Source organism: Vombatus ursinus, unplaced genomic scaffold (assembly GCF_900497805.2).
Source record: "Vombatus ursinus unplaced genomic scaffold, bare-nosed wombat genome assembly UNPS02007612.1, whole genome shotgun sequence".
Lineage (NCBI taxonomy): Eukaryota > Metazoa > Chordata > Mammalia > Diprotodontia > Vombatidae > Vombatus > Vombatus ursinus.
Genome location: NW_020947390.1, coordinates 11,132,139 through 11,554,717, shown reverse-complemented (window position 1 = coordinate 11,554,717; position 422,579 = coordinate 11,132,139). Strand labels below are relative to the sequence as shown.

Genomic DNA, 422,579 nt, shown 5'->3' with positions numbered 1-422,579 from the left:
TAAGCCAATGTTGCTGAATCATAGAGTACATGGATGAGAAAAAGAATAAGAGGATAGGAAGGGCAGAAAAGGGATCAGGTTGGAAAGGGCATTAAATGCTAAACAGAGGACCTTATATTTGATCCTGGATGTAATACTTACTGAGTAGGAGAATCACATGGCCAAACCTGCCCTTTAGGAAAATTACTTTGGCATTTGAGTAAAGGATGAATTGGGGTGGGTAGATATTTGAAGCATGGAGACCAACCAGAAGCTTATTGCAATAGTCCTGGAATGAGGGACTTGTACTGGAGTGATATCTGTATGAAAAGAGAAAAGGAGAGGGGGAGACAGAGAGAGAGAGACAGAGGGAGGGAGAAAGGGAGGGAAGGGGAGAGGGAGAAGGAGAGAGGGAGAGGGAGGGGGAGAGAGGGAGAGGAAGAGGGAGAGAGAGAGAGTGAGAGAGAGAGAGAGAGGGAGAGGGGGAGAGAGAGAGAGTGAGAGAGAGAGGGAGAGGGAGAGGGGGAGAGAGAGGGAGAGGGATGAGAGATGTTGTAAAGGTAAAAAAAATGACAAAATTTAGCAACAGATTGCATATGTAGGGTGGGTATGAGTGAGGAGTTGGGGATGATACCAAGGTTGTGAGCCTGGGTTCCTAGGAGGCTGGGGGTACCAGAAATAGGAAAGTTGGGAAGAAAAGAGATTGGGGTGGGGGGTGAAGATAACGAGTTCTGTTTTGGACATAGTGTGTTTGAGATGCCTCTGGGACATCCATATCAAGATATCCAGAAGATATTGGGTGTCATGGGCCTGGAGTGTAGGAGAAAAATTGGGGCTGGATAAATCATCTACATAGAAATGATAATTAAAACTATGGGAGATGACAAGTTCACCAAGTGACATAGTATAGAAGGAGAAGAGAAGAGGGACCAGGACAGAATCTTAGGGAACACTGATATTAACTGATCAAAGATCCAGCAAAAGAAACTCAGAAAAGAGGCATCAGAAAGAAAGGAGGAAAACCATAAAAGATTAGTATCAGGAAAACCCAGAGAAGAGAAAATGTCTAGGAGATATTTATAAACAGTCTTAAAAGTTGCAGAGAAGCCAAGAATGATGAGGATCGAGAAAAGGTTACTCGATTTGGCAATTAAGAGATTATTGACAGCTTTGAGAAGGAAAGGTTCAATTGAATGCTGAGGTCAGAAGCCACTCTGTGCTATATATCTTTCCACTGTCCTTTGAGTCATGTGCAATCCTGAATCTTCTGAGAACAGTGCGTGCCATAATTCACAGCCAAATAAGAACAGGAGAACATTGACATTTGAAAGATGGGATTTTGTGGCCAAGAGCAGCTTGGGGTCATTGAAAGTGCTATACAATTTCCCGAATGTGATGACTAGATTACTCTCTTCTGCCTATTCACTTATGAGCACAGCTCATTGTCTCTATGAAGTGCCTCTCTATCCAAAATATATACACTGCTGGGCTAACATAATGAGCTTCTTCTCCAATTGAATGACATATGAGAGAGGGAATCTTTATCCATTTGGGTTTCCTTCTGTGGATTGTAAGACTAATCTCTTTTAAGTTATCATGGATCTCACCAACAAGACCCTATAATGATCTGGAGATCAATGTGATCACCATATCTTTTGCAAGTAAAACCAGTTAGAGAAAATCATCATGAAATTCCATCTGGACTTTGTGCAGGACATACCCCATAACAATAGCAAACATCTTTGACAAGCTTAGTTCTCCTTGTCTTATCAGAGTATAACTGAACAGTTATTTCTAGAGTTGAACCTGTCAAGGAATTTTCCATAATCATGTCATGTTCAAGGGAAACACCTTGTTGCCAACAGCCTTTGAAGCTATATTTTGTTTTACTGTATGGGAAATTCACCCTGAGTGAAATTATACTATAAATTACACTATATGGTGATAGACAATTATACAAATCACTATAAATTATAAAATTATATGTGGCAAAGATACTAATAAAATTATTAAACTTAAATTAATAGCAATAATCAATATTTATGTCGTGTTTTACATGCATTATTTCATTTGAGCTCCACATCCTATGAGATAGATATTTCCTTCAACTGACACAAAATCCTTTATTTGTCATTCAAAGCCCTTCATAACCTAGTCCCTTCCTACTTTACCAATATACTTACACTTTACTCTCCACTACATACTTTTCTATCCAAAGATACTGACCTCATTGCTATTCCATTAATAAGACATTCCATCTCTTGGCTCTGGGCATTTTCTCTGGCTGTTCCCCATGTCTATGATGCTCTCCTTCATCTCCACCTACTGCCTTCTCTAGCTTCCTTGAAGTAGCAACTAAAAACTCATTTTCTACAAGAAGCCTTTCCCAACTCCTATTATTTCTTATCTTTAATACAGTCTGTTTGTACATATTTGTTTCCTTGATGTCTCTCTCACTAGATTGTGAACTCCTTAGGGACAGGTATAGTCTTTCCCTACTTTTGTACCCCTAGCACCAAACATAGTACCTGTCACATAGTAGGTATTTAATAAATGTTTATTGACTGACTGACATAGTCACAGAGTGAGCAACTTTATAGATGGAAATTGAATCCAGGTCTTTTTTACTACAACAATCCACTATAATACAATGCCATTCTCCAATCAACAAAAATCAGCTATTAATCCTGGCCTCCAATACTAGTATTATAAAAAGATCCTTTGGTTTATATCTTCAATTCCTACTATCCGATCTGTCTTAAATAACTGAGGAATCCCTTCTCTCGCATTTTTTATCACAATTTTCTAATTCTAGTGTTATTTGGGGTAGACACATAAAATCTCTAGTTGGATCAAATAGAACATTACAAAGAGATGAAATAGAAATGGAGGCCTCAGACACTTGACACTTACTAGCTGTGTGACCCTGGGCAAGTCACTTAACCTCATTGCCTAGCCAAAAAAAAATTAAAAACCTATTGATAGATAATTCAGTTATTATTTATACATTGGCAGTAAATACAAGATATCTGGGCAAACAGTTCCAGATAGTCCTAGGAAAGGGAAATTCTACTATAAAAGGTAGAAAGGAGGAAAGAGGAGAAAGCAGGAGCAGATATGGCAAACAGTTAGTAGCAAGTACCAAAGATCTGAGGATCTAGATTTCAGCAAGTGCAGAAGCAATGGAAACATTTCAGTGAGTTTTAAAGACAACAATATTCTTTCAAAACTAAGAAACAACTATGTATATACAAAATGTTAGTTCACCTCCCTGTTAAGGTAAGAGGACTAGAGGAATGCCTCTTTACTTTCAAGGTTAGTAGAATAAGTTATCCCTTGGGGGGAAACAGTCTAAAGAAGAGAACCCAAGACTACATCTATAATATTTGCATGAACCATGACCTAATAAGAATGGAAGGAATTGAAAGGGAGTTTCTTACTTGAAGTCAAAAAATAGGCTAAACACATGGACTGGTAGCCTGAGAGAAAGAAGAGAATTAAAAGACATTCATAAATACTTAAAGGCTGTTAAGAGATTGTTGGCTATGGTAGCTAGGATCCACAACATAAAAAGATTTTAATCTTAAGGCTATGAAACAAAAAAGCTAAAAAGTTTCCTTTCCCCTTTGAGAAAGAGAACACGTAGCAGCTGAAGACTAGCAGATGGCAGCAGAAAACACCTCAGTGAACGTGCCCAGCAGAGAGTTCTTTGTTGAGCTGGGCTTCTCTGATAATGCTCTTTTTTTTTTTTTTAATTCTGTTCTCTGCTGCCACCCCTGCTTACTGTTGCCATCTGCTGGTCTCCAACAGCCTCTTTTCCCTTAGGGTGATGGGTTTTATTGAGTTCTTTTGTAATATAACTACAACCAGTCAGCTAGCTAGAGAATTCCTTAGGCATTTAAACCTTTTAACTCATTTGTTTCTGTCTCAAACTGCTACTCTTTTTAGTTCTTTCTACTTTTCAACATAGTGTGAGAAAATTCCTTTCCATTCACATGAAACCAATCATGGTCTGTGCAAATATCGCCCCAGAAGCAAGACTAAAAAGGTCCAGGTGGAGTTAGTGAACTTTATCATATTTTCCATCCAGTGTTTGCTAGAGGTTTACAAATTTAATCAAACAGAATTTAAACAGGAAAGGAAGCCTTCTTTGCATACCCACCAAACTAGATTACATATATAGTAGATCCTATGTAAGAAGAATAATGTTAGACACATCCAGAAATTCATAGGAACTGGAATCATGGGGTGGGGGAGTCAATAATAAAACCAATGCACAGGTAATGATCAAGATAAATTAAATAGCCTAGCACAAGGAAGCTAATCTGACAGGTATCAAAAAGACTTGATAGGATAAGACTCATGACTAGAATATGGTTATGGGACAATATACCTCATTCAAAAGAAATAGGATAGGTGTAGGAGGCAGGGAGTATTATTGTCTACTAGGAAGATATAGGGGACAGCTAAGTGGCACAGTAGATAGAGTGCATTGAGTGACTGATTTTCAAAATATCTCAAAGAAGGAAAGGTGTCAAACAATTAGAAAAATCATTTGAGTCATTAGCAAAAATGGGGAACTAAGAAGACAGGGAAGCTAGGTATACGGTAGATAGAGTGCCAAGCCTGGAGTCAGGAAGACCAGAGTTCAAATCTGGCCTCAGGCACTTACTAGCTGCACAATCCTGTCTGCCTGAGTTTCCTCAGCTATAACATGAACTGGAGAAGGAGATGGCAAACCACTCTAGTATCTTTGTCAAGAAAACCACAAAGAGAGTCATGAAGAGTCGAACATGAGTGGAAATGACTCATCTACAACAACAAAAGGGAGATATGGATGATCTATATCAGCTGTGCTTGGAAATGGAGGCAGAGGAGCCAAAGCCAGAGCTTTGACCCAGAAGGGGGATCACAACAACAATGAGCCTGCAAAGAAAATCTGCTCTGAGGGTTAACCACATGATGAAAGCCAGGGTGGGTCACCTTCTTGGGATGATAGGACATCAAGCACGTGGGAGTGGAGGAGGAATAGGGAAGAACAAGCAATTCGATCTGCTTTTTTGGATGTTAGGGGACCATAATTGTGGATTATTTATTTATCTGTTTGTTTGTTTGTTTTTAGGCAACTGGGGTTAAGTGACTTGCCCAGGGTCACACAGCTAGTAAGTGCCAAGTGGTTAGTCTGAGACCGGATTTGAACTCAGGTCCTCCTGACTTCAGGGCCAGTGCTCTATCTACTGTGCCACCTACCTGCGCCAATAATTGTGGATTTTTAAATTATATATTCCCACATACACTCATTCAAGAAAGTATACTCATGTGAAGAAATTCAGGAAACTAGAAGAAGAAAATATGGGTAAATATGAGTAAATGTCAACTGGGAAACAATCATGATATTTTCATTAGAATATGCTGTAGATTACCTGGGCAAAAAGAAAAAAAAATAAATTGGGAATTAAGAAGACAGATCACAATGCTGACACAGCATCATGAGGATCTTTGCCAGATATATTCAAATATTCCAATCAATAAACATAGGTCAGGACATAGATGACATGCTGATCAAATCTTCAGATCACACAAAGCTAGAGAGACAGAAAACATGTTAGGGGATAGAGCTGGGATCCAATAGGATCTTGACAAGCTTGAACATTGGGCTGAGTCAAATATGATGAAATTCAACAGATATAAATATAAAATGCTTTGCTTGGGTTCAGTAAAATCAATTTCACAAGCACAGAGAATGAATGTTTTGGCAAGACAGTAGTTTGTGTGGAAAAGGGCTGAGGGGAACTGCTGCCCTGTAGGGAACTGCAAAGTATGATGAAAGGCAAGAAAATGAGTGTCATCTTAGGGTGTTTCAAGAGAGGCGTGGCTTAAAGGAATATCTAAACCTTGGCAAAACCCATCTGGAGTATTGTGTTTATTTCCACATTTTGGAAAGGAAAGACATTGATAAGTTGTAGAATGTCCAAAAGAGGGTAACCATAAAGATTTAGGGTCTCAAGTTAATGCCATATGAGAATGTGTTGAAAAAATTAAAATTGTTTAGCCTGGAGAAGAGAAGACAGGGAGATATGATACTTTTTTTAAGTATCTGAAGAGCTATTATGGGGATTAAACTTGTGGAAGGGGGATTAAACTTGTTCAATATAGAATTTCTCTACTTCATCCTCTACAAGAAATGTTGGTATATGAGCAGGGGTGTACTGGAGCCAGCTTTACCAATTCAAAAGAGCTGGACATTAAATTTTTATTTACCCATCAAAAATAAGCAAATGCTACAAATCAGGGCTTGACTTGTTTTGTTGATTATCTAGACTTTAAAAAATGAGGAAGAAAATGTTAAGAATGCAGATAAAACTTAGTAATGTGTCATATATTAATATATAGTATAGAATATGTAGTACATATGTAGTATATATAGTGATATGATATAGTTTTCTATATATACACATATGTACATGTACATATGTGTATATATATGTGTGTGTACACATAAATATATGTGTGTATAAACACATTTACCAGCACACCCCTATCTTTAAGTGACATTTATCTTCATGGTGATGTTTTTGCTTTTATTTTTCAAGGTGAGATGACCAAATGTGCCATGAAATGACTTTTCTTGTTTTCTTTAGGTTCAGGATGAAATCAATCCTGACTACTGTTTTATTTGCCTTTCCAAGGAGAACTTGTGAGCTATCCCTCAATGCAGGTGCAACTTCTTCCTGTCTTCTGATTTCACTTATCATGAGAATGTCAAAAATTATATATCTTAGTATTTATAATACATTTGGAGTAACCCTATGAGTTAAGTAATGAAACTATTAGAGTTCCCTTTTTGCTTGTGAAGAAACTGAACTCTGAGAGGATAAAGAACATTTCCATAATCACATAGCTGATGGATTGAATACACAGATCTAACTCTAATCCTAGGTCTCTTTCATTTGCAACACAAATGTGGAGTCTATGTGGATTCAATAAAGCAATTATGTAAGTACAGATATCATAAGGAAAGAAGAAGGCAAGGCTAAGAAACAGTACATACGAAGAAAATCAGGGGATGTTAGTGAATTGCAAGCTCAATGTAGGTCATCAGTGAAACAAAACAATAAAAAAAAACTAATGAAATTTTAGGTTGCACTAATAGAATTACTACCTAGAACAAGGGCATGCTCTACTCAGCTCCAGTCTGAGCTGAACTTGAAATATTGTGTTCATTTCTAGTCCATATATTGTAGGAAAATCATTGATAATGGAGAGTACATTTGAGGAGGGTGACAAAGATGGTGAGGGAACTCAAAACTATATCATATAAGGAAGAGTAGAAGGAACAGGAAGTAATTATCCAGGGAAACAGAAGACTGGAGGGACATAACAATTGTCTTTAAGTTATTGAAAAGAGGGACCATGAAAGAGGAATTATACTTAGCTCACACTGGAGAAGGAAATAGCAAGCCACTCCAGTATCTTTGGCAAGAAATCCCCATGGACAGTATGGTCCATGGTGTCACAAAGAATCAGACACAACTGAACAACAACATGCTTAACCCCAAAGGGCAGAAGTAGGAATGACTGGGGAAAGAGGCAGAGAGACACATTTCAGCACCTTATAAAGTATAACTTCCTAACAAATAAACATGGCCAAAATTAGAATGTATTGCCTCAGGAAGTAGTGAGTTCGTTCTCCATGGAAGTCTTCAAATAGAGGCCAAATGACCACTTCTGAGGAAAATGTTCAGAAGAGGTTCCAGTCCAGGTACAGGATTTCTTAAATGACCTTCAAGTTCACTTTCAAATCAGAATTTCTATTCATTAATATTAATTTATTACCATAAGATATGGCAATTAATTTCCATATCATTTTCTTCTGATGAATGATTCCAATGTTAAAACAAAGTTAAACATTTTCAGTGGAGAAAATGTAACCAAAGTTCTTTATATATATATATATAATTTATTTCATTAAATATTTCCCAATTACATGAAAAAAATTTTAACATTCATTTTTTAAAATTTTGAGTTCCAACTTTTCTCCCTCCCTTCCATTCTTCCCCCTTCCTTGAGAAGGCAAGCAATTTGATATTAATTATACATGTGAAGTCATGGAATACATATTTCCATATTAGCCATGCTGAAAAAAAAAAATAACTCGGACCAAAAAAAAAAGAGAAAGAGAGAAAAATAAGGGAAGTTAAAAAAATGCTTCAATCTGCATCAGTTGTCTCTAGAGGTAGATAGCATTTTTCATCATGGATCCTTCAGAATTATCTTGTATCATTGTCTTAATCAGAGTAGTTAAGTTTTTCACAGTTAATCATGCTTAAAATATCACTATTACTGTGTGAAATGTTCTCCTGGTTGTGTTCACTTCACTTTACATCATTTCATATACGTCTTCCCATGTTTTACTGAAACCATCCTGCTTGTTATTTCTTATAGCACAATAGTATTCCATCACATTCCTATGCCACAACTTGGTTAGCCATTCCCCAATTTTATTAATTAATGGACATCCCCTCCATTTCCAATTCTTTACCACCACAAAAAGAGCTGCTATAAATATTTTTGTACGAAAAGGTACTTTTCCTTTTTCTTTGATCTCTTTTAGATACAGACCCAATAGTAGGTCTGAGTTAAAGTAGTGCTGAGTTAAAGGGTATGCACAGTTTTATAGCCCTTTTGGCATAGTTCCAAATTGTTCTCCAAAATGGTTATACTAGTTCACAACTCCTACAACAAATGCACCAACAGTGCATTTCTGTCCCAATTTTTCCACAACCTCACCAGCTTTTGTCATTTTCCTATTCTGTCATGTTAGCCAATTTGTTAGGTATGGGTTGGTACCTCAGAGTTGTTTTAATTTGCATTTCTCTAAACAGTAGTGATTTAGAACATTTTTTCATGTGACTAATGATAGTTTTGATGTCTTCTTCTGGAAACCATCCATTCATATCCTATGACACTGTATTAACTGGGGAATGGCTCATTTTATAAATTTGGTTCAGTTCTCTATGTATTTGAGAAACTAGGCCTTTATCAGAGACACTTGCTATAAAAATGTTTTTCATAGTTTCCTGTTTTCCTTCTAATTTTGACTGCATTATTTTGTTTATGAAAAAACTTTTTAATTTCATGTAATCAAAATTATCATTTTATTTCCTGTGATTCTCTCTGTCTCTTGTTTGGTTATCCATAGATCTGACAGGAACATTTTCTCATGCCCTCCTAACTTACTTGTATCATTTTTTATGTCTAAATCATTTATCCATTTTGACCTTATCTTGGTATACAGTATGAGATGTTGGTCTATGCCTAGGTTCTGCCAAACTGCTTTCCAGTTTTCCCAGCAATTTTTGTCCAATGGTGAGTTCTTACACCAAAAGCTTGGATCTTTGGGTTTATCAAACACTAGATTACTATGATCATTTACTACTGTGTCTTGTGTACATAATCTATTTCACTAATCTACCACTCTATATCTTGGCCAGTACCAGATTATTTTGATGATTACAGCTTTGCAGTATAGTTTGAAATCTGCTACTACTAGACCATTTTCCTTTTTTTCCCCCATTGATTCCCTTCATGTTCTTGACCTTTTGTTCTTCCAAATTAATTTCGTCATTATATTTTCTTCATATCAGGCATTTACAGGAAAGTCCATCCTAATTCCCTGAACTTGGGACCTGACTTGGACTGTCAAAGAATAGCAGCTACCACTTGATGGGAGAATCAAGATTTTCCTTCACTCCTTTCCTCAACCAAAATAATTAATGTTAGGTCCCTCTGAATGTCTGAAGTTGAGCAGCTTTCTCTCCGTGCCATATTTAGAAAAGGCTGTCACCAATCCACAGCCCTGAAAGTGATGAAAAGCATTCCCCCCAGTTGCCAGTGCTTTCCCTCTTGAAATTATCTCCCTTCTTCTTTGTTTATATCTTTTATGTTTGTGTACCTAAGTATTTAAATATTGTCTCACATTAAGTCACCAAGCACTTATTAAGCATATACTAAATGCTAGGCACTGTGCTAAATCTACCTTATTGGAATGTGAGTTCTTTGAGGACAGAGTCTGTGTATCTCCAGAATTTTTAGCACAGTGCCTGACAAATAGTAAGTGTTGATAAATGGTTGTTGATTGATTGATTTTGATTAAGATGGGTGGAGATAGCATTGGGCCATTCCTCAGAACCTAACTGCTGTGTTTCATTCCTTAGGCTTGCTGCTACCTGTGTATGGGTTATTGTTTCACAAAATCACTGAAATGCTGCATTGGGAGGAACTTTAATGCTGAAGCCTGAAAAAAGAATGTTCTCCGCAAATTATACAAGTGATCATCCAAGCTTTACCTGAAGATTGCAGTAATGAGAAATTCACTATCTCCCAAGGCAACTCATTCCAATGTGAGATAACTCTGATTGTTAGGAAGTATTTAAGGTTAAATCTGCATCTCTAAACAACTGCCAGTTGCTTCTAGTTCTGTCCTTTGGGACCAAGCAGAACAAGTCTAATCCCTCTTCCATATGATCATCCTTCAAATATAGAAAGATAACACTCAAGTATCCCCTCAGTGTTCTCTTCTGTAGCGTAAATATCTTCAGTTCCTTCAGTCTGTTCTTGATATGACATTAACATGAGGTCCTTTACTATCCTGGAAACCTCCATTTGTACATTTGCCAACTGGTCAATGTTCTTCCTAAAATATGGCACCCCAAACTGAACCCAATATTCCAAAAGCATTTAATAATTCTTTCTTATTCATTTATTTCCCCACCTTATTCCTAAATACCTTTCCTCTCTTAATGCAACCTAAGACTGCATTAGCTTTTTTTGGTTGCCATCATATTTCTAAATTGTAGTGAGCTTATTTGACAGGCAGCATAGTTTAGTGTTTAGGGTGTTGGCCTTGGAGTCAGGAAGACCTGGACTCAAGACCAGATTTTAATGCATACCTGCTGTATGACCCTGAGAAAGTCACTTAGTCTCTCAGTGTCCCCAGGCACCTCTCCAACACTGAGTTGCAAAGAAGTTGTTAATCTGCCATGTTAAAAAAAATTCCTTATTGGGAGTTTCCTACACTGATGGAATCACAGGTACAATAAGAAAAAATAGCCCTTGCAGTCCACTAAAACTCCCAGATCTTTTTCAATTAATATGATCTTAAACCACATCCTCATATTCTACTTCTAAGACTCTTTGGACAAAAATATAAAACTATTTTTTATCCCTATTAAATTCCATTCCTCAATTCATCCCAATGATCTATTCCATCAAAATCTTTTTAAACATTGACCGTCTTCTCCAATTAGTTAGATATCCCTCCTAGTTTTCTGTCATCTGCAAAATGGATCAACATACCATCTTGGCCTTCATCTGAGTCTTTGACAAAAATTAAATGGCACAGAGTCAAGTATAGATCACTAGAAGCATTACACTGAACACTTCCTTCTAAGCTGGTATTGAGTCATTAGTGTCTATTCTTTAGGTCCAGTCTTTCAACCAGTTCCAGATCCACCTAATTATATTATCATCTAGCCCAAATCACTCCAACTTGACAACAACTTACACCATACACCTACATCATAGACCCATTGTAGGGAATACACATTGTAAATTTCTATTGTAAATGCAAACTATTATTAATAATTTCCATTTATTCATGCTAAGACATTAGAATAACAAACCAAATAATATAAAAGATTACATATGCAGATGGTTTTGATAAATATATGGATGCACATATATCAATTTAGCTTTGGAATGCATTGTATGGATAGACTTGAAGAGTTCCCAATTATATTTCAATTAGGTTCATATAGAAATTAGTTGATATTACCTGAGGACCCATCATCAACTAATGGTTCTGGTATCCCAGAAGAATGTTGATGAAAAAAAAAAAGCAAACCGGTTCAGTATTCAAATATTTGCCATGGAAGACTACCCAAACAGATTATAAAAGCCCAACTAATTGAGAGGTCACTGTAATTCTGTCATCTGACCCTCAGATCTAACCCTTTTCTATTCCACAAAATCTTTCCAAATTGTAGTACCATGCTTCTGTCAGAGAAAAGCATAAGGTATCATTTTAGCAATCCAATCATCAAACCAAGTCACTTTGCCTTTCTTCATCTCAGTTTCTTCATCTGAAAAATGAAAAGAGATTAGACTATATGACCTCTAATGTCCCATTCAACTCTAATAACCTCTAGAATTCTTCATTTTCAAACAGGGCTTTCTGATTATTTTCAGGGTTGTGGAAGTGTTCAGGGCTGAGTGTCTAAATTCTGCTCCTTCCTAAGAGAGGACAGTCACAAGTCCCCTGTCCTGTTTTGATACACAGGCTTTCTTGGGTTTCTCCCATGTTTTGCCATTTTGGATGCTCGGCAATGCTGGCACAGATGGTAATTAGATGTGATTTAAGTGCTGTATAATTTACACAATGTGATAAAACACTAACTTGAAATCAAGAGAGTTTGTTCAAGAGGAAAATTTATTTTGGAAAAGGAGGGAAGGAAGAGAGTGGGGGGCACTAGCCCATCTGTCTCAGAAAGGATAATCATAATTCTGTTTTTTTTTTCAGGCCAACTTTAGAAAAAGTGATAGAAGGGGTTGTTGAAAAACAGCGCCAGAGAAGCCAAATTGTATAGGGGCAACTCCAAAGAGAGAGGAAAAGGCACATTAGCCCCATTCAAGAGGCTCAAAAAAAAAGGCAGGAAAACATCAATCAGAATAGGATCTATCTACATCTTATATAGGACCTATAGTAGGACTCTATAAAAGTGATTTGTGAAAATGGCTCCTTTGGAGCCCTTCTCCCTTTCCATAAATTTTCCCTCACCTAAACTAATTTCTTTACATGACTAATAAAATAATTTCTCTACATGACACTCTTCTCCTCCACTCCCCATCAGATGTAGCCACTTATAGCAGAAATGTATGGCACTTGGAAATGTGTGCTTGCCCAGAAGAATTTGAGATGAGCATTTGTAGTAGTACTATGTCTTTAAGCAAATGATATCATCACCAAAAATCTTGCTGACAGGATTCAGAGAAGCGTGGAAAGGACTGGTAAATACAATGTATGTCAGGACTTCTTCACAGTCTTAGACATTTTCTGCTTTCCATTCCCTGGCTGTTGAGTTCAATAGTTTTTGTTAGGATTACTACCTCTGGAAATCTGAGGAGATGGAGTAGCATTGTTGTTGTTGCTGTTGTTATTGTTGTTGTTGTTGTTTGTCTTTGGTTCTCCAAGAGGACCCTGACATCAGGAAGGTGATGCCATGACTTGCAAGTGAGTTGGATTTAAGTGAGGGAGGGCTGTGCAAAGTCACCAGTCTTACTTTCTCCTCTGCAGACACCTGGGCCCAATGGTAAGACACAGATCAGGATGACTGGAGATGACTCCCTGTAGTAGCATAAGCATAAGGAGAAAGACATTTCAATTCAGTTCAATGAACACCATTTATTAAGTGCCTACTCCATGCAAGGCACTGTCATAGGTGCTGCTAATACAAAGACAAAATGAAAAATAGTCCCTACCTTGAAGGACCAAATATTCTACTGAGGAATAAAACATGTAACTGTATGAATAAAGACAATATAACTTGAGGAAAGAAGCCACCAGGATGGTATAGCAAACAGAGAGTTAGCCTAGGAATTGGGAAGGGCCTCGTATTAGGTCCCACCTCTGACTTACACTGGCTATGTGACCCTAATCACTTCTCTTGCCCCCAGCAACTAGCAGTTGCAGAATAGTTATTGATCTGGATTAATAGATGGCATTTCCTTACCAAGAGTTTGCCATACCAGTGAAATACCAGGTCCAAGCAAGCAATAATAATATTTTAAGGGGGGTAAGAACAGAATCAAGAAAGATTTCTCATAGTAAGTCAATATGGGGTTAATCATTGAAGGAGAGTAAGTGTGCTAAGAAGCAGGGATAATGAGGGAGTGCATTTATATCCTATGATCTCAAATTTCTCAGGATACAGTATGACCAGGTGTAAGGGGCCATTTCTTCAAGACCTGGGCCCCAAAGAGGTGAGCTTCAGAGCTAGCTATTGATATATTCACTTCTATCACAAGCAACCAGAACCCCAGTCAATAGAGCTGAGAGATGCTCTCCCCCAATCAAGGAATTTGTGCTATACAATAGTTTTTAATAAACATTGAGCATTTGGAATTTAGCACTTTAGTCTTAATAGTTTCCAAAATGTGAACTAAATTACTCTATTTATTGCAATATTAGCCAGCATTTATTATAATCACTGTAATTACTTTCTTCTGTGCATCAAAGGACAATTTCTCCTTTATGTCATTATCCTAGCACTGAAACAGCACAACATAATTTAGAACTTATTTATAGACCAACAAGAGTTTTCTACCCAATTCTGAATTTCACAGGTGGAAGTTTCAGTATTGGATGCTGAGTTTCCTTAGAAGTTTGAAGGGAACTAATTTTCTTCTATAATTGGGGGGGGGGGGTTGACCAGGTGAGTCTCTGATTTATCTGTGTCAGTGAGTCAATAAGCATTTATTAAATACCTATTGTATTTCAGAATCAAAGAAAGACAAAAGACAGTCCCTCCTCTCAAGGGCCTCATGGTCTAATGGGGGAAACAACATGAAAAACACCATGAAAAGCTTGGAAAAACAACTAAGATATATGCAGGCTAAATTGAAGGTAATCATTTGAGAGAAGGCATTAGCATTGAATCCTCCAGTCTATATGATGAAATTGCAGAGTACAGCCTTTTTTTAGATGGGGTTACCTGCCATGGAGCTAGGCATGCCACTTATCCCCTTGCAGAGAAAACACAGGGAACTTCTCTGCTTGGTCTCAAGTAATTGAGTTGGACTTTTGTTGGAGGAAACAACCCAACCCCTACTCAGACCTACAAGAGGGCTTCTTTGGGGCCCTTCTCTCTTTTCACAAGTTTTCCCTCACCCGAATTTCTAACAAGAGCATAATTTCTCTGCACAGCATTCTTCTCCCCCTTACAGCAGAAACACATGGCAGTGGGAAGTGTATGCTTACTCAGAATTTGAGAGTAGAATTTCTTGAACCTCTTAATTCCTGGTTACTGTTTTCTGCCTTTCTGATTCCTTTTTTTAACACAGGTCAAAGATTAGATCCTGACGATGGAAGTTACTAGCCTTTGGGTTACTCCATGGGTAACCCTTGAGTTCAAGAGTTCCTGAGTTCAAGAATCAAGCACTAGCCTCCCAGAAGGGAAAGATTTCCATAATAACATGCTTCTCAGAGAAGATCACCAATAGGAGGACCCTGTAGCTGAAGGTCTAAAGCAATATAATGTCTAACCTGGACATGCAGACCTCGCCAAGCCTCCATAATCATTGTTGTGAATTGTTTGGACAGTCCTGGTACAAGATGAAGGAGAAATATCTCTTCAGCACTCTCACAAAGGGTTTTCACATTTTTCCAAGGCTATACAAAGAGTGTAATGAGCTATTTAAGTATTTTATGTTTCCTGTATTTGTTCATGGTGCCTATGAGTCCTTCACATCTTATGCAAAGCAATAAAAAAGTTGTCCTGACACCCATATTGTATATTGAGTGCCTTTCTGGAAGGGTTCCCTAATACCCATATTTGCATAGACCTTAAGATGCCACCCATACCTCAGCTATATTTTAGAGATTTTCCTGAAGGAACCTAGGTAGGGTTAATGATCCAGAGAGAAAGTAGGAAGAAGTGGAAAAAGGGGCAGGGCCACAGGGTTTTTTTTCACATGAGAGAAAACAGCATACTTTGGGAAGGGCAAACCCTTATTTATTCTGACCCCATTATAAATTTGGAATTAGTGATGACTCACACAAGGACCAAAGCTGACCTTTTGCTAAAGAAATGAATAGGTAAGGAGAATAAGAAGCATGTAAAAATGAATAGGTAAGGAGAGAAGGACCTTTAAAACTATTTGCTATCAAGTTTCTTCTGACTCTTTGTAAAAGATTATCACTTTAGAACTTTTGAGCAACTTATAAGCTAATTATATTTTTTTTTCTAGTCACAGAAAGATAGGAGTCAAGAGCTGGAAGGAAATTTAGATGTCATCTAATCCAGGGGCGGGAAACCTGAGGCCTGGAGGCCACATGTGGCCCTCTAGGTCCACAAGGCCCTTTGATTGAATCCAAACTTCACAGAACAAATTCTTTTATTGGGAATTTGTACTGTGAAGATTGGATTCAGTCAAAGGGCCACACTTGAGGACCTAGAGGGCCATACATCGGAGGCTGCACATTTCCCACCCCCAACAAACCCTACATTCCTTAATTACAGATGAAGAAACTAATGCCCAGAAATAATACAGTCACAGTTAGAGCTAGAGACACTTAATCCAGCCTTTCTTAGTTACAGATAAAATACAGCATTGCTTCCATTTCCGTACTCCCCAGTCTCTCCTCCACCACTTGCAAGCTTTCTTCTGTCTCCACCACTTCAGTGAAAATGTTGAAATGTTCTCCTAAAGGTCACCAGTGACCTAATTTTCAAATCCAATGACATTTTTCAATCTTCATAGCCTTTAACTTGTCTGCAGCTTTAACCCTGTTGTCCACTGTCTTCTATAAAATACTGATTTACCTCCCTCCATCCCTTGGCTTTATGGCTACCATGCTCCCTAGTCTACCTCCTACCTCTCCAACTACTTCTTCACTGTCTAGAAAACAGCAAAAACAGCATGAGAAAGTCAAAAAAAAAGCATGTGTTCTGTTCAGAGGAACTTGGTTGAATTCCTGACTGCAATTTGCTAGCTAGATCAAAGAATCATAGGATCGTAGCTGGAAGTGACCTTGGAGGCCACCCTGTCCAAAATTTTTATTTTATAGATGAGGAAATGGAAGCTCAAAGGACTTAAGTTACTTGCTCATGGTCACACAACTGGGGATCTTAGCTCAGGTTCTTTGACTCCAAATCCAGCACACTTTATACTGTACAATGACCCCAAGCAAATCATCTCACCTTTCTGAATTCAATTTCCTCATCCGCAAAATGAGAACACATGCATTGTCCATCTTGAGAGGAACCAGGCCTCCAAACAGATTCTTGTCATCTCCTTTCAATCCCCGTTATGCCAGTGTCCACTCTTTCTAATCCCTTTAGAATGCAAACCCCTTGAAGATGGAGACTGTCTTGTTTACTTAAATTTGTATCATCAGTGGTTAGTATGATGTCTGGCAAATAGCAAGTACTTAGAAATTATCTATCTCACCACTTTGTTATGAAAAATATGCTTTGTAAATTGTAAAGTGCTATAGAAATGTAAGCCATTAACCATAAGCAACAGTGTTTATCAAACCACATGGCATGATTTCACCAGGGAATAAAATCCAGTATAGGAAGGAAGGAAATAAGCATTTATTGAGCACCTGCTATGTGCCAGGCACTATGTTCAGTGCTTTACAAATATTATCTCGTTTAAATTCACACAATAACCTTGTGACGTGGGTGCTACTATTATCCTTACTTTACAGATGAGTAAACATAGGTAAACAGAGGTTAAGTGACTTGTCTAAGGATCACACAGCTAATAAATATCTGAGGCTGGATTTGAAATCCGGTTTTCCTTACTATACCTGCAGCAGGTGAGGTTGCCTCAGCTCCCATTTCCAATAAAACCACTCCTTATAACAAAGTTCAGTTAAGCAAAATAAATCAACACATTGAACATGTCTGAAGATGTGTGCTTCATTCTGAACTTATAGTCCACCAAATCTGTGCCAAAAGACAAGAGGTATGCTTCGCCAAACTCCTTTGAAATCACAATTGGTCAACTGTATTTTCTATCATCCATTCTTGAGAAATTTTACATTTCTTTTAATTTGACCCTTTTATTACTGTTGTTGTTATTCAGTCTTTTTTTTTTTATCATGTCCAACTCTTCATGACCCCATTTGGGGTTTTCTTGGCAAAGATACTAGTGTGGTTTGCCATTTCCTTCTCCAGCTTATTTTACAGATGAGGAAACTAAGGCAAACAGGGTTAAATGACTTGCCCAGGATCACACAGCTAGTAAGTGTCTGAGGCCAGATTTGAACTCAAGAAGATGAGCCTTCCTGACTCCAGGTCTGGCACTCTATCTACTGTGCCACCTGGCTGCCCAGTTTAGACCTACTGGGAGAAAAAACTGATATCTCACTTTGTCAGTTTCACAAGAGCAATTAACACTATTCTCAGAGGAAAGAGTAGCCTCAATCAGAGATCATAAGGAAACAATGAGTTCACTTGCGTTCCCAATGGAACCAGAGGAAGAAACTCTGCATTGGGTAGAAATAGGAAAAGCGTAGCAGAGATATCAATTGCATTTTCAAAATTCCAATTTCATTTTCAAGAGCAGAATATGCCTCCAAGCATGTCACAACAAAGTATAAAGTAACTGTACTTAATTACTTCTTTTCTAGGGCCCTTCACACATTAATAATCTGGATATTGTTTCCACAAAACTGATATAATAAAAAAATTATACCAAATTGTTTTCTAATCATCTGCTCAAAAAGTAGACAGAAACAGTGTCATTACCTGACCTCCCTAATAAATCCTCATCAAATCAATATATCTCCCTCTGAAATTCTCCAGGAATGGTGGAACTCAGAGACAGGGGAAACAGTGAAACTCCAGAGGCAGTGGAATTAATGGAACTCCAGGGACAATGGAAACAATGGAATTCCAGGGAGAATGGGAACAGTAGAACTGCAGAGGCAGCCAGATTCAGGAAAACTCTGGAAGCAGGAAAAAATAGACCTCTAGAGGTATCAAAAAAAGAACAGATTATTTTCTCTGGAGTTTCAATTACAATACTCTTACTGTTTACCTTGATTCCTTCTCCTGTGGGGGTTATCCCAGAGTAGGGCCAGTTCACTAAAAACAAACTTCAAAATTCATGTCCTCATTAGGGAGGTAAAGACAGTGGAGAACTAGCCAGTGTTCATATTTAATAAAACATTTTCTCAAGTGAAACCTACAGCAGCATTTTTTCAAGTAAAATTTACAAACCCCAACAACCCAAAAATTTTTAATGATTTCTTATAACCTTATTATAGAATATCAGTACAGGAAAGGAAATCTGTTTTATAACTAGTAATATTTTAATTAACTAACATATAGAATATTATAACAACCTTTAAGGCATGTCCTATAAATTTCCATCAGCATTCTTAGGTTAGCCATTCAATCTTATTCATTTTTCCTCTTTTAAGTATATATATCCTACTCTTCTGGTTCTCTTTTCCCCTTGCTTTGTATTATTTCATAAGGTTCTTTCCAGATTTCTTTCTATTCCTCTTAATTGTCTATCTTAATTAAAATATACTATTCTGGGGCTTTTATATACCACAATTTATCTAATCACTACCCCCCTATTGAACATTTAGGTAAATTTAACTGGTTGCTATTACATATAATGATGCCATGAAAATTTTAAAAATATCTAACTTTTTTATTTGTTCTAACAATTTCTAGGTATCTCACAGATTTTCTTTTAAATTGGTAGCTGTTGGGATAGGGTACCTAGTACAGAAATCAGGACTCTCACATATATTTCACATTTATATAGTGCTTTATTGTTTGCAAAGTACTTTACATAAAAATCTTGTCTGATACTTATAACAACTCTGTGAGGTAGGGGCTATTATTATTACCATCTTACTTGAGAAGATGAGACTGAGAGAGGTAAAGTGACTTACAATACAATAAATGTTTATTAAGTGCCTACTATGTGCCAGGCACTGTGCTAAGCACTGAGAATACTAATAAGAAAAAATATCCATGTCTTCAAGGAGCTTATAATGGGGGAAGACAATACACAAAAGAAAACTGAAAGGGGAGAATGGAGCCAGGGCATGATGATGATGAAGTTAAAACAAAGTAGCCAATGGGAAATGAAGAGTTGGCTGAGCACACAATAAATGGTAGCTTTAGGAAGGCCTTCCAGCCTTCCAGTCTAAGGGAAAGAAGCAACTGAGGGTACTGATGAGCTGTGAGTACCAAAACTGAAGCAATCTCTCTGATGCTTATAGAGTGGAAACTACCAAGCTAGTGGGAAATTAAGACTTGCCCAAAACCACACAGCTAGTATCTGACGCAATATTCAAACTCAAGTCTTTTTGACTCCAAATCCAGCAGTCTAGTCCAACATTCTATCTACCATACCATCTATATGAGGCAGTAGTGTGGCCCCCTTAATGATCTCCAATCTTTTTGGTCCTATGATCCCATCAGTAAATAACTTTTGAACAAATATCCTTAATATGTATATATTTGCTTATTTACATGTCATATAAATGTAATAATATACTAAAAATTACTTCATAAAACACACAAAAATAGAAATTTCAAAGGATGAGAGAAAGGCAAAATAATATTTTGAAAAATAGTACAAAAACCTTCATCCTTTCACTAAAAATTATGATTAGTAATGACATTTAGTGAGAGTAATATAATTTAATATGCTTCATTTTCTTCTTAAAATGTTTTAAATCTATAAAATACTATGTGATATGGTGATGTGAAGATATAGTTCTAAGTTTGTTCTGTTGTTATTTTTAGTTTTAAGTAAAATACTTCGGTATCACAAAGATGCATGGATCCAAATGGAAGAAGTACATCACTAGCTGTGCCTGCAAAATCATGATATTCATTTTTCATTCCCATCTGCCAATTATGCAAAGTTTTTGTTGACATTAAGCTGCTAAAAGTCCATCTTTACTGATATCAATCAGTTTTTATTTCAAATTATTCAGACCTCTTGTATTTTTATATTTTTAACAAATGGGTTCAATACTCACTGAAACTCTGTGTAAGATTTTTGAACAGGCTGAACTATTCTCTTTGTAATATTCTTTAAAGAATGCAAATATAAGAGTTTTTATAGGGGATGCACACATCATTTTCAGCATCCTGGAGGAGAGAGAGTTAAGCATTTAGAAGGAGTGGCTGGTGCCAGTACCAAATGCTGCAGAGAGATGAAGAAGGATAGGAAATGAGAAAAGGCCATCAGATTTGGCAATTAAGAGATCTGAAAGAGCTAACTTTGAAGACAGTGGTTTCAATTGAGTGAAGAGTCAAGGATAATGAGGTTAAGAACCTAGGAAACTGCAAGGACCGTCCTTGATGGAAATAGAGAATTTTTTAAAAGGGGTAGGTTTTCAGGGAAAGATAATGTAATGAGATCTACAATGCTTTTTACAACCCATCCATGCTGCTTATACTGAAAGACTCATTCTTTACCAATAAAAAATAAAAAAAGGGAAGGTACCTTATTCACCAGCTACTGCTCTGGAGTAACAGAAGCGATCTACTGAGAAGTACGTGTGGGATCTCTGAGGCCTTGAGGCCACAGGTGGCCTTCTATGTCCTCGGGTGTGGCCTTTTGATTGAGTTCAAGTTTTACAGAACAAATCCTTTTATTTCTGTTCTGTTCTGTGAAGTCTGGATTCAGTCGAAGGGTCTCACTGGAGAACCTAGAAAGCCACATGTGGCCTCAAGGCCACAGGTTCCCCACCCCTGCTAGGTAATCTAAGGAACAAGCTATGGAGACTTTTATAGGGGGTAGGGAGGGGACTCCTCAGAGTGAAATTCTCTCTGCTATAGGTGTTGCAGGTACAATTTAGGTTATAACTGTCCTCAGCAGCCAATATCTGCATAGCCACAGGAGGCCCACACTGTGGGAGGGGGATAGAGAGGTGCACTGGAAAATCATTGAGCTATAAAAGGTGAAAGAGATGCCAGTCAAGTTGGAGAGAAGCCAAGATTGGCTATCAAAGGAAGGGTCAAGCCCCAGCCTTTATATTGGGGGCAATCGCTTTAAGTAATGACATCTCTGAGCTATCCAACAGGTTTGTCTCAGTTCAGCCAACTGACTTAGGTTTTAAAGAGGCAGCTAGGTGGCTTAGTGGATAGAGTTCTGGTCTTTAAATCATTGTGAACTAAATTTAAAATCCTCCTTCAGATAATAATAGTACCTACCTCCCAGGGTGGTTGTGAGGATCCAATAAGATAATATTTGTAAAGTGCTTGGCAAATCCCAAAGGTCAATACAAATGCTAGTTATTATTATTCACTAAATCTGGTGACCATATGTGAAATCATCACTTCCTATTCTTAATTAGTAAAATAGTGGCGGTTCTGGAGACTCAAAGATAGGGAGAGTACCATCAGTCTTCACTGTCATTAGCTCCAGTGAAAGCAGTTAGTCTTGGCCATTGGATAATACATTCACCTAGGCACAGGACACACCTTTCTTTTTAGAGAAGTTTGGAGTTTGCCCTACTTTGATATAGTGTGTAGGGCATTGAAACTGAAATCAAGAAGACTATAGCTCAAACTCTACTTCAGACACTTATTAGCTGTGTAACCCTAGGCACAACTGCATCAACTCTAGCATGAAACCATTCTTATAAACTAGATCTAATTTATTTGCTTTTCTTGTCATTGTTCTCTTTACTACTATTTCTACTTCCAAAACTCCAATGTTAGAGTCTAAATGTACTAGTTCTACTTTGCTTAACGAAAGAGAAAGAAAGAGTGTGTGAGAGAGAGAGAGAGAAAGAGAGAGAGAGGATAGATCTTCAATCTTTTTCATTTTTCTCTCCATTTTCATCATGAAATGCCTAAGGATTTGCTTCCATTTTCATTGTTAAGTGTCAAGGAATAATTTTGCTTCGTTGAGATTCTCAAGCTTTCTTTAATCTCATTACTCAATATTGCTTATAATCTTCCACCATGCTTCTTCTTAGGAGTTTATAAATAACCTCACATTCAAAACCAGTAGCCCTTGGCTTCTATCTCTCTCTACCAAGCAAATACATCAAGTGTTTGGGGCCAGATTTAAATAGGAAAGTGGAGAAGGCTGTGTTAACTTTAAGAAATTGCAAATCTCCTTTAATGACCCTAAACTTCTCCCAGAAACAAGGGCTTATCTTTTTTTTTTGGCTGGGCAATGGGGTTAAGTGACTTACCCAGGGTCACACGGCTAGTTAGTGTTGTTTGTCTGAGTCCAGATTTGAACTCAGGTCCTCCTGACTCCAGGGCTGGTGCTCTATCCACTACACCACCTAGTTGCCCCAAGGGCTTATCTTTTTAATACCACTATCCTACTACCAGGAAACTAGGAAAAAATTACAGCAATTTTCTCTGATAAAGGCTCATTTCTCAAATATATAAGGAACTGTGTCAAATTTATTAAAATAAGATCCATTCCCCAACTGATAAGTGGTCAAAGGATATGAACAGTCAGTTTTCAGAAGGAGAAATCAAGGTTATCTATATTCATATTTTTTAAAAAAAAGTTCCAAAGACTATTTATTAGAGAAACTCACATCAAAACAGCTCTTAGGTACCACCTCATACCTGTCAGATTGGCTAACATGATAGAAAAGGAAAATGACACATGTTAGAGAAGATGTAGAAAAACTGGGACTCAAACACACTGTTGGTGGAGTTGTGAACTGGTCCAATCATTCTGGACCACAATTTGGAACTCTACCCAGAGGACTATAAAACTGTGCATACCCTCTGACCCAGCGATGCCACTACAAGTTCTATGTACTGAAGAGATCAAAGAAAAGGTGAAATGACATATTTCACAAAAATATTTATAGCGGCTTTTTTGGTGGCAAAGAATTGGAAATAGAGGGGAGACCCATCAATTAGGGAACGGCTGAACAAGTTGTGGTGTATGATTGTGATGCAATCCTATTGTGCTATAAGAAATGACAAGCAAGATAGTTTCAGAACAACCTGGAAAGGCTTACTCGAAGGAATGCTGAGTGAAGTGAGCAGAACCAGGAGAACATTGTACATAATGACAGCAATATTGTAACGATGATTAACTATGAAAGACTTAGCTACTCTGATTGATACAATGATCCAAGACCATTCCAAAGGACTTGTGAAAAAAAATGCTATCCACACAGAGAGAGAACTGATGAAGCCTGAGTACAGATTGAAGAATAATTGTTTCATTCTTTCTTTTTCTTCCTTTTCTTCTTACAAAATCATTAATATGGACACACTTTTACATGATTTCACATGCATAATTGATATATTGCTTGCCTTCTCAGTAGATAGGGGAGGGGTGAAAGGGAGAGATTTCAAACAAAAAAATTTAATCAATGTTTAAAATAGGTAATAATTTTTTTAAAATACTTTACTACCATTCCTGCATTGCTATGAGATATAGAATATTACTGTCTGAAAAACTAAAAATGAATGCAATGCAGAGGACAATGGGGAAGTACATAGTGGATACAAGAAGGCTAAAACATTATAATAAAGAACTAGAAGAATAGTAAAGAACTCAAAGAACTGAAATAAAGGATATCAGTAGGGAAATGTATGAGCAAAAAGAAAATGGGCTGGTCATATGGCAGAAGCAAGGAATGGCATAAGACCATTGCAAACTAATATCTACTAAGTGTATTCCCAAGGGTTGCATAACTACTAAGTGTTAAAGCTGAGATTTGAATTCAGGTATTTTAATTCCAAGGTTACCATTCTTTCCACTCTCCCCTACTGCCTCTCAAGCATTGTGCATTCAGACCTCTTGCAATTTCTGCCCACTTTCACAATCTGTGACCAGTGAGTCAGTTTGGTGGCTGTAAGTCATCCTAGACTCCTTTCATAGCTTCCAGATATCCCAAGGATGGGGTTAGGCTTGAATCAACTCACTTAGAAAATTCAACTAACAACATAACTGTCCCCTTTGCTGCTGCTGCTTTAATACTTCCTTCTTCCATAGCAAACTATATTTAATAGGCATCACTATCAAATTGATGAATTGATCCAACAGTGAATTGAGTTCACTTCTCTTCAATACTCATCAGAAGTTGAACATAATGCTGCTGCTGCTGCTGATAATAACAACAATAATAGCTAGCATTTATTTAAAGCATTACTTTAAAGTTTGCAAAGTCCTTTATAAACTTCTCACTTTGTAGGTGTTGTTATCTCCAGTTTTCAGTTGGAGAAACTGAGGCAGATAGAGCTTATGTGACTTGCCCAAAGTAAGTAAGATCTAATGTCAGATATATCAAAGGAAAACATGGGGGGGGGATGTAAAGGAAGGAGGTTTAGCAGTACAAGATTTTAAACTATATTATAAGGCAATAATTATCAAAACTATCTGGTACTGACTAAGAAATAGAAAGATAAATCAGTGGAATAGAGTAGGCATACAATTTACAGCAGCAAGTAAACATAATACCTTTGTGTTTCACAAGTGTAAAAATAAGATTTGGAGGTAAGAATTCATTTATTTGGTAAAAAAAAAATTGTCGGGAAAACTGGAAAGCAGTATGGCAGAAATTGGGCATAGATCAATATCATACACCATTTTTACCAAGATAAAATCAAAAATGGATACATGACCTAGCTATAAAGAGAGATTTTACAAGAAAATTAGAACACAAAACATATTACTTATCAGACTTATGAATAGGTGAACAATTTATGAATAAATGATAGAAAGCAAAGTTAGGTATAAAATGGATAATTTTGATTACACTAAATTAAAAAGGTTTTGTACAAATAAAACAAATGTAACAAAGATCAGAAGGAAAGCAGAAAATTAAATTCAGATCTTCCTTACTCCATGTTCAGCACTCTGGCTGCTATGCCATGTAGTGGCCTTTTTCTATCTTCTTCCTCCCCATTACTACCTGCTTTGGCTCTAGTAGGTGTTCACCGAATATTTGCTGAATTAAGTGGTACTCAAATTTTTATAACTGATCGAGGTAACATTTATTTGCAAACACCTTTATTTTTTTGCAGAAAGTGTGACAAAGAGACAGAAAGAAAATTCCTTATTCCAAAGATGAATGGAAAACACAGCTTTACTGTTCTCTGGTCAAAAATAAGCTTTATACTGTGTTTCATTTCACCTACCAGGGAAACACAATCCCATTATAGGACAACCATGCAGCATTTAAATGAAATATCCTTCATCTTTAGGGGTCTTCATAAATGCAAATTAATATTAAAAACAAAATAACTTGGGATAATATCATATTCTTAGTAGCAGGCCCAAGAGTTATTTTGTAGCCCCTTCCAAGTTTTCATAAAAATCATTTTGCAGGCTCACCAAATTATGAAAAGCATTCATCCTTTATTTGAAAAATCAGATTGGGGGCAGCTAGGTGGCACCATGGATAGAGCTCAGGCCTTGGAGTCAGGAGGACCTGAGTTCAAATCTGGCCTCAAACACTTGACACTTACTAGCTGTGTGACCCTGGGGAAGTCACTTAATCCCATTGCCTAGCCAAGAAAAAAAAGAAAAATCGGACTGATAGTCCTCAGGTTGTCAAATCTTTTGAAAGATTGCTTCCAGGTCTGAAAAGCCTCAGGCTATTTTTCATCCAATACCTCCAACCTGTTGAGTCAAATTAGTCAAGCAAAAAAAAAAAAAATCAGTCAATTTGGTGGTTTGTTGTATTGTGTAGATCAAACAACCTAAAGTTTGACTGAAATTTTGACTTTTCAACTGTTTGTATCGGTGTCAAAGCAAACATTGCTTTACAATAGACTAAACTCAGAATATCTAAGGCACTAAGCAAACCTTGACCTCTAAAATCTATGTTGGCCCATACCCTGTTTTTTTTTTCTATCAGACTCCCATACCATTAAACTAAAATAATAATAATAATAATAATAATAATAATAATCATAGAGTATCAGAATTACTCCTAGAGAGGGTGTGTATCTCTATTCTGCTATAGGTCTAACCACAATTTTTTTTTTAACTTTTCAAAACAAAACATCTCTCCCTGGCCTTGCGGGGATGTTCTGGTAAATGTCTAACAACTAACTCTCTGGCAAAAGGAGGGGGATGTGCACAGAACTCACTTTTAAGTTTAATCCACATTAATCCACATTTCTCTATCATTTTTTAAGTTTAGACAACCAACAAGACAATAAATCAAGCCTTGGTCTGTAGCCTTTGTTGATTTCTGAGGTGTAAATGCCCACACCGAAAATTTAACAATCAGCTCTCACAAGTAGGTTGTAGCAGGTTCCAGCAAACACTCCTGCTCCCTGGCCCACCAATCCATAAAACATGACTTTTTCTATTAGAATGTAAGTTCCTTGAGGGTAATGATTTTCTTTTTGAATTTATATCTCCAGAATTTAGCAAAGTACTTGGCACATAGTAAGACTCTATTAATGCTTTTGTTTTTCATTGATTCATTTATTCATTTGTTGGAAGGAGCCTCAGGGGTTATCTGGTTCAAACTATAGGAATATAGGAATAGGAATAGGAATCGGAATCTTCTCTTCAAGTAGTAATACATTCACCACTTGAAGACCTCCAGTGATGGAGAAGCCCCTACTTCCCAAGGAATCCCATTTAATCTTTGGATGAGAATGCTTTAACTGTTGGGAAGTTTTCCCTGAAGTCATATATTTAATAAATGCTTTTTAAAAATTTCACCCATTGCTCTTAGTTCTTGTCCTTTGGGCCCAAATAGAACAAATCTGGTCCCTCTTTTACATGTCAGTTCTTCAAATAGTAGTCATCAATTTAGAGCTTGAAGACATGTTAGAAGCCATCTAGTCCATTTCCTTCATTTTACAGATGAGGAAATGAGGCCCAGATAAGAAAAGTGGCTTGCCCAAGGTTACATAAGTAGTGTAAGTGGTGTAATTTCTTCAGTCCTCTCACCATCCTAGTTGCCAGTGTAACCGCAGAAAATCCACTCAGCCTTACCCTCCTATTCCCAACACTCCCACAAACAACCCTACCCCACAGCCTCCTCATCCTCACTTCTGTTGTTGTTCAATCATTTTCAGTCATATCTGACTCTTCATGATCACATTTGGGATTTTCCAGAATGGTTTGTCATTTCCTTCTCCAGCTCATTTTACAGATGAGAAAACTGAGGCAACTAGGCTTAAATGACTTGCCAAGGGTCACACAGCTAGTAACTGTCTGAGGCCAGATTTGAACTCAGGAAAATGAGTCTTCCTGACTCGAGGTTGGGCATTCTATTCACTGTACCACCTAACTGCTCCAATCCCCACCTCACTCCCTTCTAAAAAAAAAAAAAAGAGAGAGAGAGAGAGCTATAAGTGAAACCAGGACTCTGAAATATTTTTAGGCCTTTTGCCTGATTTTCTGCAGGCCTGTCCTAATTGCTTTGAGGCCCAGAGAATGTGGGTTAGCAGCTTCCATTTACAGCTATGTTAATAAAGGACAGTAAATAGCAACACGAATATAGATCAGATGTTACAGAGAATATTTTTCCTGACTGAGGAGCCAAGCCTCATTCACTGCCCAGGTCCTTACCTGGTACTCATTAAATATAGGCTACAATGCCAAGAACAACAAAATATTAAAGCTCAGTAATCTATGTGGCAAAATCAAGATTAGGACATAATTATAATGCTATAATAGCATTATAGCTTCCACTAAGAAAAATGACCTATTGAAAAAGTGGAGAATATGTGTCAAATTCTCCTCTGAGTCTCCTAATGAGTATTCATCTTTTCTATCTATTGCTCATATCTGAAGTAAAGTTGTATAGCCTGAAGCTTCCCCCAGGTCTGTGCCTTGCTCATTTGAAATCAGTCATATCAGGAAAATTGTGGGCCTCACAGATCGCATTGAAGTATAGCCAACTCTAAGAACTAAGTGAGAGCTGGCAGGAGGATCTCACCTGGCGGTCTCATAGCACCCTTCCCAGAGCCCACATCCCCAGTTCAGGAGCTGCTGTTCTGGCCAAACCTGGCATGCCCTAAAGAGAAATCTATTCACACCTCACTTTATTTTTACAATGCCCATTAGCAGCACAAATTATCAGAGTGATTAAGCCCAGTGTTACTATTAACAGCCTTTCAGGGATTTATGAGGCACCCAACAGAAGAACAAACTGTCTTATGGGTAAAGTTAACCAAATGCATTTACTGGGCAATAAAAATGGTATCTTTGTCAGTCATAAACTAAAATTAATCTTGCTTCAGTCATTTCAAAATCTGAGAATAAGAAAAAAAAATTTCAGTTGACATTGGCCTTGGAAATAGCATATGGCTTTCTTTCAACACAAGCTTCCCCTCAGGTCTCTTAATGGAAGTGGAGGTTCAAGTCTTCTTCCTTGAGTTCCCAGGCCACAATCCACTGAGTTTGAAAGTCAATAATCATATACACTGAGCCAGCTTTTGAGAAAGTGGAACTACCAATACTCCAGGAAATAGAATTGCTAAGTTCTAAGCCAATAATCACAGAAGTACAGAATTTTAGGGCTAGAAAGGAGTAGCTATCATCAACATCAGCATCCACATCATCATAGTAATAGTAACAATGATAATAATAGTGTGTATATAATTCTTTAAGTTTTGTAAGACTGTTACATGTTATCTCATTTGATCCTTACAATAACTTTGTAAAATAGTTGCTATTGTTATTCTCATATTACACATGAGGAAACTGAGGTTCATAGAGGTTAAATTACTTGACCAGGGGTCACAGGACTTGAACCCAGGTCTTCTTGATTTGCAGTCCAGCTCTATGTCCACTACATCACTAGTCCAATGCACATCTAAAAAAAATTGACTACACTAGTCCTAATAAGTGGTCATTCAGCCTCCATTTAAAGACTTCCAATGAGGGAAAGACTGCCAAGGCAACTCTGTTATATTATTGGATACCTCTAATTGCTAAGAAGTTTTTTTCCTTTTATATCACACCTGTATTTGTGCCTTTGCAACTTCTACCCACTGGTCTACTCCTGCCTTCCAGAACCAAATAGAAGAAGTCTATTGCCTCTTCCATGCAGCTGCTCTTCAAATAGCTGAAGATAGCCATTACATCAAAGTCTTGTCTTCCTCCTTAGAATAGAGATTGGCTGAAAACTCACAAGAGTCATTATGGACTGTACTTTGGTAATGAAAAATCTCCTTAACTCTAATACTAATATGATTATTTACAATTTCTTCAAAACACTAAGATGAACACAAGACGCAACATGCCCTTGCTATAGACTTGGAGAGTTGGTGATCTAGACCATTAGAGTCTTACATGCATCTGACATCATAATATTTCATCAAGTTCAGAACATTACACAGCATTCTAAATGAAGTCTACAACTAAAAGGTTTTTTTCCTATTTATGCACACAGGAAAACCAAGTGGATAAAAAATGCCTATTTTCTAGACTATGACATGGAGCTTGATGAATAAATGAATAAAGTATTTATTAAGTGCTTACTTTGTGCTAGGGATACAAAAAGAAAAGCAAGATGGTCCCTGACCTCAAGGAGCTCCCATTATAATGGGGGAGTCAACAAATGGAAGGTTTCAGCTTCAAGGCAGATGGGAAAGTCCCATTGTCCTCAGGGTACAGAAGCAAAGCAAATGATTTACTGCTTCTTCTTCAATGTCATTTCCACCAATACATCATCAATTTTTTATGTTTAACTATTTGAAAGTACCTAAAACTTTGGTGGCAAGAACTTTACTCTCTAGGTCTTTGGTAGTTGTGGTTGTAGCACCTACAGGAGCAGTGGCCAGACTGCATCTTTATAGGAATTGCTTCCCAGGATGATTGCTGAGGGAATTGGGCTATAGATATACTTGGGATAGATATTGCAAATGAACAATTAATTGGGCCTAAAATTGAATGGAAGTGGGACAGTAGGCTAATTTGACTTTTTTTTTTGCTTCTTGGTAAGGCAATCAGGGTTAAGTGACTTGCCCAGGGTCACACAGCTAGTATCATGTGTCTGGGACTGGATTTGAACTAATGTCCTTCTGATTCCAGGGCCAGTGCTCCATCCACTGTGCCACTTAGCTGCCCCTTGACTTTCTAAAAAATGTATAGAAACTAAAAGAGTACCCATCAATTGGGTAATGGCTAAACAAATTACAGTATGTAAAGTTAATAGAATACTACTGTGTTGTAACAAGTGACAAAAGGGTTATATTCAGAAACACCTGGGTAGACTGATATGAACTGATGTAGAAGGAAGTGAGCAGAACCAGAATAACAATTTATGAAATAATAACTTTGTAAAGATAGTTTTGAAAGACTCAAGAGCTCTTATAAATTCAAGAACCGATTGTTAAATGAATTAAATTAAATTAAAACAAAGGCCCATCTTCTTAACACTAGTATACTCCTGGTGATGTTGTGTTGTGTGGCTACAAATCACGAAATTCAATAGTTACTGAAGACTTGAAGTTGAAAACCACCCAACAGACAATGAAAAGGTGCGTGGTGTGCTTAAGCCAGCTGTAATTGATTACAAATAAGAAATTACTCAAGGGAAGTGATATAAGTGATATCATCTAAGAAATGTATGACCAGGAAAAAAAATAGTAAGAATGAGGGACATTGCACAGGCAGCATTGATGTTCAGTTGGTATCCATGTAATGTGAAAAGAACTCAAAGGAAGGTCCTAGCAGACTGAATAGCCCTTCTCTGACTCTAGTGAATATATGGTAAAATATGGACAAGAGTCACACAGTCTAAGCAAGCATGGATGGATTGTAAGCTTGAATATTGCACAGAAAACCCATATCAAATGAGATTACAGATCCATTATAATATTGGAGAATTAAATAGCTTTTCCTTTCTGGTTAACAGTTTTATCCTCTATAAAACTGAGAGAAATGCTGAGATTAACTGAGATTGAAACTCTTTGGCCACCTTTTGATAGTCTTGGCTGATTCTTGTAGACTGATTATCACCCAGTACTTAAACAGGTGTAGACCTTGGTTATATAGCCAAAGAGTGATAATTAGTATTTTCTAGTCTGAAAGGATAATGGTTAAAATGTGATATAATTTAATAACCATAAAATAATGAGTGAGATTATCACATAACAAAAATAACATTCTAAGGTCTGCAATGTATTTTCTTCACCATAACCCTATGAGGTAGGTAGGGGCAGCATTATTATACCGATTTTACAGATTAGGAACTGAGGTTCAGAGACACTAAATGATTTTTCCATGGTCCTGCAGTATCAGAGCTGACATTCAAATTCAGGTCTATTGACACCATGTCCAGTGCTCCTTCTACTACTCTACATTGTCTCTCTCCCATTTTGACTTATGGACAAGGCCAATATGAATTTTTTTCACAAAGTCTTAGAATATCAAAATAAGAGGACAATTCTTGAGGCTCAAGAGCCAAAGCCCAAGGTAAATGAAAGGAAGTACTACTTAATACAGCCGGTAATCCAATTATAGTACTTTTTAATATAAGAATTGGTGTAGGATGAAGGTACAAACGTATTCAAAAAAGATTTCTTTAAACTCATGGATGGCCTATGCATAATGAATTATTAATGGAAATTATGTACTTTGGGAATATGTCTGTAAATTCTTAGGCTGGCATCAAGAGAAACAATAATTCTTTACCATAACACTTAGTGTCATTAAGAGGGAAAAAATACTATGCTGCATGGACCATGGATTGAGCCAATCCAGAAATTCTAATAATTTTGTTTACAAACCAGCAGAAAAAATTGACCTGCCTTTTTATGGAAGGTCACAGGAACAAATAATCAAGGTCAAGCTAGGCACATGACAGCCCTGAAAACATCAGCAGCAGCAGCAATAACAACAATAACTCATGTTTATATAGCATGGAGGTTTACTAAGTGTTTTACATATCTTATTGATCCCCAATATAGCCCTATGAAATCGTTTTATAGCTGTTATTAGTCCCATTTTATAGCTGAGGAAATCTAGGCTCAGAGAAGTTAAGTTCCTGCCATGGATCACATAGTTAGTAAATATCTGAAGCTATATTTCAACTCAGATCTTCCAGATTCCAAGTCTAATATTTTATTATTAGGCCAAACTGCTTCTCACATAGGACTTAATAGAGGTCCTATAACATAAGTAAGACATAAATTGAAGCAGGTATCTGGTACTCACTAGTACTCAATGTCAAGATGATATGTTTTGAGGCAGGCTAATGGTATGTTATTGGTCAGGCACGCAGATACAAGCAGTTGGTCTTTTGGGTCCAGAGAGAAATTCAAGCGGAAGCAGTTCAGAACCTTGGATAGCTCCTTTAAAAAGTAATGCCTTGACAATTTTCAGGCCTTATGTCCTGAGACCCCAGACTTCTTCCATACTCCCAACCCCTAGCTGACTCTGTCTTCTTAATGGATCCCTCTGGCTTAAAGGGAAAAAAAAGGGTTTTTATACATACATGCTAGAATCTAAGAAATCATTCTCTCTCCAGGAGATTTTGGGCTCTGAATCACCTGGAAGTTCTCATCTTTGGACTGCCTTGGAGAGCCACATGAAGGTTCCATATCCTGAGGTTCCAGAAGTTTTGTCAGAAGTGAAAAGGTAGGCTCATCCTAATCACTGGATGATTCATTTTCTGGTCATCTTATCTCTCAAAGTCAAGAAGCAGAGGTGGAACCCAGGGCTTACAGCCCTAACAATTCTTCTATTTCCTGGAGTATAAATAGCTCCACCTTCTCAAAAACTTGTCTCTGTGTCTGTGTCTGCATCTCTGTGTGTTTTGTGTGGGGAGCATAAATATATCTTCCCAAGAGCTTGATGTTTCAGATTTATATATGTTACCCTCAAATTTCTCCTTTAATATTTTATTAACTTCCCTAAAGCTGAGAGAGGCAACTCTCCACTCCTCCTTAAGCCCCCTTAACAGCAAGGCATGAAGCCAAACAATCTTCCTCCTAGTACTAATTCTTTTGTCACTGAAATGAGGAAGGAGTTTTTTTTTTAATTAATGACTTTTTAATTGCTTATTCTAACCAAAAGCAATGAGCTAAGCCATGGAAAACAGAATAATAAAGTCATATATAACATGCCATCTTCCACCTCTACACAAACTACCTGGAAGTGGAGTATCCATCTTGCAGACAAGTCAGCAAAGTAACTTTTTAAACTAACATAATATTTTCAGGAACTTACATAAAACAAGCATAACATGTAGAGTACTTACTCAATTTGCATATTTCTCAGTGACTAGGAAATGTCCTTTTCTTGTTGTTGTAGGCCAGAATACTGGTAGATCTAGGGAGGCATGAATTAACCCCATGTATTCTCATAAAATTAAATGGAATTACGAGGGGAAAAAATCTATGGTGCATCTCTGGGGAAGTCTCAATTAGTTTTGCCCCAGGTAGTTTGATCTGAGGCCCAGAAATTGGCCCATGAACAAAAAATATAAAAGAGTTTGTAAGGCTTTGGGAGAGAGGGGAGTCTTGAGACCCCAGGGAATCTCCTTGCCTACTTCTTTTAACTTCCTTGCCAGTGGCTTTTATTTTTCTGGACTGCTTTTAACTGCTCAGGAGACTACTTTTACCTGGGGATATTTGAACATGTTTTTATTAAAGTGAATATTTATTTGAATTCTCAAGCTCTAAGTGATTCATTGCACCAGAAGTTGAATAATTGGTGACAAGGATGAGATCTCATGCAGTGGCCTCTCTGAAAAAATTGTGGAGGAATTGGTGGTTCCCTGACCCTCACCTAGCAACCTAGGCACTTCTGAGGGTAATTACACTTAGCCAACAGGTAGTGATTTGGATATCAATAGAAGTGGTAAGATAATGGGGAAAGCTGTGATGCCCTGGCCTTTGGTGTAACAGTTCTAGTAGTCATGTAGAACAGGTAACAACAGGATAATGGAAAAAAACAGTGGCACTCTGGAACTGGCAGCAATGAGTCATTAACCTTGGCAATGACACCCAGCCTGCAGGCAGCAGTTCCAATATCACCTGCAGGAAAAGAGTAGAAAATTCCAAGGGCACCTAATTTGTAGGCTTTGACTTTAACTCTTGAAGCTGCCTCTGGTAATATGAACCAGGTGGAATAGAAGTAGGCCCAGGTGAGTCCCAGTCAGCAATGGGCAGACTGGAAGCAGGGAAAGGACCATGCGGTCCCTTTTTGCTATTTTGATGATATCCTCTCAACTTTGGTGAAAAGAGAAGGAGGTGGGCTATTGTGTTATGAAGCGTTATTTGTGACCCTGGCCACCTATATTGTTGATCCTGGAATAGAGAGCTGTGGGCCAGGATATTGGTAGAACTGGAGAGACTTGAGTTTATCCTCCCTTCTCCCCACTTTCACAACACAAGGCAAAACTGTTGTCAGCCAAAAAAAAAACAAAAAAACAAAAACAAAACCACAAAGCTATGGTGCAGACCTAGGGCAGTTTAAGTTTAATTTTACCTTCAGGTCTGGGATGCAGTTCTGACCCCTTTGAGCAAGAAGGGGTAGGATTTGTGGTAGGATGGAAGATATCCAGAAACGACTGTGACATAACAAAAAAAAACTTATTTTAGAAAAGAAGGGAAGGGAAGTGAAAGGAGGGAGGAAATGATGGAGGAAAGAAGGAATGAAAGAAAGAAACCTCAAGATCCAAGAACAGAAGCTGTGATTTAAGGTAAGATCACAAGGTTGAAACTAAGATACAAGATTTCAAATCCTAAGGATGGAAGGGAAAAGCTGGCAACTTTCTCATACGCAGTCTGGGCCAGCCAACTTGTCTTCCTGTTGAGTCCTGGTACCATCACTGACCAGAAACCATCCACTTGCCCAAGATTAGTATAATGAAAAGTGTCCTAGCAAAGATCCTAGATGAGTGGGACCCTCTGAATCACAAAAATTACCCTTACCTAGAACAATACCCATATTCTCAAGAGTCTTAGTGAGTAAATATCTCCTATCATATGCAGGTCAGTCCTAACAGTTAGCCACTTGTCCCAGGACCTCTAGTCTCCCTGACAGCTTTGCAGATGCTCCTAAAAGGTTGCTTAGGAAGAGAGTCACACTTTTTTATAATAGCCCAAAAAGGAAACTAAAGTGGTGCCAACCTTTTGGGGAATGGTTAAAAAAATATATGGTATATGAATGAAATATAATATTTTTTGCCATAAAAAATATAAAATTGCCAGAAACTTGGAAGATCTCTTTGAACTGAAACAGAATAAAGTAAGCAAAAGGAGAGTATTTTATACAGTGATGACATTACAGAGAAAAAGCAAATTTAGAGGAATTTAACTCTAATAAATGCAATGATAAAGCATGAGCCCAGAGTTTTAAAGATGAAATATGGCACTTCCTGCCAAGGAAGTGATCAACAAAATGCATAATAAGACATATATTTTTGGGCATGACCAGTGTGGAAATTTGTTTTGCTTTACTAATGTGTATTTTATAAAGGTTTTATTTTTCATATTTTTTATTGTTTATTTGTAGGGATGGGGATCAGAAGGGAGAAATAATAGCTGCTTATAAAAATAGATGAATTAATGTGTTTTTAAACAGGAAGAAAATTACACTCTATCTAGCCTTTTGTAAGCAATATCTAGTATATACTCCCACAGAGTGAAGAGCACTGCAGAAGGCATTAAAAGGGGGATATTAGAAATGAGGAAAATTGGAAGAAATTGGGACTAAATAAATATCTCACACCACCTACCGCAGCAAGCTACAAATGGATACCTGATGCAGGAATAAAAAATTAGATGATACCTTTCACAACCACAGATAAGAAATTTCATGATCAAATAATGGATAAAGATAACCACAGGAAATAAACTGGACAATTTTGAATAAAATTGAAGAGGTTTTGCACAAACAAAAGCAATGACCAATTATGACTTCAGAAGATTGATGATAAAGCATACTCCCTTCTCCGTCTCCACCAATGGTGGAGGTCTCCAAGTGCACAATAAGATTGAATTTCCAGATGTATCCACAAATTATGACACTGTTTTGTTTTGCTTGACAATATTTTTGCTAAAAGGGAAGAGTTTTTTTGGGGTGGGTGGAGAGTGGGGAGGGAAGAGTGGAGGTGATGAGAGAAACAAAACAAGGGCAAAAGAAAGCAAACAGCATTAATGTAATGTATTTTAAATTACAAAGAAGATCCAAGGAGGCGTCAGAGGTGGATACAAACAGGACAATGTTGATAATATGTCAAATTCAATGCATGTTAAAAGGAACCCACTATATATTGTGGATTCATAGTTTCATACACAACATCTATTTTCCATCTTTGTGTTTGAAACATTCATGTTTGCTAAGATTTGCTAGTGTGTAATATAATTTAAAGGAAAAACAGGGGTTATAAAAAGGATGAAGAGGGAGTCTGGCTGTACTCATCTAGACTTCTTTGGATATCTCTATCTTGCCTCCAAGAACCTCTTCTTGGAGTGGTAACTCTCATCATCTACAACATGAACCCCTCCTTGATACTCAGACCTCATCAGTACCTTCTGCCCCTCTGATTGGAGGGTAAAGTCATGAACTCCAAAGCCTCTATTTAATGGGGAGGGGCACCTAAGACAGCTATCTCATCATTTCCCACCTAGATGCATTCATCTGGACTACTTTGGACATCTTCATGACTTCTTCCCTCTCCCCCCACTTTTCAATTTCCTTTTGTATATTGCCTTCTCCCAATATATTGTAAGCTTCTTCAGAGCAAGGACTATATTTTTTGTATTCATATCCCCAGTGCTTACATAGTAGGTGTTTACTAAATGTTTATTGACTGACTGATTATTACATAGAGTGCTGGATTTGGAGTCTGGGAAACTCGGATCTAAATCCTGCCTATGACACTTTATATATGAGCATGGGTGAGTCACTTAAACTCTCTGAGCCTCAGGCTCTAAGAATATAAATTATAAATGAGTTGAGATCTGCATTGTTTTTAAAGAGTTACCATACTAACAGACATAAAAGGATTAATAAAACCCAGCTTTTCCTTGAGCAGCTTACAATCTTCAGTGTGAGGTAGTCTTCAAGGTATTAAGAGAATCAACAAGCATTTAAGTGTTTACTATGTGCCAGATAATGGGCTAAGTTCTGGGAATGCAAATACAAGCAGAAAGACAGTCCCTAACCTCAAGGAGTTTACATTCTGATGGAGGAAGATAACATATTAAAGAAAGCTGAAAGGAGAAATAGGGAAAGAAGGTAGAGAAACTCTGGAGAGTCAGGGGAGCATGGAGAGGAATGAAAACATGGCTGGCCTAAATGTTTTCTTCAAAATGAAAGCTCTAGGGAAAATGAGCCAGAGGAAGGGGCTAAAGGGGTAGAGTGTTCTTTCAGTGTGAGAAGTCCAAGAGTGGGGTGAATTCCAGGGCAAAGAGGTTTCTGTGACATAATAGAGAAATTCCATAGGGTCAAGAGTAGAGTTTGGAGAGAAATAGTTCTAAGGTTGATGTGTGGGATAATGGCCTAAAGTACAAGTTGGCTCACAGATAAGTTTCTAGGCTTCTGTCTGATATTTAGACTTCTGAGTTCTGTTTGGTAATACCTGCCACAGGATAGGGGAAAGCATCAGCAGCCATATTCTTCATATTGGATCTATATCTCAGTTTAGTGAGCTTTGGGCCTCCACCCCCTTCCTCAGAATTTAATATACACATCCTTGAGTAACTACTTGATTGCTCTCAGTCTCCCTACCTACCCAATCTCTGCCCTTTACCAGTATCTATTTAGAACTTCGTCCCTCTGCAAAAAACCACACAGATGAAAGATCTTGGCCCACTAGTGGGATCTTTGGACTACAACTTCCCCTAACCAGGTCTTAAGTGTTTCCCCCTTGCCAGGGCTATCTTTTGCATTCCCTAAGTACCCACAGTACATGGGAAGAGGGAAAGTTGTCCTACTTTCTTTTGAATTACCCATACCTCCTTGCACAAAGGAAGTACACAATAAATGGGAATTGATTGCCAGACCAATTCTTTATTTGTTCTCAGGTACAGTGAGATAACTAATGAAACAAAATTTAATCTAAAAAGAAGGAGAGGGAGGAGGAGGAGGAGGAGGAGGAGGAGGAGGAGGAGAAGCATGACAACTGCACTCAACTCACAGGGCTGTTTTGATAAAAAAAAATTTTTGCAAACTTGAAAATGCTAGCTAAAATTGAGTTCCTATCGGTACTTTTCGAAGTACATTTCTCTCACTATTTTAACTGGGTACAAATAACTATTTTCAAATGGTGTTAGCTGAGATTACATGGTAAATGGAATAGATCTCAGAGTTCATGAGTAGCCTAGTAAGTAGGGGACACAGTACTGGCCATAAAGTCAGCAAGAACTGAGTTTAAGCCTCACTTCTGACATATATTGACTGAATTACTCTAGACTAGTCACTAAACCTTTCAGTGGCCCCAGGCAATTCCAATTGAATTTAATAAATATTATTAAGTGCTTATTATGTGCCAGGCTCTGTGCAGTTTCTGCCTTCAAGGAATATACAATCTAATGAGAGAAGACAACACACAAAAGAAATAAGACAAAGGGGAAAAGGACCAGGGAGTACCTGGTCCCAGGGCATGATGTTCTATGGAATTGAACACAAGCAGAGCTGCCGATGGGAAGTGGAAAGTTTTAGAGAGCAATTCTCTTGAGGCTTAAATTATAAAAAGGTTACTGATCTATACTGGTGGAGAGAGGGAGTTCCCAAACCAGGACTTTCCTATACCAGTGAAATTTTTGGTTACAGGTGTGGACCCAAAAAATTACCTAACAAGATCCGTCTTGTGGATTTTCCTTTCTTTCATTTGCACTTGATGACCTTTAATGTCCTTCCCCAAGCACCCCATCCTTGACCTCCAACTGTCTACTATATATACAAAATAAAATAGGTTCCAATCCAAGCATCCAAGGAATTAAGAAGATAGCACTGAAAAAAACAATAATAATCAAACCGTCTATTTTCATGAAACTTCTCACCTGCTGATGGGCTATGAATACACTTCTTTTTAGAATGAAATATGCAAATAGCTCTAATTGGTTGTGCAAAGTATGTATGTATATGTACATATGTATGTATACAATAGTATGTAATGTGAATTAATGTAAAATTGACTATAGTCAATGATAATTCCTCCAATCAACCCAAATAAGGTATGTATAAAGTGCTTCAAAAACCTTAAAGAGCCATTTAAATATTATCTATCATCATCATCATCATCATCATTATGTATCAAATGCTTTCATTGCAACAGCCCCATAAAGTAGAGAGTACAAATATTATTATCAAAATACATAGTTGGGGCAACTGAGGAAGAGAGAAGTAGGTGATTTGCCCCTTACTACACAACTCCAAGTCCAGTGGTCTTTCCACAATTTTTTTGTTTGCTTTTTAAACATAGTAAAGAATGGTGAGACATTCTAGCAGCATATACATACTAAATACTACAAACAATTTAACTCAGTCTGTAAGTATTTGTTCAGGATTTGAGTAGGTCTGCAAATATTTGTTCAGGATTTGGAAGAGGGACAACCATAGTGATATGAGATATGTCAGCCTTATATTTCATAAATGTGTTAGAGGAAGACCTTGCAGCAACACATTTGACTAATTTCAACAAAGCATTATTGAACAAAAAATTTTTCACCAATATCAAAATTTTCTAAAGAACTTCAAGGTCACTAGAAAGACAACTGGGGAAGGGAAGATAGTGGTGGATGGTATTCAATGGAAGCAATCTCTCCCTCAGATGATTTCTCAGCACTCTGTACTCCTCTTATACATTTATATTGAGTTGTATCATGTTTATCTGTGCATGTTTAATTATGCTACTAGATCCAAAAGTCTTGAGAGCAGGAACTTTTTTAAAGATCCAGGCCTATGATTCACTCATCTAAGGAATTTTCATTAAGGAAACTCCTACCAATGTAAATTGTGAATTACTGTAAAAACTTAGTTACACTGACAGATCCATTGACTTGTCTAGATTCACATACCCACAATGTATAAGCCTTTCCAACTTGGCAGAACTTATGTTGCACTGGTATGACCTTCAAGAAACCAAAGTCACCTACACTCCATGATGAGGCATTGGAGAAGGAATTTGGTTGAATTACTATTACTGAATTCAATTCAAATGCTTTCAGTTGGCCACCATAATTATTTTACCATTGATTCAAGGGCAGTTTTTCTTGTTAGATAAACAAATTTTAAAGAGGCAATTCTGTGCATTTAAAAGTCTCTCTTTAACCAACATAACAGACTCACTGTCCCAGGGCAGTTGAGCACCACCCCCTCCAATGAAGGATCTTAGCTATGGACTTACACAGATTAGGTTCAGTCCTATGAGAGCCTAGCTTCTAAAGAAAAGGGTCAGACTTTTTTATTGTTTCTCACCTATTATACTACAACCCCAGAGTAGGATTCCAGAAACAATCTCTTAAACAAAGCTAAAGTTTGGGTTTCCTGAAAAGGGATTAATAGGATCCATCTAGAAATGTGCTAATTGTACAAAGTAGATCAGATATAGGACAGCTATTTATTTCTTCTACCACAAAATAGGAGAGGGGAAGATGAGGAGAGAGGAAAAAAACAGTAGGGGGGGGAGAAAGAAGGGGACAGAGGGAGGCTCTCCTGGTTACCTCCATCAGAGCAAAATGGTCATTAAAGGATATGGAATATCTGGGGTTGTGGGGACTGAGGTAACAGCTCTGTAGCATAGAAATGCATGGGCAAAAGTTTCTGGCCAGGTTGCTTCTAAATTTTAAACATCACATCCCATTTTTTTTTCTGCCACTCTGAGTGCAAAATGTTTATTGCACACACAAGGCTATAGAAAGTGACTTGCATTTATAACCGTTTCCTTATCTTTAAAATGGGAATGTTGACTCCAATGATTGCTAAGGTCCCTTCAGGTCTAAAAAATCGTTCTATAACTCAATATCTTATTTCCCTAGCTTGATTGCAAGTTCCTTAAGACAAGGAACATCTATTTTACCCCTTGAAATATTCTGTTGCCTCTTCTTCCGTGATGCTTTATTATACCTCCCCTACTAAAAGCATTAGGCAAATGGATCTGCATTTACTGCAAGAGAGAGATGGACCTCAAATTAGATTTGAAGATTTTAAAATATATCAAAATGCTAACACATTGCCAAAGTTAAGACTTAGATTTGTGTTATTGCCTTGTGGAGTCCATCAAAAACACTAACCTATTCCCAAAAGAAGTTATTATGAAAAAGTCAGAGCTTCTTTGGGGGTTTCTCTGGGCAGTTAAAAATATTTTGGAACTTTTAGAATCTGAGACCATCCAATGTGCCCCACATAGTTTCATATCAAGAAACACACTGTAGCCATCTTGATATTGCCACTTGACCTCTTCTTTATCAGTCAATCAACAAGCATTTATTAAGTGCTTATCTTATATCAGACACAGTACTATGCACTGGAAGTACAAATACAAGCAAAAAAAAAAAAAAACCAGCCCCTGCCCTTACATTCTAATGAAGAAGCTAACAGATAAAAGGAAGCTGGAGAGAGTTGGGGAGGAGGTGGAGTGTAGAGAAGGTACCTGGCCTGGGGGGATGATGAAGAAGTCCAGAGGAGTACAACCTAATGGGAAATGAAAAGATATCTGGCCTTGGTGCCCTTATTAAATGGAGGCTCTGGGAAGAGCTATCCAATCAGAGGTAGGAGCCCCAGGGGTGCTCTGTTATGCCCATTGTTCTTTACTATTTTAAAATCCCACCACAGTCCTAGGAGTCTACCTTAACTATGTGAGAGAGTAAGATGGTCAGAGGGAGATAAAGTTTCTCCAGACATCTAAAGATTACATTCTCCAACTTTAAATCTATGATCCTATGGTTCTTATTACTAGAACGGTCTCTCCATCTCTTCCCTTCAACACCCAGGATTTACTGACTTATTAAAGTCTGTAAACAGGTGCTTGACCTTATTCTGCTCAATATTTCTAAGAGATAACTTGAATGAAGTTATAAGGAACAACAATGGTGGTGGGGGGATCTCATTTCTGTAAGACTTTAAGGTTTTCAAAGTACCTTCATCACAACAAACCTAAGAAGTAGTTAATACAAGCAATAGCCTCATTTTACAGATGATGAAACTGAGGCTCAGAGATACTAGATAACTTGTCCAAAGTTGCACAGTTAGTGTCAAAAGCAGGATTGAATCCAGGTTCCTTTACCATAAGGCGAAGCAATGTTCTTTCCACTGTCATGCTTGCCAGATTTTCAAATAACATGAAGCCTGAGGTGGATAATTAATATGCTGGATGATACAATCTGAATCTAAAAAGATCTTTACTGGCTAGAACAATGATCAAATTTAATAATAATTCAATGAATCTGTGATTTAATCACACACCAACACACACACACACACACACACACACACACATTCATACAGACTGCTACTCTCCCATGACTTTTCATTCCATGGGATGTTTGTCCATATTTTTCTCTACAACTTCCATAAAAGATACATCCCAGGTACTGGAGAAACTCTAGGTTTTTGTGAGTACCAGCTCAGCACATGGGTTTTCCATTTCTTATTCCTTGTTTCCTATTCCTTTCTTTTACTGCATGACCAACTCATCTTCTTTTGCAATAATACAGTTACTCACTAATGCTCCTTATGCCACTACTTGCATGTAGGCTGTCTTAGGAAATATAATGTGACCTAGTTGTGCTTTTTAAATCTACTTCTTTGGTTCACCCATAACTTTCTTTTAAAATTAATTTAAATTTTAGTTTTATTGATATATTTTTACATTCTTAATATATAAATATATACCCTTCCTTCCTCCTCTGCCCAGATTCCTTCTAACAAAGAATAAAAAATAGTGGACAAACAAAAAGTATTTCAGCAAAGCTAAATACTACATGCACTGAGCCTAATAGTATATGCAATGTTTCATCCTCATAGGCCCCAATTTCTGGAAAAAAGAAAGGCAGGTTCATTTTCTCCTCTATTCTTCAGAGCCAGGTTTGAGCATTCTAACTATAGTATGTGTAGTTTGGGTTTTTGTTGTTGCTTTTTCTATTTATACGGTTGTAATCATTGTATATGCACCTATAATTCATTCTTTGATGATCATGGCATTTTTTTCCAAAATTCGCAACCCTCCAAAAGAATGCCTGTTTAAAAAACACATAAATTTTTGCACTGAGGAACAGCTCAAGGTCATCAAATGACTGTACAAATTCCCAAGAGCAATCACTAGGCCAAACTCACTGTCCATTGACATTGACTGTTTCAGGTATATTCAATAATATGCTAACTCAAAGGACTAGTCATTCAACCGCATGTTTGTTTGTTTTTTATGGTCAGGATAATAGCTATTGCTAATCATTTGCTTTTCCTGGTATGGATTGTTAGTTGAATCTCTTTTGAGTTACCATGAATATCATTGAGGAGTCCCTGTAATATTGATGCTACCAACAAAATACTATACACAAATAAGAACCTCTGGAGGACCTTATTAGCTCCAAGCAATCCTTCTTCTATTTAAACCTTATACCATTCTACATAATAGTGACACACACTTGTAGCCAGTATACATGTCCTTGTTATATGCCTCATTTGACAATGGTCAGAGGAGCATTAAACTGAATTATCTCTGTGATTGCATTTATCTAGATTGTTATATGATCTTAAGGTATGAATGGGAGATTTCTGGGTGCAGGAAATCTGTAAGCTTACATTTTCCCAAGATGATTAAAAACAAATAAACAAACAAACAATAAACACAGTGGGATCCTATATTTTCCACTCCTAACTTGCACTCAATTGTGTGACTGTAAAAATGAGGTCTGTTTTAGAGAATCATTTATGAAAGCCTAGCCTGCCTTCCCTTCTTGCATTTTCATTAAAAAAAAACCTTTTAATATGTATAGGGATCATTCTCTTAAAGATTATTATCAAGATGAGAAAATAGTCATTTTTGTTAGAAATTATTATTGTTGTTGTCTTGATCATCTTTTGGGGTAGTAATACTGTTGACTTTTCCCCCATTTGTAGTGTCTCTTATCCCTGAGATAACTATTATAAAGGATTCCTCAGTGCTTTCAAAATCAAGTTACAATATGGGGCAGCTAGGTGGTGCAATGGATAGAGCACTGGCTTTGGAGTCAGGAGGACCTGAGTTCAAATCCAACCTCAGACACATAACACTCACTAACTGTGTGACTCTGGGCAAGTCACTTAACCCCAGTTGCCTCACCAAAAAAAAAAAATCAAGTTACAATAGATTTGCAGTTTCATTTGCAATCATCTTTTTTTTATTCTATTGTGTTAAGGAAATGCTTGTATCATTTAATAAATTAAAAATAAGAAAATTTTAAAAACTAAAAGAGATTGAGTCACCTCCAACATGGATTTTCTTCAGTGTATACTGAGTCTAGTTTCAGTACTCTTCTTGATTTTCCTTATTAAATACAATTTCAACTTGCTCAGATTGGGTACTAAGGATTTTGAATGTAAAGAAAGAAAAAAAAATAGATCTTTACAGAAACATTGAAAAATATGTTCCATTTTGTATTTGTTGTCTACTTGACAGTTTCATCTATGAAAGCTCTTGGGATACTGTGGCTCAGTTGGATTGACTGCCAAATTCATCATGTGCATTTCAAGATGAGATGGTCAAGAATCTCATGAAATGTTATTTCTTGTTGCCTTTGGACACACCGTAAAATTAAAGAACCCATATACCATCCTTCCATTTACCTGCACCTTCCTTTTATCTTATGATTTCATTTATCATGTTTACATATTGATGTGGATAAAATTTTCTAATATCAATCATTCCATTAACAAGAATTTGTTAATTGCCTACTAGTCATCAGGCACTATGACAGGTACTAGGAGATAAAAAGATGAAAACAAAACAGCCCCTTCCTTCAAAGAACTAATGTTCCATCAGTGGAAACTATACATACATAAACAAAATCAACAAGAATTTATTAATCACATACTACTTACCAGGCCTGTGCTGGGTACTAGAGCAAATAGAGAGTAATTTCCATAGGCCTTAGCAGTTCAAGGGATCAAGAAAGGTCTCATGTAAGAGGCAGCATTTGAATTTAACTTTGAAGGGAGCAGAGATTCAAGAGGGGGAGTGAGAAGAAAGTGCATCCCAGGAATGATAGACAGCCTGTACAAAGGTACAGAGGTGGAAATGTTGTGTACAAGCAAGAGCAAATAGGCCAGCTTCACTGGAATAGAGATTGTGAAAGAAGTAATGTTTCCTAAGCTTTGAAATGTAGGCCAACTCAAGACTGTAATGAGTTTTCAACACCAGAGTTATTATTTTGACAGGGAAAATGGGAAGCCACTAGAACCTCTTAAATGAGAAGATATCATTAGAACTGTGCTTTAGAAACATCACTTCGGTGGCTATGTGGACAATGACTTGGAGAGGAGAAACAACTGAGTCAGAGAGAAGTAAGAGTCTATTGCAATACTCTGGGTAAGGGTTGATGAGATCTTGAATTTGGGTAGTGGCTGTGTGAGTGGAGAGAAGAAAGTAGATACAAGAGGTAGTATATAGGTAGAAATGACAAGACTTCACAATTGATTGGATCAATTAATTGATCCTTGGACAAAAATCTCTCATTTAGAGGATGTGCAGTTAAATTAGTATTTATAGATGCTATTTGTGATTCATTGTGACTCTTACCCCTTTTCCTCCACTCCATCACTAAAAAAGAAATAAGGGCTAAGGAGAGTTCACAAAGGAGAAGGGTTATTTTCCTCATTTCATGGATTGCCTTGGACAAAAAATTTATCACTCAGTGGCCAACCTACTGGCAATGAGGTTCTCCATACTCCCCTAGGTTGGCCCTCAGACAGCAGACGCCATCTGTCACCAGGACTTTATTCAAAGCCTTTCAAGATGTTAATATTTCACCAACCCTTGCATTCCATTAGCATAGCCTTCAGGAATTTAGATTTACCCTCAAGCCACAACAGAGTAACAAAAGAGAAAATTTTCCAGATCCAAAAAGACATCAGCAGATCAAAACAATGGCTAGATCTAATAATATGAAATCGAATAGAGATAAATGTAAACTTCTGGACTTATACTAAAAAAAGTCAACAGCATGTACAGGATGAGGGACACAAATGTAGACATGAATTCATATGAAAAAGAACTTAGGGTTTTAGGGTGCTACAATGTAAATTAATGGTGTGAATTGGCAGGTTAAAAAAAAATATAATGTGATCCTTAGGCCACACATAAGAGAGAGTACAAAATGAAGTTGGTATGCCTCTGTTAGACTACATTTGAAGGATTATATTTTATTCTCTGAGCTCCTCATTTTTGCAGAGGCATTTTAAAAAATGTAAGGCTTCTGGGGCAGCTAGATGGATAGAGCACTGGCCCTGAAGTCAGGAGGACCCGAGTTCAAATCCGGCCTCAGACACATAACACTTACTAACTGTGTGACTCTGGGCAAGTCACTTAACCCCAGTTGCCTCACCAAAAAAAAAAAAAAAAGTAAGGCTTCTGAAAGAATGCAGCCAGTATGGTGAGGGAGCTCAAAACCATGCCACATGAAGAGGAGCTAAAGTGCTTGGGGTTGTTTAGGCTGCAGAAGATAAGACTTAAAGGGGAACATGATAGCTGGAAATAGCTAAAGGGGTATCATAGGCAAGAAATTAGATACTTCTTTTCCTTAGCACCAGAGAAGGAATTAAAACCAATGGTTGGGAGACTGATTATGGCTCAATACATGAAGCAACTTCTTAATAGTTGTTGCTGCCCAACAATGGAAAGAGTTGCTTCAAGAGGCAGTAAATTCCCCATCATTGAATAAGTACTCATCGTGGATGCTATAGTGTTTCAGGTAAGTGTTAGATGAAAAGATCAAGCTCCTTCCAGTTATGAATTTATGACTCTGAACAGGCATGTAAATATATGCAAAATTCAGGATATAGTCCTTCATGGCTTTGATTTTAGCCAGGACTTTCTTAGAAGCAGGAACAAAGCCAAAATCAGTGCACCTTGTGAAGGCTTTCTCCATGCCCTATGCACATTGGCTGAGGAGATAGGGGAGATGTTGCTGAAGCATCACCACCCAGAATTTCTTCTGTGAACATAATATAGCAAGTGTATATTTGCAATACTTAGCAGTCTACTGCATTCTATATGAGTTCAGATGGAACTTATAAGTTTATATATTTATATTCTAGATATAGCATGGCAGCTAGGTGGTACAATGGATAGAGCACCAGGCCTAGAGTCAAGAAAACTCAAATTCAAATCCTACCTCAGATGCTTCCTAGCTGTGTAACCCTGGGCAAGTCATTTAACTTGTTTGCCTCAGTTTCCTCATCTGTAAAATTGGAATAATACGACCTACCTCTCAGCTTGTTGGATCAAATGAGATAATAATTATAAATCTCTTATCACAATGTCTGGCACATAGTAAGCACACTATATAAATTTCAGATATTATCAGTATAAGGAGGAAGAGAAGAAGTCAAAGTAGTAGTAGTTGCAGCACAGCAGCATGGTGTAGTGGAAAGAGTGAACTCTGTCATGCGCTAGTTAGTTGTAGAAATTTGGATAATTACTTAAACTTTCCATCGTCTATGAAATGAGGGCCTTTCTATTCCACACCAGTATTTGTTCAATTTAGAGAAGAGGAAAATGCATGGCATTACTTATTTTCTGAGACCAAGACTGTTTGATGCAATTAACATGATTTTGTGAATATTATTCTCTTGCTCATACTTGAATCATTCTTCCAACAGATCATCAGGTTTTCCCATGTTTCCCATGTTTCTCTTGTATTCTTGATTTCTTGTGGTACAATGATAATTCGTATTAATCATGAGAACAAACCCCAAAATCTGAAATTGTTTTAGAATGAAATTGATTTGGTCATTTGGTAAAGGAGAGAGCCAGAAGAAGGTGTAGCTCCCTGTTGAGTGTCTGCGAGGTTTACATTATATGGAGTTCAGACAAGATAGTTATTACTGTTCCTCCTTTGTTTTTAAAAAGGACCAGTGAAATCGTGGGGAGATATCTTGACTTGTGTATGAATTGGATTTAAGTGAGGCAGAGTTGCACAAAATCATCAGCCTCACTCTTTCTTCTAGAGTCATCAAAATCCAATGGCAAGTCAAAAGTCAAGATGACTTCCCAGGTGATGGCCTGGGAAGCAATGGATGGCCTTGGCATCTTTGATGTCTAACCAAGCTCTAAGCATTCCACAGCACCTGTTTTAGCCACCTTCATGGTCACTGGAACAAATTGTTCTCATCTTCCCATTCTATGGGAGGAGGGAGGAATGGGGGAGCAGAGAGGGAGAGGAGAGGGAGGAGGGAGAGAAGTCTTCACATGCTTGTGGTAGACATCCCCCTAACTAACTGATGGGTTTGAGGCCTGTCAGTTACCCTCAACCTGGATTTGCCCATCTGCTAAGACAGTTACAGCTTCTTGGAATCACAGATGAGAGTTGGGTGAGAGAAGGACACCAAAGGTGGATGAGTAGCCCTGAAAAGAGCTTGGCAAGCCCTCATGCCAGAGGTGCTAGTCCTTCCTGAGCAGCCCATACACCCCAGATAAGGGAGTAAGGACATTTGCTTGATTAGCCTCTTATAGGCAGTAGGTAGTCTCTACAGAAGGGCAGTTTGAGACGTATATTACAGGTAAGTCAATCTAATTTGGGGAACCCAACACATAAGCTTTGAGTAGGCCCAAAACAAGACCCGAGGGCACCCAAATTGAGCATTGGTGGGATTTAGGCATTCCTTACAATCATCTGGCTTCCCTGGAACATCTGTGAGAACAGCCTGACCTCAAAGTAAGATTTGGGGTTAGACAAAAAGCTAGGTTCAAACAATATTAATAAATAATAAATAGTAAAGCATTTTTTCACATCCATTATATTCATATGCCACAATTTGTTCACCCATTTCACATTTTCTGGGTACTCACTGACTATGCTCTTTCCACTACACAATGTTGCCTGTCACCATACCCTTGCACATACTTTCATTTTCCTAGCATTGAGGACATTGCTCCCTTTTTGTCTATGCCTTAAATAAAATATATATATATATATATATATACACATATGCATATACGTATGTATATATACACATATATATATATATAAAACTATTGATATATTTTGTTGTTACATTAAATTACCCCCATCTGTAAGAGGTCTCTTGCAACAAAATAACAAAATAAAGTAAAACTAATTATACAGTGACCTCATCTGAAAGTACATACATTTCACATCTGCAGCAAACCCTCATCTCTATATTTTTAAAATTAAATTAATGCAAATCTATTTTTTCTCCCTCATACCCTCTACTCTATCAAAAAAAGGAAATAAAAGCAAATTTATTGTAACAAATATGCATAGTCAAAACAAATTACATATATGTGTATATAAACATATATAATATATATCGTGTTCTGTACCCCCAAGTCCTCTCAGTCATGGATAACATGCTTCATCTTCAGTTCTCCAGAATCATGACTAGCCATTGTATTACTCATAGTTCTTACAGCTTTGTTTTTAGAATGACGTTATTATATGAATTACTTTTCTGGTTCTGATCATTTTATTCATCGGTCTATTCATCAGTCCTCTAAACTGTTCACTTTTATAGTATTGATGTTATGTTATAAATTGTTCTTCTGGTTCCACTTACCTCACTCTGCATCAGATCATACAAGTCTTTCCATGTATCTTTGAAACCACCTGTTTCTTCATTTCTTACTGAACAATAGTACTCTATTACGTTCATATACCACAACAGCCATTTCTCAATCAATGTACATTCCCTTAGTTTATAAAAGACCTTTTCCTCTTTCTTTGATCTTCTTTGAGTACAGACCTAGCAGTGTTATGGCAAGTCAAAGGGCACGTACTGTTCGGTAACTTTTTGTGTAAAATTACCAAGTATTTTCCTGAATGATTGTACCCCTTTCACAGGCCTACCAACAGACATCGATGTGTCTGTTTACCCATAGCCTGTCCAACATTTATCATTTTCCCTTTTTGCCATCTTTGCCAATCTAATGAGTGTAAGGTAAAATCTCAAAATTGCCCTAACTTCCATTTCTTTAATTAGTGATTTGGATTATTTTTTCACATGACTATAGATAGTATGGGTTTCTTCTCTTCACAACTGCCTGTTCATATCCTCAGACTATTTATCAATTGGGAAAAAGCAATTATTTTTATAAATTTTAATCAGTTATTTATATCTCTTAGAAATGAGACCTTTATCAGAAATACTTGCTGCAAAGATCTTTTTCCTAGCAAATTGTCTCCCTTTTAATCTTAGCTTTATTAGATTTTTTAGTGAAAATACTTTTTAATTTTACATCATCAAAATTATCCATTTTATCTTCTGCAATACTCCCTATTTCTTATATGGTCATGAACTTTTCTCCTATTCACAGATCAGACAGGTAATTTTTCCTACATTATTCTACTTTGTTTATGATACAATCTTTTATTTCTAGGTCATGTACCCATTTGAGGTTTATCTTTATAAAAGGTGTGAGATGTTGGTCAAAATTGTATTTCTTCCCTTGCTCTCTTTTAAAACTCTTTGCTACCTTCTCTACTAGGTTAGTTAACAACACTCTTCTGGGAAGGGATTTAGGGAGACAACTGACCCCCTTTCCTAAGCAGTAACTCTTGGGATTTTTAAGCAGCTGACATTATAATATTAGGCTGACTAAACCCCGCTGAATAATAAATAAAGAAAATTTTTCTCAAGAGAGGGGAAAGAGATATTTAATGAGGACTTGCAATCATCGAGAGTTTCAGGGAAATTTCTAGCTCAGTACAAACATGCAAACCCATCAAAAATAGCTTCTATAAATTAAGGCTATAATTCTTAACTAAAACTCCAGAGACACAGACACATAAGCATTCCTCCAAACAGGATGGAATTAGATTACCTCTCCTGGGCCCCGTTGGGTCTACATTGACACAAGGCCGTATAGACCTCCCAGCTCTAAATCAAGGGAGAGAAATGTAGAGAGGAGGAAAAGGGGTAAAGAGGAGAAAGGGAAGGAGGGAGACAAAGAGATCAGGAAGAGAGGGGAAACCAGATGAGAAAAGAGGAAACCAGGGGAAGGAATAGGAAAGCAGAGGAGAAGAGAGGATAGGACAAGACAGGACAGGACAGGAAAAATCAGCCATGTGTGTTTCTACCTGTCAGGAGGAAGGCACAGAGGAGAATATCAGTGACAGTTGTATCTCTACTCAACAGAAGGAGGGAAGATGAAAATGTGGACTAGAGTGGACACAGAAAATGTGCACTAGAGTGTACACAAGAGTTGCCACTGGCAGGTAGGTGCTGTTCTAGATTTGCAGTCAAGATCTGAACTCAAAATTCTGCCTCAGACACTGACTAGCTGTGTATTCCTGAGCAAATCCCTTAACCTCTGTGAGCCCAAGTTCACTCATCTGTAAAGGGGAACAATAATGGCATCTACCTCCCAGGGTCAGATCAAATGAAATAACATATAAACCATCTTGAAAACCTTAAAGTACTACATAAATGCTGGCTTAATAGTTTATCATTCACTTCAAAGAGTGAGAAGGATGAGAGCATAGCATAAGACTTGTCTTCCCTACAACTTCACATATATTCAGGTCAGGTTTAATTACCATCCTTATTAATGTAGCGGGGATACATCAAGAGAAATTGGCAAAGTTCCTTGTCTCCCATGCCCAAGGAATTGCTATGATGCTTGCAAAAGAGGGGAGTTATTTCTGTATAAGACAAACCAGGTAGGCCATAAAAAAAGTGATATAGACACTAATGGAGAGTGATATCAGGCAGGCACGGAGGCAAGGCCAAGGATTGTTGGCCCAAGATGGAGATAATGATGGACCTTAGGGAGACCTCCACTGAACGTGGCTGCATCTACACTACTCCTAAAAGGAAGCAACCAGCCCCAAAAAAGGATGTAGAACCTTGGTGTGCTGAAAGGGAGAGAAGACTGGCACCCCACAAAACAGGAGAATCAAGGACAGGAGGAGGGACAGAAACCAAGCAACAATGAAGCTGATGCCCTGAAGGATGTGGGCATCGGATGAGAAATGGAATTCCCTCGATATCATCAGCTACCTCTTCTTTAAAACAGTTGCCTTATTTTCAGGAATTTCTAGTACTGTGGCAATTTTAGAAAAATAAAATGAAATTTGAAATTCTGAATTTGCAAAGTACTGTAAGAGTAATTTATAGTAACATTTTAAAATCTACTTTTTATTGCCTTCTCACCAGCTGCAAAATGTTTTGTACCAGTGAGCTTTTCCAATAATGCAGTGTGGTACATTTTTAACCTTGAATAAAGGATACTTGAACTTAAAAAAAAAGAGAAAAAAGGTCATGATATGGAAAAAGCAAACCAGATCTTGCTCTTTTCTAGTACTGTGAATAATGTAACATTATGCAGTCCTAGGCGTGTGGGTTAGGGATGGATGGAAAGACTGACTCTTCTAGCAAATCTGAACCACACAAAGTAGGACTCCAAGTCCTAGGATCTATGTAGATCCTTGTGGGAAGAGGGGAAAGTTATTTTCTGTCTATGGGCTTAGGTACAAGGTGTTGTTATGTAAAATTAAGGTAATAAAACCTTTTCTTTCTCCTACATTTAATGTTCTTGTTAGCTTGAATTATTGCAAGGGAGCTGAGAGCTCCTTTCGAGAGAAATTTTCAAAAAGAATCAGATAAAGGTTTTCCCTGAGTGGAGGCATGACTCACATTTTCTGAAAGGCACTCCCAGATTTGCCAAGAGGAATGCTTTGACTCTGAGTTTAGGCTAGAGTAGAGCTTACATAGCCTGGGTCTCAGCACCCTGGGAGGTTAGAGGAAATGCTGTACCTTCTGCATTCTGTGTTCTAAGCCACATATGAGGAGTTGGGGGCATGGGGAGGGTGCACATGTCCAAAGTAAGGATACACCAAGAGGAATTGGCAAATTCTCTTGTTCCCAATGCTTGCAATGGGCCATAGGAAAGAGATATAGACACCGACGGAGAGTGATATCAGTCAGACCTGAACACAACAGAAAGACCCAGAGCTGTTGGTCCAAGATGGAGGTAATGATGGACCTGGGGCAGGCCTACACCAAATCTGGCTTCATCCACACGGCTCCTAGAAGGAAATAGCTAGCCCCAACAAAGACACAGAACTAGCAAGAAAGCAGTTGTGTGCTGAAGGGGAGTAAGACTGGGACACCATGGAACAAAAGCATTGGACTACTCATTTTCAAGACACATATTCAGAACAGAAAGAACAAGGGATTGGGAATCCAGGGACCTGGGTTTGAATCCTGGCTCTGCCACTTTCAAATTGTATGACCGTGGGCAAATGATTTAAACTCTCTTGGCCTCAGTTTCCTCCTCTACAAAATGACTAAATGACCTCTCAGAACCCTGCTAGCTTTAAATCTACAATCCTATACACTTAAATTTTAAATCAAGATGGTTCAACTCTAATAAAACAGGAATCTTCCCCCTAAATCTTGTAGCATGATTCATTGCTGGCTCCTTTTCCAGGTCCTATTGTTCTGTCAAGATCTGGGTAGGGAAGAAGCTCACTATTATGTCCTCATTCCAAATAGGAAGAACATAATGAGTTGTCAATAGAAAATGAGGATGTTGTCAAGGGCTACTAGGCAAAAAGTCTTCTAAGATAGGAGCTGTATTTTGACCTTCTAGATACTCTGATTGTCACCCTCCAAGGAGCTCCATGTAAGGAGTACCTCAGCTAACAGGTCAATCTGCTGCTAGGCTGGGTCAAGCAGATCTCTCAGCTGCTGTGATGGCTCCTCACCCAACACACAGACGGCTCTGCTGCCATCTTTGCTACTGGCTCTGGTTGCTGAGGGTACCTCTGATGGCTCGTCTGACCTTTTTAAGGTCATAATCTGTTAAATTTCATTTCCATATACTTATTCACCTAAAATCAGAAAAGAATAAATACAAAAAGAACAGTCACCATACACTAAGGGACAGTTGGTGGTTGGAGGTAGGGGGACAGTTCTCCCTACTAGAAAGTCACTCATGTAGGGATTGTTGGGTCCAACCTTTTATAGGGACACTCAGTCTCTGTTCAGCCTCTTCTGTATCATCAGCCCTTCTAGTTCCTCAGCCAAGGAGAAGACTCCTCCACAGCACCACCCCTCAGTTACTCATAGAAGGAAGGAAATAAGCATTTATTATGGAAAAAGAACTGTGCTTAAGCATTTTACAAATATCTCATTTGATCCTCATGATAGCCCTACAAAGAAGATGCTATTATTGTCCCTATTTTATAGTTGAGGAAACTGAGGTTGTGACTTACCCAGGATCATGCAGCTAGTAAGTGTTTGAGGACAGATTTGAACTTCCTGATTTCTTGGTCTTCCTGATTTCAAGTCCAGTGTTCTTCTACTGTGCTACATAGCTGCCTTCTCATGGAGAAGATCCACCAAGCCACCATATGTTGGATTGAAACCAGGCAAGGAATATTGTCTATGCTCTGATGTTGAGGAAGGACCCCTCCATCACTCACACCAAGAAGAAACCCCCACCTCAAACTTCTACTCATAAACTTTCCTAGAATGCAGGTTGAACATATCCAGAGTGGATAGGATTAAGGGGGAACTGCAGACAGAATCTCAGTAGTAACTCTTTTTGGCAAACCTCTGATTATTAATATCAAGCAAGTAATGAAAAAGAAAGTTATAAGATATTCACCCAAGTTCAGAGGGAAGAAGAATCCCTGTAGATATTGAGGTTTTGCCATACACTCTTATTTGTAGCTGATACTGTGCTGATTGCATCAAGTTCCCGAATACTATAGAATCTTCTCAAGAAGATCCATGACATGTCAAAGGAGACCAGCCTTTCACTGGTCTACAAAACACACTGAAAAAAATAACAAATTGGTGAGGAATGCCTATTTTCTAGACTATGACATCACAGTTGAATGGGCAGCACATTGAATTATTCTATCAGTACATAGATATTGGACAGTCCCTGTCAATGAACTATGAGCTAGACCCAGAATTGAACAGAAGGAAGTGAGCAAGTTAGATTATGTTTGAGAAACTGCCCAATGTTTTCAACAGTTTCAAGCTGTTCTCTGACCCAAAAGCCATCTAATACCAGTATTCTTTTTTAAATTTTATTTTCATTTTCAAGTTCTCCAAAGAATCAAAATTGTCGATGATTCAAAGAGCATGTTATTAACTCCTAATATCCTCCCTGCCCCCACCACCATGCTCATAGAAAACGCTATAACAAATCAGAATTTAGGAACTGTAATGACCCTGTATAGCTCTAGCTAAAGAATATGAAAAATGGGCTTGCTGTGAATGTAGTCTAGTCTCACCCCCACACCCCAGCACCTGAACACAGGACAGTATATACATTGTCATTCAGCTATCCATCCATTCCTCTGATACTTGAAGGCATCACTCTCTTCAAACATCATTCACTCATTCCTCTTTAATGTCTTGATTCAGTCATTTGCTACAATTTGCAATATATACCTAGTCCAAGTCCAAAATCTTTTGTCTTAGTAACCATCCCAGTGCACCCACAGACACTGGCTTTGATTCATCCTTATTTCGTACTGGGTTCATCTTATCATGAGTTTTGTTGCTTCTGCATTTCTATAGTTTCTTTGGTACCTGTTTCTTTATGAATATCTGCCTTGCAGGTGTTTGATGCAACTTATGTTGTACTTTCTAAGATAAAGCCTCCTATTTCTCTTCCCCTTCATGTATCGCCTTAGATCCTACTAAAATAACATAAAACGAGTGTGAAAATAACTAGGTACTGGTACATATATGTCCCCTCCCAACCATCTTGAGCCTAGACCAGCCTCTTTTCTTGCCTCAGCCTTTGACCCATTTTTGACTCTTAACTAACATAACACGATAGAGAGATATATGGTGTCTATAAGCCAGTTAGAGCATATTATCAATAGTAACTTGCACCTGAAAAGTGCCCTAAAAGATAGCATCCAAGAAATGTATGATCAGAAAAGGAGGTGGGTCAATTAAAAATACACATTTATGAGAACATTGATCCATTAATATATTAAAGTATAAAAGAAAGGCACTGTACTAGGCTCTGGAGCCATAAAGACTGAAAGAGTCCTTTCTCTTAAGAAGCTAATAATACACTGGGGGTGGGGGGCTCTGTACATAGATAAATATAATATAAGACAGGGAATCAAGGGGGTGAGGGAGAAATTTTTAAAATGCTGTAGGAGTATTTGAGGAGATAAAGATCAACTGTTGGCACAGCTGGAAGAAGCAGGGAAGGCACCATGGAGGAGGAAGTACCTGAGCAGAGCTTTGAAGGAAACTAAAAAAAACTGAAAAGCAGAGAGGAAAGAGTACATTTCTGCCATGGAATATGGCTGGTAGAGACTATCTAGAAGGAGAAACTAGCCTGAATTGAATCAAATGAATAGTGAGTAGGTTGAAAATAGAAGTTGTTGGGGCAGCTAGAAGGTACAGTGGATAGAGCACTGGCCCTAGAGACAGGAGGGCCTGAATTCAAATCTGGTCTCAGACCAGACACTTGACATTTACTAGCTGTGTGACCCTGGGCAAGTCACTTAACCCCAATTACCTCACAAAAAAAAAGTGGAAGTTGTTTTGTGCATTGCTCTTTCAATAGCCATAGACTCTCCCAGGCCCCTTTATAATAAAATAATCTTTCCTTCCTTTTAACTAAGATAGCATTTGTGTCTCTTATTATAGTTTATTCTGTACAATGCTCTGTATGAAGTTATTTTATATTATTGAATATCTGTGTATGTGTCATCCCTTCTCCAGTGTCATCCCCAATGCTAACTCCATGAGGGTACATCTTAATCATTTTTGTATCTCCTTCAGTGCTTAGTATGTGGTGCTTAAGGGCTGAACATGGTCCTCCCCTGCTCAGAAATCTCCTACAGTTCCCTATTGCCCCAAAGATAAAATACAGAATCCTCAACTTGACCCGCCACAGTTTGGTTCAAGCTTGCATTTGTATTTTGTCAGATGAGTACCCTGACTTAATGTTCCAATCAAACTGGGCAACTGGTAAGAGGATGTGGAGGGGGGAGCAGCAAAACTCCTTTCAGATTTTGTCTTTTCCAGATTTTAAGCAAAATCATTTGCAAATGGAAAGGCCAGAAATTCACTGAACAGTTAACAGAGACATTGACCTTGCCTCCAGGATGAAAAGTGTCTCTATACCTTTCCCTTTGCCCAACCATTTATGTGGACAAGTGGGAGAGATTCAGGAGTAAAAACTGGGAAAAGTTTGAACAAAAGAGCTGTTCTTTGGTTATTGAGGAAATGATCTTTGCCTGGGTTAATACCTAGCCTACAGATATGCAAATTTAGGAAGCATATTCACTGGTCCCTATAAGTTAAGGTAAGGTGTTTGACCAACAGCATCCAGCTGGAGAAACCAAAGGCATCCAGTGCTTTGCCAAGAATTGGTATGGGGTGGATGGAGGGGGGAGGCTAAGCCTAAGGGAAATAGCTTGCTTGTGCTGATTGTGCACTTTGGTCTATGTGATTTTACACCTGGGGCTGGGAAACTTCGGCTCAGGAGGTGGGAAGCCTCTAGGTCAAGGCTCTGAGGAACAAAACAGAGGAAACTTCTGCTCACCCTATGGTAAGGATGTCTGATTATTTTTTTTTCCTACAAAAGACTGGCTAAAGAACATAGTAATATGCTGGCCAAAATTTCAATGAATTAAGATCTAGTGGGGCAGCATCCTTCAGAGCAGCTTCCAGCAACGTTCTCCAGCAAAGACTATGAGACTATGGTCAACAGTAGTCATACTAAGTCATTTATAACCCATCTGTAGCAGCTCCAAAGTATGAGTCCCTTGCATGAAACCTGGATGCATGCTCTTCTTTTGTATTTCTCTACTTGTGATTTTTCCATGTTTCCATTCTCCCTGCTACTGCTGAATGGGTTTCTGGATGAATGTACCTCAAGTTTATAAAGAGTCATTATATTTCTTAGTATGCTATTTCAATATATACCTTTGTTTTGAACTAATTACATCTTCTAGAAAAGGGAACATATTGGTGGGGGCTCATAAACTATAATTTGGGGAATATGGATTCATGGATTACTGTGAACTTGAGGTAGTTCCCCCCACCTCAGACAACCAAAATTATGAGTTGGAGGTGACGGGGATAGCCTAGAAGATGCATTATACTAGCTATTCCACAAATTTTAAATGTTTTCTCTTACCTCTTTGAAATCATGCAGAATGTCATCAGGCCACCTTCTACATTAGTTTTCCTCAATCCTCATAAGTAAAAGTATCCTTTACATACTCACATTTTCCTAGAGTTCTTTGTCTGGATCTCATCTTTGCCCTCATCACACCCTACCCATTTATTGTACTTGTCCATATCCAATTCAAGTGCAAGTCAAGACATCAACCAAGAGGTCATTGGTCCTCCTCAGAAATGAAGGACAAACAACAACTTGTCTGTATACATGCTGTATCCCCCTAGCAGAATATAAACTTCTTGATTCTCATTTAAAATTTTTTGTATCCTCAAAAGCAGGCAAAATACATTTCATGTGATGAATCCTCAGTAAATGCTTCTTGAATTGATTTTACTTTTTGAATGGATAGACTGAATGAATCTGAAAACTTGAACAAATCATTTGACTCCATCCTCAATCCATTTTCTGAAAGAGGGACCTGGGTTCAAATCCTTGTGACCTTGGGCAAGGCACTTGACTTTTCTGAGTCTCAGTTGCCTCATCTGTAGATGAAGGTGTTAAACTTCATGACCTCTAAGGTCTCTTTCTATCCTAAATCTATGATCTTATGCCTGCATCTATGGACTGAAAGATTCAGCCTGGCCAATCCATCTCACAAAAGCATGTCAATGAGTGCAAGGGGTACTGTAGATCATTCAGTGTAAATTCCTCAAGAGAACATCCAGAAATATTCTGGATATTCTGAGACAAAGGGTGGAAAGGAGGAGGAGTGGATGGGGAAGAGGCCAGGTAGAGTCATTCATTGCACCTCACGTAAGGATGGTGGGTTGGAAGTGGGTAGTAGTGGACTACTGGAGACAAAACAAAAAGAAAAATATTCTAAGGCCCATTACAAATACAATATTTTACATGAATGCTTAACATGATTCCCAGCCCGTGAAAATATATGGGGAAAAGAAGAGGACGAGGAAAAAAGAGAATTGCTGTTTCCAAGGTTCATCCCTAAAATCATTCCCCCATTCTGTTGCCAAGGAGTTATGTTGCAAGTTATCCTGCAAGGTCTCACATCCACCCTCCTGGGTTCCCCAAAGCCCCAGTGTCTACAGTCTGGCATACAAGCCATTACAACACAGTCTCTTCAGGTGAGTCATATTTCAAATCCTTCCTTCTCTTTCCTCCCCCTCATCCACCTCCAGTTATTCCTGAGAGGTGGCCCAGAGGCTTTGAGCGGCAGCAGGACAGGTGAGAGGAGGGATCCCTTTGTGTTTGGAGATTCCCTGTAAGGAGGCTGAGGCTCACTTTCCATTTTTTCACTGATAAAAAGATAATTCGTGGAGAAAAATAGGGCAGGCAACTCTCAGGGTTTCAGCATTCAGGTTTGAAAACTAGCTTTTCTGACTAGGGAAACAAACCCATTCCCTTAAAACTAGGCTTGCCTGTCTGTGCTTTCTCTTTCTTTGTGCCTCCCACTACCTGACAGAGAGAGCTTGTACTGCTCCATGGGGTCTTCAGTGTTCAGAGTGCCTCAGCAGAGTTATTCAGGCTTTCTTTCCTCTCACCACCATTTTGCATGCTTTCTTCCCTTCCACAAACATGTTGGAGTCCAAGGAAAGAGGTTTCCTCCAAGTTTGTGTTATAACTAAAGGCTAGAGGGGCAGCTAGGTGGCACAGTGGATAGAGCACCGGCCCCGAAGTCAGGAGGACCTGAATTCAAATCTGGCCTCAGACCAAACACTTGACACGTACTAGCTGTGTGACGTTGGGCAAGTCACTTAACCCCGATTGCCACCCAAAAAAACAAACAAACAAAAAAAAAATCACTAAAGGCTAAAGATCTTTTTGATAACATTATAATATAGATAACTCACATTTATATTGATTAGACTTTAAGATTTAAAATGCCTTTCTTCATAAATGCCTTGTGAGGCACATAGTTTGAGTGTTATTACCCCCTTTTTAAGGATAAGGAAACTGAGACTCAGAGGTTATTAGTTTCAGCCAAATACTGTGTTAAACACTGGGGATACAAAGAATGGCAAAAGCAGTCCCTGCCCTCCAGGAGCTTACATTCCAATGGGGGAGAAAATATGCCAATAACTAGATCCATACAAGATAGATAAAAAGTAGCTGGGAGATAATCTCATGCACTAACAGCTGGGGGCAGAGGGGGAGACCAAGTAAGGCTTCCTGCAGAAGATGAGACTTGAACTGAGTCTTGAAGGAAATAAGGAAGCTAGGAAGCAAAGATGATGGGGGAGAGCATGCCAAGCATGGAAGACAGCTAGCTACAGGCCACAGCAACTGGAGAAATGGAGGAGTCAAGAAGACTCCAAGTCCAATTCAAGTCCTGCCTTTGAGACGTGGGGGGGGGGTGTAGGGGTGTGTGTGTGTACACATACACACACGAATATTATATGAAAAAATGTGTGTATATGCATAGCTTATATATATATAATATATATGTATATGTATATATATATATATTTATATAACCATAAGCAAGGCCTTAACTTCTTAGTGACCCCATGAATTGAAGACTCTAAGATTACAAACCAGTTGTTATCTGCACCAGTGGATAGAATTTCTACACTGGGAGTTCCCTAAAAGATGAAACCACAGAACCAAAAAAAAAATGATTTTAATCCCTAAGACAATAAAATTTAACAGCAACACTTTATTTGTTAACCACTACTTTAGTGAATGGAAACCCAGACCCTATGGAGAATGGAAGGGACTCATATCAGGATCGGGCCAGAAAGGGCCCCTTAGAGGAAAGAAGGAAAGGTGCCAAAGACAAACACCACTTATTTGACCCATGAAGTGATGTTATGATTTGTGGAATACTGAAAGGGAAGAGCCCCTTCCCAACATCTTCCCCATCTGCATGACACATTGAGTGGAAATGCACTATTAGACACTGGGATCTTTTGAGTTAACTAACAACTTTCTTTAAAACACAAATATCTCTGGGCATTACATCACATTGAACTCTCAGTCATTCACACCTAAGATGATAATTCATGAACTTACAAGGACTACCAACTTGCTGGAAGCAATATAGTTTTGGAATCTTGACCACAGACCAGGGAGGGGCAGACGTGGGTACAAGACTATCCAGCACTTACCACAGTGCTTGACACATAGTAGGTGCTTAATAAATACTTGATGACTTAACTTGCAGGGGAGAACCTGGGCAAACTAGGCTTCTTTACAGCCCTGTCGTAAACCCCTCATGTCAATGAGAAAAGAGAGAGGCTGGGTGTTTGCAAAAAGAGGACTGAGGAAAGAAGGGGTAAAGAGGTGGAGGCAGGGAGCACAGAAGAGGGAAAAAGTAGAGTAATGACTGCAGGTACAGTTGCAGTCAGCATTTCACCTGACCCGATGCAGTAGACTTATAGAAAGCCAAGTGTTTTTGTCTCTTTGCTTTTATTTTTATTAGAATTGATGCTCATAGACTGACCCCCATCTTGCTTTGGGGGCCCTACCAATTGCCATGGCTGGTCTTAACTTGCAAGTCCACCTATTTTTAATAGACTGTGGCTGCCCAGTTGAATAAATACAACAAACTTCTAGAGTAAGGTCATGGTGCCTGAAAAACTGCTGTAAATAACTCCTTTATATAGAGCCATAGGGGATTTTAGAGATCATCTGATCCAATCGCTTCATTTTGTAGAAGAGGAAACCAAAGCCCGGATAAGATCGTATATGCAGAAAGTGGCAGAGTCAGGAACCCAGGTCCTCGGAGCCCAAATCCTGGACCCTGTCCCCTACAATCCAGCTATGTCCAAGGCTCTACTGTAGTATAATCACGTATATTTGTAGTGTTTAAACAGGCTTGAGTTTATAAGGAGCTTGTTGTCTCTGTTTTGTAGGTAAAAAAAGACATGCATAAGAAAGTTAACTGACCCAGATCCTGGCCTGCCAGACAGCCTGCTTGGTCTGTCCTCTGGCCTGTCTCTCTCATCTTGATCCCACAGTGATTGGATGCCCCCAAGGGTGATGCTCTGAAGAATAGGATGTTGGGGAAGCATTAACATTCTATGGGCATGACATTTAAAAGGTGATCCCTCCTGAAGGTGATTTGGAAGGGATGGGAAAGAATATTCAAACAGGAAGCTTATCATTTAAGAAAATGATCTCAACAGCTTTGAAATTAATTCAATTCAGGCTGTTTAAAAAGGAAGAAAAAAAATCAAACACAGCAAGACTTCACTGAGATGCCCTAGATGAGGAGTCAGATCCATTAGTACTAGGCAATAGTGGTGGTGTATTTTTTTTTCTATCAGATTAGTGATGGTGTAGAAAACTATAAAAAAAGCTAGTAATGCATAAAAATGACATCAGCAGGCGGCAAGGGGGAAAGGACCCTGTTTAATTGAAAGAGGGACATCTTATTTATTTAACAAGCATTTGTTAAGGACCTATCCTGTCCAGAGTATTAGGCTTAGCTGAGAGTTTGAGATAGGGTGGTGACAGGGGTGAGGGGATGGTAGAGGGGAGACACAGCTTTCTCCTTCCACCTCCCCACCCTCACTATATCCAATCAGTTGTCATGTCCTGTTGTTTCTATCTTGGTAACATCTCCAATGTATGTCACCCCACACACACACACCCCCCTGCCCCCCCCCCTCCTTCCACACCTGATTACCATCCTAGGGCAGGCCTCTTACCTGGATAATTGCAATAGCCTGCTGGTTGACCTCCCTTCCTTAGGGTTTCTTCTCACTCCACTCCAGCATTCTCCACTCTGCTGTCAAATTGATCTTCCTAAAACACAGTTCTAACTATATCATCTCCCCCCCCCCCCCCCGACCCCTGCTCCAGTTTAATAAACTCCGGTAGCTTACTGTTGCCTCCAGGATCAAATATAATAACTAGCATTTCTATATCACCTGAAAGTTGCAAAGTACTTTACAAATATTAATTCATTTGATCCTCACAATAACCTACTCTACCACCATATACTTTGCAATGCAAGGATACTAAATCCCTTGCTGTTCCTCTCACCCAGCACCCCATTTCTTAATTACATATTTTCACCCACACACCTGGAACTCTCTTCTTCCTCATTTCTTACTACTGGCTTCCCTGACTTCCTTCAAGTTTCAGCTAAAGCCCAACTTTCTGTTAACATATTTTCCCAATCTTCTTTAATCTTACTGCCTTTCATCTGCATCTACCTCCCCGCCCCCACCACAGTTGATTCTCCCATTAGACTGTGAGCTATTTGACCACAGAGACTGGTTTTTGTTTGTTTGTTTGTTTTGGTTTTTTGCCTTTCTTTGTATCCACAGTGCTTAGGCACATTGTAGACACATAATAAATGTTAGTTGACTATGACTATGACTAAAACTAGTAGAATACCTAACTTCCTTCAAAGCACAGCTCAAGGGCTATTTCCTGCCCTAAACTTGGGAGCATTATTTTTAGCATTACCGCTAAAAGATAACAAAGGTCCATCTAGTCCAACCCCATCTTACAGATGAGGAAATTCAGGCCCTGGTGGGTGATGTGACTTGTCCAAGGTCACCATGTGAGTCAGTAGAAGAGCCATGACTAAGAATGAAGGAAGAATATAAATATTTATTAAGTGCCTATTATGTGCCAATCACTACGCTAAGAGCTTTGTAAATATTATCTCATTTGATTTTCATAACAACTCTGTGAGGTAGGTCCTATTGAAATCTCTATTTTACAGGTGAAGAAATGGAGGCACGCATAAGTTAAGTGACTTGCCTAGGTTCAAGCAGGTATCTTCCTGATTCCAGGCCCAGCTCTCTATCCACTGCACCACCTAGTTGCAAGTAGTCTAGAATTTATGTACTACATCACATGTACTCATTATAAAACTAGTTGTGAGAATCAGAAAGACACTATGATAGTTCTTTAATTAGGAATTTTTACATTAAGGACAGCCACCCAAATACCTGCACCCTGGTTGAAGATGCCAGAACTCTAATTCATAAGGGATAATAGAATCTCTGGAACCCTAACACAAGGTTGTCATGGGTGTGCAGTAAAGAGAAGTGTGACATCTGGAAGCTCCCTATTTTAGCTGTTTATATTTGTAACTAAATGATACATAAGCTCTGTTATTTCTACACTATTGAAGGACTGCTACTACCATCAGCACCCTCTAAATTTGGTACCCTGGGGCAAAATACCACTTGGTCTGTCCCAATTTCCGCTCTGCAATAGAGTTGATCAGAGGCAGGATGGCTTTGTTGACATCACTTTCAAGTCAAAAGAACTAGATTTAAGGAAGGCCTGGGTTTGACACTTCTAGCTATGAGATCTTGGGCAAGTCACAATTTTCTCTGAGTCTAATTTCCCCACCTTATCACATGAAGATATTTGAACTAGTCTACCTAACTGGGTTGTTGTGAAGAAAGTGCATTTAAGTCTCAAAGTACTACAAAAATGTGAATCATCATTGATATTATAAATAACAGATGGGCCATTGTGGCTGGGCCAATAAACCTTAAACTACTGAAATGCTTTCTATAACATTTGATCCTTGTAGTTTCTATGACCTTTTCTTATTGTATGCATAAGGATACATAGTTTTGCTTCTTAAAATTTTATAACTGTGAGTGCTATATATCTTATCTCACTCTGAGGAAATTAAATGGATCTGTACTGCTTGCTACAGAATGCATATACTTGCACACATATTTGTGCAAAGCTATATTCATATGTAAGACCTTTTCCCCCTGTTAGAATCTTTGAGCACTAGAAGTTTATTTCTTCTCCCCTATGGACTCTGAGTTATTATTTCTCATATGGAATCTGAAAGAAAAGAACAACAATAAATCCTAAGTCCCTCTACGAGGAATTTGACTCCTCACTTGAGAGAATAACCCAACAACATCCTCTTGGCTCTTGAGGGATAATTGGCATGTATCCTGGAAGTGTTTGTTATTCCTTGCTTTTTGCTTTCACTCCTCAAACCAGCTGAGATGTTCCCTTTCTTTTTATAATAATTTCATAAATAAAATACCCATCTGGGGTCAGATCATATATAAGACTCCCCTCCTCCCCCCAAATCCACCTTATTAGCTATCCTTGAGTAAATCGGAAAACATTCTGCTCCTTTACTTACATATTTCTTAGTCAATTGCTATGTTGAAAGATCCCAAAGAAAATATGTGGAAGTGGAGATAAAATACAGTACTTTGTACCGTACCAATCACTATCCCAGAACCCTCTTCTACCACTTCCCCCACAAAGAATTAGCATCTCCAATATACTTTTATAGTGTATGAATATATTAATTAACTAATATAACATATTAATATATTTGATAGTGTATTAAGATGGTGTCATGGAAACAACAAACATGAACTTGGACAGACTTTGAGAGACAGTAGAGGTGGAAGGGCCTGGTGTGCTATGGTCCATGGGGTGACAGCGTTGGACATGACTGAATGATTGAACAGCAACAGCAACTCTCTTGTCTTGAGGAAATTGTAAAATATCCTTTTATAAATCCCATTGGTCATATAAACCTTGTACACAGATTACCATATAATCATTCATTTCAAGAAGTACTTGCTGTCAAAAGAAGCAACTGAAATGGGTAGAAGAAACTGATCGAAGGCTTCAAGATGGCAGAGTGAATAATCACTGAGTAGCTCAAACACCATAAGCGTACTCCAAAAAAAGATAAAAACAAAAGAGTGCCAGTCTGAATGATGACTAAGAAATAAAGAAACTATAGTATCTTCATTAAGTCAGCAAAACGGAACACTCAAAAGGCTGAAGGTGCTAAATGAGGGAGTATAGCCAGAGGAGCCAGGTGAGGGAAATGCAGAGCTTGGAGGCTTCCATGTTCCCACAGCCTTAGAGTGATCCAGCCAGCAAGTCACAGCTCAAAGCAAGAGGATTCATGGAGGATTAACATCAATGGAGTTCTGGGCCAGGTTGTGAGGATGGGAGCCAGCAAAGCATAAAAGTTCCTACCAAGAGAACAGTAATATGCCCTCCTCCCCTACGGACTATGAAAGTTTGCGGCCAATTGATCTGAACTACAATGGAATACCTTAAAGAGTTCAGTGTTCTGTACCCAAAGGACAGAGTAGAGTCTAGGTCCTGACAACACTTTGTGCACAGAAAACACCAGCAGAGAGGACAGCCAGTGACAGAACCCCAGACAATGCAGATTGGAACAAAACCAGGGCCCGCTATCCACACGAAAGTAAAGAAGCTGTCAGAACCTGGCTCTGACAAAAAAAAGTCTCAAATTAGAAAGTTAAGCATGCAAATATGAATAAGTGGATGATAACATCAATAATAAAGGAATTTTATAGATCCAATAATGTCTAGGACACAAGCAGAAGAAAGTAACTCTACAGCCAAGACAGCTAGGTGTTTCTCCTAGATATTCAGTGGATATTGGGCTGGACCTGGAGTCAAGAAGACCTGGTTTCAAATCTAGCCTCAGATATGATTTACTAGCTCTGTGACTCTGGACAAATCACTTAAGCTCTGTCTGCCTCAGTTTCCTCATCTGTATCATAGGGATAATAATAGCACCTATCGTTGTATAGATTAAATGATATAACATTTGTGAAGTATTTTGCAAATTTTAAAGTGCTAGATGATGATGATGATGATGATGATGATGATGTCAGATAAAGGATCACTTGGCCACAAGATCTATTGGAATTCCTGAGAAAGTTATAATGGGATTTTAAAATATATATATATATATATATATAATGAAATGAGAGCTCTAAAAGAATTAAAAGAATAAATAGCTTAGTACAAGATGTGTAAAATCTTTCACAAGTAATGAACTCCCTGAAAATTAGAATGGACCAAACAGAAATTAATGACTCCTTTAAACAACAAGAAATATGAGAACAAAATATAAGGCGATGAAAAAGAATTAAAGTAAGATAGTGTGAATGGATAAATGAACAAGAATTCATCAAGTGGCTACTATGGGACCATCAATACTGTTGGTGGGTCTGATGTAGGAGATATAGAAGAAGGATAACACCTAATTCCTATTCTCAAGGAACTTATTATCCCAGTAAGCTTTTAATGAATGCTCATTCATTCATTTATTCAGGGATCAACTATGTGCTAGGCACTGTGATATGCACTGAAAAATACAAAAGTAAAAGGGAAATGCTTCACATTTTACTTTCCCCTCTTCTCTGTAGTCCTATCCTTATACAAATATACAAGCCTTCAATGGTAGTTGTGCCCATGTTGATGACACAGACTGGCAGCTAAGAAAACTTATTAAGGTACATCAAGAGGGTCACAGCTTCTACACTACGGAGGAAATAGTACCACCTTCCTCTTCCCTAGTCAGACCACTTTGGGGTATTGAGTTCAGTACTTGGAGCCACGTTCTAATCTTATCCCTCATAAGACTAAAATAAATGAATCAGAGAACAATGTGTGATATACTTAATATTCTTTTATGGTACTAACACAATGGGCACTGAGAGTTCATGGAAAAAAGAGATTATTAGTGATGTGACTGACACATAACTGATGACTAAAATGGATCTATCCCTGTGTTTCAAACAGGTGAGCAATAAGGTCAATTCATTTGATCTTGAGAGATGGTAGTGGGTACAGCGTACTGTGTATAGTGACAGAATGACCACTTTTCATATCTAGGATCATAGATTTAGAGCTGGGAAGGATCTTAGAAGTCATCTATTCCAAACTCCTTACAGATAAGGAAACTGAGTCCCAGAGGCTAAGTGATTTGTCCGAGGTCACACAGCTAGTAAGTGGCAGAGCAAAAATGATCCTGGAAGTGGAGCCCAAAAATACTTATCTGTCCACACAGAAGTTGTTGAACTCTGTGTGATTCTGCAACATTGTGATTTAGTCACTGACACCATTAGCTCTCCTAGAAGGTAGAGAGGGATCATTTATCCCCAGGCCTATAAAACCTGGTATGTTCAGCTGTCTTCTCCTCCTATCTCATCCTGTTCCTGCTCTATGATGCACTTTTGATACTTGGTGAATTTTCTACAGAGAAGCTTCCACTTTCCTCTCTCCCATCCAATGACCCCTGTGATAGTCAGGGGTTTCAGATGCCTAGTGGATTTATTTCTAGTTAGATTGATTAAATAACAGCGTAGGGCACCCATGTGTCAATGACAGGCATCTGTTGCCTTGAATATAGCTTCCTGAGGACCATCTGTCATGTGGATGGAACATACACTTTAGGGCTGCTGTGCCAGGCCCGTCGGGCGGATTATTTGCCCCGGAAAGGTGAGATGATTTGCCAAATGATGCAGAGAAGCAGCAGCTGTTGGTTCGGAGGTTTCACACCTCCAGTTCCCACGCTGCCCATTTCAAGTACAAGCAACTGGGAAGGATTCGAAAAGCAGTTTTCAGAATTTCTGTTTCTTTACCAGTTCATTGCTGTCAATCAGTCAAAACACTTGATTGCGTGTACACTGAAGGCAGAACTCTGTACTAGCAAACTTACAAATGAACGCAAAGAACAAGACAAGCATAAAATAGCACTAGGATTTAAGTACTCAATCAATGACAACTCTCATATGTGTGTAATATATATGTATATATGATATATTTGTGTAAATATATATAAAATGTATATTTGCATGTTTTATGTATGCATATACATGTACAGCTATATACATATATGTGTATATATAATTATTATATAATATATATCTTATACATATAATACTTCTAATAGATATTATTAATTATATATAATATGAACTATATATATACTTATACATATATATAATGTGTGTATACATATATATGTATTAAACAATCATAACTTCTGCTTGGTACAAGAAAGGCTCAGGTGTTATGCCCTTTCCCTTATCACTAAGAAAGCCCTTTGCTCTAGACCTATGTATCTGCCCACGTTCATTCCGAGGGAAGCCTGACCACCTACAGTAGAAAGATCTGACTCCTTTTCTCACATTTGCTGTGTGCTTACTGTCCTCTCCTACCTCCTCTCCCCACTCCATACACCCAGGGAGGGGAATTACTTAAAGCTTAAGTTTTGGTTCATGCCTAAGATTTCCCCAATATTAGGATTGGGGTGGGAGGGAGGAGTATAAGGTTACTCAATGTACAGTGCTATCATATATGGTTATTCATTTCCCACAAACAAAAGAAATGCTTAACTCAAAGGGGTCTCACAAAGGTGTGTTGCGAGACAACTCAATAAGCATAATTTAATATAGCTACTATTATATTCTGCTGAGAGGCTGAGACTTAAACATCAAAATATGAGGCAGACTGTTGGGCTGATGAGAAATATTTTATATTTCTCTTCTGGCAAGCCAGACCAGACATCAGGCTCATTTTTTTGGCTAGGGGGCTTCTCCAAGAGATTTGGAGTAATTGCTGGGGTTTCTTCTAAAGTTTAGGAGGTGCTGAATGAAGACCCAGAATCTCCAGGTCTCTCCAACTCACAAAATTGCCTCCAAGCCTGGACATCTTGAGAGATGTTTGGTCACCTGGGATAAGGCACAGAAGGCAAAAGCAAAAGAGGGAGCCAGGCACAGGCCCTCCCATATGAGCCCCTGCTCTAGCAGCACCAGGTCCTAAAACTTCAGTTCTTCCAGGGCAATAGAAAAAGGTACCAACCACTTCTCCTCTCCACTTCTCAGGAGAGACTAGAATAGTCCTAATACAGTCTTTTGTTTTTGAAAAGGACCAATGACATCACAGGGTTATGTCTTAACTTGTGAGTGAATTGGACTTAAGTGAGGCAGAGTTGCACAAAGTTGTCAGCCTCTCTCTTCCAGTCATTGAAATCCAGTGGCAAGACAAAAGTCAAGATGACTGACAATGGCCCAGGATGCAGTGGATGATCTTGACATCTTTTATGTTTGAGAAGCTCTAAGCACTCCACAGGGCCTGCTTCAGCTGCCTTCATGGCTATTGGAACAAATTGTCCTCATCCGCCCATTCTTCTGGGGGAAGTTTTCACATGCTTGCAGTAAACTTTCCCTCTTTAAAGATGCGCTGACTCATTGAGGCTTCCTGCTCAGTGGCCAATAAGGGACAATGACATTATTAGCAAGAATAGGCAGAATCTTAATAATGCAAAAGAAGCATCTTAAGTTGCAAAGGGGAGAATAGATGTGGATTGCCCAAGACTGATTTTAAAATCTCTAAGTCCCAATACTTCAGAGACTCAAGGAAGACTTTCAGGAGATCTTCTGTCTCCCTTGCAGCACTTGGCTCTCCCAACTCCTCAGGATACACACCTTCTGTACTCCATCTACTGGTGTAGTTCTATAGGCATCTGTACCCAAGGCATCTGCCACTCCTCCAGGATAGTCTTGAAAGTTACTAGAGCTCACTTCCCCTGAGGCTTTATCTTCTTGCACTTAAGTCTTTCCTGAGAGCTTTCCAAGGCTCCTGTGTTTATTATAAAGATTTCATTCTTTTTTTTTTTTTAATGGGTGGCAGGTGGAGAGGGAGAAAATAATTTAACTGAAAAAAATTAAAATTTTAAAACAAATTATAGGCATAAAACCTTCCATACTGGGTTATTCTAGATACTCAGGGAAAAGCAAAGGTGTTTTCAATTTATTATAGGTCACCCAACTCATCAGGAATGATTTAAGTCTAGAATGGAGGAAATCAGATTATCTCATGGTAAATATATTTAAAAATTGACTTTAAAATATTTATTGTTCTTTTTCAAAAGTGTTAAAGAAATATTATTCTTTTGTACTTTGGGAACTCTGAGGGCCCAGGTCTTGGGCATCTAGGTCCTGTACCTTATGTCTTGCCCTGCCACGGGGAAAGAGTACCAATCACTCAATTAGTGATCTGTTTCTGAAGTTGTGTTTGATCATGGGGATATAAAGGGGAAAAAAATGAAATAATTTCTGTTCTCAAGAAGCACATAAGAAAGAGTAAACTATAAGGTCCCAGAAATGGTCGAATTTGCTTGATGTCAATCAGGTTGGTTCCTCATTCATCAATCAAGGGATCATTTAGTAAAATGAAGAAATAAAGAAAGGTTAAAAACAGTCCTGGTCCTCAAGGAACTCATATTCGAATGGGGCATACAATATGTAAATAACCACGTATGAGAAATACACAGAGGTGAAGGAAGGTGGTGGAACTTGAACTAAGTCTTGAGGGAAAATAGGGACACTGAAATGGAGCAGTGAGGAAAAAGACCAAGATCAGCATAGGGGCAGTTTGTGAAAGACATAGATATTGGAATGTCATATTCGAGGAACGACAACCAGGCTAATATAGTGCATGAAGGGGAGCAAAGTTTAAGAATGCTAGAAAGAACTCTAACTGCTAAACAAAGGCTTTTCATTTTGTCCTAGTGACGACAGGAAATACTGCAGTTCAATGAGTAGGTGGGTGATGTGGCAAGACTTTTTAGGAAAATCACTTTGGCAGATAAGTGGAGAGTGAATTGGAAAGGGGAGAGGTGATAATAATAACAGCTAGCATTTATATAGTGCTTTGAGTTTTTCAAAGTGCTTTACATATGTTATCTCATTTGATCCTCACAACACCTCTGGGAGGAAAGTGCTATTATCATCTCCATTTTACAGATGAGGCAAACAGAAGTTAAGTGACTTGCCCAGGGTCACACAGCTAGTAAGTGTCTGAGGCTAGATTTGAACTCAGGTCTTCCTGATTCCAGTGCTCTCTACACTGCACCACCCAGCTGCATTTTGAAGCCAGCATACTAATAAGAAGCCTCGAGGTGGGAAGTGATGAGGACCTGTGAAGGGGTGGTGAATACCTGAGTAGAGAGAAAGGGAACGTACACAAAAGATATGAAAGTAAAAATGACAAGATTTGAAAACAGATTGGATATGTGGGGTGAGGGAAAGTGACAAGTCAAGGATGACATTGAACCTTTGGGTCTGTGTGAATGAGAAGACGGTAATCAAGAGGAATAGAGAAGTTTGGAAGAGGGGAGGATTGAGAGGAAAGATAAGGAATTCCATTTTGGATGTGTGGAGTTTGAGATGCCTACAGGGCCTTCAGTTGAACATGTCTAAAAGGTAGTTGATGTGGGACTGTAGCTCAGGAAAGAGAGTAGGGCTGGGTATATAGATCTGAGAATCATCAGCACAGAGCTGATAATTGACTGCCCCCCACCAAGTTGATAAAATTACCAGGTAAGATATTTAAGTCAGAAGGAATCTCTAAATTCCTGACATTTGATATGCATATACTTGCTATCAGTTGCCATTGAACTTAAGCAAGGATACACCTCCCACATAAATTGAATCTCTAAGCCTGCTTCTTATACCTATCTGCCAGAGGCCATATGATATATATAAAATATCTAAATTAGAAAGGGAAGTTTCTCCTACTCCTGTCAAATAAGAGGGTTGGACCATATCATCTTTGAGGATCCTTCCAGCTCAAAGCCCTGTGGTCCTTAATTGTAAGCCGCAAAGGGATGGAAGATAAAGGAAAGGCTGCTAGGGCTGGGGGAGATGTACAAATGTGGGTATGTGGGGGGTGGGGGAGGAATGAGGTGATGGAGCATACTCTCTCAGGGCTTGACAATTCATACACATTCCCTTTGACTTCTGAAGATTTTAAAGCTTTTCCAAAGATAATCATGCTTCAGAAAGAATAAAGGCACTAGTGCCTTGTAATGCTTTTTGTGTGAAGTTGAAGAACTGTAATTACTCCTCATTCCCAGCACCCCCACAGGTCTGTCTCATTGTTGGAATGTCAAGTCATCTGCAGTTTTAAAAAAAAATCCTCACACGGATGGTTTGTAGCATGAAAAACTGGTAACTGAATTTATAAAGATTGTGCGGAGCTGATAAAACTCACCTAATGATTGGTGCCATAAAGATTGCAATATCGATCCTACTGTCAGGAAAACTAATTGGTCAGTGGCATCCACCATATGCTCCTATTGATTTCCCAGCACCTGATGGGCTGGAAATGCTCTTCATTGGACAGCATGTTAACACCTTAATTGATATATTCCATAATTTTATCGTAGGCCATGAGATTCCATGAGGGTATAATATTTGCTTTTTTTTTTTTCCATTGACAGGTATTTCAAAGCATTCATCAGGAAGGATTTCTTAATGGTGATTAAAACAGGCTCACATGTGGAGTTAACTGGAAAAAGCATTATGGTTCCCTATAGATCAAAATGGACGCACCAGAAAGTACTTGATAATATGTGAGGAGTTCATAAGCTGAACAATTTCTCCCAGTCCTTTTCGATCCACAAATTACAAAGAAATGAATTCTTCCAGCTGATCAAAAATAGCTGAGGGCTAGTCAGATCTCCTCCCTCTTCACAAATATAGATTGGGGGGAGGGGATGGACCATTAAATGAAATGAACAAAAAAGCCCTTAGACCACTAAACAATTTCATATGATCATGGAAAGTGACTTCCTAAAGTCAGTGACTAAGGATGAAAAGCAAGTCATCTTTTTCCACTTAAAGGGTCCTATCACTTCATTCACCCTAACTGCTTGCCTTTCCTCTCTCCTAACCACTTTTTAATAAAAATTCTGTTATATAGTACTGTTTTGATAGTTGCATTTCAACACAATCGGTTTCCTTTGCAATCCTAGATATTATCTTATGACTCCAACATTATTTGGAGAAGGCATCCCATAGGCTTCACCAGATTGTCAAAGGGGCCTATGACAAAAAAGGGTTAAGAACCCCTGGCCTACACAATTGGCATTCTTCATCTATTGGTTTTTCTTCTGGGTATAGGTAGCTGGATTTCTTCAAGTGATTATAGATCTAATTTTTGAGGCTCTGCAATATTCTCAGGCTTGATGTAATTAAGCAAAATGTCACCCACAAAGAGGAACATTTGGAAGACCTCACCATGTATCAGGATGCAAGTACAGTACTAGTATTATTATTGATATTTTGTACATAGAGAAACTGTGGTTCAGAGTTCAAGGGGCTTGTTATATTCACAATATAGTAACTGTAACCAGGATTTGAGCCTAGATCTCTTGATTTCAAATCTACAGATTTTTCTAATACACTAGAAGTCTGGCTAAAAATTCACATTCTTTCTCTATTATGCAACCATCCTCATGGTGTGGGCCCTTCTAACATAAAATGAGGGGATTGAAGTAAATGATCTCTAAAGGTTTTTTACAATTCTGATTTCTATGATTATAAGAAATGAATTTTCTATAGTAATGGGATTTGCTAAAAGGGGATATTCAACAACAACAACAACAACTTACAATAGTATAATATAAAATACAATAATAGAAGTCATTCTTAAGTTCATTATTTACTTAAGTACATTATTTCCTCTCTGAGTTCATTTCTTTTTTAGACAGTACTATTTCAAGAATTAAGACTGAGAGTGGCATATTGTTCTGTTCCTTGCGTATGCTTTTAATGTGCTATTCATGCTATTTATAATTCCTGATAGCTCCTGTAAGCCTGAGCATTGGCTAACATGTGCTCCAATGAAAGGATTTATCTATCACCAACACAACACCCCGAAGTAAACTTTGTGGAGTTTCCACAAAAGGAGAAAAAGACTACCAGAGCTGGGATTCAAAAGATACCACTTGGTCCCATGTGTTCTGTATAAATGTGCCCTACTATACTTGAAACTACTCTTTCCAGGGACCTCTTATATTCAAGAGGAGACTGCCCCTTGTGTAGGAAATGCTTTTGTAACTTGTGTCTTTCTCAGTATCTCTTTATGAAAGCTAATTGATATTAAATAGGTTGATTGATATGTAACCTTGGGAGTGATAGTGTTAGAAACCCCAGCCCCTCAGGATAACTCAATGCTAGAACCCTTAGGGAAAGAAGTATTCAACTACTCTCTGGGCACCTTGCTGCTCAGTGAGAGTTGGGGAAGCAGCCAGAAGGGGGTACTACACATCTATCAAGCAGTCTCATGTGCTCTTAGTACATGCATAGGGAGACATTCTGAGGATGACTTTTAAGACTTTTTGTTTTATTGAGTTGAATGCTTTTTTAATTAACAAAATTAACACAACAGAACCTTGTATTCTTTATGCCTTTCATTCAATTGTTTCATTGTAAAGATGTGATCTGCTGTGGAAAAAAAAATTGTGAAAGCTTGCCTTTTCCCTTCTCATATATTTGACGAAGATATTGTCGATATATGTTTAGATAGGGATTCTTAACTTGGAGTCCATGAACTTGTGTTTTAAACTGTTCTAGTGACTATATTTCAATATGATTGTTTACATTTGGAATCCTATGTATTTTATTTTATCCACTTAAAAACATTATTCAGGGAAGGGAATCATAGGCTTCATCAGATTGCCAAAAGAGACTAATGATACAAAAAAGGTTAAAAACCCCAGTGTAGATTCTCATTGGTACACACTACACATATATTTCATGTATATATATATATATATACACACACACACACACACACACACATACATTCATGTATATGTATGTATGTACACATATATGCATTGTGTGTGTTCGTAAATGAGAAAGGTATTTGGGTAAGTAGTTGCCAATATCTTCTTCTTGTTGAGTCATTTTTCAGTCATGTCCAACTGTTTGTGACCCCTGTGGGGATTTTATTGGCCAAGAAACTGGAATGGTTTGCCATTTACAGATGAGGAAACTGAGACAAACAGAATTAAGTGACTTGCCCAGGATCATACAGCTAGTAAGTGTCTCAGGCCAGATTTGAACTCAGATCTTCCTGACTCCAGGCCCAGCATGCTAGCCACTGCACCACCTAGCTGCCCTGTTTACTTAGTCTCCCATTTTTGCTAGTGATTCAAATGAATTTTCTAATTGTTGGACACTTTCCCCTCTTTTAGATATTTTGAAAATCAATCCCTCAATGCTTTTCAAAATCTGTTGATTCAACAGCCACATATATCTAACACCTAATATGGGCAAAGCATTATACCAGGTACTGGGTGAGATACAAAAATAATAAAGACCCAATTTCCACCTCAATCAAGATTCCCCAGTGGCATATAACATACCCAAATGTGCAGTCCTATACTATAACTCTAGTACAGAACAGAATATCACAAAAGCATATAGAAGGCACAAAGTTCTCTGCTAGGTTGACTGAGTTGGTAGGACATGCAGATGAGAAGCTCTGACCTTGCAGCCCCAATCTTTTGTTTCTCCCACAGAGCACGAGGCTTTCTTGTTGCACTTGACCCCTTTGGCTCCCAACACATGGAGCATTTTTTCTTCTCAGATAAAAGGATTATCCTGATTCTGTAGAGAAATTTCTCCCTTCATCTCTCCCTACCTCCCCCTGCCGAGGGACAAGACTCTTTCCATAGATGTCAGCAGTCACTGTCTTTTGCTATTGATTCCACAAGAACCGAGAAAAGTCACATTTGTGTTTCTCCTGAATGGTTTAGTGAAAAAATCTCAGAGACGCAATTGGAGGCAGGGGTGGGGGAAGGAGGGTTACTAGGATTTTGTTCTAGGCCACTGTTTGGAAGGCACTGAGAGTACTTGCAGTCCTTCAACAATAGAGCAAGAACAATTAGACAAATAGAAAGCTACCAGATGATGGAGGGGAGCAGACTCCCCTCCCCTAGCACTCCCCTAGCATTCCACCTAAGCCCCTTCCCCTCCCACCTCACAGGGAGCGTTGTCCTGTCCCCCTCCTTTAACTCAGAGGTGCTTCATGCCACTTGTCCTGGGGTACAATTTGTGGTACATACCCTGGGTACAAAAGTTTCTAGTTATGGCTCTCAAAGACCTGAATAAAAAGGCCTTTCTTTTTAACACTGTCATCTAGTATCACATCTAGTAAAATTACTTTGCACCACTGGAAGTATCTGTTCTCTCTCTCTCTCTCTCTCTCTCTCTCTCTCTCTCTCTCTCTCTCTCTCTCTCTCTTTCTTTCTCTCTCTCTCTCTCTCCCTCTCTGTTTCCCCCTCCCTCCACCCCACCCTCATACAAATCTTTTCAATTTCACAGAAATTCACTAGTCCTTCCCAACATCTTAGAGAAGGCAGCCAATGAGAGCCTGAAGCTGGGTACTGTGCAGCATTAGTACTGTGAGCTGTCATTTCAAATTTATTAATATTCTGACTTACAGGTAGCATGATTTCATTGAAGCCCTGGGGGTCTGCAGGATAGGGTTAATTTATACACTATATACATGTACAGGGGTTTGACTGGTCTTATTTTTACCCAGAGTAGCAGGTAAATAGGTGAAGTTGAGAAATCTAAATCAGATAAAGGTGATTTAATTGAAGAAGAAGAAGGAAAAAAAAAACACATCACCACGCCCCTTTTGCATTACCCAGCTTCAGCTCTTGTTAGGCTGGTCTATTGGGCTGGAGCACATCAGCAAACCACTCAGTATAACTGACATGCTGAGGTTGCAGTGACTCATCTTCCCAACAGTGGGGTCAGGAACAGAGGTTATAGAGACACACTTTAATTTAATAAACCATCTGTAAGAAATGCAAGCTTTTGGGTTTGGAGCCTTTAGCCTTCCTACCTAAACACATTCACATTAAGGTCTGAGCACATCTCTAATTAAAATCTAAATTGCATGCAAGGCATTTACATCAGAAGAATGCAGGTCTATTCAGTGAAGAGATTGTGTACTGAAATGGGAACTAATATTCCACAGTTCCTGAGCATTTCCCTTTAGTACAAATCACCTATAGGATCATTTCTACCCAGTTGCCAATTGCCTTGCTATGCATGTAACCGGTTCCATTTCCCCTTGGTAGGTAAAACTCCCAAAATTTCATTTTTATAAAAGAGTGAAGGGGTTAAAAATCTTCAAACAATTTGTCTCATTGTAAGTAATGCAATATTAGAAATATTTTCATTCTTTAGTGGTATCTCTTAGGCATGAGAGACTGGAAAAATAAATATGGTCATCAGCTAATTGTCTAGCTGGTTTTCATATAGAATCATAATATTCAATTATAGATTATTCCAAGGATTGGATGAGGGTGGGGTGGAAATGGTGTGGCTATCAGGAAATCGCAGGGCTAGGAGTCTGTAAACCTGGGTTCTGTCATTAACTAGTTGCATGGCCTAGCAAAAATCATCTAACATAATTTAAGGAAATAGGGATATAATCACTTTTTTAGAAGAGATGAAGGATTGAACTATAGGGTAGTCACAGTGGGAGTGGAAAAGGGGGCAGCTTGGAAAGATACTGAAGAAGCAGAATCAACAGGATTTGGTGAGTGGTTGGATGTGGGGAAAGGGTAACAGTAATTAATGAGTAGAAAATGACTACAAGATTTTTTACATCTTGGTGACTGGGGAAATGGTGGTGCTATTTACTGCACTTGGTACAAATGGCGATGTATCTGGTGCAAATGGTGGTGCGTTTGGATTGGATTTGATCTTGGGGAATTCTCAATGACTAATACTATTCATATGGCTCATTTTGCACTCCCATCCAGAGGGTCTTTTACTCTTTGAAGGCTTCTGAATTTAGCCCATTTCCAGTATGTTGGAGGCAGCTCATCTTTTAACTGTTCAATCAGTTTTTTATCATAAGATATTTATTGAGGACAGTAATGAACAGAGAAGGGTCTGGCATCTTGCTCCTTTAGTAAAAATTATTAAGAAATGATTTATTGTCCAATGCCCTGGAGAGTTCTCCCTCCTCTTCCCAGAATGGTCTAGAATGAGTTACTACAAGATTCATAGCACTTACTTGGAAACTCCCCGCATATTGAGTGCCTTATAATTTCTGCCCCCATGGCAGTCACAGGTTCTGTAGCTACCCCTTGCCTCTAGTATTTCCGTCCAATGTCCCCACTGCCATAGTCATTCCCCTGCAGGACCTTCAGATTCACCTAAGGAGCTCCTGATGCTAGAGTGGATGCAGAGACTTCGGTCTCCTGCTCCTTTCTCTTTTTCTTCTCCTCCTCCTTCTGTTTTTTTTTTTAAATTTTCCAGGTGTTTTTCACTCTCTCTTAACCCCTTTTTTACTGTGTGGGAAATGGAGTCTTTCCCCATTATTTGTGGCAATACTTGTATATGTGGACTCTTATCAAAATTATTTGCTTTTGAATGGCAAGAATCCTTTCTGTTCAAGGAGAAATCACCCCTTCTACCAACTCAATTTGGTTTCAGAAGTCATTATCTCTCACTGCAATGAGCAAAAAAGCGAAGGGAGGAGGAATTGCTGATATGGCAAAGGAGAAAAAATTAGTTTGGGTTTATATATATTGAATTTGAGGTACTGATGGGTCATTCAGATAAAGATGACAAGTAGACATTTAGAAACAGAGAACTATAATTTGAAAGATAAGCTTCTTAATTGTTTTCCCTACCTGTCATCCTCTCTTCTACAATCTATTCTCCACATAGTCACCAAAGAGATGTTCTTGAGGCAAAAGTCTGACTATCACTCCTCTGACATATAAACTTCAATTGCTGATTTCTATTGTCTCTAGGATGAAACAGAAATGTCTCTTTGGCATTTAAAGTCCTTGGCTACAGCTACTAGATTTCTAGTAGCTCGGTTTTTTGTGTTGTTTTATTTTTTAGATTTATTTCTTATTACCCTCATACACTATGTTCCAGCTAAATTACACTATGTCCTGTTACCTATACATGGCAGTCCATCTCTTACCTTCATGCTTTGCATAGCTTGTTCCTTGGAACTTAGGATGCCTGGAACTCACTCCCTCTTTATCTCTGCCTTTTAGAATCCTTAATTTCATTCAGAGCTCTGTTCAAATGCCATCTATAGAATGTCTCTCATGATATACCTAGCTGTTAGTATTCTCTACCCACTCACTCCCATTATTTCTTTGTACCTATATTTAGTATTTGCCTATCAGTGTACATGTCATAATCCCTAGTAAGATGTAAACTCTCTGAGGACAGAAACTATTTAATTTTTGTCTTATTACCCATAATGGCAAGCATACAGTTGGTATATAATAAATGCTCATTAAATAAAATCAAAATAGGTTAAAGTTTTTTTTAAATTGATTTGGTGAGTTGAAGCCAGCCCAGGCTTTCCATCTCACCTAGGAAGAAAATATAGAGCAAAAAGATGGTCTATGACCGAACTTTGAGGAGCACTAAAGAAGAGAAATAAGCAAAGGCATCAGATGAATGATTGGAGGAAGGAGGAAACGAAGAGAGGAAAAAATTTAAAAAAAGAGGGTTGTCAGGTGTAAAATGCTAGAGAAGTGAATGATGGTAGCAACTAAGAAAAAAATATGTGAATTATTCACTGGATCTGAGAATTAGGATGTCCTTGGTGAACTATGAGAGAGCAGTTTGAGTGGAGTAGAGAGGAATGAAGTTGGCCTTCGAGGGGCAGAGGGGCAAATTCAGGAAATAGAGTCATTAAATACTAACTTCTAAGTTTGGTGCTAAAGGGAACAAGATTCATAGTACATTAGACCTGAGGAAAGATTATTTTTAAGGGAAGGATTGAGTATAGCTAGATGCAGATAGAAAGGAGTCAGTGAAAAGGGAGAGGTTGAAGAAGCGAGAGAGAAGGGATTATCAATGGAGCAAGGGCCCTGAGGAAGTAGGAAAAGATGGACCAAAAGTAAAGGCAGAGGGATTTACCTTGGAAAGGAGGAAGAACATATTCCACAGAGGCAGAAGAAAAAGAGAAGAACCCAAGGGAATATAAAAAACAAAATTTTAGTGGTAGAGTGAGGCAGGGCAGTTAGGTGGCTTAGTGGATAGAGTGCTGGGACTGAAGGCAGGAAGACTCATCTTCATGAGTTCAAGAGACTCATAAGCTATGTGAACCTGGGCAAGTCACTTAACCCTGTTTGCCTTAACCCTAAGTTTCCTAATCTTAAAATGAGCTAGAGAAGGAAATGACAAACTACTCCACTATATTTGCCAAGAAAACCCCAAATGGAGTCACAAAGAGTCAGACACCATTGAACAAAAGAGTGAAGGAGGTAAGGGAGATTGTACAGGATAGCTCAGACTTCTCAGTTAATGAGGATAACAGGCCCACTCTTGAAAGTGACAGGAATAGGAATATAGCTTGAAGAGCATGGAAGAGATTTGGAACAATTGATGTGGAAATAAATAAAGGGAACTGAGCAGCAGTGAGGACACATCAAGCTTTTCAGAGGCCACCATATAGGTCACTACCATATAGTTCTAACTTAATAAATTATAATTTAGTGGTTTTCGAAAGTTAATGCACCAGTTCTAAAAATGGGCTCTGAATTTGTCTATTCCTAATCTTTAAGAAATTAACAAAAGGAGGCAATCTATTTGTTTTTTAAGTTTTAGCAACACCTTGTGTAATATCACAGTCATTTCTGGGTATACACCCTTTCCCCAACACACTTCAAATCTTGAGAGGGAGAGAGAGAGAGAGAGATACATAGAGACACAGAGAGAGAGAGATAGAGAAACAGAGACAGAAAAGAGACACACAGAGACAGAGAAAGAGAGAGAGAGGGAGGGAGGGAGGGGGAGAGGGAGGAAGGGGGAAAGGGAGGGAGGGAGAGAGAGAGAGACAGAGACAGAGAGAGAATTCCCATTTAACAAAGAAAATCAGTTAAACAAAAACAACCAAAAGACTTCATTTGAAAATATATACAACATTCTGCCACGGCAACACTCCTTCCTCACTGAAGGGAAGGAAAGTATGCTTCATTATCTTTTCCCTGGGACTATTATTATTTCTTCATTTACTTCAGTTTGGTTTCCTTTTGGTTTTCTTTTCATTTACATTGCTGTAATCATTTGTGTATATTGTTCTTCTGGTTCTGCTTATTTCACTTTGAATCAATCAGTTAGTCAATCAACAAACATTTATTAAGTATTTACTATATGCCAGGCACAACGCTAAGAGCTGGAGCCCCAAAGAAAGGCAAAAACATTCCAATTTCCCCATTCTAATGAGGGAGATATATAAATAACTAGACACATGCAATATATATACAGAGAAGACTGAAGATAAATGAAAGGAGAAGGTACTAGCAGCTGGAGGACTTTCACAGCTTTTTGCAGCCATGGGATTTCAGCTGAGTCTTGAAGGAAGTCAGATAAACAAAGAGGCAGAGGTAAGGGGGAAGAGCATTCCAGGCATAAGTGTCAGCCTGTAAAAGGCAAGGAGATGGAGACAGAATATCACTTTCAAGAAAAAGTGAGAGATGGGAGTATTATTTTCAAGGAACAACAAATGAAAGAATATAGTTGTATTGCAGAATGTATAGAGGGAAATAAAGTGTAAGAAGATTGGAGAGAGAAAAGGCTAGGTCAGGAAGAGTTTTAAATGCCAAACATAAGGCTTTATATTCGATTTTGGAGGAAAATGAACTGCTGAAGATTACTGAGTAGAGGGATAACATGAGCAGATCTACTCTTTGGGCAAGTAATTTTGGCAGTTGAATGGAGGACAGATTGGAGTGGGAAAAGACATGAGGAAGGCCAGCTAGAAGGCTATTGCAATAGTCAAGATGAGAGGTGTTGAGGGCTTGAACTGGGGTGGTGGTTGTGCAAGTGGAGAAGAGGGGACATATGTGAGAGATGTCAAGGTGAAAACAAAATTTGGCAATACACTGGATATGTGGGGTAAATATGAGTGAGGAATAGAGTTTGATGCTGAAGTTACAAACCTGGGTGAATGGTGCCCTCAACTGTAATAGGGAAGCTGGGAGGAGAGGAGGATTTGGTGGGGAAAGATAATATGCTCTATTTTTGATATATTTTGATATGTTTGATGCCAACCCCAATATCATAACACGCAGGTCCTGCTTGAAAGAATTAGACCCAAGCCTTCTTTCAGCCAAAGACAAGGTTTATTAGAACCTCCATCATATTGGGCAGACTCTTAAGGAGTCTGAACATTAGTAAACTATTGACCAGATTATAAGAACCTGACCACTGGCCAGATTTTAAGAATCTAAGCATCTTAATGGAGACAAGATGGACCTTATATACAGAGACTATGGAAGGGATCTAGGAGTGGCCAAGTAGTCTATGAGGTGATAGAATTCCAGGGGTGGCCAAGGGAGAATAGAGCCTAGATAGGATTAAGGGTGGGAACTGGCCTGGGGCCATAGGGAAGTATGAAATTATAGCCTCAGAAGAACGCCAGAGATCTGGCCATGTGGGAAAGTCCAGGGTTTCCTTTTTGGGGTCTAGATCCCATCCTCATCATGTTGAGTTTGGACAGTTTGAAATACTTGTGTGATATCTAGTTAGAGATGTTCAAGAGACTAGGGTTGGATATATAGATCTGAAAAATCATCTACATAGATATGCTAATTCAAATCATGAGACTGATGAGATCACTGAGTGAACTAAAAAGAAGAGTACTTAGGACAGAGCCATGAGGGGTGTGGCATCGATTCAGACAAATCTCATGCCTGTTTCTCTGAATTTCTCTCATTCATCACATCCATCAAATGGATTTCTGATCCTATCTACTTTAGAGTTCTCCCTAATGATGCAGAAACTCATCTGTGCTTGCCCCATATGGTAAAATTCTTGTCCAGGCATTCCTATAAGCTAGCCATGGGGTTCTACACAACAGACTAAGTCTTCCTCAATTTATTCTGAAATCTCTCAGGTATCAGGGGAGCACTGTGGCTGTCTACTTGCCATCCTTTGCCTTTGTCACATGACGAGACCGTCTTATCTTCATATCATATAATTGTACAATTGCTTGATGGCTTCTCTTCCTCCTATTCTTCTTTAAAGTTCTCCATTAGTCATCATTTGCAGCCTGCTCACACCCACAATGCACCTTTCCATTGTTCTATGTTTATATGCTCTATGATAATTCACTTTTGATTCTTTGGTGACTGTTAGGTTCTATGTTCTGATGCCAAACAGTCACAATTGTTGAATATTGGTATTAAAAAGGAGCAGACTCTTGATGGCAATCTCCCTCATTCTCCTCCGCCTGTCCAATTCTGGGCCCTAATCATTATTATCTCAGCTATCCATACTGATGGAAAAATTCTATTGTCTATCAACTTAAATGTATATTGTCATCTGGGCAACAGACATTCTTCATTCACTTAGTCTTTCTTGTTTGGATACTCAAGTAAAATTCTTTTGAGTGATTATATGTCTCTTTCAAAAGGATCTGCAATATTCTGGATTGGATCCAACCAGCACAACATCATTTACAAATAGAAGGCCCTAGAGAAATTAACCATCCCACAAGGAATCCCAATTCAACTTGGACTCTGCTTTGGACCTTTGGTGAGCATAAATGTACTTGTTTTATGTCTCATTTGATGTTAAACATAAGAACGTTGCTGAAGAGGGTTATTTCTGCTACATCTTTCAAGGAATATTGAATGGCTTTACTATCTGGAAGGTAGACAGTATATTTAAAAAAAAAAAAAGAACCTGTCAGGTGGTGCTTTGCTTTATTGAAGACCTGAATTCAAATCTGACCTCAGACATTTATTAGCTCTGTCACCCTGAGGAAGTAACTTAACCTCTATTTGCATCAGTTTCCTCATCTGTAAAATGGGGATAATTATAACACCTACCTCTCAGGGTTGTTATGGGGATCAAGTGAGATAATCATTGTAAAGCATTTAGTATAGTGCTTGGCACATAGTAAGCACTAAATAAATGCTAACTGTTATTATAATCTACAAACACTGAACCCAATGGGATTTTATATTCTCCACATCTTTGAATCAACTGTGAAATGGTAAAGATGTGGTTCATTATTCAATAACACTTGTGAAAACTTGCTTGTTTTCTGCCAATACCCTCATCAAGGTAGCCTTCGATTCATATACAGATAACTCTCAACGTTGTTGTATAAATATGAAAGTGGGCACATAGATCAACTGTTGTTGGTCTTCTCTTGCCCTTTTTTAGGGGGGAGCACTAATAAGGTCTGAGATTTTCTTTCCCTATGCCTTCAGATACCTTGTATATCAATTCTTCAATGCCTGCACAGCTTGCCACCCACCTCTAGCTTGGAGAGGCTCTATATATGTTTGATCCAATTTAGCTACTTTTTCCATCTTAGTATCATTTTTGCCTACCCTATAAGTACATACAGGATAGTGATGTTAGAGTCCAAGTGTAATGGTTCCATCATCCTTGAAGTGTGTTGTAATACTTTTATAATTTCCTCCCATTTGTGTGTGTGTGTGTGTGTTTTAAATTTTGATCCTTAAATGTCCATGGGATGGCTGCTTAGCTGGATATCTTTCTTTAAAAGGTGGCTTTGCCTTCTACTACTTCTCTCTATTTTATGAAATTATACTGCTGATAATTATTCCCTTCCATTATAAGATTTTACAAACAAGCTTATATTCTGTTACCTTTGACAGCCATCTTTCTCCATCTGGGCAAGTAGTTGTGAAATGTTTGTTGACTAAGTCACTTTTTGGACTCTTTGGATCTCCTTATCATGGAAACCAATTGACATTGGCTATACTTTATAAAATTATTACAATAGGTACTGATGTCATTTCTATTGTCCATTTCCAACTTTTGATTTTCAATTACTTGTTTAAATGTTCAGGATTGAGTTATTTCAATTTTATGTGAGATCATTTTCCCACTATTCTTTTTTTTTTTTCTAACCAATTCTTATTTTTTCTCTAACAAGTTTCTCTAACACAGACAACTGATTAGGGGATAAATCTTAGATCAATAACATGCCTTCTCCTGTCTCTTGAAAGAATCTATTTCATTTTTTTTTATGTTATCTGGAACTCACCATGTCCAGGGCCTACCATATTTTTTCTCAAAGCAAGTGTACATGATGTAAAGGTGTAAAGTTTCATTGTTATCTCTCTTTGCCCTCTCTCATTCCTTCTTCTTGAACCATGTTTTCCCATGTTTTTCCCCATCCACACCTTTTCCCATATTTATATTGAAATCATCAAGAATCAGAGTGTATACTGATTTAGAATTTCTCTACTTCATCATTAGCAACTAATTTGGGTGCATAAGCTGCAACCATTTTTAAGATGGTATTTTTGCAATTACTTAATCTACTAATACTAAATTTAATATTTAGTATTTTAAATTTAGTATTTAAATTTAATACTAAAATATGTAATGATCAAATGGTTCCTGCTGGCATTTGGGCAAACAGCAGCTAGTATTTAGTAAGTGTGCAGCTAGGTGGTGCTGGGGCAGCTAGGTGGTACAGTAGAAAGAGTGCTAGTCCTGGAATTAGGAGGACCTGCATTCAAATCTGGCCTCAGACACTTACTAGCTGTGTGACCCTGGGCAAGACACTTAACCCTGTTTGCCTCAGTTCTCATCTATAAAATAAGCTGGAGAAACAGGAAACCACTCTAATATATCCTGTCCCCCCAGAAAAAGGGGGTCAGGAAGATTCAGACATGACTGAAAACAACTAAACAATAAACACAACAACAAATTTATTAAGTACTCACGATGTGCTCAAAGAAAGGCAAAACCAGTCCCTGCTATCAAGGTGCTTACTTTCTGATTGGGGAGAAGACATGCAAACAGCAAACAAGACACATATATAGGATAAATCATTAGTGATCTTATAGGGAAGGCACCAGAATTAAGGGAGAGCAGGAAAGCTTCTTGTAGATGGATTTCTTGAAGGAAGCCAGGAGATAGAGAGGAAGAGGGAGAACATCTTAGGTATGGGAAGTAGCCAGTGAAAATGTATAGAGTCAGGAAATGGAGCGTCCAGTTTGAGGAACAGCATGGAGGCTAGTGTCACTAGATCGTAGGAAATGTAGAGGGAAGTAAAGTGTGAAAAGATTGGAAAGGTAGGAATGATTCAGGTTGTGAAGGGCTTTAAAGCCAAAAAGAGGATTTTGTATTTGATCCTGGAGGTAATAAGGAGTGACTGGAGTTTACTCGGTGAGGGGCGTCTTCAGATCTGAGCGTTAGGAGGGTCTCTTTGGTAGGACTACGGAAGATGGGCTACCATCGGGATAACACCTGCAATGCTCTTTCCTTTGCTCCCCCTCCAAGTCCGTGTGAACTCCTTCAATTCAGCTGCAACTTCCTTCTTTTCCTGGTTTCATTTATAGCAAGAATGTCAAGATGGATATGATGAGATCTACAGGTTTGGGGGTGCTGGGACCCTGAGATCACAACACATGAGCCCTGCCTGAATGAAATCAACCCAAATCTTCTTTCAGCCAGAGAAAAGTTTATTAGAGATAAACCATACAGGCCAGACTCTTAAGGAAGCTGAACATTAGTGATGCCCGTTAAAATGAGCGGGCATGAGAAAGTCTATTTCAATGGAGGCTAGGGTGGATCTTATATACACTCAAGTAATTCTGGGTGACCAGAGGAGGGGCTGGGAAAAGGATCTAGGTGACTGGCGGAGGAGTTTAGGGAGAATGGGAGTGAGTGGATAGAGTCACCGGGGGTAGACAATGCTTTCATTGTCTACTAGGTTTTTATCAGGGTAACAAAGAACTAGAAGGAAGAGGTTGATAAGATCATAGGTGGGATCAAAGACTAGGCTTCTTCCTTAGGATTTCGAGGACAGGTTTCTTAGAGAGAGGGAAAGATCAGAATAAGAATAAGAGATAAGGAAAGGTCAGTTGAATGAAGTATAAGGGTTTTCTGGGGCCCATAGACAAATGGGAGCCAAGTTCTTTTTGGAGAAAGCGGCAAAGGTCTTGGCTTAGGCCCATACCCCAGCAGATGTAATGCAGCTTCTCTAGTAATAAGTTCACTCAATCATTTGACAAGTGTCTCACATTAAGAGGACCAATAGCCGAATGCTAAATGGTCGAAAAATTGTGTGATCTGGGCATTTTCTGCCTTTTTTTTTTTTGCCCTTGCCATGATCACTGCAGAAGTGGAAAGTGAACTGAGGGTCACTTAAAACGTTTTGTTGTTTCATGGGTTTTACAGCCAAAAATTTTGCTTCTTGTCAATTATTAACAACTATATGAAAGAATGCTCCAAATCACTATGACAATAACCAGGATGATAAACTAGGAAAGCAAGGGAGGGACTGAGGGACTGGAAATCATAATGAAGATGAACATCATGTTCTTTAGGATGAGGCAGTTGGAAAGATGGCACAGGGGATTATAATCAGAAAGAGGAATTTCAGAATTCAAGATCCTGGAAGCAAAAGAATTTTGGATGGTGATGACATCCAAGGTGTAACTACACTTCCAAGTGGCTGAGGGAGGGTGGAGATGGAGGTATTAGGGATTGAAGAAGTTGATAAACTTGGAGTTATGTGGTGTTGGAAGGACTCTCAGTAGGAATAATAAAGTTATCAAGGATGACAGTTGGAATCAAAGTGGAGAGGAACTCATTAACCCCTTAAAATTAATCCCCAGTCCTTCCCTCTGCCACCAGGCTCTTAGTAAAGGGTTGGCCCACTTGTAAAGGCCAGATTCTATTCTTGTTCTCTTGGCTCCACTCCTCCCCATCTTTATTGTGTGCCTGCCTAATAAGTTATTCCCTTCCTCTATCTCCTCCAGTTTCTCACTATGTTCCAGCTAATTTCCAATTCCTTTTAACATCAAGTTCAAGTTTCCTTATCTTGCAGAAATTTTTCCTTGTTCATACTATCCTCTCAAGTTCTCTCTCCTTCCTTAGTGCTTATGACACATAGTGCTTTTGCACATAGTAAATACTGAATAAATGCTTCATTCATTCATTCCTAATCAGAGAAACCTAGGAATTTCAACTCTATTTATTACCTCTGTATCTTTAGGTAAATCACAACCTCTTTTGGCTTTAGTTTACTTATCTATAGAAAGAGGGGACTGGACTGAATCATTCCTGAATATGCTTTATATTTGGACCTATATGGTTTAACATTTTAAAAAACCATTGATTAGGATGACATTGAAAGGTATAGGAACAGTATTTTTTAAAGGCCTTGAATATCAAGTAAAAGGGGATGAACTTTACTTGGTAGGAAGTCATGGAAGCCTTTTAATGGTTGAAGAGACAAGACCATTTCCATGCATATGAATGACTTTCAGCAGCAGTGGAAAGGATGGATTAGAAGAGTGGAGACAGGAAGTTCTCTTAGGATGCCATTGGAAGAGAACAAGTAGGTGGGAATGAAGGCCTATACTTGGGTGTGATCCTGGAATTAGAGAGCAGGGGGAAGATATGAACAATACTACTGAGGTAGAATCCTGAGGACTTGGTAACTAAAGCTTGAAGTTCAGGAGAGAGGTTAGGATTTGATATGTAGACTTTAGAGTCCTCTACATAGAGGGGATAGCTAAAGCCATGACAATGCATAGGATTACTAAGTGAGAACATACATGGAGCAGAGGAGAGGAATGAGGGTAGACCTTTGGGAATGCATAGTAATATAAGATCTGAAAGAGGCAAGGGAGCCAGTAAGAGAAAGAGCAGTTATAAATCTGTTTTCCCCATGAGATGGCAAAGCTGAGAACTAGATTCTGGATTGTGGTGATCTCATTAAGGCATAGTTATGACCTGGCTTGAAACAGTCAGTTAACTGTATCTTAGTACAATCTCACTCCTTTTTCTCCTACTACCCCGTCCCCCACCTCAAGACTGTTAGATTCATATAATCACAAAATTTCATGATTGAAAGGGACTCTAGAGTTTATATAGTCCAACCATCTCATTTTGCAGATAAGGAAACTGAGGCACAGAGAGAAGTGCTCGGATCACTCAGCTAATTAGGTGGTGAACCAGAACTAGAATTCAGATTTCCATACCACTAGAACAGTGCACCTCCCATTACTTGGGGGCAGAAGGAACCGGCAGTATGAGTTACTTTGATGGACAAATTCATGCTTTAAAGAGCGTGACCAATGTGTTCACTTACACTGTAGCTGAAACTTATTGATACATAAGGCACCGACTCTTGGCAGCATTGAGATGATTTTTAATGGCACACTAGAGGGTATCAAAAAATAAGCAAAGTTTATCATTTGTGTCTGTCTACTTTCCTCTTTGCACACCATCATCACTACCACCACCATCACTTCATTCTACAAACATGCATTTAGCACTTAATTAAGATGAGAGGCAGTGTGGTGTAATTGACAATAGTGCTGGCTGGGAGTCAGAAAAAGTCAGAAAAACCTGGGTTTAAATCTTCTCTCTGATCATGGCTGAGTGGCCACGGGCAAATCACAAATTCCCTGATTTAGTTTCTTCCTCTGTAAAATAGGGATAATAAAACCAGTTGTGCCTACTTCAAGGGACTGTATTAATGAAATTAAATAATGAATGTAAAGTATCTGGCAAATTTTCAAGCATTTAAGCTATTAAGGCTTAAAATTGTACTAAGACTTTTGTAAAATACCCTGTATAAAGTGTTATTACATGTTGTGTGAAATCCTATATAGCTGTTCCAGGGAAGTAATGGTATGATCCATGTTCTCATAGAATTTATTTGCACAAGCTGGCATCCATTTACTTCCTAGTATCTTTGACTACCCTATCCTCTTCACTGTAACCTCCACTGTAACCTACCCTAACTATGTCTTCCCAACTTACCCATGTGACCTCTATTCCAAAATTACCCTCTCTCTGCTCAAATCAAAACTTTCATTCTAGCTAGGCATTAAGCAATTTTATGGAAGTAATTTGATTAGTGTAAATATATGGTATGAAGGACCTTTTGAAGGGCCAAAGCCCATTTAAAAAATGTGTGCTAATTAACCACAATAAACCTTTAATTGGTGTAACAGAGTTGAAGATCTGAGTATCTTAACCATAAATCTCCTGGTCCTGAAAATCCAATCTGTCATTTCAGGAGCTTCAGGAGGTGTACAATATGGTATACCAGCTAGGAGACTCTCTTCTCTATTAAATCACATTTCTGAAAGGGAATAAAGAAGGGGACTAGAGGAAGAGAGACAAGTGGAGTATCCCTAGGTACAATAATACATTTTGTCTTTGGTACCACCTCTCTGTCCTGCTGATGAGGTCTACAGGTTTAGGGGTGCTCAGACCTCAAGATTGTGACACGCGGGCCCTACCTGAATGACTTCAACCCAAATCTTCTTTCAGCCAGAGAAAAAGTTTATTAGAGATAAATCATATAGGGCCAGTGTTTCAATGGGGGCCAGGGTGGATCTTATATACGCTAAAGTTACTTTGGGTGACCAGGAAAGGGACTGGGAAAAGGGTCAAGGTGAGAATCCCAATTGGAATGTCTAAGAGATTGAATAGACAGTGTGAATAGATAATGAGAGGAACTGGAAGAAAGAAGTTTGAAAGGCATCTAAATAAGATCAAAACGTGGGGCTAGGGCTTTCAAAGGGAGAAGATCTCGGCTTGGGCCCATACCCCATCACTGCCTCCTGGAAGTGCCTCTAGAAGTAGAGCTAGAGCTTTTAATAAGGCTATTAATGCTATCAGAGTGTTCTGTGTTTAAATATAATTTTTAAAAAATGAAATGAGATGATCAAAAGTCTTGATTCTGGGTCTCTGCCCATACTTTCCTAAAGATTTAATGTTTCCATCTACGTGATTCCAAGTTACATGGTATTTTTTAGTGACCTATTGGCCCATAACTCAAATTCAACTATAGCAGACTATGACAGCTATCAAGATGATATCTCCTGTTCAAGGCATTTCAAATGCTGCGTAACAAAACTAATTCAATTTAATTAAACTTATTCATATTTTATAGCTCCACACACATCTTAGAGACTATGTTAAGCTTATGAAATGGCAGTCCTCCAAAAGATGCCATGGCTACTGGGTGAATCTGGTATCAGAGAGTCTGATGTAATTTAAAGAATCATTTTGCAGGAGTGAATCTGATGAATAGGCTCTCTGCCACAGATGGCCCTAAGCCAAATGTCAGTCTTTTAGATAGACACAAAGCCAAACCACTTTCTAATATCATCACTTTAGACTTCATTCAGTAATGCCTTTTGTCAGTGAGGAGCTTCTTGCCGCTGTCTACTGGTGCTGACCATTTTTCAAATATTTCTTTTTTCAGCTTCTAAGCAGTTTTATGTCAATACTACTTGCTCAGTTTTAATTGTTTTCCAAAGTAAACATAGTTAAAAAAACAAACTATAATGTTTATTTGGAATGGATTAGAGACTTTGAAATACATTATTTAGTATGTAGATATGAGGAACAACTATACTGTTACTATATATAAGATGAATCCCCTGAAACCAATCAATTAACAAGTATTTATTAAGCACATTATGCACCATGCATTATACTCTGTAGTGGGGATAGAAAGACAAAATTGAAACATTTCCTGCCCTTAAAGAGCTTACATACTTAAATGAACTCAATACCCAGAACAAAACATTAATCGGTAACATTTAGATTTTACACAAGCTAGATTTCAAGACAGCAAAAATACTACAGTCTCTATTTGGACCAATATTGTAAATGGCCTATACCTCATCCAAATTAGTAGGCAGAAAACTTTAAATGGTTTGGAGTGAACTGAACATCCTCCTCTATTCTCTCATTAATATTTAATTGCTCCTAGTTTATTGGCCACTTTCTTACTGCCTACGAATGGGCCCGAATCTCCCCATACTCAAAAACAAACAAAAAAATTAAAACAAAACATAAAAAACCCATTTGATTTGTCCATCCCTGCCAGCAATTGTCTCATATCTCTCTTCCATTTTGTGACTAAACTTGAGAAGGCCATCTAAAATAGGTGCTACCACTTTCTTTCCTCTCATTCCCTTAACTCTTCCCAGTCTGGTTTCTGACCTCATCATTCAACTAAAACTGCTCTCTCCAAAGTTACCACTGATCTCTAAATGAACAAATCTAATGGTCTTTTCTCAATCCTCATCCTTTTTCACCTTTTTGTAGATTTTGACACAGTTAATCATCCATTTTCCTTAATATTTTCTTCTCTCTGTTTTTGTTACACTGTTCTGAACTGGTTATCTTCCAATTTGAGTGTTCCTTTTCTGTTTCGTTTGGTGGATCTTCAACCAGATCACACCCTCCAAACACGTGTCCCACAGGGTTTTGTGCTGGCCCCTACCTCACATTAAGACACTGCCCTTCTCCTTGCCAAGGTTAATCCCTCTCCATGCACAAGGGATCCCATTCCACCTTGTCTGCTTCAAGAGACGGCCTCCTCTTTCATCTCCACTCTTTCGCTTATCTTTGATCTCTTCCTGTCCACTGATTGCATCCTTACTGCCCAGAAACATGTCCATGTCCGGTCTCCAACCCCTCACCCCTCTCACTCCAATGCTCAAAAATCTTGCCTGACTCAGCCATGTCTGCTGTTATCCGCTATCTCTCCTGTCTTTTGTGGCTAAACTTGAGCAAGGCTGTCTACAAGAGGAGCTTCTACTTCCTCTCTTCTTAACTCTTTACACAGTCTGGCATCTGACCTCATCATTCAACTGAAGCTGCTCTCATCAGAGTTACTAATTTTGGTCTACATGACTGACAAGTCCAATTCCCTTTTCTTAATTTTTGTACTTCTTGCTCTCCCTTCAGCCTTTGACACTGCTGGTCGCCCTTTTCTTCCTGATACTCCATTTTATAGTTGAGGAAACTAAGGCAAATAGAGTTTAAGTGGCTTGCCTAGGGTCACACAGCTAGTAAGTATCTGAGGGCAAATCTGAATTCAGGTCTTCCTGACTTCAGGCTCAGCACTCTGTGCACTATGGCTACCCCTAGTTGTCATTTCCACTCTTCTTATTATTCCTTGCACCTCACTACATGCTCTGTGATCCAGGGACACTAATTTAATTGCTGTTTCTTGAACAAGACAGCATAGCTCTTGACTCTGGACATTTTCCCTGGCTGTCCCCCGTGCCTTAAATGCTCTGCCTCCTCACTTCCACTTCCTGGCTTCCTTCCAGTTCAAGCCAAAATTCCACCTTCTACAGGAAGCCTTTCTCTCTCTCTCTTTTTTTAAAATAGTGTCTTATTTTTTTTTCTAATTACACGGAAAGATAGTTTTCAACATTCATTCTTTATAACATTTTGAATTGCAAATTTTTCTCCCTCTCTCCCTTCCTTTCTCCACTCCCCAGGACAGCAAACAATCTGATACAGGTTATACATGTGCAATCATGTTGAACGTATTTCAACATTAGTTATGTTGTGAAAGAAAAATCAGAACAAAAGGGAAAAACCACGAGAAAGAAAAAACAAAAAAAAGTGAAAATAGTATGCTTCAATCTGCATTCAGACTCCATAGTTCATTCTCTGGATGTGGACAGCATTTTCCATTATGAGTCTTGGAATTGTCTTTCCATCTCTATCCTTCTTAATGCTAGTGTCTTCCCTCTACTGGTTTCTTCCAATTTATCCTTTATATATCATGAATGTACCTAGTCATTTGCATGTTGTCTTCCTTATTAGAGCTCCTTGAGAATAGGGACATCTTTTTATTTTTTTTACTTTTCTTTGCATCCCCAACATTTAGCATAGTGCCTTGCACATAGTTGATACTTAATAAATTCCAGGTTACTACCTGACTACTCAAAACTTCTGAATTGCCCTTTGGAGGCTTTAAAATTTATTCAAATAAAAGGTCCTATGTAAAGGCCATTCTTAATGCCCCCAGGGCTGAGTAAATGTGAACTACTTTAATTGTTATTACCAAAAGCTACCTTCCTTTCTTATCCTCCTCACAACTATTTTGTACACTTCCCATTCCCTATCATTAAATCTCTTATTCCAACATCTTCAAAGGCAAACTCTTACCTACACCAAACTCTCACTCTCTTGACGGGTTACAGGTGATAAAGCAACCTTTAACAATTTTTCTGAGTTAACTAATAGTAAACATCACTAACTACTTAACATGGATTCAAAACTACTGTTTATTGTTATTTAAAATTATTGTTCAGGTAAAGCTGGATGGGTGGGCATGGAAAAAGGTGATGAAACTATGATTAAATTCCTATCATAATGCAAATGATTCCTTTACTCTCTGTTTAAAAAAAATTCACTTTGGGGACTTTAGCAATGGGTTGTTTATAACCAATCCCAAAGTATTTTCATTTCATTTTGTTTCTCACTCCCCATCAACTTTTCATTTCCTGCTAGGGCATGAAGCTGTTCCAGCTGGGGGCAAATCAACTGCAGAGACACTCTGGGCTAGTGCATGGGAGTTACAGAGGAGGCTTTAAAAGAGACAATCTTCAGGTTCAGCACAAAGAGAACTTCTCTGGGCTCTATAAAAGACAGTTGAAGAACTGAAAATGCTACCCAAAGGAAGGATTGTTTTGAGAGGGCTAACTTGGGAAGATGAAAGATTCATTGTTTTAAGAACCTGTGAAGTGTCTTTATCTTAAGGGTCTTCCTTGTGGAAACTTTTAAATAAATGTGTCCAACAAAATTCAAACACAATTGTACTTTATTTAGTAAGAAATAACTTTATTGCTTACCATCATCTGAAGAAAAAAAACAAACCACCACATTTTCTCAAGGTTGGTTCATTATAACACTTTATCTTTGGTAACATTAAGCCTATCAAAATTGACTATAACTTTGTCTAGTAGTACTTAGAAATGTCGGTATCTTTAGCAAGATTTGGATTTATAATAAAGTTTCAACAGAGTTTCACAACTCCAGAGAAAATGTGGGAAAAATAAAACTTCCCTATAAAAGACGTAACTCAGATAAATCTCATGCTGATTCAAAGACTTCAAAGTCCATCAAATACTTTACGAGGGAAAAGAGATCCTCACCTGGAGTTACAGATTTTGGCTACAGTCTGAAGACAAGGTCCTTTGGGTGTGGAATGTGTCCATGTATGGAACCCTTATGCCACTGGGTGCCCATGGAATCATGGTTATTAGAATTGAATAGAATTAACTTTGACTTTTGAGCAGATGCAGCACTAGCTCTTCATCCTCTGCCAAAGAAAGGCCTGTATCCAGTGGCTCCACAGTTTCCCACTTGGCCTTTTTTGGCTTATGACTTGAAAGCATCTCTTCTTTATCAGCATTTCTGTAGTTCCTTTTCCTCATTCCTCCCATCTTCCTTATTTCACTGTTGGAAACAAAAGCAATTATTATTTCAAACACCTGGCAAACAATCAGGACCATCATCACACTATCAAAAATTTATTTTAAACAAGGAAAATATGACTAGTAGGGTAATGGAGGAATTATAACAAAAGAAGATAAAATCAAAGGTCAAATTCAGCAAGCATTAATAAGAGCCTATTCAATCAATGAACAAGAATCTATTAGGCACTTACTATGTCCTGGGCACTATGCTAGGTGTTGGGATCACAAAGGCTTTATATATAAAGCACATAGTCCCTGCCCTCATGGAGCTTACATTCTACAGGGGGAGAGGGCATGCACACAGATAAGGATGCATGAAATATATGCACAATAAATGTAAAGTAATTTTGCATGAGATGCTACTCGGTACACAATAGTCTCCTGCCTCAAGTCCTTTTCCTCTCCTGTATATTCTCTATATAGCTCCAAAAGTGATAATCCCCTGTTTAAGAAATTTGAGTGGCACTCTGCTACTATACTCTAGGATCAATTACAGATTCCTGTTTGGAATTAAAAACCCTTCACAACTTTGTCCTAAAGTACCTTTAAAACCATGTTATATATTACTCCCCTTCATACACTCTTTGTTCCAGCCTAACCAACCTTCTGGATGTTCTTCATACATGACATTTCACCCCTTACCTTCATCCCTCTGCATAGGCTTTCCCTCATGCATGGAATGCATCTTCCTCATTTGGTCCACCTCTGAAACTCCCTAGTTCCCTTCAAAATTCAGTTCAGATACCACTCTCTAATGAAGCTTTCATGATTCTATTTCGCACTCATGCCATAGCTGCTAGTGCATCTCATGCAAAATTACTTTACATGTGTAATGAAGTGGTAGCTTTGTTGTCCACTATTCAGATCTGGGTGTGGCCCAGCACTTGGGGATGATGTTCCCAAGTGAGGAGACCTTGGGTGGTATACTAGGAAAGGAAGAAGTTCAGAAAGCAAATAGCAGTGGTATGGCTGAGACACCAGGAGCAGAGGAGGGTTTCAGTTCCAGCCTTACCTACACCATAGAAAAATAATCAGAGCAGGAATCCGGACTAAAGGGGAGTCTGCAATTCTATCACTTTGAACCAACAGAGCTTTCCAGCTGGCTGACAACTGCTGAGCCCAACAGAATTCTATTGCTGCTCAGACTGAAACCAGGTCAGAAACTTGCAGAGTTCAAATCGATCACATTTTGCCTTGGATAAGAGCACTGACAGCTTGCAAGCCAGTGCTCTTATCCAAGCCAAAATAACACAACACTCAATATCCCAAGAAAGCAACAACAGAATCGGCCCAGAACTTCCCTCCAGAAGCATGGCAGGGCCCAGCTCTAACATCAAGTCGAAGTCAGGAAGTAGGCTGAAGAATAAGCAAACAAAAAAGAATACCATCATAAAGATCAACTATGGTGGCAGGAAGCTCAAGACACAGACTCAGAAGAAGAGAATGGCCCTAAAACATCTATAAGCCAAGTCTTGGAGAAAAACAGCTTGGGCACAAATTCAAGTAGAATTCTTGGAAGAAATGAAACAAGTTTTTTTTTTTTTTAAGGGGTTAAAAATGACTTTATAAATGAAATGAGAGTGCTTGAGGAAAAACTGGAAAAGAAATGAAAAGTATGGAAGAAAAAATTGGAAAGGGAATTGACAGCTTGGCACAAGAGGTACAAAACCTCGCTCAAACAAAAAACTCCCTGAAAATTAGAATGGCCCAAACAGAAGGCACAACAAAAAATATTAAAACAAAGTCAAAAGGTTAAAAAAGTAGAAAATAATGTAAGACATCATGGCAAAAGGGTGGAAAACAGGTTGAAGAGAAAAAAATTAAGAATCACTGGACTATCTGAATTGCATGACAAAAAAAATAACAACCTAAACATCATATTTAAAAAAACAACTACCCTCTGTTAGAACCAGAGGGCAAAGTGTAGAATCTACCAGTGACCTCCCAAAAGAAACCCCCAAATGAAAACTCATAGCAACATCAGAATCAAGATCCAGAGCTTTCACATCATCCAGAAAGAAAGAATTCAACTACTGAGGAGCCACCGTCAGGATCACACACAATTAAGCAGCAACCATTACACAGAAGCAGAGAACTTGGAATACAATATTCTGGAAAGCAAAGGATATAGGTTTATAGCCAAGAACAACTAAAACAGAAAAATTAGCACAATGCTATGGGGTGTGGGGGTAGGGGAAGAGGGAGAATGGACCTTTAATGAAAGAGAAGACTTCTAAGAACTCCAGATGAAAAGACCAGACCTGAGAAGAAACTCTGAAGTTCGAACACAGGAGTTAAAAAAACATATCAAGATAAACATGAATAAACAGTGAAAAGGGATTAAATAAGGATAAACTGCTTACATACAAATAATACATATCTCCTCTGAACCTTAGCATCATCAAGGGTCACAGAAAGAGTCTAATTAGACAAAGCCATGGAGTGTCTTGTTATGTCCTGATGATCTTAAGAGAAGAATTGGAAAAATGCAGAAGGGGAATACATCAGTGAAGAGAGGTGGAAAGGAAAGGAAGGTTAGAGAACACTGTATCACATAATTAGCACACACCAGTAGGACATCTACACAGACAAGAAAAAAGAGCGGTGGGTAGAACCGTTGACACTTCAATCTCACTCTCATCTAACCCAGTGAAAAAAAGGAAACACACACACACACACACACGCTGTACACACACAACACACACACACAACTGAGTACAGAGAGACATTTCACTCAACTGGCTAACAGGAAGGAAAGGGGGAAGGAAGAATTAGAGGGAGAGTGGATTAAAGGATGGATTAGTCCTAACCAAAACAAACTCTAACCAAGGTCATGAAAGAATATTCATAGCTCTTTCTCAGGTGGCAAAGAATAGGAATCTAAATGGATGCTCATAAATTAGGGAAGGGCTTAACAAATTACAAATGTATATAAATATGATGGTATATAAATGTGATGGAGTACTGTTGTTACATAGGAAATGATGAAGGAGATGGTTTTGGAGAAACCTGGGAAACTTGTATGAATAAATGCAGAGTGAAATGAACAAGACAAAGAGAATAATTTATACATAAGCAGAAACAAACTATTTTGAAAGAATGAGGAAATCATATCAGCATAATGACCAACCACCATTCAAGAGGACTAATGATCAAAGATAGTACCCACTTCCTGACAAAAAAGTAAAAGACACAAAATGAGCCATTTTCTGGGGACATGATCAGTGTGGAAATTTGTTTTTGCTTAACTATACAAATATTTCCTAACAGGCTGTGTTTTTCTTTTGTTCTCAACTGAGGTGGGAAACGGGATGAGAAGGTAGATTTTTCATGACTGGAAAAAATACGTGCTTCAAAAAGAGAGAATCAGAAAACAACTAACTTAAAAACAACAAAGGAAAACTGCAACATGAAAACCTCTAAGGATCAAAAACAATATCCCTCGAACTGGTGTCACAAAGGCAATTAATGATCATTTACTATCAAGTAGTTTTTCAGATGCCAGTCCCAATTCAGTTGCCTAGGAGTAAAAGTCTGTATTTGTCTGACAAAATTAATCTTAACACCTCCTTTATAAAAGAACTTGAACAAAATATGACCACACAAAAATGTTAAAATAATTAGAGAAAAGAAAGTATTTCCTAGAAAGGACAGTTATTATTCCAAAGAATGTTTTGATATAATTTTGTCACTCTTCAAGAACTCAAGTAAGGAACTTCAAAGGAAAAATAAATATGCAATTAACCAATTCAGGCAACATTGTGTACACTGCCTTTGCCTCCATGACTGTCTCCAGTAACAAAGAAAGCTACTCACTTTGAGGTATTTTAGACTCAACATCTCTTCTTCTCAAAAGCATTTATTTGCATTGGGTGGAGGAGGGGAGGGGATTATTAGTAAGAGAATTTTTCAAGGAGTAGCCCTTTCTCTTCTAAAGGATTCTTGCCCATAGTAGTATATGTAGCGATTGCCAAGGAATGTTCAAATTCCCAAAGAACTGTGCTTATTTTGCACACTAGTAAGGTTATGCTTACGATTCTGCAAGCAAGGCTTTAGCAATATGTGAACTGAGAACTACCAGAAGAGCAGGCTGATTTTTGAAGAGGCAGAGGAACCAAAGTGCCAACATTCGCTGGATTATGGAGAAAGCAAGAGAGTTCCAGAAAAACATCTATTACTGCTTCATTTACTACACTAAAGCCTTTGCATCTGTGGATCACAACAAAAGTTCTCAAGAGATGGGAGTTCCAGATCATCTTATTTGCTTCCTAAGGAATCTGTATGCGGGTCAAGAAGCAATAGTTAGAACCAAACATGGAATTGGTTTAAGATTGGAGGCATATGACAAGGCTGTGCATTGCCATCTTATTTATGTAACTTACATACACAGTATGTGAAATGCCAGGCTGGATGAATCAAAAGCTGGAATTAGGTTTGCTAGGAGAAGTAGCAACAATCACAGCTATGCAGATGATACCACTCTGACGGCAGAAAGTGAAGAGGAATTAAGAAGTTTCTTGATGAGGCCAAAAGAGGAGAGTGTAAAAACTGGTTTGAAGTTTACCATCAAAAAAACTAACTTGGAAATTGATCCCATCACTTCCTGGCAAATCAAGGGAGAAAAAATGGAAGCAGTGTCAGATTTTACATTTTTTGGGCTCAAAGATCACTACATAGGGCGACTGCATCCATGAAATTAAAAGATGCTTGTTCCTTGGAAGGAAAGTTATGGCAAATCTAGACAACATACTAAAAAAGCAGAGACATCACCTTGCCAACAAAGGTCCATACAGTCAATCTATGGTTTTTCCAGTAGCATTGTATGGCTATGAGAGTTGGACTATAAGGAAAGCCGAGTGCCACAGAACTGACACTTTTGAATTGTAATACTGGAGAAGACTTTCCTTTGGAGTCCCTTGGACAGTAAGGGGATCAAATCAATCAATACTTAAAGAAATCAATTCACGCCATTCACTGGAAGGTCAAATACTAAAGCTGAAGTTTAAATACTTTGGCCACATAATGAGAAGATGAGATTCACTGGAAAAGACCCTGGTGTTGGGAATGATTGAAAGCAAAAGGAAAATGGGGATGGCAGAGGATGAGATGGATAGGTAGTTTCATGGAAACAATGAACATGAACTTGGATAGACTTTGAGAGATACTGGAGGGGAGAAGAGCCTGGCATGCTATGGTCCATGGGGTCATGAAGAGTTGGACATGACCGAAAAACTGCACAACAACAAAACCTTCCTCTCCTTAAGAAAAAAAATAAATGATATCCAAATCTGGCTCTGATCACCTAGACTGACACTGAATCCATTCATGCAGTAAACTGATAGCAGCCTGCCCTCTCCAAGTTCCTTGGTTGGAACAGACAATTTCTGGGGTCCCTTCCACTTCTCGGATTCTGTAATTTTTACATGTGTACTTTTAATATTCTTTTATGAGAAGTGCTCTTTCCTGGAATAGCAACATCCTATTTATGCCAGAGGAAACACTGTATTTGTATATAAATTAAATAAATGGAAATAGTCTTCTACAAGTCTTTTCAGAAAACATCTATTTAATGGTATCATCCACTGAAGTGGTAATATAATGCTAAAATTATATTCACTGCAGGGAATAGATGACTCAGATAATAGAAAAAAATGAAAATGCATGTAAATAAATTATTTCCACAACTAGCAGATTCATCATTTAGCATGGTATGTAGTTCAAATTATAGAAGAGATAATAACATCACCTAATCCAACCACTGCCTGTCAAAGGAAATCCCTTCTACAATATCCCTCTAAAGGTGATCTATCATCTGGTAGAACAGTTCAAGTGATAGAGGTTCCTAGTCTAGAAGCTCTTAGGGCAGGTAGGTGGTACAATAGATAGACCATTGAACATATAGTCAGGAACACCTCAGATTAAAACCAGTTTCAGACACTAGCTGAGTGACCATGAGCAAGTCACTTAACCCTCGTTGTCTCAGTTTACTCATCTATAAAATAAGCTGGAGAAGGAAATGGCAAACCACTCCAGTATCTTTGCCAAGAAAACCCCAAATGCGGTTACAAATAGTCTAACAGGACTGAAATGATTAAATAAACAACAAAAAACAGAAATGTAGTTTGAATGTCATTCCTTACTCAATGTGCTTCCTGATGACCCTCCAAGTTGGTACAGACCCTTCTCCTTCACGCTCATCTCTTCTAAAAAAAGGTCTTTTGTTCTCCAGGTGAAAGATTCTCAGTTCTTTAACCCTTGCTTCATATAGCACAATTTCAAATTCCCTCACCATCTTGATTACCCTCTTTTGTTGATCCTTCAGTCTGTAAATGCCTCTCTTAAAATGAGATGCCTAGCTAAAACCTTTACTCCATTTATGATCTGAACAATGACATAATATAGTGGGATTACCTTCCTTAAGACTTCATTAAAATTTGACTCATAGTGAGTTTACAGTCAACTAACCCGTCTCATTCCAAAGCAATTCAAGTGAAAACTATTAAGAAAAATCCCTCCCTCCACCCCAAGATGCTATAATTCCATAGCTAATTTATCCCTATTAGGTTGCATCAATTGATTTCTACCTACTGAGACAGTTTTGGATTCTATCATTCAAAGCATTAAGCATTTGTATAATACACAAACCCAATAAGCACACCTTCTATACCTTCAACCAAATCAAGTGCAAAAACATTGAGCAGGACAGAATGAAAGACAGAACTTTGTGGCATACCATGAAGGACCTGCCTCCAGGTTAATACTAATCTATTGATTTTCACTTTCTGGATCTGGTTTTTCAAATTAGCTATGAGTCTACCTAATTATATCACCATCTGCTCCACATTCATATATATGACATTTACAAGATATCATGAAAGACTGCATCAATCAAATGCTTTTGCAAAAATCTAGATACATTTTCTCTATGGAAGTAACTATCAGAGTAAGTTATACAACTTCTTTTATTGAACCCACACTGGCTCCTAGAAATCATTTCCTTTCAAAGTTCTCACAATGCTTCAGTTAAATAAACCACTAGTGAATTTTCTGAGACACGTCAGACTCATAAATATAAAATTTATCCCCTTCTCTTTTGAACTATGGAATATTTTTCTTGTTTTCTAGCACCTCTCTACTGCTATAAAAATTTTTCAGAGATTATCAGCAGCAATTCAGTAACAGAATTCTTCAAGATCTTTCGCTTCATTTCAATCCATAAGCATTTATTAAGGGTCTACATTTCCCCTAGAAGGTAATTTTGTGGTCCTCAAATCACTGAACTCTAAAGAAACAAGGTGCTCTCTTACTATCTCTTTACCTATTCCGGGCTTCAATTCTTTCTTAATGTTTATTTTACCCTTCCCAATTCGAAGAGCATTCTCTGACTAAAACAACAAAATCTAAATATGATAAAATAGTTTTGTTTTCTCTCTGACATCTATTAATATTATATTCTATTTACCACAAAGCATTGGGTCCTTTTTCGTTGTTCCTGCCCTGAACATGCTTTTTAAAAAAAATTGTCCTTAGTATTTTTCATATGATTTAGCTGCATTACTCTTCTGTACTTGTCATTGGATATGTCTTTCTCCTTCCATCCTTTGTACTCATCCTTTAAAAATCTAAATTTATTAATACACTGGTACAAATAAATTTAGTATGCATTAGTCACGTCGGTCTTTTTTGGTTACCTCCAACTTTTATCACCAGGATCACTCCAGACTATATCATAAGAATTTTGCTTTTTAAAATATCATGAGCTCCCTCATCTCCTATCTTTCATGTCTCAAAAATTCATCTAGTGAAGTAGGTGACACAGTAGATAGCACACTGGTCCTGGAGAGGGGAAAACCTGAATTCAAATGTGGCCTCAGATACTAACTAGATACCTGATTCTGGAAAAGTCACTCAACCTCTGTCTCAGTTCCTTCTTCTATAAAATAGGAAGTTTGTTGTAAAGATAAAATAATATTTCTAAGCACTTTGCAAACTTTAAAGTTCAATAGAAATGCTAGTTGTTATTATTACTATTTTTATTTTTTAAAAATATATTAATTTTTAGTTTTTAACATTCACTTTCATAAGATTTTGAGTTCCAAATTTTCTCTCCATCTCGTCCCTTCCCCCACTCCAAGATCGCGTGCATTCTGAATACCCTTTCCCCTAATCTGCCTTCCCTTCTATCTCCCCCCTCCTTTTATTCCTGTCCCCTTCTATTTTCCTGAAGGGCAGGATAGATTTCTACATGCCATTGCTTGTACATCTTATTTCCCAGTCGCATGTGAAACAATTTTTAACATTTGTTTTCAAAACTTTGGGTTTCAAATTTTCTTCCTTCCTCCCCACCCACCCTCATTGAGAAGGCAAGCAACTCGATACAAGTTATACATGTGTAGTCATGGACAACACTTCCATAGGTTATTACTATTAACTATTATTTTCTTATCTTCTTTTGCATTGGTGATAAAAATTGATACGGGTCTCCTTGTCAAGACCAACAAAATCAATTGTGCTCTTATGATTTTCTTTTGTCTTCTCCAAGATTCTACTCCATTTATCATTCTTCCTCTCTTTCACTGTCAATTGTTATTTTCCCACTGGATCTCGTCCTTCTTTTATCCTTTACTTCTAATCTACTTCATTCCCCCTCCTTTCCATTTATATTCCCACTAGCCTAGAATAGGGCCCCAAAATCTCTTACCTGGACTACTTAATAGCTTTTTACCTGTGTCCATTTCTGTGTCTACAGAGTGTCTTCTGCCAATCTATCTTTAAATAGCTGCCCAAATCATCTTCCTAATATAAAGATCTGTCCTGTGCAAAAAACTTAACTGACTTTCTATTGCTTATAGGATAAAATACAAACTTCTTAGTCTGCCATGTAAGGCATGAATAATCTGGATCCAACTCCCCTTTGTAGCCTTATTTCATACTATTCCCTTTCATTTACCATACCGTCCATCCAAACTTGTCTACTAGGTATTACATGATGTTGTTTTGTCCTTTCCCACCTCTACGCATCTAACTAGGTTATCCTCTCATGCCTGAAATATGTGTCCTCCTCCTCAACTCCGCTTTCTCTTCCTTTAAGACTAAGCTCCAGTGCTACCTCTTCCATGAAGCCTTGATTCCCTAAACTAACAATGATTTCTTGCTCCAAGTTTCCCTAGAGCACTTTGTCCAAATTTCTCTTTTGCCTCAATCACATTCTATCCAGTATTATTTGCATATAGGTCATATCATTTCTATTAGACTGTAACCTGTTTGCCTTTCCCATACTTCTACCCTCTATCTTGTTTAATCTAGGAACTTGTAACCCCACAGGTTCTTAATAAAACCTTTTTTTTTTTTTTAATTCAAAAACCGTCTTTGACCTGTTTTCCTCTTTGGGGAAGCAGCATGGCAAAGTATACTTAAAATCAGGAAGAGCAGTGCTTATAAGCACAGACATTTATACCTATGATAAATCACATAACCTCTCTTGGTCTCAGTTTCCTCATCTATAAAACGGGATAATAATCGCTCCTACCTCACAAGGTGAGGCTCAAATGAGATAGCACATGTAAAGCACTTTGTTATCCTTGAAAAAGCACTACATATTATTATAATTTTAAGTGACAGGATATCTTATTTGTTTTTCTTATTTTTTTAAATGTTTTAAAATATTTTCTTAAAGTCTAAGGTAAAATTTAATAACATCCAAAATTTCCTTCCTTGGCTATTATACAATTTAAAATGATATGGTTCATTCCTCCCAAGGTTTCCATTATTTCCTCTTCATCAGCCTCTTCCTTGCTGGTCAGAATTAAGCCCAAAGTAGTAGTCCCCATTTTCTTTCTTTACTTTCTGAAACATGAAATTATTGTTGGTAAAACAAGTCAATAATTTTATCAGATGTGTTATATTTAACAGAATGAGTCTTTTGGTAGGTTCCACGATAGTTCAAATCATCCACTGTTATTATATTTTGCCTCTGTGCCAGTTTTATCATTTTTATCAGGAAAGAATTAGCCATATATTCCATTTGCCTGAGTGGTATGTAAATATTCTCACAATGTCACTTCTGTTTGTCTCTCCTTTTATATTCACCTATATGCTCTCCTTGCCAGTGTGTCCATTCCTGGGTTTCTAGAATTTCATGTAGGTGTACTCTTCTAGAGAACAGTGCTTCAGTTCTATAGTATCATACCTACTTTCTTTGAGCACAGAATATTCTTCTATTGTTCTATTCCAAGAAATCACAAAGTTATTTACTGTTGTGAGAAAAGTGCTCTGAAAAACCATAAAGCAAGTTATAATACGAACAAGATTATTGTGCCTTAATAATTATACTGTAAGCCTTGCATTTACGCCCTTATGTTAATATTGAAGTTTTTATATAGACATGAGGTCCCAAAGAGTATTCCTAATGCTTTTCCTTGTTATTTCCACCTGTGAATTTCTAGGTTAACTATTTTTCTTCTTTCTACAGCATATACACCTGCTCTCTTGAGTATCCTATTTCTACAGTTTTAGCTAGGCACTACTCTATTGCAGTGTTTGGCTTAAAGTTCTCTTAATCAGTTCGGTAAATTTCTTGTCCAAGAGCTCTCTCTGAAATGAGTTGTTTCTTTCTAGGGCCTATCATTTTGGTATCTTAAACTGTGAGTCAGGTTTAGCACCATCACTTTAGCCAGCTGTTAACTTCACATACACTCCTGTTTCTTCCAAAATTCTAGCCACAAAAACAGAATTCCAGGATGATAAAGAATCTCAGAGATCCAACAAATATCTGAATTCAAGTGATAATCCAACTTTTTCTTAAAGAGCATCAGTGAAGGTAAACTTCATGAGGCGACCCATTCAATTTTACATAGTTCTAATTTGTGAGGAGGCTTTTTCAAAGATAAAGCCAACAATCTGTGTCTCTGCAACTTCAACCCACTACTTCCTTGTTTGGCCCTCTGAACCCAAACAAAACAAACTGAATCTTTCTTCCACATCAAAGTCCTTTAAACAGCTGAGAGCTCTTTCTGCCCCGACCCCCATCCTTTACTATGTTCTTTTTTAACCTTCATATGGGAAAAGAGGTGACTCCCACATCCAAGTTCTTCAACTTCCCAATAGGTATTTAAAAGTCATTAGAGATAAATTTCATGTTTTACTGTTTGAAATCCATAGATTTCAGTCATTCTTACATGAAATCAGTACAAGTGATTACCATTTCTTACTACAATAGATTGCATGGATTTTGGCAGGATATTTAGTGAAATTAGGTCTTTACACAGCCAATCCCTTTAGTAAAGAGTTACCAAGAACCAAAATGCTTCTTCCTCTTAGGGCTAGTAACATAATTTGCCAGCATCTGTGTGGGTCTTCCTTATTGCTCTTGGGATTCCTGAATACCGTTTATTCTTTTGAAAGTCAATATCCATCCTGATGTGAAGAACTTTATAACTCCTGTATAGTTGTAGTATTTCATATTTTCTTCTCTTTGCCTTTCTCCTGTTACATTCCTTTACTTGGTTTTGAATCATTTTTATCTCTTCAGAACCATTTTCTTCCTGGCTTCCTCCATGGATTATTTCCCTCTATTTAGTATTTCTTAATCTTTGCTAATAAACCAGAAGGTATAGATGCTTTCTCAAGACTTGTCACCTTGTCCTCAGGCAGGAAAATTAATCTAGATTCATAACACTCTTAGATGGTGAGTGCTTCCTGGCAGGAAGACAAATATAGCACAGACCATACAAATCACTTTAACAGCTTCCTTGGTTTCCTTCTAGATTTGACATGGAAATGCAGTCCTTTCTAATTTCTCCTAGGAAAAGTCTCATAAACTGCATCTTGGCTTAAACCATCATCTAGGGGGTTCTTGGGAAGACTGTCTTTAAGGTAGCTTGTTGTTCACTATTAATGTCTATCAATCAGCTCAAGCAATACCAATTAAGAGCATGCAGTTCAGTTCAGTCAATTCAGTATCCTTAAGCAATCACAGGACACAACAAACAGAGGCACATAAATGAAAATATTTCGTTCATTTGTTTTGTGATGGCTCATCTACTCCTGCGTTCCTGGTGTGCAACAGGCAAGGAAAGGTTCTGGGAAGGAAATCTTTAGTTGACTTCTCTTTTCTTCCTTTCTGCTAACATGCTCAGCTATTCACAATTAACACTACTTTTGTCAGCTAGGCTATCCCAATCTTCTCAAGCAATAAGCAAACAACGAGAATTATAAATATGCATATGTTTCCCAGCCTGTTTAGAGCTTGGCTCTAAGTAAGCCCTTGTACATATTGCAAAGACACCTAAAAAACAATCTGTTTACCTAATTAGTCAGCAATAGTATAAGTGATTCTATAGGTAATTCATTAGAAAGATGATAATACAAAGTAAACTAAGAAGGCAGTCATCATGTAAGACACCAATATATTACTACAAACTCATTTTTTCAGTGAAGGCCTCTTCTAATTGGACCAGTACTAAAAAGCCTATATTTTATTAATATCCTAGTAAATTTGGTTGGGAGAATTTGGAACTCCATCTATTTAATGTTCACTGAAAGTTTTATACCAATAACTCTCTTGATACCATTTTATGATAGAAAACTGCATGGTTAGAAAACTCTGTTCCTTTTCTGTCTTTTGTTAAGGGCACAAAATGACAGTTATAATATTAACATCTATTCCTTTTAATTTTATTAAAAGCAGCATCAACAGGACCCATTTAATGAGGACTTACCTTCTAATGTTCATAACAGTGAGTCAATCTCAAGTCCTAAGTTATGGCCTATTAGATTTAATTTGAAAGGCTGTCTCTCTCTCTGGCCACTAGTGTTTGGTCTCTCAGGAACCATAGCAATACTTTAAAGTTATAGTTCCCAAAGTGAGTTGTGAACTACTTTTCCTCTGGAGATTTGAAATAAAAGAGAAAGCAATTTCCTTCTCTAGTGGTAAAAATGTAGTACAGGTGGCAAGCAGAGAGGGTAGAACCACAAGACTTCTTTTATATCCTGTTATTGTTGTAAAATAGTAGTTTGTGATTCACAATGCAAAAACCATGTAGTTCCTTGCAAACTAGAACTGGGAATTTTATATTTACTTCTCTATCTTTGAGAGGACTTACAGTACTTAAGTCGATTCCATAATTCTAGAATTTAAGGGTAAAGTATGTAAAATTACATTACTTCATGTTCAATATTAAGAGATACCTCCATAATGGTTGATAGAGCACATCTTTAAAAAATGAAACATGCTGTATTATGGATCAAAGTATTAGAAACATAAAAATGCTATGGTTGTAAAAAAAAAAAATTAAAAAGCAAGAAAAAGAGCTGTCAATGGGATCTTTGAAAGATCCTCTTAACCAAGAGGCTTAATTAGTTGTGGATTTCTCCATTGTGAGCACTGTGCATGCATTAAAATATGCAGGAATAAAATACACAGATGGGAGCATGTAATGTAACCTGACAATGACAGGAAAGTTTGGCCTTAATTATGATGAACTTTTGTAAACTGATGCACCAAAGCTCATTAGAATAATTGACTCCTTACAATACCTAAAGTAAACATCTCAGCCCCACACAATGCTCATAACTAATTGGGGGGAAAAAAAGGTACGAAAACACAGAATGTGGTGGCAATTAGTCAGTGTAACAGTAGACCTCTGCCAGAGTGCATAGTTTTATGGAACAAAACACTCATTCATATTAAGTTCATTGGGCAAAAGGCTACCTTTCAGCCAACTATTTGAACCAATTTGAACTATAACCTAGACACTGGTAGAGACGATACTAAACTGTCATACAAAGGCAAATCTCAAAAGCTCTATTCTATCAGCCAGGTACTGTTCTAATACACATTCATAAATCCAGGCAAAACTACTTTTTTTTTATTAAAATAATCTAATGAGCTAATTTTAAGTGGACCAGAACATAATTAGCAAATGACCGAGGGTGCTCAAGATAGTCTCTGACGCTTCATCGACTCTTCATTAAGTCTAAATCTTTGCCTTCCTCATTTTAATTTTAAAAGAGTAGTAAGCAGATAAAAGAAAAAGACTTCTCAGATGACCATTTGCACTCACATATAATCTTTCTAGCCCTACTTCCCACTGGACCCCTACATGAACCATCTTTCTGAGCCAAACTACTTCTGAGCTATTCCTACTCCTAGCTGTCCTCTAACCAAACTTTGCCTTCACCTTCTGAGGGCTTCGGCACATGCTGTTGTTCATCCTGACCAGAGGATTCTCATCTCTCTTCTTCATCTTTCAAATCCCTATTCAAATTTCTACTTGTCCAGAATCAGATTTAAATCCTACAGATGTCTCACAAAGCTCTGCTAACCACTGAAGCTGGATCTTGCCTTCTTTTAAACCAATGAACAAACCATCTGCAACTTTACTGTGAACCCTCTGTTTGGAAGGTAACCTGTAAGAAGATTATTATAAGGTACCTGCTTTTCCCTATTAATGTCTATAAATCAGCAAACTATATTAACTAGGACTATTTGGTTCATCTAGGTCAATTCAACATCCTGTGAAGTTACAGGAGGCTAGGTTTTTGCTAGATGGCTTTCCCCATTTCTGTGTTGGAGTTTCACTGTGCTATGTACAACTACCATCTCCCAAAAGTTTTGTGTACTATTAGACTGTGATGTCAAATTGCCCAGTGTAATGGACACAACAGACAAAGGGCTATGGTTGTGGTGGCAATTAATCTGTGCTACATGACCAGTAAAAGCTGTGTCCTTGGAGTCATCCTTTTCCCTTATAGCAGGTCAAAGTCAAAGGCTGAGGCATCCTGACAGCTATACTTGTGAATGAAAAAATTAAGTGTGCTAATTTATCCTTTCATTATGTTAAGAAACTTGGGAGGAGAAATAAACCCTAAGAAAATGAAGATTATACAGAGCAGATAGACAAATTAACATGAATCCAAGACCAGAAAAACAAGGTTAGATCCAATAAACATTAAAGTCAAGTACTACTTTTTAGGATAATTGAAATGCTTTTCTCCAGTAGTGGTATTGCTGGCTAGTCATTCAGCAATTGCAACATTATGATAAAGGATGACTTGTATTTATTTATTTAAAATTTCTACTTTATTTTCTTCCAAAAAGTATTTGAGGTGACTGAAAAAAAAAATACAGTATACAACAGAATAATTAAAATATGCAGAGGATGTTTAAAAAAGACAAAACAACAGAAAGAACAAAGAATAGATGTTAATAAACCTACAGGATCAATTAATTACTATAGTTGTAGACCAAATTTAGTGCTAAGTTCCTGGCAACCAAAAGAAAATGTGAAGCATAGTAGATATGTAGTTTCATTATCTGATTTTTTAAAAAAGCATACGCTCGATTAAAAAAAATTCCCAGGTGAACGTACAGATCTACCTTGTGTTATAATATAACAAACATAGTAGATTCCATTTATTCAAAAAGATTGGAGCATGAAGTGTAATCACTAATTGGAAATTTTGGAAAACTGTGGCTTGTCATGACTATATGAGACAATGTACATGTGTAATGCTAATTTTCAAAGAATGATATAAGAAACCCAATACCTAGAGCTGGGCTTACTACAATTGAATCTATTTTAGATGAGTCACAAAGCAGTTATTGAGTGCTGGTACTCTAGGCTAATATAAACTGGTCTTCTTAGCTGCTTCCTAACGAAAATGTCTGACTCAATAGACCACGAAATTTTTTCCAAGGGGAATGCCCTTCAATCTTTAAAAATGGAAAGGAAAATAAAATTTACTTTGCAATCCACTTTGCTGGAATGTACCTTTTCCTAGAATACCTGTATTTACAGAATATCTGTATTCACAGTTTAAAAAATTTCAACAGCCATGTAGAAGTTTTACTTAATCCATTAAAGACTACATTAAATACTAATGTCAGGAAGCAGAACTATGACTGGATTACTGAGTTATATCACGCTTTTGTCACAGTCAATCTTTTGTGTAGATCAGGCTTGCACAACATACAGCCTGTGGGACACTTGCGTCCTGCCAAAAGATACTGGGTAGCCTGCGAAAAATGTAGACGATGAAAAGAAAGAAAAGATGTAACAAGTAAAATCTTAAGTAGTAAGTATAATTAATTTATATTAATTGAAACCTCCCCCTTTTTTAATATGGTTTATTTGCGAAATAGTTTAATCATTAATTGTACCTTTATTTAGAAAGTGAGCTGCTAAAAACCTATCTGTGGCCCAAAGAAGTTTAGCCTATTTTAATTTTGGCCCCTACCTGCTGCCAAGTTGTGCAGGTCTGGTGTAGATGAACCTGATTTGAAATATTGCATAACTATATTTATATAGTTAACAAATCACTTTATTAAAGAATTCACTTACTTAACAAGACCAAATGATCTATAACTTAAACTGGAATTTTTGTAGAGATGCTAAATAATTCCAATCTAATTCACTTTAATAATAACATTAAGCTTAAAAAATTCACTTAAGGTTACCTCTTCCCCCAAAAGCACTTTTAGGAGTTGATGGCAATGAAGATAACCAACTCACCAGTAAGCAAATTTGAATGCATGACCTGAATACTCTCTCTGAATGCTTTCTCTTAGGTTCTACCAGAGTTCCTCCACTCTCTGCTGTCTCAAGTATCACTGAGAAACTGTGGCTCAGCATTCCCTGGACTAAGGAAATCAGCTTTTCCCACAGAGCCATCAGTATCACTAGCTCCTTCCAATCAAGATAGAGAGAGAAGGATGATGGTAATGATAAGGAATTAATGTAGAGATATCCTTTAGCATACAATACTATACTCATCACTACTACTACACTCATCTCTACTGAATAATAAGACAATAAAGTGGACATTAATTTTTTGATATATTTTCTGACAATCATGACATGATCACGACAATGAGAAGTATCTCAGGTGAAATTTTCTCCTATCAACTAAGAGACATTCAGGAATATAGGGTTTTTGTTTGTTTGTTTGTTTTTTGGCATGCTAACTTAGTATTCTGAGTAAGTATTATAGTAACTCCTGGTGGTTTAAAACATTTTGTGGAATAATCTCATTTCAATTCATGAAACTTGCATTAAGTACTCACTTTGTACTAAGTGTTTGAAGGAGATACAAAGTTTAGTAAGACAAGGTCACTGTCCTCCTAAATACTACAGTTTAATGGGGAAAAGAAAGAATACAGATACCTATGATAGGATGAGTGATTCCACTGGGTTGAAGTACACAGAACTGCTCAGAGTACAAAAAGGTTATATGACATGCCCAGAATCACAGAGCAAGTATTTGCATATGTTGGAGGTACCAAACTTGAACCCAGATATGTTGGCTTGGAGGCCAGTTCTAAACTCACTCTGATATGCTGCTATTCAACAACTGGAGGCCAGCTATCTACTATGATATACTGCCTCTCTACGGCAAACAACAACATACAAGTATAGAACAAAACACAATGTGAGGTCTGAGAGGAAAGGTTTTTTTACTAAGGGTAAAAATCAGGAAACACTTCTTGGAGTAGTTGACATGAGCTGAGTTTTTAAAAAGTGAGTAAGAATTCAATAGGGAAGAAGAAAGAAGGCGGGATATTCCAAATACAAAGATAATGAGTAATTAGGGAATAGAGATGAAGCACAAGGTGAGTTCAGGGAATGTGTAGTCCAGTCTGTGTGGAATACAGAAAGCATGGAGAAGAGAAAAGGAAGTGAAGGTTAATGGTATAAAAAACAAACACAAACACATACAAAATCCCCCCATAGAGGTATTCTTCTCTTTAGGAAATAGATACTGCTTGTGCCATACATCTCACAGGAGTATTGTGAGGACAAAATGAGACAATGTATGCAAAGAACCTTACTGTGCTGTACACATTTTTAAAAAGTCTTATGAAATCAGATGTTTAATAAACATTCTTTAATGATGATGGAGAATGAAAATTACACTGATATCTATAGCCAATGTGTACAGAAGATGATGCTCTCCATATTCACATGTACACTTATAATCTATCCCAATGTCATTTCAGTTTTATGGTAAACAAAGACAACTTCATAGAACTCCTGTGAGAAGCTGTACCACAAGGTTTATGACTGATCTGTACCAACAACAGCAGGACATACAGGTCGATGTTACAACCTATGATGCAGTGGTTTGTGGGGGCACAGGAAATTCAATTGAGTCTCCTGGTTCCCATGACCATGATCTATATGTCCTCTTGAATTCATTTACCAAATCAACCATTTTATAGAACAAATACTTTGAGAGACTAATTTTCACTGGATGGTTCATATTCCAGCACAAGTGTAGAGGGAGGCTAATAGGCTGGACAGATCTACAAACTGGTATTATCTGAACTAAAGGAATTCTTAGGTTTTGATACCCACAATGCTCCTTATTCCTTTAATTATTTAGTATATATTCTATATATTTTTACATGTGGACATGTTGTCTCCCTCATTAGAATATAAGCTCCTTAAGGACAGGTGTTGATACATTTTTATCTTTAGGTACCTAATGCCTGACACATAGTAGGTACTTAATAAATGTTTGACCTTTATGACCTCAGGCAGGCTTTACTCAACCAATAACTTAAAGAAAATGAGGAAGATATGACATTTATTTATCCCTCAACTTATGTTCTTCAGTGTCTGCTATGAAGGTGAAGACTACATTTAGTTAAATGATACATGAAATGGTTCCAATATAAACAGAACAAAGTTTTTTCTGTAGCCCAGAAATGAAATATCTGGTGTTCATATGGCTAATGAAGCTAGGGCCATTATACTAAGCTTAAGAAAGGTTTAGATTTTATTTATTTTATATAAGCTGCTTCATGCATCATACCTCGAAAAGTCTCGTTGAGAATATTACTTACTCATTTAGCAGATTTTTTCCTCTCCCAAGGGTAAAATTCCAGTTTTCAGATAACATTAAAACTTCCAGAGGAAGCAATACCAATGATCAAGTTCTAAAACTTCACCTGAATCCATGGAATAGGAGAGAGAACTCAGGCTGCTGGGGAGAGTGGGTGCTTTGTTTTTTTTTTTTTTTGGTGCCCCCTGACTGGTTAGTTCTAGATCTTCTGAATCATTAGTCTGTGGTGTTGGGGAGATTAGGAGGGGAGGAGAGGGTTCTAACACAGGATCCCTAACCCTAAGGCCTCTGCACATGTAGGTCCAGAAATCAAACACAAACTGATAAGAGACATCAAAGGACTAAAGCCCATCCCCTTGTGCTGCAGTGCCTACACACAGCTTGCTTTTTTCAAACAGAAACAAATCAGATGAAGCTGCTGACTGAGTTAAACTGCATGCAAGCTAGTGATGGGGTGGTTGTGAGGAGGGGAATGGGGAGTATTTTCAATGTATGGAGAGACCCTGGGGTGCTCTCCTGGAATTGTTAATTCAGCTATGGAAAACTACTGTAATAGCAAGAGTACAGTACCTGAGTGACTGGCCTATTATACTTTCTGCATATTACTTCCCTTCTTGCATACCATCTCAATCGATATTGCTCCAATGAGCACTTTTCTAGAGATTTTAAAGCTAATAATGAATGAGTCTGCTAACTAAACAAAGCTCTGAAAATTTACAAACGACCTCTCCCTTAAGGACTGACATTTTGATATTCAAATATGTTGTGCCACAATTTTTTTTTCCATATCATAAATTTTAATTTACAAGGCCATGGCAACAGTCCTAATGAAGATTAATTACTGCAGTCCCTTCCATAAAACCAACTGCAGCCTCCTCATTACTACAAGAATGCTACTGCATATAGAAATAGTAATGCAAATATATCAGACTATATTAACTCTGCTTTCTGGCAGGTCTATACTAAAACCAGATTTGTAAAAACAATTTAGTCAAATGAAAGATATATCTATGCAGAGACTTCATCACAGACATAATTTTGGAGAAGAGAGACAAAATAGTGAAACATAAGGGGAGAGATTAATGAGAAAAAAGCAGGTAACACTGTAAGTTACCCAATATATACATACCTGACATTCAGGTAGATGACTTTTATTTTTGGAGGTAGCAATGGTAATTTGAAATGCTCAAAATTATCATGGCCACAAACCTCTTATCCTAAGGGTTCTATGTGTGTCATGGACCCCTTAACAGTACAGTGAAACCTATGGAACCCTTTGCAGAATAATTTTTTTTATTTCATAATTGAAGGAAATGTCAAATTACAGTTAGAGGTTAGTGAAAATAAAGATTTTTTTTTTCCCCATCCAAGTTTATGAACCCTTTGAAAGCTATCTGGGTCCGTGGGTCCCAGGCTTGCTCTACAGTAAATGAGCAGATGTAATAAAATTATTAATTTCTACCAAACATAAATAAGCACTGCATAAATTATATTTACAACCAGATACTTCTCTTGTTGCCATTTCATACCCATTTATACATTGAATTTCTCTTTAGTTAATAATCTTCTAACCCAGTTTCCAATAACCATGATTCAAATCTGTATATTAACAGCCCAGACATAGCCACTTTATTTCAGTGACCTCACAAAACCATATCTGAAAGTTTCAAAGTTTCCACCTAAAGAAAAAGTTAAAATCTTAATTCATTCTAGAGATTACATAAAGTGACCAAAGCATAAAATGTCAGATTTTTCCCCCCTCTAGCTTTATCTGAAGTAGTGGGGGTAATGAAATAAAATGAGATGTAATGGGGAAGAAGAGATAAAGGGAACGTAACTAATTAAAAAAAAAACAGATAAATATAATAATCAAGTTAGTCACCTAAGTTTTCTGGTGTCACATTACCTCGCAACCCCCAAAAAAGGGTAAGGGAAGATGGTGGAGAAGAAGAGAAAGTACTAGAAATGTCTTTAATCTTTCCAGTTTTCAATTTAACTATGACCAGGTTCTGATAAGGGAGGCAGGAGAGCAGAAAGAGCAATAGATTTGGAGCCAAAGGACATGTATTCCAAACCCACCGGTGACATTTTCTACCTCTGTGAACTTCAGCAAGTCACCTAAATTTTCTAGGCTTCAGTTTCTTCCTAAGTAGAATAAGGAGTTTGGGACTAACCATGTGGTCTCTAAGGTCCCTTCTAGCTTTAACTCTATGATCCTATGATATTAAATGTCCATGTCCAAACAGATAATATCATGACAGAGTCCAGATTATCCTTAATAAGGAAAATGTGTATGTCAATTTCCTCCCCTGCAAAATTGGGGTAATAATGCCTGCTCTACAGTATTGCGAGGATCAAATGAGTTAACAGATATGAAAACAAGCATATTTTAAACTGATAAGAACAATAAAAAATAAGCTATTAGATGTCTATTAAGTATAAGGCACTGTTGTAGATGTCTGAGGATGTCAGTAAGTATAAAGCACAATTCATACCCTCCCCTGGTAAGAAAGGAAAAATAAGGGTGGGAGGGAGGGAAAGAAAGCAAATAAGCAATGCCTACTATGTGCTAGGTACTGTGCCAAGTGTTTTACAAATACTATCTTAATTGATCATATCAAATCACACACATAAAAATACAAATAAATACACAAGGTAGCATCAAAATGTTGGCTGAATGGTATAGCCAGTAAATGTCACAATAACTTATAATAATAAGTGATCTCAACACCCCGAGAAGATTACAAAGTCTTTAGAGAAGCAATGGGACTTGAGAGAAGGCATAAGATTACAATTGGAGAGAAAGTGGGAATCTCCTGTTGACAGTGAGAATGCCAGGAAATAAATGGGAGAACTCCTCAAAGTTTTAGTTACCATTTCTAGTTTTATGTGATCTACAAGTTAGAAAAGCATGCTCTACTAATCAAGTATTCAGTCAAAGTAATTGATAAAAATTCATTTTTAAAATAAAAATTTTAAATTTTATCTTTTATAGTATTGCAAAACAAACCCCTACATTGGTCACATCCAAAAAGAGAGAGAGAGAAAAGGAAGGGGAAGGGGAAAAGGAGGAGGAAGGGGAAAAGGAAAGGGAAGGGAAATGAAGGGAAGGGGAAAGGGAAAAGGAAAGAGAAAACAAAGGAGAGGAAAGGAGAAGAAAGGAGCAGAGTGGAGCTTCAATCTGTACTCTGAGTCTATCAGTTCTATATCTAGGAGTGCATAGTATGTTTCCATCATTAGTCCTCTGGAACTATGGTTGGTCATCGTGTTGATCAGAGTTCCTAAGTGTTTCACAGCAGTTCATTGATACAGTGTTGCTGTTACTGTGTACAAAGTTCTCCTGGTTTTGCTCCCTTCACCTTCTATCAGTAAATATTAGCCTTCCCAGGTTTCGACAAATGTGTTCAATAGCACAGGCCCAACTACAGATCCCTGAGTCACTTAACCAACGACTTCCCAAGTAACTTCTAAACATTAAATCACTACTCTTTGGGTTTGGCCATTCAGCCAGTTTTGAACTATCTATCCCATATCACTCATATCCTGTCTAGATACTGTCAAATGCTTTTCTAAAAATTAGGTAAACTATGTCTACAGCATTTTCCCTATTTTGTTGTTCAGTTATTTCAGTCATATCCAACTCTTCCTGACCTTGTTTGGGGTTTTCTTGGCAAAGACACTAGAGTGGTTTGCCATTTCTTTCTCCAGCTCATTTTACAGATGAGGATACTGAGGCAAACAGGGTTAAGTGACTTGCCCAGTGTCATATAGCTAATAAGTGTCTGAAGTCAGATTTGAACTTCAGGTCTCCCTAACTCTAGCTCCAGCACTCTATTAACTGTGCCACCTAAATCATTTTTGTTGTTGTTCAGTCATTTCAGTTGTGTCTACCTCTTCATGACCCCATTTGGGGGCTTTTTGCCAAAGATACTAGAGTGGTTTGCCATTTCCTTCTCCAGCTCATTTTACAGATGAAGAAACTAAGGCAACCCAGGTTAAGTGACTAGCCCAGGGTCACACCACTATTAAGTGTCTGAAAATGGATTTGAACTCAGGAAGATGAGTCTTCCTGACTCCAGGCCCAACACTCTATCTATTGATTTACCTATTGATTAGCTTTACCTAGCTATTGATTTACCTGTCTAGTAATCCTGTTCAAGAAGGAAATGGGGTTAGTTTGGCATGACCTATTCTTGATGAAGCTATATTAACTCTCTGTAATCACTGCTTCCTTTTCTAGATGTTCACTAACCATTATGTTCCAGAATTTTGCCAGGAATTGAAGTCAAGCTTTCTGGTCTAGAGTTTAAAAGTTATTGATCCTTATTTTAAATAATGGAAAGAAGCATGGCCTTCTTTAGTACCGTAGCACCTCTTTCTCCTACATTCACAAAGAGTAACTCAGCAATAACAACTTCAAGTTTTTTCAGCTCCCAAAGATATAGTAGATCTGAGCCTGGTCATCTGAACTTACCAAGAGCAGTCAGGTGTTCCCTACCAATGGTAAGGGAATACTTCTTTATACTATTATTTTAAGACGATTACATTCAGAAAAGCATCCAGAATGCTGAAAGGTCTAAAACCATGTCACATGAGCAACAACTGAAGGAAAAGGGATAATAACTGCTTTCAAGTATATGAATGATTATAGCTTCTGAAGGCCTAAGTAAGAATAATGAATGAATATTACAAGAAAATGATTTCAACTTGACATAAGCAAAAAATCATTTTGAAAAAAAATTTAGCACTGTCCAACAACTGAAACTAATTTTTCATTCCCTGACTCCCATCTCCTGGCCAAATGCATAAAGAGGTACAGAAGCTCACTGAAGAAAATAATTTCTTAAAAATGAGAACTGAACAAGTAGAAGCTAATGACTCTATGAGACATCAAGAAACAATAAAACAAAACCAAAAGAATGAAAAAAATAGAAGACAATATCAAATATCTCATTGGAAAAACAACTGACCTGGAAAATAGATCCAGGAGAGATAATTGCCATGATCAAAAAAAGACCCTAGACATCATCTTTCAAGAAATTATCAAGGAAACTGCCCTGATATTCTAGAAACAGAGGGCAAAATAGAAATTAAAAGAATCTATTGATCACCACCTGAAAGAGATGCCAAAATGAAAACTGCCAATAATATTATAGCCAAACTCCAGAGCTCCCAGGTCAAAGAGAAAATATTGCAAGCAGTCAGAAAAAAACAATTTAAATACCATGGAGCCACAATCAGCATAACACAAGATTTAGCACCTTCCACATTAAAGGATCAAAGGGTTTAAATATGGTATTTCTAGAGGGCAAAGGAGGCAGGATTACAACCAAGTATGACACACCCAACAAACAATATAATCCTTCAGGGGAGAAAATGGAAATTTAATGAAACAGAGGATTTTCAAGCATTCCTAATAAAAAGACCAGAGCTGAATAGAAAATCTGACTTTCAAATACAAGACTCAAGAGAAGCATAAAAAGGTAAACAGGAAAGAGAAATCACAAGGGAGTTGGTATGTTTAAATTGTTTACATTCCTCTATGGAGAGATGATACTTGTAACTCCTAAGGACTTTATCATTATTAGGGTAGTTGGAAGGAATATATATAGTCAGAGGGCACAGGTGTGAGTTGACTATGATAGGAGGACATCTAAAAAAATAATAGTTAAGGGGTGAGAAAGAGGGATGACTATGATGGGATGATATTTAAAAAAATAAAATTAAGGGATGAGAAAAACACTGAAGAAGAAAGAGAAAGGTAGAATAGGGTAAATTATCTCACATGAAAGAGATATGATAGAACATTTACAGTGGAGGGGAAAATAGGGGAAGTATAGGGGAGTGCTCGAGCCTTACTCTCATCAGAATTGGCTCAAAGAGGGAAGAATATACATACATACTCAGTTGGGAACAGAAACCTATCTACAGGAAAGTAGGAAGGGCAGAAGACAAGAGAAAGGGGAGGGGCTGATAGAAGGGAGGGCAAGTTGGGGGAGGCGATAGAAGCAAAACACTTTTAAGGATGGACAGGGTAAAAGGAGAGAAGGTGAGAGTAGGGCAAACAGGAGGGGAAACAGGATGGAAGGAAATACACAGTAATCATAACTGTGAAAAAAATTTTCCACAAGTTTCTCTGATAAAGGCCACATTTCTCAAATATATATAACTGAGTCAAATTTCTGAAAATAAGAGGGACCATTCCCCAATTGATAAATGGTCAAAGGATGTAACTGGCAGTTTTCAGACAAAGTAATCAAAGCCACCTATACTCATTCCAAAAAATGGTCTATATCACTATTGGTTAGAGAAATGTAAATTAAAACAGCTCTGAGTTACCACCCTATACTTATCAGATTGGCTAATATGACAAAAAAGAAAATGACAAATGTTGGAATGGATGTGGGAAAATTGAGACACTAATGCACTACTGGTGGAGTCGTGAATTGATTCAACCATTCTGGAGAGCAATCTGGAACTATGCCCAAAGGGCTACCAAACTGTGCATACCCTCTGATCCAACAATATCACTAACTAGGTCTGTATCCCAAAAAGAAAAGGACCTACAGGTACAAAAATATTTACAGCAATTCTTTTTGCGATGGCAAAGAATTAGAAATTGAGGGGATACCAATCAACTGGAGAATGGCCAAACAAGTTGAACTATATGATTGTGATGGAATACTATTGTGCTATAAGAAATGATAAGCACGATGCTCTCAGAAAAACCTAGAAAGGTTTACATGCACTGATGCAAAGTGAAATCAGGAGAACATTTTACACAGTAATACTGTACATTGATCAATTGTGAATGACATAGGTATTTTCAGTAATACAATGATCTAAGACAATTCTGAAGGATTTATGATGAAAATGCTGTCCATGTCCAGAGAAAGAACTAACGGAATCTTTTTTTTTAATTTCTTTTTCCCCAACTACTTTTTAAAACAATTTTAAATATCTTTTTTTTTTTAAAGTTTCGAGTTCCAAATTCTATCCTTTCCATCTTCCCCAACTTTCTGCCTCCCTGAAACAGTAAGCAATCCGATACAGGTTATAGATAGGTTGTGTAATCATGCAAAACATTTTCATATTATTCATCTTGAGCAAGAAGACTTGAATGAAAAAAAATGCTTCAATCTATATTTAAATAACATCAGTTTTTTCTCTGGAGGCAGATAGCATGTTTCATTGTTGAGTCCTTTGGGATTATCTTGGATCATTGTACTGCTGAGAACAGCTAAATCATTTATAGTTCTTCATTCTACAATAATGCTGTTACCATGAACAGCGGTCTCTTGGTTCTGCTTATTTCACTTTGTATCAGTTCATGTAAGTCTTTCCAGGCTTTTTTGAAATCATCCTGCTTGTCATTTCTTATAGCACAATAATATTCTATTACAATCATATACCACAGCTTGTTCACCATTCCCCAGTTGATGGACATCCCCTCAAAGTCCAATTCTCAGCAACCACATAAAGAGTTGCTATAAATATTTTTGTACAAATACGTCCTTTTGCCTTTTTTTTTTTTTTAAATCTCTCTGGGATATGGACCTAGCAATGGTATCGCTGGATCAAAGGGTACATGCAGTTTGATTGCCCTTTGAGCATAGTTCCAAACTGCTCTCCAGAATGGCTGGGATCAGTTTACAATTCCACCAACAATGCATTAGTGTCCCAGTTTTCCCATATCCCCTCCAACATTTGTCATTTTCCTTTTTTTTGTCATATTAATCTGATAGGTGTGAGGTAGTACCTCAGAATTGTTTTAATTTGCATTTCTCTAATCAATAGTGATTTAGAGCATTTTTTCACACGACTGCAGATAACTGATTTCTCTGCCTGAAAACTGCCTGTTTATCTCCTTTGACAACTAACGAAGTCTTAATGTATATCAAAATGTTTTTTACTTTATTTTTCTTGGATTTTTCTTTGGGGGGTGTGTGTCTGTATTTTCTTTTACACCATGACTAATATGGAATGTTTTGCATGACTGTACATATATAACCTATATCAAATTGCTTGCATTCTTAATGGGGGGGAGAGAATTTGAAACTCTAAAAATTTAAAAAAGAATGATAAAACATTGTTTTTACATGTATTGGGGGGAAAATAAAATATTTAAAAAACAAGAAAAAAGAAAACATAATAGAAAGGTAACATTGACCTCAATATTAGATTTTAGCCATTTCAACAACCATACAAAAGGAGGAAACCCTGGTTTAATGTCACTCCACAGCCCCAGAACTTTCATTTAGCATGCATAAAAGTCAATGCTAGCTCCTAGGTCACAGCTTGGTTACCTCTGATATAAAGCAGAACAACAGAAAAGGTACTAGCCCAACTAAAACAACTGGTACCTCTGCACAGCAGGGCCAGGTTGGCAGTCTTCTCTGAATGGCAAAGCTGACACAACTGTGTTAGAGAAGAAGCTGGGACAACACTGTTACTCTCCGCAGGAAAATGGCTATCATAGATGCAGCAACTTACCTGCTAAGCTAAGGTTACTCATCTTAACCTTACAGAATCTCCACTTATTTGACCAAGAATTCAGTTGCTTACTCAAGAAGACTGAAATAGGTGAGTGACAAATATAATAATTGCAGCTACAAGTGAGAAAGGCTAAGGGGAATGTTAGTTGAGCAGGCTCAAGAGGTCATACCCACAGTTCAGATGTGATATGACAGAAAAATAAAAGGCAGTAGGCAATGATTAAGGATGGAAAAGAGGTCAATGGACAATGACCTTAATACCAGATCAATTAACAGATTTTCCCCCTAGACTAAATACATGACATTTTTTTTTCTTTGAAAGATCCCAAGAAGCCCATGCTTGTAACTCTACTTTGAAAACTTCACTATCCATGAGGATAGATTCATGTTTGGGATAGGGGCTAGAACTGTGATTTCAGTGATATACAGTAGACCCCACAATTTAAGAAGCACTGAAGGGGTTGCAAGTGGAAAAAGTTTAAGAAGCCCTGGCATACAGAACTCCAGGGTGAGGAAATACCTATCAATGCAGGTTGGGATCTTCCTTGCAACTTCAAATCTTAGAGAGAAGCCTAAGGCACTAAGAGGTTAAGTGACTATGTGTCAGAGATGGGACATAACCCAGGTCATCCTGGCTCTCTAACCACTCTGCAATGATGTTTCTCATTAGACTTAGGTTACACTTCTTACATTTTCTGTCCAGAGTTCCAAACCTTATTAGCTCTGTGTGTGTGTGTGTGTGTGTGTGTGTGTGTGTGTGTGTGTGTGTGTGTGAAAGACACAATCGAAATTAAGTGACTTGCCCAGGGTCACACAACTAGTAACTATCAAGTGTCTGAGGCTGGATTTGAACTCATATCCTCCTGGCTCCAGGGCCAGTGTTCGATCCACTGTGCCACCTATTTGTCCCCTTATTAGCTCTTAAAACCTAAACTAAGAGATATAAAAATGCCTTCTAATAAAGCAGTCCAGTAAATCTTCTCTTGTCACACAGAACTCAGCATTAAGTCCTGACAACAAATTAACAAGCTTAGAGAGTGTCTGAATACTTAAGTACATTTATATTTTTACAAATGTGAAAAGGAGAAGGGATTGCTCTTAAATCCTCATCCTTGGAAAGAAGGCTTCTGAAAGAAAAATAGTGTAAAAGGCAAGGGCAACAGGTAACAAAGTCAATATATCACAGAATCATGCTCCCTTCATACTCACTCCACAAACTTCTAGACTCACCAATAACCAGAAGTCTATATAAGCTAAACACAAAATGTAGTTAGTGAAACTGTTGTCATTCCTGAACTCAGAATAAGAAAAAGCTTTTCAAAGAACCAAAGCTGGTTTCCAGTTTCTGACACAATATACCCCAAAGATCTTTTTTCCTCAAGAAGAACATTTAAGAGGAAAAAACAAAGCAAAACAATAATGTAATTTGGAAATTTTCATTCAACTCACTGAATTTTTAAGTGAAAATCTGACTAAAATGAACCTCCTTGTTAGAATTACATGGATAAAAAGAATGAGTTGGGTCCAACTGGATGGAAGGAATAATTGGATTGATGGTTTTTGGAAAACTGTCCAATACTTCTAATGATCTCAAACTGCCCATGCCCCTTTCCTTCAAACATCTATCTTTTTACTGTTCTCCATGTGATGATACTAGATGGTTTTCAACCCTGGAATACTACAATTTAAGAGTGATTACAGAATGAAAGCTTTAGAAGTGGAAGGGATCTGAGAAATCATTTTTCCCACATCTTTCATTTTCAGATAAGGAAACTGAAATCCAGAGAGGTAAGAAGTGACTTGCCTAAGGTCATGCAGGTAGTTGGTGGAAGAGCCAGGATTAGATCAAACTTTTCTGTCTCCCTGTACAACAATGCCTCTCTGGCAATCAAGTTATGCCAGAGGCAGCTAGGTGGTGCAATAGATAGAGCACTGGGCCTGGAGTTTAAATGATTTGAATTCAAATGTGGCCTCAGACACTTACTAGCTGTGTAATCTGTGTGCCTCAGTTTCTTCATCTGTAAAATGGGTCTAATAATAATACCTACCTTCCAGAGTTGTGTGAGGATCAAATGAGATGATATTTGTAAAGCGCTTAGCACAGTGCCTAGCACCAAACAGGTACTTGATGCTTTTTCCTTTCCCTTTTTCCCCACATGACCCAAAGGGAAGTAGAGAGACACATGGCATAGCCAAATTCATTGTAGCACACTTCCAATGATAACCCAGATGTGAGGAAAAAGCAAAGCCATTACAGAGGAAAAGCACAATGAAAAAGGAGCAGTGTTGACCTTGATATGAAGGTGAAGGATAGCAAACTAGATGGCTTGAGTGCTGCAGTGGTATCCAAAGAAATGTAAAAAGCCCTAGAAGAACATCTCCAGAATGCTAAGTGACTCCCTTGTGATGGAGCTATGAGAAAGTGTGCACCAGAATCACAGCAAACATGAAAGTGTGGATGCCTAGTGATCAGCTCTACTAGAGAGAATACCCACATTGTTGAAATAAAAGCTACAGTGAAGTATTAAAGTACTGAAATCACATAACTGATATGACACAACAAGAGTTCCATATGCTAAGGACTGAGTCTAGACACAGGCTAGTCTCATTGACATGAAAACTATTTTGGAAGAGAGAAAACCATTCAAGCTCAGCATATCCTTGTTGTTTCTAGTTTAGTTCCAGGAGACAAGATAAAAAAGTATATCTTGCTCCCTGAGTGGGAGAATGATTTGAGTTGAAAAATGAAACAAATCAACTTATAGGAGAAGCATTCATCAGCAGCAAACAGTTCCTGACTATAAACTACAGTCTCAGAGCAAATGATATGCTCTATTGACATATAAATACATTTATATGTGCGTGTATGTATATAGGTATGCCCACACAGGTGTGTATATACATGTGTATATATATGTACATATATACATGCATATGTATTTTATATATATTACTTAAATGAAAAGTAGTAGCTTTTACACCAACATTTCAGTTCTTCCCCAACTGCAACTACTTGCTCGTTCACCTTCTAAGATCAGCTCAGACTGAGTTTAACCTAAACATGCTGCAAAATAAAGATTAACACAAGCCAGTGATGAATCCAGTCACAACTCTGCTCTTTCCCATTTCTGTATTTGAAAAAGGTTGAAAGATTATAAATATTAGAAATTCAATTTGACTGGATAATGAGTATTTAGAATACCCAGCTGCTTCTTTTGTACCATTCTCTACCACTGCAAATTTTTTGCCTCATTAAAAATTGACATGAAGACAGCTTTAAATCAAATATGATGAATTCTGTTAGATATACAAAAATTAATCTTATATGCTCGTAGGCATTAATTACTCAGCTGGCAGAGGTGTAGCTAAAAGAAAAGATCTTATTCAAAGAAGGTCCCTCCAGGTCGACATCTAAGATTCTAAGATCTTCACCGGAATACTGTTAAGGATCCCCATAGAGAATGAAATAACCAGAAAAGACAAAAAATGTGAAGAACAGGATGAACTAGGTTTTTGGCTCTTTCTGAATGTTTGGAAATCAAGGCCTAATATTAAACTTAAGTAAAAACTTGTAATTCTTCTAAGCCAGTAGAATGTGGTATAGTACAATGTATTTTCTGCTATAGTTCTGAAAACTAGGAATAATTTTCTAGGCACCAAATTGACATGGCTAACACTTTGAAGACCAATTAATTACAAGATGCAATAATAATGACAGTAACAATGAAGATGATAACATATTTAAATAGTAGTTAAATAGTTTCCAAAATGCTTTATATACCTCATTTGATCACCAAAACAATCCTGAATGGGACTCAGGACAAATAACATGATATACCTCATACAGATGAGGTAATTAAGGCTCAGAGAGATACTCAGACAGTTACTTACACAGGGTCACAAACGCAGTAAATAATTTTTAAGGGATTACACTTCAGGTCTTGTGATTCCCAAGCCCATGGCTCACTGCACTATACCATGCTACCTACTATCACTTAATTAAAGCATCAAGATTCCTACTGAGAGGGGCAGCTAGATTGAGCAGTGGATAGCGCACCAGCTCTGGAGTCAGGAGGACCTAAGTTCAAATACGGGCTCAGACACTTACTAGCTGTGTGACCCTGGGCAAGTCACTTAACCCCAATTGTCTTAAAAAAAAAAAAAAGATTCCTCCTGAATCACTGTGCCTGTCTTATTGATTCTTAATGAACAGAAAGGTTTCACATTTAATTTGCATTGGTTCTATAGTTCCCGTGTAGGCACTATGGGTTTTAGAGTATAGTCCAATGAGAAGGCCAGTGATGATCCACTTACAAGGTCAATGAAAGTGGAAACAAAGGCCAGGACATCTGCATGTAACAACCATTTAGTAAATGCCTTCTCTACTAAGCATAAAGCAAGATGCAATGTAGCACAGCGAACAAAGTGCTGGCATTCAAATGAGGAAGAGCCGAATTCAAGTGTTGCCCCATCATATATTCTCTAACTGACTCTCAATGACTCTGGATAATGCTCTCAGATGAAAAATTACAGACACATTGCTGAATGACATGAGTTAGGGGAGTTTCTATACTGGCACCCTACAATGATTCTCAGGTCTACTTCTATTCCAAAATGTATAAAACATTATAACAGGCTCAAACACTAAAAAATAATATAGTACCTACCTGCAAGAAGCTTCAATTCAGTATTTACAAAACCTGTCACTGACTTATCCAATATTATTTCACACTGCTCTTCTTTTCATGCATTCTGTTCGACTATACAGGTAGTTCCCCACACATAACATTTCATATCTCACATCCATGACTTTGCACAAGTAGTTTCCCACATCTGGAATGAACTCCCTTCTCACACCTACTTTGTAAAATCCCTACTTCCTTCAAAGTATAACTGGGTGCTGCCTCCTGTTCAAGACTTTTCCTAATTCCTCCTGAAATTAATTTATATATTTTTGCATATATTTACTTGTATCCATGTTGTTTATCCTTAGTAGAATGTAAGCTCCTTAAAGTCAGGAACTAATTCCCTGAGCCTAGCATAACATCTTTGCAAATAGTAATTACTTAATAAATTAATTGTTGAATTGAATATGTAAATTGAATTGAAAATGTAAAATGCATACACAAAGATAATGCAGAGAATCAGACAAAATGCTCTGCAAAAAACTGAAGGAGCCAACATTTTCATCTCAATGAATCAGAGAAGGCATCACGGAGGAAGTGACACGCAGAAGTAAGCCTTGTTGCATGAAAGTAATTATTCTAATAGGAAGAGATCAGAAAAGAGTACACGTAGCAGACTGTTTCTGAATGCAAAGAGGTGGATGATGATGTTATGTTGAGTCCAAAGAATACCTAATAGCCTATTTTGAGTGGAAACACCAGTATGTAAAGTAAGAAATAGTTAATAAGGCTAGAAAGTAGGTTTGGATAACTCTGGTTCACAATTATCTTGTTTCTTTTTCATGTATGGAAGTATTTGTGTTTGTTGATAATTAAGTTCATATTAGTACATATGTGTATATATTTTAAATATCTTTTTTTTTTTGGTTAGGCAATGGTTAACCGGTTAAATGCCTTGCCCAGGGTCACACAACTAGTAAGTGTTATGTGTCTGAGGCCGGATTTGAACTCAGGCCCTCCTGAATCCAGGGCAGGTGCTCTATCCACTGTACCACATAGCTGCCCCAATAGATATTTTTTAAAAGTTAAGAGCCAGTTTTTAGAGGACCTTAAGTGATAGGCTAAGGTATTTTTATTTTCTACAGGTTCTCAAAACCCTTTTAACACAGTACTGAACAGAGCACTGGAACAGAGAAGTAGAAAAGCTAAGAATTTCCTAAAGTAATGGCTTGACAGATAACTCCAATTTCTCCACACCTTCATTTTTTGGGGGTGGGTGGGTGTGTGTGTGTGTGTGTGTGTGTGTGTGTGTGTGTGTGTGAAGGGGATGAGGAAGTTGAGGAAAATGTCTGCCCCTCCCTACCTTACAGATATATTTGTAAGGATAAATGATATTTTATATATACGACTAGTCTAAGACCGCTCTATAAGGAATGAGAGACCACGTTATTTTTGGGTGGGTTTGCGTTTTTAGTTTTTGGTTTTGGTCATTCTGATTTATCATGTTGGAGTCTTGAGTGTCATAATAATTTGGCATGCTTACTTTCAGTCTTGTGAGTCATTCAAGTCTGTTGAGAAGGCAAATCTTACTATTCTGGTTTACAGAGAGCTAGTTTGCAAGGCAGGGTCAAGTGCTCTGGAAAGCCGAGCCAAAAACTTGCTAGAGAGAGGAACTACTACCCCCAGGGTCAGATAGTGACTTAAGATTCCAGCCATTTCAGCTGTGTCAAGCTCACCCCAAACTACATTTTTAGCCTACTGCCTACTGACAAGCAATGCCTCTCTCTGTGGCAAGACTGAGATGCTATTCATGCTAAATATTTATAGAGGTTAGCAGAATGAAAAAGGAAAGAAAAAAAAAACTACCCAAAGGACCATTCACTGACTTAGAAAACTGATTTTTTTTTCAAATTCTAGGCAAAAGAAATAGCAAGAGGGAGAAGAAAGCACAGACCAGTCATATCGCGCTTATACTTAAAGACAGAGGACAAAATTTAAAGGATTTCAAAAATAAACTTTATCATATGACTATTTAACCTTACTTATTTCCTTTAGAGATCTCAAAATACTTTTTCATATGATTATTCATTTTCATTATCACAGAGAAGTAGATGAATACTATGCCAACCATTTTGTTCAAAGATCACTATTATGGGTGTGATATACTTAGTTTTGTTAAAGTATCAATCTACTCAGTGGTATTTTCCATGTCTAGAAGAGTTAATTCACCTATGACAATGCCAAGTTTATTCTTAGGTGGAAGAATCTGATTATATCTAATCAACTTTCCCATGTAAAAAACAGCAACCCTCCCTTTGACTTTAGGTCTCCCATATCCTGCTGCACCTGTTCTTTGAGAGGAGTGAGGCCCTCTACTCAATGACAAACACTCTCACACCTGATTATACTTTTCACTTCCCAGTGACACTGAACTCCTGCAGACCAATATCCAAATCTCATTCCACACCCTCTACCTTCTCAAGTCCCTTGATGACACAAACTCTCTGGACACTCTTTCTAGTACTGGCTGCACCTTCATGCATTCTCCTTGGCTCACAGGTCGAGGTAGGGAAGATGGAATAGTTCTTGCTCCCCAATGCCACTTCCACGTTTTCCCTCTTCCTCTATCATTTGGAACGTGTTTTCCTTTGATGTTCATGCTGTTTATATCTAATTAAAACCCTGGTAGCTGTTGTCTACAGACCCTCAAGTTACTCCCCCTTTCTTCCTTAATGAATTTGATACCTAGCTTACAATTTTTCTCTCCTCTCTAACTCCTGCCTTCATAGTAGGGGACTTCATCCTACATAATGATTCTCCCTCAAATACCATAAACACTCAATTCCTTAACCTACTCACTTCCCATGACTTACTTTTCCACCCAACCTCAGCAACACACAAAGATGGTCATACCCTTGAAATTGCCATCACCCACAAACGTACCACCTCTATTTTCAAGAATTCTGAAATCTCCTTATCTGATCATAATCTATTGGCCTTTTGCCTCTCCCTCTGCTTTCCTTTACATAACCCTACTCTTCATCTGCACAATAATCTCCAATCCTTTGACCCCCCCAATTCTTTCCCAGGCCATCTTAGTTCCTTGATGAACTAATTCAACTCTACACTGTCCTCTCTTGAGGCCCCGGGCCCCAGGTCTCAGGTCTCTTATCATCACACCGAGCCAAGCCCCAGCCTTGGATTACTCCCACTATTCACTGACTTTGCTCCAAAACATGCTGAATCAAGATGGAGAAAATCACACAAGTGATCTGACTAGGTAGAGTACACTTTTATGTTACATAACCGAAATGGGCTCTCACTGCTGCTAGGCAATTCTATTATACCTCCCTTAACACTTTACTATCCCATTCTCCACAGCAGCTCTTCCAAACTTTTTCATCCCTCCTCAAACCTTCCATGGTTTCCCCTCTCCCCACTGCTTCAACAGAAAGCTTTGTCTCATGTTTTTACAGGAAAAAAATTGAGACTATTTTTGTGAATTCTCTCTTCTTGCCTCTTTCTTATCTCCTATCACTCAGATGCTTTCTGCCACTTTCTTATCCTTCACCTCTGTCTCACATGATAAAGTGGCCTTATTCCTCACCAAGGATATCCCCTCTAGTTGTTTAAATGATCCCATTCTATCCCATCTCCTCCAACAGATTGTCCCCTCTGTCATCCTCACTGTGTCACTTATTTTCAATCTCTCCCTCTCTACTGGTTCATTTCTTACTGCCTACAGACATACTCATGTCTCCTTTATCCTGGTTTAAAAAAAAAAAAACTTTTCACTTGATCCCTTCATCCTTGCTAAATATCATCCTATATCTCTTTTGTCCTTTGCAGCTAAACTCTTTGAAAAGGCCACCTATGATAGATGCATCTACTTTCTCTACTCTCACTCTCTTAACTGCTGACTTCCAACATTATCATTCCAATGAAACTATCCTCTCCAAAGTTACTAATCGTCACTTAGTGGTCTCTCAGCTGCCAAATCCAATGGCTTTTTCTCAATCCTAATTCTCCTTCACCTCTTTGCAGCCTTTGGTACTGTTGATCACTCTTTCCTCCTTGATACTCTCTTCTCTTTAGGTTTTCAGGACACCACTCTCTCCTGGTTTTCCTCTTACCTGTCTGACCACTCCTCTTTTGCTGGATCTTCCTCCAGATCACCTCCGCCCCCAACTCCACCTCTTTTATCTGTAGGAATCCTTCAGGGTTCTGCTCTAGGCCCTCCTTCTCTTTTCCCTCTATAGCACTTCAATTGGAGATTTCATCAGTTCCCATGGATTTAATAATCATCTCTATGCTGATGATTCTCAAATCTACTTTTCCTGTTCACCTCCAATCTCACATCTCCAAATGCCTTTCAGACAGCTATAACTGCATGTTCTTAAATTCAGTATGTCCATAACAGAACTCATTAACTTTCCCCCCAACCTTTTCATTCCACACCCACCTACCCCCACATACACATATAGGTCCCTTCCCTAATACCTTAGATGGCAGTACCATCCTCCTGGTCCCTCAGGCTCAAAAACTAGGAGTCATCCAGGATTCCTCACTATCTCTCACCCCATTTCCCCCTGCCCTCCTCCCCCACCTTGCCCAATATCCAATCTGTTGCCAAAGCCTGTCAATTTTACCTTTGCAACATTTTTCAAATGTGCTCCCTTCTCTCCTCTGATACTGCCACTTCTCTAGCATAGGCTTTGTCACCTTACGCCTAGATTAATGCAATAGCCTCCTGACAGAACTGCCTGATTCAATCTCTTCCCACTCCAATCCATCTTCCATAGAGCTAAAGTGAAGGCCTAATCACATCACCCTCCCACCCCCCTCAATAAACTCCAATGGCTTAAATAAAAAACTCTGCCATTCAAAGCCTTTCATAACCCAGCCCCTTCCAACCTTTTGAGTCTTCTTATACCTTATTCCCTACCACGTACTCAATCCAGTGACACTGGCCTCCTAGTTGTTCCACAAATAATACCCTTCATCTCTCAGATCCAGGCATTCTCTCTGGTTCTCCCCCATTCCTAGAATATTGTCCCTCCTCCACTCCAACTATCAGTCTCCCTGGTTTCCATTAAGTCCTAACTAAAATCTCACCTTCTACACGAAGCCTTCCCTAACTTCTCTCAATTCCAGTGCCTTTCCTCTGTTAATTATTCCTACTTATCCTGTACTAGCTTGCTTGGTATATATTTGTTTGTATATTGTGTCTCCCATTGAAATGGTGATTACCTGGAGATTTCCTGAAGTGCAGGGATTGTTTTTTGCTTCTTTTTGTATCCCAAGCACTTAGTACAGTGTCTAGCAAACAGCAGGCACTTAATAAATGTTTGTTGATTGACTGGATAAGATAGCAAAAATACTGATAGCTTTAGCAAAAGTTAATCCATTGAGCCTAGGAGTCACTGCTTAAGGAGAATTGAGGACAAGCCTAGTATCCGCATACTCCCACAGTAAAATATGGGGTCCTGATTCTTTGCTTCTGAAACTGAAAAAACACTATAGAAGTTTTGTGTTTCCATGATGTGATTCAGGAAGAGAAATAACTTCTCAATTACAGTATCGTAATAATAACTAGTATTTTATATAGCTCTTTAAGGTTTACAAAGCATTTGATGCATATTTTCTCATCTGATCCTTACAACAATCCAGTTAGGTGGGTGCTACTATACTCATTTTGCAGATGAGGAAATTGAGGCTGAATCAAGTTAAGTGACCTGCCAAGAGTCACAGAGTTAGTACATGTGTGTATGAAAGATAGGTTGGAACTCAAGTCTTTCTGATTCCATATCCAGAACTCTACCTACTATGTCATGGTTATGGCTATGCTTTGTATCTGAAATAAAGTAAGGATATTTTAAGAATTGATTTCCCCACCCAGCCTTGATGCTGATTTCCTCTGGACTTCAAAACCATGTCCTTCCCCTCTGCTTTTTATCTCCCTTCTGTGTACTATATTTCTCCATTAGAATCTAAGTTCTTTGAGGATAAAAATTGTCTCTTTTTGCTCATATTTATAGCTGCAGCACTTAGCATGGTGCCTGGCACATAGTAGGCACTTAATAAAGGCTTGATTACTTTCTTCACTCATTTAACTATCATTTCCTAAATGTCTGATGTGATAGGCACTAGAGAATGTACAGTATTTAAAAACAAAACAAAACCGAACAAACCCAGACTGTCACCAAGGGGCTTATATTCTACTTGAAACAAAAAAGTAAATATCTGGGGTAGGCAGTAAAGGTCTAATTATTTCCATTTTATGAATAAGAATTCAGTGGATGTTAAGTGATTATTTAAGACACTTAAGGTCACACAAAAAGGAAATGTTACAGTCAGTTGCAAACCCATGGCTACTGATTCCAATTCTAGCCCTCTTTCCATAACTCCACTCTGCATCACTCAGACCAGTAAGATGTCAAAAGATCTACAATGGGTGGCTTTATGTAGCTGTGGCAGTTTCTAGCTATTAAAGCCACAAAAAAAGCCTACTTATCTTGTTTTATACTACTAGAATTCCCCAAAATGATCTTTCATTTCTTTCTCTAGCCTTTAGATTACCTGGAATAGTGTTTTCAAACTCCAAGCATACAGTTATTTCCACTCCTCTGCATAATATTATATGCTCAACATTGTTAAGAAGTTGTGACAAGGGGTGGTACTATTGGATACAATGTTCTTTTTCAGTGACCTCATAGTCCCTAGGCATGACCTTCTCAAAATTAAGGGAAGGGTGCTATTGGACTTGCTCCACATAAGTCTTTTTATGTCCTCATCAACTAGTTACTATAACCAGGCTTCTCCAGTTGATGGCATGAGCTATATCCCTAACTTGGAATGGCAGCCCTGGTGAGGCCTTTAAAAGCTGAGGTTAAAGTTGTTGTGATTGTCTGAAGAATAAGTCTGTGTTTTTAATCCACAGAACTCAAACTGATCAGAGACTGAGCTGAGGCATAATTCATATGGATAATGCCTCACTAATCCTTCCATCAAGCCAACTGTATAGGGGCTTGGGAATCTATGCCCTTGGCTATATGTATAAAAGCATAATGCTGCTCTTTGTTAAACATTCAACTTCATTTAAAAATAAAGGAGAAAAAAAAGTAACAAAAGAGATACCTTTGTTGAAGGATATGCCAATTAGAAACATGAAGTGATGCTTAACACAAGGAGATTTGCTCACTGGAAAGTGTTTGTTACTGGCCAATATGGAGTCCAAATGGGATAGAAGTCTCTATGAAAGGGGAGGTCTTTCGGAAGGCTCACGCTCATGGCATTATACTTATTGCATCAAGTCCCACAATACTGCAAAGCCTCTTAAATGAGGTCTATCCATGATCACTCAATAGAGTTTACTGTAATTGTCATATAAGGGGAAAAACACTCCAAAACCAAATAGTTGGACAGTGCTTATTGTCCAAACTACAATTACATTTGGATGGATGGCTGACGGAGCTGGTCCCATTACTACATCTAAGTTGGATAGATATTGAAAAAGGACAATTAACTAGGCCTAGAGGTTTAGGAGGAGGAAAAAAGACTGGATTGCCTTTGGGACAAGTGCTTTAAATGACCCTAAACTATTTTCTAATGTTACATGGCAGGATTTTGGCATGCACTCCTGAGTAGGATCTCCAGGAGAAAATGGACAAGACCTCTACAGGATAAGAAGATGTGAATGGATTGCAATTTGTACCCTCAGAGGAGGTAGAGTTACTCTTTTGTTCCCCTCTTCACACAAATACATAAAATTGTCAAGTCTTTGCAAAGAAAAACAAAGATTTAGATAGTAGCAGTTAAAATACATCAGGGTTATAAACTTAAAGCAAACTTGCAATTTGAGTTCAAGAAGAGAGTGTTTATGTTTCCAAATATTTTCTGCACCCTGTCTCCTAAGTGGCCAAAGTGTAGTAGCATTAGCAACATAAAAGTCCCCATTTATTGCCTCTCAAGTGACACAAAAATTCTCCCTGAGTAGACTGGTGAAATAATACCCTCCTTTCTCTCGTTACACTGGATCTGCAGGATGGATATTACTTATTTAAATATATTTGCATAAAATGCTAAGTTTGCTCAAGAATATCTTTTAGCAAAGACTAAACAGGATGAAATACATTAAAAAATTGTCTGCCTTTGAAACTACTACCAATCCTCCATAAATTGTTTCTAAAAGCAGTGACTCGTTTTACACATTTTAAAGCAATTTGAAAAGACTTCTGAAGAAACATAGTTTCATCATATGTTTTCTACTGCAATCATTGCCTTACCACACAATTTATATCTTGTTTTATAGTTCCTTGTTTTTTAATTCAATAAACATTGGATAGGAACTGTATAATACATATTTTTTTAAAATTCTTTAGTACCTTCTCAGCCTAGCAAGCAATTCAGGGAGGAAAACCGACAACTAACATTTAATGCTCAGATTACATCAAGCAACATGAGGGGCATCCTTATTGAATACTATCCTGCATAGGCACAACTTGGTCCACCACTGACTATGAGGAGATGCTATAAGACTGTGAATAATGCGATACCAAAATCCCAGAAGATTCTAAATAGCAGGTAAACCAAAGGGTAATGTAAAAATACAAAGTAGTTTTTAAGAAGGCAGCAGTATATTAACAGTTGTGACTGTGAATATAAGAAGTGTGAAATAAAACAACATTTAGGACATTCATATTGTCAAAAAATGTGGAGGCTATGCATGTAGTGATAACAAACAGGACAGTGAATACTATAGTGTATATCAATAAGTCAATGGAACCATGATATTTCTTGAATGGATCAGATTACATCTAATTAATTAATGCTTTCTTATTCCATATAATTTTGGTCCATGTCTTCCCATACATGCACCATAGAGGATCTACCAAATGTACAGGAATCCTGCTTTTGGGACTTTTTAGCATTTCATAGGTAAAAATGCAATACTCAGGTTATTATTCTGTTACCAATTACATGACTGGTCCACCTTTTTCAAGCAGAAATTTTACAGCTGATATTTTTTACATTTGAAATGGCACTGAGAGAGTGAGAGCCACAGGAAGAAAAGAAGGACTACACAGATGTGTATGGAAATTACTACACCAAGTATAGGAAATGGTCCCTTTAAATTATAGGCAGAAGATTTTGATGATATCATTTCACTGATTTTAAAAAGATCAATATTCCCATGTCAATATGGTCATAAAGATTTATAGCAATAGCTATAAGATCCAACTATTCCTTCCTTAGAATAGTAAACCTAAGAATAGGACACAATGTTCAAGTTAAAAATAAATAAATGTTTTAGTGAAGTCCTAGTTACCAAAATTGAGATCATGTGGACTGTGTGAAAAAAGTGTATTTATATAAGAATATATGCATAACAGCTCTGCTGGGTAGGACCCAATGGTTTGAGTAAATCAGCATTCTCTCTTCAGCATTGGCACCTTGAAATATTTGGAAGGAGAGTATAGCTGCCTCTCATCAGGCAGTATGGCTGCCTTTGAAGGTGTCAATCTCAAAAGATAAGGACCAACAAATAAGTAATTTTTTTAAAACTTCCTTAATCTTTTTATGGATTTACCATTGCATCATTTGATAGTGAGTTTCTCCTCAATAGAGGTCTTCAAGCAAAGTCAAGATTTCCTTTTGTTGGAGATATTGTAGAAGGGATTCCTTTACAGGTATATGAATTAGATGACCTCTACAGTCTCTTCCAATTTTGATATTCCATGAATTTATCTAACCCTTATAAAATATATATTTATATTTTTATTCTATTATCTTATGGGCTAACAAAGACCTACGAGTTTATTATACAGTGTGTAAAGTAACATGGTAATTACTGTCTAATTTATCCTGTGTCACTTGGAAAAGAGGTATTCTGGATGGATGAATTTTCCTGGTAACTGAAGAATTGTAGTACACTTCATTTAATTAATCTCCTTATCTCACCACTCTAGAGAATTCTAATAAGATAACTGTTTTCAAATTTCTTTTTGACACTACTCTCATACTAATAAAAATATTTTCTTTTCTTTTGATTATATCAACTTCACTGTTCATTAGTCACTGTTACCTCTACTAAAGCTGTCTATCCCCTATAAACAATGTGTTCATTTCCCTAGAATTTCTTCACAATGCCCCATATAGTATACAGAACATAACAGTTGTTCAATAAACATTGACTGATACCAAACACTTCAGTTCCTTATATTTCATCCATTTTGGGTACATTCATATTCTTTATCAAACATACATGCAGAACACACAAAGACACACATGTTTCACACTTAGGGAATTTGTCCACTACTCTAAACATATCTGAATACTCTGTGTCATTATGTATTATTTTTTATTTTCTTTCCTACAAATCCTATAATGTACAAGTATAGTTATCTTATTTCTCTTTCATTTTCTGCAGAAAATCTGCCATTTAAAAAATGCTCTCAGAAAAATCCCTTTGATATAAGGTAAAAATGCTATTTCTAATATGCATATATAAAGGAAAAAGGACTTTGCTGGGTAGGAAGTAGCTAATTTACACTCAGAATCTTGAGGTTAAGGAATATAAAGAGGGAGATGAAGAAGAAAGAGAAAAGAGAAGAGTTGAAATAAAGTCAACCAAAAACACAACTTCTTAAATGTGTTGCTTTAAGAATCTTACAGCATAAATAAAGCAGTCTCTAAAAAGAAATCCAAATGATTTGAGTTACATTTAGAGAATAATCCAGAGGCCAAATGGAAAAAAATAAAATAAAAAGACAGCAGCATTATAGCAGTATTTCTATGAGAGTAAAGCTGGAGGTGGGAAGGCAGAGAATAATTTTCACAGTAATATTTTTAATAAAGCATTCCAGTTTTCAGAGGAGACAAAACAAAACAAAACAGATCACTGCTACCAGTCATCAAAACCAAACAAAACATACCTCTCTTCATCTTCCATATCATCATCATCATCATCAGATGTTTCTTCATGGCTTCTGTGCTTATCAGGATCTGGAAGTGTACTTGGATCAAATTCACTATTGTCATCACTCCAATCCAGAAAGGCTTCCTCCTCTTCATCTTGAGCCTGGGAGGCGAAAATAGGGTTGAAGAAACTATCTGGTAGAAAATCTTTTCTCTTTCCCATCTGCACTTCATTTATAGCCACTGAGTCCAAAAGTTCATCAAGCCTCCACTTGTGATTTCAAATCATGGGCCTCATATTTTTCTGGGAAATATCTAGGTCACCTTCAAAGCTGGCAGCTATTACCAACAATACTGAAACATATCATTTAAAAAATGAAACCCAATGTGATTTAGAAAGTAAATCCCTAACTCATGCCACCAAGACTTAAAAGTTAAAATAAATTTCAGCTATGTGAGTGTTTGGAATAGAACTATATAGAAGTTAAAGGGTTCGCGCTGGCTCATAGTGACTAGAGAAGCTCTTTGTGAGTAAACCAACTGTGGTATAAAGAAAAAAGCAAAATAATAATAATAATAATAGCCTCAGGAAAGAGATAAGATAGAGGCTGATTTTAGTAATCCTGTTCAATATACTTTTGTTTCCTAATCTGAAAAATATGGACAATAAAACTTATACACTCCCTATCCCATATGCAATCATTAGGAAAACCATTTTTAAACCCAATAGTGTTTTATAAACCTTAAAGCATGATAAAAGTGAACTATTAAATTATTATTGGAAATAATATAAAATCGAACTAGTTGTAAACATTTTCTCAGCGTTTATTCTCAAACAAATGGATCTCTTTCAAAACTACCAACATTTCATGGCAAAAAAAACCAAGAAAGAGATCACAAGAATCTATGAAATTTTCCTGTTTTATATCCAATATGGATAAGATTTTAATGTACCTTCAGGCCTAACCAAAATTAGTCAATTTTGTAAGCTGACTTGCAAGGAACTACGTACAGACAAGACTTATGCTAATTCTGATATGTTACTTCAATCAATAAACATTTACTAAGCATCACTTTGTGCTACATACTACACCAAGTGCAAATACACTATGTGCAATACAAAGACAAAAAGTTCTGTTTTCAAAGGCTTACATTCAAATTAGGAGAGACAAAATGTCCACATATATTAAATCTATACAGAATATATTCATGCTCTATGTACGGAGAAGATGGCAAAGAGGAGAAATGGCTAAGGAGGTTGGTAGAAAGCGAAGGGACACGTTAAAACTAAAATAAAAAAATCTATGGACATACATTTAAATAATGAACACCTGACATCATCAATGGGTTTAAGGTGGATATGTTCCTTTCACCCATTAGATAAAACAAATATTGCCACACATATTTAATACAATGTCATAAATACTTTTTCAGAGGTCAACAAAAGCTTCTGGATGAGTTTCTCTCCAAGTTACTTTACAATTATTCTTCATGCTAATTTTATGAGTCACTGCTAAATGATCCTCTTATTTCTAATATTTTTATGCTTTCTCAAAAGCTGAATAACAATTTAAAATGAAAATGTGGTTAGCTATGTAGACCACTCATCACTACTGAAGTTGCCTAATACTTTGTGAACTGCAATCCCCTGATAACCTCTGAACATAACAAAAAGAATAACAACTAAAGAAAACGTGAATTAGTCGCTACTGTAGGCTTGCCTTATCATTTTCCCAGCAAATTCCCTTGGTATGTATATTAAAGGTCAGGAAACAAGCATAAGAAAGAAAAGAAAAACATGTCTGCAATCAAGAGCAGTAAGCAGAACACTCAATAACATATTACACCTTCTACTTGAAAATAATCAAAGACACCAAAAGGTTTAATGTCACCACTATACACTCAGCATTACTGTTCCCCTGGGCAACCAATTTCCATTTTTTCTTGATATCACTCAGTAGAGGCAAAGGCAGCCTCCAAAACTCTGGACCTAACAAATCTAGATAGAGTCTAACTGCTAGAACATACTCAAGCTGACTGATATGGAAAGCTTGTTGTCATTACTGTACATCCTTCCTGTTCTCTGTCCCATCTTCCACAGAGCTTCACTTACCTATGTACACCTGTACCAGGTACAATAAGAAATTGAGAGAAGAATTCAAGAAAGAAACCACAACAACTACATAAAATAGCTCAGTATACTCCCAAGACTCTCCAGTGTCACTTTAAAATTCTCATGTCCAACAAGAAAAGCATTTAATGGAAGTCTGGAAGTTTGGTTTCTTTAGGGTGCCTCTTACTGAAAAATTTCCCCCTCCCATAGTATTTTGCAAAAATATTGTCTTTCATAATATTTGTTTGAAACAAGACCTAAAAAACTTATTAAGATCACCTTTCAAGAAACTATTTTATGGAATTTCACTGTAGTATTACTTTCAAGAAAAGAGATCTTTTACTATACATTGAACATGCTGCTTTTCATAACTCCTGTTCCTTATCTTTTTTTTTTTTTTAAGTATGCCAATGCTTCATTTTCAATGATTCTATCTTTTCAAATTCTACTAGGACACAGGTTTACCTATACACCTAAAGTTGTGTATAGTCACCACCACCATTCTAGCTCAGGACCATAGATTTGGAACATTAGATTAGGTTTAAATTTAATAAGAGGCCTTTGTTGTCCAAAGTGGAGAAGTACGTGGAAAGATCCCACAAAGTGGTGGGTAGCAATTAGCGGCATCCCACCATTCTTCTTCCACACCTCTAAAGTAAGTCGTAAGCTTGTCTCCAACATGGCTACATGACACCCTGAAATACTGCCCCATTCCACTCTGCTCCCTATTAAAGGATTCTGAAGAGTATGGCCCCTCAAACTTTTATAACCTATCCCTACCCAGAGACCTACTGCAGCTGCTACTGACAACACTTTCTGTACCTCTCCCCTCTCAAATATCTTGCCCCCATCAGCCAAAAACCTTATGGTTGACACCAGGCATCTTTCATCTATTGAAGAAGCTTCACTCTGGCTCTTCACTTCAAAGCAGTGGCCTGTGAGTTAGTATCCTTCAACAATGAAATTTTTTTCAGCAGAAAAAACTGTGTAGCACAGGATACACACAACATTGAGCTTACATCAGATTTCCCTCAAAACCCAACCCTCTTCTGAACTCATTTCCCTTGACAGTACCATCATCCTTCCAGTGCTGTGTCTACAACCTTGGCAGTATCCTGGACTTCTCACCACACCTCACCAATTCAAACAACTGTCAAATTTTGTTGTTCTTACTTCACAGCACCTCTTGTATAAATGCCCTTCTCTCCATTCAGAGCTACCGTTCTAGTTCAGGTCCTTAACACCCCTGTCTTGGAGTACTGCAACAGCCTCCTAATGGAGTTTCCTTGCCTCAAATCTCTTCACATTCTAATCTATTATTCCTCTGGACTCCAAAGATACTTTCCTAAAGGAAAGGTAGAACTGTGTCATTTCTCCATTGACCCTCTATTGATTCTAGATAAAATATTATTTCATCTTTATCTCATCTTGTTTTGATTTCTATTTTTTCTTATATGTTTTATTATGTACACAATTGTATCTTAGTACATAAATATAAGGAATTATACACATACTGAAGGTGCATGCTCAAAGGCGGTTTGTTTGTGTGTTTTTTTGTCACAGGACTACATGATCAAAAAAGTTTGGAGACTCTGGTCTAGATCAATGGTGTCCAACTCAAATAGAAACAGATCCCTATACCTCACATTGACTTAGAAAACTACAAATTCATATTAGTTATGTTTTATTGTTTTTATTTATTAAAATCTTCCCAATTATATTTAATCTGGTTCAGACTTCACTTGAGTTTTGTGGATCTTCCATGAGTTTTGATATCTAGATCAACATTCAAATTATACAGATGAAAAACAGTGGCCTCAAGAGATGAAATTACTTATCTAAGATTGTTCAGGTAAGAAATATCAGAAGCAAAAATTTAAACCTAAATTTTCTGGTTTCAAATCCAGTATTCCTCTTACTAGTTTAATATACACACACACACACACACACACACACACCCCTCTAGAATTTGGATACTTAAGTGATATGTAATGTACAGAAGAAGGCATCTAATAGTTTACCAAAGGAAAGTATGGAGTATTTTCAGACCACTGATTTTGGAATAAAAGGCCTGTTTAAAACTTAGCTTGGCCACTCACTATTGGTGCTTAGGCAAGACACTGGGGCCCAGCTTCCTCATTATGAAATGTGGAGAGCTTTACTAGATGACTGATAAAGTAGCACATAGTTCTAAACCCTATATTCTTAAGAAATTAGGGTAGTTTAAGATAGGCAAGTAAATCTTCATACGTCAATTATGGCTTCCAATGCTGTGGCCAGCAAAAAACATGACAAGAGTTTACATGTTACTAAAACTCATATTTACTAACCTCTTTCTGAAAAGATTTCCAACAGGACCAGAACTTACTCTTAGTTCAGAGAAAGTCTAGTTGTTGCTACTGCTGTTACTATTAAAAATTATTTTAAAAAATGGTTTAAGGTTTACAAAATGATTTACATATTTTCTCTCATTTGATCCTCACAACAATCTTGTTAGAAAAGTATAAGTATTATCCCATTTTACAGGTGAGGAAATTGAGGCTGAGAGAGGTGAAGTGACTTGTTCATGGTTACACAACTAAGAATCAATGAACATATATTTACTATCATAATTAAACATCATATATGACACATTATTTATTTGACACAACCAAATGGCAAAATGGGTAAGATCAGTGGATTTGGAGTCAAAAAAGAAACAGTTAAAATCTGGCCTCAGATATTTACTGTTCTGTGTTATCCTGGTAAAGTAACTTAGCCTCACTCAGCCTCAGTTACCTCAGCTGTAAAATGAGAATAATAGCAGCACCAACCTTTACATATAACATGTGTAAAGGGCTTTGCAAACCTCAAAACGCTATATAAATGCTGGCTATTGTATTTACTTAATATGTGCCTACTTGTGCCAGGTACTATTGCTAGGCACTGCGGATACAAATACAATAAAAGAAATAACCCCTCCTTGCAAGGAACTTACATTGTAACAGAGGAATTAAAGAGGATGCAGTGGAAGGGATCAAGAAAAGCTTCATAGGGGCAGTTACGTGGTGCAGTAGATAGAGCACTGGCCCTGGAATCAGGACCTGAGTTCAAATCTAGTCTCAGACACTTGACACTTACTAGATGTGTGACCCTGGGCAAGTCACTTAACCCCACTGCCTAGCCAAAAAAAAAAAAAAAAAGCTTCATGTAGAATGCAGTACTTCAACTAAATCTTGAAGAAAGAGAGAGATTCTATAAGATGGACATGAGGAGGGAGTGCTTACTAGGCATGGTGAATGGCAAACAAGTAAAAGTCAGGGGGCTAAGTGTGAAGAACAGAGAGAAGATTCTTTGGCTGCATCATGGAGTATGGGAAAGGGAGTAATGTCCAATGAAGCTAGAAAGACAGACTGAGTGAGGCAAGGTTATGAAGGGTTCTGAAAGTTAAATGGAAAAATTTATATTTGATTTTACAAGCAATAAGAAGTCACTGGAATTTATTGTGTAGGGAGTGATACAGTCAGGTATAGCTGGATAATAGTAGCTGAGCCCAGTATCAGTCTACTGGAACCTCTAACCAGGAATAAGTCCATAGGAGTATTGTCCAAACTTAACTCAGGTCAGTGACTTATAGATTTCAGAACATGAAGACAGTGATGGGACTTTTACCTGGGACAGACTGTTTTAGCAACACTGAAAGGTTGTAGGTCCATAGCCTGAGTAATTACTGAATAACAGAAAATTAATACTCCAAGAAAGCAGAAGCAAGACCCAAGAGGACAAGAGCTCAATTAAGCTATTTTCTCCAGAAGAGTAGAGAGTCCACACCTAACAAAGCTCAAAGTCAGAAAACAGGCTGGAAAACAAGAAGAAAAAAAAAAAGAATCCCAACATAAAGAGCTAATGGTAACAAGGACACTCAAAACAGAAACCTAGGAGAATAACTCCAAAATATCTTCAAATAAAACCTCAAAGGAAAACAAAGCTTGGGCACATATAAACGGAACTCCTAAATGAGATGAGGCCAGAGATTTAAAAAACAAACAAAAACCTAAAACTGTTTTTTAAAAAAAATAAGAGTGGCAAAGGAAAAAATGGGGAAACAAACAAGAGGTATGGAAGAAAGACATGGAAAGAGAACTAACAGCTTGAAACCAGAAGCACCAAACTTTAAAACAAACAAAGCTCCCTAAAAACTAGAGTAGGTGAAATAGAAGATAACTTCTATTTCAGAGAAGAAATATTAAAACAAGATGAAAAAATTGAAAAGAAGAAGAGAACCTGAAAAATGGAATGACAGAGAATTTAGGAATTAATGGACCATCTAAAGTGATGACCCCCCCCCAAAAAGAGCCTAGGCATTTAATTTCTAGAAATCTTAAAAGAAAACTGTTCCAAACTCTTAGAAACAGAAGGCAAAGTAGAAGCAGAAACTATAAACCTGAAAGAAAATCCAAAACAAAAACTCACAGAAATATTGAAGCCGAAATTCAGAGTTTCCAAGTCAAAGAAAACACACTTCAAGCAGCCAGAAAAAAAGAATGCAACTCCCGAGAAGTCAGTCAAGATCACACAAGATTTCACAGCCACCAATATAAAAAGGATGTAGAGCTTGGAATACAATAGACAGTACTTGCTTTGCATATATTTGCATTATGTAAATCTGACTCCATGGAGGGTGAGTGGCAGGAGATTCTGCACCTGTCAGGTAGCAGTAGGGGAGACAGTGGCAGCAGCACCAGTGCAGCAACTGTGCCAGAAGTCTTTCACTCCAGGCACTGAAGCTGCTCTGGCTGCTCTGGCTGAGGTACTAAAACCTCTCCAGCTGTGGGGGCTGCAGAGTCATGGAGAGGTCCGGGCCATTCAGAACCCCATGAGAGGAGGGAAAGGTCTGCAGAACAGTCCACTTATATTAAATGGGAACTGGCTATACGTCAGAAGGCAAAATATCTAGGCCTACAATAACAACTTGCCTGCAAAAACTGAATATAATCCAATGGGGTAAGAAATGAACCTTTAATGAAACAGAGGACTACAAAGTATTTCTAATGAAACGATAAGTAGAAATTTTGAAATACAAATATAGGAAAGAAGAGAAACACAAAAAGGTAAACATGAGCTAGCAGCAAGCTAACAAAACAATTGATATAAATTGTTTACATTCTAATAGGGGAAGATGGTACCTGTATTCTCTCAAAATTCTATCATCATCAAGAATCACAGAGGAAGTATAATTAGATAGAAGGCCTGAGAATGTTTCTGTTATGTTCTGATAGAGACAACAGACAACATACCAACACTTTTGGAATGCAAGCAAAGCAGCCTTTATGGGAAAACATATTTCTAAACATTTTCATCAATAAAAGGAAGGAACAACAAATCAATGAATTAGTCATGCAACTGAAAAAGAAACCCTAGAAAACCAATAAATTAACTTCCTCCACCACCACCACCAAAGACCAAAATAGAAATGAAAATGAAAAAAACATAAGTAAACAAATAACAATGAATTAATAAATAAAACTAGGAGCTAATATTTTGGGGAGGGGATTAAAATAGGTAAATCATCAGTTAACTTGATTTTCTTAAAATTAAATCAAATTATCAGTATAAAAAATGAAAAAAGTGAAGTCAAAAAAGAAGAAACAAAAGAAACTATTTGGAACTATTTCATCCATTTCTTTCTCAACAAAATTGATAATCTAAAAAATTAAAGAGATACTTACTTACAGTAACATTAAATACTCAGATTGATTAAACAAGAAATAGAGGACTTAACTCAAGTAGGGTAGTGGGTGGCACAGTGGATAGAGTGCGAGGCTTGCAGTCAGAAAGAACTGGGTTCAAATCCAGCCTCAGACACTTACTACCTGTGTGACCCTGGGCAAGTCACTTAACCCTATTTGCCTCAGTTTCCTCATCTGTAAAAGGTTGGAGAAGGAAATGGCAAACTGCTTCAATACCTTCACCAAGAAAACGCCAAAAGAGATCAAGAAGAGCTGGTCATGACTAAAATGACTGAACAACAACAACAACAACAACATAACTCAATCTTAGCAAATAGAGGCTGACCAGCCATAAATAAACTCCCAAGGGGGAAAAAATTAGTCAGGACCAAATGGATTTACAAGTGAATGCTTCAAACATTTAAAGAACAACTAATGTCATAATTATATTCTTTATTCCTAAACCAGGGAAACTCAAATGGAATGAGAAAAAAAAAATCTATACCAAATATCCCTAAGGAATATTCATGTAAAAATTTTAATTAATATATCAACAATAGATTTCAGCAATACATTACAACAATTAAACACTATGACAAGGCCGCAGATATGCTAGAAATGCAAGGCTACTTCAATATTAGGAAAACAATAAACATAATTTACTATGCTAACAAAAAAATCACATGATTATATCAATAAATGAAGAGGAAAGTTTTTGACAATATTCCATTCCTATTAAAAAAAATTAGAAAACACAGGGATAAATGAGTCTTTCCTTCATCTAATAAACAGTATCAATTTAAAACCAAAATTCAGCATTATCTGTAATGAGAATAATGACGTCTTTCTAAAATGATCAGGAGTAAAACAAGGATGTCCATTATCAACACTATTATTCAACATATGATGTTAGAAATATTAGCTATAGTAGTAAGAGGGGGAAATGAAACTGATGGAATTAAATACAGGCAAAGAAGAAACAAAGTTATCCCTTTTTGCAGATGATATGATGGTTTGCTTAGAATCCTAGAAAATCAACTACAAAACTAATTGAAATAACTTCAGCAAATTTGCAGGATACAAAACAAACCCACGTAAATCATAAATATTTCTTTATATTACCCACAAAATCCAGCAAGAAGAGATAGAAAAAGAAATTCCATTTAGAATAACTAGACAAAGTATAAAATACTTGAGTGTCTCCTTGTCAAGACAAACAGGAACTATTAAAAAGACATAAAAATCTAAATAACTGGAGAAATATTAATTGTTCATGGCTAGATCAATAAATATTACAATGTTACATAAAATATTTATTGAATGCCATACCAATCTAACTACTAAAGGATTACTTTACAGGGCTGGAAAAATAACAACAAAATTCATCGGGAGGAACAAAAGGTCAAGAATCTCAAGAGAGTTGATGAAAAAAGTGGGAGGCAAGGGGGCCTAGCAATACTGGATCTCAAGTCATACTAGCAAGCAATAATTATTATTTTTAAATGGTGCTGGTTAAAAAATGAGAAGAATTAAGAATTTGGTACTGGTTAATCAGTGGAAGAGATTAGGTATATAGTATATGAAAGAAAATAAACACAATCAACCTGGGATTAGGAACTCTGATCACCAGAATGATCAACACAAATTGGAACAGTAATTCCAGAGGACTAGTGATGAAACAGACTGCCTACTTCCTGAGGGAAAGATGATGGACCGAGAATGCAGATTGTGACATTTTTCTTTTCGGACATGGCTGATGCAAGAATTTGTTTTGCTTGACTCGGTGTGTGGGGTGGGTGGGTGTGTGTGTGTGTGTGTGTGTGTGTGTGTTTGTGTGTGTTTTCTTTCTTAATTGGAACATGTGGGAGAGGTGGGAGGCAGAGAAGGCAGATCTTCATGAAAATAAAATTTAATTAAAACATAATAACGTATAGAGTTCTTGAGCACAGTCTACATACTTATTTTATTGTATAGAAACACCAAATACCACTTGATCTACATGTTTTCACACCTTTCACTGATGGAATTGGACATTGGAATATGCTGACAATTTAAACAATAATAACATAATGGAAATTATTGTAAAATTAATGGGAATTATGGTACAATTATGAAAGTGTACATAGGCAACATGACGAAAAATCATTCAATGTTCTTAAGCAAATGTCTATGTGGAAAAAAGTGGTAATTCAGAAATACAAAATCCTCTATTTTTAAACGCTCACAACACTGCAGTTGGTTTATGTCAGCATCAATCTCTTGTTATTGATGCCAACATCCCTGCATTTCACTGATGTGGTTAACTTTTTTACTGCACTACTGATGTCACACCACATTACCTGTGTTAACCACACACCCCTCAACTCTGTTGCCAGTGACAAATGAATTTAGGCTAGAAACTATTCCTGTCAGAAGTACAATTTGAAACTACAAGGATTACAGAGGTGGTGGGAAGACATACTTCAATTTCTTCCTTCTGTTATTCATCTTTCCTCTGTCTTTCTAGTCAGTCACAGTACCAAAAAAATTTAGAGCCTTTAAAAATCACATTCTTTGCTTGACATTTTCAAAATGAAAAGAAAGACTGCAGAAGAAAAATTCATGGAAAAGACAATGATTAAATACTTATCAATGGGCAATGTAAAGGTAAAATGAATAGAAAAAATCTGTTGAAAAAAAAAATCACCAAGAATGGATTTATATGGTTAAGCAAACGTGTAATCCTCACAAAAGCTGAATTGTATAAGTAGGCAATATGTTTGATCCTGTGTCCTTCCATAATCTCAAGGCTACAGAAAATTAAAAAGACATGGCCTTTCCAGGAATAATGATAGTTTGGTATGACTGATTTGATTACTGAAACTAGACCAAGAGGTAAGGGGCAGAGGATGGCCACAAATGGCAGAATGTAATTATATTCAATACTTGTAAGATGAGCTTTCCCCTCATAACACATGTGCCATACCATGATGGGGGGGGAACCCAACAACTTATAAGAGCAAGTTTATATAACTTAAATTATATCAAAATATAATGGAAACTATAAAAATAATTATAATAAATTTTTACTTTTACCATATTTCAGGGGACAGATTTTGACATATGATATATTTATATGTGACAACATAAAATTTAACATGGGTAGTTTTATAATGGGCTTCTGGTAGAGATTTTTTTTTAAATGGTTCTGTGATTGTTTTATACACTTATCTGACTTTGAAGTAGGATGAAGGGAGTGAAGGGAAAGTAACAGGTATTTATTACCTATATGATTAGAATAATACCCTTCCTCACTACAGACATATTTAATAGAATAAATGACCTCAGTATATTATTTCAGGTTGTTGAAAAGCAGAACTTTATGGTGTTTATAATCTGTATCAATCCAGATAAAACACATAGTAATGAGATGAACCCTGCGATCCTCCTATGACATGACTATGTTATATATCAAGCCAGAGGCCACTTCTAAAAATGAGAAGGGGAAAGTTATTCCCTCCAAAAGGTACCAATTTGTGCTAACACTGAAGATGATTTTGAAATGAGGACATAAAAATGTATAGCAACAGCACGTATAAATTGCAGCATTTGTTCTTCCTGTCTTCACTTGAGAAGCTACAAAATTTGATCTATTGATATATTAACTTTCCTTCCAATACTGAAAAAGTCTGTGATTTGTGACTTGAACTTCCTCTGGAGGACTTTATAAAGATAAAAATATGATCCATATATGAGAGATAATTGAAAAAGAAATAAATGTACATAATACAATGCACATAATAATATATATAATAGATCTCTGATGGATACCAATACTTTAGGTATCTCTAATTTAAATCCTATAAGGTATATTACTAATAAAAACTGGCAATCATTTAGTAGATAGTCTCCATCAGTGGGGTTGGCTGAATAAAATAATGGTCTGAGGGACAACTTTTTCTGTCATGATTTTCCTCAAACTTAACTAGGATGGTCTTTGAATGACCAATATAGAATCCATGGCTAGGCCCATACTCCAAGTCATTCTACAGTTTGTTAGACTCTAACAGAGTTTATAATGGACATGTGTATGTAGCCTTTGAAAATTCAGAACACCTGCATGACTACACATGTATAAACCTATATAAAATTGCCTGCCTTCTCAGTGAGGAGGGAGAGGAGGGAGGAAGGGACAGAATTTGGAACTCAAAATCTTAAAAAAACAAATATAAAAACTGCTTTTACACATAACTGGGAAAAATTAAAATATTAAGAAGTTTGGGGCAGGGGGGGAGAATGAAAATCCAGAAAACTTCCAGTAGTTAGCATGAAAAATGTCACACATTTGGGTACAGTAATCCAGAAACAGTGACTACTAGATGGAAAACTTTTAAATCCTATAGGCCAGGATTTGTTAGCCTTTTTGTATGTCAAAGACCCATTTGGCAATCAATGAAACCTATGCCTCCCTTCTCAGAATGTTTTTTTCTTAATTCATAATTGAAATAAATGATAAATTTCAGCTAGAGGTTAATGAAAACAAAAATGTACTTTTTTCCCCAACCAATTTTTTCCCCAATCCCTCATAAGGGTGGGTTTACGGACCCCAGATTAGTCTCTGTTAGAGGTGAAAAATTATCAGATACTTTGGGGGAAGGAAATACGTCATTTTTTCAATTCATCTTTCATAGAGAGACTTATTTCCTTGGGCAATTTATTTGGGAACTCTCAGTAAATCTTGCCTTCTTTGCCTGCTTTTTTAGTATTCTGGTATAAGAAGGAAAAAAATAAACATTTCTTAAGTGCCTACTATGTTCTAGGCACAGTGCTAAGTACTTCACAAATATTATTTCATTTGATCCTCACAACAACCCTAGGAGGTAAGTACTATTATTATCCTCATTTTACAGTTAAGAAAATTGAGGTGAGCAGAGATTAAGTGACTTGACCAGGGTCAGACAAAATTGTGAGAGGCTGGATTTGAACTCAGGTCTTACTTATTACAGGCCCATTGCTTTATTTATAGTACCACTTAGCTACCTCGATACAGGTACATTTCCAGATGGTAAATTTAAAATAATTTGGTTCTTACTAATTCAAAACAATAAAGCGAGTTCTATTCCCTCTTCTTTTGCTGTTTTTTTCTACACATTGTGACTGATTCAAAAGAGAGGAAAATCCATTTAGGAACACATAAGTAAAAAGAAGCTTTAATAAAGCTTTTGTTGTCATTATTTATTTACAGAAAAATATAAAATGTTCCACTCATCTTTTTAAATTAACAGAGAACATAAAGCTCTTTTCAATAAATATAACAGCAAATAATAAAATATACTTTATTTAGTTCTGTATATGGCCAAGTTATGAGGGAAAAGGAAGAACTAACACTCAATCTTAAGAGGTAAAGAGCTAAATCATTTATCTAACATTTTTGAAAAAAAAAACATTAATAAAATAGAATATGCACATTCGCTTGGATTTTAAAAAGAAATAAAACAGAGCCAGATTTTTTTTTAAATTTTTGCACCCTATTTGGAATTAGGAAACTCAGGCCCCCTTGGAATCCTTACTTTGAATGAAGAAAATACTGAACAAACATTCTCCTTTGGAAGTTTAACCTTTTGGAAAACTGCTACTAAACACTTTTAAATCCCAACTGAATTTTAGCATCTAATGCATCACCTGTGGGTACTCAATTTAGGGGACAGAGAAAATTAAGCCATATCTGGCCCCACTAGGAAATTACTGGGTTTATAGTATCATTTTATTATACAAAAGACATTACACTCCAACATTCTCATAAATCTCTTAAAATATACACAGGTAAAGAAGTGAAGTATGTTCATTTTTACCATTTTCACTTGGTCTGACAAATTAAGTCCATACCTATTTTATGTCAGCTTCTTTTAGAACTAAAACCAGATTATTTATCATATTTTATGCTACTCATGGAATTCCCTGGTGACATTTTTAATGCCTTAGCTACTATTAAAATCCTCTGTATAGGTCATAAATTTATCTCTTAATGAGAAAGGATTAGCCTTTTTCAGATATTTATGCTGATTGGTCTTTCTATTTCAGTTTATAATTCAGATGAAAACTATGCCAGAAAAGTTCCATTTAGAGATATAGCATATTAACAAATAAAACATTTAAGACTTCAGCATACGCCCTCCAGTGCCCAACTTATTCACAGGCGAGCCGAAGATTTTAATGAAGTCCTTTGTACTTTCTCAGGGGAGAGACTTCATGCTGACCCTCAGAGTTTCAGAAAGCTCTAACAACAGACCCAAGACTTGAGGTATAATTAATCTTATATACGATCCACATGCATGTCTATGTCTATTTATTAAAATACAGTCCAATTCTCAGAAAACAATTCCCTAGGAAACAATATACACTCATGAAAATGACAGTTAACGGGTTAACAGATGCAAAGGGTTTTTTAGTTTGTTGTTTGTTTTTTTAAGAGGCTTTAATCTGTGAAAAGAAAAAAAAGTAGACTAAATTTGGAAATCTCAAGCATTATGTGTAAAATTTCATATGCTTGATCTCTTATACCCCAGGTCCAGCTTTTGATGAAACATTGAGAATAATCCTGTGAAGCCTGAGGGCCAAGATTCCTATAGGACATGGTCATAACAGGAACTCTTAAGCTTCAAGAACTCTGAAATCTAGGATGCTAAAAACTCTTTCTCTTCAAAATCAGAAGGTAAAAACAAAGCAATTAGGTGTCTTAATTATAAGTGTTGTATATATCTGAATGAATAGCTAAAACAAACTCACTGAAAGCTACCAAAGGATTCTGAAGTAGAGGTTGAGTTAATAGATGCTATCCCTGACCCAACTGATTAGCAAGCTTGATGTTTTGCTTAAAACAAACAAATTCTAGAAATGTTGCAAATTCCAGTTGAGCAGGATATTTACAAAAAATTAAAGCTACAGGCAAATTAACAGAAAGTCAACCTGCTGAGAAAATTAATTTGTAATACAATGCAAGGAAAAACTTAAAAGCATAAAGCTGGATTAGGAGCAATGCAAAAGAAATGAAATGAGATGAGATAGGCTTCCAACAACTGGGAGTACCCCAAGAGACTGCAACAACGAAAAGAATAAAAATCAGAAAGAGCTCAGTGCAAGAAATATTATGCAAATAGGACTATAAAAAAATCACAGAATTTTAGAACTACAAAGATCCTTGGAAAATCACCTAATCCATCCCTTCATTTTAGTGATAAGAGGGCAATGGATCAAAGAGGTTAAATTTAGCGTTTAAATTGTGGTAGAGCTGGCGCTTGAATCCGGGTTCTCTAGAATTATGCCAGTTGAGAGACCACAAGCTCTAGAAGGTCCAAAAATTTGGAAAGACTTCAAGTACATGTCTTTCATCTGAAGATCAGCCTAGTTAAATTTGGAGAAACTGATCTACAGATTATACAGTTGAGGAGATTTCTTCTCAACTAAAGTATCTCTCTATTCATTCTATTTTTACAAGTTCTGAACCACAGAGTCATGGAATTTTATAGCCACAGGAGAATCTAAGAAATTATTTAGTACAGGCCTTTCACTGGAAAAGTGGTAAAAACAAAACATGAATGAATGAATGAAACTGAGACTCAGGTTAAGTGATAAGCCTGATACCTACAATTATTGCCCAGGAACTCTCACAGTTGGGTGTCCTTTGTACTATACCTCCTTGGAATGACTATCAAGTAAAATGGTAAACACAAATATTACAGTGTTGGCAAATTATTACAAAATAAATTGTATGCAATTTTTTTCCTCTTGGCACTATCTTGGTCTTAATCTGAAGGGCTGGAATTATACTATAAAAGTGACAAACTGGTATCTGTTTTGTGTGAGATTTACAATTTACAAACTAGTGCTGGAATAAAATTTGCATGTAAGCCTGTGATTTTTTTTTCATTATGCCTTACAAAAATAAAGAAGGAAATAAAGATATATTTTAGTATGAACACATCACTCTCCTTAATCTCCCATATCTAATCACTTGCTGAATTTTGACACTATTAGTCTATCTCCACAATATATCAAACTTCCATCCTTCTCCCTTGACTCTCAATGCCACCACCCCAGTTCAGGTCTTTATTCCTTCTCACCTGGACTACTTAAAATCATCTGAAATTGGCTTTTCCTGCTCCCAAACTCCCCCTTCACATAACTGACAAAATCATCTTCCTAAAACACAAGACTAACCATATCATTCCCCAACTCAAGAAGCTTCAGTGGTTCCCTATTGACTCGAGTTAGCTTGGTATGTAAAAGCCTTCACAATCTGACTCCAATCAACCTTTCCAGACATTTCATATTAACTCCTTTCACTCACTTTGCATTTCAGCCAAACTGGCCTTTTCTGTACCTTGAATTCAGCACTTTATCTCTTACCTAAAAGGCTTTCCATAAGTTTTTGGCTCTGTGTAGGATGTACTGTATCTTCATCTATGTCTTGTGGAATCCTTAGGCTCACCCATGGTTCACCTTCTACAAAAAGCCTTTCCTGTAGCACAGAGGATATAATGTTGAATTTGGAGTCAGGAAGCCCTGGCTTCCAATCTCACCTGAGACACTTAGAAGCTGTGTAATCGTGGGCAAGTGAGTATTTTCTTGTTTTAAATTTGTATCCCCTACTGGAATGCAAGGTTTTTGAGGGGAAGGACTGCACAGGTTTTGTGTTTTTGTTCCAAATGCTTAAAGCAATGCCTGATGTGCATAAGAAATGGTTGCTTTTGAATTCCTGTGGGGGGGGGGGGGGGGGGGGGGGGGGGTATGTTTTTGGGGGGGGGGGGGGGGGGGGGGGGGTCTGCGCATGTGCATATGTTTACCTGTGTGTAGAGTTCAGGACCAATAAATAAATAAATAAATCAGAGCTCTTTCAGGCAAAATTGGAAATAATTTCCAAAGTCAGTGGAAAAGAGTAACCAACAACTGTTTATGAAAAGTGCAATGGGGTGGATAATACTGTAAAAAACTTGGAATGCAGCACTTAATTCAAGACAACACATTTTCTGCCCTCACTGAGTTTATATTCTAAGGACATACAAAGAAGATAAAACTGTAAGGCAATTAGCCATTCTATAAAGCACACTTAAATATGGATCTTATGGTCATATCCCATGTGTTCCTGCTCTTAATGCTATAAAAAGATGTAAATGGACCACAAAGAAGCATTTAAGGCACTGGAATGAACTGAAATGTTAAGGATTGTTAATCTTGTTTTTTGTATGTCATAGACCCTTTTGGCAAGCCTATGGACTACTTCTAGAAATATTTTAAACACACAAAACATATAAAATTACAAAGGAAACCAATTATACTGAATTACATTTATCAAAATACTAAAATAACCAAGTTCACAGAACCAGATTAAGAAACTTCTGGTTTAATAAGTGCCACAAGTCACTTTCAAAGATGTAACATTTATCACAAGCTGTTATATATGATTTGGAATTATACAAGCCAATGCTGCCTATGTTATTTACATAAGCATAGAATATGAATTGGAAGATTCATTAAAGATCACCTAGTCCAACTCATAATAAGTTGGACTTATTATATACACCCCACCTGATGCATGACCATACAACCTTTGTTCAAATACCTTAATGGAAAAGTAGTTCATTACATATCAAGGCAGGCTATTCCAATTTTGGACAGCTCTGATAATTTTAAGTTTTCATATTTGTCTGCTCTTCAATTACAATTTATTCCAGTCCTTTTTCTGATCTTGAATTACCCAAGGTGGTCACAATTTAAATTTTAATTGAGAATCAGACAACTGACGCTAAGTATTCACTCAATATATTGTAAGTTTACTAAGGAGTGAGTGATTAAATAAATTCCAATTTAAAAAACCCTCCAAAACAATGAATCACTTTCTATGATAACTCTGAATGAGTAACTAAGTGTGACAGTTAAAGGCAAAGAATTTAAAATTGCTCCCAACTTTTCCCCAAACTTCTTAACTATTATTTTACTCATTTCTTCCTCAGGAAAATTTGTTCTTTTAAGCTATCACTATTCAATGACTTTTGAAATTGTTAAGTTACAAGAATACGCTTTTTGCAAACTAACCCCAAACCAGCAGTTTGGAACAATAACAAACACAATTTACAATTTTTTTCACGATGTGCTGAGAAGCTTGCAACTCAGTTATTTATTTTTCCATGGCATCTTTGCAACAAAAGACTAAAGTTAGAGACAATTAACATACAGATTTTAAGATAAGTGACTGCATTCTTTTCTTGAATCTGTCTTACTATTAGTTACATGCTGTAATTTTCTGATTGCCATTGTCTGAATTACATTAAAATTAGAAAACAGCTGCCTGTATCACACAATTAAGAAGTAACAGCAACTCAGGTAAAGGACAAATAGCTATTTCTCACTGGTAGTAGAAAAATGAGCTTTCATTAAAAGAGTTTACTAGGAGAAACATTCTCTTTAAGAGCATATTTCATCAAGATGATGAAAATTTCAAAGAGAAGCTCTCAATTTCCTATCTCTCATTTCCTTCTTACACACCTTAAAGATAATAAAGTTACAGTAGATATGTCAGCTCCACTTTTCCTTTTCATAATTCATTCTGTCTTGGTTGCCTATACAGAATATTAGCACCAATGTAAGGTCTACCAACAAACAAAGTAAAGAACTTTTGATCTAAAGCACTAGCCTATAGGCTTTCATGTTCAGGTCTCTGAGTTTGACCAAAAATGTCAATCAACAAGCATATTGTGGTTTCAATATGTAATAATTAGATTTTCATAGCATGCATTTCTGCAGAAAAACTTTAAGCAATATTTTGAGTAAATGTATGGGTTGTGTTAGAAATTCTTCATACCAACAATGAATTCCAATCATGTTTGATGTATAATTAAGATGAATGAATCTTCTAAAAATTAAGACAAACTTTAATCATTTTGTTTACAAAGAAGAAAAGTATTTTGAGGAGAATCACAGCTACCTTACCTACTGAATGTATTTGCAGTACATTTCTTACTTTTCTCTTACTTTGTCCTTTTGGAAGGACAGAAAAGCTATTCTTAAATATCAACTTATTTGACATTCTAATAGTACCCAAGCCAGCCTGATAAACAGATTGACAAAGGAATTCTTTTTTTTTTTTAATATCATTCAGATGTGTATTTGAGATGGCATCATTTATCTTTGCACAATTATTTAGGGTTAAATACTCTGAGGCTATAATCCCCAGATGCTACATATCGAACAGAGCTTAGTCCTTGAAGTTTTACTAGAACAGTGCATTAGAGGAACAGGATGCCAACAAACAGATTAAAACCACATCTTTTGGTACCATTTCAAAGTTAACAAAACACAGCAAGCAGGAAGGAATTGGTGATTACCTAATTTAGAATTTATAGAAGAGGAAATAGATCCAGAGGTAAGTAACCTGCCTGGGGCACAGAGCTAGTTAATGATGGAAGAGGCAGAACTAGAACCCAGATTTATGGAACCACAGTTTCTTTCACTAAATAAAAAATTAGCTAGATAGACACCATTGTCATTTATATATTAGCAACCAGCAAGATAACTATCTTGATAATGATCCTCAAACCAGTATCCGAGCCAGAATAACTCCAATGTTATCAGGCCAAGGCTGAGTATTAAATGCCATCCATATAGTCAAATCAAATATAGTACCTACTCTATTTATCTAGAATATTTGTTGATATACTGTACACAAAGACCATTTCCTGCACCAAAAGATTACTGGTAGGTCAGAACTGGGTTGTAGAGAGGTTAGAAGATACTGGGGAATTTTGACAGTTAAATAAAACCATAATACAGATGAAAAGATTAGATGGTTAAAGTAGGAGGTTTTCAGCTTTTCTTCCAAAATGCCTTAGGAAAACAATTCAGACTACACTGCAGCTTCCTGAATTACATGATGGGTTCATGAAAAACAATAAGGGCATACTTTTTATAGACTGCCAGACAGCTCACAACTTCTATGATAAGTGGGTGTCCTGAAAGATATTTGGATAAGGCTAAAAAATAATCACCCTTTCAAAACCACCCTTAATTTAATAGAGAATTATAGTCTAGCTTGGAGGCCATGAAATTTCAAGTTTCTTGATGAGAAAAATATTATAAGAATAGAGTCAGAGGACTAGCTAGGAACTTGAGAAGACATCTATTCTATCACTCTTTTCTGGGTCAAAAATCACACAAAGTCCATAAAAGGCAGTTGAAAAGCTAAATTGAAGTTAGTGACCTACTGAAATGAGTGTTCACAGTTTCTCTGGGTTAAATGCTATAATATCCTGTCACTGTAGAAAACATACTTAACCTAAATATCGAAATAAAGTGTTCAGTGTCTTTTGGTAATCTATTACAGCATTCAATAATCAGTCATTGAAGAAAATATACCTAACCTGAATGCTACAATTTGTAATAAACACCAGCTTCACCTTTTTTGGGTGTAACATGAAGGAGAAAAAAAGCAAAATGAAGTGAAAAAGAATAAGCCAAAGGTCCAAACTAATAGAAATAGACAATATACAATACAGTCACTATAAATCCACACAAAAACTCTCTGATTAGCCAGGATTAGATTTATGGATTATATGTTATCTGTCTTCAAGAAATATATGAAAGTTGTCTGGTTGGCCCTTGAGAGCAGTAGAACGTGTGCTGGGAAGATTTCTGCTTAATGATAGAAGGGATTCCCTTAGGGAAGTAGTGCCTTTTCTCCCACATAAGGGAGGCTAGATGACCACTTGTTGAATACATATATATACATATATGCTTATACAGATAAGCAGGTCAACCACAGTCATTGATACAAACGGTAAACAGCACAGAGCCAAGCACAGAGCTTTGAGGTACTACACTGAACACCTTTCCTACTGACATTGAACACTCAATAGCTACACTCTTTGGGTCCAGTCATTTAACCAGTTAGTTACAAATCCACTTATAATTTCATTGCCATCTAGTCTCTACCTTCCCATCTTGTTGGATGTATTTTAGACAGGATTCCCATTCAGATACAGATTGGACTAAATGATCTCTGAGATCCCTTCCACTTAACAGAATATATGGTTATATGTTTCAACTACCAAATTTGTTCTTGATTTATTTAGCATGAAACTGATGGTTTTAACCCCAACCACAATCATCCTTCTCCCCCTTAACCACCCAGAGAGACAGAATTAAAGAAAGACATGTATTACCTGCAACCGGTGTAATGTTGGTTCCCTGCTAAGCCTTGTACTCTTCTAAATAATTTTGAGGGAGGGAGAATCATTAAATTCATTTACTGAAGCCAAGGAAACCAGCAGCTGAATGAGTTAAGAGCTAACTTTTATGGAAAAGCCTGGAGGAACCATAGGCATTAAGTAAGAGTATTCATAAGTTTACTTGTGGAGCAAGAGCATTCAAAACAATATGGCTTTTTTCTTTCATGAAGTTACCCCTTATACAGTGTACAGTAGTATAATATCTGATATTTTGTAGGTCAATCATATAAAAGTTTCTCTTTCCTGTAATGCTAAAGATTAAGTATCTTTCCCTCTTACTGATACATCACAACTTTGGTCCTAAACATACTGGAACTGACTGGATAGAAAGGCCAGGTACCCCATGTTTCTTTTCTAATCAATTCTTCACATTTCTTAAAGGGTACCTACTATGCGCTCAGTACTATGCAACACACATAAATTAGAAGACATATTGGCTCCTGCCCCTAAGGTGTTTTCACAGTAAGGTTAGACAAATGAGACTTTCATAGGATCACAGGTTTAAAGCCAAAATGGCACTGCAGAAACCATGTAGTCTGACCCCTTCACTTTAGAGAAGGGAAAACTAAAATCCAGAAAAGTTAAGTGACTTGCACAAGATCATGGATATTAAGTGTGGTAAGTGATGGAAATTTGAACTTAGGCCCTCAGACTCCAACTCCAGAGTTCCTTTTACTGCACTACATTATCAACAAGCATCATGTAGTGACTACTACAAAACTGTTTAAAAATAAGCATTTCATTAGTACAGACTAAAAACATGGAAAGAGTTAAGAAGTAAGGGAGATTAATTGGGTTGTAGAGTTAAAGGAAGTTTTACAAAAGAAGTAGGTTTAAACCATGCCATAAGTGAAAAGTAAACTTTGAATAACTGAGGAAAGACAAAATTGCACATAAAGCAAAGATTCAAGAATGAGTCAGTGATGTAAGTTGGACTGAAAGGAATGGGGAGTGGATCTGATAAGAAAGAATGAAGAGTAGTGAAGGAGTCTGGCAGTAGTGACAAAGGCAGTTGAGCAGGTACAATTGCTAACTGGACATTTCAAATTGGAGACATCTTAAATTAAACATGGTCAAATCTTGCTGTTTCTACATTCACAATATCTCTTGCACCCAACTCCTCTCTAACTCAAACAGCTATTGCCTTAATACAGGCTCTTACTATCTCTCACAAAGATTATTGCAATAGCTTCCTAATTGGTCTCCTTGCTTCAAGTCTCTTGTAACTGTAATTCATCTTACACACTACTGCCAAAATAATTTTCCTTAAATAAAAACCTAACCATTGGACTCACCCACTCATTAAACTCCAGTGGCTTCCTGTTACCTTTAGAATAAAATATAAACTCTTACTTTTGACAAAGTAAGGCTGGGTGCTTGACTATCAAGTTGCTTCTGAGTCTCCTGAATGCTAGTGGAATCAAAGCAGAATAGCCTTGGTTCACATGAGTGGAGACCACAATCTGAGGACAAATGAGGGAAGGTCTAGTCTAAGTGACGTGGAGAAGTGGGAAAGGCACAGTAAAAATTGGCTCTAAATCTTCCTGAGTTTTGTTCAGAGGGAAGAGGAGGACTAGGAGGAAGATGCACAATCTGACATCACAATTCTACTCAGAGCTTATCCTGTTTGACTTCCGCCATGACGAAGAAAACGTGCAGAAATGTTTCTCATTCACCACAGGTTTCCCCAATCATTTTGGAGTTATGGCCCTACTTCCATAGCAAAATTTCTAAATATGGGGAATTAAGCAGCAATTCCAGACCAGCTTTCTGGTTTGAAATTAGAACAAAGCTTAATGCAAGCTACTGTTTTTATAATTATTATTCTAAACTAGCTACATAGTCAGTATTTAGGAAATGTCTGTGTTGCACAAAAATGAGCATATTGAGCATTGAGAGATGACTACACTGAAATTCACCATCCAGGACTTTAAATGCTAAAGAAAGGGGTTTATAATATTTTATCCTAAAGGCAACAGGAAGCCTGAGTAAAGAAGTCCAAAGGTAGGATATATGTTTAAGGGAAATTATTTTGGCAGCAGTGTGTGAAGTGGTTAGAGATTTCAATCAAGAAAACCAATTAGGAAGTTATATCAATAATCTAGGTGAGAGGAGATGAGGGCCTGAACTGAAGCTATCAAAGGGGCTGAATATGAGAGATGTTGCAAAGATAAGAACAGCAAGCATCTCTCCCTGCTTTTGTACTTATTATCCGTAACTCTTAACTAGCACATGCCCTGTTCTTAATCTGTGCTATGAATTTAGCATTTTTATTATATTAGTACATATTGCCATGAGATATGTAACACTCTCTGATTAGGGAAACAATTACATTACATCCAAGTGCCCTAAATATGTGTCCTAAAAATGGCAGTTTCATAGTCACATAAAATGTGGAAATTTCAACTTTTAGTTTTCATTTCACAACAGAAATAACTACCCTTTTGGTTTTTACCTCTCCAGAGTAAAATGAACTAAAATATGGTAAGAGTTGATAGGGCTTTTACTCACAAAGATATGCGGAAATAGGCATTTAATTGCTATTGCTTTTCTGAAGGAGAGATGGGAGGATGAAGATAAAAATACTTCAGTTTTCACTTCACTCATTCTTATGGCTGCTGCTGCTTATGCACAATAAAACCAAAATAAAGAGAGGCAGTGTGATGTGCTGGATGGAGAGCTGGCCTCAGAGGCAGAAAGTCCAAGCCCCACCTGCCTATATGAGCCCAGGTAGGTCACTTAGCCTTCACTGTACCAGGCAGCTCTGGAAGACTAAGTGGCCCAATATGTACATTGATTTACACTGGTAGACAAAATTCCTCTACCAAAGTTCCCTATATCAATGAAGTCATAAATCTGGCAAGATCACATACATGTGTATTGTGTGTATTTGCACACTTGTGCACATGCATAATATATACATATGATATATTAGACAAACATGTAAATAGCTGACATCCATATATAGGGCCCTAAAGTTTGCATATTATTCAATATGCATTACCCCCACTTGAATTTGAGGGCTAATCCTACAAGATAGGAGGTATTATAGAACTCTTATTTTATAAATGAGGAAACCAAAGTTTGAGGGTTTGAATGGCTTTACCTAGGATCACACAGCTAATAAGTGTCTAAGGTGGGATTTAAAACAAGGCTTCTTGACTACCTAATGTGTGCCCTTCTAAAGTCAGTATTTTGAAGATGGTTACTAGCTTTACAGAGCTATAGGGAAATGGTAAAAAGGAGGACTTAATTTCAAATTCACAGGGAGACTGACAATTTGGTGGCTATAGAACTGAATCACTCTGTCTGTCCAAATTATCTTACAGCAACAAACAACTCTCAAACTTTGCTCTTTAGGTACTTACTTGCATCATCTCAAATAAAAAAAAATGTTAAAAGTCTGTTATTACTTATGTTATCAATGAAATTTTATACTAGGTCAAAAAAGCAGAAGTCACTGACTCTTTAAATAAACTTTAAAGAGGCAGATCACTTTGGCAAAAGTAGTACATATACCACAGGAAAAGAAGATTTGTTTCCTACGAGAAAATCCAATAGTCCCTTAAGTAACAACTTAGGTAAAAAAAGTTTTAAATTCCCGTCTACCCAGGCCCTAGCCATGAAACAACTGTGACTTTTAAAGTGATATCGTGCAAATCCTCAGTGCAATCATTTTCACACTATCCTTTTAAATTAATAAGCAACGCCAAGGCAGTCGAGCATTTTAAGGACACAAGAAAAACATTTCTGTCCACTAAATTTATATGAAAATAATTGATTTTTAATTCAATGGAAATACTCTGTAGTTCCCTGCTTTCATTAATATTGTTCCTCTTTCCTCAAAGGCCTTATTCTCTGTCTGCATGAGCAATACCATTTAATCCCATCATCCCAACCAAAAGACTGTTCTGTCACTCCTACCCTCTCACTTATCCTCAATCTCCCCTTGTCTACTGGCTCCTTCCCTACTGCCTATGAATATGATCATATTTGTGTCATCCTCAAAAAATCCTCACCTGATCTTCCCCTATCCCTGCTACTATCTTACATCTCTTCTGCCTTTTGTAGCAAAATTCCCTGATCACCATCTAAAATAGATATCTTCACTTCTCTGCTCATACTTCATAACCCCTATAATCTAGCTTCCAACCTTATCATTTCATCAAAACTTCTCTCTAGTTGTTAATGATCTCTTAATTACCAAATCCTGTAGCCTTTTATTAATCTTCATTTTTTTTGACACCTTTATAGTTTGTGACAATGTCAATCACTTTCTTCTTCTTGATACCCTAGATTTTCAAGATACCACTCCCTCCTAGATCTCCTCTTATCTGACCACCTCTCAGTCTCCTTTGCTGGATCCTCATACAGCTCATGTCCACTAGCCATGGGTGTCCACTCTGTCCTGGGCTCTCACCTCTTCTTTTCTCTATATTACTTCACTTGGTAATATCCCATGGATCTATTATCATCTCTATGCTGATGATTATCAAATCTACCTACCAGCACTAACTTCTCTGCTCACCTCTAGTCTCACATTTCTTACAACTGCCTTTCAAACAGCTCAAACTGGATGTCCAGTAATAATCCAAATAGCTAATATTTATATAGCACTTACTATGTGCTAGGCAGTATACTAAGAACATTACAATTACTTCATTTTATCCTCATAACCACCCTGATAGGTAGGTGTTATTATTACCCCCATTTTACAGATGAGGAAACTGAGGCAGACAGAGGTTACATGACTTGCCCAGGGTTACAAAGGTAGTTAAGCATCTGAGGCCAGATTTGAAATTGGGTCTTCCTGACTTCAGTCCTAGTGCTCTATCCACTGTGCCACCTTGCTGCCTCAGTAAGTACCTTAAATTCAATATGCACCAAACTCTCCCCACTTCCAAACATGCCTATTATTGTTGAAGGTAACACCATCCTCCCTGCCCTTCAAGCTCACAACCTAGGTATTATCTTTGACTCCTCACTATCTTTCCCCTCTTTCCTCCCGTGTCCAATCTGTTGCCAAAGTCCACCAATTTTACCTCTTCAATATATTTTGAGTCTGTTCCCTTCTTTCCTCTGATACTTCCACCCTAGTGCAGGTATTTATCACCTCAGACCTAGTTTACTGCAATAACCTGCTGGTTGGTCTGTCTACTGCAAGTCTCCTCTCACTCTAATTCTTCCTCTATTCAGTCATAAAAGTGACTTTCCTAAAGTAAAAGAACATGTCACCCTCCATTCAGTCAACTCTAATGGCTCCTTACTGCCTCTAGTATAAGATGTAAAATCTATTGCTTGGCATTCAAAGGTCTTCATAACAACCCCTACACCCACTTTTCCAGTCTTCTTACACCTTATTCCCTGTCATGTAATCTTTGATCCAGTGACAATGGACTCTGTGATATTCCACAAACATGACACTCCACATCCTGACTCTGGGCATTTTACTTGGCTATACCTCATGTCTGGAAAACTCTCCCTAATCTGCTTCTCCTGATTTCCCTAGTTTCCTTAAAGTCTCAATAAAGTCCCACCTTCCTACCAGGAAGCCTGTTGTTCCAACGCCTCTTAATTCCAGTGCCTTCCCCGTTTTAATTGTTTCCTTTTTATCTTGAATACAGCTTGTCTGTAGATATTTGTTTGTTTATTGTCTATTCAATTAGACTATGAGCTCTTTGAAGGGAAAGACTGTCTTTTACTCTTCTTTATATCCCCAGAACTTAACACAATATCGGGCAAAGAGAAGGAGCTTAATAAATGCTTACAACTAAATGGACCAGTCCAAATGGTAGACATTTTCATGGTTAAGCTATGTCCCTTTCCTCCACCTTTTCTCACCATTCTAATCCTCCCTGATCTTTTACATCCTTCTTCTTGGAAGAGTACCACACATATAGTCTCTTTCAGGTAACTTTCACATTTATTGGCACACTGTCTACTCTTACTCACTAACAATTTTACTAAATCACAAAATCCTAGGGGGTAGTGACCAAGTCTTCTACTTCTCTATACATCCTCATACTGCTTAACACAATGCTAAATATATAACAGGGGTAAGAAATTGTGAAGCCATATGAACACTCTGAATGAGGTTAAACTTAAATTAATCATTTAATATTTCTTTAGGGAGATAATGAAGAGAAAACAGATACTGTTCTTCATCTTTACATCTTGGGAAGAATGGTATGCTTCTTTACCTCCTTTCTACTTACGCAACTATGAATGTCTGGATGGAGCTGAGTGAGAGTGACATTTGCCTCATTCTGACATCAAATCTGACGGCTCACTTTTGTATCCTATACTTTAAACCTTCTGCTATTCAACTGACCTTCCTCCCCCATCTCCACCTTAGCCAGAAGAGCTCTGTCTGTTTCCTGAGGTCCCATAGCCTTTTGGACCTCTCTTATGGCACTTTTCAGTCCACCACATAGTGTATGGATTTGTGTTCACTTTACTTCATCTATTGGGCTTTAATGTCACTGAGATCAGATACTAAGTATTCTTTGTCTTTCCACAGACCTTTATACATATTAGGAACTCAATAAACATTTGCTGAATGAATGATGCAAAGGCTTTTTTTTTAAATTGCTGTATCTCTAAAATGGAACAATAATGTATAATGAATAAAGCCTCAGGGAGAGCGCAGGTATAAGAACATGCAGACTGTGGTAGGTAACACACACCCAGTAATTTTAATTGAAATGTACACCTAAGTATTTTCTGGGCTATTATTTAATTGTTGTCAGCATTAAGTCAAAATGAAAAAGCACTGCTCAGATCAGAGCTGAGGGTGGAATCCATTAGAGTTTCCAAGATACAGTTGCTGCCCCTATGACATAGGTGACAGCAATCACTGAACCCCTGAAATGCAGGAATGGAAGGAATGAGCAACTGTAATTAAAATGTATGTTTATGGTCCAGAATCATCACCTCAGATTTGCAGAATTAACTTAAATTATCTCATCTCACTAAAGCAGCTCAGTGATAAAAAATCCAGATGGGACATACCTATTGCAAGTGCTCCAGGGAGTTGGTGGGAGGCTGCTGTACTTGCTGCTTACTTCTGTTTTTGCATTTTATTACTGCAGGGTACTGAGACAGGCACATTGGAGTAAAGCCCTGATGCCCATAATTGCTCCCCTATCTTTTTATAATAGGTAAAATGAGATAAAAAGGTGGCATGATCAGATAGAAAGAAGCAACAGAATGTAGAAAACAAAGTCTATAGAGGGTGCCCCACAAATGGACTCTGAAGTCACAGAACTCCTCAGGACTGCAGTACAGAATTAGTAGTGAGGCAGCTCGATTCTGTTTTCCCTGTCGCATTCTGTTTTCAGATTATCTCAGCCTGTGAGATGATAATAACACCAATTCACGGCTTTTCAAATCACATTCATATACACTTCTGTGGTTGAGCTTGAAAAGTTTTCTTCATTTTGGGACATGATGTGGTATAATAATCTGGGAAGCTTTTGTTATTTTCATTTGAAAAATGAAAAAAATCTCAGGTTCAGAGACATTGAAGGCACACAGATAGTAAGGGAATCCAAATCTTTGGATTTTACTCTAGTATCCTCTCCATTATAACTCTATTCATACCCAATCATAAGAAATATGACAGAAAATCTTCAAAACCAAGCCAAATTGTAAATTAAAACAGGTACAAGTTAGGAATTAGTAAGAAGGCTATTGTTACAGTATGTACTTATAAAGTATGCAAGTAACATTTGGGATCCTAAGTACCTATTAAGTAAGTTCTCCTTGATCTTCTGAAAAGGTTAATGCACATCTTACATAACTAGTGAAATCTAAAAACTTGTATCCTAATTTAATAGTTTTGGTTTTATTGGCTTAACTAATCATTTTGAATATGTGGAAGAGGGAGAACCTAAGCTCTTAGATATCCAGGAAAAGGGAGTACATAATTTCTATAAGGAAGTGATTTGCTGCTAACCAGCTTGGTACAGTAGGACAAACCCAGCTGTTTCCAATCAATCTGAGGCTGCCGCAGTACTTAGCAGGAAGACTGTTCCCAAAAATACAGATCTTTTTATGGGAAGGATATTTTCCCACATATCATGGAACATGAGGGTGGTGCAAGACATAAAGAAGCATGGAAGGAGGGTAAAGAAATTAGTGGTAAAGGGCAGGAGGTTTGAGAAGTCCTATGTATTTTTTGCCACCATCTACATTTTATTTGAAATGTTTTTCATGTTGGAGGAAGGGTGTAAAGCAGGAGCTACCACTCCTTGAATGACCAGGCTGGTCTTAGGAGGAACATCTACTCCAAAGTAGAATATATATTCACCAATATATAGTGTCTCAGAAATGCTACTTAAGATGTACTAGGCAACCTATAGATGCTTTAGGCATTTAAGTGTTTGGGAAAAGCTTAAGTTTTTCTAGCCTATTTATTTGTATTAGCAGTAGAGAGGGGCATAAATTTTCCACCCTATCACTGATTACCCCCATCTTTCAAGTCTCAGCTCAACTTTGTTCTTCAAGAAACCTTCAAAATTCACTTCAGTTCAAAGTGATATTATTCCAAGTCATAATAATATCAACATAAACTTTTATAATGGTTTAAAATGTACAAAGCAATTAATTTACATTGTTAATTTAGTCATCTTTCCCTCTCCAAAGTTACACACACACACACACACATATATCCTTAGCTGCTCTATAAAGAGAAAAATTATATGTAGGAAAGCACTTTGAAACAGCTAAAGGAACTGTGCAAATACAAGGTGGGGAGAGAACGTAGGGGCAACAGGATGCAAAGCTATCACAACGTAGATTCTAAGGATAAGAGTTCTATAATGTAAATCATACCACATTGGGCAATGTGGAGTCTATATTAGGGTATAAATGTTCCACACACTTTTATAGTTTAGTAACAGAAAAGAGCCTAAGGCATGTTAATTATAGATAATCATTATAACCAGTTTTCCACTTACCTGTAGTTTGTTATCAGGCTTGCAAAAGAATATTAATGTTTCCGATATAAATCTCACAATTAACAATAATGATGAGAAAGCAATGCTTTGAAATACCTTGAAGATCATTATTCTTATAAGCCTTATATAACTGGCTTATAGGGAACAGATAGATATCTTTCAAATTTTCTTCTGTATTCTTACCAACAAAGTTTTTAAAATTTATTCACTCAAAACAATACAAAGTCAGATGCAAATAGTGATTTATCTAACAACAATGCAAGCTTTTATAAGAACTGTTTTGAAGGACAATACACAGTACAATGAAATGGTCTGTGAACATACATCAGAAGAATACAAAACGTGACACAGTCGCTTAAGTTTCCTTGAAATAAATGCTTGCATTTTTAGTAACCAATTGTAAGCTTAACCAATACTTTTAAGGCTATATTAGCTGAAATGATCTTTAATTACATTATTTGAAACAATATGTGGCAAAAAAAAAAAAGCAAAGGACTAAGAAAAAATGGTGCATCAAAACCAGTACATCTGAATCCTTTCACAGAAATACTTCTGAGCTACACTAGAGAAACATATTTTTCTGTAACTTGGTAAAATGGTGACAGAAGTGGAGAGCACTGCTGGAAGATAAGAAATTTATAAATCTGACCTACCATCCATCACTGAAAAACTATAAATTTTACTGCATAACTACATAATGGTTTAAGAGTATGTTTCAAATTACCCTATCAGCTACACAACTGAGGATTAACTGCTTACACTTTTGGATGTCACCACGAAACTGCTATGGAGTTCAAAAATGTATTTTTATACACGTCAAATTTAAGTTTCCTCTGGAGAAACAGACTGCTCAGCTGGTTGTTCTGTCCTGGTCCCCCTCACCTGAGTGTTCACTCTGGGTTCTATGACAACTTCCATTTTTAAGTAGCACAACAGTAGAGACGGTATCTCTAGACCACGGTTTCTTAAACTTTTCCCATTCATGACGCCATGTTTGATTTTTAATTAATTTTTGGTCGTTGCATGTTCAGGAACATTTTACTACTGTCAAATTTTTCACAGCCTATATGGGGTCAAAACCCTGAGTTTAAGAAGCATTGCTACAGACCAAATTGATGGTGTAATGATTTAGAAGCCCAACTGGCATCAGGAAAATACAGCCTGCTTTTTGGAGGAACAGAATTCCTGCCTCATTTCAGCTAGAAGAACAAGGTAATAATTTTCAGATGGAAGTAAATGAACAACAATATCTCAAGAGTGATATTTTGAAGAAAAGGAAATGAATTTGAATAAATTTGTGTTTATTTGAGGTTGATTAATCTAATTTCTGGATTATAAAACCTCGTGCTTTTCCTTTTCTAGCTCCCTATAGATCAGCATTTCTTAATCTACTTTGTCCCTGGAACACTTCTGGCCTTGAAACAAATTTATGGAATCTGTAACTGTGGATCGGGGGGAGGAGGAGCATGTATAAAAAGACTGTCTGGGAAATTATGAAAAAAGGATAGGAAATTAAGTCTAATGGTATACCAAAAAACTTTCAATCATAAGTATATTCAAATTTTCATATTTCATAGTAAAAAAAGAAAAATGGTATTGTAATACTTTCTCACAAGACCTCTACTCACATGGCAAAGAACACTGCAATATGGATACTGTTTCTTTCTTCCACAAAGGGTTAATTAATAACCTGTCAATCTGTTCTTTTCTTAGACTTCCTAAGGTTTACTGGAGGATATTAAACCATGGGTTTAAAAAGAATTAAGGAAAATCAGTACATTTTTATTATCTACTGATATTTTTATCATTAAAAAAATGACATTACTAAACAATGAAAGTGTCCACATTGTTTGAAGCACTATGAGGAAAAAATCAAACAATACCTGTCATTTTAAATGTGTGTGATTCCCTTACCCTCCAGCCCCCCAAAAAAGATAAGTGCAAGTATAAGACAGGAACTTTTAATAAAACTGTCATATTGTGCTTCAATGTCCCTTCTAATCCTACACTTGAAAAACAATTTGAGTTTTTCTGGGGATGTGAAAAAGGAAAAAGATAGGAGTAAGAAACAATGAAGGAAGACTTGGGCAGAGTAAAGATGGTGGAGTGAGACTCTGCATTTTTGCCCAGTTCACCCAGCATACCTCCTCTATAACAACCTAGAAAACACACAAGAACAACTTCTGATCAGGAAAGTGAAGAAAAAGTCACTATGAATCATTTTTCCAACCCAGGGTAGCTCAGGAAAACAGAGAGGTCTGCTGATACTAGCACAGAGACTGGCCAGGACAGCAGCACTGCATCAGGGAGCATTTCAGCACCCAGGGATATTAAGGGAGCTTTTGTTCTTATAAAAGTATTTGGGATTAATTTAATCCTAAAGAATGGATGAGTCAAAGAACAAATCATAGAAATAATCAATAATTTCATTAAAGATAATGACAATAAGGAGACAACATACCAAAAGTGTGGAGTGTAGCGGAGTGTAGCCAAAGCAATACTTAGGGGAAAATTTGTATCTCTAATACTTGTATCAATAAGAGAGAAAAAAACAGAACTGAGTAAGTAACTACAAAATAAAACCCAGAAAAACAACAAATTAAAAACCTTCAATTAAATATTGAGGTAAATGCCTAAAAAACAGGAGAGATTAAAATTTAAAGAAAAACAAACACCATCAAACTAGTAAGTAAAACCAGAAGCTGATTTTTGAAGAAAAAAACAGTAAAATAAGATAAACCACTAATTTTTTTTAAAGATGAAAACTAAATTACCTGTATCAAAAATGAAAAAGGTGAAATCACAACCACACAAAAAGAAATAAAAAGAAAAGTAACAATTTGGAGTTACTATGCTCAACTCTATAACCAATAAAACTGACAATCTAAGTGAAATGGATAAATTTTTACTAAAATATAAATTGCCCAGGCTAACAAAAGAAAATAGAATACTTACATAATCCTATCTTAGAAAAAGAAATTGAAAAGCAAAAACGAGTTCCCTAAGAAAAAAACTTCAGGACCATATATATAGGTTAAGCAAATTCTACAAAACCTTTAAAGAACAATTCCAATACTATATAAACTGTTAAAAAAAAATTGGTGAAGGAATCCCAGCAAATTCCTTCTACAATACAAATACTGCTTTGATATCTAAGCCAAGCAGAGTCAAAACAGAGAAGAAAAAAACAAAAATATAGACCAATTTCTCTAATGAATATTGATACAAACATTTCAAATAAAATACTAGCAAGGAGATTACAACTATGTATCACAGAGATCATATAATGTGAAGACCAGCCTGGATTTATACCAGGAAAACAATATTAGGAAAACTACAAGCATAACTGACGATACCAATTACAAAGACAATAATAATCACATAATTATTTCAACAGATGCAGAAACAACTTTTGACAAAATATAATACTCATTCCCATTGAAAACAAACCCTAGAAAGCACAGGAATAAACAGAGCTTTCTTTAAAATGTTAAGTAGTATTTATCCAAAACCAAGAGCAAGCAGTATCTATAGTGGAGAGGAGCTGAAAGACTTTTCAGTAAGATCAGGACTAAAGCAAGGATCTCCATTATTATCATTACTATATATTACATTAGAAATCCTAGCAATAGCAATAAGACAAGGAAAAGAAACTGAAGAAGAAATCATAGGTAAAGCAGAGACACTTCAACAAGCCTGTGGGTTGGCTTTTGCAGCCCTGTTTCCAGGGTGGTGGGCAATGGGGAAGAGGTGCTGAGTGAGTAAATTAGTGGATAGGGATTAGCTTTTCCTGTTAGTTTTTCAAATTGTTATAGTGTCTGGGTTCTTAGAGTCTTAAAATGTGGAATTTACTTATCTTGTGCATAATTCTTATTTTGGAGAGTTCTGAGAGGTTATGATGATCAAAGAAAAATGTTTAGTTCCCTCTCTTTTTTTGGACCTGTGACCCAGATGTCACGAGAGAGAATTATTTTAAGAAAAAGAATCAATACCCCCCACTAAAAAGATTGGCAGGTAGATATGGATCAAAGGGTAAATGGAAAACATTAATTAAGGTTACAGAAAAGGTTGTAAAGTGGAGCAGGAGAGGAAAAGAGTATATACACCTGGTTTCTGGGTCCTAAGTTTCTCAACATGGGCACCATTCACTCTCTCCCTTTTATTCCCACTCCCACTAACCTGCTACTGACTCACTGCTACAACTACAGCAGCCACCCAACCTTTCAGCTTCTCCTCATTCCTTCCTCCAATCCATCTTTCATGCTGCTGGCTACATTAACCTTCCTGATACAGAGATCTAATCAAGTCACTCCTCCACATGGAACATTTTAAATATCTCTCTAATACTTTTCAGCCTTATCTATCAACCTCTATACTTCACCAGAGCAGGTCACTTAACCACTCTAGGACTCAGCTATAAAATGAGGGGTTTGGACTAGATGGCTTCAACAGTTCTTGCAACTCTAAGTCTGTGATCCCAGGACTATTTTTCATCCCCTGCACACAACCTATGCCTTTTTGTCTCTGTTTTTATTTATGCTGCCTTCTATACCTAGCAATGCCCTCCCTACCCCCATTTCAACCTAATGAAATCCTACATATCCTTTAAGTCCCAATTCAAATCCAATCTCCTATTGATTCATCTTTGTTGTGAATGATATCTCCATTCCTATAGGGTATTACCATACCACTATTTGCACCTCTCTCCTGGATTTATATCCCATTATACATTATGGCTCTTTGTATGGGTCTCATACCCCTTTGCTGGATTAAAATTAAAGACAAGGGCTTGATGTTATTATTTAATTTCTGTGTCACTCCCCCTAGGACTAAGTACAGTGTGTTGTACAAATTCTGAGTTGATTTTGGGGGAAGGGGAAAGGGAAGTAGGGAGAGACAGTAAAAAGAGAAACAGAGAGGGAGAGGGAGGGAAGGAAGAGATTAATTAGATTATCATAGTAATCTGTTTCTTTGTATAAGATGCTTTTTGATTTGCCCTTTCCTCCTTCATTCCCACTGCTAACACTGTAATCACTTCATGTCTAAATTAATGCTATAGTCTCTTTTTTAGTGTCCTTCCTGACTCTAATTTCTTCCTAATCCAATCCATTCTGATTCTTGCTATCATAAGATCATACAGCTGGAGCTGTAAGGGACCTCTTGGAAGTTATCTCATTCAACTCTTCACTTTGCAGATTAAAGAAACTGAGGCCCAGAGAGAATAAGTGATGGAAGGCAGTAGTACAATGGGACTAGTACTGGATTTGGTGTCTGATGATTTACAATGACATCCCAGCTCTGCCACTTAGTAGCTGTGTGCTATTCAGAGAGTCACTTACCATTTTTGGTTTTGTTTCTTATCTGCAACACTAGGGAGTTGAACTAGATGGCCTTCTAAGGTCTCTTTTAACTCTAAATCTATGGTACTATTATGAATTTACTTGCCCAATGTCAAAACAATGGTAGAGCTCAGATTCTAACCCAGGTCCTCTGACATGAAATCCATTATTGTTTCCACTGCCTAACTACTACTACATCTCTCTTCGAAATAAATTACTCTTACTACGTCACCTTCTTGCCACGAATATAAAATGGCTTTCTCCAACTCATCAACTCAATTCATCAATTTTAAATTCTTCTGTCCTGGTGGACAATAGGCCTAAGTGAAGTAAGCATAAACAGGAGGATACATGGGAGACTGAGCTCACGCTACCCATAAACTCAGTAAGAAGCTAGATCTAGTTTTAGTGCTTGGAATGCAGGGGGTCTAGAATAGAGGTGCATGAGTAGAATATTCCATCTTCTGAGAGAATTACTCTTCAGAGCAGATGGATTTGCTTTCTACATTACGTAGCTTTTGCCTAGGCCCCAAGATGTTTTTCCTCAGGCTCTCTTGGGAGATTTTTGTAAATTTGTGACTGGTCCAGAAGTATGGGTTGAGAACTCTAAGCCAGGTATACCAGATTCAAACAGGAGTCTAGAAAAAGTAAAACTTGTCCCCATCTTCTTTTTATATGTCCTTCACTGTTTGCTTAATAGCATTTTTGGATTACAGGAAAAATTTCCCCCACGGAGAAGTTATTGTGTAGACTGGCATATTTAAGCTAAAATTTCTGCAAAGTGATAGGTATTATCCTGTGTATTCAATATCCATCTCTCTGATTCAAGAAGAAATATATAAGTAATTTATTGGGTCCAATTTAGCAAGACAGCATGACATAAAAGAAAGAACACAGGAGATTTAAGTTCTAATCTCATCTGCCACAACCTAAGTATGTAACCTTGGCCAAGTCACTTCAATGCAACAGATATAAAAATAAGGATCACTCATATTTGTGTAATTCCTTATGGGTAACAGAGCCTTTTCATTATAGCAATTCTGTGAGGTAGGTAGTACAATATTATTATCCCTGTTTTACATAAGGAAATTGAGACTAAGAAGGTTAATTGGTCCACAATCACAATTTAGTCTATTTAAGAGCTGGCATTTGAAGGCAGGCAGCCTAATTCCCAATCTAAAGCTCCCTCTATGACATTATTCTGCTTTCCATAACTCAACTTTATATAGTACTTTAAAGTTTAAAGTTGTTTTCCTTGAAACAACTCAGTGAGTTACACAGTGAAAGTATTATTATCCTTATTTTACAAATTCTTTAATCTCCTCATCTGTAAAATGAGGAGTTGGGGGAAGATTATCTCTAAGGTGACCACTCTAATTTTATATGACTTCTATAACTAAGATGTACAATTTGCAAGGTAAAAAAAAAAATCCCTGGGTTTACAAAGATCTTGGTTCTATTCTCAATGAGGAGATCCTGCAACAGTACAGATAGCAAACAAGAGCATTAGGCAAGTTAGAATATTTAATATCTATCCATGGAGAAAAAAGAGACTGTTTATTCCATAATATATCATCTTTATGTACTTGATAACTGTTTTGAAATTTTCTCACAATCCTCTAGGCTACATACTTGTAATTTCTGCTTTTCTCCATAAAGTTCGTTTTCCTGTAATATTTCATTCCTACTTATTAATTCAAATATCATGCTTGCTATTGTAACAACATTATCTGTTGACTCATCCATCTTGTGCTTCATTCCAATTCTAAAATCTATTCTTTCAGAACAACAAAAATGCTTATATTTCCTTTTATTTGGAGGAGGGGTGGAAGGGAAGAAGAATAATCTCACATATATGCTACTCTTTATGATTATTCTATAGGATAAGATAATCCCTTCTAATGTAGTACAATTCCATAATCCTATTTATACAGGCAATATTAAAATGAGCAAGTTTAAAAAGAACTTCAAAAATTTGACTCACATAGTTTAGTTCTGAAAAAGCAAATAAGGGACTTAAGAGTATATAAATATTTTAAAGGAAGTAATTAAAAATAGATAATTTTTTGGCCAAAGACAGAGATTCAAATACACAATATTTAAAAGCTAAAAAAAGGAAAATTCAAAGGCAACATTAGGAAAAACTCCAAAACAATACGGTAGGAGAAATCACATCAAAGCAAAGAGCTCGGATGTTATCTCTTGGAAAAGAAGTTCTGATTAAATACTTAAAGAATTAGGGAGATCTGTATTTGTGGAAGCATTTGGGCTGGACAACTGAAGATGAATGCCTTTAATGACTACAACCTTAAAAGACCTTTGTGTTTGTAAACTTCTTTCCATTAAAAGCATGGGGTTTTTTTTGAGCTGCAAATCCTAGAGTTTAAGGGCATACAACCAACACTGCCAAAGTCCTAGTCCACATGTGGCTGGAAGCGTAAGCTTGGTCTAAGGTTCTAGGATCTTTGAGTTATCATAAGGCAGATGTTAGAAGCAGGCCCAATGCCAGCACTCTCTTATTTCAGGTTCAGCGTTGGGATGAAATGAAACACCCCAAAATCATTGACGTTAACAAACAAAGGTTTACTTTGTTTGCCTTGACACAGCAAGGCTATGTAACAAAGATATGTTTGCATTTAGTTTCTTTGTCCTTGCCCTTCCCTCATCTCCGTATGGAAATGTGTCTGGTCAACAAGGGAAAGTATGGTGACTCTCATGGTCTTCAAAGATTCACCAAATTGGACGAGTACTTTTTTACACCTTTCGGTGACCATTTGCCATCAAGTCTCAGGGCCAGCTTAGGTGCATTTTAGGGAAAACTAATTCCTACTGTGTGGAAATAGGGATCCCTGACCCTATCACTGCAGGGACAAGTTCCTTCTCAGACACAGACAATATTTCTGGAGCAAAAGATTAGTCCTAAGAGAAATATACTACAACATATGAATGGAGTCCCTTGCTGCTCTCTAAAATTTTAGGATGATGTGTTAGGATCACATGGCCACAAGATGCCAAGTATTTCTGGTCTATGACACAGACACAACAAACATTTATTAAATGCCTGTGTATCAAGTGCTATGCTAGCTATTGAGGAAGGAAAGACTAAAAGACAGTCTCTGTCTTCAGGGATCTCACAGTCTAGTACAGGGATAGGCCACCAAGACAAATTGCTACAACAGATGTTACTTAAAACCTTTCCATAATTCTTTAAATATTTTACTTTTATCTGCCACACCACCTTCACTTATTCTCTTTATACTTTTCTTCCTTTCACTGCCAAACTTGTGGAAAAATTTGCTGACCCTCTGGCCTAGACTACTGCAACTTCCTAATTGGTCTCCCTACACACACTCTTCTTTCTCTAATCAATTCTTGACATAACTGCCAAAATAATTTTCCTAGTATTCTCCTACTCAACAACCTTCAGTTATTATCCCTCCTTAAAAGGGAATAGTGCCTCAAACATGGGAAGAGCTTAATAAACATTTGCTGGGCTGAAATAAAAATAAATGGCAGAGATCAGAGAAAGACTTCTTGGAGGTATGAGAATGTAGTTACTTAAGTCCACAAGTGTACATAGTTAATCATGCCTACAAGCAACTGTTCTCTTCTGACTTGTTCTATTTAATTCTGGAAGATGAGTTGAGCAAACAGTGTGATATAGTAGACTAAACAATATCTTTGAGGTCAAAGGAGTTGGATTCAAATCCCACCTCTGATACCTACTATCTGTGATACCTTAGGCAAGTCCCTCAACTTCCCTGGGCCTCAATTTCTTCACCTAAAAATGAGAGGTCTGGATCAGATTGTCTCTGATATCCCTTCAAGCTAAAGCTCTATGATCCTATTTTGATGAAAAATAAATCTCAATTTTTCAAAGTTTCATACAACGTTCAGTGTGCAAAAGTTTCCCACTACTGATTCCAAATGATTTGCCCTTTAAGCTGCCATCAGACCCTTTACATCTCCTGAGTCTGCAAATTTTATTTAAAGGGTCCTTGAGCTTCTAACTCCTGTATCTCAAGTGTCTTAATGCCCAGTAAGAGACACTGGAACCCATGGAAAGAGAGTGACCTAAAGCACTTTGAAGTAGCTGAGTCCTACCGGAACCCCAAGAGATCTGTCACAAAAGCTCTATGTTAACTGAAATCCTTAAAAGAAAAAAAAAGACCATGGTCATACAGGTACAAAGTTGCATATTGGGGAGTTATGATGTAAGATTTTACATATCTGGGTTATGGTGAAAAGAAGAATATATGTTTTGAAAATAAAAGCAACCACAGTCTCATAAGAGAAAAAGCATCAGATATATGCACACTTTAAAGATTGACATATTAATTCAGTTAGGGATCTAAAGGGATGACAAATGAAACCAATTCAAAGTGTTTTCTACCACGGGTTCTAGCCCAATTTTAGAAAAAAATAATGATTGCCCCCCAACACACACACACAGAGGATGAAAAAGGTAAATAAACTTTCTGCTACAATAACAATAACACCATGCACTTACACTTGATTCCATACTCAACTTTTGACATGCAATCTAGAGGCAAACTAATTTTTTAAAAAATAATATTTCATCATACATCTTCAAAATGTGCTTAACAGGACTTAGCTGGCCTTTCTGCCAAAGAGAAATCTGGTCCAGTCTACTTCTTTACGTCAGACCCTTTCTTTAAGTTAGGAACTTCTTTGCTTTCTCTCAGAGACAGTATCAGGGTTTTAACAAGCTCTACCACAGCTCAAAAAAATTACTCTTTGATAGTTATACCAACCTAAAATACATGATTTTTTTTTATTTTTTGGAAATTTATTCTCCAAATTATCTTAGAATAAAGAGGTCTTCAAAATTCTGAATTCCATTTCACCTCAATTTTTAGGGAGCTATCAGACATAAATGATGCCCCCATATCTGGGGCAATAAAGAGAAATGCATATGTGACTATTCTTTTAGTCAGGAGAAGTACTGTTCTGGACCATGTGGATTTCTTCTTGTGAATAATTAGGAACACTATGAGCATGAGTAACAACTGAATGGAAGGTGTCAAAGAAGAGAGAGAGATCTATATTAAGGGAGACTATCTAACCTATCTAAGAATTTAAACCTGAGTTATACCCTAAATCCCCTACATCCTCATATGCCTTTTCCAAATACATTTACCCATGCAACAATCTAAATCTGCACTTTAAATGTTTTTCTAAAAAACCTCTCCCTCTTGAGAATTAAGGAAAAAAGGTAGCAAAAGCCACCGCTTATTAAATATAATATACTAAATTAATGTCTCATTATTTTACATTCCTAGGTTTTTTGTATTGAAAAAAGAAGGGTAAGTTCTTTAATATACATAGCTTTCAGGAGACTGTTAATTGTTTACATATGTTATTTTGTATTTTCTGAACAGTGTCAATATTGGCAAAACATCAATTTCAATACTGCAGGAAAACACTGTGGAGTTGATGTTTTCCTTTCTTTGGTGGTATTGCAATATTGCATATTGCAATGTATTATCAGAGCCATCACCACAGCTAGGCAAATATTTGTCTTTTTCATCAATTAAAAAAAATCTTTTTCACAGGATCAAACAAAAACTATTATGAGGCATGTTCTTGATGTCAAACTCTTTCAAATTATGTGAAGTACAGATCAAAAGCATGCATTATTTCATCCAACTTATTCAAACAACATTAAAATGATCAAAGATACATAGAATAATTCTTTTGGGCTAGGCACTATGTAATCCCACATTCTGATGGAACTACCAATCAAACTTACCCAATTAAAATGTCTAAACAAAACAGCTCGATAAAGCAAACAAACCATTCAAGAGCAGTATTGTAATAAATAAGGGGGAAAGGACAGAAAGGAGGACTGAAGTAGCAACAAACTTGTCCTGGGAACCCCAGTGGCTCCAGATTAAAGAGAATCTTGTACCTGGATTGGGAGACATGTGGAAGCAGAACTCAGATTAATGCTAAGACTAAACTCAAGTCCTGAACTAGAGACAGGATAGAGCCAGCCCCAGCAAGGTTAGCACCTACAAAAAGCAAATAGTTCAATCAGCCACAAGGGGAAAAAACAACCACCACCACCAAAAAATTAAAAAAAAAGAGAGAGAGAGAAAGAGAGAGAGAACAACTAAGGAAGGAGGACAAGGACATCTATCTTCTACCCTACCCTGTTTCAGCAGGAAAAGGTCTGAGCAGCCAGACCTACAGAAAGGGTTAGCAAATTCTCCCCTGACATGTGATAATACCATAAAAAGTCAGAGGCACAAAACTTCTCAAACTCCATAATATAAGATATATACCTTTAGTCAACATGATATTTTTACCTGTTTGCTTAGAAGAAGATAGCTGAATTTTCCAAACTTAGAGAAAAATGACTACTTCATAAAGGTTCTTAAAAACTCTAATGGAAAAGTGCTCCAGTCCCAGGGGGAGGGGGCCGGAGGAAGGTGAGCAAACATTTCAGTACAATGTTGTAACCAAAAAGGGGAAAAAAAAAAAAAAAAAAAAACCAGGAGAAAAAACAAGCACCATGTAACGACATTTCCCTATGATTGCCCAGAAGAAGTGCTATATAAATGTTAGCCACCACCACAGCTATCACTAAAGACACCAAAGGGACACACTACTATGTTGAAAACTTCAAGGAACTGCAAAGCAAGATTTTATGTGGGCTACTTTCCATATTTTCTATACTTTCCAAGTTTTATTACTATGAGGAAAAACCTAAGATAATAAGAAATCATTTACACATTTAGAGACTGAAAAATATTTGGAAAAGGAAAGGACTGTTGATTTGACAGAAGAAATGTGGGGAGGTGTAATTTTTAAACTAAAAGGTGAGTGACTTGGAGTCAGACTGCTCTCATTTAAGTCACTGAAAAGAAGGATAAGAAAGACAGTAACAGAAGAGGAAGTGGAACCTAAGAGGAATTCAAGACTGAGCAGAGGAGCTAAAAAACTGCTTCACTGGAGCTGTGAAAGTTAGAATTATCAGCTAAGAGATTTCAGCTGAGCAATTCCCCATTGGTCAGAGAGAACTGATTTCATTGGCCAAGAATTCTAGTGACAGGTAGAGATGGAGAAAAGTGAAAGTTTTCATAAGATGCTGTTCTCTCTGCTGCTACCTCTGACTGGAGAAGAAAAATCAGAGAGGTCTCAATAGTAACCTGGGTATCCTAGTGAGAACTGTGTTGCTATGAACGCCAATCTGATTGGGGAGAGCAGAATCGAGGTGAAGAACAGATGGTACAGCTACTTTGGTGTCCATTCAATACTTCAACAGTCACTCTAGGCTAAAAAGAACTGCCATTCACATTAAAAGCAAACATTTTCTAAATGCCCTTTTAAGGATAATGGATAACTGAAAGAATATATAAAGGCTAAGTTTAAGTAAGTAGTTTAAGCTGAAGAGTGGTGGGGATCACCATTTAATTAAGTGAATGGAGAAATTTCATGTGGTACAAATGTTCCTGAAGGGACTAATAACATTGAAGCTAGAGCTGAGTTGCCCAAAACACATGAGTTTTCCTCCCTCTTGTGTTTTCCTGACAGGTTTCTACAAATGTGTGACCACTCTTCACTGCAATTAAATGCTCTGGTGGGAGAGTATGATCCATATTTATGCATGTATTGTGATATATTTACTTTAATATATTAGTATATATAATATTTATTTTGCAATAGTTATGTTTCTGTCATGCACTGTGTGAATACATTGCCCAGTGAGTGGCTGGTTGTATAGACAGAAAACACATTGGATGGGGGGACAAGTCAGGGAAATATATTTCCCTTTAACATGGTTACATCTAGGACTGAAAGAGTCTAAATGTAACAAGGTGATGGTGGTCTCTCTGGGAACTCAGACTTGCTTACATGAGAGCAAATATGAATGAGAGAAAAACTTAGAGAAAAAGAGGGTTTCTGACATGCCTAGCCTTTAGATGGAAACTCTATCAAATGACACCATCCCATTCATCCCTATTACATAACCAATGAGGATAATCATGGTTGGGGAGATAGGGAAGGTTACACTGAAGAGATCCAATGTAAATACAGCCTTCAAGGTTTTATACACAGCCCCAATGCCATCCAATACACATGCACAATAGTATATTTCCCATAGCTTTACTAAGTGCTAATTTTAGGAAGGGAATACTTAATGCATTAATTTTTTTTCTTATTTTAAAAAACTGAATCAAAAAAGGGAAAAAAAGAAGTCTGTTATAGAGATGGTTACTAAAAATAGACCTTAATGATCTTCAGTTCAAATAAATTCTTAATGAAAAATCTGTAAAACTGACTAATTAGCCGTCAATCCATCTAACATGTGTATGTTTTATCTTGCTAATTTAATAATGCCCTGGTATGTGTTATTCACAAGAAAACATATCAAAAAAAGTTTTCAAGAATGAATTTAAAATAAAAGACTAAACATAAATGCTAGATTTTAAATATATACCATTATAATTCACAAAACTGAAACACCACATTTTAGCACAACACAATTTTCAAGGTCATTATTTGTTAACTACTAAATTTCTTAGCACTGTAAGAGGCAAAAATATGAACATATAAATGAATATGTAAATAAGATGAGTTCTTTATCTTGCCATTACTGCCCACCACTGTGATGGAAAACTCCATTCTTGCTAATGCCACCCTGTGGCAGCATTTGCACAATGGAAGGCAAGAATTGTCTCTTCCCTTCTCAAGAAATTGTAATATTTAAATCTAATATTCACTTTTTATAAAAAAAAGAAAATTGACATTTAAAAAGGTTAAATAATTTATGCAATCAGTGCAGAGTCAGGACTGCCACCTAGTCTCCTGACTCTCAGTCAGTCCACAGCTCTTTTATAACAGCCTCTTTCTAGGCACAGGGAAATATTTTCTTGGCATTCCTACGTAGTAGGAATTGAATTAATATAGGTCTCTGGGGCATAGGGAAAATATTAATTTTTTTTTATCATAGGATCAAATGAGATAACATGTAAGGTACTTTGCAGACCTTAAAGTGCTATATGAATGATAGATATTATTGTTTTTGTTATAGGAATTCTTGTTCTAACTTCCAAATGAACTTTTGGGAAACAATCCAAAGTTCAAGTATTGCTTGTACTCTACTAATTCCTATTTTGGGGGAAAACACCTTCATTTAATTGCAACATTTTGTTTGCTTCAATATCACTGGTCTGCTTTGAGGGTAGCAAACAGCTTAAAAGTTACAGTGTATAACAACATGAAGGGTATTACAATTCTGCCATAGGTAATCTCAGAATTATATAATTCTCAGAAGCATTATAGTCAAAATTGAGAATTATATTTAAGTTACTGTTACATGGCAGGTTCTTTTCAATTTAAATTTATTTTAGGCTCGTGAATATTTTTCAAAGTACTCAATATGAATTTACTTTCTCCACTGATTTCTATTTTTTAAAAACTTAGAATTTACTCCACAACTTTCCTCCTTTTTATGTATCAGATTACTCATTCAAAAGGCACTGAGAAAGGGGTTCCTTGAAGGCCTGCCACTTAGTATATAGTCAGAGTTCTCCTGATATAAACATAACTATATCTATAAATTTATTTTTGTCACAAATTAATAGTTCATCTATTTAAAAAAAAAGACAAGTTATTGGTGACGACAGTGACACGCTGCCTTATTAATTTCTAGAAACCAAAAAAAAAAAATTCCCAAAGTTGTCCATGAAAATAAGACTTTCAATTACTTTCAAAGACCACAACTCATTTTTTTTAATCACTTTCTGGTGGTATTCAAGAGAAGCAGCTGAAAGTTATTCCAGCAAAGTTGAAGAAGTACATCAGGATCAAGGCTAGATTGCTCCAGAACTACTGACTCACCACTAAAGTTATCTTTGAAAGGAAAAGAAAATACAAGCATATATTAAAAAATAATTACACAATATTACTATCTAAAATTATCATTACCATGAACACTTTACACTTCTTTCAAATAAAGATATTTGGTGCTTTGTTCATTTTTATTACTACTATATTCTTATTCATTTTCTTACTAAAGGCACTAATTCCCATGTTTTGTGCCCACCATCTCTGAGAAAGTATGGCCTACATTCAGATCAAAGCTGCATATCCTCAAATTATATATTCAAAAACAGAATTCCCCAGAATTTTCAAATACAAAATAATTATCACATGCAATGTGATCACATGTATGCTCCCAAAAATTTGGGAGGGGGGGACCCTACTCTGTTGATTATATTTTAACCTAATATTTGATGCCTTTTTGAGTTGGCTTCATTTTGGCTCTTTTGTTTCTACCTTCTCTGCTCTGCCTAAATTTATATAAAATCTTTCTATGTTTCTTCTGAGTTCTTAATATTTGCCATTCCTAACAGTGCATTAGTGTCTTTCTATTCACATATCACAGTTCACTATTCCTCAATTTTTAAATATGTAATTTGTTTCCAGCATTTTGCTATCACAAAAAGTGTTGTTAAGAGTATTTTGGTACATATGGAAGCTTTCTGTTACTGACTTCCTTGGGATATGAACTCAGTAATGGGATGGCTGGATCAGTGGATATAAACTGGTTAATAACTACTCTTGAATAATTCTAATTGTTTTTCCAGGAAAGCTAGACCAAATCACAGCTCCACAAGTAGTAAATTAGAATGTCTATTTTCCCCGCAACTCATCAGACAATGACTTTGTTCTATTTTTAGCCTCTGTCAATGTGATGGGTGTGAAGTGATACCCCACAGTTATTTTAATTTGCACTTCTTATTATAAGTAATTTTGAAAACTTTTCATATAAATCAATTCTTTAATTCAAAGGGGGTCTTTACTCTGAGCTCTCCATTTTAAAGAGAGAAGTGGAAATAACAAAAGCAAAGCTTCCATATTCCACTCATTACTTTATGTAATAATGTTAATTAATTTTAAACTCTTTAAAGCCCTCAACTTTACACTCCACATAAATTTGTAATACTTTCATTGTTTCTTTTTTTGTCCAGCTCTTTACTACTTCCCAGTGACCTTAAAAATAGCCTCAATGTGTGTTGGAATAGTTTCCCATAATCCCCAGATATGCAAGAATCACAGAATGTTGGGGCTAAAAGAGACTTTCAAGGATCACATAGTCCAGTTTCCTCATTTTACACATGGGGAAAGTGGGGACCAGGTGGGTAAAAACTGACCTATTCAACACCACATAGTTAGCATTGTCAAGAGCGAAGACTATTTTTTCCGACTCAGGCTTCAGACTACAAAGAAGCTGCAAACTATAAAAAAAAAATTAGTGTTTTGCCCAGCAGAATGAGAGAAGAAGAGTGGGAAGAGATGTTTGGTGAACCTCATCTCAGCTTCTGGTATCATTTATTGCGATCCTATAAAAATAATTACTTAGTAGGCACGTTGAGAGAATTCCTGGATGAAGCAAAAAGTAGTCATGGGAAGCTACAAAAAAATGAAAAACTTAATTCTTGTAATGGATATTGGATGACTATATCAAGAACTCATTCCACAACAAATTCTAAGAAAAAAAGAATACACAGAACAGTGTGTGGCTTCTCAAAATAATAAATAATTAAGATGACATTTTATGTAATCAAAGAGCAAGTTGGTATAAAATGTGGCTCATTACCATAGGAAAAGAGCTCTCTGTGTTCAAGCTTGAGGTCCCCTCAACTAAACAGGAGCCAAGGGAGTCACCAGTCAAATGCTACAGAAAGGTCAAGAAGGAAAAGGACTGAAAGAAGACCATCAAATTTAGCAATTAAAAGATGGTTGGCAACTTTGGATAGAACAGATTCAATTGAATGGTAAGGGAAAAAAGCAAGACTGGCATAGATTGAGAAATGAGGGGGAGGTGAAAGACAAGGTAAGAGAAATGAGGGACGAGTAAAGTAAAAGCTAAAAATAGCTTTTCTAGGACTCTGGCTGAGGAGGAACATAGGATGATAGGCAGAGAGAATGGAAGGGTCAAGTGAAGGGGTTTTTTTCCCCCCTTAAATATGGGGAAAATCTACGTATGTTTGTAGGAAATCTTACAACCTGCAGGACTTTAGATATTAAATAAATCCTTAGACATTTCTGAACTTTAGTTTCCTCTTCCATAAACTTAGTGGATAGGATTTTATAACATTTACTTCGTCTTTCAGCTGTAAATCCTATGACGATCCCATCATTTTCCATCAGCTGTTTTGCTTAGTTTTGACTCCACAAACATCATGACCCTGTGCTAGGTACCCTCTGGTGCACTCTCTTCCCTCTTTAACTTCCTTTTGTGTGTTATCTTCCACCATTAGATTATAAGCTTCTTGAGGATAGAGACTGTCTTTCCCCAGCACATATAGTGGGCACTTTAAAAAAAAGTTTATTGACTGATGATATATAACAGAGTTTAAGTGTATTTAAACATATTTGAAATTCATAATTACTGAAGTGACAGCCTTTCAAACAATAATTAGTGATTCATCATTTGTCTATACGAATGTTTTTAGGGCTAAATGCATACAATAGTTTTCATCAATTTGAAATGAAGAATGTATCCTGAAAAAGTCAAAATGTCAAAAGAACTTTATCAGTGAAATACAGAAATACACAGAACAGAATCTAAGAAATTCATGCACATCTCTAAGTATGTCTACTGGGAACAGAGACCTCCTAACATATACAATTTCAAATAATGGGTTCCTAAAGTTTAAATACCAGCATTTTCAGATTTGGACATCAAAGGCTGAAAAATACTTTCTCACCTCAGTTACACCTCAAGGGAGTATGAATGATGAAAAGTACCGTAGCCCAGTACAGAGCATGATGGGCTTTTTTACACTGCTACCTCACTGAATATACATACTGGAATTTTACAATAAAACCAACAATCTTAATCTAAAACACAAGGAACCAGGAATTTAAAATAATCACAAAACACAAACACACTGAATACTTTATCTAATTCAAGTAAGGATATTTTCTTATAGAGTAACAATACATTTTTTGAAGCTAATGATTCATCCAAACATATTCTAAGTATATTTCAAAACAAAACACAGTGGACCCTATGCCCTGCTGAATTGTTTGCCCCTATGCCACATGGTCTTAATAAACAGTTTATGAGTTTTTTGTTTTTCCTTTCTTCTCTGATGTCAGAAAAGCAATTCTTATTTGATACTGACATGGCAGAATCAGGATTTGAACACAAGTCTACTGACCTTGGGGTCAATACTCTCTACTTTTTACTGCTACTCCTATGGTGCCTATCACAATCCCTATACAGCCTTCTAATTTGCTGCTCTGAACTAAGTATCTGTGAAAAAAATGAACAAATAGGCTCTAAGTTAGAGATTCTGAACCTCAGGTTCATGCTTTTAAAATTTTTTTTAGTAATTTCATTTCAATATACCTATTTCCTATAAGTGATCTCATGTCTTTTATTTTATGCATTTATAAATATTATTCTAAGGAGTCAATAGGATTCACTGGACAGCCTACAGGAAGCGTAACACAAAAAAGATCACTCTTTTGGTGGATCAGTGGAATAGAATAAGTACAAATTACATTATACTAAATGACCATAGTAATCTAGTATATGATAAACTCCGAGACCCAAGCTTTTGAAACAAAAACTCATTATTTGACAAAAACTGCCGGGAAAACTGGAAAAGAGTATGGCAAACTAGGTATAGACTAACATCCTCCAGTATATCCCAAGACAAGGTCAAAATGGGTACAAGATTTACACATAAAGAGTGATTAACATAAACAAATTAAGAGAGTTTATCTGTCAGATTTATGGATAATGGAAGCACTTAGGACCAAACATGATATAGTATTATGAGATGTAAAGTGTATAGTTTTGATTAAACAAAATTTAAAAAATTTTTGTACAAACAAAACAAATGCAACCAAAATTACAAGGAAAGCAAAAAGTTGGGGGGAAAATTTTGTGATACAACATGACTACTATGGAAGTGTTTTGCATGACTACACATGTATAATCTGTATTGAGTTGTTTGCCTTCTCAATGAGGGTGGGTGAGGAGGGAGGAAGGGAGAAAATTTGGAACCCAAAGTTTTAAAAACAAATGTTAAAAATTGTTGTCACATGCAACTGGGAAATAAGATATACAGGCAATGGGGTATAGAAATCTATCCTGCCCTATGGGAAAACAGAAGGGGAAGGGCATGGGGAGGGTGGGGATAGAAGGGAGGGCAGATTAGGGGAACGAGTATTCAGAATGCATGCTGTCTTGGGGTGGGGGGAGGGGCAAGAAGGGGAGAAAATGTGGAGCTCAAAATCTTGTGCAAGTGAATGTTGAAAATGAAAAATAAATAAATAATGAAACTACAAAAAAAATTTGTGACATCTCTGATGAGGCCTCATTTCTCAAATATATAGAGAACTGAGTCAAATTTATAAAAATAAGAGCCAATCTCCAATTGATAAATGGTCAAAGGATGAACAGGCAGTTTCCAAAGAAATCAAAGCTATCTATAGTCATACAAAAAAATGCTCTAAATCACTATTGATTAAAGAAATGCAAATTGAAACAATTCTGAAGTACATCTCACATCTATCAGATTTGCTAATATGACGAAAATGAAAAGTATTGGATGTTGGAGGGGGTATGGGAAAACTGAGACACTAATGCACGGCTGGTGGGGCTGTTAACTGATCCAATCATTCTGGAGAGCAATTTGGAGCTATGTCCAAAAGGCTATAAAACTGCGTATACCCTTTGATACAGTAATACCACTACTAGGTCTATATCCCAAAGACATCCGAAAAAAGGGAAAAGGACCTATTTGTACAAAAAAAATTTACAGCAGCTCTTTTTGTGGTGGCTAAGAATTGGAAATCAAAGGGATGTCCATCAGTTGGTGAATGGCTAAACAAGCTAAACAAGGAATATGATTGTAATAGAATATTATTGTACTATTAGAAAAGACAAGCACAATGATTTCAGAAATACCTGTAAAGACTTACATGAACTGATACATAGTGAAGTGAACAGAATCAGGAGAACATTGTACACAGTAACAGCAATACTGCTTGATAAAGAACTGTGAATGACTTAGCTATTCTCAACAATACACTGATCCAAGATAATCTCAAAGAACTAATGATGAAGATACTATCTGCCTCCAAAGAACTGATAGTGATTGAATATAGACTGAAGCATGCTATTTTTCATTTTCATTCTTTTTTTTCTTTTATTTGAGTCTTCTTGTACAAAATGATTAACATGGAAATGTTTTACATAATTGCCCATGTATAACCTATATCTGATTGCTTACCATCTCAAGCAGGGGTGAAGGTAAGGAGGGAGGGATAAAATTTGGAACTCAAAACTTTAAATAAAAACACTGAAAAATTGAAAAATAATTCCCACTCTCAATGATGGCTCTTCTGTGATGGAAAAAATCTGAACTTCGTCATCTTCAAACAAAAAAAGCTTAAAAAGGAAAAAGAAAAAAAAAAAAAAAAGGAAAAATCCTGAGTAAAACCTTAACCAAACTAGCTAGCATGGATACAGCACTTTAAAATTTGCAAAGCACTTTAGAAATATTATCTCATTTTATCCTTGTAAGCACCCTGTAAGATAGGAGTTAAATATTACCCCTATTAAACAGATGAGGAAACTAGGGTCACATAGTACTTGCAGCTGAATTTGAACTCAGGTCTTCCTGATTCCTGGTCCAATATTCTATCTACTGTGCCATTAACTGCCTCTAACTACAATTAAAACATAAACATCTGGAACGTGAACATCTGTATAACTAGCAGGTTTTCACAGACATATTAGATGTTTTAAAGAAAATTATAAGACATTCAGAGACCTTGTTTGCTTATTAAAAAAAAACAGGGAAAGAAGGCATAATGGGTCTTACTTATTCTAGCATTAAGGAGAGTATTATCCTAACAGCTCACGGATGGCAAGAGAATGACTCCTCCAGAGCACAATAAAATAAAGGGCTGCTTCATAGCAGTGAAGGGAAACTGGGAAGAGTTCATTCCCTTCAAATGGGAGAGCAATTTACCTTTAGAGGAACAGCTTTACTCACTTAGGGATTAGGACAATGAACAGATATTGTTTAGCTTACTTCATCTCAATTCACGCTGCTGTTTTGTTTCACAGCAAACAATATTTCTATAGCCCTAAAAGCCCAAATTGTATTAGTGTTATGCTACTGCCAAAAAGAGACAAAAATGGCCAAGGCAGTATCACACACTACAGCAAAAACAGATAAACCAAAAACTGGTGGAAACGTAACATCCAGGAAAACCAGAAACATCAGTTAACAAATTTCCGAAGCTGCTACAACTAGTTCTGCTGAGAAAGATAGCAATTTCATAAGCTCTAGAACTTAAGAGATCATCTAGTCTAGTGCTCTAGTTTTAGAAATGAGCAAACAGCAACCCACAGAAGTTAAATATCTTGACGAAAAGCAATACATGTAAATGGAGGAGACATAATTTGAACCCAAGTCTTCTGACTTAGAGGGAATATGTGTTTCTGTAAGAAAATATTATTACTACTAGGATCCTGAAATATTAGGAGTACCTTCAATTTCATATATTCTACCTTTTCATTATACTGTGTCTAAGTCCTAGAACTTGGTCTCAGGTACTTTTTGTTTAATGTGGTACTGTACTACATAAGCAGATCAAAACATTTTAGACTGAAACCAGTAAAAGTCAAAATAAGGGAGGGGAAGGGCACATGGAGATGTTAATTTTCTTCATTTTGGTTTTCTACATTTTGCTGACTACTTTAATGCATTTTTAGATTTTGATGTTAATATTCTAGAGCTAAATAAGAACCAACACAAAGTCTAACATTATATATCCTAAAGAAGTAATTTCTCACAGATTTGATAAGTTGATGTAAGCTGTATCTTAGCTTATATTCACTCGTCACATTCAGTGTTTATATCAATCTTGTTCTAAAATTTAAAAAGAAAATGTCTTCTCTTCAAAGGCATGCATAACACTATCATGTTTCTTGGCATTTCTTCAAAATCCTTTCTGTCAGTTTTAAATAGGATACACACTTATTGCCATTAAAGAAACCTAGGAAAATCTGGCAGGATAATTAATTAAAGCCATGTTAAAAAGCCTTCACCCAGCAAATAACGTTTTTTGCTGATGACTGCATTTTTTTCTCAAGAATCTATTTTCTGATATGTTAGTTATACAAAGGTAGCTAGCTCCACTGTGCAGTTCAAATATTCCTGTACTTTAAAAGAAAAAAAAAGGCATGAAACTAGATGTTTAAGTGAAGATCTAACAGGCTGAACCTAATACGATGAAACTTGATAGGGATAAATGTATCCTTACACAGGTTTAAAAAATCACCTTTACAAATACAATATGAGAGCCAGTCTCACATGAAAAAGATGGGGGGTTTAATGAGGTCAGAATGAATTCCCACTGAGATATGGGAGCCAGAAAAGCTAATATAGTATTAGCTTACATTAAGAGAGTTGTAACGTTTAGGGCTAACGATGATTGTCCACTGTACTCCAATCTGGTCAGACTATATATATGGAGTATTGTCTTCAGTTCTGGGAACTTCACTGAAGATATCAATGGTGATGAGGAGGAGGAAAAGAAAGAGGAAGAGGAAAGCTAACATTTCTATAGCACCAAAGTATTTTGTAAATACTATTGCATCTTATCCTTATCTTCACAAAACTCTGGGATGTAGGTATTATTATTATCCCTATTGTGTAAATGAGGAAACTGAGACAAACAGCAGTTAAAAGACTTGCCCAGGGTCACACAGCTGGCACATGTCTGAGGCCAGGCCTGAATTCAAGTCTTCCTGACTTTAGGTCCACAGCTCCATCTACTGTAGCACCTAGCTGCCTAAGACATCGATAAGCTGAAGAATATCAAAAGGAGGGCACCTGAGGATGATAAAATGCCTTGTGAACATATCATAGTTAAGACTGGTCAAAAGAACTGGAAAAGTGAAGAATTAGAGAGATGGAGCCATTTTCAAGTACCTGAAGGGCAGTCATTATGTAATAGAGAGATTTGGTGTTTGGCAATAGATTCTAAAATATCTCTTAACAGACTACAGTCAATAATCAGCCGTTATGTTGATTAATAAACTACATCCATACTATTTACAACTAATTTCCAACTATTTCTTCTTATTATATCTTCAGTGGCCAAAAGGGAAGAAAAAGTTACCAATCTATATCTGTAAACCTTAAGTCATATTAAGCATCCATTAACAGTCCTCTTGGAACTAAACAATGACATTTTCATTAATCTTTCTTTATTGAGTTTATTTTCCCAAAACATTTGCTTTTATTTATAATAACAAAATTTACATGGCAAATCACTTTCCTCACATACTATAAATGATTTATTATCTAGTGGCTAATCTGAGGTAAGATTCAAAGTCAGATCTCCTGACTCCAACTGCAGTACTCCTTCCATTATACACTGCTACCTCATAAACTACTCTTATGTCAACCATGGTGCCTCAGAGTTTCATCTGTCTGGAACTTCCCTATACATGCTTTATAAAAGTCTTTTCTGGTTGTGTTAAGAAACATGTACAAAATTTCTCATAATCTACCTAAGAACTCTGAGGATGCAGTTCTCTCTTTCTTACACTTATAGTATATATGTACTTGTCTGAAGTAACTGTGCAGTACAAACTCCCCCCAAATTCAGCAACACTGTTTTCTTAGAACTTAGTTCAATGGAAGAAAGAGAGGAAAGGAGAAAGAGAGAGAAGAAGGATGGGAAGAAGGAACGGGGGAAGGAAGAAGGAAGAAGGATGAGAGGGAAGATGGGAGCAAGATAGGAAGAAAGGGAGGGAGAAATAGAGGAAAGGAGAGGGGAATGTAGGAAGGGAGGGCGAAAGGGAGAGAGAGAGAGGAAGGGAGGGAGGGAGGAAGGAAGGAAGGAGAGAGTAAATCAAGGATGTGGATCCATGATTTACAGTCTTTCTATAGATCTTTTGACACAGCATAACGAATAATGGAGTACAAGGGCTAGCTATCTTCCCCCTTTACTACAGGACTAGTCCACCTTTTTCAGCCATATATAAACCGGATGACATCTTTTACACCACTTCTTGTACAAAAATTGTGACAAGTAATATTCTATATTTTATTTATGTCCACCATATGTCTCTCCATTATCCTTAGGCTAAGCCACAATTTTGATTTTTCTGGAATTCTTTCAGCAAAGTGCATGACCATAAAGATGTTGTTTGCTCTAGAATGTTGTTAGTGAAAGCCTGCTTGTTCCATTCTCTTACTTTCATTCAGAATAACCTCAATATGTATGTGAATAACCCTGATATTTTGTATAGATGAGAAACTAGGCATATGGATCAGTACTTACCGATGGTTTTCACTATCAACTTTCATGGAGAGTAACACCTATGATATTTTTTTTGAATTTTTAATATTTTCCCCTCTTTTCAGTATCTTGAAAAATAATACCTCAATACCTTATCAAGCCTCTGTTGTATGACATTTGGGAATATCCTTTAAAGGTTGAAGGGACAGAGCAAACTGGATTTGACCTAAGAACTCAAGACACCAACATCCTCAAGGTATTCAATAGCCCATCACATTTAAATGAAGGGTCAATGTGCGTGTGTGTTTGAAATTGTGTGTGTGTGTGTGTGTGTGTGTCTTTGCACACATATAGACAATACAAAATGCTATAATGCTGCCACTTAAAAGAAAGAAGACTGTTTTTACCTTGAGGCTGCATGAGAACCTACACTTTTGCAATACAACTTACAAGTGGTATCTCCAGTAAAATTCTCCAAGTTTGCTCTACAGCAGCAGGATACCAAAGACACTGTACAAAGGCCTTTATCTGCTATCACTTCCATCTGGAGAGACCGGGTGAAAAGGTGTGGACACTTAAGCACCATCTATCAGTCTTAATCTGTCATTCCTGCCTTTCCCTGGTATTCTGAGGAATGTTTGAATTATGACTGAAAAGTATCCATTCTTCCCTCTGGTAAGATAATTCCTTCAAAAAAAAAACTGCCTTAGAACAAAAGAAAAAAAAGACAAAAGCTGCACAACAGATGAGTCTGAACAAGTCAGAGAATAAGAAAACACAGCAACTGTGTGAACAGCAAAGCCATGTCACATGTAGAACGTTCCATTTCTTCCCTATACAAGCCTTTGTGTCTACTGCAAAAAAAACAGGAACTGCTCTTCACAACAGTCTTCCTTCCCTTCCATCCTCCACATGCAAGATGTCAAAAATTAAATGAGAAAGAGAAACAAAAAGCAAGAAGCATCTGGTTTGAAGAGTGAGCAGAAGAGAGACATCTTGCTCTTATGGGTTGTCACAAACACAATGAGATAAGCCTGATGGGCATTAGAGTTTTTCAGCTTACCTAGCACTACATTCAATGCCCCTAAAAACCCTGGGGAGAAGAAAAGAAAAGGCATCAAGAAAAAGTTCAAGAACAAGAGCAGCTTTGCTGAGGCTTAACTACTGTGAAATCTTTACTACAATCTTGACAAAGAAATCACATCTACAGAAATAGACAAAAATATATGAGCATAAGGACCCAAACAAAAAAGGAGATGAATGGATTTTCTTTTGTCTCTACACTATGGCTTTCACTGGACCTATTTTAATATGCAGAAATAAGAGCTTCTTTGCAAAATAAAAGATTTACTTTTTACACTGAATATGCAATGTTCATAAATATTAAACTCTTTCATTAAACTTAGACTTGCTTACTAAATTTAAATTTCTTGAACTATAGCCCTTGGGATGTAATTTTTATGCCATGATGGTACATGTCTATTTTTAAAGTATATGCAAAATCTAGCACATGATTCAGCAGTCAAGTTGCATATGCCACAGTTCTCTTTATGAGACACCTTTGAAGATGGAGTGATATTTAATGCTGAGCATAAGCAGTCTTTTCATCTTATACTGTAAAGTAATTGCTTCCTACTTCAGAACTATAGCATGAGTTATCATCTTAGACTTTGTTCTCTAAGTGCCATGGCCAACACAGAAAATCTGACAAAGAATATTATAGGCTTACTCAAGGGAGTCAGATCTTTGATAACTGTCAAGAAAAAACCATGGCTATTCAGGCAAAACATAATGAGATATTGTATGAGAAATGACATACGTTATTCAGCCCCCATTTTAGGAAATCATTTCACCTGAATGTCCTTTGCCTGAACCCACTGCAGTACTAAACATGCCAGAGAAAAATTATAACCACACATAGAGTGTATTTACAATTATACATGCACAACTGAGAGTTCATGTGGATGGGTATTCGTATTAAGAATGTGAGATGCAGAATTTTACCCTGACTTTTAGAATGGGATCCAATACAACTTAACCTTTTCAGAGCTAACTGTTGGCATGTAGGGTACTCATAAGCCCGCCCATCTGGCCTTAAGCCATTGGAGTTTAAAACCTTTTGGAAGCAACAAACACAGCAGACTGGTATTTCCAGGGCGGCACTGGGAAAACACATACACGCACTGGCATACACACACACACACACACACACACACACACACACACACACACAAAAGAGGAAGGGGAAAAATACATAACCACAAACAAATAAGCAAACAATACACTCACATTCCCCTAACCTATGTAACCAATAGTCACATCAGAAACAGAAAGGAAAACAAAAAAAGAAATGACAGGTAAACATAAAGAAGAATAAAGAGGCTTAAATACAACTCTAATCCCATGTTGACTAAATGAAAAGTAAAAGGCTTAAAATAAAATTACTTTCCTGGAAAGAATAGTTACAGATAAGCTCCACTTCAACCTTAACCTCAATGTTCTGGTCAAAATAAAAACCCTTACCTTTGCTTGTTTCTTTCTTGCTTCTCTTCTGGATTCCTTTTCTTTCAGCCTTTTTTCCTACAGAGGAAAAAATATATAACTGTTAATAACCTATTAACCTATTTTATTTTGGATGGGAGACAGACTAAAATCTTGTTTCTTAAACCCTAGTACCTGTCTACCTACAATATAAGGGGGAAAAAAAACACAAAATAAAGCATCTCGACTCTATCATTCTATCTTCAAAAAGGAGACTGTATAAAGAATACAGAAACAACACTCATTAGCCTTCTATTTCCTCAAAAAGACTATAATCTCTTTCAAAACAAAACCAGAATTAAAATATTCTGATGAGTAACAAGTCACTTTTGCAAAGAAGGTTATTACATAAAAGTTTCTTATAATTCGCTTAGTTTTCCAACGACTAGCCAACATTTACCCAGAATTTTGCAAAGGTGGCCTGACATAAAAAAAAAAGATCAACACCAAAAGAAATATTCAAAAAATTCAGCCTTACAAATTGTCCCATTTACAGTTCAAAATAATGTTATTTTATATATCTAAGCAACTTCTTGCTTGTGAACTCTACTATAAAACTGCAACTGCCAATTTTATGATCTGCTACTAATAACTAAGCCAAAGTTTGAGTTTTTATTTGCAGAAACAACATTAATGTCTAATAAATGTATAAGATAAAAAATTAAAAGCACTTCAAATATGCTCACATAAGATTTGTGTGTATTGAGAGAGAGATTCATATAGAGACACACATGCAAACATTTAATTATGTAAGGAAACATTTCTTGTTTTATTGGATGACCAGATCCATCAAAATTCCACAATAATTTGAATTTATTTTTTAAAATAAATTCTGGGCTAAAGGCAAGATGACAGTATAAAGAGCATTGGTTTAGAATCAGAGGAAAAGAGTGGAGCCAAGATGATGGAGTAAAAGCAATCACTTTGCTTAAGCTCTCCCCCAAATCCTTCCAAATACCTGTAAAAAAATGGCTCTAAAGAAATTCTAGAGCAGCAGAACCCACAAAAAGACAGAGTGAAACAAATTTCCAGCCCAAGACAACCCGGATGATTGCTTGGAAAGGTCTATTGCACCAGGCTGGAAGAAGAGCGCAGTTCAGCATAGGGCGCAGGCAAAGACCAGGCCTCAGCAAACCTGAAGCAGGCCTAAAGGGATTGAATCATGGGGAACTGTGGCGGTTTCCAGACTTTTCAACCCACAAAGGCCAAAGACAACTAGAAAATCAGTAGGAAAGGTCTATCGACCATGGTGAGAAAGAAGCTCAGTCCCAGTGCAGCTCCAGGGCAGCAGCTGAATCCAGAGCTCTTAGCCCACAGACAGAGGGGTAATCCAGTGGCTGATCAGAGGGGGATTGCAGGGATCTCTTTGCTGGTGCTGAGGCAGGAATCTCTTGCTTTGTCTGTGCTTGGATCTAGGTCACAGTTCTGGGTGGCAGTCCTGAAGTGAGGAGGAACGCTGGCGGAGTAGAGCTTGTAGTGGCAGTAGAGAGGGAATCCTCCTCACAGTTCCAAGGCAGAAGAGTACTCAGTCACTCATAGACCAGAAAAGGAGTAAACACCTTGTCCTTGATCATACCACCTTGGAAGAACTGGAAATTTACAGGTCCCTAGATGTATCTCTGAAAACAACTGCACAAAACCCCAGAAGCTTGGGACAGTACATTCTCCATACTGGAAACAGACCCCTACCTTAACAAAGAGTTTATAACTCAAGTAATTGGCTGGGAACATGAGCAAATAGCACAAAAAGAGTCAGATCATAGGATCTTTCTTTGGTAACAAAGAAGATCAAAATAGATAACTGGAAGAAGACAATGAAGCCAAAGCTACTACATCCAAAAAAACCTCCAAGAAAAATATGAATTGGTCCCAGGCCATGGAAGAGCTCAAAAAAGATTTTGAAAATAAAGTAATAGAAGTAGAGGAAAAATTAGGAAGAGAAATAAGAGTGATGTAAGAAAATCATGAAAAATGAGTCAACAGTTTGCTAAAGGAGACCCAAAAAAATACTGAAGAAAATAACACCTTGAAACATAGCCTAACCCAAATGGCAAAAAAAGTCCAAAAAGCCAGTGAGAAAAATGCCTTGAAAAGTAGAATTGGCCAAATGGAAAAGGAAGTCCAACAGCTCACTGAAGAAAATACTTCCTTAAAAATTAGAATAGAGCAATTGGAAGCTAGTGACTTTATGAGAAATCAAGACAATGTAAAACAAAACCAAAAGAATGAGAAAATAGAATACAGCGTGAAATATATCTCATTAGAAAAACAACTGACCTGGAAAATAGATCTAGGAGAGATAATTTAAAAATTATTAGACTATCTGAAAGCCATGATCAAAGAAGAGCCTACACATCATCTTTCAAGAAATTATCAAGGAAAACTGCCCTGATATTCTAGAACTAGAGGGTAAAATAGAAATGGAAGAATCCACTGATCACCTCCTGAAAGCGATCCCCAAAGGAAAAATCCTAGGAATATTGTAGCCAAATTCCAGAGTTCCCAGGTCAAGAAGAAAATATTGCAAGTAGTCTGATAGAAACAATTCAAGTATTGTGGAAACACAATAAGGATTTTAACACAATGTTTAGCAGCTTCTACATTAAGGGACTGGAGGGCTTGGAATATGATATTCCAGAGGGCAAAGAAGATAGAATTACAACCAAGAATCACCTACCCAGCAAAACTGAGTATAATCCTTCAGGGGGAAAAATAGACATTCAGTGAAATAGATGACTTTCAAGCATTCTTGGTAAAAAGACCGGAGCTGAATAGAAAATTCGACTTTCAAATACAAGGCTCAAGAGAAGCATGAAGAGGTAAACAGGAAAGAGAAATCATAAGGGACTTACAGTTGAATTGTTTACATTCCAGCATGGAAAGATGATATTTGTAACTCATGAGACCTTTGTCAGTATTAGGATAGTTGGAGGGAAAAAATTATATGTATATATGGATAGACAGATAGAGGGCACAGGGTGAGTTGATGATGAAGGGCTGATATCTAGGGAATAAAATTTAGGGGTGAAAGAGGATTATACTGGGAGAAGAAGAAAGAGAGAAGTAGAATAGGATAAATTAGCTCACATAAAACAGATAAGGGGGCAGCTAAGTAGTGCAGTGGATAGAGCACCAGCTTTGGAGTCAGGAGGACCTGAATTCAAATCTAGCCTCAGACACATTACACTCACTAGCCGTGTGACCTTGGGCAAGTCACTTAACCCCCAACTGCCTCACCAAAAAGAAAAAACAAAACAAAACAAAACAAAAACAGACAAGAAAAGACTTTTACAGTGGAGGGGAAGGTAAAAGGGAATGAGTAAATCTTATTCTCATCGAATTTGGCTTAAGGAGTGAATAACATACACACTCAATTGGGTATGGAAATCTATCTTACCCTCCAGGAAAATAGGGAGGAAGAGGATAAGAGAGCAGGGGGATGACAGAGGGGAGGGCAAGGGGAGGAGTAATCAGAAGCAAACATTTCTGAGGAGGGACAGGGTCAAAAGAGAGAACAGAATAAACAGAGGGTGGGATAGGATGAAGGGAAATACAGTCAGTTTTTCACAACATGACTACTATGGAAGTGTTTTGCATGACTATACATGTATAACCTGCATCGAGTTGCTTGCCTTCTTAATGAGAGTGGGTGGGGAGGGAGGAAGGGAGAAAATTTGGAACCCAAAATTTTAAAAACAAATGTTAAAAATTGTTTTCACATGCAACTGTGAAATAAGATATACACGCAATGGGGTATAGAAATCTATCCTGCCCTACAGGAAAACAGAAGGGGAAGGGGATAAGAAAAAGGGGGGAGGGAGGATAGAAGGGAGGGCAGATTAGGGGAAGGGGTATACAGAATGCATGCCATCTTGGGGTGGGCAGAGGAGAGAGATGGGAAGAAAATCTGGAACTCAAAATCTTGTGGAAGTGAATATTGAAAACTAAAAATAAATAAATTAATAGAATCAGAGGAACAACTGGATTCAAGTTGCAACTTTACTAATTACCTATGTAACCCCAAGTAAGTTGCTAAACTAGATCAAACTTCAGCTCTTCCATCTATTAAATGAGATTAAACTAGATGATCTCTAAGATCTCCCAGATCTAAATCCTATAATTCTTATGAATATTCATTTAACTTAACACCTTGTCATCTCTGCTATTTTACCCCTTTTGTGATAACCTCAAATGGGCTGGAGAGGACCAACTTCCCTTCCCCACCACTAATAGATGTTTCACACACAGACATTCAAATTTATAAAACTTTTAAAAATGGGTTGTTCTTCAGTAGTCACAGGCAAAGTGATATGGTGTAAAAAGTAAGATAATAGAAATAAGTATTCTAAAGTAAAATATTCTAATGGTGGTTCTACTATTGAGTAAAGTATGATCTTAGGCAGATTACTTAAATGTCTCTGCATATTAGTGTCCTTTTCTGTAAAAACGGGATAACAAAAGCTATCCTACTATTCTTTATAAGTAAACTTGTTGGATTTCTGATTTAAATAACAGGTCACTAACTGGTATAATGGGGCAGCTAGGTAGCTCAGAGGATAGATTGCTGTGCCTGAGGTCAGAAAGATTCATCTTCCTGAGATCAAATCTGGCCTCAGACACTTACTAGCTTCGGGACCCCGGGCAAGTCACTTCACCCTGTTTGCCTCAGTTCCTCATATGTAAAATGAGATAGAGAAGGAAATGGCAAATCACTCTATCTTTGCCACGAAAACCCCAAATGGGGTCATCAAGATTTGGACGCAACTAAATGACTAAACAACAAACAGATGTAATTCCAAATGAAAGATAAGATAACTTCCCCTGACACTGGGAAGATATGGAGAAAAACTGAATCTAGTATAGTAAACTGGATTAGACAATTTAATAGGCACCTACTATTTGTCAGGCAGTGTGTTAGGTACTAGAGATAGAACACAAAAATGAAGTGGTCCTTGACCTCAAAAAGTTTATAGTCTGCTAGAATAGCATATGATTGATAGCCTCTTTCAATGATGCTAGCAGTGAAGCAGAGATGCTTCTCTATCTGCCAAATTTCCAAAATATATAAAACTGGAAAAGAAAAAAGTATCTCAGCTTGAAAATCCAAAGAAAATACATAAGAGCCCATGAACTTTATCCCTTCTCAAACATAAAAGATATCTTGACTTAGTTATATGAACAATTATTGATTATGTGGTTTTCCCAATGAGGCAACCATTAGTTCTGCCTTACTTTACAATTAGAGACCATGAAGGGAAACTGTAAGTAGTACAGTAAGTCAACTGAGCATTTATTAAACTCCTACCATATGCCAAGCACTGTGACGGGAGCAAGGGGATACATAAGAAAAGATTAAGAAGGGGGTGGAAATACATAAAGTGACTCAACTTACATCTAGGAAGAGTAAAAAAGGAGAACAAATGAATTAACAGCTTGGTCTTGGGAGGAGAAGGAGGGAGAAGGGACAGAGTAAACAGGACAGGACTGAGAGTATCTAAACACTAAAGAGACCCTGAAAGCACTATCATACTATATATAATACACTTTAGTCAAAGCTGTTCATAACCATACAACTGTAATTTTGCATTTTTAAGCACTTACTAGCAGAATGCTAGGCCTTGGGGGTACAATGAGTGAATGAATAAAAAAAAAAAAACAAAAAAAAAAACATTTATTAAGCTCTTACTATGTGCCAAGCATTGTGGTACAGTCTGAAGATCAAACAATAACAACAACAGCTGCTCCATCAAAGAGCTTGAGTTAGAAATCATATTGAGCTTCATTAATTCCTCACACTGCTTGACAAAGTGCTAGGCACACAGTATAAATTTAAATAACTCATCAATGGTCACTGATGCAGATCAGTAAACCCAGTGAAATCTGGTACCTTGGTCGCCTGAGGCCCCGAAAGGTTACGTGACTTTGGACACGTCAGAGACAGGAGTTGAATCCAGGTATACCTGACCCAAAGGATGAAACTACATCCACTAAACCACACTGTCTCTCATTCAGTGTCCTCCCAGCTGTGCTTCTGAATCTCGTCCTTTGCCACCAGGATTCCTCCTTACCCTCGAAAATCCCTGGACCCTGTTGAGCCTCATCTCCCACTGATGAGATATTTCTAAGGGCTTCCAATTTAGGGATGGGCCCAAGCTAGCCATGCTTCATTCCCCTCTTGGCTGTGCTTCAATTGCCATCATGCCCCCATATGGGTACCTTCTCCTCCTCCTCTAAACCCCTCACCAACCTCCTTACCTTTCAGCTTTTTATGTGTTGTCTTTCCTCATTGGAATGTAAATTGTTGAGTACAGACTGTCCTTCTTTTTGCTTGCATTTGTATCCCCAAATCATAGCAAAGTGCCTGGGACATATAAACCACTTAATAAATACCTACCTTTTAAACACTCTATATTGAGTAAAATTTATTTTTTTTGTTTGTTCGTTTTTTAGGCAATTGGGATTAAGTGACTTGCCTAGGGTCACACAGCTAGTAAGTGACAAGTGTTTGGTCTGAGGCTGGATTTGAACTCAGGTCCTACTGACTTTAGGGCTGTGCTCTATTCACTGCACCACCTAGCTGCCCCTAGTAAAATTTATTAAACTGAGATCTACAGACCAAAAAGTTAAGCAGTAACACAGTATTTTGACATAGACCTTCCATTTTTTTGCCAGACAAGCAGCCAGTGAAAATCTATAATTTAAGCAGCATGGCACAGTGGAGACAATGCTGGAATTGAAGTCTAAAAGACATAGGTTCAAATCTTGCTTCTAATACACACTACTTGTATAACAATGAAGAGATCATTTAATCTCTCAAGTCTGTTTCTCCAGTCCTAAAGTCTGCTGACATCTAGTCTCACATCACCAACTGCATATTAGACATCTTGAACTGGATGGCCTGTAAACATCTTAAATTCAATATGTCCAAAACTGAACTCATTATCTTTCCTCCAAAAACACGCCCCTCCCCCCAACTTCCCTATTACTGTCAAGGACACTACCAATCTCTCAGGTTCACAACACAGTTGTTATTCTCGACTCTTCACTCTCTCTCTCTCTCACCCCTCCGATAACCAATCTATTCCCAAAGTCTGTTGCAATGTTTCTAGAATGTGCCCCCTTCTTTCCTCTGATACCACCACCACCATGGTGCAGGCCTGGACTACAGCAAATCTTGCTGTGACAATCTCCCCATGTAATCTATCTTCCACTCAGCTGTTAGGAGGATTTTCCAGAAGTGCATGTCTGACCATATCCCATAGCCCTCACTATTCAATAAGCTCCAGGGGATCAAATCATACAACAGGATCAAATATAAATCCCTCTAGTTGACATTCAAAGCCCATTTTAACCTAGCCCCCTCCCACCACCACCATTCTTCTTACACCTAAGCCATGTCTCTCTCTCCTTGTACCCTGCAATTCAGTGATACTAGTCTCCTTATTGTTCCTCAAATAAAACACTCCATCTCCTGAATCCAATAATCTCCCTATCATCTCTACGTTCCTACTTCCCTGGCTTTCTTCAAGTTCCAATAAAGATCCTACTGTCTACAGGAAACCTTTTAACCTTTCCAGCTTAAATTTAGTGCTTTCTCTCTACTATTTCCAATTTATCCTGTAATATATCCTTTGCCACCATTTGTTTATCTCTCGCATTAGACTGTGAGCTCCTTGAGGGAAGGGACTGCCTTTTATCTTTCTTTGTATCCCCAGTGCAATGACTGAACTGACTCTCTAAGCGTCCGTTTCCTCAACTGTAAAAATAGGGATAATATCTATTACATAGGGTTCTTGTGAGGCTCAAATGAAGTATGATGCATATAAAACACTTTGCAAACCTCAAAGTACTATATAAATGTCAAATATAATTATTGTTACAATGCAGACTGTAGTTTTATTTACTATAACCTAAAGTCTCTAGAATAATATTACTTCAGATCATCAGCACTGACTCCACAGAAAATTCATTTAGTAATACAGGTTCACGAGTTATATTTTCATCTAATCAATATATTTAGTCAAACAATGTCCTTGCTTCTTTTATTATTAATAATATTCAGCACTCCAAAGGTACTTTTGGACATTAACTAATTCATTTGAGCTACTCTCCTGTAAGAGGAAAAATTAAAAGTCACCATTTTAATCATGCAAATCTCCCCAGAAGTCCTTCAGTAATTGGTCTTCTTCCGAGTTCCCTAAGAATGACTTGTCAATATGATCACAATCATGAACACTCTTTCTAAAAATATGAAGCATTTCTTACATAAATGTTTAATCTCATAATGGGAAGGGGAGGGAAGAGAATAGGTATTTATACAGTTCCTACTTTGTGCCAGCAGTAACTGCTAAATGCTTTTTACAAATATTATTTGATTCTCACAACAACCCAGCAAGATAAGAGCTATTATTGTTCTCAGTTTACAGCTGAGGAAACTGAAGCGAACAGAGGTTAAATGACCTACCCAGAGTCATAAAACCAGTAAGAATCTGAGACCAGATCTGAACTCAGATTTTCCTAACTCTAGGCTCAGTGAATTATGCACTGTGACACCAACTGCCTCCAATCATTTCAAAGATAGAACATATTCGCCAGGTAAGGTTTTAATAAAAATTCCTAGTTCAAATTTGCCTTTTCAACATTTTTCTCTTTTAAAATAAAAGCAGACCAAACATTGCCTCATAATTGACAAAACTGAAAAATCCATCACTTCTCAGATATGTATACACCACCTTTTTTGGACCTGTGATTGGCATAACAAACTCTAATGTGGGAACTCACTCACTCCATCAAGACAGATTTGTAGTTTGTCTATAATTAAATAGTCTTAGAGAGTTACTGTGGCGCCAAGAGAGTAAGTGATGTGCCTTTATATGTCTAATGTAGAACTTGCACCCAGTTCATCTCTTTTATGTTGCGTCTCTTTGTCATCCATATCCCAATTAATTTCTTTACTAGGTCTAAGGTTTTATCCATTAATTTGCTCTATTCAAGTTCTTGATTACCCATAATGAACACAAAACTATTTTTTAAAAAGTACTTTGGCTGAAAACAGAGGTGTTCAATAATAACTTGCTAACAAAAGTCTAATATGCTTCCTTCCAAACTGTATTTCATTCAAGTGTTATAAAGTTGGGAGGAAGAGCTTATTTACAGCACTATTTTCTACATTATTCTTCTTGACTCTTACCTGCAATTAGATATTATGCAGTTAATTCAATATTAATGTAGAATTACAATGGTAGGAATTGAATTAGATGGCCTTGGAGGTACTTTCCTCTTCTAACATTTTACAACTGTATGACACAAGGAATTTAAGAGATTGGATAATAATTTCTTTTTAAGTTTGTTTTTTTTTTTAAGCTTAGGAATGCGTCAAGGAAAAAAAAAAGCTATAGTGAAGGGAAGGCTCCTCAAAAGCCCAAACAAAATATGGGTAGAGATTGTCCTACTCATCTATTATCCTGTGAAATGCCTAGCACATAGTAGTCTCTAAATAATCATTTGTTGACGTGAAAGTAATATCCTCTCGCTAATGTTATGAAGAGAGAAGAGAAGGGAGAAGAAAAGCACTACAAAGAACTTCAAGAGGGAAAGAAGAAGACGACCAAGGTTTTAAGAGATGATTTTAGTCCTCTTTCAGAAAAGAAAAAAAAAAGATAAAATATTAGCATACAAATTTAGAGAAGCATGTAAAAGTGAAAAAGAATGATTTCAAGAAGATATTACAATTATACAGATGACTACAGAGTGGGGGTGGAGGGGCAGCACACATACAATTTTACTGTGTTAAAAATACAATTTCTAATTCTATTTCTTCAAAAATGAAAGAAAAGTCAGTCAGTCAATCAATACAAATTTCTTAAGCACCAACTATGTGCTAAGCAATGGGCTAAGCACAGAAGAGCAAATGAATGACAAAAACAAATGAAAATAAAAAAGGATAAGATGATGAGCCTAGTGGAGGACAGCAAAAGAATAAAGCATAATCAAAGGATTTCATTTTAATTGATTCTTATTTCATGCTATATTGACCAATGCTTTAATGAAGGGTGGCTAAAACACAAAGTTGAGTTTTCACCCTATCCCATAATTTTAATTTGCCAAAACTGCTAAAGATCTTTAAGTTTTTCCATTTGGTTTTCAAGGAGGGCTTGGCACAAAGAGCTACTTCATATACAAAAAAAGAGAGCAATATTTCACCTTTAGTTCTGCTACACTACAAATGATTAACTATAAGGAAAGCATTAAATTCAATAATGAAAATCAAATTCACAGGGGACAAGAAAACAGAAAATCAAATTTCAAGGTACAATAGTCCATTGATGTTATAGAAGACAGCACTCATCTGAGTTCTTAATTTTCAAGGAAGAAAACTGTATAAAATTTGAATTGCATTATAAGACCATGAATTTCCCCCTCCTCATTCAATGGAGACACTCAATCTACTCCAGATTTGCCTTGGCACAGCTATGAAATTTTTTAGAGTAGTAGACATCAAACAGGCTAATTTAGGCCAAACGTAAGGAAAAACTTAACAGTTAGGGCTATCCAAAAGTGAAATGAATTGCATTGAAAGACAGTGGTCGCCATTCAGTGGCAGACTTCAAGAAAAGACTGTATATAAGCATTTATTGGTGATGTTATAAACAGGATCTTATAGAGGTACAGATGACTTAGATGACCTCTACAATTCCTTCACACTCTGCAATTGTGTGATGATGAAATAGAGATCAACCTACCAAAAATCTAAAGCTTAGAAACTGTGAAAACTGAAATATATTTAATACCACAATAAGCTTATTATATATGAATCATTTCCAGTATTCTGATAAATTATGAATAAGTAGTCTACATGAAAAAAAATTTATTCATCTTTACTTAGTAGAGCTAACTACAAAACTTAGAAGACAATAATATCTCATGTATTCTTTCAAGGGCATAAAAGACTTCTAGAATATGTAATCTGCCGATAAGAAAAGGAATTTTGGACACTATGACTGAAATAAAAAATAACAACATTTCCCATAGATAAAAAATGGTGACAAGAAAAATAAGGATCAATGCTGGCAGAAGTACGAAGTAAGAAGACCAACGTGAATTTAAGGAAATCAGGAAGTTCACAGGCGCACGATTTTTAAAAATCAAAGGGAATTTAAGTTTATAATGTATTCTTTAAATAAAAGGTGAGCCTTTAATTGCCATGAATAGCAAAGTCTTATCAAAAGGAAAATCATGTTAAACACCAAAAAACAAAATTCAAATACCTTTTCTCAAATGGGACATGAAAAATGTTTGAATAGTTTATATCTTTTAGACTTCAAAAGTTGTAAAAAGTTATATATCATTCATGAAAAACATAACATGAATCCTTCGGACAGAAAATTTAACAAATAAAGGTTATTTTATTCAGAAAAGTAGTTGCCTAATGAATATTTATTTGAACATGTAAATTTGTCTCATGTTTCATACAATAAACAAATTCATTTTAATTCTGTAAAATATGCCATTTTCTTTAATATGGCATATGAAAAAGAGAAATCTACATAATCTTACCCATGAAATATCATGCTAATTATGTTTATTTCAGACAGAATTTGGCACTAGTCACCACAAAGTTATGTATCAAAAAGAAAATTAAAGTTACTTAGGTTATTTTTTGGTCACTCTCCCTCGGGTTTTGTCAGCTGCAACTTTTAAAAATGCTTGTAGTAACTGGTTTCCTTTGTAATTCTATCATTTTATTTTATGCATTTAAAAACAGTATTATATAGGTATCCACAGGTTTTACCAGAAAGCCATGACAAAAAAACTTGAGAACCCCGATGGTATTTCATCTTATGATGTGGCAGTGACTAAATATTTTATTTTCCCCATTTGTTTGAACAAATCTTTTTGTAAAGATGGTTGTGTATTTAGTCCTAGAGAAGAGAGAGAGATAATTCCTAGAGGTGAAGAGTCTGATAGGGTAATTTTGACAGTTTTGCTTCACTGTTTTTCTTTATTACGAGGGCTCAATGTAAGAAATAGCAAAGTGAGAAATGAAATTTAAAAACCAAAGTGACAGTGGAACTGTGATTTAATTGGTTTTGGGAATGCCAAAGAGAGGAAAGTCCTTTTGATGCAGTGGATACAGAATCCAGCCTGGAGTCAGGATGACCCAAGTTCAAATATATATACTTATATACTTACTAACTGTGTGACCGTGGGGCAAGTTACCCCTGTTTGCCTCAGTTTCCTTATCTGTAAAATAGGGATAATAATAGCATTGACTTCCCAGGACTGTTGTGAAGATCAGATTAGATAATAATTATAAAGTGTTTAGCACCGTATATAGAACATAGTGAATACTATATAAATGTTAGCTATTATTTTATTATTACCAGTACAGGTGAGCACATTCTATGAAACTTACAGTTTTTAGAACACAATCTAATCTCACTATTGAAGGGGAGTTGAGTTATTGATTTTATATTATGAATTATTTGTTTTTGTAAAATTTAAATAAAAGGTTTTCTCACATCTTATTTTTATTTCTCAGATCTTAGTTATGGCCATAGCTATAGTTGCCCAAAACACTCAAAGATTAAATGACTTGTCCGGGGACAATATGCGTCAGACGCAAGATTTATACTCAGGTCTTCCAGGCTTCAAGTCCTGCTCTCTATACATTATACTATGCTGACTCTCAAAATGTATCAAGAAAATTTTAAAATAAAGAGGCTTATAATGCATTCAATAAATTCAACTTAAATGGGCAATAACTTTAGACTCAGTCATATGGCTGAATGCTTATAAAGAAATGATGATCTGAAAGCTGGAATATATGAAACTCAGGTCTTAACTTCACACGAATCAAGTTCAAGATCTGTTTAATGCAGTTGCTAAGACAATTCTACCATTATGTAAAAGACACCATATTTATCAGTGATTGTAGAAAAAGGCACTGAATGAAATGTTAAAAGGATCTATCTTCAGGGGCAACACAACCACGTACATCATAGGCATTGGCCATAACTATGATCAGAGAAATAAAAACTCTTTTTGTTTTACAAAAACAAATAATTCGCAATATGAAAATATTGATTCAATCTCCTTCAATAGGAAGATTTGGATTGTGTTCCAAAAACCTATAAGTCACTTGTTCGGAATTTATATTACACATTTTCCGTAGAAACAACAATGGTTAGGTTCCTTGTCAACGCAAGTTAAAAACTGACAATGTTGTTAAAATACTCTAACATTTGCGATAAATAAATATTAAAGACAATCTGTTGCAATGTTAATCTCTGGGGAGAAAAAAAACAAAATTTTACAACAAAAGAATGACAATTTTAAAAAATTTATTGTGAAGGCTATTGTTTGAAAACTAGATTTAACTAGAGACCTTTCCCGGAGATTGTGATATCAACTTGCATGTTTCCAGAGCTTTCCAGAGGTTGGTAATATTGGTTGCTGTATCTAATGTCACCTCAAAACTTAAGGCTCTCTTTTGAATTGATAAACCTGTACTACCAGTATCAGCATCTGAAACTTATTTAGGAGGCATTAGGATAATTTTTTTTTTAGTTCACAATTAAAGCAAAGACAAGAAAGGAAGGAGGCAGGGCAATACATTTTCTCTTTTTACTGGAAAAGACCTCCCCTAGCTGAGCTGCAGTCATGCCTAAGAATTACTAAGAGGTTTCCCCAAGCTGACATTCCATTCAGAATCTTGGGATCAAATCTAAAAGCATCTTCCTACGTGGAACTATGGCTGCCTTATGGCTAATGGACAGCACTCCAATTTAATACCTTTTCTTCTAATGCCCTAACAGCTGTCATTCAGAAACCCTGACCAAGCAGATTTTCTTTTACATATCTACCTTTCTCCTATTCTAATCCCTGAGGTAGCTAGTGCATGAATATAATGCCTAATTTGGAGTCAGAAAGATATGACTTCAAATTCTATCTCTGAGGCTGTGTGAGCCTGAACAAGTCATTTAACTTTCGTCAGCCTCAGTTTTTCAATCTATAAAATGGGGATAATAATAGCATTTCACGAGGATCCTAGGCTTAATCTCTTAGAGCCGTTATGAGGATCAAATAAGATAACATAAGTTCTTTTCAAACCTTAAGATAATATAAAAATGTTATAAATATTACTTAAATTACATAACCTTACTTCCAATGTCCTGTCAGTTCACCCTTTCCATATAACCCTATGGCACACCCACATGAGTAATGAACTCAGTTCCACTCTGAATTGATTCCTCTTACATTTCTCCCACTTCCTCCTGCCTCTTGACACTAATTAAAACGTGATTTTCTCCTAAAGACAACACTCCCTTGCCATCTGGATGTCTCTAATGTGGACCACAACTTCCTTATACAATAGGACCTATGTAGCCAAGAGGTATACTCCTTGTTTCCCAATGCCACTTTAACCTACTTGAAACAGAAAATCACTTACTCAACAAGTATTTATTATCTAACTACCATATAAAAGGCAGTTAGGCAGTCAGTAAACATTTATTAACTGTTTATTATGTGCCAAGTACTGGGGATATAAAAACAGGCAAAAGACAGTCCTTGTCTCAGGGAAATCTTAATCTAATGAGGGAAACAACAAGCAAGGAAATACCTACAAACAAGATATACAGGATAAATAGGAAATAACTAAAAGAGGCAAGGTATTAGAACTAAGAGGAATTGGAAAGACTTCCTGTAGAAGATAGTTTCAGTTGGGCCTTAAAGGAAATCAGGGAAGCTAGCAGGCAGAAATGAGGAGGGAAAACATTCTAGGCATGTGGGACAACCAGAGAAAAAGCCTGGCGCAGGGAGATAGAGTATCTTTTTTGAGGAACAACCAAGATGCCCAGTGTCAATGGATCGAAGAGTGTGGGATGAGGAGTAAGGAGTAAGTCTTCTATTAGACTTTCTTTCCCTCTCCCTGCCCCCCTGAGTAAGCATAATAATCAGCTAGAATTGGCCATACTTTATATAAATTCTAACATCTGACTTTTCACAAAGATCCAATTCCCTTACTGCCACCACATTTAAGTTACAAGAAAATTAATCCAAATATTTTACACAATTTCACTTGATCCTAAAAAGATATTTTCTTTGATGAATAATCAACATAAAATCAAGTTGGTAGGACACATATAAATACTCCTGAACAATAAAAAGCCATCTTATCATCAAACATTAAATATGATCTTTATAATGTGGATCATCCTAGGAAACTACGTATTCAGTGTACATAAATCTTGATAATTACTATAGTTCCCAGATTTCCTTGCCAAATCCTAACCACTGCCATCTGAAAAGGGGAGGTGGGGAAACAGAATCAGACATTTAATTATCTAACTTTGTCATCTATAGCTTAGAAAGAAGGAAGAACAGGATGGCCTTTATATTCTGATCTAAGTCATAATTTAAATGGTAGGATAAAGGGGACATAAGTAGAATAACTACTACAAAACATTTGCAAGTTGTTGGAGCTATTAGATTTCGACACATGAACAATATTATATAATAGTTTTGAGTTTTGTGGCTGAAACAGTGATGTGGGGAGTACAAAGTCATTTTGACATTCCTGACACTAATAAAAAATAAGAGGGGAGATTGCTTCCAGTCTCTAATAATCTGCAATCAGTATATTTCAGGTTGATTTATTCACTATATTTATAGTATATTTCTCTATATTCATTTCCATCCCCAAAGCTATATTCAATATCTACTTGCTTCCTATTCATCAAATGGCACTGTAAAACTGCATCACATTTTAAATGAATGGGATGTGGACTGCTGCTTCAGAAAAGCAAATGGTTTATTAAACAGAAACCAAGTCAACAGGAGTCAAAGATCACACAAAGACTTCTCTGGAAAGCAATACTCTGAAGTAGTTGCCAGACCAACCTCTGAGTCATTGAATGTTTAATGCAGGAGCTAAAAATTCCATTTGCTTTATGTCTATGTCAGTTTTAAATTTAGTGCTACAATTCTTTTGCGGTGTTGTGAAAATCCAGGGTGTTTCCAATTACTTTAAGGAATGTTGCAAAAAGTTCTCAAAACAATTTAAGTTCATATTTAGTTTCCAATGCATGCCAAACTTGTTTTAGAGGTGAGGGGGAATAAAGAGAAGATAGTATTATAAAAAAAGTACAAGTTCTCTCAACTAGAGAACTGAGAGGACTTTAGGGTTACCAGTATATAAGAGAAAACCATAGACCTTGCAGTGGCAGATGAACAGTGTGGGTGTAGCTGAACACTGATAATCACAGAAGTGGGCAGCCTGCTCATCTCAAAACTTACAAAGTCAGGCAGTGGGATTATGCAAAGAAGGACTTATTTTCTGTAAAATGTTTGTGTCTTATTTGTTTTCATCTTGATGGTATATGGTGAAAAAATAGATGAGAAATGAAAAGGTTTAACACTATTCTGCCCTATCTGAAGCTACACAGACATTAGTGTCACAAGCTTGGCATATTAACATTTTACTTTCCTATACTTTCAAAAATAGGGTTAAGAACCCATCGTTCTAGTGCTTTTAACAATTCCCAGAGACACTTAATACTCCAACTAAACTAACGAATGAATCTTTTTACAATTTAACTAGCCCATCTCTTTTTTCTAAACATGCATTTTCTTGGTAATGTCTATGAAGTGCAATATCTGTATATTTTTAAAGTACTCCTTATATCTCAAGTAAAATTATAGATTAAGAACTGTAACATGTCTCATATATGCCTCCTTCCCTCCTCTGACACCCTTATGAACAGGCCCTTACTACCTCATAACTAGACTGTTGCAATAGTGTGCAAGTTGGTCTCACTGACACAAGTCTTTCCCCATTCCAGTCCATCTTCCACTTAGCTTATTAAATGATCAATGATCTTCTTAAAATGCAGGTTTGACTATGTCGTTCCAGTGTCTTCCTATCACCTCCAGGATCAAATGTTTGGTATGCAAAGCCATTCATAGCCTGTCCCCCTAACCTTTCCAGTCTTCTTACACTTTACAACTCCCACCTCCCCACCATGTACTCTGCAATCCAGGGACACTTACCTCCTTGCTGTTCCTCAAATAAGAAATTACATCTCTCAACAATCTCAGAATTTTAACCAGCTGTTCTCCATGTGGAATGCTCTCCTTATATAGTGAGCATAATGATGCAAATGCAAAGAACAAAAACCTAAAACTGAATGCTGTGACATTATAATGATCAAACTTGGCCCCAATAAGCAGAAAAGAAATTTTATCTCCTTTCCTTCTTTGCAGATGAAACACTGCATATACTGTCAGCTTTGCGTTAGTTTTGCTGAACTGTTATTTTTTTTTCCTCTTTCTTATTCTTTGTTACAAAGAATGGCTCTCAGAGTGCTTATGGGAAGGTGAGGAAAAGCAACATATATGGGAATAAAGATGAAGTAAAAACAAAATTTTTAAATAAATTTTTAAAAAAATAATAAAAAGCAAGATTTACCCTATGCTTTGCTTTAATTTTCTTTCTGTATTCTTCTTTGTCAAATTTGTCCTCTTCTTGCAGTCTTTCCTTTGCTTTCTCCAAGTTGATGCCAGCACACTCATCCTCTTCCTCAATTTTGTTCACGTTGGATTTCTGTATAGGTGGCCACTGCTGAACTAACTGTTAATTCAAAGAGAAGATATCAATAAACTTTTATCATTTAGGATGACAACCACTCATTCAAACTAAAATGGACAAACACACAATTTTTGCCATAATACCTTTGTTTCTTAAGCTTTCTGTACACCTGCTTGGCCCTAGAGGGCAGAACTAGGCAAAAGTTGGAAAGAAGCAGGTTTAGGATATATACACAGAAAAAAACCCAACTTCTTACCAATTACAGCTATCCAAAAATAAGAGAATGATGCAGAAAGTAATAGGTTCCTTCTTGCTAAAGAGCTTCAAACAAAGAGCAGGTAACTACTCATTGATGATGTTTTAAAGGATATTCTCATATAGATGCAGAATGACAGCCACTGCTATCTCTTTGAATTGTGATATTCTGTGACCTCTGTAAATTATGTGATACTGAAATATGAAGTATATAAAGACTGAACATTTCATCAAAAAGAGCACAAAGCTAGATCTTACCCAAATGGTGCATAATGAAAAATTTTAGTGACCAAACATGACCATTATTTTGACACCACAAGGTAAAAGACTGAACTGAGGCCAATATTTTAGGTCATATAATACAGTAGGATTTGAAAGCACATGACACAGAGCTCATAGGAGCAGTAAATAAATCTTAACATTCAAAGATGAGGATTTTTTCTCCCTTCTAAAAAATTTTCTGCTAGTTAGACATAAAAAGTACGATCTCTGCAGTTTACCATTTCAGCATACTAAAGAACCTGATCTTCAGAGGAAAAAATATTTTTTTGTTCAGCATATCATTTAAAGAAAGCAGTGGTCAGCTCTTGACAGGAATTACACAAAATTCATTATTTATTACAATAGATCCTCAAGAGGATTCTGGGAAGATGGCAGAGTAGGGCAGAAAACTTTCAGCTCTCCAAATTTCCTCCGTAAAAGAAGACAGAACATGGTATCAGAGCAGCAGAAATAAACACAGGGTAAAGCAGCTGTCCTCCTAAGACAATTTAAGAAGACCCTAAGAAAGTCCTAACCTCCAGGGCAGGAGGTTTGGCCTGAGTGACCTGCAAACATCTCTAAGCCAACTCAGCATTATCAACAAATAACAAGCCCTAGGGGTAACTGGGTTGAGTGGTAGCCTCCACCTTAGAAACTTTCATTTTGCAGACAGCGTGAAAGTCTGACCACTGAGGAGAAGACTGAAAGACCTTCCACTGTCAAGGAATGCTAAGCACAGCTGTGCTGACCAGACGCATCTGGGGCCAAGGGTTTCAGGGAGAAGGAGCTAGCACACACCTGGTGAGTGCAGTAGTGAGGGGCAGGGACCCAGTTGGCTGCACCCACTTGCAGCAGAGCATTGTCCCTGGTTTCAGTTCCAGGGCAGAGAGGACTGGCGTAGTTTGCAGCCACCCAAGAGACCACAGGGAATAAGGTCATCTGTGGGACACTGTGGCTGAGGGCCCTGAGTGGAGAGGAGAGCCCAAGGTTGGGCCTGGAGACATAGCTCAGAAAATAACAATAAGAAGGACCTGAGACTTGGGGCATCATTCCCCATACCTCAGGACCACAACTTAATTACACTAATAGCGGCTAAAAACAAAATAAAACGAAAATAAATAAAAATGAGTAAGCAAAGGACAAAGAACCCAACCATAGATAGTCACTATGGGGATAGAGAGGATCTGAGTTCATATTCAGAGGAAGATAACAGAGCTAAAAAAAGTCACTCCTTTTTCAATGAGAAACGTCAAATGGTCCCAAGCACAAAAAAAGTTCTTAAGAGAATTTAAAAAGGACTATAAAAATAAATAAGGGATATTGAGGAAAAATTAGAAAAAAAAATGAGAGCAGTCCAAGAAAATCAAGAAAATTATGCTATGTTTTGTTTTAACTGGGGGGCTGGGAGAGCTAGGCAATGGACTTGCCCAGGGTCACACAGCTAGTAATGTTATGTATCTGAAGCAGGATTTGAACTCAGGTCCTCCTCACTCCAGGGCCAGTGCTCTATCCACTGTGCCTCCTAGCTGCCCCAAATCAAGAAAATTATGAAAAGAAAGTCAACCAACTGGAAATGAGAATCCAAAACTTAAGAAAGAAAATAATTCCTTGAAAACTAGAATTGGGCAAGGGGAAGTTAATGACATTCTAAGACACAAAGAAATCATAAAACAAAAATCAAAAGAATTAAAAAAAGAAGAGAAAGTGAAACATCTCATCAGAAAAATAAACAATGTCAAGAACAGATCAAGGAGAAATAATTAAGAACAGTTGAACTACCAGAAAGTTACAATTTTAAAAAAGAATCTTGATACAATATTACAAGAAATTATCAAGGAAAATTCAGGTGCTCTGAAGTTCTAGAACAAGAAGTCAAAGTAGAAATAGAAAAAAATCCACCAATCACCACTTGAAAGAGATCCCAGGAAGAAAACTTGCAGGAATATCATAGACAAGCTTCAAAACTCCCAGGTTAAGGAGGAAATATTGGAAGCAATAAGAAAAAAAAATTAAATATCATAGAGCTACAATAAGGATTACACAAGACCTAGCAGCTATTACATTGCAGGCTTGTAGGTCTTGGAATATAATATTCTGTAGAGCAAAAGAACTGAGGTTACAACCAATGATAACTTAGCCAGCAAAGTTAAGTATAATCCTGAATGAAAAAAAACCAAAACCAAAAACAAAATGGATATTTAATGAACTCAAAGACTTTCAAGTTTTTGTGACAAAAACCCCTGAACTGCAGGGAAAATTAGACATATAACATCCAGGAGAAATATAAGGTAAACATTAAAGACCAATTATAAGGGACTCAATAAGGTCAAATTTTTACTTCATATATGTGAAAATATTAGCAATACTCTTATGATTGTCATTATTATTTGGGGAGCTTAAAAGAAAGGAGTGGGATAAGCTGAGGGTGATTCTAAAAAATAAAAAAAAAATTCTAAAAAAATAAAACTATGTAGGCCTCATAAAAATGAGGCAAAAAAGGAAAAAACTGATACACAAGAAGCTAGTAGGGGGGAGGGAGAGTAGTGCTAGAACCTTACTCTCACCAGGAATAAGTTAAAGATGGAACAACATATGTACCTAGAAAAGCATAAAAGTCTTCTAAATTCAGAAAGATATATGAGGGCAAGGGAAAAGGATGAGAGGAAAGGGTAAGGGAGGGACTTTAGGGTGGGGTAGGTTAGGGAATAGGAGTAGCAGATAGAAGTGAAGCAGAGGAGTGAAGAGGTATAGTATAAATAGAGTGAGAAGGATAGTGACGAAAAACAGGAAGGAGAAAAATGCACAAATAATTGTAGCTTAGAATGTGAACAAGATGAATTTACCTATAAAACAGAAATAGCTAGCAGATTAAAAATTTGAATTCAACAATATGTTGCTTTTAGGAAACATTTAAAAAAATGAGAGATACACCCAGAGATAAAAAGAGCATGAGTAGGACTGAGTACATAAAAAAGCAAGGATAGTAATCATGACAAAGTTAAAGTTAAAATAGATTTAATCAAAAGTGAAAAATAGGGAAACTACACTGTATTAGCAACATTATTCAATATTGTTGTAGACCATTTAAAATACTTAGACAGTATAAAGTAGCTGAGTGTATACCTGCCAAAATAGACACAGAACTATATGAACATAAACATAAAACACTTTTCATACACATAAACTCAGATCTAAATAACTGAAATAATATTTATTGTTCATGGGTTGGTAAAGCCAATTTAATTTTTTAAATGACAATTTTACCTAACCAATCCATGTATTCAATATCATTCCAATTAAGTTACTAAAAAATTATTTTACTGAGTTAGAAAAAATAATAACAAAATTCATTTGGAAGAATGACATGGGTTCTTGGTTTTCATCTGGCTTCTTATGCTTTTTGCCATGAGAATTTGGAAAGCTGATACAAATTTAAACTACGGGTCATGAAACAAAAATCTCAAAAGGAATCTTATAATTACTGTTTATTGAAAAATATATGTCTGAGGCAGATTAAAGCTACTCTAACATGTGAGGATTACATGGGCATTATTTACAACTCTGATGAAATATGCAGAATGTCTGGATATGAAAAATGTGTTGACACAATCAAAGCTATATTATACTGTTCTGATGTTAGCTAGTGGCACAGTTGCAAGCTTGAGTGAAACATCAGACTTGAGAGTCAGGAAACGGGGATTCTACTCTTGGCTCTGCTGCAAACTCACCAGATGATCTTTGCCCTGTCACATCACTTATCTGATCTTCTGTTCATTCATATGAAAAATGAGGCATGACTATGGGATCATCAGAATGCCTTTTAGCATTAGAATTCTGTAATTCTATGACATATTACAACACTTTCCTTAGTTTTCAGGCCAGTTTGTACAAAGGAAAAGAAGAATAAGAAATGAAGGCAGCTACATATATGAAGCACAGAAATTCTCATCATCTATATCTCTTTTGAGACACTACAGGAATAAAGTTTCTTTAGTGGAAGTAGAACAAAGACAATTCTGTCATTCTTATTAGACTTGTAGTCATTTTAGAGGTAGTTTCACCTTCCTGTAGTAGACCATAAAGTTTAGAAAACACTATGTTAGAGCCACCCCAGATGTGTTCTAGAAACTGTGTGTTTTATGTATAGTTAACAGTCAAGCAAATTAGGTGCACTGATTCCTCCTGTTCTGAATATAGTTATCTGTCAAGAGTATTCACTGAACCTTACCTCCCCATCTTCACTAAAGGTGACTTTTGTATTCACTTTAAATTTCCTCTTCATCACTTTCTTCGCTTCTGTCACTTTAGTTGCTTTTTTCTTGATGCAAGAATTAGGTGGTTTCCTCTGTGTGAAAAGAGAAAGACATAGACAGTTAACCAAATGGCTATTTTATGAAAATAATTTAACATTTGACTGTGCTCTTTCCAAAAGTGGGATAAGTCATTAGGAAATTAAGCATCTGAAGAAAAGTTGTCCAAAAATGGAAAAGGCTGCCTTGAGAAGCAGTGAGTTCTCTGTAACTGAATGTGCTTATGCAGAGGTCAAACGATTATCAATGATGCCTGCCATGGAAAGCATAGGAAGGAAATTGAAGGCTAGACAAGATGGCTTTTAAGTTCCCTTTCACACTGAAGATCTTAGGAAATCCTGATTATGCCCAAACAAAAATATTTCTTTATGTATGTGATATTCTGCACAACAGGAAAGATAAACTAGAACAGTATGTAAAGTAAAACACTACTTCAAATTAAATTTCTCAGGTGTGAATGTTATTTCAAAGATTAGATAAAGATACAAGAAGAATGTATACTTGCATAGTAAAATGTAACACAAAATTCAATTACAACCCAACATTCTCTATCCTTCAGAACGTATCCATTAAGCAACCACAAATACTTGGGAATGGTTAATTCTAAACAAGCTATTTTTGTGAATCACAAAAACAATGCTTAAAGGATCACAGTTTAGTCCCAAGTCAGTTTAGGAAACCATTTAAAGTCAATGAAAGACAACTCATTTTGAAGGCTGTATCAGTAACGCAAAGTCATGCTGGCTTGTGCTAAGCAGAATGATCAAAAAACCATTAGAAGGTACTTCAGAGAAAAGCAAAAGATTCTAAGTTAAATATGTTACTGTTACTAACCAACTCATCACAACACTTAGGGACAACCTTGAACTCCTGAATGACTTTGAAAGGAAGCAAAGGAAGATAGTCAATTCCCATCTGAGCAGTTTATTCTGTTTATATAGAAACTAATAGCCCTAACAAGCACCAATATTTCTAAAGTTTTAGAACAGACTAACCAAAACACTTGTACACAAGTGAGCAAGTTATTGCATGGAGGCAGTAACATACATAATAAGTAGGAGTAGAACTGTCCCTCACAATGTGCTAGACTAAATACATTCTTATCTGAAGGGACGGAACTCTGTAGACAGAAGTCTTTTGTTTCTTCTTAAGTGACTAAGTATCCAGGTCCTAGAAATTATTATGTAAGTTGGAAAAATTAATACCAAATTATGTGTTTAATGAGTGATGTTTTAACATTGCACAAACATATCCAAAAAACCTAAGATTAAAAGGTAAACAATTATTTGCCAAAAAACACACAATAAATTTCTCTAATAAAGGTCTTGATGGAACCCTAATAAAGATACCCCCCAGCTTCAATATTCTAACTTCCTTATAGGCCCTACTGCACAGTAAGCCCACTGCCTCTACCCAGCCAGTGACCCCCCTCCCCCCCCCAACTCAATATCCTAACTTCTTCATATATGCCTCACTGCTCACTAGAACAACAGGTGTGTCCATGAACTCATATTTCTCACAGAAACAGCAGGCATCCATTCCATGTGATGGGATCCCAGCCAATGCGTCTAGCTAGCCACTGCCCCCAGACTCATTCCTCATATTTCCCACTGAAACAGCAGGTGAGTCCTTGCACTCAACCACAACCACATCCATCTAGTCTCAGACAGGACCATAATACTCAGCCAATCACTATGCAGCACCACCAGGATGCCCAAGTAGGATGTGGACCCCAAAACAATAGAAGGGACTTTCCCTAAGTAGGCACCTGCGCAGTAATAGCAAAAGCTGCCCTTTAGATGAACCTATGATGTAGACAGGCTTATTATAATTTCATTATCACACACATTCCCCCATGTGTTTTTCTGTATGCATTATGGGAAATGGCATGCACAATTCCACTGAGACTGGGCTCCCTCCCCTATTACCTAATCCCTTAAAAAAGACCCTTCTGCCTTTTTAATATTCATAATTTGTTATGTAATTATATCTTTACCCTATAAAAATCCATCTTGCTTTCACTACAGTTGCTGGTTCCTTCTGGAACTTAGCCAGCATCATGAGAGGCATCAATCTCAGTAAATGCCTATACTTGGATTAGAGGTGGTCTGACTCTGAATTCTCCAAGATGGTTCTATCACAACACATCATGAAACTGCAACAGTCTTATTTCTAAGATATATAAGGAACTGATTCAATTTTACAGGAAAAAGAGACATTCCTCAATTGATAAATAAGCTAAGAATAAGAACCAGCAGGTCTGAAGGGAAGAAATGCGTGTTATCTGTAGCTATATGAAAAAATATTCCAAATCACTACGAATTAGAGAATCAGAAACTAAAGCAATTCTAAGATTCTACCTCAAATCCATCAAAGTGGCAAAGATGATGAAAAAGTAAAATGATAAATGTTGGAGGGTTCAAAAATACATTTATGTACATTTTTGTACATAATTTTTGTACATAATTACTGAACTTATTTTGTTTGATCACTAGTATTTGTTATAGGACATTTACTTTTCTTTCCTTCCCCCCTGCAAAAAAAAAAAAAAATTGAATGGAGGGTGGAATGAAGAGAAAATAGACATACTAATGGGAAGGGTTGCTACGTATATGAAGTGTTACGTGTACTGTCCGATAAGGTCACCATGTTATTCATTTTATTTGTTTTACTTTGCTACAAGAGACATCTCAGAATGGGGGTAATCTGTAAATGTCTGTAATATAAAAACATATCAATAAAATGTTATAAACACAAAATCAACTGGGAGACCAGTGAGGGCAAAAATTGAGGGGGAAAAACGGCCCTTTGGACAGTTGTTTAGTGCTGTCTTCTTCATTAACAACTACTTTGTATTTATATATCTTTGTCCATGTGATTTCTTGGAAGGCAAGTCTTGTTTTTCATTATGCCTTTGTCATAATAACATAACTACTGTACCTGAACAATACTTTGTAAACGGTGGGCACTTAAAAACTGTTCCTTGAATGAGTTAGATGACTAGTAATTACTATGTAGTAACAAACATGCACATAAAGATAAAAATTCATTTAAGAAAACAGATATTTATTACTATGAACATGCAAATGCTTTAAAATAACAAAAAAGAACTTAAAAATTGATAATTTTGCCCAAAGGAAGTTAGATTTTTGAAATGCTAATGTAGGAGGTGTCCCAAAAGTCTTAGTGCAGTTTTAAGCTTTAATAGCTTAAAATTAATTTTAATAGTTGGACAATTATTATTCTAAGTATTTTAACAGTCACATCTTGCATTTCTACTTGCATTGTGATTTAAGTCCTAGAAAACAGCACTGTCCCAAATGATTATGTTTTCTAGCTGTTTCTGACCAACTTACTATCACTTTCCCGAATTTATTTCACTGTAACCAAAACTGTATGAAGCTGTAAAAATACTTAATGTTTTATTTATCCATTTCTGCAGCTACAAATTAATTTATAATCAAGAAATTAATGACATTTGCTCTTCATTAGAAATTCATGACAAAAATGAATTATTTTAGATGTAAAGTATCTTACATAGCTCTGAAGAGTCATATTTTACACTAGACCTGCATCAGTAAACCATGCTTCTAAAAGCAGAACTAAGAAACCATTTATTAGCATTATCTTTAAGCCATCAGATCTCTAGACAAAATTTAAGAGTAGGGGAATTAATATTTGGTTCCCATTCGACTTTCACTTCTTGGAACCTTATCTCTTCAATAACTCAGGCATTCATTGACCCACTTTTCTTTGGTAAGACTCAGTTTTCTAGATGGAAGGGCAGAGGTACAAAAATCCAAGGAATCTAAGTTTGAAGGGACATCAAAATCAATCTATTTCAACTACTTTAGGAAAACTCTCCATTTTCTCTTGCAGGCAGCTGCAATCTACCTTAAAACTTCTACCCATCATTCCCACTTCTACCCTCTTTGGAAAAAAGACTACCATACTTTCTCATTAAAACTCTTCAGATATTTGAAAACAGGAATTCTAGCCCCTCTAGAGTTCCCCTTTTTTAGAGTAAAAATGCTCAGGTCCTTCAACCAAAACTCATAAAGCATGATTTCATGTCCCTTCGTTATCCTTCTTACTCTCTCTGAATGATTTCCAGCAGATGAAATGACTGACGATGATGATGATATATAAAGTACATTCAATGTATGTAAGTATCTTACATACATTATCTCATTTGAGCCTCACAACAACCCTTAAAGGTAGGTAGGTACTGTAGGTATTAATATTTCCTTTTAACAGAAGAAGAAATAGACTCAAAGAGGTTAAGGACTGGCCCACTGTCACCCAAGTATTAAGCATCCAAGGTAGGATACTGGACCCAAATAATTTCAAGACAGTGCAGGGGATAGAGCACTGAACTAAAAGTCAGGAAGACCGAGTTCCAATTCTGTTATTGTTAGTTGTATGATCCTAAGCAAGGGTCACTGAATCTGCTTGCCTTAGTTTCCTAAACTGTAAAATGGGGAAAATAATAGCACCTACCTCCCAGGATTGTTGTAAAGATCAAATAAGTAAATATTTGAAAGGTGCTTATCACAGTACCCGGCATTTTATTATTTATTAAGTAGGCACTTAATAAATGCTTTTTTCCTTCCAGATCATAAATCTAGTATTCCTCACATTGATGCTTTTCCTAAAATTTGAGTCCCAAATATCTAATAATAACCTGTAACAGTGTAAAGAAAAACAACTCTGAGAAATGAAATGACCCACCAGAGTACTCATGTTACCCACCTCCTGACAGAAAGGCAATGGGCACAAGATTCAGAATGATACCGACAGCTTTGGACATAGCCAATGTGGATTTTGTTTTACTTTACTATGGGTATTTTCTACTGGGACTTTGCTTTCTTTTCTGCAAATACAGAAATGGAAGTGGGAAGGAGAGAAGGACGAGGTGTGGTTAGAGACAAGGTCTCCTCCCTCTTCCTAGTCCCCATTAACAAAAACAAAGCAAGAAGGTAATATTTAATAGTCTGACCTACCAACTCTTATATGGGTGTTGCAAAGATAAAATGAGATAATAGAGATAGTTTATTAAAGCATTATATATAGTTTCTATAGTGAAATTCTGTGATTTTGTGTATATTCTCCACTAAAGCAGCAAACAACTCTTTCACACCTCCACTTTACCTGTGGCCAACTTTCTGATGATGAGCCTGCTCCACATTTAGCTATTTACTCTTCAAAGCACAGGGAAAGAACTGTCCCCATCCTGTAGTTGAAAACCTTCCAGATTCCAACTTGGTAGAACCTGCCAAAGCTTCAGTTTTTCTAGCACAGGCTTTGAGAAGCCCTGTACACCACCACTTTGTCTTGAAGATTTGAGGAGGACTTTGGTGAAACTATATATTTTGAGTTATTGCCAAACTGCTGGTGCACATGACAGTGCTTCGCCTCAGTGCCTCCCAACTTCCCAGTCTCTTATGTTAAACAGCCCCAGTTCTTTCATTTGGAATTCCTCTTCTGGACCTGCATCAGCTTGCTCAGCTCCCCCATAAAACGTGTCGTGGACAACTGAAAACATGACATAGTAGATAAAGAGTCAGCTGGTATTGGCGCCAGGAAGACCTGGGTTTAAGTCCTACCTCTTATATACCAGCTCAGTAACACTGGAGAAAGTCACTTTACCTCTCAATGCTCTAGGCAACTCTCAAAGACTCTAAGTTACAGAGAAGGCAATGACTTGCAGTATTAATTTCCTTACCTGGGAGTTCCTTATATCAATTAAATCACAGGAACCTAATAATGGACACACACACACACACACACACACGAGAGAGGAGGACCTTGGTTCAAATTCAGTCTCTGATTCTTACTGTATGACCACGGGCAAATCACCTCACCCCTCTGAGGCTATTTCATCATTTAGAAAATGAGGACAGTAATTGCTATAGTACGTATCTCATATGGCTGTTGAGATCAAAGGATATAAACTGCATAAAATGCTTTCTAAACTTTAAAACTCTATATAAATAATGTCAGCTATTATCATTATCACTATTAAGATACATTTTGGAAGACTTACACATATCTTGATAAAATTTCAACTTTTTAAATTCAGCTCACTATTCTAGTCAATTGAAAACTTAAATAAGTTGTATAAACAACATCCCTAATTAGGCTGTTTCTTACATTATTGCCTCAGCTTTAATTCTTTGTTCCTTCACCCATAATTTACACCTATAATGTATCAACTAAAAGATATAGAATGATTGTAAAACAACATTGCAAATAATAAGCAAGTCACCTGGTTTTCTATCAGTCAATTATAAATAAACTATCTTTTTTATCTGAATAGATAAGAGGTTAAACTTTGAAAATTTTTTAAAATCTGAATACTCCTATCAAAGTATTTATAAGGGCCACAAAATATCATCAGTCAGGGCTTAATAAAAGCTAAGAGAAATAATGGTTTAGTGTAGGGGTGTGCACAATAATAGACCATGTGATCAAAGAGAAATGGACCTCATGAATGTTTTACAAATATGATTTCTAATTAATCTAAGCCAGTATTAGCATGACACCTAGTGGCAATCACTTACACAAAGTAGCAGTGGGAGGGAAGAGGGCTTGTATAGCTAGACTTCAGGGAAACAGGTACTCCTTCCAACAGTGGTGCTTGCAACACATTCATGTTTTATCCTCTTGTATGATTCTTGTTCATTTCATCCCCCAGAGAAGGGTGTGCTACAGCCTTTCCACAAGATATCTTGACAATATATAGGTTCCAATGAAGCATACGTACGATCAGTTATCTGTACCCACATTACATAACGTGTCGACTTCCTTTTCCAGTCAGACATGCTTCTAATCACATTCTTTCACACTGTTTCTCCAGTGCAATTATTTTTCATCAGAGGTTAGTCTATCTAAACCATATCATGCAACTCTCTATTTATTCTTTCAGTGACCCACAACTTTAATTCTTCAGAGGTTATTGGTATTATATAACTCTCAGGCACATCACTGAAAGAACACTGATATTCAAAGGTGGCTTTTGTTTGGGGGAAAACTCAATTAAAAACATTGCTCAATTTCCCAAAAGCAACCTGGTCTTCACTCCTCTACTCAATTATGTACCCAGTTCACTGTCCATCTTCAAGGTATATCCAAAATATATGCAGTAATCAACTTGCTGTAAGAAGCATCCATCACATGTCATACCATACTGAGCCTGGAAACAGGTATTCTTCATCTACTTGGTATTTTCTATATGGATGGGGACAATGAACTCTTTTGAATGATTTTGGATTTCATTTAGAAGGTGCTACAATGCTGAGCCTTAATACATCAGAACAATAACATCTGCAACATGGAGCACTAGAACTTCAATTCAAACAACTCAACTGGCACTTCAAAAAAAATGGAAAGAATCATCTTCTCCCTAAGACTTGCTCCCCAGAACTACTTCTATTTCTAGATCTGAAATCAGGAAGACCTAGGCATGAATTCTACCTTAATCTCTATTCAATGATGAGTGGACAGAACTTCTCCAGGATTCATTTTTATCCTCTTTAAAAAGGGATAATACTACTTACAGTTCTACAGCTCAAAGTAGTTATCATGTTCAAAAGGAATATGCAAACCTTGAAGCACTATGCTTCTAGGATAAAGTTCAAACTTCTCTGCTTGGCCTTAAAGACCTTTCACAACCTTCCTTCTGCCTCTCCAGACTGATTATATACTACCTCTCTTCATTAAATCTATATTCCAGGCAAACTGACCTCTTTCTTTTCCCTCTACAAATTTTACCTCCTGCCAGATTCATCTAGCCTTTGTACAGGTGGGTTTCCCATTCCTGCAATGTTCTCCAACCTCTCCTTCATACCTTAGAACCCTTAGCTCCTTCAAGGTTCCTCCAATGTCCTCCTGCTAGAAGAGGCCTTTCCAGATTCTTCATTCAAAACTATTCTATTTACTTTATCCATATTTTGTGCACAGTGTGTATATTTTTCTTTCCTTTGACAGAATGTAAGCTCCTTGAAGGCAGGGACTATTTAATTTTTGTCTTTGTATCCTCATTGACTGGACTGTTAGACTGAATTTTTAGAAATGTCCTATCTTCACTAATATATTATAGACCCTCTGAGGGTAGGGAATTCATTTCATTTTTCTGTGCCCCTACTGAATCCTTCCAATATGGCAGATGATCAATAAATGATTTTTAAATTGAGGCTATCATTATTGTGTCATTACTGGAGTCTCCTACCCTCACTATCCTTGCTCTCAGGTAAGACTTTAATAACTATAAAGATTCATAAAAATAGTATCTCAGAGTTGCTAGCCATGACAAAAGAGAGATTCGTAAGACTGTATTTCAGTCAAGCAAACATTTTTTAGGAAATGTTCCCTTGGCCAATAAAACAGACCAGTATTCCACCTTACTGACCAATAATTCTCAAAAGATACCACATAAGCAAATTCACAAATATATCTCCTTTATTCTTTAACAAACTATAGAACCAATCATGTTTTGCCCTAGGAATCCAATTTTTAACCTGCCACTTATAATTATAAGTATTTCTATATTAGGAAGCAGCAGCTGAAAGCAATTTGGAGAAATGGAGTCTGATACACAATTTTTTTGTCTTTTTTTTTTTTTTTACCACAGATAATAACCAATGACAATATCAATTTCATTTTAACTAGTTTCCAAATTGAACCAAAATATCTCCCTTCCTCCCTGTACTTTATAGAATCCTTCTAGAATTTATGAGATATACCCACAAAACTTGGAGCAGCAGGAAGAGAAGCTGATTTCTCTCATAATAAATACTTAAGCTTTTAAAACATACTTAAAGTTTCACAATTTGTTTTGGTTCTAATTTGCCACTCTCCAGGAGCCCATCATTAATTCTCTATCATGAATGCTGCACTTAACATTTGAGAATAATAAAACAAATGAAAACACTGAAAATGAATGCTTCTGGATCAAGAAGGCAGATCTTATTGGTCATTTAGCAAAAGTATTCGAATACAAAGAGGTTTTAAAGATTCAATTCAACTAACATTTGTTAAGCACCTACTATGTGCAAGGCACTAAGAAAAGCCAATGATAAGAATTAGAACAATTTCATATTTTCCTAATTCATTTTCTTGTGAGACAGAAAAAGTTCTTTTCTTTGGGGAAAGCTTTAAGAATAATAATAATAATAATAATGATGTCACTTCATTTTTTCACAGACTCACAGAACTTCAGAGCTGAAAGGAACCTAAGCAGCCATCTGGTCTAATCCATCCCTGAAAAAGAATACCCACTTCAATGTACCCAACAAATGATCATCCAACTGATAGGGTTCGGGCCCAAGCCAAGGCCTTTGCCCCCACCCCAAAAAGAATTTGGGTTCTATTTGTCTACAGGCCCCAGAAAACCCTTAAACTTTCCTTGAATTCACTTACCTGGTCTAGGAAGTCTAGTACTCCCAGGAAGTTATTCTTATTCTTATCAACTGGCTCTTCCTTCTCTCCTTTCTCCCAATTCTTTGTTACCCTAATTAAGCCTAGCCCTACATTATCTATTACTGACCTAATAGCCCTGGGTTATACTTCCCATCCTGTATCTTATCCAGACCCAATTCAACCTCCCAGACACTCCCATCAGGATTCTCCCAGGACCCTTCCCCCAGTCACCCCAGCTTCAAGATCCTCCATCCAGCCCTCCTCCAGTCATCCCAAGCTACTTGGCTGTATATAAGATCCATCCTGGCTGCCCTTTAGGGGCTGAGACTTCCTTATGCCTGCTTGTCCTTACAGGCATCACAAATGATCAGATTCCTTAAGAGTCTGGTCTATGTGGCTCATCTTTAATAAACCTTGTCTTTGGCTAAAAGATGGCTTGGGTCAGATTTTTTCGGGCAGGATCCACATGTTGTTATTTTGGGGTCTTAGCACTCCTAAACCTCTAAACCTCAACATAACTTTTACAAGACCTCCACAATTTCCTAAAACAGGTAATTCCACTTTGGTACAGAGTTTTAATTGTTAGGAGATCCTCCAGACATCAGGCCTAAATTTGTCTATTTATAATGTTGACCCATTCACTGTTTCTAGTTCTGCTCTGAAGAGGCTAAAGAACAAGTGAAACTCCCTTTCTGAAAGAATCTGAAGATAGATGTGTTCCATCTTTTCAATGTAAAAATCCTGACTTCCTTCAACTGATCTCTGTTTGGCACCAACTGGATGCCTTTTATCATCCTGGGGTCCCTCTTCTGGCCTCCCTCTAGAACTTATCAATGACCTTCCAAAAATGTAGTATCCAGAACTGGAAAAAAGTATCCCAGAAGAGCTCTGAACACAGTAAAGTACAACCAAATTATCTCATTAACTTGAACGCAATATTTTTTTTCTATTACTGTAGACTAAGGTCCCATTAGCTTTTTCTGGCCACGTATTGTACTCATATTCAAACTGCAAGGACTACTAAAACACCAGGATCTTTTTCAGATAAACTATTTCTTGTTCTTGTGAAGTCAATTTCTTAAATGTAAGTAGAAAAAGATAATTTCTTTTTGGTCTCTACCTGTTTCATTGATTTTCACTGCTTCATATATTTACCTATACTGTCATGAAAAACAATATTATTCCTAATACAAGGTTCACTGTCGTTTCTGTTGTCCAGCTGGGTTAGAATTAGGCAAAAGAATAAATGAATGATTGATTGAATGAATGAATGAGAAAGCTCTTCTTATATACCAAGCCACTGTGCTAAGTGTTAAGGATATAAATACAAATGTTCCCTTCCCTCAAGGAGGGTACATTTTAATTGGGGGAGACAACATGTAAAGGGGAATGGTGGCGAAAAGTATTTTGATTTGGAAAGTTACAAGAATGGTGAGTAAACACATATGGTATAATACCAATATTAATTTGATTGTGATTCTAGAACTGGAAGTAGGGTGGTAAGTAGATAGTGAGTGAAAGGACAACAAGGAGGGTGTGCTGGCAAGGCAGCTGATGTAATAACCAGGGAGTAAAGTCCAATGTGTATGAGCCACATGAAATATCTACCCCTTAGGACAGCAAAGCCCCTACTAGATGTATCTATAAATGACAAGGCTAAGGACAAGAGCAGCATCTCTGTTCTAGAGGTAAGGTGTCCAATTAGTAAATCACCTTGATGGGGTGGAAAGGTCATGGATTTGAGGTCAGAAAATATGTTATTCAAGCCCTGGTTCTATCAATAACTCTGTGGCTTTCACATCATTCCTCTGAACTTCCATTTCCTCCTCTGTAAAACTGGCTCATAATAATCACACTATTCACCTCACAGAGTTGTTTCTGAAACAATAAAGTAGGGGCAAAGCCAAGATGGCAGAATAAAAGAAGGGACTCACCTGAACTCTACCCTACACCTTTCCAAATACCTATAAATAATGACTCTAAACAAATTCTAGAGCAGCAGAACCCACAAAAAGATGGAGTGAAAAAAATTTTCCAGCCCAAAACAATGTAGAACGTCAGCACGAAGGGCCTACTGCATCAGGGTGAGAGAGAAATGCGGTCCAGTGCAAGCCGCACTAGCACAGACCTGGCTAGCACAGACTGGACCCCAGCAAACGAAGGAGCAGGCCTCGGGGCAACTGAATCAGTGTCACCAGTGGTGGTCTCCAGACCTCTCAGGCCACAGACACCAAAGATAACCTAGAAGATCAGTAGGAAAGGCCTGTCACACCTGGGGGAGAGTGGAGCACAGTCCAGCACAGGCCAACACAGCACAGCCTGTGACCCCAGCAAACCAGGAGCAGGCCTTGGGGTGACTAAATCAGCAGCAGTAGGGGCTGCTTCTGGATCGTGGACTACAGATGATAAGGGGTAGAACACCTGTCAGAAGGAAATTACAGGGGTCTCTGCTAACACTGAGACAGGACTCTGTTACTTTGCCTGCACTTGGATCTGGGTCGCAGTCCTGGGTGGCAGTCCCAGGCCAGGAGGAGTACTAGCACAATAAAGTTTGTGGTCGCAGTGGAGCAGGAACCCTCCTCATAGTCCCAGGACAGAAAAGAGTGCTTGTAGTCATTCACAAACCAGAGCACAGGCCAAGAGAACAGTAAACACCTCTCTTTAGATCATACCACCATGGAAGAACTGAAAACTTACAGGTCCTTAGAGGTATCTCTGAAAACTGCTGCACAAAACTCCTGAAGCTTGGGACAGTGCGCCCTCTACTCTGGAGGCAGAGCCTCACTCTAATAAAAAGTTAAAAGTCAATTAATAGGCTGGGAAAATGTGAAAACAAGAGAAAAAAATTCAGACCACAGAAAGTTGCTATAGTGACAAGGAATATCAAAACACATACTCAAAGAAGATAACAAAGTCAAAGCTCCTACATCCAAAGCCTCCAAAATAACATAAATTGGTCTCAGACCATGCAAGGGCTGACAAAGGATTTTGAAAATCAAGAGGCAGAGGAAAAATTGGGAAGAGAAATGACAGTGATGCAAGATAATCATGAAAAGCAAGTTAATAGCTTGGTAAAGGAGACACAAAAAAATACTAAAGAAAATAACAACTTAAACGCAGACTAGAATGCCTTAAATAGCAGAACTGGCCAAATGGAAAACAGGCACAAAAGCTCAACGGAGAAAATAATTCCTTAAAAATTAGAATTGAACAAATAGAAGTTAATGACTTTATGACAAATTAAGAAACAATAAAACAAAATCAAAAGAATGAAAAAAATAGAAGACAATGTGAAATATATCATTAGAAAAACAACTGACCTGGAAAATAGATCCAGGAGAGATAATTTAAAAATTGTTGGACTACCTGAAAGCCATGATAACCAAAAAAAAAAAAAAAAGAGCCTAGACATCATCTTTCAAGAAATTATCACAGAGAATTGCCCTGATGTTGTAGAAACAAAGGGTAAAATAGAAACTGAAAGAATCTAACGATCATCTCATGAAAGAGATCACAAAATGAAAACTCCAGGGGCAGGTAGGTGGCGCAGTGAATAGAGCACCGGCCCTGGATTCAGAAGGACCTGAGTTCAAATCTGGCCTCAGACATATAACACTTACTAGCTGTGTGACCCTGGGCAAGTCACTTAACCCCACTGCCTAGAGCAAAAAAAAAAAAGAAAACTCCCAAGAATATTATAGCCAAATTCCAGAGGAGAAAATATTACAAGCAGCCAAAAAGAAACAAATCAATATCATGGAGCCACAGTCAGGATAACACGAGATTTAGGAGCTTCTACATTAAAGCATCAAAGGACTTGGAATAAGACATTCCAGACAGTAAAAGAGCTATGATTACAACCAAGAATCACCTACCCAGCAAAACTGAGCATAATCCTTTGGGAGAAAAAAATGGACATTCAATGAAATAGAGGACTTTCAAGGACTCTTGATGAAAAGACCAAAACTGAATAGAAACTTTGTCTTTCAAATACAAGACTCAAGAGAAGCATGAAAAGGTAAACAGGAAAAGGAAATCACAGGGGATTTAATAAGATTAAACTGTTTGCATTCCTACATGAGAACATGATAGTTGTAACTCATTGTTAGGGCAGACAGAAGGCACAGATGTGAGTTGAATATGAGGGGATAATATCTAAAAAGATAAAAAGGGGTGAGAGGAATGTATGGGAAAGGGAGAGGTAGAACAGGGTAAACTGCTTTTACAAGAAAAAGCTTTCACAGTGGAGAGGAAGAGGAGGGAGGTGAGGGAGAGTGAGTGAACCTTACTTGCATCAGAACTGGCTCAAAGAGGTAATAACATATATACTCAATTGGGTACAGGAATCTATCTTACCCTAAGGGAGGAGGATAAGAGGGAGTCATAGAAGGGAAAGCAAACTAGGGGAGGGAGTAGTCACAAGCAAAACACTTTTGAGGAGGGACAGGGTAAAAGGAGAGACAGAGAGAGAATAGAATAAATGGGCAGGGATAGGATGGAGGGAAATATACTTAGCAATAATAACTATGAAAAAAATTTGAAGGAAGTTTCTCTGATAAAGGCCTCATTTCTCAAACACATAGAGAACTGAGTCAAATTTATAAAAAATAAGAATCATTGAACCATTGGTAACTGATCAAAAGATATGAACAATTTTCAAATGAAGTAATCAAAGCTATCTATAGCCATATGAAAAAATATTCTAACTCACAACTGGAGAAATTCAAATTAAAACAATTCTGAGGTACAACACCTCATACCTATATATTGACCAATATACGAAAGGAAAATGATGGATGGTAGAGGGGATTTGGGGAAAAAATGAGACATTAATTCACTACTGGTGGAGTTGTGAACTGATTCAACCATTCTGCAGAACAATTTAGAACTATGCCCAAAGGGCTATAAAACCATGCATACCCTTTGACCTAGCAATGCCACCACTAGATCTGTATTCCAAAAGAGATAAAAAACAAAAAGGAAAAAAATTTACACGTACAAAAATATTTATAGTAGCTCTTTTCCAGAGGAAAAGAATTGGAAATTGAGGGGATACCCATCAATTAGGGAATGACTAAACAAACTGTGGTGTGTGATTGTGATGCAATACTATTATGCTATAAGAAATAATGAGCAGGATACTCTCAGAAAAACCTTGAAAGACTTACATAAGCTAATGCAAAGTGAAATGTATACAAAATAACAGCAATAATGTAAGATTATCAGCTGTGAATGACTTAGCTATTTTCAACAATACAATGATCCAAGACAACTCTGAAGGACTTATGATGAAAAATGCTATCCATCCCCAGAGAAATAACTGATAGTGTCTGAATACAGATTGAGGCATACAATTTTCCCTTTATTTTTCTTGAGGTTTTTTTTTGGGGGGGGGGGATCTATGTTTTCTTTCACAATATGACTATTATGGAAATGTTCTGCTTGACTATATATGTATAACCTAAATTGGACTGCTTGCTCAATAAGGGGAGTTGGGAAAGGGAGGAAGGAAGAGAATTTGGAACTCAAAGTTTAAAAACAAATGTTAAAAATTGTTTTTACACGTACCTGGTGAAAATAAAATCCTAAACAAATAAAAAATACTTTTTAAAATAAAACAATAAAGCATTGTACAAATATGAACCATTATTATTGATCTTATATCAAATGAAGAAAATTGATAGGATCGTGCTAAAAGAAAATTGTCCTCTCAAAAATTATTAATGATACATTAATTGCCAAATACAATGATCTTTTTTTTCTTTTCTTAATCTTGATCCTTCTTGACTTCTCACATCACTGGATACTCCTCTCTAAATTTTTCTAACAATATTCTTTTCTGTTTCTTCCTCTATCTGACTACTCTTTCTCAAGCCACCTTTGCTGGTTCTCCATCCATATCAGACCCATTAACTATGGTGTCCCCCAAGATTCCTATCTATTTTACCCCTATACTATTTCACTTGGTGAACTCATCAGCCCCTAAGACTTTATCAACCATATGCAAATGATTTCAAAGCTATGTATCTAGCCCTACTCTCTCACTGCTTTTGGCCATCTAGATCTAGAAATCTCTAACATAACATGTTCCAAAAAAGAATTCATTACCTATACCTCCTTTTCTACCACTTTGCCAAGAATGGTTGAGCTAACCCTGACACCTGATAGGCATATTATCTTGGACAAGTTCAAATAACCTCTCTGAGCCTCAGTTTCTTCATCAGTAAAAAGAGCATTACTATGGTACCACCACCTTCAACCCCCCAGTTCACCTTTTAGCTCCTCTCCTGAAGGTATGCTGTCCTGATCAGAGACACCTCATCTTATCTAGCCAGAGCATCTACCTGACCAAGATTCACTGCAATTCTCCCGTCAGGTCCCTCTGTTACTAATCCTACCAGCTCTCACTCCTCAGTCTGATTGATTAGAAAATATTACCTATAGCTGGCCCCAGATACCCCAATCATGTTTCACTTCTCTATGCCCTCCCCTTTCATTTTACTACCTGCTCTGAGTATGGTAGTCAAATCAATACAACCATTACTTTGGAAAAATGCATGTTATTTGTCATCCCTATAGATCAGCTCACTTCTCCTGTGAATCCCAGACTAAAACTCCCTTCCTTAGACAGGACTTTTCAATATATATTTTCTCCCCCTATTAGAATTCAAGATCAAGGACAAGGACTGCCTATTTTCATATTAGTATGCTTAGCACTAAGTGCCTGGCACAACAGTCAAAAATTATTTTCATTCATTCATTCCTTAACTCACAGATGCTAGCACTCTGTAAACAGTAACATACTTTATTACATAAGCTATTATTTACTAGTCAAGAAGTACTTCTAAAAGTATTTGTCAAAAGGAGTTTTGTTGAGTCACCCCTCCCAAGTGCTATGAATACACAGAAAAGTCAGATAGTCCCTGCTTTCAAGGAGCTCATATTCTAATGGGAGAGACAATAAATACTGAAAGTTTCAGCTGAAAGTCAGAAGGAATAGTCTCAAGGTCAGTAGGCTGCAGCAGCAAATCAGATGGTAACGCCTCTTCTTTAATGTCATTTCCACTGATAAAATCCTATCATATTCTGACAACCTACTTATGGTCCACTGAGTGTACTGTAGACAAATTTCTGTTGCAGCCCCAAAGGTACCCTTCCTCATCATTAACACCTCCTTTCCACCCCCCAACCCCCCCATCTCCGTTTTCCTGTTTTTGTTTTACTTATTCAGTGCCTTATCAATCAAACTACCAAAAAATTATTTTATAAAGCTAGAAAAAATGACAACAAAATTCATCTAGAAGAACAAAACGTCAAGAATATCAAGGGAACTAATGAAAAAAAAAAAATGCAAACATCTGCCTAGCCATAGCAGATCTACAACTGTACTATAAAGTAGCAATTCTCAAAACTATCTGGTACTGGTTAAGAAATAGAGTGGTGGATCAGTAGAATAGATTAAGTACACTAAACACAGTAGAGGACACGCTAGAGAAAGCTACTATTAGACACAAATGTGTTTAGAGGTAAAACCAAACTATACATACATCTATTTATCAGTTCTTTCTCTGGATATGGATAGCATCTTCCTTCATAGGTCCTTTTAGATGATTTGAGTATTTATAATATTCAAAATGATTTAGTCATTTAAAGTTGTTCTTAGAACAATATTGTTGTTACTGTGTACAACATTCTCTTGGTTCTGCTCATTTCACTATTTATTATCTCATACAAGTCTTATCATGTTTTTCTAAAATCAACCAGCTCATCATTTCTTACAGCACAGTAGTATTCCATCACAATCACATACCACAATCTATTTCGCCATTCCCTAAATGACAGGTTTCCCCTCAATTTCCACAATAAGAACTGCTATAACATTTTAGAATATATAAATTCTTTTCCTTTTTCTCTAATCATGTTGGGAAACAGACCTAACAGTGGTATTGCTGGGTCAAAGGGTATACACAGTTTTATAATTCTTTGGGCATAACTCGAGATTGCTCTTCAAAACAGCTGGATTGGTTCACAATTCCACCAACAGTGAATCAGCGTCTCAATTCTTCCACATCCCCTCCAATATTTTTTGCTTTCTCCTTTTATCATTTTAGCCAATCTGATAGATGTAACATGACATCTCAAAGTTGTTTCAATTTGCATTGCTCTAATCAATAGTGATTTAGAGTACTTTTTCAAAGAGAGAGAGAGAGTTTTGATTTCTTCACAGAAAAAGTGATTGTTCATTATCCTTTGACCTTTTATCATCTGAGGAATGACTTGTATGATTATAAAATTGACAAGGTTCTTTGCATATTTGAGATATGAGATCTTTATCTAAGAAAATGTTTATAAAAATTTTCCCCCCAAATTTTGTGCTTTCCTTCAGATCTTGGCTACATTTGTTTTATTTGTGCAAAAACTTTTTAATTAAATGTCACTGAAATTATTCATTTTACACCTCACACTGCTTTCTATCTCGTTTATTTATAAATTATTTGCCTATCCATAAGTCTGATAGGTTAAGTTCCATGTTCTTCAAATTTTCTTATGGTATCTCCCTTCATATCTAGATCATGTATCCAATTTGACCTTATCTTGGTAAATGGTGGTGTATGCTCAATTTCTGCCACACAGACTGCTTTCTAGCTTTCTCAATGATTTTTACCAAATAATGAATTCTTATCCCAAAACCTTAAATCTTTACATCTGTCAAACACAAGCTTACTATAATCATTTGGTACTATGTATTGTATGTCTACTCTGTTCCACTGATCTACCTTTCTATTTCTTATCCTGTATCAGATACTTTTGCCAATTACTGCCTTATAGTTTAAGAGCTGGAACTGCTAAACCTCCTTCCTTTGCTTTTTTTTTTTCATTAATTCCTTTGATATTCTTGACCTATTGTTCTGCCTGAATAAATGTTTTGCTGTTTTTTCTAGCCCAATAAACAAAAAGCTGGACAAACTGATGAAGACAGATCCTAGTATTAAGAATTTAAAACTATGATCGATCTTCATCAGTTTGTCCAGCTCTTGAAGGGAGAAAAAAGTTTCTTTTCCAGGCTTCCAAAATCTGTACACTCTCTTCCTGTCTCTTTTCTTGGTACCATGAAATATATTACTGGTCACTTGAACATATATATACCACACATAGTGTCAACCTTCAAAAGATTTTTTTAAGTTTATGTGCCCGCTTAAAAACATTTTATTAGCATATTAAAATGAGTATACATTTCCTGAGTATATGCCGACTAATAATGGGAGGAAATCAGCCTGAATTAAAAAATAAAAAACTGTAGAATCCATGCAAGAATAATCAAGGGTCGATTATGCATTTACAGCTAATGTCCATCAGCCAACCCTCACATATCAGCAGTCAGAAAATAAATAGATCGTGCCGATGCACACATTCCCTTCTCAATTTTTTGCAATGGTTACTATTTTTACTGTAGATTCTAAGGACATCAAAATTAAGTTTAAAAAACTAAACAATCAGATCTGGGAGCAAAATAGTACAAAGAAACACAATTTATCATTCTCCAAAGGTCTGAAAACACCATTCAGTTTAGAAAACATAATCTTTGAATTTACTGACCTATATGGATATTGAAAAGTTATTTAACTAACCACCAAATGGACTTCTGTAATATGGATTGCATAAGTATGAAATCTGAGTAGTTTTAAAACACTGGAAAGAATAAACAAGAGAGAATTATAGTATTTCCCTTCATGAGACAGATTTAAAGAATACTCAGAACATCATAACTAACCAAAGCTTCTAAGCAGCAGACAGTCTAATGCTGCTTATAGTGTCCAGAATATCTGGATGTCCTTACATAAAATAGGCTTAATTACTTTCTTGGTTGTTGTAAATCAAATTTGGAACTATGAATCAAATCTGACTTTTGTAAATAATATGATTCCTTTGGGTTCAGTTAACTTTGTTCCTTATCCTTATTAACTTAGATCAGAACTGTAATAAACTGATTTGTCATTCACTCCATCACAGTAGGAAGATAAGGTCAAAAGGGACAAGCTTGTTAAGTTTCAGTCTAAAACTCTAGAATTCAATTTTGCTTAGAGACAGACTGACTTCATACACACACATACACACACACTCTCTCTTTCTCTCTCTTTCACTCACTTAAACTCTCAAACCCCAGTAATGACATGTTTAGACAACTTAATTTATATTCTAAAGGTTTGTTTTTAAAAGTCTTTATTGACTGTTTTGACTTCTGAAATTCATTTTTAATTCCTACTGCTCTCACTTACAATGTACTTCCTCTCTGTTCTTTTCAAAGTCCCACACAAGTTTAATGTAAAGTATTTATTAATCTTACTCTTCTAGACATTAGGCATGCATAAACTCTATCTTTATAAAGCTTTATCAAGAAAGAGAAGATAAATTTATGTCTCAGAAAGGTTCCACTTCTCTAGCTACTCAAATATGGCAGGCATAGAAAAATAAGGTAAAGGAATTTGTTATAAGCTAAGTACAACCTTTCATATTTTTTTCATTTAATTTTATGAAAAAAATTGTCACTATAGGTTAATGAAGCAAAAATTTCTAGATAAAGGCCTTTTCCTTCATTTTTAGTATATCAGGGTCTACAGTAAACATATAACCTACACCTTTTTAAATAATCAGTTTCATGAAAAGCTGGCATTATTTGCTCTAGGCCTTATATCAAGAACGACTTTTGTTTTATAACTCTTTAAAAGTTAATAAAGCCCCAGGTGTAAGACATTCATTCTCAATGTTGAACTCCAATAATTTAAGAATGGATGGGGGAAAAAAAAAAATCACACTATATTCTATACCTTTTCTTCATGCATCAAAAATTACCACAGAGTAGTAAACATAAGCAAAGTGTAAAACATTTTGTATAAATCTCAGCTATAACAATTTACCTTTAGCACCAAAGATTCACAGACTGACAAAAGTCACAATTTCAGTAGTAGCATATCAAATACCTCCCATAAGCCAGGAAAACAAAAGATAGTATTTGAGGATTTAAAAAAATATATCAGTACAATCATTGCTCCGACTACTACAATTGTACCTCACAGACAGCACTCAGTTTACAAATCACTTCCTTCAATTAAAACAACACCACCACAAAATTTGTGAGGTACATAGTGAAATAACTGATTTTCTTTCTTTGCAGGGAGGGAAGTGTTAGACCTTCAATTTCACCAGAGTGAGGAACTCTCTCCACTGATGGTGATTAGAAACTAACTTATATTTTATACTTTTAAGAACTGCCTGGGGTATTAAGAGGTTAAATGTCTCACCAAAGGTCTTAGTAGTACATGTCAGAGGCCAAACCTAATTAAACCTAGGTCTTCTCAATTCAAAGCTGGGCCCTCTATCTACTTCACTACACTCTACCCCTCACAATTATCAATACAGCCCTAAAAAAAAAATGCAACTATGGAGTAACATGACTGAGACTACCACAGCCACTGAGACAGAGACCAGATTTGGGTAGCCATGATCAATTTGGGTAGTATGATCAATCACACCCCCAAATGCTTCCCAGCATAATGCAGTAAGTCTTTTAACGTAAAGACACTGTAAGCTTTAAGGTCACCATAGTACATTATTCATCTGATCCTTCCACTGCAACCCAATTTCCCTTAATGTACTTATAAAAATAGTTAACATTTATATAGTGCTTTAATGCTTACAAAGCACTTTACATATATTATCTCATAAGACTTGTCAACATTATCCTTTCATGAGATCTTTATTTTCCATTGCTCTTCACAACAATCGGCCACTCACTCAAATCACTAGCTCTGGCCTAGTTCTACTAATTTGCTTTGGGCCTCCATAGTTAAGTAACTCCCTTGGCCACTCTGACTAGTACTAGTAGCAGGATTGTCTAGTTGAGAAAAGAGGCTCACAGAACAAAGAACTGTGGCACAGATCACTGTCTAAAACAAGACTCCCAACACAAATGAGCATAAATGTTCCTAAGAAGAGAAGAAGAGAAAATACCATTCAGTGAAATGGATTAGGAAAGACCCATATGAAATGGACCTTAAAGGATGGGAGGTATGAGATAGGGGAAATGGAACACTGTCATCCAAAGACACAAAGGCAAAATCTCATGTTACATGTATGTTCATTTGACATGTATATTCAAATAGTTGGAATTTACATAGCACACAAATACAAACACACATTATTTTGTTTAAACCTCACAACAACCTGTTAAGTGGGTATTACAGGTTTATCTTTATTGTAAAGACGACGAAAGTGAGGCCAGATTTTACCTTACTTACCAGTGGTCATACAGCTATAAACACTGACTGACTACAGCAGGTGGTCTAACTATGTTATAGATTATGCAAAAGGAAATTGAATAAAAAAAGCTGCCAAGGAAGAGAGCCAGATTTTCTGGCACCAAGTATTTTAGAATGAAATCTTCATGCACTTGGTAATGGGATTCCAATGAAGGTTTTGGAGCACTAATATGACATTATACTTGTACTGAAGAGCAATCAATTCAAAGGATGGATTTAGGAAGGATACTGGGGGTGGGGTGGGTCATCAAGGAGAGAACACAGGTGAAGAGAATCACCAGATATGACTACAATAGTAATAAATAAAGAAGGCTTATAAATTGGTAGTAGAAATAAGAAAAGCAACAAGTATACAAATGTTAAGAGACAGTTTAGCAGTGACACTGAGATCCAATAACTGACTAGATGTGAAAGAAGAGAGGTAAAGGCAATAAAGGCTGGGTTCAAACACTGAGTATTCTACTTAGAAGTTTATGTCAGCCACTTATCCAACTCAGTTGCTTTACTAACTATGAAAAATGAGAGGGTTGGATTAGATGACCTCTTAAGTTCCTTTTAGATCTAAATCCTTGGAGCCAATGTCTTTTAAATATTTAAACTACACGCATGCAAAGCATCTTTGGTATTTATCTTCCTGCCTATTTATATACCCACTATGTTTCTAGAACTATTTCATGGATACCTCTGTATCAGTTGAGTTATCCATCTGTTACTTCATTCCTACAACAAGAATCCCCCACCCTCTTTACAGGTTATATATTTCTTTGATAATTTCATTTCTTACTGTTCTTTAAATGCACTTCATCATTGGTAATATTGGTAATAGCTTCCTCACCCATACCATACTGGTAATGTGCAATTTTTATTCCTCTGAGATCAGTATATGACATGATTTGCAGCTTTAAGGTATCTCTGGGTAAATAATGGTGCTAAAAGATGGACTTTTTGAAGCAATGAGAAGCTTGGGATCACTGAAAGTACTATACTTTCTCCAAGGCAATGAGGTTAAATATTTTCCTATTCAATACTGTGGTCAGCTTAAAGTCCATCTATAATAACTGCTTAGAATAGATGGACTAAATCAATTAAGTATCCCTTCCAAAAGTATATCCTAAAATAGGGAATGTGTTTTTTAAAACTCTTTTTCTACTGTGACTATGGATAAATGACATACCTGAAATGCAGAACGCCCATACTTGAATACAGTTTTCTAGCTATGATAGGACCATAGCAAGAGAACATGCCCCAAGAAGATGGCATATAATCACTAATGTTTAAAGACAGGTAAATAAATCACTACTTGGTTAACACTCAAAAGTCAATCATCAAGCATTATTATTCACTTCTTCCTCTGACCTTTGTTGGATTACCTGTTCTCACAGCACCAGTGGGTCCCTATCATTAATCTTGGGAGTACATACAGCTGCTTCTTTCTCAAAGAGGTTGCCTTTCCCATCTAGGGAAGAGCTTCAAGACTATTACTGTTCTAATTGGCAGCTAGGTGACACAGTTTTCTAATCTGTAAAATGGGGCTAATAATAGCATCTACTCTCCAAAGGTTGTTATGAGGATAAAATGAGCATTTTGCAAACCTTACTGGTACTGTAAATTCTAGCTATTATTATTACTATAAATTTTAAGTGGAATTTCTTCTTCCCTTTCTCCCACTCTCGTCCTCCCTTATACAGGTCAGATTTCTTTCTACCTGTGCAGATGCTTTGTTTGTTTTTACATTGAAGTCCTTCCATTGTTTGAGGAATACTTAGTTCAACCTCCCAACCTAGAAAGAGAAGGATGTTCCTCAGTCCCTTTTAACTTTCTTTTCTAGGAGAAAGACAAGCCTGCACTTTGAACACAAGTAACAATGACTGGTGATGGCACAACTGTTAACAACAAATACACACAGTAAAATCATCGCAAAACTCTCCATGTTCCCCATGTATTCCAAATAAAGATCCTTAGCCCTCCACTGTTCTTATTAGTAGCTCTTACTGCCAACTCCCATGGTGAGCTGCTTTGGCAAAATCCCTGGCTACCATGTCTAGTTACCTCACTGGGGCCCTTCCTTGTATTTTATTTTACAACTGCCTTTCTATCTTCCTTTGGGAAATGAAATGAATACCAGTTATGAAGGTCACATCTATAATAGAACTGGCCTGACTTTAAATTATGTATTGGACAAAAAATTTTTGGCCCAAGTCCTTTAAGCACAGATTTTTGTTCTACTGAGTACAGTGTTTTAGGCTTTTCTTATTACAGTAATTTTTCTGCACTGCTGAATGCCAAAGGTGGTAGATTTAAAATGTGATGGCTGATATCATTGTTAGTGAGAATGGATGACTATATACAGCCCATCACACATATTCAACTTGACATCTATTTGTTGTCTTCCATCCAGTTTCATCTGTAATTTTTTCATTTTAGGTATTAGACCACTTTATTTGTCAGTCAGTAAAAAAGCATGTATTAACACTTATTACATGTCAGGCACTGTGCTAAGCACAGGAGATACGATGAAAAGCCAAAAACTTTTCCCTGCCCTCAAGGAACATTGATTCTAAGGAAGGGGACACATAAATAAGCAGGTACATAACATAAGAGATATATAGAGGGTAGATGGAAGAATCTGGATTCCTGGAGAAGGTACCATTTGAGCCAATCCTTGAAGAGAGCACATAATGTCACAGTTGAAAGCAAAGGGACAGAGTATTCCAGGCATGAAGGACAGACAATGCAAAAATCAAGGAAACTGAAGATAGAGTATGTTCAAGGAACAGTAACTAGGTCAGTGTGACTAGATAACAGAGTTCACTAGTAAATAAAAAGCCATTAGACTCATGTTGACCTACTCGTTTATACTTACAGTACACAACAAAGTATGAGAAGCATTATGGTCAATCATTATCAGTAGAATCAAGGAGTGGAAAGATCTCTGAACTGTCAGTTAGATCCTACTTTGAACCCTGCCTCTAACACTTATTAGATATGTAAGCATCATAAATCACTTAACCTTCTTAAGTTTCAGTTTCTTAATCTATAATTCCTACCTCTCATGACTGATGTATCATATTAGATAATGTATCTGAATGCAAACATTAAAGCAGCACATAAATGTTGGCTATAAAAGGATGCTTCTCTTGGCTTACATAGATGAAGTCAACTCCCTTATAAATCTGAGGAGACTCGATAAGTCATTCTCTGCCATTTAGCCGCACTTTCCTTATGTCTTTTAATTTCTTTTAAACAAGAATGTCAACATGGATACAATTCTACTTTTCACAATCATAACAAATACAAGTGTCTTAATACCCTGTATTCCTTGTCTACCTATATTACCAACAGATGAGAATTCATCACCTACTAACTCGTCTTTTCTGATACGCCTCCCACAGTTAACTATACTGGTCCTTGGGCGATCCAATCACTATATCTGTACTTGAAGCTTTTCCAGTCTGATAAGACCTTTTAGTTCTTATACTCTATTGGCACAGCCTAGCACCAGAAAACTTGTGTGAAGGAGTTAAGAGTATTGGATTTGGAGTTAGATAACCTGGGTTCAAACCAGCCTCTACCACTTATTACATGTATGATCTTGGACAAGTCAATCTGAGCCTCAGATTCCTCTTTTGTTGGGGGGGGGGGAGGAGATGGACTAGACAACCCCCAAGGTACCTTCTAGCTCTATATCTAAGGTCCTATGAACCCATGATTACCTCTATGCCACAATGAGTCATCTGAGTTGAACTTTAGCAAAGGTACTTAATTGTATTAAGGCAAAAAAAAAAAACCTAAGTAATATAAGAATGTATTTTGGTTGGTTGGTTGGTCTAAATTTAGTTTTTAAATTTCTTTCATAATTCATCCACTTATTATACCTGAATAATACCTCTTTTCAAAAGAAACTGTGCATAACACACCTAATTAGAGTTGTTCTCTCTACCATGTATATAAATGCATGTACCATACCTGGAAACTGAATCACTTCTGTTTGAATTGTCTTAGGAAGGTTCTTAAGATCACCTGGCAGAATAAAGCACCAGACAACGAGGTCCTTTCTTGAATGAAACTCCCATGCATTCAAACTCTACTGCAGAGAGTGAGACTCCAATAGGCTGGCCACACTGTTCAAATACAAAATGTAAGCTTGCCAAAGAGACTTATTTTATGGAGAACTCACAGGGCAAGCACTCACATTGTGGTCAGAAGAGGTGATACAAGGATACTCTCAAGGTCTCTCTTAAGAACTTTGGAACTGATTGTGTGGCATGGAAGACACTGGCACAGGACCACTCAAGCATGGCATGACTTCATCAGAGAAGGTACTGTGCTCTTTTGAAGTGGCTCAAAAGAAACTCAAGATCCACAAATTTAGAGAAATCACCCCAAATGTTCCTGACCTGTGGTAGAACATTCCAAGCTCATATTGGTCTGATTAGCCACAGTCAGACACATGGTAACTTAGTGATGTCATTTTGGTCCTCTTTGAGAACAAAGGACAACAACCAACCAACCAACCAACCATCCAAAATACATATATTTACATGAACACATATAAGTATATATTATATGCACATTTAAATATATGTCTACATATTAATAGGTACTTTCCAGTAGGTATGATTATGGTTGTTCTAAAGCAGAGACTGTAAATAAGCTTGCAAGCAGATCACAAACACAAAATTGCTGCTGCTTGCTATCTCCTGCTATATGCACCCAATACACAAATGACTGTCATCTTGCTTCTCTCACTGGAGTCAAGAATTGTCAGTCATCTCTGTTAAGAGTAAAACTCAAGGTTCCCCAACTTGTCAATTTTCACTCAATTCCTGACTAAATAATCTCTTAAAGAGTCACTGAATTCCAACTGAAATCCAATATACTTCTTGGCTCCCTATCACACAGTTAAGTCAAGCAGAATATAGAAAAAAGGCTTATCTGCTAGGGAAAAATGGGCAACACTTACCAAAAGTCTCATTTTATTTGTCTACACTACTGCTTCCTTCTGTCCATGGGGATAATCAAGAGTTACTCAAACCTTGACTCTTCTTTCCCTTCCTCATTTTTGGGTTTCTGAACATATTCACAAACAGTAAGTATTTCTCATCATAAAGAAATTCAATATGCTACTATAATATAGATTTAATAAGGCACTTTATAAAATAAATATACAAAAGTAAATTACATCTATATTTATAGACTAACTTTGTATTTAAGAAGTTCCGATTCTATAAATTTCAGGATCCTCCAGATCTCTCTGCTCTTTTCCTCTCCTTAGAAGTTACATCCCTGCTTTCCCCTCTTTTCTAGTCCCTTTGCTTTTTCGCTCAGCTTCTAATCAAACAAAAGAAAACAGAGCCAATTAACTCTGATAAGAAGTGCCTCAAAGAGAGAATACTTGACTCCTAAACTAGATTTCCTCATTATTCTCCATTACACAGACAATTCTGTGAAAACTTCTAGACAAGTCAGGCTCAAATTCAAGTTAAAAAAAAAAAAAGAGAAAAGAGCAGTCTCCAGTTAACTCTTTTATAGAAGAAATATTTGTAAAAGGTGTGAATGGATCCTTCCATGGCTCAAAAGTGAGATGTTGACTCACAAGGTTAGCTCTTTGATATAAGGGGGTAAATTCCCTTTACCCACATTAAAAACAATTAACTGGTTGATTCAAGGCCAGGTCATATACCAAGGCTATCCTACCCTTGTATTTGGCCCTTTTAAAGGCATAGGAGAGATAGAATGAAAACGAGCAGAGAGGAGAGAGACTACAAAGGTAATGGACTTGGTCCCCTAGAGAAGTCTACACACCGAGAAGGACCCTCTCAGATATGACATGGTATACTAACAAGAGCAACAGGAATGGAGACAAGTTCCTGTACCAAAGACAGGAGAGTAAGAAACAAGTCAGTAGCCTTTCAGGCAGTGGTAAGATGACAGAAGAGTTTGTGGACACAGCCTTCTGCATTAAGCTAAGTTCCTGAATCAAACAGAAGCTAGAACCCATAAACAGCAAGGGGCAGAGCTACTATGTGGAGGAGCAAATGGAGACTCTGCACCTTCACTGGTACGTTGATGTTGTTAGGTGAATTGTAGAGGTACTGACAACAAAAGGGAATGACTCTCTAATGACCCCAACCAACTTCCCTAGCAGTGAGGCCTGAACACTACAAACTACAAGTCTGAGGATGATATAAGTGTCTGGTGAAAGCAAGACTCACTAAAGAGGAAAGAAAAGATGTCTTAACTGTTGATGGGCCTCAGATGTGAAGAAAGGTTAAATAAAGCTTACCCTTATACCATAAGATGTGGAGCTAGAAAGGTCCTTGGAAGTCATCTAATCCAAACACTCCTTCAGATGAAGAAACTGAGGCCCAAATTCGTCCAAGGTCACCAGTCTCTACAAAACCAGAGCTTCTGGTGCCATAGTTCACACCTTTATTAAGCATCTACTGTATACGGGGAGTCATACTGATGGGGAAGGGCATTTGGCAGGAAAAGGACAAAGAAGAATCTCTGGAACTTCAATCTCTTAACTTCCCCATCCCCCTACAGGAACATATGTATAACTGCTATGAAAGAGCAGGATAAGTAGCATTTCATACACAAGATTTCACTTTTGAGACCTTTTAATAATATCTCTTTCAATATGTCAAAGGATTCCTCTAAACTACTTGATATTCTTATGGCTATGGTTAGAACCTAGAGAGGTCTGAAAAAGACAGGCAACATGAGTTTTTCTGTGTAGTTATCTGTGTCCTTATTTTACACTGTGGGGGGTGGGGATGTAATGTTGACTAATTTAGAAGACTGAAGTATCTTGAGACAGACATCAAGTCTAATTTAAGTCCCTGTACTTCCTAGTCAATATTTCCTAAACACATTTATCTGTGATTTGTGAAGATTAAGTTATGTAATATAAAGAAGCCATAATAAACAGAACTGTTTGGGAGAACAGCAAATCTCATTTCTCACCCACAGACAATAGAATTTAAATCACAGTAATAATACTACTTTAAGGCAATGCTTAGTTTTTATAACTTTTCCTCCCAAATAAAAGGAAAATGATCCCATATAAAGAAAGACTAATCCAAGATATTAAATTAGGTCCTTGGCAACTCAAATTATATATGCTGTTTTCATCAGTTTCAATACACAAAATTTTAGTTGCCTAGCACCGTGCACATGGCAAATACTCAGTGTTTCTTAATTCATTTTTAAATAAAACATTTTAAATTATTCCAATGCAATAACAGGCTATCAAATGTTTAAGATAAATTAAGAGCATGTTGGTGGCATATATGCTTGTGTTTTAAATATTACAATTGCAGAAATACTTAGGTTCTATATCTTGCCAAGCCACTGAAGACTAAGTCCTTATATCATACATAAATGTAGATGATATTGTACATATTCTGGTATTGACTGCTGCCATCGCACAAGGGTGTTCATTTTTATTACAAAGGTAAGTTCTTTTGTCAGAATCTAAAATGCACTGACATTTCTCTTGGATTCAGTGTTATTCATGTAACGCACCAAGGGTGGATTTGGGAAGGGACAGAGTACAGCCAAAAGAATCTTTCTGATGACTTTCCTTGAAATGAAACAAGTTCACAGAAAATAGGGAAATCTAATTAACAGCCTATAACCCAGAGCACAGAAAGCAGATCCACTCATGCTGGGCAACCATAAGCAAGCTTGTTTCAATGTGACTGCTTATTGCTTTGTTTACTGACTTGGGTGTTCATTCCATAAATAGGTTCTAGTATATTTGGCACTTCCTGTCAAAACAAGCTACAAGAGAATTAATGATGAGACTTCAGGCTGTTAATGCAAAGTGATCAATAATTAAAAGGGGGAGGGGAGGATGTATTAAAGCTACTTAAAACTAACCAGTACAAGGAAAACAAAATGTAGAATAAATAAATATTAGCACACATTAAGCTCTTCCACATACAGAATCAGCATGAATATCAAAAGAAGCCAGCTTAATGCCATTCCAATCAATTACACAGCTATTCCTTAATCAGATTTATAATTAAGGCCACTTTCCCTATATTTTAATTTCAAAACAGCACATTGCTCTACCTGTTGTGACTAATTAAAATTCAATAAGGTCAACTTGCTCCTTTTATAATACAAAGTCTATGGAGAATTGCAGAGTATTTAAAGGGAAAATACATTCATTCATTAAATGGAACCACCATAAATCTTTACAATATTCTACTTGCTAAAGAAAAAAAATACTCTATTTACAAGCCTTTGGCAATTATTTGTGATTAATATGAATATAATGCCCCAGGAGAGGATGAAACTCAGTCTTAATAAGTGGTAATCTTCTATTACTCCTCCAATACTTCTTTTAATTGAGGAAAGTATCACAAAAATCTTAGAAGTTCATTTCAAACTTACACAGTACGCAAAAAGTATAAATGATCTCTTTGTTTTCATTTCCATTCTTAAGATGACCTTTTTGGGGGGGGGGGTGCATTACACAACATGTTTCTGATTGAGGTTTTTGTTTGTTTGTTTGTTTAGTTTTTGCTTTTTGGTGAGGCAATCAGGGTTAAGTGACTTGCCCAGGGTCACACAGCTAGTAAGTACCACGTGTCAAGTGTCTGAGGTCACATTTGAACTCAGGTCCTTCTGACTCCAAGGCTATGTAAGACAACCTTCTCAAAGTCTCTAGATACTGAACATGTTCAAACTACACACAATAAGCTTTCACTATTAGTGACTATTATTACTAACAATCCAATAAATGGCTGTAACTTTTGAACAAAGGGATCCTTTAAAACTGTTAGGAAGCAGTGCTGGCACATATTTAAACAAATTACATTATGCTACTACATTAATTTGGTTACATGTAAATTATATGATTGTTAAGCATTCAGGAAGTAGTAGTAGAACTCGGTATGTGTCTAAGAAATAAATAGTGGTAACCCTTTATACAGAAGGAGAAATGAGAAACAGCATACTTAAGCACTTCCCTTTACCTAGGTTAATACAAGCACAAGAATTTCAAGTCAGTCATTTCAGTTGAGTACAACTCTTCAGGATCCTATTTGGGATTTTCTTAGCAAAAACAATGGAGTGCTTTGCCATTTCATTCTAAAGCTAATTTAAGAGATGAGGAAACTGAGGGAAACAGGGTTAAATGACTTGCCCAGGGTTACAGAGCTAGTGAGTGTCTGGAGTTGGATTTGAACTCATGAAAATGAGTCTTCCTAATTCCAAGTCCCTTGCTCTATCTACTATGCCACCTAGCTTCCTATACCAGAACAAAAATCCAGTTCTCCTAATTTCTCAAATTCAGACCATCATGTGGTAAAATGGGATTCTCTCAACCATTTGCTTTGTGTAAAAGATGTGTAAAATAGCATTAAAGAAATAATGCTAAAGAATACAAACTGTCAACCTGTTTACCACAATTTATACATTATTTGCTCCTTCCAACCTGTGCATCTTCACTGTGAACCATTTTGAGCCCCCCATCACCTGAGGAAGGCCTAAAACCTGGATTGGCCACTCAGGAGATAGACATTTTTGGCCTATTCTGAAATAAACCATACCATAATGCCTTGCATGCTCTGCCATAACAGACATGCTTTGCTTTGCTGAGTGAAACCAAAATGCTCCTTCCTGTGTCAGCAGCTACAAGGCCAGGTGAAGCTGACCAGCAGCATTCTTCTGTTTATGACTTCCAAGGACAAGGCACCTTGAACCAGACACTACCTTGAATGATGGGACTTTTCTTATCTTGGTATTTTATGGGCACATGTTATGCTACGAGAGAGAGAGAGAGAGAGAGAGAGAGAGAGAGAGAGAGAGTGTGTGTGTGTGTGTGTGTGTGTGTGTGTGTGTGTAGTCATGTTAATGATAATCTATACTTTTCAACTGACACCTTGACATTCTCTTATCTTATTGTATTTACAAACAATCCTATTAAGAAATTCATTTCTCATATTATAGTTAACACATATGGAGACTATAATTTTGGTTGACACAAACATCCTGAGTTGGAGTTGCTCTAAGTATATAAAGGGTCACCTTCAGCTTATGTACCTCTGAGTTCAGAATTATTTTCTGATTCCCATGTAATGCACGATTCTCTGGCTTAATGAGAACAAATAAGCATTTTATAGCACGTATACCACCTGATTCTGTTTGTTCCTTGTTCAAACCTTTGGTAAGGTGAACCCCATTCTGTCTGCTCTTGAACAAATCTTTGGTAAGAGGGAACCCCATTCTGTTTGTTCTTTGGACAAACCTTTGGTTAAAAGGGAAACTAATTCTGTTTGTTTCTTTAGACCAAACCTTTGGTAAACGGTTGACATCACTCACTTTCTTCCTTTGTAAGGAGCATCTTACATTTTCTATTACATTTCCATGTACCCATTATTATAAATTTCTGCAAACTTTTTCAACCCCTACGCCTCAAAAGGGAATTATGTACCAAACTGATTACAGCTGATATCACAAGATAAGAGGATAGAACCTTGGCAAAAAGTTAAAAACACTGAGATAAAGCCAGAGAACTTTAATACTTAGCTCTCACTCAACATAAGATCTCTACACCCCCAACTGACTCTACATGCCTACTGCAGTGATCATAAGCAAACTTGCAAACTTGTAATTCAGAGTCTGGCTGTTGGGATTCCCCCATGGAAGTGACTGTACATGGACTCCCCCAATGCTTCAAGAAGCAGCAGAGATTATTTCTACCTAGGCACATAAAGGAAAGAAGAGGGGGTATTAGAATCAGGTAGGGTTAAAAATGTGCCATGTGTATTGATGAGGCCTGACAGAAAAGGGACCAACACCCAGAACCCACAAATGGAGGAGGCTGAGGTCACTAACTAGCTCTGTCTTGGGAAAAGAAGGGGCTCTATGAACCAATGGATGGGGAAGAAACTAAAGAATAAGTAATATGGAATATAAGAGAATAAAAGAAAAAAAATCTAAATTAAAACCTACAGCACAAGCAGACAAACTACTAGAAGGATTCTAAAAACAGAATGAAGATTGAGTAAAACCTCAAAGAGAAACAAAAAACAAATATTCTATGAAAGAAGTGAAGCAATATTGTATGACTGAAAAACAAAAATCCAGAATTCTCTGAAGTTAGGAGTGAATTTAGTTCAGAAATGTGTGGTCTCAATACAGATTTTTTTTTTTTGGTGAGGCAATTGGGGGTGATTTGCCTATGGTCACACAGCTAGTGTCAAGTGTGTAAGGCCAGATTTGAACACAGGTCCTCCTGACTCCAGGGCCTCTCTAACCACCCCTCAACACAGAATTTTATAAAACAAATATAGTAGGAAAATATCTCATAGAGAATGTCTCCAAAGACAAAGACGAAGTGGAAGAAAATTGGGCACGAGACACAAAAAGTAACAATGGTAAAAGAACACGTAAGTTCTATATAAGGCAAAATGAATGACTGGAAAACTGAATGTGTAGACATAACTTTCACATCACAGGAGTTCCTGAAGTAATTTACAAATCAATATACTTTAATACTATAATGCAGGGAATAACAGAAGAAAACTGTCCACAATTCTTGAAGAGTTAACAAAGAACTGATCGAGAGAATACACAGATCATCACCACCACCCCAAAAAAATGCCACAATTCAAACTTGAAGATACAGGGCAGGAAGTAAGAAAAGAGCACTGTCTCAATATACGTTCTGTATTCAAAATATTCCCTCTGATGTTTTATTACTTAATTACTATCATACACACTCATACCCTGTATCATAGAATCTAATACATAATCATATACTATCTTGTCAATCTGTTACTCTTATTTAATGTCTCTTGCTAACAGGATCATAAGTTCCTAGAGAACTGTTGTTGTTCCTGAGTTGTTCAGTGCCCGACTCTTCATGACCCCATGGATGATAGCATGCCAATCCCATTCATCAGGTTTTCTTAGCAAAGATATTGGAGTGGTTTGCCATTTCCTTTTCCAGTAGATTAAGGCACAGTCCTGTGCCTTATTCTACCTTCTGATTAAAAATTTTCAATGGCTCTCTATCATCTCGAGGATAAACTCTGTCCAGTATTTAAGCCCCACTTCCACTACACAATAATTGAGCTCCAATCTACCTTTCTATACTTTTTTCCACATCATTCCAATTCAACAACTTTACATTAAAGCCAAGCTGGAATATCAGTATTTCTCCAACAAGAAAGAGTTAAGTAAACAGTATTGGAAAAAAGCAGCTTTATTTTGTGACTTTCTCCAGCAATTCTTGGACTTCAGAAATCATGTACAGTTCCAGAATACATTCTTTTTACTGATAACATTTGTCATCTAAACTTCCACTGGAGCTACTCTGGCTTGAGCCAAATTCAAAGGATATTTATTACAGCTGCTTGGCACTGACATTACCATCAGTTTAGTTCACTTTCTAAAAACTATTTATATTGAAAATAAAGATGAGTCACAGGATTGTAGATTTAGAGATGGAAGAGCCTTAGAGGCCCACCAAGTCTAAACACTTCTATTCAACAAACATTTGTTACCCTAAGTTCTTACCCTAGCAGGAGAGATAAGAGATGAATAATGACAGTTCAAAACAGAACATGATAAATTTTCAAAACAGACAAAATGTTATAACAGGTAATTTCTGGGTTGAGCACAGCACGTGTAGAATAACATATATAGGTATTGCATAGTACTCCTTTAAAATGATTATTTTCTTCCCAATTTTACAAAGGATTTTAAATCTGAGGTTGTAGCAAGACAAAAAAAGGTTGTATTAATCTTAAATGATAGATAGGAAATGGTAAACTACACAATTCAAAGAGAAACACAGGAACTTTACCTAATAAAGCAGACATTGTGAAGAAAACATCTTTTCTGCACTAGACTTATACATACTGGCAGTTCTCACAGGACTGTTTAAAAAGAAAAGTGATCAATACATGTGTACACACACACACACACACACACACACACACACACACCCCCAAATGATGGCTTCAAGACAAAGAGTTATAAAAGCAGGGAAATAAAAGGCCAAATCAGTATTTCTCAAACTGTGCTACAAGGAACAACGAACCACAAATTTGTTGTAGGTTTTTTTTTCTAATGAATTTTATGTTGTTAATTAACATTAAAAATAATACTTTTCGAGGGTTTTACAAATAGGGTGTTCCAAATTTTGTTTAAGCTGAAGGGCTCTATCACTGGAAAAGTTTGAGAACTATCAGGATAAATCGACCCTGAGAAAATGAACAGTAATACTATTACTAAACTGGTGGTCCTAAAAAAGGGAACTATTGGAAGCTTTTTTCATTATTGATACAATGGCTAGTCTTAAGGCAAACAGAGGACTTCTTTCTATCTCTTGTGCTAGCAAACTGGTGCCTTTCCCCAATACAAAATTCCTACTTAAATGTGTTTATTCTTGTCTTAGTCTAGCTGGAATCTAAATGTTTAAGTGAAAACCATAGAAAAATACACCAATGGTGGTAATAGCAGCATACGGTCTGTGGTTTCAAGAACAAAGGCTTTCTGGTAACTCTTTTCTGGTTTGTCTTTCTTTTGGGGGGGAAGGTGGAGGTGGTTATCATTATTATTATGAATATAATTATTATTACTTTAGGCCAAGAGTAATAACATTATATTAGTGTAAAGTTCAGTCCAAAATAGAAGTTGTTTACATAGATCAGATCATTTAGATTTATTATGTACAAAAACTGCACAGGATTTTTTTTTAATTTATAGTCTACACACCGAATGTATAAAAGGCCTTTTTACATATCACAACTATTACAAACTCAGAACCTGAACAAGTGTACTAGGTTTTTGGCCAGGTAAGCTCATTCCACCACAATTATAAAAACTGACGATATGAAAATATACCTCTGAAAAAGGAAGCAGCAAGTATTTATATAATGACAACTTCAGGGAATTTTAAGTATTCAGAATAAGTCATTCTTTAACAGAAACTAACAAAGAAAACCATTAATCAACTTGGTATGACTGAAATGTAAAGAATCTCCAATGGAGTTATGATTACCAAATTTTAACATTAAATGTAAGATGGCAGAGTATCTATGCAAGCTTAACAAAGTGTTTAATAAGTATTTGCTGCAATTCATTTTTATGACATAGGCTCTTCCAAGGCAACACTTTCCTCCAATACCAAACTGCATGCAGATGTGTAAATATTTCTGTATTTGCATCAAGGATCAATGTCACAGTCCTTCCTTTATGACTTTTGTGTGTGTATGGGGGGGAGGTTGTATGGTTTTGTCTATAGCCACTGGGCAACACTCAAACTAATGGTGTTACACAAAGGCTAAATCCCTTTAAATACTTAATATTTTTTCATTCGTTCACTCATTTCTTTTCCACCATGCACTTCACTACTAAAGCCACCACTTGCTAAGTCATTCTTCTAAAGCAAACACAGAAAAGGAGACTAAACCTACTGGCACCCTGGATCTGCTGAAAAAATATTAGCGTCATCCTGGGCAAATCATTTAACCTTTCTGGGTCTCAATTTACTCATCTACAAAACAAGTTTGAATCAATCTCCTTTCCAGTTTGAAAATTCAGTGACTTTTCAATATCGTACACTATGTTAATGACTGTAGATTATACATTTGCTTTATTAAAAATTTATCCCTATAGCATTCTTTCATTAACATAAATCATTAGGAACTGGTTAGATAACTGAATATTTAATGGTATATTTGGCATATTCAGTCATATATATGTGTGTATATCTATGTACACATATACATATAAGTATATATGTATGGACGTACTTATGCCTACATATAGGAATATACATACAGGCACACATACACACAAACACATATACAAATGCTTTCAGCAGCATAAACTAGTTGGAATAGGGAGAGAAATATAACAAGTAAATTACCTTCCATATGATGAAACTATACATGAATTTAGAGGACAAAGGAAGACAAATAACAATTTAGTAACAACAAACTTTTTTTAAAAAGCATCTCTTGGGGCAGCTAGGTGGCACAGTGGATAGAGCACCAGCCCTGGAGTCAGGAGGACCTGAGTTCAAATCCAGCCTCAGACACATAACACTCACTTAGCTGTGTGACTCTGGGCAAGTCACTTAACCTCAACTGCCTCACCAAAAAAAAAAAAAAAAAAAAAAAGCATCTCTTGTGTGCTAGGCACAATGCTCAGCTCTGAGAATGCAAAGACAAAAATAAAATAATTCCTGTCCTTAAGGAGCTTACATTCTACTGAGGAACATGAATGCAGTACAGGTAAGTAAATGCAAAATAAATCAACTAGTAAACATTTATTAAGCACCTACTATGTGCCAGGCACAGTGTTAAGCACTGGGGATACAAAAAGAGGGGGGGAAAAAACAGCCCCTAACTCAAGGAGTTCACAATCTAATGGAGAAGACAACAAGCAAAAAAAATATACAAACAAACTATATACAGGATAAATCGAAATAATTTAAAAAGGGAAAGCACTAGGATTAAAAGGGGTTAGGAAAGGCTTCCTGTAGAAGATGGGATTTCAGCTGGGAAGTCAGCAGGCAAAGATGAAGAGGAAGACCGTTCCAGGCTTAGGGGACTACCAGAGAAGATGTCTGGAGCAGATAGAAAGAATGTCTGGGTCATGAAATAGCAAGAAGGCCAATGTCAATGGATCAAAGAATATGTTTGAGTGAGTAAGATTTAAGAAAACTAAAAAGATAGGGACTAGCTTATGATGGGCTTTGAACACCAAATAAAGGATTTTGTATTTGATCTTGGAGGTGACAGGGAGCCACTGGAGATTATTGGGTAGAAAGGGTGACAAGGTCAAATAAGTGATGAGGTGTAGGTTAAAAAAGGAGAACATAAAGCTTTTGGTTACCCAATTCTGGTTGTTGTTCTGTCATTTCAGTAGCGTCCAACTTCATCACCCCATTTAGGGTTTTCTTGGCAAAGACACTGAAGCAGTTTTCAATTCCTTCTCCAGCTACCCAATTAGGGTGCTAAGCTTAAATAAATTGAATCCACAGGCCAAAAAAGAACCAAGTTGTAGGTATTATTGACTACCTTCTTCAAGTAGCAACAATTAGTAGAACTTTTAGAATGTGACTTCCTTGAAGGCACAGACCTTGTTTCTGTTTTTGTATCTGTAGCATTTAGCACAGTTCCTAGCACAGAGTAACTTAAGAAATGTCTTTAAGATTACCTGTAGTTTCAACTTACCTACAAATATGTCTATCAGCCCACAAAAATATTTGTACAATACTACTCTACTGCTCTGTTCCTCTCTTCTCTAGGCTACTCTACTCTACTATTTATATGACAGCAAAATAAATAATATGAGCACAGACCCACTTGTGTGTTCAGGGATGGAGAGGAAATAATGTACTGTACAGGAGGAAGATGCAATATATTTGGAGAGGACCTAGGTTCAATCACGGCTCTGCCACTTAACTTTGGTTAAGTAACTTAGCCTCTCTGGGCCTCGGTTTCATCATATGTACAGTGAAGGTCCACTAAGGTTCTTTAGCTTCTGGTCACATGGTCTCATGATTCAATGAATGGCTATAATCTGAAGTGTTCTTTTTACACCTCAATGAAAATATCAACATTTAAATGAATAAGTACTTTAGGAGACTCCTTTTAAATGAAAGGCACCTCACACAAAAGCTTATATAAAGCTTGCACATTATAGGTTGCTTTGCAGAAATGACATATAAATATATATGGTAATATTCTAACAAAGAATGCAAACTAATAGTATGCTTGATCCCAAAATTATTCTCATCTTTTGTATATGAAGATGACTTTGTTCCCCACAGTTGACGTTATCAACTGAGTCTAATTCTGCACATTTTAAACAGCTGTGCCTGCTCAATTACCTCTGCAATTTCTTGTTAGAAATTGCTAATAATTCTTCCTTTGCAGATGAATACTTGCAGCAATAATTCCACGCAGCAGTAACATAAGAAACAAACTCATGCTGCAACTCAGATCTTGACAAGTTTCATGTCTGTTCCTTATATGAAACTGATACCAATTCAGAATAAACATAAATGTGATAGCAGGGAACAACTCCTTCACAGATTTATTTATGCATCCAAGCTTTATTTGTGAAGGTTCAAAAGCTTAAAAAGTAAACATAGGTGTCAAACTACAAATTATGAGACAATAGTCAATGCCCTTCTGCTCTCACCCAGTCCCCACACTACCCCTCAATTTTACCTACCTTGGGAGAAAGGGGAGGTAATAGAAGATCATGAAAAATGGATTGCTATTATTATTTCAACTAACATCCTGGCAACCTAACTGTTGTCAATAAATATTATTGTTTGGGGGGTGGAGGCAAGGAGGCAGAGCCTTGGATTCTTGGTTCCAAATAAGTGGCTAGCAAATGAAATTTTAGAACACAGCAATATATCGGTTACTGCCTGTATATGCAATAAATTTGCTTTCTAAGTTAAGTTTACAGTAATTAACACACAACTTGACTGTAATAATAAGATACTTGACACATACAGCTAAGACCCTCTACTGATAATAAGAATCACTGGAGTTGTTTTCTTTCCAGTGGAATGCTTTATAGAATACTATCAGAAGCAAGAAGTACCTGGATGCAGTTTTCTTGCAAAAGTATCCTCTCGATAAATTCCTCATAACATAATTGAGTGCAATTATGGTGTGAATTTCCAAATCAGAATACATTCACAAATGTGATTTATTATTCTTAATACCACAAGACAAAAGTATTAGCAAGAAATAGTTTCTTTTTAAAAAAGTTAAATCAATCATACCATCCCTGATACATACAAGCATTGTTTTTAATTGCAACTTTAATAATGTGGTGTATGTATCACACACACTCTATAGACAACAATCACCATTTAACTACACAGAATTACCACTAAAAGGAGATCTTTCAAAGCTCTAGCCATTTTACATTTTATTGAATACCACCACACAAATGGAAAAAAAAAAAGATTTCATCAAATGTTACAGATGAATATGCAGACTGAATCTCTCCTAAGTTGTTTCATCTCCTAGAGTTGGTTACTAAGGAAGAATCATGGGAAGGGACAAAGGCTATGAATGCTGCCTATGAGACTCCCATTGGGCTTGTAGGACAGGCTAATATCAATAGATAAAACTTCAAAAGATATGAACAGACAATTTTTCAAAGAAATCACAGCTATCAACAACCATATGGAAAAATGCTCCAAATAAGTAACAGAAATGCAAATGAAAATCGTCTGAAGTTCTACCTCATATCCATCAGATGGCAACTCCAACAAAAAAAGTAAAGATTCCAAATGTTGGAGGAGTTGTAGCAACACAGGCATACTAATACACTGTTGGGGAGAGCAATTAATTGGTCCAACCATTTTCTTGGGGGGGAGGGGTTGAGGCAATTGGGGTTAAGTGATTTGCCCAGAGTCACACAGCTAGTAAGTGTTATGTGTCTGAGGCCAGATTTGAACTTGGGTCCTCCCGACTCCAAGGTCGGTGCTCTATCCACTGCGCGACCTCACTGCTCCCAGTCCAACCACTCTTAAAAGCAATTTGGAACTATACTTTAAAAGTCACTAAACTATGCATACCCTTTGACCCAGTAATACTACAAATAACAAGTTTATATTTCTTAGAGATCAAAGAAAGAGGAAAACAAACTAGACATACAAAACTATTTATAATAGCTCTTTTTTTAGTAGCAAAAAATCTGGAAACCAAGGGTGTCCCACATATTGGGGAATGGCTAAACAAATTACTATATATGAATGTAATGTAATATTATTATGTCAATAAGAAATGATGAAATGGACAGTTTCAGAGAAAACTATTCAAATTAGTATGAACTGATGCAGAGTGAAGTGAGCAAGAGAACAACTTACATAATAACATCCCAAACTCTAATCAACACAGTAACAAACCATAATTCCAAATTAACAAAAAGGTAAGCATGCTACTTACTTACCTCCTAACAGAGAGACTATAGACTCCATATACCAAATGAGACATTGATTTTGGGACAAGATCAGATGTTTTAATATAAAAGTTTTATTTTTCTTTATTTCTTATTGTTAAAGTGGGAGTAGAGGAGGTAGAAAGAAAGAGAGGTATAAGGGAATTCCAGCAGTCTGAAGTTGGTATTCTACTATTCTTTTGAAAGAAACACTTTAAGCTAACAAGGACATGGATTTTTTTTAAAGTAGTATACAAAATGCAGCAAATAAAAAATGCTGCCTATAGGAATGATGATGATAATGAAATGCAATGAGTAAATTAGCCTATATTGTCCAAAACTTAAGGCAGCACATGATCCTGAAGAAATCCAAAGAACTAATGTGTAAATATTTTAACAAAATTTATTAGCAGATGAGGAAATTTTTTTTCATGAAAGCTGATAGGATATTTGAACTACTTCCTGAATACTTACAAGTTGTAGCTCATAAGAAGGCAGGTAATTTCTTAACTTAAGGCATTCCCTGAAGAAGGCTGGGCCTTTGGCACCAGAGTTCATAACTAGAGATGTTAGGCAGAAGTGCCTCAGGGAATCACAACTAGTGCACAGAATTGTAAGAAGAGAGACGGTTTCTAAGGTAACTGGGGCCCACATCATCTCCCATCTGACAAATCAAAGTCACCACTTCAGCCTGTCAGAAATTAATTGGTGAAGCAGATGTGTTATGTGTGTGCCCTAGGGCTAAAAGCCTTTAAACAAATGCTCCACATTAGCTGAAGTTGTGAGAGGCCTTCAACAAGAATATGAACGACTGTGGAGGTCAGAGAAAGAAAAAAAATCTCAAAATAATCTTTTCAGACTGCTATTTTCTTAACTTCCAATACCCAAGGCAAAAAGATTCCTTTATTTCAAATTTTACAACACAAATTTTGTACAGAAAGAAACTTACATATTTACTTTCTTCATTATCATGTGGCTCTATGGAATACATCAACTGCATCAAGATGGTAAAATACAAGTCATTTACCTCAACTGTGATAATTGCCTTCTTATCCCATATTCTTTAAACTAAATTTTTTAAAGGACAACTTCTTGTTCTCTCTGACTTTATGTGAGTTGCTTAACCAAAGAGGAATAAAGAATGAAGAAAATCTTTTGGTTGGATGGAAGGGAACCCAATTCTTTCCTAAAGCTACATACTATGAACAACACTGAAACATGAAAAGAGCAACAATGTTATGAAATCATGCAGCACTTTCCCTCAATTCTAATACCATTAAGTAAGCTAATTCTTAAGTGAATCAGCTGTCACCACACTGTAAACTACATTTAAAATTTTTTTTGGTCCTCCTGAGAATTCCATTTAATAGGCTTATGTAAATTAAGTACCTTTATTTACTGTCCCAACCAAATCAAAACAATGCAGGTTGTCAATAACAGCAACATTTTGTGACCATATAACTAAGGCATTTTTGTTAATAAAGTGGGCGAGTAGAATACTAAGATTATATTATTTCAATGTGTGGTAATAAAATAGCATCTCTTGGGACACAAAGACAAGTATATTTATGGAGGATATGGTAAACCAGGAGAATTACAAACCCAATTAGCACTTGATAAAGGCCTACCACATGGAGCTTGTCAGAATTCTGGGTTATTCCAAGGGCAAACAAACTATAAATTAAGAGAGGTGCTGCTTATTTGCTGTCTCACATTGAGACAACCTACACAAATTCATTGTGGCAATTATCAATTAGTAAAAATGTGTAGAGGCCACTGCTCCAACTCTTCTCAGAAACCTTACTCCCTGACTCCTTTTCCTCATGCCTAACTATATGATAAAAACAATATCATTTATAAATTTTAGTAGGATAGCTGCTCCTTCATATGGAAATCATAGGATCATAGATTTACAGTTGGAAAGAAGAGTAGAAAGCCATCTAGTCCAGCATCCTTATGTTCACAGATGAGGAAACTGAAACCTAGGAGAGTTAAGTTACTTGCTTAAATAACTGGCAGAGCCAGAATTTGCACCCAGGGCCTATGTCTGCAAATCCAATACTCTTTCCTTTATAGGATTTCTTTTCTAAATTCCGTTATCAAATGTCTCTGTGGAGTGTGGTGGTTCAGAAGTAGGGTATGGAGACTGCAGAAAGAGATGCAGACAGAACAACTAAATCCAGTAATAATACGAACAATTAGAAATTGTTTTGTAGAAAAATACAAGAGCCTTGTATTTGTAGTTTATATTCCTTACAAATAAAATCGTAAGTTTGAATGATCCTCTTCTGTCTTTATTTCTTACTAGTGTTTTTCCATAAAATAAGCATATTTGCTCTTTCTACCTTAAGCAGAACAGATTAAATTAATAGTCTCTCATAGTTAATTCTTTTCTAAAAATACAATTCTGATCCAAAAATTGATAAGCAGATATTTTTATCTTGATCTCCAGAACCTAGCAGTTCTTGGCACACAGCAGGTCATCAGTAAATGTTTGCTGAATTTTGAATGAATGAATAAATTCTACTACTATAATAACAAAGATATTTATCATTGTCCTTTGCCTTAAAGATGCGGCTGCTAATGCTAATAAGGGCAAAGCTAAAAAGTTTTATGGAAGATGCTACTGTAGCTGAAGCCTAGACAATAAGGCCAGCCCTCATGCTCTGGCTGTAACGTATCCAGCTCAGAGCCTTGAGGAGCTTGCTTCAAGAAATGCCTGCTATCGTGTAACGGAAAGGTCTTGTTCTCTAACTCAGATTATGAAGCAAATATGAACAAGTAATCTGTGATTCTTTCTTGTCCACTTACTGAGAGGTAAATGAAAACCTTCTGATTTGCTACTCATTCAGAACTGAGTGTGCATACAAAAAGCACTAAGTGGCCAAATCAGTGTCTCTTTTCCATTACAGTGTTCCACCAAGGAAGATGAACTGCTATCAAAGGCCCTCTTTTATCAAGTCATCAGGAAGCCATGAAATCATGATACTGTTGTTTTTCTCCTTTGTGTTTCATTCTTTCTTGCTCTTAAATGAAGGAGTCTAAAAGACAAAATGGACTAAACTGAGATTCTATGTACTTCGAAAGGTTGAAGGTGCCAAGTCGCCAGTTTTGATTGACCAATCCCCAGTTACATTACATACCTAACACTTGCCCTTGCTGAAAATTTTGTTGCTTTTCACATACCCTGTCACCACTATTAGGTCAACCTTTCTGAATAAGAATCATGTACAGCAGGTAAAGCAAAGAGCCGCACCCCCCTGCCTAATTCTCCAAGTTTTTTCAGTACTGGGTCAATGCTAGAGTTTGTATGACCCCAAGACCAGCAGATGAGGCATATCAGAAATTCATACATTTCCTTCCCATCAGTTCAGTCAAGCCAAGCATCAATTCCTGAATTAAACAGACATCTCTTTACTCTGTGTAATTACTGACTTGCTCAATTACCAAATGAACTGTATACTTCCTGACAGAGGTCACAGTCTTAACCACATCCATCTGCCAGTATAATCTGCCATATCTAAAGCTGATGTGCATGGGAAAGCTAATTAAGATTATTAATGGTTTACAATTCCATGTAATTTCCCAAGACAACCCACCCTTATATTCAAAATGTTTCCTTCATGTCACTAATAGGCCAAAGACAGCTTTCACATTTACTCCATTTCCTTCCAGAACTGGATACTTTTATGCAACTCCAAGATTTAAATAAACCAGTTCCTATTTCAGGATATGCTACAATATCTTCTTAGATAGGACCCCCTGTCACTCAAAGCCACTTGGTTCCTAATCCACTGTCAATGACAGTTCAACAAGTGAACACATGTTACAAGAGGATATATAAGGGCAGTTATAACGATGACTATGCTCAAATCAGATGTTCTTTGCTCATGGCAAAGTCATTTGCTTTTCATTGGATGACGCAAGAATCTTGGATGCAGCTGCTTCAGTAGAAGAAAAGGGAGACTGTGAAAGCTTATTCAATGCTAAGAAAGACTCACTTTCAGCCCTTCTTAATAAGAATTTATTTAGAAGATAAAAAAACTTTAGGAAAAAATCCAAGAAAGGAATTTTTTTTTCTAGATCCAGAATTAAAGACCTATTTTCTAAATAATCAACAATTTTTTTCAAGGCCTCAGTAGTGTTTTGCAGAGCAATAAATGCTGTATAAAGATTCCCAAAGGAGACAAAAATGGTTGTTTTCAACCCTCTTTTGAACTATGAACCTAGTGGAGAAATTTACAATCTGTCATTTGTTTTATGCAGTCTTTCTCCATATGCATGCCCAACATAAAGCAAGGAAAGGCACTGAGTTTCCAGGAGGAGGGAAAGAGTTTCATCAAGCCTGGCTTAATGTAAAAACTTCACATAAACAAGTGAGTGGTGTCTTCATGGATGCAGAAATACTTACAGGTGTCATTGCTATACTTAGGAGTACAGTGGATTGCTTAAGGGCTTTTCCTGTTTGCTGCTCCAAAAACCCCTATGCTCATCTATCTCGTGGAAAGGCAGACTCAGAATTCCCTTCCCCTTAATCCCTAAGGGTACTTCTGATTCTCAGGGAAGGAGATTTTGAAACAGCTGCTGTCAACAAATCTATGCAGGTCCTGAGCCTCCTGCCATTCAATGCAGAATTTAGAGCATTACTTGACACTTCAATGGAGGTGTGAGGAGCTCATCACTTCTGACACATACCATAGTTCACGGATCTAAATATAAAAAGGAACTTAGAGGATGTCTAGTCCAACTCTATTTTATACAATAAATACAATAAGTGAAGTTAGTACCAGAAGCAGAATTTGAACACTTCTAAAATAGCAAAGCACAGATTTAGGTCACCTCCTTCCAGAAATACATTATATACATTTACCACCACATTCTGAGGTAGGAATTACACATATTCCCCCCCCCCTTTTTTTGTAAGACTTCTTATTTCAGTGTGGCAGAAAACTTCCTAATCAGTAACAATTGTGCAATTTATCATCTTACAGAGATCTGTATGTGTGGTCCTGTGTGAATCTCTCTCAGCCTTCTTCTTCATTTTTAAGATGGCAGATAACAATAGCATCTACCTTGAAATGTTGTAATAAGAACAAAAGATATAACATGTGTAACTACACGTAAGTACTAGTTATTATTGTAACTATTTACTGAGAGGTTAAGTGACTTGACCAGTGTCACACAGTCAGTATGTATCAAAACCTGAAAGGAAACCAGACCTTCCTGATTGTCTCTGTCCATTCCACCAACACTGAGACCTCTCATCATTTTAAATCGCTTGCTTCTGGACAAAAAGGGCTAATATGTAAAAAGATTAAAACCCAAGTCCAACATTCTCTGACCTGACCTGAAAAGACTACCAGGATCACTTAAATCAAGGGACAGTGAAGTGTGGAATATTTTTACTTAAACTTACCAAACTCAAAAGCATTAGCTTTAACATGCTAAGAAGGGAATTTGGCATAGTCATGTCATATGATATGTATATGGAATAGTCATACCAAAATAATAAGTAAACTTTTCCATTCATTTAAAATAAAGTTTCAATTTTTACCTGAAATCTGTTTCACTATTTCACTGTTTCACTATTTCACACCTTCTAAATTAACAAAAACTTATTATGGAATTTTTCAAAGTATCACCAACCTAGATCACAAAAGTTATTTTAAGCTACTGTATCTGTTGCATTATTTTCACAGGGGAAAATAATTTAAACTGCTATTTTGTAGCACTTCTCTTAATTTACCTAATCCATATATTAGAGGTTTATGTTTTAGAGCCTCTGTTTTACAAATATTTCAATTCTTACTCAAATCCATGAATGTCAATAAAGTATAATAAAAATCCCAATTTTACAGAATACCACTTATGGAAAATCCTTGAGACCAGGATTTGCCTTTTGGAGGGCCTTGGGAAGCCTTTCTCTATCTTCCCAGCACTTAGTACAATGACTGGCACATAGGAGGTGTTTAATAAATAAATGTTGATTGATTGATAATACCTGGCGTCTACATAGCACTTGGAAGACTGGTAAAGAGCTTTACATAAATTATTACATTGGAACTTCACAACAACCCTTTGTGGCAGGTATTACTAGAGAATATAATTTTACAGATGAAGAAATTGAGGTCAAATGAGTTGTATATAGTCAATCAGCTAATCAATCAACAAGTATTTTTAAGACCCTATTATGTGTTAAGCACTGTGCTAAGTGCTGGGGACACAAAGAAAAAAAAAATAATAAAGCAATCCCTACTCCCAAAAAAATCACTTTCTAATGCAGAAGACCACACACACACACAAAATAAAAAGAATAAATCCAAAACAATTAAATAGAGTAGTATGGGAGGGAGGGTATTAGTAAGTTGGAGAGATGAGGAACAGAAAGTATCCTAAAGGAAGGGAGGTCAGGAGAGAGTACATTACAGGCATTCCCAGAGTAAATGCAGTAAAGAGATAAGAAACAGAATGCCTGGTGTGAAAAACAGAAAGAAAGCTAGTTTGACAAGCTAGTATTCAAGGCACAATATGAACCTGAGTCCTCTTGACTCCAGGTTCAGCACTCCATTCCACTACTCTATATTACCTCTTACCTAAAATGCCAATTTCATAGAATGAAAACAGTCATTTATCTAAGCTCTATCTCTAAGGTAGTGTGCCTTACATTAAGGTCTGTAGGTAAAACTAAGGTTACCAGGTGTCAGGGACAATTCAATTAAATACTTGGAAAAACTCAGGCAGAGCCCTGAAGGACAAGAAGGATTTCCACAGGCAAAAAAATAAAGTAGACAATTCCAGTAATACTGAAAGGTGATATAGGCTTTTTAATAATGCAAATAGAAAAATTACACAATTTGTAATCATTTTTACCAGTAAGATAAGTTGATTTAAGGTATCCCTTATCCACTAGTATTGATAATGTTGAATTACATTGTTATTCAATGATCTATATACTTGCCAATACAATCAACACAAACCTCTCTTGTAACTTGGGAGATGGTCTTTGAAAGTTGTTGTGGCTGCAACAAAATTAATTGCCCTACAAACAACCTACAAAGATAGGTCTTTAAAAATTCTTGATGAATTAAAGGGCTAGCCTAATGAGGGGTTTTGGTTTGGGGGGAGGGGCATAGCTGATTTTTTTAATTCTATCTGGATATGTAACTCCCTTCCCTTTAAAGAAACTTCCACCACCTCAGAAATTTTACATGCATGCTTCAGTTCCTCACCTGTAGAATGACTTGAATAGACGAAATTTCTCAAGTCCTTTCTAGCTCTTCAATACTCTATGTTCAAAACAAAAGTCACCCTCCAAAAACCCTACAGAGAGTTAACACATTTCCTGATTCATAAATAAACCAGCTTGTGATTTTTTTATGTAACTTTTAAATTTAATACAAGATTGTCAAATGTTTCAAACTGCTGAGTCAAAATATTTTACTTCATTTCTGTGATTTGAGTTAAAATATTCCTCTGGGACAACCTAAAGACAAAGCATTTTACTTTCATCAAAACTAGTCATTTAGTTCAAAGCTATATTCTGGCCATTAATTCATGGAATTGCATTACTGGAAACATAAGCTAGTGTTTTTCCTTACCTGGGTCCATAGCATCAGAGAGTTAGAGGTAGAAAGGACCTTTATGACCATCTAATAATAAAGGAGGTCAGCAAACTACAACCTGAACACCAAATCTGGCCTGCCATCTTTTTTGTACAGCCCAGTGAGCTTTGATATTTTTAAAAACAATACAACTTTATTGTATTGATTAGATTCCATTCCAAACTCCTCATTTTACAGATGAAAAAACTGGACCTAGAAAAGTTTAACAACTTCTCAAAAGTTACACAATTGGCAAAAGTGGAATTTGAACCCAGGTGCTATGACTCCAAATTCAGCACACCTTCCACTGTATCACATTCAACCTTTCTAATGATTTCACGCCAATTTAAAGATTCAGCAAAGGGAATTTCTTCTAAAATCAACTTCACCAGCTACTGGTATTATTTTGACACATTTCAAAATTCTGTCTTTCTCCAGCAAATGTGGTGCTTTTACCTACTTCACAAGTGCCAAAGATTGTTATGTTTAGTGCAACTCCATGTCATGATGCAAATCCACTTTGGAACTGGAGCATTTGATGATGTTTAGGTTTTCCATGTTTCTTAATGAAGAAATTTTAGGTTTATAGGCAAAAACTATTTAATTTCATGATCACATTGATATTTCTTGTCATTTTAAAGTAAAATACTTATTAAAACATTTTAAAATTACAATTATACATAACAGTTCATGATTTAATCTTAAACCAGTCCAGTGCTCTGAGGTTTACAAAGCATCTTCCTCGAAACAACATCATGCTATAGACAGTGAACTGTCTTTTTATACTAATCTGATGCCTCATCACAACCAAGAAGCAAACTCTGGTTCTTCAAAGTTATACCAGTATAATTCAAAAAGAAATTTGGTGAATTTACTTGCAGTAAGCCTGGAAGTCTCATCCTAATTAAGGGAATAATAAACTCAGAGCACTAAACTTTGCCGAAAAGACCTAAGTTTTAATCCTGCCTTGACCCTTACTAGTTATGTGAGTGACCTTGGGCAAATCATTTAAGTCCTCTCTCTCAACCTCAATTTCCTCACCTGTCAAACAGAGATAAAAATAACATTTATCCTGCAGGGTTTTTATGAGAATAAGATATATTTTGCAAAACTTAAATTTTGTCAACTTTCAAGTGCTATATAAACAATAGTTATTGTTCAAGACCCAGCAGATACCTAGTTCAAAAGGTTTCAAACCCACCCTGTGAGAATTCATATTTGTTTTCCATAGATCTAAGTAGCTAAATTCAAAGAGGCCCATCACTTAGGTGGGCTTGGGGTGATGAATTATGAAAACCTAGAGCAATTCTCAAAAACCACTACATTATAAAGGATGTGCAGGATGTGCCACTGGTATTGGTAGATGATAAAGTACCCACAACATTTAAATCACAGGTCTTTGAAATACTAAAGTACATATAATAAACTAAAGTGATGTTTAGGAACACAGTCCATGCCTCCACTTCTTGCTGAATCTTACCTTTTGTTTTTGCTTTTCCATTTAGAGAGATCTAAAGGGTCTATAGCCTCAAAATTGTTTTTCTTGATCTTGATTCTTTAACTCCTTTTTGACTCTGAACATCCTCCCAATTTATTGTCTATGAACTGATTAGTGCTTCTACAAAAAAGTCATATTTTTAAAGTAATGTCAGCACATTATTTTTAAAAAACAATTTTTTTTTAATAACCACAAATATGGCTCTTTTATGCAACACCATGTGTTCCATTCGGCTGCGCTAAGTATTCATTAGAAGGAGAGCCATCACTATGTTGTTGTATTTAGAAAATCTGTGCCAGGAAGCTTTCAAAGAGAAAAGAAGAAATCCTGAAGTAATAAGAAAAATGTCATTTCTGCTAGTCTAACCTTACATTCACATCTAACGTAGTCAGCTGTCAGTCATGAATCTGGAAAAATTGTGAGGATGCGCTTAAATACATCATCTTTATGTCATTTTTAAATATTAAAAAAAATGAAGGCCTACTTGGTTTTTTTTCCAGTCATTTCATTCCCCACCCAAAAAGGAGGTCCATTTTCTCATTTTTCCTGTCATTTTTCTCTCTCCACAATCCCCATGCAAGTGATATTTCTTACAATGTCTACATGCATCTGAAATCACTTAACATCTGTCACTTTCTGTTCATATAAAAACCCTGTCATTCACAGAATTCTCTGAACTGAATAATTTAATTCTTTGAATTATTTACTATGCAAATTTTAAAAATACATACCTTAACTTGCTATGAAGTACTTGAATAATACAGTTACATGCTGTATTCTAAATAAATACAATGCTAATTTTAGAGAGGTGGTGTATAATCACAGAAAGAGTCCAATTTTCTGGCCTTGAAGTAAAAAAATACCTGGGTTCAAATTTAAGTTCTAATATTTATTAGTATATGACTTTAGGAAGGTCCTTTAAACTTTCTGATCTTCAATTTTCCCATCTGTAAAATGAGGATAAGGATGCATCTAACAGATGCATCTCCCAACCTCACAGGGAGGTTGGGAGAAAAAAGCTTTGCAAACCTCAAAATGCTATATGAACATGAGCTATGAAAATTACTGTGACAAAGATTTTGCTTTTATTTTACATATACTCTGAACTATTACAACCTATCATTTCTTCTCCCTCTTTTCCCATCCCCAACCCAAACACACCATATACTGAATCACTACTTATCATCCAGCACACTCAATACAACTCAATTTAAGTAAAGAATTGAGCAATACTACTATCTTCCCACAGTCTACACAGTCTAGTTTTAACTAATGCTGCTTTGGAAATCAGATGCTCCAAATCATTTTTAATAACAATACTTCTACAAGCTCAATGACTGTGGGCTTGATTCCTTGATTAATACCATCTGCCCTTGCCACATACTTAACCAATGACATAATGACTTAAAGATAATTTTATAATATGGACAGCAGTCAGTTCTCCTTTTATCATAGGGTGGGATTCTATAAAAGAAAAACAAAATAAAAATAAGCCAGTGGGGATAATGTTTAAGAAGACCAACATTTCCAGTCATCAATGTCACTCGACGTTATTCCTTCCTTTACATGGGGGCAATCAGTGCCTTATTACTAATGCATCAAGAAATTTCAATAGTTCTAGCACCAATATAATTATAGCTGAGGCAAGAAAGCTCACAGGCAAGAACTTTCAGGCCATTCTATGAATGGCAAATGGCTGAAAATAGAGAACCTGTTTGTATATTATTAATATTTCAGCTGCTTCACAAGCAGAAATTCTTTCTTGTAAACAGACATGAGATTCAATTAAACAAATATTAATTAAACACTTAAAACATGCAAGGGATTTCAGATACAAAGATAAAAAAAAGTCAGTCCTTAGGGAACATAACCAGATTTTATAGGGGTATTAGACATTTATAAATATACATCAAAATTTGGTAAATATACAGGAGAAATCAAAAGAGAGACTGGGGAGCTAGGAATGAACTGCTTTTAGCTACATGTTAAAGGAAGCCTCTGTCTGGCCCTTGAAGAAAGAAAAAGGTTGCATCAGGGAGGAGTCAATCTCAAGCATTTCGTCTGGTTGCAAAAATGCAAACTCAAAAATTAAGTTGAAATAAAATGAGCATAAACTATCATATTCCATATTAGAAAAGCAGAAACCAGGAGAATTTTATTTCTATCTTAGAAAATAATAATACAGCTACTACTGAAAAAAGTAGATGAGAAGGAAGTTATACTTGTAGAAGACAACCTTAAAGATTACTATTGGGCATTACCTTTTTTTATTTTTCCTTCAGTCAATATACATTGACACATACAGTATACATTTATTTCTAATATTCAGTTAAATCATATATAGACTTATTTCTCTATGTGCCAGGCACTATGCTAAGCATCGAGAATACAAAGAAAGGCAACATACAGTCCCTTCCCTCAAGGAGCTCACAATCTAAAGGGAGAAGACAACACAGCAAAAGCAGCTGAAGGGAGTGGCAGGGAAAAGGTACCCCCTGATGGGAAATGAAATGCCTTCTCTGGGCCCCCTCCTTAAACTGAGGATCCTGAAGGGGTTCTCAGACATCCATCCTCTAGCCTCTCTGATCAGAGGGAAGGAAGGGTCTAACAGGCAAAGAGTATTGAAGAGGTGTGAACTTCAGAGTTAATTTGATCTACCAGATGATGAGTTTTTAGAGACAAGAATGAAGTCCAGGTGAATAGCCAGGTGGGAGATGAATACACTGCTACTCCAGACACCTATGTTTACACTATCTCTGCATATGGGCTCCATCTCACCCACACTCTCAGATCTGTTCCTGCTCTGGACAAAAAGTACACAACAAGCAACTAAGAACTCACAGTCATCCCTAAGAGTTCTCCCCCAAACTACAAGTTTTCACATTACTCCTCTTTAAAGGGAAATCAAACCCAAAAACAGGAATGTCTTCCAGACAGTCACTAGTTAAAGTCTCTAATTTTAGAGATGAGGAAAAATGAGCTTAGAGAATTTACATAAGGCCAAAGTCAAACAGGTGGTAAACAGAAGAAACCAGATCTGAGGCTAGGCCCTGCAATTCTAAATTCAGTGTTCTTTTCAATATGCTACCTTTTCTCTTCAATTCAATTCAACAACATTAAATACTTACTATGTACCAGGTACTGGGGATACAGAGCTCTTTCCTTAAAAATAAAATAAATCATGTTTCTAAAATCCAATTACCTCCAATATTTTCAAAAGTGATAACTATGACTCTTACCAATAAATTCAAGGTGAAACAAAGATGCACACTTTCACTTCTTAACATACTACCAGAAATGCTGATTATAGCAATAAAACAATAAAAATAAATTGAGGGAATAATGTTATGTAAAGAAGAAAAAAAATGACCATTTTATGCAGATGATACAATAATGTACTTAACCCTTAAGAATCAATTAAAAATTAACTGAAATATTAAATACCTTCAACAAACTTGTAGAATATAAAATGAAGCCACACAAATCATCAGCATTTTTATATAACACCAATAAAACTCAACAAGAAATGAGAGAAATTACCAGGGAATGTATAAAATACTTGAGAAATTACCTACCAAACCACACAAAAACTATATAAATTCAACTACAAACCAGGGTTTACAGAAATAGACTTAAATAACTAAAAAAAATTAATTGCTCATGGGTAGGACAAGTCAATATAATAAAAATTAAAATAACATCTAAATTAATTTACTTATTCAATGTCATACCAAACAAACTACCAAATAATTATTTTATAGAATTAGAAAAAAATAATAATGAAATTCATAAGAAGGGGGGAAAGGTTAAGAATATAAAGAGCAACACTAGAAAGGGGAATGAAGGAAGCCTATCAGTGACAGGTCTCAAAACTATAATACAAAGCAGTAATTATTCAAAGAAGTTATAAAAATAGAGATAAATCAGTGGAAATATTAGGTGTAAAACATACAGAAGCAAATACATCTAATACTTCAGTATTAGATAAAAATAAAGCCCCAGCTATTGGGATAAGGACACACTAACAAAACTGCTCAGAAAATCTGACAGCAGGATGAAAGCAATTAGATTTAGATCAGTACCTCACATCTTATACAAAGATAAGCTCCAAATGATATGTGTAACCTAAATAAAAAAGACTACATCATAAACAACAGCAACAACAATAGCTAGTATTTACACAGTGCTTTCAAGTTTGCAAAGCACTTAAATATTATCTCATTTTATCCTCACAATAACCTTAGGAATTAGATGGTATTATTATCCCCATTTTACAGATGAGGAAACTGAGGCTGACAGCAATTAAGTGACTTGCACAGAGTCCCACAGCTAATAAGTGTCCGAGGCTAGATTTGAACTCAGGTCTTCCTGACTACAGGCACTACAGTGCCACCGAGCTGCCTCTACTCAAATTTTTAAAATGTGGGAAAAAAATTAACTCAGATCTAGGGACCAGAGAAAAGTTTACAATCAAATAAGGTATACCAAGGTTCACTGAACATAAAAATGGATAATTTTGAATACATAAATTTTAAAAGAGTCTGCACTAACAAATCTAATAGCTAACATTAAAGGGGAAATAATTAAACTTGGAAAAATCTTTGCAGCATGTTTCCCAGATAAAGGTTTCATTTCTAAAATATATAAGGAACCGATTCAAATTTATAGGAAAAAGAAAAAGAGAAAGAAAACTGATAAAGTCTAATGATGTGAACAGACTTCCCTTCTCAAAGGAAGAAACCTACGGTGTCTACAGCCATATGAAAAAATGCTCCAAATTACTACTAAACAATAATAATAATAATGATGATAAATAAAAATAATTTGCCTCAGTTTCCTTATGTGTAAAATGAGCTAGAGAAAGAAATGGCAAACTATTCCAGTAACTTTGCCATGAAAACCCCAAAAGTGGTCATGAAGAATTTGACACAACTGAACAACACATTATTAAGTAATTTAATAAGTTACATAAAAATAAATAGGGCTCCTAAATAGCCCCAATTCTAGCTTTTAAAAAAATACTTACATATAAACATACTAATTAAATTATTAATCTGGATGAGAGAGTGAGCAAATCTTCTTTTAACTCAGTATTAGGTAGCCTAGGAATTTGACCAGTCAAAAACTCATTTTTTTTTTATTAATGCCTCCACTTCTTTCCTCAATGCCCTCTAATTCACCTCCACCTACAAATAACTTGGCAAAATATGTAAATAAACTATAGGTGCAGTTGTTTAATTTATGTACTTCTGGTCTCAGAATCTAGGGCAATATGCATAAAAATTTTTTAAATTAAATCAAACTGGGCTTAATGCCCAGAACAGTCATATATGTAGCACTGAAGAAATTTCTAAAAAAGGAAAAGCAGACACCAAATGTACCCAAAAGAACTAGTAGCAAGAGGAGAAAAAAAAAACCTAAATATTCTGATACTGCTAGATTGTGAAGGTTGTTGAGGCAGAAGCAGTGTCTGAGATTGTCCCTAAAAATTTCCCACCCTTGATAAGTCTACCCACCTTGCTAAGTCTACCACAAAAGGCATACCAGAGAGTTTTGATAATGAAAGAAAGAGGAGTAGCAGGTAGTGGTCAAGACATGCAATATAGTAAGAGGAACATTAGTGTGTGGTAAGAAGGAAAGAGAAGAAGAGAAGCAGTACTCTCCGCTGAAGAGTAGCTAGGGAAAGGGACCAGAGTTGCAAAAAGGATGGAGGAACATAAATAACTATTACTTGCTTAATAATTCTGACTATAGAAGGCTTCCTACTATCTTAGTGTGCCATAGCTTTATAAGAAAGACTTAGGCAATAAACATAATACTGTTTCACACCATGTAACAGATATATCTAATTAGTCAAATTTATAACTGTCATTAAGGCAAAAGATTATTTTATACATATGCACATTATCTACTTCATGAATTGTGTGAAAAAAAGTTCTAGATCTCCTTTCTCACATCATCTATGGGTCTTGCTAAGAGAATGCAAATTAATTTTAATTATGGCTTATGCGGGAAAACTTAATTAAGAAGGTAAATCTTTGGCAAAAGAAAAAAATATAATAAATAATGCATCCTACATCCAAATATAAATGATTAGTTTTTCATTGTTTTGAATCTTTTTTTTTATTTTCCAGAAATCTGTTCCACTCTAACAATGTGGAACAGAAAAAGGTCCAGAGGCAGGCAACTGAAATGGTCAGACACACAGTAGGTTTCCCCCAACATCATCAATGACAAACACTTGTCAAGGCTTACACATGTAAGGAAGAGTAGAGAATACAGAGAACAAGGACTAGCCCAGGAGAAAACAGGCTAAACAGATTAGGATACTTGAGCCTGGAAAGGCAAATCAGGCAATTAACGCCAAGTCCCTGCTCTCAAGAAGTTTACCATCTAATGGGGAAATACAACAAACACACAAAAGGAGACTGACCATAACAAGAGTGAGGCCTTTACAGAAAATAAAAGCAAAAAAGAGTAGATCACAATTAATAATTTGATATTAATATAATGGCATAATATTAATTCTCTCATAGGGAAGAAGAGAGGAGGGAGTAGGGTGAACATTATTCCTATATTCAAATAGTCAAAGAGTTAATCACTGTCCAAAAAAAAGCAAAAACAAAAACCTCTGTTCTGTTTGGCAAAGAATCCTTAAAAGATCCTAAAAAGATTATGTGAAAGCTGCAAAGAAGTTAATTTTGACTAAAAACAAAGAAACAATTCCTAGTAATTAAAGGCCTCCAAGAAATGGAACTGACTACCTAAAAAGGCTGCTAGAACCTGGCCCACTGAAATAGAGAGGACCACAAATTAAGAACTAGAAGAGAGCTTTGAGGTAATTCAGTCCAACCACTTCCTTTTAGAGATAAGGAAACTAAGTGTAAGTGAAGTGCCCAAGGTCATCTTCAATAGAAAGCTATGTGAAAACCTGTTGGGAATGCTCCAAGTTCCATGCATCTAGTAAATAATAACAGCAGCTCATAATTCTATAGCAATTTAGAGTTTACAAAGTACTTTCCTCCAATTTTGAACTAAGCCCCAGAAGTCACTAAATTGTGCAAATCCTTTGACCCAGTATACCACTACTAAGTCTATATACCAAAAAGAGAAAGAGGGAAAGAACCCAAAAGTACAAAAATAGGTATGGCAATTCTTTTTGTGGGAACAAAGATCTGGAAACTAAAATGATGCCCATAATTTGAGGAATGGCTGAAAAAATTGCAGGGACAGTCTCAGAGAAACCTGGGAATATATGCATACTTCATTCCAAGTCTCTCGTAACCACAAGTCCAATGCTCTCTGCACTACACTGAATTTAATGGTTGAAATATGACTTCTTTGCTCTTTTCTGCCATTGAGATTTTAGGATTCAAACTAGAGCCACCTGAATAATTAGTCTAACAGATCCTAAGCAAGCATGTACTATTTGCAAGATTAGGTTTAGCAAAATAGTTAAAATAAAAGGTTTTATGGAACCATGGAGATCTTTAATAACACTTATAAAATATCCTTTACTTCAAGAAATTAATCAATAAAATTTTAATTAGATTTTGGGAGTACCATCAACCTAAAGGTTTCCAAGTTTTGACTGAATTACAAAATGATACTTCTGCATCCAACAGTATAATGAGACTAGTTCAGGAGGCTCTAGAATGCTATCCAGCTAACCCACTGTCCCTCACAGGGAGTCTCCCCGACTCTCTGCTCTGCATATGGGGCCAGATCTCTCTGAAGCTTCCCAACAGCCACATATCAGCTACTGGACTCTTAGCCTGATGCTTTTTATCCATCACATCTTGCCAAAGAAGGGAAAGAAAGTAGACAACTGTGGCAGGACATAACACAGGTCTTTTACAAATTGCTCAACTTTCATTATGGTATTAGAATTTCAAAGCTGAGACTTGCCTGAAGCAGATGTTGATGGTGAGTGACAAACACCAGACCTATTATTTCCCTGAACTGAAGACCTGGTCCAGGGGTAGGGAACCTGTCGTCTCAAAGCCACATGTGACCCTCTAGGTCCTCAAGTGCAGCCCTTTGACTGAATCCAGACTTCACACAACAAATCAGTCAAAGGATTCAATCAAAGAGCTGCACTTAAGGACCTAGAGGGCCACATGTGGCTTTGAAACCACAGGTTCCCCACCCCTAGACTAAGCAAAAGGTTAACAAATACTATATGCTATCTTGAAAACAGAACTAAATGCCCCCCTCCAAAAAAAAAAAAAAAAAAGTAGGCAAATGCAGTACTACCCTAAGGCCAACTGGGGAACAACAGAAGGAGTGGTGCAAGGCACCTGCCAAGGATTACTTAAGAGTTCTCATTTAAGCAGCAGGTAAAGACTGTACCATATGCCAACTTAGTTGATTTAGAGAGTCTAAAAAACTGCCCCAAGTCAATAAAAGAATACAGCTATATAAAGCAGCAATCTAAAAAGTCAAATAACTCAATAAAGTGAGCAAATTAACTTCAATGGGACAATGGGGTTGATCCTTTCGGTGACCTTACACTCATAACAACTATAAATTTAAACTTTATCATCCTCGTAGTCTTATTAAAGCAGAAAAATGCAATTTCATCAGACCCAGTTTGACATTCAGATGCCTCGGGTTTCTCAGTACTAGGGCGAAATCCTTCCCATTGCAAAATACTAAGCATGGTATTGTGGGTAAACTAATGCAGTAAAATCTAATGATGTCAAACAAGGTAAAAAAATGCAATTCCATTTTCATTACCTCTCTAAATCCTACCTCAGTGGTACTTCCCTAGTTCCCAACATGTTGTAAAGAACCAACTGACTTAAAGAGCAGCCCACTCACTTGCCCCCTGCAAGGAATAACAAGGCTTTTTGTTCCTCAGAAAGTGAATGAGGGGCAAACAAAATTCAATTCTGGGGACACATTCTTTCTAGCAAAAGGAAATGGTAACTGTTGCATGTTTTTGTTGTTGTTCTGTTCTCTTTTGTTTTGTTGGAAGGTTGAAGGGGAGAGGTATAGATAGCCCAGGAACAACCTCACTGAGAGAAGAGGCCCAGAAAACCCCACTGACCCAGAAGGAGGAGGCAGTCTGGCCCCAACCGAGGCAACAGGACCCACGGTTGATATTCCAGGTCCAGAAGCTGACAGAAGATCAAGAACAACATCCCTTCCTCCCCTTGATAGAGGAGCCTATCACCCCACCCTAGCTATACCCTTTTTTCCCCAGTATTTGCAATAGTCTGTCTTCCCTGGCACAGCTGCAGAAGAATCTAACTCCCACTTATCACATGTCAGCAATGATAACTGGGAAACCTACGAGGACCATGGCTAACAAACTACATTTGAATTTATTTTCCATCTCTTCAGCTTCTTACACTCATTAATTTACCATGTACTAAAAAAAAAAAAAAGTTATACTGAATAACACCTAATTTCTAAATCTTTAAAAAGCCCTTTTTAAATCGGTTAGTATCAATAAAAATCATCACAATAATAAAGCACATTCCAATACCACCCCATTAATTAGTTGTGGCTTTAGTACTCCTGTCATTCCCTCCATGCAGAATGCCTTTCTGATCTATTGAAACCCTACCAGTTCTTCAAGATTGAGCTAAAATGCCACCATCTCTTCCCATTATCATACCCTTAAGTGACCCTTTCTCTTCTCTTCTAAGTACTCCAGTGCTGACTGTCTATAGCTTTCAGAAGGTACTCATGATACACTAACTTGGTATGTCTTTATTTGTGAATATATCTCATCACCCACTATTAGACTGTTAGCCCTTGGAGGGCGAGACATCTTAGGTCTCTTATCTCCTGAGTATCAAGTATACAGTGAGCACTCAATATGTATTTTTGATTAAATGTACAAGCCTATGGCCTAGTCCAGTGTCAGATACTTTTAAAATATATTATAAATAAAAATCAAGAACCAGATTCCCTAAATCTTGCTCCCAAATAACAACTTCTGAAAATGTCCTGGTTATTTTACTGACTAATGAAAACCAGTGTTCAGCTCAGAGCCTTTTCTCTAAATCATCAATAATCCTTTCAGAAAAGTCTAAGATCTAAAGTTCCATAGGGTCAGACCCAATTAAAAAAAACCTAGTTTTCCTCTCAGAAAAAGCCTTAGGAATCTGCTGAGAACCACTTTTGATAAAGTTTCTAGACATTCCACAATGATCAAAAGACCAAACTTGTAAATAGCCCCTACTTGGTTTAAAGAGCAACTTTTCACTTCTACAGAATATAGGGCCGTGTGTTTATATTATGGACTAATTCAGAAAGTAGGATGTGTTTACCACAAATCACCAGCCTGAGAAACGAACAAAAAAAGACCACCATCAGTATTTTAAGTTATTTTTCTAATGCCTTGGGACCTCATTTTCTGCAATAATGCACAGAAAAGTTTTATAAATTGAACAATTTTAAATATACATAGGGTCTTTGCCACATACTAAAAGAATGCTATATTGAATGTTACCTTCTAATCTGTGTTTTTAAAATCTGAGTTTTCAAATTTTATAACTGTTTATGGGAAGGGCACTCATCTTTATTAGAGGTTCTTAAATCTATTGCCTCTGAACTGTTTTTAAAATATTTTGATAATTATTTTTTAATATAATTGGTTTGCTTTGAAATCCTCTGTTTTATTTTATCCATTAAAAAATTAAAATATCATCCTGAGATGGGGTCAGTAGGCTTCACCAGACTGTCAAAGAGTTAGAAACCCCTGATATGAATGAATGAATGAATGAGTGAATAAGCAATTATTAAGCCCTTATTACATGTCAAACACTGTATAAGTACTGAAAATACAAAGAGGAAAGTAAGACAGTCCCTTCTCTCAAGGACCTGACATTTGAATTGGGAGATAACACCTAAGTGATTTCAGCAAGCATGTAAGATGCAAAGGCTCAAAATTACTGAAAGTATAGCAGCAAAGCAGATGGCAAGGCCCACAGATCCTTGGTCAGACTGCAAAGTCTGGGAGGTCTAAGTGGATCAAAGCAGATGGCAAGACCCAGAAAATGTTAAGATGAAGTGAAGAAGTAGACAGATTTATTCCATCTTACCTGACTATGGTTGGTGATATTTTGCTCATCAAATTGGCATAAATGACCATATCATGTCTGAGTTCTGAGGGGAAGGGGCTTAGATGGGCTCTACCTACTACCACTGGGAATCCAGGAATGAACTAGAGTGGGAACGCAGAGGGAATCAACATCAAGACAGAAGAGGAAGCAGACAGTGGCATTAAGACAGAAGGCACCCTGAAGAGGAAGGTAAGCCCCTTCACAGTGTTTTTCCTTTCAATGATGTCTGCAAGGTGTAGCTAGAAGCACTTCTTGTGGTTTAGGGAACACAGCTATTTAGAAAGCTCTTGGGCTCAGGATCCTGGGTTGTCCCCATCATGGTCTAAGGGTCCAGAATAGTCAAGGTACTAGTGGTCTAACCCACCTACCACATGCAGCCTTCTGGGTCTTGCCATCAGGGTGCTCTTATGCTTCCCTTACTGTCCTCTATATTAATTCCATTTTCACCCTTCCTGTAAGCTAATCTGCTTTCTAAACTCTTAATCCAAAGCCTAGTTCAAGGCCTCCTGCTTCCATAAAATCTTTTCAACTGAGTCCAACTTCATTTTTCCCTCCTCTGATTTCCTTAGATGTGTGACACAACTTTGTGCCTAATTATACATTACCTTTTATTACTCTCTAGAAATTTCATATACATATATATTACTTCCCAAATAGAGGTAAGTTTCTTATGAAGAAAGATTATGCTTTTTTTTACTGTACACTTCATCTAGAAGTGTTCAGCACAATAAGGGATTAATAAATGTTAAAAGAATGAATAAATGGAATTTGCAAAAGGGATTAGATCTTCACTATGAGACTAGGGTACAATAAAGTTAATTAACCTCCCCAGGGATAAAACCTGGAACTTTCTTCCAATGGCACTCTACCAACTTAGCTAACCAGTCAATGAATGACTCAAGGCAGAATCATACAATGATATACATAGGCATCTAGGTAGTATAAAGAATAGATTGCTGGGGCTGGTTAGAAAGACCTAAGTACAAATCCTGCCTCAGATTTTTATTAGCTATATTATCTTAGATAAGTCACTTAACCTCTGTTTGCCTCAGTTTCCTCAACTGTAAAATGGGGTTAATAACAGCACCTACCTCCTAGGGTTGTTGTGAAGATCAAATGAGATAATATTTGTAAAGAACTTAGCAAAATGCTTGGCACATAGTAAGCACTATACATACATACATATATATATACACACACACATATATATATATACATATATATGCTAGCTATCATCATCATCATCATCATCATTATTATTATTATTATTATTAAGAACTTCAGATGTAATTTAAGCCAACACCTTCATTTTACAGATTGGAAAAAAAAGACTCAGAGAAATAAAGTGATCTGTCCAAACCCACACTAACAGTAAATTCAGGCCTAGAAACCAAGTCTTCTGGCCCCCAGTAAAATGCTTTTTCCACTACAGAATATGGTCTCTAGGGGCAGCTAGGTGGCACATAAGTTCAAATCCAGCCTCACACACTTAACAGTTACTAGCTGGGGTGACCTTGGGCAAGTCACTTAACCCCAATTGCCTCATCCAAAAAAAAAAAATCTCTATGCTACAGTTAACTGCCAGATACATGTGAACCTGGTCAAAATACTTTATCCTTCTGGGTCTCAGTTTCCAAATCTGTAAAATGAGGGGTTTAAACCAATGTTCAATAGACTTTGTTCCAGTTCTATTATTATAGGATTTCAATGAAAAAGAAATGATAGATGTTGACAATTTATTTAAAAATTCAAAATCAACAACTTTCATTTACTTAGCTTTGATGGAAAGGGTAGTTCACATTTGAAACTGTAGTAGCTCTCCACAGACAAAGTTAAGTGGGAAGGAAAATATATTCAAGGTTATACATATACATAAAGTTTAGATATTTTTCATATGAAGTAATTCATTCCCTGAACTATGCTGATTTTCATCTATAAATAATCTCACTACAAGAAAGTAAACTTAGAATTAATTGTAGTACATACATCTCAAAAAACAGTGATGTGCCTAACCACTAAGAAAGAATTCAAGAGAAAGATTTGGGAAAAGAAATAGAAAACCTAGTATTAAAGGTATAGTTAAAGATGAGGTTTTGCATTTGAATGATTTTCACTCGTTCCTTATAAATTTTAGATGTTCATAGCATTATAGATTTAGAGCTGAAAGAGATTATAGAGGTCATCCAGTTCTAGAGGTCATCTCATTTCCTAGATGAGGAAATTAAGGCCCTAGGAGGTTCAATGATTTGCTTAAGATAGATCGTACAGATAGTAAGAGGCAGATACAGTCTACGAATGCTGGTCCCATAACCCCAAGTTCTGTGTTCAACTTCAGTGCTTTTTAGACTCTATGACATTTTAAAATTTTAAATGTTATAGATGGCCTCTCTGGGTCAGCCATTCCATCATATTTCCTCCAAACAATCTCTGGACTCTTATAAATCTGCTTCCACAAGTTCCATCACCTGCACCTAGCCCCATACACATGCTGCTAAACTAAACAAGACAAAACTGCTGACTGGATCCACTACAAATTTATATCACATAATATTAGCTGTTTCTTGCACCAAGGCAATCCTTTCACATATAATTGAATCAGTATCCCGCTTATCACATTCCCAAACCTTTTCATCCCTCCTTAAACCTCTCATGCCTTTCCCTCCCTCCACACGCTTAGCTGAGAGTGTTGCCTGTTTTGCTGAAAATATTCATCTTATCCTCAGATGGTTTCCGCCACCATCTCCACCTTCAACTCTTTCTCACATAAGGTGACCCTGTCAAGACCAATCCTTCTACATGCAACAGTGATCCCATTATATCTCATCTTTTTCAGCTGATTTTTCCTTTCTCACTAATCTTCAATTTCTCCTTGTAAACTGGCTGCTTTCCTACTGTTTAAAACATACTCATATTTCCAAAATCCTCAGAAAAAGCCGACTTTATCTGTCCATCAATGACCACTAGCTATCATCCTTTATCTCTCCTCCCTTTTGTGGTTAAACTTGAGAAGGCCATCTATAATTAGTACCTCAACCTTCTTTCCTTGCCTTCTCTTCTTAGCTCTTTGCAGTTTGGCTTCTGAACTCATCATTCATCTGAAACTGCTCTCTCCAAAGTTACTAATGATCTCTTAAATGGCATTTTTCTAAATCCTCACCCTCCTTGATCTCTCTACAGTCACTGAAAATAAAGCTTTTGATACAGATTGTCGATCAATCTCTTGTGCTAGATATTCTCTTCTCTCTACGTTTCTATGACACTGCTCTCTTCTGGCTCTCCTCCTCTGTATCTAATTACTCCTTCTTAGCTTTCTTTGGTGGATCTTCATTCACATCACAGCCACTAATAGTGGGGAACCTCCAAGGCTCTATCGTGGGTCCTCTTCTCTTCTCCTTCTACAAGACTTCACTTGATGATCTATCTCATCAGCCTCCATGCATTTAATTATCATCTGTAATTACATCTCTGCCAAGCCAGAGATGGTAAGTTCCTTCTACAGACTCCATGTTGGGGATCAGCACAGGCTAGCCAACCTTCATTCCTCTCCTAGCTATACTTCTGACTCTCTGGAACCTTAGTACCAAAACTAAGTTGTATTCTCAACCTGGACCATCTTCCAATTCTGGAACCTTCTCATCTTGAACATCCTTCTGCCAAATAGCCATCTCCCATGGATGAGTTCTTTTTAGAGCCTCTATTCTGGGGACAGGCACAGACAAGGCATACTTCTTTCCCTTTCCAACAATGTACTCAACTGCCAGTTGCCTGCCTGTCTATGCCAATGACTCTGAAATCTGCTAATCTGTAACCTTTTTCCCACCTCCCCCAGTCTTACATCTCCAACTGCTTACTGGGCACATCAAACTGTAATGCTCTCCCTCCTTATCTCCATTCTCTGGCTTTTTCAAGTCTCAGCTAAAGACCCACATTCTCCAAGAAGCCTTTTCCAGTCCTGTTTATTAATCCTAGAGCCTTGCCTCGGAGAGTATCTCTAATTTATCCTCTACGTATCTTCCCTGTATATAATTGTTTCCATGTTTACTCTCCCCACCCCACCCCACTCTCATTACACAGAGGAATCTAAAAACAGAGACTTTTTTTTTGGCCTAAGTATTTTTTAATTATGGTTCCTTTCCTTAGTTTGCATTGTCTATAAAATGCTAATATTTTATATACATTCAGTCTAATGCCTGACATTTCTATTCTATTGTACTTTTGCTAACGTGTTTTCAACTGTAAATGTTCAGGCAGGTCTACTTTGCTCAGCTTTTCCCACATAAAGAATGTACTTTTATATATTTGACAGGTGGGAAGTAAAGAAGGTGCCTTGGGATCCCTGAGGAGAGGCAGCAAAGGAAACTAGGGAACAGTGTGGTACCACAATACTCAGACTGGGACAGCCCATCTCCAGGTACTACAAAGTCCCTGACACTCCATCCTGAGACACCAGAGAAGATCCAATGTCCATGGTGAGGGGTGGTCTAACCCCAAGAAGTAAAGGGAGAAAGTCAGCACCCAGAGTAAATCCAAACAAAACCAACCACCAACCAACCCCACCCAAAAGCCCAGAAAGGGGTGCAGCCTAGTCGAGACACAAAGCTCCATTTTAAAAACTCAAGTGGGGAAACATAAATAAAGAAAAAAAAATCACAAAATTTATTGCAAATCTAAAGATCCCTAAAAGGAGTAACTCCATAACAAATGTAGGTACTCAAAGGAAAAAAATGTATTTCTTACAAGGACTGAATGAATAACTAGAAGAAATAAAAATCCTTTTTAAATGAAATAAAAGCTCAGGGGGTGGTAAAGAATTAGTAGCTTGGAAAAATAAGTGGGAAACCTTACCCAAAAAATGGACACCCAGAAAAAGGAAATCAATTACTCCATAAGATAGCAAAAAAATATTAGAACAAAAATCAGAAGATTGAAAAAAACATAAAAGTAAAAGATCTACTGTCTAAAATAATGACCTAGAAAACAGAATAAGGAGAGATAATTTAAGAATCATAAAACCATGATATTGGGGGGGAGGGGAGGAGAAGAAAGCCAGGACACACACATATATACACACATACATACATACACAAACACATACACATATACATATGAGAGAGACAGAGAGTGAGAGAGAGAGAGAGTGTGTGTGTGTGTGTGTGTGTGTGTGTGTGTGTGTATGTAAAATGAAAACTGCACAGATCAGAACCAGAGGACAATATAAAGACAGAAAAAATCCACTGATGACTTTCTGAAAGGGGTCACAACAGCAAAAGTCCCAGAAATATCACAGCCAAAATCCAGAGCACCCCTATCAAAGAAAAAAAAAAAACAAAACACTGCAAGCATCCAGAAAGAATCAATTCAAACATCAAGGAACTGCCTTCAGGACCTTAAAAGCCTGGCAGCTTCTACTATAAACAAGAGGAGATCTTAGAATATAATATTCCAAAAAAGGCAAAAGAAATAGGCTTACAACTTATTCTGCAAAGTTAAGTACAATCCGACAGGGGAAAAAAATGAACTTTTAATAGAATAAATGCTTTCAAGTATTTCTAATGAAAAGAGCAAAGCTGAGTAGGAAGTTTAAAATACAAACATAAGCCAGAGAAACCTAGAAAAATAAATTTCTCGAGCAATTGAAAAGAGCTGTATGATAAGGTAGTGCTAACACCTTCATAGGAAAATTCAGAACCTTAATATCTTCAAAAGGTGAAGTGGTTGTTATGAGAGAAAAATAAGGGAAAGTAAAAGGAAAAATATACTTATGTAAAAAAGAAAAAGAAATCAATTCATTAGCAAATATTTGTTAAGCTCCTACTATGTGCCAGGCACTGTGTTAAGCACTGAGAATACAAAAATAGGAAAAAGACAGTCCCTACCCCAAAGAAATTTACAGTCTAAAAGGGGAGACAACATGCAAACAAACACACACAAAGTAAGCTACATGTAAGATAAACAGGAAATAATAGGCAGAAGGCACTAGACTTGAGTGAGGTTGGGAAAGGCTTCTTGTAGGAAGGTAAGATTTAAGTAGAGACTAACTAAATTTTAGTTGGCCAAAGCCCTTGTTGTTTTCTCTCAGGAGACAGGCTGTACCCAGCAGAAGATGGAAGGCACATTATGAAATGTCCCAAGAATTCTTGGCCCCTTTTCTCACCTGAGAAGGCTGGTCAAAGACAGTACCAGGAAATGGTAGGCTCCAGCGGAGAGAGAATTACTTCAGGGCCGATGGAAGACACCGGATAGCCCCCTTGCCACCCTTCTTCAGGGGATATGCTGTGCCCAGCAGGAAAAAAGGGAAAGAACTTGCTATTTTTCATAATTGGGATGGGACAATCAGGGGAATGGATATCAGATTCTTGGGTGAGGAACAGCAAGGAGGTCAGTGTCACTGGATTGTTGAGGAGACTAAGGTATAAAAAGACTGGAAAGGTAGAGCCAGATTATGAAGGACCTTAAAAGTCAAAATAGGATTCTTTTTTTTTATTTGATCCTAAGGGTGGGAAAGAACTGTGGGGTATAGGGAATGAAGTCATGTTGAGGAGGAAGAACAGGATTAGGATAACAGGGAAAGATGGAATGTTTTGTTAAAGATTATGTTCACATAAATGAATTACAGAATACACGAACATGAAAGTGGAACATTTTTGAGCTTTGGCAAGATTAAGAGTATGACTATCTCTCTATGTAGCCAAGGTCATGGAGGAGTGGGTCATGGAATCCAGAAGATCAAAGAACCTAGAAGTAACAGTATTTGTGAGGGGCATCAACATTATGCTGAAGGCTCCTAGTAGTGGAGGCAGGAATGGAAGTGGAAAGAAAAACTTAAGTTAGGTACCAAACTCATGGAAGGAAAGACAAGTTGGGGGGGTAGAGGAAGATTAACAGCCATCAAGACTCATCAAGACTGAGTGACATATTTGATTATCATGAACCTCAAAGGAAGAGAGGTAGATAAGTAATGGTGGTAGAGGGAGAATCTGAACATGACAATGGGAAGCAAATATTCCAACTCCCCCAGTGAAACCAGGGAGTTGAGGGGCAAGAAAGTATACTAGTCAATACTAGAAAAGTTGTCATTGTGTAAATTGCTCTCCTGGCTCTGTGAATTTCACTCTTCATATACTCTATAAATTTATAAAATAGCACCAGCCATTAATCAATGCCAATGACCATGTAAGATCAGCAAACCAGCAAGATGACTACACACACACACACACACACGCACACTTCCTGTATAAGACAGGGATAATAACTAACCTGTGATTTCAATGGTATAAGGAACTCCCAGGTAAGTAAACTCTCTATACCAATGAAGATCATCATCATCTCTGAAACTAATGATTTTAAAAAGTTGCCTCCAACACCGAGATGTTAAGGGATTTGCCAAAGGTCAAAAAATCATGTCAGAGGTAAAACTTGAACTGAGAGCCTGGTTTGGAGGTCAGCTCCCTATTCAATATATAACTGTAACTCTTACCTAGTACATGATAAGCCCTTAATAAACAGTTGTTGACTTGATTTCTCAATCAAGAAACATTTACCAAGTGACTACTATGTGTCAAGCATTGTGGTAAGCCATGGTAATACAAAGTCTAAAGTAAAAAGCAGTCCCTGTCCTCAATGAACTTACATTCTAGCTGAGGAACAACCAGTACATATATGCCACATAAGTGAGAACAAATTTCTTTCCTCTTTAGGGACTTGTGGTACATCAACAGGTTCTTCGACCTTCTGCTTTTGTTTCTTTTTTTAATTGGCTTTAAAATCTACCTACATTTTATCTTTTTGTCAGATTCACAAGAACCTCAGGGAGAGCGTTAACACAGCCATAGTGTTTTCATCTGCATATTTCCAATAGAAGTAAACCCAACCTCATCCCAACTCTAAGAAAGAAAGTATTCAAATTTCAAAGTTTTCAATAAGAGAGTCAAACCTCCTGGTGAAGTAAGTGAAAAAACTAGAGGGTGAATAAACTTACTTAGACAAAAATGGAGTAATTTGTCCTAGATAAGAGCAGAACTTGGATTACAGATGTCTGAAAACCATGGATAAGCATTTAATTCTCTAACTGTAGGAAATAAACTGCAAGATACATCCTTTCCAAAGAGCATCTCCAAAACCATGAAAGGACAGAGGAAAAGGGAAAAGAACCTTAGCTCAGTGCCCAAGAAAAAACACACATCAAACCAACTAGCTCAGAAGCAAAACACAGATTTTAAAGGGCTCTCAGTGGTGTAAGATTCATGCTTTCCATTTATTTTAAATACATACACATACACACTTCAGTTGCAAAGTGCACTGCAGCAAAAAAAATAATAACTTTTTAAACAACTACAGCAGTGATTATAATAAGCACTACCTTTAGAAAATCTGCACATAAGCTATAGTCACTGACTAAAGGACTTCTCTCTGGGGCCAAAAATTTTTATCTGCTGAAGGGACATTTATTTTTAATTACAGTCTGTTGCAGTATACTTTTGTTATTTTTTTTTTTTTAAGACTAGGTCTCCCTACCTCACCCAGGCTAGAATTGATAGGGCTACTCATAGGCCCATCCTACTACTGATAGGGTCAGGAGCTTTGACCTGTTCCATTTTAGTCCTTGGAAGGATTCAGAGTATTGAGTCTGACTTAGTACTTACTCAATTGCTGCCCTGAATTCCCCAGCTTAATAGATCTGCCAGCCTCAGCCTATCCAGTAGCTAGGATAATGGGATTGCATGGATCACCACATCCAGTTTACTGCTATTTCTTGAAAACCAATTTATTTTTTATTCTGTCCCCTTGCCATCATCCACTCCCTAATGGTAAATGGTAGGGACCCAATGGAAAGAACAAGCAACCTCTTCCAAGGCTGCTATACATCCTGCTTCTCTCCCTCTCCCTTTTTCTTCTAAAGTTCTAGAAATAATAATGATCATTTGTTTCTCAATCCCATCTAATCTGGCCTCCATATACACCGATACGCTTAAACTGTTCTCTATGAAATCACTAAATTTCTCATTCTTTTCTGAAGATCAGACTGAGACAGAAAGAGATAGTAGAATAAAGATATGAACCCTCATTACAAAATAATGCAAATACAAAATGTCAGAAAAATCAGCCTACTTTGCTGGTTCATCATCCATGATGCCTCCTAACTATGGGTTTACCTCAAAGTTCTGTGGTGAGTTCTATTCTAGTCTCTCTCTACAATCTGTCATCTGGTGACTTCATCAGCTCCAGCAGGTTTAATTCTCATGTAGATGAGTGACAGAATTCTATATCCAACTCTATTCTGTCTCCAGAGCACAGATTCCAAATCACCAAAAACATATTAATCATTTCAAAATGGATGTCCCAAAGATATCTCAAATTTAACATATCGAAAACAGGACTCATTTTCTTTTCTCTCCAAATCTATACCTCTACTGAATTTCTTTATTGCTAGTGTGAGTACCACAATCCTTTCACTATACCAGGTTTGTAGCCTTGGTATTACCCCAAATCCTCATTTTAATGCACCCTATGTATTTAATAAGTTGCCAAATATTGCTCTTTCAACCACTCCAACACTGCTCATATATCCATCTCCTTCTTACTTCTCACATAACTACCACATTAGGTCAGGCACTTATCAGCTCTTGCCTGGACTACTGCCATGGCCTCCCAATTGGTGGCCCTGACTCAAGTCTCTCCACGCTAACCTATTCTCCACAGAGCTGACAAAATGATATTCATTAAATGCAGATCTGACCACATCATGTTCCTATTCCTTAAACTCCACTATCTCCCTAGTGCCACTAGGATAGAATATAAACTGTTTTTACTTTTCAAGCCCTTCACAACCTTGCTAGCTTCAGGCCTTATTATACATTATTATTATTAAAAATAATAATAGCTAGGATTTATATAGAGTTTTGAGATTTGCAATGACTTTTATGTGTACTATTTCATCTGATCCTCACAAAAATCCCAGAAAGGGCCATTATTATCCCCATTTTACAGATGAGGAAACTGAGGCTGACAGAGGTTAAGTAACCTGACGAGGTCACACAGCTAGTAAACATCTGAAATGGGATTTGAATTTGACATCTTCCTGACTCCATGTCCAATGTGCTATCACACATTCTATGGTTCAATCAGCTAGCATTTATTAAGCACTTTTTTTTTTTTTATTAAAGGGGCCATCCCTTGACTCAATTCTTAAAGAAGCCTATTCACTGAATGGGCATTGCCTTACTCAAAGAGAGAACTAAAAAAGATCTTAGTTTAAAAAGGCCAAAGTCTCCCACTTCATCCTGGGCCACCTCCAGTCATCTTGATCGATATCTGGCCACTGGAACCACATGGCAAAAGTAAAGTTAATGACTTTGCACAGCCCTCCCTCACTCAAATTAAATTCAACTGCAAGTTACATCATCATCAACTTGATGTCATGGTCCTCTTCGAGAACAAAGAACAAATCACAACCTGTAAGTAGTCCGAGCTGTCCTATTGGGAACCCAGTTGGTCAGTTCCAGTTGAGCAATTCTGCTCGTCCTCTCCTGTCCTGTTCTGTCCTTTCCTTGGGTATTATGCTCTTACCTAAGAGTGTTGTACTCAAAGGAAGGTAATTTTTAATGGTCAAAATCTACCTAGTTAAACCTGTGGCTTACTGGCTAGATTTCTTTCTTAATGACCAAGCCTTAAAGCCAAGTCACTCTGGATCTCATTGACTGGACAACAATAGGTCCCTGCCCTATCCAACCACCACTTAATGGTTATTTTTTGAGGCCTCCTGGCTCACAGTGAATATCAATAGTAACTTTCTCTTTTGGCCAGCAACCCTGAGGGTCTTCCCCTCCCAGTCTGACAGAAAGACAGACAGACAGATAGATAGACAGATAGACAGACAGACAGATTATTTTTTTTAATTAAAGGGGACATCACTTGACTCACTTCTTAAAGAGGCCTATTCACTGAATGGGCATTGCCTCACTCAAAGTGAGAACTAGAAAAGATCTTAGTTTAAAAAGGCCAAGGTCTCCCACTGCATCCTGGGCCATCCCCAGTTGTCCTGACAGATACCTAGCCACTATACCCAGATGGCTCTGGAAGAGAAAGTGAGGCTGGTGACTTTGCACAGCCCTCCCTCACTCAAATCAAATTCAATTGCAAGTCATGTCATCAATCAGCCTGATGTCATGGTCCTCTTCAAGAACGAAGGACAACCTCCCCCCCCCCCCACACGCACGCACAACAGTCCCAGGCCTTCCCTCCACTCCTTACTTAATTACACATAGAACTACAATCTCCCTTCTTTGTGTCATTTCAGTGGCTTCCCCCAGAATCCCTCACTTCAAAAAAGACTCAGATCAAATAACACCTTCTATTCAAAACCCTTTACTAATCTCCCCAACTTCTAGTGCATTCTCTCCCTCACTACCTTGTAACTAATCATTTATATTCATTTTTAAATTAATTTTGTGTATACTGTTTCAGTTAATAGAATGTAAGCTCCTTTACAGCAGGGACTATTTGATTTTTTTTTTGCCTTTATATTTCTTATGGCTTAGCACGGTACTCAATAGTAAGCACTTAATAAATGTTTTTCATTATTTTAGAGAAATAGTCAAAAAAGCAAGCTATATGAAATGGAGATCCATACATTCATATAAAATCTCTTTTTATTCCATTGGACACAACACAAGAAATTGTCATTTTTTTAAGTTCAGAATAAAAACAAAAATAAATTTAAAAAGATAAAACTGGACAAATTAGCAAAAATATTTCAACATGGCTCAAATATTTTAAATACTACTGACAAAATAGTAACATCAAGTCAAAAGACAGACATAAACAAATACAGAGACTCAATTATTTCACTATAAATTAAAACAGTGTCAAAACTAATTTGGTTGAAAAAACAAACAAGAATTTATCAGTACTTAAGCAAAAACTAAGCCTGGAAAGTACATATCATGGATTGATTGTATAAAAAGAGTAAGATAGCCCAATTAAATATAAGCACATGAAAAAATTTGGACTCTTACAGTACTTTCCATCCCTAGAATCTCAAAAAGTCTATGGATTAAATCATTAATCTTTTCAGCTTTCCTGTGAAGTAAGTGGCATGTAGATACAAAAGCACTCATCTCTACAGAATTAAAAAATGAAAATAAATGAAGTGCTGATTCTGACTAGCAGAAAAAGGCCTGAAAAAGTTCAGATTAGTTCCAGAAAAACACACTGATTTATCTCTGTGTGTGTGTGAAATTCTGTGTTTCAAAGTACTTTTATAATGTACAAAAGAAATTATGCACAAGAATATGACCAAGTATTTAATACTCAAGGGATTAATCCTGTCTTTCTACCTTCAAATTATTAAACATTTATAAAGTACTGCCTACACGCAGGGTACTGATCTAGGTCCCGGAGTCACAAAAATAAAAAAAAAACAAGATAGTTCCTGCCCTCAAAAAACTTGCAATCTAATGGTATTTTAGTTTAAATCTTAAATCCTTGGTAGGAGTATGGAAAAATGATTCCATTAATGCCCACAAAATACAATGGCCTCAGTAAAAGAGTAGCAGGAATATGGACAAGAAATGACTATCAAGCCATCTGGTCAGTGAAACGAGAAAATGCATTTCTTTAATTATTTAAAGGCTGTGAACCTTCCAAAAGATATAACCAAAAGAGGATCCTAATTCACAAAAAAATCAGTGAATGCTAACATGTATAAATCAGTTCTTGGACATGAAACTGCAAGGCCCCTTTCCTAGCTAATATGCATATAGGATTTTTCCCTCTATCCCTCTCTCTATCTCCTCTCCTTCTTCCTGCCTCTCCTTTCGTTTAAGAATAAGCAAAAAGAATAAAAAGAAGGGAGGAGGAAAACAGGAAATGAAAAATTATTATTATTTCTTTAAATTGTAAAATTGATAGACATCCAGTTATTTTTTTAAAAAATGTTTCCATTCAATCAAAATCTGGGCCACTTTAACCAAAGTTAGAATTTAAATAATTATGCAAGATTTCTGCCCTTTGAAATCATGGAAAGCAGCAAAATATATTTTTAAAAAAGGAGTTTACATCTCCCTTCTGTAACTACTAACAATAATAATAGGTTTATTATATGTTTCAAAAAGGATAGCTATGTTGACAAAAGTTTAAGAAATATGTTCCTGAGGGAATATATGAAACTAATAGCATGTTGCCAATAGAAGTGAAAAAAAGTGCTAGGAAAAATTATTTTGGAATTTCTAAGTAATACTAATTCATTCATAACAAATGTCTTTATTAGGGGACTAAAACTATGCCCAAAAAGGTTTATATCCAATCAAATAGCACCTATTTCTTCTTTTTTTCCTCATCTGCATCCTCTTGACCTCTTAACTACATTTGACCACCCCTGCTTCAGGATATCAGGATATACTCTTTCTCTTTCTTTGGCTTCAGCAACACTGCTCTCTCCCGATTTCCTTAACACTCTTGGGTAGCCATTTCCTTCACATGCTCCTCCTCCTTTTCCCTACTCTTTGTAGAGGATGCTCCTCAAGGTTTCTTCTCTTTCTGTCAAAGTTGAGGCAGTATACTTATCTTCTCCCTTCCTCTGCTCCTTAGGAAAACAAACTAAATGTCAGGCTTGGAGTAGGCAAAAGGAAACAATCCTTTGCCTGATCCAAGAGAGTATCCCACAAACACCTAAGAAAAGCCTCCTTCATTCCCACATAAGAAGAATAATAGAACCCTAGGGCATAAAATCACACCTAAAAAGAATTTACTGGTTCCTTAGGTGATGGCATAAAGACTTACCTAACAAAATAAAGTTATTTCCCCTGACACTCACACTAAACCTCTGCGGGTCAGCAGCACTTGAGATAATAAAGATAGTAGCATTGTTTTCACCTGCTCCTCCATAGCCATCACAACCACCAGTCTAAAGCCTTCAGGATCTAACCCTAAAGAACCTAGAACAAAGGACCTTTTATACCCAGGTTGCTTTGATCCAATGGAGCTTTGTTCTCAAAGAAATGTTGTATAAGGCCCAACTGTACTGGATTTCTAGTCTTAGAGTACAATAAAGAATAATTATTCAGCCAAAGGAAAGGCTTATCTTCTGACTTTTAATCTCTAAGTACCACTAAGATAGGTAAGGTAAGATGGTTAACATAGGGTTTTCAAAATTCCATTCCCCAATTAATCAATAAATTGAACAACACATAGTAATTAAGATCTTATGTATCACAAACTGAGCTAATTCTAAAGGTACAAAAACAATGAAACAATTCAACTCCTCAAGGAACTTACAATGAAGAGTGTGTCAGTACAATGAAGGAGTAACTAAAACTTTGTTCAAAGCCTGAGTCAAAAAGTATTTTTCCCCCAAAAGAAGTGTCTCAAGTTCTTATTCAACATAAATGTTAACAGTCCATTATCACGTACAATTCAAATCACACTCCACTTCTCCTCACACTGCTACAAGTAGTTATATCTACAAGTACTAAAAATGGATATATGATTCTCATATATTAGAAAGTTCACAGTCTGGGAAATAAAAAGCTGAACCCTTAACTACATGGTCTATTTTAAGATAAAGCAGACACTAAAACTTTTACTTCGAATGACATATTTTGAAAGAGATCATTTCCTTAAAGATACAACTCCAAAATATAGTATGCATTATCTTCCAAAAGTAGATCATTCCTTGGAAATGCATGAATTTTCAAGTTAGGATCATCAGTACACCTGTTATAAGTAAGATTTTATGGTCTGAAAAATTAGCACACCCTGAACAAAAAACTCTTATCACATAACTGAGATCAGGACCATTATGGTAACTCCTAACAATCTTTAAGGGCCTAGGCAACAAAGAATGATTAAAAAATAAACAAACATTTCATTTAAGGAATTCTCTTTTGTGATTTAAAAAAAATTCATAATCTTCCATTCACCTTGATAGTAAAATAATGTTTTATTAATCCAATACACAAAATAAGGAAGCAATGAAATAATTTTACAGCAGAAGGAACATACTCCAGTAGTAGTCTACTGTAATGATCTAGAACACTTCCAATAGCTTCCTAGGTCATCACTCTACCTCCAAATTCAAGTAGGAAGAAAGAGAATCAGAAGAAAACAATGTCATAAAAACCTAGAAAAGAGAGCATCAAGGAGAATAGTTATCAATGACAGTGTCAAATAAGAGTGGAAAGAAGAATAGTTCATGATCAAGTAAGAGATAGAATTACAAAATATAAAAGACTATTTCAATTACCTAAAATTAAAAAGGTTTTGCACAAACCAATTCAGCTAAAATTAGAAGGGAAACAATTAAATAGGAAAAAACATTTTCAGAAAATTTCTATGATAAAGGTTTCATGTCTAAGATATATAAGAAACTGATTCATATTTATGACAATAAGAGACATTCCCTAGTAGATAAATGTCCAAAGGATATGAACAAGCAGTTTTCAGCGGAAAAAAATCCAAGCTATCAACAAATACATGAAAAAACTCTGAATCACTAATAATTAGAGAAATACAAATTAAAATTACTCTGAAGTTCTATGTCACGCCCATCAGACTAGCAAAAAAAAAGAAAATGGGAAATATTGGAGGGGGAGTGGTAAATAAAACATGCACACTATCTCAACATTGGTGGAGCCGTGAATTGGTCCAGGCACTCTGGAAGGTATTTTAAAACTATGTCACAAAAGCTACTGCACTGTGAATACTCACATACTCATACCAATAATAAGCTTATACACCCAAGAGACAAAAGGATCCATATGTACAATAAATATTTATAGTAGCTCTTTCTAGGTACCCATCAATTACGGAACGGCTGACCAAATTATGGTATATTAATTTAATGGAATATTACTGAACCACTAGAAATTACAAAAGAGAAAGTTCCAGAAAAAAATGAGAAGTCTTTATATGACCTGACACAGCCTAAAGTCAACTGTCTAGAAAAGAATTGGCTTCCTTACAATGTATTCAATTTCCCATCATTGAAGATCTTCACAACATTTCTATCAACATTATTCAGAATTCCTAGAAAAGTGCACAGTAAACCATATTACTAACGAAATTAAGCAGAAAATAATAAAGTAAACATAAGAACAGTGAAGTTCAAATATAGAATGGGCCATATCTTAACATAAATGTCTTTACATGAAGATTATATGACTACCTGAAGATGTTGTGGAGAAGATTCTTACTTCAGCTATTAGACCATATGACTCTTGAAGCGCTTTCTAACTCTGGGATTCCATGACCTTGAGTTATATCTTACTTAGGGACAGAAATCTGATGCATAATTTTTCCTATTTTGGGATATTAAATTGTAGCCTAGTAAGAAAACATATACCTCAAATAGATGTTAATCAATAAAACTACCAAAATATTCCATTTTCCTTCCTGATTTAATAACAGCTCAGTAAATTTAATAAGTGATGCTTACTTAAATGGTAGATACCTGTTCAGGAAAGAACATATGCATTAGTATATATTTATAGATTATCTTTCCTAGACTAGTTCTCAAGTACAGCTGGGCAAAAAGAAGAGCTGTTTGTGCTGACTCAATTAGAAATGGCACTCTCTTCCCTGACAAAGCTAAAACCCGGCAGGGGAAGCAATCATTATCTGAAAGAAAATAGCAATCAACTAAAGAGTATCAAAGAGATTCAAAATATTACTACAATAATTTGCCATATCTTTCTCATCTTCCTCACCCACACAGAGCACTCCATTACTCTCAAAACAGAACCCAATTACAAACCAATGAGTTCTATCAGGCTAAAACTAATTCACAAACATGACACAAGACTCAGTCCTAACTGAACTTATACGGTACTAAACAAAGTTCTTTTTTTTTTTAATTTGAATAATTTTTTTTCTTAAAATGCAGCAATTAAGATTTCAGCAGCAGAATATAGTAAGGAAAGTGCTACATTTAGAGTCCAGAAACCTTAGGTCAAACTACGTGCCATTTTCTCATTTGTAAAATTGGGACCAATCAATAAATCAATCACCAAGCACTTATTAAGCACTATGTGTAAGCCACAGTGCTAAGTGCTGAGGATACAAAGAAAAAAAAATCATACAAAAGAATCTAAGTTCCTTCAATGCAAGAACTCTTTCATTTTGTTTTAGTTTTCCCCAGCATCCAAGTCAGTATCTAGGACATAGTAGGTGTTTAAAAACTAATGGCTAACTGACATACTACCTGCCGCATAGGGTTGCTGTGAGGGGGGTAAAAAACTCTATGTCAACGTTAAAGTGTTACATAAATTGTGAGTCATAATTATCATTTGATACTGAGGAAAAATGCAAGAAGATAGGTTTATCTTAATTAAATTTTCAGTCTTAGGTAACAGGAAAGCTGGAATACTATAGGTAGGCGTGTATGTGTAATACTATAGGTGCCTGTGTATGTGTAATATATAGATATATATATAGATATGTATATACATACATACATACATACAACTCCCACGTCTTCCCAGGTGAAGCAATTGTAATCATTTGTTCTAACATTTATCTTTCACTTAGGGGCTTGAAGGAAGCCTGCCAAGTTGATTGGTGTTTATTTATATATAACGAATATAAAAGACAGAAAGAGTATAAAAGGCATTAAAACCTTGCTTTTGAAATCTTTTTTTTTTAAGGGCTTAGTGTCAAGAGATTTTGGGGGGTTAAAGAAAATACAAATTTACTCACTCTGATTTGCACAATTCTACTTTAAAAGAATGTCAGGAGGGAGAGAGACAGCCCTGAGAGCTCCAGATCAAAGGATGCAGAGGAAAAGACAACACTGATATTGAACCAGGCCTCAGGAGACAGCATTGTTTAGCAAGTTCTTGCTAAGTCCTTTAGAATATATAGGCACAACCTACTTTTAATATGTTTAAATCCCTACACAAATTTTCAATTAAGTGTCACAGGAAAGGAGAAACTTTTGTCCTATAACAATAATGAAATACTTAGATTTAAATGAATTAAGACAAGAGATATGAAAATCTGTGCAGGTGGGCGAATCATTTTAATGAGGTATACACAGTAGGTCACAATAGGGTTAAATCTTTGCTCAATCAGGCCCACAAAATTAAGAACAGAAACCTACCAAAAAAATAATCCTTTCTATTAGGCAACAGTAAGGAACTGTATTTCCAGAAAAAGAATTGAAGCAAGGTATACATGAAGAAAGCCACACAAGTAGACAGGCTCTGTGCTAGAGTAGTGTCCACAGATAGCTTAAAAAAAAAAAACCCCACAGAAGGCCTCAAGCAAATTAGATAGATTCTCTATTTATGGAAAGACATGTAGAAAAGTCCAACAAGATAAGACCTCATGAAAACTACATCCAAGGAGGAGTAACCCATGAAATAAAAAACCCCACATCTAGAACAGAGATACAAAAGGAATGGCCTATTTTAATAATACTCAGTTAAAATGTTGATTGCAAAGACCATCAGAATATAGCTATTGCAATAATGATAACATCAAAACTTGTGGTAAGAGCACTAGACTTGGATTCTAGTCCCAAGCCACCACACTTATTAGCCATGTGACCATGGGCAAGTCATCTGACCTCTATAAATTAGAGGTTCCACATTTATTTTTTTTATGGTAATTTTTATTTATCTTTTTGTTTTCAATATTTACTTCCACAAGATTTTAAGTTCCAAATTTTCACCCCATCTCACCCCTCCCCCCACCCCAAGATGGCATGCATTCTGAATACCCTTTCCCCTAGTCTGCCTTCCCTTCTATCTCTCTCCCCTTCTCTTATCCCCTTCAATTTTCCTGTAGGGCAGGATGGATTTCTGTACCCCATATCCTGTATTTCTTATTTTCCAGTTGCATGTGAAAACATTTTTTTTAAACATGTTTTTAAAACTTTGGGTTCCAAATTTTCTCCCTTCCTCCCTCCCCACCCACCCTCACTGATAAGGCAAGCAACTAAATATAGGTAACGTATGTGCAGTTACACAAAACACTTCCATAGTAGCCATGCTGTGAAAAACTAACTCTATTTCCCTTAATCCAATCCCACCCCCCCATTTATTCTGTTCTTTCTTTGGACCCCGTCCCTCCTCAGCAGTACTTGTTTCTGATTACCCCCTTTCCCAATCTGCCCTCTTCTCTATCATCCCCCTACTCGGTTGTCCCCTCCCCCCCATTTTCCTGTAGGGTAAGACATTTCCACACTCAATTGAGTGTATATGTTATTCCCTCTATAAGTCAAATTCTATGAGAATAAGATTCACTCATTCCCTCTCACCTTCCCCCGTTTCCCCTCCACTGTAAGAGCCTTTTCTTTTGTTTTTTTTTGTGTGTGTGAGATAATTTACCCCATTCTATCACTCCCTTTCTCCTTCTACTAGTATAATCCTCTCGCACCCCTTAATTTTATTCTCCAGGTATAACCCCTTCATTTTCAACTCACCCTGTGCCTTCTATCTATCTATCTATCTATCTATATCTATATATAAGTACATATAATTTTTTCCCCTCCAATTACCCTAATACTGACAAAGGTTTCTTGAGTTACAAATATCATCTTTCCATGCAGGAATGTAAACAGTTCAACCACAATAAGTTTCTTACGATTTTCTCTTTCCTGTTTACCTTTTCATGTTCCATTTGAGTTTTGTATTTGAAAATCAAATTTTCTATTCAGCTCTGGTCTTTTCATCAAGAATGCTTGAAAGTCCTCTATTTCACTAAATAACTATTTCTTCCCCTGAAGGATTATACTCAGATTTGCTGGGTAGGTGATTCTTGGTTGTAATACTATCTCCTTTGCCCTCAGGAATATTATATTCCATGCCCTGCGGTCCCTTAATGTAGAAGCAGCTAAATCTTGTGTTATCCTGATTGTGTTTCCACAATACTTGAATTGTTTCTTTCTGGCTCCTTGTAGTATTTTCTTTTTGACCTGGGAACTCTGGAATTTGGCTACAATATTCCTAGGAGTTTTTCTTTGAGGATCTCTTTCAGGAGGAGATCGGTGGATTCTTACAATTTCTATTTTGCCCTCTGGTTCTAAAATATCAGGGCAGTTTTCCTTGATAATTTCTTGAAAGATGATGTCTAGGCTCTTTTTTTGATCATGGCTTTCAGATAGCCCAATAATTTTTAAATTCTCTCTCCTGGATCTATTTTCCAGGTCAGTTGTTTTTCCAATGAGATATTTCACATTGTTTTCTAATTTTTCATTCTTTTGGATTTGTTTTACAGTGTCTTGACTTCTTATCAAGTCACTAGCTTCCAACTGCTCTATTCTAATTTTTAAGGAAGTATTTTCTTCAGTAAGCTTTTGGACTTCCTTTTCCATTTTGCCAATTTTGCTTTTTAGGGCATTCTTCTCCTCATTGGCTTTTTGGACCTCTTTTGCCATTTGGGTTCGGCTATTTTTTAAGGTGTTATTTTCTTCAGTATTTTTTTGGGTCTTCTTTAGCAAGCTATTAACTTGTTTTTCATGATTTTCTTGCAAAACTCTCAGATTTTCCTCTACTTCTCTTACTTGCTTCTCAAAATCCCTTTTGAGCTCTTCCAAGGCCTGGGACTGATTCATATTATTCTTGGAGGCTTTGGATGTAGGAGCTTTGGCTTCATTGTCTTCTTCTGGTTGTATGTTTTGATCTTCTTTGTCACCAAAGTAAGATAATATAGTCTGACTTTTTTTGCGCTGCTTACTCATGATCCCGGCCAATTACTTGAGTTTTAAACTCTTTGTTAAGGTAAGAGTCTGCTTCCAATGTGGAAAATGTACTGTCCCAAGCTTCGGGGGTTTGTACAGCTGTTCTCAGAGATACTTCTAGGGACCTGAAAATTTTTAGTTCTTCCAAGATGCTATGATAAGGGGCGAGGTGTTCTCTCTCCACCACCACAACAAGTTTCACCACACCAGCATTCCTCCTTGCCCCAGGACCACCCCTCAGAACTGTGACCCAGATCCAAGCACAGGTAAAGCAAGAGGTGCCTGCTTCAGGACTGGCAAAGAGATCCCTGCAATCCCCCTCTGATCAGCTACTGGATTCCCCCTCAGTCTGTGGGCCGGAAGCTCAGGAAACAGCAGCAGCCCCGGGGGTGGCTGAGACCTAGCTCCTTCTCTCACCACAGTCACAGACTTTTCCCCACTGACCTTCTAAGTTGTCTGTGGCGTTCATGGGTTGAGAAGTCTGGAAACCACCACAGCTGCCCACAATTCAGCCCTCTGAGACCTGCTCCAGGGTCGCTGCGGCCTGTGCACCCACGCCGAACTGCGCTCCTCTCCCCACCCAGCACAATACACCTTTCTAATCAACCATCCAGGCTGTCTCTGGCTGGAAATTTGTTTCACTCTGTCTTTTTGTGGGTTCTGCTGCTTTAGAATTTGTTTAGAGCCATTTTTATAGGTATTTGGAAGGGTTTGGGGGAGATCTCAAGCAAGTCACCTCTTTCCCTCTGCCATCTTGGCTCCGCCGAGGTTCCTCATTTATAAGGTAGGGACAAAAATGCTCATTACCTATAGTACAAAGTTTCTGAATAAAAAGTTTGAAAAACTGAAATAGGCCAACTATATATGTGTTAGTTACCACCCAGATTATTAAAGAGGAAGAAACACTCCTCTACTCCCTCCCAAATGACTCAAAGCTTTCCTGCAATATAGTAATAGATTAAGTATGAAGCAAACATTAAAAAAAGACATAACATATATGAAAGTTCTTCCCTTACTGTGAAACCTAATTTCTAAAACTTACATATAGATGTAATATATTTGAAGTAGGGCATACCTGTATATTTAAAAACCCTTAGCATTTAACGAGACAGTATGGTGCAATGGAAAGAACACTGGCACCCAGCCAGAGGAACTGGGTCAAATCTTACCTCTCACATTATTAACTGTGTAACCTTGGGCACATTATTTAACCCCATCTGGGCCTGAGTTTTCTCATCTATAAAATAAGGAGGCCAGCCTAGATGGTCTCCGAAATCTCTTCCAGCTCTACGATTAGACCAACACCTTACACCATGTACATTACACAATATATTCTAAATGAATGTGACCTTACTATTAAAAATCATTATTACAATGAAATTAGAAGAGAAGCAGATTACATACTTCTCGTAGTTACGGGTAACCAAACAAGGGCAATTACAAAAGATAAAATAGATTGCTTTGATTACACAAAACTGAAAAGCTTCTGTACAGACAAAATTAATACATCAAGGAAAAGGAAAGAAGTCGAATGGGAAAAAATCTTTGAATCAAATTTCTTTGTTAAAGGTCTGGTATCCAAGATATATAAACATTTATCAGATACAGATACAGATAGAACAATAACCATGCCCCAAGAGACAAGTTGTCAAAGGATAGGAACAAACAATTCTCAAAAGAATTACACAGTATTGACAACTAAGTGAAAGACTGCTCCAAGTCACTAATAGTAAGAAAAATGCAAATCAAAATAAACTCGCAGTTTTACTTTACAATCTGAAAGCCAGCAAAGATCACAAAAGATAACAATAGTCAATGATGGAGGGTTGTGGGTGCACTGTTGAAGGAGCTATGAATTGGTATAATTATTTTAGATATCAATTTGCAATTATACAAATAAAATGACAAGCATGTTTATTCCTTTTGACCAAGAAATTCTACAGGCTCATATCACAAGGAGGCCAGGTATAGAACTTCTTGTGATAGCAAAGAATTGGAAACAATGATGTCCACCAAAAGCCATTAGAATGGCTAAACAAATTGTGGTATGTTAATATAATGGGATATTCCTATGCTTTAAGAAATGATGAATGGGATAAATATTGAGAAGCATGGAAAGAGCCATATGAACTGATGCAGAGTGAAGTAAAAAAAATCAAGAAAACAATACATACAAAGACAATGGAAATGTAAAGAAACACATACATATCTCAAATCAAAAGTGAATACTGTAAAATTACAAAGAACAAGCATGGCTCAGAGGAAAAGATGTAAGAAGAGGTGCCCAATCCACTGCTATGCAGAGGTGGGAGACGCCAAGTGTTGCACATTACACGTATTTTCAAACTTTTTCAATGAATTGTCAGTTAAGCTGATTTTTTGCTTTTTGTATTAAAAAAAAATACTTGTAATACTGCATATCTCTCTGGGTGAGGGCAGAAGGAGAAATACTGAGGAAAACTATGATGATATATCTATAAGACATATAAAAGCTGATTAAAAAAAAAAACTAACCCTGAAAAATAAAACAAGTCTATGCCTAGTAGAGGAAAAACGTATGGCATCACTGGAGTTTACAGATCTCTCATTTTACCCGTCCACTTTATAGATGAACTTAATTAAATCCAGAGAGTTAAAGAAACTTGCTTTGAGGTCACACAATTAATTAATTAAGAAGATCAAGAAATAAAATTCACAGCTCAACTCCCTCACTACTGTTCCTCTATATCAGCTATCATGTATTTAAAATTACAAACATTTCACGAGGCTCCCTAGCTTCTTCTCACTTGTTAGAAGAGATAACTTCCATTCCAGGTCATTTCTGGAACCATACGTACTACTTTCTGAAATGAAATTTGTCATTATCCTCTGAAAAATCTGTTCACCTCCAAAATAGCTCTCCCAAAAAAGGAAAACGGGCATATTAATGTCAACCCTTGGGAATCTCTTGGGGCCCTACTTTGTTCTGAATAGCAATTTCTAACTGCTCTCCCCACCCCCCATCCCCTCCATGGTCAATCCCTGGGAACCTCTGCTCTCACCAGCAGTTGCTAACTGCCCCCAAAAAGACTCCTGCATACTTCAACAATTTCTAATTACCCCTGTTCCTGGACAAAGATAATTGCAAAGACATCTCTGCAACACTCCCTCCTATAATTTGGCTATTCTGTGTATTCCAGCTATACTCCCTCTTTCTGGTTCCCAAAACTTAACCTTATAAGAATTCCCTTTCTTTCTTCCCTCCCCAAATATATGCCTGTGAGTAAGATAGTGTATTGTTCTGGATTGCAATTCTCTGACCCTGAATAAATGCCTCACTATATTTACTGATCACCTAGTTGGTCTGAGTTTTTATCCAGGTCCACATTAAGTATATCAATAGTTAAAAAGATTTACTATGATCTGGCCTCAGACACTTGACACTTACTAGCTGTGTAACCCTGGGCAAATCACTTACCACTGCTTGCGTCATCCAGGAAAAAAAAAATTTACTATGAACTTGTGATAAATTTCAATCATCTATTTTAATTTTCTTCTTCAGAAACAAGTCAAACATATAGCATACTTTCAATGGATCTAAAAATTGAACCAATTTGAGTATCCAGTCCAAAAGTACAATGCACAACACATTCATACCCCATGATGTACAACTCTAATCCATGTCCTCCCATAAATCTTGCATGTCTACCTAATATTCGGGGGGCCTTCTACTAGATCTAACTAAATTTTGTCCAGTGCTCTGTTTAGAAGAGGCACTTAATTAATGTCCATTGTATGAACATCCTGAAGTGAAGAACCAAGGATGAGGGAGGTAGGCAGTGGAATATAATTGATTTTTCTGTATAAAGTTTACTGGTTCTTGCTGAGACTGAAGCTAGGGCCTTGCTTTTCTAGCACCACTCCTCTCCTAGTTAAAGAGAAGTACTTTTTTCAAATTCAGTTTTACCGTCAAATCCCCTATTGAGTCTAAACAACCCTGTTCTCTTTCTACTCATACAACAAAGATCCTTTTTAGTACAAAAATTCTCTAATTTGTGGGGGAACGGGAAGAAGAGTATCAGAGTGTTTTAGTATTCAGTATTGAGGAAAAGAATTACATTTATAACAATCTGGAGATTTTCATCTATGCAAGTCTAATCATCAAGGATTTGCTTCAAATTGCCTAATTTTTTTTTCGTATGTGGCCTAAAGCAGCGCTTTTTAAACTTTTTCCACTCTCCACCCTTTCAGCATATATGGGGTTACAAACCACAGTTAAAGAAGTGCTGGAGAGAACCAGCCTAGATAAACATAGGGACTGACTACCAAAAAGGCATCTACCACTAATGAACCTTTGCAGTCAGAACAATGCATTAGGATCATGGCTGTGCAACAGTGGGGAAAAAAAAAATGCTGGATCTTAAGTCAGAGGACTTAGATTCGATTCTCAACTCTGCCACTTACTACTTGTGCGACCTTGAGTAAGTTACAATTTCTCTGGGTCACAAGTTCTTGGTCTGTAAAATTCGGGAGTTAGTGATTATGTGATTCCGAGGGATTAGTCATAGAAGAGGTGAAATTGTGGATCCCTGAAGAACTCAGAACTGTCACAATGCTATGGGAACTAAGTTTCCTAGTTTGAGGGCTTAGACTTAAGTCCTTTAACAAATAGCCCTGTCCTGGCTTTATTAAAATGTAACAGAATATCACTCAGTTTTCAATCAATGCCAAATAAAAACCAGCAGATTCTCTGCGCCCCACCCCCCACCCCGGCCCCAGCATGTCTATCACCTTTATCACAACAAGCAGCAGGCAGGCTAAAAGAAGAAAGCAAAACAGAACAAAAACAGCAACAACCTTCTGGAGTAAAGATGCTCATAAGAGGACTGGTGATCTGCTAAATTCCTTGAGAGAAAGAGGGAGAGAGAGAGAGCGTGTGTGTGTGTGTGTGTGTGTGTGTGTGTCCTATAACACAAAGCTCCTGTACTATGAAAAGCAGATATTCTATTAAAACTCTAATGTAGGACTTCAATGCTTCCCTTGGTCCTAGAAGTCACTTCAACTGTACTACTTCTAATGACTACTTCTGAGATATGGGAACCACATAACTGGATCCCTTGGAGACAAATAATCCTTAAATAACAACAAAAAGAGGTGACCAAGGTCCTGTTAAGTAACCGAGGCAACGGGCAACAGAGTTATCCTAATCTATTTAACCTCTCTCTGCAATTTAAGTAAAGGGCCCAGCACCAAAACCTACCTCTTCTTTTTAATTTAACTGACCAGCTCTTCAGATCAGAACTAACAAGAAGGCTGAAAAAAAGCAGTACAGTCAGCACCATATAACACGTAAACAGGAACATTCACAACTTTTCTGAAAGAAGAAGAAAAAACAGGATGTCCTACTGGAAAAGTTGACCTAACCAAGTATGGCACGTGTTTTTTTAAAAATTCACTTTTTTAGGAAAGAGAGGTAAGAATTAGGAAGGAGAGAATTGGAAATGAGAGAAGGTGACAAGGAGAATGAAAAGGAGATGAAAGGAGGAAGCAGACAAGAAAGAAGTAAAGGGACAGAAGGAGAGGAAAAAGAAAAGGCTATCATCTCATCTGCATCTCATCACCAGTTCCTCTGAGAAATGTCCCTTATCTCATATTTTCCATTTACCTGTAAGAATTAAATCTGTTTACAATGCTAGGCCCCTCTACAATGTTAATGCTGCAAAACAGGCTAAAATCTGCCTTTTGCATACATGACATTTTAATCCATCAACTACCAATGTTTCAGGAACCAAGCACAGTATACTCAGATCCACTAAACAGAGTTATTACAAAGTGTCCACTGTATTTTAAGTCAGGAGTTTTCCTTCCTTATTTACACAAGCTATGTTCAATTCTCTCTCAGACTGATACGGAACAAACCAATTTATGATTTCATTTCCTTTCTTGTAGGTTCAAAATTCTAACCATCCCAGCTGCACTGTGACTACCTTTTCATTTGTGAATGAACACAGGTAAAAACACCATACCTTTCCTCTCTAAGAAAGTTAAGATTCTAGAAAAAAGATCCATGCCCTAACAGGTAGGTGATAAAGTGAATAGAGTGGGAGGCCTGGAGTCAAGAAAAACTGAGTTCAAATCCAGCCTCTGATACTTACTAGCTGTGTGACCCTGGGCAAGTCACTTAACCTCTCTTTGTCTCTGTCTCCTCATCTGTGAGATGGGGATAACAATAGCACCTATCTCCCAGGGTAGTTGAGAGGATCAAATGGGGTAACAATTGTAAAGCATAGCACAGTGTCTAGCACATAGTAAGTACTTTATAAATGTTGGTATTTATTATAATTATCCAAAAAACTTAAATGAGGGATTGTCTAATAACCTCTAAGTCACCAAGGAGAATTACACTGATAAAGCATTTACTTATTATGGACCTCCTATGCGTCTGGCACTATGCTAAACATTGAAGATTACAAACTTATGCAAACAAGACAATCCCTGCCTTCAAGTTCTAAAAGACATTACAGAATGATAAAGCAAAGATTTGCCATTTTGGGGGCATCTTGTTTAAATACTTCTGCTAACAATGACATTTACAAACAGCTTCTCATCTGAGTTTATGTTAGGATAGACCACCATGAATTTCTTAAAGAAAGCTATCATCAGGTGCCAAACAAACTGAAACATTGACAACCACAGTGTCCAAGATCCTTTGCATTCTAAAGAGTATTGACCCATACTGACAAACTAAGTGTGTACAATCTATCTGCAAAAGCAATTTAAGATAAAGAAACTGTATGGAAGTCACCATGAACCTTTATTCCATCCACAGGGTAGTAGCATATTTTTTTAAAAACTGCTACTTTGAACTTGGAAAAATTTAAGTTTTAAAAATTGTTTCTTTTGAAAAATATAGAAACAAAGATGTTTGTTGTTGACTGATTTCTTTATTAATTTACCTCACCTTCCATCTGAAGAAGGCATCTGTTTCCTCCTTCCTACACATTTCCTTTTAAAATCTGTATCATAACTAAAGATATGAACAACAGACAACATTTCCCAAAAAGGAAAAAAGAAAAAGAAACCAATGAACACATTTTGTTTCCCAAAAGTAATTCTTTAGGAAATAAATCATTAATAAATGGAATTATGTCACATGTCACAAGGAGATATAAATTTCACAAGTCTCATCAGGAAGGCAAAAGCAGCTAAATAGGCTAATACAGCAAGCAAGGGATAAGGTCTTTTTTAAACAATTAGTCCTAAGAATGTTAACAAAACAAAAGATGTTAACAAACCATATTCTGTGAATTACTCCTCCTTTGGTTACTAAAACTAGTTTAAAAGGCCCTCCAGAAATGTTCGTGAATAAAAGATAAATTTAACATTGTGCTTAAAGCTCTTAGCACAGTGCCTAACACAGTAGATGCTATAGAAATGCTATTATTATTGTAAATATATGGAATATTCACACATCTAGTCTTGGCACTGACTAGTCTGAGAAAGACTACACCTCGTTGAATAACCTGCTGCATTCTTACACCTTCATATTAACATAATGGTCCATTTTTAAGATACTATGAGAAATAAGTCATGGACTTTCCACTTGAAAAAAGCAAAAATCAACACCTCAACTAAAAATTATTTCTCAAAATAAATTCTAGTCTAGTTGAAGAGCTGTTCAATTCCTCTATAAAATTAATCTAAAATGATAACTCTAAATTTATTTTCCTTTAGCATATAATTAAAAATACATGTCATAAGACTTTAGAGTAGGCGTTCTAAACCTGGAGCCCATGGATTTCTTTTTTTCTATTTTGATAACTATTTCAATATAATTTCCCTTGTAATCCTATGTATTTATTTTACCTATCTGAAAACATTATTCTGATAAGAGGTTCAGAAGCTTCACTGCCAAAGGCATCCATGACAGAGAAAAGGTTAAAAAAAAAAAAACCCTGCTTTTGGAGGGGTACTACTATCCTTAACCAGACAGTTCACTGTGGAACAGTTAAAGAGAAGGGGGAGGAAAGCACACAATTTCTTCTTAAAACAGAGGTGGAAGAGAAATGCCAGAAGAAAGGGAATCTATAAACAAATCACAGTACAGCTGTCAGTCAGTCATTCCACCGGTATAATATAATTTTAGAAACGCCACATTTGTAGAATTCTTTGTAACTTTAGTGTTCTTGTCATAACATTGTATTTTGTCTTATGTATATTTGTATACTGTTCTATTCTCTCTATAAGATTATAAACTCTACAAGGGTAACACCAAGTCTTCTTTACCTTTTTATCTCATCCAAGCATTCCTTTACACTTACTGAAGAATACCACATTCTTCACATACTAAGAAGCCAATAAATGTTAGTCAATAAAATGAAATATCAAATTTTAACTTATAGTCACTCCTCATTTCAACTCAACAATTCAATTTGTTCCCACTATCTATAAAGCACATTATTTCCAAAGAATGTACATATTTCAAGGCCAGGAGTTACTGATGGGCCATTTCAATACCACAGGATTACACAATGTTAAAACTGGAAGGGGCCTTCCAGAAAAACTAGAAAAATCCAATCATTGTAAGGAAGATGAAACTGAAAGCCAAACGTGACTTTCCTAAGGCCATACAGCTAGTAAGGGACAGAGCCAGAGCTTTAGTCACTGCTAGAAATCAACACTCCCCATCATTCTGCTCAAGAAACTAAAATAACTTTGAAGAGGGAAGATTAAGTTCTAACGAGTCTCCCTTTCTTTATCTCAGCATCAGAGGAGCGCAGAATGGTAAAGTTGGAATGTTAGGGAGCATCCATAGTCCAGCACTCTCATTTTATTGGCAATAAAATCTCACAAATTTTTTTCAATCTATTTCACAGAATCACAGAACTCTACATATGGAAGGGCCCTTAGCAGCCATCTAGTCCAACCCACACATCAAAGGAATCCCCCATCATAACAAATCTGACAAATAGTTACTCAGTCTCTTGCTTCAAGGTCTCCAAAGAGGGTTAACCCACCACCTCTCAAAGTAAACCATTCCACTTTGAGATAGTTCTAATTTTTAGAAAGCTTCTCTTGACAATGAGCTTAAATTTGCTTCTCTGCCAGTTACACCTATTACTCCTGTTTCTGCTCTTTAGGGTCCGACAGAACAACCTTAATCCTTTTTCCACATGACAGTCCTTCAAATACTTGAAGACAGCTATTTTATTTTCCCTCTTCTTTTCTAGAAGCTAAACATCCCCAGTTCTTTCAACCAATCCTCATATACCATGGATTCAAGGGCCTTCCACCTTTCCGGTTGTCTGCCACTTGATATTCTCCAATTCTGAAGAATATAGTGAGAAAAACATTGTCTGAAATAGCTGTGTGTCTTTTTAAAACTTAAATGGCAGAATATTTTTGACCAAAAAAAAAGTTTTATTTATTTATATCCTGGTAGCATACATGGAACTGGCTGTTTCCAGTATTTCAACTTATTTTATTAATGAGCTAGTATGTCAGAACACTAACTATTTAAACGCTGTCATTAAAAATGTTTTTATATGGGATTAAAACTAATTGGATTTACTTGTAATTGGGAACATCTCTATTCCCAAGTCACAATCTCAATTGTGTTTACATTCTGTTTTTCCAAAGTCATTTTTCTTCAGAGTGCAAAGGTAGACCGAAGTCATATGAAATTAGCATACTTGAGGATTTGTGACTTTAGCCATGTGGGTGAACTCATATCATAGCCCTCAGAAGATGGCCTTGAATTGTGACTATGGACATTATTGCTGTAACTTATAGCAGAGTAGTTCCCATATCTGCCTAATTTCACATAATTATTCCTAATAATTAAAATATTTTCAATTAGGAAAAGGCAACATGGAGTAGTGGATAGGAAAACTTGAGATCAAGTCCTGCCTTTGACATATACATCTGTGTAACCTTTGTAAATGGAATGCTTTAAAAGGGAGCAAGTTTCCTCTAAAATTCTTCAAGCACAAAGGCCAGGTGACTTACTTGTTGGAGACTATAAAAAAAAACATAAAGGCTGTAGAAATCATTTAATCAATTAGAATGTGAAAAGCAGCTATCTAAGGCTATAAGTTGGCTATAAGTTATAGAAATGGTAGTGTCAACCTTCACTGGTAGAAAAAGTGAAATCACAGGTGCAATCCCTAAAAATTTAGCATTAGGTTTATCCAAATTAATAGGGTACTAATACTAGGTCTACATCAGAAAAAGATCAAAGAAAAGGAAAAAGGACTTAAATGTACAAAAATATTTGGGGGGGGGGGGGTTTGAGAAAGAATTGGAAACTGAGAGATCTACATTTATGGACAGAATTTCCTTATCAGGAGTTCCTGATGGCCATTAAATCATAGGTTTAGAAAGAAAAGAAAAAAAGAAATCCTTACAGAGAAAAACAAATCATATCTATTTTTATCAGCCCTTAATTTTAAATGAGCAAATAATGGCCAACTCCTTAAAATAACCTACATAAATTTTAAAAATAACCTGTCTAGGGTGATTCTTCTGCTTTTCCTGGTTCCATTGCAAGTATATTAAAATGAAGGCAAAGACAGTCTAACAAATGTACTTTTTAGAGTTCAGATTATAAAAATGAGCTATTAGGGAACTGATTAGTCAGCAAAAGCTCTCAATATGGTGCAGAAGTGGGAAACAAAGGGACAGGAGTCAAAATATTTTTGAGAATATAAAGATCCTGCATATAAAAGAATAAACATTAAACCAAATGTCTTTTGCTTTCCTTTGCGAATTTGCATCCCCAGAAATCATCCTCATACAAAGCACAAATAGTTTTTAAAAAACACATACAAAACAAAGCTCAGTAAATGCATCTAAGTTTTAAGTCACAAATTAAGTGATTCTCAATTGAAAACAAGCTTAAATAACGTCAGAATCAGAAGAAGAATGCAATAAACAGTATATCCTCCTCGGGTTAAGGAGTGTGTGTATGCATGCGTGCATGTGTGCACACAAATGATGGAATCCATATGGTTATCCAATGTTTTATATTATCCATACTACTGTTCCATTCCATTAATAAAGATAATAAGAAGCACAGTAACTTTTCCCTAAATACTTGAATAAAAAGGCCATAGTTACTGGCTTGATATTCTGATATTCTGAAGCGATATCTTAAAGAATATAAAAGACTTCAGTCTCTGTTTTCAAGGAACTACCAAATCAAATTTAAAAAAAAAAAAAACAAAACATGCATACAAAAGAGTTAGGAACACATATTTAGAGTGAGAGGATGCCCAAGGTCATTTAATACAAACCCCACACTTTACAATTGAAGAAACTAAGGTCAAGCCTTGAGATGAAATTACCCAAGGTCTCACAGTTAATAATGAGTCTAGAATTGGAATTTCAATTCAGGTCCTCGAATTCCAAATCTACTGATCATTCCACCACATGATTTTGGCTTTAGAAGTAACAGGAAGTCAGCGTGTGGGTTTGTATAATGAAAAATTTCCTAATATGAGAGTTGTCTAAAAATGGAATTTTGTTGTTATTCAGTCATTTTTTCAGTTGTGTCCGACTCTTCGTGAACCCAATTTGGGGTTTTCTTGGCAAAGACACTAGACTGTTTCCCATTTCCTTCTCCAGCACATTTTACAGATGAGGAACCTGAGGCAAACAAGGTTAAGTTACTTGTCCATGGTCACACAGCTAGTAAGTATATGAGACTCCTAGTTGTGCCACCTAGTTGCCCACGAAAATGAAATGGAATGCTTTAAAGAGTTCCCTCTAAAGTTCAAGCAAAAAGGCCACATGACTACTTGTGGGAGACTATAAAAAAAGATATAAAGAGCTGTATAAAGTTCTGGGTAATAAAGAACTTCAAGGCACAGGTGGTGTTTTTACTGCTGCTGCCAACAAATGCTGTTGAGTCAAATGATTTAGAAGTAAAAGGAAGATGTGAAAAGTGAACAGATCACTAACAAAATGGTGTCAGACAACAGGATTTGGATTTCTAGACAGAGCTGTACACAAAGCAGATTCTGATTCAATGTAAAGAAAATCTTCCTAATAATTAGAATTCTACAAAAGTCACATCTGCTGCCTCAGGAGGTAGCAAGTTCTTAATCATCAAAGATCTTCAAGCTGTTACTTAATAACCATTTTCCTGGGATATTTTGTAAGGTATTCCTACTTACAGAAGGACTGGACTAGATAAGCTCTTTGGAGAGTTTTTAAAATAATCAATATTTTTCAAAAATTTTACATGTCCCTACTTATACACTCAACTTCTATCACTTTTTCTAGAAGTCACCTTCTTAAACACTCTACAACTAGACAATCTAACCAAATCAAATTAGGAACTCCATGAGAAAATCTTGGTTATGTGTCTCCTTTGCTTTTCTACCTCCTGCTTTCACTCCTCCAACTTTTGAGTAAATATCTACATTTCATTCATCCTGACAATTAAAAAACTGAAGGAAAACCAATCTTCCATAAGACATCCCTCACACTAAATCACTTAATTTCTCTATTTCCTACTCACACTGAAGCTATATGAGAGAAAATATATATAGAACTACATTCCACTCATTTGTATATATTCTACACCCTCAAAGTACAAGCAGTCCTTAACTTAATACTGCCACAGCCTTGTCATCTTGGAACATCACTACACCGGGTCAGCCCCCTTCTTCCACAGGTGAGTTCTTCTAGGAACTCCATTTTAGGAGAAGCCTGGGACAATTAACCTTTATTCTCCTTCCCAGTCCTGCATCTAATTTTCTGGACTTCAATACTATGCTTCCTCAGACAACTTCAATCTACCCTTCCTCCCTTCCCTCTCAACTGCTTTTCTGTTCCCTTTCATGTATGGTCTTTCCTATTAGAATACAAGCTCCTTGAGGGCAGGGGCTGTTTTTCTCTTTGCTCGTATTTTTTATCCTCAGCCCTAGCACAAAGTCTGACATACAGTAAAAACTTAATAAATGCTTGTAGCCTGTCTGCCTGTAATATATGATTTACTGCTCAACCAGTTACTCCCATATTATCAACTCGAAGAAGAGGACATCTGGTATCTTTCCCAGTGAGAATGAGCTTGGCTACAAACACTCAGCCTGGCAGCAGAGATAATTTTCTCCACTCCCCTTCCTCAATCCCGAACTCTCATTTCCCTAAGGTTAGCCAGCACCAAGAAATAGCTGAAAGCAGCCAGAACGAATAGAAGGGATCTAAACTAAATCGACAGAAAATGAGAAAACGCTACCTGAACGATGAGGCCATAAAATATTGAGCATGTTTTTGGGTTTTGTTTTTTGTTTTTCTGTTTTGCTTTTTTTGGGGGGGGGGATGTTTTTTCTGTATAGTTTGTTGTTGTTGTTGTTTGCTTGTTTTTGCATACCTGGTAAACTGTCTCTGAAGGCATATCAGAATTTTTTTTTAAAGAGTTCCAAAAATTAGGGACCAGAAAACAGCATCATTTGAACAATGCTTATAGCTCTAAGAGAGCCACTGAAGAAAGGTGTTGATTTCAAAAGGTTTTGTTAAAGTAAATGGTCATACAATAAGAAATAATTAATGAGAAATTAAGAAAAACATGTAAAGGTTTGCATGAATGTACACAAAGTCAAAAAGAATCAAAGACAATATGCACTATGACTATAAGAATGTAAACAAAACTAATCAAAAGCAGAAGAATGCTCTGCCACTGGTCCTAGAGAAGAGATGAAGAAATGTGTTTGCCTTCTTTCATTAGTGAAGTGGGAAGAGGGCTATGGATAAAGACTCTTGTTTACACAGCCAATGTCTTGCTTGCTTTGGCTTAACAGTCTTTTTTTTGTTACATGGGAAGGTTCTCTGGGCGATGGATATTATTCTAATCTGGACATTATAAAAGTAAAAGGCATCAATAAAATTTTTAAAATTAAATGGGCAGTCTCATTATTTTACAGTTATATAAGTATCGAACAATACTTAAAAACGTTTTTCAGCAGGCCAATAAAAAGCAAAAGGCTGTACTCTGCTATGTACATTTCACTATTCTAACGCAAACTGCAAGACTGATAACTGATATGGAGAGTCTTAATTCTGTGCAATTGGGGTTCAAACTTACTGTTCAGTGTGTCTTTAGTTTGGCCACCATTCAAGGGTTTTCAAGTGGGCATTTAAAAAAAAAAAACTTTGAAGCAACTATATAGGAAAGAACTAAAGAATGAAAAATTCAGTTCAAATAGCATCAGTACATGCATTTTAGAGGCAAAAAGAATAAAATCAGGAAACAGGGTAAAGCTGCTAGTGCTGATAAAACAGGAATTTAAGGTTTTAATGTCAACACCTTGATCACTAATACTTTCCTGAATTTAATAAGCATCAAACATTTCAATACAAAAAGGTTTATATGAGAAATTGTGAACTTCTATTATATATTTTGTTTTCAAAGTATAAATGGATAATTTAACAAAGTAAGGAAATTATCAATAAATCCAAGACAGCAGGCAGTAAATCATATATCAGTGAAAAATCAGTTTTTCAAGAAACCATCAAGCCATTCTAAATCTCTCCGAATTATCCTCAATGATACTTATGAAAGCTTCTTCCTAAAAACCTATTAGAATTCCACAACCTTCATGAAAGGAGATTATTACATATAATTTGCTACAGCATGTATCATAGTAAGCACAATTGTATATGATACTATTTTATCTCCATTAATTAAAATACATATACTTTGGAAAGTTTTATATCACAGAGGAATTTGCAACTTGTAATCAATTACGTGCTTAGATTCCTTTCTACAAAAAGCCAAGCATCGGACCCTAAGTCAAACCTAAGTGATGAGACCTACCTCAGAAACACAAAATTTCCATTATACTAGCGTTCCTAAAGGAAATCAGCTTCAATTAACTTCTTTCAGGAATGTAATCTATCATAAGCATGAAGTGTGACCAAAATAAGGAATATCAACTGCTCTCAAATGCAGAAAGCAGTAGAATACAAAGGACAACCATAAATGTCAAATGCCAAGGGACACATGTTAACCCAAGAGTGAGTGTGAGCAAATCATTTGACTTTTCAAATAATGCAACATTTTTCTGCTTCTCACCTCTCAAAATGGTTTTACAGGATGAAGACAAAATATTTTCAGAAATATTTATTTTAAAATTATTAAGTAGTGGACTTTAAAGCAAATCTAAACCAAAAAGGTTTTGCTATAAATTTGTATGATTTCAGACCAAACCACCTGGATCATTAAAAGTACTTATTTTAGGATTGATTTTGTTACATATAGAGCCTTTCTAAGCCCTTACTTAGTAAAGAAATAGCATGCTAGAAGAATATATCTACTGAAAAGTGACCTAAAGTTTCACATAATTCTCAATGAAATATACAATCTATAATTTATTAATTTCAGAATTCCAATAAAACTGCACTAATAATAAAAGAACACCTTCATTTCTCAAAAAAGTTCTGCTATGAGAAGAATATTCAAGAATAAACCTACACAAAGAGGTACATTTGCCAGAAGTACAAGATTTACATGAATACTTTTAATAAACCTTTACAAGAAGTGCCCTCTTTCCAAGTTACTGGCTGAGTGCCCAATAGCAAAGGTCTCATTAAAAGTAAAATTCATGGTATTAAAAAAAAAAAGGATTACATTATTACAATGTAATGATTTTAATTAGGAGATGGTATAGCACGAATTACATTAAAAGGCCCTAGGACCATGAAGCTTGGAGCGCGATCAATTAACTTAATGTTATGACCATGATTTTAGGTACTTTTGAGACACTAGTTGAAAACCAGTAAATGTATAGAGATTAAAGTTGTCAATCTTCTACAGCTCCCAAAGTTATGAAAAATAAAATTATTCCTCACTCTCCACTGTGACGGATTTATTAATTTTCATAGGTTCCCAAAGTGGGAGATACTGCCCCCTGTGGGGCACTGGAACAATCCACAGGAGTGGTAGGAGCCTCGGGTGACGCAAATTTTAAAAAAATTAACTAAAGGGTTAAAGAAAGAAGATTTCCAGGAAGGCACTAAATTAAAAAAAAAATTTTTTAAAGGGAACAGTAGGCCAAATAAGTTTGGGAACATCTGATTTAAATACTTACTTTTCCAAAGGTTCTGAAATGAAGTCAGTTAACATGCAATTATTTATGAAATGCCTACAAAGTACCTAGAACACAGAAGTGAAAAAGAACATAGTAACCACTTTTTAGAAAGAAACTTACCTGTACTGTGGACTCTTTAAGGTCTAATCCAAATACATTATGTCGTTTGACTCTAAAGAAGTCAACATCAAGACCATCTTCATCCTCTTCCTCTCCACCTAAACTCTGTACAGAAATCACTTTGTCTTTTGAAGTCTCATTAATACCTGGAAGAGCTTGTATTTCAAATGCCTTGACTTTTTCTACTTTCTCCTCTCTACCCTCATCTTCCTCCACTTCTTTCTCTTCATCTTCATTCTTTTCTTTACCAACAACACTGGCTAGTTTCTCTTTGTCTTTCTCTCCCGTTCTCATCTCTCCTTTCTGGAGGATGGACATTTTCTCATTGAAATATGCTCTAAATTCCTCTACTTCATCACTGGTGAGGGAAGAAGCAACAGGTCCCTTTCCATCTTTGCTTTCTTCATCTGTTCTGCTTATCAATGATTCTTTCGTCATCTGTTTCTGTATTCTCTGAAGAAATCTCACCCGTGGTGCCACAGCAAGGCCAAGGGAACTGAATTAAAAAAATAAAATAAAAAAATCATTAACAATATTTAAGTGTTGAAATATTTTTATGATGTACTCAGAGAAATTTATACAGAAGTAATTAACAAAGAAGAGCAATTAAATTTGTTAAACTTACTCTGAAAGAAAAACAATCCTATAACTATAGCTAATAATGATGGCAATATTAGAGATGGTCCAAAATAAAGACTTAACTGATCACCTCTATGTCAACATCCACTCTTACATTTATCAATAGGCTGATAAATGAGCAAAAAAGTTTCTTGATAAGGAAAACACAAAGAAATGAAAAAAATGCGAAGTAAAAATTGAGTGAGTCAAGTCATGCTTTGTTGATAAGGTTCAATTGAATGATAAATTCTATTCAACAAATCTGTACTGTAACCAAAGTTACTAATGATCTCTGAGTTAACAAATCTAATGGCCTTTTCTCAATCCTCACTCTTCTTTGACCTTTCGTGGCCTCTGACACTACTGCTCACTCTCTCCTCCTTGATACTCTCTTCTCTCTAGGTTTCCAGGACACCATTTTCTCCTGCTCTGTGCAGAGCAGAAATACTTCTGATTCTGATACAGGGCTTAAAGAGAAGGATATAATACAAAGAAGGTTAAAATGAACAAACAAAGACCAGGACTTTACACCAAATTCAACAATACATTCTATATGGATTTGTGACCTAAATATTAAAATCAAACTATAAAAAAATTGGAAGACAGATAATATACCTCGTACAACTATGGATAGGAGATGCATCCTTAAACAAGGAACAGAGGCAATTACAAAAGATAAACTAGGTGAATTTGATTACACAAAACTCAAAAGCTTCTGTATAGACAAAATTAAGGTACCAAGGTTAAAAAAGGAAAAGGTCAAATGAAAAAAATTTTCTTAACAAATTTTGCTGTTAAGAATCTGGTATTATATACATGCGAGTGTGTATAGACACACACACACACACATATATACATATATGTATATATACACACCTATACACACAAACACACACCCCCCTACATACCAATGGCCATTCTCCCATATATCAGTGATCAAAGGAAACAAATCATTCTCAAAAGAATTGCGAAGATGGACAACCACATGAAAGAATGCTCCAAATCACTAATAATAAGACCAATGAAAATCAAAACAACCCTGCAACCTAGAAATTGGCAAAGATGACAAAATATTAGAATAATAAATACTGGATGGGTTGTGGGAAGATGGGAACATCGGTACATCATGGGTGAATCTAAGGATCAGTACAACCATTTTAGAAAGCAATTTGGAATTCTGCAAATAAAGTGATAAAATGTCTCTATCTTTTGAACCTGAGATTCCATTAATGGGCTTACACCATTGGATAAAAAGAAAAAGTCCCCATTTGTAACAACAGCAGCAATTTTTTTAATAGCAAAGAATTGGAAACAATGAAGACGTCAATTGATTACAAAATAGCTAAACTAGTTGTTGTACATTATTGCAATGGAATATTACTATACTGTAAGAAATGATAAATGGGATGAAACATAGAGAAGCACAGAAAAATCTACCTGAACTGATGCAAAGTGAAATAAGCAGAGCCAAGAAAACAAAATATATAATGACTACAACAATGTCAATGAAAGAGAACAACCACTTATATACACAGATGCAAAATGAAAAATAAATTACTAAAAATTAAGCATAAAATAAGCCCAGAGAAGCTCTAAATAACTGCCCATAGAGTTTTCCGACATGTCACGATCATGACCTACATGGACTTCAATCATGGCACTCATTTTGACTGCTGGGGTCTTTTCTGTCTGCCTCAGGGTTCTGAACTATGTTCAGAAAAATCAGAATGTTAGAGAAGTGACACGTAAATTAGCAAGGTATTAACTAGTACACCATTTTTATTACATTTTTGTAAAAGGATGCAAACCCTGTTTGGGAACTCAAATAATGAGAGGACAAACTGATTTACACATTAAAGGAAGGCCCAATTTGAAAAACCAGATCTTCTCTCTCTAGTCTAAGAAATGAAAGTCTTAGCTTTGTTAGTTATAAATAATCGAAATTCTATCAAAAATCTGTCTCTCTACCCACCTAAGTTTTTTTTTTCCTTTAATGCAAATCCCTATCAGCACCTGTTTTGTCCTGATAACTTTTAAGGATAGGCAGAAATGAGCCATCTGCAAAACAGCAACCATTTCCCTGTAAGCTTAAGTGACTAAACATTGTGTTTTAAATAAATGTCTCCAAAACTGCATGTTTAATTCAATGTTATGTTAAAGAAAAAAAACACTGAAATATAAGAATCATCAACTTTTAGATGGTGAAGCATAGCAAATTCCACCTTATACAAAGCCAAGTAAAAATGAAGCTCATTTCATACCCTGGACCATGGACTTATATCACTTTGTACAAGTTATTTATTTACAATCATAGTAATCAGTCTAATTTTATTGAATGGCTCTGGGAGGACACTGCAAAGAATTTCTGGGAGCAGATAGTTCCATACCCTGCCTAATACTAGAACATTACAATACATTTGTTCAGTGTTAATATGTGGCTTGTTTTGTAATGTATCTCACTGTCAAAGTTGGTGGGGGCAACATTATGCAAGTAATAACTATATTTGGACCCTATCTGTAGGTTCACTTTGTATAATCCAAATAAACTGCCACACATGCATCTAAAAAAGAGAAAGTACCAGGGAGTATGACACAGTAAAAAGTCAGGACACCTGGGCTCAAACCCCACCTCAGACACCCACTAATGATTACATGGGATCATGGTCAAGTAATTTAACCTATGAAAACTGGTTTCTTCACCTGTAAAACAGGTATTTATACTATCTACCTCAAAAGCTTGTTGTGATGAATGACCTTTAAAAATATTAAAGTTCTGATGAAAAAGTACAGCAGGGTACTATGAACAGCGAGTCAACCTTGAAGCCAGGAAGATAAAGATTCCAAGTCCAATCTCTGACTGCCTATATGACCATGGGCAAGTCAACTCACTTCTCAGTGTTCTAAACTAAAGCTGTGAATTGCAAAAAAGGAACTGGGCTACATCAGTAGAAGGAATTTCATCATTGGTAGGAGTTTCCTCACCAGGAAGTTCTCTATATCAATGAAATCACACATCTAGCCTATTCTTTCTGAAACGGATTCTATGGAAGGCAGGAATTCTGTTTTAACTTTTTTAATGACACTACCTCCCTATTTAAATGCTGCATGGCATAATACTCTTAAGTTCTGAAGAGCTAGGTTCTCTGGTCCTTATACCAGTATAATATAGCAATGTCTATACTGATAATTATTAAAAAGCAATTTGGTAGAAGGGATTTATGTTTCAGGTAATGTGTACACTAGATAACTACTGATATCACTCTAGGATTCTATGAATGTGGAAAAACAAATAAATCAGTACACACAACCAAGATGTTTAAATGGAAAGTGTGAAGGTATTAAAGACAAACGTGATTTTTTTTTTAAAACACCTACTGTCTTAATAAAAACAGTTCTCTCCAAAGTTACTAATGATCTCTGAGTTAACAAATCTAATGGCCTTTTCTCAATCCTCATTCTTCTTTGACCTTTCGTGGCCTCTGACACTACTGCTCACTCTCTCCTCCTTGATACTCTCTTCTCTCTAGGTTTCCAGGACACCATTTTCTCCTGGTTTTCTACTTAGCTATCTTCTCGGCCTCCATTCCTAAATTCTCATCCCGATCACAACCTCAAACCATAGAGGTTCATTATACAGGGTTTTGTCCTGGGCCTTCTTCTCTACTACTTTACTTGGTGATCTCATCAGCTCCCATGGATTTAATTACCACCTCTATGCTGATGATTCTCCAATCTACCTCTTCTGTACTAACCTCTGCTGAGCTCCATTTTCACATCTCCAAAAGCCTTTCAGATATCTCACAATTTATGTCCAGTAGTTTTCTGAAACTCACCATGTCCAAAACAAAATCATTATCTTTCCTCCTAAACCCTCTCTCCCTCCCACCTTCACTATTACTATAGAGGGCAATACCATCCTCCTGGTCCCTCAGGCCCACAACCCAGAAGTCACCCTGGATTCCTCGCTGTCTCTCACCCGCTACGTTTAATCTATTGAAAAGATCTGCCAATTTCACCTTTGCAATATGTCTGGAAAACTCCCTCTTTTCTCCTTTGACACTGCCACTACTCTGGTGCAGGCCTTCATCACCTCAAACCTGGACTATGACAACAGCCCACAGGTGAGTCTGTCTGCCTCAAGTCTCATTCAACTCCAATCCACCCTCCATTCAGTCAATAAAGTGATTTTCCTAAAACACAGGTTGAACATATCAAATGCACTCCCCTGACTCAAACTCTAACGGCTCCCTGTTGCCTCCTGGAGCAAATGCAAAATGCCCAATTTGGCATTCAAAGTCCTTCATAACCTAACCCCCTCCTACCAGTGTTCTAATACCTTATTCCTGGACACATTCTCTTAGTTCCAGTAATGCTGGTTTCCTTGTTTTTCCACAAACAAGACACTCCATCTCCCAGCTCCAGGAATTCTCTCAGGCTGTCCCCCAACTGGCATACTCTCCCTCCTCCACTTCAACTATTGACTTCTCTGGCTTCCTTTAAATCTCAACTAAAATCCCATCTTCTACTGGAAGCCTTCCCCAACCCCACTTAATTCTAGTACCTTCCTTCTAGTAATTATTTCTTATTTATGCTAAATATATAGCCTGCTGTGTATATATTTGTTTGCATGTGATCTTCCTCATTAGAATGAAAGCTTTTTGAGGTCAGAGACCATCTTTTGCCTCTTTTTGCATTCCCCAGTATTTAGCACAGTGTGAGGCACATAGTAGGCTTAATAAATGTTTGCTGATTGATAGTAAGATGTTTGATAACTAAATTCAGAGATGAGTAAGCATTTTCTGTTTTCTATTCATTAATAAGAGGGTCCAAAATCTACCCAATTCCCATACCCAATCAATTTTAAATATGTTGATATGCACTAGAGAATTGGAGAGGATCTATTTACTGTGGATAGAGCCACAGAAGTGGTAAAGGCAAGTTACCACCTTCCCCAAAAGAGCCTGGCTGAGGACTCATTTTAGAACAAATTTGTAATATCCTTTTCTTAACAGCAATTCTTATCATGAATTCTGTTATAAACCAGATAGCAAAAAAAGAACAATCCTGGTTTTCACCTTTACTGACGGTCAAGCTATAGAGCTTCTCATCCTAGGCAAGAGCTAACAGTTTTCACAAGGCTCACAATGAGTTGGCAATAAAATCTTAAATTCCTATCAGCAGGCATGCTATTACAAAAAAACATCTCTAACTTCACCAAATGGTTGTTGGATGATGGAAAAGGATATATAAAAAGTGATGGGGAAACAGAGGCAGGGAATGGGAAGAGAAATAAAGTAGCCTTGTTTATTAATATTTACTCATGTGAGGAAATCCAAGGACAAAAAGAGGACAAGCAGGATGAAAATTAATGAGGGAAACCATTGTCATACAAGTACACTATAGATCACTGGGACAGAAGAAACACATGAAGAGTTGAGGAAACATCATTAGCAAGGTATGACAGGGTGGTGATAGGCATTTCAATGATATAGACATCTGCTGCAAGTCCCTCCCCTCCCCCAAAAAAGGACAATAAATAAATTCTTGGCTTGCCTCAATAATTCATTTTTCAAAAAGTAGAGAAAATAGCAAGGGAAATTGCTATTTTGGATTTGATTCAGGCCAAGAAGCAGAAACTGGCTGCTAAACTAGAAATGTTGGAAACCAAGGACAGAAGTTGTTATGTTCAATTGTTTTCAATCATATCTGATGCTTTGGGACCCTGGTTTTCTTTGCAAAGATATTGGAGTGGTTTGCCATTTACTTCTCTAGCTCATTTTACAAATAAGAAAACTCAGGCAAACAGAGTTAAGTAAGATTCCCAAGACTACTAAGTGTCTGAGGCTAGATTTTAATTCAAGAAAACGAAGTCTTTCCGACTCCAGGCTCAGCACTCTATCCACTGTACCACTTAGCTATCCATAGAAATCAAGACTCAATGTTAATAAGAGTTAAGATAAAAAAATGAGAAAAGACTAGTTAATTTAGAGAGACCATACATAAGGTGATTCAGATAAAGGATAGGTAGGCCTGTTCTAACACGTAAAATTATAGGTTCAAAATAAGGAAAGAGTTTTCCTAATAATTACAGCCATCCTATTGTTGAATGCGCTGCCTTGGCATGAAGATGTCAAGCAGAAACTTGATGATTATTTGTTTGGAATATCGTTTCTTGTGTATGATAACTCATGTAAATACAGGTAACACTATATATACATACATACATGTATGTATATATACACATTACATTATACATACACAGCATATATCCACATATGTGCATATACACACATGTATATATGTATATGTAAATGTGTGTGTGTGTATACACAGACACACACACAGCTTATGTGATCCTTTCCAGCTATGGGATTCTTTGATCTAGTGTATGGTTACAGGAAGAGAAAGAATCAGGCAGTCTCGATCCATGATAGTCATAACACTCAGTTCTGATTATACCCTAGTTGCTGCCAAAGTATCCTTTTATTCACATCTTTTAGATTCTCCAATACATCAAAGGCAACTCTTCTAACACCCCAACCTAATCTAGTCTCCATGACCCATATGCAGTAAAGTGAGAGGCAAGAATGACCCCTTCTCCTCCATTCTCATAGCTTGTACCCTAATCTAAGCTCCCATTAGTACTGACCTTGCCTACATAAATGTTCTCTTTATCCTTCTGTAATCTATTGCTCCTACAATTGCCAAAATAAAGTGCAAACATGCAACCATATTAGTCTGGTATACAAAGTCCTTCACAATAAAGCTCCTAACTACCAGGAGGAGCAGCAGGGTGCAATGAGAAGAAAAATCAATTTAGATTCAAAAGTCCTGAGTTTCAATCCTAGCCCTACCACTTGCTGCCATGTGATCTTGGGCAAATTGCTCCAAATCCCCAAGTCTCATCTTTCTCATAAATAAAATGAGGCCTTTGAGGTATATGATCTCTATGATCCCATTCAGCCCAAAATCTATGATCTAATAAACCAAGCAGCTTCAGAACAAGGAGCCACCAACTAGAGAACAGAACAGCCCCCACTATCCTCTACTCCCACACAGCACTGGAAGGAAGCAAGGGACCTTGCATCAGCCATAACTAAAGACATCCCAAAGGATACAAGCAGATCTTCACTTTAATGAGCTGAACAAGCTGCAGGAGTTGGAGCCTGAAGTAACCCAGAAAACCACTGGGCCCAAGGAGAGCAAGGACTCATGGATAAAATTGGCCAGTTTCAGAAAGTAGTGGGTAACTTAATTGAGTTGGTTGACTAATGAGCAAAATAAGAGGATGAAGGCAGGCAGCACACATGTCAATCGCTTAAATCCACAGAAAAGAAAATGAGGACCCAACAGCAACTATTCCAAGCTCTATTAGCAAAAATGCAATTATGAAGGTAGTGGCTGAATATGAGGCTTTATGTTAAGTGGAAGCAGAACAAAATTAATTTGCTGACCAACATATTTTTTATAATAAACTAATACTGTACACATGCAGCTGAATGCTGCTACAAAGATACATATATAAATATAATTTAGAATCATAACAAGTGTTTTTTAAGAGGAAACAAAACTTGTCAGAACCCTTCCCACATTCTACCTTCCCTATTACTGTAGAGGGCAATGCCATCCTCCCAATCACTCAGGCTTGAAACCTAGGTGGCACCCTTGACTCCTCACCATCTCTCATCCCTCCTCCCCACCAAATCCAATCTGTTACCTGCTGATTTCACCTTTGCAACATCTCTCAAATACATGCCCTTTTCTTCTCTGACACTGATACCAATATGATGCAGGCCCTCATCACCTCACAACCTAGACTACTTCAATAACCTGCTGGTGGATCTACTACCCTCAAATCTCTCCCAACTCCAATCCATCTTCTCTTTAGCCATCAAAGTGATCTTCCTAAGAGGCAGGTCTGACTATATCACTCAAGAAACTCCAGGGGCTCCCTACTGCCTCCAGAAGAAAATATGAAATCTTCTGTTTGGCATTCAAAGCCCTTCACAACTTAGCCCCCTTCTACCTTTCCAGTCTTCCTCCACCTTACTCTCCAACATGTACTCCTCAATTCAGTGACATTGGCTTCCTGCCCCTCATTTCCACCTACTAGCTTCCCTGGCTTCCTTTAAGTCCAAACTCAAATCCCATCCTTTATAGGAAGTCTTTCTCAATCCCTCTTAATTCTAGTGCCTTCCCTCTATTAATTAATTACTTATCCTTACATAGTTTGTATATATTTGGTTGTTTGTCATCCCCTCCATTAGAATGTGAGTTCCTCAAAAGCAGGGACTGTCTTTTTTTGTATGTGTACCCCAGTGTTTAGCAGGGTACATGGCACATAATCGGTGCTTAATAAGTATGTATTGACTAACTGATTGGGTGCTAGTTACTCTGAACCTTGCATCCTACTTATTTTTGTTCTCTCACACATATTTCCCCTATCCCCCAACTCCACCACTGGGTTTTAAGTTACACAACAGAAGATAACATTTTTAACCATTTCATTTGGGAAAGAGTGCAGAGCTTCTTCTCAATGCAAAGGTCCACCTTCAAAATCAATGTTCTCACAGTGATGATATATCACTTTGAATCTTAGAATATCATAATCACTCAGGAACAAAAATTCATGTACAGTAGGTATGTGTAAACTGAAGCACTATGATCCATAAGCAATAAAGGGCATAAGGGATATTACTAATGAATGCACAATTGTCAGATTAGGTATATACTCCAAAAAGGTCAAAGACAGGAAGACCCTACAAAAATATTGACAGCACCATGTTTTTCAGGGCTAGAAATCACAAACCAAGTGGATGCCCACCAAATCTGGTACGGCTACACAAATCATATTTTGTGACTATAACTGAGTATCAATGTGCCATACAAAACAACAAATAAGAAGAATTCAGAGAAACATGAAAAGACTTATATGAACTGAAGAACAAAGTAATTAGAACCAGAAAAAAAACAACAGTCATAACAATATAAATGAAAACAATAAAAAGCAACTAATCTCAGATTAATTGCAAAGAAAGTTCTGGGAAATGGCTGAAAAAATACACTTCAGACTGTCAGTAAAGGGTAGAAAATTATGGGTATATAATGTTGCATCTGTTGTCATGGAATCATAGATCTGGAGCTGAAAACGTACTGCAAAGTTCATCCAATCCAACTCCTCCAGCCCCAGAACACTGAATACCAAGGTGTCACAGATAAATTTCCCACAAAAAGACAACAACGATCTAGGCCTAGGGAGAGGATGTAAAGGAAAAGGCAGCCTCGGTGACTGCCATATTGGGATAAAGGGAGTAGGACACATAATGCTAAATCACACAGGTCCACCTGTTAGAGCATGCCTATGAACACTCCAATGACATGATAACTAAAGATTGCCTCCTTCTCCAGAATTTGAGAAAAGCTTAGTAATAGCCATGGAGTGTCATGGTTACCCTAAGAATCTATGCTTAAGCTTCCTCAGGATTCAGTAAGAGGTAAAGGGTCATAATCATATCTTTATCGGGGAGTAGAAGTAGGTGCAAGCAACCCTCCTCATGTGATACTCCAAGGGAATATGAATATTCCAAGTACCATGATGGGACTTGGGTCCCAATTTCTATGATATCCAGAAAGGGATATGCCTACACGGAAGACCACAATCAAACCTGGGGGAAAACAGCCCCTATTATACAGAAATAATAGGGTACAACACACCTCAATAACAACACTGTTGGTATCTTCTAACCCTGAAGACTACTATACATTTTATCACTGGTGTTTGTACTAGATTCCCTAAAGAGTCAATTGCCAACTACATTCAAAAGCTACAAGTTCAAAGACCAAGTAAAAGGGAACCAAATAGCCCTTTTTTGATAATGTATGGTTCTGGAAGCACCTATTCTTCCTGAACAACACTGCCATCTACCCATAAATCTGTCCCAGAGACAGTTCCTTAAACTAATGGCATAAGCTGAGGATAGTGAGGGATGGTCTGGGTTACAGCTTTGAACTTTTGCTCCCTGTAGAAATCATTCCGGATAAATACCCAAAAAAATGACTGTTAGATACAATCATTTTATAAGCTGTTTTTACTTAACGGTTTATGTTGCTGTTGTCGTTGTTCTTATAAAGGAGGGTTCAGCGGGCAGGGAGGATATCAGGAAATGAATGCGGTATGTAAAAAGGCATCAATTAAAAAAAAACAAATGTAAGAGTGAAAAAGGAGATGGGTTGGTCACAGAACTTGGTCAAGGACAGTCCAAATACTCCACTGACAGACCTTACATTTAAGAAAAGACCTAAAGATTCTCCTTCACACTGGGTGGATCCTCTGTGGAGGATCTACAGAAGAAGAGAAACAAGAATCACCAAGAGCGAGCAGGCACAGATGGTTAGGCTGTCATGGCACCAACAGAAGCAAGAATGATATAACCGAGATCAGAGATCTGCTAAGTACCAGTATCAATTAGGGCTCTGCACATAAGCAGGCACTCGATAAACATGTGCAGCGTTGGATTAATGGTCCACAATGGCATCTTATAATCCTATAATTACTTACAGGGCGTATTCAGGTAGAAGCAACTTGTTCACATCAAACACTTCTTTATTCTTCATTAGATATACCGAACGCAGGTAGGACACAAAACACTGTAATGAGAATTTTTAAGGTATTACATATAGACAAATGGGAAAATAATAGAAACGTAAAATCAACTGAAGTGAAAACATTGAACGAAGTGATGGGTAACCACAGGAAATCACTTTAAGGTTTGCAAAGCACTTCACAAATATTATCTCATTTAATCATCACAACAATTCTGTTAGATGATATTATTATCCCCACATTGCAGATTAGGAAACTGAGGCAAAGGCTAATTAACTTGCCCAGGGTAACAGAGTTGGGAAATGTCTGAAACAGGATTTGAACTTCAATCTCCTTGACTCCAAGTCTTGCACTTTTATTATCCTCTGTGCCATCGAGCTGCCTCAAATAGTCTTGAAATTATTTATGGGCATAAATGTTGTATTTTCCAATAAAATACCTGGCATAATACTTTCTATTAAGTGCAGAGTAGGCACTTAATATAGAAGTCTGAAACAAACAATCTCTGTTCATTGAGAGCTAAAAATCTAAATCTTAGAACTTTGTTAAGATAATATTGATAAACAACTGAGCGAGTAACTTATTAATATCATATTTAATTTTCCTATTTCTCCTTTCCTCCTCCTCCATTCTCTCTGTATTTTCTTCTCATGCCTCATACTTAATCCTGTCTTCAAACTAATCTCTATTCCATTTTTCTTGCCCAAGAGTTATTTCCATTTCTTCACAGTCTCAAAAAAGCAGGAATTTGGTGATCATTTTTTCCCCTGCAATTGTTCACTGGGATTTATGCTAGTTGCTTATCAGTTCTGCTCTATCAAGATTAAAATCAAAAGCTAGGAAATCATTTCTATGAACAAGAGAACCTGCTACAGGTGGCGATATTTCAACATTCCCCTTGCCCATACCTGTCACCCAACAGACAGAATCATTTATTTCAGTGTGCCATACTATAGTTTTTATTCTGGTAGACTTATTTGTTCAATGCAGAGCCCAATGCAACAGCATTTTTCTGATACTCTATATTTGTTGATTTATTCATGAATGGCCTCCTAGGCAGCAAATTTTGTCCAGCTCAAAAATTATAATGACTATTTAGTTTTTTTTAATGTATGCTTGAGTCCAATTATTTCACTAAAAATATTTTTCATGCCATTTCCAAATCTCCAAAATAAATTTAACTCTCAGTTTCACATATGCATACTAAATAAAACTCATAGTGATAAATGTACACTCTATAAATATCGTTTTTATCTATTCAAAGGCCTTTTACTTTGCATTTAAACCAAGTGCACTGAATTCAATAAATTCTAATTTTGAACTTTTTGACACTAAGAATTAAAAAGTGGAAATCTACACAAATTTTGACTTCTGTTCAATCTGGTAATTAGTTGTTTTGGAGTTTGGTTTTTTTCTTTGTACTTTTCAACTTGATTACACTTATTCATTTACCAAGTCCTATTATTACGAGGCTACATTTCAAAACCTGTGACTTCACTAACACAGGGAACTCCCAGTAAGGGAACTTCTGCAGAAGCAGATCTGCAACTTATAAAGTCTTAAATTTGGAAAAATGCCTGGAATACGAAGCAGTAAAGTTAATAGTATGTGTCTGACTCCAAAGTCAGCTCTTAACCCCTATTGTCATGTTGCATTTCTGCAAAATTTCATAGGGAAGCAGACTAGTCTTCTTACAAGAAAAATATTCACTAAAGAAGTGACCATATATAAAATATAGATGAGTCACTTAAACTCTCTGAGTCTCAGTTTTTCATCTCTAAAAATGATGAGGATGAACTAAATTACTTCTAAGATCCTTTCCAGATCTAAATCTATAATCTTATCCTAATCCCCACCAAAGAGCCCTAACCACTTAAAAACACCATCTATTCACCAGTACCATTTCTACCCATACTGTCAAAGTCTTTTTTGGTTAGTCTCTGCTGACTGCCCAGAAGGTGCTTAAAAGAGAATGATTTGAATATCAAAGGATATCATATTGCTCTATTATACAGTTTTGTCTGAAAAATTATACCTCCCCCCAAAAAAATAGTAATAGCTAGAGGTATACAGCACTGTAAGGTTGGCAAAGTGTTTTACAAATATTATCTTATTTTATCCTTACAACAACCTTTGAGGGTAAGTGATATTATCATCCCTATTTCACAATTGAGGAAACTGAAGCAACAGAGGTTAGAGGACCTGTCTAGGGTCACACAGCTAAGTAAGTGTCTGAGGCTAAATTTTAACTCAGATCTCCCTGACCTCAAGTCTAGTATTCTTATTCACTTGTCACCTAGGTGTCTCTTATTGCCAGAATTTAACAGTGCTATAGGATTCAAAAAGCACCTTACATGTACTGACTCATTCTAAGACCACATGACTTTCAAATTTTCTAGAAAAAAAAAATTGCATACAATTATAATATAATCTAAATAAAACAAATTGTTCATGACTTCAATTTCATTTTTCAAGATAAAGTCCCAATCAAACTTTTCATTTATGATTCTAAAATGAATTAATACATAAAGTATTTATGTGAACCTTAACAGTGCTATTATCAGGAAACATCAGTCCTCCATTTTAAATGTATTGTTCAGTTGTTCAATCAAATCTGACTCTTCATATTGTCCATGCGGGTTTCTTGGCAAAGACCCTTGGGTGGTTTGCCATTTCCTTCTCCAGTGGACTAAGGCAAACAGAAGTGACATGCCTAGGGTCACACAGTTAGTAAGCATCTAAGGCCACATTTGAACTCAGGTCTTTCTAACTCCAGGCCCAGCATTCTATCCACTAAATCACCTGACTGCTTCCTATTTTGATTGGATTCACTTTAAATAATGGTTTTTTTTCTGCTACCAATTATCCTCAGGTAAGGAGTTTCGATAAATAACAAATTAAGCAAAAATAAAGGAAGTCTGCTCTTTGGCAAGTATAACATATTCAATGTTGGCAGCATAGGTCCTCATCTACAAAATAATTCAGACAAATGACTCCACCCCAATTATTCAAGTGATTCTACTTGCCTAGAATGTCCTCACCCAACCTCTGCCTACAGAAAACAAACTTCTCTTTCCAGGCCTAATGCTAATAGACTTCCATTAAGCCTTCCTAGAACAGCTGAAAGTATTCTTTCCCCACTCTAAACTCCTATAACTCTTGTTTGCACCATTTTTATAGCACTTGCCACTTACTACCTAATAGGAGTTGTTTATGTATACATCTCACTTTACAACTTTCAAAACCCAGCTCCAACTTGCTTTTCTATGGTGTGTACATATTACTCCCCTTCATACTGTCTTCAATCCATCCAAACTCATACACCACGTTCCAACTCCTATTTTCACACCCATTATCACAAGCTATCTCCATGTCTGCAAAGGACTCCCTTCTCACTCTCATCTTTTAAGAATCCCTAGTTTCCTTCAATGTTCCAATCAAATGCCACTTCCTGAGCCCTTAACCGCCAATTTAACCTTTGCAACATCTCTCATACATAACCCCGTCTCTCCTGAGACTGCCGCCATTCTACTACAGGCCCTCATTACCTCACACCTGGATTACTACAATAGTCAACTTGTGGGTCTGCCTGCCTTAAGTCTCTCCCTACTCCAATTCATCCTCCATTCAGCCACTAAAGGGATTTTCCTAAAGCACAGATCCAACCATGTCATGCATACCTTTACATTCAATAAACACCAGTGGTCCTCTATTGCCTCCAGGAAAAAGACAAAATGCTTTATTTGGCATTCAAAGCCCTTCATAATGTAGCCCACTCCTACCTTTACAGTTTTCTTACACCACATTACCTACCTACATGTTCTCTTCCATACAATGACAATGGCCTCTTAGTCATTCCACAAACAAGACACTCAGGGGCAGCTAGGTGGTGCAGTGGATAGAGCACTGACCCTGAAGTCAGAAGGACCTGAATTCAAATCTGGCCTCAGACCAAACACTTGACACTTATTAGCTGTGTGACCATGGGCAAGTCACTTAAACCCAATTGCCTTGAATGATGAATGAATGAATAAAAACAAGACACTCAATCTTTCAGGTCCTGGCATTTTCTCTGGCTGTCCCCTATGCCTGGAATTCCCTTCCTCCTCTACCCTGACTACTAATCCTCCTACCCTCCTTTAAGTCCCAACTAAAATTCTTTCTTTTGCTGAAAGCCTTCTCCAACTCCTCTTAATTTCAGTACCTTCCTTCTGTTAATTACTTCCTATCTATCCTCTATATAGTTTATTTGTGTCCCCCAGTAAACTGTAAGCTCCTTGAGGGTAGGGACTGTCTTTTGCTTCTTTTGGTATCCCCAGAGCTTAGCAGAGTGTGCCTGGTACATGGTAAATGCTTAATAAATGTTGACTGATTGATTGATTGATTGATTACTCCCAACTACTTAGTGCCTCGACACACAAAAAATTACCTCATACCTCGTATAAAAGCAGCTAGCTGGTGAAGTAGATAGGTTAGACTTGGAGTCAGGAAGACCCAAGTTCAAATCCTGCCTCAGATACTAGCTATGGTCACATAGCTAGTCAAATCACTTAATTTCTGTCTACCTCAGTTTTCTCAACCGTAAAATGGGGATAATAATAGCATTTACATCCCAGGGTTATAAAGTCAAAATGATACATAATTTATGTATTCTGAAAACCTTAACGTGCTATATAAATATTAGTGGTTATTATTTATTTTGTATCTGCTTACATGTATAAATGCTGTCTCCCCAAATAGAATATAAGTATCTTAAGAGCAAGAATTGTTTTTCTTTTTTGTCTTTTATCCCCAGAGCCTAATACAATGTGTGGCACATAACAGACGCTTAATAAGTGTTGATTTTGTGGCGTTACCTCCCCCAAAGAAACTCTACGATCCTAAAGATCTATACCTTAACTATGGTTCCCTGTACAGAGTTAACACTCAGTAAATGTTCAAGGAATGAAAGAATGAACAAACAAAAAGAGAAAATGAAATCAAAAAAAGTCAATACTGTCCAAAACTACTAGACAAATCATTACTGGCAACTAAACAGATCAGGAGAAATGGCAAAACGCAGCAATAAATAAAGCCTCACCCCTAAGAAGGACAGACAGCATGATAACCAGGAAAGTAAAAAGTAGTATCTAAAATATAGGTGGAAAGGGGAAAAGAATTAAATAATTAGACTGCATCAGCTAAAACCTAGCACTTAACTAGAATCCTCCTGGAGACCCACACAGAGAAGACAGCCAGGGGTTTCTCTCTGCATAAAGGTGTGGGAATTATCTTCTAACTGCCAATAAAAGGCAGATGATAAAAACAGCAGTACGTGGCATCATCCCAAAATGCTCCGTCTCCATGTTTATGAACTCTGAAATTCCGTTAACTGATCAAAATCTCATCATTCCACCTCTCTCTAACTTACATCCCCAATCCTCTTCTTCTTCTTCAATATGACCTCCCATCCCTCAACTTTTTAATATTTTTCCCAGGCTTATCAATTCTGCACTGGCTACACTTTCCTCCCTTCCCTACCTTGACCCACTGGTGAATCAGTTTAACTCTTGAGTCCCCTGCCCCCTTAAGTTATTGCCAATCTTCCCCCCAAAAAAACCTTCAGCCTTGGATTGCTCTCAGCAGCCACTATCTTCGCTCCTACTCACAAGTGACCAAACAAAGGTGGAGAAAAATCACAAAATTGGATCCACTACAAAGTTATGTCACATGATCTCAACAGGGCCCTCACTGAAGCAAGGCAATCCTTTTATACTTCCCACTTTTTACAGTGGCTCTTACAAAACTTTTCATCCCCCTCAAACTTCCCATTGTTCCTCCTCTCCCCTACCCTTTCGGTGGAGAAAGCTGCCTCATATTTGAATGAAAAAATTGAAGTGAAAGGCTGAGAGCTTCCTCTTCTCTTCCCTCTTCAACTGATCTCATTGATGCCTTTTGGCACAATTTCCACTTTCACTCAGTCTCACATAATGAGGTGGCCCTTCTACTTGTCAAGGTAAATCACTCTATATGTACAAGTGATCCCATTTCATCCCCTCTTCTTCAGCAGACTGCCCTTTTTCTCATTTCCACCCTCTCACTTACCATCAATTTCTGCCTATCTACTAGCTGCTTCCCTACTGCCTACAAACATACTCAAATCTCTCCCATCCTCAAAAGACTCTCACTTGAGCCTGTCATCCCCACTAACTATCACCCTATATTGCTCTTCCCTTTTGTGGCTAAACACCTCAAAGAGGCTATCTACAAAAGCTGCCTCCACTTCTTTTCCTCTAACTCTCTTGTCACCTCTCTAAAGTCTGGCTGCCCACTTCATCATTCAGACCTTATCATTCAACCAAAAATATGATCTCTTAGCTGCCAGATCCAATGATATTTTCTCAATCTTTGTCTTTCATGACCTCTCTGTAGCCTGACACTGCCAATCATCATCTTACCCTTGACATTCTTTTGTTTCAAGATTTTCATAACCCTGTTCTCTTCCTGGTTCTCCTCCTAGTCAATCAATCAATGCACTAGGCACTATGCTATTTGAAGCACTAAAGATACAAATGAAAAATATAAAGGTAGTCTTTGCCCTGAAGGACTTTACAATCTAATAGGGAAAGACAACACACAAAAGAAATTTGGGGGTGGAGGGGTAACCTAGTGAAAGGGGAATGAAGGAGAAATCCAAAGGAACACAGTCAGGTAGGTAGGAAATAAAGAGAATGCTGGCCTGGGTACCCTCATTAAATGAAGATTCTGGAAGGAGCTCTCTACACTCCAGTCAAAGGATCCCCAGGAGCAAAGGTTACTGATGAGGTAAGAGTACCAGAGCTAATATAATCTTGCAAGACACAGATATTCCTGGGGCATGATGGAGAAGTCCAGAAGAATTCACCTAAAAGGCTGCTCCTTCTAAGTCTTCTTTGCTGAACTTCCATACAGATCATACTCACTAATCACGGATATCTGTCCTGAGAGCCTTCTATTCTCTTCTCTATATATACGCTATTTCACTTGATGATCTCCAATCAGCTAGCATGGATTCAATTATCATCTCTATGCAGATGGTTCACAAATATATTTATCCAGTCCAAACCTTTCTCCTGACTTCTAGTCTCACATCTCCAATTGTCTATAAAACATCTCAAAATGGATGCTCTGTAGACATTTTAAACTCAATACATCCAAAATTGAACTTGTTATCTTTCCCCAAAACTCTTCTCTCTTCTTAATTTCCCTACTTCTGTTAAGGGTACCATCATACTCTCAGTCACCTAGGATGCTCACAACTTAGGTGTCACTCTCAACTCAATCACTCTCTTATACCCCTCCCCACCCAATCTATTGCCTTTCTACTTTACCTTCGTAACAGCTCTCGTATATGCATAGGTATGACCAAGTGAAAATGCCTACAGTCTAGAGATGGAGTGTCTTATGTAAAGAAATGCAAGGAGGTCAGTGAAGACTACATGATAGGGAAAGAGGAGGAGGAAGGAAAGATATAAGAAGACTGGACATACAGAGGAAAGGAGCAGATCATGAAAGCTTTTGAACACCAAACAGGATTTTACATTTGATCCTGAAGGTGAAAGGAAGGCACTGGAGTTTCCTGAGTTGGGGGTTTGGGCAGGGATATAACACGATCAGACCTGCATTTTAGGAAGATCAATTTGACAGCTAAATAGAAGATAAACTTAAGGCAGGCAGACCCACCAGAAGGCTACTGCAGTAGTCTAGCTATAGGTAATGAGGGCCTATACCAGGGTGGTAGTAGTACCAGAAGAGAGAAGGGGGGAGTATATTTAAATATATGCATATATGTATGGGGATAAGGAGAGACTAGACCTGTGATTTCATCAGTATAGGGAGGTCCCTATGAGGAATTCCCTCTATCAATGCAAGTCTGTATGCATCCTGCAAATTACACTCTTAGATAGTTGCCTGGGACACTGAGAAGTGAGGTGCCTTGCTCAGAGTTACAAAGCCAGTATATAAAACAAGGAGACTTGAACCTGGTTCTTCCTAACTCCAAGGACAACTTTCCACCATGCTATATTGTTTCTCTTCTCTCTTACCTAACTATTATAACATAATATTATGAAAAAGTAGCATAATATAGTGACTAGCAAGCTAGACTTGGATTCAGGTCAAGATCTGGAATTTAAATTCAATCTTGGACACATCCTGATGATATGACATTGAGCTTAACCAGCCAACTCCCTAAGACTTTAAGTTGCAGAACAGTTACCAATCTGCATTTGTAGAGGGAGATCCTGAACTTCTCTAAACCAGTGAAAGCAAAGGTTCAGTCATGTGTGCTTATAAACATACATACACACACACACACACAAACTTTTTTTTCTGAACTTATTCCATCAGATCACAATTCAAAGCAGACAGGCTTATATTTAGGTTCCCTTCTCTCTAAATAAATCACCTTGTATACAATTAAACATGTACTTTCCAAATACCACACTTTGGTTAGAATTCTATGTTCAAAAGAATTCCAGCAGGGCCAACTAAGCATATACCAAGACTGAAATGCTTCCTCTGAAAAAAACTAAAGATTTTAATACCATTACATTTATATGCAATATTACGGATTTTATGATCAAAATTTAACATTTTTCCCCTAATAAACTATTTCATTTTTCCCAAACAGTATTAGCTCATAACTTACAAAAGGCCTTTATACTGAAAGAATATTCCCTTAAATAAGGAAGATAATAGAATTCAATACAATGCAGAGTAGGTGCCACAGAATACTGAGATACTCTGCACTGACCCTAAAACCAAAACTGCCATTTCCTAAGGCAATGACTTCTTACTTTATATCTTGAGAGCACAAATATTTGCATTAGTACAACCACACAAACTAAAATATCTGAATATGGTTATTCTATTCAAAAATTACTTGCCCTTTGAGCCCGTTCTTTTAGGTCTTGATCTTGGGCTAAAAATGCTTCCAGTTTCTTCTGGATATCTATAAGCTTTTCTGGATTAATTCTAGGTAACAAAAGAAAACAAAAGTTAAGCTACATCATTTCACTTTCAGAAAAGTATCTACAGAACTGTCATTTTCCACCTTTATTACCTATAATCTTTAAGTGCACGAAACTATTACTAGTCTGTGAACATGATTGAGTTGAAACTTTACTGTGCATAAAACATAATCCTGTTGGCTGTTATGAATGATTCAAGAAAGGCAAATGGATAGATCAAACCTTTTATCAAGAACATGATTCAAACTGAACAAGGTAAAAATGCTACAAGGTAAAAATCACAATTGGCATTAACTACCTCTAATAAAATATTAAAGGGAAAAGTTTTTCCAAAACAGACAACAGCCAGAAAAAAAAAAGAAACAATGACAATGAAATATGAAATGACTATAGTAATGATAGTTTCATACCTTCAGTATTTCTAATTTCAATATTAAGGAAGAACAGACATTTCTTACTTGATTTCCTTCACAGGGACTTTCCTCTGGGAAAGCTCATGAACCATTCCTTTTTCTTCAGAGGGGAGCAAAATTAACAATGACTCACCACCTTCCTTATACCTAAACAGGCAGAAAAGAAGAGAGAAAACAAAACAAAAGATTTATTTCATTTCACTTTTTATATTAAATTCAAACATTATTGAGCATGTAATGAAGAATCAGAAGGAATTTTACCGAACATAAATTTCAATATATATTTTCAAACAATTTCTATTAGTAAAAGAAAGTCATTATTATTACGACCCTCTTCATTCAATTTGTAGTCAATAGTCAAAGTCCTGGTCACATTAATAAAAAAAAATAATAATACCATTGCTGAGAAACCGTAAACTCAAAAAAATCATTTTCTCACTGATTAAAAACCCAATGATTAAGTACATACAGTGGGCAGGGCCTTTTGCTAAGTTCTGGAAGAAATAAAAAGGTTTTTTCTGGAGCTTATAGTCTAACATAGAGATAACTTTTAGGTCACTAGGGAGCCATTATAAAATATGGTAGTGATTTTAAAAACTAATTAACATCTTTATTTCAATTCAAACATTTAAGTACCTACAACATGGAAGGCACTGTGTTAAGCACTAAGAAGACAAATGCAAAACAACCCCTACCTTCCAAGAGCAACAACAATAACCACAGAGAAGCATTATAAAAAATAAGGAGTGGATTCACCAAAAAGAGAGAAATCAGTGTGTTCGAGGAAAATATGGGGAAGAAAGCACAAGCAACTGCAAGGGAGAAAGCAAGTAAGAGAAAGAAGAATCAGGAAAGTCTTCCTAAAGAAAGTAGCACCCAAAAGTGAAGGAAGATAAATATTATGAAAGATTGAGATGAGGACAGTTTACATTCTAAGCATGGAAGACAATCTAAACAAATACAAGGAAAAGGAAGCAGGCGATAGAATAAGTTTGCAGAACAGCTAGTAATCTAGTTTGGCTGGAAGAGAGAACATGACAAAAAAAAATTTGAAGTAAGTCTGCAAAGGTAGACCTTTAAATGTCATTCAACTGAATCCTAAAAGCTAACAGTTTTGGCTAGGGGTTTTTTTTTTTTTTCTCTGAGCAAGGGAGTGAGATAAACCTGAGTTGAAGGGAAATGGAAAGAAAACCCAGAAGAGGCTATTACAATAGACTAGGTAAAAGAGGATGATTTCCTGAAGTCAAGTATTGGTTGGATGCATTGAAAAGCAAGAGATATTGTAAATTTAAATTAATATGACTTGGCAACTGATTAGAAATAGAAGGTTAAGGAGAGGGAAGAATCAAAGATGACAACAATGGTTACAAACCTGAATTGACCCAAAATGGTGATACCATCAACCAACAAATTAGGGAATTTCAATCAGGTATGGGAGGAAGGTCATGAGCTCATTTGGGACATGATGACTTGAGATGCCAATAGCTCATCCAAGTGGAGATGTTCAACGAGTAGTTGGCAATTTAGGACTAAAGTTCAGAAGCTCTCTATTGGTTTCAGAGAGGAGGTAGCAACTGAGTTCAGTCTTGAAGGAAGAAAATGATTCTAAGAATGACGGTTTGCTTTGTAGTGTGAGGAACGGCTTGTGCAAAATACTGGAGGCAGGAGAAGAATGCTAAGTTTGGGGAAGAGCTAGTAAACCAATCTGGTTTAAAAACAGAGTTACTGAAGAGGAGTTGTATGAAAGAAGGCTGAAAAGTAAGAAAGACACAGATTGTTAATGGCCTTAACTCAAAGTAAAGAGTTTCCATTTTATCCAATAGGCAATGGGGAGTCACTTAGGGAATAATTAAGACAAACTCCTATATGCTAATTGCCTGGGAGTGAGGAAAATTCCTGATATACAGTATGTTGACCGTAATTAAAAAGTTATCTTTTCCAATTTCTGTCTATTACTACATATTTTACACGTTATTACAAATTTCCAGCAAATAAAAAGAAAATAGTACTCATTCAGTAAGCATTTGTTCAAAGAAACTAGAAGGTGGATCAAACACACAATAGAAAAAGGTAGCTCTGGCAAAAGAGAAAAATCAGTTTATTCTCTAAGACAAATAGAGGTTTGGAGTTAGAAAGGGAGTGAAAGAACTCAGGGCAAGTGGTATCAATTTTCTTAGTCAAGTGGGATGAGATATCATCTGATAAGAGAGGAGGAATGGTGGGTCATTGAAAGTCTGAGGAGATAGGAGAAGGTTTGAAACAGCCACCAGGAGAGTGTCACAGAGAGTAAAAAATAAACAAAAGGATTACTATACAATAGCAAAGGTCCAACTGAGGTCAGATAAGATAAAATTATATAATGTGTAACTTCCTCCAGAAGTGTTTAACAGCCTAGGAGAACAAAGAATTGAACTTTGGTATAAATGACAAATGGAAAAGAGGGTAAGGAATTTGATGGCAGAAGACAATGCATTGTTGAACTGGTTAATAATGGTCAAGACTGAAGGGATCAAAGTAAACCCATAATGGAGGCAATGTAGCAGAGGAAAAGAAGAGAATGAAGAATGGATTTATGACAGAGAGAATGAGGGGGGAAGGGGTAGAGAAGGTTATGATGAAAGAAGGGAATTTCAGGTTTCAAGATCATGGAGGTAGAACAGCTTTGTGTGGAGGTGAGGTCTAGGGAAAAGGTGTTACACATGTAGCCTGCAGGCTACATGCAGTCCTCAACACTCCCAGCTGTCGCCTGAACCAGATTAAAATGTAATTACGAAGTATTTCACAAAATAAATAAAAATGCAATAAAACACAAATAATACTACATTTCAAAACTAAGTCAATACATGGCCCACAGAGATCCTTACTTCCAGATTATTTGCCTCCATCACTATTCAAGTATAACACCACTGAACTAGGGTATGATAATCTATATGGATAGCCAAGGTCTGAGTGGATACACAGTTCATGTGAAGAGAAATAGCAGATGAACTAGAACACCAAGGTATTTTATGTTGTCATTCACCAATGAGAGTACAAGTTAGGAAGAGGAGGTTATAGAACTGAACTGTAAGCCAGGATCTGAAATACTTAAATAAAAGAGAGTGAGTGACCTGAAGGCCGGTAGATGACAACAAAGTCACAATAAATAATGATGAAAATGATTCACATTTTATATCACTCTAAGGTTCAAAAAGCACCTTCCTCATAACAGCCCTGGGAGATAGGTAGTACAAATATTATCTCTATTTTACATTTGATGAAATTAAGACACTGGAGTTACATGACTTGTCAATAATTACTTAGCTAGTAAGTATCTAAAGCAGGATATGCTCTCCTATCACCTGATTCTAATTTCAGTACTCCAAACACTCTACAGTGAGATTGAGATAGACAGAAGGAACAACAAAGGAAAAGAGGATTCTGAGTAATGGCATACGAACATTCCATACCTCACCCAAATGTCCTACTTGACCCTACCAAGTAATTTGTTCAGAACCAAGTGTCAAAATGCAACTTTTTCTAAGCAAAGTTCTATGTCAAGGTAAAAGGTATTACTAAAGCCAAAATAAAGATGTAAATAGAAAGATGGTTGCTGTCCTTTCTTTGTTGCTCAGCTTGGGCTCTTTCATATTTGTAAACCAATGAAATAGCAAAGTTTCACATTATCTATTATTATCTATATCTATGGCAGCTAGGTGGTGCAGTGGATAGAGTGCTGGGCCAGGAATGAGGAAGACTTCTCTTCATGAATTCAAATCTGGCCTCAGACACTTACTAGCCATGTGAACCTGGGCAAGTCACTTAATCCTGTTCTCTTCAGTTTCCTCACCTATAAAATGAGCTGGAGAAGGAAATGGCAAATCACTCTAGCATCTCTGCCCAAAAAACCCCAAAAGAGGTCATGGAGTGTCAGTCACAGCTGAAAAAACAACTAAACATCTATATCTCTATATTCTTTTTGGGTGCCTAGCCACCAAGTAAAAATAACCTGAGGGGAGAGCAAAAACAACATTTCAAAGAATGAATGGATCCTGCCAGAGCCAAGTAAATAAGAAAATGGTAAAACTGCCCCCCACACACCCTCATTCCATAACCCAATACCAAGAAAGTGGAGGTGATTGTTCATATGCTAATTGCCTGGGAGTGAGGAAAATTCCTGATCTACATTATGTTGACTGTAATTAAAAAGTTATCTTTTCCAATTTCTGTCTATTATTACATATTTCACACATTATTACAAATTTCCAGCAAATAAAAGGAAAACAGTACTCATTCAATAAGCATTTGTTTCAGTGCAAACCATATGCATGATAGTTGGGTAAGTCTGCCATTAGGACATAGTTTTATGGTAAAGAAATATCTCTTACGATATTCAAAAGAATTAGCTTTAGGAAGGAAACAAATGTAACAGGTAACGAAATACGTTCTTTTACATAATGTATCTCAAGTAAGGAAATTTTGCCAGCTATTGAATTACACAAAATATGGCATGTAAACTCATTCAGTAAAATTATTCCCAGGGGCAGCTAGGTGGCGTAGTGGATAGAGCACTGGCCCTGGAGTCAGGAGGATCTGAGTTCAAATCCAGTCTCAGACACATAACACTTATTAGCTGTGTGACCCTGGGCAAGTCACTTAATCCCACTGCCTAGCCGCCAAAAAAAAAAAAATTTTACTACCATAACACAGACCATATAACAACTTGGAATAAAGAAAGAAGTAAGGAGAAACTCTGATACCTTCCCTTAAAATCTGCCAGTTCTCATCTTGATCTAAAACTTGCAAAAACTGATGTTTATTTGTTTTTGTTTTTAAACCAAAAGGGAGGGGAAAGTAGTAACCTAAAATGGCACAAATCTCAAATTACAATGCTTCAATACACAACTGATTAAGCTTTTTTAAAATGTCTTTTTTCCTCATTGTGGAATTAGATTTTAAAAAATGACCCACTTCCATATAAATCAGTTCAATTGCTAGAAACCTCTATTAAATGCCTTCTTTGCTACATTTCAAATGGAATAACACTTACCCTGGCAAAAGAGTGTTTCAGAATGTTTAATCTTCACTTACTACAAATTATTATGAGGTACAACAGTTTCTCTGAAACAAGAACTATATTACTTATTTAGACAGTCAGACTATCAATATGTAAATCAATAGGACAGGAATGATGATAGGGAAGTTTCAGGGAATAGAGAGCATCACTGGGGTCCAGGATTGAGGACTAAGAGGAAACAGGTCTAGGAAGCCAACTGTCACTGCTTCACTCTTTAAAACCACTATAGTATGTACAGACTACATCACTATCCAAAAAGCCTTCAAGGTAGCTACATTCAACTCTCGAAGAAAAATGAATTGACCTTCAAGATTAAAAGTACTTATGTATTTAAAACACAATACTGGCTTTTATTATGGCTATCACAATGTTCCCAATATTCTTTCATGATAGCTTACCTAAGCTTTAGAACATTGCAAGTTGGAAATAAGTAGTCTTTCAGGACTATAAAATAAGGCACTAAACGTGGCACAGGGCATTGGCTTTATAAGATCTTTAAGCTTCTGAATGCCAATTAATAGAAGACATAAAATGTCATGCCTTCACACAACCAGACAACCTAGAAAAACTAGCTAGGATTATCTTCACAAAAGAACACACCATTATTTAATCTTTTTGAAATTATGGGTCACTGAAGCCAGATAAAAGCTAAGGTAAAGCTAAGAGGGACTATCGGGACTATCCATCCCAAATCACTTTAACAATGGACTAAGCTACACTTTCCCACTAAAAATCTAATGAGGAAAGGCTGTTAAGAAATCACATGCCAACAAAACAATTCCTGAATACATCTGATCCTAAACAACTAAATGATGTTTGACAAATAAGCATACAGAGGCTCAGAGAAACTAAGAGACTTGCCCATGATCACACAGCTACCTAGCTATAGAGGCAGAATATGAACTCAGATATCTCCAAGACCAGTACTCTTTACACTTAATAAAAACAGTCAATCAGCAGCAAATAGCTTACCTACTTCACATCTCACCTAACATCACCTTTAAAAAAAAATGTAAACCACATGGTAATCTCCCACACCGGGCATTCAAAACTTCTTTTAAAATCTATATATTTAAATGGACTAGTCAAAAGGAAACAAGAGTAATGAAAGGAAAATCTAAAATGTTATCCTTCTCTCCACTGTGATTCTTAGCACTGTATGGAAAGAGACCTATAAGCAAAAAAAAAAAAAAAAAAACCTGAAAAGAATTTCTTAGCTAACAAGTACACCATAGGTAAGGACCACCACTCCCCATCCCTCTCCCTGCAGCTTTGCTGGTATTTTCAGCTGTGCTGAAAAGCTTTTATTAGGTGTTTCTATTTACAACCTTCCTATTGGAACTGCTGGTAGAGAATACTAGAAAAAGCTTTCAGCCATTTATTTCCAGGTCAGGAAAAAAATTCAACAGTCTGGAATGTACTCTCTTCTCACCTCTGCCTCCCGGAATTTCTGGTTTCCTTCATATTCAGCTCAAGCAACTATATGAAGCTTTTCTTGATCCCTCCAACTGCCAGTAGCTTCTATTCTAAAATTACATTTTATCTACATTGTACACATCTTATAAATGCACATGCGTATATGTTTGTATATGTATATAGAGTATACACACACACATACTGTATATGAGTCTTTGTGAGTTCAAATCTTGCCTCAGATGCTTACTAGCTGTATGATCCTAAACACGTCACTTAACCCTGTTTGGCTCAGTTTCATCATCTGTAAAATGACATGGAAAAAGAAATGGCAAACCACTCCAGTATCTTTGCCAAGAAAACCCCACATGGGGTCACAAAGAGTTGGAACATGACTGGAACTAAACAACATACATATACATACATATGTACATATACATACACACACATTTTATCTACCCCTTTGAGGGCAGGGACCGTTTGCGGGGTTTTTTGTATCCCTAGCTTTTAGTACAGTGCCTAATACATCGTAAGCATTTAATAAAAGTTTGCTGATTGATGATTATATTCATTTTATACATATTCTATATCTACTTATATATGAATATGTTGTCTCCTCCATTAGAATATAAGTTCTTTGAGGGCAGGCACTGTCTTACTTTTGTCTCTGTGCTTGGCACAGACATTTAATAAATGCTTATTGATTGAGCAACAAAATAATAATATGCTAAATGTTACAGATGCAAAGACAGGCCCTATAACTCCTGAAGGAGTTTACAATAATAGGAGGACAGACAGGTACACAAATAACTATAAAACAGGATCAAATAGGCTATTCCAAGGAGAAGATAAGAGCAAAGGAGCCAGGGAATTTTTGAAAAGAAAAAATTTTCAAGGCAGGGGGATGGAGGGGCCTATTCTGAGGTCATCATGGAAGTCATATCTTCTGAGGCAGAACCTGAAAGAAGGGATTTAGAGGTCATGAGGGTAGCAGGAGAAAGCAGGAGGGAAAGTTCCATTCCAGGAGCATGGAGAGTATGACCAAAGGCACAAAGTCAAGAGAGATAATAGGATAATGATGGAAGGCAAAGAATTGTACAATTTGGCTAAAGGGTAGAGAACTAAAAGGTATAAACAGAAGATTAGGCGGGAAAGGTAGGTTAAAGTCAAATTGTAGAGGATCTTAAAATGAAAGGATCAAAAGTTTATACTTCACTTTATAGGCAATGAGGAGATGCTAAAGATTTCTAAGTGCAAAAATGACATGTTTACTCAAGCAGTGGAGTAGAAGATGTAAGCTGGTGTCACACGGGATAAAGCGCTAGGCCTGAAGCCAAGAAAATATGAGCTCAAATCTGGCCTCAAATACTTACTTAGCTGTGTGGCCCTGGGCAGATCTCTTGATATCTGTTTGCCTCAGTTTCCTCAGCTGAAAAATAGGGATAATAATAGCAACTACTTCCCAAGGTTGTTGGGGGGATAAAATGAGATATTTGCAAAGCACTTTGCAAACTTTAAAGCGTTATATAAATGCTGGCTATTATTATGATGATGATAAATTGGAAGAGATAGGCAGGAGGCAGTAAAACAGTTATAGCCCTGGTAGGAAGAAATGAGGATCTAAAAGAGGCTCGTTACAGTGACAGTGGAGAGAAGGGTCCAGATGCAAAATTGTTCCCAAGACAAGTCTAATACCAAGGGTGATAATTTATGGTGTTATCAACAGTAAGGGAGCAGCAGAGCATGCTCTGTACCATACATATCTATCTTCTTTCACTCTCATCATCCTTTCTTCTTTTGTTTTTCCAATCTCTTATCCCTTTCTTATCCCTATTTCTCCTTCTCCTTGACTATGGCTTTAGGTCTTTCAGGGATAACTTGCTATGTCACAAGCACTACTCATTATCTCTAATCATACACTGGGATTAAAATGTTTGCTAAATTAAGATTTAATCTTTCACCTTCATTTGAGACAATTAAAAACTTTTTTGTCAGATTTATTCATCCAACAAGAGAAGGAAAAGAAATAACAAATCAGAGTCAGAGGGAAAGGAAAACACATGAAGGAACAGAGACACTAAGTCTGAGACTCCTCTCTCATTGTGCAGATGGCTACAAAATCAACTGTGAACACTAGCAATGGAGATGATTATTCCAAGGAAATGGGGCATTTTGAGGTATGTTTCTGTGCCTTGTGTCTCAAACATCCTAAACCAAATGAAAACTGTTCCACTGAGAAGACACCTTGCAAACAAAGTAATTTCCTACCAATATCTAAACAATATGAGCAAGAACAGTTCTCTACTCCACACTGACAAATGCAGTAAGCTGTAAAATAACTGGCTTTTTTGGAGAAAGGAACCATGCTACATATTATATGCTAAACAGAAGACTACCAGCATACTGATGAAGAACAGGGATTTACAGAGTTACTGTAGTGTGGAGTGGGGGTGGGAGGGGGAAGGGAAGAATCATTAAAACCTATCAATTCTGTTCCCAAAAAAGATTAAAATTTTTTGAATCCTATTTTTTTTTAAGTGGGGGGGGAACAAAGACTGTAAATCTAAAAGGAAAAGGTTATGGGAATAGGACCTTTGCTGGGCATTACCTAGCTTAATAAACATCCATAGCTGAGAAAAAAACACTGTGTCTCAGGAAACAGTAGGGGAAGGCACACATTTTTTTGTATCTCTACTATTTTTTTAAAGTTTTGAGTTCCAAATTTTATCCCTCCCTCCCTCCCTTCCTTCCCTCCTCCCTGAGATGGTAAGCAATTAGATATAGGTTATAAATGTGCAATCATGAAAAACATTTCCATATAGTCATTTTGTACAAGACTAGAACAAAAAGAAAAAAAATGAAAGTGAAAAATAGCATGCTTCAGTCTATTCAAACAATATAAGTTCTTTCTCTGGAGGCAAATAGTATGCTTCTTCATTAGCCCTTTGAAATGTCTTGGGATCATTGTATTACTGAGAATAGCTAAGTCATTCACAGTTCTTCATTGAAGAATACTGTTGTTACTGTGTACAACATTCTCCTGGTTCCGTTCATTTCATTATGCATTAGTTCGTGTAAGTCTAGGTTTAGATGAAATCATCTTGCTTGTCATTTCTTACAGCACAGTAATATTCCATTACAATCACATACCACAGGTTGTGGTATATTCCCATTGAGGCCCATTCCCCAACTGATGGGCATCCATTTGATTTCCAATTCTTAGCCACCACAAAAAGAGCTGCTATAAATATTTTTGTATAAATAGGTCCTTTCCCCTTTTTTTGGACATCTTTGGGATACAGACCCAACAATGATATTGCTGGATTAAAGGGTATGCAGTTTTATAGCCCTTTGGACATAGTGCCAAACTGCTCTCCAGAATGGTTGGATCAGTTCACAACTCTACCAACAGTGCATTTGTGTCCCAGTTTTCCCACATCCCCTCCAACATCCAACATTTTCTTTTTCTGTCATATTAGGCAAGGCACACATTAAAACCAAAGAGAGAATTTAAATGGTTTGGTCTCCTAGCCAAAAGAAGTTGAATAATCAGCTCAGGATGCTAGGGGATAGATAATCAACAGAAATATATTGTTCTTCCACTCAAAACAGCTTCCAAAATTTAAGGTATAAACATCTGATAAATTGCAGTATTATGAATAAAAAAGATAGCTAGGGAAGAAAAAGTCTCTGGGAAAAGAAAAAGGTACTGATAATCATCTAGAAGATAATAGGATGCATAGTACAGTGAAGACAGTACAGAAGGTCGGAGTCCAAATGCCACCTCTGACATTAATTTATTAGCTATGTGACCTCCACTGAGCAAGTCACTTGACCTTCCCTGAACTTCATGGCCTCCTCTGAAAAATGGGGAAAATAATACTTGTAGAGAGGAATTAATGAAATGATAGATGGAAAGTGATTCTGCAAACTTTATATTGCCTTATAAATGTTGCTTACTGTAGTTACTATTAAAACAAAGAGAAACATATATATTGGGATGTATTACTCAAATTTATCTTCAGTGATAAATAATGACATCTGGTCATAAAGGGGAGATAACCGACATTCCTCTGACACACTATGATTCACAAAGCATCTTAGATGCACTGTCTCACTACATCTTCCCGGGAGGCATACAATAGGCAGGATTCTTATTCCTTACTCAATTCACTGAGCCTATTGGATGATCCCTCTCTGACATACGTAAGACCTCTTCTCACTTTCCAGGCTCAAAGATAAAATGGGAATATTACAGAAGAATCCCCCTCAGTAAGGGAAAAGGATGGAGAAGTAAGAAGAAAGGAGAGGTGAAGGAGGATCAGATCCACAGACTTAGGCTAAGAAAGGGCCCTAGAGGCCAGAGTCCCACACTCTCATTTTACCAACAACTGAGGCACAGAGAAGTTAGGTGACTTTTCTAAGGTCCCAAAACTAATAAGCACCTGAAGCAGGATTTGAACTCAGGTCTTATTGACTCTAAGTCCAGTGTTCAATACATTTGCAACCTTTAATGAGCAGTTATGGCACTACTGATGACTCTAGAACTTCCAATATAAAAATGAACATTTTTATTTCAATGCTTAACCTTCAATGACTTAAGCACCACAACAATAACAAGAAACATTTACACATCCCTTTAAGGTCTGTAAAGCATTTTACAAATATAATCTCATTTGATCCTCACAACCCTGAGAGGGAATTGCTATAGTCATTATTAGCCTCATCTTGCAGATGAGTAAAATGAAACTGGGAAAGGTTAAGCATTTTACCTAGGTTCACACAACTGGGAAGTGTCAAAGGCAGGAGATAAACCCACATTTTTCTGAAAATCATCCCTACTAAAACCAGGGCTGTAGTGTTCAGGTATCAAATGTCTGCCATCCCCATACCTACATGCTCCACTGTTTGTTCTTAATTCATTTTCATATGTGAATTATAGGACTGACATTTGCCTTTTGAGGCTTTAAACAGACAGTAAGTGATAGCAAAATCTCTTCCTTTGTACTCAGAGGAAAGTAGACCCCAATGAACAAGTACCAGCCTGTACAGGATAGGTAGCAGAAGGAAAGGTATTTTGTAAAGTTCACACAAGCTAAAAGAATTTACAAAAAAAAAAGGGAAAAGAAAAAAAATAATTTTCTCCAGCAAACACTAGTTTTTACACCTCAATCAAGAAAACTCATAGTGACCTTCAACAACAATGCTTACAGCAACTGCCTTACATTTTTATTACTACAATTTATCAGTCAACTCAAGTTGCTATTAAGTTATCCTTTCAGTACAGAATGCCATAAAACACTTGTTAAATGTTTCCAGTCATGATTTTCTTCACAAGAAAACCGTGAACTTTTCGCATCAGCTATCACATTCCAAATGTTAAAGTATTTTCAATCTTAATATGCTTGCCTCTTGAGGCCTAAACATGTGTCATTAATTCTGAAATTATAAGGTCGGGCTTCTGCTGTCCTCTAGTGGAATCAATCATACTCTGCTTCCTGAAAGGGAACCAACCTCTCACACTAACACAACACCTACGAACGTGGCACATGATAGATAAATTATATAACATTATCAAGAGACACAGAATAACTACGATAATGTTATCCTTTGCTACTCTCAAAACCCTAAAATCTATTCCTATTCAACTTTCCACCCCCACAAAAAAAAATAAAAATAATTAGACTACTTTTTAAGACAGACTTCTTATTTTCATTTAATCATTTCCAAAAAATACCTGCAGACTGGTTTCATGGTTTTCCAAAATTATAGGCCTTATAAAGAAATAGCTAAAAGTTACAGAATGTATCATAAGGTATCATTAATTAAATCAACTTCCAAAATCCTTTGCTCATTTATATACAACAAAGTGTTTCTAAGGAATTATTTTCTTTAGTTAGCTTTTGTACCTCCTTTTCCATTTGGCCAATTCTACTTTTCAAGGAGTTGTTTTCTTCAGTGGATTTTTTTTTTCTGATTTGGCCAATTGTATTTTTAAGGAATTGTTTTAAGTCAATTTTTGTCTTTCCTCTTCCAAGCTGTGGACTGTCTACTGCATACCTCTCTTTTCCCAATTTTTCTTCTACCTCTCTTATTTGACTTTTTAATATCCTCTTTGAGTTCTTCCAAGAAAGTTTTTTGGGTTTGAGACCAATTCATATTCCCCTATGAGATTTTGCATGTAGGCATTTTGACAAGGTTGTGCTGAGTTTTCTGTTCTTCCCTGTCACCATTAGCAGCTTTCTATAGTCAAGGCTCTTTTTAGTTTCTTGCTCATTTTTTTTTTGCCTATTTCATGGTTTTAAAAGTTGAGCTCTGCTCCTGGGGCACAGGGGGCACTGTCCCAAGCTTGCTGTGCTGGGGTCAAGGGCCTGGTCAGTGGCTTTATGCGCCAGGGCCTCTAGTGCTGGCAGCTTGCTTACTAGGCTGGGCTGTCCCAGCCTATTAGTCCGTGTTGTTACCTAAGTTTCAGAGATAGTAATTTGCCTTCTGTGCTGGGGCTGGAGGCCTCACAACTGGCCTGCTGAGCCAGGACCAAGGGGTCTCAGTTGCTGATCCGTGCTGCGGCTAAGAGCGTCCCATTGCCTGGACACTGCCTATGCTCCTCTTTTACCCAAGTGAAACAGACTTGTCTGAGGTCTTTCTAAAGTTATCTTAAGCTGGAAAATTATTTCACTCCATCTTTTTGTAGTTTCTATCACTCCAGAATCCATTAGCGTTTTGATTTAACGTTGTTTGCAAGGGAAACTGGGGAAAGCTCAAGCAGCTTCCTGGCTCCTCTCCACCACCTTCCAGCAAAGTGTTTTTGCAAAACTCTGGGGGAAGTCACTTTGTTTGAAGGAATGTGAATGCGTGTGAGAGAACAAAAGCAATTTTCCATGTTTACTATGATTTCACCAAGGTTAATACCTCAATCATCCTCAACTCTTCACTCTCCCTCATTCCCTCCACACTCCATTCTCACTCCCAGAATATCCAATCAGTTGACAAATCTTGACAATTCCACCTCCACATCTCCAACCTCTGTCTTCAGTTTATGCCTTCACCAAACCTACTGCCACTCCCTTCCTAATTGGACCTTTGCCTCCTTTCCACCCATCTTCAAATTATCCTCAACATTCTCTTATCTCTCAGAATCCCTTCAAGACTCAGTTCAAGGACAATCTTCTTTCTATGAGGCATTAATTGATTCCCTCCAGCTGTTCGTGCCCTCCCCCAAAAAATATCTTGTATCTATTTTGTATATACCTATATAAAGCAGAAACTGTTTTAGCTTTTATCTTTGCATACCCAGGGCCTAGAACCTGGCACTGGGCAGAAGCTTAATAAATGCCTATTGAGTGACTGATCAGCACAACTGCCAAAATGATATTCTCATACTGCTTTTAATCACCTCACAAAGACATAGAACTTCTTTGGCAATTAATTAATGTATCCCTTAAGTTAATCTGCCTATAAACATCTGACCTATTAGATTTCTAAAGTACTTGAGAACCACAGAACAAGGCAAGTCTTATTCTCCCCATATCCAGGTTCCTATCTATATTGCCATCCTCCCTCCATACCCAGAACATAGCAAAGAACATTTGATGGTATTTTAATAAATAACGAACAAACAAATCAACAAATAACTCAATAATTTGCACCTCAAGATTACAAAAAAATATAAAAATCCAAAAGGGAAAAAGCAATTCCCCAAACTTAAGCTGTAATACCCTTCAAGTTCCACAAAGTATTGAGTTTAAACTTTATTTTCATGTATGCTTCTTCCTATATTCACATATCATAATTCAATTCCACAAGCAAATACTATTCATAAGCCTGGTTTTAATTACCACATAACAACACAGAACTCTAATTAGTTTCAAATTTTAATTCAGCCTTTATTCAATTCAATTATGCACTCTCATGGCCCAATAAACTTTCTAATTATCTTTAAGCTCATTAATGACAACTTTCAAACAGCAATTTGGTTGGTTTTTATTAAAATTTCAAAGAAAGAATAGGCACTATATAGGCTAACACTTTCCCATGAATATCCAACTAAAATAGTCAAATCAGAATATTTTAAATTAATTAAGAAGGATCAAACACATCCATACTTTAAAAATTAATGGCCACATCAGAAACTGCATTAACACTTTTTTTTTAAATTAACATATTCAATCTCTAGATACAATGAAGTTCTGTTCCAACTCCTCTTCATCTCTTCAACCATCGATATAAAGCTCAATATACAAAGATCTGCAATTACATTTCTGGGAGGCAAAAATTTTGGCAGATTTATAGCACCTATGGGATGCTACAGATGCTTAATAAACGTTTGTTGAAGAGATCTGAATCTACCTTTATGAACTCTATCCTCATGGCATAAGTTTCCAACAACATCCATCTGTCATCAGGAATGAATATGCACATAGAAGGGAACCATTTTGTGCTTTTAAGCACTACACCACTGATATATCTAAGAGTACAGCAGCCACCATTGCTAAATGTGACAATTATACTTGAGAACAGAAAACCAGGCAAGGGAAAAAGGAAAAGGACACATGCTGACATTCTACTACCATGATGGAGAAGGAAAAGGAGGAAAGAACAAAGTGGCAAGCAGTTACAGCTAAAAAGGTACACTGCGTTCAAGTGTACCTCTGACGTATGCTAGCTGTAGAAGCTTGGGCCAGTGCCTTAAGCCTCAGGGGACCAGGAAAGTCTTGAAGATCAAGAAATGCAGACTAGGGTCCAATTTGCATTGGAGTTTCCTCAATAGGAGTTCCACCTACTAAGAGAATCATAGGAAATTGATGATGATGATGATGATGATGCCACCATGACTACTACACATCTGTACAGCTCTTTCAGGCTTTCAAAGTGCTTCATCCATGATGGCTCTAAATTCCGAAGCACTTCACTTGTTCCCCTCCAACAACACCCGTTATAGTCTGCCTCTTATCATGATCATTGGTATACCTTTCATCTTCCTAAATGTAAGGTACTTAAACACAGAAATTGTTCTTTTCATCTTTGTTTCTCCCACAGCACCTGGCAGAAGGTCTTACACCTAGCAGGCACCCAGTAAATGTCCACTAAATTGAACTGGCAGAAACATCCCATTATTAAAGAGAATGCCTTACACAGTGAAGAGCTGACACTGATATGACTCTGAATCTCGACATCAGGGTAAGTGTGAACAATAGAACTTAAAAATAACAAGTATCAACTAACTGAAAGAAAGACAAAGCTGTGATTCCACTAAGCCTATCTATAGGGCAAGCAGAGATCCTTCACTGGGCAGAAGGACTAATGCAGGAGTAGACACACTGACCAGAAGCCCACGAGAGATGACCTATGGAAGACAATTATTCTAAGTTATTAACATCTTTGTAAGAACCAGAAAACTTTTTTAGATAGAGAACTAGGAAGTTGAAGACTAATTCTAAAAGTTAGTATGTGTTTTTTAATGAATTGATGATTAAGTGTATTAAAAACTAGTTATAAAGTGATATATTACTAATAAGAACTGATTTAAGGGAAAAAAAGCAAACACTTCAAACAGACCAATGCAATCCTACTGTCCTTACTTTTCTCTTCTCCACAGAGACAGATTACAGCCTACTGAGTCTTCCTCAGCTACAAAAATAACACCGAAAATTTATGATTAACCAAATTAAGAAACTCTTAAGAAACAGGCCTGTTCTTCTACCTATGAGTTACTCGGCACAGAGAAAAGAATCCAAGAACTACAGGCGACTTCAAAGATCTGCTAATCCAATTTCCCTGTCCAACAAATTCCCTTTATGATATCTCCAACAAGCAGTCACGCCAACTTCGAGGGGAAGATACCCAGTTACCAGAAGAGTTCTATTCTCATGAGACACCCCATTCCAGACAGAGAGCTCTAATGAACTAGAGGTGGCTGCTTAAATTAAGATAGAAATCTGTCTCCTTATAACTTGAACTCAACAGTTTTCATTCTCTCCATGACTAAAAACAATAAATCTAAACCCTCTTTTAGTTCATCCAGCAACAGTCCTCAGATAAAGGCAATGATGTGTCTTCTAAGACTTCTTTCTCTAGGATGAACATATCCATTCATCCATTCAACAAATAATTAAGTACTCACTATGCACAAAGCACTAGGCTAGACTCCAGGAATATAAAGATAAAAGAAAGACAGTTCCTGTTCTCAAGCAACAATTCAATAGGGGAAGACAATGAGAAAAAGATAAGATATTGTTCACAGATTAACATTCACAGGAAATAGCTTGAAATTCCTCATTGTTTTTGATTGTGCTTCTGACTCTACGGACTTTGCCAACACAGCTATGTGGCCTTCTCACTTTGGAACCTCCCACAACACCCAGGACCTTCCCACACTGGAATATCCCTCCTCCATGCAGGCCCCCTCCTCCATTGGCGAGTTGCATTCAGGGCCTGCATTCTGGGGACAGGCTGAGACCAGCCATGCTTCATTCCTTTCCCAGCTGTGCTTCTGCTGTCTTCCCCTATTAGAATCTAAGTTCCTTAATGGCAGAGACCATCTTTCTTTTTGCTTATAGCTTTATCCTCAGTGCTTAGCACACTGCCTGTGCTACAGTAAGTGTTTAATAAATGCTTATTGCCTGCCTCCACCCTTCTTTGGGCACATGACAATATGTCAATGTCCCTTTTAAAATATCCTGTCCACAACTGAACATAATACACCTAATAGCTGAATAGCACAGAATACAGGGGGCTTGTTATTGTGTCTGTTTTGGAAATCAATGTAATATTAGGAATATGATAAAGCACTTAATATTCATAAAGTTTGTAAATTTAAAAAAAAAAAAACTTTACAGACCTTCACGAAAACATAATCATTTAGTTTTGCTTACATGCCTGTTACTAATACAAGAAAATACTAGTTTCCCCATCTCCAAAAAAAAAACCTAATTCAATTCAACATGATCTTTTAAAATTCATCAATCATTGTAAGGAACTAGAAATGAAGTAGGTTGGCTAAACAAATTATGGCTTATGAATGTAATAGACTGTAATTGCACTATAGCAAAAAGAGAGTATGAAGAATCTGGAGAAATAAAGGCTTACATGAACTAATGCAGAGTGAAGAAAGCATAACCAAGAAAACAATATGAGTGATAACTACAATTGAAATGAAAGAAAAAAAGAAAATAATATACATAATGTCTCCAACAGCCTGAACTAACATTAAATGAAATGACCAATTTGGGATTCAGGACAGTAAAATGTACTTTGTCTCTCTCAGAAGAGAGGCAGAGGACCTAAGAGTTTAGAACATTGCATACAGTCAGATGTGGTCACTGTGACAATTAGTTTTGCTTAATTTTTTCTTTGTTACAAAAAAGGATCTTTTTAAAAGGTTGGAAGTAGCATATTAGAAAGTGACTCTAAGACTTCAGTTAAGTAATATAGCTAACAAGATCAATTAATAAGTGTTACCTCTTCCACAGAAACTCAGCAAATTGCTATCATGCTACACCTACATGAAATAAAAACCTAATATTACACAATTTTTTTTCCTCATTTTACTTTGAAAATCCTGAATCACAAAGGTTGGGTCCTATTACTAAATCCCACCCTGTGGTACAGATCGTAGATTAATTCTCCAAGCAAATTAATTTGATAGGGACACCATACTAACCACCTTCCTTCTTCCACTGGGAATAATGCATGATGGATAGTCAAAAAACACTAGGCAATAATTAGTTCAGAAATTTTATAAGGTGAAAAAAGTTTCAAATTTTCATTTATATACCCATATTTAATTTTTGTTAAGATGATTTCACAAAAATACTTATGAAACATGGCTAGAGAGTACTGGGGGATTTGGTTCTACTTCTGCATCCTAGGGTGTAATAGAGATATTGGCTTACTAAAAACACACATTTTCCTGACTACAGAATGATGATTTCCCCAAAAATCTAATTCTTACTTTATCCACAAAATACATAACAGTTAATATGTGAAATAAACCATGGTAAGACAAAACAATTTAATGATTTTTAATTAAGATCCCTCCAATAAATTAATCTTCTTTTAATACAGTTTGTTTCTTAACATGTTATCAGCCTGCTCCATCCCTGCCAGGTAAAAAAAGGACAATTTAAATGAGAAAATCCTGATTATAAACATTAAGAAATTCAAGTTCACATCTGAAGATGGCCAACGGATAATTTCAAACAATCAAAAAGGCTTTTTGAAAAGGTGAAACATGGTATTATAAGAGTTTGAAAATGAATAAGCAAATCTGGTTCTGAAAACCAGAAAATACCTTTTCAAATCACATTACTTGACAACAAAAAATGTTTTTAAAAGGCAATGCAATACAATGCATAGAGAATTGGCCTTCAAATCAGAGACAGACAGGGCCTCTGACACAACAACCTAACTATGTGAGAGAGCTAGACAAGTCACTTAATATTTCTGTCCCCAGGGACAGCTAGGTGGCGCAGTGGATAGAGCACCAGCCCTGAAGTCAGGAAGACCTGAGTTCAAATTCGGCCTCAGACCAAACACTTAACACTTACTAGCTGTGTGACCCTGGGCAAGTCATTTAACCCCAACTGCCTAAAAATAAAAAATAATAATAATAATAATATTAATAACAAATATTTGTCCCCCAGAAAACTCTTTAATACATGGGAGAGAAGGTGCGGACTGCTTTGGTAAGGAAGAGTTTTCTCACCTAGAATTTCCTACTGAATAAAATCACAGGTCCAGATTAATAAAATTCACTATAAACAGGTCAAATTTATGGCTTATAAGAGTAAAATACTAATCTAATGAGATACGAAAACCTTATCTCTTTCAACATATGGTCACCAAAACTTTGGCTATTGATGATGACAAAAACTTTGTAAAAATATGGTAGACATAGGATAATAAATTTAGAATCAGAAGAAACCTGAGAGGCCATGAAGTCTAACCCCTTTATTTTACAGTAGTAAATTGCCCAATGTCAATAGCTGTTGTCCTTCATACTCAGAGTACCAAAATGACATCACTATGTCAGGATCGATGTATAATGTGTCTGACTGTAACTGATCAGACCAGCATGAGCTCGAAAGGCTCTACCACAGGACAGGCACAAATCAACAGTCCATATGATCATCTGGAAAAGAGATGTGTCTAAATCTGCACATCTCAAGTTTCTTTTGAGCCACTGCAATTGTGCTTCACTCATAGCTTCAATGGGGGCATGCCATACTGGGCAGTCCTATGCCAGTGCATACTATGTCACACAATCTATTCGGTTCTTCAGAGAGAGCTTGAGAGTGTCCTTACATCACTTCTTCAGTGACACAATGTATTTGCCTTGCATGACTTCTCCATAAAAATTGTCTTTTAGGAAAATGTACATTTGGCATTCAAACAATGTGGCCAGCCCATTGAAGCTGCACTCTCTGCAGCAGAGTTTGAATACTTGGCAGGTCAGCTCAAGAAAGGAACTCAACAAAATAAAAAAGAAAAAAAAAGGGCCTCAGCTCTAGCCTCAGACACTTGACACTTACTAGTTGTGTGACCCTGGGCAAGTCACTTAACCCTGACTGCCTCTCCAAAAACCAAAAAAAAAAGAAAAAAAAAAGGACCTCAGTGCCTGGTACCTTATCATGCCAAGTGATCTTCATAATCTTCCTAAAACAATTCAAATGAAAGTGATTCCATTTCCTGACAGGTTTCAGAAGCACACAATAACAAGGTCAGCACAATGGCCCTGCAGACCTTCAGTTTGGTAGGTAACCTCTTCTCTCTCACACTTTCCTTTGGAGGCTCCCAAACACTGAGCTAGCTCTGGCAAGGCTTGCATCAACCTCATCAACTATGTGGACATCACCAGAAAGGTCAATGCCAAGGTAAGTGAACTTACCCGCAGCATTCAAAATTTTTCCATTTGTTGTAACCCATGGTTCTACATATGGATGGTATGGTGCTGGCTGGTGAAGAACCACTGTTTTCTTGGTTTTAATTGTCAGGCCAAAATTAGTACAAGCAGCAGAGAACAGATCCACATGGTCTGTTGCATCTTAGCCTCAGAGGCTCCACTGTGTGCACAATCATCTGCAAAAAAAAAGTTACACACCAACTCTCCCTCTACTTTACTCTTGGTTTAAAGCCTTTTCAAGTTAAATAATTTACTGTCAGTGCAGTAGCTGACCTTGATGCCATTTTCATCCTTGTTGAAGGCATCTGACAAGATTGCTGAAAACATCTTTAAAAAACATGGGAGCAAGCACACAGCCCTTCTTCACTCCACTGGCGACTGGGAAAGCGTAAGAACATTGTCTGTTATCCAGAACCCATATAAGCATGCCATTGTGGAACTGTCAGAGAATAATGAAGAACTTCTCCAGGCAACCAAATTTTGCCACGATCTTTCAAAAGATCTTATGATTGACAGAATCAAATGCCATGGTCACACTGATGAACACTGTGTATAAAACCGTTCTGCTCCTGGCATTTCTCCTGAAGCTTTTGAGCAGCAGACACCATACTGACCATTCCTCATGCCTTTCTGAAGCCACATGGCTCTCAGGTAGATGACATCCTCCAGGTGAATGATCAGCCAATTAAGGAGGACACTGCAAGAATTTTGCTAGTAATCACTAAGAGAAAAACCCCTTCCCCCACCCCCTGTGATTGTCACAGGACAACCTATTTCCTCTTCCTTTATACAGATGGACAATGGAGGCATCCCTGATCTCCTGGGGGAAAACCCCCTCTTGCCATATAATCTGGAAGATTTCAGTCAGCTTTTATATGAGCAAGAGATGTCCTGTCTTGTAAATCTCAGGAACAGAATCAGCATCAGGCTCTTTGCCACATAAGAGGAGCCTAATAGCATTCAAAACCTCTTCTTCAGTTGAAGTTTGGCTAGAGGGGGACTGACTTCAACCTGAGACAGTCAATAGCTTCAGCACTGATTGATAACTGTCTGTTGAGAACACTATGGAAGTGTTCAGTCCATCTCTCCAAAATCATATCTTCATCACTAATCAATGAGACTCCATCAGGGCTAAATGGTTGAGATGTACCATAGGTCTCTGGCCCACAAATAGCCTTTAGGGCACCAGAAAACTGCTTTGGATTGTTACTATCCGCATCTGCCTTCTTATTGAGCGAAGAATCCTGCATCTCTCTAAGCTTTGCTTACACTTCACTTTTGATAGCATTAAACACTGCCTAGAGATGAACGAACTATCCTGCTGGTAAACAGTGTGGAGTTCTCGTTTTTCACTTAGCAGTTTCTGAATTTCTCCACCATTTTTATCAAACCAATCTTGATGTTTGCAAATGTTGTGGCCAAGATGAGTAAATGCAGTGCTGTGCACCAAATCTCTGAAAGCTGCCCACTCCTTTTCTGCTCCACTGTGGACTGTGTGTTGGCTCAACTTTCTCTCCAAGTTAGCAACAAACTGTTCACACACAGAGAAGCATTCTAATCTGTTGACATTAAATCTTCTTTATGGTGCTGTGCATGATTTTGTAGAGAAGACATTTAATTCATACACGTGTATGTGTATGTGTATATTAATGTGCAACAAAAACAAACATTTGCTATATTGAATTCTTGTACATTTCTGTAAGCTAGCTTTGGACAAGGTAAAAAAGAAGCTGTGAGACTACATAAATGTTTGTGAGCAATGAAATTATGTTTTAAAAAAATACACTGATATTCTCTGTTCATAATTTATTTATATTTAACTAAATAATTCTAAACTAGTCATGAAAGCTGCTTTCAGGCTAAGTGGAAAGAAAGCAACAGGTGATGAGCCTAAGTCTCACAAAAATAGAAGATTCGTACTTGCTATTAATAAACATTTCAAAATATATCAGTTTTGCCAAGTATTATAACTACTGTCCAAATCAGTCTTCTGGTAGTCGTCTTGTCTTAGGGCTGCCACTTTTGCTGAATGCAAACGTAAGCTTGGGGAGGAAAAATCTATGATCAGTCTAATGCTCTGCGCCATACATCACCTGAGTCACTCTCAAATCCTGTCTGTCTCTTCTTACAATGACACAATTTATTAAATGCCAATGTTTGCTTTGAGGATGTATCCTCTATGTCTTACTGTGTTTAGGTAAATGGAAAATAGTGTTGGTGATGAGGTCATGAGTCATACAAGTCTTCAGCAATAACTGGCTGTTGCTGTTGCTTTTTCCAACTCCATTCCTCCCTCCCTGCCATGTCTGACAGTCTATCCAGACTGTCCAGAGTTTTTGGAAAATACGGCAACTCAAAAGGACAAGTTTGGGGGACCCCTTAACACTCCTCTGGCATTAAAATCCCTCAATTACAAGCCTATCATCTTTTGGCACATTGATGATGAGTCTCCATATCTTTATAAAAATTTTCTTTGACCTCCTCAAGGTTTGTCATGATGGGAGCATACACGCTGATGATGGTGGCGTGGTGCTTTCCTACAAATGGCAATTGCATTATCACGGGCCTGTCCTTTACTCCTTTTGGGAGGCCTACAAGCTTGCTGACTAGATCAGTTCTGACTGTGAAACCCATACCAGTTTCATGGCACTCCCCCATCACTGAAGCCCCTCAAGAGAAACATGTTTGACTTTCAGTAAGGGGGCCTTCATTTGTCAGCCTTATTTCACTCAGGACTGCTATCTGGATGAAATATTTGCTGAGTTCTCTCACAACAGAAGCTGTTCATCTTTCAGGTCTACTGGATTTCCACATTCCACATGCCAATGATTAGTGGAATCATCTTCGCAAAATTTTTTGTATATGTTTTTGTGTTTCAACATAGGGTGGGATCCCCAACTACTGCAGTAAGCATGCCTGGGTTAGGTGAAGCAGACAACTTTTAGGGCACCTTTTCTAACCCCTTCCTCACACCAGAAGGTAAGCAGTATAGTTTTTAAGAAGGCTGCTCAAATACCCAGGGGGCTGCCAAATCCCACTGCTGTTTCAGTCCAGTGAGAAGACAATTCTATGGCCTGGGCCACCTGTGAGTAGGGTTATAAATATAGCTCCTAGTGTATAAGCACCAGCTACTTCATCATTTTCCTGTCACCACAAGACACTGAGATAGGTAAAAATGGTAAAATGGTATGAGTGATGTCTTTTGACTCATGCATAAAATTGGATTTAAGTGAAGTGGAGTTACTCAAAGTCATCAACATCACCCTGTCTTCCAGAGTCATCAAAGTCCAGTGGCAAGACAAAAGTCAAGATGGATGGTGATGGCTCAGGATGGAGTGGATGACCATGGTGTCTTCAATGTCCAACCAAGCTCTAAACATTCCACAGCACCTTCTTCTGCTACCTTCTTGGTCCCTGAAATAAATCATTCTTATCCGCCCATTCTGCTGGAGGAGGTCTTCACATGCTTGGGATAGACACCCCCTTAATTCACTGACAGTTTCGAGGCCCATCAATTTCCCTCAACCTGATTTAGCCCATCTGCTAAAATGGTTTACCAGGGTATGGCTCACTGTGCATGCTACAGTTTCTTGGAGCCACAGGTGAGAGTTAGATGATTGAGTGGACACCAAAGATGGAAAGCACCCCTGAAAAGGATTCGGAAGCCCTCACACCAGAGGTCCTAGTCTTCCCTGAATACTTGTACACCCCTGCCCAATGTCACAGAGGGAATGAAAGAGGGGAAGATTAGAATTCAGGTTTTTTTCCACTGTACCATACTACCTTTCCTTTTCCTCTGAAGCACTATAAAGAAAGATCATAGGTACCATTCTTTGGTGTAGCCTAAAACCATAGGCATCATTTTGAATTTTATGTCTACGTTCAATAAAAGTTTTGACCTCTTAGTAAGCTAGAAATGGAAATTAGTGAGTAGGACTCTCAAAAACTGTCAGTGTGGGAAGGATTAGTAAGACACAAGGCAGAGAAAAGAGAAGGGGAAATGTTCTTCAAGGAAAGCTTTAACTTTCCCTTTAAAAAAATGGGAAAAGAAATATTCGTGTGGGGGAGGGGGCACTGTTACATAAGTAAAAATCATACTATTATCTTCTATTGCAGAGTTCCAGCCATCCAAAAAAATTAGAAAAAACCTGGGTACATCATTTTTGTACACCTGAAGATGTGCCCATGCTCCCATACCATATTCTACTGATCCACCAGAATATATTCCATCTCCTCCTATATACCCAAATACTCCACTTAGTTTTTTTCTACATGGCCTTCATATGTCTGATGCAACCAAGGTCTCTTTCTCTAAAATTTACTATCTATATTTCTTCATGTTTAAATTTTATAAGGACAAAAAAGTGCAGTCTCAATAGCAATTATAAACAAATTAAACAACCTTAAACCAATATTCAAGACACATTAAAACTAGGAGAAATAATTGTAAAATACAATGTGGTAAGAATATAGGAAAATGGGTACACATTGCTGGTGTAAAAAAGTTCCAACTTTTCTGGAGAGTAAAATAGCAACATATAACAAAAGTTACATCTGTTTAAACATCACCTTGATTGCACAGGACAAAGGAGAATATACTCTACAAGAAAATTACACAAATAGTATGTATACAGTGACTGCTACTCATATACAGACTGGATTAGAAGACTTTGGGGTCCCTTAATACTCAGAAATTCCAAGATTCTCTGATTACAACTATGTAAAAATAATAATGCTACATTCCTAATACTGGGGGGTAAATCCAGAATGATATGATTTAATATAAAGCTTAAAACTTCATAATTAAACATTGTCTCTTTTAATTCTGGGTAAGTTCTTGCCTTCTTTAATAAGTCTTTCCCAGCAACAAATCTTTAATCTGACCACCCCTAAGACTCATCCAATGACAAGAATTCTACTGAACTGTTTGCAAGCATTCTTTTTTAGAAAAAGGTGCAAGGCTGTCAGGCTGCTCAGCAGGCTACACACTCTCAAGACTTTACAAAGGATACCCCACCTAACGTTAATAACTGGTTCCCCACAACACACACCAGGCAAAGTGACATTACAGGCCTGACTCCTTATAATATTGGAACAATGTTACAAAGGGTAGTTAGCCAAATGATGACACAGCACTGTTTCATGGCCTCTTGCTAAGATTTGTTAATGATGTTACTCTCAAATAAATAGTGCCAGAAAAACACTTTGCAGAATTTGCCTTCACAGTAAAACCCAATTAGTTCATACTTCAGTAATTTAGAATTTATAATTATTTCAACAGGAGCTCAGCTGAAATTTAGCAGTGTTTGGCAAATTCCTTTTATTACAAATTCTACTTGGCATCTGAGACTCAAAACTAAAAAGTCAAAATTGGGAATTCATGACCTACAGAACCTAGACTTCACAAAATTAGTTGGGAATTTGAAATTCATTCAAAGGATATCCAGTATTCCCTTTTCTAGATGAAATGGAGAGTGGAACAGATTTTTTTAAAAAGAATGTAATCTAATCCTAAAAAAAAATTAAGTTTTCTCCAACCACTGAAAACATAAGGCAAAAACATAAAAAAATTCAGATATTAATTAATAAAAATGATAGACATTTAAGCCATAAACACAAAAACTGTAGATAGGACATGCTTTCAAATCTGTTTCATATCAAAAGCAAGGAAAAATAAAAATCTTAATAATGCAAGCTAATAATGAAAACAAATGAGATGGGGAGCTGTTTTGGTAATCAAGGGAATGTTTAAAATACCTTTTTAAAAAAAAAGTATTTAGTTGTAAAATTCTATTGTTTAATTTCCAAAGTACCCTAATGTCCTTTATAAATATCCCCTTATAATTAGTTTGCTCATTACAAATCATTTATGTCTACTCATTAAAGAAGAAACACTGCAGACCTCTGTCTACATTTTGTTAGTTTACACACATATCAACATAATATATTTTAAATAAATACACTTTTCATTTAGTCCTTTCACTAAGTCAGAATAGCATTTGCTTGAACTAAGCCAAATTACTTAATATTGTTTGGCTCCATGCACCTCAGCAATGGGCCCTGGTCTACAGGAACTTTTTATTCTGAAGAGGAAGAGAGAACAGAGAGAACAGGGAAGGAAAGTGGATCTGTAACCTGATCCAATGAGCTTATAGAATTCCTAGCACCTCTACTATTTCCATTACAGGCTAAAAAGAGAAAACAGAAAACTGTATTTACAGAGCTACATCTCTGATAAAAGCTTTAGAGGCAGGAAAAAGTTAAAATGCATTTTAATTACTTTGCTTTTATTCATAACATCCTACTCCCCAAATAGAACTAACAACCAATTCTTAGCTACAATGACTTCCAGTAGCTTTTAAGCTACCATAGGATTTAGAGGTAAGAGAGAACTTAGAGAACAGCAATTTGTACAACACAGTGCCAAACTAGTGAGTCCCTAATGCTATAGTACCTGTTTTCCTCCACTTAATTTGGATGCAGGTTTTTGGCTAGTCTTCTTGGGATATACAGGAGGGGGGAGTGACTAACAGAATTTCTTTTATTTTCTAAGCTGACAAAAAGGAGCAAAGAACTGAGATGAATACCCACCTGGCTGTTCTGCCTGCTCTATGGATATAGGTGTTGGCATCCTCTGGACAATCAAACTGAAGGACCCAATTCACAGCTGGAAAATCTGTACAAGAAGAAATGTCAAGTTTTTAAAAATCACTTTTAAAATTGGTCCCTCAACACTATTTTTATTTAATAATGTAACTGCTGATGAGGGCTCTCGGTCACATCATCCAAATGATGGGCATCATCTGCAAACAAGATTAAAAATAAAATAATTCCAAACACTAGCAGATAATTACAGTTCTCCCTTTTGTCGATGTGAACTAAAATTAACATTACCTGCGGTTCCTAAATAATAATAGTGCTTTGAACAGAATATAATTTTACATGACATAAGGAAGATAAACATCATATAGATAATAAAATTCCCTGATATTTAACGATTAAAATGACAGGATGTGATCCGGTTCTCAGAGACAACCCAATGAGTAACAAGATAAGCTTCTGAATTTGCATACAGGCCCACCAGTTAACAATCTACCCTCAGATTTTGCCTCATCTTTCTGCAACTAGGATTAACTAGTACAAAGAGCATATTTCTGGCTGCTGAACTTTCCCCTACTTCTCAAAGGAGACCTATTTGTGACAATGTAAAATAGGCTTCCTTCAACAGTTAAGAGATTTCCTTTAAGACTTTTAGACCAATTTTTATCCCAAGGAAGGACTAACTACAAGGTACTGTACAATGAAGGGCCCTACATACATCAAAATGATCTCTAAACCTTATAATCCATTTCAAAGAGTAAAATGTGATTTTTGAAGAAATGGACAATAAGCGTGTAAAAGAGAAAGAAAGGAGGACATTGGCCAAAAATTAGAAGGAAGTACACTTCAACATTCTGAACTCAGCTCTTCTGTTCTCAGCCACCCAGGAAATAATGACAAAAATTGATTTTTCAAGTCTTTCCTCCTCATATTCAAAAAGCAAACCAAACGAGTATTTTAATTGATTAGGTATTCAGTTCTATCCTAGAAGCTATAGAGACTATGGAAGTATCCTGATCTGAAAACCGACCATTTAGTTCAGGAGACAAAATTAAAATGTATATGAAATAGTAAACAACAATAAAGTACATAACTGAGAAATAAATCGTGTGGCACAGACTTTTACAAGTTGTCCAGCATTTTCTGGGAAAGTTACAATGAATACTCCAAAGAAACATGGGTACATTTTTTTCCTTTAAAAATTATCAAAAGGACAACATTAAAATATGATCAGCGAATCATACTAGATGGAAGGAATCCTAAAGATCATTTAATCTTCCCCTCAACATGAAGCATGAATTCCCTCTAGAACATCTGCAACAAACCTTAGCCTAAAGTTCTCCAGGCATGGAGGGAAATTCCCCCAAAGAGGGCCCTGTTATATTTTTGTACAGCTCAGTTACAAAGTTCTTCTTTCTCAAAATCTGCTTTCCTATAGCTTCATGCTATGGATTCTAGTTCTACACTATAGATCCATATCAACTAACTAACTCCTCTTCCACATAATAGTCCTTTAAATAACTGAAGACAGTGATCAAGTCCCAGTCTAAATCTTCTTTTCAAGCTAAATGACTCAATTCAGGGCAAAGTCAAGCTTGCGGAGTAAAGGCAGGGACCTGTCTGACCTCTCTCTCAAACTTCTCCAAATATCTATAAAAAATGACTCTCAACAAGTCGAGGGCAGCAGAACCCACAAAAAGACAGAGTGAAACAAATTTCTAGCCCAAGACAACCTGGAAGGTCAACAAGAAAGGTTTGTTACCCCAGGCTGAGAAAGAAGCACAGTCTAGTACAGGTCATGCCAGTGCAGACCAGGTCCTAGCAAACCTAGAACAGGCCTCAAGGGACTGAACCACTGGCAACAGTGGCAGTTTCCAGATTTATCAGCCCACAGATGCCAAAGACAACTCAGAAGGTTAGCAGGAAAGGTCTGTTGGGCCTGAGTGAGAGAGGAGGGCATTTCAGCCCAGGCACCGCCAGCACAACCCCAGCCCTTGCAAACCAGGAGCAGGCCTTGGAAATGACTGAATCAGCAGCAACAGCAGCTGCTTCTGGAGCTCTCAGTCCACAGATGGTAAGGAGACTGAACAACAGGTCAGAAGGAGATTACAGGGGCTCTTTCCTAGCACTGAGACAGGAATCTGTTGCTTTGCCCATACTTGGATCTGGGTCCCAGTCCTAGGTGGCAGTCCCAGAGTGAGGAGCACTAGTATAGCAGAGCTTGCAGCAGCAGTGGAGAGAGGACACTCCTCACAGCTCCCGGGCAGAAAAGAGTCCTTGTGATCACTCAGACCAGAGCACAGACCAGAAGAGGAGTAAAACCTCTCCTGAGATCAAACCACCTTGGAAGAAATGAAAACTTACAGGTCCCCAGAAGTACATCTGAAAACAGCTGCACAAAACTCCCAAAGTTTGGGACAGTATGCCCTCCACACTAGAAGCAGAGCCCTTAACAAAGAGTTAAAAAGTCAAGAAATAGCCTGGGAAAATGAGCAAACAACAGAAAAAAAATCTGACTATGGAAACTTACTTTGGTGACAAGGAAGATCAAAACACACACTCAGAAGAAGACAACAAAGTCAAAGCTCCTATATCCAAAGTCTTCAAGAAAAATATGAATTGGTCTCAGGCCATGGAAAAACTCAAAAGGATTTTGAAAATCAAGCAAGAGAAGTAGAGGAAAAACTGGAAAGAGAAATGAGAGTGATGGAAGAAAATAATGAAAAACAAGTCAACAGCTTGCTAAAGGAGACCCAAAAAAATACTGAAGAAAATAACACCTTAAAAAATAGCCTAACCCAAATGGCAAAAGAGGTCCTCCAAAAAGCCAATGAGGAGAAGAATGCCTTAGAAAGAAGAACTGGCCAAATGGAAAAGGAGATCCAAAAGCTCACTAAAGAAAACAACTCCTTAAAAATTAGAACAGAGCAAATGGATGCTAATGACTTTATGAGAAATCAAGAAATTATAAAACAAAACCAAAAGAATGAAAAAATAGAAGACAATGTGAAATATCTCACTGGAAAAACAAGTGACCTGGAAAATAGATCCAGGAGAGATAATTTCAAAATTACTAGACTACCTGAAAGCCATGATCAAAGAAGAGCCTAGACATCATCTTTCAAGAAATTATCAAAAAAAAAATTATCAAAGAAAACTGCCCTGATATTCTAGAAGCAGAGGATAAAAACAGAAATTGAAAGAATTCACTTCCTAAAACAGATCCCAAAATAAAAACTCCCAGGAATATTATAACCAAGTTCCAGAGTTCCCAGGCCAAGAAGAAAATATTGCAAGCAGCTAGAAAGAAATAATTCAAGTATCACAGAGCCACAATCAGGATAACACAAGATTTAGCAGCTTCTACATTAAAGAATCAGAGGGCTTGGAATACGATATTCTGAAGGTCAAAGGAGCTAGGATTACAATCAAAAATCACCTACCCAGCAAAACTGAATATAATCCATGAGGGGAAAAAAACAGAAATTCAATGAGATGGAGGAATTTCATGCATCTCAGAAAAAAGACCAGAGCTAAACAGAAAATTTGACTTTCAAATACAAGACTCAAGAGAAGCATGAAAAGGTAAATAGGAAAGAGAAACCATAAAGGACTTATTAAAGTTAAACTATTTACATGCCTACATGGAAAGATGATATATGTAACTCAAAAGACCTTTCTCATTATTAGGGTAGTTAGAAAGAGTACATATAGACAGAGGGCACAGGTTGAGTTGAATATGAAGGGATGATAATCTAAATAAAAAATTAAAGGGTGAGAGAGGAAAGCACTGGGAGAGAGAGGTTGAATGGGGTAAATTATATCACATAAAAGAGGCAAGAAAAAGTTTTTACATTGAATGGGAAGGAGAGGGGAGATGAGAGAGAGTGAGTGAACCTTACTCTCATCAGAATTGATTCAAAGAAAAAATAACATACACACTCAATTAGGTAAAGAAATCTATCTTACCCTACAGGAAAGTAAGTAAGGGAGGGCAAAACGGGGAGGGGTAGTCAGAAGCAAAACACTTTTGAAGAGGGACAGGGTGAAAGGAGAGAGAATAGAATAAATGGGTGACAGGATAGGATGAGGGAAATATAGTTAGTCTCTCACAACATGATCATTATGAAAGTGTTTTACATGAACACACATGTATAACCTATATCGAATTGCTTGCCTTCTCAATGTGGGGTGGGGGGTGTGGGAAGGGAGAGAATTTGGAACTCAAAGTTTTAAAAATGAATGTTAAAATTGTTTTTACATGTAACTGGGAAAAAATAAAATACTAAACAAAAATAAATAAATAAATAGACCCAATCCTTTTAATCATCACTAATGTGACATGTTTTCAAGTCCCTCACCTCCCCATATCCTTCTCTGCATATACTCCAGTTTATCAATGTCCCTCAAACTACAGGGCCAGAACTATAAAAACATTCCATTTTTACAGATCAAACTTTAGGCAACCCCAACCACCTTACAGAGCAAGGTATAATGACAAATGCATTGGATTTTGAGGGAGAGAACCCTAGATTCAAATGCAAGCACTGGAACTTACAGAAAGTAACTAGGCACGCCACAGTCTTTCTGGGCCTCAGTTTCCTCATCGGTAAAATGAAGAGGTTGGAGCAGATGACCACTAAGCAGATTTCTTACAGTGGGAAATCCTATGTAGAGGCTGCGCTGGGCAGCTACAAAGGGACCTTCCTACTCTCAGATTTGGTGATTAAATGATCTCTATTAAATGATGTCTAGCTCTAATTAGGGTAGTGAGGTGGTACAATGGATAGGATGCCAGGACTGGAGTTGAAAAGACCTGAGTTCAAATCTGGCCTCAGGCACTTATTAGCTGTGTAACCCTGGGCAAGTCACTTAACCTTCTTTGCCTCAGTTTCCTCCTCTGTAAAATGAGCTAGAGAAAGAAACAGTAAATCACTCCGGTATCTTTGCCAAGAAAACCCAAAATGGATTCACAAAGAGTCTGACATGACTGGAAAACAATTAAACAACAGTGCTAACCACCTATTTGAATCTGGATTTGGAACAAGGGCAAGACCTCAGCAACGAATATAGCCTTCTAAGAAAGAAAAACAGTTGTCACAAAATGCATGCAGTAGAGCCCATATGCTTTATTGCAAGAAGAGTATGTAACTCAAAACTTTTCTTTACTTGACATTTAACAGACAACTATCTTGTTAACTGGTTTCTAAATCACAAGAGATTAGAAGGGCTTAGAAGGCAACACACTCATACTGACAACAGAAAGGCTGGGAGAAACAGAAGACAAAAAAACAACTATAAAAAGTAGAGAGGCATGGTAGTACAGAATCATTTAGTATGAACAGTCCTATATACTTCAATAGTGATGCTAACAAAATTTTTGTTGTATAGCCCTGAGTATACTTATGCATTTCTATTACAATACAATAACAGATGCTTGTCATAACTACCCAGAGTCATTTAAAAAAAGGTTAACTGGGGCAGCTAGGTGTCTCAATGGATAGATCACCAGCCCTGGAGTCAGGAGGACCTCAGTTCAACTCTGGCCTCAGACACTTGTCACTTACTAGCTGTGTGACCCTGGGCAAGTCACTTAACCCCATTGCCTAGCAAAAAAAACCCCAAAAGAAAAAAAAAGGTTAACTAAACACTCTATAAACCTTATGGTATTATATAAATGTAAGCTAGTATTTAGAGGCAATGTGGGAGAGTGGAGAGAACCCTGGACTAATAAGATCTCTGCTACAAACTCATTATACGACTTCAGACAAGTCATCTGACCTCTTTCAATCTCAGTTTCTTCATACAATAAGGAAAGTTAATTAAACCAAGCAATGGCAAACTATGGGCTGGATTTGGTGTCCACAGTTTGCTGTAGTTTGCTGATCCCTTGATTAAGCTATTATCAGGTCAATATTAGGATTTAACAATCAGGCTAACACTGCATAGCACTTGAAGAAGTGAAAGACATGTAAAAAAGCACAAAAAACACAGAAGGCACAGATCTTATTTACTCATGTTCTGTCTCCTGTAAAATCAGAGGACAGAAAAGTCATTCCAGTTTAGTTCCCTGCTCATTTGAATTCTGGCTAGCTCTTTATAAGTAAGCAACTGTCATTTACTATGATCACATATCCCTTTCCAAACAGAAGGTTACCTACCTAGCCCCCTTGCTGCAATGTCAGTAGCAAAGAGCACTGCCGATTTCTTTCGGACAAATTCATTATAGACTTCCATTCTTCTTATCTGCTGCTGTTTGCCATGGAGAGCAAGGATAGAAATACCTGGTCGTAGCCTGCAGAAGACTCGGAACAGATACTGAACCTATGAATGGATGAAAGAGTATTTAATGAGGAATTACAGTTTGGAACTTTACTTGACCCTGAGTATCACCAATTTCACTATCACTAAAACTTCAAACTCACCAACCTAAACAGAAATCAATACAAAAATAACAACAGAAATAAAGTAAAGGCCTCCACCCATTTCATCTGAATGCTCCAGTGTATAAGCATGGTAAAAACCAAGAAAGAAAACTTTGAAGACTTTCCCAGAGACCATCTCCTAAAAAATATGCCAAAAGAAAAACAGAAAAGGTTAGAAACTGAATCAGGTTCTAAAAACCTAAATGTATTTATATGTTAAAACTCTATGAGGTGGTACTACTGGAACCCTAAATAGGAGACCTGGAAATAGCAGACCTTTCTTCTTGGGAATTTCAAGTTCTGTGCCTACCACCTCACAAGTACGAAACATCATGAGGAGAGCTAGATGGTCTCTACTGTTCAGAAGAAAAGTGCCTCACTATAGGTCACAGAGTAGGAACAAGCGTGCAATGAATTCTTTCTTTTAGATTAGGATGCCTTACTTAAAATTTAAAGGTAACTGTTAAATATCCAAATTCACAAGAGCATTTGTTAAATGCTTGTATCCAACTCTTCCCCAGAGTCATGTTTTTTTCAAAATGCTACATTAGCCAAAATATACTAAGTACAAATTAACTTGAGGGCATGGGGGTTAGTGGAAAAAAACATGGAGTATTAGGTGACTCAGATAGCAAATAATTATAACTAATATTTTGTGAGAATAAATTTCTTTAAAAGCTTTCACTTTTATTACTTTATTTACAGTATGGTATACTAGAAAGAACAATGACAAATGAAAAGAGCCTGAAGGGTTCCAGTCCCTCCTTTGAAACTTACTAATCATGTGACCTCAAACAAGTTATTTTTCTTCTCTATGCTGTAAAACAAAGGGGCTGTATTAGGTAGTTACAAGAGTTCTTCCAGATGGACAACTACCACCCCTAGTTTCCTAAAGAGGAAGCTGAGACAAAAATCCCCACAACTGTCCCCACTAAATGAAATGCTGGAACAGCTTTGGTTCTTCAAATATAGAAAGAACACAACAAAGACCGACTTAGAAGGGGAAAAAAAAAAGGAGAAAGAATACCTCTTTACAACTGGCAAAGAATACAATACTCTTCTTTTTCAGATGGCTCCTCAGGAAGGAATAAAGCACACTGATTTTTTGGTGCAGCTCACAAATGATATAGTTCTGGTCCAAAGTGGCTGGAGTACTGATAGAATTAAGGAGAAAAATTCAATTAACAGCTCCCATAGGATAAATATAAAAATCTAGACCTAAGGAACAATTTTTATTCCATTGCAATGGTTCTTTAGTATCTTAAAACAAATCCTAAAAGAAGTAAGTTCCATTGTTCCTCACCCCAGGTTTCTAGAAAAATTAGTTCTCACCTAAGTAGTACTATGTTCAGAAAACACCTAGAATGACTCTTTCTTCTAGGGAAGGGGAAAAACTCTTTAAAGCCTAAATTTTAAATACAAATAAAATGGATTGATAAAAATCAAACTCTGTTCTCAATTCAAAAGTAATATTCAAAACCCCTTTCACCCCAAAACTATTATGTTTTTCAAGAAATCACTGATAGGACTATTTGTACTTAAAACAGTATGAAAGGAAGCCTGCTGATGCATTCTTTCACTATGTGCTCTCTGATGTACGCAATAGCTTCAAAAGGTTCTAAATTACTGTCTTAAATTACTTTATAAAAATAGAATGAACAGAAAATGACTGTCTACAATGCTTCCCTTAAAAGGTTCTTAAATACAAATTTTGTATACTGTGTTAACCAAGTTGTTCATAACAAATTCTTTAAAGAAAAAAAATTTAGTATTGACATTAAGCATATTCCGCACAGCATCTATTTATTCAAGCTGCCACCAGTGAGTAGATTTAAAATCATAGTGTACTAAAAGTCATTATTGCAACCAGCAGCTCTGTAAGCTATCTTACAGAAGATTCTGCCTGGTAAAGCTCTCTTGGAAAGCCACGTAAGTAATGAAACACCATGTGTGCTCCAGTGTCATTTCCGGAATACTTTACACATTTATTATTCTTTTTCACCTTCAGGTACAATACTGCTTGTACCCAACTCTTCATTATTAGGGTGACAAGGGACAAGGTCAGACAAACAAATAAAATTCAACAATAATACCAAAATCTTCCATGTTTCAACCATCTTCCAAACTAAAGTTTTTTGAGAACTTCCAATAATCAATCAATCCACAAGCATTTATTAAGCATATATGTTAGCACTCTGGATATAAAGACAAGTAGCAAGAAGGACTGATTACAGTCTCCCCTTTTCTCCTCTCTTTAACTACCATCTGGTAGAAACACAAATGAGTTTTTAAGAGGCCAAAGAGGAAGCAACAAGAAGGAAAAAGAGAAGTAAAGAGTACAGATGACCACTCACAAAAATTAAGTTAATTAACCTGAGAATTCCAAAGGCTCTTTCCTAACACAGCATCACAAAACATACTGTGGGTTAAGCAGTTAAGGCAGGGGGAGACCTCAGACATTGAAAGATTAGGGAGGGGAAGATACCCCAGGGCATCTGGAGCTGGGGAAGACAAAGACCCTAGGACACCAAGAGGCTGCTTCTGAGTAAGCTGCCAACATGGCAAGGAATAGGGTGGGAGGAAGCCAAAGAATCTGGGAAATGGCCCTTTGGATTTTAACTAATTATTCCTGCTTAACTAGATGCTAAGTTCCATGGGTTCTATTGAAAATAATGCTATCTACAACACTGCCAGCATGCTCTAAACTGCTTACTAAATTTTAGTAACATGAGGCAAAGTCTCAGTAACCTTGTCCTAAATTTGTTTCTGTTTACAAAAAAGGGACAAAGTCTGTTCGCTAATTAATTGAAAAGAAATTTTTCTGATTATCTACTAAAGAAGAGTATGAACCAAATTTATCTTGCAGCCTCAGGTACCAGCCCAGTCTTTTCTGAAGCAATTTGCAAATCCCAGGGTTCAACACAGAAAAGTCAAGCTGGACCTACAGGCAATAGAAGTACATGAATATTCCTAAGATGAATTACTCATTTCTAAGTTCAGGCCTTTAGAGGCCTGATCATTGAAAACATTTTCAATCAGCACCTAGCAGTTTACTGAAGGGTAGGCAAGAGACCTAAAAGAGTAATGTCGGGAGAAGAAAAGGCAACAGTGCACTCCTTGGGTTCTCTAAGTGTCTACATGAACCCAAAAACCATAGATATGAACTAAAACAGAAGAACCATATGGAACAAATGAAAAAGTTCCTCCAGGTCAGAATCCTCATGGCCAGGATGCTCTGTGGGGTGCTCAGGGCATAGTCTTAAGACAGTGATTCTCGAAAGTCTTATAGTCATGTACCACCACCTTCAGCAAAATTTCCAGAATTCTAGAAGCTACAGATTTTAAACGACGTTTTAAAATGTTTATTATTAATAGTAACAAATAACACAAAGTACATGTTAAGAATATACAAACATTTTCAGATCAACTTTATTCCAAATTTAAAGAAAATCACAAACAACTTCAACAACTGGGGTGTGAGTGCCATCAAACAGATGTTTTATATAAAGATCAGATTATTAGCTGCATTTTTAACTATCTAATATCTATCTTATAAAAATATATTATAAAAAATCTGAACCCTCTCAAAATGGGTGTTACTTTCTAGTGTATATTCTTTTTTTTCCCCTTTCAGAAAGATCTAATTTTAGAGCAGGAGCTTATATTCAAGAGGACCTTATTTTCTTAACCAATACAATAATTGGTAACAACATTAATTCATCCATTATTTCAACAAATATTTATTAAAATCCAATTATGTTGCACATAATGTAGAAAAAATTAAACAGCCTATCACCAAGAAGCTTACTTTGGTGGAAGGATATGATAGGTCATTTTGTAAAATACTTCACAATATCATTCCCACTGTTTGGGGAAATTATTTCAGCTTGTCATAGTTTCACTTTAAAATTTTCAAAGTTGGCTCTGATTCTTATAATGTAGCCACTGCTCAGATTCTTAAAATCTAGCCAATAGCTCACTAACATTCAGACTCCTTAAGAGTCTGCCCAATAGGAAAGATGTTCCAATACACCTTGTCTTTGGCTGAAAGAAATCTTGGGTCGAATTCTTTCAGGCAGGACCTGCATGTTCTGTTTTGGAGTCCCAGCACCCCTAAACCCCTAAACCTCAACATTTTGGTGACCCATAAGGGGAAACTGCCTAACCCCAAGTTCTTCTCCAGACAAGACTGGAAGGTATGTAAGCCTCCCCCCTCCCTTCTTGCTCCGCAGTTGGGGGTCACTCTCCAAGCACCGAGGCTTGGAGGTGCTTTTCAGGCAGACACTTTCAAGGCTGTCTCGCACTCAGCCTGATACTCTCAGGCTCTCAGTCCAATGGTTCGGTTTGAGGCCAAGAACCTGGGTACACCTTCCACAGCATAGAGGACAAGGATGGACACCCTATCTGGAAGTGTATGCCCAATTCCGTCAATTCTCTCAGTGTGAGGGAATTGGGGAAAACTGCAGGTATTTTTTGGTTCCCTGAGGCTTACTTACTCCCTTCCCTCTACACCCCAGAATCCTCCTTCATGGAGGTTATAGGGAAAAGTTAGAACAGCTAAAAATATCTTGGCAGATTCTGGAGGTTTTGTGATTGATCATTAAGGAGTTTTGAAACTCCTCCTTACAACCCTGGTCACTCCTTTCTCCCACTCCCTTCCCTTGAGTCAAAAGGGTATGTTAACCCCTCTCATAGGAGAAGGGAGTTTCACCCATTCCCCCTCAGTGTTGATTTTGCTCTCCCCCACCTGGGAAAGGAAAGAGGGTGGAAGGGCAGCAGCTACAGTGTGGGCCCCCCTAGCAATGGCTTTGGGTCCTAGGGCAACCTTTGCCTAGAAGCATCACCCAGGTTCAGCACATCCTGCTCAAGGTAAAGAAGCTGACCTCTGAACTTGGGTAAATATGCTCTTTTAAATTTGTAGTTTTAACTTTTAATGATGAGATGTTGATTCTCTGTGTAAAGTAATTTGGAAATGAATTTAACAAAACTGAAGTCACCTGATTGGTAATGGGTTTGTTTCAAGTTTCAAATTGGTGTATCAGTTATGTCAAGCAACTTTTCATAATTTGGTTACCACTAAAATAATTTGGCTATTGTTGGTTATTGTTTTAATGTGTAAACTTGCCAAAAAGTTTGTTTGGGTTACACCTTGCTGAGAATTTGCAAGTGTATAGAAATCTCTAATAACTGGCTTTTTACACCAGGACAAATTTAAGTTTGAGATGTAAATCCTGGAAAAGTTTTTCCTAAATTGTGATTAGTGAAACTTGCTGTTTGAGGTAAAAGCTCACAGGATTTTGTTTTGAGTTGTCTGATGGATCATAATCCATCGATAATCAAAAATCCACCATCTGAAAGAAATGCCACAAGCTACTCAGAGAATGTGATACTGATGGGAAGTCAGCATTGGGAAAAGCTGAGAGAACAATTTTAGCCTCAGTCTAAGATGGGATCCTCCTGGCTCAGTTTCCCCATTATGTTCCTTTGAAAAGGAATGTTATCCACCTGGCTATTTCTAAGCCTGGCTATGAGGTGGATTTGATACTGCATGGTTGGAAAACTGAATTATCTGAATCTAAATAGAGCTAAAGATGTTTTATCCTCTCATATTTGGGCCCCAAATCTAGTCCCTGCTTTAAATCTGGGCCCTGCAGTCTTTTCTGTCAGATTTGTGTCTTCCAGACTACAGGCCATTCACCTACAGTTGGTAGCAAACAGCGGGTACCAGCCAATGTCCCCCCCATTGTTCCCTGGATGCAGCCAGTACAAACTGTTCCAGTCAACCTCCTCTTTGGGACCCCCTCGAGGCAGCAACAGCTGTAGATACTCAAGTGATGAGTATAAAAATTATATTTCATAGTTTGGGCCAGGAGGTTACAAATAGGAGCCCTGTCGAGATTCCTGGGCCTCATAATCAAGCTGGAGCTGACTCCAAGGACAACAGAGAAGAAAGTGGCAAGAAATGAAAAGTGGATTTAACAACATGAATATAATATTGTCATCAAAGGACTCTTAAAGTATATCTAAATTCACAAAGAGACTGTGGTAAAATGAGAGCTAACAAAGAAAAACTTGCATAAATCAATATAAGGCTAGATCATCATAGAACCGCAAAAGGGTTTGCTTTGAGTGTTCCATTAGAAACCAGGTAGTATACTGAAACAAGTGCTGGCGGTATGTCATCTGACCTGGTGCTCCCCAAGCTTCTGTTTTTGATTTCCTGCTCTTCTCATTACACTCTCTCCCATGATCATTCCATTCATTCTTAGAACTTCAACTCTCATCTCTACACAGATGAGTCATAAATCTATAACCCTAGCCCTGATCTATTTCTATCTAAATGGCACCCAGAATTAAATAATTCCAAAACCATACTTATCATCTTTTTTACTATTATATTTTCAGCAATGTTTATCCTCATGATTTCTTTCCTATTTTTTCCCCAATGGTACAACCTTTTACCCAAACACTCAACTTTCACTGTTGCCTTTTTCCTTGTCCTCAGATCTATTTCTTAGATCCTGTCAACTCCTGTCTCAATACTTTTCCCATGCATCTCTTTATCTTTATTCCCAATGCCACCCCTCTAGTACAATTATCACTCACCTGGACTATAACCTCCTAAACATCCCCCTATTCAATATTCTCCTCTCCTTTCCAATCGATCCTCCACAGAACTGACAGATTTGATTTATATAAGAAAAGTAAATGATGTCATTCCTCTACTAAAAGTCTTTTAATAGTCCCGACCTATCAAATAAAATTCTAGCTCCTTGGTCTGGCATCCAAGGCCCTCCACAATCTCGTAGTGAGGATACTTATCATAGACAAGAGATAATAATTATCTTGGGCTTACACTCATAGGATTTATGGATGCTGGATGTTCACTGGAAAAGATGTCAAGAGAGTACGCTCTGTTCAGCACAGAGAATAGAACTAAAAGTAATAGTAAGAGGTTGCAGAGGTGCACGTTTAGGTGTGGTGTCATGAAAAGCTTCCTAAAAATAAGAGACGTCCAAAAGTAGAATGGATTATCTCAAGAGGTATTAATTCTCCCATCACTGGAGGCCTTCATGCAAAGGCTGAATGACCACTCAATAAGGATGCTGTAAAGTACACTGTTGTTCACAGAAGGTTTGGACTAGATGGCTTCTGAGTTCTCTTATACCTATAAGACTCTCTGATATTCTTCCATATAGGTTAGATCCCAAGCAAACTACTCGATGTCCCCAGCACAACCTGTATTACTTACTCTATTCCACTTCAATGCTCTGCTCACATTGTTCCCCCAAAAACGGAAAGCCCCAAGCTTTGCTTCTTAAAATCCTACTTACAGAGTCAACATAAAGGCTATGTCTACGAAGCCTTTATTGGTCTCTCCCTTCCATTCCAATCAGTAATAATCCTTCTCTACTCAGATAACACATTAACATTTGGTTTATACCACTTTTGTGCACTTGCATTGCAGCGGATTTATATGTCATATTTCTTCCTACACCATAGGAACTCCATGAAGGCAGAGACCATGTCTCATTTAAATGTCATATATTCCCAAGTATCTAACACAGTAAGGTACTTAATAATTTCTTAAAATTAAAGGTGAGTACCAGGTTCTTTCATTCACTAGCTGTGTTATCTTGGGCAAGTCAGTGAATCTCTATGACCAAAACTTTTCTCATTAGTAAAATGGTAATGTCTGTACTACCTATTCCACAAGATTGAGAATGAAAACATCCACACAGAATTTTAAAGCACTATATAAAAATGTGAGCTAATCACTATTAGCAAATTCATGGCTAAATTTAATAAATGTTAAAAAACTAACAGGAAAGAAGATCAAAGAAATTAACCTGAAAGAACCATATTCTGTTCTAAAATTCATTGCTATAGACTCAAAGTTGATAAAAGAACAAAAAAAACACCATCAAAAGAAGCTCAGAAAAAAAAAAAAGAACCTCAGACTTTAATTTAGAAGCAACTAAAAAAATTTTTTTAAAACCTGTTTTTCCCTTTTGTTGTTGTTCAGTCATTTCAGTCATGTCCAACTCTTCATGATCCCATTTGGGGTTTTATTGGCAAAGATATTGGAGTGGTTTGCCATTTACTTCTGCAAGTCATTTTACAGATGAGGTAACTGAGGCAAACAGGGTTAAATGACTTGCCCGGGGTCACACAGCTAGTAAGTGTCTGAGGTCAAATCTGAACTCACAAAGAGCAGTTTTCCTGATGCCAGTCCTGGCACTCTATCCACTGTGCCTTCTAGCTGCCCTGTTTTTCCCTTAAACAGTACAAATATATTCTGTACTAAGTGGTGAATGGCCCAAAGCACTATGATTCTAGAATAAGAAGCATTCCTCCAAGTCCAATTTCTAGATCAAGAAAAATGAAATGAAAAGGTTCCTCAACCACTATAGAACACATTAGGTCTCACAGATGATGCTATCAGACTGCTCGACTTTTCAGTTTTTCCTGGAATCGAAAATCTGCCTTTAAAAAAAATTATTCTTTATTTGTCTTCTGATGCCCTAATAAGGACGTAATAAGGTACAGTACAAAGAAAGCTGAATTTGGAATCTGAAGAGAGGGATTAAAATTGCTCCTATATGACTTTGTCCAAGTCACTTAACCTATCTGGGCCTCAGTTTTCTCATCTGCAAAATAAGAGTTGTATCTCAGCACCTAACACATAGCATGGACTTAATAAATGCTTTTTCAAAAATTCATTCATTCACCTATTCCAGCACTAACTCTATGATCCAACTATCTTTTTACCACATATCCACAGAACTTCTACTCCCCTAAAGTATGAGCACAAACATAACCCAAATCCAGATTTCTAATTTGGGGAGTGAAGTTTTTCCTACCTTCATACACACACTTGTGTGTTCACATGGAGAACATGAAGAATTCTATTCAAAGATGCCTTATGAGAAAAGATGCTACTTAAATAACTCTTCATGCAGCTTTATATTGAATGGTTTTCCCTAAACCTGGATGATTTTTATTACTATACTAGACCTTGCCCTTCTAACAAAAATAAGAAAAACAAAACCAGAAAAACTGTATTTCCAAAGATAAGGAAGAGAAGATGGGGACTGGCTCTGTGCAAGGAACTCCTAGGTGAAGAAACTTCTATCAACAAAGGCTGACACTTCTCTGTACCTTATAACCAAAGAATTGCTTAAAGCATGGACAGGTTAATAGGCAGTTGTGTCAGAAGCAGAACTTGCCACAGTGATACTCTGAGAAAACAATCTTAAGAGAGATTATAAAACTACCTAGTTGAGAGAAAAATATATGGACCCTGAGTCAATCACATTATAGACTTAATAGAAATTACTTACCTATATTTTGCCTTTTCGTGGACCCAAACATATTCAGGGTCCTTCAAGCTCAGACGTGCAAGGTCCTTCACAGACTTAGTCTGTGTCGCTGAGAAAAGCAAAGTCTGACGTTTTTTGGGAAGGTTTTCTATAATAGCATTCATTGTGTCAGCAAAGCCCATGTCCAGGATTCGGTCAGCTTCATCAAGTACTAAAAGGATAAAATGAAAGATATCACCCAAGCAGAAAAGGAACACAAAATTTCTAATTTGACTTTTTGAAATTTTTTAATTACCTGATTAATTTCTTGTATTATTTTGGTCAGAATCTACAAATAAATGGGTTCATTTCACATAACTAAAACCAAGTATACTGTTCAAGATGGAAGTCCTAATGACTCTGAGTTTTGTACACATTAAAGTTTTATTTTAATTCAACAAACATAAACATCTCTACCCTTACAAATCTATAAAGATTTGCAGAATCTAGTTCCTTAGACTCACCCAACATTTGGAGATTGGTTGCACGAAAATATGTTGTCTCATCCATGTGTTGAAGCAGCCGTCCCGGTGTGCAAATAAGTATATTTATTTGGTTGATCCTCTCAGATTCATGTTTCAGATCCTGAAAATAGTTATTTCTTTAAGTTACACATATAATTCACTCCAAGGTGTCTTGTGTTCCATGACTACAACAGCAGCTAACAAATGGCATTTGATCATCACAATCTGGATGCTGTAAAAACAAACACATAATTTCTCCTCTCTTTTCTTTCTGTACCATTCCAGAATTAAATAAACAGAACCAGGAAGACAAACTATATGATAACAATTACTTGTAAAGACAAAAAACTTAAGAACTCTGATCAAAGCAGTGATCAACCATGATTCTAGGGAACAGAGAAGTGACAGACTCAAGACACAGAAAGAGACGTATTATTAGACATGATAAATATGAGAATTAGCTCTGCTTGACTATGTATATTTATAACAAGGATTTTGCTTTTGGTTGTTTGTTGGTTTTGGGGTTTTTTGGGTTTTTTTTGCAATGGCGGTGGGAGGGAAATAAACAAATGCTTATTAACTGGAAAAAAAATCTTATTCTATTTCTGCAGTATTCTCACATGCCTTGTTTGAATAAGCACTAAGCCTCTTAATGGATACCTAGAGTAGTGATGTCAAACTCTAACAGAAATAGATCTCTATGGGCAGCATATTAACTTATAAAACCACAACTTAATATTATCTATGTTGTCTTATATTTTTATTTATTTTGTTAATCATTTCCCAATTACATTTTAATCTGCTTCAGGCTACACTGCATTGTACTCCAAAGTTTCGCAGACAGCTTGAATTTGACACCTCTGACCTAGGGAATACAAGATCTAGCTGTGGTTTTAACTAGATCCAAATTTTAGAAGATCAAGCAGATGTTCAAAGTCTTGCCCCCCTGTTGTGTCTGTTGGAAGAGGCTAAAAACATGAATTACAACTACTCTCCTGGTGACCATTGAGGGAGTTCTTAACCATCACTACACTTGTGTGAACTTTTTGTGAACACTTTTGTGAAAAGGAGATTTGGAGTTTCAAACCTTAGAAATTATGCCCCTTCCAAAGCATAAGTCACTTTCAATGTGTGATTCTTTTTTTTTTTTTAAAGACAATTGGGGTTAAGTGACTTGCCCAGGGTCACACAGCTAGTAAGTGTCAAGTGTTTGGTCTGATGCTGCATTTGAACTCAGGTCCTCTTGACTTCAGGACTGCTGCTCTATCCACTGCACCACCTAGCTGCCCCTATCAATGTTTGATTGTGATGAGGAGAAAAAGAACAACAATTTCTAAATGAGTGCCTTTATATGTCTTTTGCATATACACAACCCACAAAAATAAAAGACTATACCACACACTTACTTATTACAGAGCATAAGTAAATTCACAACAAGCACACACAAAAAAACCTAGTAAAGTGAACAGGCACTAGAGGAGAAAACCAAAAATTCTGCAAATCTCTTCACTTCCTTAAATTTGAGCAATAAACAAATTCTCTTCCCTTGGACTTTTTTTGTTTCACACATTAGCTTTGTGACACCGTCCAAAAAAAAAAAGTTTCCTTTTGCATTTCCCAACAGATTTTTGAAATATTCAAGAAAAGGTGGCTAGAATAGTAATGACATTATTATACTAATACTGTACTTCCCTTCATGTATGAAGATGACAATAATGACCCACCATTTAATGAAGTACATGTTTAGAATAATTTTCCAGCAACAAGAATGAATCTGCATTTTTGCCAGGTTCCCCATATTCCCAGCGGCACACATTTCTGAGACTCCTATCATCTCTAACCATGGAAAAGAGCAAAGCTAACTGGCCCGCCTGAGGATCAAATTCATGATTGTGACCTCATTAGCACATACTATAGCCAACTAAGCTAACTAGTCAGAAGATCAATATGTGAAAAATATATAAGGACCAAGACCTACAACTTAAGCACATTTACAAAAGCCTCATTAATTCTCATTTTATTGATCTTTTTCTGTCCCTGCCCCCTAAAATTCTAATTAGCACATAATCAAGCTATCCTCACATATAGGGGAAATAAATAAGGGGCAAGAAGTATAAAAAGACAGACCTTTCCACCAATGATGAGACCAGCTGAAAAGTCATGGTTCTTGCCTACTTTTCGCAACACCTCAAAGGTCTGATATGCCAACTCTCTGGTAGGTGATATTATCAAAACACCGAGGCCATCTGTTGATGTCCACTGTAGACGATATAATGTCTCCAGAACCTAAAAGCAACCAGTAAACTTAAATTTTAAAGTAAGGAAAATTTCAACAAATAGGAAAAAATATGTACATCAACACTAAATGTCCCAAAATACACCACAATATGACTTACACAAGAGGTATAACATGCAGCTGGCAATACTACTCAATGTGGCTTAACCAGATCAAATGTAATTAGAAAATATTTAACAAAACAAATAAACCACAATAAAACACCGATAACATTACATTTGAAAACTAAGTCCATATGTAGCCCACAGGGATCCTTATGTACAGATTGGTAATCCCTGTTTTGATTAACTATATTTCACGATAAATTACAAATACATATTACTTAAATATAAAAAGTTACAACATAAAAATGGGGAAATTTTCACAACCACAAGGGGAAAATCCCAACAAAAGAGGTGATTACAAAAGGGAAAAAAGGTCATTTCAATTATATAAAATTTAAAAGGTCTTGAACAAAACCAATACTGTTAGAATACAAAAAAAAACTGTCATACAGGAAGTCATCACATCTAATATCTTTGACAAAAGCCTGATATCAGATATGCAGAAAATTGACACAAATATATTAATAATAAGAGTCATAGCTCAACAGATAAATGGTCATGGAGAGAAAAAGAAATTTATGAGAAAAAAATGCAAACTTCCAACAACCATGTAAAAGTATTCCAATAATATAATAAACAATAAATAACAATAAAATAAATAGAACAACAATAAAAGAAAATGTAAATCAAGAATATTCCTCTTCACCTCACACCCAGAAAAGAGACAAAGTTGACAGAAGTTGGAAAAAGTCATGTTAAAGAGGTTGTGGTAAAATAGGAAAACTACTACAAGAGCTGGTTGAGGTATGAAAACTGGTCAAACAGTTCTAAAAATGCAATAGGAATTATGTTAGAAAAGTGTAACTCAACTATTAATACTTTATGACCTAGAAATAATAATAATTTTTCTTCTTCCTCTTCTTCTTCTTCTTCTTCTACTTCTACTACTACTACTACTACTACTCTACCACGCATTTAAAATGAAGGAAAAAGGTTCAAATATTCATAGAAGTACCTTTTCGTGTTAAGAAAACCTAGAAACAAAATGATCTTTAAAAGGGTAATGAATGAACAAACTATGGCATACAACATGGAATAAAGGGTTATTACAATCAAGAATATGAGTAATTCCATTGGAAGATATATAAATTGATGAAGAACAAAGTAAGCACAATCTGGTAACACGTAGCTGGTTGCACAGTGAACAGAGTGCTGGACCTGGAGTCAGGAAGACATGAGCTCAAATCTTGCTTCAGAAACTTACTAGATACAGGTTTCTGAGAAAGTCATTTAATCTCTTTCTGCCTCAGTTCCCTCATCTGTAAAACAGGGATAACAATAGGACCTTCACAATTACAAATAAAAGAAGCTCCCAGGGTTGTTTTTAGGACAAAATTAGAGATTTGTAAATTGTTTAAAGTCCTACATAAATGCTAGCTATTATTATTATACATGCTGACTGCAATACCAGCCCCCCACAAAAAAAAAACACTAAAAAGCCACTGAACTCATTATTTTCAAAGAACAATGTGGAATCCAGAAAACAGATGATAAAACACACTTCACTTTCTTCACTTAAAGAAGAGTGCAGACCACAGGTGAGGAACTTTGCTAAGTCTACATATCTAGGCTTTAATTTGGTCCCTCTTCTCTTTTCTATTATATTTCTCGGGAATTTCATCACCTTCCACAAGTTAAATTATGATCTCTATTCACATGATTCCTAGACCTATATATCCAGCCCTAAATATGAGCTCCTGATCTTCAGTCCTGCACCAACTACCTATTGGTCAAATTAAAATTTCAAAAAGTAAACTAAAAAGGTTGATGCTTTGCTCACCAATGAACAAAAGATGAAAAGCATTTAAAAAAAAAACACATTTCATTTGACTCAATTTCTAATGAGATCTCAGCTCAAATATTGCCTCAGCCTAATATAAAGAGAAATTCTAAAGAGAATCTCAAAACAAGACACGGAAAAAGTCTCAATGAGAATTTAGGGTTGGAGAATTAATCTCTGAAGCAACTTTAAAGAATCATGTCAATTTTTACTTCTACAAAAACGAAATCTGAATTTTTCTCCCCTATGAAAAATCAACTTGATCACAAGACCATCAATTTAGAACAAAAGGGAACATAGAAGCCATTGAATCCAATCCCTTCATTGTACAAATGAGGGAAATGAGGCAGGAAGAGAGTAAATGAATTCTCCAGGGTCAGAGATAGTCAGTGTCTGAGGTAGGATTTGAACTCGGGTCTTCCTGACTTCCAAGCCCAAAACTCTATCTATTATGCCACAAGAATCACTATACATTGATATTCACTGCAATACATATATAAGAATATGCAGTCTAAGATTTTTTTTTCTTAAAAATACATAGAGCTCTCTGTCTGGCCACAAACTGAGGCAATATAAACAAACGTTCTGAAAGCAAGCTAAAAAACTTAACGGTACTGAAAAACCACCAGTTGGGGGAGAAGAAAATTCAAGAAGCTCACTGGGACCTTTTATTTATATCCTTGGCATCACCTTAGAGGCCATCAAAAAATTTTCGAAAACATTAAAAAATTTTCAAGAAACCTGCCTGTAGTCAACCAAAAGTCATAATTTCCCTCTAAACTATAATGAAGGCCTAATGACATATGCCTCCCAACTTCTTCCAAACTTCCAAATGACTCAAAATGGAAGACAAGGGAAGGGATGAGGAAGGAGGTATATTCCTCAAATAAACATACCACCTCCTAAAGAATTACAAATAAACAGAAGTTCATAGAAATGATTTTTTAAAAAAAGCTCATCAACTGATTCTACCTCACTTGTCAAACAACACACAATTCTGGTCCATAACCCCAGTAATCATAACAAAAAATACTTACAGGGACAAGAAAAGCCAAAGTTTTGCCTGATCCTGTCTTTGCGGCTCCAAGCACATCTTTACCCTGCAAAGCCAGGCCAATGGTCTGCCTCTGTATCTCAGTCACCATCCGATACTGTGCTTCCTGCAACCCTGAAATGTTACAGAAAAAAAGTGTTGACATGGTAAAAATCAAACTGTTACAACTTAGAAAAGCACCAACAGCTTTTCTGGAATAAAATGCTGTTAGATTTTGATTACGCAAAGGCTCCTCCTCCTGGCTTTTTACTCCTTCATTGCCTTTCAGTCCCTGCACAAAAAGGATTCTTCACCTTTTTTGTGTCATGGACTCTCCTGGCAATCTGGTGAAGCCCTTGTCAGAATATTTTTAAATGCATATAATAAAATACTTAAGATTACAAAGAAAGCCAAGGATATACAAATTGTTATCAAAATATTTTTTAAAAAAAACAGTTCACTCACCCCCATATTAAAAACCCCCTGCTCTAGGAGGAATAAAGAGAAGAAAGAATTAAAATTAAGATCAGTTAATTTTAATTTCTCATTGGCAGTTGCTCAAAGTAGAGAGAGTATGATAAAATGTGAAAATTATTGGTAGCAATGAGATTTTAGGATTATATTAATCCCACTGCTCCCTCTGGCCCACGAACAAATGTAATAATAATAATGACAACAACAACAATAACAATAGATAGCTACAGACATACAGATAACATTTACAAACACTTTAAGGTTTGCAAAGTACATTACATGGTAACTCATTCGATCCTCACAACAACCCTGTAAGGAAGGTGTAACTCTTATCTTCATTTTATAGATGAGAAAACTAAGGCACATAGAGGTAAAGTGACTTGTCCAAGGTCACATAGCTAATAAGTATCTGTGGCAAAATTTGAATTCAGATCTTTCTGACTCCAGGTCCAGCAATCTACCCGCTGAACAATCCAGTTAAACATTAAAGAATTCCTTCAATCTGCCCAACCTCCATCAACATACCTACCTTTCAATGTTTTTCTGGACAAGGGGAAATCAGAAAATCGCATAATTTCATTTACATTTATCTAGAAGAAAAAAAAATTTGTATATATCAACATGAAAAAAATTAACATAAAAGAAGAAAAACATTAACATTACCCAGTCCTCTCTACTCCCACCCCCTACCATCACCACCACCCCCTACCATCACCACCAAGGACTTCAAAATTGATGCTGGTGAACCTTCTAGCATCCTAACCTCAAAGGTTCCCCACTTCAACAACCACCCACTTTGACCCACTTCACCCATACCCCAACATGGTCACATGGTCATTTCACAGGACTTGTATATTTGCTATGATTCTGAACTCTTAAGTCTTCCTTTCTGACCACAATCTCTAAATCTTATCTACCGTTCCCATTCCTTCAATGCTATAAAACCTACAGTTGGAGCTCAACTTTCTTTATTCTCTCAGTCTCTCCCTCACTCTTGCATTTTTTCTCCCTCCCCTTTCCTTTGCCTCCATCGCCAGCTCATAACCACAGCTACAGTCTCAAAGCCCCATTCTTGAAATCCTTTAAGTCCACCTCCTTGATTCTCTGCTCTGTCTCCAGGCCACAGAGTACTGCTAGAGAAACACACAAACTCCAGCTGATTTCATTCACTCTAAATGTAGGCTGAATAACCTCAGCAGGGCCCTTGCTGCTGTTCACAATCCCAATAAACTGCTGGCACTCAATAAAGAACTAGTCAGGAACCATCAAATAAACTTCCCAAATAATGTACCTTGCCTATGACTCCTGTAAGACAAACGTGAGGTCCTAGTGGCAAAGTGCATGGAATGGGACTGCAGACAAAATGCAGTGGCCTAATGCAAATAGCAAGGAGTTTGAGAACCTGGACTCAAATCCTGACTCTGCTTCTTCCTGTGTGACCTAGGAAGATCTCTCTCCGGGCCTTCCTCATTTCTAAAATGACAGAGCTGGACTAAATGGTGCCTAGGACATCTTACAGCTCTAAATCCTATGATCTTACAAGTAGCCAGGTATTCACTTTTAAACTCAAAGCCCTTCTACTTTCCCCAACTTCACTGCCTACTAACACTAACAAGGGTCTACAAAGTCAAAGATACAATAGGGAACTTCTGATGTGGTCAAAAGGACCTTAGTATATGCTTATCTCACCTCTACTCCTGTGGTCCCTCCTACTCCTTACTACACATACAAGAAGCTGAAGTAGATTTTGCAGGAATGGTGAACGCATTACAGTTATAAAAACCAATTACTCAGTTCCACAAGAGTAAATAGTATTTACTAAGAGTGTGGTACTCCAAATCATCATAGGAAATTATACTAGCAGCTCAGAAGAACTAAAGATAGAAAAAAAAGAAAGATGCAAAGGCCAATCTCAAATGCATTGCTTATAAGAGCTAGAAGGAGCACCAAGAGCTTCTCCAATATCTCTCAAGGGTGTCCCCTTCAAATGGCTCCAGCCTAGTTCAGTCCTTTGTTACCTCTCACCTGGACTGCTGAAATACGATCCTAAATGATCTGCCTACCTCAGTCCCCTCTGGGAAATAATGGGAAAAAAAAAAAAGTAAGTGGTGGGAGTGGGGGAGGAAGGAGGCCCAACAGTACTAGAACTCAAACTATACTACAAAGCAGTAATCATCAAAACTATTTCGTACTTGTTGAAAAAGAGAAAAGTTGATCAATAAACCAGACTAAGCACACAAAACCCAGAAGCAATGGAACTTAGAAGGATAGTGTCTGATAAATCCAAGAACACTAACCAGTGGGGTAAGGACTCACATGATTCAACAAAAACTGCTGGGAAAACTGAAAATCAATTTGGCAGAAATTGGGTTTAGAGCAATATCTCACACCATACACCAAAATAAACTCCAAGTAGAGAGATGATCTAGATATAAAAAAGTCATATTATAGACAAATTAGAGAAGGGAAGGAGATTCCTTTCATAATTATGGATTAAAGAGGAGTTCTTGACCAAACGAGAGATAAAAAGAAAAGTTTTTGCATAAATTCAATCCATTTAGAATTAAAAAAGGAGTTAACTGAGAAAAATCTTACAGTGCCTTTCTCTGATAAAGGTCTGATATTCAAATACATAAAAACAAGAGTCATTTACCAATACCAATAGGTAAGTAATCAAAAGATATATACAGGCAGTTTTCAAAAGAAGTACAAGCTGCCACCAATCATATGAAAAAATGTTTCAAGTCATTAAAAATAAGACAAATGCAAATTAAAACAACTCTGAGGTTCTACCTCATAATCATCAGATTAGTAAAGAAGATAAAAAAGGAATATGGCAATTATGAAAGAGGGCAAGTACTCTAATGCCCTCCTCTTTGTCTTTGGTGAAATTGTGAACTAACTATGCCTAAAAAGTCATTAATTGTGCAACTCTTTTGACCCAGCAATACCACTATTATGAATATGCCTCAAAAATATCAGAGGAAAATGACTCACATGTAACAAAATATTTAAAGTAGCACTTTTCCATTGTAACAAAGAACTGCAAAACAAAGGGTGTGCCCATCAATTGGGGAATGGCCAAACAAATTATGCTAGATGAATATAATGGGATATGATTGTCATGGAATAAATAAAAAGGGGATAGATTCAGAGAAAACTGAGAAGACTTTTATGAATGATGCACAGTGCCATGAGTAGAACCAAAACAATAACTTATTCAATGACTACAATAGGGAAAAGAAAAACAAAACTATAAAAGACTTAAGAACACTGATGCACTGACCAATCACAACTTCAGAAAATTGATGATGCGGCATACTTCCCACTCTTGACAGAAAGGCGATGGACTAGAATTGCAGAAAGAGACATATCCATACATGAGCAACATGAATTTGCTTTGTTTAATATGTTTTTTTGTTATATGTATTTGTTACAAAGAAAGAGTTTTTATTTAGTGGGGGTAGAGTTGTGGAGGGAAGTGAATAGAGAGGGAAAGAGATTCAAGAAAGGAAAAGAAAAAATAATCAGTGTCTTCTTTCATAACATGACTAATGTGGAAATGTGTTTAATATGACTGTACATGTAATCAGATAACTTGCTGTCGTGGGGAGAGGTGAGGAGATGGAGGGAGAGAAAAAATCTGGAACTCAAAATCGTATAAAAGTGAATGCAGAAAGAAAAAAATACATTTTAAAAAAAGTGAAAGAAGAAAAAAAAAGACTCAGTGAAATGTTAAAAAATATACAGAAATGAACAGAATGAAGTACAAAACACCTTATCCAGAAGCAGTGCACCATTGGTACTATCATGTTAAATTCTATAATATATGTACATATACATATATATTAAACAAGCTATTCATAATAAAATTAATTCAAATTTCCTGTTTTCCTTTGTATATGGAATTCTTCGTATTTATTAAGTTCTTAATTTTAAAAAAGAAAAAAATGTAAAATATCCTGGAAAGGTAGGCTGGAGCCAGACTTTAAATAAGGAGTATTTTAACCTACAGGCAACTGGGAGTCACTGAAGATTCTGGAGAAAAAGTAAGACAGTCAGACTTTTGCTCTAGGAGGATTTGTTTGGCAGCTGTATGGAACTTTGCTACACACCCTATAAAGATAGAGCAGAAACCAAGTGCTGACTGGCTAATGCAAGATCTATATTTGAATGCCCAAATCATCTTAAAGCAGAAGATCTCAGTCTGTACTTTTAAACAAAAATCTCCTCTAAAAAAGCAATTAGCACCAAGAATATTTGAAATGTAAACAACACTCACTCATCAAAACAGTCACTGAAAGATGCTCATCCTAAAACTTCTAAAAAGAAACTATGCATAACATAATAAAAAGTCCTGGGTCTCCCCAATATTAACAATTAGTTATTTAATAAACATTTCTCTCATATGCCAAGCCAAAATGTTCTTTAAGTGGAAACCTAAACTCCTACTTAATTCAAGAGTAGCATACATTCGTATATACATAAATACACACCAGTTTCTAGAGTTTTCTCATTTGTAAAATGATGGGGTTAGAATAAATAGCTCTTCCAGCCCTTTCTAGCTCTAAAAAATTCTATGATTCTAAAAAAAATCTTCATTCCATATTCCTTCAGCAGTTCCACATCCAATTTTTAAATATTTTATACTTTTTATATTTATTTGTGTTCCTACATCTGTTCCCATGTGTTCTGTCTCCCCAAAAAGAATAGAAAGCTTTCAAGGACGGTCTTTTTTTCTCTAAATCTCTGTGCCCAAAAGAATTCTTCTCCACTAATTTCTATCTCACCTTCCTCCCACATGTTTCCCATAGATGTGTAAGGTGCTCCAGTGAGTATAATATACCTTTAAAATGCTGGCACAAAGAGAAATCATAACCACACTAGTGATTTATGAATCATTAATTTAAAATAATGTCAATTTACAGAAATGAGAGTGGCATTCATTGCTCAAGGATTTTTCATTTTGCAAACTACGATGAGAAATAATCAATTTATGCTCCCTCAAAAATAAACTGAAATTAGTTGATTAACATATATTTTGTTATTACAAACTGGTTATGGCTTTAAACAAATTTTGCTGGTGATTTACCAAATCTTTTAAGTTCTGTAATTCTAGAGCTGTTTGCTTTTGCATCAACTAATATAGGAGCATTAGCTTGGAAATGTAAAGCAATGACAATAAGCAATATTTCGTTTCCCCTTAAACTTCAGATCCATCAAATATTCATTACTAATGCTTTTCAGTAACATAAACCCAATTTCCTGCATCTATTACAAGTTCTGAGAAGCAGAGCTATTTTAGTGCAGATGCTGAAGGCAAGGGATGCTGCTTAGATCTGGAATGTGCTGTCAAACCATTCATAACTCACAAAGGAGGAAAAAGTTGCATTTGTTGGATTTATTAAATTACACTCCAGGCTTTTCAGGGATGATATGTATTACATTTTTACAACTTTCATGCCATATTCCTCAAGATTCTCAATGTAACCCAGAGTGGATTACTCTTTGCCTTTACATATTATAAGCACAACACACTAGATATTTTGCTAATCCCTACAATTCATTCTAGGGAACAAATGTTGGGGGAGAAGGAAAATGGGCACCAGGGCAGGAAAAGAATTTCTCAATGTTTTATTCAAAAATTATTATAGCTCTAACAGCAAGGGAACCCAATTATAGGATAACCTCCCAGAATATTAAAATGACAAATGGTGATTAGATTAATGCATTTTGCCATTATCAGCAAATACTAGTTTTCCTAGGGAATATGCCTTTTCCTCACTAAAGGAGCCAAACTGGAGCCTAGCTCTCAAACACCAAGAAAAACAGTACAAACAGACAAACACACACTGCATCTCTTCCCCAAGTGTGTCAGCCTCCTGCAGAGAGAAAATACAGTTTTTTCGAGGAACCAAATGCACACTGAAATTGTTCAACTACTGTATTGTCAGCCATGACCTTTGAGTGTAATACAAGGCTATTTGCTCTTTTTCTTTTTTTTAAGGAAACAAACGTCAAGGAGAGGAAAACTAAGGTTTCAATACTGGTTTTCAAACTGAATTCCAATGGACTTGTGGAAACCACAAAAAATAGATGCTTTAGTTCCCTACAGGGAGGCTCCTTACTCTTCTCTTCCCCATGTAACTCTCTTTCATGCGAAAAGCCACCACTGGTAAAGGGCAGAACGAAGTTCAGGACAAGAAGCTGTGAGAACAATGAACCTATAATCAAAGATTACAGATACGTACTTCAAGCTTGCCGATTTCTACAAGGATGTTAAGCTTTAAGCCTCATCCTAGCCACAGCGAACGTCCTCCCCCCATTTTCTGCTATTCCTACCAGGACCGTCACTTGATTCACATGCTGTGTTTCCTCTTCTTCACTTAATATTCCTTTCCTTTAACTGCTCCCATTTCTCTACTTTAACTGCTTACATCTGTCTGTAAAATAGAGAGAAAAAAGACTCCCTCCAAATACAGTAAAACCTGAAAAATCATGTGCATTTCAACTTCTAAACTTCCTACACATGGCTTCAAAACCACTAACATCTCATCCATTATCTCTCCATCCCCATACCTACATTTGAAAGAAAGATTATCTCAGTCTACTGATCAGCAGTCAACAATCAATAAATATGCATTACGCACGTTCCATGTACCAGATACTGTGCTAAGAAGTGGGGATGCAAAGACAAAAATGAAGGAGTCCATATTCTACTGGGGAAACAACACGTATACAAAAGTAAATAGAAAAGATATACTAGGTACTAGAGACATGGGAAGGTATCTAGCATCTGGGAAGATCAGGGAAGGTCTGACACAGAAGTGGCTCTTGACCTGAGCTTTAAGGGAAGCTAGAGATTTTAAGTGCGGGAAGGAAGAAAGAGGTACATCCAGCCTGTGCTAAGCCTGGAATGCTCTCTCCCTAAAATCTACCTTTTAAAACCCTTGGTTCCCTTCATGGCTCAACTCAAATGCCACTTTCTACATGAAAACATTTCTGAAATCTCCAGTTCTATTGCCTTCTTCTCACCAAATTACCTTTACTTATTTTATTATTTATATATTTTATATATATGTATGTATCCCATACATTTTGTTTATACTTACATACATGCTGCCTTCTCCAACAGAAAGTAAGCTCCTTTAGGGCAAGAGTTATTGCATATTTGTCTTTGTACTCCTAGTACCTAGCATACTGCATGGAACATAGTAGACTTTTAATAAATACCTGCTGATTGGCTAAAAGGAGACAAAGATGGAATGACATGTATGAAGAATAGCAAGTAGGAAAGTCTGAAGGAAACATGGAGTGTATGGAATAATGTGCATGTAATAAGCCTGGGAAGGTAGGCTGGAAGTATGAAATTTTTTAAATAACAGAGAAGTCTGCAGGTTATCCAAGAGGTAGCAGGGAACCAACTGAAGCTCTCTGAATAGAAGACTAATGTGGTCAGAACTGTGCTTTAGGAATATCACTTCAGTAGCAATGTTTGGAAAGGAAGAGGAGCTTGAGGCAGGCAAAGCAATGAGCTTATTTTAATAGTATAGTCAAGAGGTGATATGGGCCTGAAAAAGGGAAACGGTCGTATCAATAAAAAGAAAGGGGTAGGTGCAAGAGAGGCTGCAGAGGTAATATTGTCAAAATGTGGCAACTAACTGGATGTGTTAGGTGAGGGAGAGTGAGGAGTTGAGGTTGATTTGAAGGTTGTGAACCTAGAAGACCAGAAGAATAGCAGTTCCTTTAAATGAAAAGTTTAAAAGAACAATTTGAGAGAAAGAGAGGACTTCTGTTTTTTATATCATTCATTTGAGATAGCTATGGAGCCACCAGTTCAAAATGTCCACTAACATGCAGAACTGAAACTCAGTAGAGAAACAGGCTAGATAAATAAATATGGGAGTCAATTACATAGAAATAATCACTGAATCCATGGGAGGTGATGAGATTATCAAGAGAGAGGGTGTAGAGAAGAGAGGGCTCAAGACAGTCTTATGGGACGGCCACAGTTAGTGGGCATATAGAGAGGTGAGCCGGAAAAGAAAATGGAGAAGTCTTTAAACAGATAAAAACCAATCAATAAATAATTACCAAGAATCTATGCAAGTCAATATAATTTTTAAAATGACAATTTTATCTAATCTATTTATTCAATATCATCCCAATTAAATTACTAAAAAATTATTTTATTGAGTTAGAAAAATAATAACAAAGTTCATTCAGAAGAAAAAAAGGTCAGGAACTTCAAAGAAACCAGGGGGAAAAGATATAAAGGAAGTAGACTCAGCAGTTATCAGACCTTAAACTATATTAAACGGTGGGAGCATTGCTGAAGTGTAAAAAGGATAATTTCAATTATTGTAAATTAAAATTTTCCTGTATAAATAAAACCTATGTAGCCAAGAATAAAAGAAATGCAGAAAATTGGGGGAAAAAACTTTCATAGACAATCTCTCAGATGTTATTGGGTCGAAATATTGCTGTGATGAAGGAAATGAGTTGGTTGATTTAGAAAAAACATGGAAAGACTTCGGACTTAAGGAAGACGCTATCCACCTTCAGAGAAACAAAGGACAGGAGGAAATAAGCGTATATATGTATGAGTGTCTATGTGTATATTTATAGATATATATGTATGTGTATATATATCTCCACACTTAATTGTAGCTTTCTTTAGTGTGGGATGGGGAGGGAGGGGAAAAAATAAAGTAAAAAGTACACAGCAGAAAACAAAAGAAAACTGACATGGAAGCAAAGAAAAGCTGGGCAACTTAAAAAAAGTGTAGTATTTATTATATAGGTTTTCTTCAAATGGAAATTTATTGTTTTATATTGAATCTTCTCTTATGGTATGCTATGTATATGGCATTTTTTTCTTTTCTCATTTTGTATTTAAGTTTAAAATAAGAAAATTTACCCCCCCCAAAAAAAGTATCTATGCGCCAAGCATTGTGCTAAACACTGGGGACACAAGACAAAAGTGAAACAGGCCCTGAACTCAAGAAGCTTACATTGAAATGTGGGAAATAATATGCAAGTATGAATATAGGTATGTGTGTATGTATATATATATATATACACACACACACACACACACATATATACATACATATACACATACGCACGTATGTATGTATGTATATACATGTCTGTGTGTATACAGAGAATTTATACAAAACGAACAAAAAGTGGTTTTGGAAGGGGATGGGTAGGGAGGTGGGATACTAGCAGCTAGAGGAGTAAGGAAAGATTTCATGCAGAAGATAATGCTTTAATTCCAAACTTCAAACTCCATTATAAAGCAGCAATCATCAAAACCACCTGATATTGGTTAACAAATTAAAATTAAAAATCATTCCACTGAAACTGCTCTCTCCAAGGTTACTAATGATGTCTAAGTTGCCAAATCCAACGGCCTTTTCTTTATCCTTTCTCCTTGACCTCTCTGCAGCTTTTGACACTGTTCATCGCTCTCTCTCTCTCGTCCTTGATTCTCTCTTTTCTCTAGATTTTTGGTTCTCCTTCTGCCCATATGACCACTACTTCTCTGTAATCTTTGCTGGATCATCTTCCATATCACACCCTCTAACTGTGGCTGTTCCTGAGGATTCTGTCCCAGGCCCTCTTCTCTTTTCTGTATATATCACTTCACTTTGTGTTCTCATCATCTCCCATAATTATTCTCAAATTACCTATCCTGCCAACCATCAATCACACATCTCTAAATACCTTTCAGATATCTCTAACTGGATGTACAGTAGACATCAGTATGTCCAAAACATTATCTCATTATCTTTTCTCCTAAACACTCCCCACCTTCCTACCTTCCTTATTACTATAGAAGGCAATACCATCCTCCTCCCAATCTCTCACTCACAACCTAATAGTCATCCTCAACTGTTCACTATTGCTCACCCTCCATATCCAATCTGTTGCCAAGGCCTGTCAATTTCACCTTTGCAACATTTCTCAAATATGCCCCCCTTCTCTCCTTTAACAGTGCCACCACCCTAATACAGGCCCTTATCACCTCACATCTGTACTACTGCAATAGCCTGCTGGTGGGTCCACTGGCCTCACGTCTCTCCCCAATCCATACTCCATTCAGCCACTAAAGTGATTTTCCTATAGTGTAGAACTGATCATATCACAAACACCCTCTACTCAATAAACTCCAATAGCTCCCTATTGCCTCTGGGATCAAATACAAAATAGTTTATTTGGCATTCGAAGTGCTTCATAACCTGGCTCCCACCTATCTTTCCAGTCTTTCTGCATCTCACTCTCTGACACAAACTCTTCAATCCTGGCAATTTCATGAACAAGACACTCCATCTCTCTACTCCAAGCATTTTCACTGGTGGTCCCCCATGCCTAGAATCCTCATTTCCTTGGCTCCACCTACTAAACCTCCCTGATTTCCTTTAAGTCCCAACTAAGAGCCCATCTTTTATTGTGAAGCTTTTCCCAACCCCTATTAATTCTAGTGCCTTCTCTCTGTTAATTATATTCTATTTATCCTGTATATATGTTGCTTTGTATATATTTGATTATTGTCTCCCTCATTAGATTGTAAACTCCTTAAAGGCAGAGACTGTCTTTTGCCTCTTTTTGTGTCCTCAGAGCTCAGCACACAGTGCCTGGCATATAGTGCGTGTTTAATAAATTGTGGATTAATTGACTGATTAAAAATTTAAAAATACATAGAGTTGTTGAGTCTCAAATAAGATAACACATGTAGTGCTTTGCAAACCTTAAAAGCTATATAAATGTAAGCAATATAGACGCAACTAGGTAGTGCAGTGGATAAAGCCTTGGACTTGGGAGTCAGGAACACCTGAATTCTAATCTGACCTCAAACACTAACTTACCAACTATGTGACCCTAGACAAGTCACTTAACCTCTGGCTACCTCAATTTCCTTATGTGTAAGATAGAAATAATAATATTATCTATCTCCTAGGGTTGTTGTAAGGATAAAATGAGATTTTGCAAACCACATATCACAGTGCCTTACAGATAGAAGACACTTAGTAAATATCTGTTAAATTTTTGACAAAGGTGGATAAATAGAACATACTAGACAAGGGAGAATCAGAAGCAATGAAACTCAACTAGTGTCCAATAAACTGAAAAATAATAAGTATTTAGGAAAGGACCCACAAAAACTAGTTCAAAAATTGGAAAGCACTCTGCCAGAAATTAAGCTTAGACATAACACTTTACACAAATATTTCACAATATTCCACACCATATTATTCCACAATACATTCTAAATGAAGATGAAACCTTAATATTAAATAAGATTAAATATTAAATAGTATAAAAAAAATTAGAAGAGAAACAGATCACATATTCTCACAGCTACACACAGAAGATGTATTCTTAACAAAACAAGGGATAGAAACAATTACAAAAGATAAGAATAGATCACTTTTATTACATGAAACTGAAAAGCTTCTGCACAAAGTTAAAGTACCTAGGATAAGAAAGAAAGTTATTCCCCAATAGTGGTAAAAGGATGTGTGAACAAACAGGTCTCAAAGGGAGAACTGCAAACTATTAACAACCACACGAAAGAATGCTCCAAATTACTAATAATAAGAGAAATTCGAGACAAAACAACACTGGGCTTTTATTTCACAATTTGCAAATTGGCAAAGGTGACAAAATATGAGAAAAGTCTATGTTGGAGGAGTTGTGGGAAGACAAGCACATCAGTGCATTGTTGGTAACGCTGTGAATTACATTTTGGAAAGCAATTTCAGCCAGAGATTCTACCAATAGGCTTACACCACAAGTAGGCCACTGATAAGAAGAAAGTCCTTATGTATACCAAGCCAAACTACTTATAGTAGCACTTTCTGTGATAACCAAGGATTGGAAACAAAGAAAATGCCTATCAAATGGGAACAAACTGTGGTACATGAATGTAACAGAATATTACTGAGCAGTAAAAAATGATAAATACAGAGCACAGAAAGAGTGCTTAGTACAATGCTTGGCACACAGTAGGTGCTACAAAAATGTTTATTCGCTTCCCTTTCCCCTCTCTCCCTCCCTCTCTCCATCAACTTAGACCACAACCCCTCCTACAGTTTAGTACGCCCCACTGTGACATGACATTGACCCTGTATTATCAAAGGCTACACACCAGTAGAACACAAGATCTAGCCATGCCTCCCAAACCCAAAATTAAGAAAATAGAAGCAAATGAAACAGAAGTGTAGATTAAATTTACACTGAAATACACTAAGTAATCACCCAATAATTTTTTTATCCTAACAGTTTTTTAATGTTTTTTGCTGCCCTTAAGAACTAACCTATATAATTTGTTTTTTCTATGATGAAACCAAATGACCATCACCCTTACAATTTAAATAAATCACCCTATACAAAGTAACAATTCTATCTTCCCTTTCCCCAAAAATCTGTTTTAAAAATATCATTTGCTTTCAAAAATGGATTAGGAAAAACAGCATTTTCCTGTGTGAGTTCATCCCAAACCAAAACAATTATAGTAAATGGACAGGTCCAAAGCACCTGAAGATTTACAAAGTATCTTACTATATTAATAATCTTATTTGACCCTCACAGCAACTCTGTAAGATGTAAGATCATATTCTCTTTGGAAAAAAGAAGATATAAAATAATATAAATGGAAAACATATTCACATACTGGACACTGAGATACATAAATATACTTTGGGAGCGGGGAGGAGAGAAGGAGAACCAACAGACATACAGGAAAACCAGAAAGCAAAATCAATGGCATTTTAGAAGGCAGTCAACTCATCAAGAATAGGTTTTGGTAAACTGAGTCAACATCTCTCTGAGCCTCAGTTTCCTTATCTGCAAAATAAAGATAATCATACTTGCATTATCTACCTCAGAGTGCTGTTGTGGAAAAGCCTTTGTGTGCTACATAAATGTGAGTTGATAAGACTTAGAGATAGAGATCCTAGAGGTCCTAACACCCTCACTTCACAGATGAGGAAAATGAGGCCCAGAGAACTTAGGTGATAAGTCACAGAGGTAGTAAAATAGCAGAGTTGGGATTTGAACTCATGTCCTCTCATTCCAAATCCAAAACTCTTACTATGTGACATAGTAAGTGCTTAATAAATGCTAGGTGGCCGATGAACAATGGAAAAATTGCAGGACAGCAGATTTCAGTTCGATATCTGCATCCAGTTCCAGCTTAAATTTAATTGTATCTCAATTGTCCATGTTGTCTGTTCCTGTTTCCTTTATGCTAGATTTAACACGGGGGGAAAATAGCTTGATATGTAAAGGGATGGTATATAGGGAGGCTAATTACAACCTCCAATATGAATCAGCAAGCAAGTGTGATGAACCAACCAAAAAAGCTAAATGCCACCTTGACTGCAATAAAAGAAATCTAATGCCCAAGAGGAGGTAATACTTATAAAAATACAGAAAAGTCAAAGGGAACATAGATGACAAGTGCTAGGAAGGAAGGCCAACTGAACTGTCCACCAGCCTGAGCAAAATGAATAGACATCTTGGGGGTGTAAGGAAAAGGGGATTCTAGAATCGTGTGGCAAAATGTTCACACTGGGACATGTGGAAGCTGAGGTCAACAGCAACCTCCTATAGCAAAAGCAGATTCACCCTAACACATAGGCTCACTAGCAGCAGAAAAGTTGGCTGCTATAACTATTTTTTTCTTTTATTTTTCCCTAGAGCCTGTTTAATACAACTCCTCACTACAAACTTCATAGGATTATTATGAGTCAACTATGGAACATTCATAAAGTATTTCAAGGATGTGTGATTATGTCAATTTGTGCAATCACAGGCTATACATGCCTTCATGAGTGGCCAAAAGAAATTCAACACCCGGTGGCCAACTTTCTGGTAATGCAATAAAGCATAAACTATATGTATCAAATGACACAGGCCACATGTGGCACAACACTCCTAAGTACAACCCAAACCTGATTAAAATGTAATTGGGGAATATTTAACAAAATAAATAAAAATACAATAAAATGTAGATAATATTACATTTTAAAACTAAGTCAATATGCAGCTCACAGGGATCCTTAAGTATAGATTAGCAGCACTCATTTCAATTTGAATTTGAGGCCACTGGTATAAACCATAAAATGTTACAACTTAGTACTATTCACTTCAAGCTTGCTTGTTGACTTTCTCATTTCTGACAATGTTAGCATCTTCTCATCAATGTTATCCATTACACTCACAACATAATTATCTGAATCTTGTCTTTCATTTGTCCCCAATCTTCAGTAACCAAGTCCTGTTCCATCTTTAAATTTCTCTCCTAAAGTCATTCCTTCCTGTTTCCACTGATATCCCTCCAACCTCATCCTCCACCCCACAATCCAGCTTTATTATTAACTCTGTATGTTATTCATTTGTATTTATTTTGCATATAATTATATGTATATGTATGTACAAGAGAGAAACAGGGAGAGAAGAGAGACACTCCCCTGATCTAACATAAGCTCATTGAGAAAAGGTATTGTTCCATTTTTTGTATTTGTATTTCCAGTGCCTAGCACTGTGTATGGTATTAAAAAGGTGCTTCATAAATACTCATTGATTAATTAATTATTTGAATAACTGATTGCCTATATTCTTTTAGGGCACCCCCTCCACTTCCCATTCTCCTGTGCTATGTCTTTGTGACCTTTCATTAATCTAATGAATGTCTATAAAGATATACAATACTTCAATACTGCAACAAGCATTCATTAATCATGCAATTAGTACCATATTCAATGTGTTTTATGCAAAGATAGAGACACTATATAGTGTTACCTGTAGAATACAAAATCCACTCCTAAGGCATTTTAAAAAAGATATCTCCAGGAATTCATGACATATTCTATCTAATTACTGAGCAATTAAGAAACTCAATTCTAACATAAACTAAAAACCCATTAATGATCATTTGGTCAAGATAGGTAAAATTTAGCTTTTCAATTAGTGACAAAGGTTAGAAATGGACATAAATAAGACACTCAAAAGGAGATACCGGCAGACAGAATATGGCAGATAGAACACAGATCCTGAGAACAATACACCTGTACAGACCTACAGTATTTATAGAGCTAACTGAAAGCAGCTACTGCTCTTTACTTTACAATTTTAATACAACAGCTTTTGGGCTGCTGTTAAATAGGGTCCCTTACAGAGAACATATGTCAAGCTGAAAAGAAATTTTCCCCTAAAGCCAGTACCATTTCTATACATTAAATTCTTTTAAATTTAGTTGGAGAACCCATCAATACACCATTGTATTCCTGTTTTACTTTCAGGTGCCTCAATGGCTCCCCATTACTCAGAATTTATAACCCTCACACTACATATCCTTTTTAACACCTTAACTTCTCCTAATGTATTAGTTCCATAATACTGTCTTCTTCCAGCCTCCTTGTCTCTACTATCTCACACCATTCCCCCAACCCTATTTCCCTACACTCTCTCCATGCCAGTCCTATCTCATCTTAGCCTCTCCCTTTGATTGTCAAGTCCTATCTCCCCAAGGAAACATTCATCCCCCAACTCTGTCACCGCCAACCCTATACCCCAACCTCTAGATGACCATGCCAAACCCTCTTTCCTAACACCACAACCCTATTTTTTCCCCTCCCTAGCTTATATCCAGGCCATAGCCCTCTTCTTTCACACACCTCAATTCCATCCTCTTCTTTACTTCTTACCAAGAGCTGGGGCTCTATGTCTTATTTACTTTATTTTCCCCCAAACGGATGCCTAAAACCATAATTTGTCCATAGAAGGCACTTCCTAAGTTCTGAATGATGAATAAATACCTATGAATCTAAAAGCGTAACTCTTCAACATTCCAACAACTATTTTCTCATGAACAAAAAGGTCACTCAGCACGGAATTCATTTACGTTTGATGCACAAACGCACACCAAAGGCACTATACGTGAGAGAGTGAAAGTGTGCCCCAGTGTCACTCTTAGATTACCAAGTTTACTAGGATGGCATTTCCAAAATGGCTAGCGCTGGGAACTCAGAGCCAGCTATTTTCTGGGTTGCTCAAGAAACATCTCTACAAAAGAAACATCTACAGCCCCCTGCCTCAGGGGTCTTCTCGTGCAAACCCCTACCTCAGGCTAGCCCCCAGCCCCGACTCCCTAGAGTCCAGCTACAATCCATAGCCCAGTCTCTCCAAGACACCCTCCCCCCACCTCCTCAACTATCTATCCCCTCCCCCGAGGGTCTCGTTAGGACACGCCCGCCCCCTCCCTTCGAGTCCCCTCCCCGTGGGTCTCCTCATGCCATAGTCCCCTCCCCGGGGGTGCCAGGCCCTGTCCCTGGCTCCGGCCCTCACCTTCTCGTATTCCGTGGTCAGGCGGCCGATGGTCTCCCGCTCCACCTGCCACTCGGGCTTCTTGAGCTGCTTCCTCAGCTCCTTCATCTTTTTCTGTTTGCGGATGTGTCTCTTCTTCCATCGCTCGAAATTCAACACCGGGTCGTTGCGGGCTCTGGCTTCCTTTTCGCTCCGGGCCTTAGATTTCTTGTCGCCCCGGCTCTCGGTCCCAGGGTCTCCCTGGCTGCTGGAAGCCGGCTTGCCCATAGCGGCGACCGCAACTCAAACCTCCCTCCCTATAGACCCAAGACAACTCGGGCTAACAAGAGAAGCGTGGGGCTAGAGAGACAAGCGCGCATGCGCGTCGCAAGCAGCCACTCCTACAGCGTTTTGAAACTGGGGCACGTAAAAATGACGACACAGGAGAGTAGGGAAGCAATTGGTGCTTTCGGTTCGCTGCAGCAGGAAGAGGAGAGTAGAAGATACGGAAGGGGTGGGGCTTATAACCTGTGTAAGGAGGCTTTTAAATGCGCGCGTGCGCAATGGGCTGCTTTGAGTAGGGCGATTGACATAGTATCTTACACCGTAGCACCTGCGTAGGCGGGACTTCACTCTGTATTCGTTGTAGTGGTTCTGGGACTTTTTCGTCTAGGGACCCATTCACAATCTTAAAGATTATTGAGAACAATAAATAACTTTTATTTATGTCAGTTATTATGTAGCCATTTACCACATTCAAAATTGAAACTGATTTTTTAAATATTCATTTTATACACAAATTTATTAATTTAAATAACAATAACAGGTCCATTAAATGTAAACGTAGTTTTTATGAAAAAATAACCACATTTTCCAAAACAAAAATCAGTGAGAAGAGGCAATACATATTGTTTAAATCTCTTTCATGTCTAGCTTAATAGAAGACAGCTAGATTCTCATATCTGCTTCTATAATCAGTCTGTTGTGATGTGTTGTTTGAAATATATGAAGAAAAATCCAAACTCACACAGGTATGTGGTTGGAAAAGGACAGAATATTTTCATACGAGAATTATGGCAGTATCATTTTGAAAATACTTTTCACTTCCTGGACCCACTCAAAGTTCTTAGGTTGCCCCAGGGATCTTCAGACCACACTTTGAGAACCAACAACTTATTTTGTAGAGTCTATGACATAGTTAACAAATGTCATCCAGCCTTTGCCTAAGGATCTTCAGGGTTTGGGAACTCACTAATCACTAATCAGTTTAATTGAAACAGTATTTTATTAAATACCTATTTAATTCAATCTGATCTGGCCCAAAAGCATTTTTTAAGTAACTACTATGTATAAGGCACTATATTAGATATTAGGAATAAAAAGGGGAAAAAGAAACCATTTCTTCTAGGTAGAACACTGGTTAGAACATGGCCTGGAGTCAGGAAGACCTGAGTTCAAATTTAGCCTCTATAAGTGACCCCAGGCCAGTCACTTAACATGTTTACCTCAGTTTTCTTATCTGTAAAATGGAGGTATTGTTTGTCTTTTGTGATTGAAGTTGACCAAAATGACATCAAGGGGTTGGGATCAATGAGCAGTGTGTCCAGCTGTGGCTGATCGTACCAGTATGAGCTCAGAAGGCTCTACTACAGGTTGGGCACAAATCGTCCCTATGACCATTTGGAAGGGTGATGTGTCTAAATTTGTACATCTAACATTTCTTTGGAGCTACCCCAATTCTGCTTTTCTCATACAGCATGCCTTCTTTGATGCAGGCATGCCAAGCTGGATGATCCTGAGGCATTGTTTTCCATGTCTCACAACTGATACCAAATTTCTGCAGAGAGACCTTGAGAGTGTCCTTGTGTTGCTTCTTCTGATGTGAGTGCCTGCCTTGTGTGAGTTTTCTGTAAAATAGTCTTTTAGGCAAACATACATTTGGCATTCAAACAACATGGCCAGCCTATTGGAGTTGTACTCTCTGCAGTAGAGTTTGAATGCTTGGCGGTTCAGCTCAAGAAAGGACCTCAGTGGTACTTTATCTTGCCAGGTAATCTGCAGAATCTTCCTAACACAATTCAAATGGAAGCCCTTCAATTTTCCAGCATGGCACTGGTAGACTGTCCAGGTTTCACAAGCATGCAACAATGAGGTCAGCACAATGGCTCTATAGACCTTCAGCAGACCTTCAGGCAGCCTAATATGAGAGGAGCCTAATGGCATTCAAAACCTTTTCTTCTGCTGGAAGTCAGCTAAAGGGGAATTGACTTCAGCCTAAAGTAACTAGCCAATGACTTCAGCATTGTTTGATGACAGTCTGTTGAAAGTACTTTGGAAGTGTTCAGCCCATCTCTCCAGGATCATATCCTTGTCAGTGATCAGTGTGGTTCCATCAGCTCTGAGTAATTGAGATGCACCATGAGTCTTTGGCTCATAAATAGCCTTCAGGGCATCATAAAAGTGTTTTGGATTGTTCATTATAGTGGGAGCATACGCACCTGATGATGGTGGCATGGTGCTTTCCTGTAGGTGGCAATCACATTGTCATGAGCCTGTCCTTCATTCCTTTCAGGAGGCACACAAGCTTGTTGACAAGATTAATTTTGATTGGGAAATTTATGCCACTTGACAGTACTCCCTATCACTGTGGCTACTCCAGAAAAGTGTGTCTCCAGCTCCGGCTTCAGGACCTGGCCTTCATTTGCCAGCCTTGTTTCACTTAGGGGTGATATTTGGATAAGATACCTGTTAAGTTCTCTCTCAACAAGAACTGTCTGTCTTTCAGGTTTACTGAATTTCTTATTGTTCATAAGCACTTGCACATTCTATATACCAATGGTGAGGGGAATCATCTTCACAAAAGTAGTTGTATATGTTTTTGTGTTTTGACTACAGAATGGGGTCCCCTTCCACAGTAAGCAGTCCAGGGTTAGATGAAGCAGACAATTTTTAGAGCACCTTTTCTAGCCCCTTTCTCATGCCAGGAGGTGAGCAGCTCAGTCTTTAAGAAGGCTGCTCAGACATCCAGGGAGTTGCCAAATTCCACTACTGCTTCAGTACAGTGAGAAAATAATACTATAGCCTGGGCTGTCTGCATGTAGGGTTGTGACTATAGCTCCCAGTGCTATACATATATATGTATATATATGTGTATATATGTGTGTGTGTGTGTGTGTGTGTGTATATATGTGTATATATATATATATATGTATGTTAGGTAAAATAGTAAGAAGGTAAAACAGCAACACAGTAACATAATAAAATAATAAGTAATAATGTTGGGAGAATTTTCCCATGGGAGTTTTAGCTTCTCTTGCCAGAAGCTGAGGGTCACAACCTGTTGTGTGGCAAAAACAAGGAAGTCTCACAAGACCTCTCCTTTGCTGACACGCAGCTCCCACGGTTGGCTCGGCTCTCCTCTCATTGGGCGAAAAATCCTACTCATACCCCTGACACGAGGGCTGCAGGTGTCCAGCAGATTTGGTGATTGGCTATCACGTGGAGATCATGCTTTGATCAGATGTTACTAAGGATATAAAAGAAAGCTACTAGCACTTAATAAACGGAGCTTCTGTCATCTTGCCGTCTCCCGCCTCATCAATGCACCTCCGGGTTAAGAGTTTTGAGCTGGTCTCATGCTCACCACTGCAGCGGCCGTGTCATAATAAAATAGCTAAATAGTAAAATAATAAAATAATGAAATAGTAAAATGGTATGGGTCATGCCTTTTGATTCTTGTGTAAGTTGGATTTAAGTGAGGCAGAGTTGCATGAAATAATCAGCCTCACTCTCTCTTCCAGAGTCATCAGAGCCCAGTGGCAGGATAAAAGTCAGGACAACTGGTGATGCAGTGGATATGCTTGGCATCCTTGATCTCTGACCAAGCTCTAAATGCTTCTGCCTCCTTCATGGCCCATTGAAACTCAATATTCACATCTGCCTATTCCACTAGGGAACTCTTCACATGCTTGGAGTAGACACCCATTAACTCACTTATGAGTTTGAAGCTTTTTGGTTACCCTCAAACTAGTTTAGACTGAGATAGTTGTACAGGGATATGGTTGCTGAGGATGCTACACTTTTTGGAGCCATAGAGGAGAGCTGGGTGGCAGGTGGATACCAAAGGTGAATGAGCAGCCCTCACACCAGAGGTACTAGTCCTCCCTGAACACCCCATACCCCCCAAGGGTTGTTGTGAGGATAAAATGAGATAATAATCTTAAAGCACTTAGTATAGTATTTGGCCCATAGGTGAATATTAACTATTAGCTATTGAAGAGATTATATAGCAAGCACTGTATAAATAAAATTAGCTATTAGTTGTTAAGGAGATTACACATGTGATACTTCATTAGATAGAAGACAAAACACTCTCTGATTTCAAGAGTTATGGTGAAGGGTGTGGGAGTACAACACTATGTAGATAAACAATTAGAGATCATTTGAAGGCAGGAGAGAGCATTTACAAATGACAGCAATTAGAATAGGTTTCAGGTAGGAAGTCCTCAACACCAGATAAGTCATGACAGGTTTGAGGTACTCAATGGTTCAACAACCATTCCAAACCACACCTCATGGGCCCTCAAATTTGCATTTACTTTTACCAGGCATCCAGAGGAAACAATAAATGCTGTTGATTAGTTGATTAACTAAAAACAAAAGACCTTTACTCAAATTACATAATAGTTACTACACCAACAATAGGGAAAGGTACATAATGAAGAGAATACATGTGACCAGGTAGCAATATGTCAGGCACATTTATGAGGAAGATATATAACCTGGTAATGGGAACCTGTGATCAGGACTCATGCCAGAAGTCTTGTGTAGTCTGGGAACATACCTAGTAACTTGCATGGCCAGGGCAACTTATTTGTCTGATTCTACAGAGCTATTCATAGATGTGATATCATTGTGCTGCTCTCTGAGTTTAAGCACACCTTGACTTGCCAATGACTATATAGTCTCTGAAAGGTATCTCCCATAATATTGTGGTTGCCAGACTGTTCTCTGCTACCATTAGTGGGACCTCAGCTGTCTAATCTCTTCAGGGATGTCTGCTACTTTCTCTCCTACCAGCTACTGAGGTAAAATGATAAAATCTTGACCTGGAAAGAAGAGTTCCTTGGTGCATAGCCAAGGACTCTAATGGGCAGCTAAGTGGAATAATAGATAGAGTGCCAGGCCCGGAGTCAGAAAGACCTGAGTTCAAATTTGGCCTCAGCCACTAGCTGTGTGACCCTGGGCAAGTCACTTAACCCTGTTGGCCTCAGTTTCCTCTTCTGTAAAATTAACTGGAGAAGGAAATGGCAAATCACTCTAGAACCTTAGCTGAGAAAATCCCAAATAGAATCATGAAGTACTGGACACGAGTGAAAAATGACTGAACAGTCATGACTCTAAGACACCAGGCCCAAACAAAAGCTAACAGACTGCACCCAGATCAAAATTGTCTCTGCTTTTGATTGTTCTCATTTGGTGCTTATTTAAGATACTAAGTCCCGGACAACTAACTAACTTAAGGTTAGGGGAAAAAAAAATTTAATTTCTATTAAATCCCTGATTGTGAGTCTAAATCTCTCAACCCAGTCTTAACTTAACAAACTTAACAAAAAATAAAATCTACAGAAGCTGGAGGTGGGGTAGGGATAGAGGACTGAGACTCCCCTCGTTCCCCAATATCCTCTATAAGTGATATGCAAATTAAACTGGAGAAACTGGAGAAAAATACAAAAACAGGTAGATTAGATGGATAGATAGACAGTAGATAAAGTAGGCAGAGCTATTGCCCCCTGGTCCACATTCCTGTCTTTATTATTCACACCTGCCAGGCTAGCACAAACCTTCAAGGTCTCCTTACACAAGTATGGGAAATAGTAAATAAAAGTTAACTAAAAAGGATAGAGGGAAGATGGAATGTCTAATTTGGGGAACAGCAAAAATACAGTTTGCCTGGAAAAAAGAAACCTTGTGAAAACGAGTAACACAAAATTAAGTCTGGAAAGTGGAGAGACCAATTATACTGAAAGCTTTAAAGCTAGCGTAAGGAGCTTGTAATTTTTCCTGGAAGCAATAAAATGCCACTGAAGATTGTTGAGCAAGTGAGTGACATCAGCAGTTCATTTGGTAGCTGTTTAAAGGATGGAGAGGCTGGGAGAAGAGATGCCAATAAGGAGGCTATTGTAGTCATTGGTACAAGAGATAATGAGGGCCTGAACTATATAGTGACTTTGTAAGTGTAGATAAGGAAATAGTAGGGAAAGATGTTATGAAGACAATTAACAAGACTTTACAACTGACTGGACATATGGGACAAAAGGGAGAGGGAAAAAGAAAAGTCAAGAATGACTCTTGGTTTACAAAGTTGGGTGACTGGAAGAATGGTGCCCTCAAAAGAAAATAGAGAAGTATAGAAGAGGAGCAAGAGGAGAGATCATGTGTACCACTTTCAACATGTAGCAACCAAGATAGCAAAGATATGGCAGTCACAAAGAGTGCTTGAGGCAAGATGAGAAAGTTTGCAACAACACCTTCGGAGAGAATTTGAGTCAATCTGGAAAAAGAGAGGGATTGCTGGAGAAGGTTCAAATGAAATTAGGTGGTAAATTTGTAGTGAGCTGTATGGTTATGGGAATGTGATTCCCTCTGGTAAGGTTCAACAGCATTGTGTATTAGAGCAGAAAAGGTAGATGGTGAAGCTAACTCAGAGACGGGAGTTGGCAAGGCACAAGGGAAGGAGTGGTAGTGGGACATGGCTGCAAGGGATTTAAAGACAGAGAATAGTGTATGACTGATTTGGTTAACTATAAGCGGGAGACAGCAAAGGGAGGAAAATGAGTCCAAAGTAGGAGAAATGAACTGAGAGAAACTACAAGACTGGAAAGACTCAGTAAAGATGAAGAATTGATTTAATAGGAGTGGGGCAGTGAGAGAGAAACTCTAAGAGGCTATAGTCACAAAAGGGAATTTCATCTTTCAGGAGAAAAAATAGTTGCCAGTGCTGGTGTAATAATCTAATATATGACATTACATGTAAGTGGGTGAGGCGAAATAAAGATGAACATTGGAGTTGAAGAGATTGATAGGCTGAAAGGCCAAATGTATACTAAAATTCTCTAATATAAGGGCAGAGAATAAATGAGACAATATTTGTGAAATTAGGTTGTGACTGATCTCTCTCTTGACTTATGCACAAGAAAACTAAGGTCTGCGTAGGTCAGTAGAGTGGGGACTTGAACTTGTCCTCCCTACTCCTAGTGGCCTTTCTGCTATTTTGACATTAGGGGAAAGAAAAGGGATCCTACGGATCTGGGAAATGATGGGACTTCTTCCCTTATTCCCATTCTTTTAAAGAGGAGTTGGCTCCTGATTAAGAACTATCAGAGAAAAGCCTAGAACCTTGAATCTGGAAAATAACATGAAACAAATGAAAGAATACTCATGATTTCCAGGACATAGTTAACTAAAAACCTAAAGGGAAGCCATGATTGCATTAAAGTATGATTTTTTTATCTAATCAGAGTGGAAGGGCACTGTGAACAAAAGCTTAGAATTTACAATCCTGGATCAGGGCTCTCTCCCTCTTCACAGGAGACAACAAGCACAAGTCAGACCGTATAACTCCCCTGCTCAAGAAGCTTCAGTGGCTCCCAGTTGCATCTAGGATAAAATACAAACTCCTCTATTTGACATTTAAAGCTCTTTAAAATATTACTCCAACCCAAAGACTAACTTCACGATACTCCCTGGCCATATACTCTATATTCTAGCAAATATGGTCTACTTGCTGTTCTCTGTAATTAACATTCCATCTTCTGTACCTGTGTCTTTTCATAGGCTTTCTTTTTATCATGCCTGGAACGCTCATCCTCCTTAGCTCTACCTCTTGCAGTCCTTTGTTCAGTCATTTCAGTCACATCAGATTCTTTGTGACCTCATTTGGGGTTTTCTGGGCAAAGATACTGGAGTGGTTTGCCGTTTCCTCCTCTGGCTCATTTTACAGGTGAGGAAACTGAGGCAAATGGGGTTAAGTGACTTGCCCGGGGTCACATAGCTAGTATTTGAGGCCAGATTTGAACTCAGGAAGATGAGTCTTCCTGACTCCAGGCCCAGAACTCTACCCACTGTGCCACCTAGCTGCCCTTGAAGTCCTTAGCTCCTTCTAGATTCAGCTCAAGTGCCACCTGTTTTGATGCCTTTCCTGATTCCTTCATTTGTTAGTGTTCTTCCCTACTCCGTCTAGAACTTATTTTGTCTATATGTAAAGGTAGAGCTGATTGAGTAAATCACATAAAAAAGTAGTAAGATGCCCTTAATGAAGTGAGAACAAGTATCACTTCACCAACCAATTAATTTCTATCCTGTGGCATGTGCTCAGATAAATTGAAGTGATATTAACACTAAGAATATTCTGATTGGCTAAGGAAATTAGTCATATCCTGTAGATAATAGAAGACCAGTTCAATACCAAAGTAATTCACGATCAAGGTTCAAATTCTAGCAATGAACAATGGTAGAGAGAATGCCCTAACTAATCCTCCTTAGAAGGAACTATATAGCACTAGAAAAGGTACCTCTCAACCTCTTAGAAATGCCCCTAGAACCCTGAGGGGACTTAGTAGCCAAGTTCTGTGAATGTATCTTGTCATGGTGAACGGGAATTGGAACAGTAATTCCAGAGCACGTGCTGCACATATTTTGTTCTTTTCTGTGTACATGTTTTCCTGCTTGAGGACAGGGACTGTCCAATTTTTGTTCTTCTACTCCTAGCCCTAACACAGCGTGTGGCACATGGTAGACACTTAATAAATGTTTATTGACTGATTGATTGAGCAACTCCTAAGTGATTACTTTCTCCAGAAGTTCAAGAGTCAGAGCAACACAATGCCAAGTTGGGGAGTGGGGGGACTACCACAGCTAATATGCTGAAAGCTTACTGAAGTGTCAATCACTTTCATACTTGCAGAAGTATCAGGATGATGTAACCCAGGCACACCAGGACAGAAGGTAACGCAAAACTTGTTTAAACGTCTGATCCTGTCCTGTCGGATATGAGTGGAGTCTCAGACCCTAATTTCCAGCGCACAGCTCCAGCTGAGTTTCTCTGCCTTTGTTCCTAACACATATGCATAGACAGATGGGATTAATGTTGGTAAATAACCAGAAATGTGTTCATTTTCTCTGTGACTCTGCTGAAGTCCAACATAACTAAACATGCCTATGCTTTAGTTTTTCTGTCTCTAAAATGAGGATCTCAACTATTTTGTAGAGACTATTAAATCATCAAAATCACTGAAATAAATAAGGGAATGTGTTTTATGTACACCAAAGAGACAAAAAATATTTAATTTTCTATATAGCATAATATCTTAAAATTATTTAACTGAGTATTTAATTTACCAGTTTTATTAGTCGTATCGGATGAGGATTTCCCCCTTTTTCATAATGAGAAACATCTACAAGTTTCAGTTGGTCCTAACCAATCTATAAATGTCCTGTAACAGATGATGTCTAATATCTAAGGCCTAGTCTAGCTAGTCTATCAATCCATCAATCAATATTTATTTATTTATTTTTGGTTGTTGGGTTTTTTTAGGCAACTGGGGTTAAGTTACTGACCCAGGGTCACACAGCTAGTAAATGTCTAAGACCAGATTTGAACTCAGGCCCTCCTGAGTCCAGGACAAGTACACTACCTAGCTGCCCTCAGTCAGCATTTATTAAGCTCCTACTCTGTACCAGAGGCTATGCTATGTGCTGGGCACAAAAAGAAATGCAGAAATGCATTCCCTACCCTTAAGAAACTCACATTCTAATAGGGCTGACAACATGAAAATAATTACATGCATTCAAGATACATGCAGAGGAGATAGAAGGTAATTTCAGAGAGAAATTGGGGCAGACTGGGAAAGGTCACCTGCAGAAGGTAGGATTTGAGCTGAGTCTTGAAGGAAGCTAGGGAAGCTAGAGTCAGAGGTGTAGAGCAAGAGCGTTTCAGACTTAGGGGATAGCCAGTGAAAAGGCAGGAAGTCAACAGCAAATAGGCCAATGTAGCTGGATCTTAGTGTATGTGGAGGGGAATAAAGTGTAAGAAGGCTGGAAAATAGGAAGGGGACAAGTTATAAATGGCTTTAAACGTCCAACAAAGGATCATGTATTTGTTACTGAAGGTAAAAAGGAGCCACCGAATTTTATTGAATAGGGATCTGTGGGGAGGCAACATGAGCAGACTGGTACCTTAGGAAAATCACTTTGGTAGCAGAGTGGTGCTTTGAGGTAGGAATAGACTTGAACCAAGGAGAGCGATTAGAAGGCCTTTTCAAGAGTCTAGGAGGGAAGGTTATACAGTAGATAATGTAAATTTGACAACATATTGGATATATGGCCTGAGTATGAGTAAGGAGTCAAAGATGATACTGAGGCTTAGAGCTTGGGTGACTGGAAGGATGATGGTGCCCTTGGTGGTAATTGGACAGTTTGGGGAAAGGGAGAATCTGAGTGAAAAATAGAATGAGTTCTATTTTGGACAAGTTGAATTTGAGATACTTCCAGAGAGAGATTGTAGAGAAATTCATTCCTAGAAGGATGGCCACCAGGTTACATAGGTTTTCTCCCATGGTAATTCACAATTTAAAAATAATAATAATAATCCTTATTATTATCCAGTTATTATATTATGAGGATAATTACTAATGACATAGTGGCGGCAAATGAGCAAAGAAGGATCAGTTAAAAAGGTAAGAGGTGAACCAGAAGAGTATGATTTTTCAGAAGCCATTGGAGGAAAAAATATCCAGAAAAAATCTGTGGTAAATCCCCTCAATTACAACAGAGAGGCCCAAGAGGTAGGAGTTGCAGGGAAGGTATGGATTTGTTAATTATATACTTAATATCTTTTTCAAAAGCAGTGTCAGTGGAATGGTGAGCCCAAAAGCCAAAGTAAAATGGGAAAGAACTGTCCTCATTCGCCTTTACCAGCATCTAGGTTACTTGGCACCCTGCTGCTAATACAGGGTGTGTTCTGAATACAGTACAATGGTAATAGCCACCTTTTATTCAAACTGCCAGGCACCTGTGAAATAATTCAGAAAATCCCTAATGGCAAAAGCTAGAATTACAGTAAGCATCTATTTTATGAAACATACAAAGCTCTACCACTAGAGGCCATAATACACCCAAACATGTTATTGCTGATTTTTTTTCTTAATCCCTGACTAATAAACTATGTAGTACCTGCCTAGAGAAATTCAGTTGTAGTTTTCTCAGCATATTTTTCTTTCTTTTTTCTTTTTTTGCCATGAAGCATCATTGTACTCACTACTATGAAAACAGATACGTAAATTCTTTGGCTGTTTCATGGAATTATTTACCATTATGAAAGTCTGGCCCTACTTGTTCATGACTGTTCTTTACCACCTCCCTACCAGCCATACAATCATAGAGTTTGAAAGGACCTTAGAGGTCCTTCTTTCAAACCCTTTTGTTTTACAGACAAAGGAGAAGAGGATCAAAGAGTTTACGTGATTTGCTCCAAATCCATGCTTTTTCCACTGTATGCTACTGCCTCACTATCCAAACCCTTCCAAACCTATCTCATGTCCCTTCTTCTCAGTGAAGATTTCCCTGATTACCCCAGCCTGCTAGGCTCTCTCTCCTCTGAACTCCTATGGCACACACTGTCAATGCCATTCTTCTGGCATGGTGTCTGTTGCTGGAATTTATTTTTATATATTTTTAAAGGTTTTATTATGTTTATTCCTTGTTTCCTTGATCCTTAATATGAGTGGCTTCTTGACCCAGGGTGACACCAAGATCTGTCTATTGCTCTAACACATAGTTGTGTCTTCCCTTGACCTCTGAAATTCTTCAAGGACAATTAGAGGTAATATGATGAGCTAAGTTCTTAGCTTTGGGGTGGCAGTTGGGGATGCTAGGGAAAGAACAAAAAGAACAATAAGGAGCAAAGAGTAGATCCCATATTACAAAACTGATATTTTCCTAGTTCCCAAGGCAATTTAAATAAAAACCAGTTATTTATCACTGCACTATATTCAGAACACACCCTACACCTAGAAATGTAGCCAGAGGGAAAAGGAAGTATGACGGGATGAGGGAGAATAGCAGAGCCCTTCACAAAATCTTTTTAGGTTTATATCCTACCATTCCTCTACATGAAGACCTCCAACAAAACTATTTTTTCTCTCGCTGAACACAAACCAGCTCTGGTGCTGTCCCTAATTCTCCACACATCAAACATCTGCCAGTACTTCAAACCTTTTCATATCTCGCCTCCTTATGAAACCTTCTCTGAACAACTAAACCTAAAGTAATCTTTCTTCAAATTCAGTTCAACAAGTACTTATTAAGCCAATACAATGTACGAAGCCTGTGTTAGGCTGGGAATCTAAATCACTCATTTAGCAGTTGTTACATATTGTCTCACTTTGCTTGTTCTCTTTTAACGTATACATTTCATCTCCTTACCTAGATTGTAAGCTCCTTGAGGGAAGAAGCTTTGTCTTAGCTATCTCTCACAGCACCATAGTACTTTACACATAGGTGCTCTGTAAATGTTTCTGATTGGATTTTTTACAAGTGTTTGAGATAAACAGAAAGATTGGAGGCCCTAACTTTTCATTATTAACTCAGGATGAAAAGTTCATCAGAGTGATGTTTAAAAACAAAAAAGAAATAAATTTTAATATACAATTGGAAATAAACTAACAGAAAGTTCCAAGACTTTATTTATATGCAATAATTTTCAATATAAGTGTTTTTACAATTTACTTAAACACAAAACTTCTTAGTTTGAAGCATTGAAGACCTATACAACTTGGTGGTCTCCGCCTTTTGTCACACTATTCCCCTGTGCTGGATGAGAGATCTAAAGCTAAAAGGGTATTTGTAGGTTATCTGACCCAACTCCCTTATTTTACAAAGCAGAAAGTGGTAGAAAAGGAAGTTGAACTCAGGTCCTGGGCCTCCAAATTCAGTACTTTTTCCATTGTACCACTGCTTCCTACCATCCATGCTCCAGTTAAACAGGCTCAATTGTTCCCACCCCTAACCCCTTTGGCTGCTAAATCAGCAGCTCCTGTTTCTGTATCTTTGTTCACAAGTTGCCCATAACTGGAATGTACCATCCTCCTTGCTCTCTTTCCACCTTAATTTCTACTTTTCAAAATTCTTCCTAAATTTCAAGGTGTAACCAGTAGGTAGCCCTGTAAGAATGTACAATAAGCTACCTGACCCTCCAACATCAACAGCAGGATCCAGGCCTATACTGATTCCCAATTACCCACTGGCTCCTTCCCCATAGGTTATGTCTCTGGGGCTCTGATATCATCTTCTGGAGGCATTAATGTTCACAAATGCCTCAGCTCCGCTCTCTCAGTTCTGTTCCCACTTACTGCTCACCTGTTTTCCCTCCCTTCCTCCCCAGCTATTGTCAATTGCTTTTAAATTTTTTCAAATTAAATTTTATTTTTCTCAATCAGCAAAAATCCACCTTTCCCCCTCCCACCTCGCCCCTCAAGAACATCAGTGCTTCTATTTTCCCACCCCCCCCATCCAGGTTCATTAATATTCCTTCCAGCTGCCACACCCCCTATTCCCAGACATCATCATAGGAAGCAATCCGTGTGGAGATGAGACCTAGTGAACATGCCAGTTGGTAGCTCATCTTCCTTAATCCTGCATGAAGTGAAGGTGCCCCAGTAGAGATCTGGAATGTCCTATTCTTCTGGTTGTACACACTCTCCTTGCATTGGAGTGCCCTGCTGAGGAATTTCTGGCAAGATCTCATCCCCAGTATACTCAGACCACTCTGTCTCTCTCCGCTGACACGGGCTGGACAAATGACTCACTGTAACTTTTTATTGGCTTTCCCCATCAGGATTTATTCTAATGTGTTTTCTAAATCTGTTTGGAGGAGTTTTGGTGGGGAGCTTACCCTACTTCTTTCCACTACTCTAATATCATGCCTTTGCCCTTGCTTAATACTGCCAATTATTTTTGGATACTCCTAATAATTAGTAAGTCTTTTCCTCATCTTGAACTGAAAACATTTTTTAACTATATATTCCATCCATTGCTCTTAGCTGTACCCTTTGAGGCCAAGAAGGATTAATCTCTCATTCATATGATAGCCAATACAATATATGAAGATAGTTAACATATCCTTCCTAAAATATTCTCTTCTCTAGGCTAAACATGACCAGTTTCTTCAACAAATGTTTATATGGTATAACGTTTAGGCTATCTTCTAGATGCACATCAACTTATCAATGCCTTTCCTCAAATGTAGTGCCCAGGTTTGAACAAAATCCTTCTGATGTAGCTTGATCAGGAAAAAGAACAAGGACAATATTAACTCCTTAGGTTTGAATACTATGCTGCTCAATTCAGCTGAAGATAAATTATTTCTTGGGGACTGTGATATTACATCATGAACTCATATTAAGCTTTCAGTTTACTAAAAAAAGATGGATCTTTTTCAAACAAACTACTGTCAAGCTATTTCCTAACTCCCATCTTTCCATCTTGTATTTTTGAGGTTGATTTTTGCATTTTTGGTTTGGACCTCTGAGCCTGAAATAGCAAGGTACCTTTAGGTGAGAGCAGGAGGTGATATGTTCTAGATAAGTCAAACCATTATTACTACTCAAATTAGCATGTCCCCTCAGAATCCACCGCAATCAAGACAGCCCAGGACCCTGCTCCTAAAAGCTCCAGGAACAATAGCACTTCCATTCCCTCCCCAACCCAAGTCCACTAGCCTTTCTTCCAGCTGTTGCACCTTCCCCACCTTCCTGCACCACCTATCATTAAGGTAAGCAATCCTTGTGGACATGTGACCCAGAAATAGCCCCTGAAGGTGCTATGACCCCCATTCTCCCAACAGTCACAGCTACTGAGGATCCAGAAAAGTTCTTGACACCCAAGCACTTGGCATCATCAAACATTTCAAAATCTGAAATGGCAATGGTTTTAGCTATGGAATTGCCCCAAAAGAAGACAGCATTGTCATCTGCCCTTGTCAATGTATCCTAAGGGCCTTTGTATCTTTCCATATGATGTGCAGCTAGAATCCTCCCCCTCTTAGAACTCCTTGGCAGCAGGGACTACTTGTCTATATTTTCCCAGCACTTGGTACACTGCTTTAGATACACCTGTAGTCAACAATTAATGAATGCTTTTTCATTCATTCATTCATTCATTCATTTTATTGGGAGAGAGAGATCCCAGTGTTGCTTCTCCAACAATGCAGCTCAGCAATTGTTCTTCACTTTATAATCTTAGAGATTTCCTGCAGCATTGAGAGATTAAGTGACTTTCCCAGGGTTACACAGTGTCAGAGGAAGATCTTAAAACCAGGTTACATTGACTCAGAGGCCTGCTCTCTATCCACATTATCATGATGCCTCTCAAAACTTCGCATTTATCAAAGTTTTGTGTTGTTAGGTTTCACCCACTGTTTCAGTTTCTCAAGGTCTTTTTTAATCTGGATGCTGTCATTCATTGAGTTAGTTATTGATAAAAATATTGACTAGAACATGGCAAGAACAGAATCCTGGAGCACTTCACTAGAAACCTGTCTGGATTCACATTAATTCATTGATTACTACTCTTTGGATCATTAAACCTATTTTGATACCATCAACTATACTTTCATCTGTTCTAGCTACCCATCATATTTACAATGTTACTATCAAATGCTTTGGAAAATGTCTTGTTAATAGAAGATATATGTCCTACCCATAAAGGCGATATGCATATCCACACAGGCTATTTAAATGCAGTTGTTGGGGAAACATGGATAGATATCTCTGGAATCTTGTCTGCCCCTTTTCAAGGGAGACTTTCATTGCTAGCTGGAGGAGAGCAGCAGAAGGGGTCCCAAGCCTTGGACCATTCTCCCCTGAGAAAAAGGTATTGGGCTAGAATTATGTCTATCTGCTCCTCCAAATATTGCTGGTCTAGGGACACAATTTTTAGGTTCAATTCACTTTTCTGGCCACCATATCTTAATGTGGTAGGGCACCCCAAGCTTACACCCAAGGTTTGGTTCCTTCCCATCAAGTTCTATATATACAACTGACTGTCACAAAAAATGAATGGCAAATAAATCCATTTATCCAAGTAGATCAAGATTGGAGAAGTTATACAGCTAAGACTATATCAAAAAATACACAGAGTGAATAAGCTCTCTCACAGAAATGAGATATCTTGGTGTGTGGGTGTGGGTGTGGGTGTGTGTGAGGGGAGGATGGGGCAAGTCCAGAATTTGGGGTATATTGAAGCTCTGGCTTCCCTATGTATCTGCTGCTTCCCAAAGACTTTTCTCCCTCTCCCCATAGGTCTCTCCCCATGATAGTCTGAAACCTCATGAGTCTCTTGACTAGAATCTAGAATGTGTCTGTTATTCTGAGCTCTCACACCATCTCTGCCCTTCACCCAGACATATATGTCAAATCATCATTCTCTCCACTGATTAGAGTAGAATCTTATGCCAAATATTCTAGGCTTGAAACTTGAGTTGTACTAAAATCCAGGTGTACTATATTTTTAAGCATTCCTTTGATCTACAGATATAATTACTTATCAAAAACAGAAATGAGGCAAGCCTGGCATTACCTATTCTTAATGAAGCTATGTACTGGCTCTTAGCAATCATTGCTTCCATTTCTAAATGTTTTAAAAATCATTCCTTTGGTCATCAGTTTAGACCTTTACCAGTAATTGCAGTCAAGCTTATCAGCTAATAGTTGGGTATTCACCTGCTTCCACTTTTGAAAATTAGGATTTTCTATTGGTGCCTATTTCTGGCACTTCTCCTGTTTTTAAAATCACTGACAGTAGATAACCAATCATATCCTCCAGTAATTTCAGAAAACAACACTTGCATCACCTACCTTACATATTTATTTGTAATAAAGGAGTTTTAGTACTTCATAAACCTTAAGGAAGTATACAAATGTTAATTATTACTCTAACCATATCTTTAGTATGTTCTTTTTGAATGCTATATTAAATGACATTTTATTTGTAGCATTTTAGGGTTTGCAAAGTGTTCTACATGCATTACTTCATTTAATTCTTACCATAATTTTATGAAGTATGTATTATTATTATCCCCATCATACAGATGAGTGAAATGAGGCTCAGAGAGATTATTTGCCCAAAATCACATAGCTAGTGTCAGAAACAAGATTAGAATTCAGCTCTTCCTGATTTCAAGTCTAGCACTCTGCCCACTATGCTACACTATCTCTCACCCATTGTTATATTCCAGATTCCAATCATGAATCATACTTCACTAAGTCTCAGTGAAAGGTATGGGACTCAATTTACCCCTTAGAATTAAGATCCCTAATTGATTTTAATTTAATTCTATTACTATATTTAATTTTATTTTTATTACCCATCTTCTATTGATGTCTATTTGTGCAGTACAGTTTGTTGGAGCAGCAGAGTATATTGCATTCTGATGTGTTTCATACCTGAAATCATCATTGCTGTACCAAGAGATTGAGTAATGGATTTCTTCTTATCTCCCTGAATCCCTCTAAAGCTGAATGGGTATAACTGAGGATTTTCCCCCCTTATACATGCTTAATAGTTGTATTTGTATGTAAATCTTGACTCAATCTATTATTTGAGAGAATTATAAGAATTATATACATATATATATATATATATATATATATATATATATATATATAATTATAAGAAACCCACCAGAAGCCCCAGCTTTTTGCCCACTCCTGGATTGAGACTCAAACAGGTTCCTGCATTCCCCTAGAACTTAAGACTTGAATATACCTGTGTTTGATTGAAGGCAGTGCTGATTGACAGAGATTTGCCAGACAATCACCTCAGGGGTCACCCCAAGGAGACACAGCCTATGGGCTGGGTAGGTGGGGAACTTTGTGCTGAATACCAGCATGACAGATGCTTACTGGGACCTCTATGACTCAGGGCGTTCGTTTGTTCTTAGAAAGGGCTGATGTTTGTATTGTTTGCTCATACTGATTAATAAAGTTTGATTGTATTTATTGAGAAATGTAAATCTAATTAGTGTTTCCATTGTACTAGTCAGCATATGTAACTATATGTACACCCTGTGGTACAGAGTAGCATGCAATAAAGCTGGGTAAACAACGTCCACAAGCTTCAAGGTCTTGACTGTTATTATTATTTTAAGTGGAAAATACCTACTAAGATTGGTCAGAGAGTCATCACATGTTTTATTTTTATTTATTTAGCACTATTGTTGTTCAGCTGTTTCTGACTCTTCATGACCCCTTTGAGGTTTTCTTGCAAAGATACTGTAGTGGTTTTCCATTTTCTTCTCCAGCTTATTTTTTTTACAGATGAGGAAACTGAGGCAAACAGGGTTAAACGATTTGTTCAGGGTCACATAGTTAGTCAGTGTCTGAAACCAGATTTGAACTCAGAAAGGAGAACCTTCCTGACTCCAGACCTGGCACTCTATCCAATACACCACCCAGCTGACCCAATTATTTTCCATTAGTTGTAGTTAATTTAAGAATTAGAAATGTCTTTAAAATTACGATTAACAAGAATGAAGTGAGCAGAACCAGGAAAACAATTTATATAGTAACAACATTTTAAAGAAAAACAACTTCAAGGGAATTAAGACCTCTATGAATAAGACTTCTACCAATCATGACTCTATTAGTGGACTGATAATTAAACATGATATTACCTCCTAAAAGAGAGGTGATGGACTCAAAAGACAGAATTTGAAATATTTTTTGTTACAAATGTGTGAATTTGTTTTGTTTGACTATTTGTTATGAGGATTATGTTTTTCTTTTTCCCTTGGGGTGAAGAAAGAGGTGGGTTATACATAGTGTTGCCAAAAAACACAGAAAAGAGAGAGAAAGAAGGCATTGAAATATTTTTTAAATGCACAAACACAAACTGAAGAAAAATCAGAAGGAAAAGCAGGACAGCTTTGAAAGAAACATTTTGAATTTCTTATATGCTTTTTGAAAAAGTAAACTGTACATTACATATTCAGGTTTTTGCAAAAAAACTTTTTTGTATCTCATTTTATATGTGGAAATGTTCTTTTTTGTTGTTTGTTAAATTCAGAATGAAAAAATTTAATTGCATTTACCATGTAAAACGATCCTCATTAAGCTTTCTTGTCTTGTGTGAACAAAACATAGTTATCCAACACTGAGATAAATTACCCATGCTTAACCCCGGGTTTCCTGTATTATGTATACTTCAGAGCTCGTCTTATCTCCAAAACAGAGGTCTTTTGGGAAAGCAATTCAGTTTAAGAAAGACCTTGGACTCCTCTGGAATTGGGACTTCCCTATGGTGGAGCTAGATGTCTTTGGACGATCTGAAACCATTGCCCCTTACTCCTTACTTCCTAGACTTCCACCCTTATACAGAGGGGGAGAGAGAGACAGACAGACAGACAGACAGACAGAGAGAGAGATAGTGTGAGAGAGAGAGAGTGTGTGTGAGAGAGAGACAGAGACAGAGAGAGAGAGACAGAGAGAGTGTGAGAGAGAGAGAGAGAGAGAGAGAGAGAGAGAGAGAGAGAGAGAGAGAGAGAGAGAGAGAGAGAGAGAGAGAGAGAGAGAGAGAGAGAGAGAGAGAGAGAGAGAGA

At 37.0% G+C, this 422,579-nt stretch overlaps 1 protein-coding gene and 1 pseudogene across 1 annotated transcript; one reads left to right on the top strand and one right to left on the bottom strand.

The window, feature by feature from the left end:
• Positions 1-95,210: 95,210 nt before the first annotated feature.
• DDX10 (DEAD-box helicase 10) lies at positions 95,211-403,283 on the bottom strand. The gene is made up of 18 exons (XM_027849599.1): positions 402,968-403,283; positions 387,138-387,198; positions 386,139-386,269; positions 383,049-383,207; positions 380,922-381,042; positions 380,440-380,629; positions 372,123-372,249; positions 370,832-370,994; positions 364,662-364,746; positions 337,747-337,848; positions 337,205-337,292; positions 328,254-328,342; positions 317,078-317,573; positions 219,264-219,380; positions 214,400-214,561; positions 196,912-196,968; positions 139,707-139,852; positions 95,211-96,786 (listed from the first exon to the last, which is right to left on the bottom strand). Exons 1-18 carry the CDS (start codon positions 403,211-403,213, stop codon positions 96,606-96,608), a joined length of 2,721 nt encoding a protein of 906 aa, XP_027705400.1. The 5' UTR covers positions 403,214-403,283; the 3' UTR covers positions 95,211-96,605.
• On the top strand, positions 321,800-325,194 carry LOC114033888 (annotated as a pseudogene).
• Positions 403,284-422,579: the final 19,296 nt, after the last annotated feature.

Excerpts from the sequence above, each read along its gene's own strand:
- DDX10 (XM_027849599.1), bottom strand. The coding sequence starts at position 403,213 with ATGGGCAAGCCGGCTTCCAGCAGCCAGGGAGACCCTGGGACCGAGAGC. Across the intron at positions 328,343-337,204 it reads TAAAAGAACGGGCTCAAAGG|TGTTTTGTGTCCTACCTGCG; the intron begins GCAAGTAATTTT and ends TTCTCATTACAG. Across the intron at positions 214,562-219,263 it reads CCTTTAGTGAAGATGGGGAG|TTAGTTCAGCAGTGGCCACC; the intron begins GTAAGGTTCAGT and ends TTGAATTAACAG.